This window comes from Phyllobates terribilis, unplaced genomic scaffold, assembly GCF_046119375.1.
Source record: "Phyllobates terribilis strain yellow unplaced genomic scaffold, ASM4611937v1 Scaffold_11__3_contigs__length_659146591, whole genome shotgun sequence".
In the NCBI taxonomy this organism is placed as follows: domain Eukaryota; kingdom Metazoa; phylum Chordata; class Amphibia; order Anura; family Dendrobatidae; genus Phyllobates; species Phyllobates terribilis.
This window is the reverse complement of record NW_027362771.1, coordinates 251,534,804-252,111,519: the sequence shown is the minus strand read 5'-3', so window position 1 is coordinate 252,111,519 and position 576,716 is coordinate 251,534,804. Positions and strand designations below refer to the sequence as shown.

The 576,716-nt window shown below is 43.2% G+C and overlaps 1 protein-coding gene across 2 annotated transcripts; it reads left to right on the top strand.

The window, feature by feature from the left end:
- The first annotated feature begins 200,188 nt into the window (after positions 1-200,188).
- On the top strand, positions 200,189-572,444 carry CPNE8 (copine 8). 2 transcript variants are annotated; one of them, XM_073652158.1, is made up of 20 exons: positions 200,189-200,444; positions 319,807-319,847; positions 355,197-355,243; positions 362,866-362,969; positions 417,739-417,778; positions 433,352-433,428; positions 446,964-447,027; positions 460,508-460,611; positions 463,914-464,018; positions 468,607-468,648; positions 471,434-471,509; positions 476,884-476,937; positions 485,013-485,074; positions 522,700-522,746; positions 525,086-525,267; positions 538,932-539,059; positions 554,219-554,321; positions 566,661-566,718; positions 569,543-569,616; positions 570,749-572,444. In XM_073652158.1, the coding sequence occupies exons 1-20, from the start codon at positions 200,317-200,319 to the stop codon at positions 570,935-570,937; spliced, it is 1,725 nt and encodes a 574-aa protein (XP_073508259.1). In that variant the 5' UTR covers positions 200,189-200,316; the 3' UTR covers positions 570,938-572,444. The 2 variants fall into 2 exon arrangements, with proteins under 2 accessions (XP_073508259.1, XP_073508260.1); XM_073652159.1 differs by lacking the exons at positions 200,189-200,444; positions 319,807-319,847; positions 355,197-355,243; positions 362,866-362,969; positions 417,739-417,778 and adding an exon at positions 245,986-245,990.
- Positions 572,445-576,716: the final 4,272 nt, after the last annotated feature.

Genomic DNA, 576,716 nt, shown 5'->3' with positions numbered 1-576,716 from the left:
TAAAAATGCTTTGGAACTCTTCCATTGTTCTGGGAATTCTGCTGAAGTTTAAAAATTGGCTGTAGAACTCTCCCATTGTTCTCGGAATTCTGCTGAAGTTTAAAAATGCAGTGGAACTCTTCTATTGTTCTCGGAATTCTGCTGAAGTTTAAAAATGCTTTGGAACTCTTCAATTGTTCTTGGAATTCTTCTGAAGTTTAAAAATGCTTTGGAACTCTTCCATTGCTCACGGAATTCTGCTTAAGATTAAAAATTAGCTGTAGAACTATCCCATTGTTCTCAGAATTCTGCTGAAGTTTGAAAATTCTTTGGAACTCTTCCATTGTTCTCAGAATTCTGCTGAAGTTTAAAAAACCTTTGGAACTCTCCCATTGTTCTCGGAATGTTATTTTTTTTTAAAATAAGTCTGTAGAACTCTCCCATTGTTCTCAGAATTCTGCTGAAGTTTAAAAATGCTTTGGAACTCTCCCATTCTTCTCGGAATACTGCTGAAGTTTAAAAATAGTATGTAGATCTCTCCCATTGTTCTCGGAATTTTGATGAAGTTTAAAAATGATTTGGAACTCTCCATTGTACTCGGAATGTTATTGTTTTTTTTAAATAAGTCTGTAGAACTCTCCCATTGTTCTCGGAATTCTGCTGAAGTTTAAAAATGCTTTGGAACTCTTCCATTGTTCTCGGAATTCTGCTGAAGTTTGAAAATGCTTTGGAACTCTTCCATTGTTCTCAGAATTCTGCTGAAGTTTAAAAATGCTTTGGAACTCTCCCATTGTTCTCGGAATGTTATTTTTTTTTAAAATAAATCTGTAGAACTCTCCCATTGTTCTCGGAATTCTGCTGAAGTTTAAAAATGCTTTGGAACTCTTCTATTGTTCTCGGAATACTGCTGAAGTTTAAAAATACTTTGGAACTCTCTCATTGTTCTCAGAATTCTGCTGAAGTTTAAAAATGCTTTGGAACTCTCCCAGTGTTCTCGGAATTTTATTGGTTTTTTACATCAGTCTGTAGAACTCTCCCATTGTTCTTGGAATTCTGCTGAAGTTTAAAAATGCTTTGGAACTCTTCCATTGTTCTCGGAATTCTGCTGAAGTTCAAAAATGCATTGGAACTCTTCCATTTTTCTCGGAATTCTGCTGAAGTTTGAAAATGCTTTGGAATTCTCCCATTGTTCTCGGAATTCTACTGAAGTTTAAAAATGCTTTGGAACTTTCCCATTCTTCTCAGAATGTTATTCTTTATTTAAATCAGTATGTAGAACTCTCCCATTGTTCTCGTAATTAAGCTGAAGTTTGAGAATGCTTTGGAACTCTTCCATTCTTCTCGGAATTCTGCTGAGGTTTAAAAATGCTTTGGAACTCTTCCATTTTTCACGGAATTCTGCTGAAGTTTAAAAATGCTTTGGAACTCTTCCATTGTTCACGGAATTCTACTGAAGTTTAAAAATGCTTTGGAACTCTTCCATTGTTCTCGGAATTCTGCTGAAGTTTAAAACTGCTATGGAACTCTTCCATTGTTCTCGGAACTCTTCTGAAGTTTAAAAATGCTTTGGAACTCTTCCATTGTTCTGGGAATTCTGCTGAAGTTTAAAAATTGGCTGTAGAACTCTCCCAGTGTTCTTGGAATTCTGCTGAAGTTTAAAAATGCTGTGGAACTCTTCTATTGTTCTCGGAATTCTGCTGAAGTTTAAAAATGCTTTGGAACTCTTCAATTGTTCTTGGAATTCTTCTGAAGTTTAAAAATGCTTTGGAACTCTTCCATTGCTCACGGAATTTTGCTTAAGATTAAAAATTAGCTGTAGAACTATCCCATTTTTCTCAGAATTCTGCTGAAGTTTGAAAATGCTTTGGAACTCTTCCATTGTTCTCAGAATTCTGCTGAAGTTTAAAAAAACCTTTGGAACTCTCCCATTGTTCTCGGAATGTTATTTTTTTTTAAAATAAGTCTGTAGAACTCTCCCATTGTTCTCAGAATTCTGCTGAAGTTTAAAAATGCTTTGGAACTCTCCCATTGTTCTCGGAATACTGCTGAAGTTTAAAAATAGTATGTAGATCTCTCCCATTGTTCTCGGAATTTTGATGAAGTTTAAAAATGATTTGGAACTCTCCCATTGTACTCGGAATGTTATTGTTTTTTTTAAATAAGTCTGTAGAACTCTCCCATTGTTCTCGGAATTCTGCTGAAGTTTAAAAATGCTTTGGAACTCTTCCATTGTTCTCAGAATTCTGCTGAAGTTTGAAAATGCTTTGGAACTCTTCCATTGTTCTCAGAATTCTGCTGAAGTTTAAAAATGCTTTGGAACTCTCCCATTGTTCTCGGAATGTTATTTTTTTTTAAAATAAGTCTGTAGAACTCTCCCATTGTTCTCGGAATTCTGCTGAAGTTTAAAAATGCTTTGGAACTCTTCTATTGTTCTCGGAATACTACTGAAGTTTAAAAATACTTTGGAACTCTCTCATTGTTCTCAGAATTCTGCTGAAGTTTAAAAATGCTTTGGAACTCTCCCAGTGTTCTCGGAATTTTATTGGTTTTTTACATCAGTCTGTAGAACTCTCCCATTGTTCTTGGAATTCTGCTGAAGTTTAAAAATGCTTTGGAACTCTTCCATTGTTCTCGGAATTCTGCTGAAGTTCAAAAATGCATTGGAACTCTTCCATTGTTCTCGGAATTCTGCTGAAGTTTGAAAATGCTTTGGAATTCTCCCATTGTTCTCGGAATTCTACTGAAGTTTAAAAATGCTTTGGAACTTTCCCATTCTTCTCAGAATGTTATTCTTTATTTAAATCAGTATGTAGAACTCTCCCATTGTTCTCGTAATTAAGCTGAAGTTTGAAAATGCTTTGGAACTCTTCCATTCTTCTCGGAATTCTGCTGAGGTTTAAAAATGCTTTGGAACTCTTCCATTTTTCACGGAATTCTGCTGAAGTTTAAAAATGCTTTGGAACTCTTCCATTGTTCTCGGAATTCTACTGAAGTTTAAAAATGCTTTGGAACTCTTCCATTGTTCTCGGAATTCTGCTGAAGTTTAAAACTGCTATGGAACTCTTCCATTGTTCTCGGAACTCTTCTGAAGTTTAAAAATGCTTTGGAACTCTTCCATTGTTCTGGGAATTCTGCTGAAGTTTAAAAATTGGCTGTAGAACTCTCCCATTGTTCTCGGAATTCTGCTGAAGTTTAAAAATGCTGTGGAACTCTTCTATTGTTCTCGGAATTCTGCTGAAGTTTAAAAATGCTTTGGAACTCTTCAATTGTTCTTGGAATTCTTCTGAAGTTTAAAAATGCTTTGGAACTCTTCCATTGCTCACGGAATTTTGCTTAAGATTAAAAATTAGCTGTAGAACTATCCCATTGTTCTCAGAATTCTGCTGAAGTTTGAAAATGCTTTGGAACTCTTCCATTGTTCTCAGAATTCTGCTGAAGTTTAAAAAACCTTTGGAACTCTCCCATTGTTCTCGGAATATTATTTTTTTTTAAAATAAGTCTGTAGAACTCTCCCATTGTTCTCAGAATTCTGCTGAAGTTTAAAAATGCTTTGGAACTCTCCCATTGTTCTCGGAATACTGCTGAAGTTTAAAAATAGTATGTAGATCTCTCCCATTGTTCTCGGAATTTTGATGAAGTTTAAAAATTATTTGGAACTCTCCCATTGTACTCGGAATGTTATTGTTTTTTTTAAATAAGTCTGTAGAACTCTCCCATTGTTCTCGGAATTCTGCTGAAGTTTAAAAATGCTTTGGAACTCTTCCATTGTTCTCGGAATTATGCTGAAGTTTGAAAATGCTTTGGAACTCTTCCATTGTTCTCAGAATTCTGCTGAAGTTTAAAAATGCTTTGGAACTCTCCCATTGTTCTCGGAATGTTATTTTTTTTTAAAATAAGTCTGTAGAACTCTCCCATTGTTCTAGGAATTCTGCTGAAGTTTAAAAATGCTTTGGAACTCTTCTATTGTTCTCGGAATACTGCTGAAGTTTAAAAATACTTTGGAACTCTCTCATTGTTCTCAGAATTCTGCTGAAGTTTAAAAATGCTTTGGAACTCTCCCAGTGTTCTCGGAATTTTATTGGTTTTTTACATCAGTCTGTAGAACTCTCCCATTGTTCTTGGAATTCTGCTGAAGTTTAAAAATGCTTTGGAACTCTTCCATTGTTCTTGGAATTCTGCTGAAGATCAAAAATGCATTGGAACTCTTCCATTGTTCTCGGAATTCTGCTGAAGTTTGAAAATGCTTTGGAATTCTCCCATTGTTCTCGGAATTCTACTGAAGTTTAAAAATGCTTTGGAACTTTCCCATTCTTCTCAGAATGTTATTCTTTATTTAAATCAGTATGTAGAACTCTCCCATTGTTCTCGTAATTAAGCTGAAGTTTGAAAATGCTTTGGAACTCTTCCATTCTTCTCGGAATTCTGCTGAGGTTTAAAAATGCTTTGGAACTCTTCCATTTTTCACGGAATTCTGCTGAAGTTTAAAAATGCTTTGGAACTCTTGAATTGTTCTCGGAATTCTACTGAAGTTTAAAAATGCTTTGGAACTCTTCCATTGTTCTCGGAATTCTGCTGAAGTTTAAAACTGCTATGGAACTCTTCCATTGTTCTCGGAACTCTTCTGAAGTTTAAAAATGCTTTGGAACTCTTCCATTGTTCTGGGAATTCTGCTGAAGTTTAAAAATTGGCTGTAGAACTCTCCCATTGTTCTCGGAATTCTGCTGAAGTTTAAAAATGCAGTGGAACTCTTCTATTGTTCTCGGAATTCTGCTGAAGTTTAAAAATGCTTTGGAACTCTTCAATTGTTCTTGGAATTCTTCTGAAGTTTAAAAATGCTTTGGAACTCTTCCATTGCTCACGGAATTCTGCTTAAGATTAAAAATTAGCTGTAGAACTATCCCATTGTTCTCAGAATTCTGCTGAAGTTTGAAAATTCTTTGGAACTCTTCCATTGTTCTCAGAATTCTGCTGAAGTTTAAAAAACCTTTGGAACTCTCCCATTGTTCTCGGAATGTTATTTTTTTTTAAAATAAGTCTGTAGAACTCTCCCATTGTTCTCAGAATTCTGCTGAAGTTTAAAAATGCTTTGGAACTCTCCCATTCTTCTCGGAATACTGCTGAAGTTTAAAAATAGTATGTAGATCTCTCCCATTGTTCTCGGAATTTTGATGAAGTTTAAAAATGATTTGGAACTCTCCATTGTACTCGGAATGTTATTGTTTTTTTTAAATAAGTCTGTAGAACTCTCCCATTGTTCTCGGAATTCTGCTGAAGTTTAAAAATGCTTTGGAACTCTTCCATTGTTCTCGGAATTCTGCTGAAGTTTGAAAATGCTTTGGAACTCTTCCATTGTTCTCAGAATTCTGCTGAAGTTTAAAAATGCTTTGGAACTCTCCCATTGTTCTCGGAATGTTATTTTTTTTTAAAATAAATCTGTAGAACTCTCCCATTGTTCTCGGAATTCTGCTGAAGTTTAAAAATGCTTTGGAACTCTTCTATTGTTCTCGGAATACTGCTGAAGTTTAAAAATACTTTGGAACTCTCTCATTGTTCTCAGAATTCTGCTGAAGTTTAAAAATGCTTTGGAACTCTCCCAGTGTTCTCGGAATTTTATTGGTTTTTTACATCAGTCTGTAGAACTCTCCCATTGTTCTTGGAATTCTGCTGAAGTTTAAAAATGCTTTGGAACTCTTCCATTGTTCTCGGAATTCTGCTGAAGTTCAAAAATGCATTGGAACTCTTCCATTTTTCTCGGAATTCTGCTGAAGTTTGAAAATGCTTTGGAATTCTCCCATTGTTCTCGGAATTCTACTGAAGTTTAAAAATGCTTTGGAACTTTCCCATTCTTCTCAGAATGTTATTCTTTATTTAAATCAGTATGTAGAACTCTCCCATTGTTCTCGTAATTAAGCTGAAGTTTGAGAATGCTTTGGAACTCTTCCATTCTTCTCGGAATTCTGCTGAGGTTTAAAAATGCTTTGGAACTCTTCCATTTTTCACGGAATTCTGCTGAAGTTTAAAAATGCTTTGGAACTCTTCCATTGTTCTCGGAATTCTACTGAAGTTTAAAAATGCTTTGGAACTCTTCCATTGTTCTCGGAATTCTGCTGAAGTTTAAAACTGCTATGGAACTCTTCCATTGTTCTCGGAACTCTTCTGAAGTTTAAAAATGCTTTGGAACTCTTCCATTGTTCTGGGAATTCTGCTGAAGTTTAAAAATTGGCTGTAGAACTCTCCCAGTGTTCTTGGAATTCTGCTGAAGTTTAAAAATGCTGTGGAACTCTTCTATTGTTCTCGGAATTCTGCTGAAGTTTAAAAATGCTTTGGAACTCTTCAATTGTTCTTGGAATTCTTCTGAAGTTTAAAAATGCTTTGGAACTCTTCCATTGCTCACGGAATTTTGCTTAAGATTAAAAATTAGCTGTAGAACTATCCCATTTTTCTCAGAATTCTGCTGAAGTTTGAAAATGCTTTGGAACTCTTCCATTGTTCTCAGAATTCTGCTGAAGTTTAAAAAAACCTTTGGAACTCTCCCATTGTTCTCGGAATGTTATTTTTTTTTAAAATAAGTCTGTAGAACTCTCCCATTGTTCTCAGAATTCTGCTGAAGTTTAAAAATGCTTTGGAACTCTCCCATTGTTCTCGGAATACTGCTGAAGTTTAAAAATAGTATGTAGATCTCTCCCATTGTTCTCGGAATTTTGATGAAGTTTAAAAATGATTTGGAACTCTCCCATTGTACTCGGAATGTTATTGTTTTTTTTAAATAAGTCTGTAGAACTCTCCCATTGTTCTCGGAATTCTGCTGAAGTTTAAAAATGCTTTGGAACTCTTCCATTGTTCTCAGAATTCTGCTGAAGTTTGAAAATGCTTTGGAACTCTTCCATTGTTCTCAGAATTCTGCTGAAGTTTAAAAATGCTTTGGAACTCTCCCATTGTTCTCGGAATGTTATTTTTTTTTAAAATAAGTCTGTAGAACTCTCCCATTGTTCTCGGAATTCTGCTGAAGTTTAAAAATGCTTTGGAACTCTTCTATTGTTCTCGGAATACTACTGAAGTTTAAAAATACTTTGGAACTCTCTCATTGTTCTCAGAATTCTGCTGAAGTTTAAAAATGCTTTGGAACTCTCCCAGTGTTCTCGGAATTTTATTGGTTTTTTACATCAGTCTGTAGAACTCTCCCATTGTTCTTGGAATTCTGCTGAAGTTTAAAAATGCTTTGGAACTCTTCCATTGTTCTCGGAATTCTGCTGAAGTTCAAAAATGCATTGGAACTCTTCCATTGTTCTCGGAATTCTGCTGAAGTTTGAAAATGCTTTGGAATTCTCCCATTGTTCTCGGAATTCTACTGAAGTTTAAAAATGCTTTGGAACTTTCCCATTCTTCTCAGAATGTTATTCTTTATTTAAATCAGTATGTAGAACTCTCCCATTGTTCTCGTAATTAAGCTGAAGTTTGAAAATGCTTTGGAACTCTTCCATTCTTCTCGGAATTCTGCTGAGGTTTAAAAATGCTTTGGAACTCTTCCATTTTTCACGGAATTCTGCTGAAGTTTAAAAATGCTTTGGAACTCTTCCATTGTTCTCGGAATTCTACTGAAGTTTAAAAATGCTTTGGAACTCTTCCATTGTTCTCGGAATTCTGCTGAAGTTTAAAACTGCTATGGAACTCTTCCATTGTTCTCGGAACTCTTCTGAAGTTTAAAAATGCTTTGGAACTCTTCCATTGTTCTGGGAATTCTGCTGAAGTTTAAAAATTGGCTGTAGAACTCTCCCATTGTTCTCGGAATTCTGCTGAAGTTTAAAAATGCTGTGGAACTCTTCTATTGTTCTCGGAATTCTGCTGAAGTTTAAAAATGCTTTGGAACTCTTCAATTGTTCTTGGAATTCTTCTGAAGTTTAAAAATGCTTTGGAACTCTTCCATTGCTCACGGAATTTTGCTTAAGATTAAAAATTAGCTGTAGAACTATCCCATTGTTCTCAGAATTCTGCTGAAGTTTGAAAATGCTTTGGAACTCTTCCATTGTTCTCAGAATTCTGCTGAAGTTTAAAAAACCTTTGGAACTCTCCCATTGTTCTCGGAATGTTATTTTTTTTTAAAATAAGTCTGTAGAACTCTCCCATTGTTCTCAGAATTCTGCTGAAGTTTAAAAATGCTTTGGAACTCTCCCATTGTTCTCGGAATACTGCTGAAGTTTAAAAATAGTATGTAGATCTCTCCCATTGTTCTCGGAATTTTGATGAAGTTTAAAAATTATTTGGAACTCTCCCATTGTACTCGGAATGTTATTGTTTTTTTTAAATAAGTCTGTAGAACTCTCCCATTGTTCTCGGAATTCTGCTGAAGTTTAAAAATGCTTTGGAACTCTTCCATTGTTCTCGGAATTATGCTGAAGTTTGAAAATGCTTTGGAACTCTTCCATTGTTCTCAGAATTCTGCTGAAGTTTAAAAATGCTTTGGAACTCTCCCATTGTTCTCGGAATGTTATTTTTTTTTAAAATAAGTCTGTAGAACTCTCCCATTGTTCTAGGAATTCTGCTGAAGTTTAAAAATGCTTTGGAACTCTTCTATTGTTCTCGGAATACTGCTGAAGTTTAAAAATACTTTGGAACTCTCTCATTGTTCTCAGAATTCTGCTGAAGTTTAAAAATGCTTTGGAACTCTCCCAGTGTTCTCGGAATTTTATTGGTTTTTTACATCAGTCTGTAGAACTCTCCCATTGTTCTTGGAATTCTGCTGAAGTTTAAAAATGCTTTGGAACTCTTCCATTGTTCTTGGAATTCTGCTGAAGATCAAAAATGCATTGGAACTCTTCCATTGTTCTCGGAATTCTGCTGAAGTTTGAAAATGCTTTGGAATTCTCCCATTGTTCTCGGAATTCTACTGAAGTTTAAAAATGCTTTGGAACTTTCCCATTCTTCTCAGAATGTTATTCTTTATTTAAATCAGTATGTAGAACTCTCCCATTGTTCTCGTAATTAAGCTGAAGTTTGAAAATGCTTTGGAACTCTTCCATTCTTCTCGGAATTCTGCTGAGGTTTAAAAATGCTTTGGAACTCTTCCATTTTTCACGGAATTCTGCTGAAGTTTAAAAATGCTTTGGAACTCTTCCATTGTTCTCGGAATTCTACTGAAGTTTAAAAATGCTTTGGAACTCTTCCATTGTTCTCGGAATTCTGCTGAAGTTTAAAACTGCTATGGAACTCTTCCATTGTTCTCGGAACTCTTCTGAAGTTTAAAAATGCTTTGGAACTCTTCCATTGTTCTGGGAATTCTGCTGAAGTTTAAAAATTGGCTGTAGAACTCTCCCATTGTTCTCGGAATTCTGCTGAAGTTTAAAAATGCTGTGGAACTCTTCTATTGTTCTCGGAATTCTGCTGAAGTTTAAAAATGCTTTGGAACTCTTCAATTGTTCTTGGAATACTTCTGAAGTTTAAAAATGCTTTGGAACTCTTCCATTGCTCACGGAATTTTGCTTAAGATTAAAAATTAGCTGTAGAACTATCCCATTGTTCTCAGAATTCTGCTGAAGTTTGAAAATGCTTTGGAACTCTTCCATTGTTCTCAGAATTCTGCTGAAGTTTAAAAAACCTTTGGAACTCTCCCATTGTTCTCGGAATGTTATTTTTTTTTAAAATAAGTCTGTAGAACTCTCCCATTGTTCTCAGAATTCTGCTGAAGTTTAAAAATGCTTTGGAACTCTCCCATTGTTCTCGGAATACTGCTGAAGTTTAAAAATAGTATGTAGATCTCTCCCATTGTTCTCGGAATTTTGATGAAGTTTAAAAATGATTTGGAACTCTCCCATTGTACTCGGAATGTTATTGTTTTTTTTAAATAAGTCTGTAGAACTCTCCCATTGTTCTCGGAATTCTGCTGAAGTTTAAAAATGCTTTGGAACTCTTCCATTGTTCTCGGAATTCTGCTGAAGTTTGAAAATGCTTTGGAACTCTTCCATTGTTCTCAGAATTCTGCTGAAGTTTAAAAATGCTTTGGAACTCTCCCATTGTTCTCGGAATGTTATTTTTTTTTAAAATAAGTCTGTAGAACTCTCCCATTGTTCTCGGAATTCTGCTGAAGTTTAAAAATGCTTTGGAACTCTTCTATTGTTCTCGGAATACTGCTGAAGTTTAAAAATACTTTGGAACTCTCTCATTGTTCTCAGAATTCTGCTGAAGTTTAAAAATGCTTTGGAACTCTCCCAGTGTTCTCGGAATTTTATTGGTTTTTTACATCAGTCTGTAGAACTCTCCCATTGTTCTTGGAATTCTGCTGAAGTTTAAAAATGCTTTGGAACTCTTCCATTGTTCTTGGAATTCTGCTGAAGATCAAAAATGCATTGGAACTCTTCCATTGTTCTCGGAATTCTGCTGAAGTTTGAAAATGCTTTGGAATTCTCCCATTGTTCTCGGAATTCTACTGAAGTTTAAAAATGCTTTGGAACTCTTCAATTGTTCTCGGAATTCTGCTGAAGTTTGAAAATAGTCTGTAGAACTCTCCCATTGTTCTCGCAATTCTGCTGAAGTTTAAAAATGCGTTGGAACTAATCCATTGTTCTCAGAATTCTTCTGAAGTTTAACAATGCTTTGGAACTCTCCCATTGTTCTCGGAATGTTATTTTTTTAAAAAATAAATCTGTAGAACTCTTCCATTGTTCTCGGAATTCTGCTGAAGTTTAAAAATGCTTTGGAACTCTTCCATTGTTCTTGGAATTCTGCTGAAGTTTAAAAATGCTTTGGAACTCTTCCATTGTTCTCGGAATTCTGCTGAAGTTTAAAAATGCTTTGGAACGCTTCCGTTGTTCTCGGATGTCTGCTGAAGTTTAAAAATGCTTTGGAACTCTCCCATTGTTCTCGGAATGTTATTGTTTTTTTAAATCAGTCTGTAGAACTCTCCCATTGTTCTCGGTATTTTACTAAAGTTTAAAAATGCTTTGGAACTCTCCCATTGTTCTCGGTATGTCATTGTTTTTTAAAATAAGTCTGTAGAACTCTTTCATTGTTCTCGGATTTCTGCTGAAGTTTAAAAATGCTTTCGAACTCTTCCATTGTTCTCGGAATACTGCTGAAGTTTAAAAATACTTTGGAACTCTCCCATTGTTCTCGGAATGTTATTGTCTTTTTAAGTCAGTCTTTAGAACTCTCCCATTGTTCTCGGGATTCTGCGAAAGTTTAAAAATGCTTTGGAACTCTTCCATTGTTTTCGGAATTCTGCTGAAGTTTAAAAATGCTTTGGAACTCTTCCATTTTTCTTGGAATTCTGCGAAAGTTTAAAAATGCTTTGGAACTCTCCCAGTGTTCTCGGAATTTTATTGGTTTTTTACATCAGTCTGTAGAACTCTCCCATTGTTCTTGGAATTCTGCTGAAGTTTAAAAATGCTTTGGAACTCTTCCATTGTTCTCGGAATTCTGCTGAAGTTCAAAAATGCATTGGAACTCTTCCATTGTTCTCGGAATTCTGCTGAAGTTTGAAAATGCTTTGGAATTCTCCCATTGTTCTCGGAATTCTACTGAAGTTTAAAAATGCTTTGGAACTTTCCCATTCTTCTCAGAATGTTATTCTTTATTTAAATCAGTATGTAGAACTCTCCCATTGTTCTCGTAATTAAGCTGAAGTTTGAAAATGCTTTGGAACTCTTCCATTCTTCTCGGAATTCTGCTGAGGTTTAAAAATGCTTTGGAACTCTTCCATTTTTCACGGAATTCTGCTGAAGTTTAAAAATGCTTTGGAACTCTTCCATTGTTCTCGGAATTCTACTGAAGTTTAAAAATGCTTTGGAACTCTTCCATTGTTCTCGGAATTCTGCTGAAGTTTAAAACTGCTATGGAACTCTTCCATTGTTCTCGGAACTCTTCTGAAGTTTAAAAATGCTTTGGAACTCTTCCATTGTTCTGGGAATTCTGCTGAAGTTTAAAAATTGGCTGTAGAACTCTCCCATTGTTCTCGGAATTCTGCTGAAGTTTAAAAATGCTGTGGAACTCTTCTATTGTTCTCGGAATTCTGCTGAAGTTTAAAAATGCTTTGGAACTCTTCAATTGTTCTTGGAATACTTCTGAAGTTTAAAAATGCTTTGGAACTCTTCCATTGCTCACGGAATTTTGCTTAAGATTAAAAATTAGCTGTAGAACTATCCCATTGTTCTCAGAATTCTGCTGAAGTTTGAAAATGCTTTGGAACTCTTCCATTGTTCTCAGAATTCTGCTGAAGTTTAAAAAACCTTTGGAACTCTCCCATTGTTCTCGGAATGTTATTTTTTTTTAAAATAAGTCTGTAGAACTCTCCCATTGTTCTCAGAATTCTGCTGAAGTTTAAAAATGCTTTGGAACTCTCCCATTGTTCTCGGAATACTGCTGAAGTTTAAAAATAGTATGTAGATCTCTCCCATTGTTCTCGGAATTTTGATGAAGTTTAAAAATGATTTGGAACTCTCCCATTGTACTCGGAATGTTATTGTTTTTTTTAAATAAGTCTGTAGAACTCTCCCATTGTTCTCGGAATTCTGCTGAAGTTTAAAAATGCTTTGGAACTCTTCCATTGTTCTCGGAATTCTGCTGAAGTTTGAAAATGCTTTGGAACTCTTCCATTGTTCTCAGAATTCTGCTGAAGTTTAAAAATGCTTTGGAACTCTCCCATTGTTCTCGGAATGTTATTTTTTTTTAAAATAAGTCTGTAGAACTCTACCATTGTTCTCGGAATTCTGCTGAAGTTTAAAAATGCTTTGGAACTCTTCTATTGTTCTCGGAATACTGCTGAAGTTTAAAAATACTTTGGAACTCTCTCATTGTTCTCAGAATTCTGCTGAAGTTTAAAAATGCTTTGGAACTCTCCCAGTGTTCTCGGAATTTTATTGGTTTTTTACATCAGTCTGTAGAACTCTCCCATTGTTCTTGGAATTCTGCTGAAGTTTAAAAATGCTTTGGAACTCTTCCATTGTTCTTGGAATTCTGCTGAAGATCAAAAATGCATTGGAACTCTTCCATTGTTCTCGGAATTCTGCTGAAGTTTGAAAATGCTTTGGAATTCTCCCATTGTTCTCGGAATTCTACTGAAGTTTAAAAATGCTTTGGAACTCTTCAATTGTTCTCGGAATTCTGCTGAAGTTTGAAAATAGTCTGTAGAACTCTCCCATTGTTCTCGCAATTCTGCTGAAGTTTAAAAATGCGTTGGAACTAATCCATTGTTCTCAGAATTCTTCTGAAGTTTAACAATGCTTTGGAACTCTCCCATTGTTCTCGGAATGTTATTTTTTTAAAAAATAAATCTGTAGAACTCTTCCATTGTTCTCGGAATTCTGCTGAAGTTTAAAAATGCTTTGGAACTCTTCCATTGTTCTTGGAATTCTGCTGAAGTTTAAAAATGCTTTGGAACTCTTCCATTGTTCTCGGAATTCTGCTGAAGTTTAAAAATGCTTTGGAACGCTTCCGTTGTTCTCGGATGTCTGCTGAAGTTTAAAAATGCTTTGGAACTCTCCCATTGTTCTCGGAATGTTATTGTTTTTTTAAATCAGTCTGTAGAACTCTCCCATTGTTCTCGGTATTTTACTAAAGTTTAAAAATGCTTTGGAACTCTCCCATTGTTCTCGGTATGTCATTGTTTTTTAAAATAAGTCTGTAGAACTCTTTCATTGTTCTCGGATTTCTGCTGAAGTTTAAAAATGCTTTCGAACTCTTCCATTGTTCTCGGAATACTGCTGAAGTTTAAAAATACTTTGGAACTCTCCCATTGTTCTCGGAATGTTATTGTCTTTTTAAGTCAGTCTTTAGAACTCTCCCATTGTTCTCGGGATTCTGCGAAAGTTTAAAAATGCTTTGGAACTCTTCCATTGTTTTCGGAATTCTGCTGAAGTTTAAAAATGCTTTGGAACTCTTCCATTTTTCTTGGAATTCTGCGAAAGTTTAAAAATGCTTTGGAACTCTCCCAGTGTTCTCGGAATTTTATTGGTTTTTTACATCAGTCTGTAGAACTCTCCCATTGTTCTTGGAATTCTGCTGAAGTTTAAAAATGCTTTGGAACTCTTCCATTGTTCTCGGAATTCTGCTGAAGTTCAAAAATGCATTGGAACTCTTCCATTGTTCTCGGAATTCTGCTGAAGTTTGAAAATGCTTTGGAATTCTCCCATTGTTCTCGGAATTGTACTGAAGTTTAAAAATGCTTTGGAACTCTTCAATTGTTCTCGGAATTCTGCTGAAGTTTGAAAATAGTCTGTAGAACTCTCCCATTGTTCTCGCAATTCTGCTGAAGTTTAAAAATGCGTTGGAACTCTTCCATTGTTCTCAGAATTCTTCTGAAGTTTAACAATGCTTTGGAACTCTCCCATTGTTCTCGGAATGTTATTTTTTTAAAAAATAAATCTGTAGAACTCTTCCATTGTTCTCGGAATTCTGCTGAAGTTTAAAAATGCTTTGGAACTCTTCCACTGTTCTTGGAATTCTGCTGAAGTTTAAAAATGCTTTGGAACTCTTCCATTGTTCTCGGAATTCTGCTGAAGTTTCAAAATGCTTTGGAACTCTGCCGTTGTTCTCGGATGTCTGCTGAAGTTTAAAAATGCTTTGGAACTCTCCCATTGTTCTCGGAATGTTATTGTTTTTTTAAATCAGTCTGTAGAACTCTCCCATTGTTCTCGGTATTTTAATAAAGTTTAAAAATGCTTTGGAACTCTCCCATTGTTCTCGGTATGTCATTGTTTTTTTAAATAAGTCTGTAGAACTCTTTCATTGTTCTCGGATTTCTGCTGAAGTTTAAAAATGCTTTCGAACTCTTCCATTGTTCTCGGAATACTGCTGAAGATTAAAAATACTTTGGAACTCTCCCATTGTTCTCGGAATGTTATTGTCTTTTTAAGTCAGTCTTTAGAACTCTCCCATTGTTCTCGGGATTCTGAGGAAGTTTAAAAATGCTTTGGAACTCTTCCATTGTTCTCGGAATTCTGCTGAAGTTTAAAAATGCTTTGGAACTCTTCCATTTTTCTTGGAATTCTGCGAAAGTTTGAAAATGGTTTGTAACTCTTTCATTGTTCGTGGAACTCTGCTGAAGTTTAAAAATGCTTTGGAACTCTTCCATTGTTCTGGGAATTCTGCTGAAGTTTAAAAATTATCTGTAGAACTCTCCCATTGTTCTCGGAATTCTGCTGAAGTTTAAAAATGCTTTGGAACTCTTCCTTTGTTCTCAGAATTCTGATGAAGTTTAAAAAAGGCTTTGGAACTCTCCCATTGTTCTCCAAATGTTATTGTTTTTTTTAAAAAAGTCGGTAGAACTCTCTCATTGTTCTCGGAATTCTGCTGAAGTTTAGAAATGCTTTGGAACTTTTCCATTGTTCTCGGAATTCTTCTGAAGTTTGAAAGCACTCTCTAGAACTCTCCCATTGTTCTCGGAATTCTGCTGAAGTTTAAAAATGCTTTGGAACTATTCCATTGCTCTCAGAATTCTGCTGAAGCTTGAAAATAGTCTGTAGAACTCTTCCATTGTTCTCGTAATTCTGCTGACGTTTGAAAATAGTCTGTAGAACTCTCAAATTGTTCTCGTAATTCTGCTGAAGTTTAAAAATGCTTTGGAACTATTCCATTGTTCTCAGATTTCTGCTGAAGTTTAAAAATGCTTTGGAACTCTCCCACTATTCTCGGAATGTTACTTTTTTTTTAAATAAGTGTGTAGAACTCGCCCATTGTTCTCGGAATTCTGATGAAGTTTAAAAATGCTTTGGAACTCTTCCATTGTTCTAGGAATTCTGCTGAAGTTTAAAAATGCTTTGGAACTCTTCCATTGTTCTTGGAATTCTGCTGAAGTTTAAAAATGCTTTGGAACTCTTCCATTGTTCTCGGAATTCTGCTGAAGTTTAAAACTGCTATGGAACTCTTCCATTGTTCTCGGAACTCTTCTGAAGTTTAAAAATGCTTTGGAACTCTTCCATTGTTCTGGGAATTCTGCTGAAGTTTAAAAATTGGCTGTAGAACTCTCCCATTGTTCTCGGAATTCTGCTGAAGTTTAGAAATGCTGTGGAACTCTTTTATTGTTCTCGGAATTCTGCTGAAGTTTAAAAATGCTTTGGAACTCTTCCATTGTTCTTGGAATTCTGCTGAAGTTTAAAAATGCTTTGAAACTCTTCCATTGCTCACGGAATTCTGCTGAAGATTAAAAATTAGCTGTAGTACTCTCCCATTGTTCTCAGAATTCTGCTAAAGTTTGAAAATGCTTTGGAACTCTTCCATTGTTCTCAGAAATCTGCTGAAGTTTAAAAATCCTTTGGAACTCTCCCATTGTTCTCGGAATGTTATTTTTTTTTTAAATAAGTCTGTAGAACTCTCCCATTGTTGTCACAATTCTGCTGAAGTTTAAAAATGCTTTGGAACTGTCCCATTGTTCTCGGAATACTGCTGAAGTTTAAAAATAGTATGTAGATCTCTCCCATTGTTCTCGGAATTTTGCTGAAGTTTAAAAATGATTTGGAACTCTCCCATTGTACTCGGAATGTTGTTTTTTTTAAATAAGTCTGTAGAACTCTCCCATTGTTCTCGGAATTCTGCTGAAGTTTAAAAATGCTTTGGAACTCTTCCATTGTTCTCGGAATTCTGCTGAAGTTTGAAAATGCTTTGGAACTCTTCCATTGTTCTCAGAATTCTGCTGAAGTTTAAAAATGCTTTGGAACTCTCCCATTGTTCTCGGAATGTTATTGTCTTTTTAAATCAGTCTGTAGAACTCTCCCATTGTTCTCGGGATTCTGAGGAAGTTTAAAAATGCTTTGGAACTCTTCCATTGTTCTCGGAATTCTGCTGAAGTTTAAAAATGCTTTGGAACTCTTCCATTGTTCTCGGAATTCTGCTGAAGTTTAAAAATGCTTTGGAACTCTCCCATTGTTCTCAGAATTCTGCTGAAGTTTAAAAATGCTTTGGAACTCTCCCATTGTTCTCGGAATGTTATTTTTTTTGATTGACTCTGTAAAACTCTCCCATTGTTCTCGGAATTCTGCTGAAGTTTAAAAATAGTATGTAGAACTCTCCCTTTGTTCTCGGAATTTTGCTGAAGTTTAAAAAAGCTTTGGAACTCTTCCATTGTTCTCAGTATTCTGCTGAAGTTTAAAAATGATTTGGAACTCTCCCATTGTTCTCGGAATTCTGCTGAAGTTTGAAAATGCTTTGGAACTCTTCCATTCTTCTCAGAATTCTGCTGAAGTTTAAAAATGCTTTGGAACTCTCCCATTGTTCTCGGAATGTTATTTTTTTTTAAAATAAGTCTGTAGTACTCTCCCATTGTTCTCGGAATTCTGCTGAAGTTTAAAAATGCTTTGGAACTCTTCCATTGTTCTCGGAATACTGCTGAAGTTTAAAAATACTTTGGAACTCTCCCATTGTTCTCAGAATTCTGCTGAAGTTTAAAAATGCTTTGGAACTCTCCCATTGTTCTCGGAATGTTATTTTTTTTTAAATAAGTCTGTAGAACTCTCCCATTGTTCTCAGAATTCTGCGGAAGTTTAAAAATGCTTTGGAACTCTTTCATTGTTCTCAGAATTCTGTTGAAGTTTAAAAATGCTTTGGAACTCTTCCATTGTTCTCGGAATACTGCTGAAGTTTAAAAATACTTTGGAACTCTCCCATTGTTCTCGGAATGTTATTGTTTTTTTAAATCAGTCTGTCGAACTCTCCCATTGTTCTCGGAATTCTATTAAAGTTTAAAAATGCTTTTATATAGGGAAAATACATATTTTTCTACCGCGTTAGCCAGTAGATAGAAAAATATTTAGATTTGAGAGTCCTCAGTGGTTCATACCTTTTAATGCCCAACTGAAAAGATGGTAACAAATTGCAAGCTTTCGAGACTACTCAGGTCTCTTCTTCCGGCATAGTATACCACAAAATCTGAAGAGTCACATATTTATACACAATAAGACACACAAGAAAATAAAATGCAATAGGTAAGACAGGTATTAAAAAGTAGAGTTGTTATGGAAGAGATAAACATTTCTGGCAATAAATATTTTAGCAGTTAATAGATAAGGAGTGTGAAGGTTTTATTGTCCTGTGTCCAGTGTTGTGATGGCCTCACAGGTCTGAGGAGCACATTCCTTAGTTGATGTAGAATGACATACATTCATCCAAATCTAAGAAGCATCGTTGTCAGAAGCTCCCTGTCATCTCCACCAGCTACAGGTACCTTTCCTTGCAACCAGAAAAAATGTAAAACCTGTCCATTTATAATGACCACAGGCAAGATAAAGATCCCCAATTCACATCAGGACTATAAGATCCCAGGTGCGTTCAGCTGTATCACATCTAATGTAGTGTACTTAATTATATGTACCAAATGTCCATCTGGGGGTCTTTATGTAGGGGAGACAGGGCAAAAACTTAGAACAAGGATGAATCATCATCGCCACACAATAAAAGAAAAAAGAATAGATCTGACTGTAGCCAAGCATTTTTCTTCCCCTGATCACAGCATAAAAGATATGAAATTACTAGTATTAAAAGGTAGCTTCAAATCTCAAAGAGAAAGAAGAGTCTCAAATATAAACTGATGATGACCTTTAACACTTTCAGAGCAGGAATGAATGTGTCGCATGGATTTATGTCATTCTACATCAACTAAGGAATGTGCTCCTCAGAATTGTGAGGCCATCACAAACCTTCACACTCCTTATCTATTAACTGCTAAAATATTTATAGCCAGAACTGTTTATCTCTTCCATAATAACTCTGCTTTTCATCACCTGTCTTACCTATTGCATTTTTTTTTCTTGTCTGTCTTATTGTGTATAAATATGTGACTCTTCAGATTTTGTGGTATACTATGCCTGATGAAGAGACCTGAATAGTCTCGAAAGCTTGCAATTTGTTACCATCTTTTCAGTTAGCCATTAAAAGGTATCAACCACTGAGGACTAGAGATGAGCGTTGTTCTACTCGAACTGTTCGCCAATCTCAAATTCGAGCTGTTTTGGGCAGTGTTCGAGCCGTTCGGCGAACACGAACGATTTGAGAAAAATTCGGCTGTTCGAGGTTATGTTCGATAACTGTTCGTGCACCAAAATCATAACTGGATTTTTTCTCAGTAATGATGAAAATTAATGTTAATATGCAGTTTGAATGTACAGCGGGGTGGGGGGGGGGGCAGGGGATGGATCTCTGCAGGAATAATGAAGATCTCCATTTTTTTTTCTCTTTCCCGCATTTGCAGTGGGGAGGTGCAGTCTGTCAGCCTATCAGCAGCGCACACACGGAGCGAACTGCTGTTTTTCACACAAGCAAGGGCATGTGTCATTGGCAGTGTATGTCACATGTCCTTGCCCTATAAGACCAAGCCATTTTCCCCGTCGCCACCATTTTCTCACTGCTGCAGCTGCGTGTTAGACGGCACCGCTGTTGCTGTGTGCGCTATACCTTGTTAATTTCAAGCCAATTTTCGCACAAATCTACAGATAGCTTGGGAGTAGGGAATAATTGTGATTGCAGTCCTTTTAAGGACTAGGTTACAGCATTTCCTACGACTTTTATCAGGCAGGTCTGTGCTCTTACATAGATAGATTGTGGGAGTAAAGACTAATTGTAATTGCAGTCCTTTTCAGGACTAGGTTACATCAGTTCCTATCAGTTTTTGCCAGGCAGGTCTGTGCCAGTGCTGTGCAAGTTTTTTTCACAGCATTTGGCTGAATCTAGCAAAGCTAATCCTTTTTGGCCTATTGCAGAGTGTGTTAGTCAGTGGAGTAGCCTATCTGTGTTGCAAGATATACCACCTGTGTATAGAATACCAATTTTTTTACTGCACCTAGTGAAGTAAAATCTTTTGGGCAAAGCATCATTCAATTAGTCCATCTATACTGACCTCCATCAGGTTGCATATTGAATATAATTTTTTTCTGCAACTAGCTCTGAAAAAATATTTGGGCTTCTAGCAGTGTGTGGGACTTGTTCTATTAGTCCATCTATACTGACCTCCATCAGGTTGCAAACTGAATATAATTAATTTCTACATCTAGCTCTGAAAAAATATTTGGCCTTCTAGCAGTGTGTGGGACTTTCTCTATTAGTCCATCTATACTGACCTCCATCAGGTTGCAAATTAAAAATAATTTTTATCTGCATCTAGCTCTGAAAAAATATTTGGCCTTCTAGCAGTGTGTGGGACTTTCTCTATTAGTCCATCTATACTGACCTCCATCAGGTTGCAAATTAAAAATATTTTTTATCTGCATCTACCTCTGAAAAAATATTTGGGCTTCTAGCTGTGTGTGGGACTTGTTCTATTAGTCCATCTATACTGACCTCCATCAGGTTGCAAACTGAATATAATTTTTTTCTGTATCTAGCTCTGAAAAAATATTTGGCCTTCTAGCAGTATGTGGGACTTTCTCTATTAGTCCATCTATACAGACCTCCATCAGGTTGCAAACTGAATATATTTTTTTTCTGCATCTACCTCTGAAAAAATATTGGGCTTCTAGCTGTGTGTGGGACTTGTTCTATTAATCCATCTATACAGACCTCCATCAGGTTGCAAACTGAATATAATTTTTTTCTGCATCTAGCTCTGAAAAAATATTTGGCCTTCTAGCAGTGTGTGGGACTTTCTCTATTAGTCCATCTATACTGACCTCCATCAGGTTGCAAATTAAAAATATTTTTTATCAGCATCTAGCTCTGAAAAAATATTTGGCCTTCTAGCAGTGTGTGGGACTTTCTCTATTAGTCCATCTATACTGACCGCCATCAGGTTGCAAATTAAAAATAATTTTTATCTGCATCTACCTCTGAAAAAATATTTGGGCTTCTAGCTGTGTGTGGGACTTGTTCTATTAGTCCATCTATACTGACCTCCATCAGGTTGCAAACTGAATATAATTTTTTTCTGCATCTAGCTCTGAAAAAATATTTGGCCTTCTAGCATTGTGTGGGACTTTCTCTATTAGTCCATCTATACTGACCTCCATCAGGTTGCAAATTAAAAATAATTTTTATCTGCATCTAGCTCTGAAAAAATATTTGGGCTTCTAGCAGTGTGTGGGACTTTCTCTATTAGTCCATCTATACTGACCTCCATCAGGTTGCAAATTAAAAATAATTTTTATCTGCATCTAGCTCTGAAAAAATATTTGGCCTTCTAGCAGTGTGTGGGACTTTCTCTATTAGTCCATCTATACTGACCTCCATCAAGTTGCAAATTAAAAATAATTTTTATCTGCATCTACCTCTGAAAAAATATTTTGGCTTCTAGCTGTGTGTGGGACTTGTTCTATTAGTCCATCTATACTGACCTCCATCAGGTTGCAAACTGAATATAATTTTTTTCTGCATCTAGCTCTGAAAAAATATTTGGCCTTCTAGCAGTGTGTGGGACTTTCTCTATTAGTCCATCTATACTGACCTCCATCAGGTTGCAAATTAAAAATAATTTTTATCTGCAACTAGCTCTGAAAAAATATTTGGCCTTCTAGCAGTGTGTGGGACTTTCTCTATTAGTCCATCTATACTGACCTCCATCAGGTTGCAAATTAAAAATAATTTTTATCTGCAACAAGCTCTAAAAAAATATTTGGCCTTCTAGCAGTGTGTGGGACTTTCTCTATTAGTCCATCTATACTGACCTCCATCAGGTTGCAAATTAAAAATAATTTTTATCTGTATCTACCTCTGAAAAAATATTTGGGCTTCTAGCTGTGTGTGGGACTTGTTCTATTAGTCCATCTATACTGACCTCCATCAGGTTGCAAACTGAATATAATTTTTTTCTGCATCTAGCTCTGAAAAAATATTTGGCCTTCTAGCAGTGTGTGGGACTTGTTCTATTATTCCACCTATACTGACCTCCATCAGGTTGCAAATTCAAAATATTTTTTTGTCTGCATCTAGCTCTGAAAAAATATTTGGCCTTCTAGCAGTGTGTGGGACTTTCTCTATTAGTCCATCTATACTGACCTCCATCAGGTTGCAAACTGAATATATTTTTTTTCTGCATCTTCCTCTGAAAAAATATTTGGGCTTCTAGCTGTGTGTGGGACTTGTTCTATTAGTCCATCTATACTGACCTCCATCAGGTTGCAAATCGAATATAATTTTTTCTGCATCTAACCCAGCCAATAGTTTTGGCCTAATACCACAGTTTGGCCACTCAGCTCTGCTCGGTTCCCATCCATTGTTTTTTTGTGCAAACAACTCCAGAGTTGTGAATTAGTTAACCACCAAAATGAGTGGAAAAAGGCCTGCTGCTGGTGGAAAGGGGAATAGGTTTGTTGGGAAGGGGAAAAAAGGTTGTGTCCGTGGGGTAGGTGTTAAAGCAACAGTAACATCTGCAGAAGAAAGACCATCTTCCAGCCAAACTAAAATGTCTACTTCTTTTAGCGGACAATGTGATAAGATCCCTTTCTTACGGCCACGCCAATCGCTACAAATTCCAGATGAGGCACAAAAACAGCAGGTGCTTCAACGGATATCAAGTGCTCCTTTAAGTGGGCTCTCCTCCACATCAACTTCAACATCACAAATACTCCAGTCCTCAAAGGTGTCACCCCAATCGCACTTGCTTCCTCACAGCTCCCAAATCTCCAGCTGCCCGTCTGAGTATGAGGTAGAACAGATGGTTGAGTCTGCAGAGCTGTTTACTCATACTATAGCCTGGGAATCAGAGGTAGACTCCAGCACTTCTGTGAATCCAGACGAGGAAATGATCTGCACTGATGCCCAGAATCTTTATGAGTCGGATCCAGGACCAGACGCAGAAGGTTCTGACCATAATGTAGACCCTCATTCCCAAACTGTAACTCCTGTTGGTGGAGACAATGAGGAAGACGATGATGAGACTCAAATACCTGATTGGAGCGACAACTTTAGTTTTTTGTCAGGACAGGAACAGGTTGGCTCTGAGGACGACGGGTGTGATAACGCACAGGGTGATGATGATGAGGTTGGAGATCCCACTTACTGTCAACCCACAGTCAGCCAAAAGATGAGGTCAGCAGAGGAGGTGGAGGAAGATGCTAGTGACGACGAGGTCAGGTTGCGCCTTCCTGGACAGAGACGTAGTACTGGAAGCACGTCAACAACTGCATCCTCAAACACAACTCTGCCTCTCACCACAAGTCGTGGTGGCTCTTCAGGTCGCATGGGTGCTAAGCCTTGCATAGCCTGGGCATTTTTTCAGATCGATAAAGATGACCCAACTCGTGTTATCTGTAACATTTGTCAGCAAAAGCTAAGTAGAGGCCAAAAAATACATAGTTTGAGTACTTCATGCATGAACCGGCACATGGACATGAAGCATAAGTTGCAGTGGGAAGCTCAGTGTGCTACAATGCGGCCTAGCCGGCCGGGCCAACCACCGTCTGCCATATCTTGTGCATCCGCGGCCTCTTCATCCTCTGTGACTGGGGGGACAGCAGTCACACCTGTTTTGGGGCGCAGACCTGCCACCTCTTTACCCGCAACAGCCAGCGTGATTGGCAGGTCATCATTTTATTTGGAGGTGGTAACACCAGCTGGTGTTGAGCGCTGTCCGACATCGATAGCACCACCTTTAGATCAAGGCAACCTAACATGTCCGCCTGCATCTTCCTCACAGACCGGCAGTTTGCCGGGGACACCCTTATCAACCCCGTCTAAGCACAATAGCCAGCTCTCGGTCCCTCAGATGTGGACAAGTAAAAGACCATTTCCTCCTAGCCATGAGAAAGCTAAGAAGTTGAATTTCACCATCTGCAAGCTCTTGGCTACAGAAATGCTGCCTTTCCGCCTGGTGGACACAGAGGATTTTCGAGACCTTATGTCCGTCACAGTGCCCCAGTACCAGATGCCCAGTCGGCACTACTTCTCAAAGAAAGGTGTGCCTGCGCTCCACCAGCATGTCGCACACAACATCACCGCTTCTTTGAGAAACTCTGTGTGTGACAGGGTGCATTTCACCACAGACACTTGGACGAGTAGGCATGGACAGGGGCGTTACATGTCGCTGACTGGGCACTGGGTAACTATGGTGACAGCAGGACAAGGGGCTGCTGTCCAAGTCTTGCCGTCCCCACGAGTTGTGCGTCAATCCTCTTTATGTCAAAGTTCCTCCACTGCTTCTGCCTCCTCAACCTCCTGTCGGTCTTCCACCTGCACCCAAAGCCTGTCTGGTCATGCCACAAGCTTTCTAACTGCGCAGAAGGGATCCTGCACACCTCCTTACTATGCTGGCAGTAGGGCTCAAAGTCATCAGGCGGTTTTTACTTTGAAATGTCTGGGAAATGTGAGTCACACAGCTGAGGAGTTGTGGTCAGCTCTGGAGAACCAATTTCATGAATGGTTGTCTCCACTGGACCTGAAACCAGGGAAGGCCGTGTGCGACAATGCTGCAAACCTGGGTGCGGCCCTTCGCCGGGGCAATGTCACACACATGCCTTGTATGGCTCACGTGTTGAACCTGGTTGTCCAGCAATTTTTAGCGCACTATCCCAGACTAGATGGCCTTCTGCAGAGGGCACGGTCGCTGTGTGCTCACTTCCGCCGTTCGCACCCCGCAGCTCAGCGACTTACATCTCTACAGAAGTCGTTGGGCCTGCCACTTCACCGGCTAAAATGCGATGTGCCTACCCGGTGGAATTCAACTCTGCACATGTTGCAGCGACTGTGGCAGCACCGACAAGCCCTGGTGCAATACGTTCTGACGTATAGCCTGGGCCAACGAGATCCAGAGGTGGGGCAAATCACGCTGGAGGAGTGGTCTCAGATCAGGGACCTATGCACCCTTCTGCACAGTTTTGAAATGGCGACGAAGATGTTTAGTGCTGACGATGCCATTATCAGCATGACTATTCCGGTGATTTACATGCTGGAGCACATGTTAAAAAGAATTCGGAGTCAGGTGGTGGCACAAGAGGAGGTGGAGGAAGTAGAGGAGGAGGAGTTGTATGCGGAAGGGCTAACATCTGCAAGGTCCAGACGGTCGGCAGCACCAAGGCGGCAGGCATGTGAGGGTGGGGGAGATGGTTTTACCAGGGCGCATGGTAGCAGCCAAACTAGTGAGGAAGGTGCAGGAGCCCAGGAAGAAGTAGAGGACGAACTGATGGAAGACTCATCAGATGAGGGAGACCTTGATCACATTTCTGTTGTGCGAGGTTGGGGGGAGAGGACAGAGGAAGGAAGCATGATTGTTACCTCGCCACCAACACAACAGGGACTTGGTGCTCCTGGATGCGCAACACACATGAGTGCCTTCTTGCTGCACTACCTGCAACATGACCCTCGAATTGTGAGAATTAGAAATAATCCTGACTACTGGGTTGCCACACTGTTAGATCCCCGGTACAAAAGTAAATTTGCCGAAATTATTCCTGCCATAGAAAGGGATGCACGCATGCAGGAGTATCAGCAGAGACTGTTGCAGAATCTTACATGTGCTTTTCCACAAAACACCAGTGGTGCACGTAGTGAATCTCACAGTTCCAACTTGCCAACCGTGGGACCGTCAAGTGTTCAGCACTCAAACCGTAACAGAACCACAGTATCTGCTGGTAACATCAATTTTGCGGAATCATTTCACCACTTTTTTAGCCCATCCTTTGCAAGGCCACAGGAGACAAGAAGTCTGACACATAGTCAACGCCTAGAGACAATGGTACAGGAGTATCTCCAAGTAAACATTGAAGCCATGACTGTGTCACTGGACCCTTGCTCTTTTTGGGCTTCCAATCTGGATAAATGGCCTTGGAGATCTTGTCATGCCCCGCAGCCAGCGTTCTGTCTGAACGTGTGTTCAGCGCTGCTGGTGGTGTGCTGACAGATAAGCGCACGCGGCTCTCCACTGATAATGTAGACAGACTCACGTTCATAAAGATGAACAAATCATGGATCCGAAACGACTTTTCTACCCCTGTGTCATCCTGGGGAGAGTAAAAGCTTGATGATTGGTTAAAATCACCCTACCAACCGTTTTAAGCTTTCAAATTACTAATCATGTTTTTCTGTATCTTGGCTGGAAAATAATTTGGGCTTTGTAGCAGTGTGCAGCACTGATTCTATTAGGCCATCCATAATAAGCTCCACCAGATTTAAAATTACTAATCATGTTTATCTGTATCTTGGCTGGAAAATAATTTGGGCTTTGTAGCAGTGTGCAGCACTGATCCTATTAGGCCATCTATACTAAGCTCCACCAGATTTAAAATTAATAATAATTTTTAGCTGCATCTAGCCCGGAAAATAATTTTGGGGCTCCAAGATGCGCAAGACACATAAGTGCCTTCTTGCTGCACTACCTGCAACATGACCCTCATATTGTCAGAATTCAAAGTAATCATGACTACTGGGTTGCCACACTCTTAGATCCCCCAAACTTTTCGATCAACCTTTTCATTTTAATAAAGACCAAAAAAATTGTCATTTTTGAAATTATAAGCATTAGCAGGTTATTAGTAGAGATGAGCGTTGTTCTACTCGAACTGTTCGCCAATCTCAAATTCGAGCTGTTTTGGGCGGTGTTCGAGCCGGTCGGCGAACACGAACAATTTGAGAAAAATTCGGCTGTTCGAGGTTATGTTCGATAACTGTTCGTGCACCAAAATCATAACTGGATTTTTTCTCAGTAATGATGAAAATTAATGTTAATACGCAGTTTGAGTGTACAGCGGGGCGGGAGGAGGGGCAGGGGATGGATCTCTGCAGGAACAATGAAGATCTCCATTTTTTTTTCTCTTTCCCGCATTTGCAGTGGGGAGGTGCAATCTGTCAGCCTATCAGCAGCGCACACACGGAGCGAAGTGCTTTTTTTCACACAAGCAAGGGCATGTGTGATTGGCAGTGTATGTCACATGTCCTTGCCCTATAAGACCAAGCCATTTTCCCCGTCGCCACCATTTTCTCACTGCTGCAGCTGCGTGTTAGACGGCACCGCTGTTGCTGTGTGCGCTATACCTTGTTAATTTCAAGCCAATTTTCGCACAAATATACAGATAGCTTGGGAGTAGGGAATAGTTGTGATTGCAGTCCTTTTAAGGACTAGGTTACAGCATTTCCTACGACTTTTATCAGGCAGGTCTGTGCTCTTAAATAGATAGATTGTGGGAGTAAAGACTAATTGTAATTGGAGTCCTTTTCAGGACTAGGTTACATCAGTTCCTATCAGTTTTTGCCAGGCAGGTCTGTGCCAGTGCTGTGCAAGTTTTTTTCACAGCATTTGGCTGAATCTAGCAAAGCTAATCCTTTTTGGCCTATTGCAGAGTGTGTTAGTCAGTGGAGTAGCCTATCTGTGTTGCAAGATATACCACCTGTGTATAGAATACCAATTTTTTTACTGCACCTAGTGAAGTAAAATCTTTTGGGCATAGCATCATTCTATTAGTCCATCTATACTGACCTCCATCAGGTTGCAAACTGAATATAATTTTTTTCTGCATCTAGCTCTGAAAAAATATTTGGGCTTCTAGCAGTGTGTGGGACTTGGTCTATTAGTCCATCTATACTGACCTCCATCAGGTTGCAAATTAAAAATAATTTTTTTCTTCATTTAGCTCTGAAAAAATATTTGGGCTTCTAGCAGTGTGTGGGACTTGTTCTATTAGTCCTTCTATACTGACCTCCAGCAGGTTGAAAATTGAATATAATTTTTTTCTGCATCTAGCTCTGAAAAAATATTTGGGCTTCTAGCGGTGTGTGGGACTTGGTCTATTAGTCCATCTATACTGACCTCCATCAGGTTGCAAATTAAAAATAATTTTTTTCTGCATCTAGCTCTGAAAAAATATTTGGGCTTCTAGCAGTGTGTGGGACTTGGTCTATTAGTCCATCTATACTGACCTCCATCAGGTTGCAAATTAAAAATAATTTTTTTCTTCATTTATCTCTGAAAAAATATTTGGGCTTCTAGCAGCGTGTGGGACTTGTTCTATTAGTCCATCTATACTGACCTCCATCAGGTTGCAAATTAAAAATAATTTTTTTCTGCATCTAGCTCTGAAAAAATATTTGGGCTTCTAGCAGTGTGTGGGACTTGGTCTATTAGTCCATCTATACTGACCTCCATCAGGTTGCAAATTAAAAATAATTTTTTTCTGCATCTAGCTCTGAAAAAATATTTGGGCTTCTAGCAGTGTGTGGGACTTGGTCTATTAGTCCATCTATACTGACCTCCATCAGGTTGCAAATTGAATAAAAAAAATTTCTGCATCTAGCTCTGAAAAAATATTTGGGCTTCTAGCGGTGTGTGGGACTTGGTCTATTAGTCCATCTATACTGACCTCCATCAGGTTGCAAATTAAAAATAATTTTTTTCTGCATCTAGCTCTGAAAAAATATTTGGGCTTCTAGCAGTGTGTGGGACTTGGTCTATTAGTCCATCTATACTGACCTCCATCAGGTTGCAAATTAAAAATAATTTTTTTCTTCATTTAGCTCTGAAAAAATATTTGGGCTTCTAGCAGTGTGTGGGACTTGTTCTATTAGTCCTTCTATACTGACGTCCAGCAGGTTGCAAATTGAATATAATTTTTTTCTGCATCTAGCTCTGAAAAAATATTTGGGCTTCTAGCGGTGTGTGGGACTTGGTCTATTAGTCCATCTATACTGACCTCCATCAGGTTGCAAATTAAAAATAATTTTTTTCTGCATCTAGCTCTGAAAAAATATTTGGGCTTCTAGCAGTGTGTGGGACTTGGTCTATTAGTCCATCTATACTGACCTCCATCAGGTTGCAAATTAAAAATAATTTTTTTCTGCATCTAGCTCTGAAAAAATATTTGGGCTTCTAGCAGTGTGTGGGACTTGGTCTATTTGTCCATCTATACTGACCTCCATCAGGTTGCAAATTGAATAAAAAAAATTTCTGCATCTAGCTCTGAAAAAATATTTGGGCTTCTAGCGGTGTGTGGGACTTGGTCTATTAGTCCATCTATACTGACCTCCATCAGGTTGCAAATTAAAAATAATTTTTTTCTGCATCTAACCCAGCCAATAGTTTTGGCCTAATACCACAGTTTGGCCACTCAGCTCTGCTCGGTTACCATCCATTGTTTTTTTGTGCAAACAACTCCAGAGTTGTGAATTAGTTAACCACCAAAATGAGTGGAAAAAGGCCTGCTGCTGGTGGAAAGGGGAATAGGCGTGTTGGGAAGGGGAAAAAAGGTTGTGTCCGTGGGGTAGGTGCAGAAGAAAGACCATCTTCCAGCCAAACTAAAATGTCTACTTCTTTTAGCGGACAATGTGATAAGATCCCTTTCTTACGGCCACGCCAATCGCTACAAATTCCAGATGAGGCACAAAAACAGCAGGTGCTTCAACGGATATCAAGTGCTCCTTTAAGTGGGCTCTCCTCCACATCAACTTCAACATCACAAATACTCCAGTCCTCAAAGGTGTCACCCAAATCGCACTTGCTTCCTCACAGCTCCCAAATCTCCAGCTGCCCGTCTGAGTATGAGGTAGAACAGATGGTTGAGTCTGCAGAGCTGTTTACTCATACTATAGCCTGGGAATCAGAGGTCGACTCCAGCGCTTCTGTGAATCCAGACGAGGAAATGATCTGCACTGATGCCCAGAATCTTTATGAGTCGGATCCAGGACCAGACGCAGAAGGTTCTAACCATAATGTAGACCCTCATTCCCAAACTGTAACTCCTGTTGGTGGAGACAATGAGGAAGACGATGATAAGACTCAAATACCTGATTGGAGCGACAACTTTAGTTTTTTGTCAGGGCAGGAACAGGTTGGCTCTGAGGACGACGGGTGTGATAACGCACAGGGTGATGATGATGAGGTCGGAGATCCCACTTACTGTCAACCCACAGTCAGCCAAGAGATGAGGTCAGCAGAGGAGGTGGAGGAAGATGCTAGTGACGACGAGGTCAGGTTGCGCCTTCCTGGACAGAGACGTAGTACTGGAAGCACGTCAACAACTGCATCCTCAAACACAACTCTGCCTCTCACCACAAGTCGTGGTGGCTCTTCAGGTCGCATGGGTGCTAAGCCTTGCATAGCCTGGGCATTTTTTCAGATCGATAAAGATGACCCAACTCGTGTTATCTGTAACATTTGTCAGCAAACGCTAAGTAGAGGCCAAAAAATACATAGTTTGAGTACTTCATGCATGAACCGGCACATGGACATGAAGCATAAGTTGCAGTGGGAAGCTCAGTGTGCTACAATGCGGTCTAGCCGGCCGGGCCAACCACCGTCTGCCATATCTTGTGCATCCGTGGCCTCTTCATCCTCTGTGACTGGGGGGACAGCAGTCACACCTGTTTTGGGGCGCAGACCTGCCACCTCTTTACCCGCAACAGCCAGCGTGATTGGCAGGTCATCATTTTCTTTGGAGGTGGTAACACCAGCTGGTCTTGAGCGCTGTCCGACATCGATAGCACCACCTTTGGATCAAGGCAACCTAACATGTCCGCCTGCATCTTCCTCACAGACCGGCAGTTTGCCGGGGACACCCTTATCAACCCCGTCTAAGCACAATAGCCAGCCCTCGGTCCCTCAGATGTGGACAAGTAAAAGACCATTTCCTCCTAGCCATGAGAAAGCTAAGAGGTTGAATTTCACCATCTGCAAGCTCTTGGCTACAGAAATGCTGCCTTTCCGCCTGGTGGACACAGAGGATTTTCGAGACCTTATGTCCGTCGCAGTGCCCCAGTACCAGATGCCCAGTCGGCACTACTTCTCAAAGAAAGGTGTGCCTGCGCTCCACCAGCATGTCGCACACAACATCACCGCTTCTTTGAGAAACTCTGTGTGTGACAGGGTGCATTTCACCACAGACACTTGGACGAGTAGGCATGGACAGGGGCGTTACATGTCGCTGACTGGGCACTGGGTAACTATGGTGACAGCAGGACAAGGGGCTGCTGTCCAAGTCTTGCCGTCCCCACGAGTTGTGCGTCAATCCTCTTTATGTCATTTTTCCTCCACTGCTTCTGCCTCCTCAACCTCCTCTCGGTCTTCCACCTGCACCCAAAGCCTGTCTGGTCATGCCACAAGCTTTCTAACTGCGCAGAAGGGATCCTGCACACCTCCTTACTATGCTGGCAGTAGGGCTCAACGTCATCAGGCGGTTTTTACATTGAAATGTCTGGGAAATGTGAGTCACACAGCTGAGGAGTTGTGGTCAGCTCTGGAGAACCAATTTCATGAATGGTTGTCTCCACTGGACCTGAAACCAGGGAAGGCCGTGTGCGACAATGCTGCAAACCTGGGTGCGGCCCTTCGCCGGGGCAATGTCACACACGTGCCTTGTATGGCTCACGTGTTGAACCTGGTTGTCCAGCAATTTTTAGCCCACTATCCCAGACTAGATGGCCTTCTGCAGAGGGCACGGTCGCTGTGTGCTCACTTCCGCCGTTCGCATCCCGCAGCTCAGCGACTTACATCTCTACAGAAGTCGTTGGGCCTGCCACTTCACCGGCTAAAATGCGATGTGCCTACCCGGTGGAATTCAACTCTGCACATGTTGCAGCGACTGTGGCAGCACCGACAAGCCCTGGTGCAATACGTTCTGACGTATAGCCTGGGCCAACGAGATTCAGAGGTGGGGCAAATCACGCTGGAGGAGTGGTCTCAGATCAGGGACCTATGCACCCTTCTGCACAGTTTTGAAATGGCGACGAAGATGTTTAGTGCTGACGATGCCATTATCAGCATGACTATTCCGGTGATTTACATGCTGGAGCACATGTTAAACAGAATTCGGAGTCAGGTGGTGGCACAAGAGGAGGTGGAGGAAGTAGAGGAGGAGGAGTTGTATGCGGAAGGGCTAACATCTGCAAGGTCCAGACGGTCGGCAGCACCAAGGCGGCAGGCATGTGAGGGTGGGGGAGATGATTTTACCAGGGCGCATGGTAGCAGCCAAACTAGTGAGGAAGGTGCAGGAGCCCAGGAAGAAGTGGAGGACGAACTGATGGAAGACTCATCAGATGAGGGAGACCTTGATCACATTTCTGTTGTGCGAGGTTGGGGGGAGAGGACAGAGGAAGGAAGCATGATTGCTACCTCGCCACCAACACAACAGGGACTTGGTGCTCCTGGATGCGCAACACACATGAGTGCCTTCTTGCTGCACTACCTGCAACATGACCCTCGAATTGTGAGAATTAGAAATAATCCTGACTACTGGGTTGCCACACTGTTAGATCCCCGGTACAAAAGTAAATTTGCAGAAATTATTCCTGCCATAGAAAGGGATGCACGCATGCAGGAGTATCAGCAGAGACTGTTGCAGAATCTTACATGTGCTTTTCCACAAAATACCAGTGGTGCACGTAGTGAATCTCACAGTTCCAACTTGCCAACCGTGGGACCGTCAAGTGTTCAGCACTCAAACCGTAACAGAACCACAGTATCTGCTGGTAACATCAATTTTGCGGAATCATTTCACCACTTTTTTAGCCCATCCTTTGCAAGGCCACAGGAGACAAGAAGTCTGACACATAGTCAACGCCTAGAGACGATGGTACAGGAGTATCTCCAAGTAAACATTGAAGCCACGACTGTGTCACTGGACCCTTGCTCTTTTTGGGCTTCCAATCTGGATAAATGGCCGGAGCTAGCCACTTACGCCTTGGAGATCTTGTCATGCCCCGCAGCCAGCGTTCTGTCTGAACATGTGTTCAGCGCTGCTGGTGGTGTGCTGACAGATAAGCGCACGCGGCTCTCCACTGATAATGTAGACAGACTCACGTTCATAAAGATGAACAAATCATGGATCCGAAACGACTTTTCTACCCCTGTGTCATCCTGGGGAGAGTAAAAGCTTGATGATTGGTTAAAATCACCCTACCAACCGTTTTAAGCTTTCAAATTACTAATCATGTTTATCTGTATCTTGACTGGAAAATAATTTGGGCTTTGTAGCAGTGTGCAGCACTGATCCTATTAGGCCATCTATAATAAGCTTCACCAGATTTAAAATTAAAAATAATTTTTAGCTGCATCTAGCCCGGAAAATAATTTTGGGGCTCCGAGATGCGCAAGACACATAAGTGCCTTCTTGCTGCACTACCTGCAGCATGACCCTCATATTGTCAGAATTCGAAGTAATCATGACTACTGGGTTGCCACACTCTTAGATCCCCCAAACTTTTCGATCAACCTTTTCATTTTAATAAAGACCAAAAAAATGGTCATTTTTGAAATTATAAGCATTAGCAGGTTGTTAGAAACTGAAATCAAACAGTTTTCAACTCAAAACTTTATTCTAGGTGATGTTACATTTTCACATAGGACCCCTTGTTCGAAAGGAGCTTCTGAACTCTCTCGTCCATTGAATTTGTCAGGTTTTGGATGGTTTCTGCTTCAATTGTTTTGCATGAGGACAGAATACCCTCCCAGAGCTGTTGCTTAGATGTGAACTGCCTCCCGCCATCATAGACACTCCTTTTAATGATGCTCCAAAGGTTCTGAATGGGGTAGAGGTCAGGGGAGCATGGGGGTCACACCATAAGTTTGTCCCCTTTTATGCCCATATCAGCCAGAGATGCAGATGTTTTATGTGCAGCATGAGATGGTGCATTATCATGCAGAAAAATGATCTTGCTGTGAAATACACGGTTCTTCTTCTTGAACCATGGCAGGAAGTGCTGTTTGAGAAAATCCACATACATTATGGAGTTCATCTTTAGCGCCTTCAGGGATCCTAAAGGGGCCGACAATCTCTCTCCCCATGATTCCAGCCCAAAACATTACTCCACCTCCTCCTTGTTGGCGCTGTAGCCGTGTTTGCGTGGGGTGTCCATCAACCAGCCATCCTCCACTCCATTCATCTGGACCATCGAGCGCTGCACGGCACTCATCCGTGAACAAAACAGTTTTGAAATCAGTCTTCATGTAATGTTTGGCCCACTGGAGCCGTTTCTGCTTGTGTGAAGTGGATAGAGGAGGTCGACAGGATGGCATATGCACAGCTGCAAACCTCTGAAGGACCCTGCATCTTGTTGTTCGGGGGACGTTGGAGGCACAAGCAGCTTCAAAAACTTGTCTGCTGCTATGACAAGGCTTTTTTGCCGCTGCTGTTTCAACCTGACGTAATTGCCTGTAGGAAAGAGTCCTCAATTTGCCCTTATCAGCACGCACACGTGTGTACTGTGAATCAGCTACATACTTCTTGATTGCCAAGACACTTCATCCTGATCATCGCACAATGTTGATTGTAGTCATGCCTTGACCTAAACACTCCACAATTTGTTGCTTCTCAGCAGCCGACACATCCTTTTTCTTTCCCATTTTGGCAGAAAATGTAGGCTGCTTAATAATGTGAGAGAGCCTTCTTAAGTAGTCTTGCCTTTCATTGGACACACCTGCCAAACTAATTAGCACAGGTGTCTGCAATTGCTTACAGTGATATAAAGAGCCCTGACACACATCACCATCAATGAGTTTAACTGACAAACAAACAAATTCTTCCCTTATCACTCCTAAACACTTTTTGCATAATAATTTGGAACGCGGTGTACATGTGCTTTTCCACAAAACACCAGTGGTTCACGTAGTGAATCTTACAGTTCTAACTTGCCAACCGTGGTCTGTATGGAATTGTTCAATAAAGGGCCCAAAATTAAGATAACATAGATGGGAGAGGTCTCTATGAATAGGAATTCCTAAGTATTTGATACCCTGTGAGGGCCAGGCAAAGGGAAAGTTGGACTGGATGGAATCCTATATGGATTTAGGGAGGTAGACATCGAGGGCCTCAGACTTCGCTGCATTGATTTTAAAATTTTACCATGTAACAAAGTGATCTATTTCAGCCATAACAGCAGGGATGGATATATGTGATTGAGTGATATATACTAGGACATCATCAGCAAATAGAGAGCACTTGTACTCGGTGCCTCCCACCTCAATCCACCTAATATTGGGGTTATGGCGAATTGATGAGAGCAGGTGCTCCGTCACTAGGATGTATAAGAGAGGGGACAGAGGACATCCCTGCCTTGTCCCATTGGTGATTGTGAAAGGTGATGAAAATGTTCTGACGCACCCCCTGGGCCTTGGGACACCCGGAGCCGGACCCTTTTTGGTGGATGCTGGTGGTTGTAGTCTTCGTGGCGGCGATCCGGTTCCGTGGCTCAGGGCGGTCAAACCAGTGGCGGAACTATTTATGTGGTTTTGATGTTTAAATGTCCGACTACGCCACCCGTGGATTGCGGTCAGAGTGAACCGCCGCTACAGGGCAGACCGCTAAGGCTGGTGTTGTGGGTGCAGCAGAGCGTAGCATAACTCCCCACGGGAGGAGTATAGCCTCAGGGCAGTGTATGCGGAGGATGGGGGTGATGGTGCAGGGCAGCAGCAGTAACGACACGGAGTCAGTGATGCAGTTCAGGGCCTTTACTCACAGTTCTTATTATCCAGACCACGTCTGCAGGTAACGGCTGCCCACGTCGTACTGTGCTCACCAGGTGAGGGGCTCAGACAACTCCCAGATAACTTTGGAGCACTTCACAGGACCCCCTTTGTGTGTCCTTTGTCTGGCCTTTCTTACCAACACTTCTGTCCGGCTGCCTCGGGCCTCCTCTTGGTAAACTTGGCGCCAGTTTCCCTGACCCTATGTGGTGCCTTCCTAGCGGGTGGAGCAAGGGGCTGCGCCACATAAAATGTCAGAGCCTCCGGTTTCTAGCTGAGGGTCGTTTCCTGCCTCCACTAGTTCGGGGACCGGTCTCCCCCTTTGGCCTGACCCCTCCACGCAGGTGGATTCGGGCGTGCGGTGGCGACTCGCCCGTCCGCACCCCTGGGATCCCTTCATTCCTCGTTCCTGGAGCCTTCTCCGCTCCCCTTCCTTCCTTCTCCCTCTTGCAGGCCTGGGCCTCTGTTACTAGGCCCGCCTCCGGAGCAGAGCTCATGCAGAGCCCCTGCTCCCTGCCACTTCTGCTCAGACTTCTCTGCACTGAACTAAGATGGTGCCCACCTTTTATACTCCCTTCTCAATGCACCCAGGAACTGCTTCCTCCCTGCTCCTGCACTGCAGGGTTCCCCTTCCTCAGTGTTCCCTCCCCCCACTCCAGCCAGGGACAGGGACTGTCGTGCCCATCTCAGGGGCATATTGGTCGCCCTGCCCCACGGCAATGTGGTGTAATCCATGCAGGTGTCGGGTCCTGATCCACACTCCATCCTTATCTGAGAGTGAGATATCACACCTCTGGGTGAGGTGCAATACGTCTGTAGCAACCGAGCCCTCGGTGCTACAGTTCCATTTATCTTCAGCCTAGGTGACGTATTGTGATACAGGGCCGTGATTTTGGCTATAAAAGGGTCCCCTAGACCCCTACCCCAAGCTTTTTAAGAGAATCATATATGGCGTGCCAGGAGACTCTATGGAATGCTTTCTCAGCATCCAACGAGAGTATCTACTTACAAATTTTTAACTGCATCTAGCCCAGGAAATACTTTGTGCCTAGTAGCAGTGTCTGCTAGTCAGCGGATTATCCCGGCTGTTAAGCAAGCTACACCACCTGTAGTTTGGACACTTAATTTTTTCAAAGGAAATGCTTCGGGACCACGGGATACTTAGTGAAGAGCATCAGGAGGCACCCCAAGGCATAGGGGCTGGGACTGGCACTAGGATGCCTTGCGGTGGACAGCCGAGCTCGATCCTTATAAAAGCTTTTTAACTGCAGCAGCTTTAGTGGACGCTACTGGAGCTGGAATTACGCGGCTGCTGGCATGAGACTTGCCCTCCAATAGATCCTTGTAAATGGATTTAAAGTGTATTCATTCAAATTAGAGGGACAATTTAAATTAAAAAGCTTAGAGCTGCCTCCACCACAGGGGGGCTCTCTCGACCCACCAGCGGACAGGCACCAGTATTGGGAGAGGGGGGCTGGCCGTCAGGGTTCACCGCGGCTCTGGCACAAACCCGGCGACACGGAGGTGGCACGGGCAGGAGCGGACTGGCCGTCTCGGCTTCTCACTTTTTGGATTTTAGAAGGGCATGACATGCCTATATCTGTGTCTCCCCCTCCTTTTACTCCTCCACCTCTTTTCTTTTCGCATGACTATATGTACTTGTCACTTTTCCATGTGTTAGTTGTGTCTTCTGAGCAGTTTGTCAGCTTTTGGACACCTTTGAAGGTGTTTTCTATGTGTTTCTATGTGTTTTTGTTTGCCTGCCTTTGGTTTTAACGGTGTTCGAAGGTGTTCGACGAACAGTTCGACGAACAGTTCGGCGAACACACGGGTGTTCGACGAACCGAACCGAACTCGAACACTACGGGGGTGGCTCAACACTAGTTATTAGAAACTGAAATCAATCAGTTTTCAACTCAAAACTTTATTCTAGGTGATGTTACATTTTCACATAGGACCCCTTGTTCGAAAGGAGCTTCTGAACTCTCTCGTCCATTGAATTTGTCAGGTTTTGGATGGTTTCTGCTTCAATTGTTTTGCATGAGGACAGAATACCCTCCCAGAGCTGTTGCTTAGATGTGAACTGCCTCCCGCCATCATAGACACTCCTTTTAATGATGCTCCAAAGGTTCTGAATGGGGTAGAGGTCAGGGGAGCATGGGGGTCACACCATAAGTTTGTCCCCTTTTATGCCCATATCAGCCAGAGATGCAGATGTTTTATGTGCAGCATGAGATGGTGCATTATCATGCAGAAAAATGATCTTGCTGTGAAATACACGGTTCTTCTTCTTGAACCATGGCAGGAAGTGCTGTTTGAGAAAATCCACATACATTATGGAGTTCATCTTTAGCGCCTTCAGGGATCCTAAAGGGGCCGACAATCTCTCTCCCCATGATTCCAGCCCAAAACATTACTCCACCTCCTCCTTGTTGGCGCTGTAGCCGTGTTTGCGTGGGGTGTCCATCAACCAGCCATCCTCCACTCCATTCATCTGGACCATCGAGCGCTGCACGGCACTCATCCGTGAACAAAACAGTTTTGAAATCAGTCTTCATGTAATGTTTGGCCCACTGGAGCCGTTTCTACTTGTGTGAAGTGGATAGAGGAGGTCGACAGGATGGCATATGCACAGCTGCAAACCTCTGAAGGACCCTGCATCTTGTTGTTCGGGGGACGTTGGAGGCACAAGCAGCTTCAAAAACTTGTCTGCTGCTATGACAAGGCTTTTTTGCCGCTGCTGTTTCAACCTGACGTAATTGCCTGTAGGAAAGAGTCCTCAATTTTCCCTTATCAGCACGCACACGTGTGTACTGTGAATCAGCTACATACTTCTTGATTGCCAAGACACTTCATCCTGATCATCGCACAATGTTGATTGTAGTCATGCCTTGACCTAAACACTCCACAATTTGTTGCTTCTCAGCAGCCGACACATCCTTTTTCTTTCCCATTTTGGCAGAAAATGTAGGCTGCTTAATAATGTGAGAGAGCCTTCTTAAGTAGTCTTGCCTTTCATTGGACACACCTGCCAAACTAATTAGCACAGGTGTCTGCAATTGCTTACAGTGATATAAAGAGCCCTGACACACATCACCATCAATGAGTTTAACTGACAAACAAACAAATTCTTCCCTTATCACTCCTAAACACTTTTTGCATAATAATTTGGAACGCGGTGTACATGTGCTTTTCCACAAAACACCAGTGGTTCACGTAGTGAATCTTACAGTTCTAACTTGCCAACCGTGGTCTGTATGGAATTGTTCAATAAAGGGCCCAAAATTAAGATAACATAGATGGGAGAGGTCTCTATGAATAGGAATTCCTAAGTATTTGATACCCTGTGAGGGCCAGGCAAAGGGAAAGTTGGACTGGATGGAATCCTATATGGATTTAGGGAGGTAGACATCGAGGGCCTCAGACTTCGCTGCATTGATTTTAAAATTTTACCATGTAACAAAGTGATCTATTTCAGCCATAACAGCAGGGATGGATATATGTGATTGAGTGATATATACTAGGACATCATCAGCAAATAGAGAGCACTTGTACTCGGTGCCTCCCACCTCAATCCACCTAATATTGGGGTTATGGCGAATTGATGAGAGCAGGTGCTCCGTCACTAGGATGTATAAGAGAGGGGACAGAGGACATCCCTGCCTTGTCCCATTGGTGATTGTGAAAGGTGATGAAAATGTTCTGACGCACCCCCTGGGCCTTGGGACACCCGGAGCCGGACCCTTTTTGGTGGATGCTGGTGGTTGTAGTCTTCGTGGCGGCGATCCGGTTCCGTGGCTCAGGGCGGTCAAACCAGTGGCGGAACTATTTATGTGGTTTTGATGTTTAAATGTCCGACTACGCCACCCGTGGATTGCGGTCAGAGTGAACCGCCGCTACAGGGCAGACCGCTAAGGCTGGTGTTGTGGGTGCAGCAGAGCGTAGCATAACTCCCCACGGGAGGAGTATAGCCTCAGGGCAGTGTATGCGGAGGATGGGGGTGATGGTGCAGGGCAGCAGCAGTAACGACACGGAGTCAGTGATGCAGTTCAGGGCCTTTACTCACAGTTCTTATTATCCAGACCACGTCTGCAGGTAACGGCTGCCCACGTCGTACTGTGCTCACCAGGTGAGGGGCTCAGACAACTCCCAGATAACTTTGGAGCACTTCACAGGACCCCCTTTGTGTGTCCTTTGTCTGGCCTTTCTTACCAACACTTCTGTCCGGCTGCCTCGGGCCTCCTCTTGGTAAACTTGGCGCCAGTTTCCCTGACCCTATGTGGTGCCTTCCTAGCGGGTGGAGCAAGGGGCTGCGCCACATAAAATGTCAGAGCCTCCGGTTTCTAGCTGAGGGTCGTTTCCTGCCTCCACTAGTTCGGGGACCGGTCTCCCCCTTTGGCCTGACCCCTCCACGCAGGTGGATTCGGGCGTGCGGTGGCGACTCGCCCGTCCGCACCCCTGGGATCCCTTCATTCCTCGTTCCTGGAGCCTTCTCCGCTCCTCTTCCTTCCTTCTCCCTCTTGCAGGCCTGGGCCTCTGTTACTAGGCCCGCCTCCGGAGCAGAGCTCATGCAGAGCCCCTGCTCCCTGCCACTTCTGCTCAGACTTCTCTGCACTGAACTAAGATGGTGCCCACCTTTTATACTCCCTTCTCAATGCACCCAGGAACTGCTTCCTCCCTGCTCCTGCACTGCAGGGTTCCCCTTCCTCAGTGTTCCCTCCCCCCACTCCAGCCAGGGACAGGGACTGTCGTGCCCATCTCAGGGGCATATTGGTCGCCCTGCCCCACGGCAATGTGGTGTAATGCATGCAGGTGTCGGGTCCTGATCCACACTCCATCCTTATCTGAGAGTGAGATATCACACCTCTGGGTGAGGTGCAATACGTCTGTAGCAACCGAGCCCTCGGTGCTACAGTTCCATTTATCTTCAGCCTAGGTGACGTATTGTGATACAGGGCCGTGATTTTGGCTATAAAAGGGTCCCCTAGACCCCTACCCCAAGCTTTTTAAGAGAATCATATATGGCGTGCCAGGAGACTCTATGGAATGCTTTCTCAGCATCCAACGAGAGTATCTACTTACAAATTTTTAACTGCATCTAGCCCAGGAAATACTTTGTGCCTAGTAGCAGTGTCTGCTAGTCAGCGGATTATCCCGGCTGTTAAGCAAGCTACACCACCTGTAGTTTGGACACTTAATTTTTTCAAAGGAAATGCTTCGGGACCACGGGATACTTAGTGAAGAGCATCAGGAGGCACCCCAAGGCATAGGGGCTGGGACTGGCACTAGGATGCCTTGCGGTGGACAGCCGAGCTCGATCCTTATAAAAGCTTTTTAACTGCAGCAGCTTTAGTGGACGCTACTGGAGCTGGAATTACGCGGCTGCTGGCATGAGACTTGCCCTCCAATAGATCCTTGTAAATGGATTTAAAGTGTATTCATTCAAATTAGAGGGACAATTTAAATTAAAAAGCTTAGAGCTGCCTCCACCACAGGGGGGCTCTCTCGACCCACCAGCGGACAGGCACCAGTATTGGGAGAGGGGGGCTGGCCGTCAGGGTTCACCGCGGCTCTGGCACAAACCCAGCGACACGGAGGTGGCACGGGCAGGAGCGGACTGGCCGTCTCGGCTTCTCACTTTTTGGATTTTAGAAGGGCATGACATGCCTATATCTGTGTCTCCCCCTCCTTTTACTCCTCCACCTCTTTTCTTTTCGCATGACTATATGTACTTGTCACTTTTCCATGTGTTAGTTGTGTCTTCTGAGCAGTTTGTCAGCTTTTGGACACCTTTGAAGGTGTTTTCTATGTGTTTCTATGTGTTTTTGTTTGCCTGCCTTTGGTTTTAACGGTGTTCGAAGGTGTTCGACGAACAGTTCGACGAACAGTTCGGCGAACACACGGGTGTTCGACGAACCGAACCGAACTCGAACACTACGGGGGTGGCTCAACACTAGTTATTAGAAACTGAAATCAATCAGTTTTCAACTCAAAACTTTATTCTAGGTGATGTTACATTTTCACATAGGACCCCTTGTTCGAAAGGAGCTTCTGAACTCTCTCGTCCATTGAATTTGTCAGGTTTTGGATGGTTTCTGCTTCAATTGTTTTGCATGAGGACAGAATACCCTCCCAGAGCTGTTGCTTAGATGTGAACTGCCTCCCGCCATCATAGACACTCCTTTTGATGATGCTCCAGAGGTTTTGAATGGGGTAGAGGTCAGGGGAGCATGGGGGTCACACCATAAGTTTGTCCCCTTTTATGCCCATATCAGCCAGAGATGCAGATGTTTTATGTGCAGCATGAGATGGTGCATTATCATGCAAAAAAATGATCTTGCTGTGAAATACACGGTTCTTCTTCTTGAACCATGGCAGGAAGTGCTGTTTGAGAAAATCCACATACATTATGGAGTTCATCTTTAGCGCCTTCAGGGATCCTAAAGGGGCCGACAATCTCTCTCCCCATGATTCCAGCCCAAAACATTACTCCACCTCCTCCTTGTTGGCGCTGTTGCCGTGTTTGCGTGGGCTGTCCATCAACCAGCCATCCTCCACTCCATCCATCTGGACCATCGAGCGCTGCTTGGCACTCATCCGTGAACAAAACAGTTTTGAAATCAGTCTTCATGTAATGTTTAGCCCACTGGAGCCGTTTCTGCTTGTGTGAAGTGGATAGAGGAGGTCGACAGGATGGCGTATGCACAGCTGCAAACCTCTGAAGGACCCTGCATCTTGTTGTTCGGGGGATGTTGGAGGCACCAGCAGCTTCAAAAACTTGTCTGCTGCTATGACAAGGCTTTTTTGCCGCTGCTCTTTTAACCTGACGTAATTGCCTGTAGGAAAGAGTCCTCAATTTGCCCTTATCAGCACGCACACGTGTGTACTGTGAATCAGCTACATACTTCTTGATTGCCAAGACACTTCATCCTGATCATCGCACAATGTTGATTGTAGTCATGCCTTGACCTAAACACTCCACAATTTGTTGCTTCTCAGCAGCCGACACATCCTTTTTCTTTCCCATTTTGGCAGAAAATGTAGGCTGCTTAATAATGTGAGAGAGCCTTCTTAAGTAGTCTTGCCTTTCATTGGACACACCTGCCAAACTAATTAGCACAGGTGTCTGCAATTGCTTACAGTGATATAAAGAGCCCTGACACACATCACCATCAATGAATTTAACTGACAAACACACAAATTCTTCCCTTATCACTCCTAAACACTTTTTGCATAATAATTTGGAACACAGTGTACATGTGCTTTTCCACAAAACACCAGTGGTTCACGTAGTGAATCTTACAGTTCTAACTTGCCAACCGTGGTCTGTATGGAGTTGTTCAATAAAGGGCCCAATATTAAGATAACATAGATGGGAGAGGTCTCTATGAATAGGAATTCCTAAGTATTTGATACCCTGTGAGGGCCAGGCAAAGGGAAAGTTGGACTGGATGGAATCCTATATGGATTTGGGGAGGGAGACATCGAGGGCCTCAGACTTCGCTGCACTGATTTTAAAATTTGACCATGTAACAAAGTGATCTATTTCAGCCATAACAGGATGGATGGATATATGTGATTGAGTGATATATACTAGGACATCATCAGCAAATAGAGAGCACTTGTACTCAGTGCCTCCCACCTCAATCCACCTAATATTGGGGTTATGGCGAATTGATGAGAGCAGGTGCTCTGTCACTAGGATGTATAAGAGAGGGGACAGAGGACATCCCTGCCTTGTCCCATTGGTGATTGTGAAAGGTGATGAAAATGTTCTGATGCACCCCCTGGGCCTTGGGACACCAGGAGCCGGACCCTTTTTGGTGGATGCTGGTGGTTGTAGTCTTTGAGGCGGCGACCTGGTTCCATGGCTCAGGGTGGTCAAACCAGTGGCGGAACTATTTATGTGGTTTTGATGTTTAAATGTCCGACTACGCCACCCGTGGATTGTGGTCAGAGTGAACCGCCGCTGCAGGGCAGACCGCTGAGGCTGGTGTTGTGGGTGCAGCAGAGCGTAGCATAACTCCCCACGGGAGGAGTATAGCCTCAGGGCAGTGTATGCGGAGGATGGGGGTGATGGTGCAGGGCAGCAGCAGTAACGACACGGAGTCAGTGATGCAGTCCAGGGCCTTTACTCACAGTTCTTATTATCCAGACCACGTCTGCAGGTAACGGCTGCCCACGTCGTACTGTGCTCACCAGGTGAGGAGCTCAGACAACTCCCAGATAACTTTGGAGCGCTTCACAGGACCCCCTTTGTGTGTCCTTTGTCTGGCCTTTCTTACCAACCCTTCTGTCCGGCTGCCTCGGGCCTCCTCTTGGTAAACTTGGCGCCAGTTTCCCTGACCCTATGTGGTGCCTTCCTAGTGGGTGTAGCGAGGGGCTGCGCCACATAAAATGTCACAGCCTCCGGTTTCTAGCTGAGGGTCGTTTCCTGCCTCCACTAGTTTCGGGGACCGGTCTCCCCCTTTGGCCTGACCCCTCCACGCAGGTGGATTCGGGCGTGCGGTGGCGACTCGCCCGTCCGCACCCCTGGGATCCCTTCATTCCTCATTCCTTGAGCCTTCTCCACTCCTCTTCCTTCCTTCTCCCTCTTCCAGGCCTGGGCCTCTGTTACTAGGCCCGCCTCCGGAGCTGAGCTCATGCAGAGCCCCTGCTCCCTGCCACTTCTGCTCAGACTTCTCTGCACTGAACTAAGATGGTGCTCACCTTTTATACTCCCTTCTCAATGCACCCAGGAACTGCTTCCTCCCTGCTCCTGCACTACAGGGTTCCCCTTCCTCAGTGTTCCCTCCCCTCACTCCAGCCAGGGACAGGGACTGTCGTGCCCATCTCAGAGGCATATTGGTCGCCCTGCCCCACGGCAATGTGGTGTAATGCATGCAGGTGTCGGGTCCTGATCCACACTCCATCCTTACCTGAGAGTGAGATATCACACCTCTGGGTGAGGTGCAATACCTCTGTAGCAACCGAGCCCTCAGGGTGCTACAGTTCCATTTATCTTCAGCCTAGGTGATGTATTGTGATACAGGGCCGTGATTTTGGCTATAAAAGGGTCCCCTAGACCCCTACCCCAAGCTTTTTAAGAGAATCATATATGGCGTGCCAGGAGACTCTATGGAATGCTTTCTCAGCATCCAACGAGAGTATCTAATTACAAATTTTTAACTGCATCTAGCCCAGGAAATACTTTGCTCCTAGTAGCAGTGTCTGCTAGTCAGCGGATTATCCCGGCTGTTAAGCAAGCTACACCACCTGTAGTTTGGACACTTAATTTTTTCAAAGGAAATGCTTCGGGACCACGGGATACTCAGTGAAGAGCATCAGGAGGCACCCCAAGGCATAGGGGCTGGGACTGGCAGTAGGATGCCTTGCGGTGGACAGCCGAGCTCGATCCTTATAAAAGCTTTTTAACTGCAGCAGCTTTAGTGGACGCTACTGGAGCTGGAATTACGCGGCTGCTGGCATGAGACTTGCCCTCCAATAGATTCTTGTAAATGGATTTAAAGTGTATTCATTCAAATTAGAGAGACAATTTAAATTGAAAAGCTTAGAGCTGCCTCCACCACAGGGGGGCTCGCTCGACCCACCAGCGGACAGGCACCAGTATTGGGAGAGGGGGGCTGGCCGTCAGGGTTCACCGCGGCTCTGGCACAAACCCGGCAACACGGAGGTGGCACGGGCAGGAGCGGACTGAACGTGTCGGCTTCTCACTTTTTGGATTTTAGAAGGGCATGACATGCCTATATCTGTGTCTCCCCCTCCTTTTACTCCTCCACCTCTTTTCTTTTCGCATGACTATATGTACTTGTCACTTTTCCATGTGTTAGTTGTGTCTTCTGAGCAGTTTGTCAGCTTTTGGACACCTTTGAAGGTGTTTTCTATGTGTTTCTATGTGTTTTTGTTTGCCTGCCATTGGTTTTAAAGGTGTTCGAAGGTGTTCGACGAACAGTTCGACGAACAGTTCGGCGAACACACGGGTGTTCGACGAACCGAACCCGAACACTACGGGGGTGGCTCAACACTACTGAGGACTCTCAAATCTAAATATTTTTCTTTACGGCAAAAAATGCCAAAAGCAGGATAATACAGAGATTTTACCCGTGGAACTGCAAGACCACAGTTCTATTACTCGGGCCTACACCAGACTATTTTCAACAGATATATTTGTGTCTGAACAATCAGGAGACACTATTACTGTTTTTTCTTTACGGAAAAAATGCCAAAAGCTGGATAATAGAGATTTTTTACAGTGGAATGTCAAAACCACAGTTATAATTTACTGGTGTATACCATACTTTTTTAAATAGATATATTTGCGTCTGAACAGTGAGCGACACACTCAAACTGTTTTTTTTTTTAGGTAAAAAGGGCCCAAAAGTGGATAATACAGAGGTTTGAACCATGGAACTGCAAAACCACGCTTCTATTTCTCTGGCCTACACCAGACTATTTTCAATAAAAATATTTGTGTCTGAACAATCAGGAGACACTATAACTGTTTTTCTTTACGGAAAAAATACCAAAAGCTGGATAATAGAGATTTTTTACCGTGGGACGGCAAAACCACAGTTATAATTTACTGGTTTGACTGTTTTAAACAGATATATTTGTGTCTGAACATTCAGGAGACACTATTACTGTTTTTCTTTACGGCAAAAAATGCCAAAAGCAGGATAATACAGAGATTTGACCCGTGGAACTGAAAAACCACAGTTCTATTTCTCGGGCCTACACCAGACTATTTTCAATGGATATATTTGTTCCTGAACAATCAAGAGACACTATTACTGTTTTTCTTTACGGAAAAAATACCAAAAGCTGGATAATAGAGATTTTTTACAGTGGAATGGCAAAACCACAGTTATAATTTACTGGTGTATACCAGACTTTTTTAAATAGATATATTTGCGTCTGAACAGTGAGCGACACACTCAAACTGTTTTTTTTTTAGGTAAAAATGGCCCAAAAGTGGATAATACAGAGGTTTGAACCGTGGAACTGCAAAACCACACTTCTATTTCTCTGGCCTACACCAGACTATTTTCAACAAATATATTTGTGTCTGAACAATCAGGAGACACTATTACTGTTTTTCTTTACGGAAAAAATACCACAAGCTGGATAATAGAGATTTTTTACCGTGGGACGGCAAAACCACAGTTATAATTTACTGGTTTGACTGTTTTAAACAGATATATTTGTGTCTGAACAATCAGGAGACACTATTACTGTTTTTCTTTACGGCAAAAAATGCCAAAAGCAGGATAATACAGAGATTTGACCCGTGGAACTGAAAAACCACAGTTCTATTTCTCGGGCCTACACCAGACTATTTTCAACGGATATATTTGTGTCTGAACAATCAGGAGACACTATTACTGTTTTTCTTTACGGCAAAAAATGCCAAAAGCAGGATAATAGATTTTTCACCGCGGAATGTCAAAACCAAAGTTATAATTTACTGGTGTATACCAGACTCTGTTAAACAGATATATTGGTGTCTGAACATTCAGGAGACACTATTACTGTTTTTATTTATGGAAAAAATACCAAAAGCTGGACAATAGAGAGATTTTTACCGTGGAACGGCAAAACCTCAGTTATAATTTACTGGTGTATACCAGACTTTTTTAAATAGATATATTTGCGACTGAACAGTGAGCAACACACTCAAACTGTTTTTTTTTTAGATAAAAATGGCCCAAAAGTGGATAATACAGAGGTTTGAACCATGGAACTGCAAAACAACACTTCTATTTCTCTGGCCTACACCAGACTCTTTTAAAAAAATATATTTGTGTCTGAACTGTCACAGACACACTTTTTTTTTTTGTGGGGGGGGGGGACACCAAAAGGTTAATAAGATGGGTATTTGTACAGTGTGAAGGAGAAAAATAAAAAGAGGATTTAGATGAAAAAAAAAGGATTTTTCCTGGCCCCCGAGACCTGGAGCTAAGTCCAGCAATTTCAGCAACAGGAGCACACAGGACTGTAAAGCAGCGTTTGCTGGTATAACCACTGCTTCTCCTATACAGCCTGCCTGCCTGATATCTGGGATGGAGATTAGTCCTGAGAAGGACTGTTTGTTTGATCTGGCAGCCTTTACAGACCCTACACTAACTATTTTGCAGTATATATCTCTCCCTAAATCATATATATCTGTCTCTACACTGTCTGATCCCAGCCGTCTGAGTCAAAGATGGCGGCGCCCGGTTTTAAATACTCAAGGTGACACTGTGCGGCCAGCCAATCAATGTAATGCCCACAACCAACATGGCTGTGGCATTACAGTGACTGGCTGGCAATTCCTGCATGTTCATTGGCTCTGTAAAGAGCGCCAAACGTACAGGGCGTTGAATCGAGCTCCCGCCCAAGTAACCCGGAAATGCTCGGTGCTCGCCGAACATTCCGAGTAGCGTGATGCTCGGGCGAGTACCGAGCAGTGTCAAGCATGTTCTCTCAACACTAATAAGCAAGTTGAAGATGAAATGATCTCTAAAAGGCCTAAAGTTAAAGATAATACATTTCCTTTGTATTTTAAGCAAATAAATATATATTTATTTCCATGTTTTACATAACAAAAATGAAAATGGGCCAATGCAAAAGTTTGCACACTCTGCATGGTTATTACCTAGTAGCACCCCTTTTTGAAAGTATCACAGCTTGTAAACGCTTTTTATAGCCAGACAAGAATCTTTCAATTCTTGTTTGAGGGATTTTCATCCATTCTTCATTGGAAAATTCTTCCAGTTCTGTGAGATTCCTGGGTCATCTTGCATGCACTGCTATTTTGAAGTCTAGCCACAGATTTACAATGATGTTCCCTCTACCCATGAAATGTTCCCCGTGCCATTGACTGTAACACAACCCCAAAGCATGATTGATTCACCTACATGCTTAATGGTTGGCGAGATGATCTTTACCTGAAATTCTGTGCCATTTTTTCTCCACACATACCTTTGATCATTGTGGCCAAAAAGTTCTATTTTAACCTTGTTGGTCCACAGGACTTGTTTCCAAAATGCATCAGGCTTGTTTAGATGTTCTTTTTCATACTTCTGACATTGAATTTTATGGTGAGGACACAGGAGATTCTTTTGATGACTCTTCCATGTAGGCCATATTTGTGCACGTGTCTCCGAACAGTAGAACAATGTATCACAACTCCAGACTCTGCTAAATCTTTTTGAAGGTCTTTTGCAGTCAAGCGGCGGTATTGATTTGCCTCTCTAGCAATCCTATGAGCAGCTCTCACTGAAATTTTGCTTGGTCTTGCAGACCTTATCTTGACCTTCACTATTCCTGTTAAGTGCCATTTCTTAATTACATTTCAAACTGAGGAAAGGGCAACTTGAAAACGTTTTGATATCTTCTTATAGCCTTCTCCTGCTTTGTGGGCCTCCACCATTTTCATTTTCAGAATGCTAGGCAGCTGGTTAGAAGAACCCATGGTTGCTGTTTTTTTGGCAGAAGGTTAGAAGAGGTTGGGTTTTTATAAAGCTGGGAAATTTGCATCACCTGGTCTTTCCTAACGATGATAGTGAACAAGCCATAACTCTAACAGGTTAATTATGGTCTGAAACCTTGGTCAAAGTTATCTGAGCACACAAACCTCCAAGAGTAAAAAGTTTAAAAATATTTTTTTTGCCTAAAATACAAAGGAAATGTGTCATCTTTAACTTTAGTCCTTTTAGAGATCATTTCATCTTCAATTCGCTTAATTGTTCACAATAACAGTAATTTTGACCAGGGATGCCCAAACTTTTACATGCCACTCTGTCTTGCTAAGACCAAGAGACCAAGACAAATAAAGAAAAATATAAAATACACTACATTACTATAACTCTGCAGCAGTGTAAGAGTGGTGCTTGTTTGTGGAAAAGTAAAAAAAAAGTTATATTTGACAGTCTACTGTCTTTTTCTGGGTCATTCCATTAACTATCACTTTTAGATGATAGAGGGCTCATGCCTCCCTATTATTTTTTGTATATATTAGCCAAGGTTGCCAGTGATTTAAGTATTTAGCTCTAAGTCCTTTGAATGAAGTGGCAAAAAAGAGCTCAAATTGAAATTGAGTTTCCATTGATTTAACCCCTTCGTGACCTTGTAATTTTATATTTTTGCACTTTTGTTTTCCTCCCCTTCTTCCAAGAGCCATAACTTTTTAGTTTTTTTCCTTCTATATAGCCATATGAGGGCTTGTTTGTTACGGGACAAGTTGTACTTTTGAATGACATGATTGATTTTACCAGAGAATGTACTGGAAAACGGGAATAAAATCTAAATGCGGTGAAATTGCAAACAAAGTGCAAATTCAGAATTGTTTTTTGGGTTGTTTATTTACCATGTTCACTATATGGTAAAATTGACCTTGCAGTATGATTCTCCAGATCAGTATGAGTATGCAGATAACAAACATGTATAGTTTTTTCTTTATTTAAGTGATGAAAAAAAAAATAGAAATTTTTAAGAAAAAAAAATTGCTTATATCGCCATTTTTCCAGGACTCATAATATTTTCATTTTTCGGGATATGGGGCTGGGAGAGGGCTTATTTTTTGCCACCTACGCTGATATTTTTATCAATCCCATTTTTGGGGTAGATACAATCTTTTGATCGCCTCTCATTGCAATTTATTGCAATGCTGAGACAGCCAAAAAAAGTAATTCTAGTGTTTTGATTTTTTTCTCGTTACGTCATTTCCTGCTCAGATGAATTTATTTTATATCTTGATAGATCAGACTTTTCTGAAAGCAGCAATACCAAATATGTGTATTTTTATATTATTTAATTTTTAGTGAGGCAAAATGGGGGGATTTGAATGTGTTTTTTTTTCATATTTTTAAAAACATTTTTTTCTCTTTTTACTGACTGCAATAATCTCATTAGGAGACTTCCGCCCTGTTGTGTAGAGCAGAAATCACTTTCTCCTATGAACACCGGCCAGCGTTCAAAGGAAAATCGTAACGACAGGCACGGGGGGTCATCAGCAGACCCCAGGCTGTCATGACAACCCATCACGTCACAGGGTGCCGATGGGCAGGATGAATGGATCAGTGATTGACAATGGGATTTAAATGGTTAACAGCCACAGGCAGAGCATCGCTCCATCCACGGCTGTTAAAAGCAAATGATGGCTGATTAAATCAGTCATCATGTGCAGGAAAAGGCAGGGACACGACCTTTGACGTAACTATTCGTCAAATTTCATGAAGTGGTTAATAGCCTCTGAAATTTTACAAGTGTCACATATTCATTGAGTTTCTCATAATGAACTCAATGATGGGCATTATTCATGGGGAATACAGTGGAGGCACAATCACTATAAACTTTGTCAATTATGACCTACTTCTTGAACACAATTCACGATGTAGCCAATGATGCTAATTTTCTTTAATAAAATACAGTGGAAAGAAAACTCTCGTTATGTATTTGGCCAAGATTCATCTGGTCTGGTAGATGCAGCATAAAAGATGCAATACAATTTATTATGATTTATTGATTGAATAATGCTGCAGTCATGGCCGAAAGTGTTAGCACCCTTGAAATTGTTCCAGAAAATTAAGTATTTCTCCCAGAAAATTATTGCAATTGCACATGTTTTGTTATGCACATGTTTATTTCCTTTGTGTGGATTGGAACAAAACAAAAAAAAACTACTAAGAAAAAAAAGGCAAATTAGACATAATTTTACACAAAACCCCCAAAATGGGCAGGACAAAATTGTTGGCATCTTTCCACAAATGTGGGTAAACAACTTTGTTTCAAGCTTGTGACACTTGTTCGAACTCGCTGTTGCCAAGCAATAGGTGTGGGCAATATGAAAATCACACCTGAACCAAATAAAAAGAGAAGAATTTTTTACATTGTCTATCTGTGTGTGCCACACTATTCATGGAGAACAGAAAGAGGAGAAGAGAACTGTTTGAGGACTTGAAGACCAAAATTGTACAAAAATATCAACAATCTCAAGGTTACTAGTCCATCTCCAGAGATCTTGATGTTACTTTGTCCATGGTGCACAACATAATCAAGAAGTTTACAACCCATGGCACTTTAGCTAATCTCTCTGGACATGGATGGCAGAGAAAAATTGATGAAAGATTAAAACGTAGGATAGTCTGGATGGTGGATAAGCAGCCCCAATCAAGTTCCTAAGTAATTCAAGCTGTCCTGCATGCTCAGGCTGTATCAGTGTCAGCATGAACTATCTGTCGACATTTGAATGAAATTAATCGCTATGGCAGGAGACCCAGGAGGACCCCACTGCTGACACAGAAACATAAAAAAGCTAGAGTGCAGTTTGCTAAAATCCTTCTGGGAAAGTTTCTCCTGGTCATAAAAATACTGAATATAAACTTATAATATATATATACACTGCTCAAAAAAATAATGGGAACACTGAAATAACACATCCTAGATCTGAATGAATGAAATATTCTCATTGAAAACTTTGTTCTGTACAAAGTTGAATGTGCTGACAACAAAATCACGCAAAAATCATCAATGGAAATCAAATTTATTAACCAATGAAGGCCTGGATTTGGAGTCACCCCCAAAATTAAAAACACTCTGCAGGCTGATCCAAGTTTGATGTAATGTCCTTAAAACATGTCAAAATGACTCTCATTATTGTGTGTGGCATCCACGTGGCTGTATGACCGCCCTCCAATGCCTGGGCATGCTCCTGATGAGGTTGCAGATGGTCTCCTGTGGGATCTCCTCCAAGACCTGGACTAAAGCATCCGCCAACTCCTGGACAGTCTATGGTGCAACGTGACGTTGGTGGATGCAGTGAGACATGATGTCCCAGATGTGCTCAATCGGATTCAGGTCTGGGGAACAGGCGGGTCAGTCCATAGTTTCAATGTCTTCATCTTGCAGGAACTGCTGACACACTCCAGCCATATGAGGTCTGGAATTGTCCTGCATTATGAGGAACCCATGGCCAACCGCACCAGCATATGGTCTCACAAGGGGTCTAAGGATCTCATCTCGGTACCTAATGGCAGTCAGGCTACCTCTGGCGATCACATGGAGTGCTGTGCGGCCCTCCAAAGAAATGCCACCCCACACCATTACTGACCCACTGCCAAACCGGTCATGCTAAAGGATGTTGCAGGCAGCAGATTGCTCTCCACGGCGTCTCCAGACTCTGTCCCATGTCACATGTGCTCAGTGTGAACCTGCTTTCATCTGTGAACAGCACAGGGAGCCAGTGGCGACTTTGCCAATAATGGTGTTCTGTGGCAAATGCCAAGCGTCATGCACGGTGTTGGGCTGTGAGCGCAACCCCCATCTGTGGACATCGGGTCCTCATACCACCCTCATGCTGCACATAACACATCTGCATCTCTGGCTGTTATGGGCATAAAAGGGGACAAACTTATGGTGTGGCACCCATGCTCCCCTGACCTCAACCCCATTGAGAACCTCTGGAGCATCATCAAAAGGAGTGTCTATGATGGCGGGAGGCAGTTCACATCTAAGCAACAGCTCTCGGAGGGTATTCTGTCCTCATGCAAAACAATTGAAGCAGAAACCATCCAAAACCTGACAAATTCAATGGACGAGAGAGTTCAGAAGCTCCTTTCGAACAAGGGGTCCTATGTGCAAATGTAACATCACCTAGAATAAAGTTTTGAGTTGAAAACTGTTTGATTTCAGTTTGTAATAACCTGCTAATGCTTATAATTTCAAAAATGACCATTTTTTGTTCTTTATTAAAATGAAAAGGTTGAAAACTCTGCTGTGCATAATAATTTGGAACATGCATTTTGAGTGCAGTTTGAGTTTTTTATTTTTTTAAAAATATACTGTTATCATAGGCAGTTTGTACAAAAACCTTTCAATTGTACTCTAATAGTTATTTGACTGGAAAATAACAATGACTGCAATTCATATAGGTAATTTGGGAAAATCTGAGAAAATATTATTGCATAATAATTTGGAACACAGTGTATATATACAGGGTGGTCCAAAAGTAGGTGGCCAGAAAATAATAACATTTATTTTGATTTATATATAAAATTACAATTTGCACAGCTTTGAATTCTGCCGCTTACGCGTCGACAAACTTTTTTGCACAAGTCTCTTTGGGTATTAATTTCTTGAAATGCATCTCTTATGTAATTTTTCAAATCACTGAGACTTTTTTTTTTTCGACTATAAACTTTGTCCTTGAGTACTCCCCCATTGGGGTCAAGTCTGGTGAACGTGCCGGCCAATCAAGTGGGCCTCTTCGGCCAATCCATTTATTAGGAAATGTTTCATCAAGATACTCGTAGACTACTCTTGAATAATGTGGAGGGGCCCCATCTTGTTGGAAATAAAGGTCATTTGAATTAGGCTGTTGCTGTAACTGGGGAACAACTTGATTCATTAGAATTTTTAGATACTTATCTCCTGTAACTGTTCCATCAAAAAAAAAAGGTCCTAAAACACCAAAACTTGAAATACCACCCCAAACATTGACACCAGGCTCCTTTAGTTGTTGCTCTAATGTTAAATGCATGTTCTCTTTATACCAGTAAATACAATTATGTCTGTTAATATGGCCAGATAATTTGAAAGAAGCTTCATCACTTTACATGATGTTATCTAAAATTACTGGATTTTCTTCAATTTCATTAAGCATAATCTCACTAAATTACAGCCACCTGTCTGGATCATCTTCCAATAAACCATGAATTAGACGTGGACGATAAGATTTCCACCCAATAGATTTCAGGATTCGCATGATAGAAGCTCGTGAAATTCCCAATTCCAAAGAGGCTCTTCTGGTGGACTTTTTTGGACTCTGAACAAATGTTTCAGCAACAAGTTATTTCACTTTACACCATGTTTGATAAATCTCCCCCTCATAACCTAATTACACTTTCTGTCCACCTACTTTTGGAGCACCCTGTATATACACACACACACACACACGGTCATTCTTGAATGCCATATAAAAATGTCATTACAGTTACAGTCCTGCTCATCGTTATTGGCACCCATGAAGTTTAAGTACTGTGAGGACATGGGATCTTCCGTGGGCGTAATACTGCTCAGACAACACAGGGTAAAGCGGTGTCATCAAAAGTACATAATGCGGAATATTGCACGACTCTTTAAAGGGTTGATTGTGACTTGTAGGATTGCTACTTCCAATAGGTGGCGCTATAGAGTACAAGTCCTCTTTTTCTCTGAAGAGGCAATTTGCATATTAAATTTCCCAGAGGAGCATTGCATGGCGTATAAGCCTCCTTACCTTGACGTGCCAGAGCTGGTGTGTCACTCTCCATAAGGAGAAACGCTACCCCTCAGACCTCAGTCCAGAGCCTCTCACGTTGCCAAATCAGATCTCATACTTTGCACTGACGAGGGCCAACAGCCCGAAACACCATGTCTGCAAATTGAGATTCTGATTTGGCTTTTATTCTAAGTCATATTGCACGACTCGATAAAGGGTTGATTGTGACTTGTAGGATTGCTACTTCCAATAGGTGGCGCTATAGAGTACAAGTCCTCTTTTTCTCTGAAGAGGCAATTTGCATACTAAATTTCCCAGAGGAGCATTGCATGGCGAATAAGCCTCCTTACCTTGACGTGCCAGAGCTGGTGTGTCACTCTCCATAAGGAGAAACGCTACCCCTTAGACCTCAGTCCAGAGCCTCTCACCTTGCCAAATCAGATCTCATACTTTGCACTGACGAGGGCCAACAGCCCGAAGCACCGTGTCTGCAAATTGACATTCTGATTTGGCTTTTATCCTAAGTCATATTGCACGACTCGTTAAAGGGTTGATTCTGACTTGTAGGATTGCTACTTCCAATAGGTGGCGCTATAGAGTACAAGTCCTCTTTTTCTCTGAAGAGGCAATTTGCATCCTGAAAAAAATAAATCAAATGAAACAGTTTTTTGAATAGAGCACTCGTGTTAAATTCAAAAGAGCAAATGATAAACAATAATTTAAAACAAAAAACAATAGGCAGGAAAAATAGAAAAACCTAAAGCTTGCTGTGTCACTGGTATTGGCGCCCTTTACATTAATTTAGTATGCAAAGACATTTTAACTCACCTGTGGAAAATCACAAAAGAGATTCTCCTGTGGCTAAATGTCTGTGCCCATGTGACATGAATTAGCCAATGAATGATGACTTCAGTATTTTAAAAAGCCACATGGTAGGCCCTGTTCCTTTGTCACAATGGTGAAGACAAAAGAGCTGTCTGAGGACATCAGAACTGCTATTATTAGCAAACACAGGACTTCCAAAGAGTATAAGCCCATCTCCAAAGACCTTGGTATACCAGTTTCAAAAGTGCACAATCTTATTAAGAAGTTTGCCAAGCATGGAACCGTCAAGAACCTACCTGGATGTGGGGGAAGGAAGAAAATTGACAAGAGATGTCTTCTAAGTTTGGTGCGAATGGTGGAAAAAACACCACGTCAAACTTCCAAAGACCTGAAGGCCAACCCGGAACAGTCTTGGGTCATGGTTTCAATAAGTACCATACGCTGCACATTAAACTGAGTAGCGCTTTATGGGCGAAGGCCAAGGAAGAAGCTATTGCTGAAGAAAAGACATAAAAAGGAACAACTGATCTTTGCCAAAGAGTACCTTGACAAACCACAATCCTTCTGGGAAAATGTTCTGTGAACAAATGAAACAAAAATAGAGCTTTTTGGCAATGCAAAGCAAGAGTTTGTTTACAGACGGTGCAATGAAGCTTATAAGGAAAAGAACTCCTTACCAACAGATAAGCATGGTGGAGGATCCATAATGCTGTGGGTTTTCTTTGCTGCGTTTGGTACTGGAAGCCTTGACTGTATCACAAGAATCATGAAATCAAAGAATTATCAAGAGATTTTAGAGCGAAATGTCGTACCCAGTGTAAGAAAACTTGGTTTGAGTTGAAGATCATGGGTCCTTCAGCCAGACAATGACCCAAAGCACACATCCAAAAGTACATGGGAATGGTTGAAAAATAAAAATGGTCTAGTTTAAAATGGCCAACAATGAGTCCTGACCTCAATCCCATTGAAAATCTTTGGGGTGAGTAGAAATATGCCATTGGGAAAAAGAACCCTGCAAACATTCAAGAGCTTGAACAAACTGCAAAGGAAGAGTGAGAGAAAATTCCAGCTGAGAAGTGCCAGAAGCTTATGGACGGCTACAAGAAACATTTGGAGCCTGTCATCAATGCCAAAGGGTGTGCAACCAAGTATTAATTGGGGGTGATTTTATTGCTACACATGCTGTTTATTTTTTTTCTTCTTTGAAATTGCAACATTGAAGTTGAAAAACAATGTTTTATTGTTGTATTACTTTGGACCTCTAATTAAAAAAATCCTGAGCATATAACTTTGGTACATTTCCATTTATTTCTGAATATATTGTACAGTGTATGAAAAAATGAAGAGATGCCAATAATAGTGAGCAACACTGTATATAAATGTTATAAGGATTTGCATCACATGATCGTAGTAACACTAAACATTAATCATGAGTTGACATTCAGTGGGGAAAAAAGTATTTAGTCAGCCACTAATAGTGCAAGTTCTCCCACTTAAAAAGATGAGAGAGGCCTGTAATTGACATCATAGGTAGACCTCAACTATGAGATACAAAATGAGAAAACAAATCCTGAAAATCACATTGTCTGATTTGGAAAGAATTTTTTTTCAAATTTTGGTGGAAAATAAGTATTTGGTCAATTACAAAAGTTCATCTCAATACTCTATTATATATCCTTCGTTGGCAATAACAGAGGTCAAACGTTTTCTGTAAGTCTTCACAAGGTTGGCACACACTTTTGCTGGTATGTTGGCCCATTCCTCCATGCAGAGCTCCTCTAGAGCAGTGATGTTTTGGGGCTGTTGCTGGGCAACACAGACTTTCAACTCCCTCCAAAGGTTTTTTATAGGGTTTAGATCTGGAGACTGGCTAGGCCACTCCAGGACCTTGAAATGCTTCTTACGAAGCCACTCCTTTGTTGCACTGGTGGTGTGCTTGGAATCATTATCATGCTGAAAGACCCAGCCACGCTTCATCTTCAATGCCCTTGCTGATGGAAGGAGGTTTGCACTCAAAATCTCATGATACATGGCCCCATTCATTCATTCATGTACACTGATCAGTTGTCCTGGTCCCTTGGCAGAGAAACAGCCCCAAAGCATGATGTTGCCACCTCCATGCTTCACAGTAGGTATGGTGTTCTTTGGATGCAACTCAGCATTCTTTCTCCTCCAAACATGTCAAGTTGTGTTTCTACCAAACAGCTCTTCTTTGGTTTCATTTGACCATATGACATTCTCCCAATACTCATCTGGATCATCAAAATGCTCTTTAGCAAACTTCAGATGGGCCCGGACATGTAATGGGGGACACGTCTGGCACTACAGGATCTGAGTCCCTGGCGGTGTAGTGTGTTACTGATGGCAGCCTGTGTAACGTTGGTCCCAGCTCTTTGCAGGTCATTCACTAGGTCCCCCCGTGTGGTTCTGGGAATTTACTCACTGTTCTTGAGATCATTTTGACCCCACGGGGTGAGATCCTGTGTGGAGACCCAGATCGAGGGAGATTATCAGTGGTCTTGTATGTCTTCCATTTTCTAATTATTGCTCCCACAGTTGATTTCTTCACACCAAGCTGCTTGCCTATTGCAGATTCAGTCTTCCCAGCCTGGTGCAGGGCTACAATTTCGTTTCTAGTGTCCTTCGACAGCTCTTTGGTCTTCACCATAGTGGACTTTGGAGTGACTGTTTGAGGTTGCGGACAAATGTCTTTTATACTGATAACAAGTTCAAACAGGTGCCAGTACTACAGGTAATGAGTGGAGGACAGAGGAGCCTCTTCAATAAGAAGTTACAGGTCTGTGAGAGCCAGAAATCTTGCTTGTTTGTAATTGACCAAATACTTAATTTTAGTAATGAGCGAGCATGCTCGCCACTGCTTGGTACTCGCCCGAGCATCTCACTGCTCGGGGTTGCTCGAAGAGAGCTCGGGTCTCCTCCCTGCATGTTTGGCACTCTTTACAGAGCCAATGAACATGCAGGGATTGCCTGCCACTCACTGTAATGCCGAAGCCATGTTGGTTGTGGCATTACAGTGATTGGCTGGCTGCATAGCGTCATTGGGTCTATATCAGACCTGGCGCTGCCATGCTTGTCACAGTCACTCCGGAATCAGACAGTGTAGGGAGAGGTGCTGCTGCGTCAGGGAGAGATTTGCTTGTGTATTAGGTAGTGTAGGGAGAAAAACCGTACATTACACATATCCATCTTAACAAACAGTCCTTTTGATAACTAACTAATCCATCTGCAGAGATATCAGGCAGGCAGTGTATATAGCCAGGCAAGCAGGGTATATAGCAGACTGCAGTGCATATAGCACAAGAGGCTCCATTCCAATTCTGACTTCTGCTGCTGTTAGATATTTCTATACAAAGGCCCAGGTCTCATGGGCCAGGAATACTTTTATTTGGATCTTAATCCTCATTATTTGCTTAAAAAGCAATCCAGAGAACACCATTTTTCTGCACCATTTGCTTGTTGGCACTGCAGAATACAGCCAGGTCCTTTCAATATTACAGCGCTAGAAATCCAGCTATTTAAAACCGTGTTTTCTCCATCAAACTGAACACATATATGTTGTCAGAAAATAGTGCCATTTCTGGCCTCCATTAAAAATTTCCTTTAGTGCATTAGTGAAGCAATTCACAGCAGTTTGCTGTTCAAACTACTTACCTACAGGCCAGGTATTTAAAACCCTGTTATCTCCATCACACGAATCACATATACGTTGTCAGAAAACACTGCCATTTCTGGCCTCCATTAAAAATTTCCTTTAGTGTGTCAGTGAAGCAATTCACACCAGTTTGCTGTTCAAACTATTTACCTACAGGCCAGGTATTTAAAACTCTGTTTTCTCCGTCACACAGATCACATATAAGTTCGCTCCAAACTCAGTCATTTGTAGTGAGCGTGGAAAATACACAGTGTGCAGAATTATTAGGCAAGTTGTATTTTAGAGGATTATTTTTATTATTGATCAACAACTATGTTCTCAATCAACCCAAAAGACTCAAATATCCAAGCTTAATATTCCAATCTTTGGAAGTTGGAGTGGGCTTTTTTTTCATTTTGCTATCTTAGGAGGATATCTGTTTGTGCAGGTAACTATTACTGTTCCGAATTATTAGGCAACTTAATAAAAACCAAATATAATCCCATCTCACTTGTTTATTTTCACCAGGTAAACCAATATCAGTGCACAAAATTTAGAAATAAACATTTCTGACATGCAAAAACAAAAACCAAAAAAATTAGTGATCAATATAGCCACCTTTCTTTATGATGACACTCAACAGCCTTCCATCCATAGATTCTGTCAGTAGCTTGATCTGCTTTCGATCAACATTGCGTGCAGCAGCCACCACAGCCTCCCAGACACTGTTCCGAGAAGTGTACTGTTTTCCCTCCCTGTAGATCTCACATTTTATGATGGACCACAGGTTCTCTATGGGGTTCAGATCAGGTGAACAAGGGGGCTATGTCATTATTTTTTCTTCTTTTAGACCTTTACTGGCCAGCCACGCTGTGGAGTAGTTGGATGCATGTGATGGAGCATTGTCCTGCATGAAAATCATGTTTTTCTTGAGCGATACCGACTTCTTCCTGTACCACTGCTTGAAGAAGTTGTCTTCCAGAAACTGGCAGTAGGTCTGGCAGTTGAGCTTCACTCCATCCTCAACCCGAAAAGGTCCCACAAGTTCATCTTTGATGATACCAGCCCATGCCAGAACCCCACCTCCACCTTGCTGGCGTCTGAGTCGGAGTGGAGCTCTCTTCCCTTTACTGATCCAGCCTCTGGCCCATCCATCTGGCCCATCAAGAGTCACTCTCATTTCATCAGTCCATAAAACCTTTGAAAAATCAGTCTTAAGATATTTCTTGGCCCATTCTTGACGTTTTATCTTATGTTTCTTGTTCAAAGGTGGTCATTTTTCAGCCTTCCTTACCTTGGCCATGTCCCTGAGTATCGCACACCTTGTGCTTTTTGATACTCCAGTAACGCTGCAGCTCTGAAATATGGCAAAACTGGTGGCGAATGGCATCTTAGCAGCTTCACGCTTGATTTTCCTCAAGGGCAGTTATTTTGCACCTTTTTTGGCCAACATGCTTCTTGGGACCATGTTGGCTATTTGCCATGAAACGCTTGATTGTTCGGTGATCACGCTTCAAAAGTTTGGAAATTTCAAGACTGCTGCATCCCTCTGCAAGACATCTCACAATTTTGGACTTTTCAGAGCAAGTCAAATCTCTCATCTGACCCATTTTGCCAAAGGAAAGGAAGTTGCCTAATAATTAAGCACACCTTATATAGGGTGTTGATGTCATTAGTCAACACTCCTCCTCATTACAGAGATGCACATCACCAAATTTGCTTAATTGGTAGTTGGCTCTCAAGCCTATGCAGCTTGGAGAAGGACAATATGTATAAAAAGTATCAAAGTGATCAAAATATGCATTTGCCTAAAAATTCTGCATGCGGTGAACTGTCCTCCATTTAAAATGGGCAAGGCACGTGGCAAGGGATGGGGAACTGGACGTGACGGTAATGGTGCATGCAGAGGCCAAGGACAAGGCTGTGGGCAAGCTGAAATTGTGCCACAACAAACACCCACATCTTCTCGCCTGACCTTCCTGTCCCAATTTCTAGGGGACCGCAGCACACCACTATTGAACCCAGAGCAGTGTCAAAAGGTTGTTGGTTGGATAGCAGATAATGCTTCCAGTCACTTAGCCACCACCACCACCACCACCCTGTCTTCAACATGGTCAAGTCTCAGTAGCCGTGAGTCTGGACTGCATATTCCTCACCCTGATCCTCCTTCCTCCCACCATGCCGAGTACCCAGAGACAACTGATCCCACACTTGGACTCTCCGAAGAACTGTTCACTTCATTTATAGATTCGGGCCTCTCGCCCGGTCCACTTGAAGCGGGGCAAGAGGATATTTTAGCAGCCACAGTCACACAAAGGCGACGGTGGGAAAGTGTCACATGATGAGACACAATTGCCAGAAAGTCAGGAGGAGGACCAGGGTGCGGAAGTGGAAGACGAGGTGGTGGATGATATAGTAACTGACCCAACCTGGCAGGAGGACATGCAGAGCGAGGACAGCAGCACACAGGAGAAGGGAGGCAGAACACCCCAACAGGCAGGAAGAAGCAGTGTGGTGGTCGCAGACAGAAGGCAGGCAACCGTTCCCCGTAACACCAACACGAAGGAAGTTGCCAGAACAACTGTTAGGTCTTCCCGAGTCTGGTTGTTTTTTAAAGACTCTGCCGATAACCCCAAAAAGGCCATTTGCACCACCTGCCAGGCCAGCATCAGCAGGGGTGGCAAAATGACCAGCCTGACCACCACCAGCATGATCAGGCACATGGTAGCAAAGTACCCGACTTTGTGGGCCGAAGGCCAGGGTCCAGGAACAGAGTCTGCAGGTGGCGCCATTGCTTCTTCCGCTGTTGTGCATGCAAGCCAACCCCCTGCCCATGGTGCATGTGAAGATGCCTCCTGCCCTGCACCTGTCGTTGCACAATCTCAAGTAGCAGCATCAGGAAGCACGTCTATGTCCTTGTCCCAGCGCAGCGTTCAGTTGTCCATACCACAGTCCTTGGAACGCAAGCGCAAATATGCAGCCAACGCCCCACAGGCCACACTACTAAATTCTCACATTTCACGACTGCTTGTGCTCGAAATGTTGCCTTTTCGGCTCGTGGAGACGGAAGCATTCCACAACCTGATGGCGGCGGCCATGCCTCGGTACTCGGTCCCCAGCCGCCAATATTTCTCCCGGTGTGCTGCCCCTGCATTACATGTCCCAAAACATTAGCCATGTCCTCAACAACGCAGTTACCGAAAAAGTCCACCTAACCACGGACACGTGGACAAGTGCTTGTGGGCAGGGACAGTACATCTCGTAGATGGCACAATGGGTTAACATAGTGGAAGCCGGGACCCAGTTGGACCTTGGGATGGAACACGTCCTCCCGACGCCAAGGATTGCAGGCCCTAGGTCAATCAGGGTTGCCCCCACGGTCTACAGCTCCTGCACCTCATCCTCCTCAGCCTCCTCCTCCTTTTCAGCCTCCATCTCCGAAATGACAATATCAGTCACAAGCTGGAAGCACTGCAGCACTGTATCGGCCAAGCAGCAACAGGCTGTTCTGAAGCTAATATGCTTAGGTGACAAACCGCACAATGCTGAAGAGTTGTGGATAGTTCTGAAAGAGCAGGCAGATCTGTGGCTCACACTGCTGAACCTACAGCCAGGCATGGTCGTGTGTGACAATGGCCGGAACCTGGTGGCGGTTCTGAGGCGCGGCGAGCTCACACAAGTAACATGCCTGGCCCATGTGCTTAACTTCGTGGTTCAGTGGTTTCTCAAATCCTACCCAGATCTGCCGGATCTCCTTGTTAAAGTACACCGTCTGTATGCCCATTTTAGAAACTTAGCTACAGCTTCTGCTGCCCTTGCCGTGTTTCAGCAGCGTTTGCAGCTTCCGGATCACAGACTAGTGTGTGATGTTCCCACGCATTGGAACTCTACACTGCAGATGTTGGGAAGGATTTGTGAGCAGAAGAGGGCAGTTGTTGAGTACCAGCATCAACAAGGCCATCAGTATTCAGTTCAGACTCCACACAAAAGACCTCAGGATGGGACATGGATGTCAGACATATGTACCATCCTGCAAAACTTTGAGGACTCCACCAAGATGGTGAGCGGTGATGACGCCTTAATTAGCATCACCATCTCGTTTCTCTGTCTTCTGAAACGCTCTCTGCTCACAATCAAAGAGGATGCATTGCAGGCGGAGCACGATGAGATGGAGCAAGGAACCATACAGGGTGATTACACACAGCCAAGCCTCATCTCATCCCAACAAGGATTGGGTGACAATGAGGAAGAGGAGGAGGAGGAAGGACAGGACCTAGTTTCATGCACTATAGACGGTACTACCTGCACAACTGTCATACCGTCTGTTCAGCGTGGATGGCCAGAGGACAGAGAGGAGGAGGAGGAGGTGAGCATGGTCAGTCATCCTCTTGGTGAGTACACGGAAGTCTTGCCTGTTAGTAGTCTGGCACGCATGGCTGAGTTTATTTCATATGCAACTTTGCTTTACATTTATATATAATGATGGTAGGGTATGAGATATTTTTTGTCTTTTGTAGGTTTTGCATCTTTTTGCTAGTGTGAACATGCTCCTATTTCTTGCATGTGTACCATCTTAGACCTCAGTTCACATTGCTTGGTTTTTTGTCTTGTTTGCATTCTGTGCAAATTAGGGGTGTGGCATCCCCCTTGTTGAGCTGGTTAGTATATTTGTAGCTTACCACGGGCTTAGGTGGTCTGATATTGGGACCCGGTTCTATTTGTCTACCCTTTTATATGCATTACTTCAACTTTGATATACAGTAAGGTTTTTAATATAGACAGTGCAGGACCGTCCCAATTTAGGGTCACCTTGTCGCTGGTGGGACGGCTTGTATACTTTTTTTGATCAAAAATAGTTCACTAAGTACCCTATATTTCATATGCAACTTTGCTTTACATTTATATATAATGATGGTAGGGTATGAGATATTTTTTGTCTTTTGTAGGTTTTGCATCTTTTTGCTAGTGTGAACATGCTCCTATTTCTTGAATGTGTACCATCTTAGACCTCAGTTCACATTGCTTGGTTTTTTGTCTTGTTTGCATTCTGTGCAAATTAGGGGTGTGGCATCCCCCTTGTTGAGCTGGTTAGTATATTTGTAGCTTACCACGGGCTTAGGTGGTCTGATATTGGGACCCGGTTCTATTTGTCTACCCTTTTATATGCATTACTTCAACTTTGATATACAGTAAGGTTTTTAATATAGACAGTGTAGGACCGTCCCAATTTAGGGTCACCTTGTCGCTGGTGGCACGGCTTGTATACTTTTTTTGATTAAAAATAGTTCACTAAGTACCCTATATTTCATATGCAACTATGCTTTACATTTATATATAATGATGGTAGGGTATGAGATATTTTTTGTCTTTTGTAGGTTTTGCATCTTTTTGCTAGTGTGAACATGCTCCTATTTCTTGAATGTGTACCATCTTAGACCTCAGTTCACATTGCTTGGTTTTTTGTCTTGTTTGCATTCTGTGCAAATTAGGGGTGTGGCATCCCCCTTGTTGAGCTGGTTAGTATATTTGTAGCTTACCACGGGCTTAGGTGGTCTGATATTGGGACCCGGTTCTATTTGTCTACCCTTTTATATGCATTACTTCAACTTTGATATACAGTAAGGTTTTTAATATAGACAGTGTAGGACCGCCCAATTTAGGGTCACCTTGTCGCTGGTGGGACGGCTTGTATACTTTTTTTGATCAAAAATAGTTCACTAAGTACCCTATATTTCATATGCAACTTTGCTTTACATTTATATATAATGATGGTAGGGTATGAGATATTTTTTGTCTTTTGTAGGTTTTGCATCTTTTTGCTAGTGTGAACATGCTCCTATTTCTTTCATGTGTACCATCTTAGACCTCAGTTCACATTGCTTGGTTTTTGTCTTGTTGGAATTCTGTGCAAATTAGGGGTGTGGCATCCCCCTTGTTGAGCTGGTTAGTATATTTGCAGCTTACCACGGGCTTAGGTGGTCTGATATTGGGACCCGGTTCTATTTGTCTACCCTTTTATATGCATTATTTCAACTTTGATATACAGTAAGGTTTTTAATATAGACAGTGTAGGACCGTCCCAATTTAGGGTCACCTTGTCGCTGGTGGCACGGCTTGTATACTTTTTTTGATCAAAAATAGTTCACTAAGTACCCTATATTTCATATGCAACTTTGCTTTACATTTATATATAATGATGGTAGGGTATGAGATATTTTTTGTCTTTTGTAGGTTTTGCATCTTTTTGCTAGTGTGAACATGCTCCTATTTCTTGAATGTGTACCATCTTAGACCTCAGTTCACATTGCTTGGCTTTTTGTCTTGTTTTCATTCTGTGCAAATTAGGGGTGTGGCATCCCCCTTGTTGAGCTGGTTAGTATATTTGTAGCTTACCACGGGCTTAGGTGGTCTGATATTGGGACCCGGTTCTATTTGTCTACCCTTTTATATGCATTACTTCAACTTTGATATACAGTAAGGTTTTTAATATAGACAGTGTAGGACCGTCCCAATTTAGGGTCACCTTGTCGCTGGTGGGACGGCTTGTATACTTTTTTTGATCAAAAATAGTTCACTAAGTACCCTATATTTCATATGCAACTTTGCTTTACATTTATATATAATGATGGTAGGGTATGAGATATTTTTTGTCTTTTGTAGGTTTTGCATCTTTTTGCTAGTGTGAATATGCTCCTATTTCTTGCATGTGTACCATCTTAGACCTCAGTTCACATTGCTTGGTTTTTTTGTCTTGTTTGCATTCTGTGCAAATTAGGGGTGTGGCATCCCCCTTGTTGAGCTGGTTAGTATATTTGTAGCTTACCACGGGCTTAGGTGGTCTGATATTGGGACCCGGTTCTATTTGTCTCCCCTTTTATATGCATTACTTCAACTTTGATATACAGTAAGGTTTTTAATATAGACAGTGTAGGACCGTCCCAATTTAGGGTCACCTTGTCACTGGTGGGACGGCTTGTATACTTTTTTTGATAAAAAATGAGTTTATGTTACGCTGCCTTTCCCATGACCCTCGCGTTCTCAAAATTTTAGGTGACAGTCATTACTGGTTGGTGACACTTCTAGACCCAAGCTACAAGGAGAACTTTATATCTCTTATTCCTGACGCGGACTGGTCTACAAGAATAGGGCTGTACCAGAAGGCCTTTGTTGCGGAACCATTAAAAAAATTCCCATCTGAAAACGCTGGCGGCAGAGGGCACACTTCGTTGGACAACCAAGGAGTACAGGCGAGAAAGACACAACTTCAATCCAGCAGAGGCAGGGGAACACTGTCAAAGTTCTGGGAGAGTTTTCTCAGACCCTCCCATCGCACAGGCCCTGAGGCACGGGGTACTCTCACAAGGAGTGCAAAGTTTTGGAAGATGCTGTGGGAGTACCTTGACAACCGTACCAATGTCCTCCGTGATTCCTCTGTGCCTTATAATTATTGGTTATCCAAGCTGGATACGTGGAATGAACTGGCTCTCTATGCCTTGGAGGTCCTGGCCAGTCCTGCTGCCAGCGTTTTATCAGAGAGGGTTTTAAGTGCCGCTGGTGGAATTATAACTGATAAGCGCATCCGCCTGTCAACTGAAAATGCTGACAGGCTGACTTACAAAAATGAACAAGGGCTGGATTGGGCCAGACTTCTCAACACCACCGAATGATAGCAGCGTAACATAAACTCAAATCCAGTGTCTTTTTCTTGGGGAGGTATATTCCCATGCACCTTTTCACACCCACACATGGGTATACGCTTCCTGATATTGGCTATTTGCTCTTGTCCTCCTCCTTCTCCTCATCCTCCACCACCATATCACCAGGGTGACCGTGGTCCGTGATGCAACACACACATCATTTTTTTAAAGGGTGTTTATGATGCCAGTAAAACATTTTTTTTATACAGTATGTTCATGTATACCCCCAAGGGGTAAATGTTTGTCAGCCTATACACTTGTGCATGGGCATTACAAGTATAGGAGGCCCACTCCTTTCTAATGGCAACATTTTTTTATGAGGCCCTCCTCCACGTCTCTTCCAAGGGGCATTGAAGTGCCTCCAAATTTTTGGCAGCCCTTGCATTCACTGCATAGGCCAACACTATGGGAGACGCTCTCCTTTCTAAGGGGAATTTGTCGTTACTGTGGCCGCGCTCTATGTGTCTTTAAATTCTTAGTGGAGTTTTTCCTAAAATTGGTCAGCCGTTGGACTCACTGCATACCCTATAACTGTATAGCAGACCCTCTCCTTTCTAATGGGAACCTGTCGTACTTGTTACTGTGGCCCTGCTCTATGTGTCTTTAAATTCTTAGTAGGGCTTTTCCTAAAATTGTTCAGCCGTTGGACTCTCTGCATACCCTATAACTGTATAGCAGACCCTCTCTTTTCTAATGGGAATTTGTCATTACTGTTGCCCTGGTCTATGTGTCTTTAAATTCTTAGTGGGGTTTTTCCTAAAATTGGTCAGCTGTTGGACTCACTGCATACCTTATAACTGTATAGCAGACCCTCTCGTTTCTAATGGGAACATGTCGTACTTGTTAATGTGGCCCTGCTCTATGAGTCTTTAAATTCTTAGTGGGGTTTTTCCTAAAATTGGTCAGTTGTTGGACTCACTGCATACCCTATAACTGTATAGCAGACCCTCTCCTTTCTAATGGGATCATGTTGTACTGGTTACTGTGACCCTGCTCTATGTGTCTTTAATTTCTAAGTGGGGCTTTTCCTAAAATTGTTCAGCCGTTGGACTCACTGCATACCCTATAACTTTATAGCAGACTCTCTCCTTTCTAATGGGAATTTGTCGTTACTGTGGCCCTGCTCTATGTGTCTTCAAATTCTTAGTGGGGTTTTTCCTAAAATTGGTCAGCCGTTGGACTCACTGCATACATGTAACATACCTGGCGGCATCCTTGCATAGTGGTCCATCTCCCACTGTGCAAGAGCGCGCACTTGCTTTCCAGTCCAGACTCTCTGGCTTCTTTCCATACTGTCTGCTTTGCTCTGCTCTGGCTGCTTAGGGCGACGCCCGCTGAACTTCCTATTTCTTGTAGCTGCTGCAGACACACCCCTAATGCGTCCTCAGCCTATTGCTGTCTGTCACCTGGTATTTAAACCAGCTCCTCCTTGGAATCCATGCCTGAGCATCTTGTTCTGTCAGTTGGCTTCTTGTCACTGATGTGACAGGTCCTGTCTATGTTTTCTGCCTTGCGGTATCAGTTCCCGTGTCTGAACTGTGTCCTGTCTGTGTACTCTAGCCAGCTGTCTGTCTGCCTTCCTGGAGGCTGTATTTCCAGGCCTGTCTGAACACGCTCCTAGCCTGTTCGTCTCGCCCTCTGGGAGCCGCATACCCAGACTCGCTCCTGTAATTGTTGCAGTACAGTTCCCATCTGAACTGTCTCCTAGCTTCCTACCTGTTTTGTCTTTATGTCCGTTTGTTCCCTTTCTCTGCAGTATCTGAGCCAGGACTTGGCTTTACCTAGGCTCGTTCCTGCATTTTGTTGCAGTTACTGTTCTTGTCTGAACTGTCTCCTAGCTTCTTACCTATTTTGTCTTTATGTCCATTTGCTCCCTTTTTCTGTAGAGTCTGAACCTGCACCTAACTTCTACTCGTTGTCATTGTACTTCCGTTTGTGAGTTGGAGTCCTTTCGCTACTTCTTTGCAAGTACCTTGTGTGTTTCTGGTTCTGCCCTTCTTTTCCAGTCTGTTCCGTGTGAACAGTGCCCTGTCCCCTTTGCTTTATCTTTGTTTACCGCTTCGGCGATTTATCTCTGTCCTGTCTTACTTACCGCTTCGGTGGTTTCTGCCCGCTCAGTCTTGTCCACCGCACTTGTGGTTTTGCTTTGCTCAGCCCTGTCCACCGTGTCTGCGGTTTTGCTCTCCTTGGCCTTGTCCACCGCGTCTGCGGTTTGCTCTGCTCAGCCTTGTCCACCGAGTCTGCGGTTTCACTTTGCTCAGCTTTGTCTTCCGCGTCTGCGGTTTCGTTCTGCTCAGCCTTGTCTACCGCGCCTGCGGTTTTGCTCTGCTCAGCCTTGGCTACCGCATCTGCGGTTTCGCTCTGCTCAGCCTTGTCTACCGTGTCTGTGGTTTCGCTCTGCTTAGCCTTGTCTACCGCGTCTGTGGTTTTGCTCTGCTCAGCCCTGTCCACCGCGTCTGCGGTTTTGCTCTGCTCAGCCTTGTCCACCACGTCTGTGGTTTTGCTCTGCTCGGCCTTGTCCACCGCGTCTGCGGTTTTGCTCTGCTCGGCCTTGTCTACCGCACCTGCTGTTTCGCTTTGCTCTGCTTGATTACCGCATCTGCGGCTCTGAACCAGTCTCCCAGTCTGTACTGGACCCTACCCAGCCTGCACTCTAGCCTGCCTGTTCCTGTATTCCCCGGTGTGGGTCAACAGCCGTGTCCGGGGTCTGACCTGGAGTGGCACCTGGTCCCTCTGCTCGGTTCCTCCCTGGTGCACTGGCGTCGTATGCCGTCATGCGACCTTGGTCGGATCGGGCAGATACTTAGTTACGCCCCTCCAGGCACTCTCCAGTTCATGGCACAGTGGAATCACTAATCACGCACACGCCAGTCAGTGTGGGTGTGTGCATTACAGCATGCTCAGGCCATGGTTCCCGTTGAGCCCCACGGCCTTCGCTCTCTGAGACGTTTTCCAGCGAATACGTGCATCTAGATGAAATGTATTTATTTTTCTTTTTTTGTTTCTAGCTGAGTTCCAGTCGAATTACGCACCCGTCCAGATGGAGCTTTCTGCACCCGTTCATGCAGATCCACCACGGTACTATGGTGATCCAAGACAGAGTCGTGCATTTGTGGAGTAATGCATGCTACACTTCAAGTTCTACCCTCTTTATTTTCCCACCGATCGGGTTAAGGTGGGATCCTATCGTCCTGGACCTGCAGGCCTTCCTGGTGGCCTTTCTAATGGTCTTCGATGACCCTAACCCGGAAGCCCCTGCTGAAGCTTCACTTTCCAATATCCTGGAGCAGCCCCAATGGGTAATGTGTGTGGGTAGCGCACTAGTCCTCCTGCCCGAAGAGACTACTGCCCACCCAGAATCCATACAGGATGACTACACTCTCCGGAATACTTCTCCCAACCTCAAGAGGCAGTCCAGACGTGCTAGGCGTAGAGGTAAGCCATCACGCCAGGGTCTGTCCTCCCAAAGACCTCCTGACCCCAACCTTGAAGTCCCTGTTAAAGCTTCACTTCCCAGTATCAAGGAGCAGCCCCGATGGGTAATGTGCGTGGGTAGCGCACCAGTTCTCCTGCCCGAAGAGACTGCTGCCCACCCAGAATCCACACAGGAGGACTTCCTGCACCCAGTATCTGATACTTCACCCACTTTACTTGGTGAGCCTGACCAAGGGTACTCCGAAGCAGTGATTACCTCCAAGTCCTTGCACCTCTACAACCTGGCAGAGGACCCCCTGTTGCCTCCTGAATCCTCCGGGATACCACTTGATGACAAATGGAGAGAGACTTCCCTACACCTGGCACCTGATACCTCGCCCGCTTCGTCCAGTGAGTCCGACCTAGTGTACTCCGAAGCAGAGGTTACCCCCGAGTCTCTACACCCCTCCGACCAGGCGGAGGACCTCCAGTTGTCTCCTGAACACTTCGGGGTGCTACCTGGTAGCGAATGGACAGAGACTATCCTATACTCTGCACCTGATACCTCGCCCGCTTCGTCCAGTGAGTCCGACCTAGTGTACTCCGAAGCAGAGGTTACCCCCAAGTCTCTACACCCCTCCGACCAGGCGGAGGACCTCCAGTTGCCTCCTGAACCCTTCGGGGTGATACCTGGTAGCGAATGGACAGAGACTTTCCTATACTCTGTACCTGATACCTCGCCCGCTTCATCCAGTGAGTCCGACCTGGTGTACTCCGAAGCAGAGGTTACCCCCGAGTCTCTGCACTCCTCCGACCCGGCGGAGGACCTCCAGTTGTCTCCTGAACCCGTCAGGGTGCTACCTGGTAGCGAATGGACAGAGACTTTCCTATACTCTGTACCTGATACCTCGCCCGCTTCGTCCAGTGAGTCCGACCTAGTGTACTCTGAAGCAGAGGTTAACCCCGAGTCTCTGCACTCTCCCGACCCGGCGGAGGACCTCCAGTTGTTTCCTGAATCCTCCGGGGTACCACCAGATAACAAAGGGACAGTGACTTTTCTACACCTTGCACCTGATACCTCGCCATTTCATCCTGTGAGCTTGACAAGATGTATCCCAAAGCAGAGGTTACCCCCCCAGCGGAGGACTTCCAGTTGTCTCCTGAACCCTCTGGGATGCTACCTGATAATAAGTGGAGAGAGACTTCCTTGTGTGCTGTTCCTGGTACTCCACCGGTTTCGTCTGTTGCTGAGGATGGCTGGATAGGAGGTACCATCCTGGATACCCAGATGAGACCAGTTTTGTCTCTTCCTGTGGACAGTAGAAGTAATCTCCTTGAAGAGAAGGATTGGCCCTCAAATTCACTGCGGAAGATTCTGGCAGGACTGAAGAAGAGGGGGCGTAAGGGGGGGGGGTACTGTAACATACCTGGCGGCATCCTTGCATAGTGGTCCATCTCCCACTGTGCAAGAGCGCGCACTTGATTTCCAGTCCAGACTGCCACTCTGGCTTCTTTCCATACTAATCAAAGTTTCTCAGCAGGTGCATATTAACTAATAATTAGAGCTCCATGGCTAGCACCTAATGACATTTACTGTAGGCAAATCGCTAATCATAAATATACAGCGAAGGGAAAGATGCGATCAAAGCTACACAGCAGGTAATTAATCATAAAATATAGCTTTTATTAAATATATAATTAAGAGAGAATACACCACATAATATGGCAGAAACAGTGCACGACATACATATCAAAAATATCTTAAAATACCATCATGCTCAATGGACACAGAGGTCCACATATAGGGCACCCACCAGGACTATAATATAGACACTAATGCACCTGATCAACAGATCTCTAATATATGTATCCAAATAGTGTATCATTAGTGGTCAGCTAATACTGCCTAACTGTATAGCGACATAACCATGTAAGTGACCATATAATGTAGTAGTAGAATCTACCTGGACAGAGGGCTAACAGCGGGGATGCTCACATGTGGACCATGCGTCCACCCCGACGCGCGTTTCGGCGTTACCTTCTTCAGGGGTCGTGGTTGCAAACCGGGGGTGTGTCCTTATAAACCTATCGCTAGCCAATAGGAAGGTGTGGGCAGACATCTAATGACGCGCCCAGCGTCTCCGCTGCCTCGGCAACCCGCGATGCCGGCGTCATGCGAAGGACCTCCCAACAGTCACGCGGGCCCACGTGACCCGCAGGTCCTAGCATGGAGACGCCGGGTAGCGCGAGCCGGCCTCAGCAACCGAGAACGCCTGCACGTACCTGTCCAAGTGCCGCACCTATAGAATTAGAATTAAGTAAGGTATTCTTTGACCCAACTAGAGGTCCATCTTAAGACTGCCCTCAACTACCTCGGGGATTGCAAATAAGGATGTATGTGGTGAAATGTCCAATTATAAGTTTATAGCTACCCACATCCATCCAGTGGTAGGGCATAATACAAAAATCTCCCATAGAAAAAGAATGCAAATATGCATAACAATATATATCAATATAGGGACAATTTCACGCATACCACGGACCTCACCATATGTGTCAAATTATACCTGACATTAGCACATCATCACTGCACAAAATACTTATCGAATATACATGATCATAATGGTCATAATAACATTATATAATAATACAAGACATATGATCACAGTAATGTTGTGTAGATAAATTACAATAATACTGTTGTCCAATAGGCAGGACCAATAACCACATATATGGAAGACCCAACCACATACATCGCAATATACAATCACCTAAAAGATGGAAATAATACAAAATGCAATACTTCATTTAAACAAAGTTCACAATGTGAGCAAAGAGGTTTATAGGCTTTGGCGATTGCTGTGCGACAATATCACGAATCCTTCTTCTCCTCCACAAACACTCATCCATAATGGAACGGATATAGTACGGACACAACCCTCCAGAGAGAAAGTTCACAGACCAATAATGATGGATAGAACTGTAAATAATATATAATAAAAAAAAATAAATAAAAACTTAAAAACACAGATGATATGTACTAGGTAGAGTGGATATCAAAGAAACGGAGCAAAACTGAGACTCTCATTCAGTCCATGTGGGTGTACAGTGCCCAATTTCCAGATCCATCTGGATTCTAGCTGAGCTAGACGTTGGCTAAATTTGCCTCCACGAATACCAATCTTCAAGGCGTCAATCCCCCTCACCCTCAGTAGTGAACTGTCACAATTATGGCAGAGTTTGAAATGTCGTGGTATCGTCCTGAGTGTGGAGGGATCCATACAGTCGACTGCCGCCAAAATCCCCAACACATGCTCCCTAACTCTCACTTTAAGTTGCCGTGTGGTTAGACCAACATAGATTAATCCACATGGACATGTGGCGTAGTAGATAATGAACCGTGAGGTACATGTAATACGACTTCTAATGACATAAGTCACTGTACCCGCAGCATTAGAAAAGGTATCAGTACACTCTATATTCGGACAGGCGACACAACGGCCGCATGGAAAACTTCCACACTCAGGACTAGAAGCACCAAAGATTGTAGCAGTCCCAGATTGAAATTGATAATGGCTATGTACCAGACAGTCACGAAGATTTTTAGAGCGGCGCACAGCAATAGATGGGCGATCTAGAAGAATTTTAGACAAAACAGGATCGACCAGAAGAATGGGCCAAGCTTTAGCCAAACATTCCCTCATCCGACCAAATTGACCATGATAGTCAGTTATAAATCTTGGTTTATCTTCTGATTTTGGAATCTTTTTCTTATAGAGCAAATCATGTCTATTGGAATATTTAGCACGATTGTATGCCCTTTTTACCATGCGTTTACTGTAACCCCTCTCATAGAATCTCTTTTTCAAATCTTCGGACTGTCTGGCAAAATCCATATCGTCCGAGCAGAGTCTACGTAAGCGCAGAAACTGTCCGATGGGAACAGACTGAATCACCCAAGGAGGGTGGGAGGATGACGCATGAAGCAACATATTCGTGGAGGTATTTTTACGGTAGATATTTGTTTTTATAAAATTGTCTTGATCTCTAGTAAGAGCCACGTCCAGGAAATTCACCACATCCCTGTCCCATGTATAGGTAATGCGAATATTCCTGTCATTATCATTAAGGGATTGCATGAATATCTTCAAGCCTTCAGTGGAACCCTGCCAGATCAGCAGAATGTCATCTATGTAGCGCGTCCAGAAAGGGACGTGGTCCATAGATGTCCGCTGATCCGGCAGGGAGAGGTCCCTCTCCCACAGCCCCAGGAACATGTCCAACTGGGAAGGCCTCTGTAATACATGCTCCATTGGATTTATGCAGTTATTGATTGAACACAATACTAACGCTATTTTAGCACTGGATAAATCTATCGATGAAGCACAAAGTATATTGAGAAATACTTGCCCTACTGATAAAATCCAGGACTTTGATGCATCAATTGATAGGAATCTAGATCTCTGTGTAAAAAAATTACATGACACTCAAGCGACAAAAATGGCAAGAGATCAACGTGATTTTGCAACTAATACAGTATATCATTGGAGGAAGTCTGTCATCCAACCTCATATGGCACAACGCTCTTCGTCTATTACATCCATCTCATCTCTCAGTGACTCATCTAGTATGACGTCCTCATCCATCATTACGAGGTCAGGACTGAATCTAAAGAGGACACGAGATGCAAATTTCCATCCGTACAGACGCCGACCGTATAAACAGCCGCTTGTGGACAGTGGGGATAATAAGGTAATTAACCTTAGTAAATATGTACTTACTGATACTGACTTGGCTCTACTAAGCAGGGGTCTCTCCTTCTCACCTAAGAGTAGTTTTGATGTCTTTTCAACTGTGAAGGACCTCCATTTGTTTGCGAGAACTCTGTTGTTTAAGAAGTATTATTTTAATGAGGCACAATTTAATCTTTTTCCAACAGAGGAGGAACAAATAGCTTTACGAACTTTGGAGGAACTTTCTAGTGAACATAATATGGAGGAAGGAGGTAAGATCCCTGCATCTATTAGGGTCAAGTCTAAGAAATTTCCCCCACTGTCCACAAGCGCCAACATAGATCTGTTTGTTCAGGTGGTCACGAAGGAGTTTGAGCAGATCCCGCGTTATGTACGGAGGGATAATCTTACTAGACATGAGCGTGAGCGCCTCCGGGTCCTTCGGGACCTTCCAGATGTAGTGCTGAAGCCAGCAGATAAGGGGGGCAACATTGTGTTGTGGCCTAAGGACATGTATGAAAGGGAGGCATTTAGTCAACTTAATAATAAGACCTGTTATAAACGTTTGACGTTTAATCCCTTGGCCTCCTTCTCCCTTCAACTGTCTAAGATCATTAATCAAGCCACGACCAATGGGGTCATCACTGAGGAACTGGCTTCAGCACTACTTGTTAGCGAACCTGTAGTTTCTACATTCTATCTGTTGCCTAAAGTGCACAAAGATCTGTCTATACCACCTGGGCGTCCTATTATTTCCGGGACTGGGAACTTCCTAGAGAATGTCAATCGGTGGATTGACAGTAAGCTTCAACCCCTGGTAGAATGTCTCCCATCATTCCTCCTGGATACAGGTGAGCTTCTCAAGAGAGTTGATGGGCTATATTTGGAGTCAGATATGATGCTGGTGACAGGTGATGTAGAATCACTGTACACCAGTATCAAACATTCTGATGGCCTGAGAGCTTGCGCCTTCTTCTTGGAAACATCTAATTTACAAAATGCCATGATTCAATTGGTGATGGATTTGCTGGAATTTTCTCTAACTCATAATTTTTTTACATTTAAGGGGTCCTTCTACCTGCAGCTCCAGGGTACAGCAATGGGTGCGGCGTTCGCGCCGGTCTATGCTAATCTGTTCCTGGGGCTGTGGGAGAGGGACCTCTCCCTGCCGGATCAGCGGACATCTATGGACCACGTCCCTTTCTGGACGCGCTACATAGATGACATTCTGCTGATCTGGCAGGGTTCCACTGAAGGCTTGAAGATATTCATGCAATCCCTTAATGATAATGACAGGAATATTCGCATTACCTATACATGGGACAGGGATGTGGTGAATTTCCTGGACGTGGCTCTTAATAGAGATCAGGACAATTTTATAAAAACAAATATCTACCGTAAAAATACCTCCACGAATATGTTGCTTCATGCGTCATCCTCCCACCCTCCTTGGGTGATTCAGTCTGTTCCCATCGGACAGTTTCTGCGCTTACGTAGACTCTGCTCGGACGATATGGATTTTGCCAGACAGTCCGAAGATTTGAAAAAGAGATTCTATGAGAGGGGTTACAGTAAACGCATGGTAAAAAGGGCATACCATCGTGCCAAATATTCCAATAGACATGATTTGCTCTATAAGAAAAAGATTCCAAAATCAGAAGATAAACCAAGATTTATAACTGACTATCATGGTCAATTTGGTCGGATGAGGGAATGTTTGGCTAAAGCTTGGCCCATTCTTCTGGTCGATCCTGTTTTGTCTAAAATTCTTCCAGATCGCCCATCTATTGCTGTGCGCCGCTCTAAAAATCTTCGTGACTGTCTGGTACATAGCCATTATCAATTTCAATCTGGGACTGCTACAATCTTTGGTGCTTCTAGTCCTGAGTGTGGAAGTTTTCCATGCGGCCGTTGTGTCGCCTGTCCGAATATAGAGTGTACTGATACCTTTTCTAATGCTGCGGGTACAGTGACTTATGTCATTAGAAGTCGTATTACATGTACCTCACGGTTCATTATCTACTACGCCACATGTCCATGTGGATTAATCTATGTTGGTCTAACCACACGGCAACTTAAAGTGAGAGTTAGGGAGCATGTGTTGGGGATTTTGGCGGCAGTCGACTGTATGGATCCCTCCACACTCAGGACGATACCACGACATTTCAAACTCTGCCATAATTGTGACAGTTCACTACTGAGGGTGAGGGGGATTGACGCCTTGAAGATTGGTATTCGTGGAGGCAAATTTAGCCAACGTCTAGCTCAGCTAGAATCCAGATGGATCTGGAAATTGGGCACTGTACACCCGCATGGACTGAATGAGAGTCTCAGTTTTGCTCCGTTTCTTTGATATCCACTCTACCTAGTACATATCATCTGTGTTTTTAAGTTTTTATTTATTTTATTTTATTATATATTATTTACAGTTCTATCCATCATTATTGGTCTGTGAACTTTCTCTCTGGAGGGTTGTGTCCGTACTATATCCGTTCCATTATGGATGAGTGTTTGTGGAGGAGAAGAAGGATTCGTGATATTGTCGCACAGCAATCGCCAAAGCCTATAAACCTCTTTGCTCACATTGTGAACTTTGTTTAAATGAAGTATTGCATTTTGTATCATTTCCATCTTTTAGGTGATTGTATATTGCGATGTATGTGGTTGGGTCTTCCATATATGTGGTTATTGGTCCTGCCTATTGGACAACAGTATTATTGTAATTTATCTACACAACATTACTGTGATCATATGTCTTGTATTATTATATAATGTTATTATGACCATTATGATCATGTACAGTGCCTACAAGTAGTATTCAACCCCCTGCAGATTTAGCTGGTTTGATAACATGCAAATAAGTTAGAGCCTTCAAACTGCAAACGAGAGTAGGTTTTATGAACAGAAGCATAAATCTTACAAACCAAAAAGTTATGTTGCTCAGTTGAATTTTATTAAATTTTAAACATAAAAGTGTGGGTCAATTATTATACAACCCCTATGTTTAATATTTTGTGGAATAACCCTTGTTTGCAATTACAGCTAATAATCGTCTTTTATAAGACCTGATCAGGCCGGCACAGGTCTGTGGAGTTATCTTGGCCCACTCCTCCATGCAGATCTTCTCCAAGTTATCTAGGTTCTTTGGGTGTCTCATGTGGACTTTATTCTTGAGCTCCTTCCACAAGTTTTCAATTGGGTTAAGGTCAGGAGACCGACTAGGCCACTCCAACACCTTGACTTTTTCCCTCTTGAACCAGGCCTTGGTTTTCTTGGCTGTGTGCTTTGGGTCGTTGTCTTGTTGGAAGATGAAATTACGACCCATCTTAAGATCCTTGATGGAGGAGCGGAGGTTCTTGGCCAAAATCTCCAGGTAGGCCGTGCTATCCATCTTCCCATGGATGCGGACCAGATGGCCAGGCCCCTTAGCAGAGAAACAGACCCACAGCATGATGCTGCCACCACCATGCTTGACTGTAGGGATGGTATTCTTGGGGTCGTATGCAGTGCCATCCAGTCTCCAAACGTCACGTGTGTGGTTGGCACCAAAGATCTCGATCTTGGTCTCATCAGACCATAGAACCTTGAACCAGTCTGTCTCAGAGTCCTCCAAGTGATCATGAGCAAACTGTAGACGAGCCTTGCCATGACGCTTTGAAAGTAAAGGTACCTTACGGGCTCGTCTGGAACGGAGACCATTGCGGTGGAGTACGTTACTTATGGTATTGACTGAAACCAATGACCCCACTGCCATGAGATCTTCCCAGATCTCCTTCCTTGTTGTCCTTGGGTTAGCCTTGACTCTTCAGACAAGCCTGGCCTCGGCACGGGAGGACACTTTCAAAGGCTGTCCTGGCCGTGGAAGGCTAACAGTAGTTCCATAAGCCTTCTACTTACGGATGATGCTCCCAACAGTGGAGACTGGTAGGCCCAACTCCTTGGAAAGGGTTTTGTACCCCTTGCCAGCCTTGTGACCCTCCACGATCTTGTCTCTGATGGCCTTGGAATGCTCCTTTGTCTTTCCCATGTTGACCATGTCTGAGTGCTGTTCACAAGTTTGGGGAGGGTCTTAAATAGTCAGAAAAGGCTGGCAAAAGAGATCTTTAATCCACACATGTGAAGCTCATTATTCTTGGTGCCTGAACTACGTCTTAATACTTTAGGGGGACCAAACAGAATTCTTGTGGTTTGAGGGGTTGAATAATAAATGACACTCTGAATTAACTTTTAACGTTTTAAAAAAAAACAAAAAACAAAAAACAAAAACAAAATTTGCTGCAGTGCATTTCCCACTTCCAGGCTGATCTACAGTACAAATGTCACAATGCCAAGTTAATTCCGCATGTGTCAACCACCTAAATCTGCAGGGGGTTGAATACTACTTGCAGGCACTGTATATTCGATAAGTATTTTGTGCAGTGATGATGTGCTAAGGTCAGGTATAATTTGACACATATGGTGAGGTCCGTGGTATGCGTGAAATTGTCCCTATATTGATATATATTGTTATGCATATTTGCATTCTTTTTCTATGGGAGATTTTTGTATTATGCCCTACCACTGGATGGATGTGGGTAGCTATAAACTTATAATTGGACATTTCACCACATACATCCTTATTTGCAATCCCCGAGGTAGTTGAGGGCAGTCTTAAGATGGACCTCTAGTTGGGTCAAAGAATACCTTACTTAATTCTAATTCTATAGGTGCGGCACTTGGACAGGTATGTGCAGGCGTTCTCGGTTGCTGAGGCCGGCTCGCGCTACCCGGCATCTCCATGCTAGGACCTGCGGGTCACGTGGGCCCGCGTGACTGTTGGGAGGTCCTTCGCATGACGCCGGCATCGCGGGTTGCCGAGGCAGCGGAGACGCTGGGCGCGTCATTAGATGTCCGCCCACACCTTCCTATTGGCTAGCGATAGGTTTATAAGGACACACCCCCGGTTTGCAACCACGCCCCCTGAAGAAGGTAACGCCGAAACACGCGTCGGGGTGGACGCGTGGTCCACATGTGAGCATCCCCGCTGTTAGCCCTCTGTCCAGGTAGATTCTACTACTACATTATATGGTCACTTACATGGTTATGTCGCTATACAGTTAGGCAGTATTAGCTGACCACTAATGATACACTATTTGGATACATATATTAGAGATCTGTTGATCAGGTGCATTAGTGTCTATATTATAGTCCTGGTGGGTGCCCTATATGTGGACCTCTGTGTCCATTGAGCATGATGGTATTTTAAGATATTTTTGATATGTATGTCGTGCACTGTTTCTGCCATATTATGTGGTGTATTCTCTCTTAATTATATATTTAATAAAAGCTATATTTTATGATTAATTACCTGCTGTGTAGCTTTGATCGCATCTTTCCCTTCGCTGTATATCTTCTTTCCATACTGTCTGCTTTGCTCTTCTCTGGCTGCTTAGGGCGACGCCCGCTGAACTTCCTGTTTCTTGTAGCTGCTGCAGACACACCCCTAATGCGTCCTCAGCCTATTGCTGTCTGTCACCTGGTATTTAAACCAGCTCCTCCTTGGAATCCATGCCTGAGTATCTTGTTGTGTCAGTTGGCTTCTTGTCACTGATGTGACAGGTCCTGTCTATGTTTTCTGCCTTGCGGTATCAGTTCCCATGTCTGTGTCCTGTCTGTGTACTCTAGCCAGCTGTCTATCTGCCTTCCTGGAGGCTGTATTTCCAGGCCTGTCTGAACACGCTCCTAGCCTGTTCGTCTCGCCCTCTGGGAGCCGAATACCCAGACTCGCTCCTGTATTTGTTGCAGTACAGTTCCTGTCTGAACTGTCTCCTAGCTTCCTACCTGTTTTGTCTTTATGTCCGTTTATTCACTTTTTCTGCAGTGTCTGAACCAGCACTTGGCTTTACCTAGGCTCGTTCCTGCATTTTGTTGCAGTTACTGTTCTTGTCTGAACTGTCTCCTTAGCTTCTTACCTGTTTTGTCTTTATGTCCGTTTGCTCCCTTTTTCTGTAGGGCCTGAACCTGCACCTAACTTCTACTCGTTGTCATTGTACTTCCATTTGTGAGTTGGAGTCCTTTCGCTACTTCTTTGCAAGTACCTTGTGTGTTTCTGGTTCTGCCCTTCTTTTCCAGTCTGTTCCGTGTGAACAGAGCCCTGTCCCCTTTGCTTTATCTTTGTTTACCGCTTCGGCGATTTATCTCTGTCCTGTCTTACTTACCGCTTCGGCGGTTCCTGCCCGCTCAGTTTTGTCCACCGCACTTGCGGTTTTGCTTTGCTCAACCCTGTCCACCGCGTCTGCGGTTTTGCTCTGCTCGGCCTTGTCCACCGCGTCTGCGGTTTTGCTCTGCTCAGCCTTGTCCACCGCGTCTGCGGTTTTGCTCTGCTCAGCCTTGTCTACCGCGTCTGCGGTTTCGCTCTGCTCAGCCTTGTCTACCGTGTCTGCGGTTTTGCTCTGCTCAGCCCTGTCCACCGCGTCTGCGGTTTTGCTCCGCTCAGCCTTGTCCACCGCGTCTGCGGTTTTGCTCTGCTCAGCCCTGTCCACCGCATTTGCGGTTTTGCTCTGCTCAGACTTGTCCACCGCATCTTCGGTTTTGCTCTGCTCAGCCTTGTCCACCGCGTCTGCTGTTTTGCTCTGCTCAGCCTTGTCCACTGCGTCTGCGGTTTCGCTCTGCTCAGACTTGTCTACCGCGTCTGCGGTTTCACTCTGCTCAGCCTTGTTTACCGCGTCTGCGGTTTCTCTCTGCTCAGCCTTGTCTACCGCGTCTGCGGTTTAGCTCTGCTCAGCCTTGTCTACCGCGTCTGCGGTTTTGCTCTGCTCAGCCCTGTCCACCGCGTCTGCAGTTTTGGTCTGCTCAGCCATGTCCACCGCGTCTGCGGTTTTGCTCTGCTCAGCCTTGTCCACCGCGTCTGCGGTTTCGCTCTGCTCAGCCTTGTCTACCGTGTCTGCGGTTTTGCTCTGCTCAGCCCTGTCCACCGCATCTGCGGTTTTGCTCTGCTCAGCCTTGTCCACCGCGTCTGCGGTTTTGCTTTGCTCAGCCTTGTCCACCGCGTCTGCGGTTTCGCTCTGCTCAGCCTTGTCCACCGCATCTGCGGTTTCGCTCTGCTCAGCCCTGTCCATCGCGTCTGCAGTTTTGCTCTGCTCAGCCTTGTCCACCGCGTCTGCGGTTTTGCTCTGCTCAGCCTTGTCCACCGCGTCTGCGGTTTCGCTCTGCTCAGCCTTGTCTACCGTGTCTGTGGTTTTGCTCTGCTCAGCCCTGTCCACCGCGTCTGCGGTTTTGCTCTGCTCAGCCTTGTCCACCGCGTCTGCGGTTTTGCTCTGCTCAGCCTTGTCCACCGCGTCTGCAGTTTCGGTCTGCTCAGCCTTGTCTACCGTGTCTGCGGTTTCGCTCTGCTCAGCCTTGGCTACCGCGTCTGCGGTTTCGCTCTGCTCAGCCTTGTCTACCGCGTCTGCGGTTTCGCTCTGCTCAGCCTTATCTACCGCGTCTGCGGTTTTGCTCTGCTCAGCCCTGTCCTCCGCGTCTGCGGTTTTGCTCTGCTCAGCCTTGTCCACCGCGTCTGCGGTTTTGCTCTGCTCGGCCTTGTCCACCGCATCTGCGGTTTTGCTCTGCTCGGCCTTTTCTACCGCACCTGCTGTTTCGCTTTGCTCTGCTTGTTTACCGCATCTGCGGCTCTGAACCCATCTCCCAGTCAGTACTGGACCCTACCCAGCCTGCACTCTAGCCTGCCTGTTCCTGTATTCCCCGGTGTGGGTCAACAGCCGTGTCCAGGGTCTGACCTGGAGTGGCACCTGGTCCCTCTGCTCGGTTCCTCCCTGGTGCACTGGCGTCATATGCCATCGTGCGACCTTGGTTGGATTGGGCAGATACTTAGTTACGCCCCTCCAGTCACTCTCCGGTTCATGGCACAGTGGAATCACTAATCACGCACACGCCAGTCAGTCCGGGCGTGTGCATTACAATACCCTATAACTGTATAGCAGACTCTCTCCTTTCTAATGGGAATTTGTTGTTACTGTGGCTCTCCTCTATGTGTCTTTAAATTCTTAGTTGGGTTTTTCCCAAATTTTGGCAGCCCTTGCAGTCACAGCATGGGCATTACCACTATAGGAGACCCGCTCCTTTAAAATGGGAACATTTTTTTTACTTGGACCCTCCTCTATGTCTCTTCAAAGGGGTATTGGGTTGTGTCCAAATTTTTGGCAGCCCTTGCAGTCACTGGATACGCAATAACAGTATAGGAGACCCACTTGTTAATAATGGGAACAACAAAGTATAGCCGGCTGATGGCTTTTTAACAATAGCGAGGGCCGACTGCTGGCCTTTTAAGAATAGTAAGGGCAGTCTGATGGCCCTATAAAAATAGGCTTTATGACTTTCAGAGTCCCTCCATCATAAATTAAACAGGATGTGTCTGATGATGTGTCACACACCACATTGCCAGATAAGGTTGTAAAATGTTAAAAAGACATTTCCCGGTGAATGCATTTGTCTTAAAAAATAACGTAAAAAAAACAAAACAATAGGATCTTTCTTTAGTATAAAAAACAGCGTCACCAATTTAACCTCAATGTAATCACATTGTTCAGCTCCTGCACCTCCTCCTCCATCTCCGAAATGACCACATCAGTCTCAAACTGACAGTACTGCAGCACTCCCTTGGCCAAGCGGCAACAGGCTGTGCTGAAGATAACATGCTTAATGCTTAATTGACAAACCGCCCAGCGCTGCAGAGTTGTTGAAAGCTGTAACACAGCAGCCTGATCTGTGGCTCACACCGCTGAACCTACAGCCAGGCATGGTCGTGTGTGACAATGGCCGGAACCTGGTGGCGACTCTGAGGCGCGGCGAGCTCATGCACGTACCATGTCTGGCCCATGTGCTAACCTCGTGGTTCAGTGGTTTCTCAAATCCTACCCAGAGCTGCCAGATCTCCTTGTTAAAGTACGCCGTCTGTGTCCCCATTTTAGAAAGTCAGCTACAGCTTCTGCCACCCTTGCCGTGTTTCAGCAGAGTTTGCAGCTTCCTTCTCACAGACTGGTGTGTGATGTCCCCACGCGTTGGAACTCTACACTGCAGATTTTGGGAAGGATTTGTGAGCAGAAGAGGGCAGTTGTTGAGTACCAGCATCAACAAGGCCATCGGTATTCAGTTCAGACTCCACACAAAAGACCTCAGGAGGGGACATGGATGTCAGACATATGTACCATCCTCCAAAACTTTGAGGACTCCACCAAGATGGTGAGCGGCGATGACGCCTTAATTAGCATCACCATCCCGCTTCTCTGTCTTCTGAAATGCTCTCTGCTCACAATCAAAGAGGATGCATTGCAGGCGGAGCACGATGAGATTCAGCAAGGAACCATACAGTGTGATTACACACAGCCAAGCCTCATCTCATCCCAACAAGGATTGGGTGACAATGAGGAAGAGGAGGAGGAGGAGGAAGGACAGGAGCTAGTTTCATGCACTATAGACGGTACTACCTGCACAGCTGTCATACCATCTGTTCAGCGTGGATGGCAAGAGGACAGAGAGGAGGAGGAGGAGGCAAGCATGGTCAGTCATCCTCTTGGTGAGTACACGGAAGTCTTGCCTGTTAGTATGGCACGCATGGCTGAGTTTATGTTACGCTGCCTTTCCCATGACCCTCGCGTTCTCAAAATTTTAGGTGACAGTCATTACTGGTTGGTGACACTTCTAGACCCAAGCTACAAGGAGAACTTTATATCTCTTATTCCAGAGGCGGACTGGTCTACAAAAATGGGGCTGTACCAGAAGGCCTTTGTTGCGGAACTATTAAAAAAATTCCCATCTGAAAATGCTGGCGGCAGAGGGCACACTTCGTTGGACAACCAAGGAGTACAGGCGAGAGAGACACAACTTCAATCCAGCAGAGGCAGGGGAACACTGTCAAAGTTCTGGGAGAGTTTTCTCAGACCCTCCCATTGCACAGGCCCTGAGGCGCGGGGTACTCTCACAACGAGTGCAAAGTTTTGGAAGATACTGAGGGAGTACCTTGCCAACCATACCAACGTCTTCCGTGATTCCTCTATGCCTTATAATTATTGGTTATCCAAGCTGGATACGTGGAATGAACTGGCTCTCTATGCCTTGGAGGTCTTGGCCTGCCCTTCCGCCAGCGTTTTAGCAGAGCGGGTTTTTAGTACCGCAGATGGAATTATAACTGAAAAGCGCATCCACCTGTCAACTGAAAATGCTGACAGGCTGACTCTTACAAAAATGAACAAGGGCTGGATTGGGCCAGACTTCTCAACACCACCGAATGATAGCAGCGTAACATAAACTCAAATCCAGTGTCTTTTTTTGGGGGAGGTATATTCCCCTGCACCTTTTCACACCCACACATGGGTATACGCTTCCTGATATTGGCTATTTACTCTTGTCCTCCTCCTTCTCCTCATCCTCCACCACCATATCACCAGGGTGACCGTAGTCCGTGATGCAACACACACATCATTTTTTTAAAGGGAGTTTACAATGCCCGTAAAACATTTTTTTTATACAGTATGTTCATGTATGCCCCCAAGGGGTAAATGTTTGTCAGCCTATACACTTGTGCATGGGCATTACAAGTAGAGGAGGCCTGCTCCTTTCTAATGGCAACATTTTTTATGAGGCCCTCCTCCAAGTCTCTTCCAAGGGGCATTGAAATGCCTCCAAATTTTTGGCAGCCCTTGCATTCACTGCATAGGCCAACACTATGGGAGACGCTCTCCTTTCTAATGGGAATTTGTCGTTACTGTGGCCCTGCTCTAAGTGTCTTTAAATTCTTAGTGGGGTCTTTCCTAAAATTGTACAGCCATTGGACTCACTGCATACACTATAACTGTTTAGCAGCACCTCTCCTTTCTAATGGGAACATGTCGTACTTGTTACAGTGGCCCTGCTCTATGTGTCTTTAAATTCTTAGTGGGGTTTTTCCTAAAATTGTTCAGTCGTTGGACTCACTGCATACCCTATAACAGTATAGCAGACTCTCTCCTTCTAATGGGAATTTGTCGTTACTGTGGCCCTGCTCTATGTGTCTTTAAATTCTTAGTGGGGCTTTTCCTAAAATTGTTCAGCTGTTGGACTCACTGCACACCCTATAACTATATAGCAGACCCTCTCCTTTCTAATGGGAACGTGTCGTCCTTATTACTGTGGCCCTCCTCTTTGTGTCTTTAAATTCTTAGTTGGGTTTTTCCCAAATTTTGGCAGCCCTTGCAGTCACAGCATGGGCATTACCACTATAGGAGACCCGCTCCTTTAAAATGGGAACATTTTTTTTTACTTAGAACCTCCTCTATGTCTCTTCAAAGGGGTATTGGGTTGTGTCCAAATTTTTGGCAGCCCTTGCAGTCACTGGATACACAATAACAGTATAGGAGACCTACTTGTTAATAATGGTAACAACAAAGCATAGCCAGCTGATGGCTCTTTAACAATAGCGAGGGCCGACTGCTGGCCTTTTAAGAATAGTAAGGGCCATCTGATGGCCCTATAAAAATATGCTTTATGACTTTCAGAGTCCCTCCATCTTAAATAAAACAGGATGTGTCTGATGATGTGTCACACACCACATTGCCAGATAAGGTTGTAAAATGTTAAAATGACATATCCAGGTGAATGCATTTGTTTTAAAAAATAACGTAAAAAAACCAAAACAATAGGATCTTTCTTTAGTATAAAAAACAGCGTCACCAATTTAACCTCAATGTAATCACATTGTTCAGCTCCTGTACCTCCTCCTCCATCTCCGAAATGACCACATCAGTCTCAAGCTGACAGCACTGCAGCACTGCCTTGGCCAAGCGGCAACAGGCTGTGCTGAAGAAAACATGCTTAATGCTTAATTGACAAACCGCCTAGCGCTGAAGAGTTGTTGAAAGCTGTAACACAGGAGCCTGATCTGTGGCTCTCACTGCTGAACATACAGCCAGGCATGGTCATGTGTGACAATGGGCGGAAGATGGTGACGGAGAAATGACAGCCGGAGTAGATACGGTTTCCCTCTATGCCAGTCCTTTCACCGAGCTAAATACAACTCTCAGCAAAAAAAGCTGTGGACTGGTTCCGTACCGTCCCTGGCCACATTCACCTGTCAACGTGTTTGTGGTTAGGCGGTCCTTCCCAGTAACTGCACTGGGGAGGGCACGGGTAATGTTGTGGGACCCGTGCTTGCGGAAGGCGGAGACAATGGCGGCTGGGGACCGAGTATGGACACCCAGCCGCCACCGGCATGAGGTTGTGAAAAGCTTCCGCCTCCACGAGCCTAAAAGGCCAAATTTCAAGTGCAAGCAGTTGCCCAGAAATCTGGCAGTTTACTGTTGTGGCCTTTTGGCTGCATACTTGTGCTTGCATTCCAAGTAACAGAAAACTAAGCAGATGGTGGGCTCTATCATCATCATGGCCTCACCTCGGCACTATGAACTCTCCTGAAGGAGAAGCCAGGACCCACCAGAGGAGTCTCCGGTTCTCTGGTGGGCCCGTCAAACCCTGCCAAGAAGCAGCCCTGGCTAAGAAAAGTGTGGGGGAAGGTTCCTGGACACTCTATGTCTGCTTTTTTAATGTGGATAGGACATGCTTATGCATGTTATTTCTTAAACCGCATTGCAGATCAGGCCATTGTCCAACTCTGTATTCATGAAATTAAATGCGCAAAGAAAAATGTTTGTGTGTCAAAGCACCACCGACAAGTGCAAGTTGATGTTGGACAGGCTGCCATTGCTTCTGCAAAAAGCTGCATTAGAGGACTTCCTGGGAGAAATGACTCCCAGGGTAGATACGGTTTCCCTCTATGCCAGTCCTTTCACCGAGCTAAATACTACTCTCATTAAAAAAAAGCTGTGGACTGGCTCTGTACCGTCCCTGGCCACATTCACCTGTCCACGTGTTTGTGGTTAGGCGGTTCTTCCCAGTAAGTGCACTGGGGAGGGCACAGGTAATGTTGTGGGACCCGTGCTTGTGGAAGGCGGAAACTATACCGCAAGAAATAGTGGCGGCTGGGGACTGAGCATGGACACACGGCCGCCGCTGGCATGAGATTATGAAAAGCTTCCGCCTCCACGAGCCTAAAAGGCCACATTTCAAGTGAAAGCAGCTTTAGAGGACTTCCTGGGAGAAATGACAGCTGGGTAGATATGGTTTCCCAAGTCCTTTCACCAAGCTAAAGAATATGGCTGTGGTGAAATACAACTAAGCAAAAATAGCTGTGGACTGGCTCCGTACCGTCCCTGGCCACATTCACCCGTCCACGTGTTTGTGGTTAGGCGGCCCTTCCCAGTGAGCACACTGGGGAGGGCACGGGTAATGTTGTTGGACCTGTGCTTGTGGAAGGCGGAGACGACACCGGGAGAAACAGTGGCGGCTGGGGACCGAGTATGGACACCCGGCCGCCGCCGGCATGAGGTTATGAAAAGCTTACGCCTCCACGAGCCTAAAAGGCCACATTTCAAGTGCAAGCAGCTGTCAAAAAATTGGCAGTATAGTATTGCAGCCTGTGGGTGGGTGGGTGGCTGGCTGCATACTTGCACTTGCATTCCAAGGAATGGGGTAGGGACAACTGAATGCTGCCCTGGGAGAAGGACGTGGACGGTGATTCTTGCAAGTCTGCAATGACAAGTGCATGGCGGGAGGCATCTTCGCATGTGCCAAGGATCACTTATGATGGGCACCACTTTTAGGCAGCGACCTGGGAGTCAGAAATGCTTCCAGAGGTCTTCCCCATGCTGTTCCCATGTCTTTTCAGCACTGTATGCATGTGTCTGATGATGTGTCACACACCACATGGCCAGATAAGGTTGTAAAATGTTAAAATGACATTTCCTGGTGAATGCATTTGTCTTTGTTGAAAGCAATGCAAAAGTGCAAAAAACGCATCAAAAACGCTATGTGTGAATATAGCCCAAGGTGTGGAGGAGTATTTTTGGTTTTGGTTATTTATTTTGCATTATATACAAGTCATTACCCTGGAAAGGATGTTCCTTAATATATTTCCCAGGAAAATCCATTTTGGTTTTGTTTTTGTATGTTTTATTGTGAGTCCATAAAAGTGGCGTCATACTCTGACAACATTGTTGTTGACAGCAGTGACCTGGGAGTCTTCCCCATGCTGTTCCCATGTCATTTGAGCACTGTTCCCATCAATTAGGGCAATTATTAGGCACTCTGCAGACCGCCGGGGGGAGCCGCCTGATAAATGCTTGAGTTTCCCATAGACTTACATTGGGCTCGCTGCTCGGGTCAAGCACCTGAGTATTCCAATTTGCTCGACCCGAGCAATGAGTACTCGAGAAATTTAGTGCTTGCTCATCACTACCTATTTTCCAACAAAATTTGAAAAAAATTTCTTCCCAAATCAGACAATGTAATTTTCAGGATTCGTTTTCTCATATTGTCTCTCATAGTTGAAGTCTACCTATGATGTCAATTACAGGCCTCTCTCATCTTTTTAAGTGGGAGAACTTGCACAATTGGTGGCTGACTAAATACTTTTTTTTCCCCACTGTATATACAAGAAATCATTACTGAAATTCATTCCATTCTGAAAGGCAGAGTTTTCAGGCATGATCTCTTGTATATACTGTATATTAATTCATGGTTTATGCTCAGTGTTTCTAAGATCATATATTGTAAATCCTTGTAATTTTTACATATCTGTGTCAAGGTTTTCATATGTGACTGGCTGTCATGCTTTTAATTACTTTTACTTGTTACTCCTACAACGGCTGTGATTAAGAACACCAAGATCATTGGAAACACAGAAGTCTATGGATTTGTATTTTTAATGTGAATTTGAAATAAAGAAGGATTTTTTTTTATCATACGGATGTGACAAACTAGTTTTGTCATTTGGTGTCAATTTCAATTGTGCCAACACTTTCGGCCATTACTATATATAAAACAGGTTTACATGCGTACTCTTAGAAATGTGGCACTATTACTATTAATTGTTGAAGAACAGTTGTAGTAAAATATTTTATTTCTAAATACTGTTTTTCTTTTTTATGTATAACTATAATGGTGTGCTACTGAATAATTCCTGTTTGTGCTATCAATCAAAAGATGCAGTTTGATGCAATGACTTTAGGCATGTGATAAATCTTGTGATATCATATCTCATGGCAACTAATTCCTTTTTCCCTATGGGAAAATCTGATGGCTCTTGAATACAAAAGTTCCTGAATGTGTTAGATTTGCTTATATTTTGTGCTGCTCCATAAATGATGGTACAGTGAAAATCTCTAATATATTGAAAGGTAACAAGAATTGCCAAGCTCGTTAGATTTTCCATATGATTGGATTCCCCTTACTGTGAAAACGCAGTGCAAGTTACAGCTATCTGCAAGTCATAGATGTGTGCCACTTTGCGCTTTATGGTTGATGGACCAGACAGTCAATTACAGACTTTATTACCTAAACTAGACTGTGGCATCAGTATAGTATCAGTATGGTGTACTTTTTTTTAGCTTCCTAGCTCCTGAACCTTTCTCTAGTTAGAAATAGGAATGTAGCGATGAATGAGAATAAATACTGAATGTATACATACCCATTCTTTTATACTGTTTTCAATATTCAAATGGCACTAAATAATGGCAGCCAGATCAAGCGCAAAGAATTTTCTCATTTTTCCTCTATGTGTACATTCTTTTATTAGAAGATGTGCAGAATAAAAGCAATCTTATTACTTTATATTCAAATAGTACAGGAGGAGGAAGATTTGCAGGACCGCTATGTTTTCTCTTTTTCTACTATACCAAGCTAGAATTGTCTGCGCACCATATTAATGGACTTCACTTTCATTTCTACTGCTTGAGGTGATTCCATTCTCTCGTTATCACTAGTGTGTTTATTACTTTATATTTAGGGTTTCTAGGCACAAGCTGGATGCCTATATTCATGTTTGGAGGGCAAGGGTGCAAGGTTGTCAGTCCAAAAGACAAATTGTTTGATCATGCTTTGAAGACTACACAATATAACATATAATATTGATTCCTATCCTCAGGATAGGTCATCAATATCAGATCGGTGGAGATCTGACACCCCGCACTCCCACTATAAGCTGTTATTAGCTCTTACCATTCCCTAGAACTCCAGGCCAGCTCCTATTTTCATAAAGGGAATCTGATAGCAAGATAAACCCCCACGGCCTCTCTCAAACTGCATATATAGGCATGCAGGTATTTGAAATGTACATCCATTGACACATTTATATCTACTATCTGCTCCTGCATTCCCAATGAATTAGCATTTTAATTCATAAGCAGAAAAGGTGGTAAATGATATAGGTGTGACAGAACATTTAATAAACCACTGCCTCCAGTTGTTGTACCTTGCTCACTTGGGTTTTATACCTTGAGAAAGGTGCTGGTCCTGCACAGAAATGCATTGGTATTAATAAAAACGGTTTGGGAATCCCAAGGTTCTTCATTACTGCAGCGCAGCCCGCCCAAACATGCCTGCATCCATTTTTTGCCAAGTGCTGTAGATGTGACAAAGCATTTAATAAGCCACTGCCTCCCGAGGCTGCTTCATCACCCAGCACCAGCCTCTTTAGCTTGCTTGTTAGGTCAGTGTATATGTGACATCAGGTTCTAGGCAAATTAGCCGTCCATTCTGGGTCAGATAGTTCAATACTCTCACTATTATAAATGTGAAAAGCATTATTTTAACAATAGATTTATCAAAGGTCGTTGATCATCTTACATTTTTTTTATCAAATTATCAAAATATTATTATGCCTTCAATATAGCACATCAATGGTATTATAAGTAGAGTTCATTTATTTGTACCGTCATCTGAAAAAGTATTAAAGCTCATAAAGACTAGATGCAATAGTCTTTTCACAAAGACAATTTACATTTATCATTCTGATGGAACTCTGAAGGAGGATAATTTGATTTCTCCCAATATTTCAGTCTGCTTGCAATTAGTGAAAGCAATATACTTTTCCATGTTCAAATGGAAGAATATTCATGTGTGAGGATTATTATAACTACATGATTGTGAAAGAAAATTGTCTATTGCTTTTCATGGATATGATATTGTTGCATAGTCCCACAAAATAAGAATCATATTTTCACAATAATCATTACAACGCCAATATTTGGCTAAAGCTTTTTAATAGACTATGGCTAATTTATTATGAGAAGTGATGAGCGAGCATGCTCGTTACTCGAGATTTACGAGCATGCTCGGGTGTTTTCCTAGTATCTTCAGCATGCTCGGGTGTTATTGAATCACGCATGCGCATGATTTGCGACTGTTTGACAGCTTTAATACATGTGAGGAATGCCTGTTTCTTAGGCATTCCTCACATGTATTAAAGCTGTCAAACAGTCGCAAATCATGCACACAGTGCGAGTAAAACATAACACCTTAGCATGCTGAAGATACTCGGCGAGCTCCCAAGCATGCTCGCGGAAAAAGTTAACAGAACATACTTGCTCATCACAAATTAGGAGTGATGTACCATCTATTGAATTATTTGTAGTGCAGCCTTTGTCCTTTTACTTTTGCCATTGTTTGGTTTAATGTATTGGACTTAGTTATACTTTATATTGTACAATTAAATGAATATCTTATTGTTTATAATTTCTTACTTAGTTTAAAAAAAATAAGACTGTTACAAAAAAAGTCTTCTAGCCTTTGTTGTAAAATGGTAGTTTTTCATCTAGATATAGTAAATGACTGCTATATTTACAGGTCTTGGTATGGTACAATTGCCGAGTTTTACCAGGCAGTTGTTTTCCTGAAGTGGCTTTGCCGGTGTCTTTCGCGCTATACTCTCAGCATCGAGCACTGGCAGCTTTCAAGCAGAAGCCCCCAAAGAATGAACATTGTGTCTTTTAACCACTTCAGGGTTTGGAAACCCTGAAGTAACATAAGATGGAATAAGCACACAGAAATGTTGTTTTGACATTGCTGTGCATTGTTTACCTATGGGGTGCTTTTGCAGCGAACTCTTATGGGTATTACCCAAAAGAATTGTTACCACTGTGATGCGGCTTTTGCTGTCTACAATAGAACTTATGCCTCTTAGCAGTTAGCTATTTATATGCACTTTGATGATGACTAAATATTTTGTCACTGAACATTTATATTATTATTATGGTATAATTATATTTATTGGGATTATCTTATTTGTCATTTTGCTATTGAGGATATATAATTATAACAGTGGTTTTTCTCAGTATACTATTGTATACTATTTCTCTACACCTTTTGGACATTCCCCTCCCCCTCCTGAGCTATGTAGTTTATGTACCTAATTAAGTGATTATTTAACATTTATTTGTTTCCCCTTTCCACATAAGAATTGATTACAGCATTTAAAAGGGTTAAATGGACAGTATGGAAAAAAGGATCTCTGATTATTGCTTTCTACTACTGATCAGTCACTTGATCAGTAGGTTTCAAATATGTGTCGAAGGCCCCCTTCCTATGCACATGTCTCCGGTACATGTGGCATCCGTTTTCACTCGTATTGGAGACACGCACAACCATTTTAATAAATTGGGCTGCCCACATGTGACCCACACATAGATCTGTCCATTTTTTTACAGCAGCACAGATGACAATACGTACCGCACACCGATGACATACAGTACAGACCAAAAGTTTGGACACACCTTCTCATTTAAAGATTTTTCTGTATTTTCATGACTATGAAAATTGTACATTCACACTGAAGGCATCAAAACTATGAATTAACACATGTGGAATTATATACTTAACAAAAAAGTGTGAAACAACTGAAAATATGTCTTATATTCTAGGTTCTTCAAAGTAGCCACCTTTTGCTTTGATGACTGCTTTGCACACTCTTGGCATTCTCTTGATGAGCTTCAAGAGGTAGTCACTGGAAATGGTTTTCACTTCACATGTGTGCCCTGTCAGGTTTAATAAGTGGGATTTCTTGCCTTATAAATGGGGTTGGGACCATCAGTTGTGTTGTGCAGAAGTCTGGTGGATACACAGCTGATAGTCCTACTGAATAGACTGTTAGAATTTGTATTATGGCAAAAAAAAGCAATTAAGTAAAGAAAAACGAGTGGCCATCATAACTTTAAGAAATGAAGGTCAGTCAGTCCGAAAAATTGGGCAAACTTTGAAAGTGTCCCCAAGTGCAGTTGCAAAAACCATCAAGCGCTACAAAGAAACTGGCTCACATGAGGACCGCCCCAGGAAAGGAAGATCAAGAGTCACCTCTGCTTCTGAGGATAAGTTTATCCGAGTCACCAGCCTCAGAAATCCCAGGTTAACAGCAGCTCAGATTAGAGACCAGGTCAATGCCACACAGAGTTCTAGCAGCAGACACATCTCTTCAACAACTGTTAAGAGGAGACTTTGTGCAGCAGGCCTTTATGGTAAAATAGCTGCTAGGAAACCACTACTAAGGACAAGCAACAAGCAGAAGAGACTTGTTTGGGCTAAAGAACACAAGGAATGGACAATAGACCAGTGGAAATCTGTGCTTTGGTCTGATGAGTCCGAATTTGAGATCTTTGGTTCCAACCACCGTGTCTTTGTGTGACGCAGAAAAGGTGGACGGATGGACTCTACATGCCTGGTTCCCATCGTGAAGCATGGAGGAGGAGGTGTGATGGTGTGGGGGTGCTTTGCTGGTGACACTGTTGGGGATTTATTCAAAATTGAAGACATACTGAACCAGCATGGCTACCACAGCATCTTGCAGCGGCATGCTATTCCATCCGGTTTGCGTTTAGTTGGACCATCATTTATTTTTCAACAGGACAATGACCCCAAGCACACCTCCAGGCAGTGTTAGGGCTATTTGACCAAGCAGGAGAGTGATGGGGTTCTACGCCAGATGACCTGGCCTCCACAGTCACCAGACCTGAACCCAATCGAGATGGTTTGGGGTGAGCTGGACGGCAGAGTGAAGGCAAAAGGGCCAACAAGTGCTAAGCATCTCTGGGAACTCCATCAAGATTGCTGGAAGACCATTTCCGGTGACTACCTCTTGAAGCTCATCAAGAGAATGCCAAGAGTGTGCAAAGCAGTCATCAAAGCAAAAGGTGGCTACTTTAAAGAACCTAGAATATAAGACATATTTTCAGTTGTTTCACACTTTTTTGTTAAGTATATAATTCCACATGTGTTAATTCATAGTTTTGATGCCTTCAGTGTGAATGTACAATTTTCATAGTCATGAAAATACAGAAAAATCTTTAAATGAGAAGGTGTGTCCAAACTTTTGGTCTGTACTGTAGGTGTGACATCCGTGTGCTAACCATGTGACATGTACCGGAATAGAAATGAAATATTTATTTTTGCGTGTTAAAGATGTGCAAAGATAGAGATAGATAGTTAGATATGAGGTAAATAGATGATAGATAGACGGATAGATAAATAGATATCAGTGAGATATCTAATTAGTGGTTGGCGTGTGTAGCTTATTCTACATGTATTAACCTAAATAAATAAATGATGTTGGGTCCCCCTATATTTCTTTAACTGTACAAGTAAAGTAAACAGCTACGGGCTGATATTATCCGGCTGTGAAGGTCCATGGCTATGGGGCCCTTCCCAGCCTAAAAATACCACTCTGCAGTTGCCCCAGAAGTGGAGCATCACATGAGATGCTCCAATTCAGGCTCTTTGTCTTCGCGTTTTCCGATAGCCCTGTGTTTTTTTAAATAAAGTATTTTTATGTGTGTGTTTTTTTCTTTTTAGTACTGGGTTAGTAATAGGGGTATCTCATAGACACCTCTCCATTACTAACACCAGAGTTTGATGTCAGCTGTGTTTTTGGACAATTCACCGCTGACATCAACCCCAACTACCATTACCCCAACTTCCAACGCACCAGGGCAATCGGGAAGAGCAAAGGCGAAGCGCCAGAATAGGAGTATCTCATTCTCATGTGATGCGCCACTTCTGGGGCAACTGTGTATTTTTAGGCTGGGAAGGGCCCAATAATCATGGATCTTCCCAGCCTGACAATATCAGCTCTCAGCTGTCTGCTTTATCTTTGCTGGTTATAAAAAATGGAGGGGACCCCACGTTGTTTTTTTAATTTATTTATTTATTTATTAGGTTAATAGCTGTAACATTCAGTTAATATACAAGGCACTAAAGGGTGTCATTTTTTATCATGTGTCCTCGTGTTGTGAAATTAGATATCTATCTATTATCTATCTGTAACGGGTCTGGGAGGCGGAACCTCTGAGCAACTTATACAAGGGGGCGGTCCTTGTAAGGAAGCGGGTGGCGACCAGGGAAGACAGGCAGGCAGTCACAGCAGGTGACCGGGACAGTCTCTGGATAAACGGGCAGGAGGTCACGGCAAGTGACCGGGACAGTCTCTGGGTAAACGGGCAGGAGGTCACAGCAAGTGACCGGGACAGTCTCTGGGTAAACGGGCAGGAGGTCACGGCAAGTGACCGGGACAGTCTCTGGGTAAACGGGCAGGAGGTCACAGCAAGTGACCGGGACAGTCTCTGGGTAAACGGGCAGGTACGACCTGTGACGGCTGAGCCTCCAGGTAGGCTAACAGGCAGGTAGCAGATGAGCGCTCCCAGGTGAGCAGGCAAGAGTCTCTGGATAAGCAGGTGGTCACAGCATGTGAAGGCGGAGCCTCCAGGTAGGCTAACAGGCAGGTAGAAGATGAGCGCTCCCAGGTGAGCGGGCAAGAGTCTCTGGACTGGCAGGTGGTCACAGCACGTGACGGCGGAGCCTCCAGGTAGGCTAACAGGCAGGTAGCAGATGAGCGCTCCCAGGTGAGCAGGCAAGAGTCTCTGGACTGGCAGGTGGTCACAGCACGTGACGGCGGAGCCTCCAGGTAGGCTAGCAGACAGGTAGCAGGTGAGCGCTCCCAGGTGAGCGGGCAAGCTGGTCCATAGACAGACTGACAGGTGTCGGAAGGCAGACCGTCGGACCTCAGGCTAGCAAGCAGGAAAGCGGATGACAGGCAGGAATCAGGCAGCAAACTGGCAGGAAACTGGCAGGCAACTGGCAGGCAACTGGCAGGTAACTGGCAGGTAACAGGCAGGTAACAGGCAACGGGACCTGAGGGCTGAAGCAGAGTAGTGAACAGTGCAACAACATTGCTCGGGCACCTCCATTTTGGAGGAGGTGCCATATATATGGAGGGATCCTCCGGCCATTGGCCGGGGACTCCTTAGGACGACGCGCGCGGCCCCTTTAAGAGAGGGGGAGCGCGCGCGCGCCCTAAGCACAGTGACCGGGGGAGAGCGGGCGCTGCAAGCAGAGCGGGAGGAAGCCGCCGGGCACGGAGCAGAGAGGTGAGGGGAACAGCGTCCCTGCCTAGCAGGAGGCAGGGACGCCGACGCTACAGTACCCCCCCTTTAGGCCCCCCCTTTTTTAGGCCAGACAGAAATTTAGCAAGGATGAGAGGGGCATGGATGTTCTCCCGGGGCTCCCATGTTCTCTCCTCAGGACCAAACCCCTTCCAATCCACTAGAAAAAAGGTCTTTCCTCTTACCCTTTTGGTGGCCAGAATGTTCTCTACCTCAAACTAGTCTTCAGCAGAAACCGGAGCAGGAGGCGCACCTGTAGACTTGGAAAAGGAGTTAAGTACCACGGGTTTGAGAAGAGATACATGGAAGGAGTTAGGGATCCGTAAGTTGGCCGGGAGTTTCAATTTATAGGCCACCGGGTTGATCTGTTTGATAACCTCCAGTGGGCCGATGAACCGAGGCCCTAACTTATAGGAAGGAATCTTGAGCCGGACATATTTGGATGAGAGCCAGACTTTATCTCCGGGACGAAATTGTGGGGAATCCAGGCGTTTTTTGTCGGCGTGTCTCTTCATCCGCTCGGACGACTGAAGGAGTGCGGATCGGGTACTCTCCCAAATGGAGGAAAATTTGCTAACGAGAGATTCCGCGGCCGGGTTGTCCACAGAGGTGGAGACAGGAAAAGGGATCCGAGGATGCTGACCGAAGACTAAAAAAACGGGGATTTAGAAGAAGATTCGCTCTCGTGATTGTTGTAAGAGAACTCGGCCCATGGTAGGAGATCCACCCAGTCTGAATGGTGGGTATTAACGAAGTGCCGGAGGTAACTGGTCAAATTCTGATTGATCCGCTCCACTTGACCATTGGACTGTGGGTGGTAAGCGGAGGAGAAGTCCAGGGTGACGTCGAGCAGTTTACATGTGGCTCTCCAGAAGCGTGAGGTGAACTGAACCCCACGATCCGACACGATGTGGAGAGGCAGACCATGGAGACGGAAGATGTGGCGGATAAAGTCTTTAGCTAGCTCGGGAGCAGACGGGAGGCCTGGCAGGGGAATAAAATGAGCCATTTTGGAAAAGCGGTCAGCGACCACCCAAATGACTGTACAACCGGTAGAGACGGGGAGATCTGTTATGAAGTCCATAGCTATATATTGCCACGGGGCAGCAGGCAAAGGCAGAGGAAGAAGGCGGCCGGCAGGCAGGTGTCTCGGAACTTTGTTGCGGGCGCAGGACACACAGGCAGAAACAAATTCAATTACATCCTTGTGCAGGGTAGGCCAATGTAACATACCTGGCGGCGTCCTTGCATGGTGGTCCATCTCCCACTGTGCAAGAGGGCGCACTTGATCTCCTGTCCAGAATGTCTCTCTGGCTTCCCTCCATGCTGTCTGTTTGTGTCTGTTTCTGCTGCTTAAGGGCGGCGCCCGATCACTTCCTGCCTTTTGTACCTGCTGTGGGTCACACCCCTTGTGCGTCCTCAGCCTATTGCTGTCTGTCACTTGGTATATAGCTCAGCAGCTCCCTTCTATCCCTGCCTGAGCATAGTGTTTCATTCAGTGTGTGCTTGCACTCTGAAGGTGCCAGGTCCCGTTCTGTGTTCTCTTGTCTGCCTATCCTGGAGGCTGTATTTCCAGGCCTGTCTGAACACGCTCCTAGCCTGTTCCTCCTGCCTTCTAGGGGCCGATTACCTAGACCTGTTCCTGTATCTTGTCTGACCTGTCTGAACACGCTCCTAGCCTGTTCCTCTCGCCTTCTAGGGGCTGATTACCTAGACCCGCTCCTGTATCTTGTCTGTCCTGTCTGAACACGCTCCTTGCCTGTTCGTCCTGCCTCTCTGGGGGCCGTATTCCCAGACCCGCTCCTGTATCCCGCTGCAGTGTCGGTCTCCTCCGTACACTCAGTTCCAGTCTGAACTCTCTCCTATCCTTTACCTGTTTTGCCTCTATGTCCGTTCCCTTCCTTTTTCTGCAGAGTCTGAACTCGTACCTAACTCCTGCTTGTTGTCTCTGTACTCCCGTTTGTGAGTTTGTGGTCCACTCGCTACTTCACTGCAAGTACCCTGTGGGTGTTTGGCTCTGCCTTTCCCTTCCTGTCTGTTCCGTGTGAACAGAGCCCTGTCCCCCCTACTCAGCCTAGCCTGCTCTGACTCCTTTGCTCACCGCTCCGGCGGTTCTAGCCTGCTCTGACTCCTTTGCTCACCGCTCCGGCGGTTCTAGTCTGCTCTGACTCCTGTGCTTACCGCTCCGGCGGTTCTAGCCTGCTCTGACTCCTTGCTCACTGCTCCGGCAGTCCTGTCCTGCCCTGCTTCTGCCCGCTGCTCCGGCAGTCCTGTCCTGCCCTGCTTCTGCCCGCTGCTCCGGCAGTCCTGTCCTGCCCTGCTTCTGCCCGCTGCTCCGGCAGTCCTGTCCTGCTCTGCTTCTGCCCGCTGCTCCGGCAGTCCTGTCCTGCCCTGCTTCTGCCCGCTGCTCCGGCAGTCCTGTCCTGCCCTGCTTCTGCCCGCTGCTCCGGCAGTCCTGTCCTGCCCTGCTTCTGCCCGCTGCTCCGGCAGTCCTGTCCTGCCCTGCTTGTGCTCGCTGCTCCTGCAGCCCTGTCCTGCTCTGTTCTTGCCCACCGCTTCGGGCGTTCCCTCTCTGCTGTGGTTGTCTACCGCATCTGCGGTTCTGTGACCCAGTCTGTACTGGGTCTTAACCTTTCTGTGCTCCAGCCCGTCCTTTCGGCCAGTACCTCCCTTCCTGCATACTCGCCTGTATCCACCCATCTGCATACCTGCCGTGTTTGCTTATATCCACCAGTCTGTACCCCTCTACCTGTATTGTTCCTGAGTCCCAGTGTGTACTGGGTCCTATCCCGCCTGTGTTCCTACCTGCTAGTGCCTCCCTGTCTGCACTCTAGCTGTGCTTGCCTTTACCCCCCTGCCTGCATACCCGTCTGCCTGCATACCAGTCGTGCCTGCCTATACCCACCAGTCTGTGTGCCAGCCTACCAGCCTGTTCCTGTATTCCCCTGTGTGGGTCAACAGCCGTGTCCGGGGTCTGTCCTGGAGTAGCACCTGGTCCCTCTGCTCGGTTCCTCCTTGGTGCACTGGCGTCGTATGCCGTCGTGCGACCCTGGTCGGATCGGGTGAATACTTAGTCACGCCCCTCCAGGCATTCACTCTCCGGCACGGTCCAGTGGAATCACTACCAATCACACGCACACGCCGCTTAGCCCGGGCGTGTGCATAACAGCATGCTCAGGCCATGGTTCCCGTTGAGCCCCACGGCCTTCGCTCTTTGAGAAGTTTTTCCAGCGAATACATGCATTAAAATAAAATAAATAAATTTTTTTTCCCCCTTTAGCTGAGTTCCAGGCGAATTACGCACCCGTCCAGATGGATCTATCAGCCCTCGTTCCTGCGGATCCGCCACGTTACTATGGGGATCCAAGACAGTGTCGTGCATTTGTGGAGCAATGCATGCTACACTTTAAGGCCTACCCTCTCTATTTTCCTTCCGATTGGGCTAAAGTGGCCTTTATGATTGACTACCTAGCGGGTGATGCCTTGAAATGGGTCACCCCCCTATGGGAAGCATGGGATCCTGTCGTCCTTGACCTGCAGGCCTTCCTGGTGGCCTTTCGTATGGTCTTCGAGGACCCTAACTCTGAAGCCCCTGCTGAAGCTTCACTTCCCAATATCCCGGAGCAGCCCCGACGGGTAATGTGTGTGGGTAGCGCAATAGTCCTCCAGCCCAATGAGACTACTGCCCACCCAGAATCCTCACAGGGTGACTACGCTTTCCGGAATACTTCTCTCAACCTCAAGAGGCAGTCCAGACGTGCTAGACTTAGAGGCAAGCCGTCACGCCAGGGTCTGTCCTCCCTGAGACCTCCTGACCCCAGCCTTGGAGTCCCTACTGAAGCTTCATCTCCCTGTATCCCGGAGAAACCCCAATGGGTAATGTGCGTGGGTAGTGCACCAGTTCTCCTGGCCGAAGAGACTTCTGCCCATCCAGACTCCACACAGGAGAACTTCCTGCACCCGGCATCAGATGCTTCTTTCTCTTTAACCGGTGTGCATGTCCAAGGATGCTCCAAAGCTGTGGTTACCTCAGAGTCTGTGCACCTCTACTACCTGGCGGAGGATCCCCTGTTGCCTCCTGAACCCTCCGGGATACCACTCGATGACAAATGGAGAGAGACTTCTCTACACCCGGTACTCAATACTTTGTCCGCTTCGTCCTGTGAGCCTGACAATGGGTACCCCAAAGTGGTAGTTACCTCCGAGTCTCTACACCCCTCCGACCAGGCGGAGGATCTCCAGTTGTCTCCTGAACCCTTCGGGGTGCTACCTGGTAGCGAAAGGACAGAGACTCTCCTATACTCTGTACCTGATACCTCGCTTGCTTCGTCCAGTGAGTCCGACCTAGTGTACTCTGAAGCAGAGGTTACCCGTGAGTCTCTACACCCCTCTGACCAGGCGGAGGACCGCCAGCTGTCTCCAGAACCCTTCGGGGTGCCACCTGGTGGTGAATGGACAGAGACTTTCCTATACTCGGTACCCGATACCTCGCCTGCTTCCTCCAGTGAGTCCGACCTAGTGTACTCTGAAGCAGAGGTTACCCGTGAGTCTCTACACCCCTCTGACCAGGCGGAGGACCGCCAGCTGTCTCCAGAACCCTTCGGGGTGCCACCTGGTGGTGAATGGACAGAGACTTTCCTATACTCGGTACCCGATACCTCGCCTGCTTCCTCCAGTGAGTCCGACCTAGTGTACTCTGAAGCAGTTGTTTTCTCTGAGCCTCTGCACTCTTCTGACCCGGCGGAGGACCTCCAGTTGTTTCCTGAATCCTCCGGGATACCACCAGATAACAAAGAGACAGTGACTTTTCCTCATTATGTACCTGATAACCCGTCTATTTCTTCCTGTGAGCTTGACAAGATGTACCTCGAAGCAGAGATTACCCTTAAGTCTCTGTCCCCCTCCAACCCAGTGAACGACTGGCCCTCGAATTCCCTGCGGAAGATTCTGGCAGGCCTGAAGAAGAGGGGGCGTAAGGGGGGAGGTACTGTAACATACCTGGCGGCGTCCTTGCATGGTGGTCCATCTCCCACTGTGCAAGAGGGCGCACTTGATCTCCTGTCCAGAATGTCTCTCTGGCTTCCCTCCATGCTGTCTGTTTGTGTCTGTTTCTGCTGCTTAAGGGCGGCGCCCGATCACTTCCTGCCTTTTGTACCTGCTGTGGGTCACACCCCTTGTGCGTCCTCAGCCTATTGCTGTCTGTCACTTGGTATATAGCTCAGCAGCTCCCTTCTATCCCTGCCTGAGCATAGTGTTTCATTCAGTGTGTGCTTGCACTCTGAAGGTGCCAGGTCCCGTTCTGTGTTCTCTTGTCTGCCTATCCTGGAGGCTGTATTTCCAGGCCTGTCTGAACACGCTCCTAGCCTGTTCCTCCTGCCTTCTAGGGGCCGATTACCTAGACCTGTTCCTGTATCTTGTCTGACCTGTCTGAACACGCTCCTAGCCTGTTCCTCTCGCCTTCTAGGGGCTGATTACCTAGACCCGCTCCTGTATCTTGTCTGTCCTGTCTGAACACGCTCCTTGCCTGTTCGTCCTGCCTCTCTGGGGGCCGTATTCCCAGACCCGCTCCTGTATCCCGCTGCAGTGTCGGTCTCCTCCGTACACTCAGTTCCAGTCTGAACTCTCTCCTATCCTTTACCTGTTTTGCCTCTATGTCCGTTCCCTTCCTTTTTCTGCAGAGTCTGAACTCGTACCTAACTCCTGCTTGTTGTCTCTGTACTCCCGTTTGTGAGTTTGTGGTCCACTCGCTACTTCACTGCAAGTACCCTGTGGGTGTTTGGCTCTGCCTTTCCCTTCCTGTCTGTTCCGTGTGAACAGAGCCCTGTCCCCCCTACTCAGCCTAGCCTGCTCTGACTCCTTTGCTCACCGCTCCGGCGGTTCTAGCCTGCTCTGACTCCTTTGCTCACCGCTCCGGCGGTTCTAGTCTGCTCTGACTCCTGTGCTTACCGCTCCGGCGGTTCTAGCCTGCTCTGACTCCTTGCTCACTGCTCCGGCAGTCCTGTCCTGCCCTGCTTCTGCCCGCTGCTCCGGCAGTCCTGTCCTGCCCTGCTTCTGCCCGCTGCTCCGGCAGTCCTGTCCTGCCCTGCTTCTGCCCGCTGCTCCGGCAGTCCTGTCCTGCTCTGCTTCTGCCCGCTGCTCCGGCAGTCCTGTCCTGCCCTGCTTCTGCCCGCTGCTCCGGCAGTCCTGTCCTGCCCTGCTTCTGCCCGCTGCTCCGGCAGTCCTGTCCTGCCCTGCTTCTGCCCGCTGCTCCGGCAGTCCTGTCCTGCCCTGCTTGTGCTCGCTGCTCCTGCAGCCCTGTCCTGCTCTGTTCTTGCCCACCGCTTCGGGCGTTCCCTCTCTGCTGTGGTTGTCTACCGCATCTGCGGTTCTGTGACCCAGTCTGTACTGGGTCTTAACCTTTCTGTGCTCCAGCCCGTCCTTTCGGCCAGTACCTCCCTGCCTGCATACTCGCCTGTATCCACCCATCTGCATACCTGCCGTGTTTGCTTATATCCACCAGTCTGTACCCCTCTACCTGTATTGTTCCTGAGTCCCAGTGTGTACTGGGTCCTATCCCGCCTGTGTTCCTACCTGCTAGTGCCTCCCTGTCTGCACTCTAGCTGTGCTTGCCTTTACCCCCCTGCCTGCATACCCGTCTGCCTGCATACCAGTCGTGCCTGCCTATACCCACCAGTCTGTGTGCCAGCCTACCAGCCGGTTCCTGTATTCCCCTGTGTGGGTCAACAGCCGTGTCCGGGGTCTGTCCTGGAGTAGCACCTGGTCCCTCTGCTCGGTTCCTCCTTGGTGCACTGGCGTCGTATGCCGTCGTGCGACCCTGGTCGGATCGGGTGAATACTTAGTCACGCCCCTCCAGGCATTCACTCTCCGGCACGGTCCAGTGGAATCACTACCAATCACACGCACACGCCGCTTAGCCCGGGCGTGTGCATAACAGCCAACAGTAGTGCCGGGTAATAAGCTGGAGGGTCTTTTTCTGACCGGCGTGCCCAGCTAGCTTAGACGAGTGACCCCAGTGTAGAATCTTCTCCCGATCGGACTCCGTTACGAACGTCTTACCGGGAGGGAGACGATTTAGGCCCACGGGGGCTACCTGCATTACTCTGGCGGGATCGATGATGTGTTTAGGCTCCTCCTCAAGATCAGACACCAGAAAGGATCGGGACAGGGCGTCAGCTTTGATGTTTTTGTCAGCCGGACGAAAATGAAGAATGAAATCAAAGCGGGCAAAAAACAAAGACCACCGGGCTTGGCGCGGGTTAAGTCTCTGGGCGCTCTGGAGATATGCCAAGTTCTTGTGGTCAGTGTAAATTATTACCGGGTGGAGAGCCCCCTCGAGCAGGTAACGCCACTCCTCCAGTGCCATCTTAATGGCCAACAATTCTCGGTCTCCTATAGAATAATTGCGCTCAGAAGAGGAGAAAAGTTTGGAGAAAAAGCCGCAGGTTACCTTTCTTCCGGAAGAAGATTTTTGGGTAAGTACCGCCCCAGCTCCGGAGGAGGAGGCGTCAACTTCTAGGAAGAATTGTTTGTTGCCGTCCGGACGATGCAGCACCGAGGCGGAGAGGAAGGCCTGTTTTAAGGAAAGAAATGCCTCCTCTGCTTCGGGCGGCCATTCTCTGGGGTTCGTACCTTTACGGGTGAGAGCAGAGATAGGGGTTGTCCGGGAAGAGAAGTGCGGTATGAACAGGCGGTAATAGTTGGCGAAGCTCAGGAACCGCTGAATAGCCTTCAACCCCTCTGGTCGGGGCCACTTCTGGATGGCAGACAGTTTCTCAGGATCCATTTGTAGACCTGTCTGAGAGATTATGTAGCCCAGAAATGGAAGAGAGGTCTGCTCAAAGATGCACTTCTCATATTTAGCGTAGAGGTGGTTCTGCCTGAGCCTGAGCAGGACCTGACGAACGTCCCTCCGGTGAGTAGGAAGATCCGGAGAGAAGACCAAGATATCGTCCAGGTACACCACCACGCAGGAGTAGAGAAGATCACGGAAGATGTCATTGACCAACTCTTGAAAGACGGCAGAGACCGAAGGGCATCACAAGGTACTCATAGTGGCCGTCCCGGGTATTGAATGCCGTCTTCCACTCATCCCCCTGGCGGATACGGACCAGGTTATACGCCCCACGGAGTACCAGTTTGGTCAAGATTCTAGCCCCCCTCAGACGGTCAAATAATTCAGGAATAAGCGGAAGGGGGTATTTATTCTTCACAGTAATCTGGTTTAGGCCTCTATAGTCTATACATGGACGGAGTGAGCCGTCCTTCTTTTTGACAAAGAAGAAGCCTGCTCCCGCCGGGGAGGTAGATTTCCGGATAAATCCCCGGGCCAGGTTCTCCTCAATATATTCAGACATGGACCGGGTTTCAGCAGCGGACAAAGGGTAGATTCGCCCACGGGGAGGAGTAGAGCCGGGCATCAGGTCGATTGGGCAGTCGTATGGTCTATGAGGAGGTAAAGTCTCTGCCTCTTTTTTATTGAAGACATCCGCATAAGACCAATAGGGAACCGGAAGACCGGGCAGATTGGCTGGGGTAGGAGAAGGACGGGCAGGACGAACGGGAACTAGACAAGTCTTATGGCAGTCCTGTCCCCAGCGAAGGACCTCTCCGGTCTGCCAGTCAAGCACGGGTGCATGTTTCTGGAGCCAAGGCAAGCCAAGCAATAGTGCGTGAGAGAGTCCAGGCAGAACATGAAAGGAGATGCTCTCAGAATGCAGCATTCCCACCTGTAGAGTCAGAGATTCGGTGATGAGTTGGATGGGATGTGGTAAGAGACCCCCATCCACGGCGGCGACAGATAAAGGTACGGCCAGAGGTTTGGTGGGAATGTGGTATTTTTCTACCAGGGATTGAGAGATGAGATTTCCAGCAGCTCCAGAGTCAAGTTGAGCCAGTTCAAAATAGCGGTTCTCTCCGCAGAAGATAGAAACAGACAGCATCAGGGATGGAGAGGGTTTACTTTTGTCTAGGGCGACCTCTCTGAACGATCCTAGACACAGGCGTCTCCCGACCTCTCAGGGCAGGAACGGATCCGGTGCTCCTTACTGCCACAGTAGAAACATCTCCCCTCGGCACGACGTAAGTCTTGACGGGTCTTGACCATCTTGGTCTGGTCGACCTGCATAGGCTCAGGTGAGTGTGCCTGGGGAGTAACAGAGGGAGTGACGGGTCTCTGGAAGGTAGGGACTAGACGTGGAATCCTCCTCTCACGGGTGACCTCCCTAGCGCGCTCCTGGAACCGGATGTCAATCCGGGTGGCAAGTGTAATCAAGTCGTCGAGAGTGGTAGGAATGTCCCGACCGGCGAGTTCATCTTTAATACGGCCGGACAGACCCTCCCAGAAGACGGACACCAGGGCGTCGTTATCCCAGGCCAGCTCCGAAGCAAGGGTACGGAACCGTATGGCATATTGGCCCACGGTGAGACTCCCTTGACGGAGGCGTAGCAGAGATGAGGCGGATGAGGTCTTCCGTCCGGGTTCGTCGAAGACCTTCCGGAAAGCCGTGAGAAAGGCTGGCAGGTCGGACACCAGAGGGTCTCCTCTCTCCCATAGAGGATTTAGCCAAGCCAGTGCCTCTCCCGTGAGATGGGACATGATGAAGGCTACTTTGGCCCGGCCGGAATTAAACTGGTGGGACTGGTGTTCAAAGTGCAGGGTGCACTGGTTAATGAAGCCCCGAGCTTGAGCGGAGTCGCCTTCGAAGCGAGGAGGTGCAGAAAGCCGGATTCCAGAGCAGGATACTATGGTATTGGTGTGCAGCGGAGCAGCCGGGCTGCGAGTCATGACACTAGCGGTGGTTGCTGGTGGGGCAGTCAAAGTGTCCAAGCGAGTATTGACATTCCGCAGGTGACCCAGGATGGACTCCTGTTGGGACCTCTGTCGGGACAGTTCATGACAAAGGTCCGAGAGCGAGGGAGCTTGGGTGCCACCGGGTTCCATGGCCCGAGCAAACTGTAACGGGTCTGGGAGGCGGAACCTCTGAGCAACTTATACAAGGGGGCGGTCCTTGTAAGGAAGCGGGTGGCGAACAGGGAAGACAGGCAGGCAGTCACAGCAGGTGACCGGGACAGTCTCTGGGTAAACGGGCAGGAGGTCACGGCAAGTGACCGGGACAGTCTCTGGGTAAACGGGCAGGAGGTCACAGCAAGTGACCGGGACAGTCTCTGGGTAAACGGGCAGGAGGTCACGGCAAGTGACCGGGACAGTCTCTGGGTAAACGGGCAGGAGGTCACAGCAAGTGACCGGGACAGTCTCTGGGTAAACGGGCAGGAGGTCACAGCAAGTGACCGGGACAGTCTCTGGGTAAACGGGCAGGTACGACCTGTGACGGCTGAGCCTCCAGGTAGGCTAGCAGGCAGATGGCAGATGAGTGCTCCCAGGTGAGCAGGCGAGAGTCTCAGGATAAGCAGGTGGTCACAGCATGTGACGGCGGAGCCTCCAGGTAGGCTAACAGGCAGGTAGCAGATGAGCGCTCCCAGGTGAGCGGGCAAGAGTCTCTGGACTGGCAGGTGGTCACGGCACGTGACGGCGGAGCCTCCAGGTAGGCTAACAGGCAGGTAGCAGATGAGCGCTGCCAGGTGAGCGGGCAAGAGTCTCTGGACTGGCAGGTGGTCACAGCACGTGACGGCGGAGCCTCCAGGTAGGCTAACAGGCAGGTAGCAGATGAGCGCTCCCAGGTGAGCAGGCAAGAGTCTCTGGACTGGCAGGTGGTCACAGCACGTGACGGCGGAGCCTCCAGGTAGGCTAGCAGACAGGTAGCAGGTGAGCGCTCCCAGGTGAGCGGGCAAGCTGGTCCATAGACAGACTGACAGGTGTCGGAAGGCAGACCGTCGGACCTCAGGCTAGCAAGCAGGAAAGCGGATGACAGGCAGGAATCAGGCAGCAAACTGGCAGGAAACTGGCAGGCAACTGGCAGGCAACTGGCAGGTAACTGGCAGGTAACAGGCAGGTAACAGGCAACGGGACCTGAGGGCTGAAGCAGAGTAGTGAACAGTGCAACAACATTGCTCGGGCACCTCCATTTTGAAGGAGGTGCCATATATATGGAGGGATCCTCCGGCCATTGGCCGGGGACTCCTTAGGGTGACGCGCGCGGCCCCTTTAAGAGAGGGGGAGCGCGCGCGCGCCCTAAGCACAGTGACCGGGGGAGAGCGGGCGCTGCAAGCAGAGCGGGAGGAAGCCGCCGGGCACGGAGCAGAGAGGTGAGGGGAACAGCGTCCCTGCCTAACGGGAGGCAGGGACGCCGACGCTACACTATCTATGAAGGGTCTTTGTAAAGTTTGCAAACCTTTAACACATAAAAATAATTATTTTCAGCAAGGCATTTAAATCTGGCACATGTCACACGGGCGGCACACGGAAGACATATGGATGCCGCACATGTACACACGGATGCCACGTGGGTACCGCACATGTACACAAGTATGTCACACGGACACGCAACACTGATAACACTAGTACTGTTTTTTCCGGTACCGGTATCATCAGGATGTGTGTAGGGGGCCTAATGCTGGGTTTATGTCTAATGCTGATTGGCAGTAAATTATGGTGTGTTTAGACAGGCCATCCAAAGTTGTATGTACAAAGAACATTCATTAATACAATTGTACTGTCCGCAAATACGTTATTGGCAGCACATATTGTATTTGTTGCCAATAATCATGATTTTTAAACCAACTTAAAAATCATTGCAAGAGAAGAAGCATTTTGCTAATTTGTTGGTGTTTACTGGCCTGTTTAACAAGACAATAATTAGGAAACAAGCATTCTATGAATGCTTATTTCCTAATAGCCCCATCTAAATGGTCCCTAAATATGGGAAATGCTCTTAGCCTCTACATCCTGGCATGTTCACTTGTATGCAATTGACAAGAATGTTTTCATGACTACACACGGACAGCACACATATCGATTGTAGACATTGTGCTAATGCACATTTTTCCATATGGACTGATTGTCTGGGTGAAAAAAGCGCTGCACGCACTATTCTGGTCTCTTTATGGAGCAGAATAATGAATGCAATAAAAGGTAGCAATATGAACAAGTATTTCAGAACTGCACATGGATCCAATACATCTTTGTGTTTGTAACAAATCTGGCACTACTCTGCATTGAGCCACTCCATAAATCCACATCCACCACATGCCAAAACAGTATGTCATGTAGGGTTAAGGGGTAAAATCGGTGTCAAAAGCATAACACATACCTTTATGAAATTCTATATTCACATCTTCTGCTATAAATTGTACTTTCTGAAATGTTAAGAACAGCCTCAAAATAAATATTCTGTTGTGCCATTTCCTTTTTTTCCGCAGTTCCAGAGGTAAATTCTCTTGTTACACTAAAATTAGAATAAAATTTCTGTGAAACAGTATGTTGTGGGTCAAACACAGTATGATAGCCTCCATAGAAAATGTGTAAATCTAGCAGAAAAAAATTTACCAGCAGAAGATTGTTCGTTTGAAACTTCTATTAAGTGCATTATGCATGCAGGACTCCATTTTCATGGTGTCATTTGTGCATTACTAATACATTTATTCATTCACTCTGTAATGTTTCGTGTTCATGCAAGAAAAAAAAAACTCTTGCATGTGAAAGGTGTGAAGCTGTCCCCCAAGTCCACTTACCGGAAAAGAGAAGTGTGCTGTAGCTAGAAGGATACACAGCTAGGAATCCTTGAACAATGAAGCTCAAAAATGTTAAATTCATGATGTGATTGAATAATGAGTCTGGGTAAAATATTTTTCAATTTCTAACAAACACAATGAACACACCAAATAAATATCCTAGTTTGTGGGCTCAACAAGTTCTATTCTTAGCATTAGCCATCAATATTAGATTGGCAGACCCTTCAAAGAGTTGATGTTGATGACCTATCATAATGATAGGTCATCACTTATAAAGAACTGGATGACCCCTTCAATGATCAGAAGTTGAAGAACCATATCATCTAATCCAGGGGAGGAGTCCTGAGGAGATAATTTGCATATTCCCACTGCATTTTGGGGTAAGTGAAGAGTCTCCGCGAGCTCAAAGAACACTGGATTTTGGCTATTGGAGCTGAAAAGAGGACATCGGTAAAGAATTTTGAAGCTTTTTTTTTTAAGCTTCTTTCACTGTTTTCAGAACATTAACAGTAAGAACATGGAAGAGTCCAGGAGCCATTTGGTGAGCTGCATATCCTGCTACATGTTCACAGACTTGCCAGTGGAAAAGCCAAACTTCACATGCCAGAAATGCAAGCTTGTGTCCCTGTTGGAGGAAAAGTTGCGAAATCTAGAAGAGAGGTTAACTACCTTGAAAATCATTAAGGAAGGTGAAGAGTTCTTAGACAGAGCAGAATTATCTCTTCATGATTCAGAAAGAGAAGAAATTCGAACTGCACCTGAGGAAACAGAGGAATGGAAGCATGTGACCCAGAGAAGCTGGAGGATCGAGAGGCAGTCAGCACCCATACTGCTCAGGAACCAGTACCAGGCTCTCTCGCAGGAGAACCATGAAGAAATACAGCAAGATAAGACTTTGCCAGCAATGAATAACCTTGTAAGCACTCAGAATCCTCCTGGATGGAGAAAGAAGAATGTTGTGAAGAAAAAACGGAGAGTGGTGGTCATGGGGGATTCCCTGTTAAGAGGAACAGAGGCCGCTATCTGCAGACCAGACATAACCTCAAGAGAAATGTGCTGTCTTCCAGGAGCAAAAATTAAAGATGTGTCTGACAGGATATCAAGACTCTTCAGACCTACAGATCACTACCCATTCCTGCTAATACATGTGGGGACAAATGACACCACAAGAAAGGACCTGGAAACCATCTGCAGTGACTTTGAAGACTTAGGCAAGAAAGTGAAAGAATTGGGAGCGCAGGTGGTCTTCTCATCCATCCTCCCAGTGGATGGCCATGGAACAATGAGGTGGAATAAGATTCTACAGGTGAACAACTGGCTACGTCGATGGTGCCGTCAACAAGGATTTGGATTTCTGGATCACGGAATGAATTACCTATACGATGGACTACTTGCTAGAGATGGGGTGCACCTTACGAAGACTGGAAAACATGTATTTGGAAGTCGCCTTGCTACACTCATCAGGAGAGCTTTAAACTAGAACAATGTGGGAAGGGAAGCAAAAGGCCAGAAAAAGCTATACAGCTGACAAATACTATTGAGATCTCTGCTACTGGAAGTGGAAAGGAAGAACAAAGACAAAACAATTTAAATAATAAAAATATGGGAGGAAGAGAAACCAATCACAAACTAAAATGTTTTTATACAAATGCACAAAGCATGGGCAACAAACAAGGAGAATTGGAACTACTAATGCAGGAAAAGAAATATGATGTCATTGGAATCACTGAAACTTGGTGGGACGATACACATGATTGGAATAAAAGGCTAAAAGGATACAACTTATTTGCAAGAAACAGACTTGATAAACGAGGAGGAGGTGTCGCATTGTATGTTAGAAAAGCGTATATCTGCACAGAGATTGAAGCTTCAGAGACTGGGAGTTCTGTGGAAACTGTTTGGGTAAGAATAGAAGGAGAGAATAACAGAAAGGACACCATTGTAGGCATTTACTACAGGCCACCTGGGCAAGCTGAAGATATGGATGAACTCTTTATGTATCAAATGACCAAGTTCTCAAAAAAATATGACGTAGTGGTCATGGGAGGTTTCAACTATCCAGACATTTGTTGGGAATCTCTCTCAAGTAAAACTAACAGGTCAAGCAAATTCTTATCCTCTCTTGCTGACAACTTTATCTTCCAAAAGGTAGGGGAGAAAACAAGGGGATCTGCTACTTTGGATCTAATCCTTATAAACAGGGAGGAAATGGTTGAGGAGGTAAAGGTGGCTGGGACCCTAGGAGGCAGCGATCGTGCTATTATAGAATTTTGGATAACTAGAGGAGGAAGACATGTGAAGACTCAAACTTCAAGGTTAGATTTTAGAAAGGCATATTTTAAGAGACTCAGAAAGAGAATAGGAGGGATCCAATGGCTGGATGTCCTTAAGGACAAAAATGTCCACGAAGGATGGGAAATTTTTAAAAATGAGATTCTCAAAGCACAATCGTTAACAATCCCGAAAAGTAGGAAGAATGGGAAGCATTTAAGGAAACCAGGATGGATGAACACAGAACTTAAACACATGCTAAAAAGAAAGAAAGAAATGTTTATTAAATGGAAAGAGGGAGGCATATCTAAAGAAGATTATAATGCAGTCTGCAGATCCTGCAGGGCACGTATCAGGTTAGCTAAAGCTGACAATGAATTAAGGCTTGCAAGAGATGTCAAAAGCAACAAAAAAGGATTTTGGGGATATGTCAAAAGTAAAAGAAAAGTCAAAGATGCTATAGGATTTTTACTGGATGAAAATGGAGAAATGGTAAGAGAGGATGTTGAGAAGGCCGAACTTTTTAATTCCTATTTTGCATCTGTTTTCTCTCAGAAAGAAAATGTATCATCAACTGATCTTCACTGTCCTTTTAAAGGAATAGAAGAATCCAAGTTATCTGTAAACAGAAAGATTGTGAGGGAATATTTAGCTAACATAAATGAGTTCAAGTCTCCAGGTCCAGATGAATTACACCCCAGAGTACTGAAGGAGATCGTAGAAGAAATTTTAGAACCACTCTCCATAATCTTTGAAAATTCTTGGAGAACAGGAGAAGTCCCAGAAGACTGGAGAAGAGCAAATGTTGTTCCTATCTTCAAAAAGGGGAAGAAGGTGGACCCAGGGAACTATAGGCCGGTGAGTCTGACTTCTACACCAGGAAAGATCTTTGAACAAATTATTAAACAACATGTATGTAAGTACATGGATAAGAATGAAGTGATTAACCAGAGTCAGCATGGGTTTGTAACTAACAAGTCATGTCAGACTAACTTAATTTCCTTCTATGACAGAATCACTGACTGGGTGGATCAGGGAAATGCTGTAGATATAGTATATCTTGACTTCAGCAAAGCATTTGACAAAGTATCTCACACCATCCTTATTGAAAAAATGACCAAGTATGCAATGGACCAGGCAACTGTTAGGTGGATTCATAACTGGCTTAGTGATCGGACTCAAAGGGTGGTTGTAAATGGCTTCACATCCAGCTGGATGAATGTCTCAAGTGGGGTACCACAGGGCTCCGCCCTGGGACCTGTATTGTTCAACATCTTTATCAATGATTTAGATGAAGGAATTGAGGGTAAACTGATTAAATTAGCTGATGACACAAAGCTAGGAGGGATAGCTAACACTAGAGAAGAGAGAGAGAGGATTCAAAAAGACCTAAATAAAGTGGAGCAGTGGGCAGCAACCAACAGAATGGTTTTTAACAGGGAAAAATGCAAAGTACTACATCTGGGCAATAAAAATGAAAAAAGCATATACAGAATGGGAGGAATAGAGCTAAGCAACAGTACATGTGAAAAAGACTTAGGTATACTAATAGATCATAGACTGAACATGAGTCAACAGTGTGATGCAGCAGCAAAAAAGGCAAATACAATTCTGGGATGTATTAACAGAAGCATACAGTCTAGATCACGTGAAGTCATTATCGGACTTTACTCCTCTTTGGTCAGACCTCATCTGGAATACTGTGTACAGTTTTGGGCACCACATTTTAAAAAAGACGTAGACAAACTGGAGCAAGTTCAGAGAAGAGCGACCAGAATGGTGACTGGTCTGCAAACCATGTCCTATGAGGAACGGTTGCAGGATTTGGGAATGTTTAGCTTGCAAAAAAGAAGACTGAGAGGAGACTTACTAGCTGTCTACAAATATGTCAAGGGCTGTCACATTGTAGAAGGATCATCTTTATTCTCATTTGCACAAGGAAAGACTAGAAGCAATGGGATGAAACTAAATGGGAGGAGACACAGATTAGATATTAGAAAAAACTTTTTGACAGTGAGGGTGATCAATGAGTGGAACAGGCTGCCACGAGAGGTGGTGAGTTCCCCTTCAATGGACGTCTTCAAACAGTGGCTGGACAGACATCTGTCTGAGATGATTTAGTGAATCCTGCTTTGAGCAGGGGGTTGGACCAGATGACCCAGGAGGTCCCTTCCAACTCTACCATTCTATGATTCTATGATTCTATGATTCTATGTATATACTACAATCAGCCATAACATCAAAACATTTTCCTTGTATGTTGCAACAAGAGACCTCCATGCATCAGACTTGCTTTTGCATGTAGCACATTACACAAATGCTCAATTGGATTGAGAGAGTCACTCAACACTTTGATATCTTTATGATCCTGCTGAAAGAGGCTATTTTCATTAAGGGGTATACTTGTTCTGCAACAAAAATTAGGTGAATGGTACATGTCAAAGGAACATACACATCATGCCTCAACCCAGAACAGAACATCATATTGAAAATGTAGGCTTTCTATCTTAACAAAGTGTATTGTGATTGTGGTGCTATGTCTTTCTCAAGTTTTTGATACAAACTCACCGGCTGTGCACATGATGTAAAATAAAACTAGATTCATCAGATCAGTCCACATTCTTCCTTTGCTCCATGGTCCAGTTCTGATGCTCAGGTCCAGATTGTAGGCACTTTTTTGTGGTTATAATTAGTGTTGAGCGAGTATGTTCTATTAACCGTTTCACCGAGTATGCTCGGTGAGAGGAAGAGGACTAGAACTCTAGTGCCACCTACAGGAAGTAGCAATCCTAAAAGTCAATAGTGACCCTTTAACGAGCCTTATCACATGACTTAGGATATAAGCCAGAACCAAAAACTCAATTTGCAGACACTGTGTTTCGGGGTACTAGCAGAAATCTAGCCCTGTGTTTTTCCGCAAGGGCAAATGTTACCCCTTGGATACCGGTCTGACACCTCTCACCCAGCCAAACCAGAACTCACACTTTGCACTGACGAAGGGCAGTACCCTGAAACTCAATGTCTGCAAATTGAGTTTCTGGTGCTGGCTTATATCCTAAATCATGTGATAAGGTTCATTAAAGGGTCAATATTGAATTTTAGGATTGCTACTTCCTGTAGGTGGCACTAGAGTTCTAGTCCTCTTCCTCTGTGAAGAGACAATTTGCATATTTCCCAGAGGAGCATTGCGGCTTTAAAAGCCTCCTTACCGTGACATGCTTTACATGTCACTTTCCGCAAGGAGAAATGTTACCCATTGTATACTGGTCTGACGCCTCTCACCCAGCCAAACCAGAACTCACACTTTGCACTGACAAGAGGCAGTATCCTTAAACACAGTGTCTGCAAATTGAGTTTCTGGTGCTGGCTTATATCCTAAGCCATGTGATAAGGTTCATTAAAGGGTCACTATTTGTCACGGGTGTGTTGCCACGAAGATCGTCACGAGTACACAGCCTGACTTCTCGCAGCTGACTTGTTGGTGCTTTGTGTTTTCTCGGCAGTGTAGGAGTTAATTCTCTCTCTCTCTGGGCTAGCTGAGGTCCAGCCTCGCCCAGCTGCAATCAATGCTTCTTTAGTGAGACTCCTTTATATTCCTGCAGGTCTGTTTGGGAGGTGTCGGTGAAAGCTTTTCATTCAGACTTACAGAGCGGATCGTGGTGTTTGGAGTTGCTGAGATAAGTGTATTTGGAAGTGTTTTTTCCCTTTCCTCGCTTTATCATTTATCTCCTTTCCCGTTGGTGTTCCCTCTGTTGTAGTTGTTTAGAAGTTGTATGCAAGGTGGTTTTGGTTTTTCCCTTGTACTGTCTCGTTCGTCTAAATACTGTGTGTGGGCATATTATTTCTGGTTCCCAATTGTTGTGATCGGGGTCCTTCTCAGGACTAGATTACTTAGGTGCAGGGATCCTCAGAAGGTAGGGGTTACGCTGGCGGCCTGGACCTCTGTACCTTTAACAGTACCTCCAGGATGAGGGATTAGTCAGGGCCCCAGCTTAGGGTCAGCTTAGGCCCCCTACCTCCAGTATTCTGTGACAGTGTGACATTTTCACCGACCCACTTAGTTTTTCTCCAGCTACCATGGATCCAGTCTAGCTCGGCAGTTGCAGAGTTTGTCCATGGGGCTGGCGGACGTTAGGTCCAAGGTTTTGCATCCTCTGGAGCAAGCCGGACCAGAACCTAAAGTAGCTCTCCCTGACAGGTTCACTGGGGGGCGGGACAAGTTTTTTGTTTTCCGGGAGGCATGCAAATTGTACTTTCGGCTGCGGCCTCGGTCATCGGGCAGTGAAGAACAAAGGGTGGGAATTGTCATCTCGCTCCTACAAGGGGACCCACAATCTTGGGCGTTCTCTCTTCCCCCAAGCTCCCCGGTTCTCCAGTCAGTGGATAGGTTTTTCGCTGCTCTGGGACTCGTATATGATGACCCAGATCGGATCTCCCTTGCTGAGTCTAAGTTACGTAGGATTCAGCAGGGAGATCGTCCGGCGGAGGAATTTTGTTCGAAGTTCCGTAGGTGGGCCACGGACACCCAGTGGAATGACCCGGCTCTTAGGAGCCAGTTTTGTCATGGTTTATCCGACAAATTACAGGATGTGTTGGCACAGTATGACTCTCCCGCGTCACTGGAAGCCGCTATGGCCCTTGCTATTCGCGTTGACAGACGGCTTCGGGAGAGGTGCGGGATAACTCTACCCCCTGTAATGTCTCCACCTCCTACAAGGTCCCCTCATATGGTGGTTCCCCTGGTCAGTCCGGAGGAGCCTATGCAATTAGGAGGGACATCATTTCGGGGAAGGGGACCGGTGGTGCGCCATAAGACAGGAAGGTGTTTTCTCTGCGGGAAAAAGGGACATTTTATTGGGGGGTGTCCATCCCGTCCCTTGCAGAGTAAAGAGTCGTCGAAAAAACTGTTGATCCCAGGTTGTGTGGTGGACGGCAATCTGGGAGTAGGTATTTCGTCCCTAGGTTCGTCTCAGTTTCTCGTACCGGCGGAGGTGGTGGCGGGTACGAGAACTGAGAGGATATCTGTTCTTCTGGATAGTGGGGCCGGGGCTAATCTGGTTGATGCTCGGTTTGCCCGGGTTCAAGGTATGCGATTGAGTGAGTTGGCTAAACCCATCCCCATATTCTCGATCGATGCCAGACCTCTCGGTCAGGGAAGTTTTTTGCAAGCTGTGCATGGCGTAAAACTTCAAGTGGGGGCAATACATAAAGAACTGTTGTCTTGCTACGTGTTGGAGGGTCTTCCCACTCCTATAGTGTTGGGCCTTCCTTGGTTAGCTAAGCATAACCCGGTTATTAATTGGCAAACCAGAGAGATAAGCCAATGGAGTAAATTCTGTAATAAAAACTGCATGAACACGGTCATCGGTGCGGTTACTCCTTGGGTCTTACCTCCATTTCTGGCGGACTTTGAGGATGTATTCTCGGAGAATGGGTGTCAGGAACTACCTCCTCATCGCGTGTATGACTGTTCTGTAAAACTGCTCCCTGAGGCCAAGTTACCTAAAGCAAGGTTGTATAACCTTTCTGGTCCTGAGAGGCAGGCCATGAAGGATTATATTTCTGAAAGTCTGGCTAAGGGGCATATTAGACCTTCATCTTCTCCGGTGGCCGCGGGGTTCTTCTTTGTTAAGAAGAAAGATGGAGGCCTACGCCCTTGCCTGGATTTCCGTGAACTTAATCGGATTACGGTCCGAGATCCGTATCCGCTCCCACTTATTCCCGATCTCTTTAATCAGATCGTGGGCGCCAAATGGTTCTCTAAGTTGGATCTCAGGGGGGCGTACAATCTGATTAGGATGAAGGAGGGGGATGAGTGGAAGACGGCTTTTAACACTCCGGAGGGGCATTATGAGAACCTTGTCATGCCATTCGGTCTGACTAATGCCCCGGCGGTGTTTCAACACTTTGTTAATGATATTTTTCGCCACCTGGTGGGACAGTTTGTTGTCATATATCTGGATGATATCTTAATTTACTCACCGAATCTGGTGTCTCATCAGGAGCACGTTAGACAGGTGTTACAGATCTTGCGGGATAATAAACTGTATGCCAAGTGGGAAAAGTGTGTGTTCGCCGTACAGGAACTCCAGTTTTTAGGCTTCCTGGTTTCAGCGTCCGGTTTTCGTATGGACCCTGGGAAAGTGCGGGCAGTTCTTGAGTGGGATCGGCCGGAGAATCTTAAGGCACTACAACGTTTCCTGGGGTTTGCTAACTATTACCGGAAGTTCATTCGTAATTTCTCGTCCATGGTTAAGCCTCTCACAGACATGACTAAAAAGGGGACGGATTTTTCTAGGTGGTCTGACAAGGCTTGTCAAGCATTCTCCTCCTTGAAAAAATGTTTTGCCTCGGCACCCATACTCATTCAACCTGATGCGTCTCAGCCATTCTTTGTAGAGGTAGACGCTTCCGAGGTAGGGGTGGGAGCAGTATTGTCACAGGGTTCGTCCCCTGGTAAGTGGCATCCGTGCGCCTTTTTCTCTAAAAAATTGTCGTCCGCTGAGAGGAATTACGATGTCGGCAATAGGGAACTCTTGGCCATTAAGTTAGCTTTTGAGGAGTGGCGCCATTTTTTGGAGGGGGCAGTTCATCCGGTCACCGTCATCACCGATCACAAGAACCTGCTATATCTGGAGTCCGCTAAACGTCTGAATCCCAGACAAGCTAGGTGGTCATTGTTTTTTACCAGGTTTAATTTCGTCGTTACATATCGTCCTGGGTCTAAAAATGTAAAGGCGGATGCCTTATCTCGTAGTTTCCCTGGGGCCGGGAATACGGACGACCCGATTCCTATTCTTCAGGAGGGGGTGGTGGTTTCGGCAGTATGCTCTGAGCTGGAGGAGGAGATATTGGAGGCTCAGGGGGACGCCCCTGTTGGACCTCCGGGGAGACTGTTCGTTCCAGATCAGTTGCGACAAAAGGTGATCGAGGCACACCATAACTCAGTTTTTGCAGGACACCCGGGGAGTAAAGCAACTGTGGATCTCCTCTCGCGTCGGTTTTGGTGGCCTAACTTACATAAAGAGGTGGTAACTTTTGTCGCGTCCTGTGGGGTTTGTGCGCGCTCTAAGACCTCACATACCCGTCCGTCTGGGGCCCTCTTACCTTTGAAGATCCCGGAGCGTCCTTGGACTCATCTGTCTATGGACTTTATTACTGACCTCCCTCCGTCTTCGGGTAAAACGGTCATACTCGTTGTAGTGGACAGGTTCAGCAAGATGGCACATTTTATCGCTCTTCCGGCTCTCCCTAATGCTAAAACTCTTGCGCAGGTGTTCATTGGGGAGATTGTGAGGCTTCACGGGGTACCCTCCGAGGTGGTGTCTGATCGGGGGTCTCAGTTTGTGTCCAAGTTCTGGAAGGCGTTTTGTGCACGGCGGGGGATGCATTTGTCATTCTCGTCGGCTTTTCATCCTCAGACCAATGGTCAGACGGAACGTATGAACCAGAGCTTGGAGACATATCTTCGGTGTTTTGTGTCAGAGAACCAGGAGGACTGGGCTTCTTTCCTACCTCTGGCAGAGTTTGCTCTCAATAATAGGCGGAGCGAGTCCACTGGTAAGTCCCCGTTTTTTGGGGCATATGGTTTTCACCCCCAGTTTTGTACTTTCAGTAGGGGGGGCTCTTCGGGGGTTCCGGAGGAGGAACGATTTTCCTCATCTCTCGCTTCAGTATGGAGAGGGGTGCTGAAGAATCTGAATACTATGGGGAACCGATACAAACGTATGGCTGATAGGAGGAGAGTGTCTGGTCCGGACCTAAGTGTGAACGATCAGGTATGGTTGTCTACCAGGAATATTAAACTTAAGGTTCCCTCCTGGAAACTGGGTCCCAGGTTCATCGGGCCGTACAGAATCAGTTCTGTTATTAATCCGGTGGCATTCCGTCTTGACCTCCCCCCTACGTTTAAAATTCACAACGTGTTTCACAGATCATTGCTTAAGAGGTATGTGGCGCCGGTGGTACCGTCACCTTTACCTCCCCCTCCTGTGGTTGTCAATGGTAACTTGGAGTTCCAGGTATCGAGGGTCATTGATTCACGCTTTAATCGCCGGTCCCTTCAGTACTTGGTTCATTGGAAGGGGTATGGTCCTGAGGAGAGGATGTGGGTTCCTGCGTCGGATATTAACGCAGACCGATTAGTTCGGGCCTTCCACACGACTCACCCAGATAAACCTGGCCCTGAGGGTCCAGAGGCCCCTCGTAGAAGGGGGGGTACTGTCACGGGTGTGTTGCCACGAAGATCGTCACGAGTACACAGCCTGACTTCTCGCAGCTGACTTGTTGGTGCTTTGTGTTTTCTCGGCAGTGTAGGAGTTAATTCTCTCTCTCTCTGGGCTAGCTGAGGTCCAGCCTCGCCCAGCTGCAATCAATGCTTCTTTAGTGAGACTCCTTTATATTCCTGCAGGTCTGTTTGGGAGGTGTCGGTGAAAGCTTTTCATTCAGACTTACAGAGCGGATCGTGGTGTTTGGAGTTGCTGAGATAAGTGTATTTGGAAGTGTTTTTTCCCTTTCCTCGCTTTATCATTTATCTCCTTTCCCGTTGGTGTTCCCTCTGTTGTAGTTGTTTAGAAGTTGTATGCAAGGTGGTTTTGGTTTTTCCCTTGTACTGTCTCGTTCGTCTAAATACTGTGTGTGGGCATATTATTTCTGGTTCCCAATTGTTGTGATCGGGGTCCTTCTCAGGACTAGATTACTTAGGTGCAGGGATCCTCAGAAGGTAGGGGTTACGCTGGCGGCCTGGACCTCTGTACCTTTAACAGTACCTCCAGGATGAGGGATTAGTCAGGGCCCCAGCTTAGGGTCAGCTTAGGCCCCCTACCTCCAGTATTCTGTGACAGTGTGACACTATTGACTTTTAGGATTGCTACTTCCTGTAGGTGGCACTAGAGTTCTGGTCCTCTTCCTCTCTGAAGAGACAATTTGCATATTTCCTAGAGGAGAATTGCGGCTTTAAAAATCTCACCGTGACATGCTTAACATGTCTCTCTCCGCAAGGAGAAATGTTACCCCTTGGATACTGAAAAAAATATCACTGTCAGATGGTGTGCTTGCTAGTCATAAGTGACTATACCAAGTTTTTCCATCTTTTGAGCAATCCATTTTGCGAAAGGGGATAATTGTTTTTTAACAATACAAAAGAAAATTCCCAGACATTTAACTGTAACTGCCCACCTCACAAAGTTTGCATGTTGGAAATATGTTTTTTGCATGTCTGTTTTATTAGTCAAAATTTATTTTGCTAGTGCTGTTTTTTTTTTGTCGTGTACCTAACTAGCATTTCCTAGTTTGTAATTTTTGGGAAAGTGGTTGAATTTTCTTGAAAAATCCAAAAATATGTCAACATTTAACTGTACATTTCTGTTTTTACACACTTGTTTTACTAGTTCAATTTCACAACCGTACATGCCACACCTATACTGTGGCCTGCTGCCACATTTTGCTTTCTGTCAATGTGCCTACTTAACTAGCATTTCTTATTATGTCCTTTTTGGCAAAGGTTGAATTATTGTGGATGAAAAGATTCTCAAAAGTTAATTATATGTTGCACAAAATGTAAGGTACAAGAAAGAGTGTCAAGGGCAAAGGACGGGTTAGTGTAAAGGAAAAAAAAAATCATACCACAGCTAAGAATGTGGGAACCACTAGCAGAGTCACCCTATCATTACAGGTAGCAGTATTACTACCAAACACAGGCCTCAAATAGTCTCCTTTGCCTTAATCAAGTAAATTAGTAGGGAGAAAGCGGGAAGGCATTATTACTTGTTTCAGTCACAGCAGGATAGTGTTACCTTTAGCAGCGACTCCATCTTTGTTTTTTTTTCAATTTTAACAAACAAGAAATTTGTGGTGCATGCACAGTGTTATTAAATGAGCTCTTGATTAGTGTTGAGCCACCCCCGTAGTGTTCGAGTTCGGTTCGGTTCGTCGAACACCCGTGTGTTCGTCGAACTGTTCGTCGAACACCTTCGAACACCGTTAAAACCAATGGCAGGCAAACAAAAACACATAGAAACACATAGAAAACACCTTCAAAGGTGTCCAAAAGCTGACAAACTGCTCTGAAGACACAACTAACACATGGAAAAGTGACAAGTACATATAGTCATGCAAAAAGAAAAGAGGTGGAGGAGTAAAAGGAAGGGGAGACACAGATATAGGCATGTCATGCCCTTCTAAAATCCAAAAAGTGAGAAGCCGTCACGTTCAGTCCGCTCCTGCCCGTGCCACCTCCGTGTCGCCGGGTTTGTGCCAGAGCCGCGGTGAACCCTGACGGCCAGCCCCCCTCTCCCAATACTGGTGCCTGTCCGCTGGTGGGTCGAGCGAGCCCCCCTGTGGTGGAGGCAGCTCTAAGCTTTTTAATTTAAATTGTCTCTCTAATTTGAATGAATACACTTTAAATCCATTTACAAGGATCTATTGGAGGGCAAGTCTCATGCCAGCAGCCGTGTAATTCCAGCTCCAGTAGCGTCCACTAAAGCTGCTGCAGTTAAAAAGCTTTTATAAGGATCGAGCTCGGCTGTCCACCGCAAGGCATCCTACTGCCAGTCCCAGCCCCTATGCCTTGGGGTGCCTCCTGATGCTCTTCACTGAGTATCCCGTGGTACCGAAGCATTTCCTTTGAAAAAATTAAGTGTCAAAACTACAGGTGGTGTAGCTTGCTTAACAGCCGGGATAATCCGCTGACTAGCAGACACTGCTACTAGGCACAAAGTATTTCCTGGGCTAGATGCAGTTAAAAATTTGTAATTAGATACTCTCGTTGGATGCTGAGAAAGCATTCCATAGAGTCTCCTGGCACGCCATATATGATTCTCCTAAAAAGCTTGGGGTAGGGGTCTAGGGGACCCTTTTATAGCCCAAATCTTGGCCCTGTATCGCAATACGTCACCTAGGCTGAAGATAAATGGAACTGTATTACCCTGAGGGCACGGTTGCTACAGAGGTATTGCACCTCACCCAGAGGTGTGATATCTCACTCTCAGGTAAGGATGGAGTGTGGATCAGGACCCGACACCTGCATGCATTACACCACATTGCCGTGGGGCAGGGCGACCAATATGCCCCTGAGATGGGCACGACAGTCCCTGTCCCTGGCTGGAGTGGGGGGAGGGAACACTGAGGAAGGGGAACCCTGTAGTGCAGGAGCAGGGAGGAAGCAGTTCCTGGGTGCATTGAGAAGGGAGTATAAAAGGTGAGCACCATCTTAGTTCAGTGCAGAGAAGTCTGAGCAGAAGTGGCAGGGAGCAGGGGCTCTGCATGAGCTCTGCTCCGGAGGCGGGCCTAGTAACAGAGGCCCAGGCCTGGAAGAGGGAGAAGGAAGGAAGAGGAGCGGAGAAGGCTCCAGGAACGAGGAATGAAGGGATCCCAGGGGTGCGGACGGGCGAGTCGCCACCGCACGCCCGAATCCACCTGCGTGGAGGGGTCAGGCCAAAGGGGGAGACCGGTCCCCGAAACTAGTGGAGGCAGGAAACGACCCTCAGCTAGAAACCGGAGGCTGTGACATTTTATGTGGAGCAGCCCCTCGCTACACCGGCTAGGAAGGCACCACATAGGGTTAGGGAAACTGGCGCCAAGTTTACCAAGAGGAGGCCCGAGGCAGCCGGACAGAAGGGTTGGTAAGAAAGGCCAGACAAAGGACACACAAAGGGGGTCCTGTGAAGCGCTCCAAAGTTATCTGGGAGTTGTCTGAGCCCCTCACCTGGTGAGCACAGTACGACGTGGGCAGCCGTTACCTGCAGACGTGGTCTGGATAATAAGAACTGTGAGTAAAGGCCCTGGACTGCATCACTGACTCCGTGTCGTTACTGCTGCTGCCCTGCACCATCACCCCCATCCTCCGCATACACTGCCCTGAGGCTATACTCCTCCCGTGGGGAGTTATGCTACGCTCTGCTGCACCCACAACACCAGCCTCAGCGGTCTGCCCTGGAGCGGCGGTTCACTCTGACCGCAATCCACGGGTGGCGTAGTCGGACATTTAAACATCAAAACCACATAAATAGTTCCGCCACTGGTTTGACCGCCCTGAGCCACGGAACCGAGTCGCCGCCACGGAGACTACAACCACCAGCATCCACCAAAAAGGGTCCGGCTCCGGGTATCCCAAGGCCCAGGGGACGCGTCAGAACATTTTCATCACCTTTCACAATCACCAATGGGACAAGGCAGGGATGTTCTCTGTCCCCTCTCTTATACATCCTAGTGACGGAGCACCTGCTCTCATCAATTCGCCATAACCCCAATATTAGGTGGATTGAGGTGGGAGGCACCGAGTACAAGTGCTCTCTATTTGCTGATGATGTCCTAGTATATATCACTCAATCACATATATCCATCCATGCTGTTATGGCTGAAATAGATCACTTTGTTACATGGTCAAATTTTAAAATCAATGCAGCGAAGTCTGAGGCCCTCGATGTCTCCCTCCCCAAATCCATATAGGATTCCATCCAGTCCAACTTTCCCTTTGCCTGGCCCTCACAGGGTATCAAATACTTAGGAATTCCTATTCATAGAGACCTCTCCCATCTATGTTATCTTAATTTTGGGCCCTTTATTGAACAACTCCATACAGACCACGGTTGGCAAGTTAGAACTGTAAGATTCACTACGTGAACCACTGGTGTTTTGTGGAAAAGAACATGTACACTGTGTTCCAAATTATTATGCAAAAAGTGTTTAGGAGTGATAAGGGAAGAATTTGTTTGTTTGTCAGTTAAACTCATTGATGGTGATGTGTGTCAGGGCTCTTTATATCACTGTAAGCAATTGCAGACACCTGTGCTAATTAGTTTGGCAGGTGTGTCCAATGAAAGGCAAGACTACTTAAGAAGGCTGTCTCACATTATTAAGCAGCCTACATTTTCTGCCAAAATGGGAAAGAAAAAGGATGTGTCGGCTGCTGAGAAGCAACAAATTGTGGAGTGTTTAGGTCAAGGCATGACTACAATCAACATTGTGCGATGATCAGGATGAAGTGTCTTGGCAATCAAGAAGTATGTAGCTGATTCACAGTACACACGTGTGCGTGCTGATAAGGGCAAATTGAGGACTCTTTCCTACAAGCAATTACGTCAGGTTAAAAGAGCAGCGGCAAAAAAGCCTTGTCATAGCAGCAGACAAGTTTTTGAAGCCGCTGGTGCCTCCAACGTCCCCCGAACAACAAGATGCAGGGTCCTTCAGAGGTTTGCAGCTGTGCATACGCCATCCTGTCGACCTCCTCTATCCACTTCATACAAGCAGAAACGGCTCCAGTGGGCCAAACATTACATGAAGACTGATTTCAAAACTGTTTTGTTCACGGATGAGTGCCATGCAGCGCTCGATGGTCCAGATGGATGGAGTGGAGGATGGCTGGTTGATGGACACCCCACGCAAACACGGCTACAGCGCCAACAAGGAGGAGGTGGAGTAATGTTTTGGGCTGGAATCATGGGGAGAGAGATTGTCGGCCCCTTTAGGATCCCTGAAGGCGCTAAAGATGAACTCCATAATGTATGTGGATTTTCTCAAACAGCACTTCCTGCCATGGTTCAAGAAGAAGAACCCTGTATTTCACAGCAAGATCATTTTTTTGCATGATAATGCACCATCTCATGCTACACATAAAACATCTGCATCTCTGGCTGATATGGGCATAAAAGGGGACAAACTTATGGTGTGACCCCCATGCTCCCCTGACCTCTACCCCATTCAGAACCTCTGGAGCATCATCAAAAGGAGTGTCTATGATGGCGGGAGGCAGTTCACATCTAAGCAACAGCTCTGGGAAGGTATTCTGTCCTCATGCAAAACAATTGAAGCAGAAACCATCCAAAACCTGACAAATTCAATGGACGAGAGAGTTCAGAAGCTCCTTTCGAACAAGGGGTCCTATGTGAAAATGTAACATCACCTAGAATAAAGTTTTGAGTTGAAAACTGTTTGATTTCAGTTTCTAATAACCTGCTAATGCTTATAATTTCAAAAATGACCATTTTTTTGGTCTTTATTAAAATGAAAAGGTTGATCGAAAAGTTTGGCGGATCTAAGAGTGTGGCAACCCAGTAGTCATGATTACTTCGAATTCTGACAATATGAGGGTCATGTTGCAGGTAGTGCAGCAAGAAGGCACTTATGTGTCTTGCGCATCTCGGAGCCCCAAAATTATTTTCCGGGCTAGATGCAGCTAAAAATTATTATTAATTTTAAATCTGGTGGAGCTTAGTATAGTTGGCCTAATAGGATCAGTGCTGCACACTGCTACAAAGCCCAAATTATTTTCCAGCCAAGATACAGATAAACATGATTAGTAATTTTAAATCTGGTGGAGCTTATTATAGATGGCCTAATAGAATCAGTGCTGCACACTGCTACAAAGCCCAAATTATTTTCCAGCCAAGATACAGATAAACATGATTAGTAATTTGAAAGCTTAAAACGGTTGGTAGGGTGATTTTAACCAATCATCCCATCTTTTACTCTCCCCAGGATGACACAGGGGTAGAAAAGTCGTTTCGGATCCATGATTTGTTCATCTTTATGAACGTGAGTCTGTCTACATTATCAGTGGAGAGCCGCGTGCGCTTATCTGTCAGCACACCACCAGCAGCGCTGAACACACGTTCAGACAGAACGCTGGCTGCGGGGCATGACAAGATCTCCAAGGTGTAAGTGGCTAGCTCCGGCCATTTATCCAGATTGGAAGCCCAAAAAGAGCAAGGGTCCAGTGACACAGTCATGGCTTCAATGTTTACTTGGAGATACTCCTGTACCATCGTCTCTAGGCGTTGACTATGTGTCAGACTTCTTGTCTCCTGTGGCCTTGCAAAGGATGGGCTAAAAAAGTGGTGAAATGATTGCGCAAAATTGATGTTATCAGCAGATACTGTGGTTCTGTTATGGTTTGAGTGCTGAACACTTGACGGTCTATTGGTTGGCAAGTTGGAACTGTGAGATTCACTACGTGCACCACTGGTGTTTTGTGGAAAAGCACATGTAAGATTCTGCAACAGTCTCTGCTGATACTCCTGCATGCGTGCATCCCTTTCTATGGCAGGAATAATTTATGCAAATTTACTTTTGTACCGGGGATCTAACAGTGTGGCAACCCAGTAGTCAGGGTTATTTCTAATTCTCCAAATTCGAGGGTCATGTTGCAGGTAGTGCAGCAAGAAGGCACTCATGTGTGTTGCGCATCCAGGAGCACCAAGTCCCTGTTGAGTTGGTGGCGAGGTAACAATCATGCTTCCTTCCTCTGTCCTCTCCCCCCAACCTCGCACAACAGAAATGTGATCAAGGTCTCCCTCATCTGATGAGTCTTCCATCAGTTCGTCCTCCACTTCTTCCTGGGCTCCTGCACCTTCCTCACTAGTTTGGCTGCTACCATGCGCCCTGGTAAAACCATCTCCCCCACCCTCACATGCCTGCCGCCTTGGTGCTGCCGACCGTCTGGACCTTGCAGATGTTAGCCCTTCCGCATACAACTCCTCCTCCTCTACTTCCTCCACCTCCTCTTGTGCCACCACCTGACTCCGAATTCTGTTTAACATGTGCTCCAGCATGTAAATCACCGGAATAGTCATGCTGATAATGGCATCGTCAGCACTAAACATCTTCGTCGCCATTTCAAAACTGTGCAGAAGGGTGCATAGGTCCCTGATCTGAGACCACTCCTCCAGCGTGATTTGCCCCACGTCTGGATCTCGTTGGCCCAGGCTATACGTCAGAACGTATTGCACCAGGGCTTGTCGGTGCTGCCACAGTCGCTGCAACATGTGCAGAGTTGAATTCCACCGGGTAGGCACATCGCATTTTAGCCGGTGAAGTGGCAGGCCCAACGACTTCTGTAGAGATGTAAGTCGCTGAGCTGCGGGATGCGAACGGCGGAAGTGAGCACACAGCGACCGTGCCCTCTGCAGGCCATCTAGTCTGGGATAGTGGGCTAAAAATTGCTGGACAACCAGGTTCAACACGTGAGCCATACAAGGCACGTGTGTGACATTGCCCCGGCGAAGGGCCGCACCCAGGTTTGCAGCATTGTCGCACACGGCCTTCCCTGGTTTCAGGTCCAGTGGAGACAACCATTCATGAAATTGGTTCTCCAGAGCTGACCACAACTCCTCAGCTGTGTGACTCACATTTCCCAGACATTTCAAAGTAAAAACCACCTGATGACGTTGAGCCCTACTGCCAGCATAGTAAGGAGGTGTGCAGGATCCCTTCTGCGCAGTTAGAAAGCTTGTGGCATGACCAGACAGGCTTTGGGTGCAGGTGGAAGACCGAGAGGAGGTTGAGGAGGCAGAAGCAGTGGAGGAACTTTGAGATAAAGAGGATTGACGCACAACTCGTGGGGACGGCAAGACTTGGACAGCAGCCCCTTGTCCTGCTGTCACCATAGTTACCCAGTGCCCAGTCAGCGACATGTAACGCCCCTGTCCATGCCTACTCGTCCAAGTGTCTGTGGTGAAATGCACCCTGTCACACACAGAGTTTCTCAAAGAAGCGGTGATGTTGTGTGCGACATGCTGGTGGAGCGCAGGCACACCTTTCTTTGAGAAGTAGTGCCGACTGGGCATCTGGTACTGGGGCACTGCGACGGACATAAGGTCTCGAAAATCCTCTGTGTCCACCAGGCGGAAAGGCAGCATTTCTGTAGCCAAGAGCTTGCAGATGGTGAAATTCAACCTCTTAGCTTTCTCATGGCTAGGAGGAAATGGTCTTTTACTTGTCCACATCTGAGGGACCGAGGGCTGGCTATTGTGCTTAGACGGGGTTGATAAGGGTGTCCCCGGCAAACTGCCGGTCTGTGAGGAAGATGCAGGCGGACATGTAAGGTTGCCTTGATCCAAAGGTGGTGCTATCGATGTCGTACAGCGCTCAACACCAGCTGGTGTTACCACCTCCAAAGAAAATGATGACCTGCCAATCACGCTGGCTGTTGCGGGTAAAGAGGTGGCAGGTCTGCGCCCCAAAACAGATGTGACTGCTGTCCCCCCAGTCACAGAGGATGAAGAGGCCGCGGATGCACAAGATATGCCAGACGGTGGTTGGCCCGGCCGGCTAGGCCGCATTGTAGCACACTGAGCTTCCCACTGCAACTTATGATTCATGTTCATGTGCCGGTTCATGCATGAAGTACTCAAACTATGTATTTTTTGGCCTCTACTTAGCTTTTGCTGACAAATGTTACAGATAACACGAGTTGGGTCATCTTTATCGATCTGAAAAAATGCCCAGGCTATGCAAGGCTTAGCACCCATGCGACCTGAAGAGCCACCACGACTTGTGGTGAGAGGCAGAGTTGTGTTTGAGGATGCAGTTGTTGACGTCCTTCCAGTACTACGTCTCTGTCCAGGAAGGCGCAACCTGACCTCGTCGTCACTAGCATCTTCCTCCACCTCCTCTGCTGACCTCATCTCTTGGCTGACTGTGGGTTGACAGTAAGTGGGATCTCCAACCTCATCATCATCACCCTGTGCGTTATCACACCCGTCGTCCTCAGAGCCAACCTGTTCCTGCCCTGACAAAAAACTAAAGTTGTCGCTCCAATCAGGTATTTGAGTCTCATCATCGTCTTCCTCATTGTCTCCACCAACAGGAGTTACAGGTTGGGAATGAGGGTCTACATTATGGTCAGAACCTTCTGCGTCTGGTCCTGGATCCGACTCATAAAGATTCTGGGCATCAGTGCAGATCATTTCCTCGTCTGGATTCACAGAAGCGCTGGAGTCGACCTCTGATTCCCAGGCTATAGTATGAGTAAACAGCTCTGCAGACTCAACCATCTGTTCTACCTCATACTCAGACGGGCAGCTGGAGATTTGGGAGCTGTGAGGAAGCAAGTGCGATTGGGGTGACACCTTTGAGGACTGGAGTATTTGTAATGTTGAAGTTGATGAGGAGGAGAGCCCACTTAAAGGAGCACTTGATATCCGTTGAAGCACCTGCTGTTTTTGTGCCTCATCTGGAATTTGTAGCGATTGGCGTGGCCGTAAGAAAGGGATCTTATCACATTGTCCGCTAAAAGAAGTAGACATTTTAGTTTGGCTGGAAGATGGTCTTTCTTCTGCAGATGTTACTGTTGCTTTAACACCTACCCCACGGACACAACCTTTTTTCCCCTTCCCAACACGCCTATTCCCCTTTCCACCAGCAGCAGGCCTTTTTCCACTCATTTTGGTGGTTAACTAATTCACAACTCTGGAGTTGCTTGCACAAAAAAACAATGGATGGGAACCGAGCAGAGCTGAGTGGCCAAACTGTGGTGTTAGGCCAAAACTATTGGCTGGGTTAGATGCAGAAAAAAATTATATTCAATTTGCAACCTGATGGAGGTCAGTATAGATGACTAATAGAACAAGTCCCACACACAGCTAGAAGCCCAAATATTTTTTCAGAGGTAGATGCAGAAAAAAAAATATTCAGTTTGCAACCTGATGGAGGTCAGTATAGATGGACTAATAGAGAAAGTCCCACACACTGCTAGAAGGCCAAATATTTTTTCAGAGCTAGATGCAGACAAAAAATTATTTTGAATTTGCAACCTGATGGAGGTCAGTATAGGTGCACTAATAGAACAAGTCCCACACACTGCTAGAAGGCCAAATATTTTTTCAGAGCTAGATGCAGAAAAAAATTATATTCAGTTTGCAACCTGATGGAGGTCAGTATAGATGGACTAATAGAGAAAGTCCCACACACTGCTAAAAGGCCAAATATTTTTTCAGAGCTAGATGCAGAAAAAAATTATATTCAGTTTGCAACCTGATGGAGGTCAGTATAGATGGACTAATAGAGAAGGTCCCACACACTGCTAGAAGGCCAAATATTTTTTCAGAGCTAGATGCAGAAAAAAATTATATTCAGTTTGTAACCTGATGGAGGTCTGTATAGATGGATTAATAGAACAAGTCCCACACACAGCTAGAAGCCCAATATTTTTTCAGAGGTAGATGCAGAAAAAAATATATTCAGTTTGCAACCTGATGGAGGTCAGTATAAATGGACTAATACAACAAGTCCCACACACAGCTAGAAGCCCATTATTTTTTCAGAGCTAGATGCTGAAAAAAATTATATTCAATTTGCAACCTGATGGAGGTCAGTATAGATGGAGTAATAGAACAAGTCCCACACACAGCTAGAAGCCCAAATATTTTTTCAGAGCTAGATGCAGATAAAAATTATTTTTAATTTGCAACCTGATGGAGGTCAGTATAGATGGACTAATAGAACAAGTCCCACACACAGCTAGAAGCCCAAATATTTTTTCAGAGCTAGATGCAGATAAAAATTATTTTTAATTTGCAACCTGATGGAGGTCAGTATAGATGGACTAATAGAGAAAGTCCCACACACTGCTAGAAGGTGTTATGCACACGCCCGGACTGACTGGCGTGTGCGGGTGTTGTGGTTCCACTGGACCATGGACCGGAGAGTGCCTGGAGGGGCGTGACTAAGTATCTGGCCGATCCGACCAAGGTGGCACGACGGCATACGACGTCAGTGCACCAGGGAGAAACCGGGCAGAGGGACCAGGTGCTACTCCAGGTCAAACTCCGGACACGGGGGTTGACCCACACTGGGATTACTGGAACAGGCAGGTTAGGCTGGCACAGACTGGTGGATGTAAGCAAACACGGCAGGTATGCAGATGGGTGGATACAGGCGAGTATGCAGGCAGGGAGGTACTGGCCGAAAGGAGGGGCTGGAGCACAGAAAGGTTAAGACCCAGTACAGACTGGGTCACAGAACCGCAGATGCGGTAGACAACCACAGCAGAGAGGGAACGCCCGAAGCGGTGGGCAAGAACAGAGCAGGACGGGGCTGCAGGAGCAGCGAGCACAAGCAGGGCAGGACAGGACTGCCGGAGCAGCGGGCAGAAGCAGGGCAGGACAGGACTGCCGGAGCAGCGGGCAGAAGCAGGGCAGGACAGGACTGCCAGAGCAGCGGGCAGAAGCAGGGCAGGACAGGACTGCCGGAGCGGCGGGCAGAAGCAGGGCAGGACAGGACTGCCGGAGCAGTGAGCAAAAGGGTCAGAGCGGAGCAAGGCTGCCGGAGCAGTGAGCAAATGGGTCAGAGCGGAGCAAGGCTGCGGAGCAGTGAGCAAGGAGTCAGAGCAGGCTAGAACCGCCGGAGCGGTAAGCAAAGGAGTCAGAGCAGACTAGAACCGCCGGAGCGGTGAGCAAAGGAGTCAGAGCAGGCTAGAACCGACGGAGCGGTGAGCAAAGGAGTCAGAGCAGGCTAGAACCGCCGGAGCGGTAAGCAAAGGAGTCAGAGCAGACTAGAACCGCCGGAGCGGTGAGCAAAGGAGTCAGAGCAGGCTAGAACCGCCGGAGCGGTGAGCAAAGGAGTCAGAGCAGGCTAGAACCGCCGGAGCGGTGAGCAAAGGAGTCAGAGCAGGCTAGAACCGCCGGAGCGGTGAGCAAAGGAGTCAGAGCAGGCAAGGCTGAGTAGGGGGAACAGGGCTCTGTTCACACGGAACAGACAGGAAGGGAAAGGCAGAGCCAGACACCCACAGGGTACTTGCAGAGAAGTAGCGAGTGGACCACAAACTCACAAACGGGAGTACAGAGACAACAAGCAGGAGTTAGGTACGAGTTCAGACTCTGCAGAAAAAGGAAGGGAACGGACATAGAGGCAAAACAGGTAAAGGATAGGAGAGAGTTCAGACTGGAACTGAGTGTACGGAGGAGACCGACACTGCAGCGGAATACAGGAGCGGGTCTGGGAATACGGCCCCCAGAGAGGCAGGACGAACAGGCAAGGAGCGTGTTCAGACAGGACAGACAAGATACAGGAGCGGGTCTAGGTAATCGGCCCCTAGAAGGCGGGAGGAACAGGCTAGGAGCGTGTTCAGACAGGTTAGACAAGATACAGGAACGGGTCTAGGTAATCGGCCCCTAGAAGGCAGGAGGAACAGGCTAGGAGCGTGTTCAGACAGGCCTGGAAATACAGCCTCCAGGATAGGCAGACAAGAGAACACAGAACTGGACCTGGCACCTTCAGAGTGCAAGCACACACTGAATGAAACACTATGCTCAGGCAGGGATAGATGGGAGCAGCTGAGCTATATACCAGGTGACAGACAGCAATAGGCTGAGGACGCACAAGGGGTGTTACCCACAGCAGGTACAAAAAGCAGGAAGTGATCGGGCGCCGCCCTTAAGCTGCAGAAACAGACACAAACAGACAGCATGGAGGGAAGCCAGAGAGACATTCTGGACTGGAGATCAAGTGCGCGCTCTTGCACAGTGGGAGATGGACCACCATGCAAGGACGCCGCCAGGTATGTTACAGTACCCCCCCTTACGCCCCCTCTTCTTCAGGCCTGCCAGAATCTTCCGCAGGGAATTCGAGGACCAGTCATTCACTTCAAGGAGATCACTTCCACTGTCCACAGGAAAAACTGATCTCATCTGGTTAGCTAGGATGCTACCTCCTATCCAGCCATCCTCAGCAACAGACGAAACGGGTGGAGTACCAGGAACAGCACACAAGGAAGTCTCTCTCCACATATTTTCAGGTGGCACCCCAGAGGGTACAGGAGACAACTGGAAGTCCTTCACCGGGTTGGAGGGGGACAGAGACTTGGGGGTAATCTCTGCTTCGAGGTACATCTTGTCAAGCTCACAGGAAGAAATAGACGGGTTATCAGGTACATAATGAGGAAAAGTCACTGTCTCTTTGTTATCTGGTGGTACCCCGGAGGATTCAGGAAACAACTGGAGGTCCTCCGCCGGGTCAGAAGAGTGCAGAGGCTCAGAGAAAACATCTGCTTCAGAGTACACTAGGTCGGACTCACTGGACGAAGCAGGCGAGGTATCGGGTACCGAGTATAGGAAAGTTTCTGTCCATTCACCACCAGGTGGCACCCCGAAGGGTTCTGGAGACAACTGGCGGTCCTCCGCCTGGTCAGAAGGGTGTAGAGACTCACGGGTAACCTCTGCTTCAGAGTACACTAGGTTGGACTCACTGGACGAAGCGAGCGAGGTATCAGGTACAGAGTAAAGGAGAGTCTCTGTCCTTTCGCTACCAGGTAGCACCCCGAAGGGTTCTGGAGACAACTGGAGGTCCTCCGCCTGGTTGGAGGGGTGTAGAGACTCGGGAGTAAGCTCTGCTTCGGAGTACACTAGGTTGGACTCACTGGATGAAGCGAGCGAGGTATCAGGTACAGAGTATAGGAGAGTCTCTGTCCTTTCGCTACCAGGTAGCACCCCGAAGGGTTCTGGAGACAACTGGAGGTCCTCCGCCTGGTCGGAGGGGTGTAGAGACTCGGGGGTAACTACCACTTTGGGGTACCGATTGTCAGGCTCACAGGACGAAGCGGACAAAGTATCGAGTACCGAGTGTAGAGAAGTCTCTCTCCATTTGTCATCGAGTGGTATCACGGAGGATTCAGGGGGCAACAGGGGGTCCTCCGCCAGGTAGTAGAGGTGCACAGACTCAGAGGTAACCACAGCTTTGGAGCATCCTTGGACATGCACACCGGTTAAAGTGGGTGAAGCATCTGATGCCGGGTGCAGGAAGTTCTCCTGTGTGGAGTCTGGATGGGCAGAAGTCTCTTCGGGCAGGAGAACCGGAGCACTACCCACGCACATTACCCGTTGGGGCTTCTCCGGGATACAGGGAGATGAAGCTTCAGTAGGGACTTCAAGGTTGGGGTCAGGAGGTCTCAGGGAGGACAGACCCTGGTGTGACGGCTTGCCTCTACGTCTAGCACGTCTGGACTGCCTCTTGAGGTTGGGAGATGTATTCCGGAAAGCGTAGTCACCCTGTGAAGATTCTGGGTGGACAGTAGCCTCATTGGGCTGGAGGACTATTGCGCTACGCACACACATTACCCATCGGGGCTGCTCCGGGATATTGGGAGGTGAAGCTTCAGCAGGAGCCTCCGGGTTAGGATCATCGAAGACCATTAGAAAGGCCACCAGGAAGGCCATTTGGTCCAGGAGGATCGGATCCTGTGTTTCATATAGGGGGTTGATCCATTCCAAGGCATCACCCGCCAGGTAAGACATAATGAATGCCACCTTAACCCGATCGGTGGGAAAACATAGAGGGTAGAACTTGAAGTGTAGCATGCATTGCTCCACAAATGCACGACTTTGTCTTGGATCCCCATAGTAACGTGGCGGATCCGCAGGAACGAGAGCAGATAGATCCATCTGGACGGGTGCGTAATTCGCCTGAAACTCAGCTGAGAAAAAAAATAAATTTTATTTATTTATTTTTAATGCATGTATTCGCTGGAAAACTTCTCAGAGAGCGAAGGCCGTGGGGCTCAACGGGAACCAGGGCCTGAGCATGCTGTTATGCACACGCCCGGACTGACTGGCGTGTGCGGGTGTTGTGGTTCCACTGGACCATGGACCGGAGAGTGCCTGGAGGGGCGTGACTAAGTATCTGGCCGATCCGACCAAGGTGGCACGACGGCATACGACGCCAGTGCACCAGGGAGAAACCGGGCAGAGGGACCAGGTGCTACTCCAGGTCAAACTCCGGACACGGGGGTTGACCCACACTGGGATTACTGGAACAGGCAGGTTAGGCTGGCACAGACTGGTGGATGTAAGCAAACACGGCAGGTATGCAGATGGGTGGATACAGGCGAGTATGCAGGCAGGGAGGTACTGGCTGAAAGGAGGGGCTGGAGCACAGAAAGTTTAAGACCCAGTACAGACTGGGTCACAGAACCGCAGATGCGGTAGACAACCACAGCAGAGAGGGAACGCCCGAAGCGGTGGGCAAGAACAGAGCAGGACGGGGCTGCAGGAGCAGCGAGCACAAGCAGGGCAGGACAGGACTGCCGGAGCAGCGGGCAGAAGCAGGGCAGGACAGGACTGCCGGAGCAGCGGGCAGAAGCAGGGCAGGACAGGACTGCCAGAGCAGCGGGCAGAAGCAGGGCAGGACAGGACTGCCGGAGCAGCGGGCAGAAGCAGGGCAGGACAGGACTGCCGGAGCAGCGGGCAGAAGCAGGGCAGGACAGGACTGCCGGAGCAGTGAGCAAAAGGGTCAGAGCGGAGCAAGGATGCGGAGCAGTGAGCAAGGAGTCAGAGCAGGCTAGAACCGCTGGAGCGGTAAGCAAAGGAGTCAGAGCAGACTAGAACCGCCGGAGCGGTGAGCAAAGCAGTCAGAGCAGGCTAGAACCGACGGAGCGGTGAGCAAAGGAGTCAGAGCAGGCTAGAACCGCCGGAGCGGTAAGCAAAGGAGTCAGAGCAGACTAGAACCGCCGGAGCGGTGAGCAAAGGAGTCAGAGCAGGCTAGAACCGCCGGAGCGGTGAGCAAAGGAGTCAGAGCAGGCTAGAACCGCCGGAGCGGTGAGCAAAGGAGTCAGAGCAGGCTAGAACTGCCGGAGCGGTGAGCAAAGGAGTCAGAGCAGGCAAGGCTGAGTAGGGGGAACAGGGCTCTGTTCACACGGAACAGACAGGAAGGGAAAGGCAGAGCCAGACACCCACAGGGTACTTGCAAAGACGTAGCGAGTGCACCACAAACTCACAAACGGGAGTACAGAGACAACAAGCAGGAGTTAGGTACAAGTTCAGACTCTGCAGAAAAAGGAAGGGAACGGACATAGAGGCAAAACAGGTAAAGGATAGGAGAGAGTTCAGACTGGAACTGAGTGTACGGAGGAGACCGACACTGCAGCGGAATACAGGAGCGGGTCTGGGAATACGGCCCCCAGAGAGGCAGGACGAACAGGCAAGGAGCGTGTTCAGACAGGACAGACAAGATACAGGAGCGGGTCTAGGTAATCGGCCCCTAGAAGGCGGGAGGAACAGGCTAGGAGCGTGTTCAGACAGGTCAGACAAGATACAGGAACGGGTCTAGGTAATCGGCCCCTAGAAGGCAGGAGGAACAGGCTAGGAGCGTGTTCAGACAGGCCTGGAAATACAGCCTCCAGGATAGGCAGACAAGAGAACAAAGAACTGGACCTGGCACATTCAGAGTGCAAGCACACACTGAATGAAACACTATGCTCAGGCAGGGATAGATGGGAGCAGCTTAGCTATATACCAGGTGACAGACAGCAATAGGCTGAGGACGCACAAGGGGTGTTACCCACAGCAGGTACAAAAAGCAGGAAGTGATCGGGCGCCGCCCTTAAGCAGCAGAAACAGACACAAACAGACAGCATGGAGGGAAGCCAGAGAGACATTCTGGACTGGAGATCAAGTGCGCGCTCTTGCACAGTGGGAGATGGACCACCATGCAAGGACGCCGCCAGGTATGTTACAGAAGGCCAAATATTTTTTCAGAGTTAGATGCAGAAAAAAATTATATTCAGTTTGCAACCTGATGGAGGTCTGTATAGATGAATTAATAGAACAAGTCCCACACACAGCTAGAAGCCAAATATTTTTTCAGAGGTAGATGCAGAAAAAAATATATTCAGTTTGCAACCTGATGGAGGTCAGTATAGATGGACTAATGCAACAAGTCCCACACACAGCTAGAAGCCCAATATTTTTTCAGAGCTAGATGCAGAAAAAAATTATATTCAATTTGCAACCTGATGGAGGTCAGTATAGATGGAGTAATAGAACAAGTCCCACACACAGCTAGAAGCCCAAATATTTTTTCAGAGGTAGATGCAGATAAAAATTATTTTTAATTTGCAACCTGATGGAGGTCAGTATAGATGGACTAATAGAGAAAGTCCCACACACTGCTAGAAGGCCAAATATTTTTTCAGAGCTAGATGCAGAAAAAAATTATATTCAGTTTGCAACCTGATGGAGGTCTGTATAGATGGATTAATAGAACAAGTCCCACACACAGCTAGAAGCCCAATATTTTTTCAGAGGTAGATGCAGAAAAAAATATATTCAGTTTGCAACCTGATGGAGGTCAGTATAGATGGACTAATACAACAAGTCCCACACACAGCTAGAAGCCCAATATTTTTTCAGAGCTAGATGCAGAAAAAAATTATATTCAATTTGCAACCTGATGGAGGTCAGTATAGATGGACTAATAGAATGATGCTATGCCCAAAAGATTTTACTTCACTAGGTGCAGTAAAAAAATTGGTATTCTATACACAGGTGGTATATCTTGCAACACAGATAGGCTACTCCACTGACTAACACACTCTGCAATAGGCCAAAAAGGATTAGCTTTGCTAGATTCAGCCAAATGCTGTGAAAAAAACTTGCACAGCACTGGCACAGACCTGCCTGGCAAAAACTGATAGGAACTGATGTAACCTAGTCCTGAAAAGGACTCCAATTACAATTAGTCTTTACTCCCACAACCTATCTATTTAAGAGCACAGACCTGCCTGATAAAAGTCGTAGGAAATGCTGTAACCTAGTCCTTAAAAGGACTGCAATCACAACTATTCCCTACTCCCAAGCTATCTGTAGATTTGTGCGAAAATTGGCTTGAAATTAACAAGGTATAGCGCACACAGCAACAGCGGTGCCGTCTAACACGCAGCTGCAGCAGTGAGAAAATGGTGGCGACGGGGAAAATGGCTTGGTCTTATAGGGCAAGGACATGTGACATACACTGCCAATGACACATGCCCTTGCTTGTGTGAAAAAAAGCACTTCGCTCCGTGTGTGCGCTGCTGATAGGCTGACAGATTGCACCTCCCCACTGTAAATGCGGGAAAGAGAAAAAAAAATGGAGATCTTCATTATTCCTGCAGAGATTCATCCCCTGCCCCTCCCCCCACCCCGCTGTACACTCAAACTGCGTATTAACATTAATTTTCATCATTACTGAGAAAAAATCCAGTTATGATTTTGGTGCACGAACAGTTATCGAACATAACCTCGAACAGCCGAATTTTTCTCAAATCGTTCGTGTTCGCCGAACGGCTCGAACACCGCCCAAAACAGCTCGAATTTGAGATTGGCGACCAGTTCGAATAGAACAACGCTCATCTCTAGTCCTCAACCTGGTCAAAGAGTCCGGAAAGAAACCAATAGCGACTGGCCTGGTCATTCCACTGTGAGTCGGTGGCCCAACACGGAAATTCAGTAAATTAATCCTCAGCAGGACGTCGCCACTGACGGAGGGCAGCTAATTTGCTTTCAGCAAAAACTTCTCAGTCAGAGTTATCACATAGGAGTCCTGAGTAATGATGACCAAGCGTGCTCGCCACTGCTCGGTACTCACCAGAGCATCTCACTGTTCGACATGCTCAGCGCTCGCCGATTATTTCCGGGTTGCTCAAGCTTAAAATACACATTAATTAGTACAACACAGACAGGACAGACAATAAATTCATCAAATTGTGTGCAGTCATAAGCATCACCATTTAGCAAATGTAATGGAGTCCTACCATGACCGTGGTAGACAATTTAAAGTACAGAATATAATGCCAGAGTAGGAGGCAGAGCCATAGGCAACGATTTCCAACACTAGGAATAGTGAGTCACAATGCCTCAGCCTTTATCTCTGACGCAATGAACCAGACAAAATCACTGAGTGAACACATTTGCATAATGTCAATCAAGTGTAATGTTCATAGCTTACACAGGTGGCAGGATAGCCTACAATGAAGGAGGCTGACACACAAAAAGCCTCCCTAAAAGACCCCTACGCCCGTTTCGCTTCCAGTATTTACCGCTTCATCATGGGGGATATAACCAATAGCAAAATAGGACCTTTAAATCCACATGGTACCGTATCACATGGTATGAGGGTGGCCAATAGTAAGACACTCACAGCGCATGTGCGCTATAATAAATAGCTATCAAGGACCTGCAGTGTAGGTCACGTGATAACAATCACGCCACCCCCATTTAGGTGATGCATATCGGCGCATGTGCGCTCAGACACACGCAGTCCTGCGATTGGCCGGCGGTGTCACCGCCATTTCGCGTGCGCGGGAGCCAGGACGCATCACCAAGGCATCCGTGCACGTGCACAGCAGCATTGACGCCCCGGGAATCCCGGACCACGGGAACAGAACAGCGCATGCGCACCACATCACCAATGATCAGGTACACACCCTGGAAAGCCATAAACAAGTACAAATATAAAGAAATAAGAATGTAATTCTGGCATAAATGACATACAGCACATAATGTCCTCTTACTAAACAGCTTATATAAATACATACATATATAAAGTGACAATAGCACGAATAATACACGACATGCAGACACAGTGTACAATATCATCTTGGATAAATAGCTTTCAAAAAGAGGAATCCATATGTGATGACAAAAGTAGAGCAGTCCGTTTGCCAGAAAGAAATTGAATATATGGTTAATCCGGTTCAGATAGCCATGGGAGTAGATCACTAATGGGTGTAGAGAAATATAAAAAAAGTAAAAATCAAAACAACATCAAAATATACAAGGGAAAAAGATAAAGGGATATAAAAGAAAAGCATTGGGTTAAAGTGTGGTCTACAGGAATGATGCAAAATTCACGGTCTCATTAAGACCATGCGGAGTGATAGATCCTAATACAGTGATCCACCTCGCTTCTTTTTGTGCCAGCATTTTCTTTAAATTTCCACCTCTAATACCTCCATGGACCACGACAATACCTCTTACAGACAACGATTTTGCGTTGCAATTATGAAATTGCTTAAAGTGGCGTGGCAATGTTTTTAAGGTAGACACATTAGATACAATTCCAGCGGCCCCAATATCGCGGACATGCTCCCTAGTCCTAACCCGCAGCTCTCTTGACGTCAATCCAACATACACTTTAGGGCACTCACATGTGGCATAATATACCACATGTGTCGTGCTGCATGTGATATATGGTTTGATGTTAAAACTTTGTGCACCGTCAACGGAAGAGAAAGTTGTAGATCGAATAATATTCGCACATGCGACACAATGGCCACAGGGAAAACAGCCCAAAAGGGGCCATTGAGAGCCAAAGAGTCCGCGAACCGGGGGAGCACAATGGTTACGCGTCAACAGATCTTTTAAGTTCTTACTGCGTCTCGAGGTCATTGATGGCCCAGTACCCAGGCATTCTGCCAAACAGGGCTCGGTCCTGAGGATGGGCCAGTGTTTCATCATGGCCAGCCTCATGGTCTCCCATTCATGATTATATGTTGAAATGAATCTGACCATTTGGTCAGACTCACTTCTCCTATTCCCGGACTGAAGTAACTGTCCACGGGAAACCTTTTTAGCCCTGTTGTAACCTGCCCTAATACTTCTCCTACAGTATCCTCTCTGGGAAAATCGGTCTCTGAGATCATTCGCCTGTATTTGAAATCGCTCCTCCATGGAGCATATCCGCTTCATCCGGAGGAATTGACCGATCGGGATGGCTCTAATGGTGGAGCCATGATGGGCTGAAGAGGCATGGAGGAGAGAATTAACAGAAGTCGTCTTTCTGAAGACGTCAGTCTGGAGGGAGGCATCATCATCCACCTCCAGGCTGACATCCAGAAAGTCAATACGACGGGTGTCGTATTTGTATGGAAGCTTGATATTCATTGAGTTTTGATTCAACTCCCCCATAAATGTGTCGAGCTTCACAGCCATGCCCCGCCAAAAAGAATAAAACATCATCAGTATACCTCAGCCAGCACTGCACATGGTCCACGGCACATGCGCCCTCACTGCCAAATATACTCCTCTCCCAAAACCCCAAGAAGAGGTTAGTGTATGAGGGCATACAGGCCGCGCCCATGGCAGTGCCACGTTGTTGGAGGTAAAAACAATCCTTAAAAACAAAAAAATTGTGCGTGAGCACGAACTGAAGGAGCTCAACCACTAGATCACACAACAAGCCGTCCTGATCGGTCCTCCTCAGAAAGAAATGGATTGCCTCGAGTCCATCCCTGTGGTTAATACAGGTATAAAGCGATTCAATGTCTGCCGTAATGATAATCCAATCAGGATCCACAAAGACCCCGTTCACCCTGTTCAGGACGTCCGTCGTATCTTTGACATATGATGGGAGCATTTCTACCAATGGTTTCAAATAAAAATTAATAAATTTACAGATAGGATCTCGTAAACCATCAATCCCAGACACGATCGGACGTCCCGGAGGGGTGACGGGGTCCTTGTGGATCTTAGGCAATAGATAGAAGGTTGGTATCTTTGGAAAGGGAATCACAAGTCCCTCAAAGACTTTTTTTGTAATGATACCATTATTCAGTGCTTTGGACAAAATGTCCAAGAGAGCACCGGAGAAGGATGGGAGAGGATTATAAGGCAATTTGGCATAGGTATTTTTATCTTTTAGCTGGCGAAAAACCTCCCTCTCATATAGAGTATTTGGCCAGACCACCACGTTCTCCCCCTTGTCCGCCGCCTTAATCACCACATCATTCAGCGACTGGAGTTCTGTCAAGGCCAACCTCTGACGATGTGTAAGATTATCGTACCGTCTCCTAGTTGATATCTGTCTGAACTCCTCAGACACCAATCTAGTGAAAATCTCTACAGGTGCACAAAGGGACAAGGGGGGGAACCTAATGGATAATACAAGTGTTTCCATTGTTTCCTATTGATTGTCCAGGGTTTAAGGAGAAATGGGAGGAACTATCAAATACTTGCTCCATCAGCTTTATGAGACTTTTGTCTGAACTAAACTCTTCATCCCTCACTGAGATGGAGGTAGAGATGGAAGATTTACAAACCTCCATCAAAAATGAACTTTCGGTTGAGGCCTTAAAGAAATTTAATGAGGGCTTAGATCAGGATTACCAGAAATGGGAAAAGGAGGTGAGGGAACTGAAACTTAAAAAGTTTCAGAGGGATACAAATGACCTACAAATGGAGAGAGTATACAAATGGCGAACTTCAAGCAATCGCTCAAGGGCTCCACCTAGGTCTGGCTCAAGCATTCGGTCATGCTCTGCATCAATTAGATCAAGTTCCTCGGTAGAAGAGCCCAATATGGGGGCCATACCAAAGATCAGAAATGTGGAGGCTGAGTATTCCACGGCAGTTACAAGAAATCAAGGGAAGCAGAATGCACGTAACACATCTAATACTAAAAATAATAAAAATGCGTTACAGGTGATTAACCTTTTGTAACGGGTCTGGGAGGCGGAACCTCTGGGCTACTATACAAGGGAGCGGTCCTTGTAAGGGAGCGGGTGGCGACCAGGCAGGCAGTCACAGCAGGTGACCAGGACAGTCTCTGGGTGTACGGGCAGGAGGTCACGGCAAGTGATCAGGGCAGTCTCTGGAAGAACGGGCTGGAGGTCACGGCAAGTGACCGGGGCAGTCTCTGGAAGAACGGGCTGGAGGTCACGGCAAGTGACCGGGGCAGTCTCTAGGTAAAGGGTAGGTACGACCTGTGATGGCTGAACCTCCAGGTAGGCTAGCAAGGCAGATGGAGGATGTGTGCTCCCAGGTGAGCAAGCGAGAGTCTCTGGAATAGCAGGTGGTCACAGCACGTGACGGCGGAGCCTCCAGGTAGGCAAGCAGGCAGGTAGCGGAGAAGCGCTCCCAGGTGAGCGGGCAAGAGTCTCTGGAATAGCTGGTGGTCACAGCACGTGACAGCGGAGCCTCCGGGCAGGCAAGCAGGCAGGTAGCGGAGAAGCGCTCCCAGGTGAGCGGGCAAGAGTCTGGAATAGCTGGTGGTCACAGCACGTGACAGCGGAGCCTCCGGGCAGGCAAGCAGGCAGGTAGCGGAGAAGCGCTCCCAGGTGAGCGGGCAAGCTGGTCCATAGACAGACTGACCGGAGTTGTAAGGCAGACCGTCGGACCTCAGGCAAGCAGGCAGGTAGCTGATGTGCGCTCCCAGGTGAGCGGGCAAGTTGGTCCTTAGACAGACTGACCGGAGTTGTAAGGCAGACCGTCGGACCTCAGGCAGGCAGGCAGGTAACAGGAAATCAGGCAGGATTAGGACAGCAAGCTGGCAGGAATCTGGCAGGTAACTGGCAGGTAACTGGCAACGGGACCTGAGGGCTGAAGCAGAGTAGAACGGTGCAACAACATTGCTCGGGCACCTCCATTTTGGAGGAGGTGCCTTATATATGGTAAAGTCCTCCGGCCATTGGCCGGGGACTCCTTAGGACAGCGCGCGCGGCCCCTTTAAGAGGGAGGGAGGGCGCGCGCGCGCGCCCTAAGCACAGTGGCCGGGAAGGAGCGCGCGCTGCCAGCAGAGCGGGAGAGGGACGCCGGGCACGGAGCAGAGCGGTGAGGGGAACAGCGTCCCTGCCTAGGAGAGGGCAGGGACGCCGGCACTACACCTTTCTAATCATATATTGACTGATGCGCAGATTGAAGTTCTTTCCAAAGGATTGACATTTGCACCTACTAATTCTTTTAATTTTTTTCCAGCATTAAAAGATTTACATATTTTTTCCCGTAAATTGATTTTGAGGAGGTTACATTACAACAGACAAATGAACACTCATGGTCTTGATACTCCAGCGGAAGTTGAGGTTCTCAGGGTTCTTGAGGATCTTCTCAAGGAACAGATGCCTGCGTAGAAAGGTACGTTCCCCACTAATATTTTGCCTCGATCCACTAGGTTCCCCCCCTTGTCCCTTTGTGCACCTGTAGAGATTTTCACTAGATGGGTGACTGAGGAGTTCAGACAGATATCAACTAGGAGACGGTACGATAATCTTACACATCGTCAGAGGTTGGCCTTGACAGAACTCCAGTCGCTGAATGATGTGGTGATTAAAGCGGCGGACAAGGGGGAGAATGTGGTGGTCTGGCCAAATACTCTATATGAGAGGGAGGTTTTTCGCCAGCTAAAAGATAAAAAGACCTATGCCAAATTGCCCTATAATCCTCTCCCATCCTTCTCCAGTGCTCTCTTGGACATTTTGTCCAAAGCACTGGATAATGGTATCATTACAAAAAAAGTCTTTGAGGGACTTGTGATTCCCTTTCCAAAGATACCAACCTTGTATCTATTGCCTAAGATCCACAAGGACCCCGTCACCCCTCCGGGACGTCCGATCGTGTCTGGGATTGATGATTTAAGTGATCCTATCTGTAAATTTATTGATTTTTATTTGAAACCATTGGTAGAAATGCCCCCATCATATGTCAAAGACACGACGGACGTCCTGAACAGAGTGAACGGGGTCTTTGTGGATCCTGATTGGATTATCGTTACGGCAGACATTGAGTCGCTTTATACCTGTATTAACCACAGGGATGGACTCGAGGCAGTCCGTTTCTTTCTGAGGGAGACCGATAGGGACGGCTTGTTGTATGATCTAGTGATCGAGCTCCTTCAGTTCGTGCTCACGCACAATTTTTTTCTTTTTAAGGATTGTTTTTACCTCCAACAACGTGGCACTGCCATGGACGTGGCCTGTGCGCCCTTATACGTTAACCTCTTCTTGGGGTTTTGGGAGAGGAGTATATTTGGCGGTGCCGTGGACCATGTGCAGTGCTGGCTGAGGTATGTTGATGATGCTTTATTCTTTTGGCGTGGCACGGCTGGGGAGCTCGACACATTTTCGGTCAATTCCTCTGGATGAAGCGGATATGCTCCACGGAGGAGCGATTTCAAATACAGCTGAATGATCTCAGAGACCAATTTTCCCAGAGAGGATACAGTAGGAGAAGTATTAGGGCAGGTTACAACAGGGCTAAAAAAGTTTCCCGTGGACAGTTACTTCAGTCCGAGAATAGGAGAAGTGGGTCTGACCAAACGGTCAGATTCATCTCAACATATAATCATGAATGGGAGACCATGAGGCTGGCCATGATGAAACACTGGCCCATCCTCAGGATCGAACCCTGTTTGGCAGAATGCCTGGGTACTGGGTCATCAACGACCTCGAGACGCAGTAAGAACTTAAAAGATCTGTTGACTCGTAGCCATTATGCTCCCCCGGTTCCTGGACTCTTTGGCTCTCGACGGCCCCTTTTGGGCTGTTTTCCCTGTGGCCATTGTGTCGCATGTGCGAATATTATTCGATCCACAACTTTCTCTTCCGTGTGTACGAAGTTTTAACATCAAACTATATATCACGTGCAGCACGACACATGTGGTATAAAATGCTACATGTGAGTGCCCTAAAGTATATGCTGGATTGTCGTCAAGAGAGCTGCGGGTTAGGACTAGGGAGCATGTCCGCGATATTGGGGCCACTGGAATTGTATCTGATGTGTCCACCTTAAAAACATTGCCATGCCACTTTAAGCAATTTCATAATTGCAACGTAAAATCGTTGTCTATAAGAGGTATTGACGTGGTCCATGGAGGTATTAGAGGTGGAAATTTAAAGAAAATGCTGGCACAAAAAGAAGCGAGGTGGATCACTGTATTAGGATCTATCACTCCACATGGTCTTAATGAGACCGTGAATTTTGCATCATTCCTGTAGACCACACTTTAACCCAATGCTCTTCTTTTATATCCCTTTATCTTTCTTTCTTATATATTTTGATGTTGTTTTGATTTTTACTTTTTTTATTTTTCTCTACACCCATTAGTGATCTACTCCCATGGCTATCTGAACCGGATTAACCATATATTCAATTTCTTTCTGGCAAACGGACTGCTCTACTTTTGTCATCACATATGGATTCCTCTTTTTGAAAGCCATTTATCCAAGATGATATTGTACACTGTGGCTGCATGTCGTGTATTATTCATGCTACTGTCACTTTATATAAGGATGTATTTATATAAGTTGTTTACTTAAGAGGACATTATGTGCTGTATCTATGTCATTTATGCCAGAATTATATTCTTACTTCATTATATTTGTACTTGCTTATGGCTTTCCGGGGTGTGTACCTGATCATTGGTGATGCGGTGCGCATGCGCTGTTCTGTTCCTGTGGTCCGGGATTCCCGGGGCGTCAGTGCTGCTGTGCGAGTGCGCGGGTGCCTTGGTGACGCATCTTGGCTCCCGCGCACGCGAAATGGCGGTGACGCAACTGGCGGATCGCTGGACTGCGTGTATCCGAGCGCACATGCACCGATACGCATCACCTAAATGGGGGTGGCTTGATTGTCATCACGTGACCTACACTGCAGGTCCTTGATAGATGTTTATTATAGCGCACATGCGCTGTGAGTGTCTTACTATTGGCCACCCTCATACCATGTGATACAGTACCATGTGGATTTAAAGGTCCTATTTGTTGGTTATATCCCCCTTGATGAAGCGGTAAATACTGGAAGCGAAAAGCACGTAACGATCTCTTAGGGGGACTTTTTGTGTGTCAGCCTCCTTCATTCTAGGCTATCTTGCCACCTGGGTAAGCTATGAATATTACACTTGATTGACATTATACAAATGTGTTCACTCAGTGATTTTGTCTTGTTCATTGCGTCAGAGATAAAGGCTGATGCATTGTGACTCACTATTCCTAGTGTTGGAAATCGTTACCTATGGCTCTGCCTCCTACTCTGGCATTATATTCTGTACTTTAAATTGTCTGCCACTGTCTTGGTAGGACTCCATTAGATTTGCTAAATGATGATACTTATGGCTGCACACAATTTGATGAATTTATTGTCTGTCCTGTCTCTGTTGTACTAATTAATGTGTATTTTAATATATTTCTAATAAAATTCTATTTTACCTGAGTCTATAACACTCCATATTTTCCTCCTAATTTATTAATGATGTACATGGAGTCTGACTGGGGTGCACAGTCGACATATTCTGGCTGAGCACCCAAGTGTGTATATAGATAATGCCTTAACCATGTTGGTTGTGGCATTACAGTGATTGGCTGGCCGCATAGCGTCATCGGGTCTATATAAGACTTGGTACCCCTATGCTCGTCACAGTCTAACCCAGCAACAGGCAGAGTAGGGAGAGATGCTGCTGAGCTAGGGACAGAATTGGCGGTTTAATAGTTAGATATAGGTATTCCACACCAGGATACATATCCATCTGAACTAACAGGCCTTCTGAGGACTAATCCAGCTGCATATATTCAGTGGTGATAGCAGGAGTTAGGCAGGCAGCCAGGAAGGCAGGGTTTGTGGCAGTGTATACAGCACAATAGTGTGCATTGCACGTTCTGTCTGCTCCTGCTGTTACAGATATCCGTAGACATAGCCCATATCAGGGGCCAGGGCTAATTTATTTTTTATCTTAATCCTGATTATTTGCTTAAAAAGCAATCCAGAGTACACAATTTTACTGCTCCATTTGCTTGTTAGCAGAATACAGCCAGTTTTTTTTTTATTTTATTCGCATTACTGTATTGTGGAAGCAGAGAAACTTTTTTCAATGATCAGACATGATCCCATATGACTGCCATAATAATACAGAAATTTTGTGGAGCGTGCCAAATATTACACTCCATTTAAAGTCAGACAGCTGTGTTTTGTTGAACCAATTGACACTTGGTCGCTGACAAATACCATTCTATTAGGCGACTGCCTGAAACCGTGGCCATCAGACGTGATCCCATATGACTGCCATAATAATACAGAAATTTTGTGGAGCATGCCAAATATTCTACTGAATTTAAAGTCAGCAAGCTGTGTTTTGTTGAACCAATTGACACTTGGTCGCTGACAAATACCATACTATTAGGCGACTGTCTAAAACCGTGGCCATCAGAAGTGATCCCATATGACTGCTGTAATAATACAGAAATTTTGTGGAGCTTGCCAAATATTACACTCTAAATCCAAACAGAAACAGAGGTATACTATAGAAGCCGTGATCACCAATAAATAATTAGATGTAGAAAAATATATATACATGAATACATACGTCAAAAGACACAAAAATATATTAAAACACAAGTAAAAACTCAGTGCTGACAATCACTGAGTGAAGGTCCATCCACAAAATGTACTAACCCCTTAAATACACATGCAGAGAGTAACCACTACCCCATATTATCTCTGATGGTTAATACCACATAATGGCCAAATTAAGGTCACATGAAAAAATATATGTTTCAGAATAAGTGAGCCAATATTACACTGTCATAAACATTACTAATATACTAGTCCCTTATCAGGTAAGAGATACACGTGCAGAGGGTAACCATTATCCAATATTCACTCTGTGGGTTGATACCCCATAATGGTCCAGATGTGGTCACATGAAAAAATATGTTTCAGATTAGATGTGGCAAGATTTCACATGAACCCTACCAAGGACAATGTATATTTATATTTAACCCTCAAAAGGAGATATGGTGAGAGCACAATCAGATATGAAACATCAAATAGACTAGCATATCAGCATAGATGAGCAAGTCAATAAGTATAGCTCCCATATGTTCACAAAGGTAATATAGACTGTTCCGGCATATAATAGAGACAGGTAACACTTATATATAAGCATAGAACAAACTATAAATCAATAAGTATAGCTCCCATGTGTTCAAAGAGGGAATATAGGCTGTTCGGGACAAAAATAGAGACAGGCAACACTTATATCAGAGCATAAGGCAAACTGCCTATAAAGCCATGAGATCTATAAAGCTTGCAGAAAATTCCTACAAGGAAGAGTGAATATACACATAACCTGCATGGATGAAACCCTTAACCAGGTGCCGCAGGACAAGGAGTAATGTGGATGGTCCGTCAGTGCCCAACGCGTATCGCCACCAGCGGTGGCTTCATCAGGGGCCTATAGGTAAGTGTCCAGATGTACTTTTTATAGGGCTGAAAATCATAATTGCCAATGAATCAGCTGTTAAAGTGGCGCATTGTTACTGCATGCCCCCGAACAAAAGCACATGCTGATAAATGGCAAAGGAGCTTTAATGGGGATAAATGTAAGGTAATGCACTTGGGCAGAGGAAATAAAATGTATAATTATATGCTTAATTGTAAAACACTGGGCAAAACTGTAGCTGAAAAAGACCTGGGTGTATTGGTTGACGACAATCTCACGTTTAGTGGCCAGTGTCAGGCAGCTGCTGCAAAGGCAAATAAAATAATGGGTGTAACGGGTCTGGGAGGTAGAACCTCTGAGCTACTATACAAAGGGGCAGTCCTTGTAAGGAAGCGGGTGGCTCCCAGGGAAGGCGGGCAGGTAGACACGGCAAGTGACAGGAACAGTCTCTGGGCAGAAGGGCAGGTGGTCACGGCAAGTGATGGGGAAAGTCTCTAGACAGACAGGTGGTCACGGCAAGTGACGGCAGAGCCTCAAGGTAGGCTAGCAGGCGGATAGCAGGTGAGAGCTCCCAGGTGAGCGGGTAAGAGTCTCTCGGCTGGCTGGCAGGTGGTCACGGCAAGTGACGGCAGAGCCTCCAGGTAGGCTAGCAGGCGGATAGCAGGTGAGCGCTCCCAGGTGAGAGGGTAAGAGTCTCTCGGCTTGCTGGCAGGTGGTCACGGCAAGTGACGGCAGAGACTCCAGGTAGGCTAGCAGGCGGATAGCAGGTGAGCGCTCCCAGGTGAGCGGGTAAGAGTCTCTCGGCTGGCTGGCAGGTGGTCACGGCAAGTATCAGGCAGGTATCAGGCAGGTATCAGGTAGGTATCAGGCAGGTATCAGGCAGGTGCCTCCTGATCCACAGGCGGACTGGTCCATAGACAGACTGGCGGATGCTGGTAGACAGACTGTCGGACCGCAGGGAATGCAAGCAGGTAGGCAGAGCTGGAAAACAGACTGGCAATGGGACCTGAGGGCTGAAGCAGAGGTGAAAGACTTGCAACAACTTTGCTCAGGCACCTCCATTTTGGAGGAGGTGCCTTATATATGGGAGCTCCATCGGCAATTGGCCGGGGAGGGACTCCTTAGGACGGCGCGCGCAGCCCCTTTAAGAGAGAGGGAGCGCGCGCGCGCCCTAAGCACAGTGCTCGGGAAGTAGCGAGCGCTGCCAGCAGCGCGTGAGGAGGACGCCGAGGATGGAGCAGGGAGGTGAGGGGAACGGCGTCTCTGCCTAGCAGGAGGCAGGGACGCCGATGCTACAGTACCCCCCCCTTTAGGCCCCCCTTTTTTAGGCCAGAGAGAAATTTATCAAGGATGAACGGGGCATGGATGTTCTCCCGGGGCTCCCACGTTCTCTCCTCAGGACCAAACCCCTTCCAATCCACTAGAAAAAAGGTCTTTCCTCTTACCCTTTTGGTGGCCAGAATGCTCTCTACCTCAAACTCGTCTTCAGCGGAAACCGGAGCAGGAGGCGTACCTGTAGACTTGGAAAAAGAGTTAGGTACCACAGGTTTGAGGAGAGATACATGGAAGGAGTTAGAGATCCGCAAGTTGGCCGGGAGTTTCAATTTATAGGCCACCGGGTTGATTTGTTTGATAACTTCCAGTGGGCCGATGAACCGAGGCCCTAACTTGTAGGAAGGAATCTTGAGCCGGACATACTTGGACGAGAGCCAGACTTTATCTCCAGGACGGAATTGGGGCGGATCCAGACGTCTTTTGTCAGCCTGTTTCTTCATCCGCTCAGAGGACTGAAGAAGTGCGGACCTGGTACTCTCCCAAATGGAGGAGAATTCACTAACAAGAAACGGGACTAACGGGACCTGAGGGCTGAAGCAGAGGTGAAAGGCTTGCAACAACTTTGCTCGGGCACCTCCATTTTGGAGGAGGTGCCTTATATATGGGAGCTCCACCTGCAATTGGCCGGGGACTCCTTAGGACGGCGCGCGCAGCCCCTTCAAGAGAGAGGGAGCACGCGCGCGCGCACAATAAGCACAGTCCCCGGGAAGTAGCGAGCGCTGCCAGCAGCGCGGGAGGAGGGTGCCTTATATATGGGAGCTCCACCTGCAATTGGCCGGGGACTCCTTAGGACGGCGCGCGCAGCCCCTTTAAGAGAGAGGGAGCGTGCGCGCGCGCACCCTAAGCACAGTCCCCGGGAAGTAGCGAGCGCTGCCAGCAGCGTGGGAGGAGGACGCCGAGGACGGAGCAGGGAGGTGAGGGGAACGGCGTCTCTGCCTAACAGGAGGCAGGGACGCCGATGTTACAATGGGATGCATTAAAAGAGGCATAGATGCTCATGAGGAGAACATAATTTTACCTCTATACCAGTCATTAGTGCGACCACACTTAGAATACTGTGTACAGTTCTGGTCTCCGGTGTATAAGAAAGACATAGCTGATCTAGAGCGGATCTTATTACTATGTACAAGTATATGAGGGGACAGTACAAAGACCTTTCTACTGATCTTTTTACTCTGAGGCCAGAGACGGGGACAAGGGGGCATCTTCTACGTCTGGAGGAAAGAAGGTTTAATCATAATCACAGACGGGGATTCTTTACTGTAAGAGCAGTGAGACTATGGAACTCTCTGCCGCATGATGCTGTAATGAGTGATTCACTATTAAAATTTAAGAAGGGCATGGATGCCTTTCTTGAAAAGTATAATATTACAGGTTATATATACTAGATTCCTTGATAGGGCATTGATCCAAGGAACTAGTCTGATTGTCGTATGGAGTCGGGAAGGAATTTTTTTCCCCAATGTGGAGCTTAGTGTTTGCCACATGGTTTTTTTTTGCCTTCCTCTGGATCAACATGTTAGGCTATGGGTTGAACTAGATGGACTTTGTCTTCCTTCAACCTTAAAAACTATGTTATAACCTCCAACCCGGAAGTAAAGATTGGCGGCAGATGTGCAGAGGCAGGCTTCCATAATTATGGAGCCAACAGACGCAATCTGCTAGCATTGGAACAGTGCTCACCAGCCTAGTGCTGGTGGTGGTGAGAAGAGTAAATGTGGCACCCCAGGGGTCTGGTTTCCACAGTAATAGCAGTATTACGTCTGTGAGCAGGTGGGAGGTCTCCTGGGCAGGAATCCTAAGCATGCCAGACCTCCTGCCCAGTCCTGGGAGGGGAAGAACTTCCCCTATATAAACTGGGGCTGAGGCAGGGTTAGAGAGAGGAGTTCCAGACAGAGACGGAGTCTGGTCTGGACACGCAGAAACAGGGACAGATAGACATCAGGAGCTCTGTAGGAGCCAAGGAGAAGCGCCAGGGGCTGGAGCTGTGCAGAGCTCGCCCTGGGAGAAGGAACTAAAACCGGACACAGGAGTCCGAGGCTGTGGGGACTAAGATATACCCAGCAGCAGAATCCATCCGGCAGGGGATTCCAGGTCCTCTGGCCATAAAAGCCCGGAGGCTCAGTCACAACGAAGGGACCAGCACCGCCATTCCGGAGCGGAGGCTAACAGGAGGCCCCAGGTCACCAGCCATACGGGTGAGCACCACACGGTATACCCAGGGACGTGGGCTACTTGTAACCGCCGAAAGCAGGGTAGCCAGGAAGGGTACAGACTAACGGGAAGGCCTACAACTCCACCTGGCCAGGGGAACTCCGGCTTACTCGCAGACTAACCAGGCCCCAACTACTAGCCAGTACTCCCGGGGGAATTTGCCTTGTACCATCAGTAAAGACCCTGAACTGTACCCTCGCGTCTCCGTGCTTCCTTGTCGCACCATTAGTGCTGGGACATCCACACCATCACTCCCAACATCAACCTCATCCTCTGCCCTGAGGCCATACCCCTCCCGTTGGGGGTTATACCATCCACGCTGCACATCCGTACCACCGGCCTCAGCGGACTGCCCTACAGCGGCGGCTTCATAGCCGCATTCAACGGGTGGCGTAGTCGGACATTAATACCATCATACCAATAACTGCCACTTAGTTTGACCACCCTGGGCACGGACCGGGTCACCGCCACACGAAGACTACTACCCCCATCGGATCCGGCTCCGGGTATTCCCCGCGCGCACGCGCGCCGCACTACAGCACTGGCACGGGGGGTGAGTCAACTTTGGCGTAGTCGGCAGGATTACGTGCCCGCAACCACCGGGTACTGCGTGCCTGAAAAAAGAGACTTTTATACTTACCTGTGGTGAAGTTTCCCGCCGTCCGGAGTCGTTTCCCGCCATCTGGAGCCGATTCCCGCCATCCGACGCCATCTTCTGCCTTCTTCCCGCCATCCGTGGAGTTTTCCCGCCATTGGACGCCATCTTGAGGGCGCCGCGCGGGAAGAAGAGGGGCGTGGACTCCGAAAGCCCGCGAGAACTGAAGCCCCGCCTCACGTCCGGACGTTGCGTAAGGTCCTGGAAGGAGCCCAGCAGACGCCGACGTCACAGGAGCGCGACGGAAGGTCCTCAACCCTGACGATCCACTGCGGAGCCGCGGCCTACGGAAGAGGATCATCGCAAGGTAGGCCACGGTCCACTAGGGGGGAGGAGAATGTCGGATACGGAGGAGAGCTTCACCGCCACAGCCGCCGCCAGCGCCACCGCTGCTGCGGTCATGCCTTTCACCATGCCCTATATCCCGGGGGCAGCCTGGCTACCCCAGTACTCAGGGGAGTCACATACCCTAAATGACTTCAGAGAAAGGCTGGATAGCCTCTTCCAGGTGTATCCCCTCACGGAGGCGCAAAAAGTGAGCATCCTGGTGGCCCAATTAATCGGGGCAGCCCAAAGGGAGGTAAAGTCCTGGCCACCTGGGAGGAAGAGGACTGTCAGAGACATACTAACCCGGCTGAAAGACACATTTGACACCCGCACCTCAGCCGAAATAAAACTAAGATTTTATGGGTGCAAACAACGGGCACATGAGAGTATAAGAGACTATGCTCTAAACCTACAAGAGGCCCTGAGAGCCATTAAGCAGGCAGACCCTGACAGCGTGGGAAATGAAGATAAGCTGTTGACTAGAGATGAGCGGTGTTCGACTAGAACTGTTCGCCAATCTCAAATTCGAGCTGTTTTGGGCGGTGTTCGAGTTGTTCGACGAACCCCAACGATTTGCAAAAAATTCGGCTGTTCGAGGTTATGTTTGATAACTGTTCGTGCACCAAAAGCGTGTCCTGCATGTCTGGCGCTATTTAGAGCACCAATCATGCAGGGATTGTCTGCCACTCACTGTAATGCCACAGCCATGGTGGTTGTGGCATTACAGTGATTGCCCAAATCGATGGGAACAGTGCCAACAGTGAAACATGAAAAGCCGGCAATTCAGCAGCGGCATACACCTGTACCCGACAAATTAGAACCAAAAGAATAGAGCTTCACACATAGATTAGATAGATATAAACATGTCAGCCACATATATACGAAGTACAGTGAAAGTGCTGCTTACTGTACTTGTCATTTAGCGTAAAGGATTTATCAAAAAAAATAATAGTGTTTTCATGCACCGTCTCTTTAAAAAAGCCAGCCGGCAATTCAGCAGCGGTACCCGACAATTTATAACAGACAGAATAGAGCTTCACACATAGATTAGATAGATAGAAACATGTCAGCCACATATATACGAAGTACAGTGACAGTGTTGCTTACTGTACTTGTCATTTAGCGTAAAGGATTTATCAAAAAAAATAATAGTGTTTTCATGCACCGTCTCTTTAAAAAAGCCGGCCGGCAATTCAGCAGCGGTACCCGACAATTTATAACAGACAGAATAGAGCTTCACACATAGATTAGATAGATAGAAACATGTCAGTCACATATATATGAAGTACAGTGATAGTGTTGGTTACTGTACTTGTCATTTAGTATTAAAATAAAGGATTTATTATTAAAAAAATTGGCGTGGGGTTCCCCTTAATTTTAGGCTCTAGCGGAGGTTAAGCAGACGGCTGGGGCAGATGTTTGAAGCCTGGGAAGGGGGTAATACCCACGGAGCTTCCCAGGCTACTAATATCAGCCCCCAGCTGAATACATAGCCTTTACTAGCTATTAAAATGGGGGACCCCCCAAAAAAAATGACGTGGGGTCCCCCCTAATTTAATAGCTAGCAAAGGCTAGGCAGACAGCTGGGGGCTGATATTAATAGCCCAGGAAGGGAGCCATGAATATTGGCCCCCTCCCAGGCTAGAAACACCAGCCGTCAGCCGCCCCAGAAATGGCGCATTCATAGGATGCGCCAATTCTGGCACTTAGCCTCGCTCTTCCACGCTGCCCTGGTGCGGTGGCAGGGGGTAATAGGGTTGGGGTTGATGTCAGCTTATAATGCCAGCTGACATCAAGCCCAGGTTAGTAATGGAGAGGCGTCTATAAGACACCCCCATTACTAACCCCATAGTCAAAGTTAAAAAAAACACAAACACCCAGAATAAAGTCCTTTAATTGAAATAAAGACACAATCCTTTATTGTTCTAAATTAAACCATACTTACCGTCACGCCCATTCCAGCTGAAGCCAACGATCTCCTGCAATAAAAGAAAAATAATAAAGCAACCTCATCCTTACCTTTCCATGGTTCCCACGACAGCTTCAGCTCTGCTACATCGAGATGACAGGCTGGACCGCAGCAGAACGCTGCCATCCAGCCTCTCATCCCGCAGACACTGAGAAGCGCAGGCTTGCTTGCGCTGCTCAACGTCTCTCTGTGACGACATCCAGATGAGCCGAGTTCATGTCCAATGAACTCGGCTCACCTCATGCACGTCACTGACAGCGTGGGAAAATTCTCACGCTGAAGAGGTGAGTGCAGGAGAATTCTCCCACGCTGTCAGTGACGTGCATAAGGTGAGCTCATGTCCAATGAACTCAGCTCACCTCCTGCACGTCACTGACAGCGTGGGAGAATTCTCCTGCACTCAGCGCTTCAGCGTGAGAATTCTCCCACGCTGAAGCGCTGAGTGCAGGAGAATTTTCCCACGCTGTCAGTGACGTGCATAAGGTGAGCTCATGTCCAATGAACTCAGCTCACCTCCTGCACGTCACTGACAGCGTGGGAGAATTCTCCTGCACTCAGCGCTTCAGTGTGAGAATTCTCCCACGCTGAAGCGCTGAGTGCAGGAGAATTTTCCCACGCTGTCAGTGACGTGCATGAGGTGAGCCGAGTTCATTGGACATTAACTCGGCTCATCTGGATGCCCTCACAGAGAGACACTGTGGAGCGCAAGCAAGCCTGCGCTTCTCAGTGTCTGCGGGATGACAGGCTGGATGGCAGCGTTCTGCTGCGGTCCAGCCTGTCATCTCGATGTAGCAGAGCTGAAGCTGTCATGGGAACCATGGAAAGGTAAGGATGATGTTGCTTTATTATTTTTCTTTTATTTCAGGAGATCGTTGGCTTCAGCTGGAATGGGCGTGATGGTAAGTATGGTTTAATTTAGAACAATAAAGAATTGTGTGTTTATTTCAATTAAAGGACTTTTTTCTGGGTGCTGTGTTTTTTTTAAATACTTTACTAGAAATTCATGGTGGTCATGTCTAATATTGGCGTGACCCCATGAATTTCGGGCTTAGGGCCAGCTGATAATGCCAAGCTGGCCCTAACCCCTTTATTACCCAGTGAGCCACCGCATCAGGGCCCTGGATGAGTTGGGTACAGCGCCAGAAGATGGCGCTTCTATGAACGCGCCATTTTCCGGGGTGGCTGCGGACTGCAATTTGCAGCGGGGGTGGCCCAGAAAGCTTGGGCCTCCCTGCGCTGCGGATTCCAGCCCCCAGCTGCCTAGTTGTACCTGGCTGGACACAAAAACAGGGCGAAGCCCCACGTCAATTTTCTTTAAATTATTTCATGAAATAATTAAGAAAAAAAGGGCTTCCCTATATTGTTGTGTCCGGCCAGGTACAAATAGGCAGCTGGTGGTTGGGGGCAGCCCGTTCCTGCCTGCTGTACCTGGCTGGACACAAATATAGTGCGAAGCCCCACGTCAATTTTTTTTTAATTATTTCATGAATTTCCTGAAATAATTTAAAAAAATTGAAGTGGGGCTTCGCACTATATTTGTGTCCAGCCAGGTACAGCAGGCAGGAACGGGCTGCCCCCATCCACCAGCTGCCTATTTGTACCTGGCCGGACACAACAATATAGGGAAGCCCTTTTTTTCTTAATTATTTCATGAATTTCATGAAATAATTAAAAAAAATTGAAGTGGGGCTTCGCACTATATTTGTGTCCAGCCAGGTACAGCAGGCAGGAACGGGCTGCCCCCATCCACCAGCTGCCTATTTGTACCTGGCCGAACACAACAATATAGGGAAGGCCTTTTTTTCTTAATTATTTCATGAATTTCATGAAATAATTAAAAAAAAAGTACGTGGGGCTTCGCCCTATTTTTGTGTCCAGCCAGGTACAACTAGGCAGCTGGGGGCTGGAATCTGCAGCGCAGGGAGGCCCAAGCTTTCTGGGCCCCTCCCCGCTACAAATTGCAGTCCGCAGCCACCCCAGAAAATGGCGCGTTCATAGAAGCGCCATCTTCTGGCGCTGTACCCAACTCATCCAGGGCCCTGGTGCGGTGGCTCACTGGGTAATAAAGGGGTTAGGGCCAGCTTGGTATTATCAGCTGGCCCCAAGCCCAAAATTCATGGGGTCACGCCAGTATTAGACATGACCGCCATGAATTTCTAGTAAAGTATTTAAAAAAAACACAACACCCAGAATAAAGTCCTTTAATTGAAATAAAGACACAATTCTTTATTGTTCTAAATTAAACCATACTTACCATCACACCCATTCCAGCTGAAGCCAACGATCTCCTGCAATAAAAGAAAAATAATAAACCAACCTCATCCTTACCTTTCCATGGTTCCCAAGACAGCTTCAGCTCTGCTACATCGAGATGACTGGCTGGACCGCAGCAGAACGCTGCCATCCAGTCTGTCATCCCGCAGACACTGAGAAGCGCAGGCATGCTTGCGCTCCTCACTGTCTCGCTGTGACGGCATCCAGATGAGCCGAGGTCATGTCCAATGAACTCGGCTCACCTCATGCACGTCACTGACAGCGTGGGAAAATTCTCACGCTGAAGTACTGAGTGCAGGAGAATTCTCCCACGCTGTCAGTGATGTGCATGAGGTGAGCTCATGTCCAATGAACTCAGCTCACCTCCTGCACGTCACTGACAGCGTGGGAAAATTCTCCTGCAATCAGCGCTTCAGCGTGAGAATTTTCCCACTCTGTCAGTGACGTGCATGAGGTGAGCCGAGTTCATTGGACATGAACTCGGCTCATCTGGATGTCGTCACAGAGAGACGCTGAGCAGCGCAAGCAAGCCTGCGCTTCTCAGTGTCTGCGGGATGACAGGCTGGATGGCAGCGTTCTGCTGCGGTCCAGCCTGTCATCTCGATGTAGCAGAGCTGAAGCTGTCGTGGGAACCATGGAAAGGTAAGGATGAGGTTGCTTTATTATTTTTCTTTTATTGCAGGAGATCGTTGGCTTCAGCTGGAATGGGCGTGATGGTAAGTATGGTTTAATTTAGAACAATAAAGGATTGTGTCTTTATTTCAATTAAAGGACTTTATTCTGGGTGTTTGTGTTTTTTTTAACTTTGACTATGGGGTTAGTAATGGGGGTGTCTTATAGACGCCTCTCCATTACTAACCTGGGCTTGATGTCAGCTGGCATTATAAGCTGACATCAACCCCAACCCTATTACCCCCTGCCACCGCACCAGGGCAGCGTGGAAGAGCGAGGCTAAGTGCCAGAATTGGCGCATCCTATGAATGCGCCATTTCTGGGGCGGCTGACGGCTGGTGTTTCTAGCCTGGGAGGGGGCCAATATTCATGGCTCCCTTCCTGGGCTATTAATATCAGCCCCCAGCTGTCTGCCTAGCCTTTGCTAGCTATTAAATTAGGGGGGACCCCACGTCATTTTTTTTGGGGGGTCCCCCATTTTAATAGCTAGTAAAGGCTATGTATTCAGCTGGGGGCTGATATTAGTAGCCTGGGAAGCTCCGTGGGTATTACCCCCTTCCCAGGCTTCAAACATCTGCCCCAGCCGTCTGCTTAACCTCCGCTAGAGCCTAAAATTAAGGGGAACCCCACGCCAATTTTTTTAATAATAAATCCTTTATTTTAATACTAAATGACAAGTACAGTAACCAACACTATCACTGTACTTCATATATATGTGACTGACATGTTTCTATCTATCTAATCTATGTGTGATGCTCTATCTTTCTGTTCTAAATTGTCGGGTACCGCTGCTGAATTGCCGGCCGGCTTTTTTAAAGAGACAGTGCATGAAAACACTATTATTTTTTTAAATAAATCCTTTACACTAAATGACAAGTACAGTAAGCAACACTATCACTGTACTTATTATATATGTGACTGACATGTTTCTATCTATCTAATCTATGTGTGAAGCTCTATTCTTTCTGTTCTAAATTGTCGGGTACAGATGCTGAATTGCCGGCCGGCTTTTTTAAAGAGACGGTGCATGAAAACACTAATATTTTTTTTAATAAATCCTTTACACTAAATGACAAGTGCAGTAACCAACACTGTCACTGTGCTTCTTATATGTGTGACTGACATGTTTCTATCTATCTAATCTATGTGTGATGCTCTATTCCTTCTTGTCTAAATTGTCGGGTACCGGTGTATGCCGCTGCTGAATTTGCCGGCCGGCTTTTTTAAAGAAAGCGTCTTCTGAGCAGTTTGTCAGCTTTTGGACACCTTTGCAGGTGTTTTCTATGTGTTTCTATGTGTTTTTGTTTGCCTGCCATTGGTTTTAACGGTGTTCGACGGTGTTCTAAGGTGTTCGACGAACAGTTCGACGAACAGTTCCTCGAACATCCCGGTGTTCGACGAACTGAACCGAACCCGAACACTACGGGGGTGGCTCAACACTACTGTTGACTGAACAATTCATTGAGGGTCTACTGTGCAATGCCCACCGAACCCAGTTGCGGGCAATGGCCTTACAGGACCCTGACCTGGACTTTGCACAGTTCAAGGACAGAGCCATCCGGGTGCTCCGAGAACCGGCACCAGGTGGCGCTGTGACCCACAGGCGCCCTGCTATCACTTATCACCAGGAGACGGCGCCCTTGTCGGCAGGGCCTGTGGGAGCTGATGCGCAGGCTTTAAACAGTGACCCAGCTACAGACCTGCACCATCAGGTCCAAGAGCTAACTAAAAGCGTTGCCGCGCTAACCCGAACTGTGCAGTCTTTACAGGTTTCTACTGCAGGGAAGATCGAGCTGACATCCGGACCGGAGGACATCCCGTGGCGCCGACCAAGGAGGACCCCACCGGCCAGAGGAAGACCCAGCGATCGATACAACGAGGACGGACGACCTATTTGCCGCCGCTGCATTCAACCCGGACATGTGGCAAGGTACTGTCATTTAAACGGGCACAACCTGGGGTAGAGGGCCAACCCCCAGGCATAAGACCATCAGGCCCATCAAACTGGCATGATAAATACGTAGGGGGACGTCCAATCTTGCCTGTGGCACTGGATGGCATTCCTATGAGTGCCCTACTAGACACTGGGTCACAGGTCACCACCATCCCGTACGTGCTCTTCAAGCAGTACTGGAATGATTCGGACATAACCCGCTACCCAGACGACGACCTGAGTATCATCGCCAGCAATGGTCAGCCCGTGCCGCAGGTGGGATTCAAGGAGGTGACCATTAAAATCGGTAAAGTCGAACTGGCGGCACAAGGACTGATTATAGTGGACATAGACCGTCATGAGAGTCACCCTAGAATCACCCTGGGAACCAATGTAATTGAAAATTGTCTTGCAGAGGTGATTCTCATTTTACAGCAGGTTGCCAAGAGCGCCAGTTCCGGCCATCAGCGTGTGCTCCAAAAAGAGATCCGGGCACTGATGAAGCGGCAACAGGTGGAACTATCTGGTGGTGAGATAGGTAGCGTGAGAATGTGTGACCCGTTCCCTATTGCCATGCCCCCAAAAAGTGAGATGATGATTTGGTGCCGGGCAGCTATTGGTCTAAGAGGTAGAGACTACCAAGCAATGGTAGAACCCGTCTACTCAGACAGTAGGCCCACCATTTTGACAGCACGGGGGGTGGTCGATGTACGCCATGGGAGGGTGCCCATTCGCATCATAAATATCGGTGAGAGAGAAGTACACCTGCCCCGGTATGCCACGCTAGCTAAATTGTTCACCATAAACCAGAATTCTGTACAGGCCGTGGAACCCTTGCCTCCATCTCAACCAGAGGAAGGTAACGGCTCAAAGAAACCGGTGGAGGACTGGTGTCAGCAACTACATCTGGGTACTGACTCCACTCCCTCACACCAGAAACAAGGAGTCTATCGGGTGGTTCAAGAGTACGAGAGAGTGTTTAGTAAACACCCGTTAGACTTCGGGCGAGTAAAGGGGGTAGAACACCACATCCCCACGGGAGACCATCCTCCCATAAAGGAGAGATACCGACCCGTACCCCCTGCACACTACCAAAACGCCAAGGGGATGCTTAGAGACATGAAGGAGGCCGGGGTAATCAGGGACAGCTGTAGCCCCTGGGCAGCTCCACTAGTCTTAGTGAAAAAGAAGGACAACACTATGAGAATGTGTGTAGACTACAGGAAGGTCAACCGTATCACACACAAAGATGCGTACCCGTTACCAAGGATAGAAGAGTCCTTAGCTGCATTAAAATCTGCTAACTTCTTCTCTACTTTGGATCTCACTAGCGGGTACTGGCAGGTTCCTGTAGCAGAGGCAGACCTGGAGAAGACCGCATTCACCACCCCGATGGGTCTCAGCGAATTTAACTGCATGCCGTTCGGGCTCTGCAACGCACCAGGAACCTTCCAACGGTTGATGGAATGCTGTCTGGGAGACCGGAACTTCGAGACGGTCCTGTTATACCTGGACGATGTCATCGTCTATTCCAAGACCTACGAGGACCACCTGAAACACCTGGCAGAAGTGTTCGAAGCTCTGGCAAACTACGGCCTAAAGGTGAAACCCTCCAAGTGTCACCTCCTGAAACCAAAGGTGCAATACCTGGGACACGTGGTGAGCGCTGACGGAGTGGCTCCTGACCCTGATAAGATCACCGTAATTAAGGACTGGCCAAGACCCTCCAGCATAAAGGAAGTGCGGCAGTTCCTCGGGTTGGTAGGCTACTACCGAAGATTCATTCCCGGTTTCACCAAAATGGCAGCCCCTATGCAGGACCTCCTGATAGGTCAATCTCGGAAAGCCAAAAACCAGAAGCCGCCCTTCAGGTGGGAAAGGCTGGAAGAGGAGTCCTTCTGCCAGCTGAAGATGGCTCTCACGGGGGATGAAATCCTGGCATATCCAGACTACAGCCAGCCCTTTATTCTCCACACGGACGCAAGCAACATCGGGCTAGGAGCCGTACTGTCCCAGATCCAGCAGGGGAAAGAACGGGTAATCGCTTACGCCAGCCGAAAGCTACAGCCCACGGAGAGGAACCCTGAGAATTATAGCTCATTTAAGCTGGAGTTCCTGGCAGTAGTGTGGGCAGTGACCGAACGTTTTAAGCATTACCTTGCCTCCTCCAAATTCATCGTGTACACGGATAACAACCCGTTGACACACCTGGACACTGCAAGGCTCGGTGCCCTGGAACAGAGATGGATGGCCCGCCTGTCCAACTTTGAATTCACCATCAAATACCGGGCAGGACGCTCAAATGCCAACGCGGATGCCCTGTCTAGAATGCCGAACTTACCGGATGTAGGGGAAGATCCAGAAGATCTGGAAGAAGTTGAGCTCCCTGCGTTCCACCGTCATGGGATTACCCTGTATTCCCACCGTGTGAAGGACAGGCGCTCTGTGACGTTCAATCCCTTGCCCCACTACAACTGGGCGGAGACGCAAGACAGTGATCCCGCAGTCCGTCTGGTGAAGGAAATGCTGACCCAAGCCGATGCCAGTCTGGACCCAGACGCCCCAGAGGAGACTAAGCAACTGTGGAAGGAGAAAAGTAGGCTGTTCCTCTACAGGGAGAAGTTGTGCCGGAGAATGGTTAACTCTCGAACACATGAGTTGACCTGGCAGGTAGTGGTCCCCAGACGAGACGCGGCTATGATTCTGGAGGCGTACCACAACGGAACAGGACATTTCGGGTGGAAGAAGCTGGAGTTCTTGTTGCGTGAACGGTTCTACTGGGTAGGCATGAGAGTAGCCATTGAGAGGTGGTGCAGAGACTGTGGACCGTGCCACCTAAGAAGGAAGGACCGTGCCAGCCAGAAGACTCCCTTGCAGCCCATCATCACCCGACAGCCACTGGAACTGTTAGCCCTGGACCATGTGAAACTGGCTCCAAGCAGATCTGGGTATGTCTACGCCCTCACAATCGTAGATCATTACTCCCGGTTCCTGGTGGTGGTCCCAGTCAAGGACTTAACGGCTCAAACAGCAGCTAGAGCCTTCCAGCAGCACTTCTGCCATCCACACGGGTACCCGGACCAAGTGCTGACAGACCAAGGGCCAGCCTTCGAAGCGGAAGTCTTCCAGGAGTTCTGCAACCTGTATGGCTGCACGAAGATAAGAACAACGCCCTATCACCCACAAACTAATGGACTCTGCGAGAAGATGAACCAGGTGGTGATAGACCTCCTGAAAACATTGCCCCTGGAAGAACGCAGTATGTGGCCTGAGAAGCTGCCTGATCTGGTGGACCTATACAACCACATCCCTGTAGGTTCTACCCCGGCTTACCTAATGAGAGCGAGACCTGGTAAGCTGCCTATCGACCTGGATATGGGAGTCCTGACGCCCGAGGACACCTCGCCAGAGGCAGACTGGGATACAGGGCGGCAGCAGCAGTATCGGAAAGTGCAGGAGAGCGTCGAGCGAAGTCTGTCTCAAGCTAGAGAAAGGCAAGAGAGGGCTTATAATCAGTATGCTCCCGCTGTTCCCCTGGTACCTGGAGAGCAGGTCTTGAAGAGGAAAAGACGGCTCCACAAGTTGGACGACCAGTGGGAGAAGGACCCGTACACCGTACTGCCATCAAGCCATGAGAACCCAAAGATTTGCGTGATCAGTAAGGATGGGGGAGAAACCACAGCCGTTGTCTCCAGAGACCACCTGAAGAAGTGTCCCGAGCAGCTGCAAAACCCTGAAGAAGAAGATCAAGAAAACCCTCAACCCGCAGAGGAAAGGGAAGAAATGATCAGTACCGTACTCGGAGACTTCCCCCGGTCTTGGACACAAGTAAACGGTGCTGTCGTGGTACCCGTCCTCACCTTTCTCCAACCAGCCCCGCAAGTGCCTACAGAGGAACCGGAAGAGCTGGAAGAGCAGCCGGCCCAAGAGGCAGAAGAGTCCACACCAGCAGTACAGGAGGATCAACCCTCTGCTAGTAGTGAGCCTGCCGTGCCCCTAGTGAGCCAAAGAGTGCGCAGAAAGCTGCCCAGCTTGCCCATAACACCTCCTACACCCTGTAGTGCAGGACCAGTTAGTGAGCTTCGTAGGTCCACTAGGGTTACCAGAGGCCAGATGCCCGTACGTTGGAGAATCTAAGTTGGCTAGTTGCTTTAACTATTTTATGTTTACCTGTTTTGTTGTAGCCGTTGCTAATTATGTTTTTCAGTTACAGGTTTCTTTATATGGACTGACAGGTTATGGACAGTGAGTAACCGGAACTCTGTTGTAAATATGTTTGGAGCGTAACCCAGGAATGGACTACAGACTGTTAAAGACTCGGGGCAGGACAGACCCCTACCTGGTTACGGCTCCCTGTTCTTTGGTGAAATGGACACCCTTATTGCTTCCCGGTTACGGACACGCCGTGACCATCTCATGTATTTAATTGTTATTGTTTATACCCTGTTATGTTTTCAAAAATATGTTTAGTCCGGGAGTACTAAATTTCACTAGGGGGGAATGTGGGACCCCAGGGGTCTGGTTTCCACAGTAATAGCAGTATTACGTCTGTGAGCAGGTGGGAGGTCTCCTGGGCAGGAATCCTAAGCATGCCACACCTCCTGCCCAGTCCTGGGAGGGGAAGAACTTCCCCTATATAAACTGGGGCTGAGGCAGGGTTAGTGTCACGGGTGTGTCGCCACGAAGATCGTCACGATTACACAGCCTGACTTCTCGCAGCTGACTTTTTGGTGCTTTGTGTTTTTCGGCAGTGAGGGAGTTAATTCCCTCTCTCTCTGTGCTAGACGAGGTCCAGCCTCGCCCAGCTGCAATCAATGCTGCTGTAGTGAGACTCCTTCAAATGCCTGCTGGTCTGTTAGGGAAGCTCTCCCTGACAGGTTCACTGGGGGGCGGGACAAGTTTTTTGTTTTCCGGGAGGCATGCAAGTTGTACTTTCGGCTGCGGCCTCGGTCATCGGGGAGTGAAGAACAAAGGGTGGGAATTGTCATCTCGCTCCTACAAGGGGACCCACAATCTTGGGCGTTCTCTCTTCCCCCGGCTCTCCAGTCAGTGGATAGGTTTTTCGCTGCTCTGGGACTCGTATATGATGACCCAGATCGGATCTCCCTTGCTGAGTTACGTAGGATTCAGCAGGGAGATCGTCCGGCGGAGGAATTCTGTTCGGAGTTCCGTAGGTGGGCCACGGACACCCAGTGGAATGACCCGGCTCTTAGGAGCCAGTTTTGTCAAGGTTTATCCGACAAATTACAGGATGTGTTGGCACAGTATGACTCTCCCGCGTCACTGGAAGCCGCTATGGCCCTTGCTATTCGCGTTGACAGACGGCTTCGGGAGAGGTGCGGGATAACTCTACCCCCTGTGATGACTCCACCTCCTACAAGGTCCCCTCATATGGTGGTTCCCCTGGTCAGTCCAGAGGAGCCTATGCAATTAGGAGGGACATCATTTCGGGGGAGGGGACCGGTGGTGCGCCATAAGACAGGAAGGTGTTTCTTCTGCGGGAGAAAGGGACATTTTATTGGGGGGTGTCCATCCCGTCCCTTGCAGAGTGAAGAGTCGTCAGAAAACTGTTGATCCCAGGTTGTGTGGTGGACGGCAATCTGGGAGTAGGTATTTCGTCCCTAGGTTCGTCTCAGTTTCTCGTACCGGCGGAGGTGGTGGTGGGTACGAGAACTGAGAGGATATCTGTTCTTCTGGATAGTGGGGCCGGGGCTAATCTGGTTGATGCTCGGTTTGCCCGGGTTCAAGGTATGCGATTGAGTGAGTTGGCTAAACCCATCCCCATATTCTCGATCGATGCCAGGCCTCTCGGTCAGGGAAGTTTTTTGCAAGCTGTGCATGACGTAAAACTTCAAGTGGGGGCGATACATAAAGAACTGTTGTCTTGCTACGTGTTGGAGGGTCTTCCCACTCCTATAGTGTTGGGCCTTCCTTGGTTAACTAAGCATAACCCGGTTATTAATTGGCAAACCAGAGAGATAAGCCAATGGAGTAAATTCTGTAATAAAAACTGCATGAACACGGTCATCGGTGCGGTTACTCCTTGGGTCTTACCTCCATTTCTGGCGGACTTTGAGGATGTATTCTCGGAGAAAGGGTGTCAGGAACTACCTCCTCATCGCGAGTATGACTGTTCTGTAAAACTGCTCCCTGAGGCCAAGTTACCTAAAGCTAGGCTGTATAACCTTTCTGGTCCTGAGAGGCAGGCCATGAAGGATTATATTTCAGAAAGTCTGGCTAAGGGGCATATTAGACCTTCATCTTCACCGGTGGCTGCGGGGTTCTTCTTTGTTAAGAAGAAAGATGGAGGCCTACGCCCTTGCCTGGATTTCCGTGAACTTAATCGGATTACGGTCCGAGATCCGTATCCGCTCCCACTTATTCCCGATCTCTTTAATCAGATCGTGGGCGCCAAATGGTTCTCTAAGTTGGATCTCAGGGGGGCGTACAATCTGATTAGGATGAAGGAGGGGGATGAGTGGAAGACGGCGTTTAACACTCCGGAGGGGCATTATGAGAACCTTGTCATGCCATTCGGTCTGACTAATGCCCCGGCGGTGTTCCAACACTTTGTTAATGACATTTTTCGCCGCCTGGTGGGACAGTTTGTTGTCATATATCTGGATGATATCTTAATTTACTCGCCGGATCTGGTGTCTCATCAGGAGCACGTTAGGCAGGTGTTACAGATCTTGCGGGATAATAAACTGTATGCCAAATGGGAAAAGTGTGTGTTCGCCGTACAGGAACTCCAGTTTTTAGGCTTCCTGGTTTCAGCGTCCGGTTTTCGTATGGACCCTGGGAAAGTGCGGGCAGTTCTTGAGTGGGATCGGCCAGAGAATCTTAAGGCACTACAACGTTTCCTGGGGTTTGCTAATTATTACCGGAAGTTCATTCGTAATTTCTCGTCCAAGGTTAAGCCTCTCACAGACATGACTAAAAAGGGGACGGATTTTTCTAGGTGGTCTGACAAGGCTTGTCAAGCATTCTCCTCCTTGAAAAAATGTTTTGCCTCGGCACCCATACTCATTCAACCTGATACGTCACAGCCATTCATTGTAGAGGTAGACGCTTCCGAGGTAGGGGTGGGAGCAGTATTGTCACAAGGTTCGTCCCCTGGTAAGTGGCATCCGTGCGCCTTTTTCTCTAAAAAATTGTCGTCCGCTGAGAGGAATTACGATGTCGGCAATAGGGAACTCTTGGCCATTAAGTTAGCTTTTGAGGAGTGGCGCCATTTTTTGGAGGGGGCAGTCCATCCGGTCACCGTTATCACCGATCACAAGAACCTGCTATATCTGGAGTCCACGAAACGTCTGAATCCCAGACAAGCTAGGTGGTCATTGTTTTTTACCAGGTTTAATTTTGTCGTTACATATCGTCCTGGGTCAAAAAATGTAAAGGCGGATGCCTTATCTCGTAGTTTCCCTGGGGCCGGGAATACGGACGACCCGATTCCTATCCTTCAGGAGGGGGTGGTGGTTTCGGCAGTATGCTCTGAGCTGGAGGAGGAGGTATTGGAGGCTCAGGGGGACGCCCCTGTTGGACCTCCGGGGAGACTGTTTGTTCCAGATCAGTTGCGACAAAAGGTGATCGAGGCACACCATAACTCAGTTTTTGCAGGACACCCGGGGAGTAAAGCAACTGTGGATCTCCTCTCGCGTCGGTTTTGGTGGCCTAACTTACATAAGGAGGTGGTAACTTTTGTCGCGTCCTGTGGGGTTTGTGCGCGCTCTAAGACCTCACATACCCGTCCGTCTGGGGCCCTCTTACCTTTGAAGATCCCGGAGCGTCCTTGGACTCATCTGTCTATGGACTTTATTACGGACCTCCCTCCGTCTTCGGGTAAAACGGTCATACTCGTTGTAGTGGACAGGTTCAGCAAGATGGCACATTTTATCGCTCTTCCTGCTCTCCCTAATGATAAAACTCTTGCGCAGGTGTTCATTGGGGAGATTGTGAGGCTTCACGGGGTACCCTCCGAGGTGGTGTCTGATCGGGGGTCTCAGTTTGTGTCCAAGTTCTGGAAGGCGTTTTGTGCACGGCGGGGGATGCATTTGTCGTTCTCATCGGCTTTTCATCCTCAGACCAATGGTCAGACGGAACGAATGAACCAGAGCTTGGAGACATATCTTCCGGTGTTTTGTGTCAGAGAACCAGGAGGACTGGGCTTCTTTCTTACCTCTGGCAGAGTTTGCTCTTAATAATAGGCGGAGCGAGTCCACTGGTAAGTCCCCGTTTTTTGGGGCATATGGTTTTCACCCCCAGTTTTGTACTTTCAGTAGGGGGGGCTCTTCGGGGGTTCCTGAGGAGGAACGATTTTCCTCATCACTCGCTTCAGTATATAGAGGGGTGCTGAAGAATCTGAATACTATGGGGAACCGATACAAACGTATGGCTGATAGGAGGAGAGTGTCTGGTCCGGACCTAAGTGTGAACGATCGGGTATGGTTGTCTACCAGGAATATAAAACTTAAGGTTCCCTCCTGGAAACTGGGTCCCAGGTTCATCGGGCCGTACAGAATCAGTTCTATAATTAATCCGGTGGCATTCCGTCTTGACCTCCCCCCTACGTTTAAAATTCACAACGTGTTCCACAGATCGTTGCTTAAGAGGTATGTGGCGCCGGTGGTACCGTCACCTTTACCTCCCCCTCCAGTGGTGGTCAATGGTAACTTGGAGTTCCAGGTATCGAGGGTCATCGATTCACGCTTTAATCGCCGGTCCCTTCAGTACCTGGTTCATTGGAAAGGGTATGGTCCTGAGGAGAGGATGTGGGTTCCTGCGTCGGATATTAACGCAGACCGATTAGTTCGGGCCTTCCACACGACTCACCCGGATAAACCTGGCCCTGAGGGTCCGGAGGCCCCTCGTAGAAGGGGGGGTACTGTCACGGGTGTGTCGCCACGAAGATCATCACGATTACACAGCCTGACTTCTCGCAGCTGACTTTTTGGTGCTTTGTGTTTTTCGGCAGTGAGGGAGTTAATTCTCTCTCTCTCTGTGCTAGACAAGGTCCAGCCTCGCCCAGTTGCAATCAATGCTGCTGTAGTGAGACTCCTTCAAATGCCTGCTGGTCTGTTAGGGAAGTGTCGGTGAAAGCATTTCATGCAGACTAACAGAGCGGATCGTGGTATTTGGAGTTTCAGAGATAAGTGTATTCGGAGAGTTTTTTCCCTTCCTCGCTTTATCATTTATCTCCTTTCCCGTTGGTGTTCCCTCTGTTGTAGTTGTGTAGTTTTTGTATGCAAGGTGGTTTTGGTTTTTCCCTTGTACTGTCTCGTTCGTCTAAGTACTGTGTGTGGGCATATTATTACTTGTCCCCTTTTGTTGTGATCGGGGTCCTTCTCAGGACTAGATTACTTAGGTGCAGGGATCCTCAGGAGGTAGGGGTTACGCTGGCGGCCTGGACCTCTGTACCTTTAACAGTACCTTCAGGTTGAGGGATTAGTCAGGGCCCCAGCTTAGGGTCAGCTTAGGCCCCCTACCTCCAGTATACAGAGACAGCGTGACAGTTAGAGAGAGGAGTTCCAGACAGAGACGGAGTCTGGTCTGGACACGCAGAAACAGGGACAGATAGACATCAGGAGCTCTGTGGGAGCCAAGGAGAAGCGCCAGGGGCTGGAGCTGTGCAGAGCTCGCCCATGGAGAAGGAACTAAAACCGGACACAGGAGTCCGAGGCTGTGGGGACTAAGATATACCCAGGAGCAGAATCCATCCGGCAGGGGATTCCAGGTCCTCTGGCCATAAAAGCCCGGAGGCTCAGTCACAACGAAGGGACCAGCACCGCCATTCCGGAGCGGAGGCTAACAGGAGGCCCCAGGTCACCAGCCATACGGGTGAGCACCACACGGTATACCCAGGGACGTGGGCTACTTGTAACCGCCGAAAGCAGGGTAGCCAGGAAGGGTACAGACTAACGGGAAGGCCTACAACTCCACCTGGCCAGGGGAACTCCGGCTTACTCACAGACTAACCAGGCCCCAACTACTAGCCAGTACTCCCGGGGGAATTTGCCTTGTACCATCAGTAAAGACCCTGAACTGTACCCTCGCGTCTCCGTGCTTCCTTGTCGCACCATTAGTGCTGGGACATCCACACCATCACTCCCAACATCAACCTCATCCTCTGCCCTGAGGCCATACCCCTCCCGTTGGGGGTTATACCATCCACGCTGCACATCCGTACCACCGGCCTCAGCGGACTGCCCTGCAGCGGCGGCTTCATAGCCGCATTCAACGGGTGGCGTAGTCGGACATTAATACCATCATACCAATAACTGCCACTTAGTTTGACCACCCTGGGCACGGACCGGGTCACCGCCACACGAAGACTACTACCCCCATCGGATCCGGCTCCGGGTATTCCCCGCGCGCACGCGCGCCGCACTACAGCACTGGCCCAGGGGGTGAGTCATATACACATAGTTCATACACTTTGAGACACAGTATGATTCAAGTTCAAACCCTGATTCAATCTGATAGTTTGTAATATTAAAAAAGGTAAGTGTTTTTTCTCCCATTTAGCGGCACAACTCGTTTGAGCTATACACAAAAGAAAAACAGATCACCAACGAGTTGTGTGTACAAGGACCAGAGAAGGAAAAAAACAGCGATTGCATAGTTTTCTCATACATACTGTACCAACTGTTATCAGTTGTTGCCTTGATGGATAAATGAACCAACCTGGTGTCTGCTAGCATTAGAGCAGTTTTCGCCAGCCTAGTGCTAGTTTTGGTGAGAAGACTATACACATACTTCATACAGTGTGAAACCCAGTATGATTCGAGTTCTAACCCCCATTTGACCTGATAGTTTGTAATATTAAAAAGATAAGTATTTTTTCTCCCAGTTAACAGCACAGCTTGTTAGAGCTATACTCAAAAAGAAAGACAGGTCACCGACGAGTTATGTGTACAGGGACCAAAGTAAAAAAAAACAAAAAAAAAACCTGCATAATTATCTCATAGCTAGCAACAGTAATCAGTTGTCGCCTTGATGGATAAATGAACCAACCTGGTAAATAAAACAATTGAAAAAATGACAACAACCCCAATATCCTATACTGTCTTATACTCCAGCGCAAAGTCTCTCATGAAGACATACACCACACCATTATCTTGACAGTATACAATTCTTATATACAGTGCTGGCCAAAAGTATTGGCACCCCTGCAATTCTGTCAGATAATACTCAGTTTCTTCCTGAAAATGATTGCAATCACAAATTCTTTGGTATTATTCTCTTCATTTAATTTGCTTGCAAGGAAAAAACACAAAAGAGAATGAAGCAAAAATCAAATCATTGATCATTTCAGACAAAACTCCAAAAAAGGGCTGGACAAAAGTATTGGCACCCTCAGCCTAATACTTGGTTGCACAACCTTTAGCCAAAATAACTGCGAACAACCGCTTCCGGTAACCATCAATGAGTTTCTTACAATGCTCTGCTGGAATTGTAGACCATTCTTCTTTGGCAAACTGCTCCAGGTCCCTGATATTTGAAGGGTGCCTTCTCCAAACTGCCATTTTGAGATCTCTCCACAGGTGTACTATGGGATTCAGGTCTGGACTCATTGCTGGCCACCTTAGAAGTCTCCAGTGCTTTCTCTAAAACCATTTTCTAGTGCTTTTGGAAGTGTGTTTTGGGTCATTGTCATGCTGGAAGACCCATGACCTCTGTAGGAGACCCAGCTTTCTCACACTGGGACCTACATTGTGCTGCAAAATTTGTTGGTAGTCTTCAGACTTCATAATGCCATGCACACGGTCAAGCAGTCCAGTGCCAGAGGCAGCAAAGCAACCCCAAAACATCAGGGAACCTCCGCCATGTTTGAATGTAGGGACCGTGTTCTTTTCTTTGAATGCCTCTATTTTTTTCCTGTACACTCTATGTTGATGCTTTTTCCCAAAAAGCTCTACTTTTGTCTCATCTGACCAGAGAACATTCTTCCAAAATGTTTTAGGCTTTCTCAGGTAAGTTTTGGCAAACTACAGCCTGGCTTTTTTATGCCTCGGGGTAAGAAGTGGGGTCTTCCTGGGTATCCTACCATACAGTCCCTTATCATTCAGAAGCCAACAGATAGTACGGGTTGACACTGTTGTACCCTCGGACTGCAGGGCAGCTTGAACTTGTTTGGATGTTAGTCGAGGTTCTTTATCCACCATCCGCACAATCTTGCGTTGAAATCTCTCGGCAATTTTTCTTTTCCGTCCACATCTAGGGAGGTTAGCCACAGTGCCATGGGCTTTAAACTTCTTGATGACACTGTAAACGGAAGACACAGGAACATTCAGGTCTTTGGAGATGGACTTGTAGCCTTGAGATTGCTCATGCTTCCTCACAATTTGGTTTCTCAAGTCCTCAGACAGTTCTTTGGTCTTCTTTCTTTTCTCCATGCTCAATGTGGTACACACAAGGACACAGGACAGAGGTTGAGTCAACTTTAATCCATGTTAACTGGCTGCAAGTGTGATTTAGTTATTGCTAAACCTGTTATATGCCACAGGTAAGTTACAGGTGCTGTTAATTACACGAATTAGAGAAGCATCACATGATTTTTAAAAGGGTGCCAATACTTTTGTCCACCCCCTTTTTTAGGTTTGGTGTGGAATTATATCCAATTTGGCTTTAGGACAATACTTTTTGTGTTTTTTTCATTGAAGACAAATTAAATGAAGAGAATAATACCAAAGAATTTTTTATTGCAATCATTTTCAGGAAGAAACTGAGTATTATCTGACAGAATTGCAGGGGTGCCAATACTTTTGGCCAGCACTGTATCATTAGTGAAAAACACTTACAGGTGCTTCTCACAAAATTAGAATATCATCAAAAAGTTAATTTATTTCAGTTCTTCAATTCAAAAAGTGAAACTCATATATTATATAGAGTCATTACAAACAGAGAGAGTGGAGAGGCACACAATCCAAGTTGCTTGAGGTCTAGTGTGAAGTTTCCACAATCAGTAATGGTTTGGGGAGCCATGTCATCTGCTGGTGTAGGTCCACTGTGATTTATCAAGATCAAAGTCAGCGCATCCGTCTACCAGGAAATTTTAGAGCACTTCATGCTTCCCTCAGCCAACAAGCTTTCTTCATTATCCAGCAGGACTTAGCACCTGTCCACACTGCCAAAAGTACCAATACCTGGTTTAAAAACAACAGTATCATTGTGCTTGATTGGCCAGCAAACTCGCCTGACCTTAACAACATAGAGAATCTATGGGGAATTGTGAAGAGGAAGATGAGAGACACCAGACCAAACAATGCAGATGAGCTGAAGATTGCTATCAAAGGAACCTGGGCTTCCATAACACCTCAGTAGTGCCACAGGCTGATCGCCTCCATACCACGCCGCATTGATGCAGTAATTGATGCAAAAGGAGCCCCGACCAAGTATTGAGTGCTTTTACTGAACGTACATTTCAGTAGGCCAACATTTTGGATTTAAGGCTGTGTGCACACGATGCGTTTTTTAAGAGTTTCCGCAGCGGCAAAAACGCTGCAGAAACGCTTAAAAAACGCATGGTAGAAGGCCTGCCATGTCCCCCAAAGATAATCCGCATGTGCTGTGCACATGCTGCGGAAATTTCCGCTGTGGAATATCATTGCGGGAAAAAACGCAGCACTACCAATTATTTTGCAGAAGTGCTGCGTTTTCGCCGCCATTGACTTGCATTAGAACGCGTCAATTCGCAAGACTGCATCTGTACTTGCGTAATTGGCGCGTTCTAATGTGCGGATGGTACCCGGGTGTAGAGGAGAGGAGAGTCTCATCCACACCCAGGTACCATTAAAAAAGCTGTAAAAAAAGAATAAAATAAAAAATAAATATATATTTACCTTCTGGCAGCCCGCGCTGCGCTCCTCCTTGCTTCCCGGCACTTCGCGATGGAATGAAGGACCTGCGCTGAAGTCAGAGTCATGTGACGGGTCACGCGACGCTGACGTCGGCAGGTCCTTCAGTTACCACTGCCGGCAAGGGAGAACGGAGTGAAGCAAGACACCGGGGGCCATCGGAGGGTAAGTATACATTTATTTTTTTATTTTTTGACATTCTCTCGGGTCACACTATATAAATCCATGCTGTTTGCATGGATTTATATAGTGTGACCAAGTTGTCAAGCACTTTCCAAGTGATGCTAAAATCCGCATGCGGAAATGCAAGTGAAGAACGCTTCATTTCCGCATGTCCCTGGCAGGAAAACGCATGTACAATCCGCATGCGTTTTTTTCTGCCAGGGAGATGCAGAAACGCCCAGGAAAAAATCCTGAGCATTTCTGCATTGTGGGCACATAGCCTTAAAAACATTTTTCAAGCTGCTGTTATAAAGTATTCTAATTTATTGAGATAATGACTTTTGTGTTTTCATTGGCTGCAAGCCATAATCATCAACCTTAACAGAAATAAACACTTGAAATAGATCGCTCTGTTTGTAATGACTCTATATAATATATGACTTTCACTTTTTCTATTGAAGAACTGAAATAAATTAACTTTTTGATGATATTCTAATTTTGTGATAAGCACCAGTATGTATAGTATCATCATATAGTACCATCCAATTCATAACAGTGTATAACATGCAGCTGTCGCATCCCCATAACAGCAGGACATGACAGCTAGACTTTTCACATAGTATCTTACTGGTCTCAAAAGTCAATGACTCTTGTTCATGAAGTATTCAACCATAACCATTCTCCAATATTGGCCCTATATATAGTGATTCTAAAATATGATCACCCTAAGCAGGAATATTTATATGAACCAATAGCCAAGATATTAGGCTGACATACTTGTAGAGCAACCTGGAGCCAGTTTTTGTATCTGCTTTTGTATGCCTGCTTTTTGCCAGGTTTTGTATCTCTGGCGGTCATCTCCGTTAAGATCTCTCTTTAGGATTTTTTTCAGGATCCTTTCAGGATTTTAGGATTTCAGTTGGTATCAATCTTACTTGTGGTCATGCATGGCAGCGGTTACCCCTGCCCTATTTGTCTTGTATCCTCATTCCCTTGTCCCTCACTGTTATGGTGCCTGACATATGGAATTAGTGCTGAACTTTTGTCTTTCATATATGTACTTATCTACATTTAGTTCTTCACCCTTCTATTTTTATACATGTTTTACACTCTTATAAACAGAGTATATGTGACGCGCCCCCGAGGTCGTGGGGTACTCGGCAGCCGGGCCTCTGGTTGCCGGGGGATATCACAGTGGCTGGCCCGGTCCGTAACCCAGGGCGGTCAGTGAAATGGGGGAACTTCTATTATTTGGTGTTTTTGGAATTATTCGTGACGCCATCTGTGGTGTCTGGTGAGGATCACCAGCGCTGCAACAGTCCTCTGAGGCAGCTGGTAGGGCAGCTTGTGATGGAACGGCTCCCCACAGGTGGAGCAGGCCTCAGGGCAGTGTAGAGAGGAATGGAGGTGCGCTGGGCGTTGTAGTGCAGGGAGGGAAATGGCACCGGCGAAATAAAGGAGCGGAGGCAGCTCAGTGCAGTCATCCAAGATTTACTCACAGTTCTTAGACAGTCCACAGGTGCACAGTACTGGTGCAAGCCTCTCGCATCGCACTGCGTTCACCGGGCAGGGGTTCAGTCGTTCCTCAGGTAGCTCGGGTGTACCTGGCAGAACCCCACTTTCCTATGTACCTTTCTAGACAGCCTTCACACTGGGTCTTTACTCCCTCCTGCCCTGCGCTTTCCACTGTGAATCCTGTTCGGGTGCTGCAAGGTCCCCCTGTCCGTCGGAGTTGCACAGACCTGCTTGACCTTACTTTTGGATTGAAGTGAGGGTTTGGCTGGTGGCTATAGAAGCCAGAAGCCTCCCGTTTTTCCAGCCGAGGCCTGAAGCTGCAAGACTGGGCCAGGGGCCGGTCCCCTTCTTGCGGCCTAGATCCTCCTGACACTTGGCAGGTTCGGGGTGTACGGGTGCCGCCTGCACTCGCCGTACTCCCCTAGGATCCCTTCTGCAGAACGGAGCCTACTCCCTGCTCCCCTCCTGGGCCTCAGTCCTGGGCCCTTGTAGTGGAGCAGAGCTCCTACAGAGACTCTGCTCCAAGACTGTTCCTCTGAACTGTCCCTACTCAATTCACCAACTACTTTAAGATGTCTACCTTTTTATATATCTACTGTATGAGTGCTCCCATGAACTACTTCCTCCACCCACACCCACTACTGGTTCCCCCTACCTTTGGGTTCCCCCCACCCCAGCCAGGGTCAGGGCTCAGCAGAAAACTACATTGCGTCTTGCCCCTCCTGCTGGCCTGGGGTAGTGTAGTGTTGGATGTAGGTGTTGGGGTTCCATGCAGCACTCCCTCCTTACCTGAGAGAAAGGGAGACACCACACCTCTGGGTGAGGTGCAGTACCTCTGTGGCGACCGAACCCTCAGGGGCGCCACATGTGCATCTATACAATAGTATGATATGCTATCAGGTCTAAAATAAATATATTCAGAAAATTGGATTATTGCTCTATAAGTATTTCAGCCTAATATGTTGGCTATTGATCCATACAAATATTCCGGCTTAGGGTGATCCTTTTTAGAATCACTATATATAGGGTCAGTTTTGGAGAATGGTTATGTTTGAATACCTCATGAACAAGAGTCATTGATTTTTGAGACCAGTAAGACACTATGTGGAAAGTATAGTTGTCATGTCCTGCTCTTATGGGGATGCAAAAGCTGCATGTTGTACAGTGGTATGAGTTGGCTGGCCCTATATGATGTTATTATACACAAGTGTTCCGCATTTATGATATACTAGATGGTGGCCCGATTCTAACGCATCGGGTATTCTAGAATATGCATGCGGCCGACGGGGCGCAATTAGCAGAGAGTTGTTTAAATTTGGGGCCAAAATCGCTGATTGGTCGTGGCCGGCGACCGCAGCCAATCAGCAAAGCGGTGTTTAAAATTGGCGGCAATATCGCAGATTGGTCGCGGCCGGTGGCCGTGACCAATCAGCGAACCGTGTTAGTGAGGACCGGAGAGCGTGTTTAAATTTGGCGCCAAAATCGCTGATTGATCGCGGCCGGCGACCGCGACCAATCAGCAAAGCAGTGTTTAAATTTGGCGCCAATATCGCTGATTGGTCGCGGTGGGAAGCCTGCTCCAAATATTACACTGAATTTAAAGTCAGCCAGCTGTGTTTTGTTGAACCAATTGACACTTAGTCGCTGACAAATACCATACTATTAGGCGACTGCCTGAAACCGTGGCCATCAGATGTGATCCCATATGACTGCCTTAATAATCCAGCAATTTTTGTGAGCATGTGAAATATTACACTACATTTAAAGTATCGCAGTTGTGTGTTCAAACCTATTCACAGTTGGTTGCTGACAAATAGCATATCTGTGAACAATGTTGTGAGTATCACGCCACTGTTACGAACTGACAATAAAAAAAATACAAAAAACAAGCTAAAATGGAAACATTCTTTCCAGGGTAATAACTTGTATATAAACCAAAGAAATAACAAAAAAAAAGTTATGGACTGTGGAAGACATTTATGTGACCAGAATGAACACTAATCTGGAGCTGATAATACCACCTAGCACCTGTCCCTATTGTAAATGCATCTAACAGCGTTATCGATAGGGAATACAATAGATTTAACATTTTTTGGGCAACACGCAGTATAAGGCAATAAAACCTGGTTGGATCAGTGCAATACTCCGATACCTCACCTGTAAATGAATTTCAGATAATACAGTTAATATTCTAGAATATAGAATCTATTTGAATTGTTCTTCCCATTATTAAGGAGTGGGTCTCCTATACTGTTATTGCATATGTAGCAATTTCAAGGGCTTCCAAAAATTAGGACGCAGTCCAATACACATTTGAAGAGACGTAAAAAACTAAAAAAATATATTAAAACACAGCAGGATCTTTAGTATAAAAACCAGACTTGCCAATGTAACCTCAATGTAATCACATTGTACAGATCCTGCACCTCCTCCTCCTTCTCCTCTTCAGACTCCATCTCTGAAATGATCACATCAGTCACAAGCTGGAAGCACTGTCTCGGCCAAGGGGCAACAGGTTGTGCTGAAGATAATATGCTTATGCTTAGGTGACAAACCACACACCGCTGCAGAGTTGTTGAAAGCTGTAACACAGCAGGCAGATCTGTGGCTCTCACCGCTGAACATACAGCCAGGCATGGTCGTGTGTGACAATGTCCAGAACCTGGTGGTGGAGAAATGACAGCCGGAGTAGATATGGTTTCCCTCTATGCCAGTCCTTTCACTAAGCTAAAGAATATGGTTGTGGTGAAATACAACTGTCACCGAGAATCAGTGGCATACTGAAGAACATTGGGCCCACCAGAAGATTTGATTCTGAGGGACCACTTTTCTCTCCCACTCATGAGCTCCATAGCAGCTGCAAGGTTTGCGCTATGAACACTCCTGAAGGAGAAGCCAGGGTCCACCAGAGGATTCTCCGGTTCTCAGGTGGGCCCGTCCAACCCTGCCGAAAAGAAGCACTGGCTAAGAAAAGTCTGTGGGAAGGTTCCCAGACACTCTATGGCTGCTTTTTGGACTGGCTCCAGCAATCTATAAGATCCCTTCACTGGCTCCCAATTGCCCAGCGTATCCAGTTCAAACTACTAACTCTGACCTACAAAGCCATCCATAACCTTTCTCCTCCATACATCTCTGAACTAATCTCTCCCGATATATTCCCATTTTGTAATCTCTGGTCTAACATGCTGAAGAAAGTTGCACCTACTGCCACTCAGTATCTTGCCATAATTCACTGGAAATATTCCAGGCTGGTTGGAGCCAAGCTGATTCCCACAGAAAAGTACCAGCAGCAAGCTAAGGAGATGGTGGCCTCTATCATCATGAATAATTTGCTCGTTGACTAGGAGACCGACTACTGGTGCTGTCTACCTTGTGAACATTGTTGCCTTGAAGCTTGATTGACCCAGGGCCCGCAATCCTATGCATCGGGAAGACATATTCCGTCCCAGGGTCCCACTGGGTCCGTCCCGGCTTCCACAATATTAACCCAGTGATGCGTCAGTGAGATGTACCGTCCCTGGCCACATTCACTTGTCCACGTGTCTGTGGTTAGGCGGTCCTTCCCACTAACTGCGCTGGTGAGGGTACGGGTAATGTTCTGGGACCAGTGCTTGTATAAGGCGGGGACGACACGGGGAGAAATAGTGGTGGCTGGGAACCGAGGGCCAGCCGCCATGAGGCTGAGGAAAGCTTCCGCCTCCACGAGCCTAAAAGGCAAAATTTCTAGTGCAAGCAGTCGAGAAATGTGGCAGTTTAGTACTGTGGTCTGTGGGTGGTTGGCTGCGTATTTGTGCTTGCATTCAAAGGACTGGGGTAGGGACAACTGAATGCTGCGCTGGGACAAGGACGTGGTTGCTGATGGTGATGGTTGCAAGAGTGCATCAACAGGTGCAGGGTGGGAGGCATTTTCGCCTACATCATGGACAGATTCTTGGCATGCATGTACATCAGGAGAAGAGGCAGTGGTGTCACCCGCAGACACTGGTTCTGGACCCTGGCGTTCGGCCCATCGACTTCATCGTCCACCAACTTGTATTACACTTCCGCACCCTGGTCCTCCTCCTGAATTTCTGTCCATTTTGTCTCATCATCATCCACCTCTTGCGACAGTAATTGCACTGTCCCGCCGTCACCTTCAAGTGACCATGGCTGCTGAAATATTTAAGCATCGCTACATGCAAACTTCTGTTGCCCTGCTTGAAGCAGGCCAGGCGAGAAGCCCAAATCTATAAATGGAATAGTGAACAGCTCTTGGGGTAACCCTGGACTCTAATCTTGCCTTCAAACCACATATCCAAGCGCTTTACACTTCCGAGCGGACCAAGTAAGAGGCCAGAATCTATGAATGGAAAGATGAACAAAACAGCTCTTCGTAGTGTCCAAATGTGGGATCAGTTGTCTCAAGGCACTAGGAATGGTGGGAGGAAGGAGGATCAGGGTAAGGAATATGCCAACTCCAAGTAAAAAAATCTCCCAGATCAGCACATTCCTCAACCACAAACCTACAAAAACACTAGTGCACGCCCTCATCATATCCCGCCTCGACTACTGTAATCTCTTGCTCTGTGGCCTCCCTTCTAACACTCTCGCACCCCTCCAATCTATCCCAAACTGTTGCCTGAGTAATCCACCTGTCCCCTCACTATTCCCTGGCCTCTCCTCTCTGTCAATCCCTTCACTGGCTCCCCATTGCCCAGAGACTTCAGTTCAAAACCCTAACCTTGGCATGCAAAGCTATCCACAACCTGTCTCCTCCATACATCTGTGACTTAGTCTCCCGGTACCTACCTGCACGCAACCTCCGATCCTCACAAGATCTCTTATCTCCTCTTCCCACAATCGCATACATGATTTCTCCCATGCATCCCCCCTACTCTGGAACTCTGTACCCCAACATATCAGACCCTCGCCTACTATTGAAACCTTCAAAAGGCAGCTGAAGGCCCACCTCTTCTGACAAGCGTACAACCTGCAGTAACCCTCGCTACACCATACCGCTGCACAACCAACTCTATCCTCACCTACTGTATCCTCACTCAGCCCTTGTACACTGTGAGCCCTCGCAGGCAGGGTCCTCTCCTCTCCTGTACTAGTCGCTGTCACATTTTTGTTCAAGATTATTGTAATTGTTTTTGTGATCACTCATTTTTAAAATGTAATGCAACATGGAATAAATGGCACTAAACTTATAATAATAATGTGGTCCAGACACACTGCTACTGAAACTGGACCATGTGGAAGACAGGGTGATGGTGGTGGCAAACTGACTGGAAGCATTATCTGCTATCCAACCAACAACCTTTTTACACTGCTTTGGCTTCAATAGTGCTATTCCGCGGCCCCCTAGAAATTGGGACAGGAAGGTAGTTCGACGTGATGTGAGTGTTTGTTCTGCTCCCTCAGCAGGCACAGTTTCATCTTGCCCACGGCCTCAGCCTCAGCAAGCACTATCACCATGACCATTACGTCCACTTCTCCGTCCCTTGCCACACATCTTGCCCATTTTAAATGAACTTTAATATTTATCACGTTGCACAAAATGTCGGTATTATTACTGCAGTAATATAGGATCATGTCTGATGACCACAGTTTTAGGCAGTGACCTGGGAGTCAGTGATGCTTCCAAGGGTCTTCCCCATGCTGTTCTCATGTCTTTTCAGCACTGTATGGATGTGTCTGATCATGTCTCACACACGACATGGGCAGATAAGGTAGTAAAATGTTAAAATGACATTTACCGGTGAATGTATTTTTCACCGTTGAAAGCAATGCAAAAGCCAAATAATGCAGAACTGCTATTATTATGCCAGCCCTGGTAACATCTATTATAATATCTGAACGTATAGAGTTAATGCTTTATTATCTGTGATGTTTCATTTTTTGTGAGCGGGGCAGCATCAAAACATGTCTTTGTTCTTATGCCCCAGATCTTTTCTAACCCGGCTTTACAGTAATAAAAGAATAAGAATTTTAGAAGGCAGTGACATGCACACATAGGGGAGAAAGTTAAAATGGTAATTATTTCCTAAAAATTATATTTAAGATATTAGAATCATTGCTAATACAAAGAATGAAGTAACATTTAGAATTTATGGCATGTGAATGATTGTGTCACAACACAATCCCTTTAAATTTGCAATCAGCAATGTGTCAAAGAGCAGAATGTGTTACCATACACTAAAAATGTGAATCAAAATGAATTTTATTAAATCAAAGTGTATCTCTTTGGAATTATTGAATAAAGCTGTAGTCTTTCTGAATGTTATAGTTAACAGTAAGTTATCAAATTTTAGGTGTTGTTTATTTGTGACAGCTCAACGAGAGTTGTGTAATATGGGAAAATAAGATAGCAGTGCCAATTTTCTGCTGCATCCTCATTTTAATGCCAAGTTGTAAAGACTCCATTGTGTGTTATAAACCAACGCCCTTTCCTTTGGCAACTATACTGAACAGTGAACTATTTTCTAATGATTGTGAACATAATAACAGTTTTAGCTTAGGTAATACCTCTCATGAACAGCAAGGATTTTTTGGTTTACTTTGATTAGTATGTAAAAATAATGTTGTACAAGTGCTTCTCACTAAATTAGAATACCATCAAAAAGTTAATTTATTTCAGTTCTTCAATATAAAAAGTGAAACTCATATATTATATAGAGTCATTACAAACAGAGTGATTTATTTCAAGTGTTTATTTCTGTTAATGTTGATGATTATGGCTTACAGCCAATGAAAACACAAAAGTCATTATCTCAGTAAATTAGAATAATTAACAAAAATCACCTGCAAAGGCTTCCTAAGCATTTTAAAAAGTCGCTTAGTCTGTTTCAGTAGGCTCCACAATCATGAGGAAGACTGCTGACTTGACAGATGTCCAGAAGGCAGTCATTGACACACTCCACAAGGAGGGTAAGCCACAAAAGGGAAAAGGGAAATGGAGCCCAGACACTAGGGAAAGGGGAGAAGTGGAGACCTCCTAGTCTGGTCTGGCATCACCCTGTCTCAACTATCGTCCATATATTGACTTAGTGCAGTTGCACTAGGTCTTCCCCACACCTGGCGTGGCAGGAACAATCAGAGAAAAGGTATAATAGAAACAAGTGCGCCAATTCTGCATTTATCACCCACTCCTGGTTTTAGCTCCCACGCCTGAGAAAAAATACTGATCGAATACTGACCATATACTGATAGTGGGGCCGTGGCCTTAATGGGATAAACAAGCACTGTTTGCATTTTAAAACACGTTAAAGAGATATTCCTAAAAAGCAAGTTATTCCCAATCAATAGGGATTCTAGAAGTCAGACTCCCAGTGATCCCGAGATAGGGGATCTACAGTCCCTCCTGTTCATGCGCTGCCTCCATTTATTGTCTATGGGACTAGCAAAGAGCTGTACTTGGCAGTCCCAAAGACAATAAATTGAGTGGAGGCCTTGCATGAACACCTCTGCTCCATTCAGGATGGGGCTGCAGACCCCTGATCATGGGATCGCCGAGGTTCCCAGTGGTCGGACTCTCAGTTATAGCAAATTATCCTCTATTCCCATGAATAGAGAACTTATTTTTTGGAGTTGCAATTTTCTAACAATGGTTTTAAATTGCAGAAAATGCTTGTTTAGTCTGAACAGTGAGATCTCATAATAAAAGATCTTACTGTGGAGTGTTGTAAGATCCTGTTCAGCATGCCGAAATTTCACAATGAAGAAGTCCGGATCTGACTTTTGCAAGAAAAGCAGTTTGGGAGCAAATTATGCTATTATTTTTAAGTAGGATTACAATGTTAATATGTGGCTGCCAAAATTTTTTAAAAAATAATAAAGGCATATACAGTACTAGTGGCAAATAATTTAAGATTGATGCCTATTTTGGGCCTTCAGTTGTTTTGTTTTTTTACAAGGATTTTTATTTTTTCTGTACTACATATACCTTTGTTAGGCCCTCATCTGCCATGGCAACACATCTAGCCTTCTCTCAAGCTACTTTGGTGCTGCTTTAGCAGTGCCAGTTAACCATAGCTTCGAAAGAGAGTTGGTTTGTTTTATACCCCGTAGCACACACAGTCTATTTACTCTGCTTGATAGGGGTGAGTGGTCCTCTAATGGAAGCATACTTGCCAACAGTTTCTATATTTATGGGACCAGAGTTGCGAACTTAATTTTGTATTTTTTTTTTCTAGACAATTTATCAAAAAATCCTGGGCAGCTTAAAAAAATGTTGTGGACACATTGTGAAGCCATAATTAACCATTAGAATTTTAGGTTAAATATTTCTACAGCCCATGTTTTTATATGAACACATCATTATTAACTGTGAACTGCAAAAAAAAAAGGTGATAGTCACAGTCACACTTATCTGTGCAAGTTCCTCCAGCTTAAAAAAATTCATGGACACCTCAATTTTTTACTGGCAGTGTAAAAAAGCACCTTATTTTAATGGACTGTCCATGAATTTCGGGACCGTTGGTAACCCTGCCTGGGGCAATCCTGTGTTCTAGTTTTAATTCAGGCCAGAAGTGGGAATCCATGGCAACATTCAAAGATTCAACAGTCAACCTGCAACTGTCTTTACTTCTGCATTCTGCTTCTTTCTGCTCTGTGCTCTGCTGCCAAAGAAGCTGAGTAAACACAGACAATAATAAAACTACAGAGGACATACTCATAGAGTAACATTGAAGAAAGAATGGTGGCTTCAGAGTAGCTAACAGTCCTGAATTTAAAGGAACTGTCACAAATTTTTAGAAAATTTGGCCATGCCCTAGTGTGAAAAGAGGAATGGTTTACAAGCCTCTACCCAAAAATGAGCATCCGTGACCAGTTTTGGTCATTCCCAAAAAGGTCCTATGGACAGAGCTTAAAGAGTCCTATTATAGCAATCCAAATAAAAGAAGGACTGGAAAGACACAAAGCGCAAAATAGGATCTTATCTGAGTAACAATGTTAATGGAATTGTATATATGGTGCTCACCTTGGTCTGGTTGTGTGCACACAACCACTGATCACACTTGAGGCTGCTGCAAACCCACCAGAGGATGAAAGTGCAGGTAATAGAGAGACAGATGGGTTAATTATGGCTGCCAAGTGGAAATGATGAAGGATTCCAATCCGAGTATAAGTGGTTTATTTGTAAACGTGTTGTGAGGTATATAAACTTCTTCATGACACATAGAGATACATTCAGCAGAAGCTGGTATGAATAAACACATTTAAAAAAAGGAGAGTGGAAGAAGGGGTCAGGAATATCATATGATGAGGTCAGCAGTTACAAATCACATGTTGAATACAAACACATGGGCCATGCACACGGTGAACAAGTCTGTAGGACAGTGTTCACACCACCAGAAGACTGAAAAACACAAGGACACAGTAAAACGTATAAAAATACTCTGTTGTAAAAAAGTAACAGTAAACAGCAAGTGCTAGGAAAAAGGTGATAAAAAACAGGGTATTTGGTTGACACGTTTTTTGCAAAAAATGTATACTAAGCCGCTCTACCAATGTCAAGGTAACCCAGATCAGAGCAGTCCCTATCTGATGTATTTAAAAATTGATCATGTGTATGGTATCTATATGAGCAGATCTGACAAGTAATGTCCATGTGGACACGCTGCAGAGAACGGCATTTATGTGCATTTTATGTGCATGGCCCACAAGGGAGGGGTGGAGACCTCCCTAATCTTGCAAACAAAAACAAACTTAGTATACATTTTTTGCAAAAAACGTGTCAACCAAATACCTGTTTTTTATTACCTTTTTACTAGCACTTGCTGTTTACTGTTACTTTTTTACAACAGAGTATTTCTATATGTTAGTTTTACTGTGTCCTTGTGTTTCACAAATCACATGTTGCAGCTAAAACAAACATTAATTGTACAGACACAATTCTGATTTCATAATGGTATAACATGTTATCTGGACCGTTTTTATCAAAAGTCACATAATGTTAAATGTAACAAAATGTGGGAATTGAAGAATCCATGACTGCATTTGAACTTTAATTAAAATAGATAAATGCACTTTTCTGCATTTATCCTACTAATCAAAGTCTTAACTTTCAGTGTGGTGTGCATGAATTAACACACACGCTGTAGCACTAATAGAGCTTCAAAAGAACATGCAGAACCAAGTTTGAATCTATGCATTTTATTTTGTTTATTTCCATACATTCTTCAATTCCCACATTTTATTAGATTTAACATTATGTGACTTTTAATAAAAAACAGTCCAGATAACATGTGTAATACCATTATGACTTCAGAATTGTGTCTGTACAATTAATGTTTGTTTTAGCTGCAACATGTGATTTGTAACTGGTGACCTCGGGTGAAATGTCACTCCATGGTCATATGATCTTCCTGATCCCTTGCTCCTTTTTTTAAATGTGTCTATTTATACCGGCTTCTGCTGAATGTATGTCTATTGTGATTGTCATGAAGAAGAAGATTATATACTTCGAAAAGCGTTGACAAATAAACCACTTTTATACTTGGATTGGCATCCCTCATCCTTTCCACGTGGCAGCGTAGAATTAACCCATTTGTTTCGCCATTACCTGCTATTTTAGCAATCGAGATGTTGCAGAATGTGGTTCATATTATAATTTGCAATGGTCAGTGATACAATGATTCTTTGATGTCCAAAAAACAATCTTTGAATGGAAAGTAATGTTAAAATAATGGGTTGGAATAACAGATTAAACATTGCGGCGTGATTAAGACTGTTTGCACCCACCCTAATAACTGATTTGTCTTCTAAGTCTGCAGTAGTTCATACAGTGGAACCCTATCACATACTACTTGTATAAGAGACAATGCAGCCACTAGCATTCTATACAAGTTCAAAACCACAAGTTCTCTTTTCTACTTCAAAGAGGTATTATCATGTTATTAAACAGATATTGCTAGCTAGCAGATAAAAATAGCAAGTCAATTGCAAACTTGCTTAAAGGGGTTGTCTTCTACTTGGACAACTCCTTCTTAAACTAAATCTTTGGGCCCAATAAAATAAACCTATACTCACCTCCCGTGCCGGCTCCGTTCACCACTAGTGTTGAGCGAATTTGTTCGGCATTTCAAATTCGGGTTAGTGTTCGGGGTTCCGGCTTGTTCGCCGCCCATGAACATCCCTGATTTGCCAAGATGTCACGCAGATAACATCTTGATAGACCAGAACTCTCACTCAAGGATGAGTGCCTGCCCCCAATGTGAGAAGGACATAAGTAGACAGCATAATTCTGAGCTGCTCAGGAGAAAACTTGAGAATACCCTTTAAAGGGAATCTGTCAGTAGGAATAACCCCCCCCTAAACCGCCCATATGGGCATGTAGGTCAAAGGAGGTTGAATAAAATGATACCTTGATATCGGCAATCCAGATGTCTTATTCCAGAGAATTCCATATGTTTCTTATAATTTCAAGAGCTGTTAAGATCGATGGGCCAAACACAGATCTCTTTGAGAATCTTCCACCAGAGTTTTAAATGAAAGGAGTTGTTACCAGTGTGAGACACGTAATGACTAACAGTCTGCTCTTCTGATCCACATGTCTCACGCTGGTAATACCCACTTTAATTTAAAAAAGCTCTGGAGGCATATTCTAAGAGAGATCTATGTCCCGCCCTTAGATCTTCATTTACATACTAAGAAAAACATAAATTTCTCTGGAATAAGACATTGGATTCCAGATATCAAAGGTATCACTTTATTCATTTTCCTATGATCTATATACCCATATAGATGGATGGGAGGGTTGCTCCTACTGACAGATTCCCTTTAAAGGGGTTTTCCCATGAGCAAAGTACACTTTAAGCAAGATTATTGAATAAAAATAAGTTAAAAATTGCTTGTGTTAAAAAAAGTTTCTGTCCTGAGACAGTCTTATAAATGTGCCCCTGCTTTGTACTGTGTAATGTCTGGCTGTGTGTAATGGCTGTGTCTGACTTTGCAGGAACAAGGTCTGATCATACTACAGCTCCTGACCAGGGGAGGAAGAAAAAATGTATATAGACATTACAGCAGGGGATCACAGTTGCTGTTTTCTGTGAGGTAAAATGTTTCCCGACCTGTTTAAAAACATGATTTACCTCACCTTACACAGACATATAAAGGAGGCCTAGTATGATGGATGACTGTCATGGATGCCTAATTGAAAACATGAACCTGCTTAAAGGGGGTTTTCAGTCATTTTATTAAAGTTGCCTAACAGCAATGTAATAACCAGAGCAGGGGCGTACATAGGAATCATGGGGCCCCATAGCAGAAGCTGTAATTGGGCCACCCCCCCCCCCAAAAATTTTTTTTTAAAATAATTGTCGGGGTCACCAAAGATCAGATCTCACAACTTTCCATCCTTTACATAGTAATTTTCCTCCTGCTGACGTCCTAGATCTCTCTTTCGTTGCCCCATAAAGTGTGATGCCAATAAAAGGGCCCCCCAAACACAGTATGAAACCCCCATGGTGAATTCCTCCACATGCACAGTATAATGACCCTAAGGTACCCCACCTCAACTCCCAGGGTAAAGTATGCTGACCCCAACACAGCATGATCCCCCAACTGTGAGCCGCTAGAGAGGATGGTACATAATAAGGGACGGCGCTATACATAATAAAAGAGGAAACTATATAACTAAGGATGGCGCTATACATAATAAGTGAGTACACTATATACTAAGGGACTCTGCTATACATAATAAGGCTACATTCCTGCATCTGTGTGCAGTGTCGGTGTGCTGCCCTGTTTTACTGACGCATTGAGCATGTCCTATTCTAATCCTCAAAATCTGATCAGAACAGGACATTCTCTGACCCTCTTAGATCTCATTCTCAGATCCGTGATTTTCATGGATGTGTGAATGGATCTATAAAACTGTACGAGTCCGTGGACCATCCGATAAAAAGATCTGGCAGCACACAGACATTTCACACAAATGTGAGAATGTGGCTTAAGGGATTTTACAGATAACATTATCACTCCAAGTCACACAGTGCAGATAAAGAATAATATTTACATCCAGGCACTTACCGCTGACGTCTCATCTGATCAGAGTCGGTTTCTGCTGCTTCTTCTCCATCTGGTCAGACCTTCAAGTCGACATCTCCCAGCCACGACTCGTCTTGTCAAGTTGTCACGATGATCTCCAGCCTAGAAAATAACAAGGTCACATATTGTATGCATACATGTGTCTACCCCGCTCTGTGTCCTCGAATACAGATATGTAACCCCCCCCATTAATATACTATTAGCCACTTAGTAATCAAAATATAAAGTGATAAGCAGCACTGTGCCCCCCATTAACTATAATCTGCACCGGCCAATAATATAAATTATTCAGTCTCTGTGACTCACCCCAATTGTAAGGCTATGTGCACACGGAAAACATACAAAGCTTCACAGTACAAGCAAAGTGAAACCCCCATAATTGCTCTCTCCCAGCACCCCCATCATTGCTCTCTCCCAGCACCCTCGTCATTGCTCTCTCCCAGCAACACCGTCATTGCTCTCTCCCACCACCTCCATCATTGCTCTCTCTCAGCACCCCCATCATTAGTCTCTCCCAGCACCCCTGTCATTGCTCTGTCCCAGCACCCCCGTCATTGCTCTCTCCCAGCACCCCCGTCATTGCTCTCTCCCACCACCTCCATCATTGCTCTCTCTCAGCACCCCAATCATTACTCTCTCCCAGCACCCCGTCATTGCTCTGTCCCAGCACCCCCGTCATTGCTCTGTCCCAGCACCCTCATCGTTGCTCTCTTCCAGCACCCCCATCATTGCTCTCTCTCAGCACCCGCATCATTGCTCTGTCCCACCACCCCCATCATTGCTCTTTCCCAGCCCCTATCATTGCTCTGTCCCAGCACCTCCATCATTGCTCTGTCCCAGCACCTCCATCATTGCTCTCTCCCAGCCCCCCATCATTGCTCTGTCCCAGCACCTCCATCATTGCTTCTCCCAGCATTCCCATCATTGCTCTCTACCAGCACCCCCATCATTTCCTCTCAGCACCCCCATCATTACTCTGTCCCAGCACCTCCATCATTGCTCTCTCCCAGCCCCACATAATTGCTCTCTCCCAGCCCCCCACCATTGCATTGTCCCAGCACCCCCATCATTGCTCGCTCCCAGCACCCCCATCATTGCTCTCTCCCAGCAACACGTCATTGCTCTCCCCTTCCCCACCATCCCCATCATTGCTCTCCCCAGCCCTATAAGCCCCATTATTGCTCTTCCCAGCCCCATCATTCCTCTCCCCAGCCCCATCAGCCCCATTATTGCTCTTCCCAGCCCCATCATTCCTCTCCCCAGCCCCATTATTGCTCTCCACAGCCCCATCATCCCATCATTCCTCTCCCCCGCCCCATCAACTCCATTATTCCTCTCCCCAGCCCCATCAGCCCCATTATTGCTCACCCCAGCCCCACCATCCCATCATTGCTCTCCCCAGCCCCACCATCCCCGTCATTCCTCTCCCCAGCCCCATCATTCCTCTCCCCAGCCCCATCATTGCTCTCCCTAGGCCCACCATCCCATTATTCCTCTCCCCAGCCCCATCAACCCCATCATTCCTCTCCCCAGCCCCATTATTGCTCTTCCCAGCCCCATTAGTCCCATTATTCCTATCCCAAGCCCCATCACTCCTCTCCCCAGCCCCATCAACCCCATTATTCCTCTCCCCAGCCCCATCAGCCCTCTCCCCAGCCCCAATATTTCTCTCCCCAGCCCCACCATTGCTCTCCCCCCACCTCCCCTCCCCAGCATTTCAGTAAAAAAAAACAAAAAAAAAACAACAACTTACCTAAGCTCGCTCCCCTGCAGCTGCATCCTCCTGGTTGCCAGCAGCTTTCTTCCTAACCCAGGCGCGCACTGCATGATGACATCATCAAGCTGCACGCGCCTGGGTCAGGGAGGAAGCAGAGGACGATCCCTCCAGCTCCGCTGCTATTCTCCTCCTGACAGCAGCGGAGCTGCAGGGATCGCTCCCTGACCGCTGCGTGCAGGGAGCAGCTGCACCTTGCTGGCCCCTTGGTGCAGCTATATGGTGCCCCCCCGGTGCACGGGCCCCATAGCAGCCGCGTGGTCTGCCGCCATTGGCGGTACGCCACTGAACCAGAGGTGTATCTAGGTTTTTTGCCACCCGGGACAAGAATTCAGTTTGGTGAATTAAAATATCTGCCCTACACTGTGTCCCTGAATAAATCATTGCTCCTCACTGTGTTCCCTGCACAAAATATGGCACCACACTATCCCTCTTATGGTTCATGCCCTCCACACTGCCCCTTACTTTCCATACTGAGCCCCCTCTTCATACTGTCCTCTCACACTGTGTCCCCCCCCTAAAGTGCCCAGTCGCTATACTGTGCCCCCTCCTTGGCATACTGTCCCCTCCTTGCTGAGCCCTCACACTGCCCCCTCTCTTCTCCCACACTACCAAGTCTCTATTCTGTACCCCCTCACACTTTTCTCCCTCCCATACTGCCTCCCCTTCACTCGACTTTCCCCTCTCCAGTCCATCCTTAATGCTGCAGCCAAGGTCATCTATCTGGTTAATTGTTACTCGGACACTTCCGCTCTATGCCAGTCATTGGACTGGCTGCCCATGAATTCCATGATCCAATTTAAATTGCTTGCTCTCACCCACAAAGCTCTCCAGAGTGCGGCACCCCCCTACAATTCTGTTTATCGGCCTACCCGTTCTCTACGCTCCGCAAGCGACTTTTGACTAACATCCGCACTATTCCGTACCTCCCACTCCCGGCTCCAAGACTTCTCCCAAGCTGCACCTATTCTTTGGAATGCTCTACCCCAAGAAATTAGAACGAACCACAATTTACACAGTTTTAGGTGCTCACTAAAAACACACCTGTTCAGGATGGCCTATCACGTTCCCTAATCGAAGTCATTTTTATATTTTTATAGCCCATTCATTATTTCTCCAAACATAAGTCTCCACCAAACTCCACCGCACCCAAAAGCACTACAGATACTGGCTGGTGACGAGCTCATGCAACCTTTCTCTATCCCTCATCCCCTCAAGATGGCTGGACTATTATTGTAAATAAGCCCCAGTACTTTGTGTCACCCCCACCTCATTGTAGATTGTAAGCTCTTAAGAGCAGGGTAGTCATTATTTTTGCTTCAATTATTATATTATCTTTAGCTATGTTACTTATGACTGTTGTATATGAACCTCCGAATTGTAAAGTGCTGCGGAATATGTTGGCACTATATAAATAAAAATTATTATTATTATATTATTATTATTCCCCTCAATAGTCTCTTTACACAATTCCCCCATCCCTCTTCATACTGTCTCCTCATATATTTTCCCCCTCACTCTCCCTACTGACTCCTCATACTGTACATCCCCCCACTCCCCATACTGTTTGCGCACCCATTCCCCCCCGTGCTCCTCATACTGTTTCCTCACACATTCCACACTTCCCATAATGTCTCCTCACAGATCCCCCTTGCTCCCCATACTGTGTCCATACCAATCCACCCACTCCCTTCCCATACTGTGTCTGAGCCTCAATCCCCCCAATTCTCATACTGTGTTCACACCAATCCCTTCCTCTCTCCATACTGTGTCCGCACCAATGACCCCCATTCCTTATACTGTGTCTGCACAATCCTCTCCGCTCCTCATACTGTGTCAGTACTAATTCCCCCATTCCTCATAGTGTATCCGCACAACCCACCCACTCTTCATACTGTGTCTGCACTAATCCCCCCACTCCCCATAGTGTGTCTACACCAATCCCCCACTCCTCAAACTGCATCCACACAAACCTCATACTTCTCATACTGTGTCCACACTAATCCCCCCAACTCCTCATAATGTGTCTGCACTAATAAGCCTCACCTCCTTATACTGTGTCTGTACAAATCCCCCCTTACTCCTCATACTGTCTGCACCAATCTGCTCCAATTCATTCTCAGTGTTTGCATGAATCCACACCCTGCTCATTATACTGTGTCCGCACAAATCCCCCCTAACTCCTCATACTGTGTCTGCACCAATCCCCACAACCCAACTCCTCATAATGTGTCCACACCAATTCCCATCCAGCTTCATATACTGTGCCTGCACCAATACTGTGTCCGTCTTGCTCCTCATGTCTCCGTAACTTTCTCCCTTCCCTCCCAATTACAATAAATCTTTGGTCTCTTCAGCTCCAATAGGGTGCTCACCAGACTGACGTTCACAGCGAATCTGTGGCGCTGTAGAATGAAGTCAGCAGCGTGATCAGATTACCTTGTTGCGTTGGTGACGTCACCCTGATCGAGAATTGCTGGAGTTAAGGGTTGCAATTGTATTCGCATCTGAAATACAAGAGTACAATTGATTGCTTCTCTAAGCAGGCTGTCAGCATGGCAGCCGGCATAAAAAGCTGCCGACTCCCACTCTGGGAGGCGGCAAAATGTAGCCCCTGGGGAGTCACATCAGACTGCCACAAGTGACTGCTAAGTCATTAATTGGCTGCAGTATACAGAGCTTAAAAAGTGCAATCAAAGTAGCAAGTCGATCAAATTATAAAAAAAATTAAAACATATAAAAATGTACCCCTCACTTCCTAATTAAAATAAAGAAATACAAAAAATATATATTTGGTATCACCATGACAATAAAAGTCTGATCTGTCAAAATATAAAATTAATTAAGCCAAGTGATAAAATGCTGTAAAGTGGAAATGAATATAAACTACAGAATTGGGCTTTTTCGCTCGACACAGCAATGCAAAAAAATGCAATAAGAAACTAGCAAAACACAATATTTTCCCCCAAATTTTGTAAATAAAAACAGCAGCTTGGCCTGCACAAAAACAAGCCCTCGCCCTGCTCCATTGATGGTAAAGTAAAAAAGTTAAAGGTCTTGAAAAATGCAAAAAACATTTTTCATTTTTTTACAAATTTCTGAATTTTTTTAAAATAATAAAATAGTAAAAAACTATACATGTTTGATATCTCTGTAATCCTACTGACCTGGAAAATCATATTGTCAGGTCATTTTTACTGCATAATTAAGGCCCTAAAAATAAAACTTAAAGAAAAAAATGGCGGAATAGCATTTTTCACCATTTCACCACACTTTTTTTGCCACTTACCCTTAGGGCTCTTTCACACGTCCGTGTTTCCAGTATGTGTGGTGACAGTTTCCACATGTACTGGAGACACTGACACACGCAGACCCATTCCAATGAATGGGTTTGTGCACAAGTCAGTGTGTTTCACTGCGCTCAGTGAGTGACAGGACACTGCTCCTGAGTTCAGCTCCGGACACCGTTCGCTGGAGCAGCTCATTCTCCCCGACTCCCCGGCACCAGCGCTCAGGGGATTATAGCGGGGGGATATCTCCGGACAGGTGAGTATATGGATTTTACTACTACTACCCTCATCATCGTCCCTACTGGTGCTAATCGATGATTCCCAGGTGCCGATCCGTGTGATCCTGATGCGGCACACAGGCGGCACATGGTTGCCACACGTGTGACACACACGGACACACGGGACACGGATATCTCCGGCACCTGTTTTTCCGGTGCCGGAAATATACGGACATGTAAAACCTTACTTTAGACCAGGGATGTCAAACTCAAATACAAAGAAGGCCAAAATTAAAAACTTGGACAAAGTTGTAGGCCCACCTTGATATTTATTAAAAAAAATGTCTACAATTGAGGAAGTTTTTCCTTATCATCAAATATAACGATGAACCTTTTAGTATGGAAAAATTAAAGGGATTATCCTATGAATAAAGTACATTAATTAATAGATCTTAGAATAAAATAAACACATCCACAAATGGGGCATGCTGGAATAATATATGTTATCTAAAAGCAGTAAAAAGCATACGGCCCAATGGCCCAATTTAAATATGTAATAACAAAGGATATAAAACTTTGAATTAATAAATAATACAGGTAATAAAGTATGATGCCAACAAAAGTGACCCCAAACACAGTATGATATCCCCAAAGTGAAATATTTCACAGTACCCTCCACCTGCACGGTATGACCACCCTACTGTACCCCCCCCACCCTCCTGACAAAGTATGGTGACCCCAACACAGTATGATGCCCCAACTGTGATCCCTACATAGTCCTCCACACAATATAATGGGCCCCACATAGTCCTCTATGCAATATAATGGACCCCACATAATTCTCCATGCAATATAATGGGCCCCACATAGTCCTCCACACAATATAATACGCTCCATACAGTCCTCCATACAGTATAATGGGCCCCGCAATGCCTTACAGTAAAATGGCCCTACATAGTCCTCTGTACAGGATAATGGGCCCCATATTAAAAAAAATAATTATCCGCTTATCCTCATTCCCCCGCTGCTCCGGTCTCGGCAACAAGTGATCTGAAGCTCTGCACGGCTCGGCACAGAGGGCATGAAATAGTGACTGAGCCCACTGCACTGAGACGTCATACACAGAGGAAGAATGATGGGGGAAGGAGTGGATGGTTCCCTCTTTCATCATTGCTTGCAACTATATCAGCCTCCAGAAAGCCGATACATTTGAAAGTGCGATTTTAGGAGGTGCCGGCGTCGTGGGCCACATTTGGCATACGGGCCAGAGTCTGACATGTGTGCTCTAGACAGTAAAATGAACGATGTCTTTCAAAATTACAACTCAACCTGCAAAAAAACAAGCCATGATAGACTCAGTGGAAAAATAAAAAGTTATAGCTATTTGAAAAAGGAGAAGAAAAAATGAAAATTAGTTGAGTCCTTAAGGGGTTAATATAATTACATTTATGGTAAAGATTATTATTGTGCATGAAGTAATCGCTGCTGCATGACCCTCAAGCACAAATGGAATGATTACTGATTTGGATTTCGAACTGGTGTTTTTAATGTCTTACATGACTTTGGGCCACTGATCTCACACAGCCAATACACAGAAAGGGATGCCCCAAATCAGTGGCCCAAAGTTATTTCACTCTTTAAGTGGTCACTTGCCAGATTTTATTCCCAGAACCAATTTGGCCCATCCTTGAGTAAAATGATTTTAGTGTGAGACATCATTATTTCTGTGTTGGCAGTGTGAGATCAGTGACCCAAAGTCATTTACCCCTTTAATCACTAAAACACAGTTGCTTGCCCAATTATTGCGTGTTGTTTGACAGTAGGAAAAATAAGAGTTAATGGTTGGGACTAGCCCAGAGTGGGAGTGGCCAAGTTGAAGAGACAAGAGACAGTTCCTATCACAACTTCAGAAAGGGCCCAGAGTGTATAGAAAGAAGACCTAAGGTCTGATGTGAGAAGTGCTGCATGACGTGGGTGTCCCTATTGAGAGAGGAGACGGAAACTGAGGAGATCCTAGCGGAAAGAAAGAGAGAGAAGTGACTGAAAGAATGGAGTGATCGATCGCAGACAGATCCTGGGTCAGAATGCCTAGCAGTATGGCCCAGAGTTTATAACTCACAGAGTCTAGACGGGACAGAGACCGTAAGACACCGAGAGTGCCCTGGGCAGGAGTTCCTGAGTGTCAGACACAGAGAAGATAAGTACTGTCCATACTGGCATTATACTTCCCTTAAAGGAAGAGAAGACGTGGAACTGCTGGTTGAGAATAGGACTTCTACTAACTGGACTGTAGCATTGAGCTGAGCTGTGGTGAAGTGTAAAGGAACATTGAAAATAGAGGATAAGACAGAAAAGCGGAAAGAATTGATACTGAAGTGGAAAATGGTACGTATTGTAAAGGAAATGTTCATCAAGATATGTGCACGCTATCTCCTGTATATAATCCCAAGTTATCGTTGATTAAAAGACTGTTTATTTTTGACTGGTGGTCTCCCTCATTGAACTGTAAAATACATGGTCCTGGCCAACCCAAATCATTGGTTACATGCAGCCTGCAAGGGAGTAGCGTGCCCACAGCACAAGTCCACACACCCAGCCAGGACCTTCACCTTCATGTAATGTGCTGGTGGACAAGAGACGAGTACCTCGCCCACACCTATCGCCCCGTGCTGCGTTACACCTGGACTGACCTGAATTTGATGTAGAGCATCTCTGCGTGTTCATGGTATGAGATCAGGATGTTTGCCATGTGCAGCACGGTGACTCAGTGGTTAGCAGCGCTGGGGTCTTGGGTTCAAATCCCACCAAGGACAACATGTGCACGGAGTTTGTATATTCTCCCTGTGTTTGTGTGGGCTTCCTCCCACATTCCAAATACATATGGATAAGGAAGCTAGACTGTGAGCCTCAATGGGGACAGTGCCAATAATGTCTGTGAATTGTAAAGGTCTGCGGAATATGTTGGCACTATATAAATAAAAACATTATTATAGTTGCCCAGAGTTATTTAACCCTTTAGAAGGATCAATTTCTTAGTACATTATACTTTAGTACGTCAGAAAAAATTGGCTGGACCCGTTTAGGCCGGATTACAGTGAACTTATTTTGATGCGGGTAATCCCCTTATGTGTCTGAATGTGATAATTATGAAAAACAGTGTTTACTAAGTGCCCTATGTTATTTATATGTGCTTTTGCTTATTACTTACTTACAGCAGGGTATAGATTACTTTTGTTTCTATCTTAGGTTTTGTCAGTTTAATGGCCAGTGTGAACATGTTCCTACTAGTGTTGAGCGAGTATGTTCTGTCCGAGTATGCTCGGCCGAGCTCCGAGTATTTACAGCTGCTCGGTGATATGTTTGAATCGCTCCCGTCTGCATGATTTGCAACAGTTTGACAGCTTTATTACATGTGAGGAATGTGTAAGAAATAGACATTCCTCACATGTATTAAAACTGTTAAACACTCGCAAATCATGCACACGGGAGCGGTTCAACCATATCACCAAGCAGCTGTAAATACTCGGAGCTCGGCCCGAGCATGCTCGCCGAAAGGGTTAATAGAACATACTCGCTCAACACTAGTTCCTACTACACATTGAATTTATATCAATTTATATTCCAGTTTATTTCCTCCGCTTTAGGTTCTTCCACTCAATGCTCCCAAGGGCTTGGCCTCCCTTTCTTTGAGCTGGACATTACGTTTATATAGCTTCCCATGGCTGGGTGTCCACAGTTGGGCCCTGGTCGGCCCTTATTCACATTTAGGTCATTTTTGACTCATGGTGAGGTTTTAATACCGGAGGTTAGGACCGTCCTGATTGGGTACACCTTGTCACTGGTGGGATGGCTTTTACGTTTTTTTTTTTTTAAACTCAAAAACTGTGTTTATTTACTAAGTACCCTATGTTATTTATATGCACTATTGATTTTTACTTACAGCAGGGAATATGTTCATTTTGTTTCTAGCATAGATTTTGTCTGTTTCATGGCCACTGTGAACACGCTCCCATACATTGCATAGAGAAAACAGAACAAAAGCGGAGTTTTAAGGTTTATAAATAAATTTGTATAACTTTATCAGAAACATGCAGAGTCATCAATAAATACAATTGTAAAAAGCAAACGTGTGTTGGAGGGAGGGATGCAATAAAAGTAGCATCAAGGGCGCAAAACAGGCAGGGAGCCAAACAAGCCTAGTAGGAGGTAATGGGGATTGGTTTAAGAACTAAGGGAGACCCCAAACCCAGGCATCATAGACGGCTAAATACCTCACAAACCATGTGGTATAGCAAGTATCATAAAAAATATGCTGAGGAATGAGTAGCCCAGAGTGTGAGAAAAAATAAGGAGCTGGGAAAATGTCACTCCAAAACGTAAGAACCCAGACCTACTAATTACGGCTAAATGGCTTACCCTGAAAGAGCACAGCGCCCAAAAGGTGACAGATCTGTACCGCTTCCCGACGCATGTGGAGCGTATCCAGCTTTATCAAGGGAAGGTACATTGCGTTTTGAGGACCTTAAAATACCCAGGTGACCAATCATGTGGTCCGGTCACAAAAAAAAGGTACTATGTGGCGCGAATCGCGCCCTGCACCACAAGCCAGGCAGACATATCCAGGAGCGCGCAGAATTACGTGTGCACGGACTGCAGAATGGGGCCCACGTGCACCACAGGACCAAGACAGGTAAATATAAGCATCATAGATATGTGAAACACCACCAGTATGCATGAAAGAAGTGCCAAAAGACATACATTGCATGTATACCAACTTATACTCCAGTTCATTTCTTTCCGGTTTTGTGTGACATTTGTGGTCAAAAGGCATTTAACCCTTTAAAACCACCAGTTCCTGATTCAAGTCAGTAAAAAAGTATTCCCTTGCCCATTTTGATTCCAGCTTTTATGCCCAGAATCCGTTTGGGCTAAATGCGGGATACCCCTTTCTGTGTTACTGCAGTGTGGTAGTTGTGACCAAAAATCATTAACCCTTCACATACCATTGCTTGTTTAAATCAGTGAAAGGTTGCCACTTGCTCACTTTGATGCCAATTTTCATGCCTGGAACCCATTTGTGCCCGCCTATAGTGCAGGACATAGTTATCTGTGTTTACAGCGTGAGCTCTCTATATATAGCTAAATAACACCAGTAAGTGCCCACTTTCATGCCCATTTTTGTGCCAGTTGTATTTTTATAGCTGCTTATCTGTGTATTCCCCAGGACGCCTCAATCATTGTGTGATATTATCACGGTTGTTCATGCTCATTATTAAACTTGAGAGCAATGTAAGTGTTTGCCATGAAGAAACTGCTGAGTAAGAAGCACCGTCTCAGCTTCGCCCCTGGTTCTACAGAAGATTCCTTCAGCCCTGAGGAACTGGAGTGAAGTCCAGCGGGGTGAGCTCACACACTCCATGGCTGTGTCCAGGGTGGTGAACGGGGGAATTCCTCCACACTAGGAGGGCAGAGCCGAGCGGCTGTTGCTGTGGCTGTGTGCTGTGCCTGTGTCTGCGCCCGCCTCCGCCTCCGCCTCCTCAGTGTGGAGTCTGCACTGCACGCCGCATCCCCTATAGCTGACAGGGGCGAGTGCAGCCGGCGCTCTTCCGTCTCCGCTCTCCTCAGGTTCTTCCACAAACTCTCCGCTGCTCCCCATGTTCGGACCGGATAAACTGGGGGTCGAAATGGATTTCGGCTTTAGGAATACGGCTTCTCTGGGGGACTTTAACCCCTTCAGCGCCAGCATCCCAGCTACCAAAGTGGAGTTAACCATTTCGTGCAGGTGAGGAAAATCTTTCATAAGTTCGGCATATGGGGGGGCTGTTAGGTCCGGAAAGTTTATCTGCTGACAGATGGGAGTGTTCCCGGGGCTGTGGCGGAGTGTTCCCGGGGCTGTGGCAGAGTGTTCCCGGGGCTGTGGCGGAGTGTTCCCGGGGCTGTGGCAGAGTGTTCCCCGGTGTCTTATACTACCCGCTAATATGTTTGGGGACAGGGAACATGTGCAGTAAACAGATAACGTAAAAGTAGTATCAGCAGCTGTGTGTCTATGTGTTTGTCAGGGTGAATTACCGTATATACTATGTGTTTATATATATGTGTTATTCTATAGAAACAGTGGTGATAAAGTCTACCCACCTATTTAATCATCCTCCTAATGTCACATGCCAGAGTATGGTGATGGCACATAATGGCACATGCCAGAGTATGGTGATGGCACATAATGGCACATGCCAGAGTATGGTGATGGCACATAATGGCTCATGCCAGAGTATGATGATGGCACATAATGGCTCATGCCAGAGTATGATGACGGCACATAATGGCTCATGCCAGAGTATGGTGATGGCACATAATGGCACATGCCAGAGTATGGTGATGGCCCATAATGGCACATGCCAGAGTATGGAGATGGCACATAATGGCACATCTCCTTTAGAGTAAATTATGAGGAACGGAGTCAGTAAAACAACATACATATGATCACAGTCCACACATGTTATATACATATAAATGAGTGCGTGCAATGTATATATGTGTGTGTACTTATATCTATAGCAAATGTACAAACATAAATAATGCACAGACCGAATACCTATCTACATAAATCCCCAGTGACATTTATTTCATATGTGACTGTTCATTATGGAGTTTCCCACTCGCCCATCACCCTGTGTAAGGTGCTGTCATATGGTATCAGTACATTCCTTATCATATTAGGACGCCTATCTGTCCTTGTTGCATTCTGGAACCGTCCTCTCCAAACTACTGTAGAATCAGAAATGTTTTGCTTTCTTTGCATATTTCAGGATGGCTGATGTGACGGTTGGTGAAAGCAGAGTCAGTGCCTGATGTTTCCGTTCCAGGCAGACGGCCCTCCCCGCACACTCCTTCATTCCAGAAATATTTTCATCAGACTGCTATAAAGATTTTTTAGTATTTGCTGCTAAGTTTTATACTTATTGAAGAAGAGTTTCTATAATCTGTTCTATGTGGTGATCCGATTTCCTGACTCCATGTGTATGGAGGAAGGCTATGTATTATAGAGTGCTGTAACCCACAGCAACTGCTCAGCAGCGTGAGCCGATGGGATTATTATGGTAATGAAAAGTGTCATGTAAGTTTATAGCTTGTATTTTAGCATAGCCAGCTAGCTGTCGAACGGATGTTTTTCAATGCCAATTTCATGTCTTGGGATTTTCCAGAACCTTCACCAATGTGTGATGTCAGGGAAACAATGACTTGGATACAGAATGTTATATATCAGATATTGTCTGATTAGGTGTCAGAGGCTGAGTCATAAGAACTTGCTATTTGGGCAATTCCCAGCCTGATTGCTGGCATTTCTTGAAGCATATGGTTAGTTTAGGGTAATCCTATTTATTTTCCTTGGTAAGACCAGCATTTCTGTCATTCATTTGGACATTGAATAAGCTATAAATTAGTTACTGTGCTCACAGACTGAGGGCCCTTTCACACGTCAGTATTTCTGGTGACAGTTTCCACACATACCGGAGACACTGACACACGTAGACCAATTCAAATGAATTGGTCTGTGCACATGTCAGTGTGTTTCCACGGACCGTGTGTCCATGTGCTCCACACGCTGACATGTCTGTTTTTGCCCGGCAGGAAAGATCACACGGACCCCCATTCAAGTCAATGGGTCAGTGTAAACACGTACCACTCACGGATGCCATCTGTGTGACACGTACCGGCGCTTGGGAATCAGCGGTACAGTTAGCGCTGTTCCCAAGCGCCTTGTGCTGAACGCTGCCCTCATCATAGTCCCATGCCTGTGCTGCGATCAGCACCTGCAGGGAATAATGATGAGAGTAGTAGTCTGCCTCCTGTGTCTCCACCTGTAAAAATAAGAATAAAATAAAAAAATCCATATACTTACCTGTCCTAAGTGTCCCCCGCTGTAATCCATGCGACTGCTCAGCAGAGGAGCCGGGGAGAATGACTCCTGCAGCGAGCGGCCCCGATGCTGCGCTCAGCGAGCGGTGTCCTGTCACTCACTGAGTTCAGCCCAGCTCAGTGGCCGATCGCTGCAGGAGTCATTCTCCCCAGCTCCTCTGCTGAGCGGTTGCATGGATTACTGCGGGGAACAATTAGGACAGGTGAGTATATAGATTTTTTTTTTAAATTTTATTCTTACTTTTACAGGTGGACACTACGGGAGCGGACACTACTACCCTCATCATTGTCCCTGCTGGTGCTGATCACAGCGCCGGCAGGGGACTATGATGCGGGCAGCGTTCAGCACCCAGCGCTTGGGAACAGCGCTAATTGTATCTCTGATTCCCAAATGCCGGTACGAATGATCCTGATGCGCCACACGTGCGGCACATGTGTGCCACACAGGTGCACACGGATATCTCCGGTACGTATTTATCCGGACGTGTGAAACCGGCCTTAGGACGTAGGCTACTAAATTTTATCGGCCAAATTGTACTTTCATTCAACAATACATTGTATCTTGTATCAGTGTAGCCATAGCTACAGGGTAATTACATGACCTAATAAGGAATACAGATATAATCACAAAGGCCCCAAGTGGGCAGGAGGGAGTAACATGCCTCTTATTGAATCAGGAGCATCTGACTAGTGGCGTGTGCCTCGCCACAAATTTTACTCCAAGCCCTTTAAGGGGTTGTCCACTAATCGGACAGCCCTTCTCAATCTGTATGTTCGACCCCAGTAAAATAATAACACTTATACTCGCCTCCGGTGCTCCGGTAACTAAGAGCTGCTGCTCTCTTACTTCCTCCTGATACGTAACAATGTCACGTGAGCCCTGGGATAGACAGTTATTTTACTGGGGGCAACTATATGGATTGAGAAGGGCTTGTCTGATTAGTGGACAACCCTTTTAATGAATTTGATGAGCAGCAGTCTCCACGCTCTTGCTCCCTCTGAGTTCTGTCCACTGTTGGAGCTGGGTGAAAATGGCATGAGAATGCCCAAAGTAACAAAGTTTTAGTGCCTTCTTGAGTTGCGCCAAGATTTTTTAACTTTTCAAAGCTTTTTATGCCAGAATACTAGCGTAAAAACTTTGATGAATCTGGTCCATAGTCTTGTTTTTATAACAACATTTCTACTGAGGAGAGGTATATCCTTTGCTTACAGGAAGCAACCTTGATAACGAAATATGGAAATAGGATTATTGCTTAATATGTCAACATTAACGTTCAGATGGAATGTGACCAAGCACACATCTGACAATAGGTCATTTAATGAATTGAATATTATTAGAATGCTATGCAAATGATGGAATATAGTGCTGAATGTGGGGTTGCCCTTCCTGTTCTCTTTATGGTATCCTTATTCAGAGGAATGGAGATAATTGTAACCAGAAATGATATGCATTGTACAATGTAGATGCCAAGGCCAAATTGCTTTAATTATTGATGTGGTGTTATTTATTCCTTCTCTGTAACTGAAAGAAATAGGTGAAGAAAGAAAATAGGGCAAATTTATCCATGAGGTGTAAATTTTCTGCACCATTTCTGCATCTCTTGGCAGGAAAAATGCTGCCGCAAAAACGTCCGTTTTTGTGTCATTTTTTGGCTGTGTGCCCACGATGCGTTTTTGGTGCGTATTTGCAGCGCGTAAACGCTCCAGAAACGCATTGCATACCTTATCCCATGACTTCCTATGACATTCTGCAAGTTCTGTGCACATGGTCAGGATTTTTTCTGCGCAGATTTTACTCGCAGAAAAAATACGGACATGACCAATTCTTGTGCGTTTCTGCATGCGTATTTGCCTATACAATGCATTGGAAAAACGCATGGCAAATACGCATGTAAAAACCGCATGCGTTTTTCTGCCAAGGAGATGCAGAAATGCTCCGGAAAATTTCTGCTTCATTTCTGCATCGTGGGCATTAAGCCTAAATGTGCGTTTTTGGTGCAGATGTTTCCCCACTCATTAGTATGAGTGAAATCTGCAGCAAAAACCCTGAAAGAATTGACATACAGCAGACTTACATCTGCACCAAATCTGCAAGTCACAAATAAGCAGCGTGTGCATGAGACGTCAGGATTCTCATTCACTTTGCTGACATCAGGAAACCATCCAGCATCCAAAATTCAGCAAAAATACAGCATGTGCACACAGCCTAAAACTGGAGTAAGTATCCTGACAACTGTAGACTTGTGCCATAGCCATCTAGAGGCGGCCAAATACATTAGGGTATTACAGTTTTGGTCCACTCAAAAAAAAAAACAAAAAAAAAAACAAACCCTGAAGAATCTGTCAAAAACACTGGAAAGCTTCATCCTATTCAATTTTATAGTAAAATCACATTTCTGCTTATATGTTCAGTGTTTTGAGTATTTGTTTCCGCGTCAGGTTTTGAAAAATGCCTTTTGGAACAAAAGAAAGTGTGTCACTTCTTAGAAACGGTTCCTGATGGAATTCACTCCAAACTAGGCACTGTCCAATCAAAAGGCTGCAAAAAAAGCCTCAGAAAAAAACTCTTCCAAAACTGTATATAACATGTCATTTTTGACTGCCTCAAAAACAGAAAAAAAAACTGAGCACATACCCTCAGACAAAGGCTGGCTGAGCGTGTTGATTTAGATGGGACAGATCAACCTTGTAATGCGTATTAGGTGTTCAGCCAATGTTCGCTCAGCAAATGTTGGGGAAACAATATTTCAACATGCCTGATCCTTTGGTCTGAAGAGCCCTCTGACAGTATACTAAAAGGCTGCAGCTCTTAGCTGCTTTATTATGGCTAATTTAGCTGTTAAGAAGGGGTTGTCCAGTAGTGAACAAACTTTAATAAGTTCTTTATACTATGGACACATCTAACAGGTAATGGAGGTGGACAACCCCTTTAAAGCTGTTTTAACAATTTTCTGTAGTATACTGGCCTGTTTATAGCGTACTTACAATAGAATACCTTCCTTCTGGCCACTCACAAGTTAAACTTATTTCCCATTTCTACTGGAAACAAGACATAAAAAAATTGTGCTATGCTTTCCTCAGTGTGCGGAGTTGAAATCCTCATGACAAGCTCCTCTTGGTCCTCTAAAGCCTCTTCCTTCTCCACAGGAGCCTTGGGCTGACATTCTATAGACTTTGTTACAATGGCCAACCCCTTTAACCTGGGCCCAATCTTCTCTGCTTTCTGGCCACTCAGGAGTCAAACTCTCTTCCTGTTTCTACTGGATGTATAAATGGAAACAAGACATGAAATAATTTGTGGTAGCTTGTCCCCAGTGTGTCTGTTTACAAGCGTCTTTTGGTCCTCCTAGGACTCTTCCAATGGAATGCCTTAGACATATGGAGCTATATGTTTTTACAGTTTCTTTCCCTCCTCCAACTTACTCGTAACAATTGATAGCTTATGTTGTGTGTATGAAAATACTTAATAAAAACCCTGATGTGAACAAAACCTAGTGCTCTGTTAACATTTTTTTTTCTTAATTATTTTGTTCCATGAATTTTACCGAGATGTTACCATATACGTCAGCATTTATTTTAATTAGATCTTTGCTGTTGCAGTTAACTTCAGTAGGGTTCAAATAGGCTACAAGTTGACAATTTGTTTAGTTTGATATTGCTAGACTTCTAAAATGCTTCTGAATTTAGCCTTGTTCGTGGCTTGTGCCTAATATTGTTGCTTAGTCACAATCAGTTAAATGGAGCTGAGCTTTAAGATCCGGTATAGCCCGTGGGCAAGAGAGGCACTACGGTAATTCTGGAAAATAAGCAGGCTGTTTTTCCAATTTCAAACAACCGTTTTAAAGTAGTCTATCAAAGGGGTTATCCAGTTCTTAAAAATGTTTGGCTAAACTTTAGATCACAGAGGCTCTTGCTCCCTGCACCTCTGCTGTGAAGGAGATGCTCTGTGCCCCCCGGATGGTTTTCACTGTTCTTTACTGTACAACAGCATTAAGAAGAATGAGAAATAGCTGCTGTACCGATAACGGGTGCTACTAAAAGTATTGTGTTGTGCAGTACAAGGCAATTGAAGGGGACTTGGTTCTCACAAGAGCTCTGTGGCTCCTTCATACAGCTGATCTGCAGGGTGATGCTGCTCCTCTGCTTGAGATCCCATGGAAGTACCTTCATTCTCGGAGGAGGCGCATGTGCAGATCGATAGTTCTTGTGGCTTATTTGCATAAGAATTTGCCATTGAATCAACGTTACAAGGACTTTACATAGATTATATTCGTTTATGGGTCTTAAAAATAGTGACAGGTTCCCTATAAGCTTTTTATTTCTGGAAAGGACTTTATAGTGTACATTCGATTTTAATTTATATTTTGCGGAATTTTACAAAAGTCAATTCACACAGTGTAGGAAATAAATCACAATGGTTTTGAGGGAATCGTGTAGATTTCAGAATGTACAAATATCACTTTCCATATGTGAACATGAATTATTACAAGAAAATGGTTATGCCAAAGTCATGACAAATATCCTTTGACCAGACAGAACTTTGTTTGCTAAACCTGTTAAACATTATCCAGAATTACAAAATATACCACACTTCTAGTAACATAAAAGTCTAAAAGCAAAATAAGAAAACTTTATTTAATTTCTTCTGTGACATTGTAACTGAGCATTGTATAGTGTGTAAAAACACTGATCAAAGTGATTTTAGTTTAAGTAGTTGTCTCGACCAAATCGAGAAGTCTACAGTCACTCTGTGTGACTGCGGATTTATGAATCCCCCCAGTGCACGCACTCTTTGCTGCGGGGATTCACTTGTTTCTTAGCGGGGACAGGAGGGTATGTATGAGTTATACATAATCCCGGCCAGAGTCCACCCAGAGGGTGCGGCCTCACTCCATACAAGTGTATGGAAATCTACTTCCATAACGCTGCTATTTCCCGATCTTGGGCACAGGAGACGAAAAAGACAGTCTGAAAATGTTTGGCTTCTTTTGTAACATTTTAAGATACGCCGGAAAATACTTTTGAGCTTCTTCAAGCAGTGTTTGCTTAAAAAAACACAGGACCAATATTCTTCAGTGTGCTGGGTTTGATTTTCATTTGTTTTAGGTCCATATCTGTTTATCTCGTTTGAGTAAAAATCGTGATTTGAGTGTTCCCAAGCTTCATAAACTACATCTAGCAATAGTAAGTGAAAAATATATAGTGCTGTGATGCAACATGACCGTGTCTGGGTTTTTTTTTTGTAGACTTATTCACTTGAATGGGAGAATTGGTTCTCAAACTGGATCACAATCATACTAGTCTCTGTTTTTTTAATTGCAAATTTGTTACATTACATCATTTGACATGTGGCAGTTTTTGAGGCGTTTTTGGATCAGAAACTGAGCAGAAACTCTCCAGATGTTTCACAAAAACTCAAAATTCCTCAAAAACTTGAGTTTTTTTGCTCAGTTTTCAACCCAAAAACTCAGCAAAAAGACCGAGGCCCAGATTCATCTAGATCGATGGTTTACACGCTAGTCTTCATTTGTGAGTGTGTAGGAGTCAGATGCTTCTCATTCATTAAAAGGCGCACATTAAAATGCTTAATGAAACAGGAGCATTTGAAATGTGGCATGCGCCTCACCACAAATCTTACTCCAGTCAACGAATGAACTGAGATTTGTGGCATAAGCCAACGCCGCTGCTTGTCATGAATTTGATGAGCAGAGGTTGACACGCTCCATCGTGCCCCAGCTTTGCCCACTTTGTCAAAGTTAGGCGTAAATGACATAAGGATGGCAAAAGTCACAAAATTATAGTGCAGCCGTATGTTGTGCTAAAATGTTGCAAGTTTTCAAAGCTTTTTTCACCAGAATTCTGGAGTAAAAGCTTAAAGCACACCTGTCAGCAGGATTGTGCTTAGTAAACCACATATACTGTCAGGTGGGCACCATTACACTGATTAATATGATACCTTGGTTGATGAAATCCATCCTGTGGTTCTTTTTTAATTTTTATTTTCATTTCTGAGATAATGATATGCTCGTGCTTCGGGGCAGCCTTTGGGTAGGTGCTTCATCTGGTGCTCTGCTTATGGATTCCACTGTATGGCTTCTGACAGGTCACTGTGCCTTCAGTGACCTGCCTCCTATTTTAAAGACTGCCTGTGTAATCGTGGTAGAAATCAAGAAATTTACATGTAGCAAATTGGCCCCGCCGCCCACGCATGTGCAGTAGTATTTCTTGTTTGCCAAGAGATGCTACTGCGCAAGCGCGGCCGGCGATGTTATATTGCTGCAGGCAAACTATTTTTTTCCTCCAGCAAAATGGCGCCCGTGCGTGCGCAGTATCATCCATCACTTGCCGACCGATGCCACTGCGCAAGCGCCACTAGCGGCGCCATTTTGTTGAACGAAAAATAAATTTGCCTGCAGCAATATGGCACTCTGGCAGATCTGGGTAGGTTTTGAGAAACCGCTGAACCACTAAGTTGAGCACATGGGACAGGCATGGTACGTATGCGAGGTTGCCAAGTTTCATAGCTGCCACCAGGTTCTGGCCATTGTCACACACGACCATGCCTGGCTGTAGATTCAGCGGTGAGAGACACAGATCTGCCTGCTCTCTTACAGCTTTCAACAACTCTGCCGCAGTGTGCGGTTTGTCACTTAAGCATATTTGCTTCAGTACAGCCTGTTGCCGCTTGGCCGAGGCAGTGCTGCAGTGCTTTCCTCTTGCGACTGATATGGTAATTTTGGAGATGGAGGCTGAAGAGGAGGAGGACGAGGTGCAGGAGCTGTAGAATGTGTGGGCAACCCTGATTAACGCAGGGCCCACAAGCCTTGGCGTCGGGAGGACATGTTCCGTCTAAGGGTCCGACTGTGCCGTCAGTGAAATGTATCGTCCCTAGCCACATGCACATTTCCACATGTCCATGGTTAGGTGGACCTTCCCAGTAACTGCGTTGTTGAGGGCACGGGTAATGTTCTGGGACACATGCTTGTGTAAGGCAGGGACGGCACAACGGGAGAAATAGTGGCGGCTGGGAACCGACTGCCGATGGACAGCCGCTGCCAGGAGGTTTGGGAAATCTTCTGTCTCCACAAGCCTAAAAGGCAACATTTCCAGTGCAAGCAGTCGAGAAATGTGGCAGTTTAGTATTGTGGCCTGTGGGTGGGTGGCTGCGTATTTGCGCTTGCGTTCCAAGGACTGGGGTAAGGACCTGGACGTGGTTGCTGACTATAATGGTTGCAAGTGTGCAATGACAGGTGCAGGGTAGTAGGCATCTTCGCCTACATCATGGACATGTACAACAGCGGAAGAGGCAGTGGTGTCACCTGCAGACACTGTTTCTTAACCCTGGCGTTCGGCCCAACTAGTGGGGTGCTTTGCTGTCATGTGCCTGAGCATGCTGGTGGTGGTCAGGATGGTAGTTTTACTGCCCCTGCTGATGCTGGCATGGCAGATGTTGCAAATTGCAGTTTTTGGGTTAACTGGACAGTCTTTAAAAAAGAGCCGGACTCGGGAAGACCTAACAGTTGGACTGGCAACTTCCGTCGTATTAGTGTTTTGGGGAGCAGTTGCCCGCCTCGTGTCTGTGATGACCCCACTGCTTCTTCCTGACTGTTGTGATGCTACCCCTTCCTCCCCCTCTGCACTGCTTTCCTCACTATGCATGTCACCTTGCCAGGTTGGGTCAGTGACTTCATATTCCACCACCTCGTCTTCCACGTACGCACCCTGGGCCTCCTCCTGACTTGCTGGAAATTGTGTCTCTTCATCATCATCCACTTCTTGCGACAGTAATTGCACTTTCCCACCGTCGCCTTTGTGTGACCGTGGCTGCTCAGATATTTGGGCATCGCTACATGCGATCTCCTCTTCCCCCACTTGAAGCGGACTGAGCGAGAGGCCTGAATCTATAAATGGAAATGTGAACAGCTCTTCAGAGTGTCCAAGTGTGGGATCACTTGTGTCCAAGCGCTCGACATGGTGGGAAGAAGGAGGATCAGGGTGAGGAATATGTGGTCCAGACTCACGGCTACTGAGACTGGACCGTGTGGAAGAAAGGGTGATGGTGGTGGCAAACTGACTGGAAGCATTATCTGCTATCCAACCAACAATCTTTTCACACTGCTCTGGCTTCAAGAGTGGTGTTCCGGGCCCCCTAGAAAGTGGGACAGGAGGCTAGGTCGATATGATGTGCGTGCTTGTTGTGCAAATGGAGCAGTAAAAATGGTGTATTAGATTGCTTTTCACCAAAATTTGCAGGATTAAGAGCAAAAAGAATATTATTAGCCCTGATATCTAGGCCTACTGAAAGGAGTTCCAGCAGCAGAAAGAACATGCACTGGACCCTATTCTGTACTATACTAGGTCTCCGCAAACTCTGCCAAACTAGTGCTATCAGCAGGATTAATATTCTTCAGAATGAGCCCCTACAGGGACTGTTAGAGTAGATTAAGAAGTGGTGTAGAATCTCTATTTAAAATAACTGCCAATTCTCTCCCTCGCTCAGCTGCAGCTCTCCCTACTCTGCCTCTTTGATCGGTAGACTGTGCCGAGCATAGGGTCCCGGGTCTTATATAGACCCGATGACGCTATGCAGCCAGTCAATCACTGTAATGCAACAACCAACATGGCTACGGCATTACAGTGACGGTCACACAATCACTGCATAGTAATTGGCTGCCTAATATGCGCCAAACATGCGGGGCGGGGACTTGAGCTTCCGCCCCAACATTAAAAAAATACTCGCCGAGTAACAAGCATCTCGAACACTGTGATGCTCGAGCGAGCAACGAATCGTGGCGAGCATGTTCGCTCATCACCACTTACTACAAAAAGCTTTTACAAGCTGTGATACTTTCAAAAGGGGATGCTACTAGGTACTAACCATGCAGGATGCCCAAACTTTTGCATCGGCCCATTTTCATTTTTCTAATTTTTAAAATGTAAAAGATAAAACAAAAAAAGCTGTGTTTGTATAATCAGTACAGACCAAAAGTTTGGACACGCCTCATTTAACCCCTTAAGCCCCGAGGGTGGTTTGCACGTTAATGACCAGGCCAATTTTTACAATTCTGACCACTGTCACTTTGAGGTAATTACTCTGGAACGCTTCAACGGATCCCCCTGATTCTGAGACTGTTTTTTCGTGACATATTGTACTTCATGATTGTGCAAAAATTTCTTCGATATCACTTGCGTTTATTTGTGAAAAAAACGGAAATTTGGCGAAAATTTTGAAAATTTTGCAATTTTCAAAATTTGAATTTTTAAGCCCTGAAATCAGAGAGATATGTCACACAAAAGAGTTAATAAATAACATTTCCCACATGTCTACTTTACATCAGCACAATTTTGGAACCAAAATTTTTTTTTGTTAGGGAGCTATAAAGGTTAAAATTTGACCAGCGATTTCTCATTTTTCCAACAAAATTTACAAAACCATTTTTTTAGGGACCACATCACATTTGAAGTCACTTTGAGAGGTCTTTATGACAGAAAATACCCAAAAGTGAAACCATTCTAAAAACTGCACCCCTCAAAGTGCTCAAAACCACATTCAAGAACTTTATTAACCCTTCAGGTGCTTCACAGGAATTTTTTGAATGTGGAAGAAAAAAATGAACATTTAACTTTTTTCACAAAAATGTTACTTTAGACCCAATTTTTTTTATTTTCACAGGGGTAACAAGAAAAAATGGACCCCAAAATTTGTTGTGCAATTTCCCCTGGGCACACAGATACCCAATATTTGGGGAAAAAACACTGTTTGGGCGCACGGCAGGGCTCGGAAGGGAAGGAGCGCCATTTGACTTTTTGATTGTAAAATTTGCTTGAATAATTAGCAGACGCCATGTTGTGTTTGGAGAGCCCCTGTGTGCCCAAACTTTGGAGCTCCCCCACAAGTGACCCCATTTTGGAAACTAGACCCCCCAAGGCACCTTTCTAGATGCATAGTGATCACTTGGAACCCCCAGGTGCTTCACAAATTGATTCGTAAAAATGAAAAAGTGAAAAAAAAAACACTTTTTCATTTTTACGAATCAATTTGTGAAGCACCCGGGGATTCCAAGTGCTCACTATGCATCTAGATAGGTGCCTTGGGGGGTCTAGTTTCCAAAATGGGGTCACTTGTGGGGGAGCTCCAATGTTTGGGCACACCTTCTCATTTAAAGATTTTTCTGTATTTTCATGACTATGAAAATTGTACATTCACACTGAAGGCATGAAAACTATGAATTAACACACGTGGAATTATATACTTAACAAAAAAGTGTGAAACAACTGAAAATATGTCATATATTCTATATTCTTCAAAGTAGCCACCTTTTGCTTTGATGACTGCTTTGCTCACTCTTGGCATTCTCTTGATGAGCTTTAAGATGTAGTCACCGGAAATGGTTTTCACTTCACAGGTGTGCCCTGTCAGGTTTAATAAGTGGGATTTCTTGCCTTATAAATGGGGATGGGACCATCAGTTGTGTTGTGCAGAAGTCTGGTGGATACACAGCTGATAGTCCTACTGAATAGACTGTTAGAATTTGTATTATGGCAAAAAAAAGCAGCTAAGTAAAGAAAAACGAGTGGCCATCATTACTTTAAGAAATGAAGGTCTGTCAGTCCGAAAAATTGGGAAAACTTTGAAAGTGTCCCCAAGTGCAGTTGCAAAAACCATCAAGCGCTACAAAGAAAGTGGCTCACATGAGGACTGCCGCAGGAAAGGAAGACCAAGAGTCACCTCTGCTTCTGAGGATAAGTTTATCCGAGTCACCAGCCTCAGAAATCGCAGGTTAACAGCAGCTCAGATTAGAGACCAGGTCAATGCCACACAGAGTTCTAGCAGCAGACACATCTCTTCAACCACTGTTAAGAGGAGACTTTGTGCAGCAGGCCTTCATGGTAAAATAGCTGCTAGGAAACCACTGCTAAGGACAGGCAACAAGCAGAAGAGAATTGTTTGGGCTAAAGAACACAAGGAATGGACATTAGACCAGTGGAAATCTGTGCTTTGGTCTGATGAGTCCAAATTTGAGATGTTTGGTTCCAACCACCGTGTTTTTGTGCGACGCAGAAAAGGTGAACGGTTGGACTCTACATGCCTGGTTCCCACCGTGAAGCATGGAGGAGGAGGTGTGATGGTGTGGGGGTGCTTTGCTGGGGACACTGTTGGGGATTTATTCAAAATTGAAGGTATACTGAACCAGCATGGCTACCACAGCATTTTGCAGCGGCATGCTATTCCATCCGGTTTGCGTTTAGTTGGACCATCATTTACTTTTCAACAAGACAATGACCCCAAACACACCTCCAGGCTGTGTAAGGGCTATTTGACCAAGAAGGAGAGTGATGGGGTGCTACGTCAGATGACCTGACCTCCACAGTCACCAGACCTGAACCCAATCGAGATGGTTTGGGGTGAGCTGGACCGCGGAGTGAAGGCAAAAGGGCCAACAAGTGCTAAGCATCTCTGGGAACTCCTTCAAGATTGTCGAAAGACCATTTCCGGTGACTACCTCTTGAAGCTCATCAAGAGAATGGCAAGAGTGTGCAAAGCAGTCATCAAAGCAAAAGGTGGCTACTTTGAAGAACCTAGAATGTAAGACATATTTTCAGTTGTTTGATACTTTTTTGTTAAGTATATAATTCCACATGTGTTAATTCATAGTTTTGATGCCTTCAGTGTGAATGTACAATTTTCATAGTCATGAAAATACAGAAAAATCTTTAAATGAGAAGGTGTGTCCAAACTTTTGGTCTGTACTGTGTATATATATAATGTGTGGATTTTTTTTTCTTGCCTAAAATACAAAGGAAATGTGTCATCTTTAACTTTAGGCCTTTTAGAGATTTCAACTTTAACTTGCTTAACTGTTCACAATAACAGTAATTTTGACCAGGGGTGCCCAAACTTTTACATGCCACTGTATGCACACTACACAAACAACAATGTAGACACATACAAACACACATATACAGTATATATTACACACACACTGTATATACACACATTCATATATTGTACATATACACACATACAGTATATACACACACATTATATATAAAAACTACAGAATATACACACAAACACAATACATTGTGCATATATATATCTATAGATAGATAGATAGATAGATAGATACATACATACAGCGGGTGAAATAAGTATTGAACATGTCACCAATTTTCTAACTAAATCTCTTTCAAAAGGTGCTATTGACATGAAATTCTCACCAGATGTCGGCAACAACTCATCCAATTCACACAGGCAAAGAATCAAACCATAGATGATTAAGTTATGTGTAATAATGAGTCTAGTCACATGCATTGCTCAGCTGTGATTTTTGTCCATTCTTCTACCTAAGCACTCTTCAAATCCAGAAGCTTCTGTGGGCTCCTTCTATGAACTCTGAGCTTTAGTTCCTTCCATAAATTTTCTATTGGAGTCAGGTCAGGTAATTGGCTGGGCCATTCCAGCAGCTTTATTTTCTTGAGTTTGAAATTGAGTTTCCTTAGCTGTGTGTTTGGGATCATTGTCTTGCTGAACTGTCCACCCTCGTTTCATCTTCATCATCCTGGTAGATGGCAGCAGATTTTTATCAAGAATGTCTTGGTACATTTGTCCATTCATCCTGCCTTCAATTACAGTTAGGTCCATATATATTTGGACAGAGACAACATTTTTCTAATTTTGGTTCTAGACATTACCACAATGAATTTTAAATAAAACAATTCAGATGCAGTTGAAGTTCAGACTTTCAGCTTTCATTTAAGTGTATCCACATTAAAATTGGATGAAGGGTTTAGGAGTTTCAGCTCCTTAACATGTGCCACCCTGTTTTTAAAGGGACCAAAAGTAATTGAACAGATTAAAAGATTGTAAATAAAATGTTCATTTCTAGTACTTGGTTGAAAACCCTTTGTTGGCAATGACTGCCTGAAGTCTTGAACTCATGGACATCACCAGACGCTGTGTGTCCTCCTTTTTGATGCTCTGCCAGGCCTTCACTGCGGTTGTTTTCAGTTGCTGTTTGTTTGTGGGCCTTTCTGTCTGAAGTTTAGTCTTTAACAAGTGAAATGCATGCTCAATTGGGTTGAGATCAGATGACTGACTTGGCCATTCGAGAATATTCCACTTCTTTGCTTTAATAAACTCCTGGGTTGCTTTGGCTTTATGTTTTGGGTCATTGTCCATCTGTAGTATGAAACGACGACCAATCAGTTTGGTTGCATTTGGCTGGATCTGAGCACACAGTGTGGCTCTGAATACATCAGAATTCATTCGTCTGCTTCTGTCCTGTGTCACATCATTATTAAACACTAGTGACCCAGTGCCGCTGGCAGCCATGCATGCCCAAGCCATCACACTGCCTCCGCCGTGTTTTACAGATGATGTGGTATGCTTTGGATCATGAGCTGTACCACGCCTTCGCCATACTTTTCTCTTTCCATCATTATGGTAGAGGTTGATCTTGGTTTCATCTGTCCAAAGAATGTTCTTCCAGAACTGTGCTGGCTTTTTTAGATGTTTTTTAGCAAAGTCCAGTCTAGCCTTTTTATCCTTGATGCTTATGAGTGGCTTGCACCATGCAGTGAACCCTCTGTATTTACTTTCATGCAGTCTTCTCTTTATTGTAGATTTGGATATTGATACGCCTACCTCCTGGAGAGTGTTGTTCACTTGGTTGGCTGTTGTGAAGGGGTTTCTCTTCACCATAGAGATGATCCTGCGATCATCCACCACTGTTGTCTTCCGTGGACGCCCAGGTCTTTTTGCATTGATGAGTTTACCAGTGCTTTCTTTCTTTCTCAGTATGTACCAAACTGTAGATTTTTCCACTCCTAATATTGTAGCAATTTCTCGGATGGGTTTTTTCTGTTTTTGCAGCTTAAGGATGGCTTGTTTCACCTGCATGGAGAGCTCCTTTGACCGAATGTTTACTTCACAGCAAAACCTTCCAAATGCAAGCACCACACCTCAAATCAACTCCAGGCCTTTTATCTGCTTAATTGAGAATGACATAACGAAGGGATTGCCCACACCTGTCCATGAAATAGCCTTGGAGTCAATTGTCCAATTACTTTTGGTCCCTTTAAAAACAGGGTGGCACATGTTAAGGAGCTGAAACTCCTAAACCCTTCATCCAATTTTAATATGGAAACCCTCAAATGAAAGCTGAAAGTCTGAGCTTCAACTGCATCTGAATTGTTTTGTTTAAAATTCATTGTGGTAACGTCTAGAACCAAAATTAGAAAAATGTTGTCTCTGTCCAAATATATATGGACCTAACTGTATATAAAGTTCGCTAGCGCCATAAGCCGGAAAACAGCCCCTCACCATGATGTTCCTACCTCCAAACTTCTCTACTTGTATGGTGTCTTTGGGGTGATATGCATTTTAGCCTCCAAACATGGTGTGTTTTATGGCATCCAAAGAGATCAGTATTGATCTCTTCAGACCAGACTATATTCTCCCAGTATTTCACAGGCTTGTGTAAATGTTGTGGAGCAAACTTTAAACATACTTGAACATGCTTTTTGTTCTGCAATTGAGTCTTGCGTGGTCAGCATACATACAGGCCATGGAGGCTAAGTGCATTACTTATTGTTTTCTTTGAAACAGTTGTACCTGCTGATTCCAGATCTTTTTGTAGCTCTGCACATGTAGTCCTTGGCTCTTGGACAACTCTTCTGATGATTCTTTTCACTCCTCTAAATACATAAACTTGGCACTCATATGACTCAAAAGTTATTTTCATAAATTTTTTTAATACATTTTTTTTTAATAATAAGGAAAGAGTACAACAAATCAGACTTTTCGGTCACTGCAGACCTTCATCGGTGTACTACAAAAAATGGATCGCACACACAAGTTACAATGCATAATTGCACAAGTCAAATTATACAGTTTGGTCCCCAGTGACCGAAACGTCTGTTTTTATTTGTACTCTTTCCTTCCTATTAAAAAAAAAAAAAATATTTAAAAAATGTATGAAAATAACTTTTGAGTCATATGAGTGCCAAATTTATGATTCCGGGTTTGACCCCTACTTGAGCACCAACAACCCCGAGGAGTGTGGTAGTTTTTTCGCATCTTTTCATTCCTCTGTGTGAAATCTTTTGGGGGGAAATCCTGATTGTGGCTGGTTTATGGTGAAATGATGTTCTTTTCACTTTCGGATTATGACCCCATCAGTGCTACCTGGAACCTTCAGTATTTTAGAAATTCTTCTGTAATCAATGCCATCAGTATGTTTTGCAACAATAGGGTTGCGAAGGTCTTGAGACAGCTCACTGTGTTTACCCATCATGAGATGTTTCTTGTGTGGCACCTTGGTAATGAGACACCTGTTTTAAAGACCATCAATTGAACCAGCTGATATTATTTTTCTCTAAGTAGCAGGATTGCTTTCTAATTACTGATAGATTGCAACTGGTCTCATGACTTTCCATGGCTTTTTGCACCTCTCTTTCTTCATGTGTTCAATACTTTTTCCTTATGTCATTTCTCACTATTACACATAACTTAATTTATGGACCGCTATGGTTTGATTTCTTTTCCTGTGTGGATTTGATGGACAGATACAGACATCTCCTGAGGATTTCTTGTCAAGAGCACCTTTAGAAATATATTTACTTAGAAAATTGGTGACATGTTCAATACTTATTTCTCTTGCTGTACATGTGTATATGTATTTACACCCTCACTTTATACACATATACATACACCCCATATACACTATATTCACACATATAAAGCCTCCCTTACCTCAGTACTTCCAACATCAGGCACTGGGCCCCTGTTTTCTTTCTCAGTGTTTAGGCTATGCCCCTTCATGGAGCCAGAGTTTTCTCAGCTGCTGCACTGCACAGTGCAGGATGCAGAGCAGTTCATAAAGGGAAAACCCAATCTACAACTCCACCAGCCCCCACCTCAGTCTAGCTGCCCCTACTAGCACTGAAGAGGAGGTCTGGGGAGGCAGGAAGAGGAGGAGCCATGTGAGTATGCAGCACACATGACTGTGTATGATGTCCCTACCGCCCCCCACAGAAAATAATGACACTGCTGTTGCTTAATTTGATGACCGCCATAGCTCTACTACGTACTGTGCAAACAGGCGCTGTTAGAGGATGAGTGATGTCTCTCATGGAACATAGTGCACTGCTCTCATAGCATTGTAGTATACATGTGACTTTTCTAAAAGTGTAAATCAGCCTGCCGAGTTCGTAACGATTGTACAAGCGTTATTGCGACCTCTGGTTCCAGGAGCCATTTTTCAACACAACAATGTCAGGCCATATGCTGCTCATTCTACTGTTGTCAGTCTGCAGGCATAAACGTGCTACCACGGCCTGCAGTGGCTCCGCACTTGTCTCCTATCAAGCACATCTGGGACATCATTGGTCGGTAATTGCAAAGGAAACTGCCAGTAGCAGATCTTGATTATTTATGTGCCCATTCCTCAGACAACCATTAATAACCTCATTGATATCATGCCAAGGTCTGTAAGTGTGTGTATTTATCCACGTCACTCATACTCAATACTGAATAAATCAAGATGTTTTGAAAATTTTGTTTCCATCTTTTCATTATTTGCATATCATTAACATGTCTATTGATCCTGTGATTTCCATAATTGCACGACTTTTCCTTCTTCATATTGCAACTTCAGTGTTGGAGTGTATATACTAAGATCTTATTCCTGTTGTACAAATTAAATGAAATGCACAAATGCATTGTGCACTTGGCCTAACCTAAAAAAATGAATGAGTCACTTAAAAATTAAAACTGACCTAATTTTTAGACCCAATTATGGTTCAAAAGCTTCCTCATAAAGCTTCCGCATAATTGGGAATAAACCTACTCTATGTGTAATATACCAGTAAATTTATGCAAGTATTTATCAAAAACAAGTATGTGTAGCAGGCCCTTTTCACAATGTTTCCATGGAATTGCTTCAGTTTATAAAGTAGCAAAACAGCTACATCAGATCAGTTTTCTTATTGATGCTGGCAAACCCTACTTCCTGTAATGTTATTTGGGTGGTTTCTAATATTTTATACATCAAAAACAGTGCCATGGCAAAATACTTAGTGGGTGAAACTCACCCACTGAAGTCTACGGGTGTGCAAAAAAAATCGGATGCCACAGTATACATTTACAGTATAGCATCTATTTTTTTTTACAGATGCATTTCAATTCCATAACATAGGAAACTGTAAATGGTCTTGTAAATCATTAAAGCGCACCTGTCAGCAGGATTGTGCTCAGCAAACTACATACACTGTCAGGTGGGCGACATTACACTGATTAATATGATACCTTGGTTGATGAAATCCATCCTGTGGTTCTTGTGTAATCTTTACTTTCAATTTGGAGATAATGATAAGCTTGTGCTCCGGGACGGCCTGTGGGGGGGTGCTCTATCTGGTGCTCTGCTTACTTATTTATCTGTATGCTCTTATGACAGCTCACTGTGCCCTCACTGACCTGCCTCCTATTTTATTACATAATGCATCTAGTAGTGCGGGGATAGGTAAAATAGGAGGCAGGTCAGTGAAGGATCAGTGAGCTGTCATATGAGCATACAGATGAATATGTAAGCAGAGCATCAGATAGAGCCTACCCCACAGGCCGCCCCAGAGCACGAGCATATCATTATCTCCAAACTGAAAATAAAAATTATAAAAGAACCACAGGGCGGATTTCATCAACCCAGGTATCATTGTAATGTCGCTCACCTGACAGTGTATGTAGTTTACTGAGCACAATCCTGCTGACAGGTGCGCTTTAATAGCTGTTGCATATGGACTGCAGACGGATGACAAGTGAGTAAAAAATTGTCTATGTTTTCAGGATGAAATTTTGAACCATAAGAAATTAGACAGGATAAAAAAACATGGCTGCTTTCTTCCAAAAGCAGAATCACACCTGTCCACCTATTGTGTGTGGTACTGAAGCATAGCCCCATCACTTAAATCAGGGGTCCTCAAACTACGGCCCGCGGGCCACATGCGGCCCGCGGAGGACTTTTATCCGGCCCGCCGGGCTATGGGCGGAGGAGAGGAGAGCGGTGTCAGGTCCCGCCCTTCTCCCCCGCTTGCTCAGGGCCCCGGCAGGCGGATACTTACCTCTCCCCGTGCCTCTGCTGATCCGCTGTCTTCCTGCTCTGCGCTTCCTGTGACGTCTCAGGTCAGAGGGTGCGGTGACGTCTTTATACCGTGCCCTACCGAGTGCCGTCACAGGCAGCGCAGAGCGGGAGAGACGCCGCCGCGGGGATGGAGTCCAGACCAGAGTAGAGCAGCGGCAGCAAGTGAGAAGTGAGGTGAGTATTGGATTTTTTTTTTTTTTTAATGTATGGAGGCATAGGTCATTATATGGGGGGGGTGACATCCTGCAAGGGGTATAGTATGGGGGGGTGACATCCCGCAGGTGGCATGATATGGGGGGTGACATCCTGCATGGGGCATTATATGGGGGGGTGACATCCTGCATGGGGCATTATATGGGGGGGTGACATGCTGCATGGGGCATTATATGGGGGGGTGACATGCTGCATGGGGCATTATATGGGGGGGTGACATGCTGCATAGGGCATTATATGGGGGGGTGACATGCTGCATGGGGCATTATATGGGGTGGTGACATGCTGCATGGGGCATTATAAAGACAGGGGAGTGATGTCCTGCATGGGGCATTATATGGGGGGGGGTGATATCCTGCATGGGGCATTATATGGGGGGTGACATCCTGCATGGGGCATTATATGGGGGGGGAAAGGGACATCCTGCATGGGGCATTATATGGGGGGAAAGGGACATCCTGCATGGGGCATAATATGGGGGGGTGACATGCTGCATGGGGCATAATATGGGGGGGGGTGACATGCTGCATGGGGCATAATATGGGGAGGTGACATGCTGCATGGGGCATTATATGGGGGGTGGCATCCAGCATGGGGCATTATAAGGGGGAACAGCCTGCATGGGGCATTATAATGGGTGGAACAGCCTGCATATGGCATTATAAGGGGGAAACAGCCTGCCTATTGGGAACATTTACCTGCCCATTGAGGACCTATGCTGCCTATTGGGGATATTTACCTGCCTATTGGGGACATTTACCTGCCTATTGGGTACAGTTTAGAGATGAGCGTTGTTCGACTCGAACTGTTCGCCAATCTCAAATTCGAGCTGTTTTGGGCGATGTTCGAGCCGTTCGGCGAACACAAACGATTTGAACAAAAATTCGGCTGTTCGAGGTTATGTTCGATAACTGTTCGTGCACCAAAATCATAACTGGATTTTTTCTCAGTAATGATGAAAATTAATGTTAATACGCAGTTTGAGTGTACAGCGGGGTGGGGGGAGGGGCAGGGGATGGATATCTGAAGGAATAATGAAGATCTCCATTTTTTTTTTTCTCTTTCCCGCATTTACAGTGGGGAGGTGCAATCTGTCAGCCTATCAGCAGCGCACACACGGAGCGAAGTGCTTTTCTTCACACAAGCAAGGGCATGTGTCATTGGCAGTGTATGTCACATGTCCTTGCCCTATAAGACCAAGCCATTTTCCCCGTCGCCACCATTTTCTCACTGCTGCAGCTGCGTGTTAGACGGCACCGCTGTTGCTGTGTGCGCTATACCTTGTTAATTTCAAGCCAATTTTCGCACAAATCTTCAGATAGCTTGGGAGTAGGGAAGAGTTGTGATTGCAGTCCTTTTAAGGACTAGGTTACAGCATTTCCTACGACTTTTATCAGGCAGGTCTGTGCTCTTAAATAGATAGATTGTGGGAGTAAAGACTAATTGTAATTGCAGTCCTTTTCAGGACTAGGTTACATCAGTTCCTATCAGTTTTTGCCAGGCAGGTCTGTGCCAGTGCTGTGCAAGTTTTTTTCACAGCATTTGGCTGAATCTAGCAAAGCTAATCCTTTTTGGCTTATTGCAGAGTGTGTTAGTCAGTGGAGTAGCCTATCTGTGTTGCAAGATATACCACCTGTGTATAGAATACCAATTTTTTTACTGCACCTAGTGAAGTAAAATCTTTTGGGCATAGCATCATTCTATTAGTCCATCTATACTGACCTCCATCAGGTTGCAAACTGAATATAATTTTTTTCTGCATCTAGCTCTGAAAAAATATTTGGCCTTCTAGCAGTGTGTGGGACTTGGTCTATTAGTCCATCTATACTGACCTCCATCACTTTGCAAATTCAAAATAATTTTGTTTCTGCATCTAGCTCTGAAAAAATATTTGGCCTTCTAGCAGTGTGTGGGACTTTCTCTATTAGTCCATCTATACTGACCTCCATCAGGTTGCAAATTAAAAATAATTTTTTGTCTGCATCTAGCTCTGAAAAAATATTTGGCCTTTTAGCAGTGTGTGGGACTTTCTCTATTAGTCCATCTATACTGACCTCCATCAGGTTGCAAACTGAATATATTTTTTTTCTACATCTACCTCTGAAAAAATATTTGGGCTTCTAGCTGTGTGTGGGACTTGTTCTATTAGTCCATCTATACTGACCTCCATCAGGTTGCAAATTAAAAATAATTTTTATCTGCATCTAGCTCTGAAAAAATATTTGGCCTTCTAGCAGTGTGTGGGATTTGTTCTATTAGTCCATCTATACTGACCTCCATCACGTTGCAAATTCAAAATAATTTTTTGTCTGCATCTAGCTCTGAAAAAATATTTGGCCTTCTAGCAGTGTGTGGGACTTTCTCTATTAGTCCATCTATGCTGACCTCCATCAGGTTGCAAACTGAATATATTTTTTTCTGCATCTACCTCTGAAAAAATATTTGGGCTTCTAGCTGTGTGTGGTACTTGTTCTATTAGTCCATCTATACTGACCTCCATCAGGTTGCAAACTGAATATAATTTTTTTCTGCATCTAGCTCTGAAAAAATATTTGGCCTTCTAGCAGTGTGTGGGACTTTCTCTATTAGTCCATCTATACTGACCTCCATCAGGTTGCAAATTAAAAATAATTTTTAACTGCATCTAGCTCTGAAAAAAATATTTGGCCTTCTAGCAGTGTGTGGGACTTTCTCTATTAGTCCATCTATACTGACCTCCATCAGGTTGCAAACTGAATACAATTTTTTGTCTGCATCTACCTCTGAAAAAATATTTGGGCTTCTAGCTGTGTGTGGGACTTGTTCTATTAGTCCATCTATACTGACCTCTATCAGGTTGCAAATTGAATATAATTTTTTTCTGCATCTAACCCAGCCAATAGTTTTGGCCTAATACCACAGTTTGGCCACTCAGCTCTGCTCGGTTCCCATCCATTGTTTTTTTGTGCAAACAACTCCAGAGTTGTGAATTAGTTAACCACCAAAATGAGTGGAAAAAGGCCTGCTGCTGGTGGAAAGGGGAATAGGCGTGTTGGGAAGGGGAAAAAAGGTCGTGTCCGTGGGGTAGGTATTAAAGCAACAGTAACATCTGCAGAAGAAAGACCATCTTCCAGCCAAACTAAAATGTCTACTTCTTTTAGCGGACAATGTGATAAGATCCCTTTCTTACGGCCACGCCAATCGCTACAAATTCCAGATGAGGCACAAAAACAGCAGGTGCTTCAACGGATATCAAGTGTTCCTTTAAGTGGGCTCTCCTCCACATCAACTTCAACATCACAAATACTCCAGTCCTCAAAGGTGTCACCCTAATCGCACTTGCTTCCTCACAGCTCCCAAATCTCCAGCTGCCCGTCTGAGTATGAGGTAGAACAGATGGTTGAGTCTGCAGAGCTGTTTACGCATACTATAGCCTGGGAATCAGAGGTCGACTCCAGCGCTTCTGTGAATCCAGACGAGGAAATGATCTGCACTGATGCCCAGAATCTTTATGAGTCGGATCCAGGACCAGACGCAGAAGGTTCTGACCATAATGTAGACCCTCATTCCCAAACTGTAACTCCTGTTGGTGGAGACAATGAGGAAGACGATGATGAGACTCAAATACCTGATTGGAGCAACAACTTTAGTTTTTTGTCAGGGCAGGAACAGGTTGGCTCTGAGGACGACGGGTGTGATAACGCACAGGGTGATGATGATGAGGTTGGAGATCCCACTTACTGTCAACCCACAGTCAGCCAAGAGATGAGGTCAGCAGAGGAGGTGGAGGAGGATGCTAGTGACGACGAGGTCAGGTTGCGCCTTCCTGGACAGAGACGTAGTACTGGAAGCACGTCAACAACTGCATCCTCAAACACAACTCTGCCTCTGACCACAAGTCGTGGTGGCTCTTCAGGTCGCATGGGTGCTAAGCCTTGCATAGCCTGGGCATTTTTTCAGATCGATAAAGATGACCCAACTCGTGTTATCTGTAACATTTGTCAGCAAAAGCTAAGTAGAGGCCAAAAAATACATAGTTTGAGTACTTCATGCATGAACCGGCACATGGACATGAAGCATAAGTTGCAGTGGGAAGCTCACTGTGCTACAATGCGGCCTAGCCGGCCGGGCCAACCACCGTCTGCCATATCTTGTGCATCCGCGGCCTCTTCATCCTCTGTGACTGGGGGGACAGCAGTCACACCTGTTTTGGGGCGCAGACCTGCCACCTCTTTACCCGCAACAGCCAGCGTGATTGGCAGGTCCTCATTTTCTTTGGAGGTGGTAACACCAGCTGGTGTTGAGCGCTGTCCGACATCGATAGGACCACCTTTGGATCAAGGCAACCTAACATGTCCGCCTGCATCTTCCTCACAGACCGGCAGTTTGCCGGGGACACCCTTATCAACCCCGTCTAAGCACAATAGCCAGCCCTCGGTCCCTCAGATGTGGACAAGTAAAAGACCATTTCCTCCTAGCCATGAGAAAGCTAAGAGGTTGAATTTCACCATCTGCAAGCTCTTGGCTACAGAAATGCTGCCTTTCCGCCTGGTGGACACAGAGGATTTTCGAGACCTTATGTCCGTCGCAGTGCCCCAGTACCAGATGCCCAGTCGGCACTACTTCTCAAAGAAAGGTGTGCCTGCGCTCCACCAGCATGTCGCACACAACATCACCGCTTCTTTGAGAAACTCTGTGTGTGACAGGGTGCATTTCACCACAGACACTTGGACGAGTAGGCATGGACAGGGGCGTTACATGTCGCTGACTGGGCACTGGGTAACTATGGTGACAGCAGGACAAGGGGCTGCTGTCCAAGTCTTGCCGTCCCCACGAGTTGTGCGTCAATCCTCTTTATCTCAAAGTTCCTCCACTGCTTCTGCCTCCTCAACCTCCTCTCGGTCCTCCACCTGCACCCAAAGTCTGTCTGGTCATGCCACAAGCTTTCTAACTGCGCAGAAGGGATCCTGCACACCTCCTTACTATGCTGGCAGTAGGGCTCAACATCATCAGGTGGTTTTTACTTTGAAATGTCTGGGAAATGTGAGTCACACAGCTAAGAAGTTGTGGTCAGCTTTGGAGAACCAATTTCATGAATGGTTGTCTCCACTGGACCTGAAATCAGGGAAGGCCGTGTGCGACAATGCTGCAAACCTGGGTGCGGCCCTTCGCCGGGGCAATGTCACACACGTGCCTTGTATGGCTCACGTGTTGAACCTGGTTGTCCAGCAATTTTTAGCCCACTATCCCGGACTAGATGGCCTTCTGCAGAGGGCACTGTCGCTGTGTGCTCACTTCCGCCGTTCGCATCCCGCAGCTCAGCGACTTACATCTCTACAGAAGTCGTTGGGCCTGCCACTTCACCGGCTAAAATGCGATGTGCCTACCCGGTGGAATTCAACTCTGCACATGTTGCAGCTACTGTGGCAGCACCGACAAGCCCTGGTGCAATACGTTCTGACGTATAGCCTGGGCCAACGAGATCCAGACGTGGGGCAAATCACGCTGGAGGAGTGGTCTCAGATCAGGGACCTATGCACCCTTCTGCACAGTTTTGAAATGGCGACGAAGATGTTTAGTGCTGACGATGCCATTATCAGCATGACTATTCCGGTGATTTTCATGCTGGAGCACATGTTAAACAGAATTCGGAGTCAGGTGGTGGCACAAGAGGAGGTGGAGGAAGTAGAGGAGGTGGAGTTGTATGCGGAAGGGCTAACATCTGCAAGGTCCAGACGGTCGGCAGCACCAAGGCGGCAGGCATGTGAGGGTGGGGGAGATGGTTTTACCAGGGCGCATGGTAGCAGCCAAACTAGTGAGGAAGGTGCAGGAGCCCAGGAAGAAGTGGAGGACGAACTGATGGAAGACTCATCAGATGAGGGAGACCTTGATCACATTTCTGTTGTGCGAGGTTGGGGGGAGAGGACAGAGGAAGGAAGCATGATTGTTACGTCGCCACCAACACAACAGGGACTTGGTGCTCCTGGATGCGCAACACACGAGTGCCTTCTTGCTGCACTACCTGCAACATGACCCTCGAATTGTGAGAATTAGAAATAATCCTGACTACTGGGTTGCCACACTGTTAGATCCCCGGTACAAAAGTAAATTTGCAGAAATTATTCCTGCCATAGAAAGGGATGCATGCATGCAGGAGTATCAGCAGAGACTGTTGCAGAATCTTACATGTGCTTTTCCACAAAATACCAGTGGTGCACGTAGTGAATCTCACAGTTCCAACTTGCCAACCGTGGGACCGTCAAGTGTTCAGCACTCAAACTGTAACAGAACCACAGTATCTGCTGGTAACATCAATTTTGTGGAATCATTTCACCACTTTTTTAGCCCATCCTTTGCAAGGCCACAGGAGACAAGAAGTCTGACACATAGTCAACGCCTAGAGACGATGGTACAGGAGTATCTCCAAGTAAACATTGAAGCCATGACTGTGTCACTGGACCCTTGTTCTTTTTGGGCTTCCAATCTGGATAAATGGCCGGAGCTAGCCACTTACGCCTTGGAGATCTTGTCATGCCCCGCAGCCAGCGTTCTGTCTGAACGTGTGTTCAGCGCTGCTGCTGGTGTGCTGACAGATAAGCACGCGGCTCTCCACTAATAATGTAGACAGACTCACGTTCATAAAGATGAACAAATCATGGATCCGAAACGACTTTTCTACCCCTGTGTCATCCTAGGGAGAGTAAAAGCTTGATGATTGGTTAAAATAACCCCACCAACCGTTTTAAGCTTTCAAGTTACTAATCGTGTTTATCTGTATCTTGGCTGGAAAATAATTTGGGCTTTGTAGCAGTGTGCAGTACTGATTCTATTAGGCCATCTATACTAAGCTCCACCAGATTTAAAATTACTAATCATTTTTATCTGTACCTTGGCTGGAAAATAATTTGGGCTTTGTAGCAGTGTGCAGCACTGATTCTATTAGGCCATCTATACTAAGCTCCACCAGATTTAAAATTAATAATAATTTTTAGCTGCATCTAGCCCGGAAAATAATTTTGGGGCTCCGAGATGCGCAAGACACATAAGTGCCTTCTTGCTGCACTACCTGCAACATGACCCTCATATTGTCAGAATTCGAAGTAATCCTGACTACTGTGTTGCCACACTCTTAGATCCCCCAAACTTTTCGATCAACCTTTTCATTTTAATAAAGACCAAAAAAATGGTCATTTTTGAAATGATAAGCATTAGCAGGTTATTAGAAACTGAAATCAAACAGTTTTCAACTCAAAACTTTATTCTAGGTGATGTTACATTTTCACATAGGACCCCTTGTTCGAAAGTAGCTTCTGAACTCTCTCGTCCATTGAATTTGTTAGGTTTTGGATGGTTTCTGCTTCAATTGTTTTGCATGAGGACAGAATACCCTCCCAGAGCTGTTGCTTAGATGTGAACTGCCTCCCGCCATCATAGACACTCCTTTTGATGATGCTCCAGAGGGTCTGAATGGGGTAGAGGTCAGGGGAGCATGGGGGTCACACCATAAGTTTGTCCCCTTTTATGCCCATATCAGCCAGAGATGCAGATGTTTTATGTGCAGCATGAGATGGTGCATTATCATGCATAAAAATGATCTTGCTGTGGAATACACAGTTCTTCTTCTTGAACCATGGCAGGAAGTGCTGTTTGAGAAACTCCACATACATTATGGAGTTCATCTTTACCCCTTCAGGGATCCTAAAGGGGCCGACAATCTCTCTCCCCATGATTCCAGCCCAAAACATTACTCCACCTCCTCCTTGTTGGCGCTGTAGCCGTGTTTGCGTGGGGTGTCCATCAACCAGCCATCCTCCACTCCATCCATCTGGACCATCGAGCGTTGCACGGCACTCATCCTTGAACAAAACAGTTTTGAAATCAGTCTTCATATAATGTTTGGCCCACTGGAGCCGTTTCTGCTTGTGTGAAGTGGATAGAGGAGGTCGACAGGATGGCGTATGCACAGCTGCAAACCTCTGAAGGACCCTGCATCTTGTTGTTGGAGGCACCAGCAGCTTCAAAAACTTGTCTGCTGCTATGACAAGGCTTTTTTGCCGCTGCTCTTTTAACCTGACGTAATTGCCTGTAGGAAAGAGTCCTCAATTTGCCCTTATCAGCACGCACACGTGTGTACTGTGAATCAGCTACATACTTCTTGATTGCCAAGACACTTCATCCTGATCATCGCACAATGTTGATTGTAGTCATGCCTTGACCTAAACACTCCACAATTTGTTGCTTCTCAGCAGCCGACACATCCTTTTTCTTTCCCATTTTGGCAGAAAATGTAGGCTGCTTAATAATGTGGGACAGCCTTCTTAAGTAGTCTTGCCTTTCATTGGACACACCTGCCAAACTAATTAGCACAGGTGTCTGCAATTGCTTACAGTGATATAAATAGCCCTGACACACATCACCATCAATGAGTTTAACTGACAAACAAACAAATTCTTCCCTTATCACTCCTAAACACTTTTTGCATAATAATTTGGAACACAGTGTACATGTGCTTTTCCACAAAACACCAGTGGTTCACGTAGTGAATCTTACAGTTCTAACTTGCCAACCGTGGTCTGTATGGAGTTGTTCAATAAAGGGCCCAAAATTAAGGTAACATAGATGGGAGAGGTCTCTATGAATAGGAATTCCTAAGTATTTGATACCCTGTGAGGGCCAGGCAAATGGAAAGTTGGACTGGATGGAATCCTGTATGGATTTGGGGAGGGAGACATCGAGGGCCTCAGACTTCGCTGCATTGATTTTAAAATTTGACCATGTAACAAAGTGATCTATTTCAGCCATAACAGCATGGATGGATATATGTGATTGAGTGATATATACTAGGACATCATCAGCAAATAGAGAGCACTTGTACTCGGTGCCTCCCACCTCAATCCACCTAATATTGGGGTTATGGCGAATTGATGAGAGCAGGTGCTCCGTCACTAGGATGTATAAGAGAGGGGACAGAGGACATCCCTGCCTTGTCCCATTGGTGATTGTGAAAGGTGATGAAAATGTTCTGACGCACCCCCTGGGCCTTGGGACACCCGGAGCCGGACCCTTTTTGGTGGATGCTGGTGGTTGTAGTCTCTGTGGCGGCGACCCGGTTCCGTGGCTCAGGGCGGTCAAACCAGTGGCGGAACTATTTATGTGGTTTTGATGTTTAAATGTCCGACTACGCCACCCGTGGATTGCGGTCAGAGTGAACCGCCGCTGCAGGGCAGACCGCTGAGGCTGGTGTTGTGGGTGCAGCAGAGCGTAGCATAACTCCCCACGGGAGGAGTATAGCCTCAAGGCAGTGTATGCGGAGGATGGGGTGATGGTGCAGGGCAGCAGCAGTAACGACACGGAGTCAGTGATGCAGTCCAGGGCCTTTACTCACAGTTCTTATTATCCAGACCACGTCTGCAGGTAACGGCTGCCCACGTCGTACTGTGCTCACCAGGTGAGGGGCTCAGACAACTCCCAGATAACTTTGGAGTGCTTCACAGGACCCCCTTTGTGTGTCCTTTGTCTGGCCTTTCTTACCAACCCTTCTGTCCGGCTGCCTCGGGCCTCCTCTTGGTAAACTTGGCACCAGTTTCCCTGACCCTATGTGGTGCCTTCCTAGCGGGTGTAGCGAGGGGCTGCGCCACATAAAATGTCACAGCCTCCGGTTTCTAGCTGAGGGTCGTTTCCTGCCTCCACTAGTTTCGGGGACCGGTCTCCCCCTTTGGCCTGACCCCTCCACGCAGGTGGATTCGGGCGTGCGGTGGCGACTCGCCCGTCCGCACCCCTGGGATCCCTTCGTTCCTCGTTCCTGGAGCCTTCTCCGCTCCTCTTCCTTCCTTCTCCCTCTTCCAGGCCTGGGCCTCTGTTACTAGGCCCGCCTCCGGAGCAGAGCTCATGCAGAGCCCCTGCTCCCTGTCACTTCTGCTCAGACTTCTCTGCACTGAACTAAGATGGTGCCCACCTTTTATACTCCCTTCTCAATGCACCCAGGAACTGCTTCCTCCCTGCTCCTGCACTACAGGGTTCCCCTTCCTCAGTGTTCCCTCCCCCCACTCCAGGGACAGGGACTGTCGTGCCCATCTCAGAGGCATATTGGTCGCCCTGCCCCACGGCAATGTGGTGTAATGCATGCAGGTGTCGGGTCCTGATCCACACTCCATCCTTACCTGAGAGTGAGATATCACACCTCTGGGTGAGGTGCAATACCTCTGTAGCAACCGAGCCCTCAGGGTGCTACAGTTCCATTTATCTTCAGCCTAGGTGACGTATTGCGATACAGGGCCGTGATTTTGGCTATAAAAGGGTCCCCTAGACCCCTACCCCAAGCTTTTTAAGAGAATCATATATGGCGTGCCAGGAGACTCTATGGAATGCTTTCTCAGCATCCAGCGAGAGTATCTAATTAAAATTTTTTAACTGCATCTAGCCCAGGAAATACTTTGTGCCTGGTAGCAGTGTCTGCTAGTCAGCAGATTATCCCGGCTGTTAAGCAAGCTACACCACCTGTATTTTGGACACTTAATTTTTTCAAAGGAAATGCTTCGGGACCACGGGATACTCAGTGAAGAGCATCAGGAGGCACCCCAAGGCATAGGGGCTGGGACTGGCAGTAGGATGCCTTGCGGTGGACAGCCGAGCTCGATCCTTATAAAAGCTTTTTAACTGCAGCAGCTTTAGTGGACGCTACTGGAGCTGGAATTACGCGGCTGCTGGCATGAGACTTGCCCTCCAATAGATCCTTGTAAATGGATTTAAAGTGTATTCATTCAAATTAGAGAGACAATTTAAATTAAAAAGCTTAGCGCTGCCTCCACCACAGGGGGGCTCGCTCGACCCACCAGCGGACAGGCACCAGTATTGGGAGAGGGGGGCTGGCCGTCAGGGTTCACCGCGGCTCTGGCACAAACCCGGCGACACGGAGGTGGCACGGGCAGGAGCGGACTGGCCGTGTTGGCTTCTCACTTTTTGGATTTTAGAAGGGCATGACATGCCTATATCTGTCTCCCCCTCCATTTACTCCTCCACCTCTTTTCTTTTCGCATGACTATATGTATTTGTCACTTTTCCATGTGTTAGTTGTGTCTTCTGAGCAGTTTGTCAGCTTTTGGACACCTTTGAAGGTGTTTTCTATGTGTTTCTATGTGTTTTTGTTTGCCTGCCATTGGTTTTAACGGTGTTCGAAGGTGTTCGACGAACCAAACCGAACTCGAACACTACGGGGGTGGCTCAACACTAGTACAGTTACCTACCTATTGAAATACCGGTTGATTTAACTTTACTTGTTCTTCATTTTAAATATTGTATTTGTTCCTGTATTGTTTTTTTTACTACAAAATAAGATATGTGCAGTGTGCATAGGAATTTGTTCATAGTTATTTTTAAAAACTATATTCCGTCCCTCCAATGGTTTGAGGGACTGTGAACTGGCCCCCTGTTTAAAAAGTTTGAAGACCCCTGACTCAAATGGAGCTGAGCTGCAATACTACAAGCAACCTGTGGACATGTATGGCGTTTTTGTAAGAAAGCAGCCACATTTTTCTATTCTATCAAAAAAATTGTTTGAATTCATTGGTAAAATATACATGTTAAAAACAGTCCTAGTTTTCTATAGAAGCAGGTTTGGTAACAAGTCCTAAGGGTATGTTCATAGTTAGGGCCCAAGTCATTATGGCACTGCTTGTGAAAGTACGCCACCTGTGTGCCCATTTCTGAAAGTCAGCTACAGATCCGCAGCCCTGACAGTGCTTCAGCAGCTTTTGCAGCTTCCAGCTCACCGACTGATTTGCGATGTCACCACGCGTTGGAACTCTACATTGCAGATGTTGGGAAGGATTTGTGAGCAGCAGAGGGCAGTTGAGTACCAGTTTCAACACGCCTGTCCTTATTCAGGTCAGCCTCCGCACATAAGAGCTGATGAGTGGGCATGGATGTCTGACATCTGTGCCGTCCTACAAAATTTTGAGGACTTGATCAAAAATGTGAGCTGCGATGACGCTATAATTAGTATCACCATCACACTTCTCTGTCTACTGAAATGCTTGCTTCTCACAATTAAAGAGGCGGCATTGCAGGCGGAGCACAGTGAGATGGAGCAAGGAACTATACAGGGTGATGCTACACACCCCAGCCTCATCTCTTCTCAACACGGATAGAACTGATAGGCTCATCCGCCTGTCTACTGAAAATGCTGACAGGCTGACTCTTATCAAAATGAACAAGGGCTGGATTGGGCCAGACCTCTTGACAGCACCGGATGATAGCAGCGGAACACAAACATTTCTTGGAGGGTTTATTCTCATGCACCCCTTCATACCCAGACATGGGTATACACTTCAGGATTTCGTCTATTTTATGTCGTCCTCCTTATCCTTCTCCTCATCCTCCACCACCATATCACCAGGGTTGACCATCATGTAACGCCCACATAATTTTTTTAAGGGTGTTTATGTCCATAGGAACTATTTTTTAAAGGACTACCTTTAAAATTCTATATAATATATATGTATATTCCCCCCAGGGGTAAATGTTTTTCAGCCCATGCACTTAGTTCATGGACATTAACAGTCCAGGAGACCCACTCCTTAATGATGGAAAATACATTTTTTACTGAGGCCCTGCGTCCTAATTTTTGGCAGCCCTTGAACTTGCTGCATACGCAATAACCGTAATAACAGAAACACTGCCATACAATAACAAGAAAAAATTGGATGGATAGCTAGTCACTTGACAAGCATCCATCCAATAGCATGCTGAAAAACATATTGAAAAGAAGGAGAACTACTCAGCATATCATTGCAAAAATATATTTATTTAAACTTATAAGAGTAAGAGGTAAGTATTCAAGAAAACAAAGAGGTGACTAGATGGAAAAAATGTGTATGAGAGTCAGGCACATAAAAAAGTAATGAGAGGGGGTGTTTTGGGTCCTAGGTAAGACAAAATTGCACAATTGCCCGCAATTAAATAATAACAGATCATCAGTATCAATATATATAAATATAAAAAGTTTTTTATAAAGATTTTTAGTGAGCAAAGAGCAGTAATCCAAAAGGGATTCCTCATGTATATAAAAGACCTACTACCTATTGAAAGATAAGAGGATTACAGTAGTATAACATGAGGGAAGCATTATCACTAGCTAGGTACCAAAGCACAATGTAAGCCCATAGATAGTTACCTGACACACAGACACAGTCAGAGTGGAGGGGGGAAGGAGGGTGATAACGAAAGCCCAACGCGCGTTTCGCGGTGTAAGGACCGCTTTCTCAAGGGCAAATTTTCCGTCAGCCGAACAAAAATTGGTGCACCGTAAAATGTTAGGACAGGCCACACAATGCCCACATTTGAAGCTACCAGTTACAGGGCCCCTCGAACCAAAGGGGCGCGACACAGGTGCTACATAGTGGCTCTTAGTTAATATGTCACCGAGATTGCAGCACCTCCTCGGTGTCATTGACGGGTTGGGCCCCAGATGTCCCCTCAGGGAGGGCTCAACCATCAGAATGTCCCAATGTTTTTGGAGGATGACTCTCATGTTATCCCATTCGTGGTTATAGGTGGAGATGAATCGTATAGTCTCATCCCTCCCAGATGGTTGAATCCTAGAATGGAGAAGGGAGGCACGAGGAGTCTTAAATGCCCTATCGTATCCCCTCTTGATGCATCTCCGACTATAACCACACAGCAAAAAACGCTGTTTAAGGTCTTGTGCCTGACGCTGAAAGAACAGATGCGTCTCATCCTCAGGAACTGTCCGACCGGGACAGCCCCAATTGTGGCTGGACTATGGGCAGACCCAGCGTGAATCAAGGAATTGACTGAGGTCGGCTTCCTGAATACATCAGTCTGGACGCCACCATGGGCATCAACACATAGGGATATATCCAGGAAGTTAACTCTTTTGTTGTCAAAGGTATAAGTCAGTTTGATGTTATATTGGTTCACGTTGAGACAGTCCATAAACTCTCCGAGCTGCTGTACAGAGCCCCGCCACAGAAATAATATGTCATCAATATATCTCAGCCAGCACAGCACATGGTGGGCCGCCGGTATAGCCTCCCCATCGAAAATCTCCCTTTCCCACTGCCCAAGGAAGAGATTAGCATACGAGGGGGCCCAGCCACGCTTTTGGAGATAAAATTGATCTTTGAAGACAAAAAAGTTATGGGTCAGGGCAAATTCCAGCAGCTCAAGGATGAGTTCGCACAGGGGGCTGTCCAGATCGGAGGCCCCAAGAAAGAGACGCACTGCATTTAAACCATCTATGTGGTTAATACTGGTATAGAGGCTTTCAACGTCGGCAGTAACCAGGAGAGTCCCCTCATCCACAGTGATACCGTTGACCCTAGTGAGAACGTCCGTTGTGTCCTTAATGTATGATGGTAAATTAGTCATCAGAGATTTTAAGTAGTGATCAACAAATCTACATATGGGTTCACAAAGTCCCCCAATACCGGACACAATCGGGCACCCCGGAGGGTCGACGTGATCCTTGTGGATCTTGGGTAGTAAGTAGAAGGTCGGAGTCCTAGGGAGGGCCACATCAATCCCTCATAGACTTTTTTAGATATAATTGCACAATCAAGGGCCCGGGTCAAAATGTCCTGCAGCAGGGCCGAGAAGTGAGTTAGGGGGCACGAGGGCAGACTGACATATGTGTTGGGATCCCTTAATTGTCGGAATGCCTCACGCTCATACTTTTGAGTAGGCCAAATAACAATGTTGCCCCCCTTATCCGCACCCTTAATAACTACATCCCTGAGTTCCTGAAGCTGTTGTAATGCCCGTTGATGTTCAAGCGTAAGATTATCAAATCTTCGCTTAGTGGGTAATTTCAGGAAATCCTCAGTGACGAGTTTGGTAAAGATTTCTACTGCAGGGCACAAAGAGAAGGGGGGGAACCTTGTAGATTTAGGCATGATAGATTGAGGGAACTCACCTCGTGAAGGATTGCAATGCTCCTCTGCCAGTTCCTCCAAACACCTCAATGCCTCCTCCTCAGCCCCTGCCGCATCCATAGTCCCAGAACCCTTGTAGTGCAATTTCTTCAGTATCAATTTGCGAGAAAATAGATGTAAGTCTTTTATCGCTGTAAAAGAATTAAAAGCGTTAGTGGGAGAGAAAGAGAGCTCCCTCCCCAGGACATCGACCTGTGCCCTAGATAATATATGTGAGGACAGATTGATTACCTGGAGCCTGCCCCGAGAGGAGACCGCAGGCACCGCATGACTCGAACCTTTTTTGGAAGATTGTCTGGTCTGCATTTTGATAGGAGCATTAGAGGAAGATATATGTGAGCTCACTGAGGACACAGAGTGTGTGTCCTCTTGAGATCTATTTGATTGTGTAGATCTTGATCTTGATCTGAAGTTAGATATGTTAAGATATCGTGACCGGGAGCGGTCAAATTGGCCCCTCCATCTGTACACAGAGTGGTTCTGTTTATCCCAGATGTCCCTTTGGAATTTCTTCGCTTTACCAGCTTGGATCTCATGGGCCCACTTTTGCACCTCAATGTCAATCTCCTCATTCATTTTTTTCAATGATTCCCCAGACAGCCCCCTTCTAAGGATGGTTTGGAGGCCTTCAATCTCGGCTTCAATCCCCTGTAATGTAGTGGCATTCATATCTCTAAGCAGTGAAAGAAAACCCTTGGAGCAAGTGTCCGATAATTCTTCCCATCGATTTTTAAATGTTTCGTCAGATATGGGAAACGAGGGAAAAACCTGGACTCTAAAGCCCCTGTCTCGCATAGCGAGATCGCTAGCGAGATCGCTGCTGTGTCACGGTTTTGGTGACGCAACAGCGACCTCACCAGCGATGTCGCTATGTGTGACACTTTGCAGCGATCAGGCCCCTGCTGTGAGGTCGCTGATCGCTGCAAAGTGTCCTGGACCATTTTTTGGTCGTTGCACTCCCGCTGGTCAGCACACATTATTATTGCCTTATACTCTTGCTCTTACTCAAACAACAAAAAAAATCTATTACCTATTGATACCGCTGTTAGCTGCTTTTAGAATAGGGATAGGTGCTAGATGGTACCATCAGCTGGAAAAGAGTGTTCATTCTGGTCGCATACATCCCTAGAACAGTCCATAACTTGATTGATTTTGTCCATGTACTTGTTCACCAATTCATATTTTTTTTAACGGTGATCTGTAATTAGAAATTTATGAAAGCAGGCAGGGTTGCTTGTGTTCCTTCACAGTTTGGTGGTGCAATGTACCAAAAAAAAACTCTTTGGAGCCGGTTAAATTCTGTTTTTTATTGTACTATATTACCTCTCTTATCTGAAGATTCGTATACGGGTGACCTACGGGTGGGATAGCGTCTTACAGGCATCAAGTCAGGGATTATTGTATTATACTCCGTGCTGAAAAAAAATTCTATGCCAGATTGATACCACTGTTAGCTGCTTTACAATAGGGACAGGTTCTAGATGGTATCATCAGCTGGAAATGAGTATTCATATTCTGGTCATATACATATCTTCCACAGTGCATATCCTGATTAATGATTTCCATGCACTCATTGACCGATTCATAATTTTTACCGTGATCTGTACTCAGAAATTAATCAAGGTTGACTGAAACTTACCATAGTTGACTAATTCATTGAAATTGGCATAATTCTTTCAAATTTGACAGAAATTAAACTTTAAAAAATTTCCTGATTTAATGTGTCCATTTGCAGTTTCTTTGTAGCTTCTGTATGTAAGAGGTAGTAGTGTGAGACTTGACGCTACTGGAGCTGAAATTACCACTTCAGATCTTTCCAGTGCTTTGTTTCCATCCATTTCTGGGTACTTCTTGAATTATGTTTGGGGTCATTGTCCTGCTGGCAGACCCATGACCTAGGATGCAAGGTTTATGACACTGGGCACTACATTGCAAACCAAAATCCTTTGGGAATCTTCACATTTCATAATGCCTTGTACACAGTCAAGGCACCCTGTTCCATAGTCAGCAAAACAACCCCTAAATATCTTTGAACCTCTACCATATTTGACTAGAAGTACTGTGTTCTTTTATTTGTAAGCCACATTCCATTTACAGTAAACAGTTGAATTATGTGCGTTATCAATAAACTCTATCTTGGTCTCATCTGTCCCCAAGACTCCTGCTGGCCCTCTAAAAACAGTGGAGGCTACCTGCTGGCAGGGCTGTAGAGTCGGTAATCCAATCCTCCGACTCCTCAATTTCCATGTCACCGACTCCACGACTCTTACTCCCTCATACATGGCTCAGGTTTAAGTGATAAATTTACTGTAGCACAGATTAATCTCAGATAAAAGTCTAGGCCCTTTCATCAGGAATAGGACAGACATTTATAGGACATTTCTTTCCCAAATGCTTATGAAAAAAAATTCCCCACAAGCTGCATTGAACTACTGTACCCAATTTATTACATATTTTAGGAGTCGTAGTCGGTCCATTTTATACCGACTCCGACTCCACCAAAATAGACTCCGACTCCACGACTCCGACTCCGCAGCCCTGCCTTCTGGCACTCTAAAAATTGTGGGAGCTGCCTGCTGGACATCCATAAATTTTGAGGGCTGCCAGCTGAACATCCATATTTCAAACTTTACAGAATATATACGAAAAAGAAAATTTGACCACCTCAGATGGATACATTATATTGCAGTAGCAATGTTCGGCTATTCAAAGCATAGCCTGCTGATGACCTTCTAACAATAGTGAGGGCCGACTCCTGGCCCTGTAAAAATAGGCTTTGTGACTTTCGGAGTCCCTGATTCATAAATGAAACAGGATGTGTCTGATCATGTCCCACACACCACATGGCCAGATAAGGTAGTAAAATGTTAAAATTACATCTACTGTTGAATGTATTTTTCACCGTCGAAAGCAATGCAAAAGTGCAAAAACGCATCAAAAACACTACGTGTGAACATAGCCCAAGGTATGGAGGACCATTTTTGTTTTTGGTTATTTATTTTTCCTTATATACAAGTCATTACATTGGAAAGAATGTTTCTTAACATTTTTTCCAGGAAAATCCATTTTACTTTCATTTTTGTATGTTTTATTGTGAGTCCATAAAAGTGGCGTAATACTCTGGCAACATTGTTCACAGCAGTGACCTGGGATTCAGAGATGCTTCCAGGGGTCTTCCTCATGCTGTTCGCATGTAATTTCAGCACTGTTTCCATCGATTTCACCAATTTTTAGGCCCCCTCCAGACCTCCGGGGGAGGGTGGCCGCTGGAAAAATGCTTGGGTTTCCCATTCACTTACATTGGAGCTCATTACTCGGGTCAAGCACCCGAGCATTACGATTTACTCGACCCAAGTAATGAGTACCCGAGCATTTTAGTGCTCGCTCATCACTAATAGCCAGGCACGATTCTTTCAATTTTGTTTGAGGGATTTTCATCCATTCCTTGGAAAATTCTTCCAGTTCCTTGAGATTCCTGGGTCATTTTGCATGCACTGCTATTTTGACGTCTAGCCATAGATTTTCAATGATTTTCAGATTAGGGGACTGTGAGGGCCATTGTAAAACCATCAGTTTGCGGCTTTTGAGGTAGCCTGTTGTGGATTTTGACATTTGTTTATATCATTATCCATTTGTAGACGCCATCCTCTTTTCAACTTCAGGTTTTTTACAGATGGTGTTATGTTTGCATCAAGAATTTATTGAAATTTCATTGAATCCATTCTTCACTCTATCCTTGAAATGTTCCCTGTGCCATTGGCTGCAACAGAACCCAAAGCATGATTGATCCACCCCCATGCTTAATGGTTGGCGAGATATTTTTTTCCTGAAATTCTGTGCCCTTTTTTCTCTACACATACCTTTGATAATTGTGGCCAAAGAATTCTATTTTAACCTCATCGGTCCACAGGACTTGTTTCCAAAATGCATTAGGCTTGCTTAGGTGTTCTTTTGTATACGTCTGATGCTGAATTTTATGGTGAGGACACAGGAGAGGTTTGACGCGCCCCCTGAGCCGTGTGTGCACGTGTGTGGGTTACCCGGAGCCGGGTCTCTGGGGGTTGTAGTCTCCGTGGCGGTGACCCGGTCCGTGGCTCAGGGTGGTCAGACCAGTGGCCGTCTTTTATAGGGTTTTTATGATTTAATGTCCGACTACGCCACCCGTGGATTGCGGCCAGGGTTTATCGCCGCTGCGAGGCAGACCGCTGAGGCTGGTGTGGTGTGCGCAGCAGAGGATGGGACAACTCCCCACGGGAGGAGTATAGCCTCAGGTCAGTGAGTGTGGATGATGGGAGTGATGGTGCACGGGTGAAGCAGGAACGACTCAAGAGTCTTTGCAGTGCAGTTCAGGGTCTTTACTGATGATAAGGCAGACCCTCCCGGGAGTACTGGCTAGCATAAGGGGCCTGGTCAGTCTGTGAGCAAATAGGAGTTCCCCTGGCCAGGTGGAGTTGTAGGCCTCCCCGTCTATCTGCACTCTTCCTGGCTACCTTGCTGTAAGCGAGTGGAAGTAGCCCACGTCCCTGAGTATACCGTGTGGTGCTCACCCTTATGGCTGGTGACTTGGACCCTCTGGCAGCTTCCGCTCCTTGATGGCGGTACCGGTCCCTTGTGTGTGTGACTGAGCCTCCGGGCTTCCTATAGCCAGAGGACCTGAAATCCCCTGCCGGCTGGTTTCTGCTGCTGGATATATAAGTCCCCACAGCCTCGGACTCCTTTGTCCGGCTCTTAGCGTCTTCTGCCAGGACGAACTCTGCTTAGCTCAAGTCCCTGGTCTTCAGCTCCTGGCTCCTACAGAGCTCCTAGCTGTTACTTTCCCTGTGTCTGGAACTAACTCCAGGCTCTGACTAACTAACCCCGCCCCAGATCCAGTTTATATAGGGCAGATTCCTCCCCTATCTGGTCTGGGACAGGAGGTGTTGCATGTTCAAGGGCTCCTGACCAGGGAACCTCCCACTTGCTCTCAGACGTGATATTTCTATCACTGTGGCAAGCAGACCCATGGGGTGACACATTCCCCCCTAGTGAAACTTAGTACTCCGGGACTAAACACATTTTTTTTAAGAAAAACACAAATACAAGGGTATAAACAATAACATGAAAAAGTACATTTTGTCTTGATGGTCACGGCATTTCCGTAACCGGGTGTCCATATCACCCAAGGTGAAGTTTTAGAACAGAGTAGGGGACCTGTCCAAAGCAAACCCCAAACGTTGGCCCTGGGCGTGGCTGCAAGGCGAAGCGAACTACTTTGGACCACACGGGACCACGCCAGACAGGTTTTTCTTCCGTGGCCGTCTTCGCAAGAGGCACAAAGTGCAACTATTTACAATGTAGTTCCGGTTACTCAACGTCCATAACCTGTCAGTCCAAATAAACCTGCAGGGTAACTAGAGAAACATAATCAATAAACAGGCAACAAAAACATAAACCATTTTCAGCATTGGCAATTTACAAGCAAATTCACATTACATTCTAGATTCTCCAGCGAGTGGGCATCTGTCCTCTAGTGCTCCTGGTGGACCTACGTAACCCACTATCTGGTTCTGCACTACAGGGTGTAGGAGGTGTTGCGGGTAGGCCTGGCAGCTTTCTGCGTACTCTTTGGCTTACTAGGGGCACGGCAGGCTCACTACTAGCTGAGGGTTGACTCTCCTGGGCTGCTGGTATGGATTCTTCTGCCTCCTGGGCCGGCTGTTCTTCCGAAACTACCTGTTCTTCTGTAGGCCCTTGAGGGGCTGGCTGGAGAAAGGTGAGGACGGGTACCATGACCGCGTTGTTAATTTGAGTCCAGGACCGGGGAAAGTCTCCGAGTACGGTACTGATCATTTCTTCCCTTTTTCCTCTGCGGGTTGAGGGTTCTCTTGATCTTCGTCAGTGCTTTGCAGCTGCTCGGGACACTTTTTCAGGTGGTCTCTGGAAACAATAGCTGTGGTTTCTCCTCCATCCTTACTGATGACACATACCTTTGGGTTCTCATGGCTTGAGGGCAGTACGGTGTATGGGTCCTTCTCCCACTGGTCATCCAACTTGTGGAGCCGTCTCTTCCTCTTCAAGAACTGCTCTCCAGGTGCCAGGGGAACAGCGGGAGCATGTTGGTTATAAGTCCTCTCTTGCCTTCCTCTTGCTTGAGACTGACTTCACGGCCTCCTGTACTTTCCGGTACTGCTGCTGCCGTTCCGTGTCCCAGTCTGCTTCTGGTGTGGTGTCCTCGGGTGTCAGGACTCCCATCTCCAGGTCAAGTGGCAGCTTACCAGGACTTGCGCGCATCAGGTAAGCTGGGGTGCTATTGGTAGCATTCACCGGGATATGGTTGTACAAGTCAATCAGGTCAGGCAGCTTCTCCGGCCACAGGCTGCGTTCTTCCAGGGGCAATGTCTTGAGGAGATCAATGACGATATTGTTCATTTTCTCACACATCCCGTTGGTTTGGGGGTGGTACGGCGTTGTCCTTATCTCCCTGCAGCCATACAAGTTGCAGAACTCCTGGAAGACCTCCGCTTCGAAGGCTGGACCTTGGTCAGTCAACACTTGCTCCGGATACCCGTGTGGACGGCAGAAGTGCTGCTGGAAGGCTCTAGCTGCTGTTTGAGCCGTTAAGTCCTTGACAGGGACCACCACCAGGAACCGGGAGTAGTGGTCTATGATGGTGAGGGCGTAGACGTACCTACTCTGAGCCAGCTTCACATGGTTCAGGGCTACCAGTTCTAGTGGTTGCTTCGTGATGATGGGCTGCAGGGGGGTCTTCTGGCTGGCATGGTCCTTCCTCCTCAGGTTGCACGGGCCGCAGTCTCTGCACCATCTCTCGATGGCCCCTCTCATGTTTACCCAGAAGAACCGGTCACGCAACAGGAACTCCAGCTTCTTCCATCCGAAGTGCCCTGCCTTGTCGTGGTATGCCTCCAGGACAATAGCCGCGTCCCGTCTTGGGACCACTACCTGCCAGGTCAGCTCATATGTCCGGGAGTTGACAGTTCTCCGGCACAGCTTCCCCTTGTAGAGAAACAGTTTACTCTTCTCCTTCCACAGCTGTTTGGTCTCCTCCGGGGCGTCTGCGTCAAGGCGGGCATCAGTTTGTGTCAGCATTTCCTTCACCAGATGGACTGCGGGGTCACTGTCTTGAGTGTCTGCCCAGCTGTAGTGGGGTAAGGGATTGAACGTAGCAGAGTGCCTGTCCCTTACATGGTGGGAATACTGGGTAATCCCATGACGGTGGAACACAGGGAGTTCGATCTCTTCCAGTTCCTCTGGATCTTCCCCCCCCCCCGTCCGGTAAGTTCTGCATCCTGGACAGGGCGTCTGCGTTGGCATTTGAGCGTCCCGCCCGGTATTTGATGGTGAATTCATAGTTGGACAGGCGGGCCATCCATCTCTGCTCCAGGGCACCAAGTTTCGCAGTGTCCAGATGTGTCAACGGGTTGTTGTCCGTGTACACGGTGAACTTGGAGGAGACAAGGTAATGTTTGAAACGTTCCATCACTGCCCACACCACTGCCAGGAACTCTAGCTTGAATGAGCTATAATTTTCAGGGTTTCTCTCTGTGGGTCGTAGTTTTCGACTGGCGTAAGCGATTACCCGTTCCCTCCCCTGCTGGATCTGGGAAAATACGGCTCCTAGCCCGATGTTGCTTGCGTTTGTGTGGAGGATAAAGGGCTGGCCGTAGTCAGGGTACACCAGGATTTCATCCCCCGTGAGGGCCATCTTCAGCTGGCGGAAGGACTCCTCTTCCAGCTTTTCCCACCTGAAGGGTGGCTTCTGGTTTTTGGCCTTCCTGGACTGGCCTATCAGGAGGTCCTGCACAGGAGCTGCCATTCTGGTGAAACCGGGAATGAATCTTCGGTAGTAGCCTACCAACCCGAGGAACTGCCGCACTTCCTTTATGCTGGAGGGTCTTGGCCAGTCCTTAATCACAGTGATCTTATCGGGGTCGGGAGCCACTCCGTCAGCACTCACCACGTGTCCCAGGTACTGTACTTTTGGTTTCAGTAGATGACACTTGGAGGGTTTCACCTTTAGGCCGTACAAATCAAAAAAGGTCACATATATATATACTTCCCAAATTCATAATATATTACAAAAAAGAGCTCCAGCTATAGAGGCCCAGCTCAAAAAGGAAGATGCATAGAAATGGTTTAAAAAAAGAATTTTATTTCCAATACTAAAACCAACAATAAAAAGTTTTTTTTTTTAAAAAACAGAAACCTTCAGGTTCCATCAATCAACATGATATATAGAATATAGTACGATCACACACAAGAATAAAATATTCAGGTTAATGCAAAAGTATTACATAGCCCCATAAAGCATCAAGTCACCCATAGACAACCTATACCAGTCAAAAATCACTGGACACATATGTCCAAAAATGTGGGCTAAAATAGCAATGCTAGACTTGACTGCTTGTCACATACATAAAGAAGTGCAAGTGCATATACCGGGAAATCCCTTATTATGTGTAAGGACAAATAAATATAGTTAAATGAGTAATAAGTGTAAAGTTACTAGGGGATATGCATGTGTACTTGCATGAAGAGGGATGGAACCTGCCCCGACGACGCCGTTTCGCAAGTGCTTCTTCCAAGGGGGCGTGTATGCATGTGCGCAGTGTCTCATTTAAATATAGTGGTGATCAGCTGTTAGAACTAAAGGATCAGCTGTTAGAACTAAAGGATCATTGATGGAGTGGTGCGGCGCGTGCGCTCCCTACTAGGATTTCCACCTAAGATAAAGAGTGACTTCCGGGGTGTAGCGCTTGACACGCATGCGGTGGAACGCATTGGTGTTTATTGCGCATAGCCGGAAGTCAAATGGGTCCGTTCGTGCGCACACGCACCTCCATCATAGAATCCCCATATAGAAGTAGCGTGGCTAGAGGGGGGCGGGTCACACAGAACATAAGTGCAATAACTATTATGAGTCAACAATGAATGAAAAAAAGGGGAAAGTGAATGCATCAGTGTAAAGTAAGTGAAATATAAGGGGGGGGGAAATGTGAGAAATACAATAAAGTGTGAAGAATAATAGGGCACTATGCTTGGAGGTCATCCAACAATTATGATGCAAAGATGAACAAATGGCATGACATAGTCAGACCAAATTCAGTGATCGAAGTATTAATAAATTAAAACCAAATAGTGAAATAATGCATGATACTAATAAAGAGAAATATACATATAGTTATATAAATTATATTCCTTGATTTCTTGTGCTTTGTCTTCATATCCATATTGGAAAGGGCCAGGTACAAAAAAGAAAGGACATCAGCCACCACACCACATCTCCAAACGCCAACGCCAAAGAACCACTCCAGGACCGAACCCACAGCATACATCACCAATGAGTACTAAATGTAAATGTTAAACGTTAAAACCTCATAAGGAAAAAACAAAACAAAAAAGACACACACAATAAAATGATACCTCGCTGAATGGAAGCAGAGATAGAGGGGAACAGTGTATGGTGTTAAACCAAGATGATAAGTAGAGTAATGTGAAAAGATGGTAGGGAGGGCGATTATGGCCATATGTCAATATGTTACAAAAAAGCAGAGAAACTAAATTGCTCGTTCAAACCTTGTGGTGAGACCGTACCCAATCTGAAAATCCACTTGCTTTCCAGTCTAGCAAGAGCCTGGCCCAGGTCACCACCCCTACTCCCCGTATCGATCTGATCAGTGCCTTTTATTCTCAAACCCTTGGGATCACTGTTGTGAAACATTTTAAAATATTTGGGGAGAGTTCTCAGACCAGATACCTCCTCCATATGGATTGATTTCTCGATATCCAATATGTGTTCCCGGGTCCTTACCTTTAATTCACGGGTGGTGAGACCAATATAAATTTTTTTGCACGGACACTCGGCATAATAGATGACACCCTGGGATTCACAAGAGAGGGTTTTTCTGATTTCATAAGTCCTACTGTTGTCATAGTTGGAAAATTCCGTGCTATTGATCATATTCCTACAGGCCTTGCACCTATTGCATTTGGTAAAGCCCAATCTCTTTCTACTAGATGTAGTGGCAAATTGATCTCTCTCATCTCTTGGGGGTCTGCTATAAGCCACCCAATATAACAGAGGAGAATGAGAATCTGCTATTAGGACAAATAGACAAAGTAGCAAAACATAATGAAGTGATTGTAATGGGGGATTTCAACTACCCGGATATTGACTGGGAAACAGAAACCTATAGATCTCAGAAAGGAAAAAGGTTTTTGACAAATATTAAGGATAATTATCTCTCCCAACTAGTGCAGGAACCAACGAGAGGGAAGGCCGTGTTGGACTTAATATTGACTAATAGGCCTGATAGAATAACTGAGGTATAGATAGGGGGGCACCTAGGTAATAGCGACCATAATATTATCGACTTCAAAATGCCCTTCAGTAGGGTTATCAATAAGGGAACAACAAAAACATTAAACTTTAGGAGGGCGAAGTTTGATCAGCTGAAAGAAAGCCTTCAACTTATTGACTGGGACAAAGTTCTTAATCAAAGGAATACGAATAGTAAATGGGAAACCTTCAAAAGAATTCTGAATACTCAGTGCGAGAGATATATACCGTATGGGAATAAAAGGGCCAGAAATAAGAGGAAACCAATATGGTTGAACAAGAACGTAAAAGGGGCGTTAAATAGCAAAAAAGAGGCATTCAAGAGATTAAAACAGGAAAACAGTAAGGAGGCACTAATGTGTTACAAGGAAAAAACGAGAACCTGTAAAAAACAAATAAAAATAGCGAAGGAGGAAACAGAGAGACGTATTGCTAGGGAAAGTAGATCAAATCCCAAACTGTTCTTTACGTATATAAATAGTAAAAGGATTAAATCGGATAATATTGGACCGATAAAAAGTGAGGAAGGCAAAATCATAGAGAAAGATGAGGATAAAGCTAATCTATTAAATAATTTTTTTTCGACAACTTTCACAAAGGAAATCGAACTAACAGGAGAAATGAGAAGTGACAAACTTAATCTTCCACTAAGTATGACAAATCTAACCCAAGCTGGGGTACAGAAACGCCTCAGTAACATTAAAATAAACAAATCACCAGGACCTGATGGCATACACCCACGGGTACTAAGGGAACTAAGTAATGTGATAGACAGACCGTTATATCTTATATTTAAGGACTCTGTTGAGACTGGGTCTGTGCCACTTGATTGGCGACAGGCGAATGTAGTGCCAATATTCAAAAAGGGAGCGAAAAGTGACGCCGGAAACTATCGGCCGGTGAGTCTGACGTCCGTTGTGGGCAAAATCTTTGAAAGCTTCATTAAAGAGGCAATTACGGAGCATCTTGATGCTAATAATCTTTTAATCCCGAACCAACATGGATTCATGAGGAATCGCTCCTGCCAAACAAACCTGATTGACTTCTACGAGGAGGTTAGCTCTCGAGTAGATCAGGGGGAACCAGTGGATGTCGTGTATCTCGACTTCTCAAAAGCGTTCGATAGCGTGCCACATAATAGGTTGGTATACAAAATGAGAATGATGGGGCTGGGGGAAAATGTCTGCAAGTGGGTAGCTAACTGGCTAAAGGATAGAAGGCAGAGGGTGGTTATAAATGGAATATACTCAGATTGGGTAAGCGTCACTAGTGGGGTACCACAGGGGTCTGTACTAGGCCCAATGTTATTTAATATCTTTATTAACGACATAGTCAACGGGATAAATAGTAAAATATCAATATTTGCAGATGACACAAAGTTATGTAAAACAATTAATACAAAAGAGGACAGTGCAGTCCTACAGAGGGATTTGGATAAGCTGGGTAGGTGGAGCATTAAATGGCAAATGAGGTTTAGCGAGGAGAAATGTAAGGTCATACATATGGGAAGGAAAAATGGAAGTCACCAGTACTCACTGAATGGGAAACCATTGGGGAATTCAGAGATGGAGAAGGACTTGGGCATCTTGATTGATAGCAAACTAAATTGGAGTGCCCAAAATCAGGCCGCTGCTGAAAGGGCAAACAGGATAATGGGATGTATCCGAAGAGGTATAGCTGCAAAGGATGAGAACATTGTTCTTCCACTGTACAAAGCACTGGTCAGACCACACTTGGAATACTGTGCTCAGTTATGGGCCCCAATATATAGAAAGGATATAAATGAGCTTGAAAAGGTACAAAGGAGGGCAACAAAATTAATAAAGGGAATGGAGGGACTGCAATACCCAGAGAGGTTGGCAAAACTAGGACTATTCAGCCTGGAAAAGAGAAGGTTGAGGGGGGACATAATAAATGTGTACAAATATGTTAGGGGACAGTATAGAGATCTTGCCCGGGATTTGTTCAAAAGGAGGGATATTACGGTAACAAGAGGGCACTCACTAAGACTGGAAGAGAAAAGGTTTCAGCACCAGCATAGGAAGGGGTTCTTTACGGTAAGAGCAGTGAGAATATGGAATTCACTGAGTGAGGAGACGGTAATGTCGGATTCACTACACCAGTTCAAGCGGGGACTGGATGCATTTCTAGATACCAGGCAGATTTCAGCATATACTTAAAAATAAAATAAAATAGTAGGTTGATACAGGGATTTATTCTGACTGCTGGTTTCAGAGTCGGGAGGGAATTTTTCCTCAGGTGAAGATTGGCCAAATCATTTGGGGTTTTTGCCCTCCTCTGGATCAACTTTAGCAATTACAGAACTAACAGGTCGAACTTGATGGACGCAAGTCTTTATTCGGCTTTACAAACTATGTTACTATGTTACTATAGTAGCTGTGTACCAAGGAATCTTTAAGATTCCTTGATCGTCTGGCTACTACTGTAGGCTTGGATGGTAGAATTTGCCGCAAAATTGGGTCAGTCAAGAGTACACCCCAATGTTTCTTCAGGATGTCCATGAGCTCGGGCCACTGGACATTGTAGTCAGATATAAATCTGACTACTTGCTGGTCACTATCCCTTTTGCTTTTGGTCCCAAATAATAATTGCTCCCTATTAGAATAGGCTGCTTTCTTATAACCAGCCTTAATACTCCTATGACTATATCCACGGTCCCTAAAACGCCTAGTAAGATCCTGAGAGTGTTGAAGAAAAGACTCATTGTCAGAGCATATCCTCCTTAATCTAAGAAATTGTCCTGTAGGGATGCCCTTAATGGTAGATGGAAGATGGGAAGAAGAGCTATGCAACAAGGAATTAGTGGCGGTCTCTTTTCTGTAGACATCAGTCATAATGTGACCGTCACTTGTAGTCCACATATGTAGGTCCAAAAAATTGACCTCCCTACCTTGCTGAAATGTAAGTTTGATGTTCAATTCATTGTGATTTAGCCTTTGTATAAATCTCTCCAGCTGCACAGTAGTACCCTCCCAGATGAACCAGACGTCATCCACCCCTGTACGAGGTGGATGTCCTCGATGACATCTACCTGGAAGAGGCACCTTTCCCATGCTCCCAAAAACAAATTGGCATAGGAGGGAGCACAGGAAGCCCCCATAGCAGTCCCCTGTTTCTGTAGGAAGATTTGCTTATTAAAAATAAAGACATTATGCTCAATGACAAATCTCAAAAGTGTTATGATCAGCTTGGTAGTGGGTTCATCTATGCTACTCTCCTCCAAGAAGAGAGCTACAGTCCTAAGACCATCCTCATGCCTGATGGAGGAGTACAGAGCCTCCACATCAGCTGTAACCATCACTGACCCAGGTTCAATCTGTATTGAGTTTATTCTCCTCAAAGCTTCAGTAGTGTCTTTGATGAAAGAGGGAAGATTGCGAACAAGGGGCTGCAAATAAAAGTCTATGATGGTACAAATACTCTCACAGAGATTTCCGTTACCAGAGATTATCGGTCTCCCAGGAGGATCAAGTTGATCCTTAGGCAATTTAGGTAATAAGTACAGGGCTGCCAATCTTGGTCGAGTTTTTTTCACTAGGTCAGCTAGTCTTTTAGGGATGATATTAGCTTCAAATGCTCTTTCAAGAATTGCGACCAACTGGGACTGAAATTGGGTTAGTGGATTAAATGTCAATTTTTGGTAGAACCCCGGATAATTAAGTATTTTATGTGCCTGTTTCTCATAAAGGTGGATTGGCCAAATGACCAAGTTGCCACCTTTATCAGCCGACTTAATAACAACATTCTCATGGTGTTGTCTTTCTTTTTCATTAGAACTAGTGGAGCTGCCCAGGGGCTACAGCTGTCCCTGATTACCCCAGCCTCCTTCATGTCTCGCAACATCCCCTTTGCATGCTGATAGTGTGCAGGGGGTACAGGTCGGTATCTTTCCTTTATGGGTGGATGGTCTCCTGTGGGGATGTGATGTTCTACCCCTTTTACTCGCCCGAAGTCTAGCGGGTGTTTACTAAAGACTCTTTCGTACTCCTGAACCACCCGGTAGACTCCCTGTTTTTGGTGTGAGGGAGTGGAGTCAGTACCCAAATGCAGCTGCTGACACCAGTCCTCCATTTGTTTCTTAGAGCCGTTACCTTCCTCTGGTTGAGATGGAGGCAAGGATTCTACGGCCTTCACAGAATTTTGGTTTATGGTGAACAATTTGGCTAGCGTGGCATACCGGGGCAGGTATACTTCTCTCTCCCCGATATTTATGATGCGGACGGGCACCCTCCCATGGCGTACATCGACCACCCCCTGTGCTGTCAAAATGGTGGGCCTAGTGTCCGAGTAGATTGGTTCGACCATTGCTTGGTAGTCTCTACCTCTTAGACTAATAGCTGCCCGGCACCATATCATCATCTCACTTTTCGGGGGCATGGCAATAGGGAACGGGTCACACATTCTCACGCTACCAATCTCACCACCAGATAGTTCCACCTGTTGCCGTTTCATCAGTGCCCGGATCTCCTTTTGTAGGACACGCTGCTGGCTGGAACTGGCGTTCATGGCAACCTGCTGTAAAATGAGAATTATCTCTGCAAGACAATTTTCAATCACGTTAGTACCCAAGGTTATTTTAGGGTGACTCTCACGACGGTCAATGTCCACAATAATCAGTCCCTGTGCTGCCAGTTCAACTTTACCGATTTTAATGGTCACCTCTTTGAATCCTACCTGCGGCACGGGCTGACCATTGCTGGCGATGATACTCAGGTCGTCATCTGGGTAGCGGGTTATGTCCGAGTCATTCCAGTACCGCTTAAAGAGCACATAAGGGATGGTAGTTACCTGTGACCCGGTGTCTAGTAGGGCACTCATAGGAATGCCATCCAGTACCACAGGCAAGACTGGACGTCCCCCCTACGTATTTATCGCGCCAGTTCGATGGGTCTGATGATCTTATGCCTGGGGATTGGCCCTCTGCCCCAGGTTGTACCCGTTTAAATGACAGTACCTTGCCAAATGTCCGGGTTGATTGCAGCGGCGGCAGATGGGTTGTCTGTCCTTGTTGTATCTGTCGCTGGGTCTTCCTCTGGACGATGGGATCCTCCTCTGTCGGTGCCACGGGACGTCCTCCGGACTGGTGGCCAGCTTGATCCTTGTTGGAGAGGATACCTGTAATGACTGCACAGTCCTGGTTAATGCGGCAACGCTTTGGCTGCGTGCCCACGTTGTGTATTACAAGCGTATATGCTGCGGAATTTCCGCAGCGTAAACGCTTGTAAAGCGCATGTATATCCGCACCCCATGGTCCCCAATGGCATTCCGCAATGTCAATGCCCATGCTGCGGATTTTTCCGCAGCGTATATGCTGCGGTCAAAAATCCGCAGCATGTTCATTAATTTTGCGGAAGCGCAGCGGAATCAATGTGCGGATGGTACCCAAGTCTGGATGAGAGGAGACTCTCATCCAGACCTGGGTACCAAAGAACCTGTAAAAAAAAAGAATAAAATAAAGTTTATACTTATCTTCTGATGTTTTCCCTCCGTCGCGCTGTTGTGTGAAGGACCTGCCACGTCATTGAGTCATGTGACCCATCACATGACTCAATGACTTCACCGCAGGTCCTGCACACAACAGCGTGAGCCGCTCAAGACTCCGGACGGGGCAGAGAATGCATCGGAAGGCGAGTATAAACTTTATTTTTTTATTTTTTACCATTCTGATTCTTTTTTTTTTTAACTAACACTTGGTCACACTATATAAATCCATGCCGGTTGCCTGGATTTATATAGTGTGAACAAGTTGTCAAGCACTTTTCCAAGTGATGCTAAAATCACTTGGAGAAGTGCTTGATAACCCGCATGCGGAAATGCATGCAAAGACGCTGCAAAGACGCCTCACAAACGCTTCTACCTGGCGGGAAAACCGCATGTAAAATCCGCATGCGATTTTCCCGCCAGGGAGAAGCGTAAAAAATATGCTTCAGTTCCGCAACGTGGGCACTTAGCCTTATGGTCAGTTCTTGGACCTGATGGTGCAGGTCTGCAGCCGGGTCTTTATCCAAAGCCTGCACACCAGCTCCCACAGGCTCTGCAGACAAGGGCGCCGCCTCCTGCTGATAGGTAATAGCAGGGCACCGTGGGTTACAGCGCCACCCGGTGACGGTTCTCGGAGCACCCGGATGGCCCTGTCTTTGAACTTTGCAAAGTCTAACCCAGGGTTCTGCAAGGCCATTGCGCGTAACTGGGTTCGGTGGGCTTTGGACAGCAGACCCTCAATGAATTGTTCAGTTAACAGTTCATCTGCATTCCGTACACTGTCAGGGTCTGCCTGTTTAATGGCTCCCAGGGCCTCCTGCAAATTCAAGGCATAGTCTCTTATACTGTCTTGGGCCCGCTGCTTGCACCCATAAAATCTCATTTTGATCTCTGCTGAGGTACCGGTATCAAAAGTGTCCTTCAGACGGGCTAAGATCTCCTTCACAGTCTCCTTGTCTCTGACTGACCAGGACTTTACTTCACGTTGGGCTGCGCCGGTTAGCTGGCCTACCAATATGCTCACTTTTTGTCCCTCCATCAGGGGGTACACTTTAAATAGGCTGTACAGTTTCTCTTTAAAGTCGCTTGGGGTATGCGACTCCCCTGAGTATTGGGGCAGCCAGGCCGCTCCAGGGATGTAAGGCATTGTAAATGGCATCACCGCTGCTGCAGCGGCGCTGGTGGTATAAGGTCCCTCCGCGTCCGTCATCTTCCTCCCCCCTAGTTAAGCGTGGCCTACCTTCCGACGATCCTCTTCTGTAGGCCGCGGCTCTGCTGGTGCTGCTCCGGACGAGGACCTTGCGTCGCGTCCTGGTGACGTCAGCGTCGCTCTCTCTCCTTCCATGACCTTGCGCAGCGTCGGTGCATAGGGCGGGGCTTCAGGTCTCGCGCGGTTTGAACGTCCACGCCCCTCTTCTTCCCGCGCGGCGTCCCGAAGATGGCGTCCGATGGCGGGAAAACGGCTGAAGATGGCGGGAAACGGATCTGGATGACGGGAAACCTCTTTTTCAGGTAAGTGTACAGTCTTTTTCAGGCACGCAATACCCGTTTGTGGCGGGTTGGTCACAATCCTGCCGACTACGCCAAAAGGCTGACACGCCCCTTGAGCCGTGTGTGCACGTGTGTGGGTTACCAGGAGCCGGGTCTCTGGGGGTTGTAGTCTCTGTGGCGGTGACCCGGTCCGTGGCTCAGGGTGGTCAGACCAGTGGCCGTCTTTTATAGGGTTTTTATGATTTAATATCCGACTACGCCACCCGTGGATTGCGGTCAGGGTGTACCGCCGCTGCGAGGCAGACCGCTGAGGCTGGTGTGGTGTGCGCAGCAGAGGATGGGACAGCTCCCCACGGGAGGAGTATAGCCTCAGGGCAGTGAGTGTGGATGATGGGAGTGATGGTGCACGGGTGAAGCAGGAACGACTCAAGAGTCTTTGCAGTGCAGTTCAGGGTCTTTACTGATGATGATAAGGCAGACCCTCCCGGGAGTACTGGCTAGCATAAGGCGCCTGGTCAGTCTGTGAACAAACAGGAGTTCCCCTGGCCAGGTGGAGTTGTAGGCCTCCCCGTCTATCTGCACTCTTCCTGGCTACCTTGCTGTAAGCGAGTGGAAGTAGCCCACGTCCCTGAGTATACCGTGTGGTGCTCACCCGTATGGCTGGTGACTTGGACCCTCTGGCAGCTTCCGCTCCTCAATGGCGGTACCGGTCCCTTGTGTGTGTGACTGAGCCTCCGGGCTTCCTATAGCCAGAGGACCTGAAATCCCCTGCCGGCTGGTTTCTGCTGCTGGATATATAAGTCCCCACAGCCTCGGACTCCTTTGTCCGGCTCTTAGCGTCTTCTGCCAGGACGAACTCTGCTTAGCTCAAGTCCCTGGTCTTCAGCTCCTGGCTCCTACAGAGCTCCTAGCTGTTACTTTCCCTGTGTCTGGAACTAACTCCAGGCTCTGACTAACTAACCCCGCCCCAGATCCAGTTTATATAGGGCAGATTCCTCCCCTATCTGGTCTGGGACAGGAGGTGTTGCATGTTCAAGGGCTCCTGACCAGGGAACCTCCCACTTGCTCTCAGACGTGATATTTCTATCACTGTGGCAACCAGACCCCTGGGGTGCCACACTTTTGTTCTGAAGACTCTTCCATAAAGGCCATATTTGTGTTGGTGTCTCTGCACAGTAGAACAATGTACCACAACTCCAGAGTCTGCTGAATCTTTCTGAAGTTATTTTGCAGTCAAGCTGGGGTTTTGATTTGCCTCTCTATCAATCCCATGAGCTGCTCTCACTGAAATTTTCCTTAGTCTTCCAGACCTTATCTTGACCTCCACTGTTCCTGTTAACTGTCATTTCTTAGATCTGGTCTTCTGAGAGGTTGCCGGATTGGAACTAGTGTTATTGGTCTCCATTCATTTCCCAATGCTTAATTAGCAACAACCAGGATATCAGGGCAGTGTAGACACCATAGCTGAAAACTAGTTCTTAAGCACAACTGTTGAAAGGAAGGCTGCTCAGTCGAAGGGGTCACCTTAATAACCACTTAATACTTCCTGCTGTGGATCTACCCATCTCCCCCCCCACCCCATTTTTACAGTGGCCTTCAGATTTTCAGACAGACCTATGCACACTGTTTTGGTGGTCTAAGACAATATTCCTGCTCATGGATAGACCCATACTAATGTGTAATTAGATGTTCAGCTGATGTTCATTAAGTAGATGTAGGTGAAAAAAAGAGTAGGGCATGTTGAATTTAAACATATCCAATCCTTCTTGAGTTGTTTTATCCTCTTCACATTAAGAACTCATTTATATTTGCCCTAACCGAGCCTGAATGTGCCTGGGATGGTTGGGAGGCATAGCTGTTTGGCATAACGGCCATTAGATGAGTTTGGGAAGCTCAGTTATAGAACTGTGACAAGAACAATGAGAAGTGGCCGATCTGGGGCACATGGAGATTTCTGCATTATTTTTCAGTTCTAATTGCAGGAAGATTTTTTGATTTTTTTTTTGTTTATTTATTATGCTTAGTTTGTCTCATAAATGTACTTGATATTTATTTTTCAATTTGTTTCCTCCCCACTTTTCTGTATTTTTTTCTTTAAAACAATCTACCTTATTTATTTGGCAATTCTAAGTGATGATAAAAAGATTTTATTTATAGTGCTAATGGGTGGTTGTGACATTTCTTATTTTTAATCATGGCGAGTAAGCCAATATAGCAAATAAATGCTATGTATAATATCAGAGTATTTTTCCTACCTTGCAGCGTACTGTATTGGTCAGGGATATACACACAGCTCTTGTATATTGCTGTGTAGATGTTATTTTAATTGGACATATTCCCTTGGCTACAATTTAATGTGCTTGAAATGTTGCTGCCCACTTTATATTTATTCTACTTTAATTGCATGTGTTCAGTACCAAGTAAGTCACCTATTGATCTATTTACACAGTTCTGCTGTTTGTTTCTGCTGGAGCTCAATTTATGAAAAATGTTAACACGATATATTGTCAGAAGTACCAAATGGTGTACTTTGCATCAGCATCTGTTAGCCAAAAGCAGGTGGAGAAAGAGAGGAAAGGTAGAATAGAATTATTTGCACTTTCGTGTTGTGGACCTGCTCCTAGTTTTGGTTTCTAAATATTGAAGTAAACTATTGATCAAAATACTGCTGTGTGAAAGTGACCTTAGGCTAGATTCACACTTAAGAATTTTGCTGCGTTTCTTATGGCAGTTTTCACAGCAGTTAATTTTAGCTTAAAAACACTGCAGCTAGTTCTTACTTTAAATTCCTTAGCAAAATATTGTGTATGCAGTGGCATGTAAAAGTTTGGGCACCCCTGGTCAAAATTACTGTTATTGTGAACAGTTAAGCAAGTTGAAGATGAAACGATCTCTAAAAGGCCTAAAGTTAAAGATGACACATTTCCTTTGTATTTTAGGCAAAAGAAATATATTTTCATCTTTTACTTTTTTTTTTAAAAAAAAAAGTTAATTTCCTTCTGGCATCGAGGGTCTAAGTGCTGATGCTGGGCCGGTTCAGAATGCTATTAACCTGCAGATTAACCCCATATCTGCAGGTTAATAGTGTTTTTTCATGTGACAGGTTCCCACGATGAGCTTTTGGTAAGTTTTTGACTTCCTGCACCATTTCTGCACCTATGAAGTAAATTAGGTCACTTGCTTTTTCTACATGTATTTTTAACGCGTTTTTGATTCTGCGATTTTTGTCTCTTGCTAGTGTGTCCTCTTTTAAATAAAGCTACTTTGTTTTCGACACTTCCTGGTAATTAGCTTTGACAAAACTTTGTTGACACATTCATGTGTGGATTGGATATGTTTTTGATGCCTATTTGCTGTGGAAACACACTAAAAATGCCTGTGAGTTTTTCACTTGTGGATTTTCCACATCTAATGCAAGTCTTTGGGAAAATTCCGCACAGAAAACTCAGCGTACCCACAATAGAAATTGACATGTTGCGGATTTGAAACATGGACCACAGGTCAGTTTACAATGAGTAAAAAAAGGCACAATCCGGCATGAGATTTCTATAAATCCCATCCACTTTACTGGAACTGTAAGACACTACATTTTTGATGCAGTGAAAATACGCAGCATCAAAAACACACAGCCTTAGGGTATGTTACTTGTTTAGTGTTTGCGGCAGAAAAATCAGCTCCAAATACCGATATATGTTGGTAAAAAAAAGTGTGTTTTTACCGTGTTCTTTATTTGCATTTTTTTACTTGCAATTTTTCCCATGCATTGGAATGGGTGAAAAACCCTGAAAGAATTGACATGCTCCTTTTTTAAAATGGCTTATCTGCCAGAAAAAAATAAGCAATGTGGTTAATGAGACTACAGAAATCTCCTTCTGCATTGCTGGTACTAGGAATGCTTTAGTTTTTATGACAAAATTACAAGTAAAAAAGTGTCAAAAATTCAGCAAATACATACCTTTGAGCCATTCCATTGGTTGCTTCTACTTTCTTTAGGAAGCAGAAGACCAATCTTTGTTGTCTGGGGGTGTCACCACATTCCATAGGAGCAAGCGCCTTGTCAGTGGGGAGCGCTCATTCAGATGGTGAGACATGCTCTGCATTGGAGTTAGTGCATGCCCTTTAGTATTGGGGCCTCTGCAGCTGTAATGTACTGGCTTGTGAGAGCGGAATAAGTGAAGCAGGAGCCACAATCACTATAAGGCCACGGCCCCACTATCAGTATTTGGTCAGTATTCAGTCAGTATTTTTTCTCGGGAGTGGGAGCCAAAACCAGGTGAGGAACAATCAGAGAAAAGGTATAATAGAAACAAGTGCACTGATTCTGCATTTATCATCCACTCCTGGTTTTGGCTCCCACTCCTGAGAAAAAATACTGGCCAAATACTGATAGTGGGGCCGTGGCCCAACGGCGCAGTCAGACAGTCATATAAATTGGACCGAGAAAGGACCCCAATGTACGGATTGGCTGACAGCTGTCCTGACAGCTTCATATATTGCTATGCAACTGTCACGCTTGGGTCTGGAGAGCCACGGTCAGTCCATGCATCGCGGTTCTATCTCGGTCCGATTTATAAGGCCGCCTGACTGCTCCCTTACCATTGAACTGTAAGGATCATAATTTAAGCATGGTAGCAATCTATTGTTCTTTTGGGTGGTAGTGTTAAATGTTAAAGGGAACCTGTCATGTCATGTCATTTGTAGAATTTAAACTGTCCCCAGGTCACAATTATGTTTTTTCCATGAAAATCACTGCTATACTCATTTCCAAAAAACACTTTATATACTTATGTCTTACTTGCTCGTATAGTCTTAGTGGTGTTCTTTACTGTATTCAGTCATGGTGGCCTCCGCCCACTCAAATTTGCATTCTGTCCGAGTGTTTGCGGCAACATCCTCTGACTAGTGGGTTCAAATTCCGCACTTGCGCACTTTGCAGTATTAGCCAGCTTACGCAGTGTGTTTGTGACATCCGTGCTTGCGCAATGTGTAGGTTTTAGCTGCGCTTGCACATTCTCCATGGGGTTTATTGTGCTAGCATGTAGTTATGACCATCAAATGCATACAAGTATTTATGTGTGCCCTCTCCCTTTCTGGTCTATTGATGCCCATGCTGCGGGTTTTTTCCTTTTTTTATTCTTTTGATAAGTTCCCTGGAGTCCGATTGACCACCGGGGGGGGCTCTCTATGCTCTATGGCATGTGTGTGTGCGCTCGCACAGGCTTTAGGCAGACACAATCCTGTCCAGCTCTCGTGTATGCGCTGCCCACTATGGGAATGTCACATTATCCCTGCGGACTGCGCACGCGCAACAGCAGACTCGAGCCGTCTTCTGCCTTAGCCCTCCCAGGCTTCCGTCCTGCTTAGGGCTCCTAGCTCCGCCCCTACATCCATGTGACCACGGTCACAGGACCGCTTTGACTTCCGGTCCTTGATTACTTGCCATGCGCGATGCTCACCGGTGGGTACTTTATTCAATTGTTACATACAGTGCCTACAAGTAGTATTCAACCCCCTGCAGATTTAGCTGGTTGACACATGCGAAATTAACTTGGCATTGTGACATTTGTACTGTAGATCAGCCTGGAAGTGGGAAATGCACTGCAGCAAATTTTTTTTTTTTTTTTTTTTAAACGTTAAAAGTTAATTCAGAGTGTCATTTATTATTCAACCCCTCAAAGCACAAGAATTCTGTTTGGTCCCCCTAAAGTATTAAGAAGTAGTTCAGGCACCAAGAATAATGAGCTTCACATGTGTGGATTAAAGATCTCTTTTGCCAGCCTTTTCTGACTATTTAAGACCCTCCCCAAACTTGTGATCAGCACTCAGACATGGTCAACATGGGAAAGACAAAGGAGCATTCCAAGGCCATCAGAGACAAGATCGTGGAGGGTCACAAGGCTGGCAAGGGGTACAAAACCCTTTCCAAGGAGTTGGGCCTACCTGCCTCCACTGTTGGGAGCATCATCCATAAGTGGAAGGCTTATGGAACTACTGTTAGCCTTCCACGGCCTGGACAGCCTTTGAAAGTGTCCTCCCGTGCCGAGGCCAGGCTTGTCCGAAGAGTCAAGGCTAACCCAAGGACAACAAGGAAGGAGCTCCGGGAAGATCTCATGGCAGTGGGGACATTGGTTTCAGTCAATACCATAAGTAACGTACTCCACCGCAATGGTCTCCGTTCCAGACGAGCCCGTAAGGTACCTTTACTATCAAAGCGTCATGTCAAGACTCGTCTACAGTTTGCTCATGATCACTTGGAGGACTCTGAGACAGACTGGTTCAAGGTTCTATGGTCTGATGAGACCAAGATCGAGATCTTTGGTGCCAACCACACACGTGACGTTTGGAGACTGGATGGCACTGCATACGACCCCAAGAATACCATCCCTACAGTCAAGCACGGTGGTGGCAGCATCATGCTGTGGGGCTGTTTCTCAGCCAAGGGGCCTGGCCATCTGGTCCGCATCCATGGGAAGATGGATAGCACGGCCTACCTGGAGATTTTGGCCAAGAACCTCCGCTCCTCCATCAAGGACCTTAAGATGGGTCGTAATTTCATCTTCCAACAAGACAACGACCCAAAGCACACAGCCAAGAAAACCAAGGCCTGGTTCAAGAGGGAAAAAGTCAAGGTGTTGGAGTGGCCTAGTCAGTCTCCTGACCTTAACCCAATTGAAAACTTGTGGAAGGAGCTCAAGAATAAAGTCCACATGAGACACCCAAAGAACCTAGATAACTTGGAGAAGATCTGCATGGAGGAGTGGGCCAAGATAACTCCACAGACCTGTGCCGGCCTGATCAGGTCTTATAAAAGACGATTATTAGCTGTAATTGCAAACAAGGGTTATTCCACAAAATATTAAACATAGGGGTTGTATAATAATTGACCCACACTTTTATGTTTAAAATTTAATAAAATTCAACTGAGCAACATAACTTTTTGGTTTGTAAGATTTATGCTTCTGTTCATAAAACCTACTCTCGTTTGCAGTTTGAAGGCTCTAACTTATTTGCATCTTATCAAACCAGCTAAATCTGCAGGGGGTTGAATACTGCTTGTAGGCACTGTATATATATCTTGAGCACTACCCTGGGACTATCTTCCCCTGATGAAGCCGTCGGCTGACGGCGATACGCGTGGGTTTTCCCTTCATTTGTATGCTTTTTCAGCTTCCTTCCCGTGGTCCCCACATATACTACAACAGGTTGTATCCCCACACCTTTTTCACTGGTGCTTCTTAGCACAGCCTTTTGGGACCAAGCCTACAAGCTCTGTCCATTTATGAATATCTTGCCTGGCACCACTATTAGACCAAGGATATTCCTCCTACTACTATATACTGATAACACATTGTTCACTGATCAGTAGCTTTTGTTGGGGAACCGGGACCACTCGACACTTTGTATTTGACATGTACCTCCTTTTTGACTCATGACTGTGACCTCGTGATTGCTCTGACCATTTCTGGGACAACTATGTGTTATTCCATTAGGTGCCTGGTTTTCTCATGATTAGATATCTTATGTGTGATGACCATCACTGTCTACGATTACTATTACATTATCTTGCATGTATATTTATTCATCCTAAGTGTCCTGTTATGCATATAGGTTGCTGCTTATATTGATATATTTACATATTTGTACCCAGGGATGTATTATACCATTGGTTGGTTTTTTAAGTGTTTTTAAATTCCATTGTCCCTTTGTGTTCAATAAACTTTTTGTACTATTTACCATTATATTAAGTGTGCACATCTCTATGTGGTGCTTTTTTCTGTTTTATACATGTTTCTCTTTCTCCACATGATGTGGCACCCTACAATATTACTCATGTATTAGTGGTCCGCCCCTTTCTTTCCTTATGGGAAAAGCATGTTACTGATGCACATTGCATCACTAATTGTGACCTGGGGACAGTTTAAATTATACAAATTACATGACAGGTTCCTTTTAAGTATGGGTGTGACTTTTCTATGTTAACAAAAATGTAATAAACTATGAATAAACGTGATACCAGAAGTCACAGATTTTAAAATACGAGTAATAATGTCCTTTAACTAAGGGGGTTTGTCAATAAACCTATTAAAGGGAAACTGTCAATAGGATCAACCATCATAAGCCGTCTATATGGGCATGCAGATCATAGGAATCTGAATAAAATGATACCTTGATAGCTGTGATCTGGTGTCTTATTCTAGAGATAGTCATGTTTTTCTTATATGTAAATGACCTCTTCCAGGCTATGGGGAGGATGTTGCCTGGAACATAATTCTGTCTCCAGAGCTTCTTTTACATGAAGGAGAGTTACCATTGTGAGACAAGTAAATAATACAGAGCAGTAGAAATGAACCTTGTCTTCTTGCAAACACATGTTTTGCAGCTCTCTGAGCTCTGCTGTATTGAAGCAATATTACAACCCTGTCTGCCTATGAGCTGGAAGCTGGAGCTGAGATGAACCTGCAGATGTCAGGTATAATCACACACAGCTCTGCAGTGAGATCAGGAGAGCAGAGTATCAGAGAGCGGTCATCACACATCACACTGGTAACTCCCCTTCATGTAAAATAATCTGTGGAGGCAGAGTTATCTTCCAGGCAATATTCGCTCCAGAGACTGGAAGGGGTAATTTACATTAAGTGATAAAAGATGATTTATACACAAGAACGCATCTGATATGAGACATACCGGTAGGACTTTTTTCAGCTGTCTATAACCTGCATTCCCATATTAATAGTTTAGATAGGTCAAATGTGGTGACAGATTCCCTTTAACACCTTAAGGATGAGACCAATTTTGCTTGCATTTTTTTTCTACCTTTTTTCAAAAAAGCCATAATTTTTTATTTTTCTGTTGACATAGCTAAATGAGGCCTTGTTTTTTGTGACACTAGTTTTAGTTTTGATTGACACCATTCATTTGTGAGGTGCCAATGGTGAGACAGAAAATCTGTCTTTATTTTTAGGGTTTGTTTTATGTTGTTAGTTATGCAGTAAAAATGACCTGGCAGCATTGCTTCTCCATGTAAGTATGATTTGACAATATCAAACGTGCATTTCTATTTTTTCTGCTCTTTCAGTGGCTGAAAAACCTCTGAACTTTGTAAAAAAAAAAAAAAAAAAATTAGTTTGTGTCGCCATTTTCTGAGACTCATAACTTATTTATTTTTCCAGCAATGGAGCTGTCTGAGGGCTTGTTTTTTGCACACTGAGCTGTAGATTTCAATATACAAATTTTGGGGTGATGCAGTTTTGGCATGACAAATATATATTTTTTTTGCAAAATTTCCCATATGGTTTAATCTATAGATCAGACTAGGTAATACCATTTTTTTTTAAATTTATTTATTCTTTATTATTTAATACTGAGCAAAAATGGATTTCACATTTTTATGTTTTTTAATTTATTTTCAATATTATTAAACTTTTCACTCAGTTCTCAAGGTACTTGAACCTTCGATCATCCGATCCGCTATACTGTATACTACAATACTTCAGTATATAGCTTTAATGATTTTGTCCTGTGAAGACCAGTCTGTACCTTCACAGCGCTGGGGTCCTTGGTTCAAATCCCACCAAGGACAACATCTGCAAGGAGTTTGTATCTTCTCCCCGTGCTTTTGTGGGTTTCCTCCGGTTTCCTCCCACCATCCAAAAGTATACTGATAGGGAATCTAGATTGTGAGGCCCCAATAGGGACAGTGATGATGATGTATGTAAAGTACTCCTGAATCTGATGGCGCTATATAAATTAGTAAAAGAAATAAATAAACCTGCAATCACATTAAGAACTGGTAGATGCAATGCCAGAAAGTCAAGTAACATTTGCAATTGCATCTGTTTCACTTAAAGCTGTCATTTACAGTGGGTAGCCTGTGTTTAGGGCTGATGGCCCTTTTACAGCCTTCAATGTTTTGGCCTGTCTGAATTTGATTTTTGGATTAGTACTTTATCTTTCAGATATGGATCATTAGAAGAACATGCCAATGTTTCTTCATGATGTTTCTCATAGTATTAAGAGACAAGTATATTGTGATGAAATTGTGTATTACCTTGTAATTGTCACTCATCTTTTGGTAGGGATTTTACTTTAAAGGGATTTTCCCAGGAACAAAGTTCATTTTAATCAATAGATCTTGGAATAATCTGATCTGATCATACCACATCTCCTGGGCAAGGAGGAAGCAAAAGAGCACACAGACATCACATCAGGGGATCACAGCTGATTCTTTTTGAGGTAAAACATTTCAATGCCTGTTATTAAGCAATGTTTTACCTCAAAGAATCAGCTGTGATCCCCTACTGTAATGTCTGTATATTATTTTGTGCCTTCCCTGCTCAGGAGCTGTGGTATGATCAGACTATGTCCCTGCACAGTCAGACATGGCCATTACACGGGAACATTTATAAGATTATCTCAGCACAGGAACATTTTATTTAAACACATCCAATTATGGAAGTTATTATTATTCCAAGATCTATTGATCAAAATGAACTTTTATTCGTGGGTAAACCCCTTTGACCCCTTTACGACATAAGGCGTATTTGTACGTATCTGTGCCCTGGGACTTATGGACCAGATACGTATTAATACGCCCTGGCGATTTCGCCCACACATCGCCACCGGGTGTCAGCTGATAGCCCCGGGTGTCAGCTGTGACAATGTGCAGGGAGCGGTCCTGCACTGCTCCCGGCACATTAACCCTCGCAATGCTGCGATCAAAGTCGATCGCAGCATTGCGGTGGCTAAGGGGAGGTGATCGGTGTACTCACCTCCTCTTCCGACCTCCAGCGCTGTCTGCCGCAGCTTCCTGGATGTTGCCATGACGACTCGATGTCGTCATGACAACATCCGGGTCACCAGACGGCAGGAAGATTTTTTTGACATGCGCAGTGCATTTCCAAACTATCTTCTCCCTGTCCAGCACTGACAGCCTGCATGGCACAGAGATGGTGCTGCATTCCTGTGCCATGCAGGTGATCAGAGGAAAAAAGGTGAAAGTCCCATAGTGGGACAAAGTAATAAAGTAAAAAAACTGTCATAAAATAAAAAAAAAATTGTAAAAATATTTTAAAAAAATAATCCACCAAAAATAAAAATATAATGTACCCATCAATAAATATTACCCCATTTTGGAAACTAGACCCCCCAAGGCACCTATCTAGATGCATAGTGAGCACTTGGAACCCCTAGGTGCTTCACAAATTGATTCGTAAAAATGAAAAAGTATTTTTTTTCAACTTTTTCATTTTTATGAATCAATTTGTGAAGCACCTGGGGGTTCCAAGTGCTCACTATGCATCTAGATAGGTGCCTTGGGGGGTCGAGTTTCCAAAATGGGGTCACTTGTTGGGGAGCTCCAATGTTTAGGCACACAGGGGCTCTCCAAACGCGACATGGTGTCTGCTAACAAATTGGAACCATGTCACGTTTGGAGAGCCCCTGAGTGTCTAAACATTGGAGCTCCCCCACAAGTGACCCCATTTTGGAAACTAGACCCCCCAAGGCACCTATCTAGATGCATAGTTAGCACTTGGAACCCCCAGGTGCTTTAAAAATTGATTCGTAAAAATGAAAAAGTGGAAAAAAAAAAACGTTCTCATTTTTACGAATCAATTTGTGAAGCACATAGGGGTTCCAAGTGCTCACTATGCATCTAGATAGGTACCTTGGGGGTCTAGTTTCCAAAATGGGGTCACTTGGGGGGGGGTTTCCACTGTTTAGGCACATCAGGGGCTCTCCAAAGGCAACATGGCATCTGCTAATTATTCAAGCAAGTTTTACAATCAAAAAGTCAAATAGCGCTCCTTCCCTTCTGAGCCCTGCCGTGCGCCCAAACAGTGTTTTTTTCCCCACATATAGGGTATCTGCGTGCCCAGGGGAAATTGCACAACAAATTTTGGGGTCCAGTTTTTCTTGTTACCCCTGCGAAAATAAAAAAAAATTGGGTCTGAAGTAACATTTTTGTGAAAAAAGTTAAATGTTCATTTTTTTCTTCCACATTCCAAAAATTCCTGTGAAGCACCTGAAGGGTTAATAAAGTTCTTGAATGTGGTTTTGAGCACTTTGAGGGGTGCAGTTTTTAGAATGGTGTCACTTTTTGGTATTTTCTGTCATAAAGACCCCTCAAAGTGACCTCAAATGTGATGTGGTCCCTAAAAAAATGGTTTTGTAAATGTTGTTGGAAAAATGAGAAATCGCTGGTCAACTTTTAACCTCTATAGCTCCCTAACAAAAAAAAATTTTGGTACCAAAATTGTGCTGATGTAAAGTAAACATGTGGGAAATGTTATTTATTAACTATTTTGTGTGACATATCTCTCTGATTTAAGGGCATAAAAATTAAAATTTTGAAAATTGCTAAATTTTCAAAATTTTTGCCAAATTTCCATTTTTTTCACAAATAAACGCAAGTGATATCAAAGAAATTTTACCACAATCATGAAGTACAATATGTCACGAAAAAACATTCTCAGAATCAGGGGGATCCGTTGAAGCGTTCCAGAGTAATTACCTCATAAAGTGACAGTGGTCAGAATTGTAAAAATTGGCCTGGTCATTAACGTGCAAACCACCCTCGGGAGTAAAGGGGTTAATGAAGGCTGATTTAATTTGTTTAGACGGTTAGTCTTTTTCTCTTAAATGGTTGGCAACAATATGCCCCTGACTAATTTATTGTCTTTTGCGCAATTGTGCCATAAGTCTTCTGTATTATCTATATGGTATGTTGGCTTTCCATATCTTGTAGTGGGAGATTTTGTAACTGAAAGGATGGTTTCGGTCAATTTTCTTGAAGAAAGTCTTATTATTTTCTGCTGAGATGCAAAGATCCAGATATTTGATTTTGGTGGATGAAGAAGAACTGGTGTAGATGAAGTCCCGATCAATGTTGATTTGGTTAATAGCTTTGTCAAGGCTTAATACATGGCCATCGCAGAACAATAGTTGAAAGTCTATGTAAGTTTTGCATAGCACAATTTCTTTAAACCGCTGGTATAGAGAATGGACAAATATTTTTTCAAAGTTACCCATATACAAGTTAGCAAATCTGCAAAAGGCACCGCCATCACGGTGCCCCTAATTTGCTAATAAAAATGGGAGTTGAATTGAAAGATATTATGCTTTAAAATGAATTCTAGTCCCTTCGGAATTAATTCTTTTTGTCTGAGTGGCAGTAATTCGTCACCCTCAATACTGATGCGATCCATTTGGAAAAGGGTATATTGCTGTACAGATAAGTGACATTGAATATTGGGGAGGCTGATGTCTTCTTAATGGACAATATAGGTTTTGAAAGAGTAACTTAAGAGTATGTCTGAAAATTTCCTTTCTCTTCTAGCTAGATTTTTTCCCTTTACACTTGTATGGAATGATGGCTCATTGTGCTTTTTAATGCAGCCACTTGCTCTCTTTGTTCTTTTCAATGCAATAGAATAATGTCTGCTATCTGATCTGCTAATGTTCACAATGACAATAGTAAAGTAATTAAGCAATCAACATCTGTCAGTCTTTAATTCTGTTCTGACATTTTGTGAAGCTGCCTCTTTACATCTCATCATCTCTGCTTACTGTTATCATAACATGTCATCATCATAAAAATAATCTGACACATCTATACAACCAGCTCTTATTATCTTTACAATCCCCTGTTTATTGAATATACAGATTACACAGAAGGCAGATTTTCTGCCGAGAAAGAATGATGATAATATTGATAAAATATTCATGCCTGATCGCTTGTGTAACTTTTTTTTCTGGATAGATATCTGTTATGATAATGTGTTTATTTTTAGAAATTGCTTCAGCTTTACATTTGTGGTGCTTTTTCAGTGTATCATAAGCTAAAACTGGCTTGATATTTACTATAAGAGTGTTTTTTAGGCAAATGTAATTAAAACAAAAATCAACAACTATATACAGACATTGCCGAAAGTATTGGCTCCCTTGAAATTGTTCCAGAAAATTAAGTCTTTTTCCCAGAAAATTATTTCAATTACACAAGTTTTGTTATACACATGATTATTTCCTTTGTGTGTATTGGAACAACACAAAAAAGCAGCGGAAAAAAAGGCAAATTGTGCATAATTTCACACAAAACCCCCAAAATGGACCAGACAAAATTGTTGAACCCTCAACTTTAATATTTTGTTGCACACCCTTTGGAATAAAAAACTGCCATCAATCACTTCCTATAACCATCAACAAGCTTCTTACACCCTCTACTGGAATTTTGGACCTCTCTTCTTTTGTAAACTATTCCAGGTCACTCATATTTAAAGGGTGCCTTCTCCCAACAGCTATTTTAAGATCTCTTCACAAGTGTTCAATGGGATTTAGATCCGGACTAATTTCTGGCAACTTCAGAACTCTCCAGCTCTTTGTTTCCATCCATTTCTGTGTGCTTCTTGAAGTATATTTGGGGTCATTGTCTTGATGGAAGATCCATTACATTGGACGCAAACCCAGCTTTCTGACACTTGGCACTACATTGCGACTCAAAATCCTTTGGTAATCTTCAGATTTTATGATGCCTTGTTCTCTGTGGATTGCAAATAAATCATCTTTGTTCTACATCACCTGAGTGCCAAGTTTTTCATAGATACTGCACACAGTCAAGTCATCCAGTGCCAGAGGCAGCAAAACAACCCAAAAACATCTTGGAACCTCCACTATATTTGACTGTAGGGTAGGTACTGTGTTCTTTTTATTGTAGGCCTCATTCCATTTTCAGTATGGCTCCATGTCATCCAGACGTTCCTCCTATCGGAAGACGCTGATCTCTCTGCTTGACCCTGTCCATCACTTCTGCTGTTTTGCACTCTCTGATTGGAGCGGGTTACACATGGATCTTCCAACATTAGTTCACATGCGGTGACGTAACCTGCCATATGGTCATCTCATATAGGGCTTCCTGCGTTATGTGCTTTATATACTTTCTGCTGCTACCATTTAACACATGCTGACTCCTATGTGCACCATATCTCTAGTGGTATTCCCACTCTCTAGTCACGCTGTATCCTGTATATAGTTTCAGCATTGAGTCCTATATACTTCTATGGCAATCCAGTATGTAGTTCTGGGGTTCACTTATTTTACATATTTTTGTTGCTTATTTCTGCCTCCTGTATGTATATGTACACTAAACTAAACCATTGGTTCTGTCCTCTATACCACATCTTGTACCCACTAGTGGCTAACGTTCGTAATGTTCTCTTGGGTTTGGACTTTATTTGATTATACTCCTGACCTGTTCTATCTTTACTGTGCCCTTGTTTTCCACTGGGGTCTGTCAGCCTCTTTTTTGGTTGATTTTTGTATTGGCTTTGCTGACTATTACTATATTTGTTCCAATGCATTACTATGCATTACTATACGGATCTCGTCAGCAAAGACCATGATAATATTGTATTAGATTGATATGCAGAATATATTATCTCTTATGCTTATTTTTTACTATTCATTTGTACATCAGTTCATTCATTTTTTTTTCTTTATTTCACTTGTCTTCTACACAGTATATGTGAAGAAGATCTAAACTGAGACCGAAACGTCATATATGTTCACTTTGGATTGCAAATAAATCATTTTTGGTCCCCATCACCTGAGTGCCAAGTTCTTCATAGATATTGCACACAGTCAAGGCACCCAGTGCCAGAGGCAGCAAAACAACCCCAAAACTTCTTTGAACTTCCACCATATTTGACTGTAAGTACCGTGTTCTTTTCTTTGTAGGCCTCATTCCATTTTCGGTAAACAGTAGAATGATGTGCTTTACCAAAAAAAGCTCTATCTTGGTCTCATCTGTCCACAAGAAGCTTTCCCAGAAGAATTTTGACTTACTCACTTACATTTTATCAAACTTCAGTCTTTCTTTTTTATGTCTCTGTGTCAACAGTGGGGTCCTCTTGGGCTTCTGCCATAGCGTTTCATTTGATTCTAATGTCGACGGATAGTTCGCGCTGACACTGATTCACTCTGAGCCTGCAGGACAGTTTGAAATTCTTTGGAAATTGAGTGGGGCTACTTATCCACCATCTGGACTATCCTGTGTTGTAACCTTTCATCAATTTTTCTCTGCTGTCCACTTCCAGGGAGATTAGCTACAATGTCATGGGTTGTAAACTCCTTGATTATGGTGTGCACTGTGGACAAAGGAACATCAAGATCTCTGGAGATGGACTTGTAACCTTGAGATTGTTGATATTTTACAACCATTTTGGTTCTCAAGTCCTCAGACAGTTCTCTTCTTTCTGTTCTCCATGCTTAGTGTGTCACACACAGATACACAGTGCAAAGATTGAATCAACATCTGCCTTTTTATCTGATTTCAGGTGTGATTTTCATATTGCGCACATCTGTTACTTGCCACAGGTGAGTTTGAGCAAGCATCACATACTTGCAAAGAAAAGTTGTTTACCCACAATTTTGGAAAGGTGCCAACAATTCTGTACAGTCCATTTTTAGGGTTTTGTGTAAAATTATGTCCAATTTGCCTATTTTCTCTTTTTTGTGTTGTTCTATTGCACACAAAGGAAATAAACATGTATATAAAAAAACATGTGTAATTGCAATAATTTTCTAGGAGAAATACTTCATTTCTTGAACAATTTCAAGAGTGCCAACACTTTCGGCCATTACCGTGTAATTTATCTGGCACTATCGCAATAATTGGAGACTAAAGCTGGCCATACACATTAGATGGTTGGGCGATGCTTCGGTTGTCACTACCATACACAGGAGTGCTTGCTCAGCTGAGTACTCTTGTGTTCTCTCTGAGATTGCTGCTGACTGATGTCCGGTGGCATATGTCAGGAAGAACCATGCAATTGTCAGTCTGAAATCGAATCAACATTTTTCTGACCATCATTCGGCTGGTGCCCCGATACACATTACACTGTTGTCTGAACCCATCGATATCGGTAGATTCAGCCAGCTTTAGTCTAATGTGTATGAGTTTTCTTAAGGGTGCACTTATACGAACACCGATCGGCTACATGAAAAACGATCATCATTCGTTTAATAGCCCGTTTAGAGGGACTAGCTACACTTCCATGCACACAGAGCAATTATTGATAATATGATTGTTCTGTGCTCATAGAATATCATTGTTCTCCACAATGCATGTACTGTTTACACAGGACAATGTTAGGCTGAGAACAGTGATTTTTAATAATCATCTCAACCCCACAATCGAGTGTTTTTCTCATTCATCAGGTGATTTGTAGGCTATTCTGACAGACTCATGATCAGGAAACAAGCATTCCTAGAAAAGCTCATGCTTAATTATCAGCCCTATGTAAATGCAACCTGAGCCAGTGCCTTTCCCTCAATTTCAGCAGTGATTCCAGCTGGTCTTCAGCCAAACATTAAAGATTCTGAGAGGTAGTAGCTTCCTTTGCGTTTGATAGATTTAAGTAAAACTTCTCATTTATGCCGCTTTCTAAAAGTTATGCAGGTTCCTGTGTATCTGTGTGTCAGGGGCAGACATGCCACTGGTGCAACCTGTGCAAATACTGCTCTTACTCGGAGTCCTCTTCTATGTGTATTTTCCCCTGCTGGGTGTGTGCGCCTGTGTTTGTATACGTATCTACTTGTCAGCTTGTATGAGGTTAAAAGGATTGTCCAGGATTTACAAAGTGATGACTAAGGGTTCATTCAGACGTCAATTTTTCACATACAAGTTATTTCCTTATTTTGCATGGATAGAACTCGTACCGGTGAAAAATCTATGGGGGAGTTCATGTCTGTTTTTTCCTCCCACAACATCACGGAGACTTGTCCGATATTGATCTGAGTGTCGGAATAAACTTGTGAATGCAAGTCTGTAAGCCAGTGAGGAAAACAACGCTCTAATGCCATCCGTGTGGTGTCCATTTTCACGGACTGTTTGATAGGAGAAGCTGGAGAAACTTTTTTTCCCCATTGGAGGAAAACTGATGTAACTTGGACCAAACTCTGTTGACACTATGATGAAAATCTAATGAAACTCTGATCAAAACACTGATGATACTCGGACCGTTTTTCTTGTACAAGAAAATAACTGTCGTCTAAACGAGCCCTTATCTGTTTTGTGGCCGCTGCTGAGCACTGCAGTTCTTCTCCCACCTAACTGAGCAGGTATTAGCTGATCAGTGATTTATGACCCACATATGACATAACCAAAAGACGTGCTGATGACCTATAGACAGGTCATCAATATGTAAATCCTGGGCAGCTAATTATCCATATGTCCAGAACTATATATCATTGGCATTATGCACTGGAAATCACATATTCTATTAGTTTCTGTAAGTCACCCCCGGACAGTTTAGACTGTTGGCATCTTGTAATTATTCACTGTCATTTTTTAGGTTCTGGTTTTGTCATGCTTACATCTTAATAAATAATTTATTCAGTCTCCTTAGGCTTTAGATATGGCATTTTAAAAATGTCACTGGATCAGTTAGTATTGAAAGCTAATCTTTTATGTTAGTGAAGAAATAAAATAGATAAAATGCAATCATTATTTTTTGAATCAGCGTAATGATGTGTTTTGGTATTTTTTTTTTCATTTTGCATTGCTGCTGTTATCAATTGGTTTTTCACTTATCTTTAGCTGGTTACAGTATGTGCATGCTAATATGAAAGGCTACACAGGTTTAACCCCTTAACGCAAAACAACGTAAGGGTATAGCATTGCCGTGGTGAAAGTGTGGGGAGAAAGCGTAGGAGCTGTGCATCTTATGCTGACTATATTACACAGCCAGGATCTGTGTCTAACTTCAGTGGCTGGAACTGAGCTCGTAATTGCTACTATTAACTGTTTAAGTACTGCTGTCAATCTCTGGAAACAGCTTAAATAGTATGAGCACTGATGATCGGGTGCATCGGCTCCCATTAGCTCCCCGCGAAGGGATCACGGGGCTCTCATGGGTTAAAATGGCAGCTAAGCGCCAGCTGGAGGTATAGGTCGCTGCCATCTTGATACTCTTGTGTGTTCAGCCATAAACTGAGCTTCATTGGAGACCAAGATTTTCACTATATATTTGCAATATATTGTACAGTATAATTGTCAGATGGTCACAGGTTCAAGTTCCCTAAGGGAACTAAAAAAAAAAGTAAAACAGTTTAAAAACGGCGTCCATAAAAGTCTGGTTTCAAAATCTAAAATTAATTAACCCTTATGATAAAAGCCTTTAATGAGAAAAGGAATTGTGTTTTTTTCTATCTCCACTCCTCCATAAAAAATACAAAGAAAAGCGATGAAAACATCTGTATTTATTTTACAATTTATAACGTTTTTATGAATTGTTGAGAGTGCTGTTTAGGGCTCTTCAAACACAACATGGTGCCCACAGACCATTCTATCAAAGTCTGTGCCCAAACAATAGTTTTCCACCACACATGGGGTATCGGCATACTCGGGGGAAATTGCACAACAAATTTTAGGGTCCATTTTCTCCTCCTACCCTTGTGAAAATGAAAAATTTGGGGCTAAAGCAACTTATTTGTGGAAAAATTTATATTTTCATTTTTTTCCTTCCACATTGCTTTAATTCCTGTGAAGCACCTTAAGCAGGAATGTCAAGCTTAAACACACAGAGGGCCAAAATGAAAAACTTGGACAAAGTCACGGACTAACCAGTATACATTATAATGGGCCCCACATAGTCCTCCATACAGAATAATTGGCTCCACATAGTCCTCCAAACAGAATAATGGGCCCCACTTAGTTCTCCATACAGAATAATGGCCCCTCTGGTGTCGCTGGCCAAATATAACCATCCTGTGGGCCAGATTTGGCCCACAGGCCAGAGTTTGACATGCATGACCTAAAGAGTTAATAAAGTTCTTGAATGTGGTTTTGAACACTTTGAGGGGTGCAGTGTGTCACTTTTGGGTATTTTCTGTTACATAGGCCCTCAAAGTCACTTCAACTGGGATTTGGTTCTTAAAAAAAATGGTTTTGTAAATTTTGTTGGAAAATGAGAAGTTGCTGATAAATTTTAACCCCTCTAACTTCTTAACAAAAAAAAATGTTTCAAAAATAGTGCTGATGTAAAGTAGACATGTGAGAAATGTTATATATTAACAATTTTGTGTGAACAACTTTGGTTTAAGGGCCTAAAAATTCAAAGTTTTAAAATTGCTATATTTTCAAACTTTTTGTCAAATTTTCGATATTTTCATACATAAATGCAAAGTTTACCACTTACATGAAGTACAATGTTTCTCAGAATCACTCATAAAGTGGCATTGGCCAGAATTGGAAAATTTGACCTGGTCAGGAAGCTGAATACAGGCTTTGGGGTGAAGGGGTTAAAGTGTAACTGTGTTATCAGCAACTGTCATCTCCTATTTTAGCAATGTGAATTATGTCTATACTGAAGACAGATTATACCAGTAAATTGATGAATACCAGAGAATGATTAATCCAGAACAATAAAAAAGCATATTTCTTAGGATATATTACAAATGGAGATTAGTGAATCTGCAGAAAATCGAATTTAGCAGCTTTTTTAGAATTCATCTGGGAAATTCGATTAACGTAGAATTTATTCTACGCATATTAAATGTGCCCGATAACCCGTAAAAGATGGTTAAAATTAAAAAAAATATTATACACACAGCTGCAGCTTACCTCTTCACTGGCTCCTTTCCTGCAGCTTGAGTTTTCTTCTCTTCGGTCTTCATACTTGGGCACCTCTTGTGCTGATTAGTGTTTGTGCGACGTCATGACTTCGCTGGGTGACACACTACATGACGTCACATGAGGCCTAGCCATGAGCATAATATATATTTTCTTATTTTCTAACCCCTTCCTTGCAAAGAAACCAACAAAATGGTGATTAACTAGCTGTATCGAATCACAAAAATTCTGTTGACTCCAGATTTTTGGGGTGATTCGTAATGAACATGATACACATTGGATCGATTCACTCATTTGTAATAATTAAGTTTATTATCTTCATATGTACTATTGATTTATAAAAAAATTACCCTGACTACCCTTTAAAAAAAACATCTGAGAATCTTCAGTAATAGCATTTGCGAGGCTAATGGATATAGATCAATACTTTGTACCTGCTGGACTTTCGGAGATGGAAATCCTGCAGTCAATGCAGTTGATGGTGTTAGAGTGATAAACTTAGACTTTGGTATTATAAATGTCCTAATTGTCTCCTTGGGACTATTACACAATAGAAGTTAGTTTATTAACCTTTGCATTTCTCACATTTTTGTTATATATTTTTATGCTTTTTTCTATGATCTGAGTTTTCACCTCACTTAATATTCCTAGCTGAAATTTGACTCAATTATGCATTAAATTCTGGATTGTTAATGTTCATGCACAGCTATTATCAGTAAATATGCACTGCTCAAAAAAATAAAGGGAACGGTTAAACAACAGAATATAACTCCAAGTAAATCAAACTTCTGTGAAATCAAACTGTCCACTTAGGAAGCAACACTGATTGACAATCAATTTCACATGCTGTTGTGCAAATGGAATAGACAATAGATGGAAATTATTGGCAATTATCAAGACACCCTCAATAAAGGAGTGGTTCTGCAGGTGGGGACCACAGACCACATCTCGGTACCAATGCTGTCTGGCTAATGTTTTGGTCACTTTTGAATGTTGGTTGTGCTTTCACACTTGTGGTAGCATAAGACGGACTCTACAACCCACAGAAGTTGCTCAGGTAGTGCAGCTCACCCAGGATGGCACATCAATGCGAGCTGTGGCAAGAAGGTTTGCTGTGTCTGTCAGCGTAGTGTCCAGAGGCTGGAGGCGCTACCAGGAGACAGGCCAGTACACCAGGAGACGTAGAGGGGGCCATAGGAGGGCAACAACCCAGCAGCAGGACCGCTACCTCCGCCTTTGTGCAAGGAGGAACAGGAGGAGCACTGCCAGAGCCCTGCAAAATGACCTCCAGCAGGCCACAAATGTGCATGTGTCTGCACAAACGGTTAGAAACCGACTCCATGAGGGTGGTATGAGGGCCCGACGTCCACAGATGGGGGTTGTGCTCACAGCCCAACACCGTGCAGGACGTTTGGCATTTGCCACAGAACACCAGGGTTGGCAAAGTCGCCACTGGCGCCCTGTGCTCTTCACAGATGAAAGCAGGTTCACACTGAGCACATGTGACAGACGTGACAGAGTCTGGAGACGCCATGGAGAGTGATCTGCTGCCTGCAACATCCTTCAGCATGACCGGTTTGGCAGTGGGTCAGTAACGGTGTGGGGTGGCATTTCTTTGGAGGTCCGCACAGCCCTCCATGTGCTCGCCAGAGGTAGCCTGACTGCCATTAGGTACCGAGATGAGATCCTCAGACCCCTTGTGAGACCATATGCTGGTGTGCTTGGCCCTGGGTTCCTCCTAATGCAGGACAATGCCAGACCTCATGTGGCTGGAGTGTGTCAGCAGTTCCTGCAAGATGAAGGCATTGAAGCTATGGACTGGCCCGCCCGTTCCCCAGACCTGAATCCGATTGAGCACATCTGGGACATCCCCCAACGTCATGTTGCACCACAGACTGTCCAGGAGTTCGCGGATGCTTTAGTCCAGGTCTGGGAGGAGATCCCACAGGAGACCATCCACAACCTTATCAGGAGCATGCCCAGGCGTTGTAGGGAGGTCATACAGGCACGTGGAAGCCACACACAATGCTGAGCTTCATTTTGACTTGTTTTAAGGACATTACATCAAAGTTGGATCAGCCTGTAGTGTGTTTTTCCACTTTTAATTTTGGGGGTGACCGCTAAATCCAGGCCTCCATTGGTTAATAAATTTGATTTCCATTGATGATTTTTGTGTGATTTTGTTGCCAGCACATTCAACTTTGTACAGAACAAAGTATTCAATGAGAATATTTCATGCATTCAGATCTAGGATGTGTTATTTGAGTGTTCCCTTTATTTTTTTGAGCAGTATGTATTGGTCTAATGGCCTTGTATATGGAAATGCTACTGAAATCAAAGCTCATCTGCCAGCTTTATATGCTGACCTAAGTAAAGGCGGAATATTATAGCTACAAGACTGAACTCCCACTACTAGAAAAGGTGGAAAAATGTATGTGCCATTTGCCCACTAAAATAACTGAAAGAATCCAATGGTTACATAGATGTAAAATGTTAAAATGTTATGGCTTTCAGAATCCAACCACACAAAAGCAAGTATCTGTATTTTTTGTGCAAAAGTAATAAACATAAAAAAAGAAAAATAATATATATTTGGTACTGCACTAATCATACTGATCTGCAGAATTACACACATTTACACTAATCAATGAGCAGCATGAAAAAAATCAGTTACCAAATTGCTGTTTTTTTTTTTACTTCTATGCATAAATGTTATACAATACAGTACCCCAAAATGGTGCTATTAAAAATACAACTTGTCTGGAAAAAAACAAACAAACCCTCGTGTGACAACGTAAATGGAAGAAAAAAGTTATGTAATGATAAAAAACAAATAATTTCACCAGGGCCGGCTCCAGGTTTTTCTGGGCCCCGGGCGAAAGAGTCTCAGTGGGCCCCTTTAACACATACCACGATTCATGATGCAGAGATACGGCGGAGAAATATATATATATATATATATATATATATATATATATATATATATATATATATATATATAGTACAATGCAAAGATTTCACTTCTTACATTACATGACTGATATCTATTGTAAATTCCACAATAGCTCAGAAACCAGTGAATCGCTCCACACAGAATACTGGCCCCCATACAAGGCTCCATACGGAATACTGGCCCCCATATAAGGCCCCATACGGAATACTGACCCCCATATAAGGCTCCATGCGGAATACTGACCCCCATATAAGGCTCCATACAGAATACTGACCCCCATATAAGGCTCCATACGGAATACTGGCCCCCATACAAGGCTCCATATGGAATACTGGCCCCCATACAAGGCTCCATACGGAATACTGGCCCCCATACAAGGCTCCATACGGAATACTGGCCCCCATACAAGGCTCCATACGGAATACTGGCCCCCATATAAGGCTCCATACGGAATACTGGCCCCCATATAAGGCTCCATACGGAATACTGGCCCCCATATAAGGCTCCATACGGAATACTGGCCCCCATATAAGGCTCCATACGGAATATTGGCCCCCATATAAGGCTCCATACGGAATACTGGCCCCCATATAAGGCTCCATACGGAATACTGGCCCCCATATAAGGCTCCATACGGAATACTGGCCCCCATATAAGGCTCCATACGGAATACTGGCCCCCATATAAGGCTCCATACGGAATACTGGCCCCCATATAAGGCTCCATACGGAATACTGGCCCCCATATAACGCTCCATACAGGATACTGGTCCCCTTATAAAGCTCCATACAGGATACTGGCCCCCATATAACGCTCCATACAGGATACTGGCCCCCTTATAAAACTCCATACTGGATACTGGCCCCCATATAACGCTCCATACAGGATACTGGCCCCCATATAACGCTCCATACGGGATACTGGCCCCCATATAAGGCCCCATACGGAATACTGGCCCCCATATAACGCTCCATACAGGATACCGGTCCCCTTATAACGTTCCATACAGGATACCGGTCCCCTTATAACGCTCCATGCAGGATACTGGCCCCCATATAATGCTGCATGCAGGCTGTTACCCCCCACATAATGCCCCATACAGGCTGTCCCCCCCCTTATAATGCTCCATGCAGGCTGTTACCCCCCACATAATGCCCCATACAGGCCCCCCCCCTTTTAATGCTCCATGCAGGCTGTTACCCCCCACATAATGCCCCATACAGGCTGCCCCTCCCCCCTTTATAATGCCCCATGCAGACTGTTCCCCACCTTATAATGCCCCATGCAGGATGTCACACCCCCCCCTCTTTATAATGCCCCATGCAGGCTGTCCCCCCCTCTCTTTATAATGCTCCATGGAGGATGCCACCCCCCCCCTTCTCTTTATACTGCCCCATGCCTCCATACATTAAAAAAAAAAAAAAATCAAATACTCACCTCCCTTCTCCTCACCTGCTACCTGCTGCCCGCTGCCCGTTGCTCGGGTCCGAACTCCAGCGTTGTCGGCGTCTTCCCGCTCAGCGCTCCCTGTGACGGCTCAGGGGAGGGCGCGGTGTAAAGACGTCACCGCGCCCTCTGACCTGAGACGTCACAGGGAGCGCAGAGCAGGAAGACAGCTGATCTGCGGAGGCACGGGGAGAGGTAAGTATCCGCCTGCCGGGGCCCTGAGCAAGTGGCGGAGAAGGGCGGGCGCTGACACCGCTCTCCTCCACCCATAGCCCAGCGGGGTGCGCGACCGCCAGTGGGCCCCTCTGCCTGCTCAGGGCCCCGGCATTTGCCCGGGTGCGCTGGATGCTGACGCCGGCCCTGAATTTCACAGCCAGCCTCATTTGCTTGAATTGAGCCGAAGTGCAAGGAAAACAATAGTGCTCTATTTCCTTTATTTTCTGCATTGGTGGGGATTCTAGATCACTAGTGATGGCGTATCCTAATGATACCCATCACTTTATAAGATTGGAAAACCTCTTTTATTACTGGTAGTTATGAATATAATACAGAATGGTTTCTACAATAAAAAACAAGTACAATAACCATGAGCTTACAAATATATTGGAGGAAAGAAGGCTCTGTCCGTAAGGGACACAGTAGGTGAGGATAGAAGCCTCTATTAGAGTGGAACCCTGTTTAAAAAAGAAACAAAGCACAAAACAAGCCAGGCATGAGCAAAAAATAAGCTGTAATTAAAATATTAAATGACATTGCTTTAGGGTGCAGTAATGTCCTGACAACGTGCCAGCTGGTTTACCGATCTGCGCCAGCGCCACTCCAGGCAATGATGGCACTGGCAAGAGATCTTATTAGGGAAAGCAGGTCACTGAGAGAAGAATGACCTGTCAATCACTGACAGGAGGTAGGCGGCAGGAGGGGAATAAGGAGAGAGGACAGAAGAGCCCCAGGTACAGTGTCCAGCTCCACTGCACTTGCGACTCATTTACATAAGATTTCAACAATGGATTTCTCTAAAATGGGAATACGGATTTGTAAAAGAAAGGTCTGGATTTAATCAGCATTAAAGCAACATTAAATACATGACATTGGTTTGGGGCATAACATCCTGATGACAGGTTCCCTTTAGCATAATCATTTTACATACTGAGATGTGCAGTTTTCAATGCGAGAGAGTTAGTGCCAGTCACCCTTCCCAGGTCTAAAAGCCAATACAGGAATTAGAAAGTTAATAAGCTATTGTAGAACATGTTGTTGACATTTAAAAAGTGAAGAATACATTAGTTACCTTTTGTTGTGCTCTTTTCTATGGACTTGGATCAGATCATGCATTGAATTGCTTTCCTTTTCATAATAAAAAAAGAAAGACTTGAATTACATGTGTTCATTATGTAGGAGAAAATGTTGCTGGCTCAAAAAAGGTTAAGCAATTAAGAAATGTCAGTGATAGCCTCCTCTTTCAGAATCTTCTGCATGAATTGAATGTTTATTATTATAATGATATACGGAACTTCAGCACACTGAAAGCTATTACACAGATTAGCTAGTCTGGCTGCTATTATGTAAAAAGGATTTCTTTTTAAAAATAGAGATGGAAATGGTACAGGTCACAATAAGGCTACAAATACTAGCAGAGAATATATACTGTCTACATAGATGCAGTGGGGCATATTTATCAAAACTATCTTTTTCTTAGCACAAACTTGAACTAGACAGCCTTAACATGTCATTTTTATCACAGGGGATCATGGTGTTTGTTAAAGCTTGTCATCTGATTCATGCTGCCCAAACTGCGGGCTGTTTGAACCAGATCTGGGCTGCTCAACAGCAAGCTTGGTATATATTTACCTATAGAAATATTTAATATTTTTAGGTAAATATACTTTGAAGATCCTGGAACCAAACAAGTCTGGTGCCGCCCCGGTCATCTTCTCCCACCGCCGCTCTAGGTGATTGACAGGTCTCTCACTCTATGCCTAGAGTGACTCTGGGAAGAGCCGGCCGGAGTGGCACCAACCTAGTTTGGTCTCTGGCTATAATCCCTGGATCTTGAAAGTGTGTATATGTATATGTGTACAGTACAGACCAAAAGTTTGGACACACCTTCTCATTTAAAGATTTTTCTGTATTTTCATGACTCTGAAAATTGTACATTCACACTGAAGGCATCAAAACTATGAATTAACACATGTGGAATTATATACTTAACAAAAAAGTGTGAAACAACTGAAAATATGTCTTATATTCTAGGTTCTTCAAAGTAGCCACCTTTTGCTTTGATGACAGCTTTGCACACTCTTGTCATTCTCTTGATGAGCTTCAAGAGGTAGTCACCGGAAATGGTCTTCGAACAATCTTGAAGGAATTCCCAGAGATGCTTAGCACTTGTTGGCCCTTTTGCCTTCACTCTGCGGTCCAGCTCACCCCAAGCCATCTCGATTGGGTTCAGGTCTGGTGACTGTGGAGGCCAGGTCATCTGGCGTAGCACCCCATCACTCTCCCTCTTGGTCAAATAGCCCTTACACAGCCTGGAGGTGTGTTTTGGGTCATTGTCCTGTTGAAAAATAAATGATGGTCCAACTAAACGCAAACCGGATGGAATAGCATGCCGCTGCAAGATGCTGTGGTAGCCATGCTGGTTCAGTATGCCTTCAATTTTGAATAAATCCCCAACAGTGTCACCAGCAAAGCACCCCCACACCATCACACCTCCTCCTCCATGCTTCACGGTGGGAACCAGGCATGTAGAGTCCATCCGTTCACCTTTTCTGCGTCCCACAAAGACACTGTGGTTGGAACCAAAGATCTCAAATTTGGACTCATCAGACCAAAGCACAGATTTCCACTGGTCTATTGTCCATTCCTTGTGTTCTTTAGCCCAAACAAGTCTCTTCTGCTTGTTGCCTGTCCTTAGCAGTGGTTTCCTAGCAGCTATTTTATCATGAAGGCCTGCTGCACAAAGTCTCCTCTTAACAGTTGTTGAAGAGATGTGTCTGCTGCTAGAACTCTGTGTGGCATTGACCTGGTCTCTAATCTGAGCCGCTGTTAACCTGCGATTTCTGAGGCTGGTGACTCGGATAAACTTATCCTCAGAAGCAGAGGTGACTCTTGGTCTTCCTTTCCTGGGGAGGTCCTCATGTGAGCCAGTTTCTTTGTAGCGCTTGATGGTTTTTGCAACTGCACTTGGGGACACTTTCAAAGTTTTCCCAATTTTTCGCACTGACTGACCTTCATTTCTTAAAGTTTTGATGGCTACTCGTTTTTCTTTACTTAGCTGCTTTTTTCTTGCCATAATACAAATTCTAACATTCTATTCAGTAGGACTATCAGCTGTGTATCCACCAGAGTTCTGCACAACACAACTGATGGTCCCAACCCCATTTATAAGGCAAGAAATCCCACTTATTAAACCTGACAGGGCACACCTGTGAAGTGAAAACCATTTCCGGTGACTACCTCTTGAAGCTCATCAAGAGAATGCCAAGAGTGAGCAAAGCAGTCATCAAAGCAAAAGGAGGCTACTTTGAAGAACCTAGAATATAAGACATATTTTCAGTTGTTTCACACTTTTTTGTTAAGTATATAATTCCACATGTGCTAATTCATAGTTTTGATGCCTTCAGTGTGAATGTACAATTTTCATAGACATGAAAATACAGAAAAGTCTTTAAATGAGAAGGTGTGTCCAAACTTTTGGTCTGTAATATATATATATAATGTGTGAAAGAAGGTATAGGAAAAGGCAGCACTCCAAATAATTTTTTAGGAAAAAATAGACTTTATTGAGCCCAAAAAGCAACGTTTCGGTTCACAGAACCTTTTTCTGGAATGTATGTGTGTATATATTTTCTCTCAAGCCCCAGAATGGAACAGGAATATGTAATACTTATATATTAGTTATTACAATGCTTTCTGTAAGACTTTTCCAATAGAAATAAGTACTTAAAGAAGCACTCCTCCCATCAAAGTTTTTATCTTAATATTTTGCAGTTGTGATATTATATAGCACTGTGTACTTACAATTGCTCATTTTGCCTTTCTACCCAGCTAATTTTTCTATTCTCCATTAGGTCTATGACATCACATGAGTAAAAACAGACTAGCTGAATCCTTCTAAGCTCTATGTAAAACATGAAGTCAATGAAGTAAATTTTTCCTGAATGAGTCATAAGTCACTGCAAAAGTCCCTGGCAGGGAGGAGGAGGCTGGGTCAGAAATTGAAGAGGGGGATGACTCATGCAGGGACAAGAGATGTCCTGTTTCTACATAGAGCAAAGAAAACAAAATACCTAATTAAGGAAAAATTAGCAATTGTAAGTACACAGTGCCATATAATGTGATGATTGCATTGTATTAAGAGGATAAAAACTTTGATGGGAGGAGTGCTTCTTTATTGGACCGTTTCTTCTTTACAGAATAATAGGGGGACGTTCTCATTCCCTCTATACCCGTTTTCTGGTATCAAAAAGTCGCAACATATGTAACAAAGTGGTATTTGTGAAAACATTTTGTGACTTTTTGCAATTTTGCTTCACCCCTGGCACATTAAATGGTACTTGTCATGTCCCCATATGCTATTAACTTTCAGAATTAGGGTTAATCTGCAGGTTATTCGTGTTCTAAAGCCGCTAGACTACCAGGGGGAAAATAATTTTATTGCTCTTGGCATCCTCCAGCTTTCAGTCATAGAGGCATGGCGACATGGCTTCAGTCATTGTTTAGAATTCAGTGAGTGACAGCTGCAAGCACATCCTGGCAGATTAACTGAAAGCTGTGGGGCTTAACAAAATAAGGAGTGGCCAACGGCAATATAACAAAGTTACTATAATGTATGTCAGAAAACTGGCGAAAAAGGCCCAAATACATGCTGACAGCGGGCAGTTGGCTTTGGATTGGTGTTTTTCATAAATTTCCTCCACTGCTTTTCTCTTTTCACACATACATTAGTAAATATCTTCACTACCAGCTTCCACCACCAGGGTGCTGATCTGTGTATATACACTGACCTAAGTACAACCTGCATGATTAGCCTCCTAGTAGATGTTTTACCTTAATCCATGTTGCGAATCAAATTTACCAATACAAGTCAGTGACCCTGTAAAAAAAAAAGTTTTCTGCAACATTACTGCACCTATTAGGTAAATTATATTAAAAACTGTGTTTTTTCATTGCATTTTTTAGTGCATTTTTTTTACATGCATTTTATGACATTTTTGACGCTGCGATTTTTGTCTCTGATGTCATGTTTTAAATAAAGCTGCTTTGTTTTTGATACTTACTAGAATTTGGCTTTGGCAAAACTTCATTTGATACAGTGGAAATGCACTAAAGACACATTTGCATTTTCTACCTGCGCATCTAATGCAATTTGTATGGGGAAGATCCATACATAAAACTTGGCGTACTCCGAAGAGAAAGTGACGTTGTGGATTTCAAACATGCACCGCAGGTCAGTTTACCCTGAGTAAAAAAAAAACTAAGTGGGCATGAGATTTCTTTAAAGGGATCCTGTCACCATGCTTTTTCCATATAAAGTAGGGCTAGCACTCTTACACCCTTGCATACAGCATTCTGGAATACTGTATATAAGTCCCCAATGCTTTCTGCATGACATAAAAAAGAGCTGTTATTATACTCACCTACATTACGTTCCGGTTCGATTGGCACGGCTGGCCTTGATCCTTCACCTCCTCTCTTCTTTCGATCTCCGTGCTCCTTCTTGCTTCATGTGTATGATGTATCATCCACACAGTGTCCTCCATTGCGATCCTGTGCAGGCACACTTCTCTTTGCTTTGCCGAGGGAAGAACAAAGTACTATAATGCACACGCGCGGGGAAAGGGCAAAGAGTACCAACACATGTGCACTACAATACTTTTCTCCGCCCTCAACGAGGCAGAAGTATGCCTGTACAGGAGTGCATTGGAGGTCATTGTGAGCATATGACACAAGATGAAAGAAGGAGGACGGCGATCGCAAGAAGAAAGGAGACATCGGATGAAGACTAGTGTTGAGGGAATTTCGGCATTTCAAATTCGGGTTCGTGTTCGGGGTTCCGGCTTGTTCGCGCAAAAAATCGGCTCTGCCCATGAGCATCCCTAATTTGCCACGCTGATACGCAAATTTTTTTTTTGGCGCGAACAAGTTGGAAACACGAACCCGAATTTGAAATGCCGAACAAATTCGCTAATCAAGACCAGAGACTCCCATCGGACTTGATCGCAGCGTAGGTGAGTATAATAAAAAATATTTTTTGCGTCATGCAGAGCACATTAGGGACTTATATACAGCATTCCAGAATGCTGTATATAAGGGTGTACAGGTCCTACTTTATATGGGAAAAACCCGGTGACAGGTTCCCTGTAAATCCCATCCACTTTGCTGGAAGTATAAGGCTATGTTCCCATACGTTGTGTTTTCAGCGTATTTTGCTGCAGATTTTTATGCAAATTTTCAGCTGCGTTTTGCAGTACCAGCAAAGTCTATGAGAAATCAGAATTCTCTGTTCCCACATCTTGTGTTTTTTTTTGCTGTGTATTTTGAGCCTTGGTTGCGTTCTTGGAAAATAGAGCATGTCATTTCTTTCAGCATTTTTTCAGCGTTTTTGCAGCATTTTTCACCCATAGAAAGTAATGGGTGGTGAAAAAAGCGCACCAAAAAACGCAGGTAAATTTTTTTCACGTTTTTTCAGCGTATTTTGTGGCAAAATAGAATGAGGTTCTTTTTTTTCCACAGAACTTTATGTACATGCATAAATAGAGACGAAAGGACAGTGAAAAAAACGCAGCAAAACCTGCAGATTTGACACAGCTGATTTCCTGCCAGATATCAGTTTTGCTGCAGATTTCTGACTGAAAAAAACCACAACATGTGGGAACATAGCCTAAGATGCTGTGTTTTTGGTGCAGCAAAAATTCAAAGCTTCAAAAAATCACCAAAAACCTCTTTATGTGAATTTAAACTAATGGGTAGGAAAAACGAATAATTGTTTTTTTTTTCTTACGAGAAAAACTGATTCTAAAAGGATTGTAAAAACTGGTGCGGACCAGAAATGGGTCCAGCACGCTAAATAAAAAACACGTACCATTTTTCATGGGTGAGAAAAAAAGACATGTCAAGCCTGCCTTAGGAAAATGCTTCAAATCGTTTATACTGTATAGCTGTTATTTTATTGCGTTGCACTGTTTTTCCTCTTACAAGAAATCATCATATTGTGGGAGGACAGATGGCAATGAGACAGAAGCGGATAGGTCACATGTCTGACAAATTATAGCAGACTGTTAGGTTCTAAGTAGTAATATGCTAATTTTACTTTCATTAGCATAGAGAACACGAAATCCATACAAGCTAAGTAAAGTACAGCTGGGCAGAGTTACCCAAACTGTCCAACTGTAAAACCATTTTTGATGCCCAATAGTAACCAGTCAGAGAACAACTATTATTTCTTAATCTACTGTGGGAAAATGAAAGCTTTGTAGAGAGTGGTAACTTGGCAACAAATATAATTTTAATGTTAGCTTTAATAATTCTGTCCCAGTATGTATGAAATCATATGGCATTTTTTTTAAGATTATAAAGTATTTGAGGATGCCTGATTGAACACCTCACATCGCTGTGATCTCCTGCAGTAATGCCTGTATACTCTTTTTCTTTCTCCCCTGCCCAGGAGCTGTGGTATGATCAGACCATGTTCCTGCACGGTGAGACATAGCCATTATACAGGGAAACATTTATAAGATTACCTCAGCACAGGAACATTTTATTTGAACACTTCCAATTTTGGAAGTTATTATTATTTTAAGATCTATTGATTAAAATTAACATTTGTTCGCAGGAAAACCCCTTTAAGCATATATGGCTGAAATCATACAGCCAGTGTCTGATACATTAAAATGGATCTGTCACGGTAAGAAAATTGTTCAGACTGTCCAAATACTGTTGTAATTCTGAGGGAAAAGATTTATTATAGACATATTTTATTTGTTTAATACCTAGTTCTTCCTGTTCTAAGGAGTCCAGTGGGCAGTCTCTCTCCATGATTGACAGCTTTCTCCATATAACTGTGAATAGTTTGACATTAAACAAGTGCTGGAGGTACATTTTATTATCGATGTAAAGACCAGATTCATAGATTTGAAATTATGCCAAAATTTAAGTGTAAGTTTTACTTCCTTGTCCTTTTCCACTCCCAGAGACATGGGAAAAGCATTATTGTTTTTTGGAAGTTTCAGTCCAGTTTTAAGGACAGTATTTTTCTTCATGGGTTTATTCAAACGTAGCCATTGATTTGGTAACACTGCAGAAAACCTTGTGTTGTTACTGGAACACTCCATTGTTTTATAATGCTGTAATTTCTGGAACGTTCCATTGTTTTGCAATACTGTAATTGCTCATGTAGTTTTTAAAGGTAAAACATGCAAAATGAATGTGTTTCATCATAAAAACTTTGTGGCCAATTATCAAATCCACAGCACATCATATTTCATTTCCAATGCTATTTTGGTGCAGTTTTAACAGTAACTCAACCGCTGCATAAATCATATTCGTGGTAATAACAATTTAAATGACATCACTGGAAAGCATCCCAAATCAGGTATCTGCTGCACACTTATGGTAGCATTGGCTTCTTCACTGGTTCGGTGAAGAATAGGGATGAGCGGACCTGTGGAAGTTCGGTTTCTGGTACCCAATGATAAATAAAGTCCCATTTAGTTAGACAATATTCACATAGGTGGACACCACCAAATTGATCAATGAATTGGAAAAGAGAAAAAGGGGGGGAGGAAAGGGATGTGAATAGAAATTAACTGCTTCTTCTATAAAATTGTATAGCTGTGACTCACTAAATCCTGATAAGTATTGGACTGCACAAAATTAAATGGACCCCTAACTAATGTCCCTACAATTATATGGTTGGGTTATATATATCCATGATAAAGGATATCTGTTTTTTGCCCATCATATAATACATCATTGTGAACATTGAGAGAAGCAGGAAAAGTTTCTAGTCTGCACCTGGCTCTAACTAAGCAAATTGTTTGTATAGTCACTCGTGGTCATTCTCAAGAAAGATATAGAGGCGAATCCTGACTGTGGGCACACTGCAGAATATTGCACACTGGTAGGATTCTCTCTTCAATTAATGTAGAAATTTATGTTAAGCCCAGAAATCCTCTTTAAAGGGGTGTTCTGGAGGTCAAAGAAATTTGAATCTAGATCCCCATCTATTTAATGCTGTAATCTAAACTAATTTCTAATATACTTGCATTGAAAATTCCCTACTGTTCCCTATCTACACTATCTAACTGTTATTGCTTTTTTTTCCTCTACTTCCTGTGCGATTTAAGCTTCATTTGAAAATTCCAGTGCATGCTGGGATACTCAAATGAACTGTCATCAGAGGGCAGAGGCTGAAGTCACTGCCGCAGCCTCTGCCCCTTCCCTGATATGAAGCCTTATCAGTGACATTTGTTTTAGGGGTGGGGCTAGTCCCTGCACGCTGTCATTGTGCAGTGTGCACAGTGACAGCTCGTTCTCTGTGTTGGTGGCTCCGATTAGTAGTAACAAGCCAGCAACCCAGAGGAGAGCGCGGTGTCACGGTACCTGGTTTGCAGAGACCAGCGTTGCCCCAGCACTAACTTGTGGGGCGGCACTGGTCTCTGAATGCTGGGTACCCTGACATTGTGCTCTGACAGTGTTCTCTCTTCTGTGTGACCGGCTCGTTACTAGTGAATTGAGCCGACAACCCTGACCGTGCAATGTCACTGTGCACATCGCACAATGTCAGCACGCAGAAGCTAGCCCTATCTCCGAAACAAATATCACTGATGATGCTTTGTTTCAGGCAGGAGGCACAGGCTGTGAAAATGACTGTAGCCTCTGCCCCCTGCTCTGATGACTCTTCATTTGAGTATCCCAGTATGCACTGGGATTCTCAAACGAAGTGTCATCCCACAGGAAGTAGGGAAAAAAATGCAATAACAGATAGTGTAGTTAGGGAACAGAAGGAAATTTTTAATCCAAGTATATTAGAATTTAGTTTAGATTTAGGTCATCAAAAGATAGAGATTTAGATTAAAACTTCTTTGACAATGCCCATATTATGATAAGAAAGTATTGCCTTTTATTTTATTCGCTTATATAGCGCCATTAATTCCACAGCGCTTTACAGACATTATGGGCACTGTCCCCATTGGGGCTCACATTGCCTATCAGTATGTCTTTGAAATGTGGGAGGAAACCGGAGAACCCGGAGGAAACCCACGCAAACATGGGGAGAACATACAAACACCTTGCACATGTTGTCCTGGGTGAGCTTTGAACCCAGCGCTGTAAGGCCATATTTTTATTAGTGAATAATACATTCCAATGATTCTGTGTAGTCATTTTAATGTAATAATTTGAAGGCCTATTTAATCCGTGTATTCTTGTTTGCATGCATTTACCCTGAACATGAGACTGGCTGTCAGTAATTGTCAGCAGGAAATTGCCACAGCAACATGACAGATTTTATTGGTGTAAGGAAAAAGTCATTGAAATGACACTTTTTATTTAGTTTGGCTGCTATCTTTAAGCAACATGTGTCCTTTTTTATGAATTATGTTATCTGTGTCTAATTACTTAAATTTACAATTTTGTGTCCTTCTAGACAAAACAGTGAGTCAGGTCTCTGTATTTGGGTAGTAAAGAGATGTAGGCTCTGTTCCCACATGCAGTCATAGTACATCTGCTGTGTGCTTTGCTTGGCTGGCTACCATGAGCTGACTAAATGCTCCGAGAAGCAGAATGCACGAGACTGTATTTTTCAATACAGCAGCAAAAAAGTGTAAGTAATATGAATTGCACTTCTCTGTTTCTATAATGACAGGCACTCTTGCCTTCTTTTTTCGCGGTAGAAATGCTATGCTTAAATAGCTCCATGGCTTTCCTTTTTCAAGATTCATGACTGGTCCACTTTGGTCTGTTATGACTTATGGTGATCCATGTTGTTAATGAAATTTGACATGTCCCATTGACTTGTAACCGACCGTGCCATTTTGTGTTTTTATTTTAATGGATAAAATAGGATTGCATGCATTTCAAATGGCAACGGAAACCTGACAGCAAAGATTTCACAAAAATGTGAAGAGAGCCCTAGAGTTCCAATGGTCTGCAATGCTGTCATCACTCCCATCTGTGAAATTCCAATTATCTTACAGGAGGATAAACTCACCCTGAAATGCTAACATACGTATAGTAAACTTTCCTTCAATCTAGTAGTGAGCGGAGCAGACAGCTGTATGATTATCAAACCTTTTACATTATCAAACCGTGACCTAGAAATGCAAAGGCAGAGAGTGTTCACAAAGATAGAAAGAGAGCTGAAATTGAGTGCTGATTTTCATTTTAACTTAACCTCCATTGCATTGTTGGGCTGCTTCTTGGCAAAGGAATCATTTTTTAGTTAGATGAAAATACTTGATTTAAAATCGTTGCAATAATACCGGACTGAAATCTTTTATGCATTTTGTTAAACATACATGTCAGCCACATTGAAACTGGCAAGGGTTATTTGGTAGTCAGTTTCCATAGCTAATGAGCATTAGTGTCTATCGAGCACTGAAATGTTCGAGTGCTCGGTACTCTAATTGAGCACGTGAGACCCTCAGACGTGCTCGACTCGAGTAGTGAACATAATGGAAGTGGATGTGAAACTCGAGCATTTTTCTGGAGGACGGTCTCTCTGTCTCTCTCTCCAGAGTTCTACAGCTCACAGAGTCTGGCTGACAGAAGAGTCCTTGCACTCCCGCAGGGGAATACCCCGCTTCAGTGGTGCAACTCAGATGATTCAAATGAGCTTCGCAGTACTTGAGCACCTTGCGATACTCGGCCCTGCTCGATACTCGATTGAGTACCCCGATGCTCGATCGAGTAGCAAGCAGTGCCAAACATGCTCACCCATCACTAGTAAGCATCACTGTGCTCATGACATCAAGCTTTCAAAGTGGTTTTTAGGCAGCATATGGAGGTAATCACTCATTAGTCCATGTCATCATTCACATGTCATCACTCACTTCAAAGCCAAATGCACTAAAGAAACATGGCAGCACCATAAACAGTTTCAGTTGAAAAGAATATGTCTATAATCCATTGATGCAAAGTTTCCGCTACCAAAGCCTTTTTCAAGCGCATCGTGGTTGATCCATAAGGGCACATGCTGTGTTATATAAATCATCTTATTTTCTAGATTGATTATATAACAACACTGAACATTGGTCATTCTGTGTTACTGTATGATTACAGAACTTATTTGTCCAATTAGAGTGCATGCCATTCATGTGCTATTCCGATCTGCTGCATAGCCATTAAAAGCATTCTGTTTTAGGTCTGCAGTAGTTATAACTATCATGTAGTTTGAGAAACATAGCTAAGCTGGAGGTTGTGTATTAATAGCTTGCCTAGGGCGAAATGTGTAAAAAGTTTTCTTGCAATTTACTTTTCTGTCATTTTTTCTCTGACTCTTCTGAGGGCCGCCATATACATTAAATTTTGATGTCTAATGAGCGACTGATGCTTGGCAAAGCGGTAATTAGCTTTGTTGGATCTGTTGTAGCTAAACGGTACATCTATCTCCTCCCTGGTGCAGTGAAAAAGAGCCATCAAAGAAGTGAGTTCAGTGTTGAATGCAGCAGCTATGACATAACCATCTAATGATGTGACTGCTGACGCCAATCCCTGGCCTCAGAAGTGTATGGCACATATGCTGTTTCCTCCGTGTAGTCAGATTTCTTCAGATCACAGAAAACTTTGTTAGAACAGTGTTAGAAATCATCGATAAATGCACTATGCTATGTGTATTTCACATCATTGACCAATTAGAGTTGATGAATTGTCATTTTGTGCAAACATTTTTAAGTATGCTTTTTTTTTTTTAAATAATGGCCCTAATATCCAAGTTTAATGTGGCATAATTAGGGTCGGATAGTGCATACAAATGATCAACCTAATGATAAACCGGTTTCATTGTGGGTGATTTTAGACCACTGTGCTTGGTCTGTTTAAAACTCCAATCAAAGTTAATGAGTTCAGTTTATACAGTACATTAATTTCATAAAGGGAATCTGTCACCAAGTTTTTACTATGTAATCTGACAGCATGATGTAAAGGCACAGACCTGATTCCAATGATGTGTCACTTACTGAGCTGCTTGATGTAGTTTTGTCAAAATTACCCTTTTCTTTGCTGTAAATCTAGTAGTGCTCAGAATATGGAGTCCAGTATAACCCCGCCCACACCACTGATTGGCAGTTTTCTGTGTACACTGTACATTAGCAGGAAGCTAACAATCATTTTGTGGGCGGGGTTATACAGAGCAGGAGGACGACAGTAGTCCTCCTGCTCTGTATAAGTAGTCCTCTGTCGATAATCTCCTGTTGATAAAACGTTGATTTAATTGAAACTACAAAAAGCATTTCAGTAAGTGATACATCACTGGAATCAGGGTCTCTGTCACTACAACATGCTCTCAGATTAAATAGCAAAAACCTGATGACAGATTCCCTTTAGGCTATGTGCCCACAATGCAGAAATGCTCAGGATTTTTTCCTGAGCGTTTCTGCATCTCCCTGGCAGCAAAAACGCATGCGGATTGTACATGTTTTTTTCTTGCCAGAGACATGCGGATGTGAAGCGTTCAGAAAGAAGAATGGAGCAAATTGTAAAAAAAAATTACATGGATTGTGTATCTGATTAAGTTTGCATGCTTCAAATAGCGCTGTATGAGGCAGTTTTGTCTATGCAACATAGGAAGCACAGTGGCACTGAAGAAGGCCTGGATCGAGAGCTAACAGTGTACTCCAGTGGTCCCGGACAGCATTTGTATAGTGTTTACAAGCTCAATAGAAAAGAGCTTGTATCCACTTTGCGTGTTCAGCAACCACTGCTAGACTACAGCGAAGGTTAGTTCCTTAGGCAATGAGCTGTCTTTATCTGTCTTTTTTACTTAACAAATAATCCTTAACTTCATAATATTTATCGGTACTGAAATTCACCAGTGTTTCAACCAACCTCGGGCTTACCGAGTATAGGGCAGGAATAATGCTGGCCATACTAATTAGATGACGGTCGATCATGCTCATGGGACCATCCGACCATCTAATATGCATGGGAGCTTTGCGTCCCTAAGGCCCTCCTGTCAGTGTGTCCAGTAGGCTTGGTGACAGTTTTCACACGTGCTGGAGACACTTACATAAGTAAACCCATTCAAATCTATGGGTCTGCGTGCATGTCAGTGTGATTACACAGACCGTGTGCAAAACACATAGACATGTCCGATTTTTCCCGGCAGCATGGTCCGCAATACGTCCTGCACACGTGCACACTGATGACACACAAATGACATCCATGTGTCATCTGTGTGACACGTACCGTTAGCGCTGTTCCCAGGCGCCGGTTGCTGATCACAATTGTCATCATTCTCGTCTGGTCTCCCAGCGATCAACGAGAGCAGGCGACTAGGATGATAGTTATAGTAAGCACCTGCCACCTGGGAATAGGGCTAACTACAGCTGTCATCATCCTTGCCTGGTCTCACTGCGATCAGCTAGACCAGGCAACGCTTATGATAGTTGTAGTCAGCGCCTTAAATAAATAATTAAAAAAATGGCGTTGGGCCCCTCTATGTTTTATAACCAGCGCAGATAAAGCTGACAGCTGTGGGCTACTATTGTCAGGCTGGTACGGTCCATGGCTATTGGCCCGTCCTGAGCCAAAAAATAGAAGCCCGCTGCCTCCCGAGAATTGGCACATCACATTAGATGCGCCAATTCTGTCGCTTTATCTGGTTCATCCCGATTCCCTAGTGTGGTGGCAATCGACGTAATATATGGATTTGATGACAGCTGCGAGCGGTGACGTCAGTAAGGTTACCACAGTTTACAGGCTGGCTCACACAGAGGTCACCCCGTGAGAACCGCTACGTGTGACCTGGGGTATCCTTAATGACGTCATTGCTCGTCTCTGCAGCCGGGTTCTCGCACTACTCTCAGTGTGTTTGGCTGCCGTGGTGAGCGGTCACGATACAGAAAAAAGATTCCCCCTAGGGATTCAAGGGGTTCAGACAGTGATAGCATCAATATGCCTTTATTTATTTTAGACGGAAAACTCCTTTAATAATTCAACATACAAGACTAATATAAATATAAATATTGTAAGGTTGCTGCCAGACAGGTCGTGGACGGGAGGTATGTGTCCCCGAAATGCCAAGCTTTGGTGATTTAGGACCTGGAGAAGCAGGCTCCAGCACACATAGAGCTGAGAGGGAGTTAATGGGCCCGGATTAAAGGGCCGGGTTTTACGAGCAGCTGAAAGAGCTGCTCACTTACCTCCAGTCCAGGTCTTGGAAGGCTGATTTTAACACCTCTGCGCCTGTCTCAGTCTGTGTGTGTTGTGCAAGGTGAGCAGACCTTGCATGTGCTGCTCAGACTCTGCTGGAGGCAGAGAAAAGCAGCTTATTTAAACATCTGAGGCCGTGCTGTATGGACTGGTTATTTTGAGTTTTGTTCTGTTATACCTTTTGTGCCAGAAAGAGGCTGTTATGTTTTGTTTTCCTGGTTGGTTTATGGACATTTAATAAACCACCAGTTTGTTTTGGAACCTGCGGATTGCATTCCTGTGTGAACCTGCGCCTACCCTAGAGCTGATCCGTCACAACTTGGTGCTAGAATTGCGGGCACAAATCTCAAGGGGCAGCGTGACTGTTACAGGAAACCGTACATGTCCTGGGTGAAGGCTGCCAGCCAGCAAGGTTCGTCCGGCAGCATGGAGGAGCTAATTAAGCAACTGTTGCAGGCGAAGATGCATCAACAGCAAGCTCAACAGGAGACTAACAAACTGTTAATACAACAGTTCCATCTTCAGCAACAACAGATGCAGTAGCAGCAGCGACTTCTAGCAGGAACAGGTGATGCTCCTGGCAAAGGCCGTTTGTGTCAGAGAAACCGCACCACCTCCCAGCAGAAGCGACGAGACCAAGGTGAGGAAAACCATTGCAAAAGCGTTGCAAAAGATGACTCCAGGGGATGACGTTGAGGCGTTCCTGGCCGTGCTTGAGAGGGTGGCAGACCGTGAGAGACTACCACCGGAGCAGTGGGCAGAGGTTTTAGCGCCATATCTGACCGGGGAACCACAGAAGGCGTACTTTGATTTGGCCCTGCAAGACTCTAAAGAATATAGCAAGCTTAAGGCTGAGATATATATATATATATATATATATATATATATATATATCTCATCTCATATACATGCACATCTATGCTTGTGACTGTGCCTAGTTCTACTTTATTCCATCACAAAAATTATGGTGTAGTGTTCAATAACCATGATGTTGTTTTTTCTTCTCATTTTATTTTTTTTTTCTGTCAGTAATCTATCTTGTACTACATGATGATTTGCTTGCTCTAGTGTTAAGTGAAGCACTGTTTTGTACACTGTGATATTTTTCATTTTGGTCCTTAAGTTTCTATGTATTAAGTGTAACTGACTGAGCACCACTTGCTCTCTTAGATGTTTCACGTCCTGCCTAGATTTGGAACAGTTGAGCTTTCTGCTCATTAAACCCTTTGTCAGAAACATGAACCTGAAATTGTTAGCTGCATAAGTTCCTTCCATGTGGCCAGGCTTTTAGAAACAATGCATCTGTCAAGATCCATTGGAGGTACAAGTTCGTGCCGGAGGCCATCTATATAGCTGTCTCTTTGTTTTTGCTGTCATATAATATTTATATTCTTATTTGAAGGTTAAGATACTAAATTCCTTAACAAATGTGGTTTTATAGTGATATTTGCATGTACTTTTTCCGGTGCAGCATTTACTGTAATGTGGAGATATTTTAAGAAAAGTGAAAAATAAAACCAAACTGATGTGCAACTTTAAGTTCAATGATATGGATTGTCATATCAACTTCTGTCCTCTGCTCCTTCACCTATGCACATGAAAAGAAGAATAAAAGAATAGAAATAGATGCTTCTGATTATTCTTTATTTAAACTAATAACATTAGCATTTCTTATACATTGTAACTTTTTTAAAGGGTTATTCAAACCCATACCTTTTCTTCCCAAACTGTTTCCAGTGGTCCGAAATAACAAAAGGAATACTACTCATTCTTAGTCATCTCTTGCTTCCCGTCATCCCCTCCATTTGCTGTTTACTGGGCTCTGGCAACAATGTTGTGTTTACCACAAGTCACTGCTGCAGTCAATCACTGACTGAAACAGTCAACACCACAGAGGTGACTGCTGTAGCCAGTAATTAGCTCACATGTTGTGTCGATATGTCATAGCTGGAGTCAGGTGAGACGCATCGAAATGGGAGCACCTGGGGATTTAGTAAGGTGCCTGTTATTATAAACCACAGGCAACAGTGGGGAAATTAAGTATTTGATACACTCCAGTTTTGCAAGTTTTCCCACCTACAGAGAATGTAGGGGTCTGTCATTTTTATCGTTGGTACACTTCAACTGTGAGAGACAGAATGTAAAAATAAAAAACAGAAACAGAAAATCACATTGTATGATTTTGAAATAATTAAATTGCATTTTATTTCATGATATAAGTATTTGATCACCTACCAACCTGCAAGAATTCTGACTCTCACAGACCTGTTAGTTTTTCTTTAAGAAGCCTTCCTACCTTGCAGCCATTGTATTAATTACACCTATTTGAACTAGTTACCTGTATAAAAGACACCCATCCACACACTCAATCACACTCCTACCTCTCCACTATGGCCAAGACCAAAGAGCTGTCTAAGGACACCAGGGACAAAATTGTAGACCTGCACAAGGCTGGGATTGGCTACAGGACAATAGGCAAACAGCTTGTTGAGAAGGCAAGACCTGTTGGCGCAATTATTAGAAAATGGAAGAAACACAAGATGATTGTCAATCTTCCTTGGTCTGGGGCTCCATGCAATATCTCGCCTCATGGGGTAAGGATGATTCTGGGAAAGGTCAGAAATCAGCCCAGAACTACATGGAAGGACCTAGTCAATGACCTGAAGTGAGCTGGGACCACAGTCTCAAACATTACCGTTCGTAACACACTACGCCGTCATGAATTAAAATCCTGTAGAGCACGCAAGCTCACACCAGCCCATGTCCAGACCCGTTTGAAGTTCGCCAGTGACCATCTGGATGATATAGAGGAGGCATAGGAGAAGGTCGTGTGGTCAGATGAGACCAAAATAGAACTTTTTGGTATCAACACCACTCGTCGTGTTAGGAGGAAGAAAAAGGATGAGTACAACCCCAAGACTACTGTCCCAACCCTGAAGCATGGTGGGGGAAATATCATACTTTGCTTTTCTGCAAAGGGAACAGGACGACTGCACTGTATTGAAGGGAGGATGGATGGGGTCATGTGTCGTGAGATCTTGACCAACAACCCCGTCAGGATTCCTGTTGTTTTTCTACAGTTTGACCACTAGTGGCTGCTATTGTTCACCTCAATAATTGTGCTGCTATTTCACTCCTTACCACTGGAGGCTTCTGTTGTGTTCTGCAATTGTCCTTTACCAAAATGACAGATTCTGAACGTATGGAATTAATTTTGTTTCCTGTTTGAGCCTACTTAAAGCCACATGGATCTCTCACTCATTGCATAAGTATTGTGTCTAGCTGTTTAGTCTAGTTCCAATATCCAGCTCCTGGACTGTCTTACCCAGACTGTTCTCACCTATCTACGAATTGTTTCCTACAACTCCTTTCCAACTCCAAGAACTTCTACTACCGCTTGCTGTTCCTGCTTGTGCTCCTTCGGCCACTGAATTCCAGCAGTGCTACACCAGTATCATAACACCCCCTTCCCTTAGTAATAGTAATAATTGAAGATGGATCGTGGCTGGGTCTTCCAGCATGACAATGACCCGAAACACAACACACAGCAAGGGTGACTGGGTGGCTCTGTAATAAGCATTTCAAGGTCCTGGAGTGGCCTAGACAGTCTCCAGACCTGAACCCAATAGAAAATCTTTGGAGGGAGCTGAAACTCAAATGTTGCCCAGTGAAAGACCCGAAACCTGAAAGATGTTGAGAAGATCTGTATGGAAGAGTAGGGCCAAAATCCCTGCTGCAGTGTGTGCAAACATGGTCAAGAACTACAGGAAACATCTAACCTCTGCCATTGCAAACAAAGGTCTCTGTACCAAATATTAAGTTCTGTTTTTCTATTGTATCAAATACTTGTTTCATGCAATAAAATACAATTTAATTATGTAAAAATCATACAATGTGATTTTTCTACATGTTTTTTAGATTCTGTCTCTCACAGTTCAAGTGTACCTACGGTAAAAATTACAGACCTCTCCATTCTTTGTAGGTGGGAAAACTTACAAAATATATCAGGGGTTTGCTAGGTACACTGCTCAAAAAAATAAAGAGAACACTCAAATAACACATCCTAGATCTGAATGCATGAAATATTCTCATTGAATACTTTGTTCTGTAGAAAGTTGAATGTGCTGGCAACAAAATCACACAAAAATCATCAATGGAAATCAAATTTATTAACCAATGGTGGCCTGGGTTTGGAGCCACCCTCAAAACTAAAGTGGAAAAACACACTACGGGCTGATCCAACTTTGATGTAATGTCCTTTAAGACAAGTCAAAATGAGGCTCAGTATTGTGTGTGGCCTCCACGTGCCTGTATGGCCTCCCTACAACGCCTGGGCATGCTCCTGATGAGGTTGCGGATGGTCTCCTGTGGGATTTCCTCCCAGACCAGGACTAAAGCATCTGCCAACTCCTGGACAGACTGGTGCAACGTGACGTGACGTTGGTGGATGGAGCAAGACATGATGTCCCAGATGTGCTCAGTAGGATTCAGGTCTGGGGAATGGGCGGGCCAGTCCATAGCATCAATGCCTTCATCTTGCAGGAACTGCTGACACACTCCAGCCACATGAGGGCTGGCATTGTCCTGCATTAGGAGGAATCCAGGGCCAACCGCGGCAGCATATGGTCTCACAAGGTGTCTGAGGATCTCATCTCGGTACCTAATGGCAGTCAGGTTACCTCTGGCGAGCACAAGGAGGGCTGTGCAGCCCTCCAAAGAAATGCCACCCCACACCGTTACTGACCCACTGCCAAACCTGTCATGCTGAAGGATGTTGCAGGCAGCAGATAGCTCTCCACGGCATCTCCAGACTCTTTCACGTCTGTCACATGTGCTCAGTGTGAACCTGCTTTCATCTGTGAAGAGCACAGGGCGCCAGTGGCGACTTTGCCAATCCTGGTGTTCTGTAGCAAATGCCAAGTGTCCTGTACGATGTTGGGCTGTGAGCACAACCCCCATCTGTGGACGTCGGGCCCTCATACCACCCTCATGGAATCGGTTTCTAACCGTTTGTGCAGACACATGCACATTTTTGGCCTGCTGGAGGTCATTTTGCAGGGCTCTGGCAGTGCTCCTCCTGTTCCTCCTTGCACAAAGGCGGAGGTAGCGGTCCTGCTGCTGGGCTGTTGCCCTACTATGGCCCCCTCCACGTCTCCTGGTGTACTGGCCTGTCTCCCGGTAGCGCCTCCAGCCTCTGGACACTACACTGACAGACACCGCAAACCTTCTTGCCACAGCTAGCATTGATGTGCCATCCTGGATGAGCTGCACTATCTGAGCAACTTCTGTGGGTTGTAGAGTCCGTCTCATGCTACCACGAGTGTGAAAGCACAACCAACATTCAAAAGTGACCAAAACATCAGCCAGAAAGCATTGGTACTGACATGTGGTCTGTGGTCCCCACCTGCAGAACCACTCCTTTATTGAGTGTGTCTTGATTATTGTCAATAATTTTCATCTATTGTCTATTCCATTTGCACAACAGCATGTGAAATTGATTGTCAATCAGTGTTGCTTCCTAAGTGGACAGTTTGATTTCACAGAAGTTTGATTTACTTGGAGTTATATTCTGTTGTTAAGTGTTCCCTTTATTTTTTTTTGAGCAGTGTATATACAACTGTATACACAATCTTATTCAGGTCAGTTTAAGTTGTATCAATGTGCACATGAACCAGGTATTAGCAGGCTGCTCAAGGCAAGTAGCTAGCTGCCTGGAGGAAATCATTTGTTTTAAATTATTGGCTTAAAGTGAAACACACAGCAACATACAACAGGCACTGGTGTACGATCTCAGGTGTGTATGACTCTGAAATGTCTTTCAGAAAAACATGTACGTTAGAAGTAGGCAGAGACCTGTCAATCCAGGGCAGCGGCGAGGAGAAGTCGCTGGTGACCCACCTGTTTGGCTAGTCTCAAACGTGGCTCAGTCCCCAGCGGCTTTTAAAGTATGTTTTTATCTGAAAAAGAGGAAAACATGCCTGACTGACATCATACAGCCAGTGCCTGATAAATGCTGCCCATAGATTCTGCAGCATATATCAACTGTCAGGGTCACTTTAATTTCCTATATAAAACAGAATGTTTTGAAATGTTACTGCTACACCTCTAAATAACAAATTTTACAATTACGAGAAATAACAAAGATGTACTTATAGAAAAGTGTGAAAGTGTGAAGTATAGTTCTTAAAATTTGAATCTGTTATTAATACTTTGAGTGTAGCATCTGATTACACACTAGATTCTATTAACATGGTACAATAACTGCTTTAATCTGGTGTTTATATATTGTGAGTCAGTGACCGGGATCGTATGCGAGGGACGTTATATATCCCCCAGAATGTGCACAGAGACCTATTAATCCCATTGGAGTGCATTGCAGTCACAAACTTACCTGCGGCTGCAATGCAGGAATGAAGGTGAGCATTGACCTGGTCAAGCTATCTGGCTAAGGCAGATTAGTAAAACCCAGCAGTGCCTTCATTTCTTGGAGGAGGCTACAGGAAGGCAGTGGGGCGGCCTCCTCCCTCCAACCTGGGTTTTCCAGTCGCTCTTGCCACAGGTCCTTTAAAAAAAACCTCTGCATTAAGGATTAGTGTTGTTCAGTATTGGGACCTGCTAGGAGCATAGCAGGAAAGCTCGGCGGGCCTGGGTGTAACTGAACCCATGCCTGGGAAGGCTCTGCACCCGTCAGGCTCTGAGCGGCCTGGCGCGGCCGTTGCCCACGGCACCCTTTGTTATGGACTTGTGTTAACCCGGCTGCGAACCGGAGGACTTTCTGTTTACCTGTAAGTTTTGCTGAATAAAAGCTGCTTATGTTCGACTTGCTTGGGTCACTGCCTCAGTTACTGCACGGTGTGAACTGCCGCCTTACAATATACATATAATTGTAGTATATTTTTAATCAAGACTTTTCCCCTCCCCCATGACAGCACACCTTGAGAGGATCCGCCCCACCAAGGACAGGAAACCGTCTGAAATAAAAGGGCGGTACCTCTCCCTCGCTTCAGTTGGTTTCCTGTCCTTGATGGGGAACCTGTCTGGAAGAAAGAAGACTTACCTGGGGCTGTCCCGGTATGGAAGAGCGGGCACTGGCCTGTGCACCGGGTTCAGTATCCCAGAAGCGCCGTCCGCAGCTTCCCCTGGGGTCTCTGCGCCGAGCGGGGCGCACGCGGTGAGGCAGGCTCTGTCCTCCCGGAGACCGCGGCGCCGTCCTCCCCCTGCAGTGTGGAACGCTTCCGGGTGTGACGCGCCTGACGTCACGGCGCAGGGCACGCTGGGAGCGGCGCGCTGGGTGACGTCAGGAGGCGGCGCCGATCCAAGATGGCGGCGCCCATCGGAGCGTCCCAGGCCGTTTTTTTTTTTTTTTTTTCAACGGAGCTCCGGCCTGAGGAAGGGGGAGGGCCCACAGACCGGAGGAGGCTGGATGGCCCTATATTTAAGGGGGGGAGCTATCCTGGAAGCGTGGTGCGCTTCTGAGACATGACTGATCCAGATAGCCAGGAGCAGCAGCAGCTTACCCCCCCACCTCAGCAACAGAAAAAGCAGAGGGATGCATCGTATACAGACAGCCGCTCGAGTAATCGTAGTGGCAGCCGCAGGAGTAAGGCTTCGAGTACTTCGGGACCATCCAGAATGGAATCATCGGTTCCGCGACAGCCTCCGAATCCGGTACCCGTTTGTGACCTCCGAGGGTGAGTGAGCTTCGTGAATGTCACTGGTTAATAATGGGAAGTCTCTTATGTGCTTCCTTTTTTTAGGAGCCTAAGAAGAGTAGTGCCAAGCAAAAGCATAGAATGTGTGCCCTTTGCCAAGCTTCTCTCTCAGTAGAGTGGCAGAAACCACTTTGCCAGGGCTGTGTGACCAAAACGATAGCTGAGAATTCCCGGGATTTTGCTGCAGATTTAAAGTCCATAGTACATGCAGAAGTTCAGGGGTCCCTGAAAGGGTTCCTTAGAGGGAAGAAAAGGCCCCGTAGAGAGGTTTCCCCCATCTCTGATTCCTCCCAGTCCGAGGAGCAGTGGGATTCATCGTCCTCTTCCTCATCGGGGGGCGGTAGACCCTGCTTCCCCATTGAGAATACAGACAGACTGGTTAGGGCAGTAAGATCAACCATGGGTCTGGAGGAAGAGAGAGCATCTAAATCCTGGGAGGACATCATGTTTGCGGGCTTGGGAGAGAAGAAGAGACGCTCATTTCCGGTTAACAGTAAGATTCAGGGCCTCATTGACCGGGAGTGGAGGAGACCTGAGAGATCAGGGGCTTTACCCTCCTTCTCCAAAAGAAGGTACCCCTTCGAAGAGAAGGATGCGGAACCTTGGGATAAGATCCCCAAGGTGGACGGGACTGTGGCAAGGTCATCGAAAAGATCTTCCCTGCCCTTGGAGGACTCTGGCGTCCTAAAAGATGTGGGAGGCGGCGGCAGGTGGCCTAAAACCAGCAGTGGCTAGCACCTGTGTGGCGAGGTCCTTGATGGTGTGGCTCCAACAGCTGGAAGACCAGCTTAAAGATAAAAAGGTCTCCAGACAGGCAATACTTGCAGAGCTACCTCTAATACAAACAGCATCGGCCTTCCTGGCCGACTCTTCAGCTGACTCGGTCAGACTGTCAGCTAGGGCAGCGGGACTATCCAACACAGCCAGGCGGGCCTTGTGGCTCAAAGGTTGCCCAGGCGACCTACCTTCGAAACAGAAACTGTGCTCCCTCCCATGTGATGGTAGACTTCTGTTTGGCCAAAAGTTAGAAGACCTGTTGGAAAAAGCAGGCGATAAAACCAAAGGGTTCCCGGGATTTTCGGGGGAACCAAGAAGATTTAGTTTTGGGAGGAGAAAATTTAACCGGGGTCATCCTCCGGGAGACAAAAAGAAATGGGAAGCCAAGTCCAAAAAAGAATCGGGCTACATGTTTGGAGGACCATCCTCGAGTTCGAAGAGATCCTCCCAATGACGCCAGGCTGGAAGTGGGTGGAAGGCTTTCCCACTTTCTTCCAGCTTGGGATGTGATAACAGCAAACCCCTGGATTCTGAAAATTATCAGTGGGGGCCTGAAGATCCGGTTCAGCCAGACCCCCTGGCGAACCTTTGTGGTTACCCCCCTACGAAAGGTCCAGGAAGAACAATTAGCCCTGGAAACAGAAGTGTTAGAGTTAGTAGGAAAGCAGGTCCTTCTCGAAGTACCAGCAACACAGAGAGGGAGGGGGTTCTATTCCCCACTATTCATGATAAAAAAACCAAACGGGTCCTTAAGGACCATCATCAACCTCAGGAGTCTGAACCAAGTAGTAGAAAACCAGACTTTCAAGATGGAGTCAGTAAGCTCGGCAGTGAAGCTCTTACATCGCAATTGCTTTATGGCTGTAATAGACTTGAAGGACGCATATTATCACGTCCCAATCCATCCGGAGTATCAGAAGTATCTGAGAGTAGCCCTGTTTATTCAGGGGAAGCTGAGGCATTTTCAGTTTGCTGCCCTACCCTTTGGCCTCTCCATTGCCCCGAGAATATTTACGAAACTAATAGCAGAAGTGACAGCCTTCCTACGGATCAAGAATGTAGTGATCGTGCCATATTTAGACGACTTCTTGATAATAGGGAAAACAGAAGCCCACTGCTCCAGTCAGCTCCTAGTGGTCACGGAAGTGTTGCATCAGCTGGGGTGGTTAGTAAATTTCCAAAAATCAAGACTAACCCCCTCCAGGACTCAGACCTTTCTGGGTCTAATCCTAGACTCTCGTCGCCAAACCTGCTTCCTCCCAGAGGACAAAATCTGCAGGTTGATTGCATTAGTCTCGAAGGCCATTCAAGCTCCAGAGATGTCTCTGAGAGAGGCAATGTCCCTCCTGGGTTCTATGACGGCCTGTCTCCCAGCAGTAATGTGGGCCCAGGGGCATATGAGGCGGCTTCAGTGGGAGGTCCTGTCAGCACAGAGGTCCTGCAACGGGCATTTAGAAGGCAGGCTCTCTCTCTCCCCACAAGTAGTAGATTCCCTTTTGTGGTGGACAGTCAGGGGAAATCTAACCGCAGGCGTTCAATGGTCCAGACCAGTAGATCGGGTAATTACGACCGACGCAAGCAGTTCCGGATGGGGGGGTCATCTGGCAGAACTCGCAATACACTGTCACTGGGCTTACCACGAGGGGGGAGCATCCTCAAACTTAAAGGAGCTTTGGGCCGTAGAAAGATCCCTCAGGGGCTTCCTCCCTCACATCCAAAATCACCATGTCCAGGTCAGGTCCGACAACCGGACAGCAGTAGCCTATGTGAATCACCTAGGAGGGACAAGGTCACGCCCTCTGATGGTGGTGGCAGACAGGATCCTTGGTCTAGCAGAGCGAAACCTCCTATCCCTCAGCGCCCTTCACATAAAGGGGATAGAAAACGTGAAAGCAGATTTTCTAAGTCGCCATATCCTAAGACAGGGGGAGTGGGGGTTGAACTCGGAGGTCTTCCATCAGATTGTCCAGTTATGGGGGCAGCCAGACATAGACCTGTTCGCCACAAGGGCAAACAGAAAGGTGCAGAGATTTTGCTCCCTAAATCCGGCAGAAAATCCCAATGCCGTAAATGCCCTCCAGATTCCTTGGGGGTTCAGGAAGGCCTATGCCTTTCCTCCTTTAGTGATGATTCCAGTAGTGGTGAGGAAGATCCGGGAGGAAGGCGCCAGGGTGATTTTGATAGCCCCTTTTTGGTCCAAGAGGCCTTGGTTCTCTCTGCTTCGGCTAATGTCGGTGTCAGATCCCTGGATTCTACCAGAGAGGCCGGACCTTCTCATGCAGGGACCAGTATTCCATGCCCAGGCCAGGGGGTTCCATCTTTCGGCATGGAATTTGAGAGGTCGCTATTGAGTAGCAAGGGGTTTTCACCAGGCTTAGTTTCTACTTTATTGGGGAGCAGAAAACCAATTACAACTAAGATTTATAGCAGGGTTTGGGGTAAATTCCTAGAGTTTATAGATATCCCGCTATCGAGCAAACCTCCGATCAGAGGGGTCCTGGAATTTCTGCAAAAGGGGCGGGACCTGGGTCTAGCTACAGGGACCCTTAAGGTTCAAGTTTCAGCTTTGGGAGCACTCTACAATTGTAATCTGGCTGGGAATAGGTTGATCTCTAGGTTTATCAAGTCCTGTGCCAGAGCAGGACCGGTTAGATCCTTGGGTGTTCCTCCTTGGGACCTGAACTTAGTCTTGAACGCTCTTACTAGTGAACCATTTGAACCTCTACACAAGGTTTCTCCAAAAATTCTGACCCTTAAGACCATCCTCCTAGTGGCCTTAACGTCAGCCCGTAGGGTGGGTGATCTGCAGGCCCTTTCGGTTAATCCTCCTTACACACAAATCTTTGAGGATAGGGTCACCTTGCTGCCAGATCCAGCATGCCTTCCCAAGGTGGTATCTAGATTTCACCGTAGTCAGGAGATTGTGCTACCCTCGTTCTGCAGCAATCCCAAGAACCCAGGGGAAGTCAGGTTCCATAGCCTAGATGTTAGGAGGTCCCTGCTACAGTACATTCACATGACTAGTCTGTGGAGGAAAGACGGTTCTCTGTTCCTGGCCTTTCAAGGGTGTAGGAAAGGTCACGGGGTGTCCAAGGGTACCATCTCTAGGTGGCTCAGGGAGGCCATTTGCTTAGCCTATACGTCCACAGGGGTTCCAGCCCCGGACAATGTGAGGGCTCATTCCACCAGAGCCGTTGCAACCTCCTGGGCAGAGAGGGCAGACGTCTCGATCGAGCAGATATGTAGGGCTGCTACTTGGTCTACATCATCCACCTTCTTTAAGCACTATCGGTTGGATCTATCCTCTTCTGATCTCACCTTTGGGAGAAGGGTACTTCAGGCGGTGGTCCCTCCCTAGGGTGCTCATAAATTCTCCAAAATTCTCTCAAGGTGTGCTGTCATGGGGGGGGGGGGGAAACACCAAGGTTACTTACCAGTAGCCGGTTTTTCCTGAGCCCATGACAGCACCCGTAGTTTCCCCCCCTTATTTTTTCTATGTTTCTCACACCCTGGTGTGCACTGTTTGGGGTGGTGTGTATATGTATATTGTGGTGTTGGTTATGTGCCTAACCTGTTTAGGGAGGTCCTCTCAATGCTCTGTAAACAACTGAAGCGAGGGAGAGGTACCGCCCTTTTATTTCAGACTGTTTCCTGTCCTTGGTGGGGCGGATCCTCTCAAGGTGTGCTGTCATGGGCTCAGGAAAAACCGGCTACCGGTAAGTAACCTTGGTGTATTTAAAGTGTTGCTTGATTTTTTGTTTCCTTTATATCATATAGAGTTAAGAAAAAAATCTACGTATTGAAACTTCATGCTGAGCTGACATTTATAATGCATCTCTACTGTCAAGTCTTCTATGTTACAGGCTGTGTTTCATATATCTGTGTATGCAATACATGTACCGTATTTTGTCAACTATGAGACACACTAGACCATAAGACACACCCCAAATTTTGGGAAGGAAAGTAGGATTTTTTTTTTTTAAAGAAAATGGTGATGCATCTTATAGTCCACTTTTCTGGTAGCTTACCGGGAGATCTCAATCTGCGCATGCACCGCCTCCGGTGGCCATTTTCCCGAAGTCCACTGCAGTGAAAAGAATTGGAAGTGCGGGAACTCTGCCGACATTTTGTGAAAGCCCAGAGCCCGCTGCAGCATCGCATCGCCTAGCCTAACACTCCCTCCTCCCAGCCGGGGGCCTGCAGCATCGCCCCACTCCTTCCGCTGCCAGCTTCCTGCAGCAGCGACCCTGCCTCCTAGGACCCTGCTCTACCGCAGCTGCTCCTCTCCCCCCGATAAGCTACAATCGGGTTATAAGACTCACCCCCATTTTCCCCCCAAAATTTGGGTTAAAAATGAGTCTTATAATCCGAAAAATACGGTATCTTATAAGCATAATCTTGGTTACAGTCTTACTTTTGAAAGGTCTCTTAATAGCTGAGAATAACTGAAAGCTTGACCACACTGACTTCTGGGAAACAGGTTTTGGCAGCATCAAAATTACTATAACACAGAGCACTTATTGGAGTGAAAAAAAGCATTCTCAAGTTATTAGAAGCACTTTTGTGACCACGAAAACATAACTTAAAATTGCTAGATCATAAACAGTCATGCATAATGCATCATAAACAAGATAATTCTCAGAAGCAACCTATTCTCAAGCATATCTGGTTTCTTTGAGCTCTTTCATATTAAAACCTCAATTGTATTATTTCATATATTATCATAATATACCGATATTTTTAAAGTAAATATTTAGCTGAAATTGGGAAACAAAATCAATAAAAGTAAACTAAATGGTTTGTCTGTATAGATGATGAAATGATTTAAAATTCAAATTCACCAGATTTGTTGAATTTTTTGTAAAAATTTGATTCACAGTGAATCAATTCACCTCAAATCACAATACTGCAAACCGTCCTTTTGCCCTTTTAAAGTCATGTGTAACACTCTGAGGTCTCCCAAGACTGTATGCAACGCTTTGCAAGCTAGTAACCAATAGCCTATTTAATAACAACACTGACAGACTTTTCAGGGTTTTTTTAATTTAAGAAATAGTCTAAAAATTATTCCTCTTAGTAATTTGTGATGAGACAGTCTTTTTTTTTTATATGATACTGAATCAAACTGATAGTGTCACTGTCAGAGGTATAGCATCATCCTGCTGTGACTGAAATAGGTGATGTGCCATATATCCCATAACGCTCTCCAATTCTTCCCTAATATTGCTGTAAGCATAGAAGGCCAATTGTGGCCTGAATTTGGCAGTGCTACTAGCTATGGCATGGGTTTCTTTTTATACTACCTCGTCCATCGTCACTGCCACTTTTTTCTTTTTCCTTACATTTTGTACTGTGTACTGGGCCCGTACGCAGCTATAACTTTGTTACTCTGCCATGCTGATGAAATGCCCAGTGACTAAAGGTAACTGATTAGCATAAAGTTTAAAGATTTACTGGTGAAAAATGACAAGAGGGACAGTGTTTATGAAAAACAAGAATCAAGATTGTGTTTAGCATTTAATAATCTGCAGCTGCATGGCACCAGCTTCAAAGGAAAAAGCTGATGAAAGGTTCCCTTTAACCATTCCTTTATTTAAAGGAACAATAAACACAATAAGGTAGACTAAATTATAGATGATATATTTTGAGCATTACGTGCTACAAAAAACTGTATAACCTTCTATGCTATGAGTAAATTAATTTTAAAAATATAAACCTTGACGAACCCTTTTATTTTACCGTTTTACCACATTACACAAGTCCTCTTTTTTAAATAATTCTGGTAGCTTTGTGTTGGTGCAAGTGAAAATGAGATTTGACAGATGAGACGATATGTATTCAGTGTTGACCTTGTCAACCTGTTAGCTGGTGTTTGCTACCATATCTTAGAGCTGCCTGACGTAGATAAAGAGAAGCTGAATCCAACCATGTATCACTTAGATTACTGGGTACAGCCGTTCTGACACAATCAGGGGTTTTTAGATTTAGCAATAAAGCAGAGCTGAGGAAGCTAACCCTGCCCACACCAGGCTCTGTATGTACAGTTATGCTCAAAAGTTCACATACCCCAGTTCTTAATACCGTGTATTGCCCCCTTTAACATCAATGACAGCTTGAAGTCTTTTGTGGTAGTTGTGGATGAGGTTCTTTATTTTCTCAGATGGTAAAGAGAAAACACAGTAGCTTGACAATAAATGGCTTCACCCAACCAATAATCATGAGTGGAGAAAAAGTTTTTTGGTTATCATTCATTTTCTCTGAAACAAGGCCAAGAAAGGAAAAATTCTGCCGGGGTATGTAAACTTTTGAGCACAACTGTACATAGTCCATAGACAGTGAGGTGCTAATTATCACCGGAGGGGGCGTGTCAGACTAGCTGCTGTGTCCCAGGAATTATAAGCTCTTGGTGCTAAACCAATCATTACAAGCAATCAAAACCGGAGCTTGATGAGAGAGTCATCGCTGAAATCTGTGTTTTAACCCTTACAGAATGCTGTCTTCAGATTACATAGCAAAAACATACTGACAGATTTCCTTTAACCCCTTTCCAACCCATGACGTCTTAGTACGCACATTTGCGTACCCCTGGTTTAGTGAGGGCTGCTGCGCTGAGCCCTCACTGAACCGAGCACATGTCAGCTGATTCTTACAGCTGACATGTGCCCGCAACAGCCGCGGGTGGAATCGCGATCCACCCGCGGCTGTTAACATGTTAAATACTGCTGTCAATCGCCGACATCGACATTTAACGCGCGCTTCCGGGTTGCGCGTCATAAGCCCCGCCCATCGGCGACCCCGTCACATGATCGCGGGTCGCCGATGGGCGTGCATGACAACCCAGGGTCTGCAGCAGACGCCTGTGGTTGTCATGATCTGGTCGCTATGAGCGCCACCTAGTGGTCGGCGCTCATAGCACAGGACCATTTCTGCTGCATGCAGGGGACCTGCTCGTCCCCTGTATGTAGCAGAGACGATCAGACAACTGCTGCTTCTAGTCTCCTATGGAGACTATTGAAGCATGCAGTAAGTGAAAAAAAAATGTTTTTAAAAATATAAAAAAAATATAAAAGTTTAAATCACCCCCCTTTCGCCCCATTCAAAATAAAATATATAAAAAAAAAAACCACATACACATATTTGGTATCGCCGCGTTCAGAATCGCCCGATCTATCAATATAAAAACAGAATTAATCCGATCGGTAAACGGTGTAACGAGAAAAAAATTCTAAACGCCAGAATTACGTTTTTTGGTCGCCGCAAAATTGCAATAAAATGCAATAACGGGCGATCAAAACATCGTATCTACCCCAAAATGTTATCAATAAAAACGTCAGCCCGGCGCGCAAAAAATAAGCCCTCACCCAGCCCCAGATCACGAAAAATGGAGACGCTACAGGTCTCGGAAAATGGCGCTATTTTTTTTTAGTTTTTTTTACCAAATTTTGGAATTTTTTTTCACCACTTAAATATAAAATAACCTATACATGTTTGGTGTCTACGAACTCATAATGACCTGGAGAATAAGAATGGCAGGTCAGTTTTAGCATTCAGTGAACGTGGTAAAAAAAATAAATAAAAAACAACTGTGGTATTGCACTTTTTTTGCAATTTTACCGCACTTGGAATTTTTTTCCCGTTTTCCCGTACACGATATGGTAAAACTAGTAATGGCGTTGAAAAGTACAACTTGTCCCGCAAAAAATAAGCCCTCACATGGCCATATTGTCCAAAAAATAAAAACGCTATGGCTCTGGGAACAAGGGGAGCAAAAAACGAAAATGCAAAAACGACAAAACCCAAGGTTGCGAAGGGGTTAATGTTGTTACCTGCGAGGAATGGAACCCAAAAACACCATTCAATATTGTGTACTATACGATTTAAAGCAGTTATGCCACGAACAAAAGTATATTTTAATCAACAGATCTTGGAATAAAAATAAACTCCACAATTGGATGTGTTTAAAAAAATATTCCTGTGCTGAGCTAATCTTACAAATATGCCCCTGCTGTGTCTGACTGTACAGGAACATGGTCTGATCATACCACATCTCCTGGGCAGGGGAGGAAGCAAAAGAGTATGCAGACATTACAGCACAGGATCGCAAATGATTCTTTCTGTGAAGTAAAATATTGTTTAAAACCAGGCAGGGAAATGTTTTACCTCACAAAAAGAATCAGCTGTGATTCCCTGCTGTAAAATCAGTTTGCTGCCTCCCCTGCCCAGGAGATGTGGTATGATCAGACCATGTTCCTGCACGGTCAGACACAGCCATTACACAGTACACAGCAGGGGCACATTTATAACATTATCTCAGCACAGGAACATTTTATTTAAATACATCCAGCTTATTATTATTCAAAGATCTATTTTTATAAATCTATTAAAGATCTATTTTAAATATCCTTTTGTTCGTGGCACAACCCCTTTAAGTGTCCGCATACTGTGTGTTAAGAAATGCTGCTATTCTAACACTACTGTAACATATTGTCATTTGAGTTACTGTCTGCTTGATAGCTTAAACCGACCTTTGTGTTTTACTCTGACCTCCCTGAATAATAGGGTGTTTTTGTCCATGGAACTAAGGTCTATCTAATGTCTGTGTACCTTTTTTTTGTCATCTCGATGTGATGTGCATGATTGTCAGCTGTGTCTTAAATATTCAGGTGACCTTGTCTGACACAAATTATCTTTTCACATTTCCTGTCACTTTTAGTATTAGGCAGGTTTCATATTGACCCAGGCTGCCAACTTATTGCATTCATTTTTCTGCCACGAGATTGGCAATACTGTATGAAGATATAGTTAGATATCATATTTTCATTTTTGTCATTATGGAAAAAACCTGCAAAGAAGGAATGTTTTCAAATATAGAAGTATTGAGTATATTTTTTTCATTAAAAAATGCAAAATGAATGAAGTAAAGAAGAATCTAAAACAAGTCAATATTTGGTGTGGCCACCCCTTGCCTTCAAAAACAGCATCAATTCTTCTAGGTACAGTTGCAAAAAGTCAGGAATTTTGTTGGATTATAGTAGGGGTTTAAGTAACCAATTATGCCAAACAGTTGAAGATAATCATTTTCATATATAGATTGATACACGGTGATTAAACTGAAAAGATCTGTGTAGGAGACTTAAGACTAGGGGAAGACTTAAGCGAACTTGTCATCAGGATTGTGCAAAGTAAACTACAGGCAGTGTCATTTAAGCCCATAAGGATGAATATGAGAACAAAACACCAAATAAAGACCCGCCCCAAAGCACGAGCATTTCATTAACTGAAAACTACAAATACAGATTAAACAACAACCACAACACGGATTTCATCAACCCAGGTATCATTATAATTAGTGTAACGGCGCCAACCTGACACTGCTTGTAGTTTACTTAGCAAAATCCTGATGACAGGTTCGCTTTAAGACTAGGTGAAGACTAGACAAACTCTACTACAATAGTGAGGTTGTGGAAGCAAGCTTTCATGTCACGACTTATACATCATGGCAAGACTGAGCATAGCAACAAGACACAAGTTAGTTATATTGCATCAGCAAACTCTCTTCCAAGCAAATATTTCAAAGCAGATTGGGGTTTCAAAATATGCTGTTCAAGATCTTTTTAAAAAACACCAAGAAATGGGCAATGCTGAGAACTGTAGATGCAGTCGTCGTCCAAGGAAACTTGCTGAAGTAGATGGAAGACACATCATGCTTCCCTTCAAAATTGGAAGATGTACAGCAGTTCCATCAGCTCAGTACTGGCAGCAACCAGTGGAACTCAGCTACACTCGTCTACTGTTCGGAGAAGTCAAGCCAGAATTAGTCTTTATGGAATAGTTCCGGCCTATAAACTGTACCTTTGACATGGAATCAAGGTCCAGCCACTCATCTGCATGAAACATCATTCTGTCTTTTCATGTAATCCCAGACAGACTTGATTTGTGCAAGCCTACATCCACAGAAGATCTCTGGTTCTCCAAGATGTTTGGAACAACCTCCCTGCTGAATTTCTTCAAAAACTATGTGCAAATATGCTAAGAATTTATGCTGTTTTGAAGGCACAGGGTGGGTATACCAAATAGTGATTTGATTTAGATTTCTCTTGTTCATTCACTTTGCATTTTGTTAATTGATAAAATTAAATTATTAATACTTCTATTTTTGAAAGCATTCTTACCTTTCAGCATTTTTTCCACACCTGCCTAAAACTTTTGTACAATACTGTATATATGTAGCATTTAAACTCTTGTGGCTAAACTTTGCCATTAGAGCAATTACTATTATTCTCGGTATTTTTTGTTTATGACTTTATAAATTAAAACAATTTCTTATCTGAGCTCGTGTTTATTCCTCGCATCTGTTCTTTGATTTTTAGAAACAATGGGACTAATTTTGGACATAAATAGATGTTCTGGATAAAACAGCAAGCTTTATGAAAGCACAAAGGAAAGTTCTAAGAGTCTCCATGTTTCTTTCACACACTAGTAATTTCTAGTAATTTTCCAGTGCCACATCATTAGCGATCAGCAAACGCTGACAGAAGTAACTGAAATAAGCAGCATCTTCACAATTCATACAAACTATTATCTGACAAAAGGACAAAACAAGTGAGCATGCTGAATGCTTTCTAAGCCGAGAAGGCAGTCTTAGAAACATTTACAAAATTACATGATACCAGAAAAGTCTCAAGTTCACTGTATAATACTTTTTGCAACGGAAATTGTAGATGGAAGGTCCAATGAAGGAATGTGGAACAATAACCTATTAGATAATTTACGTTTATTTTCTAAAAAAAATTGTTAAAATAAAAGCTAGAACTAAATTGGTTGTTTTGACCCAGGCTTGTAGAGTGACAAGACAATAAGAATCTGTATTCTGCTGAACATCGACAAGAAGCCAAAAGAATACAGTTTGCTTTGGATTGGTGTCCGCTTTTTGTTTTCACATGAATCATTCCTGCTCAGAGTGATTTTGGTAATATCATAAGGTCCGTTGTCCAAAATTATAAATGCACATACTGTGTACTAATAAATTGGTGGCGTTTTAGATCCAAATGACTGGATACTTTTGTTTGCTTTGTGTACTGTGGCTCACAGAATACCTACAGAATTCATATAATATACCTCCATATCTCACAGTATTGTACCTCAGTTAATGTAGAGCATTCTTCTGAACAGGCACTGTCTTGAGACCTTCATAATTCTATGGGCGATGGATATCTTATAATATCTCAGTACAACATTAACTCCTTTTATTAAAGCATTGCTCCGGCAATTTTTCCAATAAAGTTCAACAATAGTATACCTCTTTTGACTGAAGTGCCAATTCTGGGTTGACAGTCATCTTGATTCCTTTTCCACGTCAAAAAAGGGGAAAGCATATAAAAAAAATGCAGCAAAATCCCAATAATCGGAGCAGATGACTTTTGCATATTTTGGTGCAAGTACCTGGAGAAAAAACACAGTGGGAATAAAAGCAGCTTTTTTGGTAACATGGCTGTTACTCATCTGTCTTGACTCAGAAGCCAGGCCTTGTTTCTTTTGCCTATGGCAAGTTCACGTTGTGAACCTCTTAACAATGGCCTTAAAGGGGCCTGTCATATTGAAAATGGCACCTGAACTGCAGACCGGAAGCTATAGAGCAGAAGGAGCTGATTGATATGCATTTTTCTGGGAAAAGTTTCAGTAAAACTTGCCTTTTATCCATTGACATCCTTGGTGTTTGTATGCATAGGAGTCCAGTGGGTGGTCCTATTCAGTGATTGATAGTCTTTCTTGTGTGACTGTGCTTGCAGAGATACCTGTCAATCACTGAGTAGGACCACTCCCTGGACTCATACACATACAGACAAATGGATTTCTATTAATAAAATTACTGAATCTTTGCCAACAAAACTTTTTATCTTTCTGCTCAGATTCTCCTCCTCTATACTGTGCTGTCCACACAGACTGCATGTATGTGAAAGGTTCCCATAAACCTTACATGTATTGGGAATTTTATTTTCTGGTAAGGCTAAGTGGGACAAGGCTTTTTTTCACAGCTTATTTAAAGAATTATTATTTTAAGCCTATGTTCCAAAAAAAATGTTTATGGCTGCAAAATAAAATCATGAAGTACTCTAGTTTTCACACTGGTCACTGGAGAACATACTATAGGCTGACAATTCCTGTTTCCAGCAATTTTTAAGATCAACCTGTGAAAGGGCTGCATTGATGCTTCTTTGTTTACAAAAAAAAAATCAAATTGACAAAATCAATATTCTAATCAACATTTTATCAATAATATACAAACATCAAAGTAATTTTTCTCCATCCCATATTGTTAGAATGTATTTATTGTATTTGGGTATGTCATAACATTATGATTGAATTGAATACCGTCTCTGGGTCCCCTGTCATTCACAAGAATGAAGTACCTTTAGAAGTTACTGTGACTTAAAATGAATGGGGATGTTTTATATTTTCCTGCACAGCAAGTAGCCAGGAATGTTGCTGTGCAGGAAAATACTGAAAAGAGCAGCAGCGCTATTGATGTCTCATTTAATTCATGGATCAGTCGCATTGTCTGGGCCCACACCGAAGAGTAAGTAATGGTGGGTTTTTGTCTAGTAAGTCACTCAGTTTACCTTAGCTCTTAGTAAAATTGATGGTACAGAAATAGATGGACATTCCTCATGGTAGTGGAATTTACCTTCCCATAGTACTAAAAGCCAGTTACAATTTCCTTAGAATGCAGGCTACAGCCATTAATGGTTGCGTCACGCTACATAATTTTACTATTGTATCCAGTCCCATTGGTCATGTTTTCATTGTCACAACTGAAACATTATTATGGCAGCAGCATAAGTTTGGGGGGAAAAAATAAATAATATCATAGTTATTCCAAAATGAAAAGATTTTATATTGTAACCCCTGCCCATATGAATCATCTTGTTGTATATTTAGCCTTTGTTTTCATTTAGAAATTGGAAAAATAATAGTGGCTTGATCAAAATATACACAAAACCATTTAGCACTGGTCTTTAATGGGTTTTCTAGGTTTATAAATGTTAACATGCTCCTGAAGATTGCAATAACTAGGCCTTTACATACTTCTATTTATGCCCACATTTGCGTAAAGTCGCTGAGACTGCAGACGCTAGCAGATGCGATAATAAACTCGGCACTTCTGGAAACAACAGTGCATAAGTAGGGTCCAAAACCTTTCAGTTACACTGTAAAAACACTTGGCTCTCGTTTGGTGTACCGTAATTAACAGAAATATATTTGTTGTACAGTGTTTTTACAGTGTGAACTCTAGTAGAGCTGCATATTTTATTGATTCTTTGTAAATAAAAGAATTTTAATGTGTAACTCACTAATTTTATGTAATCAGTGTTTTATTGTGCTGTATCAGTTACATGATATTATTTTATTATTTGTGTCTAATATATTAATGATTTGTAAATATGAAGTGTAATGTGTATCTGTCACCGATTTCTTTGTAATCAGTTTAAAATTCCCTTGTAAACATTGAATTACATATATTTTACTTTTTTTAGTTTTTTTCTACTTTGACATAAATAAGTCTAAAATGTAGGGCCCTCATAGAAGTGAATGGAAGCTGTGCTGCAGTATCAAAGAAAGGTCACTACACAGTGTAGATAACTGTGGTATACTTTTACGGGTGTGGGACAAGGTAACAGCTGATCGGGGGGTGGCCCAGGTGTCACACCCATGCCTATCTAATACTGATGACCTGTCATAAAGATAGGTGAAAAATATCTTAATTCTAAAATACCGCATTAAGGCCCCAAGCATGTGACTGCATTATGGATGTATAGGATAGCATGCCTTGCTGGAGGTACCATATGGCTTTGTAGGGCCGTCCTATAAGTCTGTGACATCTATATTGTAATTAATTGGATTATGTATTAGCTCTACAGCTTTAAAGTAGAGCTCAATGGCTATTTGTGAAATTAAAATTAATTCTTTGCTCTGACAACCACATATTTTTTCTTCGTAATTTTCTTATTTACTCTCGAAGAAACAAAGCATATTGCTATTAGCACACAACCATGTTATTTTACCTGGACTTGGTCAGTGTAGCAGTATTTGCAGTTAAGGAGGCGCTCCCATCAAAGTTTTTATCCTCTTAATATATTGCAGTCATCATATTATATAGTACTGTGTACTTACAATTGCTCATTTTGCCTTTCTACGCGGATAATTCTTTTCTCTGATCTATGTAGAAATAGGAAGTCTCTTGTCCCTGCTTTTATCATTCCCTTCTTCCATTCCTGACCCAGCTGTTCCCTTTCTCCCCTGCCAGGGACTTTTGCAGTGACTTATGACTCATACAGGGAAAATTTACTTCTTGTTTCTAAATAGAGCTTAGAAGAATTAAGCTAGTCCATTTTTAATCGTGTGATGTCATAGACCTAATGGAGACTAGAAGAATTAACTGGGTAGAAAGGTAAAATGAGCAATTGTAAGTACACAGTGCCATATAATATGATGATTGCAATATATTAAGAGGATAAACATTTTGATGAGAGTGCTTCTTTAAATGGGAACTATACTTTTAAAAAAACAAATCAATAGTATAAGTGAATATACAAAACTTTGTTTTATATCTTTTCTGAGAAATGTGCTTCTTTCTCCACCTATTATCCGCTTCTCGCTCTGCTTCCTGAACTTGCCATCCACCCTGAAAGCAAAACTTCAACTCCCTTTTGTTCAATGATAGATATATGTAAATGGGGGTGCACCAGTGCCAATCATAGAGCAAAAAATGACCGGGTGCAAAATACCTACATTGACAAGATAATCTGAAGCAAAAAAAGAAGAAAGAGACAATGTAATATGGAAATGCACACCTATGAGTCAATAGTGTTAAATCAAAAAATTCCAAAATGTATTAATGTGCACTGACACAAACATGCTAAAACCAATTAAAAACAGAAACCATACAAAAAGACCATGTCCACAAGTAATCAATAACCTGAAGGTACAGATAATGACATAGATGAAGCCGTATTGACTGCGATACGTGTGGGCTTTGCCCACTCCTATGGTCCCTCTCCCATTTTCCCCGCTACGTCCACATGCATTCCTCTTCATTCCACCACATGGGGGTCTATATGAGTAACACTGCCTTTGACAGGTTGGAGTGGCTACACTAGTCTGCATTTCAGGTTCTTTGCTCGCTCACTGGATTTGTATACTTATATATGTGTTATATGAGCCATTATATAGGTGCTATACTGAGGTTAAATATTTTCTCCAGGGACGCCTGGTTCTGAGTTCTATATCTTTATTATACTATATACCTACATGTTTCTGCCTATGTGATCCTCTATACCTGCCATTTTGTTCAACCAAACTGCAGTATTTGATGTATGGTGGTTATTTGTAACATGTTCTTATGGGAGAGTGTACCTAGCAATTGATCTATGTCATTAACTGTACCTTCAGGTTATTGATTACTCGTGGACATGGTCTTTCTGTATGGTTTCTGTTTTTAATTGGTTTTAGCATGTTTGTGTCAGTGCACATTAATAAATTTTGGAATTTTTTGATTTAACACTATTGACTCATAGGTGTGTATTTCCATATTACATTGTCTCTTTCTTCTTTTTTTGGTCCCTTTTGTTCAAGACACAACAGACTGCCAGCACATTAAGGGTGGAGGATGTTTGAGGAGCAGAGTGAGAAAGCAGGCAGACTCAAACACAGAAAGATTGTGCTGAGCTTTGTAAGAAGTGTTTTACCTCACCCTAGAGCTGGGTTTACATTTACATTGCTGAGTACCACTGTGTAATTTCCTCAATTCTGCTGATGCTTCTTTCTATGCACTTTGAAGAACAGGCTGTACTGTGTATGGGAGACATCATAGCAGCTAATCTTCCAGCTCAAAGTCATTTGCAAATTAAGAAATAGAGCCTGCATTGGAGAAAACTTGTGAAAATGTAGAATACAAGACATACGATGGGCAGAAATATAGTTGTAATGTTTTGCTTGCATTGTCAGTAAACTAAATATTATCCAGCAATAGTGTGCCTAATGTTCTGATCGGACACTTTCATGCTGACTATGCCTTCATATATAGCCGACAATTAAAAATGATTCAATGTCACATTGAACTTGACAATTCTGACGGGGACTTCATTGGAGCCATTCACGTAAATGGATCTGATGGAGTCACTGTGGACTCTGCCTGCCCTCCTTCCTAGCAGTATTTGTCCTACTAATATTATAAATGCGAAAGTTTGTGAGTATGTATGTTTGTTACTCTTTCACGAAAAAACTACTGGACGGATTTGCATGAAACTTTACAGTAATATAGATTATACATCGGAATAACATATAGGCTACAATTTGTAATGATTTTATGTAATTTTGGTTGTAATATAACGATACATGTCAATTAAGTCGGAAAAAAATCTGGCCTCTGAGAGCATAACTTACCCTTTAATTTCAAACGTTTGCAGTTCCCACTTAAAGTGGCATTTTCAATGACCATCAATAAATCGCAAGGGCAAACTTTGAAGGTAGCGGGGATACATTTAGGCACGCCCTGTTTTTCCCACGGTCAGCTATATGTAGCTTGCTCACGTGTTTCTAAATTGCAAAATCTACATATTTTCGCTGAACGAAAGAAATCAAATAACATAGTTTACAGGAGTTTATTGCAGTAAAAACACATAGATAAATTACCTGCAGATGTCCATTATTCCAATTACATACTAATTCTTTACTAACACGAACAATATTAAACGCAAGTAACTTCAGTCCGTCCTGTTTATTAATCAGTGTTTAGTAATCCGTTTGTGATGAAATTTGATATTGATAATTTCAAGCCTGGGGAAAGGCATAGGGCTACTTTTTATAAACACACCATACAGGCGAAGATTATATAAAACTGTAAACCTGATTGACTGACACACCTAGCGGTCAACGCACAGCCGAAACCACTGAACTTAGCATCTTGAAATTTGCAGATAGGTTCTATTATAGCTTAAATGAGCACTAAGAAAGGAATTTTGATAATTCCACCCTCAAGAGTTTCCCTCTTAATATTATAGGGGTTCAAAGATTGTATGGAATCCGTCAGTTTTGAAGTTAGACATCTGAAATTTTGGATGTACTAGTAACTAAATAAGATTTTTTTTTTTTTACTATTAAAATGATCTGTCACGAAACTTAATGTGGCAGACCAAATTCCACGCAAGCGAAGCCGCGGGTAAAAGCTAGTCTATTATAAACATGCATAAAACATGGCAAACCACATTTTTGTTTATATCTGATATAAATGAATTCTGCCAGGATGGAGGCCATACAATGTCCACAATAACTTGTCTGCCTCATTCAAGTGAATGGAATACAGTTTTTTTGGGGGACATAGTGCTTGGCAGAGAGCACTGTATAATTGTGAACTTAGCATAACTATAACCGATAGAGCTGTTCTGGTTCAGGCATATGACATGTAGATACCAAAGCTACTTCCTGCAGAAAGTGATTTCTAATATCAGGATATTTTATTTTCAAAAAAGCAAGATAGAGGTGGAATGGTTAGATTATGGTCTAGGTTGGGTGGTCGTGCCAATAACTTCATGTTCCCTTTTAAGATGGCAAATATGTTGAATTTTGAACCCTAGAAGCCTGGTTGTATTTAAATGTTTTGTAATTTAAGAATATTCTGTTATCGATTGTTGCAAATAATTAATGGAAAATATGATCTTTTTCTCCAACAGGAATCTTTTGGACAGAGATACATTTTCCAAATCAGATCCATGTAAGTAGAAAGTTATTTTCTTTCTGCATTTATCATGTCAGAAATATAGTATTTTGGTGAGGCTTGATAGCTGGTGTATTCCATGTCCGATACTTGACACATGAGAGTACTTTATAGGAGAGGTAAAAGATTTACACTTTTCTGTTAAGAAATTTAGGACTAATTCACACGTGTACCTGAAGATTTGTTTGCCGATCTGGAGAGAACAAAGCTTGGGGCCTTAAAGAGGATCTGTCATAGAATCTCATAATACAAACTGCATACATAATTAAATAGACCTTAGACCACCTGATGAGGCTGGTGTACTTTCATGTCGGAATTGTTGTATAACCTTTTTGAAAGTTTTCCTGCCTGACTTTAGCTGGGCATTTTATGACTCCTTCTGTATTAATGAACTAAATGAATTCTCTGCCCACCTAGTCTAAAGCCCCCGTCTCACATAGCGATATCGCTGCTGAGTCACGGTTTTGGTGACTCACCAGCGACCTCACCAGCGATGTCGCTATGTGTGACACTTTGCAGCGATCAGGCCCCTGCTGTGAGGTCGCTGATCGCTGCAAAGTGTCCTGGACCATTTTTTGGTCGTTGGCCTCCCGCTGGCCAGCACACATCGCTGTGTGTGACCAGCGGGACCAACGATCTGGCTGGTAGCTATGGTAAACAGCGGGTTACTAGGGGCACGCGCGCACTTAGTAACCCGCTGTTTACCATGGATACCACTCTGCTACGGTGCTCGGAGGCTCCCGCGCACCGTAGCAGAGTGGTATCCATGGTAAACAGCGGGTTACTAGGGGCACACGCGCACTTAGTAACCCGATGTTTACCATAGTTACCAGCCTGCTCCTGCTTGCAGCAGGCTGGTAACTGGAGCAGGACATCGTGGAACGATTCTTTCCACGATATCGCTGCTCCCCTGATCGCTGGTGAGCCTGCCTGTTTGACAGCTCACCAGCGATGTATTAGTGATGCAGCAACGATCCCTGACAGGTCGTATCGTTGTCGGGATCGCTGCTGCATCGCTTAGTGTGACGGGGCCTTAACTGACAAGTTCTTTTCAGCGTTCCCTTCTCTGCTGTTGTTGATGAAATCTTACACTGCTTAGTACAAGCTGTCCATTGTCAATTAGACTAGGTGGGCAGAGATTAAGTTTAGCTCATGAATACATTAGGATATATAAGCTCTCTCACTCCTTTGTTATAATCAAACTTTAAAAAAAGAACATGTAGCCATTATGGCAAGTAACTACACCAGCTTCATTGGATCTAAGAAATCTATTTCAAGGGAACCATGTAAAAAGCGCTATTAACCTACAGATATGGGGTTAATCTGCAGGTTAATAGAGCTCTGACACTGCTGGGAGGAAATGAACTTTATTTCCCCCGGCAGCGTTCGGCTTCCAGTCACAGGGGCGGCACTGGCATGGTTTCAGTCATTATTTCATCCAGATAGTTGCACTTTGTTTGCAATACAGATTTAATCTTTGAATAAACCTGGAGAGAGTAAAAAAGAATTTATTATCCGTTTGTCATAACTTTTGCCAGATGAGAATCATTACTGCAGAAATATTTTACTAATGTCACTCTTTGTACAGTGTGTAGTGTTTCTGATGAATTCTTGGTTAATATTTCACCAGTTTTAATGTGATGGTTGCACTGTATTGATATGAGGCAGCATTCCTGGACCGAGGCCTACATTTTGAAGTCATGACTACACATCTATTATTTTTTTTCACTGTAAACCTATATTCTCATGATTATTTGTAAAAGTTCTTATGGGATTTACTTCACAAAATTAATAAATGATTATGTGCTGTAGCTAACAGCCACCAATGTGTAATACAGAAATACACAGTTCTTTAAATTATTTTTCCAACACTGCCAAAATTGATGTCCAATTTCTACCAGACATGTAACTTCATTGCATTGTGCTCTCTATTAAATTAGTTTAATTAACTCAGTGTTTATGTTCTTTGTTTGCCAAAGCTATCCTTAAAGGGAATCGGTCAGTAGGATCAATTTTCCCAAGCTTTCTATATGGGCATGTAGGTCATGGGAAACTGAATAAAATGATACCTTGATATCTGCGATCCGATGTCTTATTCCAGAGAAATCCACGTTTTTCTTATATGTAAATGAGATGTTCAGGGCTATGGAGCAGAAATAGATCTTCATGAGAATCTGCCTCTATAGGTTTTTTTAAATAAAAGGGGCCATTACCAGTGTGATGTGTAATGGCCGCTCTCTGCTTTCCTGATCTCACTGCAGAGCTGAATGTGATTATAACTAACACATCTGCAAGTTCCTCTCAGCTCCCATCTCACAGGCAGACAGGGTCGCAATACAGCAGAGCTGTGAGAACTGCAGCAAATGTGTTTGTAAGGAGACAAAGTTCAGTTCTACTGTTCTGTGTTAGTTACATGTCTCACACTGGTAACTCCCTCTTTTATTTAAACTAAGATTCTCCAGGAGATCTATCTCTGGCCCATAGCCTGGAACAGCTCATTTAGGTATAAGAAAAACATGGATATCTCTGGAATAAGACATGGGATCGCAGATATCAAGGTATCATTTATCCTGCTTCCTATGACCTACATGCCCATGTAGACAGTTTAGGAGGGTTGATTCCCTTTAAATACAATGCAAACAATTTTCAGAATTTTGTATTTTAATTCTTAATAAATTTGTGGATAACATACATACATTTTGGCCCCTGATTGCTCAGCGTTTTTTATGTCATGAATAACATCAAAGTTCACTGTTCAAGGATATCATCTGTTTTTACATTCTTGACCCACTGAAACATGGCTGATGGCATTGCCAACGAGCCAATGAATTTGAGCAACGTTGTTTTGATTCGCAATGTTCCCCTTATTCATTAGCTTGTTAGCAATGGTGTTTACCGCCGTTTTTTGCCCTTGCCAATAATCAGAGGACCAACCCAAATAATTGCTTGCCAGCTTTTGTGGTGATGTGAAGGTCACAATGTTTTGGGAACATTACAAGTTAACATCATTACCAAAAATGGTACGTATTAATACTTTACTATTTCATTTGTGGTGCGTATGTACTGTGTTAACTTTGAATTTGAAAACTTTTGATCACTGTACTAAAGTATTCTTTTTTTCAATAATGATAGAGACTATTTTGTGTAATGAAACAATGTGAGCATGTACATTAATTATAAGCTAAGTAAATGACAAAGTACGTCATCCCTGGAATTGTTATGGTTAACTTGTCTGTTCTATGGAACTTTTGCTTTTCTCTGGTAAAAGATTATTTTTGTAAATGGATGTCTTTTCTCCATACATTCATGCTTTAATATTAGGTGTAGACAACACACCTCAAAAAATAAAATATATATTTGATGCAGTACTCTGTCTTCAAGATTAAAATCCATGAAAAAAATACCAAAGATGCATACTAGAAAACATTCCTATGCCCTTTTTTGCTCTATACAACACATACAACGGGTGACATAAGAATTGAACACGTCCCCAATTTTCCAAGTAAATGTATTTCTAAAAGTGCTATTGACATGACATTAGCACCAGATGTGGGTAACAATCCATCCCATCCACACTGGCAAAGAAATCAAACCATAGATGTCCATAAATTAAGTTACATTTACTGAAATGTAATTATTACTTCGTACAAAAGCCTTTGTTGGTAATGAAAGCTTCAATACGCCTCCTGTATGGAGAAACTAGTCTCATGCATTGCTCAGGCGCGATTTTGGCCCATTCTTCCACACAAACACTCTTCACATCCTGAACGTTCTGTGGGCTCCTTCTATGAACTGAGTTTTATTGTCTTCCATAAATATTTTGTTGGATTCAGGTCAGGTGATTGGCTGGGCCATTCTAGAAGCTTTATTTTCTTTCTCTGAAACCAGTTGTGAGTTTCCTTGGCTGTGTGTATTGGATCATTATCTTGCTGAAATGTCAACCCTCGTTTCATCTTCATCATTCTGCTGGATGGCAGCAGATTTTTCAAGAATGTCTCAGTACATTTGTCCATTCATCCTTCCATCAATGGTATGAAGTTTGCCATTGCCGTATAATGAAAAACAGCCCCACACTGTGGTGTTCGCACCTCCAAACTTCACGATTGGTATGGTGTTTTGGGGTGATATGCAGAGCCTTTTGGCCTCCAAATATGGTGTGTAATATGGCGTCTTGTGACCACTTTATAATCTCCCAGTATTTCACAGGCTTGTCTAATTGTTGTTGAGTAAACTTTAAAGGCACTAGAACATGCTTTTTGTTCCGCATTGGAGTCTTGTGTGGTGAGCGTGCATACAGGCCATGGAGATTAAGTGTGTTACTTATTGTTTTCTTTGAAATACTTGTACCAGCTGATGCCAGGTCTTTCTGTAGCTCTCCACGGGTGGTCCTTGGCTCTTTGACAACTCTTCTTATAATTCTTTTCACTCCTCTGTCCGAAATCTTGTGGGCAGCACATGGTTGTGGCCGGTTTATGGTGAAATTGTGTTCTTTCCACTTCCAGACTATGGCCTCAACAGTGCTCATTGGAACCTTAAGTAGTTTTGAAATTCTTCTGTAACCAAGGCCATCAGTATGTTTTTCAACAATAAGGTTACAAAGGTCTTGAGACATCTCACAGGTTTTACCCTTCATGAGATGTTTATTATGTGGCACCTTGATAATTATCCATTATTATAATGAGACACCTTTTTATAGGCCATCAGTTAAACCACCTGATATAATTTTTCACTAAGTGACAGGATTGCTTTCTAATTACTGATAGATCTAATATGTTATCATGACTTTCCAAGGCTTATTGCAATTCTCTTTCTTTCAATACTTTTCCCTGTGCCATTTCTCATTAATACACATAACTTAATTTATGGCCATCTATGGTTTGATTTCTTTGCCTGTGTAGATTGGATGGGTTGTTACCGACATCTGGTGAGAATTTCACGTCAATAGCACCTTTAGAAAATTATTTACTTAGAAAATTGGTGACATGTTCAACATTTATTTCACCCGCTGTAGCTGGATGACCTCCGCAAAATGGGTTTCAAGAGGATCTATGCTGCTGTCAACCCCTCTGTCATATTAATTTCTTTAAAGCAGAATGTATAGTGCCTACATTTTTTATGTTATGACGCTAAAGTTAGGCACTGGTTACATATGTAATGTCACGTACAATTTATTTTAGTTCTCATTGTTAAGTAGGTTTATTTAGCTTGCTTTAGTCCTTTGATTGTCAGGCGATACATACAACTCTAGCTGCTTTTCTTATTTGTGAGCCATTACTTTGTCACTCTCCTTTGTGCAAACAACAACATGTCACAGTTTTGTTCTGCTTGAAGATTAGAGTAACATTTTTTTCATCCCTGCTGTGTTTGGATTGACTTTTGGATTCTTTTACATCTTTTCATATATTGTGCCTGTGCATAGTTGTTGGGCAACTAGATTAAAAATAATTTTCTCCACTTATAACTTAACAGTAAACAAGTGTATTATAAATATTTAGTTACCAGTCATTAGTTTAGTTGCTCATAAACATCTGTATCATTTTTTTTTATTTCTTCCAAACTAGCGTTACCTAGAACGGTTATTTTCAGAATCCCAAGTGCTGTCCCTTTCCCTCCACTGTAATGCTTGAAAAGCTCTGAAGTCATTATTTAGTCGTCTTTGAATGTTTTCTGGATTTCTAAATTGACTGTCAGTCTACTTATTGTTACTGAGAATACCCAGTACCATAACCAGTTGTGGCAATTAGTAATTTAGTGAGTCTATTATCTGTCCTTAGGGTATGTGCACACAGGTTGGATACACAGCAGACTAATATGCGTTATAGTAGCAGCATCATAAATTCTTTACTTACATTTATTTATATTATTTGCTTATATAGCGCCATTAATTACAACAGCACTTTATAGACATAAGCATCTGTACCCATTGGGACTCACAAGCTAACTTCCCTATCAGAATGTCTTTGGATGGTGGGAGGAAACTGAAGTACAAGGAAGAATTATGGGGAGAATATACAAACTATTTGCAAATATTGTGGGATTTTGAGCCTAAAACCCCAGCATTTCAAAGCAATAGTGCTAACCTCTTAGCCATCATACTGCCCTCTCTTCCTCCTGTATATTATATATATATATATATATATATATATATATATATATATATATATATACCAACAGAAAATGCTGCAGAGAAACACACACAGCTGTTATTATCTGATAGCTGCCACACTCCTCAACATTGAAGATACAATGCCAAGAAAGAAAAGTCATGGAATTATGGAATTCACAGGATAGATAAATAATTTATATGCAAATATTGAAAAAATGGATACAAAATTTTCAAAACAGACTGTTTACACAGTCTACACAGTCTTCCATTGCACAGCGTTGCCAGGCTAAAAAGGATCTCTTGGGATATTGTAGAAATTGCCATACCACTAGTTCCACCATCAAATCAATGTAATGCCAAGCTGTTAATGTATGGTAGCCATATCTCTCTGGTCTTCATTCCAGGTACACTATGCCACCGCATACCATAATGTCAGGAGTAGGACCAGAGCGATGTTCCTTCATGGCTTTGTCCACATGGTCTTCAGACCAATTTCTGGCTATCAGTGAACTCAAGACAAAAGCACACTAAACGCTCCAGACTTTCATTCCAACCCCAATTACTCCATTCCAGTCTCTGGACTAAATCTGGAGACCACGTGGGCAATGCCATAAAGAGACCTTGACGAGGGAACATTACACCGTTCCTACTCCCAGGTTAATGGTATATGCTTATTGCTTGTGCTACTGAGATCATCCCGCGTGGCCTAAATATGCTACCATTATCCCGCATCACCTCGGGACTTGTCTCACATCGAGCACATCTGGGACATCTTTGGTCGGCATTCGCAAAAGGAGCTGCCATCAAGAGTTCAAGACATCTTGATGATTTGCGTGCACAAGTGGCATTCAGTGTGATAGAACATTCCTCAGACAACCATTAATAACCTCATTGATATAATGCATACGTATATTTCTGCATTCATAATCAATGCTGGATAAATCAGTATGTTTTGAACATTTAGTTTCCATTTTTTCATCATTTGCATATCATTAACATGTCCATTGATCCTGTTATGTCCATAATTCCACTTTACTTTGTAGTGTTGCAATTTTTTAATGTTCAGGAGTGTATTTTTAAAAAATGAAAAACTTTAGGAAAAATAAAATTTGCTTTGTCTCACTAAATACCCATAACACATGAATTTTTCTTGGTTCGAGCTGCGTGATTACTTGTTTTATGCAGAATGAGCTGTAGTTCTTATTGACACCTTTTTAGTGTACATGCCTTTTATTCTTTTTTTTGGGGGGGGGGAGACAGGTGATGAAAAAACAGCAGTTCTCCCCTGTTTATTTGACCATAGTCACCAAGCAATAAATAATATGATCTTTTTCATGCGGTGAATGGAAAAATGTGGGTAATTTATTTTTATATTTTCAATAATTTTAATATCACATTGAGGAAACAGTGCAGCTCATGGTTAAAAATATTATTGAAAGACTAATTATAGTTAATACCTGTCAGTGTGCCTTATGCTTCCATCATTCCATCCCATTTTCAGTGCTTCTGGCTAATTAGAAGCATTCATGCTTGCTTATTCATTTGATTTTATTCACTATTAAATTAGAGACAATGAACATTTACTTTTGACTTTTAACTTTTATTTGTAACGCTCTTTTTCTATCTTTCATTCGTCTCAGAGGTAGTGGATGGAGACCCCCAGTATGATGTGTGCCATACTCGACACACAGAGGTAGAGAACAGTACTGAACAGCGTAGTTGTGAATCCAGCACTCACCTGAGATAACACACTTACTAGAACTAGGAACACTATATCTCATCCCCTCTCTGCTACTTTCACCTATATCCCCATCCCTTCTCCCTAGAATTAATTTGATAGCTGTAATCTGATCCCTCAGTGAGCAGGCAGTCTGTCTTGTTAAGAGCAAGATGAATTCTAGCTATTTTTCTAAATGAATTATGAGCTCAGAGGGAAGGCAGGAAGAAAAAAATGACTCATAAATGTAGTAAGAAGCATATTTTTCTGGTATGATATATTAAAAGCTCTTTATATTTGCTTTAAGGGTTAAATTATGCACAGTTTGTTGAAACTGAGCGAAATATGCTCTCTTCTATGCCTTCCGAACTCCAAATTAATAAGATTTGTTTTACGAGCGCTCGGGAAATAAGTACAGCACAACCAGGAATGGTGTACTAGAAAAAGACTTCTGCTTTATTAACACATGTGACACTTTAAATAGGGTCAGAGACAAAGGAATAGTTCCCTCTGACCTATGAACCTATAGTAACATTAGGGGAGTGAACAGTAATGTGAAACCTCACTGCCCCTCAGTGTTACCTGATGACCATTACATAAGAGTGAAGACAAAATGGATACCACAGACAAACAAGATGGATTCTTTCCTCTCACATTTCCCCCCCTTTTGTGACCAATTATGGCATCTCAGTAGGTATATAGGAGCGTGCTAGTCGCGTCCTCGGGACTTTCCTACCTGCTTCACCTCAGTTCCCTACCTAAACATTTATAATTGTATCACAACAATGGATCTTTTCTTGTTTGGGGTCCATAGTATACAATCAGGAGTTCTGTGACACGGTTTTCCTTACATATAAACCTGAGTAACTTCGATGTAACATAAATCAGCGCTTTTACGGCTACATATATCAACAAGCAGAATAATAATAATTGCATACGTGTATAATCCCTGAGAGCCACCCACCTAGACCCTTGAACCAATTAGTGGGATTCAGGAAAGAGAATGTTTCTCCCACCAGGAGTCCATGCTCCTGTAACCACTTATCCCTTATCTTGGTTATCTTCTGTATATCAGTCCTAACCTGGAGATTTCCCATAACGTCCATGTAATGACAACATGCGGGACCGATGATCTGACACATCCCACCATAGCGGTCAGGTAGTCCAGCACTATGGTGTGTTGGTTAGTGACTACAATTAGCTGCTTCTGTATTATATTAGATGCATTAAGGGCATCAAGCACCTGGAAGATCTGGTCATCTAGATAATCAGTCGCCTCCACCAGCTTATCCCATCTGCGTTATGGACTTGTAAATCAATATGCTGCTCACAATCTTATTTGCCACCCCCATTTCTACAAGATGAGGTTTACCATTGGGTCTGGGATTGTCTGCAGCTTGTCTGTATCATGTTTGTAGAGGGATTGCTTTAACATTTACTCTGGTGTGAGGCACTATAAAGGTTGATGGGGTCAGGAAGGCCGGTGTGCAGACCCCTGTGAAGTTATTAGGTAACCACTTGTAGGCCTGATGTCCACATAAAATGTACAAACTCTCCTGTGCTCCCATAACAGTGTTATTGAATAGACTAGTACAACAAGGTGGAGCTTAATATGTCCATAATCTCTTCCTGATACTGAGTGTCATTTGACATAATACCTGATATCAGTCTTTCCAAGGTGACGTTTACACAGTGAAGCTCAGGATTGAGCGTGGCATCGACCGCTATACACTGTGTGATGTCGGTACGGACCCGTTACACTCAGAATACTGTAGAGAAAGCGACGTCTCTGGATCTTATCTGGATGCAGCTGCAAGTGGTGAAGTTCGGATAACAGGAGAGGTCGACACGACTAGAAGCCCAAGGCATTCCTGTCTGTCTTAGAGGCGGACCACTCCTGTTGAACGACAACCACGGCTCTGTCACCCATGCAGCTACTGGCAAACCTACAGCTCTCTCTTTCCTGTTGTTATCTAGCTTAGTGGAAAAAGTGCGGTTACTCAAATAGAACATTTCTTTCAGTCACTGGAATGGCTTAATAAGGCATAGTATTGGAGCTCACAGGACTGTGAGTGCAAATCCAACAGTCTTTTGCTAATGTACTCGTGTCTTTTAAAAGTACTTGATGATGTCTAATGAATTTATTATCTCAGTCATCATTCAGAACTTCATTTAATGTCTTTGCAAGAGGCAATGCCACCACTATCCCCATTAGAACTGGTAAAAATGTCATCATTCTGCTGGTGGAGTGACTCGTTTACAGTGGCTGGCGTGTATCCAAGTGGATTTTCCCTCAAGCTTCACCGAAGTTGCTGTGGTCAGAAGAACTTGGAATGGCCCATCAAATCTTGGATCAAGGCTTTTTCTGACGTGTCTTTTTAGGACCACCCAGTCTCCAGGCTTGAGATCATGTGTTCCAGACACTGATTCAGGGTCTGGAATGGAAGAATACACCTGTTTATGCACTGTTTAGGCGATTATGCAAGGCTGGCACATTGCTAGTCAGGCTATCATTCTGCATCTGAAGTTACTGTGGGAAATATAACCCTGTTCTAGGTACTGAACCAAAAAGTATCTCATATGGATTGAGACCTGTTCTTATACTTGGAGTGTGCCTAATTGAGAAAAGAGCTAGAGGCAAGCATTCGGTACATGGTTTGCTGCTTTCCTCTTTTGCCTTCTTAATCTTTAACTTTAATGTCCCATTCAGTCTTTCTACTTTCCCACTACTATGTGGATGATAAGGTGTGTGTAAACCCTGCTCAATTCCCAAAGACTTTAAGATCTCTCTCATGATCTCTCCAGTGAAATGCGTACCTCTATCACTTTCAATCACTTCAGGAACCCCATATCTACATACCACCTCATTCATGAGTTTTTGAGCGGTAATCTTTACTGTCGCTTTCTGCACCGGATATGCCTCAGGCCAGCCTGAAAAGAGATCAACACACACAAGCACAAACTCATATACCCCTACTCGTGGTAGTTGTATATAGTCAATCTGCAATCTCTGGAACGGTAGAGCGGACGAGGGGTGTGTTTCTGCGGGGTCTTCACAGCTTTCCCTACATTGTTGTGCACACGTCATACAAGACTGTGTGTGCCTGGCTGCCTGGGTACTGGACCCTGGCGCCACCCATAACTTGTCTACCAAAGCACTCATAGCTGTTTTTGACAAATGTGTTAGTCCATGGGTTACCTGGGCCGTCACTGAGTAAAGAGCTGGCGGCAGGCAGAGCTTACTGCCCTTTTTCCACAAACCTTCCTCAGTCAGCTGGGCTCCCTGCGTCTCCACTCCTTTTCCTCTTGAACTGCCTGTTTCTGCAGGGATTTAAGAATATCAGGAGTGACAGGTGCCACTGAGGTCACGGTCTGTACCGCTGCTAGACTCTCAACTCTCGGCCTCTTTACTGCTTCCTTGACGGCAGCATCAGCACGAGCATTTCCTCTGGCTTCATTGGTGTCAGCTCGAGTGTGAGCTTTTATCTTCACCACGCCAAGCTTAGTTGGTAACAGGAGATTCTTCATCAGGGCCCTTACGCTCTCTGTGGTTTATAGGTTTTTCAAGTGACTTTAGGCAAGATCTACTATCTACACACACATTTGGCTGTCTTACCCTTTGCCGCTCTACACGCCTCAGTGAATGCCCTCAGCTCTGCCTCCTGTGCCGATAGGTGAGGAGGGAGTGGTTCAGCTTTTATTATCTCATGTTGTGTGACCACAGCGTATCCAGTATAGAACCAACCAACATCTTGGCATTTGGATCCATCTACAAAAAAACTCAAAATCTGCATTAGCAATGGGTTCGCCTGAGACATGTTCAAACCCTGCCGTCTCTTGCTACATCAGAGCTACACAATCATGGGGTTTATGTATTTCGCCTATTTCCTCCTCTGTCAGCGAATGTAAAAATAGTTCATTTTCCCCATCGTTCCCCCCTTTTTGAATCCAATGGCAGAAGCTTAACTGGATTCAAAACTGTACGTGGTTTGAGGTCTACATTTGGGGAAATGAGGAGGGCACATTAAAGTCAAAGTTGCTGGGTCATTGAAATGTGCCTAGGATGTACCTGACTGAGGACACCATGAATGTCATGTTGAGTGTATAGTGTGACCGTGAAATCAAGAACTATTTCTGTGGCCTTTTCAATCATGGCTTGAACCCCAGAAATGGCTGTAACACAAGAGGGTGCCCCCCTGGCAACAAGATCCAGCCTAGCTGAGTAGTAAGCTGCTGGTCTTTGTAGTTTTCCTGTGTTTTTGGGTAATGCAACCTACTGTATTGTGACCTTTCCTCTTTGAAATGTCCGGTGCATTGTGACATGCCATTTTCTAAGAAGACTATCTTCTGGTGATAAACCTGTGGTTTCTTTTTATAGGCCTTACATGTACGTTCTGCTAGGGAACACAAAAGTGAGATAGATGACTCCTGACCTGAGACTTGGTCAGAACAAAGTAATAAATCGTCCACATACTCTAAACTGAAACATCACAACCTCCAAACATGGAGGAGTCAACAAATTTTCAAAATGAGAAAACATTGCAAAACTAGACATTATCGGTGAATTCTGAGCACCTTGTGATAGCACCATCCTTGTAAATTGTTTATGACTAAGGGAAAATAAATAAATAAAAACAAATAAATCCCGGCAGTCTGGATGCAGAGGCGCGGAAATAATGCATTTCCTAAGTAAATCACCATGAAGTGCTTTTATGATTTCTCAAAGAAAAACACTAATTGCATATAGACCCGGCTGTCCAGTATCTATTAAGGAAAAAATAAAAATTTAAAAATGTGCCTGGAGTTAATTTTAATCATTGAAATAGAACCTCTAAAATTTGAATTTCTGTCATTATAGTTTTTATCTAGTGGTTTTCAATAATTAGGATGAAGGGAAAAAGTAATTCCCAGCTATCTGCTATGTGAGTGGGGGCTGCTGCATTCCTGTCCCCCCCCCTCCCCCCCTTTTTCTATGGTAAGGAAAAAAAACGTACTTTCTTTGTTCTGCAAGTTTGGATCAACTCTTGCTCCACCCCTTTGGCTACTTGTAGCTAATCCTTTGGATCCTTCCCCCTCCGCTCTGGGCGCGCTTTTACAAGTCCCTCTCTAATTGGTTTCTTTAACCCATCCACAAAAGCATTTCCCAATATACGTATATTAAGAGTGTCCCCTGGAAAATATCCCATATCTGTCCAAGTCATCTGTAAACGGGCAAAATATTTTTCTACAGCTTCATCTTTTTCTTGAGTTATGTCATGTAAAGATATAGATTGTCCTCTCTGTTTCGTCAATGCCCAACGCTGCAACATCTTACAATAGTCTTCCCCTGACTCTAATGTCTGTAAATATTCTGTTCCAGGTCTGTCAATCAGATAGTCTTTTGACCGTCCTGTCTCTTGCTTTATAATATGTGCAGTCACATCTCCTCCTTTTGCGTCTACTAACGATTCTAAATCCTGCCATGTACAGTTCTATATAACCTGTATCTGCTGAATTTGTCTAGCAAAAGGAACAGGCTTCCCGTCAGGGAAGTTGTTTCATCACCTTGTGAGGGGGGCCATGCCTCGTGTGAGGAGTACTGGTCTTTGGTATGTGAGAGTATCCTCTATCAGTCCCCCCCTTCTCACTGCTCTCTTCCCCCTCCCCATCCCATGTAATTAGCTCTGGGGGAGGAGGTGTACTATCAGCTACCACATGCGTCTTTGTTATAACTCAATAGGAGCATTTGGGGAATTTAATTTAGATTTAGTTATCTTGCAATTTGAGCAGTTATTTTTCCATCCCATATTCTGTACCCTACATACTGTACATGTCCACCCTCCTGGTCCTTTATAAGGAGGAGGTACTGTTAATTCTGTCTCATTAAGTCCTTTCAGTCCATTGTCAAAAGCACTCACACAATACTTTTACTTATAGTGGTTTTCTCACACTTTCTGCACTAATTACTTCCAGAGCCAACATTCTTTACCTGCTCAGCCTTCTCCCTGATCACATACGGACCAGACCCCCCCCTGTGGGGAATTTCAGTCATTTCAACATTCTTTTACTATCCGTTATGGCATCCTTGCCTTCACGTTATCTGCACATTCTACTTTTTCCTGTCTTTCCACTGGGTTTCTGTCTCAATTTACACGACAAGTTTCCCATACTTGCCTCAAAATCAGTGCTAGCACAATATCAACAATAGGCACAAAGCCAAGGGTCCAATAGGCAGGCACACAGCCACAGATCCTATTATTCTGTAGAGTAGTCCGTCACAAAGCCACAAATACTACAATACAGCCCGTAAATGGTCCATAAGATACCCCTCTGGTGAGATGATCAGTCCCATCAGCCAAACAAGATTCAGCAACACAACAATCCTCTAAGTATAAGTACCACTATATCACACTTATGCACTGATCAGATCACATGCACACAGTTCAAAAAGGCATAGGTAACTCTTCCCAGTTCTTGGACTAGACTATTAATTGCAAAAATAACTCACCCGGATTGGAGGTGACCAGCTCACAGTAAAAGTGAAATACAATTTTAAGAATAAGCTTCTTACCTTTTGCTGCAGCGTTTGAATTCACTTTTACTGGAGAGTCCTCCTCACTCTAGATCCGGATGGTATAATGCACGTCTAGTCCCGGGACTTTTCGGCACCAAATTCTGTGAGCGAAATATGCTCTCTTCTATGCCTTCCGAACTCCAAATTCATAAGATTTGTTTTACGAGCGCTCGGGAAATCAGTACAGCACAGCCAGGAATGGTGTACTAGAAAAAGACTTCTGCTTTATTAACACATGTGACACTTTAAATAGGGTCAGAGATAAAGGAATAGTTCCCTCTGATCTATGAACCAATAGTAACCTTAGGGGAGTGAACAGTAATGTGAAACCTCACTGCCCCTCAGTGTTACCTGATGACCATTACATAAGAGTGAAGACAAAATGGATACCACAGACAAACAAGATGGATTCTTTTCTCTCACAAAACCAAATTGAAAATCTAAATCTTGAAGGTTTAGGCCTGTCTTTATTTATAAGGAGGACCAGCAGTAAACAGTAGATGTTAAGTTTCATCACAGCTGATCTCTGATCCACATTTGGACATTCAGTGACAACTCTGATCAAAAGGATTTTTCAAATTTTACAACCTTTTGAAAGTTGAACACTTTATACTAAATCGCTTATAGCCCCAGTATAGATATTCACATAGGGTAATTGGGTGCATTGTTTTATTTTGGGGGTATTCAGTAAACTTTATTATCACTGTTAGGCCTGGATCGCATTGTTTAACACAAAAGGTCCATATACAGTTATATGAAAAAGTTTGGGCACCCCTATTAATCTTAAGCTTAATGTTTTATAAAAATTGGTGTTTTTGCAACAGCTATTTCAGTTTGATATATGTAATAACTGTTGGACACAGTAATGTTTCTGCCTTGAAATGAGGTTTATTGTACTAACAGAAAATGTGCAATCTGCATTCAAACAAAATTTGACAGGTGCATAAGTATGGGCACCCTTATCATTTTCTTGTTTTAAATACTCCTACCTACTTTTTACTGACTTACTAAAGCACTTTTTTTGGTTTTGTAACCTCATTGAGCTTTGAACTTCATAGCCAGGTGTATGCAATCATGAGAAAAGCTACTTAAAGTGGCCACTTGCAAGTTGTTCTCCTGTTTGAATCTCCTCTGAAGAGTGGCATCATGGGCTCCTCAAAACAACTGTCAAATGATTTGAAAACAAAGATTATTCAACATAGTTGTTCAGGGGAAGGATACAAAAAGCTGTCTCAGAGATTTAACCTGTCAGTTTCCACTGTGAGGAACATAGTAAGGAAATGGAAGAACACAGGGACAGTTCTTGTTAAGGCCAGAAGTGGCAGGCCAAGAAAAACATCAGAAAGGCAGAGAAGAAGAATGGTGAGATCAGTCAAGGACAATCTTCAGACCACCTCCAGAGAGCTGCAGCATCAACTTGCTGCAGATGGTGTCACTGTGCATCGGTCAACTATACAACGCACATTGCACAAGGAGAAGCTGTATGGGAGAGTGATGCGAAAGAAGCCGTTTCTGCAAGCACGCCACAAACAGAGTCGGCTGAGGTATGCAAAAGCACATTTGGAGAAGCCAATTTCTTTTTGGAAGAAGGTCCTGTGGACTGATGAAACCAAGATTGAGTTGTTTGGTCATACAAAAAGGCGTTTTGCATGGCGGCAAAAAAGCACAGCATTCCAAGAAAAACACTTGCTACCCACTGTAAAATTTGGTGGAGGCTCCATCATGCTTTGGGGCTGTGTGGCCAATGCCGGCACCGGGAATCTTGTTAAAGTTGAGCGACGCATGGATTCCACTCAGTATCAGCAGATTCTTGACAATAATGTTCAAGAATCAGTGACAAAGTTGAAGTTACGCAGGGGATGGATCTTTCAGCAAGACAAAGATCCAAAACACCGCTCCAAATCTACTCAGGCATTCATGCAGAGGAACAATTACAATGTTCTGGAATGGCCATCCCAGTCCCCAGACCTGAATATCATTGAACATCTGTGGGATCATTTGAAGAGGGCTGTCCATGCTCGGCGACCATCAAACTTAACTGAACTGGAATTGTTTTGTAAAGAGGAATGGTCAAAAATACCTTCATCCAGGATCCAGGAACTCATTAAAAGCTACAGGAAGCGACTAGAGGCTGTTATTTTTGCAAAAGGAGGATCTACTAAATATTAATGTCACTTTTCTGGTGAGGTGCCCATACTTATGCACCTGTCAAATTTAGTTTGAATGCAGATTGCACATTTTCTGTTAGTACAATAAACCTCATTTCAAGGCAGAAACATTACTGTGTCCAACAGTTATTACATATATCAAACTGAAATAGCTGTTGCAAAAACACCAATTTTTATAAAACATTAAGCTTAAGATTAATAGGGGTGCCCAAACTTTTTCATATAACTGTATATATCAGAGCTAATTTGTACTTCCAAATTCAATTTTACACAAGACTTTACACGGTGAGTGGTTAGTCACCAAGTAACAATATAAGTAACTACAATATAGTATATTAAAATTAATCTTTTATTTTAGACATGATAAAATACAGTAAAAGGATAAAAGGAAGAAGGAACCAAAAAATAAGGGAAGATCAACGAAGCCTTTTTTATATAACAAGCGTGATTGGTGAATATAAAAGACACTACATATAGTATAGGTATCAGTAAAGTGCTTTAGTGCATGCAGACCACAGCATAAATCATAAATATGGCATACAACCTTATCAAATCTGAGGTAATGCTTTCTAGGTCACTGGCACATTATATGGTAGTAGAAAAAAGGAGACCCCGATGGTGTCAAATAGTCACCTGTTTTGTGTAGCACGCACCAATATGAAGGCTCCTGCTTCCTGCCCCGACGTGCACGTTTCGCCTAGCTTCTTCGGGAGGCGTGTCAAGATGGAGTGCGTGTAGGTTTAAATAGCACAAAGGACCAATCAGGAGTGGGAAGGGGGAGGATCTAGGTGACGCTGACTAGATGGATCGGTGGCGCGTGCGCAGGTCAAAGCCGATACATAATATCGAGTACTCAGACCTGCGGTCACGTGCTGGATGCCTCGTTTGCTCCGCCCACCAAGCGGAGACTAGGTGTGAGCCGCACTCACAGACCACGGTATGTAGGACTTAATGTTACGGCGACCCACGCATGCGCACATCCATCACATTGAAAGAATAGGTATTGTCATGCCATAAGAATCCTAAAGTATATTAAATGTGCTGAAAGCACAATATCCGATGTATATATACACAGTATGCAGATATAACAATTTAATTTAATATAAAGGTGCCAATGTCTAAATGAATGAATTGAAAAAGTGTCTATAAAAAAGTGAAACGGAAACCCTGAACCATAATAAATATGTCAGAGAAAATAATTTATATCCAATAGAAATAATTGTGTATATATACAGTACAGACCAAAAGTTTGGACAAACCTTCTCATTTAAAGATTTTTCTGTATTTTCTTGACTGAAAATTGTACATTCACACTGAAGGCATCAAAACTATGAATTAACACATGTGTAATTATATACTTAACAAAAAAGTGTGAAGCAATTGAAAATATGTCTTATATTCTAGGTTCTTCAAAGTAGCCACCTTTGCTTTGATGACTGCTTTGCACACTCTTGTCATTCTCTTGATGAGCTTCAAGAGGTAGTTACCGGAAATGGTCTTCCAACAATCTTGAAGGAGTTCCCAGAGATGCTTAGCACTTGTTGGCCCTTTTGCCTTCACTCTGCGGTCCAGCTCACCCCAAACCATTTCGATTGCTTTCAGGTCTGGTGACTGTGGAGGCCAGGTCATCTGGCGTAGCACCCCATCACTCCCCCTCTTGGTCAAATAGCCCTTACACAGCCTGGAGGTGTGTTTGGGGTCATTGTCCTGTTGAAAAATAAATGATGGTCCAACTAAACGCAAACCGGATGGAATAGTATGCCGCTGCAAGATGCTGTGGTAGCCATGCTGGTTCAGTATGCCTTCAATTTTGAATAAATCCCCAACAGTGTCACCAGCAAAGCACCATCACACCTCCTCCTCCTCCATGCTTCACGGTGGGAACCAGGCATGTAGAGTCCATCCGTTCACCTTTTCTGCGTCGCACAAAGACACGGTGGTTGGATCCAAAGATCTCAAATTTGGACTCATCAGACCAAAGCACAGATTTCCACTGGTCTAATGTCCATTCCTTGTGTTCTTTAGCCCAAACAAGTCTCTTCTGCTTGTTGCCTGTCCTTAGCAGTGGTTTCCTAGCAGCTATTTTACCATGAAGGCCTGCTGCACAAAGTCTCCTCTTAACAGTTGTTGAAGAGATGTGTCTGCTGCTAGAACTCTGTGTGGCATTGACCTGGTCTCTAATCTGAGCTGCTGTTAACCTGCGATTTCTGAGGCTGGTGACTCGGATACTCTTATCCTCACAAGGAGAGGTGACTCTTGGTCTTCCTTTCCTGGGGCGGTCCTCATGTGAGCCAGTTTCTTTGTAGCGCTTGATGGTTTTTGCAACTGCACTTGGGGACACTTTCAAAGTTTGCCCAATTTTTCGGACTGACTGACCTTCATTTCTTAAAGTAATGATGGCCACTCGTTTTTCTTTACTTGGCTGCTTTTTTCTTGCCATAATATAAATTCTAACAGTCTGTTCAGTAGGACTATCAGCTGTTTATCCACCAGACTTCTGCACAACACAACTGATGGTCCCAACCCCATTTATAAGGCAAGAAATCCCACTTATTAAACCTGACAGGGCACACCTGTGAAGTGAAAACCATTTCCGGTGACTACCTCTTGAAGCTCATCAAGAGAATGCCAAGAGTGTGCAAAGCTGTCATCAAAGCAAAAGGTGGCTACTTTGAAGAACCTAGAATATAAGACATATTTTCAGTTGTTTCACACTTTTTTGTTAAGTATATAATTCCACATGTGTTAATTCATAGCTTTGATGCCTTCAGTGTGAATGCACAATTTTCATAGTCATGAAAATACAGAAAAATCTTTAAATGAGAATGTGCCCAAACTTTTGGTCTGTACTGTGTGTGTGTGTATGTGTGTATATATATAAAAATGTAAGTGATATATTAAAGTGCCAGTGCATAATTAGTGAATTGATGATAAGTGTAAAACAATGATCAATATATAGTGCTAATATAATATACTAACATATTATAGCCATCAGAATAATTTAAAGTGCCGGAGCCTAAAATAATAAATAAAACAGTGCCCAACTGAAAAGCGAATTATCCTTTAAGAAAACAGGGTCCATCATAATTGTCACTGCTGTCATACACTCCCTGACAGAAGTTATGTCGCTTTTCCATGTTATGTAAATAAAAGCTTATAACCTGACGTTAAATTCATCCATTGGTTTTATAAATTACTCTTTTGAAAGCTGAAACACTCCCAAATTTGGTTTAGGTTAAGGAAATAAATTGGCATCAATGCTGAAATATTGATAATTTAATGAACACAGAATGGTCAGATTTTGGCAAGACAAAAGTTTTGTCGCCCACAGAAAGTAATATGATATTCAAAAAAATAATTATCTTAAAATACAAATATATGTTGCATAACATTGGTGAATGAAGTTGTGGTGCTATCAGGGTCATATTTAATATTTTGTGTGACTTCCATGAGCTTAACCCTTTAGCAACCCTGGGATTTTCCGTTTTTGCATTTTTGTTTTTTGCTCCCCTTGTTCCCAGAGCCATAGCGTTTTTATTTTTTGGTCAATATGGCCGTGTGAGGGCTTATTTTTTTGCGCGACAAGTTTTACTTTTCAACGCCTTTACTAGTTTTACCATATCGTGTACGGGAAAACGGAAAAAAAATTCCAAGTGCGGTGAAATTGCAAAAAAAGTGCAATACCACAGATGTTTTTTTTTATTTTTTTTTACCACGTTCACTGAATGCTAAAACTGACCTGCCATTCTTATTCTCCAGGTCATTACTAGTTTGTATACACCAAAAATGTATAGGTTCTTTTTTATTTAAGTGGTGAAAAAAAAATCCAAAGTTTGCTAAAAAAAAAAAAAAGATGCCATTTTCCAAGACCTGTAGCGTTTCCATTTTTCGGGATCTGGGGCTGGGTGAGGGCTTATTTTTTGCGCACCGAGCTGAAGTTTTTATTCATACCGTTTTGGGGTAGATCCGATGTTTTGATCGCCCGTTATTGCATTTTATTGCAATGTTGCGGAGACCAAAAAACATAATTCTGACGTTTAGAATTTTTTTTTTGTTACGCCGTTTACCGATCGGATTAATTATTTTTTTATATTGATAGATCGGGAGATTCTGAACGCGGCGATACCAAATATCTGTATGTGTTTTTTTTTAAATTTTATTTTGAATGGGGTGAAAGGGGGGTGATTTAAATGTTTTAAATATTTTTAAAAATATTATTTTTTTCACTTTTTGCTTGCTTCTATAGTCTCCATAGGAGACTAGAAGCAGCACTTGTCTGATCGCCTCTGCTACATAGAGATGATCAGCAGATCACCTCTATGCAGCAGAAATGGTCCTGTGCTATGAGTGCCGACCACTATGTGGCGCTCATATCGACCAGCTCATGACAACCACTGGAGTCTGCTGCAGACCCAGGGTTGTCATGCCAACCCATCGGTGACCCGCGATCATGTGACGGGGTCGCCGATGGGCGAGGTAAGTGACGTGCATCCGGTTTGCGCAAGTTAAATGCTGCTGTCAGAGATTGACAGCGGCATTTAACATGCTAACAGCCGCAGGTGGCCGCAATTCCACCCGCGGCTGTTGCGGGCACATGTCAGCTGTAATAATCAGCGCCGGAGCCCTCACTGAACCGGGGGTTACAGCCTTGTGCGCACAAATACGGCACAGGCTATAAAGCGGTTCAACAATGACTCATACAATTTATTAATGAAGTCATCAGGAATAGCAAAGAATGCAGTCTTGCATGCCTCCCAGAGTTCATCTAGATTCTTTGGTTTTGTCTTCCAAGCTTCCTCTTTCATTCTACCCCAAACATGCTCAACGATGTTCATGTCTGGTGACTGGGCTGGCCAGTCCTTGAGCACCTTGATCTTTTTTGCCTGGAGGAACTTTGTTGTAGAGATGGATGTATGAGATGGAGCACCATCCTGCTACAGAATTTGACCCCTTTTATGATTTGGGATGTAAGAGGTAGCTAATACTTCTTGATATTTTAGGCTATTGATATTGCCTTCCACCTTGCAAATGTTTCGCACACCCCCATACTGAATGTAACCCCAGACCATGATCTTTCCACCACCAAATTTATCTGTTTTCTGGGTGTATTTTGGATCCATACGGGCTCCAGTAGGTCTCCTGCAGTATTTGCGGCGGCTGTGGTGTAATTCTACTGAAGATTCATCAGAGAAATCCACCTTCTACCACTTTTCCAGCATCCATCTGTTTAGCAGGCTGTGGGACTTTGCAAATGCCACACGGTTTTTTATTTTCCTTTTGTTTAGTGCTGGCTTCTGGGCACTGATTCAACCATGGAGGCCATTTTGAGACAGAATCCTACCAACTGTTCTAGTTGACACAGGGACTTGAGGTGACCAGGTCTGTTGGAGCTCTGCTGCAGTGTAAGAGGGGCTTGCTTTGGATTTTCTAACCAACAAACATTCCTCCTGAGCAGTTGTCTTGCGGCGTCTGCCGGATCTGGGCTTTTCAAACACATCTCCAGTCTCTTCAAATCTTTTTTTAATTCTTTGTACTTGACGCTGAGACACATTAAAGGTGCCAGCCACCTCTGCTGTGGATCTGGTCTGCAGCCTCTTGATAATCAAGGCTTTGGTCGCAGGGTGGATTTTTGGCATGTTGTCAGAGCTCAAGTTGCAGTTCAAGTGAAGGACTGGGGTGCTGGGTTTCTTTTTATACACACCCACTAATTAACAGATCATTTACTGAGCACTAGTGAGGATGTAAACTAGGATTGGGTGCATTATATGACCAGGCGACAAAACTTTTGTCTTGCCAAAATTTGACCATTCTGTGTTCATTAAATGATCAATATTTCAGCATTGATACCAATTTATTTTCTTAACCTAAACCAAATTTGGGAGGGTTTCAGCTTTCAAAAGAGTAATTTATAAAACCAATGGATGAATTTAACGTCAGGTTATAAGCTTTGATTTGCATAACATGGATAAGTGACATAACTTTTGTCAGGGAGTGTAGGTCTTCATAAAATGACGATCCAACGGAAACTTCTTCATTATAATAAGATTTCTTTAATAGGCTTTGACTGTCAAACAAGGCGTCACCACTTTAATCTTCACCAACATTTACAGGTCCACGGTACCAATAAACTAGAAAATAACTATAAATAAATAAAATGTTAAAATCTCAAGCTTAAAAACACCTAAATACCCACCAAAATCATGTTTCAAAATCTCAGCCCTATATCACAACTATAGAAAAACTCCAAAACCGAAGCCTTCATTCAAGCCTTGGGGAGCTAAAGAACCCAAACGGTAGATCCACCTACTTTCGCATTTAGTCAATTTTTTATTGAGATCTCCACCCCGAAGACCCATTGTGACTACATCAATGCGTCTGATTTTTAATAAGTGAGGGTTGCATTTATGGTATCTCTTAAAATGTTTCGGTATTGTTTTAAAAGTGGAGTCATCGATGTTAGTTTTGGCCTTCTCAATATCTAAACAATGCTCCCTCGTCCTTACCTTAAGTTCTCTGCTTGTAAGTAGTGTTGAGCGATACCTTCCGATATCAGGAAATATCGTATCGGATTGGATCGGGCCGATACCCAAAAAGTATCGGATATCGCCGATTCCGATACCGGAAACCAATGCAAGTCAATGGGACACAAATATCGGAATGAAAATAAACCCTTTCTTTCCTTGTAGGTTAATTCTACATGAAGTAAAACAACTAAGAATAATGTAGAATGACATGAAAAGCCGGCAATTCATCAGCGGCATACACCGGTACCCGACAATTTACAACAGAAAGAATAGAGCTTCACACATAGATTAGATAGATAGAAACATGTCAGTCACATATATATGAAGTACAGTGACAGTGTTGCTTACTGTACTTGTCATTTAGTGTAAAGGATTTATTAAAAAAAATATTAGTGTTTTCGTGCACCGTCTCTTTAAAAAAGCCGGCCGGCAATTCAGCAGCGGTACCCGACAATTTATAACAGAAAGAATAGAGCTTCACACATAGATTAGATAGATAGAAACATGTCAGTCACATATATATGAAGTACAGTGACAGTGTTGATTACTGTACTTGTCATTTAGTGTTAAAATAAAGGATTTATTTTAAAAAAAATTGGCGTGGGGTTCCCCTTAATTTTAGGCTCTAGCGGAGGTTAAGCAGACAGCTGGGGCAAATGTTTGAAGCCTGGGAAGGGGGTAATACCCACGGAGCTTCCCAGGCTACTAATATCAGCCCCCAGCTGAATACCTAGCCTTTACTAGCTATTAAAATGGGGGAACCCCCCCAAAAAATAACGTGGGGTCCCCCCTAATTTAATAGCTAGCACAGGCTAGGCAGACAGCTGGGGGCTGATATTAATAGCCCAGGAAGGGTGCCATGAATATTGGCCCCCTCCCAGGCTAGAAACACCAGCCGTCAGCCGCCCCAGAAATGGCGCATCCATAGGATGCGCCAATTCTGGCACTTAGCCTCGCTCTTCCACGCTGCCCTGGTGCGGTGGCAGGGGGTAATAGGGTTGGGGTTGATGTCAGCTTATAATGCCAGCTGACATCAAGCCCAGGTTAGTAATGGAGAGGCGTCTATAAGACACCCCCATTACTAACCCCATAGTCAAAGTTAAAAGAAAACACAAACACCCAGAGTAAAGTCCTTTAATTGAAATAAAGACACAATTCTTTATTGTTCTAAATTAAACCATACTTACCATCACGCCCATTCCAGCTGAAGCCAACGATCTCCTGCAATAAAAGAAAAATAATAAAGCAACCTCATCCTTACCTTTCCATGGCTCCCACGACGGCTCCAGCTCTGCTACATCGAGATGACAGGCTGGACCACAGCAGAAAGCTGCCATCCAGCCTGTCATCCCGCAGACACTGAGAAGCGCAGGCATGCTTGCGCTCCTCAGTGTCTCTCTGTGACGTCATCCAGATGAGCCGAGTTCATGTCCAATGAACTCAGCTCACCTCATGCACGTCACTGACAGCGTGGGAAAATTCTCACGCTGAAGTGCTGAGTGCAGGAGAATTTTCCCACGCTGTCAGTGACGTACATGAGGTGAGCTGAGTTCATTGGACATGACCTCGGCTCATCTGGATGCCGTCACAGCCAGACACTGAGGAGTGGAAGTATGCCTGCGCTTCTCAGTGTCTGCGGGATGACAGGATGGATGGCAGCGTTCTGCTGCGGTCCAGCCTGTCATCTCGATGTAGCAGAGCTGATGTGTCGTGGGAGCCATGGAAAGGTAAGGATGATGTTGCTTTATTATTTTACTTTTATTGCAGGAGATCGTTGGCTTCAGCTGGAAATGGCGTGGTGGTAAGTATGGTTTAATTTAGAACAATAAAGAATTGTGTGTTTATTTCAATTAAAGGACTTTTTTCTGGGTGTTGTGTTTTTTTAAATACTTTACTAGAAATTCATTGTGGTCATGTCTAATATTGGCGTGACCCCATGAATTTTGGGCTTAGGGCCAGCTGATAATGCCAAGCTGGCCTTAACCCCTTTATACCCAGTGAGCCACCGCACCAGGGCCCTGGATGAGTTGGGTACAGCGCCAGAAGATGGCGCTTCTATGAACGCGCCATTTTCTGGGGCGGCTGCGGACTGCAATTTGCAGCGGGGGTGGCCCAGAAAGCTTGGGTCTCCCTGCGCTGCGGATTCCAGCCCCCAGCTGCCTAGTTGTATCTGGCTGGGCACAAAAAATAGGGCGAAGCCCCACGCATTTTTTTTTTAAATTATTTCATGAAATTCATGGAATAATTAAGAAAAAAAGGGCTTCCCTATATTGTTGTGTCCAACCAGGTACAAATAGGCAGCTGGTGGTTGGGGGCAGCCCATTCCTGCCTGCTGTACCTGGCTGGACACAAATATAGTGCGAAGCCCCACGTCAATTTTTTTTTAATTATTTCATGAAATAATTTTTTTAAAAAAGGGCTTCCCTATATTGTTGTGTCCGGCCAGGTACAAATAGGCAGCTGGTGGTTGGGGGCAGCCTGTTCCTGCCTGCTGTACCTGGCTGGACACAAATATAGGACGAAGCCCCACGTCAATTTTTTTTTAATTATTTCATGAAATAATTTTTTTAAAAAAGGGCTTCCCTATATTGTTGTGTCCGGCCAGGTACAAATAGGCAGCTGGTGGTTGGGGGCAGCCTGTTCCTGCCTGCTGTACCTGGCTGGACACAAATATAGGGCGAAGCCCCACGTCAATTTTTTTTAAAATAAATCCTTTATTTTAACACTAAATGACATTTGAGGAGTTAATAAAGGTGCAGTCCCTAAATTATTTATTTTTTAATTAATTTTTCCCAAAACTTTTGACGTGGGCTTCGCCATATTTTTGTATGCCAGCCAGGTACAGCATCCAGCTTCTATGAACGCGCCATTTTCCGGGGTGGCTGCGGACTGCAATTTTCAGCGGGGGGGGCAGAAAGCTTGGGCCTCCCTGCGCTGCAGATTCCATCCCCCAGCTGCCTAGTTGTACCTGGCTGGACACAAAAATAGGGAGAAGCTTCACGTATTTTTTTTTTTTAATTATTTCATGAAATTCATGAAATAATTAAGAAAAAAAGGGCTTCCCTATATTGTTGTGTCCAACCAGGTACAAATAGGCAGCTGGTGGTTGGGGGCAGCCCGTTCCTGCCTGCTGTACCTGGCTGGACACAAATATAGTGCGAAGCCCCACGTCAATTTTTTTTAAATCATTTCAGGAAATTCATGAAATAATTAAAAAAAATTGACGTGGGGCTTCGCCCTATATTTGTGTCCAGTCAGGTACAGCAGGCAGGAACGGGCTGCCCCCAACCACCAGCTGCCTATTTGTACCTAGCCGGACACAACAATATAGGGAAGCCCTTTTTTTCTTAATTATTCCATGAATTTCATGAATTTAAAAAAAAAAAACGTGGAGCTTCGCCCTATTTTTGTGTCCAGCCAGGTACAACTAGGCAGCTGGGGGCTGGAATCTGCAGCGCAGGGAGGCCCAAGCTTTCTGGGCCCCACCCGCTGCAAATTGCAGTCCGCAGCCGCCCCGGAAAATGGCGCGTTCATAGAAGCGCCATCTTCTGGCGCTGTACCCAACTCATCCAGGGCCCTGGTGCGGTGGCTCACTGGGTAATAAAGGGGTTAAGGCCAGCTTGGCATTATCAGCTGGCCCTAAGCCCGAAATTCATGGGGTCACGCCAATATTAGACATGACCACCATGAATTTCTAGTAAAGTATTTAAAAAAAACACAAACACCCAGAAAAAAGTCCTTTAATTGAAATAAACACACAATTCTTTATTGTTCTAAATTAAACCATACTTACCATCACGCCCATTCCAGCTGAAGCCAACGATCTCCTGCAATAAAAGAAAAATAATAAAGCAACCTCATCCTTACCTTTCCATGGCTCCCACGACGGCTCCAGCTCTGCTACATCGAGATGACAGGCTGGACCGCAGCAGAACGCTGCCATCCAGCCTGTCATCCCGCAGACACTGAGAAGCGCAGGCATACTTCCACTCCTCAGTGTCTGGCTGTGACGGCATCCAGATGAGCCGACAATGAACTCGGCTCACCTCATGTACGTCACTGACAGCGTGGGAGAATTCTCCTGCACTCAGCGCTTCAGCGTGAGAATTTTCCCACGCTGTCAGTGACGTGCATGAGGTGAGGTCATGTCCAATGAACTCGGCGCACCTCATGCACGTCACTGACAGCGTGGGAGAATTCTCACGCTGAAGCGCTGAGTGCAGGAGAATTTTCCCACGCTGTCAGTGACGTGCATGAGGTGAGCTGAGTTCATTGGACATGACCTCGGCTCATCTTTATGCCGTCACAGCGAGACACTGAGGAGCGCAAGCATGCCTGCGCTTCTCAGTGTCTGCGGGATGACAAGCTGGATGGCAGCGTTCTGCTGCGGTCCAGCCTGTCATCTCGATGTAGCAGAGCTGAAGCTGTCCTGGGAACCATGGAAAGGTAAGGATGAGGTTGCTTTATTATTTTACTTTTATTGCAGGAGATCGTTGGCTTCAGCTGGAATGGGCGTGACTGTAAGTATGGTTTAATTTAGAACAATAAAGAATTGTGTCTTTATTTCAATTAAAGGACTTTTTTCTGGGTGTTTGTGTTTTTTTAAATACTTTACTAGAAATTCATGGTGGTCATGTCTAATATTGGCGTGACCCCATGAATTTCGGGCTTAGGGCCAGCTGATAATGCCAAGCTGGCCTTAACCCCTTTATTACCCAGTGAGCCACCGCACCAGGGCCCTGGATGAGTTGGGTACAGCGCCAGAAGATGGCGCTTCTATGAACGCGCCATTTTCCGGGGCGGCTGCGGACTGCAATTTGCAGCGGGTGGGGCCCAGAAAGCTTGGGCCTCCCTGCGCTGCGGATTCCAGCCCCCAGCTGCCTTGTTGTACCTGGCTGGACACAAAAATAGGGCGAAGCCCCACATAATTTTTTTTTAATTATTTCATGAATTTCCTGAAATAATTAAAAAAAAATTGACGTGGGGCTTTGCACTATATTTGGGTCCAGCCAGGTACAGCAGGCAGGAACGGGCTGCCCCCAACCACCAGCTGCCTATTTGTACCTGTTTGGACACAACAATATAGGGAAACCCTTTTTTTCTTAATTATTCCATGAATTTCATGAAATAATTAAAAAAAAAAAAAAACGTGGAGCTTCTCCCTATTTTTCTGTCCAGCCAGGTACAACTAGGCAGCTGGGGGATGGAATCTGCAGCGCAGGGAGGCCCAAGCTTTCTGCCCCCCCCCCCGCTGAAAATTGCAGTCCGCAGCCGCCCCGGAAAATGGCGCGTTCATAGAAGCTGGATGCTGTACCTGGCTGGCATACAAAAATATGGCGAAGCCCACGTCAAAAGTTTTGGGAAAAATTAATTAAAAAATAAATAATAATTTAGGGACTGCATCTTTATTAACTCCTCAAATGTCATTTAGTGTTAAAATAAAGGATTTATTTTTAAAAAAAAATGGCGTGGGATCCCCCATAATTTTAGTCTCTAGCGGAGGTTAAGCAGACGGCTGGGGCAGATGTTTGAAGCCTGGGAAGGGGGTAAAACCCACGGAGCTTTCCAGGCTACTAATATCAGCCTCCAGCTGAATACCTAGCCTTTACTAGCTATTAAAATGGGGGACCCCCCCAAAAAAAATGACGTGGGGTCCCCCCTATTTTAATAGCTAGCAAAGGCTAGGCAGACAGCTGGGGGCTGATATTAATAGCCCAGAAAGGGTGCCATGAATATTGGCCCCCTCCCAGGCTAGAAACACCAGTCGTCAGCCGCCCCAGAAATGGCGCATCCATAGGATGCGCCAACTCTGGCACTTAGCCTCGCTCTTCCACGCTGCCCTAGTGCGGTGGCAGGGGGTAATAGTGGTGGGGTTCATGTCAGCGCCAGCTGCCATGAAGCCCAGGTTAGTAATGATGGGCGTCTATAAGACACCCCCATTACTAACCTACAAAGTGTTAAAAAGAAAAAACACACTACACCCAGAAAAAAATAATTTATTTGAAATAAAACACACAATTTTATTTAATTCTTAGTTTACTAAAAATAATAGTTACCTGTCCACGTTCCTGCGCTGATCTCCCATGCACAGCTGTCACATCTGGAGATGGTGACAGCTGTGCATGGCTGCTGTAAGCTCACGCTGCCGGGAACACGTCCGCTCCCGGCAGCGGGAGCTACTGACTGAGGTCACCGGAGTGCATTCAGGCAGCGCAGCTCCGGAGACCTCCTTTACGGCACTGCTGTACCGTGGGAATTTCTCACGATACAGCAGGGCCGTAAAGGAGCTAACCGGAGCAGCGCTGCCTGAACTCCGGTGAACCCTTACGGCCCCGTCATTCTAGCGGCGGCAGCGGTTCAGAGCGGTCACATTCTATGTGGCTGCTCTGAACTGGAGATCTTCGTGGGACACTCGTGGACTGCTACGGAGGGGTAAGGATAAGGTTGTGGTTTATTATTTTATATTTTATTACAGGAGATCGATGGCTTCGGGGAATTAGGTGTCTAGGTGAGTATAGGTGTAGTTTTTTATTTTTTACTTTATTTTAGGTGGCGATCGGCGGGGACAGGTAATGTATGAACTAATTTATTGTAGGTAACCACTGGCCACCAATGACGTGTATTTAACATTTATTGGGGACACAGTAGGGCAATTTAAATAGCAGGATCAGGCTGATGGGAACTACTGCTCCCATCGAGCTGATCCTGCTGGCAGGAGTGGACGGGGGACAGACATAGGCCGATGGGAGTAGTAGTGTCACATCGGCCTATGTCTGCCTGCATGCACACACCCGCACAGACACCGCACACACCCGCACACATCGCACAGACACCCCGCACACACACCCCGCACACACACCCCGCACACATCGCACAGACACCGCGCACACACTCGCAGACATCGCACACCCGCACACACACCCCGCACACACACTAATCATGACGGGTCTGGGAGGTGAGGCTGACCTGTGCGGCCGTGGGAAAGTTCATGTGAGTTCATGCAGTCAAGCATGAACTCACATGAACCCTCTGAGGGCACCGCGGCGACTTCAAATGAACAGCTGATCGGCATCACCTGATACCTCAGCTGTTCATTTGAAATAACCGGCGGGAAAGCGCAGCACAGAACGGGAAAGCCGGCGGTGAAGTCTTTTCACTGCCGGCTTCCCCGCCCGGGTCCTTCACTCCCCGCTCCTTGGTGCTGCGCTCCCCGCCCGGTCCTAACTTACGATCGGGATGGGAGGTGGCGAGGGGAGCGGAGGATCGGGGTCGGAGGCTGCGGGGAAGCAGTATGGAGCTGTGTGATTGTTTAAAAGCCGGCGGCTTTATACCGCCCGCCGGCTTTTAAACAATCAGGAGAATTCTCCCCCGCTGGGATGGCATTCTGATGACAGGCTGGATCGCGCTGCCATCCAACTTGTCATCCTTCACAGACACTGCAGAGCGCAGGCATTATGGGAACTTCCGATTCCGGTATCCGATATTGTAAAAGTATCGGAATTAAGTATCGGAATTCCGATACCGCGAATATCGGCCGATACCCGATATTACAGTATCGGAATGCTCAACACTACTTGTAAGTCCCACATAGATCTTATTGCAGGGACACTCCGCTAGGTAGATAACACCTTTAGTCGTACAGGTAATATGATGACTGATTTCAAAAGATTTGGAGCCATAATGATTTTTAAAATTCTTGATTCTTATTAAGTTTCCACAGGCTTTACAAAGCCCACAAGGAAAAACACGTATCGGTCCTTGGATTCTGTATACATTTTAGGTTCGTAGTGACTATGGACTAGTATATCGCCCAAATTGCGAGAGCGTTTAGCCACAATTGATGGAGTGCTGGGTAGAATCTGTTTAAGAATGGGGTCAGTGGAAAGAACATTCCAATGCATTTTGATGATATCTTTAAATTTTGCCCATTGGCTATGGTAGTTGGTAATCAGACGTACCTGATTGTCAACTATTGTTTGATTTTTGCTGAGTTGTTTTTTATATAAAAGAGAATTTCTAGAGGTCATTTTGACAGCCCTTCGTTGATAGCCCTTCTTGATAACACGATGGCTGTATCCCCTTTCTTTAAAACGTTCAGAGAGGTCACGAGATTGTTGCTCAAATTGGTCTTCATTAGAGCAGATTCTTTTGATGCGTAGGAATTGTCCCACTGGAATTCCGTTTATGGTGGAATGTAGATGTGAGGATGATGCGTGGAGCAAGGAGTTTGTAGCCGTTGATTTACGGAACAATGTTGTAGATAATTGTCCATCGGGGTTCGTTGTAATGGAGATGTCCCAAAATTCCGTAGTCCTGCCAAATTTGTAAGTACAGTAAGTTTGATGTTATAATCATTACAATTCAAACCATCCATAAACATTTTTAGTTCTTGGCTAGAGCCTTCCCAAATAAAGATTAGATTGTCAATGTAACGAAGCCAATTGTGTACTTTATCAATACCGGTTCTTGATCCGTCTTGTAGTATCTCACGTTCCCAGTAGCCCATAAATAAATTGGCGTAAGAAGGGGCACAGGATGCCCCATGGCAGTCCCCTGTAACTGTAAAAAGTTTTTTTTGTTAAAAGTGAACACATTATGTGTTAAAATAAATTCCAACAAAGTAAGAATCAAATTTGACAAAGATTTATCAATATTGCTGGACCGGAGAAACCAGGAGACTGCCATGAGGCCATCACCATGTCTTATAGAGGTGTATAACACCTCTACATCTGCTATTACAATCAACATATTTTCGTTGAGATGTATGTTGTTAAGACGACGTAGAACCATAGTGGTATCTTTGACTTAAGATGGCAATTCAGAAACCATAGGTTTAAGATAATGATCCACTATTTTGCATTTAGTTTTGCATAAACTTTCATTCCCAGAGACTATTGGTCTTCCAGGACTGTCCAATATGTCTTTGTGAATTTTGGGAATAAGATATAATGTGGCCAATTTAAGATGCAAATTCTTGTATAAGTGAATCAATTTTTTAGGAATGACGTGGTCCTCAAAAGCGGCCGACAAGATGTCTAAAAGTTCAGAGTGTAATTTGATTGTAGGATTAAAGGTCAACTGTTTGTAGCATTTGCGGTCACTCAATAATTTGTTAGCTTGTTTTTCATACATTAAGTTAGGCCACACTACAATGTTTCCTCCCTTGTCGGCCATTTTGAAGACCACGTCATGCCATTGTGTTAATTCCTCCACTGCCCTCCTCTCTCTGAAACTGAGATTAGAAAGGGGTCTAGATTCAAGAGCCAAATTTTCAATGTCACGTGAGACCATTTTTGTGAAAATTTCCACTGCTGGTACAAGGGAAAGTGCAGGAGATTTTTTAGGTTGACCCACCAAATGTGTGGGGAAAGTACTTACTTCAGTGGAGCTTTTATCCACCAAGGATTGTAAAACGGCCAATGCCTCACGTTCTTCCAATGAAGGAAACATATCATAAATATCTGATTTGTGATGGATTTTCTTCAGAACTAGTTTACGGGCAAATAAATGTATATCTTTTATTGCCGTAAATGTGTCTAGATGAAATGAAGATCCTCCCCCTTCCCACTCCTGATTGGTCCTTTGTGCTATTTAAACCTACACATATTGGTGCGTGCTACACAAAACAGGTGACTATTTGACACCATCGGGGTCTCCTTTTGTCTACCACCATATAATGTGCCAGTGACCTAGAAAGCATTAGCTCACATTTGATAAGGTTGTATGCCATATTTATGATTTATGCTGCGGTCATCCAGCACTTGACCGCAGGTCTGAGGACTCTTTATTATGTATCGGCTTTGACCTGTGCACACGCCACTGATCCTTCTAGTCATCGTCACCTAGATCCTCCCCCTTCCCAATCGGTCCTTTGTGCTATTTAAACCTACACGCCCTCCATCTTGACACGCCTCCCGAAGAAACTAGGCGAAACGTGCGCTTCGGGGCAGGAAGCAGGAGCCTTTATATTGGAGCGTGCTACACAAAGCAGGTGACTATTTGACACCATCTGGGTCTCCTTTTGTCTACCACCATATAATGTGCCAGTGACCTAGAAAGCAGTAGCTCACATTTGATAAGGTTGTATGCCATATTTATGATTTATGCTGCGGTTTGCATGCACTAAAGCACTTTACTGATACCTATACTATATGCTGCTACTTATATACCTCATTAAGCTCACCTGATTTAGAAGTGCCACATGCATTTGATATGGATTTGAGTAGGATGGCATGTTAGATTGGATTATTTGTAAGATCTATATGCACTTAAGCACTTTATTAATATTACATGCTGCTACTGCTATATTACATGCTGCTAGTATCAATCTCATGTGACTTTGAGGTGTTGAATAAAAATGTTTTTAGTATAAGGATCTTCATGGTTAATAATTGAAGGATGTCTATGACCCATTTGTAGTGTCTTTTATATTCACCAATCAAGCTTGTTATATAAAAAAGGCTTCATTTGTCTTCCCTATTTTTTGGTACCTTTTTCCTTTTTATTTGTTTTTTATCATGTCTAAAATAAAAGATTAATTTTAATATACTATATTGTAGTTACTTCTATTGTTACTTGGTGACTAACCACTCACCGTGTAAAGTGTTGTGTAAAACTGGATCGCATTGTGTAGGTTTTATGTGCTTAGTTTTGTGAAACGTGAATGTAAAACAAGAGAATTAGAAGCCCTTCCTTTTTACTTTGTCTTATGGCTTTTGAGCATCCTATAAAGTGTGTTCTTGGTGACTGATCCTCTTCATTAATATTGATATTTCTCTCTTAAATGCATAAAAAAATTGGTTAGAGTTGGTGTGAATTGATTTGTAGGACCCCGTCCATCGGCCATGTCAGTAACATGTGGCCGCTAGACCACAGATTACCGCCTCCTGAAAACTGCCTCCTACCTGATGGCATCCGCAGCTCTTCTTTTGATCAGCCCGTCCGGTGCGTTGTCACATATACGTCATAACACAACCATGATGACGCATGAGATCGGCTAATCAAAAGGAGAGCTTTGGTTGCCATCAGGTAAGAGGTGAATTGATGCAGACCGACTCTAATATTGGAGTTTTTTATTGCCCTGGTTTCTGGTACAATAGCAGCATTAGTTATTTAAAAGCTATATACACCTTCACAGACATTTTTTTAATTTCTAAAATCCATCCTAAATGGAAGCTAAATCAATTTCTTACTGTATTGAGCCTATAGCTGAAGTGCCAATTTATACATTTATGCTGTCAAGCTCCCTGCTATATGTATCCAACTTTGTATCCAAGAAGTAGTGGATAGATAGAAATATGACGGGAGTATGACTATGGCCAGACTACATGGGGTTTATTTGTTTATTGTCTGTTACCATGATTATACACCGGTATGTACAGCCGCTATAGATATACAGGTCAATGGTAGAAAATTCTGATAGCGGATCAACCAGCTTAATCATAAAGCAATAGCATATCATAGCAATATGCCATCATTTTTTAAGATAAGAATACCGCTTTGTCATATGATTACTTATTACTAGAAGTAGAACAAGCCTTTTTATTTATAGTATTTTTTCACTAAACGTACTGTAATCCTGCAGCCTTGTAACGTGAAGTCAATTTTAGTTGTCAGAAAATTGCATTTTAACCAGATACTTAGTGAGTTCTGACTTGTGCCCCTGTCCCATAGTATTTTAAAGCTCCGTTAATATAAGAGTGTAAATACAGATCTGATATTTCAAGGAAAATGTTAAATGTTGGGCATACTTTGCTAGGGGTTCTACCAGTACAATTAAACATTTTCGTCGCTGTGACCTTTAAGCAAAGCTTGACATTTCCAATGTTCAAAAAAGGAAACATTTGTCGCAGTGCTCAACTATTGTAGCTCACACAGCAGGCCAAATTACAGCTGACAGGATAGTCTAGATTTCTAGGGCAAAGCTGAGGTAGGTAGTGACTCACTAGATTTCCTCCTAGTTCTATGTGAATGGAGTAAGGAAAACAAATTACCTTACAGCAAGAACATGTAAAAGTAATGTCCGTGTATACCAGCGGAGTAACAGACAGACATAACTGGAAGCAAGATCAGCGATGGCCATTTGTAAAATCAGGGCTGCCACTCAGTATTAACTAGAAATATTTAATGTTACCGGGAGAAATAAATCATATTATGGGGTTTGCATGGCATATTTACTATTATCTTTAATATAAACAGGAGATTTGGACTTATTACTATTTACATGTCACATAATATACTGACGTTAATAAACTATTTTCTTTTTTATCCTGTTGCAGTATGTGTATTGTATACACAAGGTATTGGAAACAAGGAATGGAGAGAGGTAAGGTTTTTGTTAAACTCTTTACAATGGAACAATAATGTTGTCATCCTTTTCTAGTTTAGAAATATGAGAAGGCCGTGACTCAAAATGCATTTGTGAAAGAATGATCATAAAGTTATTTAAATGACGATCATGCAACAATAACCGAAAGATTCAGGCATTCTGCAAAAAGATCAAGCGGTATGCTGTTTTGTGACAATGTGTTTAAGGAGAACCTTTCATCAGTTTTAACATGTTAAACTGGCCTCATTATGGTATAATAGTTGAACAGATGAATAAAACTTTATGCCTTTAAATTTTTCATTTCTATTGCAGAGACATTAGTTTGTAAAGATTAGAGTTCTCCTTGAATGGAAGTCTTCCAACAGAGGCTGGATAGACATCTGTCAGAGATGCTTTAGTGAATCCTGCATTGAGCCCCAGGGGGTTAGACATGATGACCCTGGAAGTCCCCTCCAACTCTAGCATTCTATCATTCTATGATTCTAGGGGTATGTGTACATTTTCCCCTGCATGAAAAAGACAACAGAGAAGTACTGACTCATTCTAATTTTCACTTACACTAAGTGGACATTAGCAGAGATTCATCGGTTACTTTTTCGTCTGCATTACGTTGACCAATCATAAAAAGCAGGCGTCATACAGGAGAACAACAAACACGCTCTTAGAGAAGCTTAGTGTATTCTTTCTCCTTTAAGACATGTAACAACACACCTCCCTGTTCTCTCTGTGATTTTTGCACCTAATGTAGAGTAGAGCTGAGCTATGTGTCATTGTAAACACCTCTTTCAGTTGTCATCTCATGGCAGCTAATGTGGGGGAATTGGAGTAGAGCAGAGCTGAAAGAGCCCTGAGATGAAAGCTGCAAGAGGTGTTGGTAATGACACATAGCTCTTACTGCACTCACCTTTACATAAACTGACTGCTGTGAGATGATCATTGTTAAAGGTGTTGGGAATTACACATAGCTCTGCTCTGCAGTACTTCACATACAGTTGTGCTCTAAAGTTTACATACCCCGGCAGAATTTTTCCTTTCTTGGCCTGGTTTCAGAGAATATGAATGATAACAAAAAAACTTTTTCTCCACTCATGGTTATTGGTTGGGTAAAGCCATTTATTGTCAAACTACTGTGTTTTCTCTTTTTAAATCTTAATGACAACCAAAAACATCCAAATGACCCTGATCAAAAGTTCACATACCCCAGTTCTTAATACCGTGTATTGTCCCCTCTAACATCAATGACAGCTTGAAGTCTTTTGTGGTAGTTGTGGATGAGGTTCTTTATTTTTTCACATGGTAAAGATGCCCACTCTTCTTGGCAAAAAGCCTCCAGTTCCTGTAAATTCCTGGGCTGTCTAGCATGAAATGCGCGCTTGAGATCTCCCTAGAGTGCCTCAGTGATATTGATGTCAGGAGACTGAGATGGACACTCCTGAACCTTCACTTTGTTCTGCTGTAGCCAATGACAGGTCAACTTGGCCTTGTGTTTTGGATCGTTGTCATGTTGGAACGTCCAAGTACGTCCCATGCGTAGCTTCCGGGCTGATGATTGCAAATTTGCCCCAGTATTTGCTGATAACGTGCTGCATTCATCTTTCCTTCAACTTTTACCAAGTTTCCTGTGCCTTTGTAGCTCACACATCCCCAAAACATCAGCGATCCACCTCCGTGCTTTACTGTAGGAATGGTGTTCCTTTCATCATAGGCCTTGTTTACCTTTCTCCAAATGTCATGTTTATGGTTGTGGCCAAAAAGTTCAATTTTGGTCTCATCACTCCAAGTTACCTTGTTCCAGAAGTTTTGAGGCTTGTCTCTGTGCTGCTTGGCGTATTGTAGGCGAGATAATTTGTGGACTTTGCGCAGTAATGGCTTTTTTCTGGCGACTCGACCATGCTGCCCATTTTTCTTCAAGTGCCTCCTTATTGTGCATCTTGAAACAGCCACACTGCTACTTTTCAGAGTCCTGAATTTCAGCTGATGTTATTTGTGGGTTTTTCTTTGCATCCTGACCAATTTTCTTGGCAGTTGTGGCCGAAATGTTTGTTGGTCTACCTGATCGTGGTTTGGTTTTTACAGAGCCCCTGATTTTCCATTTGTTAATCACAGTTTGAATGCTGCTGACTGGCATTATAAATTCCTTGCATGTTTTTTTGTATCCCTTTCCTGTGTTATACAGTTCACAATCCATTGACAATTCTTTTGCTTTCCTCATCACTCACAATCCAGAAACGTCAGTGGCTGGATGAAAGATGCAAGAGTCTGTCTGGATCTCAGAAACTCACTCAGCTTTTATTCACACACACAGAGTACAAGCAAACAGGTCACAGGTGAGGATGTTTCCTTTAGTAGTCATTTAAACCCATTTGTGTCAAAGTCTGTGCATGTTATCAGGTCAAAATCACCAGGGTATGTGAACTTTTGATCAGGGTCTTCTTGGATGTTTTTGGTTGTCATTAAGATTTAAAAAGAGAAAACACAGTAGTTTGACAATAAATGGCTTCACCCAACCAATAACCATGAGTGGAGAAAAAGTTTTTTTGTTATCATTCATATTCTCTGAAACAAGGCCAAGAAAGGAAAAATACTGGGTATGTAAACTTTTGAGCACAACTGTAATAAGGCCTCATTCAAACATCTGCGTTGCAAGTGTGTGTCCTTTCCATTTTTTTCACGGACAGAACACATACCTATTATTATCTATGGTGACAGTCACATGTCCGCGTTTTTTCACGGACCATGTGTCTGAGCAAAACTCACTGTCAATGGTCGCGTGACCTGTCACATGACTAAATGACGTCACCGCAGGTCCTTTTAGATCATCGCGAGAAGTACAACAGACCGGACGCACCGGAGAAAACACCGGGGGCCATCGGAAGGTAAGTATATGTTCATTTTTTATTTTAAATTATGGTACCTGGGTCTGGATGAGAGTCTCCTCTTCTCCAGACCCGGGTACCATCCGCACATTGAATCGCTTAATATCCGCATGTGCACATGTAGTCATGCTAATATTATGCAAGTCAATGGCGGCAATTACGCTGCGTGTCCGCAAAATTTATGGACATGCTGCGTAGTTTTCCACAGCGGAAATTTCCGCAGCATGTGCACAGCACATGCGGATTATCATTGGGGACCATGGGGCACGTATCACCAAGCGTTTTTTAAGCATTTTCGCTGCAGAAATTCCGCGGCAAAAACTCTTGAAAAACGCATAGTGGGCACGCAGCCTCAGCGAAAATTAGAATTTAAACTTTATAAGCTAATGTCTACGCAACAGAGATGAAAAATAAAAAATATTGTATTCATTTTACACACTCCATGATGTGACCAGTTAAACATGCTAAAACTGCGGAAAGGTCATTTTCAAACAGATTGTTTCACCGTTTATTATTGATGGAAATTATTTACTCTCTCAGTAAAAGTAAAGTTAGGCCTCATTCAGATATATATATATTTTTTTTATTCAAGAAAAATCAGAACTTTTTTCATCAGTGTGCTACATCCAATTTTCTTAAATTTTTGGTCCGTGGGTCAGTTTTTACCATCTGTCTTTTTTTTTCTCTTGTATGGAAAAGAAAAAAAAAATTCCACGCTTCTACCCATTAAACAGTAAAAATCAGCCAGCACTTGAATGACACACAGGCATTCATATGCTTCTGACTTTTTTGCTAAAAAAAATAAATTATTTATGAACATGCCCATAAACTAAATGGGTATGTATATCTATCAGTGTAAAGCAACAATAGAACACATACATGAAACTTGGGCGTATGAATGTGGCCTTATTGCGCATAAACAAACGAACTGGCACACATGATAATTGGATGGACCTGTGGGGTACACCCAATGGGTAAATTCTCAACCCACTGAAACCACAAATTTGCCACACTTACTAGGTTTATTTATGCAAAATTGAGAGCTGCAATTAGTAATTATGGTTTAGTTATTTCAACCTCTCCACGACTGATGACCTATAGATACGTCATCAGTCATGTCCCTGCCAGAGCCCGCATCTTTCTCTGCACATGACAGATGATCTGATCAGCTGTCATGTGCATCTAACAGCCACGGATGGATTTTCGATTCACCTGAGGCTGTCAACAAGTTAAAGGACTTTTCCCATCTCAAAGAGCTACTGCAATCGGGGAGCTACTGGGCAGGCTCTAATTTATGCGTGCTCCCGAGAACCTGGCCATTGATAAAGAAAAACTCCTTACTAGCTGCGCAAGTGCGGCCAGGAATGCTGTAGTGGCCGTAACCTTGGATACCTGAGTGACTGTGTTACAGTGGATATGGGGTAAGCAATAGAAAAAAAAACTATAAAAATTATCTAATTGGAGGTAATTACTAATATTCCAACTAGTACATATTGAGATGGGAAAATCCCATTAAATGTTCCTGTCAATCTCTGACAGCAGCATTTAACACGTTCTAACAGGAAGCAAGTCACAAGACACACCCATCAGCACCCCTGTCACGTGATCATGGGGCGCCAATGGGTTGTCATGGCAGTCAGGGGTCTACAGAAGTCGTCCCTACCCCTTCCCCCTTGCCTATCATTTAAATCTATGCCGTGGCCGCCATAGATAGATCGTGATTTTTGCTACACATAGCAGGGCTCAAGTCCTGCTATGTGTAGCACAGGTGATATGATGATCGTAGCTTCAAGTCTCCTAAGTAAAAAAAAAAAAAAATAGTTTTTAAAAATATTAAAAAAATAAAAAAATCACAGGTCAAATCAACCCCCTTTGGCCCCATTCAAAATAAAACAATTAAAAAAAATACTACAATTATTTAGTATTGCTGCATACAGAAATGTCCGATCTATCAAAATATAAAGTAAATTAATCCTATTGGTAATCGGCGTAATGAGAAAAAAAAAAATCGAAGCGCCACCGCAACATTGCAATAAAATGCAATAGCGGGCGATCAAATCATTGTTTCTACATCAGCTTGGCACACAAAAATGAAGTCCTCACCAAGCCCCAGATCACGAGAAAATGGCAACTTTTTTTTTCCCCTTACAAACTTTGAATTTTTTTTTCACCACTGCAATAAAAAAATAACCTATACATGTTTGGTATCTGCATGAAGAATCACATTGCCAGGTCTGTTTTCGCATTTAGTGAACATGGTAAATAAAAAATCCAAAAAACAATTGTGGAATTGCACTCTTTTTTTTTGCAGTTTCACCACACTTTGAATTTTTTTCCCGTTTTCCAGTACACTATATGGTAAAATCAGTGGTGTCAAAAGTACAACTTGGTCCACAAAAAACAGGCAAGTTAGTAGCGCTATTAACCTGCAGATTAACCCCATATTTGCAGGTTAATAGCATTTTTCTGGTGACAGGTTCCCTTTAAGGAAAAAATAATCATTGAATCTCTTTTTAGACTTGAACAAGAATAGGAAAAAATTGCTTTATGTCCATCTCTTTGAACCTCTCGCACCATGACTTTCATTCTTACAGAATCTTTTACAGGTAGGATAGAATCATTATGACCTGTCGTGATCCTTTTCCACATTTTTTCTGGATTATAGCAATCTAGGAGTGCATTGATGAGTTTGTATGAGATGATAGAAAAATGTCCGTCTTCTATCAGAAAAAGCACTACTCTGAATACCATACACAGGTCATAGACAAGAGTGGTGCTTTTTCTCAAAGAAAGCAGTCATATATTTTTAATCTCATACAAACCATTAAAATACCAAAATATATGTCTTAGAAGAAAAGCTGTTCCTTTTTAAAGTGCACTTACCCAATAGCTACATGTCTGCCAGAATCTACCAGTTTCCCATAAACATCACCCTGAGGTATAATAAGGATAGCAGCATTTTCTGAAAATAAAATAAATTGTAAATCAACTAAACTGCCTCCTTTTACTAAAGGAGCGTGGCTAATAGGGTTCTCCGGGGTGTGTTTTTAGGCTCTAAATAAAAAGGCCCATATCTCTGGAACAGTATGTTAGATTTTATAAGACAAAAAAAGCAGCATACTCAGGGACGCAGCGGGAATAAAATAAGACCAGTCTTTTTCATAGTAAAATATGCTCTGAGATGAGCTTATGTTTCATTGGTTGCTGTGGGCTGCACTCAGGTAGGAAACCTCATATCTCTCATTTAAAATTATTACATTTTACTCTAATTCTGTAATATGATGTAATATGAATTCTAAATGATTGATGCTATGTATATTGCATATCTTAATATTTTTATATATTCAGCCTCATGCACACGGTTATTAATATATAGGCAGATTTTACAGTACTTGTTTAGAGAGCAGATAGATTTTCTTAAAGGGAACCTGTCACCATGAAAATGCCGTCCAATTTGCAGGCATCATCTGAGCAGATTGATATATAGTTTTGTGAGAAAAGATTCTGTATAACTTGTGTTTTGATCATTTAGTCCTCTGTTCTTTCTGGGATTTTCGGTCCAGTAGGTGGTCCTATCAGTGATTGACAGCTGTCTCTGTATGTATACTTATACAATGTAAGCTGTCAGTCACTGATAGAACTGCTCACTGGACCAAAAATCTCAGAAAGAGCTCAGGTTTAAATAGTTAAAACACAGGTTTTAATGAAGATTTTGCACAAATCTATATATCAATCTGCTCAGCTGCCCCTGCTCTACAACATGCTATGTGCAGGTTGGTCTGCATTTTTATAGTGACAGGCTCCCTTTAAACTGCGTAAAATGTTTATTCTAAGTTTTAGAGATTATGATGAAGGTGCATAGCAAATAAATGTTTGTCTGAAAGCTAGAACTACCGAAAGTATCATGTAAAATGCTTTACTAAAATCTAATATGCAATTATTTTACATTTCTTATTTTCGGCCCCAGGTACTATATTTACTTTATTATTTACTAGCCTGTAACATTGATTTTTGCTGTTTAAATAAATCCAATAGTGACTTTAAGGCCATGGCCCCACTATCAGTATTTAGTCAGTATTTTTTCTCAGGAGTGGGAGCCAAAACCAGGAGTGGGTGATAAATGTAGAATTGGTGACTTGTTTCTATTATACATTTTTCTCTGATTGTTCCTCACCTGGTTTTAGCTCCCATTCCTGAGAAAAAATACTGACCGAATACTGATAGTGGGGCCGTGGCCTAAAAGTAATATTATATTATTTGTTTCTACGTTGTGTTTCTCTTTTTTTCTTAGTTTGAACATTTGCTGTTTTACTGGGGTTTCCATCAGTTTAAAATGTTTAAATGTTTTGCATCTGTATAAAAAAATGGATGCACTTGCTTTTCAAATACCATGTTAATCAAGTACTGATAGGTTTGTGGTCCCAGTTGCCCTTCATTCACAACCACATGTGACAGTGGCAGCTAGGTAATGGCTGTGCTGGTGACATTAATGAGGCTAGAACAGGACTGCTGAAGCCAGTGAAAGGCTGCATCCCTGGAGTGACATTAACAGATCAGTGGGGAGTAGTAAACTATTGCAGTGCAATGAGGGATTTGAAAGGTGTAGGTATAACCTTTTTTGTTATCTTAACACAGGTACAGTTGATTTAAGCATATTTATGGTGCTGGAAAACTCAATTTTTTCTTACTTCGTAACACTGGAATGCTCATGATTAATTTTTGATATGTGTTTTTACTTTATAGTATGGCAGGACAGAAGTGATCGACAACACGTTAAACCCGGACTTTGTAAAAAAATTTATAATGGATTATTTCTTTGAGGAAAGACAAAATCTACGATTTGATTTGTAAGTGTTTTTAAATAGCTTTTAGTGTTTATTCATCAGTTATTGTGTACTATATTCTTGGGCTGCACCGACTATTGTATGTAAAGATTGCCAAAGGTAACATTTACTATAGCACAATTTGCAGGAAACGTTAACAGAACGTGAGATTTTCATGCGTCCATCAAGTTAGTGTTTTCCTACATAATGTAACTGTAAGACAAGATAAGTAAGCTGCTGTACTACAAAAAACTCTATCGCCCCCAACCTCCTATGTGCATTCCTAGTAAGAAGGGTATTCTTATGTTATGAAAGTGCTTTAGTTAGTTAAGCAGCATGAAAATAACAAGTTTGCAATTGTCTTACATAGTTTACAGTGTATTTCCATGGAACTTTGCCACTAGTACCTGGTTAATGTGCGCAGTAGTTTCATTCCAGGAGAGGAGTTTACTCCTAACATACCAGTCAGTTCTCTCCAGCCTATTGATTTTTATCCAGGACTTATCTGTTCACCTCCTCCCCTCCTCCCTCTCATCTTCTGACAGACTAACATTCATGCTCCTCTTGTCTATTCACTTAATTGAAACAAAGTTACAATATCAAACAGCCACAAATGAAAATACAGCATTGTGCAGTATATGCTAATTGAAAGGGAACCTGTCATATAAAAAACTCTATTAACTCGCAAATATAAAATTCATTTGCAGGTTAATAGTGTTCAGAAGCTGCCCGGTGCCTGCACTGAGAGCCCAGCTGCTGGAAGGAAATTAACTTTATTCCTCCCGGGAGCCTTGGACTTTCAGTCATGGAGGCATGGCTACAGTCACCACTCAGTGCATAGTGAGTGGCTGCTATAACCATGGCCTCTGCACTGACTGACAGCTGGCTCAGCATTAGGGGATTTTGTAAGGTGTATAAATTATAACACAAGATTGCTCAGTCTGGGCTTGGTGACTTAAGTTATTCATAAACAAAGTGGGGAGTTAAAAAGTGAGAGATAAAAGAAGGAGTTCAACTTTTCCTTACCTTTTATTTACTCTTTATGTTTTTTGTTTGATTTACTATTTTTTTGGTTAATTGAATAATGGAAATCAGGATTAAAGGGGTCCTTCATTGCAATTTGCCGTATGTGTGTGCAACTGGGATAGAGCTCATAGTCAATACAACTGTTTCAGATATAAGAATGTTGCACACCTGGAAGCTCTTATTAAAGATCTGGGGGAACAAAATTCAACACTGAGGGTGATTTATGAGCTTGAGAGCTTGCATGCTTCTCACTCACCATTTAGTGGGATAGACAAGGAGGTTGGAGGAGTGAGTCAGGAGAAGCAGAGAAGCAGCTGGGTTAATGTAAGAAGGAGTTCAAGCAGATACAAGATAAGGAAGGCCTCTCTTAGTTCTGTACTTCCAACCCAAATATCCAAATTGAGTGATTGTGCAATGATGTTAGTTTCAGAAATGGCAACCCTAGTAGATAATTATTTAATTAAAATGAATTTATCAGATGGCTCAACCTTCCTGAGCTGTCTATATTGGCATGTACTGAGGAATTTGATTAAAATCATTCTTTGATATCTACAATCAGATGTCTTGTGCCAGAGAAATTCTCAGCTTTCTTAATATGTAAATGAGGCTTAGAAGGGTTGATCCTACTGACAGATTCGCTTTAACCCCTTCAGCCCCAAGCCTTTTTTCACCTTCCTGATTAGGCCAAATGTTACAATTCTGACCAGTGTCACTTTATGAGGTAATAATTCTGGAATGATTCAACATATTCCAGTGATTCTGAGATTCTTTTTTTCGTGACACGTTGTACTTCATGTTAGTAATACATTTTGGTCGATATGATTTGCATTTATTTATGAAAATTTTTAAAAAAATGTGAAAATGTTGAAATTTTTAATTTTTATGCCCTTAAACCAGATAATTATGCCACAGAAAACAGATAACAAATGCCATTTACCACATGTCTACTTTACATCAGCATTATTTTTTAACCATATTTTTTTTGTTAGGAAGTTAGAAGTTAATCTGCAATTTTTCATTTTTCCAACAAATTTTTTTTAGGGACCACATCACATTTAAATGGACTTTGAGGGGCCTATCTGACAGTAAATACTCAAAAAGGACACTATTTTAAAAACTTCACCCCTCAGAGTGCTCAAAACCACATCCAAGAAGTTTATTAACCCTTCAGGTGCTTCACAGGAATTAAAGCAAAATGGAAAAAATAACATTTTATTTTTCCGCAAAGGTGCTGCATTTGACCAAATTTTTTAATTTTTACAAGGGTAACAGGAGAAAATGGACCATACAATTTGTTGTGCAATTTCTCCTGAGTACACCCATGCCCCGTATGTGGTGGAAAACTACTGTTTGGGCGCAAGACAGGGCTCGGAAGGGAAGGAGCACCATTTGACTTTTAGAGTACAAAATTGGCTGGAATAGATAGCGAATGACATGTCGTGTTTGCTGAGCCCCTGATGTGCATAAACAGTGGTAATTCCCCACAAGTGACACCATTTTGGAAACTGCAGCCTGTAAGGAATTTATTTAGACGTGTGGTGAGCACCTTGGACCCATATGTGCTTAACAGAATTTTATAACGTTGAGCCGAGAAAATTAAAAAAATAAATAAATTTTTCCCACAAAAATGTTTATTTTGCCCCAATTTTCTCATATTCACAAGGGTAGCAGGAGAAAATGGACCTTACAAATTGTTGTGCAATTTCTCCTGAGGACACTGATACCCCATATGTGATGGAAAACTACTGTTTGGGTGCACGGCAGAGCTTGGAAAGAAATTATCACGAATTTGAATTTTGTAGCACCATTTTAGCCGGAATAGATTGCGGATGCCATGTCACATTTGTAGCGTCCCTGTTATGCCAAAACTGCAGAAACCCCCATAAGTAACCCCATTTGACAACCACACCTCTCGAGAAATTCATCTAGGAGTGTAGTGAGCATTTTTAACCCTCATGCGATTCTCTAACATTGGGCTGAGTAAATGGAAATTTATAATTGTTTCCAATAAAATGTTGATTTGACCACAAGTTTTTAATTTTCAGAAGGGGTAGAAAAGAATAGTATGATTTGTTATGCAATTTGTCCTGTGTATACCAATATGTGGTCGAGGCACAATGCAAAGCTCAGAAGGGAAGAAGTGCCATATTTGAGTGCTGATTTTCCTGGAATTGTTTGAAGGTGCCATGTCCCATTGGCAGAGCACCTGAGGTGCCAGAGCCCCTGAGGTGCCAGAACAGCAGAAGCCTTCCATAAGTGGCCCCATTTTACAAACTACACCATGGTATTGCAAATGTGGCTGCTTTTTCTGTCATTGGGAGATGAAGAAAGGATAATTACCTTTTTACCGCTAAAATGTTATTTTAGCCCCAAGTTTTTAATTTTTATAAGAGCTAATAGGAAAAAATGGACTTCACAGTTTGTTGTGCAATTTCTCCTGAGTGTGCTAATACCCTACATGTAACCCTACATGTAATTGAGAAATACTTTCCAGGCTCAGTGGAAAGCTCAGAAGAGAAGGAGCGCTATATTATAGTGCAGATTTTGCTAGAATGGTTTGCGGGGACAATGTCACATTGACAGAGCCCCTGAGGTGCCAGAACAGCAGAACACCCATAAGTTACACCATTTTACAAACTACACCTCTCAAAATCATCTAAGGGTCCATTGATCATATTGACACCACAGGTGTGTCAGATAATTTTATACCATTGGGCAGTGAAGAAAAAATAATTATATTGTTACCGCAAAAATTTTGTTTTAACCCCAAATTTTTCTTTTCACCCAGTGATATGTGTAAAAACGGCACCAAAATTTGTCATACAATTTCTGCTGAACGTGGCAATACCCCATGTGTGGTTGTATAGTACTGCTTAGCCACATGATGAGACTCTGGAGGGAAGGAGCGCTATTTGACTCTTAGAGACAAAATTATCGTAGAATAGTTTGCAGACTCCATATACAGATTCCCTAAGTGCCATAAGAGCAGAATCTCCCCTCAGGTGACCACACTTACGAAGTTACACTCCTCTAGGAATTTATCTATAGGTGTAATGACAATTGTGACTCCATGAGTTTTCTCCAGAAACAAGCAGCAATGGATGTTGCTGAGTGAAAATCGCAAATCTGCCATTGCAGTACCCAGTACATTGTAGTGCTCATATATTATGCCCAGTTCGTGCTTCTGGAGACATGCATCCCATAAATTAAGCGGGCTCTCATCGCTACAGAAATGCCAAGCATGTGAATGCTAAATGTGGTTTAGACACACTGTGGGGCTCAGAAGGGAGGGTGGAATATAGATTTGTGAGCACAGATTTTGCTGGATTTCTTTTTTGTAAGGGAGCCATAACGGTTTTCCAGAGTCTTTGTGCTATCAGTAATGTGAAATCCCCCTACATTTTCATTGACAGATGACTAGTGTTGAGCGAGCACTAAAATGCTCGGGTGCTCGAAGCTCGGGACGAGCTCACTGTGATACTCGGGTGCTCGACCCGAGCAACGAGCCCAATGTTAGTCTATGGGAGACCCGAACATTTTTGCGGCGGCTCCCCCGGCAGTCTGTAGAAAGCCTAGAAAGTGCCCAAAACTATATTAACAGTGCTCAAATGACATGGGGACAGCATGGGGATCGCCCCTGGAAGCATTTCTGACCACAAGGTCACTGCTGTCAACAACGTGGTCAGAGGTATTAAGCCACTTTTACAGGCTCACAATAAAACGTTCAAAAACGAAAGTGAAAGTGCTTTCCTGTGAAATATGTTAACCCCTTAACGACCATGGGTCTTTCTCTTTTTGTGTTTTCCTTTTTTGCTCCCCTTCTTCCCAGAGCCAGAACTTTTTTAATTTTCGTTCAATATGGCCATGTGAGGGCTTATTTTTTGCGGGACGAGTTGTACTTTTAAACACTATCACTGGTTTTACCATATCGTGTGCTGGAAAATGGGAAAAAAATTCCAAGTGCAGTGAAACTGCAAAAAAAAATGCAATTCCACAGTTGTTTTTTGGGTCCTTTTTTTACCACGTTCACAGATTGCTAAAACTGACCTGCCATCATTATTTTCCAGGTCGTTACGAGTTCATAGACACCAAACATGTATAGGTTCTTTTTTATTTAAGTGGTGAAAAAAAAATCCAAAGCTTGCTAAAAAAACAAAAAAAAATGACGCCATTTTCCGAGACCCTTAGCTTCTCCATTTTTCGGAATCTGGGGCCAGGTGAGGGCTTATTTTTTGCGCGCCGGGCTGACGATTTTATTGATACCATTTTGGGGTAGATCCGATGTTTTGATTGCCCGTTATTGCATTTTATTGCAAAGTTGTAGCGACCAAAAAAACTTAATTCTGACGTTTAAATTTTTTTTCTCGTTACGCCGTTTACTGATTGTATTAATTCTTCTTTTATATTGATAGATCGGGCGATTCTGAACGCGGCGATACCAAATATGTGTATGTGTTGTTTTTTTTTATATATTTTATTTTGAATGGGGCGAAAGGGGGGTGACTTAAACTTTTATATATTTTTTATTTTTTTAAAAACTTTTTTTTACACTTTCTGCTTGCTTCTATAGTCTCCAGAGGAGACTAGAAGCAGCAGTTGTCTGATTGCTTCTACTGCATACAAGCGATGAGCAGATCGCTTGTATGCAGGAGAAATGCTCACTTGCTATGAGCGCTGACCACTAGGTGGCGCTCATAGCAATTGAGACATGACAACCACAGGCATCTGCTGCAGACCCTGAGTTGTCATGCCCACCCATTGGTGACCCGCGATCACTTGACGGGGTCACTGATGGGCGGGGCTTAGGACTCCCGGAAGCGCGAGTTAAATGCCACTGTCAGAGATTTAACATATTAACAGCCGCGGGTGGATTGCGATTCCAATAATCAGCTGACATGTGCTCGCTTCAGTGCGGGCTCACCGCCGGAGCCCCCGCTGAACCGGCCTTCCCGACCTGGTGCGTACTATTACTAACCAGGTCGGAAAGGGGTTAAGGAACATCCTTTCCAGGGTAAAGACTTGTGTATAAGGTAAAATAAATAACCAAAACCAAAAATACTCCTCCACACCTTGGGCTATGTTCACAAGTAGCATTTTTTATACGTTTTTGCACGTTTGTATTGCTTTCAACCGTGACAAATGCATTCACCGGGAAATGTCATTTTAACATTTTACAACCTTATCTGGCCATGTGCTGTGTGACAGATGCATACAGTGCTAAAAAGACATGGGAACAGCATGGGGAAGACCCCTGGAAGCATCTCTGACACCCAGGTCACTGCCTAAAAGTGTGCCCATCAGAAGTGATCCTTGCCGCATCAGAAGATGCAGACTTGCTACTATCCCCGTGCAAGTCCTTGTCCCAGGGCAGTGTTCAATTGTACCTCCCCCATAACTTGCAATACAAGCACAAGTATGCAGCCTGCCACCCACCCACCCGCAGGCTGCAATACCATACTGCTAGCTTGCTTGCACTTGAAATTGGGCCTTTTAGGCATGTGGAGGTGGAATCTGGCCACCACGTCATGGCTGCGTCGGTAGCCTGGTATTCATACTCAGTCCCCAGCCGCCCGGCAGCCGGGTGTCCACGCTTGGTCCCCAGCCGCCAGGGGGCGGCCGGGTGTCCATACTCAGTCCCCAGCCGTCCCGCGGCCGGGTGCCCACACACAGTCCCCAGCCGCGTGGGGGTGGCCGGGTGTCCATAAACGGTCCCCAGCCGCCCCTATTTGTCCCGGTGCGCCTTATACACAAGCGCGCATACCAAAACATTACCTGTGCCCTCCCCAGTGCATTTAGTGGGAAGGACAGCCTAACCACAAACACGTGGACAAGTGAATGTGGCCAGGAATGGTCCATCTCACTGACGCCTTCACGCTGGGTTAATATTGTGGAAGCCGGGACACAGTTGGACACTGGGATGCAACACGTCCTCCAGACAGAGGATTGCGGGTCCTGGGTCAATCAGGCTTCAACACAAAGTTCAGAAGGTAGACAGCAGCAGTGGTCGGCCTCCTACAAAACGAGTAAATTATTCATGATCATGAGGCCATCCACCTCCTTAGCTTTCTGTTCCTTGGACTGCAAGCGCATGTATGTAGTAGCAGCTAGGCCTGAGGTGGTCAGCGTTTTGGCGCATATTCTGCCTCCTTCGAGGATTGCTGGATGTTTTCCTGTTACTATCCCAGTTCTATGACTCCCGTTAAAACAAAGCTTCAGGTGATGAATGATGGATGAGGTGGTGGCAAAGGAGAAAGAGCAGGAGGAACAGGGACCATTCACATCAATATCAGGCCAGCCAACCACACATGTCTTGTAGGATATGTTTCCGTACCAAAAGGAGCGGTTCAGCTACACAGTTATAAGGCATACAGTGAATGCAATGCCTACCAAAAATTTCGAGGCACTCCAATGCCCCTTGGAAGTGACATGGAGGTCAGAGGGCCTTAACTAAACCGTTTTTTCCATTTATAGCAACTGGGTCTCCTGTACACTGTTGGCCTAAGCAGGGAATGGAAGGCTTTCCAAAAATTATTAGGCACTGCAATGCCCCTTAAAACAGACATGGATTACAGCGTATTAAAAACCTTCTACCCATTATTGGGGAGTGGGTCTCCCTTAGTGTTCGCCTATGCATTGAAAAGCAAAAGCTGACAAAAATTAGGAGGAAATGCAATGCCCGTTGCAAGAGTCGTGGAGGTTAGAGGTAATTAAAGACAACATGTCAATGCCCCTTGGAAGAGCTGTGGAGTTCAGAGTGGTTTAACAAGACTGTTTTAATGCCCCTTAGAAGAGACGTGGAGTTCAGAGTGGTTTAACAAGATGGTTTTAATGCCCCTTGGAAGAGATGTGGAGGTCACAGTAGCTTAACAAGATGGTTTTAATGCCCCTTGGAAGAGACGTGGAGTTCAGAGTGGTTTAACAAGACAGTTTTAATGCCCCTTGGAAGAGTGGTGGAGGTTACAGTGGAATAAAAAGACAATATCAATGCCCCGTGAAAGAGACGTGGAGGTCACAGTAGCTTAACAAGATGGTTTCAATGCCCCTTACAAGAGCCATGCAGTACAGCATATTAAAAACATTATTCCCATTATTGGAGAGTGGGTCTCCCATAGTCTTTGCCTATGCCTTCCAAGCAAAAGCTGCCAAAAATTAGGACAGAGGAACTTGCAATGCTGGCAACATGGACCACGGTCACCCTGGTGGTATAGTGGTCGTGGAGGCTGAGGATAAGGGGAAGAGCAAAAAACAGCCGAAACGAGGAAGCGTATACCCATGTGTGGGTGTGAAGCGGTGCATGTGAATACACCTCCCGAAATAACACAGTGGATTTGACTTTGTTACTCTGCTGTCATTTGGTGGTGATGAGAAGTCTGGCCCAATCCAGCCCTTGTTCATTTTGATAAGGGTCAGCTTGTCAGCATTGTAAGTTGACAGGCGAGTGCGCTTATCAGTTATAATTCCCCCAGCGGCACTAAAAACACGCTCCGATAGCACGCTAGCGGCAGGGCTGGCCAGGACGTCCAAGGCGTACAGAGCGAGTTCATGCCAAGTGTCCAGCTTGGATACCCAATAATTAAAAGGCACAGAGGAATCACGGAGGACGCTGGTACGATCGGCAAGGTACTCCCTCACCATCTTTTGAAACTTTCCACTCCTTGTGAGAGTACCCCGCGCCTCAGGGCCTGTAAGCTGGGCGGGTGTCAGAAAACTGTCCCAGAACGTTGACAGTGTTCCCCTGCCTCTGCTGGTTTGGAGTTGCATCTCTCTCTCTCCTGTACGCCTTGGTTGGGCAACGAACTGTGACCTCTGCCGCTAGCGTGTTCAGATGGGAATTTTTTTAAGAGTTCTGCAGCAAGGGCCTTCTGGTATTGCCCCATTTTTGTAGATCTCTCCACCTCAGGAATAAGAGAGTGAAACTTCTCCTTGTAGCGGGGGTCTTCAAGTGTCACCAACCAGTAATGACTGTCACCCAACATTTTGACAACGCGAGGGTCACTGTTAAGGCAGCGTAACATAAAGTCAGCCATGCGTGCCAGACTGGTAACGGGCAAGATTTCTGTGTCCTCACCAAGATGACGACTGACCATGCTCTCCTCCTCCTCTTCCTCCTCCCCCCTGTCCTCAGGCCACCCACGCTGAACCGACGGTATGACACTTGTACAGGTACTACCATCTACAACGCATGATAGAAGCTCCTGTTCTTCCTCCTCCTCCTCCTCTTCTCCCTCATTGTCCCCCAATGCACGTTGGGATGAGATGAGGCTGGGCTCTGTGTAATCGCCCGCTACGGCTTCTTGATCCATCTCATCATACTCTGGCTGCAATGCCTCCTCTTTAATTCTCTGCAGAGAGCGTTGCAAAAGACAGACAAGTGGGATGCTGACACTATTGATGGCGTCATCGCCACTCACCATCTTGGTGGCCTCCTCAGAGTTTGTCAGGATGGTACATATGTCAGACATCCAGGTCCACTCCTGAGGTCTTATGTGTGGAGTCTGACCTGAATATCGACGGCCTTGTTGCAGCTGGTACTCCACAACTGCTCTCTTCTGCTCACAAATCCTTTGCAACATGTGGAGGGTAGAGTTACAACGTGTGGGGACATCACACACGAGTCGGTGTGCCGGAAGCTACAAACGCTGCTGCAACACAGCAAGGGCGGCGGAAGCTGTAGCCGACTTGCGAAAATGAGCTGACAGGTGGCGTACTTTCACGAGCAGATCTGGCAACTCGGGGTACGATTTAAGAAACCGCTGAACCACGAGGTTAAGCACATGAGCCAGGCATGGTATGTGTGTGATCTCACCTCGCCTCAGAGCCGCCACCAGGTTACGGCCATTGTCACACACGACCATGCCGGGATGTAGGTTCAGCGGTCTCAGCCACAGATCTGCCTGCTCTTTCACAGTTGTCCACAACTCACAAGCAGTTTGAGGTTTATCACCTAAGCTTATGAGTTTCAGCACAGCCTGTTGCCGCTTGGCGGAGGCAGTACTGCAATGCTTCCAGCTTGTAACTGATGTGGTGATATCTGAGATGGAGGCTGAACATGAGGTGGAGGAGGAGGATGCGCAGGAGCTGTACACTGTGGGGGCAACTCTGACTGACATAGGGCCCGCAATCCTTGGTGTGGGGAGGATGTGTTCCGTCCCAAGGTCCGACTGGGTCCCGGCTTCCACTATGTTTACCCAGTGTGCCGTCAGAGAGATGTACCGTCCCTGGCCACAAGCACTTGTCCACGTGTCCGTTGTCAGGTGGACTCTCCCAGTAACTGCGTTGTTGAGGGCACGGCAGATGCTTTGGGACACGTGCTTGTGTAGTGCGGGGATGGCACACCGGGCAAAATAGTGTCGGCTGGGGACCGAGTACCGAGGGACGGCCACCGCCATAAGATTGCGGAAGGATTCCGTCTCCACCAGCCTAAAAGGCAGCATTTCCAATGGAAGCAGTCGTGAAATGTGCGAATTTAGGACTGTGGCCTGTGGGACGTTAGCTGCAAATTTCCGCTTTCGTTCAAAGGTCTGGGATATGGACAATTGAACGCTGCGGTGGGACGTGGACTTGGACGTTGATGCTGTTTCTTGAGAAACTGTCATAACAAGTGAAGACTGAGAGGAGGGGGCATCTTTACATGCAGTATGGACAGGGGATTGCCTTGCACACACAACAGGGAGTTCTATTGCACGCACAACAGTGGAAGAAGCAGTGGTGACACCCGCTGACACTGGTCGTGGACCCTGGGTTTCGCCCCACAAAGTCGGGTGCTTTGCTGCCATGTGCCTGATCATGCTGGTGGTGGTCTGGCTGGTAGTTTTGTCACCCCTGCTGATGCTGGCATGACAGGTGGAACATATGGCCTTTTTGGGGTTATCAGCAGAGTCTTTAAAAAAATTCCAGACTCTGGAAGACCTACCGCTTGTACTGGCAACGTCCCTCGTGTTGGTGTTACGGGGAACGGTTGCCTGCCTTCTGTCTGCGGCCACCACACTGCTTCTTCCTGCCTGTTGGGGTACTCTGCCTCCCTCCCCCTGTGTGCTGCTGGCCTCACTCTGCATGTCCTCCTTCCACGTTGGGTCAGTTACTAGATCATCCACCACCTCTTCCACTTGCGCACCACGATCCTCCTCCTCACTTCCTGGCAATTGTGTCTCGTCATCGTCCACCTCTTGTGACAGATTGCCAGCTTTGACTTCCTGTGGCCGTGGCTGTTCAAATATTTGGGCATCGCAACATGGGATCTCCTCTTCCACCACTTCAAGCATATCAGGCGAGGGGCCCAAATATGGAAATGGACCAGTGAACAGCTCTTCAGAGTGTCCAAGTGTGGGATCACTTGCTGTCTGACGACACTCGGCATGGTGGGAGGAAGGAGCATCAGGGTGAGGAGGAGTATGCGGTCGAGACTCACGGCTACTAAGAGTTGACCGTGTGGAAGACAGACCGGAGGTGGTGGTGCCCAGGTAACTGGAAGTATTGTCTGCTATCCAGTTAATAACCTCTTCACACTGATCAGTTCTCAATACTGGTGTTGTTCTGTGCTTCCCTAGTAATTCGATCAAGAAGTGGGAGCGAGAAGATGTGGCTGTTGGTTGTGGCACATTTTCACCTTGGCCACGGCCCCGTCCTCTGCACGAACCATCACCAGAACGTCCACTTCCACGTCCCTTGCCACGCGCCTTGCCCATTGTAAATGAAGTAAAATAGCTTACACTTGCACTATCAATGCAAAAAGGGTAATAAAGAGTAGATTAGAACCGTGGAAGAGGAAAACCACAGTTATAATTTACTGGTGTATACCAGGCTTTTTAAAATATATATATATTTGCGGCTGAATAGTGAGCGACACACTCAAACTGTTTGTTTTTTTTAGATACAAATGGCCCAAAAGTGGATAATACAGAGGTTTGTACTGTGGAACTGCAAAACCACACTTGTATTTCTCGGGCCTACACCAGACTATTTTCAACAAATATATTTGTGTCTGAAAAATCAGGGAGACACTATTTTTTTTTTTCTTTTTTTTTTTTTACAGCAAAAAATGCAAAAAGCAGGATAATAGAGATTTTTTTACCGTGGAACGACAAAAGCACACTTCTGTCTCTCTGGCCTACACCAGACTATTTTCAACAGATATATTTGTGTCTGAAAAATCAGGGAGACACTATTATTATTTTTATACAGCAAAAAATGGCAAAAACAGGATAATAGAGATGTTTTACCGTGGAACATCAAAACCACAGTAATAATTTACTGGTGTATACCAGGCTTTTTAAAATATATATATATTTGCGGCTGAACAGTGAGCGACACACTGAAATTGTTTTTTTTAGATACAAATGGCCCATAGAACTGCAAAACCACGCTTCTATTTCTCTGGCCTACACCAGACTATTTTCAACAGATATATTTGTGTCTGAAAAATCAGAGGCACACTTTTTTTTTGGGGGGGGGGGCACCAAAAGGTTAATAAGATGGGTATTTGTACATTGTGAAGGAGGAAAAAAAAAAAAGGATTTAGATAAAAAAAAAATAAAAAGGATTTTTCCTGGCCCCCGGGACCTGCAGCTAAGTCCAGCAATTTCAGCAACAGGAGCAGCACACAGGACTGTAATGCAGCGTTTGCTGGTATAACCACTGCGTCTCCTATACAGCCTGCCTGCCTGCCTGCCTGATATACCTGGGATGGATATTAGTCCTGAGAAGGACTGTTTGTTTGATCTGGCAGCCTTTACAGACCCTACACTAACTATTTTGCAGGATATATCTCTCCCTAAATCAGCAGCGCTGTCCCTACACTGTCTGATCCGGAGCGACTGTGTCCAAGATGGCGGCGCCCGGTTTTAAATACTCGAGGTGACGCTGTGCGGCCAGCCAATCACTGTAATGCCCACAAACAACATGGCTGCGGCATTACAGTGACTGGCTGGCAATCCCTGCATGTTCATTGGCTCTGTAAAGAGCGCCAAACATGCAGGGCGGAGACGCGAGCTCCCGCCCGAGTAACCCGGAAATGCTCGGTGCTCGCCGAACATCCCGAGTAGCGTGATGCTCGGGCGAGTACCGAGCAGTGTCGAGCATGTTCGCTCAACACTACAGATGATGGATCTTAGTGGAAACTTGTTTTTTCCCCTTCTCCCATGACAGCACCACCTGAGAGGGTATCCGCTCACCAAGGACAGGAACCTACTGAATAAAAAGGCGGTACCTCTCTTCCGCATCAGTTTTTGGTTCCTGTTCTTGATGGGAGCCTCTCTAGCTTGTGCCTCGCCTACCTGTTCGTGGGATCTGAAAGTGGATCCCGTGATCGATGCGGCCTGGAGGCCGTGAAGAAGCAGCAGATGGGTCCTCTGTTTCCAGCCCCATCTTGCTGGTACCTGGGTCTGCGTACGGGGGGCGCCTTCCGGGGTCCTCTCCCGCGTGCGCTGGGTCCTGCGGCCGGTTCTGCGCACACACAGTGGCCGCGGCTGGGCGCGCCGGCAGGCAGGCCTTCCGGGCTGCGCAAGTGCAGGGTTGCATCACGCCCAGTGACGTAGCGCGCTGGAAGTCCGGGCTGCGCACGCGCGGGGTCGTGTCGCGCCCTAGCACGAGTGCATCGGAAGCCCGGGTCTGCGCTTTTGCGGGGTGCGATTTTCAGGGACATCCCCGTTTGCAAGTGCGCCGGGAGCCGTTGGGTCTGCGCACGCGCAGGATGGATCCTGCGGCGTAGCGCCCCAGCTGGCATGTGAAAAAATTAAATAAATATATATATATATATATATTTATCAGTACAGACCAAAAGTTTGGACACACCTTTATTTAAAGATTTTTCTGTATTTTCATGACTATGAAAATTGTACATTCACACTGAAGGCATCAAAACTATGAATTAACACATGTGGAATTATATACTTAACAAAAAAGTGTGAAACAACTGAAAATATGTCTTATATTCTAGGTTCTTCAAAGTAGCCACCTTTTGCTTTTATGACTGCTTTGCACACTCTTGGCATTCTCTTGATGAGCTTCAAGAGGTAGTCATGAAAATACAGAAAAATCTTTAAATGTGAAGGTGTGTCCAAACTTTTGGAATGTACTGTGTATACAAGAAGTCATTCCTGAAATTCATTCCATATATATAATAAAATTAAATGACCAAAAGAGAGAGCACACTGCTGCCGGAAGGGGAGGGGCCCAAAGGAGGTGGAGCCCCCTTATGCTTTAAAAGGATGGGAAGCAGTCAAGATGGGGGTGTCTGCATCCCCGTCATCATGAGTGAGGAGCCGCAGTCACCTGGGCAGCAGCTGTCACCGCCGCAGGAGGAACAGCTGCAGCCACAAGCGCAACGGGAGTCTTCCCATCATCAGAGCCACACCAGTGGGGGTCGTACGAGTAACGGCGGAACCGGTCAGAAGAAATCTCGTGAATCCACCTCCGCCAGATGGGAGTGTTCATGTGAACAGCAACCACCGCCTCCGGTACCCTAGTCTGAACGGCAGTGTGGTGAGTGATCTTTGTGAAAGTTCACCTTAGTAATGTGCTCTTCTGTTTTTTCTCTTTTCTCTCCTTTCATTTCTTTCTGGTTGTTAGGAACCAAAAAAGAGTAGTTCCAAGAATAAGAATAAAGAGTGTGCATTATGTAAATTTAGCCTTCCCAGCTCCTACGCTAAGAACCTTTGCTCTGGTTGCATCCAGAGAACTATCCAGCAGAGGAGTCCCCTAGTTTTTCTTTGGATTTAAAAACCTTAATCCAGACGGAGGTAAGGGATTCCTTAAAGAACTTGACATCTCGTAAGAGGAGGAAACAGAAACAGGTTTCCTCGGACTCAGAGGAATCAGTAGAGTCCCGTTTCACGAGAGAATATCCTTCCCCCTCTGACCTCTCTTCATCAGAGTGTTCGGATGATGATGGAGGGGGGTAGGCCTTGTTTTTCGGTGGACAATACTGAAAGATTGGTCAAGGCTATTAGAGTGACTATGGGTATTGCCAATGCCAAAGCTCCCAGAACCGTTCAGGACTAGTGTTGAGCCACCCCCGTAGTGTTCGAGTTCGGTTCGGTTCGTCGAACACCCGTGTGTTCGTCGAACACCTTCGAACACCGTTAAAACCAATGGCAGGCAAACAAAAACACATAGAAACACATAGAAAACACCTTCAAAGGTGTCCAAAAGCTGACAAACTGCTCAGAAGACACAACTAACACATGGAAAAGTGACAAGTACATATAGTCATGCGAAAAGAAAAGAGGTGGAGGAGTAAAAGGAGGGGGAGACACAGATATAGGCATGTCATGCCCTTCTGAAATCCAAAAAGTGAGAAGCCGACACGTTCAGTCCGCTCCTGCCCGTGCCACCTCCGTGTCGCCGGGTTTGTGCCAGAGCCGCGGTGAACCCTGACGGCCAGTCCCCCTCTCCCAATACTGGTGCCTGTCCGCTGGTGGGTCGAGCGAGCCCCCCTGTGGTGGAGGCAGCTCTAAGCTTTTTAATTTAAATTGTCTCTCTAATTTGAATGAATACACTTTAAATCCATTTACAAGGATCTATTGGAGGGCAAGTCTCATGCCAGCAGCCGCGTAATTCCAGCTCCAGTAGCGTCCACTAAAGCTGCTGCAGTTAAAAAGCTTTTATAAGGATCGAGCTCGGCTGTCCACTGCAAGGCATCCTACTGCCAGTCCCAGCCCCTATGCCTTGGGGTGCCTCCTGATGCTCTTCACTGAGTATCCCGTGGTCCCAAAGCATTTCCTTTGAAAAAATTAAGTGTCCAAACTACAGGTGGTGTAGCTTGCTTAACAGCCGGGATAATCCGCTGACTAGCAGACACTGCTACTAGGCACAAAGTATTTCCTGGGCTAGATGCAGTTAAAAATTTGTAATTAGATACTCTCATTGGATGCTGAGAAAGCATTCCATAGAGTCTCCTGGCACGCCATATATGATTCTCTTAAAAAGCTTGGGGTAGGGGTCTAGGGGACCCTTTTATAGCCAAAATCACGGCCCTGTATCGCAATACGTCACCTAGGCTGAAGATGAATGGAACTGTAGCACCCTGAGGGCTCGGTTGCTACAGAGGTATTGCACCTCACCCAGAGGTGTGATATCTCACTCTCAGGTAAGGATGGAGTGTGGATCAGGACCCGACACCTGCATGCATTACACCACATTGCCGTGGGGCAGGGCGACCAATATGCCCCTGAGATGGGCACGACAGTCCCTGTCCCTGGCTGGAGTGGGGGGAGGGAACACTGAGGAAGGGGAACCCTGTAGTGCAGGAGCAGGGAGGAAGCAGTTCCTGGGTGCATTGAGAAGGGAGTATAAAAGGTGGGCACCATCTTAGTTCAGTGCAGAGAAGTCTGAGCAGAAGTGGCAGGGAGCAGGGGCTCTGCATGAGCTCTGCTCCGGAGGCGGGCCTAGTAACAGAGGCCCAGGCCTGGAAGAGGGAGAAGGAAGGAAGAGGAGCGGAGAAGGCTCCAGGAACGAGGAACGAAGGGATCCCAGGGGTGCGGACGGGCGAGTCGCCACCGCACGCCCGAATCCACCTGCGTGGAGGGGTCAGGCCAAAGGGGGAGACCGGTCCCCGAAACTAGCGGAGGCAGGAAACGACCCTCAGCTAGAAACCGGAGGCTGTGACATTTTATGTGGCGCAGCCCCTCGCTACACCCGCTAGGAAGGCACCACATAGGGTCAGGGAAACTGGCGCCAAGTTTACCAAGAGGAGGCCCGAGGCAGCCGGACAGAAGGGTTGGTAAGAAAGGCCAGACAAAGGACACACAAAGGGGGTCCTGTGAAGTGCTCCAAAGTTATCTGGGAGTTGTCTGAGCCCCTCACCTGGTGAGCACAGTACGACGTGGGCAGCCGTTACCTGCAGACGTGGTCTGGATAATAAGAACTGTGAGTAAAGGCCCTGGACTGCATCACTGACTCCGTGTCGTTACTGCTGCTGCCCTGCACCATCACCCCCATCCTCCGCATACACTGCCCTGAGGCTATACTCCTCCCGTGGGGAGTTATGCTACGCTCTGCTGCACCCACAACACCAGCCTCAGCGGTCTGCCCTGGAGCGGCGGGTCACTCTGACCGCAATCCACGGGTGGCGTAGTCGGACATTTAAACATCAAAACCACATAAATAGTTCCGCCACTGGTTTGACCACCCTGAGCCACGGAACCGGGTCGCCGCCACGAAGACTACAACCACCAGCATCCACCAAAAAGGTCCGGCTCCGGGTGTCCCAAGGCCCAGGGGGTGCATCAGAACATTTTCATCACCTTTCACAATCACCAATGGGACAAGGCAGGGATGTCCTCTGTCCCCTCTCTTATACATCCTAGTGACGGAGCACCTGCTCTCATCAATTCGCCATAACCCCAATATTAGGTGGATTGAGGTGGGAGGCACCGAGTACAAGTGCTCTCTATTTGCTGATGATGTCCTAGTATATATCACTCAATCACATATATCCATCCATGCTGTTATGGCTGAAATAGATCACTTTGTTACATGGTCAAATTTTAAAATCAATGCAGCGAAGTCTGAGGCCCTCGATGTCTCCCTCCCCAAATCCATATAGGATTCCATCCAGTCCAACTTTCCCTTTGCCTGGCCCTCACAGGGTATCAAATACTTAGGAATTCCTATTCATAGAGACCTCTCCCATCTATGTTATCTTAATATTGGGCCCTTTATTGAACAACTCCATACAGACCACGGTTGGCAAGTTAGAACTGTAAGATTCACTACGTGAACCACTGGTGTTTTGTGGAAAAGCACATGTACACTGTGTTCCAAATTATTATGCAAAAAGTGTTTAGGAGTGATAAGGGAAGAATTTGTTTGTCAGTTAAACTCATTGATGGTGATGTGTGTCAGGGCTCTTTATATCACTGTAAGCAATTGCAGACACCTGTGCTAATTAGTTTGGCAGGTGTGTCCAATGAAAGGCAAGACTACTTAAGAAGGCTGTCTCACATTATTAAGCAGCCTACATTTTCTGCCAAAATGGGAAAGAAAAAGGATGTGTCGGCTGCTGAGAAGCAACAAATTGTGGAGTGTTTAGATCAAGGCATGACTACAATCAACATTGTGCGATGATCAGGATGAAGTGTCTTGGCAATCAAGAAGTATGTAGCTGATTCACAGTACACACGTGTGCGTGCTAATAAGGGCAAATTGAGGACTCTTTCCTACAGGCAATTACGTCAGGTAAAAGAGCAGCGGCAAAAAAGCCTTGTCATAGCAGCAGACAAGTTTTTGAAGCTGCTGGTGCCTCCAACGTCCCCCGAACAACAAGATGCGGGGTCCTTCAGAGGTTTGCAGCTGTGCATACGCCATCCTGTCGACCTCCTCTATCCACTTCACACAAGCAGAAACGGCTCCAGTGGGCTAAACATTACATGACTGATTTCAAAACTGTTTTGTTCACGGATGAGTGCCGTGCAGCGCTCGATGGTCCAGATGGATGGAGTGGAGGATGGCTGGTTGATGGACACCCCACGCAAACACGGCTACAGCGCCAACAAGGAGGAGGTGGAGTAATGTTTTGGGCTGGAATCATGGGGAGAGAGATTGTTGGCCCCTTTAGGATCCCTGAAGGCGCTAAAGATGAACTCCATAATGTATGTGGATTTTCTCAAACAGCACTTCCTGCCATGGTTCAAGAAGAAGAACCGTGTATTTCACAGCAAGATCATTTTTCTGCATGATAATGCACCATCTCATGCTGCACATAAAACATCTGCATCTCTGGCTGATATGGGCATAAAAGGGGACAAACTTATGGTGTGACCCCCATGCTCCCCTGACCTCTACCCCATTCAGAACCTTTGGAGCATCATTAAAAGGAGTGTCTATGATGGCGGGAGGCAGTTCACATCTAAGCAACAGCTCTGGGAGGGTATTCTGTCCTCATGCAAAACAATTGAAGCAGAAACCATCCAAAACCTGACAAATTCAATGGACGAGAGAGTTCAGAAGCTCCTTTCGAACAAGGGGTCCTATGTGAAAATGTAACATCACCTAGAATAAAGTTTTGAGTTGAAAACTGTTTGATTTCAGTTTCTAATAACCTGCTAATGCTTATAATTTCAAAAATGACAATTTTTTTGGTCTTTATTAAAATGAAAAGGTTGATCGAAAAGTTTGGGGGATCTAAGAGTGTGGCAACCCAGTAGTCATGATTACTTCGAATTCTGACAATATGAGGGGCATGTTGCAGGTAGTGCAGCAAGAAGGCACTTATGTGTCTTGCGCATCTCGGAGCCCCAAAATTATTTTCCGGGCTAGATGCAGCTAAAAATTATTATTAATTTTAAATCTGGTGGAGCTTAGTATAGATGGCCTAATAGAATCAGTGCTGCACACTGCTACAAAGCCCAAATTATTTTCCAGCCAAGATACAGATAAACATGATTAGTAATTTGAAAGCTTAAAACGGTTGGTAGGGTCATTTTAGCCAATCATCAAGCTTTTACTCTCCCCAGGATGACACAGTGGTAGAAAAGTCGTTTCGGATCCATGATTTGTTCATGTTTATGAACGTGAGTCTGTCTACATTATCAGTGGAGAGCCGCGTGCGCTTATCTGTCAGCACACCACCAGCAGCGCTGAACACACATTCAGACAGAACGCTGGCTGCGGGGCATGACAAGATCTCCAAGGCGTAAGTGGCTAGCTCCGGCCATTTATCCAGATTGGAAGCCCAAAAAGAGTAAGGGTCCAGTGACACAGTCATGGCTTCAATGTTTACTTGGAGATACTCCTGTACCATCATCTCTAGGCGTTGACTATGTGTCAGACTTCTTGTCTCCTGTGGCCTTGCAAAGGATGGGCTAAAAAAGTGGTGAAATGATTCCGCAAAATTGATGTTACCAGCAGATACTGTGGTTCTGTTACGGTTTGAGTGCTGAACACTTGACGGTCCCACGGTTGGCAAGTTGGAACTGTGAGATTCACTACGTGCACCACTGGTGTTTTGTGGAAAAGCACATGTAAGATTCTGCAACAGTCTCTGCTGATACTCCTGCATGCGTGCATCCCTTTCTATGGCAGGAATAATTTCGGCAAATTTACTTTTGTACCGGGGATCTAACAGTGTGGCAACCCAGTAGTCAGGATTATTTCTAATTCTCACAATTCGAGGGTCATGTTGCAGGTAGTGCAGCAAGAAGGCACTCATGTGTGTTGCGCATCCAGGAGCACCAAGTCCCTGTTGTGTTGGTGGCGAGGTAACAATCATGCTTCCTTCCTCTGTCCTCTCCCCCCAACCTCGCACAACAGAAATGTGATCAAGGTCTCCCTCATCTGATGAGTCTTCCATCCGTTCGTCCTCCACTTCTTCCTGGGCTCCTGCACCTTCCTCACTAGTTTGGCTGCTACCATGCGCCCCGGTAAAACCATCTCCCCCACCCTCACATGCCTGCCGCCTTGGTGCTGCCGACCGTCTGGACCTTGCAGATGTTAGCCCTTCCGCATACAACTCCTCCTCCTCTACTTCCTCCACCTCCTCTTGTGCCACCACCTGACTCCGAATTCTGTTTAACATGTGCTCCAGCATGTAAATCACCGGAATAGTCATGCTGATAATGGCATCGTCAGCACTAAACATCTTCGTCGCCATTTCAAAACTGTGCAGAAGGGTGCATAGGTCCCTGATCTGAGACCACTCCTCCAGCGTGATTTGCCCCAGCTCTGGATCTCGTTGGCCCAGGCTATACGTCAGAACGTATTGCACCAGGGCTTGTCGGTGCTGCCACAGTCGCTGCAACATGTGCAGAGTTGAATTCCACCGGGTAGGCACATCGCATTTTAGCCGGTGAAGTGGCAGGCCCAACGACTTCTGTAGAGATGTAAGTCGCTGAGCTGCGGGATGCGAACGGCGGAAGTGAGCACACAGCGACCGTGCCCTCTGCAGAAGGCCATCTAGTCCGGGATAGTGGGCTAAAAATTGCTGGACAACCAGGTTCAACACGTGAGCCATACAAGGCACGTGTGTGACATTGCCCCGGCGAAGGGCCGCACCCAGGTTTGCAGCATTGTCGCACACGGCCTTCCCTGGTTTCAGGTCCAGTGGAGACAACCATTCATGAAATTGGTTCTCCAGAGCTGACCACAACTCCTCAGCTGTGTGACTCACATTTCCCAGACATTTCAAAGTAAAAACCGCCTGATGACGTTGAGCCCTACTGCCAGCATAGTAAGGAGGTGTGCAGGATCCCTTCTGCGCAGTTAGAAAGCTTGTGGCATGACCAGACAGGCTTTGGGTGCAGGTAGAAGACCGAGAGGAGGTTGAGGAGGCAGAAGCAGTGGAGGAACTTTGACATAAAGAGGATTGACGCACAACTCGTGGGGACGGCAAGACTTGGACAGCAGCCCCTTGTCCTGCTGTCACCATAGTTACCCAGTGCCCAGTCAGCGACATGTAACGCCCCTGTCCATGCCTACTCGTCCAAGTGTCTGTGGTGAAATGCACCCTGTCACACACAGAGTTTCTCAAAGAAGCGGTGATGTTGTGTGCGACATGCTGCTGGAGCGCAGGCACACCTTTCTTTGAGAAGTAGTGCCGACTGGGCATCTGGTACTGGGGCACTGCGACGGACATAAGGTCTCGAAAATCCTCTGTGTCCACCAGGCGGAAAGGCAGCATTTCTGTAGCCAAGAGCTTGCAGATGGTGAAATTCAACCTCTTAGCTTTCTCATGGCTAGGAGGAAATGGTCTTTTACTTGTCCACATCTGAGGGACCGAGGGCTGGCTATTGTGCTTAGACGGGGTTGATAAGGGTGTCCCCGGCAAACTGCCGGTCTGTGAGGAAGATGCAGGCGGACATGTTAGGTTGCCTTGATCCAAAGGTGGTGCTATCGATGTCGGACAGCGCTCAACACCAGCTGGTGTTACCACCTCCAAAGAAAATGATGACCTGCCAATCACGCTGGCTGTTGCGGGTAAAGAGGTGGCAGGTCTGCGCCCCAAAACAGGTGTGACTGCTGTCCCACCAGTCACAGAGGATGAAGAGGCCGCGGATGCACAAGATATGGCAGACGGTGGTTGGCCCGGCCGGCTAGGCCGCATTGTAGCACACTGAGCTTCCCACTGCAACTTATGCTTCATGTCCATGTGCCGGTTCATGCATGAAGTACTCAAACTATGTATTTTTTGGCCTCTACTTAGCTTTTGCTGACAAATGTTACAGATAACACGAGTTGGGTCATCTTTATCGATCTGAAAAAATGCCCAGGCTATGCAAGGCTTAGCACCCATGCGACCTGAAGAGCCACCACGACTTGTGGTGAGAGGCAGAGTTGTGTTTGAGGATGCAGTTGTTGACGTGCTTCCAGTACTACGTCTCTGTCCAGGAAGGCGCAACCTGACCTCGTCGTCACTAGCATCTTCCTCCACCTCCTCTGCTGACCTCATCTCTTGGCTGACTGTGGGTTGACAGTAAGTGGGATCTCCAACCTCATCATCATCACCCTGTGCGTTATCACACCCGTCGTCCTCAGAGCCAACCTGTTCCTGCCCTGACAAAAAACTAAAGTTGTCGCTCCAATCAGGTATTTGAGTCTCATCATCGTCTTCCTCATTGTCTCCACCAACAGGAGTTACAGTTTGGGAATGAGGGTCTACATTATGGTCAGAACCTTCTGCGTCTGGTCCTGGATCCGACTCATAAAGATTCTGGACATCAGTGCAGATCATTTCCTCGTCTGGATTCACAGAAGCGCTGGAGTCGACCTCTGATTCCCAGGCTTTAGTATGAGTAAACAGCTCTGCAGACTCAACCATCTGTTCTACCTCATACTCAGACGGTCAGCTGGAGATTTGGGAGCTGTGAGGAAGCAAGTGCGATTGGGGTGACACCTTTGAGGACTGGAGTATTTGTGATGTTGAAGTTGATGTGGAGGAGAGCCCACTTAAAGGAGCACTTGATATCGGTTGAAGCACCTGCTGTTTTTGTGCCTCATCTGGAATTTGTAGCGATTGGCGTGGCCGTAAGAAAGGGATCTTATCACATTGTCCGCTAAAAGAAGTAGACATTTTAGTTTAGCTGGAAGATGGTCTTTCTTCTGCAGATGTTACTGTTGCTTTAACACCTACCCCACGGACACAACCTTTTTTCCCCTTCCCAACACGCCTATTCCCCTTTCCACCAGCAGCAGGCCTTTTTCCACTCATTTTGGTGGTTAACTAATTCACAACTCTGGAGTTGTTTGCACAAAAAAACAATGGATGGGAACCGAGCAGAGCTGAGTGGCCAAACTGTGGTATTAGGCCAAAACTATTGGCTGGGTTAGATGCAGAAAAAAATTATATTCGATTTGCAACCTGATGGAGGTCAGTATAGATGGACTAATAGAACAAGTCCCACACACAGCTAGAAGCCCAAATATTTTTTCAGAGGTAGATGCAGAAAAAAAATATATTCAGTTTGCAACCTGATGGAGGTCAGTATAGATGGACTAATAGAGAAAGTCCCACACACTGCTAGAAGGCCAAATATTTTTTCAGAGCTAGATGCAGACAAAAAATTATTTTGAATTTGCAACCTGATGGAGATCAGTATAGGTGGACTAATAGAACAAGTCCCACACACTGCTAGAAGGCCAAATATTTTTTCAGAGCTAGATGCAGAAAAAAATTATATTCAGTTTGCAACCTGATGGAGGTCTGTATAGATGGATTAATAGAACAAGTCCCACACACAGCTAGAAGCCCAATATTTTTTCAGAGGTAAATGCAGAAAAAAATTATTTTTAATTTGCAACCTGATGGAGGTCAGTATAGATGGACTAATAGAGAAAGTCCCACACACTGCTAGAAGGCCAAATATTTTTTCAGAGCTAGATGCAGAAAAAAATTATATTCAGTTTGCAACCTGATGGAGGTCAGTATAGATGGACTAATTGAACAAGTCCCACACACAGCTAGAAGCCCAAATATTTTTTCAGAGGTAGATGCAGATAAAAATTATTTTTAATTTGCAACCTGATGGAGGTCAGTATAGATGGACTAATAGAGAAAGTCCCACACACTGCTAGAAGTCCAAATATTTTTTCAGAGCTAGATGCAGATAAAAATTATTTTTAATTTGCAACCTGATGGAGGTCAGTATAGATGGACTAATAGAGAAAGTCCCACACACTACTAGAAGGCCAAATATTTTTTCAGAGCTAGATGCAGAAAAAAATTATATTCAGTTTGCAACCTGATGGAGGTCAGTATAGATGGACTAATAGAACAAGTCCCACACACAGCTAGAAGCCCAAATATTTTTTCAGAGGTAGATGCAGATAAAAATTATTTTTAATTTGCAACCTGATGGAGGTCAGTATAGATGGACTAATAGAGAAAGTCCCACACACTGCTAGAAGGCCAAATATTTTTTCAGAGCTAGATGCAGAAAAAAATTATATTCAGTTTGCAACCTGATGGAGGTCAGTATAGATGGACTAATAGAACAAGTCCCACACACAGCTAGAAGCCCAAATATTTTTTCAGAGGTAGATGCAGATAAAAATTATTTTTAATTTGCAACCTGATGGAGGTCAGTATAGATGGACTAATAGAGAAAGTCCCACACACTGCTAGAAGGCCAAATATTTTTTCAGAGCTAGATGCAGAAACAAATTATATTCAGTTTGCAACCTGATGGAGGTCAGTATAGATGGACTAATAGAACAAGTCCCACACACTGCTAGAAGCCCAAATATTTTTTCAGAGCTAGATGCAGAAAAAAATTATATTCAATTTGCAACCTGATGGAGGTCAGTATAGATGGACTAATAGAATGATGCTATGCCCAAAAGATTTTACTTCACTAGGTGCAGTAAAAAAATTGGTATTCTATACACAGGTGGTATATCTTGCAACACAGATAGGCCACTCCACTGACTAACACACTCTGCAATAGGCCAAAAAGGATTAGCTTTGCTAGATTCAGCCAAATGCTGTGAAAAAAACTTGCACAGCACTGGCACAGACCTGCCTGGCAAAAACTGATAGGACCTGATGTAACCTAGTCCTGAAAAGGACTGCAATTACAATTAGTCTTTACTCCCACAATCTATCTATTTAAGAGCACAGACCTGCCTGATAAAAGTCGTAGGAAATGTTGTAACCTAGTCCTTAAAAGGACTGCAATCACAACTATTCCCTACTCCCAAGCTATCTGTAGATTTGTGCGAAAATTGGCTTGAAATTAACAAGGTATAGCGCACACAGCAACAGCGGTGCCGTCTAACACGCAGCTGCAGCAGTGAGAAAATGGTGGCGACGGGGAAAATGGCTTGGTCTTATAGGGCAAGGACATGTGACATACACTGCCAATGACACATGCCCTTGCTTGTGTGAAAAACAGCAGTTCGCTCCGTGTGTGCGCTGCTGATAGGCTGACAGACTGCACCTCCCCACTGCAAATGCGGGAAAGAGAAAAAAAAATGGAGATCTTCATTATTCCTGCAGAGATCCATCCCCTGCCCCTCCCCCCACCCCGCTGTACACTCAAACTGCGTATTAACATTAATTTTCATCATTACTGAGAAAAAATCCAGTTATGATTTTGGTGCACGAACAGTTATCGAACATAACCTCGAACAGCCGAATTTTTCTCAAATCGTTCGTGTTCGCCGAACGGCTCGAACACCGCCCAAAACAGCTCGAATTTGAGATTGGCGAACAGTTCGAGTAGAACAACGCTCATCTCTATTCAGGACGTCATGTTCAGGGGCTTAGATCAGAAGAGGAGACGCACATTCCCAGTTAATGAGAGGATCAAGACTCTTATAGATATGGAATGGAAAAAAACAGAGAGGAAAGGCCAGCTGCCGTCTTCTTCTAAGCAGAGATACCCTTTGAAGAGGAGGATGCAGATAAGTGGGGCAAAACCCCTAAAATTGATGTGGCCATCGCAAAGTCCTCGAAAAGATCCACACTGTCCTTTGAGGATTTTGGGACCCTAAAAGATCCGCTTGATAAAAAGGCGGAGTCTTTTCTAAAACAGGCCTGGGAGTCCTCAGCAGAGGCTCTGAAACCAGCAGCGGCAGCCACCTGCATCGCCAGGTCTATGATCATCTGGCTTCAACAGTTAGAGGACCAGATCAAAGGGAATGTCTCTAGAGAGAAAATTCTGTCGGGTCTTCCTCTTTTGCAGGGGGCGGCTGCTTTCCTTGCAGATGCATTGGCAGATTCAGTTAGGCTGTCTGCCAGGTCAGCAAATCTTTCTAATGGAGCCCGTAGGGCATTATGGTTCAAGAGCTGGCCAGGGGATGTGCAGTCGAAATCTAAACTCTGCTCAATCCCTTGCGAAGGGGACTTTCTTTTCGGGAAGGCCTTAGATGACATCCTGGATAAGGCCGCGAACAAGAAACATGGGTTTCCTACTGTGTCTGTTCCCCGATATAAGAGCTCCTTTCGGAAGAGAAAATACAATCGGAGCAAGTTTCCCAGATACCAGAGTGGTCGAATAACAGAGGCTTTATGTTCGGGGGTCCATCCTCCGAGAATAAGAAAGCCCCTAAGTGACGGACCTCCCTAGGTGGGAGGAAGGTTGTCCCACTTCCTTCCCACCTGGGAAAAAATCTCGTCCAGTGCTTGGATTTTAGGGATAATCAGGAGGGGACTGAAGTTGGAGTTCAAAAACATTCCCAGAAACACAGTCAGGATTTCAGCCCCCAGAGGCCTAAGGGAGCAGTTGGCCCTGCAACAGGAAGTACTCACTCTGGTTGTGAAGGGGGTTCTAGTAGAAACACCTGTACCCGAGCAAGGGAGAGGGTTTTATTCAACACTCTTCCTAATAAAGAAGCCGGATGGCTCCTTCAGAACCATTGTCAACTTGAAGAAGCTGAACGACCATTTGATTTACAGGCCATTCAAGATGGAATCAATAAAATCGGCCATAAAAATGTTGTTTCCAGAATGTTATATGTGCGTCCACGATTTGAAGGACGCTTAGTACCACGTCCCAATCTTTCCTGCACACCAACAGTTTCTGAGGGTAGCTGTGCGGTTCGTCAAGCACATAAGGCATTTTCAGTTTGCAGCTCTTTCCTTTGGCATCTCCATGGCTCCAAGGGTTTTCACAAAGATTATCCTGGAAGTTACAGCGCATCTAAGGGAGAAAGATATCCTAGTCATCCCTTACCTGGACGATTTTTTAGTGGTGGGCAGATCAAAACAACTCTGCGCACTGGCTCTGGCGGAAGTCATGGCCAGTCTAAATAGCCTGGGTTGGATGTTAAATTTAGAAAAATCGAGACTAGAACCAAAAAGGGTTCAATCATTCCTGGGTCTCATTTTGGACTCGGAAAACCAGACTTGTCTTCTGCCAGAGGACAAGAAACTGAAGATCAGTTCCCTCATATCACGCGTAATCAGCAATCCATCCATGACCTTGAGAAATGCAATGTCTATGTCTCTATTGCGTATGATGACATCTTGTAGCTCAGCAGTTCAGTGGGCCCAGTTCCATTCCAGACATCTTCAGCAGGAGATCCTGACAGCCGACAAATGGCTCCGAGGTCGCCTGGATTGAAGAATATCCCTTTCAAGTTTAATAATCAACTCGCTGAACTGGTGGATGAATCCGGTAAATCTATCTCTGGGGGTTCCTTGGTCTTTCCATGTGTCAGATACGATTACGACAGACGCAAGCGCAGAAGGCTGGGGAGCTCACCTGAGAGATCATTCAATACAAGGCCTCTGGTCGGACAGCGAGACGGGTCTCTCCTCCAACATGAGGGAGCTGTTGGCAGTCAGAAATGCGCTAGTAGAGTTCAGTTCTCTTCTTCAGGGTCATCACATCCGGATAATGTCAGACAACCAAACAACAGTCGCCTACATCAATCGTCAGGGGGGTACCAGATCCCTTCCTCTGATGTTAGTAGCGGATCAGATCCTTCGTTTTGCGGAGAGTTATCTATTCACACTCTCGGTGCTGCATATAAGAGAGGAGGAGAACGTAAAAGCCGATTTTCTAAGTCGACACATCTTGAAACAAGGAGAATGGGAATTGAATCCAGCGATATTCCAGCAGATTGTCGGCCAATGGGGACAACCTCAGATAGATCTGTTTGTGAACAAACACAATCGGAAAACCAAAATCTTTTGCTCCCTGAATCCAAAGGAGAAGCCGTTTGCAGTGGACGCGCTGCAAATTCCTTGGGACTTTTCCCTGACCTATGCCTTTCCCCCTCTAATGCTGATCCCTACTATCCTGCGGAAGATCCGAGAAGAACAGGCGAGGGTTATATTGATCGCCCCGTTTTGGCCCAAGAGACCATGGTTCACTTGGATGAAGAGAATGTCCCAAGCGGATCCATGGGTTCTTCCGGACACCCCAGATCTCCTCAGGCAGGGCCCAGTCTTCCATCCCCAAAGATCGGGCCTGCATTTGACTGCTTGGATTTTGAAAGGTCACTACTAACGCAGGAGGGGTTTTCTCCCGTTCTAGTTACTACTCTACTGGTGAGTAGGAAGCCGGTGATGACTAGGATCTATGGCAGAACCTGGGCTAAATTTCTGTCTACCTCAGGTCAGTCCGCCAAAGGGAGGGTTCCTATTGGGGCCATCCTGGAATTCCTTCAGAAAGGCTTAAGCATGGGGTTAGCCACCAGTACCCTTAAGGTACAAGTATCCGCTCTGGGGCACTATATAATTGCGACTTGGCAGCGAATAGGTGGATCATCAGATTCATTAAAGCTTGCAGTAGATCTAGACCTATTCCTACTCCAAGGATGCCTCCTTGGGACCTTAATCTGGTTCTAGAAGCTCGAACCAAGCCTCCCTTTGAGCCCTTAGAGGAAGTTTCGGAGAAAATTCTCAACTTAAAAACAGCCATGCTGGTAGCTCTAACGTCAGCTCGCAGGGTTAGTGATCTGCACGCGCTGTCAATTAACCATCCGTTCACTCAGGTGTGTATGGATAGAGTAATCTTAAGACCAGACCTGGCCTATCTTCCAAAAGTAGCCTCCAAATTCCATAGGACACAAGTAATTACTCTCCCTTCCTTCTATCCTGACCCTAGAGATTCAGAGGAACAAAAACTTCACACTTTAGATATTAAGAGAGTTTTATTCCAGTATTTGAAGGTGACGAAGGCCTGGAGAAAAAGTTACGCCTTATTCATCTCATTTCAGGGGGCTAGGAAAGGGCTTTTTTAAAAATTCTGTGGAAGCAGGGTTGAAAAGCAATGACTGACTTTCATTTGTTCATTTTCATAGATTTTTAAGTTATTATTGCTTTTGTCAGATTCAAGTTATTTCTGTGACCATTGTGGGTTTTTCTTTCATTAAAGAAGGGGTACCAACAATTTTGACCACGTGTGTATCTATTGTAAATGTTTAGTGCCTTGTTTAATTGTTAGAACTGTTACTTCTGCTTCTATCCAAAGAAGTGACTTATGTTTAATTTGCAAAACATTTTATTGCTCTATAATAATCTGCTAACCTTGTTCAATTTCATATCCGAATCATTCAAATTGCTGTTTAATAAATAGTCTTTGGTTAAAGGAGTTGCCCACTACTTTTTATTATCCCCCCAATGTATTCAGCTGGTGCCCGTAAGGGTTTATGTAGTTACCTTCTGCTGTCCTTATTGCCTGTGAGCGGCGCTATCACTGGCCGCTCACAGGCATCACGTGAACCCCGGCTGCAGCCGGCTCTGACATCCGCTGATGTCACGTCAAGTTCCGGCTGCAGTCGGGGGTGACTTACTTCTGCGTTCCATGGTGGATTCTGGGCTGTGGGCGGGGTTACCCCGCTCGTCACACCCAGCATCCACTGCATTCCCTCTCCTCATTCACGGGGAAGTGTGTGGTGGATGCTGGGTGTGACGTGCGGGTTAATCCCGCCCACAGCCCAGCATCCACCCCGGGGACCGCGTCACTAATGTCACGCCTCACTTGACGCGACATCAGCGGGGGGGTCATGTGATGCATGTGAGCGGCCCCCGGTATCGCCGCTCACAGTCAAAAAGGACAACTAAAGTTAATTACAAAAACCCTTATGGGCACCGGCTGAATACTTTGGGCCATAATAAAAAGTTGTGGACAACTTCTTTAAGTTACCGCTGTGTCCTCATCTTCTGCGCTGTTGCATCCCAAGCACCTGTTTACATGGGATTCTATAATCTGGATGTTTTATAGAATAAGTTGTTGCCAAGACCGCTTCAACAGAATGGTTTCCTGTCTTCTAGGTTCAGCATGTGGTGGAATGAGTTGATAAATTATTGTTGTGGGTTGGTTATGATCCAGCTGTCGTGGTATACGTGGGAACCAATGACAAAATAAGCAGTAGGTGGAGCATCATAAGAATAATTTTAAATAGTTAGGCTGAAAGTTGAAGGGAAGGTACTCCAAGGTAGTATTCTCCGGAATACTGTTTGTGCCATACTCAACATAGGAGAGACAGCAAGAACTTATAGACTTAAATGTATGCCTTAAGTCTTGGTGCAAAGCAGAAAGATTTGGGTTCCTTGAGCACCGTATTGTTCAGATAAATGAATGAAAGGTATCTGCTATTCTACGGGAGAGAACTCTAGCAGAATTCTACAGATTTAAACAAGGGACAAAGGGGAGGACAAGGCAGAATAGAAAGAGGTATATAGGTCAGCAGGGCTGTGGAGTCTTAGTCGTGGAGTCGGAGCCAGTGTCCATTTTGGTGGAATCGGAGTTGGTATAAAATGGACCGACTCCAAATCCTAAAATATTTAATTGGGTACAGTAGTTCAATGCAGTTTGTGGGGAATATTTTTTTGAAGTTATGAAATGTCCTATAAATGTCTGTCCTATTCCTGATCTAAGGGTCTAGACTTTTAGCTGAGATGAATCTGTGCTACAATAAATATATCACTTAATCATGAGCCATGTATGAGGAAGTCGGAGTCGTGGAGTCAGAGGTTTAGCTTACCGACTCCACAGCCCTGTAGGTCAGAGAGGTGCCTGACTTTATTGGACGGTGGAGAAATGGAGTGTGGGGTAATAATTAGAGCTGAAGATAGGGAGATAAATGTGTTAGAAACAAACATTGAACACAAATGCTAATTCACTTTCAGAAATTATCATTTCTGAAAGTGCATGTGGAAAATTTGACGGAAGCTTAAAGCATAACTGTCATTATCCATTTTTTTCATGTTTCATTAGCAAACGTTAAAATGAGAATCTTTAGTTTATATCTTATTAGAGAAATGCACTCCTTTCTCCGCCTAGATCACATGTGTCCAATTCTGGCCCGGGGACCAAATCTGACCCGCAGCCCCTCCCCCCTTCCATTATTCTGTATGGAGAACTATGTGGGGCTCATTATTCTGTATGGAGAACTATGTGGGGCTCATTATTCTGTATGGAGGACAATGTGTGGCTCATTATTCTGTATGGAGAACTATGTGGGGCCCATTATTCTGTATGGAGGACTGTGTGGGGATCACAGTTGGGGCATCATACTGTGTTGGGGTCACCATACTTTGCTGGGGAAGGGGGTATAGTAGGGTCATTATACTGTGCATGTGGAGAGTACTGTGGAGGAATTCACTTTAGGGGTATCATACAGTGTTTGGGGGAACTTTTGTTGGTTGGCATCATACATTATTATCTATATTATTTATTAATTTAAGGTTTTTGTCCTTTTGTTACTACATATTTAAATTAGGCCATTGGGCCATATCTTTGTACTGCTCTTACATAATATTGTTCCAGTATACCTCATTTGTGAACATGCGTTTAATTTATTGTAATATCTATTAAATAAAATATACTTTGTTCGTGGGGCAACCCCTTTTAAATTTGTTTCCATATGAAAAGGTTTATCATTATATTTGATAATAAGGAAAAACTTCCTTAATTGTAGACAATTTTTTAAATAGATATCAAGGTTGGCCTGCGATTTTGTCCAAGTTTTTTATTTTGGCCCTCTGTGTATTTGAGTTTGACATCCCTGGCCTAGATTGAGCTTTCATTCTCAAAATTCTCAATTCACAGGTAAAATCTGTCTTCATTGAATAGATTTATGAAATAAAAATTTAAACTTTTGGTTATTCCTAAAGTCTTGTTAGGAGTCTAGCAAGCAAAATGGGAAAACTTGAGGTTTTGATGCTAGAGGAATAGATTGATGTAGTTGGTGTTTTAAGTTCAATCGGAAAGACAGGGCAAATAGGAAGAGAGGGGGCATATGTTTACAGTTTGGGGGAGATATGAAAGCAAGTGTGACAGAGGCAATAGCAGGGATGCGGGTGGAGTGGAAAATGAAAACTTGTGGATGGAGTTACAAAGAAACAAAAAATAATTTTTGGTGTAATCTATAGACCTCCCCACAACATAATAGAGGACTTGAAAGTTCAGCTGCACAGGCTGATAATTTATCTTGGAAGAGATAAGTAGAAATCTGGACAGTGGTGAGGCTGTGGGCATAGTGTTTTTGGACTTTGCAAAGGCATTTGACACTGTCCCGTTTAATTAGCAAATTTAGGTCTATAGACTTAGAAAGTAAGGTTTCTAATTGGTCTCAAAGATCCCACAAAGAAAGTTGTGAATGGCTGCTACCCTGAGTGGTCTCCAGTTATAATTTGCCTACCTCAAGTTTCACTGCTGGCTCTCTTTTTATTCAGCATATTTATTAATAATATAAAATGTTAATCATGTTTTAATTGAGATTAATAGTAGTGTTCCTGATTTTGCAGATGATACCCAGTTATTTAGTATAGTGCAGTCTATGGATGATGTCATTAATTGCAAACTGACTTGGACAAACTGATGGTTTGGGCATCCACTAGGTAGATGAGATTCTTTGTGGGGAAATGTAAAGTTATCCATCTGCGTGCTAAAAATCTAAGAGCACCATATGTTCTAAGGGAAGGAAATCTAGGAGAGTCACTTGTAGAGAAGGATCTGTGTGTTCTTGTTGATCACATACCAAATAACAACATGCAATGTTAATCAGCAGCTTCTAGGGCCAGCAGAATATTGTTATTCATTAAAAGGCTATGGACTCGTGGGTCTCAGATGTAATACTACCATATTACAAAGCCTTAGTATGACCTCATCTGGATTATGCAGTTCAATTCTGGACAACCAGTTCGTATAAAGGATGGCCTGGAGTTAGGGAAAAAAAAAAGTTCAAAGAAAAGCCACAAAACTGATAATGGGTATTGGGGGGGAGGTTTAGTTATGAAAAAAGATTACAAGAATTACATTTATTTAGGCTTGAAATGAGATGACTAAAGGGAGGGGGAAATGATTAACTTATAAATGTACAAGCTGCTTCTTGTAAAACACCTGAAAAAGAAACAAGAAAGCACTCTCTCCACGTGGAGAAAACAAAGTTCAGTCTTCAAGGGAGGCAGGACTTCTTTAGCATGCGGAGCAGCCTACCTCAGGAGCTGTCACAGCGGGAGCAGTCAGTGGTTTAAAAAAGGGCTTAGATGGGGGGTGTTTTATGCATGAAAAACAGTCCGTGTTTTTTTCAGTGTGTTGGACCCATTTTTGTTCACGTGTCTGCGAAAACAAAGGACCTGATGTGTTATAGAGCCTTTAGGCTAAATTCACATGAGAGTATGAAAAATCATCCATTTTTCATCCATTATTTCCCCCATATTCCATTAATATGTCCATTTTACATCTGTTTTTATATATCAATAATTAAATTATACAAGGCCAAATACAGTTTTATTTTAAAAATTGCAATAGAAAATGCATGCCATAAGGATGGTGTATGTATTGGATTTTTTGTGCACCCATTGAAATGCACAGGTGAGCCTCATATGAAAAATAGATGCAATTAGCGCATGCTGCTAATTTTTTCACATAGTCTATGTATAACAATGTTCATGTGAAGTAGCACATTAATAAACCTGATCTGCATACTGTTCGTGTGCGGTCTGTTTTGAACATGGATAATACTAGCGTTGAATATTTGATCGCATGATCCTATCCTCAGGAAACATTCACACATCCATTTCTATTTTTCATCCATCAAAAACAGAGAACAGAATTTTTTTTCTTTTAGGTCTTATCCATTTTGCATCTCTGTTGCATCAACTTTTTTCTCTTCTTATTTTTTATCTACTTAGGAATGGATTAGGTAAAAACGGATGAAACACTAATGGAGAAGGATGTCTTCAATTTTTCATCCCTTTTTAATGCATCCCTATGGACTTTAATGTCTGAGTCTGATCTGCAAAACGGATCAGAATAGTTCATTCTCTGAGTCTCCCGAATTGGACACATAGATCATTTTGTTAAAACTGATTGTGAATGGATCAATGAAACTATGGATCATTGTTCTCTCAGAGAAAAACGTCTTTGACGGATGCCTTACTTGTAAAAATGTTTTTCTGCTTTCATTCCAAAAAATCTATTAAATTCTCTTGTGACATGCTGTTTTTCCACTAGACAATTGCTCCTTTTCATTTTTAGCACAGAGTGAGAAGGTGTATTTGAAAGAAGTGTCAATGGAGTGTATGATGGGAGATGGTAATATCACCATCCCTCTTGGATTGTTGCCATTGTCTACACTTTCCAGGCTGTACAATATACTTGTCTTTCTGTCATCTGTCGTTCTTCATATACTTGTTATTAGGATATAGCAGTTGCACTGAAGAAACATGTTAAAACAAAAATTATCTATTTTACTGTGTGGCCTTATTAGATAGCAACAAATTTGGCAACTTCCAAATTAAAAAAAATCCAGTTTACTAATAAAAACAACCAAAAATGTCACTTTTGCTTGATAGTGTCTCTTTAAATAAGCACCATGATGAATTCTTAAAAGGCATTATTCCGGAATAATACACCATTCCTTGCTATTTTCTTTCAGCGTCCTGTACACTTTGTGACTTTCATATCTAAAAGTATTCTGTCAGGCTTTGGCATGAATATGTGGGAATCATGCTTTTATGTCCTTTTTCTTTGTCTTTGAAGTTTTCTTTCTGATCTCTAATTAATTTTAAATTATAGTCACTCTTTGTAATGGTGTATAATGAGTTTAACATTGTTATATCTCACAATTCAGCCAGTAATGGTGATAAGTTTCTTATATATAAAACTATATATATTTTACATATATATTATCTATACTATGCAGTAGTTGTTTTATCATTTTAAATGATATTAAAACAGGAACATTAGGGGATTCATGGGTGAGTGTTAATTATTTTTTGTTTTATGACATGTTTTTATAAACCAAAAAAGGGGTGGACAACCTTGTTTAACCCATGTTTAGTGTTTTTTTTTTGTAATGTGATGTAATATTTTTTATTTATTTATTGGTACTTGAAGGTCAATGTCACAAGATGAGTTTTTGGTGCACTTGTGACGCTGCGTATTTTCCCTGTGCAAAAAAACCCCCACAGCGTCTTACAGTTCCAGCAAAGTGAATAGGATTTGGAGAAATCTCATGCCAACTCTCCGTCTTCTTTTTTCTAACATTGTGGTTACTGATCTACAGTGTGTGTTTGAAATTCACATATCAATTTCTGTTGCGGATACACTTGAATTTTATGTGCAGATTTTCCCCATTGCATTAAATGTGGCAAATTGCAGGTAAAAAACACACATGCATTTTTAGTGCGTTTCTGCTGCGGAAATGCACTAAAAATGCATGTAATCCACACATGACTGTATTAATAAAGTTTTGCCATAACCAAATACCAGGAAGAATCAAAAGCAAAGCAGCTTAATTGAAATCATTACATACCAAGAAGAGACAAAAAAAATGCAATGAAAACGCGATAAAAAATGCTTGTAAAAAAAAGCACACTCACAAATGCAATGAAAAAAACGGAAGTAACCTAACTTAGCTAATAAGTGTAGAAGTGCTGCAGACAATCTGTAAAATCAAAAACTCACCAAATAATCATAGTGGGAACGTAGCCTAAAGTTGCAATAATATGCTGTACCTCACCAAAACTATGTATTGCAAGTTCTGGATAATTGTAGAGATGCCTATATATGTTACAAAAAATAAAATCGTATTCTTTTCACAAATTTAGGCAAAGAGACCCTAATTTCAACGATGTATCACTTAGATTACTGGGTGCAGCGGTTCTGACACAAACAGAGATTTTAGATTTAGAATGAAGCAGAGCTGAGGAAGCTAACCCCGCCCACACCAGGCTCTGTATATACAATGTCTGTAGACAGTGAGGTGCTTATCACAGAAGGGGGCATATAAAACTAGCGTGCACACGCTTCTGTGTCCCAGCAATGATGAGCTACTAGTGCTAAAACAATCATTACAAGTTAACAAACCCACAGAGCTTAATAAGAAAGGCATGACAGAAATCTGTGTTTTAACCCCTACCTCATGCTGTCTTCAGATTACATAGCTAAAACGTGCTGACAGATTCTGTGTTAAAAAATAGGTTAAAATAAACCTCCTCTTCATATTCACTTACCATCAGCAATCCAGCAGCACAGGAAAGAAATGCATCCTCTCCGACACACTTCCCTCTGACATGCTGTGCTCCAGTCTGATATCATTAAGGGGTGCCGGCATGCTCTTCCCTCAGCCTGCTCTCTGCTGTCCTAATGATGTCTCAGGAGCTATGGTGTGCAGACACCAAATGACAGCCTAAAGGGTCGCATGTGGCCCTCTGGCCATGTGTTTGAGACCACTGGCTGTATCAATAGAAAATTTATAGCTATCTTAAGTATTATATAAAGAAATCTCAAGATCAAGTCCTGGAAATGTCGGTAATTTGCTGTAAATAATTTGATTGTGAACTCTAAGTTATAGTACTGTATATTGTAAATTGTACATTTTCACACCTATGTAAATATTTGAACATGTTTTACAAAAATGAAGTCCCTATTATCAAAAAATAACTGTTCAAACCAAGCCGGAACACATTGTAGGGGATTTGGACACTAAAGGTATGCTTTTTATTAAGGCCATGTCAATTAGTGCTGTGCTTGGTCATGAACAGTCATTTTGTGATAACAAATTCCCTTTTAAGGCTATGTGCCCACGATGCAGAAATGCTCTGGATTTTTCCTGAGCGTTTCTGCATCTCCTTGGCAGAAAAAACGCATGCGGATTGTACATGCGGATTTTACATGCATTTTTCCTGCCAGGGACAAGCGGATGTGAAGCGTTCTTCACATGCATTTCCGAATGCGGGTTGACAAGCGTTTTACAAGCGATTTTGGCATCACTTGGAAAGTGCTTGACAACTTGGTCACACAATATAAATCCATGCAGCCGGCATGGATTTATATAGTGTGACCGAAAGAATGTTAAAAAATAAAAAATAAATATATGCTTACCTTCTGATGGCCCCCGGAGTCTTTATTCGATGCGTCTCGGCTTGCCGACAGCTCGTGGTACACTGAAAGGACCTGCCGACATCAGCGGTCGCGTGACCCGTCACATGACTAAATTACATCATGGCTGGTGTAGCGTCGGCGTCCCTGCCCTCTGGTAGGCAGGGACGCTGTTCCCCTCACCTCTCTGCTCCGAGCCCGGCGTCCTCCTCCCGCTCTGCTGGCAGCGCGCGCTCCTTCCTGGCCACTGTGCTTAGGGCGCGCGCTCCCTCCCTCTTAAAGGGGCCGCGCGCGCCGTCCTAAGGAGTCCCCGGCCAATGGCCGGAGGACTTCACCATATATAAGGCACCTCCTCCAAAATGGAGGTGCCCGAGCAATGTTGTTGCACTGTTCACTACTCTGCTTCAGCCCTCAGGTACCGTTGACAGTTACCTGCCTGATTCCTGCCAGAGTCCTGCCAGTTTACTGTCTGTTCCCTGCCTGATATTCCTGCTACCTGCTTGCTAGCCTGAGGTCCGACGGTCTGCCTTCCTACTCCTGTCAGTCTGTCTATGGACCAGCTTGCCCGCTCACCTGGAAGCGCACATCTGCTACCTGCCTGCTAGCCTTCCTGGAGGCTCCGCCGTCACGTGCTGTGACCACCTGCCTGTCCAGTGACTCTTGCCCGCTCACCTGGGAGCGCTCATCTGCTACCTGCCTGCTTGCCTACCTGGAGGCTCCGCCGTCACGTGCTGTGACCACCTGCTATTCCAGAGACTCCTGCCCGCTCACCTGGGAGCGCTCCTCCGCTACCTGCCTGCTTGCCTACCTGGAGGCTCCGCCGTCACATGCTGTGACCACCTGCTATTCCAGAGACTCTTGCCCGCTCACCTGGGAGCGCTCATCTGCTACCTGTCTGTTGATCTTCCTGGAGGCTCCGCCGTCACATGCTGTGACCACCCGATTATCCAGAGACTCTCGTCTGCTCACCTGGGAGCTCACGTCTATCATCTGCCGCCACAGGTCGTACCAATCCTTTACCCAGAGACTGCCCCGGTCACTTGCCGTGACCTCCTGCCCGTTCATCCAGAGACTGCCCCGGTCACTTGCCGTGACCTCCTGCCCGTTCATCCAGAGACTGCCCCGGTCACTTGCCGTGACCTCCTGTCCGTTCATTCAGAGACTGTCCCAGTCACCTGTTGTGACTGCCTGCCCGTCTACCCTGGTCGCCACCCGCTCCCTTACAAGGACCGCCCCCTTGTATAGTAGCTCAGAGGTTCCGCCTCCCAGACCCGTTACAGCTGGTCCTTGAGTCCACCGCGATCTGCCGGCAAGCCAGGACAAAGACACCGGGGGCCATCAGATGGTAAGTATAATCTTTATTTTTTATTTTATTCTTTTTTTTACACGTTCTATGGTACCCGGGTCTGGAGGAGAGTCTCCTCTTCTCCAGACCCGGGTACCATCCGCACATTCAAACGCATGTAATCCGCATGTACAGATCCAGTGATGCGGATTCCATGCGTTCCAATGCAAGTCAATAGCGGCGAAAACGCTGCGCTTCCACAAAATAATTGGTAGTGCTGCGTTTTTTTCTGCATTGATAATCCGCAGCGGAAATTTCCGCAGCATGTGCACAGCACATGCGGATTATCATTGGGGAACATGGCAGACCTTCTACCAAGCGTTTTTTAAGCGTTTCTGCAGCAGAATTGCCACTGCGGAAACTCTTAAAAAACGCATCGTGGGCACGCAGCCTAAGGCTGCGTGCCCACGATGCGTTTTTCATGCGTTTCCGCTGCGGAATTTCCGCAGCGGAAACGCATCAAAGACGCTTGGTAATCCACACCCCATGGTCCCCAATGGCATTCCGCAATGTCAATGCACATGCTGCGGATTTTTCCGCAGCGTTTCTGCAGCGCTCATAAATCCGCAGCATGTTCATTAATTTTGCGGAAGCTCAGCGGAATTGCCGCAACTGACTTGCATTCAGACGCATATAATCCGTGTCTGTACATTTGTACACGCGGATTATATGCGGTTCAATGTGCGTATGGTACCCAGTTCTGGAGGAGAGAAGACTCTCATCCAGACCTGGGTACCATTGTACCTATAAAAAAAAGAATAAAATAATAAGTAAAGTTTATATTCACCTGTCCGGCGGCCCCTGCAGCGCTTATCTTCCAGGACCTGAGATGACGTCGCGGTCATGTGACCGCAGACTGTCTTGCGAGAGCCCGGCAACCAGGAAGAAGCCAGGACGAGCGCGACAGCACACGCGGCGGGGCATCGGAGGTAAGTATAGCTTTATTTTTTTATTTTTACGGTCACACTATATAAATCCATGCCGTTTGCATGGATTTATATAGTGTGACCTAGTTGTCAAGCACTTTCCAAGTGATGCTATCGCCTGGAAAGTGCTTGTCAGTCCACATGCGGAAACGCATGTGAATCCACATGTATTCTGCAGGAAAAACGCATGCACAATCTGCATGCGTTTTTTTCTGGCAAGGGAGATGCAGAAACGCTGCAGAAATTTTCTGCTTCATTTCTGCATAGACAATTTTTTAATATTGCTAATGATATGTGAGTAAAAGTGATGTTAATATCTAATCTATTTTAGTTTCTGTAACTTTTCATCCTTAACTTGTGAGAATTTAGCTCATTAATATTTACTTTATTATCTTAATCAAAGTGTATAAGTTCTAAGTATAATTGTTTAAGCTGAAACTGTTTTGTTTCGTAATGTAAGACTTGAAATAATGGTAGTGGTTACTGAAATATAAGCAGTAAGAGTACTGTATATGTTATCATTATTATTTTAATGTAATAGAATTCAGAGTGTAAGTTTACTTTTAAACAGAATTTTACAGTACATGATTAAGATATTTAATTCACTTTTGAAATGCAAGGAAAATCATGATAATAATAATCAGAAAAAAATATATATATTTGTTTTCAATTCTGACCAGTGTCACTTTATGTAGTAATAACTCTGGAATGCATCAACATATCCCAGTAATTTGAGAAACCTATTTTATTAAGGTCCACTTCACATTTGAAGTGACTTTTGGGGGACCTGTATGTCAAAACACACCCAATTCTAAAAACTGAACCATTCGAGGTATTGAAAACCACATTTAAGAAGTTTGTTAACCCTTTAAGTTATTCACAGGAATTAAAACAAAGTGGAAGCAAAAAATGAAAAATGACTTATTTACCACAAAAATGTTACTTTAGCCGAACAATTTTCATTTTCACAAGAGTAGCTGGAGAAATTTGACCTCACAATTTGTTGTGCAATTTCTCCTGAGTACGATGACACCCCATCTATTATACTGTTTGGGCACACAGAAAGGCTCGGAAGTGAAGGGACACTACTTGAAGTTTGAAACACCATTTTGACTTGAATAGATTGCGGATGCCATATCACGTTTGAAGAGCCCCAGGCATGCCAAAACAGTAGAAATTCTCAACAAGGGACCCCATTTTGAAAACTACATCTATTGAGGTATTCTTCTAGGGGTCTAGTAAGCATTTTTAATACTGAGGTGATTCACAGAATTGTATAACATTGGGCTGTGAAAATGAAAAAATACCCTTTTTTACACTAAACTGTTGCTTTGGCCCCCATGTTTTTAATTTTCAAAAGGAGTAACAGAAAATATATTGTACAATTTGTTGCACAATTTCTCCTGAGTACGCCAATACCTCATATGTGGCCGGAAACTACTTTTCAGGCACAGTTCAAAGCTCAAAAGGGAAGGAGCACCAGATTTTGCTGGAATGGTTTGTGGGTGCCATGTCACATTGGCAGAGCACCTAAGGTGCCAGAACAGCTGAAATACCCCACAAATTACCTCACCTAGGGGTGCAGTGATCATGTTGACACCACAGGCGTGTCACAAAACTTTACCACTATTGGGTGGCAAAGAAAAAATAATTAAATTTTTACTACTAAAATGTTTTTAGCTCCAGATTTCCAATTTTCACAAGGGGAAATAGGTAAAAATTAGTTTCACAATTTCTGCTGAAAGTGGCAATACCCCACATATGGCAGTACAGTACGGTTTGGTCATACAACAGGGCTCGGGAAGGAAGGAGCGCTATTTGACTTTTGGAGAGCAGATTTTCCTTGAATAGTTTGCCCACTCCATTTGCAGAGCCCCTAAATGCCAGAACAACAGAAACACCCTCAAGTGAGCCCATTTTGGAAATTACGCCCCTCTGGGAATTAATCTACTGGTGTCGCGGTGATTTTATTTCTGAAAAGCACCTATGGAGTATGACAAAATCACTGCCAGAATACTGGAGGGGAGATATGTTTCACTGAGGCTGTTAGCTTCAGTGATGTGAAACATGGAAGTCTTCTTCTGCACAGTTGGTGCAGAGAAGGTTAATCAGACAGATTTAAAAGGGCATGTTTTAGGTGAATGGACATCATGCGGGCGGGAGGCCATTCACCATATCTCCACCCCAGGCTGTGGTCTCGACTTTAAATAGCCAGCCTTGTTACTCAGGTGTGGTTCAGTATCAGGAGGCAAGCTCCAGAGAGAGGAGCTTGTGTTTTTTTGTTCTAATCTGAACCGTGTGGTTTTTGGTAATCCTGAGTGGCCGGACCCTGACCAGTGCAAGGACTTTGCTGGACATTTCTTATTTTGTTTTGCCATTATGCCAGATGGGCTGTGTTTATTTTTATGAACTCTACATTGATTTATGCCATTTAATAAACCGACTGAAATTTTTAAAGAGACAGTGTTCTGTGTCTACCTCCATGTGCAGCCGAGTGAGCGGATCTACCACAGGAGTCAAACGCAGTGACATGATATGTAATAGTAACAATACAGTGACATGACAAGAATCTGCATAACTAATCATATGCTAAGTAGTTGCAAGTCAAGTTTATGTATGAGATAGCCAAGATGATTATCTATAAATATATATATATATATATATATATATGTGTGTACATATATACAGTTATATGAAAAAGTTTGGGCACCCCTATTAATCTTAAGCTTAATGTTTTATAAAAATTGGTGTTTTTGCAACAGCTACTTCAGTTTGATATATGTAATAACTGTTGGACACAGTAATGTTTCTGCCTTGAAATGAGGTTTATTGTACTAACCGAAAATGTGCAATCTGCATTCAAACAAAATTTGATAGGTGCATAAGTATGGGCACCCTTATCATTTTCTTGTTTTAAATACTCCTACCTACTTTTTACTGACTTACTAAAGCACTTTTTTTGGTTTTGTTACCTCATTGAGCTTTGAACTTCATAGCCAGGTGTATGCAATCATGAGAAAAGCTACTTAAAGTGGCCACTTGCAAGTTGTTCTCCTGTTTGAATCTCCTCTGAAGAGTGGCATCATGGGCTCCTCAAAACAACTGTCAAATGATCTGAAAACAAAGATTATTCAACATAGTTGTTCAGTGGAAGGATACAAAAAGCTGTCTCAGAGATTTAACCTGTCAGTTTCCACTGTGAGGAACATAGTAAGGAAATGGAAGAACACAGGGACAGTTCTTGTTAAGGCCAGAAGTGGCAGGCCAAGAAAAACATCAGAAAGGCAGAGAAGAAGAATGGTGAGATCAGTCAAGGGCAATCCTCAGACCACCTCCAGAGAGCTGCAGCATCAAATTGATGCAGATGGTGTCACTGTGCATCGGTCAACTATACAACGCACTTTGCACAAGGAGAAGCTGTATGGGAGAGTGATGCGAAAGACGCCGTTTCTGCAAGCACGCCACAAACAGAGTCGGCTGAGGTATGCAAAAGCACATTCGGAGAAGCCAATTTCTTTTTGGAAGAAGGTCCTGTGGACTGATGAAACCAAGATTGAGTTGTTTGGTCGTACAAAAAGACATTATGCATGGCAGCAAAAAAACACAGCATTCCAAGAAAAACATTTGCTACCCACAGTAAAATTTGGTGGAGGTTCCATCATGCTTTGGGGCTGTGTGGCCAATGCCGGCACCGGGAATCTTGTTAAAGTTGAGGGACGCTTGGATTCCACTCAGTATCAGCAGATTCTTGACAATAATGTTCAAGAATCAGTGACAAAGTTGAAGTTACGCAGGGGATGGATCTTTCAGCAAGACAATGATCCAAAACACCGCTCCAAATCTACTCAGGCATTCATGCAGAGGAACAATTACAATGTTCTGGAATGGCCATCCCAGTCCCCAGACCTGAATATCATTGAACATCTGTGGGATCATTTGAAGAGGGCTGTCCATGCTCGGCGACCATCAAACTTAACTGAACTGGAATTGTTTTGTAAAGAGGAATGGTCAAAAATACCTTCATCCAGGATCCAGGAACTCATTAAAAGCTACAGGAAGCGACTAGAGGCTGTTATTTTTGCAAAAGGAGGATCTACTAAATATTAATGTCACTTTTCTGGTGAGGTGCACATACTTATGCACCTATCAAATTTTGTTTGAATGCAGAATGCACATTTTCTGTTAGTGCAATAAACCTCATTTCAAGGCAGAAACATTACTGTGTCCAACAGTTATTACATATATCAAACTGAAATAGCTGTTGCAAAAACACCAATTTTTATAAAACATTAAGCTTAAGATTAATAGGGGTGCCCAAACTTTTTCATATAACTGTAAGTATATATATTTGCACAGTTAGTTCCACAAATATTTGGACAGTGACATAAGCTTTGGCATTTTAGTTGCCAAAACATATTCAAGATAGTTATATAATCAATATGGGCTTAAAGTGTAGACTCTTGGCTTTAGTTTGAGGGTATTCACATCCTAATTGTTATAAGTGTTTAGGAATTACAGCTCTTTAATATGTAGCTGCCTCTTTTTTAAAGAGAACAAAAGTCATTGAACAATTATCTCAAAAGCTCTTTAATGGACTGCTTGGACTATTCTCTCGTTAATCCAGCATCAATTAAGCAGGTAAAATATCTGGAGCTGATTCCAGGTGTGGCATTTGCATTTGAAAGCTGTAGCTGTAGCTGTGAAGCCACCACATGCAGTCAAAGGAGCTCTCAATGGAAGAGAAACAGACCGTCATTAGGCTGAAAAAAAAGAAGAAATCCATCAGAGAGATGGAATGTTGGGAGTGGCGAAATCAGCAGTTTGGTACATTCTGCCAAAAAAGAGCGTACTGATGAGCATGAAAACTCAAAAAGGCCTGGATGTCCACGTAAGACAACAGTGGTGGATGATCGCACAATCCTTTCCATGGTAAAGAAAACCCCTTTCAAAACATCCAACCATTTGAAGAACACTCTTCAGGAAGTTGGTGTTTCAGTATCAAATTCTACCATAAGGTGAAGACTTCATGAGAACAAATACAGAGGGTTCACCACAAGGTGCAAACCATTAATCAGCCTTAAAAATAGAAAGGCTAGACTAGACTTGGCAAAAAAAAAAGTCTAAAGAAGTTGTTCCAAGCCTTCTCCGTACTTTCTTCTTCCCATCATTCTGGTACAAGTTGATCTTAAGTGGATGAAACTTGAGATGAGATCAACCTGTACCAGAATGATGGGAAGAAGAAGAAAGTACGGAGAAGGCTTGGAACGGCTCATGATCCAAGGCACAACACATCCTTTGTAAAACATGGTGGAGGCAGCGTGATGGCATGGGCATGTAAGGCTTCAAATGGCACTGGGTCACTAGTGTTTATTGATGATGTGACTAAAGACAACAGCAACCTGATGAATTCTGAAGTGTACAGGGCTATACTTTCTGCTGAGATTCAACCAAATGCAGCAAGGTTGTTTGGACAGCGCTTCACAGTACAGATGGAGAATGACCCAAAACATAATGGAAATGCAAAGAAGTGGAATATTCTGCAATAAGCGAGTCAATTAGCAGGTCTCAACTCCATCGAGTTGTATTTCACTTGCTTAAGACAAAACTTAAGGCAGAAAGACAAACAAACAAGCAACAATTGAAGCCAGCTATAGTAAAGACCTAGCAAAGCATCAAAAATGAGGAAACCCAGTGTTTGGTAACATCAATGGCTTCCAGACTTCAGGCACTCGTTGTCTGCAAAGAATTCTCTAAAAAGTATTAAAAATGAGACAAAAGTTGAACTTTTTGGAAGGTGTATGTTCCATTACATCTGTTGTAGAAGTAACACAGAATTTCAGAAAAGGAACATCATACCAACAGTAAAATATGGTGGTGGTAGTGTGATGGTCTAGGGTTGGTTTGCTGCTTCAGAACCTGGAAGACTTCCTGTGGTAAATGGAAACATGAATTCTGCTGTCTACCCAAAAATCCTGAAGGAGAACGCCAGCCATCTGTTCGTGACCTCAAGCTGAAGTGTACTTGGGTTATGCAGCAGGACAATGATCCAAAACACACCAGTAAGTCCACCTCTGAATGGCTTAAGAAAAACAAAATAAAAATTTTGGAGTGGCCTAGTCAAAGTCTTGACCTTAATCCGATTGAGATGCTGTGGCATGACCTTAAAAAGGCGATTCTTTCTCGGAAATTACAATGTGGCTGAATTACATCAATTTTGCAAGGATGAGTGGGACAAAATTACTCCAGAATGTTGTAAAAGACTCATTGCCCGTTACTGCAAACGCTTGTTTGCAGTTGTTGCTGCTAAGGGTGGTCCAACCAGTTATTAGATTTAGGGCGCAATCACTTTTTCTCACAGGGCCCTGTAGGTTTGGATTTCTTTTTCCCTTAATAATAAAGACCTTCATTTAAAAACTGCATTTTGTGGTTACTTGTGATATCTTTGTCTAATATTTAAATTTGTTTTGTGAACTGAAATATTTAAGTGCAACAAACATGCACAAGAATAAGTAATCAGGAAGGGGGCAAATAATTTTTCATACCACTGTATATATACAGTCTGGGCCGAAAGTGTTGGCACCCTTGAAATTGTTCCAGAAAATGAAATATTTCTCCCAGAAAATTATTGCAATTACACGTTTTGTTATACGCATGTTTATTTCCTTTGTGTGCATCAGAAAAGCAGAGACAAAAAAGCAATTTGTACATAATTTCACACAAAACCCCCAAAATGGGCCGGACAAAATTGTGGGTAAACAAGTTTGTTTCAATCATGTGTTGCTCATTCTAACTCACCTGTTGCAAATAAAAAGTGTGGGCAATATGAAATTCATACCTGCAACCAGATAAAAAGGGGAGACTTTGACTCAATCTTTGCATTGTGTGTCTGTGTGTGCCACACATGGAGAACAAGAAGAGAAGAGAAGTGTCTCTGGCACTGGATGGATTTACTGTGTGCAAGGCATCATGAAATCTGAAGATTACCAAAGTATTTTGAGTTTTCAGTTTAGTGCCCAGTGTCAGAGAGCTGGGTTTGCATCCTAGGTCATGGGACAATGACCCCAAACATTACTTCAAGAAGCATCCAGAAGTGGATGGAAACAAAGCACTCAAGAGTTCTGTAGCGACCAGCAATGAGTCCAGACCTAACTCCAATTGAACACCTGTGGAGAGATCTTAAAATTGCTTTTGGGAGAAGGTGCCCTTCAAATATGAGACCTGGAGCAGTTTGCAAGAGAAGAGTGGTCCACAATTCCAGTTGAGAGGTGTAAAAACCTTGTTAATGGTTATTGGAAGCGATTAATTGCAGTTACTTATTCCAAAGGGCGTGCAACAAATTATTAAGTTGAGAGTGCCAACAATTTTGCCTGGCCCAGTTTGTGGATTTTGTGTGAAATTATGTACAATTTTTATTTTTTCTCAATTTTTTGGTTTTGTTCCAATACACACAAAGGAAATAAACATGTGTATAACAAAACATGTGTAATTGCAATAATTTTCTGGGGGAAATACTTCATTTTCTGAAACAATTTCAAGGGTGCCAACATTTTCGGCCATGACTCTACATATATACATATTTTTTTTTGCTTTTTTTTCATCTTACAGTTTTTGTGCTCTGGGGTCAAAACTGACCCCAGAGCATAATAAGGAGCATTAAATTCATGGCAAATTTATTCACTGCAAATTGAATATTTTGGGAAAATCGGCTAGCTCGGCCTATTTGAATCCCAAATGAGCTGCTCATAACTACGTTTTGGAACAGGAGATTTGTTAGAAGAAGAATTCAATTTGAACCATCCACTAGAAAGTAAAAATAAGTGGCCAAAGGCAGAGGAGACTTATGATTTGAGCTTTCACTAAAAAAAACACTTTTTATTTAATCTTTAAGAGTAGGTGTTTTTAGTGGAATGAGTAGGAAGTGGTTGGCCAATAGAATAAATAGTAAATATGGAATTTCTTTCATTCCCATTGTTAGTGATGATGAAGGGAGAGAGTTAGCTAATAATCTGGATATTATGAGATATGTTAAAGTTTTTTTTTAAATATATATTTTTTATCTACTGTGCTTAATCTGAAGAGATTTAGGATAGTCTTAAAGATCTTGATCTACCAAAGTTTTCAGCTCAGTCTAATGGAGTCTTGGATGCTCTAATCTCATTGAAAGAAATTAATAGTGTAATTCAGGGGTGCACAACCTGCAACCCCGGGTTCACATGCAGCCCGCAATACCATTTTGTGTGGCCCTCTACCATATGGACAGAAAAATGCTTGTCTGACATGTTAGCTATATGTTAGCAGCCACACACAGAAGAGTAGTGGCAAATAGCTGAGGAGCAAGGACTGGCGAGTTCAAATGGTGCCCTTTACACATCTCTGGATGCCACAAACATCAGGAGAATGGGTTCTCTTAACTATTTGGTACGGGTAGTATGTGAATTAGATAGGTGGCCTTCCATGTCTGTGGCTCGCTCCACTGTAGTTTATGGTAGTTTAGCAAAAAAACAATGATCTATTGTAGGGAGCCAAGTGCATGCATGACCTCTTCCTCTTTAGGGCCTATTCACACAGTTTTTTGTGAGGATTTAAAAGCGGATTTTACTGCAGATTCACATAAAAATGCTTCAAATACTCTTTGAATAAGCTTCCTATTAGTATTACTGTAAAATGTTCAAAATAATGTGAAAAAAACGGTACTGTGTGCATACATGGGAGAAGTGATCAGATGATGCAGGACTGATGGGAAATGGTTTGATATAATTAGAATGCTGTGCAACCTCTCACCCTCAGTCTTATAGAATTTCTCAATGCTTTATATTACATAGAGATTATACACCACACTCCATAGATTTGGCACTAAGCAATCTTCTGATTGTGTTAGATGTCAAGCTAACAAGGGTTTCCTTAGACATTTATTGTAGAAGTGTCCTAAATTGCTCTTATATTGAATTAAAATAATGGAGTAAATTATTTAGATTTATGGAAATAAATTTGATGTAAAACCATTTATATTAGAATAATATTTATATTCAGAGGAGACCAGGTGTGATTAGGTCCATTGATGTCAGGGGTGCACAACATTTTTTGTCCAAGGGCCACATTGTCATATTGAACAAATCCGAAGGGCCGCAAATTTTTTTTTGAAAGGGTAGTTACATAAATACATCAACAGGACCAAGTATATGAGAAGGATTTGGAGAGTTTCTGCTCAAAAAAGAAAAAAAAAAGTGATCACACCCAAACTTACACTGAGTTTTTGAGCAGAAACTCAACCAAATCGTCCTCATAATCTCAGAACCAAGTTTTGAAGATTTTTCATTTTTAATATGAAGCACCTTATGGATTGCTACATGATCAGAACCACCGTCAGTTCATGAAATCTGCGCCAGAACCACCATCAGAACAGGAATACATCACCAAGCTTAGTACAGTGATCAATTGCAGTTTCAGGTCAGCCCCATATACACTTATATCACGTAAACCTGCAACTCCCAGTATGTACTTATCAATGCTAAGGAGATACTAAGAGTTGTTGTTACCAGCCATTATCAGACTGTGGACCATATAGGAACCACAGCACTAATGAGATGCAGGAAGTAATACAAATAAACATATACATCCAGGTACCTTATAGGTGACATCTCTGATCATTCCCATCACTTTTGTCTTCACGAAGCACACACGCCATGATGACATTTAATGCCCAGTGCTCGTCTCTGCAGACTTCCCTCTTCTCCATCTTCAGCATCACTTCCCATCATGGTGACCTTAACAATAAAAACATCATTATACTGCCCCATAAATATAAATATCTCCCATACTGCGCCCCTGAACAAATAATTGCCCCTCAGTGTGCTACCTGCACAAAATATTCCCCCCCACACACAGGTCCTTTATGTCATATTCCCCCCTCCACATACAGAGCTCATCTGTCATATTTCCCCCCATACACAGCTCCTCTCCATCATATTCCCCACACGCACACAGCTCCTCTCCATCATATCCCCCCACACAACTTCTCTGTCACCCCCCCCACACAAACAGCTCCTCTCCGTCATATTCCTCCTCACACACCGCTCCTCTCCATTATATCCCCCCAACACAGCTCCTCTCCATCATATTACCCCCCCACACACTACTCTTCTCCGTCATATTCGCCCCCACACACACAGCTCCTCTCCATCATATTCCCCCCCACACACAGCTCCTCTCCGTCATATTCCCTCCCACACCTTACCCCTCTGCTTACTGTGCCTCCTTCACAATCCTCTTCCCCGTTGAACCATAATGTGGCCTCATAGTAACAGCAACTCCCATCCTTCCTCCTATTATAGTAGATTTAATCTTCGGCTCCTCTTTGAGCGCTTAAATTTCTGGTGCGTCCTTGCTTCCTTTACGCTGCAGCGCCAGTCACAGCAGCAGCGTGATGAGGTCACAGCTTGACGACCACTATTTCCACTGCTGCACGTCGGGGGGGGCTGATGAGTGCTCCTCTGCTCTGCCCCTGTCCCGACGCTGAAGTTTTTAACTGTATTCGCATCTGGAAGACACGAATACAGCTGAACATAAGAAGATGAAAACCGGAGTCTCCCGGTACTCTGAGGGCTGCTCAACATCCTTTGGCGGGCCGCATATTGTGCAGGCCTGATTCATGTAGTACCTAAGTGTATTCTGCAACCTTGAATCTTTGGTTGAAGCAATTAAAATCACCTCTCACTGGGGAAGATTAAAATATTTTTGAAGATCACGGAGCCCGTCCTTTGTGGTTCTTTTTGAACTTGGAGGAACTTTTCATTTTTTTTTAAATAAAGGGGGAATGGGTTAATATACAATGCTCAAAAAAATAAAAGGAACACTAAAATGCCACATCCTAGATATCACTGAATGAAATATTCCAGTTTCAAATCTTTATTCATTACATAGTGGAATGCGTTGAGAAAAATGAAACATAAAAATGATCAATGTAAATCAAAATTAATATCCCATAGATGTCTGGATTTGGAATGATACTCAAAATCAAAGTGGAAAATCAAATTACAGGCTGATCCATCTTCAGTGGAAATGCCTCAAGACAAGGAAATGATGCTGAGTAGTGTGTGTGGCCGCCACGTGCCTGTATGACCTCCCTACAACGCCTGGGCATTCTCTTGATGAGGCGGCGTCTGTTCTCCTGAGGGATCTCCTCCCAGACCTGGATTAAAGCATCAGTCAACTCCTGGACAGTCTGTGGTGCAACGTGGCATTGGTTGATGGAACAAGACATGATCTCCGAAATGTTCTTGATTGGATTCAGATCTGGGGAACGGGCAGGCCAGTCCAAAGTACCAATGCCTTCAGCATGCAGGAACTGCTGACACACTTCAGCCACATGAGGCCTAGAATTATCATGCATCAGAAGGAACCCAGGGCCCGCTGCACCTGCATATGGTCTCACAATGGGTCTGAGGATCTCATCACGGTACCTAATGGCAGTCAGGGTAACTCTGGCTAGCACATGGAGGTCTGTGCGGCCCTCCAAAGATATGCCTCCCCATGCCATTACTGACCCACTGCCAAACCAGTCATACTGGAGGATGTTGCAGGCAGCAGAACGTTCTCCACTGCCTCTCTAGACACTCACGTTTGTCACATGTGCTCAGTGTGAACCTGCTCTCATCTGTGAAGAGCACAGGGTGCCAATATCGAATCTGTCAATTTTGGTGTTCTCTGGCAAATGCTAATCGCTCTGCATGTTGTTGGCCTGTAAGCACAACACCCACTTGTGGATGTTGGGCCCTCATACCACCCTCATGGAGTCTGTTTCTGACAGTTTAAGCAGACACATGGATGTTAGTGGCCAGCTGGAGGTCATTTTTCAGGGCTCTGGCACTTCTTCTCCTGTTCCTCCTAACACAAAGGAGGAGGTAGCAGTCCTGCTGCTGGGTTGTTGCCCTGCTACGCCCCCCCCCCATGTCTCCTGGTGCACTGGCCTGTCTTCTGGTATCTGCTCCATGCTCTGGAAGCTGTGCTGACAGACACAGCTACCCTTCTTGCTACAGCTTGCATTGATGTACCATCCTGGATGAGCTACACTACCTGAGCAACTTCTGTGGGTTGTACTGTAGACACCGCCTCATACTATTGTACCTTTAGGAGTGAGAGCAATGACAAAATGCAAAAGTGACAAAAACAACAGCCAAAAAGTATGAAAACAGAGAAATGGTCTGTGGTCACCACCTGCAGAATCACTCCTTTAGGGGTTGTCTTGCTAATGGCCTATCATTTCTGCCGGTTGTCTGTTCCATTTGCACAACAGCAGTAGAAATGGATTCAAATTCAGAGTTGCTTCATAACTAAACAGGTTGAGTTCACAGAAGTGTGATTGACTTGGAGTTACATTGTGTTGTTTAAGTGTTCCCTTTATTTTTTTGAGCAGTGTATATATCTACATATATATTTTTCTCATCCTTCCTCTCGCTTTTCACAATGGGATTGTTTTTTGTGGGGGAGGGTGGAAGTTACTTTGCGATGATGGAAATATGTATATTTTTTGTGTATGCCTTCAAATTGTGTATCTATATTTTATTATCAATAGAAAAACTATTTTGACTGGAAGCTGAAAAAGATGGCTATTTGCTTTGTCATGCACAAGCTGAATACCCTTAGGAAACAATTCAAGCGTCATACAGCATTTTTCTATTTCTTAAGTATATCCCAATAAGCATCATCATTGACAGTTTTATTAAAAGAGCTGAATTTCACCAAAAGCTTACCATCCAGGTTCCAAAACACATGTGGACTTCTAGTCTTGACATTTAGAGCAACAGAGGGCTTAAAGAAACCATACTATAGAAGCAGTTTAATTTGGTTATGTAATAGACCACCAAATTTTTATCAACATCGTCTAATGAATCATTTATATTACAAAATCTTAATCTTTTTTTATGGAGACCTGCACAAATTAATACCCAGGCTTCACCATTGGCCATAGTCCATGGCAACATAAATAATAAAAATGTAAAAGTTTGCAATAAAAAAGTGTTCATCTCTCAGTAGAAAATAAAATGGTAACTACAATTTAAAAAAACAAAAATAAAAAGCTCATGCAAATGAAAATAAATATTTCTTATTAACTAATTTTTTTTCCTGCTCTGATCATTCTCTTTCAAAAACTTTTCAAATCTGTCTACAAATCTGTCTGCAGTGAGGGATCTAATTATTTGCTGTTATAAAAGTCTATGGAGAGGGAAGGGGAGAAAAGTGGGAGGGAAACAAAAGCAGAAAGGCACAATTAGAAACTAATGTGGCTTCTAGTCCAAAGGGAAAAAGTACTAAAATTGCAGGTTCCAAGTCATTTAATAGACCTAGTGTTATTCCTCATACACAGTCATGATAACTTATTCTGAAAAGTCACCTAAAAGTGTAGTTGTTTTTAAAATAAGCACAAGAAGCCGTTATGTTACCAATTCAGATATTGGTTCAATCATAGAAAAAACTGTGCAGCATATGCTTCTGTCAAAACTACCTGTTTAGCTGCCCTTTACCAATGAGGCCAGCTAATATCTTGAGGAGTACTGATCTGCAAGTTCACAATAAATTTTAATGGCACAGTTTGTTTTGAAAGCAGTTCTAAGTTAGACCTCTTCTTTCATCTATTCACATAATATGATCACATGGCTAAACTGTAAACATTTAGGAAAAATGCAGCCTATTTTGCATTTAGTTATGAATACAACAATAGAAAGACAGGCAGCACTCTCCCTCTGTTTAGCGCTTAGAATAGGCCCTAGGATTTGGATTTAAGAATACTGTACATAGTCATCCAGTTCCACCAACTTCAGTTGTACTGGATGGCTATCTTATGTGTGCTGCCTCTCCAGCATTAGATTATGTTGGGGAGGGAAAGGAGGACCAGACATGTTGAGTTTCAACATGCCTGATTCTTTATTCTCAGGTATTATAAGACACAGCTGGAGGTATCTGTCATCCATTTACTCCACTTTCCTCAGTGAAAACATATGCACTCTCAGCTGACCTGAGCAAGCAAGTGTATGGGGAGGCTGTGAGCGCTGTCAAACAAGCAAGCATTCAGCTAATAGCTATTGAAGGTGAATGTGCACCATATAAAGCCCCCCGTCTCACATAGCGAGATTGCTAGCGAGATCGCTTCTGAGTCACGGTTTTGGTGACGCACCAGCGACCTCACCAGCGATGTCGCTATGTGTGACACTTTGCAGCGATCAGGGCCCTGCTGTGAGGTCGCTGATCGCTGCAGAATGTCCTGGACCATTTTTTGGTCTTTGCCCTCCCGCTGGTCAGCACACATCGCTGTGTGTGACCAGCGGGACCAGTGATCAGGCTGGTAACCATGATAAACAGCGGGTTACTAGGGGCGCACGCGCTCTTAGTAACCCGCTGTTTATCATGGTTACCACTCTTCTACGGTGAGCGGTAACCTCCCGCTCACCATAGCAGAGTGGTAACCATGATAAACAGCGGGTTACTAGGTGCGCGTGTGCCCCTAGTAACCCGATGTTTATCATGGTTACCAGCCTGCTCCTGCTTCAGCAGGCTGGTAACCAGGAGCAGGATATCGTGGAAAGATTCTTTCCACGATGTCGCTGCTCCCCTGATCGTTGGTGACCCTGCCTGTTTGACAGCTCACCAGCGATCACGTAGCGACGCAGCAACGATCCCCTGACAGGTCTTATCGTTGTCGGGATCGCTGTAGCGTCGCTAAGTGTGACGGGGCCTTAAGTGTGTCCATTGTCATGACTTCCACTGTTTTGATTAGTAAGATAGTCCTGATACTATGGGAGAAGTAATGCCGAGTTATTTAGTATTGAATGTCCATAAGTCCATACGTAACTTGTCAAATTATAATTAAAGGACAACCTATGGTATGAATAGGTAAAAAGCATTGTGTGGTCAAGAAGAAATCAGTATGCCAAGTATGCCATACAACAAGAAATTTGAGTACATGTAAGACACTAGAATTGAATGAGACTCTTTGCAAGAAAGGGTTTCAAGAAGTATAAACATTCCTTCTCTCTCCTATGGGACAAAGTCTTTAAATTACACTAAAGATATTAGTGTTAAATTACCTGTTCTAGCAATCATATACAAGTACTGACATTTTATGATAAAGTTATTTAGTCATGTTATAAATAGTACATTTCTTGTATTATTACTGTGGGATAGAATGAATTGAATAATATGGCTGTACTTATTAGTCATTGTGGATGCAATTGAAAATAATGTGATAATTCATCTTTTCAAATCCATTTTCTTTGCTTTATTTTTAGGTATGATGTTGACTCAAAGAGTCCCAATTTAGCAAAACATGTAAGTCAAAATTCCATTATCCGTATTAAAATTTTATATATATAAAAAAAAAAGTTCTGGTATGATTATTAGTTACCCCCTTGTGCAATGATTGTTGTGAAAATTAAATATAGCAGTCAAAGTGACCATTCTTACTATGCAAATATTAGTCACTTTCTTGTTGGGAAAACTCCTCCTTATGTTATGAGTTCCAAGAAGTTAAGCTAATTGTGGAATGGGCTCCACAATCAGTTTTGATCATTGAAGGTCTGGAAAGTGTTGATTTTATAGATAAAACTAAACTATCATATGGCACGAACTGAAATCCATGGGGAATCCATGTGTTCTATTACAAGGTAGGTCAGCTGAAGCAAAAGCTGCTGTTTGGATTTGCCCTAGACTCTGGTTAATTGATGTGGGTCTTGAGTGAGAGATCCCCATTAATGCTGTACATTCATATGCTTTTTTAGGGCTATTTGAGAAGGAATTGTCTAAAGAAGCACACATTAGTTATTTGCTTGATCTTAGTTGACAGGTTTTTCATGCACCGTAGAGTATATTAGGCGTACAAGTTTAACATATACTTATTCTAGTTAAGGAAGTTGTCCAGGAATGTAACATACTGTGTGAGAAAATTGTTGTTTTGCAGCATAGTATATTAAAAGAAGGAAACTTGTCTAAAGTAAGAAAATAGAATAATAGAATCATAGAATGTTAGAGTTAGTTTCTGTACCCTCTGAAATATTTCCATTCTGAGTACCTGAATGTGCATTTTTATTGAATTACTGCAGTGTGATTGACAGCTCAAGTTTACGGTCTTGCTGCATAATGTAGAGCTGAGAGAAAACTGTGTATAGTGTTGTCAATATACAGTATGCATTAAGCATGAGATACTATATGGGTCTTTGTAACAAAAGCTACACATAGTCATGGCCGAAAGTATTGGCACCTTTGAAATTGTTTCAGAAAATGAAATATTTCTCCCACAAACAGAAGAAAAAAAGGCAAATTGGACATAATTTCACACAAAACCCCAGAAATGGGGCAGACAAAATTGTTGGCACCCATAACTTAACATTTGGTTGCACACCCTTTGGATTAAATAACTAATCAATCGCTTCCTATAACCATCAACAAGCTTCTTACACCTCTCAATTGGAATTTTGGACCTCTCATCTTTTGCAGACTGCTCCAGGTCTCTCACATATGAAGGCAGTCTTCTCCCAACAGCAATTTTAAAATCTCTCCAAAGGTCTTCAATGGGAATTAGAACCGTACTCCTTGCTGGCCACTTCAGAACTCGAGCGCTTTGTTTCCATCAATTTCTGTGTGCTTCTTGGTGTATGTTCGGGGTAATTGTCCTGTTGGAAGACTTAGGACGGAAACCCAGCTTTCTGACACTGGACACTGCATTGTGACCCAAAATCTTTTGATAATCTTCAGATTTCATGATGCACACAGTCAAAGCACCCAGTGCCAAAGGCAACAAAACAACCCCAAAACATCTTGTAACCGCCAACATATTTGACTGTAGGTATTGTGTTATTTTCTTTATAGGCCTCATTCCATTTTCAGTAATCAGTAGAATGATGTACTTTACCAAAAAGCTCTATCTTGGTCTCATCTGTCCAAAAGACACTTTCCCAGAAAGAATTTTGGCTTACTCATGTACATTTTGGCAAATCACAGTCTAGCTTTTTGTGTCTCTGTGTCAGCATTTGGGTTTGCCATAGTATTTCATCCGAACTATCCTGCGTTGCAACAATTCAACAATTTTTCTCTGCCTTTCACGTCCAGGGAGATTAGCTACAGTGCCATCGGTTGAAAACATCTTGATTATGTTACGCACTGTGGACAAAGGAAGATCTCTGGAGATGGACTTGTTACCTTGAGATTGTTGATATTTTTCATCAATTTTGATTCTCAAGTCCTCAGACCATTCTCTCCTCCTCTTTCTGTTCTCCATGTTTAGTGTGACACATACAGATACACAATGCAACTTCTCCCCTATTTATCTGATTTCAGATGTGATTTTCATATTGGGCACACCTATTACTTGCTACAGGTGAGTTTGAAGGAGCATCACCTGCTTGAAACAAAGTTATTTACCCACAATTTTGGAAAGGTGTCAACAATTTTGTCCGGCTCATTTTAGATAGTAGATAGTAGAGATGACTGAATTGATTCAATGAGAATCAAATTCAAGTTGAGTTTTATGAAATTCTCAGTTTCTGGTGAATTCATACAAGTTGTGATTCAATTTGCGTGAATTTGCAAAAAATGCCCTCTTCAATTTTATACATTGCTGAGGATTGCATCAGTCACAGCTGGTTTATATGACTTCATCCTTGTAGCTATCACATGACAAGTATAGTCAGTCAGGAGGAACTATCATAGCCTGTATAAAAGTTAAGACCGGGAATGTAGCAACCATTTTAGGGTGATATAGGATAGTGAGGGCTTACAGGGCAACAATAGAGCTATGAAGAGAAAGCACTTGAACATTGGACAAATACTCCAGGCAGTAGTGTGCTGTGCAGCTGCAGCACTGATTAAGATGATTATACTTATCTTTGGATAATATACAGATTTAATTGATAGGGGGAGAGAGAGAGGAGAGAGATGCCAGCAGTAGTGCCTGACTGTGTGATAGATCCATGATATGGTGTAGCTGCCATTTGTCCTGCCATATTTAAATTACAATTACACGTTTCTTTTCATTCTTAATGTACTAGACAGCAGTAATCCAGCACAATATATATATTAAAGAAAGAAAAATCTGAAATACATGTCAGTCAGCGATGTTATGCTTGCTTATCACAAGCGACTGTACGGAGTTTCTATTGCAATCCTTGTTGTAAAAGGGGAATATTTGTTTATTAAAAATACGAAAGAAAATTCCCTGACATCCAGACATTTAACTGTGACTATCTACCTCAAAAAGTGTGCATGTGCAAAAAATTTTTTAATTGCAAATCTGTTTTACTAGACAAATTTTACACCTGCAAACACCACAACAGTAGAGTGCCTTGTTGCAGGTACTCATTTTTTGGATGTACACCTACCTAGCATTTCTTACTATGTTAATTTTGGAAACGGGTTTAATTTAGTTTGAATGATAGATCAAAAAAATGTAACTGTGCATGACTGTTTTTGCACACCTGTTTTATTAGTTCACTTTGATTACTGTACTGTACATATCACATCTGTAAGGTGGCTTGCTGCCACATTTTACTCTCTGTGCGGGAACCTACCTAGCATTTTTTGAATAATTAGAGTTTAAAAGATTCTCAAAAGTTAATTATGATGGTGTTCAAAATGTGTCGTAAAATAAATAATGGTGATGGATGGGGTAGTGTAAACAAAGTAAAAAACCTATACCACAGCTAGTATTGTGGGAGTCGCTGGCAGCAGCAGAAGCACCACCACCACTAGCACCAGTTGTTCAGGTAATAGTACTACCAAACGCAAGCCACAGTTGGCCTTCAAGTGTATTAGCGGAGAGAAAGCGGAGGGCTTTGTGGAATATATGGCACATCATTCGTCTCAAGCAAGGAGTGAAAGAAGTATGCAACTACTATGGGATCACCCATAGCTCTGTCAAATGTATAGTAGTCGTGGGAGAGTACTGCACATCTGCCCCTACTGATTCGAATAGGGGTGAATGTGCAGTATTCAGCCACAGCCACTATAAAGTTGACAGAGCTGTGCTGTATAGCTCCACAACTGAGCACTTCTGCCCATCACCAGCACCAGGAATAGCTGATCGGTGTGAGTGTCAGGTGTCACAACCACACTGATCAGGTATTGATGACCATCAATTTAACCCCTTAAAAAATTATATATAGTTGTGCTCAAAAGTTTACATACCCCGGCAGAATTTTTCCTTTCTTGGCCTTGTTTCAGAGAATATGAATAATAACAAAAAACTTTTTCTCCACTCATGGTTATTGGTTAGGTGAAGCCATTTATTGTGAAACTACTGTGCTTTCTCTTTTTAAATCTTAATGACAACCAAAAACATCCAAATGACCCTGATCAAAAGTTCACATACCCCAGTTCTTAATACCGTGTATTGCCCCCTCTGACATCAATGACAGTTTGAAGTATTTTGTGGTAGTTGTGGATGAGGTTCTTTAATTTCTCACATTGTAAAGCTGCCCATTCTTCTTGGCAAACAGTCTCCAGTTCCTGTAAATTCTTGGACTGTCTAGCATGAACTGCGCACTTGAGATCTCCCCAGAGTGGCTCAATGATACTGACGTCAGGAGACTGAGATGGCCACTCCAGAATCTTCACTTTGTTCTGCTGTAGCCAATGACAGGTCGACTTGCCATTGTGTTTTGGATCATTGTCATGTTGGAACGTCCAAGTACGTCCCATGCGCAGCTTCCGGGCTGATGAGTGCAAATTTGCCTCCAGTATTTGCTGATAACGTGCTGCATTCATCTTTCCTTCAACATTTACCAAGTTTCCTGTGTCTTTGTAGCTCACACATCCCCAAAACATCAGCGATCCACCTCCATGCTTTACTATTGGAATGGTGTTCCTTTCATCATAGGCCTTGTTGACCTCTCTCCAAATGTAACGTTTATGGTTGTGGCCAAATGACCTTGTGCCAGAAGTTTTGAGGCTTGTCTCTGTGCTGTTTGGCATATTGTAGGCGAGATACTTTGTGGCATTTGCGCAGTAATGGCTTTCTTCTGGCGACTCGACCATGCAGTCCATTTTTCTTCGAGTGCCTGCTTATTGTGCATCTTGAAACAGCCATACCGCTAGTTTTCAGACAGTTCTGAATTTCACCTGATGTTATTTGTGGGGTTTCTTTGCATCCCGAACAATTTTCCTGGCAGTTGTGGCCGAAATTTTTGTTGGTCTACCTGACCGGGGTTTGGTTTTTACAGAGCCCCTGATTTTCCATTTGTTAATCACAGTTTGAACGTTGCTGACTAGCATTATCAATTCCTTGGATATTTTTTTGTATCCCTTTTCTGTGTTATACAGTTCAACTACCTTTTCCCGTAGGTCTGTTGACAATTCTTTTGCTTTCCCCATGACTCACAATCCAGAAACGTCAGTGGCTGGAAGAAAGATGCAAGAGACTGAATCCCAGAAACTCACTCAGCTTTTATGCACACACACTGATTACAAGCAAACAGGTCACAGGTGAGGATGTTACCTTTAGTAGAAATTCAAACCCATTTGTGTCAAATTCTGTGCATGTTATCAGGCCAAAATCACCAGGGTATGTTCATTTTTGATCAGGGTCATTTGGATGTTTTTGGTTGTCATTAAGATTTAAAAAGAGAAAACACCGTAGTTGGACAATAAATGGCTTCACCGAACCAATAACCATGAGTGGAGAAAACGTTTTTATTGTTATCATTCATATTCTCTGAAACAGGGCCAAGAAAGGAAAAATTCTGCCGGGGTATGTAAACTTTTGAGCACAACTGTATATGAGTGTGCCACGATGATGCAATGTTCTATAGGTGATCTCATTTTTATGCCATTAGATCAGTACTAGTTTAAGAGACATTGATATTTTATTTAGGGCATTGTACAAGTTGTCTAGTAAAATGTTTGTGTATTTGGCATTTTTGTTAAAAGGTTTTATATAGTAAAAAATAATGTTCTTTAAACTTGCTACATAGGTACAGTACCTCACTTGAGGATCTGATTGTAATTTATCATTTTATTCTTCCCAGTCCGATATACATTAATTGTTTCCCTCATTACTTGCTAGCATCATGTACAATGATAAGTGTGGGTTTTTGCATTTGTATGTTTATGACCTTTAGATTTACATTATATATGGAACATTGCTAATTAGTTTACACTGTATACTTTGTTTACCACTTTAACTGACATTTAATAATTTCTTCCATTTTCTCCCCACAAATGTCAATTTAGAGAGATCTTCTGTAATGCTGGCCTAGCTGTCATTAGATATCTCTGTTTTCTGGCCAGCCAGAAATAGCTAGTTGTTACATTGAATTAGAGCTGAATCCAGTATAAAAACCCCCTTTGGTTAGATGGAGTTAACCTTTCTTTATCATGTGACACCATAGAAGCCCAATCTTGGCGTTGTCTCTTCCGATTTCTTCAAATTTAGTATATTGCTGCTAGATTGTCTCTGCAGTATATTTCAGCTGTTGGTTTACACTGGATATTACATGGTACCTACACTCATCATTGTAACTGGTTGTGATTTAAAATATTCTATAAAAGCTTGTCGAATACCTGCTCAAGTAGGAATGCTGATGGGTTGTGATACAGATAGTTATAATTGTCACAACAGCTATCTTTCTAACCCACATTACATAATCTTGCTTAGATTTATCTGGCTAACACCTTTTTGCTATCACCATTCATGTTTTACACTTGGGTATTATGAAATGTGTTTGAATCACAGTCCTTGAAAGAATATATTTAGTTGTCAGCTAATGCTGTTATTCACATCTATTGCTTTATAATGTAGGCCCATAGACACTGGCAAGAGGCTGCAAAAAGTTAATATCCACTTAAACAGCTAGTATTTAAAGGGAATGTAGACAAACATTTTTTTGTTATACAGCATTTTGCGGTCTAGTGTGCCTCAGTGATTTTATACCTTTTTCAGTTGTTAATTTGTCTTCCACATATATCTAAAGTCGGATGAACATGTGAATTTCAACAGAACCGGCCACCTATTTAATGTTTATGGGGCTTAAGAGCTTATGAGGCTTCTTCTGCTCTTATGGTGACAACTATATCAATTGTATGAGCAGTTGGAAACGTTAACAAGATTGTTTCTACCTATACTTACTCTGGTCATTATATCTTTTTTTTCAATTCATCTTCATAATCTCTATGAGCTCAAATTGTTTAGTGATGATGGTTTTCTAAATATCTCTTGGATTTTTTTGTTATTTCCTAGCCCCTTAATATTTATCTGAACAGACCTTTTTTCTTAAATGATTTATAACATAGATGGCTTTACCAACACTTTGTGATTTCTACACTGTTATTTATATTTTTCATACATTAGTCTATCAAAAATAACAATTAAAAAAATATTATACATTATATTCATTAAATTGATGAAAAAATTGCATAAATATACTTAATCTAAACCTGGTCTAAAATGAAAAGTAAAAATTACTTTATGTATCCTATTATTTTGTATCACTTCTGCAATAATATCATGTTTCACAAATGGGAATCGTACAACCCCAATTTCAAAAATGTTGGGACGCTGTATAGTATGTAAAGAAAACAAGAAACTAGAATGCAATGATTTGGAAATTTCTTACAGCCATATTTTATTCACAACAGAACAGAGAACACAGATCATAAGTTGAAAGTTAGAAATTTTTCCATTTATTTGAAAAAAATTAACTCATGTAAAAATTGATAGCAACACATCTCAAAAAAATTGAGACTGTTAACAAAAGCCTGAAAAATTAAATGGTACTTATGAAAAACAGCTGAAGGGGTCAATTTTCAATTAAAGGGGTTGTCCACTACTATTGATAATGTGCCAATGTATTGTTATGGTGGAAATAAGTTTTTTTTGTAAATACCTTGTGCTGCTGTTCTTGCATGTGAGCGGCGCTATTGCTGGCCGCTCACAGGTATCATGTGACCCCGGCTGCAGCCGGCTCTGGCTTCCGTCGATGTCACGTCAAGTGAGGCGTGACATCAGTGACATGCTCCCCGCGGTGGATGCTGGGTTGTCGTCACACCCAGCATCCACCGCATGGTTTCCCAATGAATGAGGAGAGGGAAAGCGTGCGGTGGATGCTGGGTGTGACGCGCGGGGTAACTCCACCCACAGCCCATCACTCACCATGGAGTGCAGCACTGAGTCACGCCCGGCTGCAGCCGGAACTTGACATGACATCAGCGGATGCCAGAGCCGGCTACAGCCGGGGGTCACGTGATGCCTGTTAGCGGCCAGCTATAGCGCCGCTCACAAGGAAGAACAGCAACACAAGGTATTTACAAATAAACTTATTTGTACCATAAAAATACATTGGCATATTATCAATAGTAGTGGACAACCCCTTTAAACACATGACTGTGCATAATTAGAACATGATAGAGAGGCAGAGCCTCTCAGAAGCAAAGATGGTCAAAGGATCACTAATATATGAACAACTGATTCTAAAAATTGTGGTACAATTTCAGAAAAATATTCCCCAGCGTAAAATTTCAAAGACTTTGAATATTCCACTTTCTACAGAAAGTAACCTCGTTAAAAGATTGAGAGTCTGTAGAAATCCATGTGCACAAGGGACAAGGAATATGGTCAATAATAGATGCTTGTAATCTACGGACCATCAAGTGAAACTGCAAATAGTCTTTTGCAGACATTGCAGTGAGTTGCAGGTTGTATTGCAGCTAAGAGAAAAGCAACTGTATTTAAATCCTCTAAAATAGTGAGTGAAAGAGCTTGCGAGTGATTTGTTTCTAAGTGTGATTTGAATTAAATGTGTGACCTGTGATTCAGTGACTTTGGAATCAGGGAGTTTAGAAGGGAGTAATTTGTACTAAATCACTGTTTGTATTTACCTATTTATTTAATTATTAATATTCCTGTGTTGTGTAATCTCCATTAGTGAAATGTGCTCCATTATTGACAATGACATCCAGTTTATGTTGAATGTATGAAATCATTGAACAGCCTTTTGAGGGTGCATACTGTTGTGCAAAATGTGTGTACATTGTACATTTGGAAACCCAGCTATTAGATCTAAATGAACAGCTGTCAACCCTGAGGATCCATCGGGAATAAAGAAAGGAGTTTGCTGCTCACTGAGCAGGTGCTCGCTGGGGTAGATGTGGGGGAGGATCGTAAAATAGAGCTTCAGGACAGTGAGGCAGCTAGTTGGGTGACAATTAGAAGGCGAGAAGAGTGTCAGGGAGGCTAGTTCTGATTTGGCACACCCCAACAAGTATGCTAAGTTGGCAGATGACGGGGTGTCAGTACAGGACTGGTGCTAATAGTGGTGCTCCATTTTTAGGGGAACAGATAGTGCAATCTCAAACAAAAACAGGGCTCGCCGAACAGTGTGTTGCCTTCTTAATGCTCGATTTCAGCGCATCGGGTTGACAGATTACTGGGAGGGACTGGTGAGGACCCAGCAGTCATGGTGCACATTGGCACCAATGACAAAGTTAGAGGTAGGTGGAAAGTCCTTAAAGATGATTTCAGGAAATTAGGCTGTATGCTTAAAGCAAGGATTTCGAAGATTGTATTTTTTGAAATACTGCCTGTACCATGTGCCATGCCAGAGAAGCAGAAGAGATAAGTGGCTCACGAATTGGTGAAGAAAGGAGGGTTTGGGGTTCCTGGAGAACTGGGCCAACTTCTCTGTTCGCTACAGGCTCTACCCTAGAGATGGGCTGCATCTCTAATGGTGAGGGTGCAGCTGTGCTGAGGAAAAATGGCTAGAGGGTTGGAGGAGTGTTTAAACTAGGGATTTAACTCTAAAAGGTGCACTTGAAAATGTAACAGTATTGAATCGTGTTGCTCAGGTGTCGGAGGCCGATAGTTGGTTTCCATATTTTGCTATGAATAATGATCATTTGTATAGCGTGACCAAAGTGAGGGGCAAGGTAATAGAGCAGCTACTGGTGCCTGGGCTTTACAGATGCATGGTGTTAAATGAGGCTCATTCCCATATCTTGGGTGGTCATCTGGGAGTAGATAAAATATTACTCGGGAGTTGTTCCATGTATTTTCCCAAACTGGCTTCCCTAAAAAAAAAATATTAACCGATCAAGGGACACCTTTCATGTCGAAAGTCATGAGGTAGTTGTGTAAGGCCCTGAAAATTTTGCAGCTCCAAACTTCGGTGTACCATTCACAAACAGGCTGGTGAAAAGGTTTGGCAAAACCGTAAAAGCCATGTTAAAGAAAATAGAAAAGGACAGTCGAGATTTGGACTGTCTTCTGCTTTATCTCTTGTTCTCCATTATGGAAGTTCCCCAAACTTACAAAAGGTTCTCCCCTTTTGAGCTACGTTATGGTCGACACCCCCCTGAACTATTGGATGTAGCTAAAGAGACATGGGAAACTGAAACCACACCATGTAAAAGTGTAATAGAACATGTGGCCCAAATGTAGGAAAGGATTGCCCAAGTGATGCCAGTTGTGAAAGATTATCTCCTCAGGGCACAAGAGACCCAGACCAGGGTCTACAATAAGTTGGCACGACTGAGACAGTTCAAGCCTGGAGATTGAGTACTTGTGCTAGTGCCCACAGTGGAGAGCAAGTTCCTGGCCAAGTGGCAGGGCCCCTATGAAGTTGTGAAAAAGCTGGGAGAGATCAACTACAAAATACACCAGCCACCGAAAAGAATGCCCTTCCAAGTATATCATGTCAACCTAATCAAACCCTTGCAGGATAGGGAACCTCTCAAAACTCCCTGCTTGGTGGCCAAATCAGAAGCCAACATTGAACACGTCAAGGTGGTGGAGACTTTGTCACCCGCCCAGAAACAGCAGTGAAGTGAGTTGTTACACCAAAACCACTTGATGTTACACCACTTGACGTTACCCTGTCTCACTCGGGTCATTGAGCATGAGCTTCTCACTGAGTTTCATGTTCGGGTTAACTTGAAGCCCTACGGTATTTCAGAAGCCTGCCAGGAGGTCATCTCAAAGGAAGTTGAAAGGATGCTGAACGTGGGGGTAATCGAGGAGTCTAAGAGTAGATGGTGCAGCCTCATCGTGTTAGTGCCAAAGCCAGATGGAGAATGACGATTTTGTTATGATTACAGGAAACTCAATGAAGTCTCTAAGTTTGATGCCTACCCAATGCCCCTTGAAGATGAGCTCATTGACAGAATAGGGCCAGCTTGGTACATCAGGTTACTTACAGAATGATAACCCTGTGTGAATCAATAAAACATAAATTTTATTAAGTATCTATTAAAAACCTTCAACGAGGTGAGGACAACCCTAAGACAAACATACACCAAAAGGGTCAAATATTAATCCATACTCTAAGATGATCTATAAACTACACTCCTCATCCAAGGAGGACGGTAGAAATAAGAACAAAACAATCAAAGAAATGTAAAAACATGAGGAGTATACACAAAAGGCATCAAAATAGAGGCCAGTTAATCAATTATAATGTCAGTCTTTTAACCGCTTAACCTATTGCAACCCTAATAAAGACCCTATACTGCTGGTCAAAACCTGATCTGAGAGGTTGGCACCCTAGAATTTGATATGATGCCCCCACTCAACGATGGCTGTCCCTCCTAGGACTCCCTAATGAAAGTGCTAGTCACAGCTTGGTACTTCCACACCTTTGATCTCACAAAAGGCTAATGACAGATTCCTGTCACGGGTGTGTCAGATGTAACAGACAGTTGCTCTGCATCTGGCTGCAGAAGGTCACTGCTTTTGGCTTTGCAGATGCCTTCTTAATCCTTCTGACTTTTGAACCCAGCGGCAACCTCCCTCCTGCTCTGATTGACACACCCTGGTCGGGGTGTTTATAAACCCTCAGTCTGCTTCAGGGAGTCGCTGGTGATATTCACATTTTCCATTGTGAAGGCTTGGAGCTATAGCAGTCGGCTAGCTTCCTCTTTGGTTTCCTTGTAGGACGTTTGGTGTTGTCTCTCTGGTGTCTCCTCAAGCTAAGTTTTCCCCCTTTGTTTGTCTCCCTTGTTGTCTTTAGTTTATAGTGGGGACTGACCAGTGCTCACCCCTTCCCCCTATCAAGGGCCTAGCTCTAGAGATATACAGTCATGGCCAAAAGTATTGAGAATGAGACAAATAGTAATTTTTCCAAAGTTTACTGCTTCATTTTTTGCAATGGCAATTTGCATATACTCCTGAATGTCAAAGAGTGATCAGCTTAACAGCAATTACTGTACTTGCAAAGTCAATATTTGCCCAGAAAATGAATTTTAACCCCCAAAACACATTTCAACATCATTGCAGTCCTGCCTTAAAAGGAGCAGCTAACATCGTTTTAGTGATTGATCCATTAACACAGGTGTGGGTGTTGATGAGGACAGGGCTGGCGATCAATCAGTCATGATTAAGTAAGAATGACATCACTGGACACTTTAAAAGGAGGCTGGTTCTTGGTATCATTGTTTCTCTTCAGTTAACCATGGTTATCGCTAAAGAAACACGTGCAGCCATCATTGCACTGCACAAAAATGGCCTAACAGGGAAGAGTATCGCAGCTACAAAGATTGCACCTCAGTCAACAATCTATCGCATCATCAAGAACTTCAAGGAGAGAGCTTCCATTGTTGTCAAAAAGGCTCCAGGGCGCCCAAGAAAGACCAGCAAGCGCCAGGACCGTATCTTAAAACTGTTTCAGCTGCGGGATCGGACTCCCAGCAGTGCCGAGCTTGCTCTGGAATGGCAGCAGGCTGGTGTGAGTGCTTCTGCACGCACTGTGAGGCTGAGACTCTTTGAGCAAGGGCTGGTTTCAAGGAGGGCAGCAAAGAAGCCACTTCACTCCAGAAAAAACATCAGGGACCGACTGATATTCTGCAAAAGGAACAGGGAGTGGACTGCTGAGGACTGGGGCAAAGTCATTTTCTCTGATGAATCCCCTTTTCGATTGTTTGGGACATCTGGAAAACAGCTTATTCGGAGAAGAAGAGGTGAGTGCTACCACCAGTCTTGTCTCATGCCAACTGTAAGGCATCGTGAAACCATTCATGTGTGGGGTTGCTTCTCAGCCAAGGGAATCGGCTCACTCACAGTCTTGCCTAAAAACACAGCCATGAATAAAGAATGGTACCAGAATGTCCTCCAAGAGCAACTTCTCCCAACCGTCCAAGAGCAGTTTGGCGCCCAACAATGCCTTTTCCAGCATGATGGAGCACCTTGCCATAAAGCAAAGGTGATAACTAAATGGCTCATGGAACAAAACATAGAGATTTTGGGTCCATGGCCTGGAAACTCCCCAGATCTTAATCCCATTGAGAACTTGTGGTCAATCATCAAGAGACGGGTGGACAAACAAAAACCAACAAATTCTGGCAAAATGCAAGCATTGATTATGCAAGAATGGACTGCTATCAGTCAGGATTTGGTCCAAAAGTTGATTGAGAGCATGCCAGGGAGAATTGCAGAGGTCTTGAAGAAGAAGGGGCAACACTGCAAATATTGACTTGTTGCATTAACTCATTCTAACTGTCAATATAACCTATTGGTACTCATAATATGATTGCAATTATATTTCTGTATGTGATATAAACATCAGACAAACACTAATAAAAACCAGAGGCCAGCAGATCATGTGAAAATATAATTTTGGTGTCATTCTCAAAACTTTTGGCCATGACTGTACAGGGCTTAGGTTTCCTTCTCGCGATTGGTGTGGAACCAATATAGGGATGATAGTGTAGGCAGGGTGTTACTAGATCCGCCTATGGGTCTCCACTCCCCCTTTCCCTAGTGTCTCGGCTTCCTTCCCCTCATCCCTTCGTGTTGCACTTAGTCTTCCCACACTGTGCGTGACAATTCCCCTTTCCAAGGAGGCCAAGAAGAAGACAGCCTTCTTGACTCCAGACGGGTGCTAGCAGTATGTCAGGATGCTTTTTGGGTCGCAGGGGGTGCCGGCCATTTTTCAGAGAGCCATGGTGCGGGTTCTATCCACTAACATATAGTACACCGCAGCCTACTTCGATGATGATGTCATCTTCAGTCGTGATTGGGGTAGTCATTTGAGTAAAGTCCAAGCAATTCTTGACTCCCTAAGAAAGTCTGGCTTTACTATTAACCCAAGGAAATATGCAATGGAAATGGAGGAAACCAAGTACTTGTGCTATGTGGTAGGTAGGGGAGAGATTAAACGCCAAATAAACAAGGTGGAGGCAATACAGAGTTGGCCAAAACTCCTCACAAAAAAGCAGGTCAGAGAGTTGCTGGGCATCGTGGGGTATTACAGGAGGTATGTGCCTAATTTAGCCATGATAGCAGCCCCTTTAACCGATCTGCTGAAAGGCACAAAATCTGCTAAGGCTAGGCGGTCTCAAGAAGCAAAGGGCTAAGATTAGCCCTCTGTAGACAGCCAATGTTGATAGCGTCGGACTTCTCCAAGGAATTCTTTGTTCAAACAGATGCGTCAGATGTGGGCCCAAGGGCTGTCATGTCACAGAATATTATTGGGGAAGAACACCCAATAATTTTTTTTGAGTAGGAAACTGTCCCCCTGTGAGAAAAACTACACCTTAGTGGAAAAGGAGTGTTAAGCCATCAAGTAGGCATTGGACGCTCTAAAGTACTAGTTGTTGGGCTGGAAATTTAGGACAGTGTCCAACCATGCCCCGCTAAGATGGATACGGGAGAGAATGGGGAACAATGCTTGGGTAACTCGCTGGTTCTTGGCTTTGCAAGATTTGAATTCTCATGTTGAGCATAATAGAGGAAACCATGACACTACTGTAAAAAGGTGCTCAAGTAGGGTCCAATTCCGTTAGTAATACTTGCAAAAATCTTGGCATTCAGTTTGTGAGCACTGTCGTGGTAGCGCTTCCAAGAAGAGCTAATTTGGATAGAGATAACAAATGATCTCCAAATCTGCCATTTTTGCTTCAAATTAGATAAATAAAATAAATAAATACCTTCCATCAGAGAAAGAAAATAGCACACAGCCAGTGTCTGAGTGTACAATTCTTGTCTGCCCTCAGAACTCAAGCAACAAGTATTTTATTACACCCCCAGAAGAAAGGGGTGGCTAACATTACCTAACAAAGAAAGTATTTTAATTGGAAATAACAGTCGTTCTTGAAAGCTAGCTCTGTCCAGTTCACTATATTTTAAAAAAACAGAGGAAAGTGTAACAGAAACACAGCTCTCTACCCTGTGTTATTGTTTTTATGAATAACACTTATAAAGCTAAAAAACTCAACAGGAACAAGAGGAACAGCTGGCACAATGACATGAGTGAAGAAAGCTGCGTGCATGCGCGGATTTGTAGAAAGCTGGCGATGGTGCCGGTTTTGCAACTCATGTTATGATGTCAACAGGGATGTGATAACATGCTGAGAGGGTGGATTAGCCTGGGGAAGCAAAACGCCTCATCGTCTAGTCAAAGAGTTCAGTTACATGATAAATGGACTTTAGAAATACTTTTTCTAATGAGTTATGTGTCCAACGTAGTAAAGGGACTGTTAGGCAGGTAATTTAAACAGGAACATACAACTGTTGGGGTTTGGGGGGCATGGAGGACCTGTCAGGTTCCCTTTAAGGCCGTAAAGAGTGTCTTGCGAAATGTGTGTCAAGTGTGTAGTGAGTTGCTTGATGATTTCTCTGCACTAATTGTACATGGCACACCTGGAGCTTTTGTATTGGTCATGTTTGTTTCATTAGTACCATATTAATTGTGAATTGGTATGACTTCTAATTAGAGATGCGTACTTAGTGAAATCACTTTATCTTTCTGAATATACCTTCTAACATTAGTGTAATAAAGTTACCCAACATTAAATGTTTAATAACATTTCTTATTCTTATCTAGTGTGAATTTTTCAAATGAATTAAGAAAATTACTGGGATTTTAATGACATACATTTAAATGAATTCTGCTTCAAATGATATGAGCTTTTTCTTATTTTCTACAGGATTTTCTTGGTCAGATGTTTTGTACTTTGGGTGAGATAGTGGGATCACAAGGTAGTCGACTTGAGAAGTCTGTAACGTAAGTACTTTAAAGTCAGATACATTGATTCCAATTGTTACATACTGATTTATTGTGAAGTCAGAACTGTAGCCATGTTATACAAACAAGGGCACAGTGATGGATTGCAAATAACCGGAATTAGTGCACAAGAGAGGCATTGATTGGCATGTCCTTTTTCTATTGTTCAAAATCAATGGTTGATCTATGCAGTTTTTTAAATGTGTGGTAGTAAATGTTTGGCTGCAACCAAGATCAGTAAGTTTCTTTTTGCAGGTTGCTTATTAAAATGTTCTGTGTTTTAAAGGGATTATTCAACTTTTAAAAAGGTTTTTGAAAAACAGCTATAAATTGTATATAAATTCAAAATAATTTTTACTTTCTTTTCCACTTGGTGAGTCACGTGCCATATGCCATACTGCTCCCATCAAGGTTCCAGTCTCTGAGCATTGATACCAGTAGTAGTAGAATTTTAGCTATATCATAAAAAATAAAAAATATTGCACAATAATGGACATTTCGAGTTCCTGCCATGCCAGGACAAGATAATCTGTAATATTAGACATTTTTCTTTCAAGAATCCTAAAAAGCCACCCTTCTCTAGAGAAGGAGGTTTGTTATGGAGGAACATACGGCAGGTCAAATACGTTACTAAAGTGCTATGTTAATTGCTAGTGTGCAAATTCTAAACTTTTCTACTTGAAGATGGAACAAAAAGTATTACTGTGTTCTAAATATATCTAAAATATTTTTTTCCTTTGCTCTGTATTACAACAGATATTAATGTTCAGGGATGTACAGTCCAATTTAGTTAAAATTGGAAGGTACAGTGCTGCTCACCTTTATTGGCACCCCTTCATTTTTTCATAGACTGTACAATATCAATATCTTCAGAAATAAATGGAAATGTACATAAGTTATATCCTCAGGATTTTTTAATTAGTGGTCCAAAGTAATTCAACAATAAAACATTGTTTTTCAACTTCCACATTGCAATTTCAAAGAAAAAGCAGCATAAACATCATGTGCAGCAATAAAGGCACCGCTAATTAATACTTGGTTGCACACCCTTTGGCATTGCTGACAGCCTCCAAACGTTTCTTGTAGCCATCTATAAGCTTCTTGCACTTATCATCTGGAATTTTCTCCCATTTTTCCTATGCAGTTTGTTCAAGCTTTTGAATGTTTGCAAGGTTATTTTTCCCAGTGGCACATTTCAGCTCGCCCCAAAGATTTTCGATGGAATTGAAGTCAGAACTAGTGTTGAGCGAATTTGTTCGGTATTTCAAATTCTGAACAAATTCGCTCAACACTAGTCAGGACTCATTGCAGGCCACAGGCGGGTCAAAATGTGTTTCCATACTAAATTAATGTAAAGGGTGCCAAATACCAGTGACACAGCAAGCTTTAGGTTTTTCTATTTTTACCTCCCACAGTTTTTTGTTTTAAATTACACTGTGTTCCAAATTATTATGCAAATAATATTTTCTCAGATTTTCCCAAATTACCTATATGAATTGCAGTCATTGTAATTTTCCAGTCAAATAACTATTAGAGTACAATTGAAAGGTTTTTGTACAAACTGCCTATCATAACAGTATATTTTTAAAAAAATAAAACACTCAAACTGCACTCAAAATGCATGTTCCAAATTATTATGCACAGCAGAGTTTTCAACCTTTTCATTTTAATAAAGAACAAAAAAATGGTCATTTTTGAAATTATAAGCATTAGCAGGTTATTAGAAACTGAAATCAAACAGTTTTCAACTCAAAACTTTATTCTAGGTGATGTAACATTTGCACATAGGACCCCTTGTTCGAAAGGAGCTTCTGAACTCTCTCATTCATTGAATTTGTCAGGTTTTGGATGGTTTCTGCTTCAATTGTTTTGCATGAGGACAGAATACCCTCCCAGAGCTGTTGCTTAGATGTGAACTGCTTCCCGCCATCATAGACACTCCTTTTGATGATGCTCCAGATGTTCTCAATGGGGTTGAGGTCAGGGGAGCATGGGGGCCACACCATAAGTTTGTCCCCTTTTATGCCCACAGCAGCCAGAGATGCAGATGTGTTATGTGCAGCATGAGACGGGGCATTATCATGCATGAAATGATCTCAATGGTCCAGATGGATGGAGTGGAGGATGGCTGGTTGATGGACACCCCATGCAAACCCGGCTACGGCGCCAACAAGGAGGGGGTGGAGTAATGTTTTGGGCTGGAATCATGGGGAGAGAGATTGTCGGCCCTTTTAGGATCCCTGAAGGGGTAAAGATGAACTTCATAATGTATGTTGAGTTTCTCAAACTGCACTTCCTGCCATGGTTCAAGAAGATGAACCGTGCATTCCGCAGCAAGATCATTTTCATGCATGATAATGCCCCATCTCATGCTGCACATAACACATCTGCATCTCTGGCTGCTGTGAGCATAAAAGGGGACAAACTTATGGTGTGGCCCCCTTGCTCCCCTGACCTCAACCCCATTGAGAACATCTGGAGCATCATCAAAAGGAGTGTCTATGATGGCGGGAGGCATTTCACATCTAAGCTACAGCTCTGGGAGGGTATTCTGTCCTCATGCAAAACAATTGAAGCAGAAACCATCCAAAACCTGACAAATTCAATGAATGAGAGAGTTCAGAAGCTCCTTTCGAACAAGGGGTCCTATGTGCAAATGTTACATCACCAAAAATAAGTTTTGAGTTGAAAACTGTTTGATTTCAGTTTGTAATAACCTGCTAATGCTTATAATTTCAAAAATGACCATTTTTTTGTTCTTTATTGAAATGAAAAGGTTGAAAACTCTGCTGTGCATAATAATTTGGAACATGCATTTTGAGTGCAGTTTGAATGTTTTATTTTTTAAAAAATATACTGTTATGATAGGCAGTTTGTACAAAAACCTTTCAATTGTACTCTAATAGTTATTTGACTGGAAAATTACAATGACTGCAATTCATATAGGTAATTTGGGAAAATCTGAGAAAATATTATTTGCATAATAATTTTAACACAGTGTATTGTTTATCATTTGCTCTTTTGTATTTAAAACGAGTGCGCTATGCAAAAAAAACTGTTTCGCTTGATTCATTTTTTTCAAGAGATATTCCACATTATGTACTTAAACTTCATGGGTGCCAATAACGATGAGCAGGACTGTAACCATCCACTAATAGTGTGCTGCCAATAAAATGGATTGATATTTCTCTAGTATATAATATAAGCAAATGTGTCTGCTTTTAACTTAGTATTCCTGGCAACATCCCAAAACACCATTTGGCAGACATTTAATTAAGGCTTAAACAAATCTGCTTCTTCTGTGGCTATATTCATGTTAAAATGTGAGAGTTATTACCTATTACATTGGAATACACTTATAAATTTATGGTTTCCTATTGCTCTATGGAGCAAAACAATTGTGATTTTCTGTAAGACTTAGGCGTTGTGCCCATGATCAGGAACCAGCAGCATTTTGGAAGCAGTGTATTTTCGCTGCTTCCAAAATTCTGTCTACTAATCACGCAGGTAAATCCGCATGTATTCATTGAACAATGTGGTTTTACCACATCCAATACATTGTATTGGGGAAATTTCGCTAATCTCCACAACAGAAATTGACAGACAGCGGCTCGTAAACCCACACCGCGGGTGAGTTTACATGGCGTTAAATAGAAGCACAGTGGGCATGGGATTTCTATAAATCACATCCACTGTGCTTGTAGTGTAGAACGCAGCGCAGGTGAGCTGAGTACAAAAACACTGCTTTTCCTGATTGTGGGCATGTAACCTTAGGCTATGTGCATACAGCGTAAAAGTGCCCCATAAAATGAACAAAATGCACAGCAGTCTCAAAACAAAACTTCTGTGTACAAATTCTGTCTTTTGTCATGTCTTTTAACTGCTTCATCTGACCTATCTAAACTATTAATATGGGCATACAGGTTATAGACTGTTAATGGGAGTGATGCCTTTATGCCTCATATCAGATGTCTTGTTGCTGATAAATCCTCTTTTAGCACTTCATATAAATTAGTTCTTTGAGGCTCTGGGGAGGACACTGCCTAGAAGATAAAGCTGCCTCCAGAGCTTATTTTACATGAAGGAGGAGATACCAGTGTGAGACAAGTAACTAACACAGAACAGGAAAACTGAACTTTGTCTTTTTACAAACACTTTTTTTGCTTCTCTCTGAGCTCTGCTGTATTGTAACAATATTACATTCCGTCTGCCTGTGAGATGGAAGCTGAAGCTGAGAGGAACCTGCAGATGTGTCAGTTCAACCACCAGTCTCAGAGACTTTGAGATAAAGAGTCCTCACATATCTGAAGTTGAATCCATGCGGATCGACAACCTGTTAAAAATGTGAAAGTGCTGAGAAAAAAAAACTGAGACTTTGGGAAAATCTGTGTTTTTATTGTGGCAAGACTGACCACTTTCTCGACAATTATCCTTCTCGACTACGTAAAACAGTGGCAGTGGTAGCGGATGCCAACTTATCCGACGAAGAATCAGTCTTGTCTGAACCAATGTCTCCAGTGAATGCTGTCATCCTTTCAATTTCTTCTATTGCACCCAACGTTAAAAAAGAGAACAAGGACTCTCATTGCTTCATTTCTTTCAAGTTGATTCTCAATGGATTTCCACATCTGCCATGGTTGATTCAGGAGCAAACGGAAATTTTATGGACATCTCTTTCGTAAAAAGGAACATGGGGTAAAAATTCAAAATAGACTTTCATCTATTATCATGGAAACTGTTGACAGATCTCCACTAAATTCGGGACCACTGAATCAAGAGACTGAACCCCTATGAATAGTTATGGAACATAATCACAATGAGGTTTTATCCTTCCTACTAATCTCATCTCCACATTTTCCAATAATCTTGGGGTTGCCATGACTGCAGACTCAAAATCCCACAATCAATTGGGAAACCAAAGAAGTGTCTTTTCCATCTGCTGTTCACTTCCCACAGGCTTCACCAAATGAAGATGTTGCAGAGGATCCTGAACAATCTTCTAAACTACCATCTATGTATAAGGAATTTGATGATGTATGTGACAAGAAAAACTGCAACAAACTCCGTACTCGTTGGCCACATGATTGTCCAATTGATCTATTGCCTGGAGCAGCAATACCCTTTGGAAGCATTTACCCACTGGCAGAGCAGGAATGAAAAACACTCAAGGAATACATCGATGAAAATGTAGCTAAAGGGTTTATTCGTCCATCTTCATCACCAGCAGGTGCGCCTATATTTTTTGTTAAAAATAAAGACTTTTCCTTAAGACCCTGCGTTGATTACAGAGAACTGAATAAAATTACTGTAAAGAATCATTACCTTCTGCCTTTATTCCCTGAATAGCTGGACAGAGTTCGTCATGCAAAGTTGTTCACAAAACTGGATCTTCGAGGTGCATACAACTTGGTTTGTGTTAGACCAGGTGATGAATGGAAAATGGCATTCAGATCACATTATGGACACTATGAGTACTTAGTCATGTTGCTTGAACTGTGCAATGCTCCTGCAACATTTCAGCATTTCGTTAATGACATTTTCAGAAACTTGCTTGATCAATTTGTAGTCATTTATCTAGATTATATACTAATCTTTTCTAATTCTGCAGAAGAGCATCAGAATCATATGAAAACTGTGCTAGAGCTTTTAAGAACCCATCATCTTTATATTAAGCTGGAAAAATGTGAGTTCCATCAAGCAGAGATCCAGTTCTTGGGCTATGTAATCTCTACTCAAGGATTTCAAGTTGACTCCAGCAAAATTCAAGCTATCACTGAGTGGCCTACGCCAAAAAACGTGAAGGAAGTCCAATGATTTGTGGGCTTTGCCAATTTTTACAGATGTTTCATTAAGAATTTTTCGGGTATAATTGCACCAATCACCAAATTAACAAAGAAAGGCATTTTGTTTTTTTGGTCTTCTCAAGGACAAATGCTTTTCCTTTCCTTGAAGACAAAGTTCACCACAGCTCCTATACTAATTCATCCCAATCCTGAACATGCCTTTATTGCAGAAGTGGATGCTTCAGACGGTGTAGTAGGGGCCATTCTATCACAAAGAACAGGAACAAAAGATTTGCTACATCCTTGTGCTTATTTCTCCAGAAGTTTTACTATGTCAAAGAAGAATTATGATGTGGGGAACAAAGAGCACTTAGCTATCATTGCTGCTTTCAAGGAATGGAAACATCAGCTACTTGTAGAACGAGAAGCTCAAAAAATTATTATTCTAACTGACCATCATAACCTTGAATTTCAGGTTTGCCAAATGTTTGTCCCCCCGCCAAGCTCGATGGAGTCTCTTCGTAACCGATTCAACTTTGTTATCTCTTACAGACCTGGCTCCCGTAACAGTAAGGCTGATGCTTTATATAAGATCTTCTCCAAAGATCCTTCTACAGCAGCAGCACCACCAACAACTATTCTGCCTGAGTCCAACTTCCTGGGGGTGATCCATAACAAAGAGTTACTGAAAAATATACGGGAAGCATGCAAGACAGACCAAATTCTTCTGCATCACCAGATGATATATTTCTTACCTTTCAAAATAAAATATACACTCATAATCATTACATCTACAGTGGTGGCCAAAAGTATTGGCACCCCTGCAATTCTGTCAGATAATACTCAGTTTCTTCCTGAAAATGAGTGCAATCACAAATTCTTTGGTATTATTATTTTCATTTAATTTGCTTGCAAAGAAAAAACACAAAAGAGAATGAAGCAAAAATCAAATCATTGATCATTTCACACAAAACTCCAAAAATGGGCCAGACAAAAGTATTGGCACCCTCAGCCTAATACTTGGTTGCACAACCTTTAGCCAAAATAACTGCGAACAACCGCTTCCGGTAACCATCAATGAGTTTCTTACAATGCTCTGCTGGAATTGTAGACCATTCTTCTTTGGCAAACTGCTCCAGGTCCCTGATATTTGAAGGGTGCCTTCTCCAAACTGCCATTTTGAGATCTCTCCACAGGTGTTCTATGGGATTCAGGTCTGGACTCATTGCTGGCCACCTTAGAAGTCTCCAGTGCTTTCTCTCAAACCATTTTATAGTGCTTTTGGAAGTGTGTTTTGGGTCATTGTCCTGCTGGAAGACCCATGACCTCTGAGGGAGACCCAGCTTTCTCACACTGGGCCCTACATTATGCTGCAAAATTTGTTGGTAGTCTTCAGACTTCATAATGCCATGCACACGGTCAAGCAGTCCAGTGCCAGAGGCAGCAAAGCAACCCCAAAACATCAGGGAACCTCCGCCATGTTTTACTGTAGGGACCGTGTTCTTTTCTTTGAATGCCTCTTTTTTTATCCTGTACACTCTATGTTGATGCTTTTTCCCTAAAAGCTCTACTTTTGTCTCATCTGACCAGAGCACATTCTTCCAAAACGTTTTAGGCTTTCTCAGGTAAGTTTTGGCAAACTCCAGCCTGGCGCTTTTTATGTCACGGGGTAAGAAGTGGGGTCTTCCTGGGTATCCTACCATACAGTCCCTTTTCATTCAGACGCCGATGGATAGTACGGGTTGACACTGTTGTACCCTCGGACTGCAGGGCAGCTTGAACTTGTTTGGATGTTAGTCGAGGTTCTTTATCCACCATCCGCACAATCTTGCGTTGAAATCTCTCGTCAATTTTTCTTTTCCGTCCACATCTAGGGAGGTTAGCCACAGTGCCATGGGCTTTAAACTTCTTGATGACACTGCGCACTGAAGACACAGGAACATTCAGGTCTTTGGAGATGGACTTGTAGCCTTGAGATTGCTCATGCTTCCTCACAATTTGGTTTCTCAAGTCCTCAGACAGTTCTTTGGTCTTCTTTCTTTTCGCCATGCTCAATGTGGTACACACAAGGACACAGGACAAAGGTTGAGTCAACTTTAATCCATGTTAACTGGCTGCAAGTGTGATTTAGTTATTGCCAACACCTGTTAGGTGCCACAGGTAAGTTACAGGTGCTGTTAATTACACGAATTAGAGAAGCATCACATGATTTTTCAAACAGTGCCAATACTTTTGTCCACCCCCTTTTTTAGGTTTGATGTGGAATTATATCCAATTTGGCTTTAGGACAATTCTTTTTGTGTTTTTTCATTGAGGACAAATTAAATGAAGATAATAATACCAAAGAATTTGTGATTGCAATCATTTTCAGGAAGAAACTGAGTATTATCTGACAGAATTGCAGGGGTGCCAATACTTTTGGCCACCACTGTATGTTCCAGAAACTGTGAGATTTAAAATATTAAAACTAATAAATGACTCCAAGTTAGCAGGACACAAAGTAATTAAAAAAACACAAGAATTTCTGTCTTGTTTTTTTGGTGACCCAATTGCCATAAGATGTTAAACAATATGTATCTTCCTGTAGCACCTGTGCCATGTATAAAACTCCCTGCACATCACAATGGGATTATTGCAGCATTTGAAAATTCCATGTCGTCCTTGGGGTTCTGTATCTATGGACTTTATTGTGGAACTACCAGTTTCAAAGGGAAAGAGTTCAGACCTAGTAGTGGTGGACTGACTCACCAAAGCAGCACATTTTGTACCTTGCACTGATTTACCTTCTGCTAAAGAGACTGCTGATCTTGTAATTCAAAATGTCATGGAGTTCCAGATGAAGTCGTCTTTGATCGTGGAACACAATTTACATCTAGATTCTGGAAGAATTGTTGTGCAGCATTGCCATTGATGTCAGTTTATCGTCTGCATTCCATCCCCTAGCTAATGTTCAGACTGCACGCACAAGCCAAACCTTAGAGCAATATGTCAGATGCTACATTTGTCATTTCCAGGATGACTGGGTTGATTTGCTTCCTATGGCAGAATTTTCATAAAATAATTCTCATAATGTTTCGACCAAACAAACACTATGGGTTTTCGTCTGGGAACTCTGCCATGCTCTTACTTATGGTGGAGTCATGAATTCTGACCTTAACTGAGGCAAGTGAGGCCTGCAGTTCTTTGGATGTTGTTGTCGGGACTTTGGTGAACTCATGGATGAGTCGTCAATTGGGGTGATTTTGGTCGACCAGCCACTCCTGGGAAGGTTCACCACTGTTTCATGTTTTTGCCATTTGTGGATTATGGCTCTCACTGTGGTTCGCTGGAGTCCTAAAGCTTTATAACCTTTTCCAGACTGATAGATCTCAATTAATTTCTCATTTGTTCCTGAATTTCTTTGGAGCTCAGCATGATGTCTAGCTTTTGAGGATCTTTTGGTGTACTTCACTTTGTCAGTCAGGTCCTATTGAAGTGATTTGTTGATTGAGAACAGGTGTGGCAGTAGTCAGGTCTGTGTGTGGCTAGGGAAATTGAACTCAGCTTCCCAAAGATGTGATAAACCACAGTTAATTTATGTTTTAAGGTGGGGGGGATCATTTTTTCACACAGGACCCTCTAGGTTTAGATTTCTTTTTCCCTTAATAATAAAAACCTTCCTATAAGAACTGCATTTTGTGCTTACTTGTGTTATCTTTGTCTAATATTTAAATTTGTTTTGTGATCTGAAATATTTAAGTGTAACAAACATGCAAAAGAATAAGAAATCAGGAAGGCGTACACCACTGTACATTTGGAAACAGAGGGCCGGATTCATCAATGCTTTCACGCCAGAATTCTGGCATAAAACTTTTGAAAAGTTGCAAAATTTAGGCGCACAGTTGTGCCTACATTTTGTGACTTTTGTCATCTTCACGCCAGTTTCTCCTAACTCTATCAAAATGGGCTGAGCTGGGGCGGGGGCACGATGAGGGTGGGATCCAACAGCTCATCTAATTCATAATGAGCTATGGCATTCCCTTTGCCAGAAATTTCATGCACAAAGGCGCATGCCACTTGTCAGATGCTTCTGATTCATGAAGTGACATTCACCTCTTCATGAATCAGGAGCATCTGAATCCAGAATTCTTCCTGTTGTTCATGCTGGTCTTGATGAATTGGGCCCACAGTTCACAAGTTCAGCATTAAAATGGAGAGGGACAGTCACGGTCGCCTGACTTGAATCACATTTAAAATCTTTTAAGGACTTGAAAAAGAAGATTGCTGCATTCAAACCCAAGAATTTTAGATCACTGGAGGGAATTGCCCATGAGGAATTGGCTTAAGATTCCTCACTTATGATACCAACAGTTGCTGTTTGGCCATGCATTACGTTCGCAGCAGGTTAGAACAGCCAAAGGATGCTCTACTAATTATTGAAAATACTTTTTATGAAGGAGTTGAATAATTCTAAGACTGCAGTAGTCAGTAAAAGTGGCCTTTTGTGTTGAATTTGGAGAAGCCACTTATTATAATATTTGTATTGAGCTATTTCATTTGATTTTGTTTGATTTATAGCAAACAGCAGAAAGGTGGTACATTCTCCTAATAAACCTAATTTGCAAAGGGAGTTGAATAATTCTGATTGCTACTGTAAAGTAATACAAAATAATATAATGGAAATATTCTTCTCAGTAACCCTAGCAGTGTTTGACATTTAATATAGTGTAGGCCTTTAGATTGTCATTAATATCCGCATGAACATTGGTTAGAGTTATTTTTGTTGGCAGTACATACTTGTCATAAATAATGCCATCTTTTCTCTCTGGTAACATGGAGCGCATCGGCAGGAAGTACTTATCTAGCTGTATGGAACAGTCTTATAGAATTTATGACCTTTCTATATTGGTTTTCTTCTGCACATAATTGACCTATCCAGCTGTTTGTTGAGAAGCCCTTAGAAGACGACACTTGATTGATTATGATAAGTGAAGTGTTCTATTCATTTATTTATAATCATATTCTCTTTAAAAAATTCCCTTTTTGAGTAAATTTGCTTTTTGCAAAGCATGGTGAACAAAATAAGTTGGGGAACTTCATCCAACAACATCACAAATTGTAAAATTAGTATCATTGTCAGTTTCCATATAATACCATTGACATTTCTTAAAGGGACTCTGCCAGCACAGAATGACTGTTCAAACTATGTATTTAAATACAAAAAGAGAGAAAGTCAACGCACAGAGCCGCTCTGGTGCAGGTCAGAGTAAATTGCAGGAAGAAAAGGAAAATATCTCCAGCCTTGAAAACAAGATGAATGTAAGTAAAACGTCACCTTTATTTCTTCAATTATAAATTGTCATAGCTTGTTAGCCATAGAGAATTGGTCATACCGACGCGTTTCAGTGTTAAGCCTTAATTTATGGCTTAAATGCCAAAACGCGATGATTTGACCAGTTCTCTTTGGTGTACAAGCTATGATGCTTTTTAATTGAAGAAATAAAGGGGAAGTTTTACTTACATTCATCTTGTTTTCAACGCTGGAGATTTTCTCTTTTTCCTCCTGCAAACATTTACATACACCTTCCCATCTGCTTGTTTTCCTTCCATCTCCACCCTCCCTCTTCTTTGATTGACAGCTCTGGCTTCATAGAGCCAGAGAAGGGTGGAGATAGAGGGAAACCTAGCAGGTGGGAAGGTGTATGTAAATGTTTGGCCCCACTGTGATACACTGAGTGCCTGTACTTGGTTTGAACAGTTATTCTGTGCTGACAGAGTCCCTTTAAACAATTTTTTTTCCACCAAGCTGATCGAAAACACAGTTGACAATTTAGATTAGACAGTATAACAAATTTCTCCCAGTAGCTCATGTTTGATACATTTTGTGCATCCTTACATCACCTATTACATCACCTTACCTCTCCTATTAGTTAGATCGCTTTGTGACAAATTTTGGTGCATAGTGTCACATTTCCAGCCACAGCTATTTCTGGGCAGTTAACACCCCTTTTTAAACAGGTCACATCTCTTGCAGAGCGAATTATAAAAAGTATCTAAAACTGTTTTAGCCACGAAAACTCCTCTTTTAGTTCTCGTTCTTTTCTTCTGTATGCCACTGAAAACCAACACGAGTCAGTCATATTATAGCTGCAACGTTCTGCTGCAATCAGAGAGTGATAGTAGTTATGGCAATACTTTTGATACTAGTGCAGAAATGTTTGTGTCAAACAAAGTGAACAATCTACAGATATTCTGGCATTGAATTCCACTGCAGAAATTATTCAGATATGTAATGTGAAATTCCTTTGCATTGGTGAAAAGGAAAAAAAATCACAAGCTTACTTGAGAATATGTGGAGTTTAATTGGAAATTGCTGGAGTTTTTTTTCCAAGGAGCTTAGCATGAGAGATGAACAGGTTTTGACAAGATTGGTAAAAGAACAATTTTCTAAATTAGATATTGATTCTTTCATGCTCCTCAATTTTGTTGGTTGTGTGTTTGCAAAGAGATAACTCTTGGTATGAATGCCTAATAATGATAAAGAAGTCACATGATCTGGCTTCAACAAATCCTAGATTTTATTTTATCGATAATATTATTTATTGTGCAGACAGTGTAATAATAAAAATGGAGTGCTCAACCAAAAAAGGACATCTGCAATACTTGAAATTGTTATGCTTGTATCATTATCTGCCAGCTTTAGATTTTGGCACATCACCAGTCCTCCTTTCAAGAGCTGGAATGAATTTATAAGACACATGTAACTTTGTAAATCCCCTTAAATATATCATTGGCAACTTATATTTACAGAATATAGACTGGAAGCTACCATACTTTAATCAATATAACAGCATCTGGGACAATAGTTAGCATTCCTGCCCCCAAAGGCAATTTATACAGGATCATTTTGCCCAGGAAAAACATTAGTGACCACATTTGCATTATCAGTAAATGTATTCATACATTGCAAATTGGTGATTTGGCGTTTGGTTTTAGAATACATTTTCTTGGACCTCCATTCAAATAGGCTGAACCTACAATTGTCCGATACTACAGTTTTGCAGTATGTAGTGTAACTTTTGATCTCCTTTGAAGCCCAGCGGGGTTAAACAGAGCTCATACATATTGAAGACTATATGGCAGCAGGTTTACTTGTCCTCTAGTGATAATTTCCTGCTGATAAAATGATGATTTTATCAAAACTACAGTAAGTAACCCAGGAAGTGACACATTGCTGGAATCAGGGTCTTTGTCATTACTTTATGCCGCTATAACATAGGTGGCAAAAACATGGTGACAGATTCTCTTTTTGATACTCAGAAAAAAATGGCCTAAAATCTTCTTATCTCACAGGATGATAAAGTGCTTCCCTAGTTATATCAGTATTAGGGTTTAATCAAAGTAAAGCACCATGGTTTCAGGATCTCTATTAAAATCATGTTCTAGGTTATTGCTTCATACTGCAATCATTAGTTGATATTCAGCCATGCCCAAACATACCGTAATTCTTATCTACACAGTTCTTGCTAGTATGTATTGAATCTCAATGTAATAAAAAAATCTGATTGTAAAACTGTAGATGGTTAGAAATTAGCTATATATACAGTGTATGACTTGTAGACATGATGTACTTTATAACCCAATGTAAGTGGTAATTTTTATCCTCAGTGATACTGTAGACTTTATGTATAATACTTAGTATTTTAACCAAATGTGTACCATAAGTTTCCCTGTTCCTATCCCTTTCTTTACTCGATTCTTCTTCTTTAATAGAGGAATTCCAGGAAAGAACTGTGGAACCATCACTGTCACTGCAGAAGAGCTGAACAATTGCCGAGTAAGTAGCTTGTTCATTCACTTTCTCCCATTGTAGTTAATTACTGTCACTGTTTCACTAAATCACAAAGGTCGTTTGGCACATCCGTATATTTAAAAAAAAGTTCTTATTTATTTTAAATACTCATTAAAAAGACAAATCCATAGACTGACGCGTTTCCAATGCTCTCCATAACCTTAATCAGTCATTTACAAACTATGTTACTATATATTAGGAGTGTCAAGTAAAAGTATTTAAAAGCATGTCACAAATTTAATTACAGATATATAAATGTTATAAAGATTTGCATCACATGATCGTAAAAATACTGAATATAAACCATCAATTAATATGTATATATACAATTCATTGTGAAAGTATTTGGCTCCCTTTAACTTTTCTACCTTTTGCCACATTTCTGGCTTCAAACATAAAGATATAAAATTCTATTTTTTGGGGAATAATCAACAAGTGGGACACAGTCGTGAAGTGGAACGAAATTTATTGGATATTTTAATCTTTTTAAACAAATTAAGGCTTTGTGCCCACGATGCAGAAATGCTCCGGATTTTTCCTGAGCATTTCTGCATCTCCCTGGCAGAAAAAACGCATGCGGATTGTACATGCGGATTGTACATGCGTTTTTCCTGCCAGGGACAAGCGGAAGTGAAGCGTTCTTCACATGCATTTCCGCATGCGGGTTAACAAGCGCTTTCCAAGAGATTTTAGCATCACTTGGAAAGTGCTTGACAACTTGGTCACACTATATAAATCCATGCAGCCGGCATGAATTTATATAGTGTGACCGTAAAGAATGTTAAAAAATAAATCTATACTTACCTTCTGATGGCCCCCGGAGTCTTTATCCGATGCGTCCTGGCTTGCCGGCAGCTCGCGGTAGACTAAAGGGGTAAACAGAAATCTCCATGCTCCTAAATATTGTCAGGACATAAAAAAGTTGGTGTTTCAAGTGCATAAACTACCAATAAAAGCTACCGTATTTAATGCATTTACTATCATAAATAGAAATTTTTGACTAAAAGTGGTAATCTGTAATTATAACTCAAAGATAACACAATCATGGATAAAAATGATCCCACTTCTTTATTCCTTTATTGTCTTTGGCTGCAAATGGAACTATAGTCATAAAATACTGCACAATAAAAACATTTGAAAACAGAAGGTATCCTTTGATAAAATATTTGTTTATTAATGTGACTGATTAGAAGGATGAGAGAAGGGAAAAAACTGACAAATTTTACTTGCAATTTTTTTTAGCATTGTCAAATTTAATGTTATGTTACATAAGTATTATTTGTAGACGAACAGTCACTTTGGATTTTAATAGGATAAAAACATGACATAAATCAAAATCAGTACATGCTCAATAAAGCAAAGTTATTTTTATTGACTTACTAACGTTGAATTTCATGCAGGTATTTTCTCCTGTCATGTTTCTTTAAGCTCTCAAGGCTTTTGTATTATTTCCTGTAAGGCTATGTGCCCACGATGCAGAAATGCTCCGGATTTTATCCTGAGCGTTTCTGCATCTCCCTGGCAAAAAAAACACATGTGGATTGTACATGCGTTTTCCTGCCAGGGACATGCGGAAGTGAAGCGTTCTTCACATGCATTTCCGCATGCGTGTTGTCAAGCGCTTTCCAAGCGATTTTAGCATCACTTGGAAAGTGCTTGACAACTTGGTCATACTATATAAATCCATGCAAATGGCATGGATTTATATAGTGTGACCAAAAGAATGGTAAAAAATTAAAAATAAATATATACTTACCTTCTGATGGCCCCCGGTGTCTTTATCCGATGCGTCCTGGCTTGCCGGCAGCTCGTGGTAGACTAAAGGACCTGCCGACGTCAGCTGTTGCGTGACCCGTCACATGACTAAATGACTTCATGGCAGGTCCTTAAGACCATCGCGAGCTGCCGGCAAGCCAGGACGCATCAATAAAGATATCGGGGGCCATCAGAACGTAAGTATAATGTATATTTTTTATTTTATTCTTTTTTTTACAGGAATTATGGTACCCGGGTCCGGAGGAGTGTCTCCTCTTCACCAAACCCGGGTACCATCCGCACATTGAAACGCATGGAATCCGCATCTGCAGATGCAGTGATGCGGATTCCATGCGATCCAATGCAAGTCGATGGTGGCGAAAACGACGCTCTTCCGCAAAATAATTGGTAGTGCTGCGTATTTTTCCGCAATGATAACCCGCAGCGGAAATTTCCGCAGCATGTGCATAGCACATGCGGATTATCATTGTGGAACATGGCAGACCTTCTACCAAGCATTTCTGCAGCGGAATTGCCGCTGCGGAAACGCTTAAAAAATGCATCGTGGGCACACAGCCTAAAAACTGAAAAGTGGGGCGTGCAATATTATTCGGGCCCTTTACTTTCAGTGCAGCAAAACTCACTCCAGAAGTTCAGTGAGGATCTCTGAATGATCCAATGTTGTCCTAAATGACTGGTAATGATAAATGGAATCCACCTGTGTGTAATCAAGTCTCTGTATAAATGCACCTGCTCTGTGATAGTCTCAGGGTTCTGTTTCAAGTGCAGAGAGCATCATAAAGACCAAGGAACACACCAGGCAGGTCCGAGATACTGTTGTGGTGAAGTTTAAAGCCAGATTTGGATACAAAAAGATTTCCCAAGTTTTAAACATCTCAAGGAGCACTGTGCAAGCGATCATATTGAAATCGAAGGAGTATCAGACCACTGCAAATCTACCAAGACCCGGCTGTCCCTCTAAACTTTCATCTCAAACAAGGAGAAGACTGATGAAAGATGTAGCCAAAAGGCGCATGATCACTCTGGATGAACTGCAGAGATCTACAGCTGAGGTGGGAGAGTCTGTCCATAGGACAACAAGCAGTCATACACTGCTCAAATCTGGCCTTTATGGAAGAGTGGCAAGAAGAAAGACATTTCTCAAAAATATCCATAAAAAGTCTCGTTTGAAGTTTGCCACAATCCACCTGGGAGACACACCAAACTTGTGGAATAAAGTGCTCTGGTCAGATGAAACCAAAATCGAACTTTTTGGCCACAATGCAAAATGATATGTTTGGCGTAAAAGCAACACAGCTCATCACCTTCAAAACACCATCCCCACTGTCAAACATGGTGGTGGCAGCATCATGGTTTGGGCCTGCTTTTCTTCAGCAGGGACATTCAAGATGGTTAAAAATGATGGGAAGATGGACGGAGCCAAATGCAGGAACATTCTGGAAGAAAACCAACACTGTTGGAGTCTGCAAAAGACCTGAGACTGTGACAGAGATTTATGTTCCAACAAGACAATGAGCCCAAACATAAAGCAAAATCTACAATGGAATGGTTCTAAAATAAACGTATCCAGGTGTTAGAATGCCCAAGTCAAAGTCCAGACCTGAATCCAATTGAGAATCTGTGGAAAGAGCTGAAAACTGCTGTTCACAAACGCCCTCCATCCAACCTCAATGGGCTCGAGCTGTTTTGCAAGGAAGAATGGGCAAGAATTTCTGCCTCTCGATGTGCAAAACTGATAGAGACATACCCCAAGCGACTTGCAGTTGTAATCACAGCAGAAGGTGGCGCTACAAAGTATTAACTCAAGGGGGCCGAATAATATGGCACGCCCCACTTTTCAGTTTTTAATTTGTTAAAAAAGTTTAAAATATCCAATAAATTTCGTTCCACTTCACTATTGTATCCCACTTGTTCTTGATTCTTACCAAAAAAATTAGAATTTTATATCTTTGTTTGAAGCCAGAAATGTGGCAAAAGGTAGAAAAGTTCAAGGGGGCCAATTACTTTCGCAATGCACTGTATATACTGCATATATACACAAGGTCATTCTTTAAATGCAAGTCACGTAAAAACATCATTACAGATATATAAATGTTATAAGGATTTGCATCACACGATCGTAGAAACACTGAACATTAACCATGAGTTAATATACAGTACAGACCAAAAGTTTGGACACACCTTCTCATTTAAAGATTTTTCTGTATTTTCAAGACTATGAAAATTGTACATTCACACTGAAAGCATCAAAACTATGAATTAACACATGTGGAATTATATACTTAACAAAAAAGTGTGAAACAACTGAAAATATGTCTTATATTCTTGGTTCTTCAAAGTAGCCACCTTTTGCTTTGATGACTGCTTTGCACACTCTTGGCATTCTCTTGATGAGCTTCAAGAGGTAGTCACCGGAAATGGCCTTTCAACAATCTTGATGGAGTTCCCAGAGATGCTTAGACCTTGTTGGCCCTTTTGCCTTCACTCTGCTTTTCGAGCTCACCCCAAACCATCTCGATTGGATACAGGTCTGGTGACTGTGGAGGCCAGGTCATCTGGTGTAGCACCCCATCACTCTCCTTCTTGGTCAAATAGCCCTTACACAGCCTGGAGGTGTGTTTGGGGTCATTGTCCTGTTGAAAAATAAATGATGGTCCAACTAAACGCGAACTGGATGGAATAGCATGCCGCTGCAAGATGCTGTGGTAGCCATGCTGGTTCAGTATGCCTTCAATTTTGAATAAATCCCCAACTGTGTCACCAGCAAATCATTCCTGAAATTCATTCCATTTCAAATGGCAGGGTTTTCAGGACTGATCTCTTGTATATACAGTACAGACCAAAAGTTTGGACATACCTTCTCATTTAAAGATTTTTCTGTATTTTCATGACTTTGAAAATTGTACATTCACACTGAAGGCATCAAAACTATGAATGAACACATGTGGAATTATATACTTAACAAAAAAAGTGTGAAACAACTGAAAATATGTCTTATATTCTTGGTTCTTCAAAGTAGCCACCTTTTGCTTTGATTACTGCTTTGCACACTCTTGGCATTCTCTTAATGAGCTTCAAGAGGTAATCACTGGAAATGGTTTTCACTTCACATGTGTGCCCTGTCAGGTTTAATAAGTGGGATTTCTTGCCTTATAAATGGGGTTGGGACCATCAGTTGTGTTGTGCAGAAGTCAGGTGGATACACAGCTGATAGTCCTACTCAATAGACTGTTAGAATTTATATTATGGCAAGAAAAAAGCAGCTAAGTAAAAGAAAACGAGTGGCCATCATTACTTTAACCCTAGAACGCATGACCATAAAAATCTACAGTTTCACATACCTGGGGCCTTTTAGGCCCGTGTGCAAATAACATGGAATAACTCAAACAAAAATGACAAACTACTATATACCTGAGGAATACCTAGAGTTTCAAAATTCTAATTAAAGTAATCTTGCAGAAAATAGAAAACAATTAACAGGGCGGGCCTGCGAGGCCCCAGGTATGCGTTCTAGGGTTAAGAATTGAAGGTCAGTCAGTCTGAAAAATTGGGCAAACTTTGAAAGTGTCCCCAAGTGCAGTTGCAAAAACCATCAAGCGCTACAAAGAAACTGGCTCACATGTGGACCAGCCCAGAAAAGGAAGACTAAGTGTCACCTCTGCTTCTGAGGATATGTTTATCCGAGTCACCAGCCTCAGAAATCTCAGGTTAACAGCAGCTCAGATTAGAGACCGGGTCAATGCCACACAGAGTTCTAGCAGCAGACACATCTCTACAACAACTGTTAAGAGGCGACTTTGTGCAGCAGGCCTTCATGGTAAAATAGCTGCTAGGAAACCACTGCTAAGGACAGGCAACAAGCAGAAGAGACTAGTTTGGGCTAAAGAACACAAGGAATGGACATTAGACTAGTAGAAATCTGTGCTTTGGTGTGATGAGTCCAAATTTGAGATCTTTGGTTCCAACCACCGTGTCTTTGTGCGACGCAGAAAAGGTGAACGGATGGACTCTACATGCCTGGTTCCCACCGTGAAGCATGGAGGAGGAGGTGTGGGGGTGCTTTGCTGGTGACACTGTTGGGGATTTATTCAAAATTGAAGGCATACTGAACCAGCATGGCTACCACAGCATCTTGCAGCGGCATGCTATTCCATCCGGTTCACGTTTAGTTGGACCATCATTTATTTTTCAACAGGACAATGACCCCAAACACACCTCCAGGCTGTGTAAGGGCTATTTGACCAAGGAGGAGAGTGATGGGGTGCTACGCCAGATGACCTGGCCTCCACAGTCACCAGACCTGAACCCAATCGAGATGGTTTGGGGTGAGCTGGACCGCAGAGTGAAGGCAAAAGGGCCAACAATTGCTAAGCATCTCTGGGAACTCCTTCAAGATTGTTGGAAGACCATTTCCGGTGACTACCTCTTGAAGCTCATTAAGACAATGCCAAGAGTGTGCAAAGCAGTCATCAAAGCAAAAGGTGGCTACTTTGAAGAACCTAGAATATAATACATATTTTCAGTTGTTTCACACTTTTTTGTTAAGTTTATAATTCCACATGTGTTAGTTCATAGTTTTGATGCCTTCAGTGTGAATGTACAATTTTCATAGTCATGAAAATACAGAAAAATCTTTAAATGAGGTGTGTCCAAACTTTTGGTCTGTACTGTATGTTCATTAATCCTTGTGGCACAGGTTATAGGTTGTACACCCGATATACCATAAGTCGCATAATGTGCACTCTAAGCATTTTACTACATAGTAGGTACTACAGTTAATACATTGGTTAATGTCATATTCACTCCTATGAATTACCACTTCTATTTCTTTGGTTTGTTTTGGTATATTTGCATGATGTGCATTTGTGGGTACCACATTTGAAAACTTCCCTCTCCGATAACCATATACTCCAATTTTGTTCGATCCTTATTACCAGACTAGAAGACAACATTCCAGCTAGTTTGGGTGACATTTTAGATGAAAAATTTCAGCCCTCGCATATCAAATCACAAAATACAGGACCCCCTTGTAACAGTGGAAGATGTTTACGAACTATATCCCTTTCCTGGTCCATTGGAATTCTTCTTGGAGCCTAGATTATATTCCAGTTTGGGATCCACACTCTGCAATTTTTGTTCCTTTTGTTCCTTTTTGCTGCCTGATATATAGAAACTGAATTAGGGAGCTAAAATATACGTTTTCTAACAGCACGTTCTAACGTTTAACAGCATATTGCATTTTTCGTTCACTTTAAAAGACACTTTAAACAAACTCATATTTGTCATCACACTTTTGCAGACGGAAATGAATAGTGTATAAATCCTAGGGAAGAATTTAAGGTACAGTATGTATTTTAGAGTCTGGAAGTCATGATAAAAAGGAAAGTGATTTGTATTAAAATGAGTTTTGTCAATAATATCGAAAGGGTTTATATCAATAAAGCACAATAAAAGAATAAATTAATTTCTAAGTAAACGCCTCATAATTAAGTCTAGAATTTTAGTCTTTTTTTCAGCGTTTTTCCATAGCTGGCTTTGTGTTTAGCATATTTCTTTTCTAATATTAAATAAAAAATGAAGGAAGAAAACTATTTGATAAATGAGAGGATCTAAGCAAAATTTAGTTTTCAGTATTATACCTAAGGCCCAGAGGGATGTGTCAGATCAGCCATGCACAATAATGTATGACAGTAGGCTGCCTAAAGAAATTTGTGTGTTTTCCTAGCGTAAGGATTTTTCTCTTTTCTTTTGTCTTTCTCTCATTACTTTTTGAGATAACAATCCTGAAAATAAAACAGAATATCTACAGAGGGCATACTAATAAAAGTAAGGCCCAAAACTCACTTATAATCTTGTAAATATAAAGGTAACTGTAAACTGAGACTATATTAACCTGATGATTTTCGTAGAATCCAATATAAGGGAATCTTAACAGTATTCGCTATTATCAGCTAGCTATGGAAATAACAAAAGAAAAGGGTCTGGCCAAACGGCCTAGCTCTATTATTAGATGTGAGTAATATGCATAAAGATTGCATATTGTGGAAAGGTATCACTAGATATCAATCATAATAACAAAACACATTAATTAAAAAAGAAGGAAAACATCCTGATTACAGTTTAGAAAATGTTACTTTGCTGACAGCTTGAGGCTGAGAGGTCTGTTACATTATCTTTTCACCTCCTCCTTCTCCTCCTCTTCCTCCTCTATCCCTTCTGACAGGAGTCTCTACACACTGAGGAAGGAATGCTGCTGTATAGTGCAACTGCAGAACCCCAATAACAGATATCAACAGTGTGTGTAAAGATTACCTATTCTAGGAAGATATCAGTAATATTGTTAGAGAATCCTATTACCATGATATCCCTTCAATCCATTTATCTCAATGGATTTACTAAAAGCACATCATTACATTAAGTGTTGAACAGAATAGGAAACTAGAAAACAGGTAGTGCTTCAGCTTTTATCTTCTTTACATTTTATTGACTCTTAAAGTGGTTTTCTAGCATTTCAGTATTGAAAGTCTATCTTTTCAAAAAGCCAACAAAGTTCATATTGGTGAGGGGCCAATTCCTAACACCCGCGCCTATCAGCTGAATGAAGCAGCCATGCAAATGTCTTGTCATTGTTCACTAATCACAGCTCCATACATTTTGTTATGGCTGTGTCTCATATTAAAACTCTGTCTTATTCACGTAAATGGAACTGCTCTGCAGAGAACTTCTATACTAAGCACAGTGAATGCAAAATGTACAAAGCCATCTGTAAACAATGAAGGAGGTGTTCCCCTTTCTGGAATGTCTGTGCCCCTTTAAGATACAGGAAAAATATGTATCTTTGTGCCGTGTTAGCCAGTAGATAGAAAAATATTTAGATTTTAGAGTCCTCAGTGGTTGATACCTTTTAATGGCTAACTGAAAAGATGGTAACAAATTACAAGCTTTCGAATCTACTCAGCTTGCAATTTGTTACCATCTTTTCAGTTAGCCGTTAAAAGGTATCAACCACTGAGGACTCTCAAATCTAAATATTGTGCCCCTTTTAGTTAGCAGATCATGGGGATGCCAGGAATCTAAATAAACATTAAACATATTTCTATAAGATATACACTATATGAAACAAAGTATGGGGACAGCTACACAGTACACTCACGAGAGTTTTTGTGATATCCCATTCTAAATCCATAGGTATTAATATGGAATTGGTCCCTGCATTGCGGTTATAACAGCTGTGGGAATTATTTCCCATTCATCTAGAAGAGCATTTGTGAGGTCAGATACTGATGTCGACCCTCAATCTCTGTACTGTTTCATTCCAAAAGGTGTTTGGTGGGGTTGAAGACAGGAATCTGTGTGGACCAGTCACGTTCTTTAGCATCAAACCATGTCTTTATTGGCCCTGCTTCACAGGGACAGAGTTATGCTGGAACAGAGAAGGGTCTCCCCCAAGCTGTTCCCACAAAGTTGGGAGACTACAATAGTCCAAAATGTCTTGGTATGCTGAAACATTAAGAATTCCCATCACTTGATTTAAGAGGCATAGGCCAGTTCCTGAAAGGCAACACCATAGCATTAATCCTCCTCCACCAATCATTACAATTTTTACAATGCAGTAAAGCAGGTAACATTCTCCTGGCAATCGCTAAACCCAGACTAATTTTTCCAGCTAGAGAAACACGGTCATCCGACGCTTGGTATTGCGCTTGGTGATGTAAGGCTTTTATGGATCTACTCAGGCATGGAAACAATACCATGAAGCTCCCAATGCAGTTTTTGTGGTGATCTTTTTGCCAGAGGTGGTTTGGAATCCTGCAGCAATTGAGTCAGTAGAGCGTTGGTGACTTTTATGCACCTCTACACTTGGCGACCCTGCTTTGTAACTTTGCATGGTCGACCACTTAATAGCTGAGCTGCTATGGTTTCTAAATGCTTCAATTTTTCAATAATGCTATGGTTGATTGTGAAATATTTAGATAAAAAATTTAGTGAATTGACTTGACCTATTACAATACTACGCTAAGATTTAGCGAGCTCTTTAGAAGGCCTAAACTTTTACAAATGTTAGTAACGGCAGACTGCGTGGCTAGGTACTTGATTATAGACACTTTTGGCAATGAAAAACCTGAATTCTATGATTTAGAGGTGTGTGCCAATACCTTTGTCCATATAGTGTATATTTGGTGCTATAACATATAATCTCATTACACAGTGATATAATTATTTCATTACTCTTATTTCCTGAGCACATAGACCACATTTGGATTTGACTGGATTCCCAATTAAATATTGTCTGTCAGCCATGTTTTAATTACAAAAGTTCCTCATCACCAGTATATGATCAGAATAAAAAAGAGTCACTGATGTATTTTATTGTGTAGTCAAGTATTTCATTTTCAATTGACCAGTTATTTTATAAAGTCCACTTTATCAATATAAAGCTGCAAAATACTTTAAGATAAGAACATTCATTATCCGTTTATTAAAAGAAGAAAAAAAAACCCTAAGATTTATATGAAGGCTCCGTTCTTATAATAACATCTATTTCAAAATTTCATGTGGCAAGGCCCATTAAAGTGTTGATATTTTCTCTAGAGCCACCTATCGAAGGTAGCAATCTTAAGAGTTCCTGTCCACTTCCTCTATGGAGACAATATTTAAATTCCCAGGGTCTATAAGTCTTACTATGGCAACTTGGTGCTTTCCATATGGAGAACTTTACCACTTAGACCACCTGCCAAAGGCCTCTCACCCAGCAAAATCTTCTGTTCTCTTGCTTTGCGCTGATAAGAACTAAACCCCCCAAAACATGTGTCTGAAAATGGAGTATTGGTTTGACATACCAAGTCTAAGAACATGTTAGACGTTCGAAACACGTCTGGTAATATCATATTTTTTTCCCCTTGTTCCCCCACATTTTCTGTCATGGACTATAGTTCCATATATCTGTAAATATTTGCCAAGATTTTCGCTGGCCTTTTCATCCAATTTTGAAATAAAGAAATTAACTTTTTTATCATTACCTGGCGTCCTGGGAGCTGGATTATTTCTTCTTCTTCTTCTTCACTACTAACATATGCAAAAAAAATCATTCTAACAAAAGGTATGCAGCTGTTTTATTCCATTGATTACTTTTTCTCATTGCAAAATAATGGCTCAATGCTGTGGTTGCTTGTAGTCCACAAATAGTTTGCTTGAATGCAAACATTCGAGAAGCGCACTACCTGACATCAATAAGTGCAACGGCTTGAAACGTGATACTAGACAACAGTGTCAGCATGTTACTCTAGTGTTGGCCACATCTGTCTTAAACATATTAAAGCGTGCTTCACCTGTCTCGGATGTGGATTTTAGACTGTTAATAAATCTTCTTTATGGGAATTCAATTCTTATACTCACTGACTGCGTACTTTCAGGGACAGTCCATCTTTAGTAGACTAGTCAGGACTGGTGAGCTGTGCTGTTTCTCCATTACTGATATAACGTATTTTGAAGAATATATATTAACCATTTTCTTGTCACTGATTGATCCATTCTTTCTTGACTTGAAAAGCGACTGATAGGCAAATGACTTGTGTAATCAAGACCTTAGATTGTACCTAAATATGTAAAGAGCTGCCATGACTGTGACATGTCCATACAGTTAGGTCCATATATACAGTTATATGAAAAAGTTTGGGCACCCCTATTAATCTTAAGCTTAATGTTTTATAAAAATTGGTGTTTTTGCAACAGCTATTTCAGTTTGATATATGTAATAACTGTTGGACACAGTAATGTTTCTGCCTTGAAATGAGGTTTAATGTACTAACAGAAAATGTGCAATCTGCATTCAAACAAAATTTGACAGGTGCATAAGTATGGGCACCCTTATCATTTTCTTGTTTTAAATACTCCTACCTACTTTTTACTGACTTACTAAAGCACTTTTTTTGGTTTTGTAACCTCATTGAACTTTGAACTTCATAGCCAGGTGTATGCAATCATGAGAAAAGCTACTTAAAGTGGCCACTTGCAAGTTGTTCTCCTGTTTGAATCTCCTCTGAAGAGTGGCATCATGGGCTCCTCAAAACAACTGTCAAATGATCTGAAAACAAAGATTATTCAACATAGTTGTTCAGGGGAAGGATACAAAAAGCTGTCTCAGAGATTTAACCTGTCAGTTTCCACTGTGAGGAACATAGTAAGGAAATGGAAGAACACAGGGACAGTTCTTGTTAAGGCCAGAAGTGGCAGGCCAAGAAAAACATCAGAAAGGCAGAGAAGAAGAATGGTGAGATCAGTCAAGGACAATCCTCAGACCACCTCCAGAGAGCTGCAGCATCAACTTGCTGCAAATGGTGTCACTGTGCATCGGTCAACTATACAACGCACTTTGCACAAGGAGAAGCTGTATGGGAGAGTGATGCGAAAGAAGCCGTTTCTGCAAGCACGCCACAAACAGAGTCGGCCGAAGTATGCAAAAGCACATTTGAAGAAGCCAATTTCATTTTGGAAGAAGGTCCTGTGGACTGATGAAACCAAGATTGAGTTATTTGGTCATACAAAAAGGCGTTATGCATGGCATCAAAAAAACACAGCACTCCAAGAAAAACACTTGCTACCCACAGTAAAATTTGGTGGAGGTTCCATCATGCTTTGGGGCTGTGTGGCCAATGCCAGCACCGGGAATCTTGTTAAACTTGAGGGACGCATGGATTCCACTCAGTATCAGCAGATTCTTGACAATAATGTTCAAGAATCAGTGATAAAGTTGAAGTTACGCAGGGGATGGATCTTTCAGCAAGACAATGATCCAAAACACCGCTCCAAATCTACTCAGGCATTCATGCAGAGGAACAATTACAATGTTCTGGAATGGCCATCCCAGTCCCCAGACCTGAATATCATTGAACATCTGTGGGATCATTTGAAGAGGGCTGTCCATGCTCGGCGACCATCAAACTTAACTGAACTGGAATTGTTTTGTAAAGAGGAATGGTCAAAAATACCTTCATCCAGGATCCAGGAAATCATTAAAAGCTAAAGGAAGCGACTAGAGGCTGTTATTTTTGCAAAAGGAGGATCTACTAAATATTAATGTCACTTTTCTGGTGAGGTGCCCATACTTATGCACCTGTCAAATTTTGTTTGAATGCAGATTGCACATTTTCTGTTAGTACAATAAACCTCATTTCAAGGCAGAAACATTACTGTGTCCAAAAGTTATTACATATATCAAACTGAAATAGCTGTTGCAAAAACACCAATTTTTATAAAACATTAAGCTTAAGATTAATAGGGGTGCCCAAACTTTTTCATATAACTGTATTTGGACAGAGACAACATTTTTCTAATTTTGGTTCTAGACATTACCACAATGAATTTTAAACAAAACAATTCAGATGCAGTTGAAGTTCAGACTTTCAGCTTTCATTTAAGTGTATCCATATTAAAATTGGATGAAGGGTTTAGGAGTTTCAGCTCCTTAACATGTGCCACCCTGTGTTTCACTTTTTGTATTGAAGAACTGAAATAAATTAACTTTTTGATGATATTCTAATTTAGTGAGATGCACCTGTATATATATTTTTAAAGAGTCGAATAAAGGGTTTTTGGCTAAAAAAAATTGGTATCTAAAATGTATACCCTAAATGGGGTATGTTATGTTGTTCACATTTAGGTTTAATGTAATGTCTTTCTTGTATTTTAGGATGCTGTGTTAATGCAGTTTTGTGCCAATAAACTTGATAAAAAAGACTTTTTTGGAAAGTCAGACCCATTTCTAGTGTTTTTCCGAAGCAATGAAGATGGAAGGTATGTTACTTACGATCTATTGTTCATGTGTCTGCACAATTCTAAGTACACAGTACATTGACAGACTTTTGTGTAATTAGCTTGAAGCATTCACAACCTGTTCCCACGTTAATAAGTTGCTTTAGGCATCTTATGATTCATTTATAGAATGCTTTTATGTTTACATTGTTTTAAATAGTTGACTTGTAGTGACTTCACTGCATAATAATCTATTTTTTCTTTTCTTAGAAGCATTAAAAATTCCCTCAGTTGCCACCTGCACAGACCTAAGACACCATTAATTTAACACCTTCATGGAACTAAACGCTCAAAAGCTGTCTCTGAGCATACATAATGTTATATATGTAGTTGAAGGGAAAGGCTTGTCCAAATTACCTCCAAGTTTAGCAATTAACTATTTTTTTCCTTATTTTTTACATTTGAGATAAAAATGGGACACTTTTTTAACAACCTGGTACGCAAGTAGAGTCTTTTACCCTGTACATCAATTTAATGAAAGTAACTCGTCACTCAATATTTGATGCTCAAAGAAATTGTGCCACTCTTGTCAGTGGACCTTTTGCCATACACAGATCCATATCCTTTATATACTCCAACAATCCAGTGTCTGATGAATCATGAAACATCACATGGTTTTTGAATTAGATTAATAAAGAGATGCATTTCATTGAATATCAAATATTAAGTGCGGAGTTGATTTCATAAAAATGTAGAGCTGAATGACATTTTATTGTGCTATGAAATTAGTAACTGGGGGAAAACTGTGGTCAGCGCAGGAAATGTGCCAAAAAAAAAAAAAAAAAGATATGGATTTACTTGTCCACTCGTATATAATTGCCTTCACTGGGAGTGTGAGCATTTGAAAATATTTCCATGTATTCTTTTTTTTCCTTTTTTTTTAGGAATTTTAAAACTACCATTAGTAATTGATCATGTTTGTTTCTCAAAATTTTATCCAAGGAATATGTTATGCCATATATAGTATGGGTCATTCCTACATGTACTCATGTTATGTTATGTTAAAAATGTCAATTTTTATTTTGTAAATGACCTTTAATAATTTTTAATCAAACGTAGTTTGTTACTGTGAACATACATGCTTATGTATATGTTAACAGGTATGCAGATGCAACAGCAAAGAAAATGAGGAGGCAGTGGTACTTAAACCAACAACTATTTATGCGATTAACACTATTAAATGGGTGCCTTCGGGGCAGTATCAGGGGATAATTCACACGGTGAAAATTAAACAAGTTATGTTGCAAGGAGGATACAGCAATTCAGATAAACAGGATATTGACACAATGCTATTTACACTATCGTTCTATTATTACAATTAAACTGTTATCAGTGAGTGATTAGTCTTAATACCCTAACCAAAAGAGCATAATTTTCACTACTCGGTCTGTCACCGTCGTCACTCTCTAGGCAACTCAAAATGTCACACAGGCCCTAACGGGGTCGATGATACTACCCGCTAGGCCGCATGTCCCAGATTGGTGAGTTACTCAACACACTCGTCATGCTGGCTGCCTTTGTTCCCTGAAGGCTCCAGTCCCCACTTTGAACCGTATGTCTACAATGGAAGCGACCGCTCACACGAACATCCCTTCTCTGCATCCTAGTCGTCTCTCTCTCGGCCCTGACTTTGCTTATTCTGCTCAGCTCTCCCGCCTCTGATCTTTCTCGGGTCTTTACTCTGGTCTGGTCTTTCCGTTCCTTTACTCGGGTCTGGTCTCTCGTAATGGTGGCTATAAGCCAACTTCGCTTCTCACATACCCATCCTGCTACAGGTCCAGGAGCTGACTCCTCCCTTTCTTGGCCTTCCCGTGCCTTTTATAATAACTGCGCCACAACTGTCACCTGACCTGGTATCTCCACAAATTCCTTCCCTTAAGGGACGTGTACTTTGCTCTTCCTTTTCCTACTAATGTAGTTCTCTCTGCCTTCTCCTTTCTTATCATCTTTGATCAGCAGATGGCGATGTTCACTTGCAGACACTTGGTTCTGGCATTAGTGTGTGTTCTCACTCATTCATCCGCTTACTACCTTACTTGCTACCTCACATCCTGGAATTTCACAGTTTTTTTTATTTGAGAGTTTGCATCAGTTCATGTAAAGAACATGCCTACAACTGTGAACATTTGGTTTTCTTTTTTTATGTGAAGCAAACAACAAATAGGTCAAAATAACTGGAAACTTCAGTGTGCAGAACTATTCACAACCCCTAAAGTCAGTACTTTGTAGAGCCTCCTTTTGCAGCAATTACAGCTGCAAGTCGCTTTGCATAAGTTTCTGTGAGCTTTTCCACATCTTGCCACTGGGATTTTTGCCAATTCTTCAAGGCAAAACTGCTCCAGTTCCTTTAAGTTAGATTGTTTCCTCTGGTGAATAGCAATCTTCAAATCTGACCACAGATTCTCATTTGGATTAAGGTCTGGGCTTTGACTAGGCCTCTCCAAAACATTTAAATGTTTCCCTTTAAACCACTCAAGTGCTGCTTTAGCAGTATGCTTTGGATCATTATCTTGTTGGAAGATGAACCCCCATCCCAGTCTCAAAGCACTGACAGACTGAAACAGGTTTTGCAAAAGAATATTCAAGAATATCCCTGTACCATCCATCTTCCCCTTGACTCTGACCATTTTCCTAATCCCTGCTACTAAAAAAACATCCCCACAGCATGATGCTGCCACCACCATGTTTCACTGTGGGATAGTGTTCTTGAGGTGAGCTGTGTTGGTTTGGCGCCAGACATAGCATTTACCTTGATGGCCAAAAAGTTCAATTTTGGTCTCATCTGACCACAGCACCTTCCTCCATACATTTGGAGAGTCTCCAAAGTGTCTTTTGGAAAGGGTTAACAATACACGCCCGCTCTTTACTAGTAGCAATTCAATAGTGTAGGAACTTCCAATCTAAAATTGTTTAGTTACAGAAAATATTGTACAGTAGAGGTTTTTATTATTATTATTATTATTATTATTATTTAAACCCAACAATCTAATGACTAAGAATATTTAATGTGCTTTAAATCCAATGTACATAAAATTAAAAATGAGGCATTAAAAATGACATCTTCATCTACTGGTAAGTGAATAGAAGTTATTGTCTTAGCTTTATATTCTAGTCTAGTAGTGTCTAATATATTTTAGATGCTTGAGTTTACAGTGAAAGAAAGTGGTTATTATTTTACAGCAAGGCAAAGAAAATATCATGGAATCAGTTTGTTTGTACTTGAGATGAGTACTGTTTATTGTGTGACATGTCTGTTATGATGCTCATATATCTTTTTTTCTCAGCTTCACAATTTGCCACAAGACAGAAGTAGTAAAGAATACATTAAACCCTGTTTGGCAGGCTTTCAAGATTCCAGTTAGAGCTTTGTGCAATGGGGATTTTGACAGGTAAGAAAAGGGAGATTTTGTGAAGTTTCTATAATTTGTAGATTTCGCAGTCTATGTGCTGAGAAGACAAGCCCCCTTGCCACTAGCCTTAGTGCCTTTAATAATTTATAGTAAAAGCTAAAGTGTGTCAGTCTGTAGTGACACACGGGGAGGGTCTATGGACAAATCAATAAAATATTTCAGTTGTTGTTTACATCAAGTTTGGACCAAATAATTCTAAAATTTTAAGTGCACTGCATATATATGCATTTTTAAGGCATATGTTTGTTTGTCTATCCTTAGCATGAACTTTAAAATGTAGAAGTATTTACCTTTTTCTGTATTGCCAAATCTACTATTCAATTTTGAAATTTTTAAGGGGCTTGATCATACTCTTATGCAACCCGGTCCAAAAAATTGTGACTCTGTGTATAGAATGTAAAGAAAAGAAGAATGTAATGATTTGGAAATCTCTTACAGCTATACTTTATTTACAACGGAACATAGAACACATGTCAGAAGTTGAAAGTTGAACATTTTTCCATTTCATTTGAAAATAATAACTTGTTTAGAAATTGATGGCAGCAACACATCTCAAAAAAGGTTGGAACAGGACATGTCTACCATTGTGTAGCATCACCTCTTCTTTTTACAACAGTCTGTAAATGTCTGGGAAGTGAGGAGACCAATTGCTTGTGTATTGGGAGATGGATGTTGTCCCATTCTTGTCTGATGTAGGGTTCTAGCTGCTCAACAGTCCTGGGTCTTTTTTGCTGGATTTTTTGTTTCATAATGTGCCAAATGTTTTCTGTTGGTGAAGGGTCTGGACTGCAGGTGGCCAGCTCATTACCCGAACTCCTCTTCTGCAAAGCCATGCTCTTTTGATAGATAAAGTATAGGATTTAGCATTGTCTTGCTGAAACATGCAAGGCTTTCCCTTGCATAAGAGCATGCAATAGTCTGTTGTCTGTGTGGAAGCAAATGTTCTAAAACCTGTATGTAATGCTCAGCATTAATAGTGCCTTTCCGGTGGCAGTTTATGCCATAGGCACTTATGTAACTCCATACCATCAGAGATGCAGGTTTTTGAACTGTCCGTTGATAAAAAGTTGAATGGCCCCTCTCTACTTGAGTCCATAGAATATGCTTTCCATAAAAAAAATCCAATTTTGATTCTTCTGACCACATACGTTTTCCATTTTGCCTCAATAAATTTTACATTAGCTTTGGACCAGAGAAAACAGTAGCATTTCTGGATTGTGTTGATATATGGCTTCTTCTTTGCATGATAGAACTTTTAACTTAAATTTTTGGATTGCACACCAAACTATTTTTACAGACAGTGATTTCTGGAAGTATTCCTAAGTCCATGCAGTGATTTGCTTGCCCGAATCATGCTTGTTTTTAATGCAGTGCCAACAGAGAGCCCATAGATCATGAGCATCCAATATTCACAGTCGGCTTTGGGCACATGGATTTCTCCAGAAACTCTGAATCCTTTGATATTATGTACTGTAGATGGTGAGATATTCAAAGTCTTTGCAATTTTATTCTGAGGAACATTTTTCTGAAATGGTTTCACAATTTTAGACGCAGTTGTTCACAGATTGGTGAACCCCTGACCATTTTTGCTTCTGAGAGACTCTGCCTCTCTAACTTGCTTTTTTTTATAGAGTCATGTGACTTAGTTTAAAATTGATCCTGTCTATTTTTCATTTACCACTTACTTTTTCAGCCTCTTGTTAACCCTGTATCAACTTTTTTGAGATGTGTTACTGCCATCAATTTCTGAATGAGTTAATTTTTTTCAAATGAGATGGAAACATTTCTAATTTTCAACTTCTTATATGTGTTCTATGTTCTGTGGTGAATAAAATATGACTAGAAGAGATTTCCACATCATTGCATTCTTGTTTTCTTTACATTTTACACAGCATCCTTACTTTTTGGGAAATTGGGGTTGTAATTGGTTTGATTGGTATTTGACACAAATCATAAGTGCCAGTTTTACTTACCTAACTGAAGCTAAAAAGCACCTGTAACCTGTAAAAATGCTCCTCTGTTAAGATAATCTTATAAATGTGCCCCTGCTGTGTATTGTGTATTGGCTGTATCTTACCATGCAGAAACATAGCAGGGGCACATATATAAGATTATCTCCGCACAGGATAATTTTTTTATACACATCCAATTGTGGAACTTATTATTATTCAAAGATCTGTTGATTAAAATGTTGATTAAAATTAACTTTGTTTGTGGGAAAACCCCTTTAAGTAACCTTTTCTTTGTTTCATTTAAATCTGTCCTACATTTGTTAATCTATGGGCCTTTTAATTTAGTGCTAAGTTTTATGGCATTTACCAACGTGCATGGGTCACAGAATTCTATGGGGACGTGTATTTAGGCTACGTGAGCAAAACCCCATTGTTTGCACCAGGCTAGAAAAGGTGGTGTGGTATTCTTGACCCACAAAATGCAAATTTATATTGACATGCACCACTTTATAGGTACAAATTGCTAACGTAAAGTGCACCAATGAAGAGCTGGTTAAAAAAAAAAAAAAAGAGTCCAAAGTTCATCAAAGGTGTGCCAAATCTATGAAAAAGCATGCACTATTGTGATAGGTTTGATTCATTTTCTTACTAGTTTGTCTAAATTAATGCTGTCTCAGTAGTAAACTGCTCCTCATTGTTCATTTACCATGTAGTTGGCCAGACTGGTGGAACCCAACCCTGTGACATTTGGTCTTCTAAAGTCTGGTCTATACCAGCTGTACTTTTTCTTACCATTTTTCCCCATTAACTGTATCATTAACAACCTTACTTTTTTCCCTCTCATTCCAACAAACCTAACTTAAACTCATGGTCTCATTAGTTTTGTTTTGTAACATAGTAACAATTCTAAAAGTAAAGTCAGGTTTAGACAACTATAATTATTCCACATTTTAGCTTCTGTATTTTAGCTGCAACAACCGGTCCACTCACTTTTCATGTGAACCGGACTGTAAGTATCACAAGTTTGGTTGATTGGTACAGCCTGCACTATACTTTATTAGCTGCAAAAAAATCAAATTTAGGCTGTGTGCCCACTATGCGTTTTTTAAGCGTTTCCGCAGCGGCAATTCCGCTGCAGAAACACTTAAAAAACACTTGGCAGAAGGCCTGCCATGTTCCCCAATGATAATCTGCATGTGCTGTGCACATGCTGCGGAAATTTCCGCTGTGGGTTATCATTGCAGAAAAAAACACCGCACTACCAATTATTTTGTGGAAGCGCTGCGTTTTCGCCGCCATTGACTTGCATTGGAACGCTTGGATTCCGCATCACTGAATCTGTACATGCGTATTTCATGCGTTTCAATGTGCGGATGGTACCTGGGTCTGGAGGACAGGAGACTCTCCTCCGGACCCGGGTACCATAGTACCTGTGAAAAAAAGAATAAAATAAAAAATAAATATTACATTTACCTTCTGATGGCCCGTGGTGCGCTTGTCTTCGCTTGCCGGCAGATCGCGGTGGACTGAAGGACCTGCCTGACATCATTTATGTGACGGGTCACGCAACCGCTGACGTTGGCAGGTCCTTTCAGTGTACCGCGAGCTGCCGGCAAGCCGAGACGCATCGAATAAAGACTCCGGGGGCCATCAGAAGGTAAGTATAGATTTATTTTTTGATTTTTTAACATTCTTTATGGTCACACTATATAAATCCATGCCGTTTACATGGATTTATATAGTGTGACCAAGTTGTCAAGCACTTTCCAAGTGATGCTAAAATCGCTTGGAAAGCGCTTTTCAACCCGCATGTGGAAATGCATGTGAAGAACGCTTCACTTACGCTTGTCCCTGGCAGGAAAAACGCATGTACAATCCGCATGTACAATCCACATGCATTTTTTCTGCCAGGGAGATGCAGAAACGCTCAGGAAAAAATCCTGAGCATTTCTGCATCGTGGGCACATAGCCTTATAGGAAATAATACAAAAGCCTTGAGAGCTTAAAGAAACATGACAGGAGAAAATACCTGCATGAAATTCAACGTTAGTAAGTCAATAAAAATAACTTTGCTTTATTGAGCATGTACTGATTTTGATTTATGTCATGTTTTTATCCCATTAAAATCCAAAGTGACTGTTCGTCTACAAATAATACTTATGTAACATAACATTAAATTTGACAATGCTAAAAAAAATTGCAAGTAAAATTTGTCAGTTTTTTCCCTTCTCTCATCCTTGTAATCAGTCACATTAATAAACAAATATTTTATCAAGGGATACCTTCTGTTTTCAAATGTTTTTATTGTGCAGTATTTTATGACTATAGTTCCATTTACAGCCAAAGACAATAAAGGAATAGAGAAGTGGGATAATTTTTATCCATGATTGTGTTATCTTTGAGTTATAATTACAGATTACCACTTTTAGTCAAAAATTTCTATTTATGATAGTAAATGCATTAAATACGGTAGCTTTTATTGGTAGTTTATGCACTTGAAACACCAACTTTTTTATGTCCTGACAATATTTAGGAGCATGGAGATTTCTGTTTACCCATGTACTTTCCTTGTAATGTACTTTATATAATACATTTTATTTGTTTTCTGTTGACAGAACAATTAAAGTGGAAGTCTATGACTGGGATAGAGATGGAAGGTATAGTACCTGCATATATTTTTATAACATTGTGTATTTTTTCATTCATTTTTTGTTTGAAAGCCCGAGATTGTGTTCTCTTCACCTAGGTGCTCTGAAAAATGTGAACCGTGCCACATAAAAAAACAGTGCACAAGAATACGGTCTATCTCAGCCCCCTCCAAAAAGAGAAATGGCCCCAACAAACTTTTCCCTATCCCTTCAAGCCAGAAGGCCACAGTAGGGAACGAAACTAGTGGCTCCCTTTTGCCGAAGCTCAGGGAAAGCCCAAATTGTGCTGCTGGCCTCCACCCGGTCTTCCACCCAGGTGAAACCAGGAGCCAATATAGACTTGCTCCTCTCCTGAAGGAGGGGAGCCTGGGCATTTGTAGGGGGGAGCAGAACCTGATGGATACACTATCTCCCCTAGACCACTCAGAAGGGAACCCATAAGGGAACCGCATCCCCATTTTCTGAACTTGTGTGATGTAAAAGGAATAGTCTAGAACTTAAGGGGATTGTCCCATCTGAAACATTCTCTTTTAAACTGCAGATATGATCACTCTTGGTCCCCGGCAAACAGCTGATTTTCCATCTATCCTGATTTGGACCCTGTAAAGAAAATTGATTTATTTAAATACGTGTGCCTCTCCATTCTGGCTTATAGAAGTAATGGGGTCTTGAGCTTGGGACCCAGCTCTATGATATCCATAAGTTCTAAAGAAACATATGAACAGGGGTCGTTTTTATGAGACAACCCCATTTAATGAAAATAAGTGTAATATATAGCTGGCTCCCCCTCTGCATTGTCATAAGTAGCTGTGAGTCTTACAGTATTTTTTTATTGCCCTTCATTCTGAACTTATACCATTCTGACAAGGTATCATGTTTTCCACAATAAAAGGGATGAATTCAGATATTGTATTGAATAAATACTAATAATTCCATTAACTAATATAATGGCTTTTTAATAATGCAGTATAGTATATGCATAGAATCATAAAAAGCTATTATACGCAAAGGTTGCATAATAAGTAAGAGTGAATAAAACTTTACTACTATACTGTAATCTTTAACATGACATGAAAAAAGATCTATACAGACTTTCTTTGGCCATTTAGTATCAATCTCTGAGAAGCTCTAATGAATGTGAATTTAAAACAGCACTTTTTATGTGCATTTGGGTCAGCAATTTTCTAAAGGCTGTAGATTTATCTTGGTGAAGCCTATCAACCTAATACAAGAACATAAATAAGTGTACATAAAAAGATGAACAGCTGTTGACTCTGCAGTGTTGGCATCTTTTACTTAAGTATCGAGATACTAAACCTGCTAAGAAAAATATTTTCTGTGCTGTGACTGGAACAGCTCTTCACTCTACACATGCTGCATTACACGTTTCACTTGATCATTATATTGAAAAATGAGGTTTCAGTGTTGGCTTTGCTTCGTCCATTTAGTGAGCACACTCTGCTTTTCCCATATCTTCCATATGGAGATGTGTCATGCATGCCTCAGTCTGTTCTAATGATTGTTGGTGGTTGTACCTGTCCAATCTCCAGTGATCCAATATTTATCATGTGGATGAGCAAAAAAATAGTACTGTAATTTAAACTATCATTGGCTGTATTAAAAGCAATATGGATAAATTTAAATTTGTATTATGTTTTTGTACTTTATTCTTATTTTCACACCTCTATTATACGTCTATAAACCTGAATTATGAAATGGAAAAATAAATATAGATTTTTGAAAGTTGATGCCTAGCAAATTGGTGAAAGCTACCTTGTAATCAACAGTCACAGTCTTGCATTAAAGCATAACTTCATTGAAATGATAGAAAATACAATAGAATCAGACTAAGCTGCTCTGCCTCATCTTCCCTAAGGAAACATAATAATATTCAAATGCTAATGGCATTACAGCCCATCATTTGTCAAAATGTGCAGCAATCTACTCCACTTATTATCGGCTTGGACACAGCCTTACATTACAGAGAGCACCAATTTGATTACATTTTTATAAAATACCTAGGCGTTAAAATTACAACATGCTCCTCCTTTTAATATTAGCATCTATATTATTTCCTGTTGTAAAATGTACAATCTCATTGACAGGTCAAAACAAATATACTTAAAGGGGTTGTCTGGTCCAAATCCATAAGTCTGCGGTCACTCTGTGTAACTATAGACTAATGAATCACCCTAGTGCACGCACTGCGGGGATTCACCGGTTTCTGAGCGGGACCAGAGGGTATGTATGAGTTATACATACTCCTGGCCGGTGGGCGCGGCCTCACTCCATACACTTGTGTGGAGCAAGGCCGCTCCCTCTAGTCTGCCACGCCCACTAGACAGCTGCATTATTAGACAGGACTTGGCCTCACTCAATAAAAGTGTATGGAGCAAGGCCACGCCCACTAGACGGGCCCTGGCCGGGAGTAGGTATAATGCATACCTACCCTCCGGACCCCACTCAGAAACCAGCAAATCACCGCAGCACACAGTTTTGTCAGTTTTTCAAAGTAGGTCATCTAACGCCACAAATCTTAGGGTACTTTGAACTAAAATGAAAGGTAAGGAAGGGGACCTGTGCATCATTAGGACACTTTCTGAGCTCTTATGTGTCATGATATCAATCCAGTTTAGCCTGTGTATAATATGTATGTTGTGTCCACACTTTGTATGTATTTTGTTTGTTGACTTTTGTGCCGAAATTCTAATTTTCATAAATAGTGGTAGTATTGGAAAAAGTTACCTATGCTCCAATAGTATGTATTTACGTATCATTGTCTTTATATTCCTAGTCATGATTACATTGGTGAATTCTCAACAAGCTACAGAGAGTTGTCTAGAGGCCAGTCACAGTTCAATGTGTATGAGGTAAGCTGAAAAAACATAATATTGTGAAAAGTAAAGACTAAAACACATAATGATATCTGGAAAAATGCTACATAATAGGGGTCAATTTATGTCTGCGACTGTAATTTTTCTTTTTTTTACCCTTTAAGTACAAATATCATTTTAATTTTTACTTTTGCATTTTTTTCCTTCTCTTCTTCCAAGAACCATAACTCTTTTATTGTTACATCAACATTGTTTGTTCATTTTGCAGGACTTGTAGATTTGATTGGTATCATTAATTTTACGTAAAATGTACTAAAAAAAGGGTAAGAAATTCTAAGCGGGATGGTTAAAAAAATCAATTCTGCCATGTGTTTTTTTCATTTTTTTGTGGCATTCATTCTCTGGTAAAAATGACACAGAAAGATGATTCCTCAGGTCAGCATGATTACCAAACTAGCAAAAAAAAATTTAAATTAAGTATTGAAAATATTTTAAAAGTTAGTAAAAAAAAAATACATTTTGGTTTGTGTAGCCATTTTCCAAAACTCGTAACATTTTTATTTTTCTGGTGATTGATGGACTTGTTTTTTGCAAGACAAGCTGACAGTTTTATTGATATCACTATGAGGTACATATAATGTTTTGATTGATTTTTATAGCATTTTCTATAGAGAAGTGGTGACAGAAAACATGCAATTCTGGCTTTTTTTACTTTTTTCTACTTGTATTTGCTTTTACCGCATGGGTTTATTAATTTTATATTTTGAGACTTTTATGACTGTGGTGATATCAAATGAGTATATTTTTTAATTTCTTTATTTTTAATGGAGGAAAAGGAGTAATTCTAAATGTTATATTTTTCATACTTTGTTATATTTTAAATGTCGTTTTTATTTTTTTTACTTTGCTTTTATCTCCTTAAAGGACTTTGAACATGCGATTGTCAAATTACTTATACTTTATACTGCAATAATACAGTATTACGGTATATTGTGAAAATTGCAGCCTCCTATGACGCTCAGGCTGTGAATATGTAATAATATATACACATATAATATATGCACTGCCTATATGTAACCTAGCCGGCATTTACCGAGTGTGGAGAGAGCTCAGCTCCTGACGTACCAATACGTCTTTATGCTTTATGGATTTAATTAAATCACTGTTGTCTACATAGAATGCTACATTGACCGCAATTATGCTCTGCACTCCTGCTGGAAAGAAAAAAAATGAAACAAATCAGTGCCCCATTTTGAATCTCTTTAAGGCAGGAATTACACACAGCGCTTTGAGGCATTTTTGGTGGTCTTTGAAGCATTTTGATGGTGTAACACTATACAGTTCAGTTTTAAGGCCCATACACAGATGTTTCAGTTGATGACTGTGTTTCATCCTACACCTGAATATAATCCTAAAAAATCCTTACTTTGTGCTAGTGTACCTAGAAGAAATGCTGCTTTCATGCTGTTTTGAGGGCAAAGAGTGGTCACACCAAATATTGATTTGATTTAGATTTCTCCTTTGTTTATTTACTTTCCATTTTATTTCATAAAATTAACTATTAACAATTCTATTTTAGAATGCACTTTTACTTTGCAGTATTTTTTCTACACCTGCCTGAAAATTTTCAACTGTACTTACTGTATGTCGGGAAAAGGTTGCACTTCTAAAATGCTGAGACTTCAGCAAAACAATGAGAGTCATTATATATAATTGGACAATCCTTGAGATTCTCCAAAGTTTCCCCAATATTGCAATGATCACTCATCTTGAAAGTGACATAAGAACTCAGAAGTGAAAGTGTTGCTTATCTATACAGTGGCTTGCAAAAGTATTCACCTCCCTTGGCATTTTTCGTGTTTTGCTACCTCTCACCCTGGAATTTCACGTTTTTTTTTGAGGGTTTGCATCAGTTCATGTAAAGAACATGCTTACAACTATGAACATTTGGTTTTCTATTTATTTTAACCCCTTCGCAACCCTGGGATTTTCCGTTTTTGCATTTTCGTTTTTTGCTCCCCTTGTTCCCAGAGCCATAGCGTTTTTATTTCTCGGTAAATATGACCGTGCCGTGTGAGGGCTTATTTTTTGCAGGACGAGTTGTACTTTTGAACGACATTACTGGTTTTACCATATCGTGTATGGGAAAAAAATTCCAGGTGCGGTGAAATTGCAAAAAAATTGCAATACCACAGATGTTTTTTTCTTATTTTTTTTATCACGTTCACTGAATGCTAAAACTGACCTGCCATTCTTATTCTCCAGGTCATTATGAGTTCGTAGATACCAAACATGTATAGGTTCTTTTTTATTTAAGTGGTGAAAAAATTTTTCAAAATTTGCTAAAGAAAAAAAAAATGGTGCCATTTTCCAAGACCCGTAGCATCTCCATTTTTCGGGATCTGGGGCCGAGATTATTTTATGCGCGCCGAGCTGAAGTTTTTATTGATATCATTTTGGGGTAGATCCGATGTTTTGATTGCCCATTATTGCATTTTACTGCAATGTTACGGCGACCAAAAAACGTAATTCTGGCTTTTAGAATTTTTTTCTCGTTACGCCATTTACCGATCGGATTAATTCTTTTCTTATATTGATAGATCGGGCGATTCTGAACGCGGTGATACCAAATATGTGTATGTGTTTTTTTTTTTTATAATTTTATTTTGAATGGGGCGAAAGGGGGGTGATTTAAACTTTTATATTTTTTTTTATATTTTTAAAAACATTTTTTTTCACTTTTTGCTTGCTTCTATAGTCTCCATAGGAGACTAGAAGCAGCACTTGTCTGATCGCCTCTGCTACATAGAGGTGATGAGCAGATCACCTCTATGTAGCAGAAATGGTCCTGTGCTATGAGCGCCACTAGGTGGCACTAGGTGGCGCTCATTGCGATCAGCACATGACAACCACTGGGGTCTGCTGCAGATCCAGGGTTGTCATGCCCACGCATCAGTGACCCGCAATCACATGACGGGGTCACCAATGGACGGGGTAAGTGACGCGCTTCCGGCGCGGCGATGTTAAATGCTGCTGTCAGAGATTGACAGCGGCATTTAACAAGTTAACAGCCGCGATTCCACCCGTGGCTGTTGCGGGCACATGTCAGCTGTAATAATCAGCTCACATGTGCCCGGTTTAGTGTGGGCTCACTGCCGGTGCTGAACAGGGGGTGACAGCCTGGTGCGTACTAATACATCCCAGGCTGTAAAGGGGTTAAGCAAACAACAAATAGGTCAAAATAACTGAAAACTTCAGTGTGCTTAACTATTCACCCCCCTAAAGTCAGGACTTTGTAGACCCTCCTTTTGTGGCAATTACAGCTGCAAGTCGCTTTGCTTAAGTCTCTATGAGCTTTCCACATCTTGCCACTGAGATTTTTGCCCATTCCTCTAGACAAAACTGCTCCAGCTCCTTCAAATTAGATGGTTTCCTCTGATGAAAAGCAATCTTCAAGTCTGACCACAGATTCTCAATTGGATTAAGGTCTGAGCTTTGACTATGCCATTCCAAAACATTTACACATTTCCCCTTAAACCACTCGAGTGTTGCTTTAGCAGTATGCTTTGGGTCATTGTCTTGTTGGAAGATGAACTTCCGTCCCAGTCTGAAATCACTGACAGACTGAAACAGGTTTTGCTCAAGAATATCCCTGTATTTTGCACCATCCATCTTCCCCTTGACTGGACCATTTTCCCTGTCCCTGCTGCCAAAAAACCTCCCCACAGCATGATGCTGCCACCACCATGTTTTACTGTGGAGATGGTGTTCTTGGAGTGATGAGCTGTGTTTGTTTTTTAGCCTGACATAGCATTTACTTTGGTGGCCAAAAAGTTAAATATTGGTCACATCTGACCACAGCACCTTCCTTTATACATTTGGGGAGTCTCCCACATGTCTTTTGGCAAACTCAAAACAAACTATACAGGTTTTGTGTGTAAGTAAAGGCTTTTTTCAGCTCACTATTTCATAAAGGCCACCTCTATGGAGTGTACCGCTTATTGTGGGCGTATGGATAGGTACTCCGGTCTGTGCTTGCGAACTCTGCTGCTCCTTCTGGGTTGCCTTTGGTCTCTGCACTGCTGCTCTTATTAATGTCCTCCTTGCTCGGGCTGAGAGCTTTAGTGGGTGTCTCTTTCTTGGCAGGTTTGTTGTGGTGCCACATTCTTTCCATTTGATAATAATTGATTTGATGGTGCTCCGGGGGATTATCAGAGATTGGGATATTTTTTTTATACCCCAACCCTGACTTGGACATCTCAGCAACTTTGTCCCTGACTTGTTTGGAGATCTCCTTGGTCTTCATGGTGTTGTTTGGTTAGTGGTGCCTCTTGATTTATGGTGTTGCAGCCTCTGTGGCCTTTCAGAAAAGCTGTGTATATACTGACAGACCATGTGACACTTAGATTGCACATAGGTGGATTTCCTCTCACTAAATGTGACTTCTGAAGGTAATTGCTTGCACCTGAAATTTTTAGAGGCTTCATACATATGCAGATGCCAATTTTTAGTTATTTGTTTCCATAAATGTAATTTATGGCTATATTTTCTCACTTCACCAACTTAGTCTATTTAGTGCTGATGTTTCACACATAAATCAGATTACAAAAATATTTAAACACATGTTGTAATGTAACAAAATAGGTAAATAACAAAGAGGGTGAATACTTTCGCAAGCCACTGTAAGTTCTGTTTTGTTGATTTAGGAAAAAAAATTAGAAAGAAATAGTATGTGTTGGAAAGTTGCAAGGCAAAATAATGAAATTCTAACCAAGGAGAAAATATAGACTTGTCTCAAACTGATGAGTCAGTTGTGGAACTTTTCAGAAGAAATAGGTCTGTTACATAAAATGTAAAACTAACTCAGCAATTCAAAATATGAAAACAAAACAAAAAAATGACAGAACCATGAATTCTGAAAATCTTGTATGATCTGAATAACCAGTGAGTTACACATCAAGGCAAAGATCCAAAGCACAAATGTAAGTCTACCTTTGCATCAAAAGGTTCACTCACTTCCATTTCTATCCCCTTATTCCAAGTTTTTGTGATTTGCATTTTTTTTTTTTTCCCGTTTCCCTTATTATTGTAAAAATTCCCTTAATAAAAATAATTTGACGAAAAGGTTCACTCACTTTCCATTTTGTTAATTGATAAAACAGTACTATTGACACTTCCATTTTTAAGCATTCTTATTACACATGTTTAAAACTTTTGTACAATATTGTATTTAAAGGAAATATATTTTGTCTGTGTAACAGTAGAAACTACAAGCATGTTTGTTATGAATTGAATGTGATAGAAAATAGTTACATCAATTTAATAAATTAAACATGATACTTTATATTCAAATGAAAATAAATTTTCACTTTTCATATAATTTCTAATCATTTTCTATTCACATTTTAAGGTAATAAATGCCAAGAAAAAAGGAAAAAAGAAAAAGTATTTGAATTCAGGGACTGTAAGTAACATATAAGGTCTCATTATAATATAGAATATTAGTCTGTGTCAGTGATACATATTATCAATTAGCAGAGAGATACTTTGTGGAATTTATTGTAAGGCTGCAATACTCAGACTTCCTGTGATTTTTCACCAAAACTCCTAGTGTGAAAGTAGTCTTAGGCAATACAAAATATAGAAACCTTTAGTGAGGATAAAAATCAAGCCAAAAACATTTTCCAAACTGCTGTATTAAAATAAAATGTGACAAATTTACAAATAATCATTTCACTTCATTATAGAATATTCTAATGCAAATGATCTTTGACAACTCATGCACAAACCTTTTCACTTTTTACTTTCATTTTAGGTAATGAAATGTAAATTAGAATAAGAACAATTTGCAGCTCCTTTTTTACATAAATCTCCTGTTAAATATCCTCTTGAAAGAATGTAATATTATTAACTTGCCTTTCTTATCTTTTTACTTTGCCAACACACCTTTTATACTATTCCTTCATACAGACAGAAGAGAGACTGAACAGTCAGTTAGATCGTTTAAAATTAGAGATGAGTGAATCTTTTGAAATTCAAATTTACTATTTTCACCAAATTTAAAAAAAATTCTCATCTAGTTGCAAGTACTCCAACTTCCCTGTAAACATGTGAATAGCTGAAATCAATGGTACACCATTGCAGGAGACCTCAATCTCTTTAAAGCAAGCGTAGCCTAAGGGTGCTGTCACATTGTGTTTAGACACCCTTTCAGTAGCCCCATTAGGGGCCCGCAAAACGGGATTCAGACTTATGCACCGACGGGGTCATAGACTATGATGGTCCTGACTGAGCGAACGTATGCTTTGCCGTGCATTATTTTGGGCGTATATGCCTACTGGAGGCGGAAACTCAGATGTGGTCTACTACTGTAACGGGTCTGGGAGGCGGAACCTCTGAGCAACTTATACAAGGGAGTGGTCCTTGTAAGGAAGCGGGTGGCGACCAGGAAAGACAGGCAGGCAGTCACAGCAGGTGACCGGGACAGTCTCTGGGTAAACGGGCAGGAGGTCACGGCAAGTGACCGGGACAGTCTCTGGGTAAACGGGCAGGAGGTCACAGCAAGTGACCGGGACAGTCTCTGGGTAAACGGGCAGGAGGTCACGGCAAGTGACCGGGGCAGTCTCTGGGTAAACGGGCAGGAGGTCACAGCAAGTGACCGGGACAGTCTGGGGGTAAACGGGCAGGAGGTCACAGCAAGTGACCGGGACAGTCTCTGGGTAAACGGGCAGGTACGACCTGTGACGGCTGAGCCTCCAGGTAGGCTAGCAGGCAGATGGCAGATGAGTGCTCCCAGGTGAGCAGGCGAGAGTCTCAGGATAAGCAGGTGGTCACAGCATGTGACGGCGGAGCCTCCAGGTAGGCTAACAGGCAGGTAGCAGATGAGCGCTCCCAGGTGAGCAGGCAAGAGTCTCTGGACTGGCAGGTGGTCACAGCATGTGACGGCGGAGCCTCCAGGTAGGCTAACAGGCAGGTAGCAGATGAGCGCTCCCAGGTGAGCAGGCAAGAGTTTCTGGACTGGCAGGTGGTCACAGCACGTGACGGCGGAGCCTCCAGGTAGGCTAGCAGACAGGTAGCAGGTGAGCGCTCCCAGGTGAGCGGGCAAGCTGGTCCATAGACAGACTGACAGGTGTCGGAAGGCAGACCGTCGGACCTCAGGCTAGCAAGCAGGAAAGCGGATGACAGGCAGGAATCAGGCAGCAAACTGGCAGGAAACTGGCAGGCAACTGGCAGGTAACAGGCAACGGGACCTGAGGGCTGAAGCAGAGTAGTGAACAGTGCAACAACATTGCTCGGGCACCTCCATTTTGGAGGAGGTGCCTTATATATGGAGGGATCCTCCGGCCATTGGCCGGGGACTCCTTAGGGCGACGCGCGCGGCCCCTTTAAGAGAGGGGGAGCGCGCGCGCGCCCTAAGCACAGTGACCGGGGGAGAGTGGGCGCTGCAGGCAGAGCGGGAGGAAGCCGCCGGGCACGGAGCAGAGAGGTGAGGGGAACAGCGTCCCTGCCTAGCAGGAGGCAGGGACGCCGACGCTACAGTACCCCCCCCTTTAGGCCCCCCCTTTTTTTAGGCCAGACAGAAATTTAGCAAGGATGAGAGGGGCATGGATGTTCTCCCGGGGCTCCCATGTTCTCTCCTCAGGACCAAACCCCTTCCAATCCACTAGAAAAAAGGTCTTTCCTCTTACCCTTTTGGTGGCCAGAACGTTCTCTACCTCAAACTCGTCTTCAGCAGAAACCGGAGCAGGAGGCGTACCTGTAGACTTGGAAAAGGAGTTAAGTACCACGGGTTTGAGAAGAGATACATGGAAGGAGTTAGGGATCCGTAAGTTGGCCGGGAGTTTCAATTTATAGGCCACCGGGTTGATCTGTTTGATAACCTCCAGTGGGTCGCTGAACCGAGGCCCTAACTTATAGGAAGGAATCTTGAGCCGGACATATTTGGATGAGAGCCAGACTTTATCTCCGGGACGAAATTGTGGGGAATCCAGGCATTTTTTGTCGGCGTGTCTCTTCATCCGCTCGGACGACTGAAGGAGTGCGGATCGGGTACTCTCCCAAATGGAGGAAAATTTGCTAACGAGAGATTCCGCGGCTGGGTTGTCCACAGAGGTGGAGACAGGAAAAGGGATCCGAGGATGCTGACCGAAGACTACAAAAAATGGGGATTTAGAAGAAGATTCGCTCTCGTGATTGTTGTAAGAGAACTCGGCCCATGGTAGGAGATCCACCCAGTCTGAATGGTGGGCATTAACGAAGTGCCGGAGGTAACCGGTCAAATTCTGATTGATCCGCTCCACTTGACCATTGGACTGTGGGTGGTAAGCGGAGGAGAAGTCCAGGGTGACGTCGAGCAGTTTACATGTGGCTCTCCAGAAGCGTGAGGTGAACTGAACCCCACGATCCGACACGATGTGGAGAGGCAGACCATGGAGACGGAAGATGTGGCGGATAAAGTCCTTAGCTAGCTCGGGAGCAGACGGGAGGCCTGGCAGGGGAATAAAATGAGCCATTTTGGAAAAGCAGTCAGCGACCACCCAAATGACCGTACAACCGGCAGAGATGGGGAGATCTGTTATGAAGTCCATAGCTATATGTTGCCACGGGGCAGCAGGCACAGGCAGAGGAAGAAGGCGGCCGGCAGGCAGGTGTCTCGGAACCTTGTTGCGGGCGCAGGACACACAGGCAGAAACAAAGTCAATTACATCCTTGTGCAGGGTAGGCCACCAGTAGTGCCGGGTAATAAGCTGGAGGGTCTTTTTCTGACCGACGTGCCCAGCTAGCTTAGACGAGTGACCCCAGTGTAGAATCTTCTCCCGATCGGACTCCGTTACGAACGTCTTACCGGGAGGGAGACGATTTAGGCCCACGGGGGCTACCTGCATTACTCTGCCGGGATCGATGATGTGTTTAGGCTCCTCCTCAAGATCAGACACCAGAAAGGATCAGGACAGGGCGTCAGCTTTGATGTTTTTGTCAGCCGGACGAAAATGAAGAATGAAATCAAAGCGGGCAAAAAACAAAGACCACCGGGCTTGGCGCGGGTTAAGTCTCTGGGCGCTCTGGAGATATGCCAAGTTCTTGTGGTCAGTGTAAATTATTACCGGGTGGAGAGCCCCCTCGAGCAGGTAACGCCACTCCTCCAGTGCCATCTTAATGGCCAACAATTCTCGGTCTCCTATAGAATAATTGCGCTCAGAAGAGGAGAAAAGTTTGGAGAAAAAGCCGCAGGTTACCTTTCTTCCGGAAGAAGATTTTTGGGTAAGTACCGCCCCAGCTCCGGAGGAGGAGGCGTCAACTTCTAGGAAGAATTGTTTGTTGCCGTCCGGACGATGCAGCACCGAGGCGGAGAGGAAGGCCTGTTTTAAGGAAAGAAATGCCTCCTCTGCTTCGGGCGGCCATTCTCTGGGGTTCGTACCTTTACGGGTGAGAGCAGAGATAGGGGCGGTCCGGGAAGAGAAGTGCGGTATGAACAGGCGGTAATAGTTGGCGAAGCCCAGGAACCGCTGAATAGCCTTCAACCCCTCTGGTCGGGGCCACTTCTGGATGGCAGACAGTTTCTCAGGATCCATTTGTAGACCTGTCTGAGAGATTATGTAGCCCAGAAATGGAAGAGAGGTCTACTCAAAGATGCACTTCTCATATTTAGCGTAAAGGTGGTTCTGCCTGAGCCTGAGCAGGACCTGACGAACGTCCCTCCGGTGAGTAGGAAGATCCGGAGAGAAGACCAAGATATCGTCCAGGTACACCACCACGCAGGAGTAGAGAAGATCACGGAAGATGTCATTGACCAACTCTTGAAAGACGGCAGGAGCGTTACAGAGACCGAAGGGCATCACAAGGTACTCATAGTGGCCGTCCCGGGTATTGAATGCCGTCTTCCACTCATCCCCCTGACGGATACGGACGAGGTTATACGCCCCACGGAGATCCAGTTTGGTGAAGATTCTAGCCCCCCTCAGACGGTCAAATAATTCAGGAATAAGCGGAAGGGGGTATTTATTCTTCACAGTAATCTGGTTTAGGCCTCTATAGTCTATACATGGACGGAGTGAGCCGTCCTTCTTTTTGACAAAGAAGAAGCCTGCTCCCGCCGGGGAGGTAGATTTCCGGATAAATCCCCGGGCCAGGTTCTCCTCAATATATTCAGACATGGACCGGGTTTCAGCAGCGGACAAAGGGTAGATTCGCCCACGGGGAGGAGTAGAGCCGGGCATCAGGTCGATTGGGCAGTCGTATGGTCTATGAGGAGGTAAAGTCTCTGCCTCTTTTTTATTGAAGACATCCGCATAAGACCAATAGGGAACCGGAAGACCGGGCAGATTGGCTGGGGTAGGAGAAGGACGGGCAGGACGAACGGGAACTAGACAAGTCTTATGGCAGTCCTGTCCCCAGCGAAGGACCTCTCCGGTCTGCCAGTCAAGCACGGGTGCATGTCTCTGGAGCCAAGGCAGGCCAAGCAATAGTGCGTGAGAGAGTCCAGGCAGAACATGAAAGGAGATGCTCTCAGAATGCAGCATTCCCACCTGTAGAGTCAGAGATTCGGTGATGAGTTGGATGGGATGTGGTAAGAGACCCCCATCCACGGCGGCGACAGATAAAGGTACGGCCAGAGGTTTGGTGGGAATGTGGTATTTTTCTACCAGGGATTGAGAGATGAGATTTCCAGCAGCTCCAGAGTCAAGTTGAGCCAGTTCAAAATAGCGGTTCTCTCCGCAGAGGATAGAAACAGACAGCATCAGGGATGGAGAGCGTTTACTTTTGTCTAGGGCGACCTCTCTGAGCGATCCTAGACACAGGCGTTTCCCGACGTCTCAGGGCAGGAACGGATCAGGTGCTCCTTACTGCTACAGTAGAAACAGCTCCCCTCGGCACGACGTAAGTCTTGACTGGTCTTGACCATCTTGGTCTGGTCGACCTGCATAGGCTCAAGTGAGTGTGCCTGGGGAGTAACAGAGGGAGTGACGGGTCTCTGGGAGGTAGGGACTAGACGTGGAATCCTCCTCTCACGGATGACCTCCCTAGCGCGCTCCTGGAACCGGATGTCAATCCGGGTGGCAAGTGTAATCAAGTCGTCGAGAGTGGTAGGAATGTCCCGACCAGCGAGTTCATCTTTAATACGGCCGGACAGACCCTCCCAGAAGACGGACACCGTTATCCCAGGCCAGCTCCGAAGCAAGGGTACGGAACCGTATGGCATATTGGCCCACGGTGAGACTCCCTTGACGGAGGCGTAGCAGAGATGAGGCGGATGAGGTCTTCCGTCCGGGTTCGTCGAAGACCTTCCGGAAAGCCGTGAGAAAGGCTGGCAGGTCGGACACCAGAGGGTCTCCTCTCTCCCATAGAGGATTTAGCCAAGCCAGTGCCTCTCCCGTGAGATGGGACATGATGAAGGCTACTTTGGCCCGGTCGGAATTAAACTGGTGGGACTGGAGTTCAAAGTGCAGGGTGCACTGGTTAAGGAAGCCCCGAGCTTGAGCGGAGTCGCCTCCGAAGCGAGGAGGTGCAGAAAGCCGGATTCCAGAGCAGGATACTATGGTATTGGTGGGCAGCGGAGCAGCCGGGCTGCGAGTCATGACATTAGCGGTGGTTGCTGTCGTCCAATTTAAACGTTAGTGTGAGCGCGCCCTCACACATTTCATGTTTTATTTAAACTAAACATAATCAAATAGTGAGCTTTAGGCCGGGGTCACATGGCCATCGATTCTCTCCTGCGAGCAAATCGGGACAGTTATGCTAATGTCACTCTGTCAGAATTTGAGCCAAGTGTCACCTTAGTCTGATATGATTCTCTTGTATGAGAGAATCGCAGCACAGGTGCGCAGAAGACGGAGAACTTAATTTCTCCTTCTTCTCCATTGTCTGTGTCTGCGGTAATTGGACTGCATTTGGATGACATCCAAGTGCAGTTCAATGTTTCATATGCCCCCATAGACATTTATGAGTGTTCTGGATCCGATTATCAGATGCACTTGCAGTTGCAATTGTTTTTCTCATGCTAAATCGGCATGAGAAAAAAATAGCAGATCTGCTTTGCCCCATAGTATAACATTGGGCCGAGTGCTATCTGATAAAACATTGGACAGCACTCGGCCGTGTTATATGTTCGTGTGAGCGAGCTTTAAAATTGATAATGTACAGCAGTGTAGATTGCATGAGAGGAATAAATGGTAATCCTGAAAGACACAACATTATTCCTTGACATTAACCCTAGATGTGTAAGAATTTTCCTTTAGCAATAACAGTTTAATAAGCTTTAGTGGACTAATTTTTATTAATAATTTAGGATTTTTACTTTACACTAGTTTTAGAAACAGATGATTACAAATAAAGTACTACAGGTGCATCTCACTAAATTAGAATATCATCAAAAAGTTAATTTATTTCAGCTCTTCAATATTAAAAGTAAAACTCATAGATTATATGGAGTCATTGCAAACAGAGTGATCTATTTCAAGTGTTTATTTCTGTTAATGTTGATGATTATGGCTTGCAGCCAATGAAAACACAAGTCATTATCTCAGTAAATTTGAATACTTAACAAAAAACACCCGCAAAGGCTTCCTAAGTGTTTAAAAAGGTCACTTAGTCTGTGTCAGTAGGCTCCACAATCATGGGGAAGAATGCTGACTTGACAGATGTCCAGAAGGCAGTCATTGACACACTCCACAGGGTCCCAGAGTTCCAATTTTCATTTGGAAATCAAGGTCCCAGAGTCTGGAGGAAGAGTCGAGAGGCCACAATCCAAGCTGCTTGAGGTCTAGTGTGAAGTTTCCACAATCAGTGATGGTTTGGGGAGCCATGTCATCTGCTGGTGTAGGTCCACTGTGTTTTATCAAGGCCAAAGTCAGCGCAGCCGTCTGCCAGGAAATTCTGCCGACAAGCTTTTTGGAGATGGAAATTTCATTCTCCAGCAGGACTTGGCACCTGTCCACACTGCCAAAAGTTCCAATACCTGGTTTAAAAACAACAGTATCACTGTGCTTGATTGACCAGCAAACTCGCCTGGCCTTAACCCCATAGAGAATCTATGGGATATTGTCAAGAGGAAGATGAGAGACACCAGACCCAACAATGCAGGTGAGCTGCTAACAAAGCAACCTGGGCTTCCATAACACCTCAGCAGTGCCACAGGCTGATCGCCTCCATGCCACACTGCATTGATGCAGTAATTGATGCAAAAGGAGCCCCGACCAAGTATTGAGTGCATTTACTGAACATACATCTCAGTAGGCCAACATTTCGGATTTTAAAAACATTTTTCAAACTGTTGTTATAAAGTATTCTAATTTACTGAGATAATGACTTGTGTTTTCATTAGCTGTAAGCCATAATCATCAACATTAACAGAAATAAACACTTGAAATAGATCACTCTGTTTGTAATGACTCTATATAATATATGAGTTTCACTTTTTGTATTGAAAAACTGAAAGAAATTAAATTTTTGATGATATTCTAATTTAGTGAGATGCACCTGTACTTATGTGACGTAGCGTTGGTAATATCAGTTTCTGATCATTTTTTGCTTCTCTTTTAGGTTACTTTGCTCTCTTTTCTAGTGGAAACAGAAGTTTCGTTCCTTGACTACATTAAAGGAGGGTAAGTTTTGTATTAAAAATGTAGGAACAATGGTTTCTAATAAAACCGGGTTAAAATAATATGTTGTTATCTAATTGGACATAACACATGCGTGATCCTCATCATTATGTGGGGTCATCTTTTTCGGAATTACTTTGCCTTTTTTTGAAGGTCTAATAATCTATAATAACAGCATCTTAAATCTTCATTATGCAGTTCATTTGCGGCATTCATCCCATAGATCTGGTGAATATATGTGATCCCATTGCTGCTGTTTGAATAAGGCCTATCTCTGTGCAGTTTTTAACTGTGCCAATGTATGATTGTATGATATACAATGTGTTTATGTATGACACTGGCATCCCTTGCCCTTGATAAAAGAAGAGTAAACTTCCTGAAAAGAATGGCTCCCACCCGCGCTATGTTACTACACATTTTAACTGATCACTGGGGTACGTTCAAAATTGAAAGGAGTTGTCATGTTGAGACCGCTCCTTTTAGACCTGTGCCCACACTATACAGACGTATTAGCAGGAGCTGCATTGACTAGAAGCTTTATCTGCAGATTGAGCTTGATATGGACCTTTTACTTGGCTATTAATATCTAATAGTTCCATATTTATACTTATGTTTCTGCATTGTGAAATAATGGTATGGGTTAACATGCATCAAATCTGGATGTTCAGTATAAATGTCAAACTGTTGATGTGAAATAGGAGTACAACTAACATCTGCATGTAAAGGATTTCTAGAATTATATTTTTGCTTGATTGGTTATTCAGGACCGGCTAATAAGTAATTATGAAAGCAGATTTAAAAGAAGAAAGCAATAGCGGGAACAGATTTTCCTGTAAGACTCACAATTTGTAGTGGATGTATTCTTCCCATTTATCATACATCTTTGATAATGCTGTTCAGTAGCTCTTTACTGATTAAAACGTATGTTACATTCAGCACAAACACTTGCAACTGTCAGCTAAACATAGAACAGTCAGATCATAAACCTCAGCACTGTGAAACAGAACGCCTACTCGCAGTCATTTTATTGTAGATATTTTCTCAAAGTCTTGCTTTCTGCTTCCCTGTGGCTGTTGCTTTGCAATATGATTGAAAATATACTGATATCATTCATTGCTATACTTGATGAATAAAAAGGTATAGTATTGTAAAAGCTCCAACATCTAAATAAATCCATCAGAACAATAAAATACATGTAGTACGTACAGTACTGTGAAACCGTTTTAGGCAGGTGTGTAAAAAAATGCTGCAAAGTAAGAATGCTTTCAAAAATAGAAGTGTTAATAGTTTATTTTTATCAGCTAACAAAATGGAAAATTAATGAACAAAAGAGAAATATAAATCATAGCAATATTTGGTGTGACCACCCCTTCAAAATAGCATCAATTCTCCTAGATACACTTGCCCAGTTTTCTTCTGCACCCCAATTCCTATGTTTTCGTAGATAGATGAGTCACCTGCCCTTGTTTCCATGTTGAAGGTATGGTTTTTGGCTGCTATTCTTCCATGAAGGTTACTTCTGACCAAACTTCTTCAAGCAGTATACTGATAGCAGTTCTTGACATCTTCTGATTTTGAAGGGAAGTAAACACAATGTGTCATATAAATGCGGCTCTAAGTATCCTTTGCCGACCACTGCATCTGTGGTCCTCTACAATGCCCATTTCTTGATGTTCTCAATTCTGAGAAATACAAGCAGATACTTATCCATCATGCAACACCATCAGGGAGATATCTGATTGACTCAAAAATTATTTGCAGCAGGACAACGTCTGTAAACACACAGACATAATTGCAAGCTATCTTCTGCATAAAGAAGCACATATAGTCCTGGAAGTGATGACTTGGTCCCTATAGAGCCCTGATCTCAACATGTCTGTCTCTGATTACATGAAGAGACAGAAGAATTTGTGCAAGCCTACATCCATAGACGATCTGTGGTTAGTTCTCCCATCGCTTTTGGAACAACTTCCATTCCAAGTTCCTTCAAAAATTGTGTCCAAGTATACCTAGAAGAATTGATGTTTTGATGCTATTTTGAAGGCAACATGTGTTTACATCAAATATTAATTAGATTTAGATTCATCTTTCGTTCATTCACTTTGCATTTTGTTAGATAAAATAAACTATTAACACTTCTATTTGTAAAGCATTCTTACTTTGCAGCATTTTTTTCACACCTGCTTAAAACTTTTGCACAGTACTGTATGCATTCTGATTGGATGCATTTAACTCTATGACTTTGATTCTGTGAAAGGATACAGCTGTGTGTCCTCCCTTAACTACCGTATTTTTCAGACCATAAGACGCACCTAGATTTTAGAGGAAGAAAATAGGGGAAAAAAAATTAAGCAAAAATGTGGTCATGATGCCCTGTTATGGGGGGGGGGGGGTCTGCTGCTGACACTGGTATTGGGGTAATGTCCCCCAATTCTGTTAATATCCTCCATCCTGGTATATATGGCCCCTCCTTCCTGGTATACGTGGCCCCCATCCTCATCCTGGTATGCATGATACCCTTTTGTCCCCCATACTGGTATGCATGACACCCCTTGGTCCCCCATCCTGGTAGGCATGGCACTCCTTGATCCTCCTTTCTGGTATGCATGGCACCCCTTGATCCCCCTTCCTGGTATGCATAGCACCCCTTGATCCCCCATTCTAGTATTCATGGCACCCCTTGTTCCCCCATCCTGGTATGCATGGCACCCCTTGATCCCCCATCCTGGTATTCATGGCACCCCTTGATCCCTTATCCTTGTATTCATGGCATTCCCTGATCCCCATCGTAGTATTCATGGCACCCCTTGATCCCCCATCCTAGTATGCATGGCACCACTTGATCCCCCATCCTGGTATGCATGGCACCCCTTTATCCCCCATCCTGGTATTCATGGCACCCCTTGAGCCCCCATCCTGGTATGCATGGCACCCCTTGAGCCTCCATCCTGGTATGCATGGCACCCCTTGAGCCCCCATCCAGGTATGCATGGCACCCCTTGAGCCCCCATCCAGGTATGCATGGCACCCCTTGAGCTCCCATCCTGGAATGCATGGCACCCCTTGAGCCCCCATCCTGGTTTGCATGGCACCCCTTGAGCACCCATCCTGGTATGCATGGCACCCCTTGAGCACCCATCCTGGTATGCATGGCACCCCTTGAGCCACCATCCTGGTATGCATGGCACCCCTTGAGCCACCAAACAACCATCCTGGTATGCATGGCACCCCTTGAGCCACCAAACAACCATCCTGGTATGCATGGCACCCCTTGAGCCACCAAACAACCATCCTGGTATGCATGGCACCCCATGAGCCCCCATCCTGGTATGTATGGCACCCTCTGACCCCCATCCTGGTATGCATGGCACCCTCTGAGCCCCCATCCTGGTATGCATGGCACCCTCTGAGCCCCCATTACGCTGCCCACAAAAAAAAAAATCATACTCGCCTCCTCTCTCCTCCAGCGTTGTCCCGCTCTGCTGCCGACACTCTCACTGTGTGGGGCGCGCATGGCGTCCCTGCCATGCGCCCTCACACAGTGTGAGACTCTGTGCTGGAATAGTCCCTGCTCCCCACGCCGGGACAATGTGCGTGGGGAGCCGTGACCATTCAGTCTGTTCAATAGCGTGTACACTGTACCGCAGCATGGCTCCTGCTGCTGCTCTGTGTTCAGTGTACCTGCTATTAAAGACCATGGATATTCACTACAACCCATGGGAGTGGGCTGTACGGAATATTCATGAGCTTTAATAGCGGGCACACAGACCGCAGAGCGTCAGCAGGAGCCGCGCTGTGGCTCCAGTGTGCCGGCTATTAAGTGAAATAAATATTTATTGCTCTCCACGCCCAAGGGCATGGGGAGCGGGAAATATTCATTTTCTTTAGTAGCTCCTGCCAAATTCCTTCTTCATTTGTTAACAATGTACATATACAGCTTGGAGGAGCGTGTTTTCATTGTGAAAACTTATTGGAAAACTGAGTCCTTAAAGAGGTGCCAAAGTGAGATTCTAAAGAAGTATGAAGGTCGAAATCCGCAATCCAAACAGTGTATTGAAGCCTTCTTTGATGACACAGTAATTTCCAAGTGACTGTGGCCACCAAGATCGCCTGATTTAACACCTCTGGATTTTTTCCTTTGGGGCTATTTAACCCCTTAATGACTGAAGCGGTTTCAGTTTTTGCGTTTTCTTTTTTAGCTGCCCTTGTTCCCAGAGCCATAACTTTTTTTAATTTTTCTGTCAATATGGCCATGTGAGTGCTTTTATTTTTTGCGGGATGAGTTGTACTTTTGAACAACATCACTGGTTTTACCATATCGTGTACTGGAAAACGGGGAAAAAATTCCAAATGCGGTGAAATTGCGAAAAATGTGCAATACCACAGTTGTTTTGTTTTTTTTTATTTAACACGTTCACTAAATCATAAAACTGACCTGCCATTATTATTCTCCAGGTCATTACGAGTTCGTAGACACCAAACGTATAGGTTCTTTTTTATTTAAGTGGTGAAAAAAAATCAAAAGTTTGCTAAAAAAAAAAAGTCACAATTTTCCGAGACCTGTACCGTCTCCATTTTTCGTGATCTGTGGCTGGGTGAGGGCTTATTTTTTGTGCGCTGAGCTGACGTATTTATTGATACCATTTTGGGGTAGATCCGATGTTTTGATCGCCCGTTATTGCATTTTATCGCAATGTTGCGGCGACCAAAAAATGTTTTTCTGGCGTTTAGATTTTTTTTCTCGTTACGCCGTTTACCGATTGGATTAATTATTTTTTTATATTGATAGATCTTGAGATTCTGAACACGACGATACCAAATATGTGTATGTGGGGGTTTTTTTGTTTTATTTTGAATAGGGCGAAAGAGGGGTGATTTCAACTTTTATATTTTTTTTTATATTTTGTAAACATTTTTTTACACTTTCTGCTTGCTTCAATAGTCTCCATAGGAGACTAGAAGCAGCAGTTATCTGATCCCCTCTGGTACATACAGGCAATGAGCAGATCGCCTGTATGTAGCTGAAATGCTCACTTGCTATGAGCTCCGACCACTGGGCAGGGGTCTGCTGCAGACCCCTGGTTGTCATGCCAACCCATTGGTGACCCGCGATCACGTGACGGGGTCACTGATGGGCGGAGTCAGTGACACACTTCCCGGAAGCGCGAGTTAAGTGCCGCTGTCAGAGATTGACAGCGGCATTTAACTGGTTCAAAGCCGCGGGTGGATCGCAATTCTACCCGCGGCTGTTGCGGGCACATGTCAGCTGTATAAATCGTCCGGAGCCCGTGCTGAACCGAGTGTACTGACGTGATGCATACTAATACGCACCACATCGGAAAGGGGTTAAAGGGTCGGGTGTACAGTACGTCCTATGGAATTCATTCTATAATATGGAATGGCGCGTGCAGGCGAGCTTGGATGCAAACGGTGGACATTTTCAACATCTGCTTTAAAACATCAGTTTCTCATGAATCAAGATATGTACAGTCCAAATTTCAGTACGATAGAGCTTCTTTTTTAGAAGTTACAGCAATTTTTCCGGGTAAAGTAGCTAGTGACTCACCCTGTAGCACATGTGTCTTGTGACAGTATCACAATATATAATACACTGCTCAAAAAAATAAAGGGAACACTCAAATAACACATCCTAGATCTGAATGAATGAAATATTCTCATTAAATACTTTGTTCTGTACAAAGTTGAATGTGCTGACAACAAAATCACACAAAAATCATCAATGGAAATCAAATTTATTAACCAATAAAGGCCTGGATTTGGAGTCACCCCCAAAATTAAAGTGGAGAAACACACTACAGGCTGATCGAACTTTGATGTAATGTCCTTAAAACAAGTCAAAATGAGGTTGAGTATTGTGTGTGGCCTCCACGTGCCTGTATGACGAACCTACAACGCCTGGGCATGCTCCTGATGAAGTTGCGGATGGTCTTCTGTAGGATCTCCTCCCAGACCTGGACTAAAGCATCCGCCAACTCCTGGACAGTCTGTGGTGCAACGTGACGTTGGTGGATGGAGCGAGACATGATGTCTCAGATGTGCTCAATCGGATTCAGGTCTGGGGAAGGGGTGGGCCAGTCCATAGCTTCAATGCCTTCATCTTGCAGGAACTGCTGACACACTCCAGCCACATGAGGTCTGGGATTGTCCTGCATTAGGAGGAACCCAGGGCCAACCGCACCAGCATATGGTCTCATAAGGCGTCTGAGGATCTCATCTCGGTACCTAATGGCAGTCAGGCTACCTCTGGCGAGCACATGGAGGGCTGTGCGGCCCTCCAAAGAAATGCCACCCCACACCATTACTGACCCACTGCCAAACCAGTCATGCTGAAGGATGTTGCAGGCAGCAGATTGCTCTCACCGGCTTCTCCAGACTCTGTCATATCTGTCACATGTGCTCCGTGTGAACCTGCTTTCATCTGTGAAGAACACAGGGCGCCAGTGGTGACTTTGCCAATCCTGGTGTTCTGTGGCAAATGCCAAGCTTTCTGCACGGTGTTGGTCTGTGAGCACAACCCCCATCTGTGAACGTCGGGCCCTCATACCACTCTCATGGAGTCTGTTTCTAACCGTTTGTGCGCACACATGCACATTTGTGGCCTGCTGGAGGTCATTTTGCAGGGCTCTGGCAGTGCTCCTCCTGTTCCTCCTTGCACAAAGGCGGAGGTAGCGGTCCTGCTGCTGGGTTATTGCCCTCCTACGGCCCCCTCCACGTCTCCTGGTGTACTGGCCTGTCTCCTGGTAGCGTCTCCAGTCTCTGGACACTACGCTGACAGACACAGCAAACCTTCTTGCCACAGCTCGCATTGATGTGCCATCCTGGATGAGCTGCACTACTGAGCAACTTCTGTGGGTTGTAGAGTCCGTCTCATGCTACCACAAGTGTGAAAGCACAACCAACATTCAAAAGTGACCAAAACATCAGCCAGAAAGCATTGGTACTGAGATGTGGTCTGTGGTCCCCACCTGCAGAACCACTCCTTTATTGAGGGTGTCTTAATAATTGCCAATAATTTCCATCTATTGTCTATTCCATTTGCACAACAGCATGTGAAATTGATGGTCAATCAGTGTTGCTTCCTGAGTGGACAGTTTGATTTCACAGAAGTTTGATGTACTTGGAGTTATATTCTGTTGCTTAAGTGTTCCCTTTATTTTTTTGAGCAGTGTATATATATTTAATTAAAGCTAGCATTTTAATTACACACATTTCAGGCCATGTTGAACCTAGAGAAAGGTAAGCAGGTATACAGTTATAGGTATGTAAAATTGCTTGAGTAAAACTCAGTGTTTTTGTAATCAAAACATTGCACAACATATGGGTCAATAAAGTTCCCCCACTTTTTTGTGGGAGTGTTTCCTTATTTTGACTTCTCTATTATACAGTGATTTTCATTTTTGTAATTTTTAAAATGTAAAAATGACCGTATATACTTTTTGCCTAAAATGCAAAGGAAATGTGTCATCTTTAACTTTAGCCCTTTTAGAGATCATTTCATCTTCAACTTGCTTAACTGTGTGTGTGTGTTTGTGTGTAACAATGTCTTATACCATATAACCTTCCAAAACTGAATAGATTTTTGTTTTTATGGGTATAATGAAACTGAACATACAGTATCACCTCAGTACAATAGGTCACACAATATGATGGTGTGAGCTACAAATCCTAACACATGAGTGAACTGTGAGAAAGACACAGTAGAGGGAATTCTGCAGCATGTTTGAATAAAGGAAATCCATGAAAGGTGATAATATTTTGTCACAGAAGATACTATTATTGTGCTGTTTAACTTTATCAGGACTTTGCCTCCGAGTTTTTTCTCTGTTTTCTATTTTTCGTGACAAAATGAACACTGTGCACATAAAACTGTCTGAAATGTCAGTAGATATCCCTTATGGCTGTTTGCAGCATCTGGCTTCTAAAAATATAGTTCTCTGTTGTTACTGTAACAGACAAACCATTTCTCGCTGTTTTATACAGTTCCTTGCTGTTTACTACCATTGTACTGTACTATGCCATAGAATCAAATCATTGGAAAACTTTATATTTATTGTATTTCACTGTCTGGGATGATAAGAGATTGCATAATGTCATCATTTACTGATCCTCAGTGTTAACGCAATGCAGCATATTTAAAGGGAACGTGTCATCAGAAAATGACCAATTGTTTAAATCAAATCTTTGTAAAGCATGTTTATTAAAAAAAAGTTGCTATTTTTTTATCATATTATTAAAGGGGTATTCCCATCTCCAAAATCCTATCCCAATATATAGTAGGTGTAATAATTATAATATTAGCAAATACCTCCAATTATAAATGTTGTATAGTTCTTCTGATTCGTTATGTTTCTTTCCTCATGTGCAGGCATTGCAGTAGCTTAGGTATCCATGGTTACGACCACTGATAGTTGACAGCTAGTTGCTAGTGGTCATAACCATGGATACCTAAGGTCCTGTAATGCCCTGCACATGAGGAAAGAGACATAGCGAACCAGAAAACTTATACTACATTTCTAATTGGAGGTATTTGCTAATATTATAATTATTACACCTACTACATATTGGGATAGGATTTTGGAGATGAGAATACCCCTTTAATGATGTGATAAAAAAATAGCTAACTTTTTTTTAATAAACTTGCTAATATTTTCTAATATTATTATTATTACACCTACTACATATTGGGATAGAATCTTGGAGATGGGAATACCCTTTTAAGGGAACTTTGGCTACTGTAATTTGTGACAGTTTTACAACTGATCTGCCTAGTATATGTCCCGACTAGTGACATATACTTGTGCATACTGTGTGCATGATTTGCGACTGTTTGACAGCTTTAATACATGTGAGGAATGCTTGTTTCTTAGGCATTTTTGACATGTATTAAAGCTGTCAAACAGTCGCAAATCATGAGCACTGAGTGACGAAAACATAACATCGAGCACCGCTGAAGGGTTAACGGAACATACTCGCTCATCACTAGTTGTAACCATTATGAACGGAAGGGAGAATATATATTTTATGTGTGTTATGCCCAAATATGCTTTGCTTATCTTTTATTTGAATAATAAACACAATACAGTTCCGGTGTGCATTGTAGGGAGAGCAATTAAACCGTGGGCATGTAGGATGCACGCTGTCTGTCACTATTCACTTCTAACACTGGGGCTGTTTTCAGCATTCTACATGAGAGTTATTATGTGATCTGCATCTATTACAGGTGAGGCTATTAAAGTGCTGTCAATCACACCATTAGTAACTGTTGACTTCTGACATCAGCACTATATTCAGCATACCACATAAGGATTATTATGTGAGCTGCGTGTATTACAAGACAGATTATTAGCGTGCTGTCAGTTAAGTGCTCTGACATCGGCACCTGGTTAAGTTCACCATGCAATTGTGATATTGTCCATGGAACTCTCTATCCCTCAATAGACTGTTCCTACTCGAAGTTGGAGCAGTATTATTCCCCAAAGTAATGTACTTTATTACATGTACAGTAAGTCAATGGTCAGGTTATCATGTATATGTTAGGATACAGTGTTGAACCATGGCTCATTGATTATTATAACCTAAGCCTAATAACGAGGACAAAGTTCAATTTTTTAAATTAGGACAAGTGAACTCGCACAATTATTTTTATATTATAATTTAGTAATAATGGTTATATTTGATTTACACTCTATATCTCCTTTTTTCCCCTTCCGAATATATATGTATATAGATAGATATATATATATATATATATATATATATATATATATATATATATATACAGTACAGACCAAAAGTTTGGACACACCTCCTCATTTAAAGATTTTTTTCTGCATTTTCATGACTATGAAAAGTATACATTCACACTGAAGGCATCAAAACTATGAATTAACACATGTGGAATTATATACTTAACAAAAAAGTGTGAAACAGCTGAAAATATGTCTTATATTCTAGGTTCTTCAACGTAGCCACCTTTTACTTTGATGACTGCTTTACACACTCTTGGCATTCTCTTGATGAGCTTCAAGAGGTAGTCACCGGAAATGGTTTTCACTTCACAGGTGTGCCCTATCAGGTTTAATAAGTGGGATGTCTTGCTTTATAAATGGGGTTGGGACCATCAGTTGAGTTGTGCAGAAGTCAGGTGGATACACAGCTGATAGTCCTACTGAATAGACTGTTAGAATTTGTATTATGGCAAGAAAAAAGCAGCTAAGTAAAGAAAAACGAGTGGCCATCATTACTTTAAGAAATGAAGGTCAGTCAGTGCGAAAAATTGGGCAAACTTTGAAAGTGTCCCCAAGTGCAGTTGCAAAAACCATCAAACGCTTCAAATAAACTGGCTCACATGAGGACCGCCCCAGGAAAGGAAGACCAAGAGTCACCTCTGCTTCTGAGGATAAGTTTATCCGAGTCACCAGCCTCAGAAGTCGCAGGTTAACAGCAGCTCAGATTAGAGACCAGGTCAATGCCACACAGAGTTCTAGCAGCAGACACATCTCTTCAACAACTGTTAAGAGGAGACTTTGTGCAGCAGGCATTCATGGTAAAATAGCTGCTAGGAAACCACTTCTAAGGACAGGCAACAAGCAGAAGAGACTTGTTTGGGCTAAAGAACACAAGGAATGGACATTAGACCAGTGGAAATCTGTGCTTTGGTCTGATGAGTCCAAATTTGAGATCTTTGGTTCTAACCACCGTGTCTATGTGCGACGCAGTAAAGGTGAACGGATGGACTCTACATGCCTGGTTCCCATCGTGAAGCATGGAGGAGGAGGTGTGATGGTGTGGGGGTGCTTTGCTGGTGACACTGTTGGGGATTTATTCAAAATTGAAGGCATACTGAACCAGCATGGCTACCACAGCATCTTGCAGCAGCATGCTATTCCATCTGGTTTGCGTTTAGTTGGACCATCATTTATTTTTCAACAGGACAATGACCCCAAACACACCTCCAGGCTGTGTAAGGGCTATTTGACCAAGAAGGAGAGTGATGGGGTGCTACGACAGATGACCTGGCGTCCACAGTCACCAGACCTGAACCCAATCGATATGGTTTGGGGTGAGCTGGACCGCAGAGTGAAGGCAAAAGGGCCAACAAGTGCTAAGCATCTCTGGGAACTCCTTCAAGATTGTTGGAAGACGATTTCCGGTGACTTCCTCTTGAAGCTCATCAAGAGAATGCGAAGAGTGTGCTAAGCAGTCATCAAAGCAAAAGGTGGCTACTTTGAAGAACCTAGAATATAAGACATATTTTCAGTTGTTTCACACTTTTTTGTTAAGTATATAATTCCACATGTGTTAATTCATAGTTTTGATGCCTTCGGTGTGAATGTACAATTTTCATACTCATGAAAATATAGAAAAATCTTTAAATGAGGTGTGTCCAAACTTTTGGTCTGTACTGTATATACACTGCTCAAAAAAATAAAGGGAATACTTAAACAACACAATGTAACTCCAGTTCAATAACACTTCTGTGATATCTACCTGTCTAGTTATGAAGCAACACTGATTGTGAATCAATTTCTCCTGCTGTTGTGCAAATGGAACAGACAACTGGTAGAAATGATAGGCCATTAGCAAGATACCCCCTATAAAGGAGTGGTTCTGCAGGTGGTGACCACAGACCATTTCTCTCTTCTCATCCGTTTTGGCTGTTGTTTTGGTCACTTTTTCATTTTGCCATTGCTCTCACCCCTAGAGGTACAGTAGCATGAGGCGGTGTCTACAGTACAACCCACAGAAGTTGCTCAGGTAGTGCAGTTCATCCAGGATGGCACATCAGTGTGAGCTGTGGCAAGAAGGGTAGCTGTGTCTGTCAGCACAGTGTCCAGAGCATGGAGCAGATACCAGGAGATGTGGAGGGAGCCATAGGAGGGCAACAACCCAGCAGCAGGACCGTTACCTCCTCCTTTATCCAAGGAGGAGCACTGCCAGAGCCCTGCAAAATGACCTCCAGCAGGCCACAAATGTGCATGTGTCTGCACAAACGGTTAGAAACCGACTCCATGAGGGTTGTATGAGGGCCCGACGTCCACAGATGAGGGTTGTGCTCACAGCCCAACACCGTGCAAGACGCTTTGCATTTGCCACAGAACACCAGGATTGGCTAAGACTCCATTGGTGCCCTGTGCTCTTCACAGAGGAAAGCAGGTTCACACTGAGCACATGTGACAGACGTGACAGAGTCTGGAGACGCCATGGAGAGCGATCTGCTGCCTGCAACATCCTTCAGCATGACCAGTTTGGCAGTGGGTCAGTAATGGTGTGGGGTGGCATTTCTTTGGAGGGCTGCACAGCCCTCCATGTGCTCAAAAGAGGTAGCCTGACTGCCATTAGGTACCGAGATGAGATCCTCAGACCCCTTGTGAGACCATTTGCTGGTGCTGTTGGCCCTAGGTTCCTTCTAATGCAGGACAATGCCAGACCTCAAGTGGCTGGAGTGTGTCAGCAGTTCCTGCAAGATGAAGGCATTAAAGCTATGGACTGGCCCTCCCGTTCCCCAGACCTGAATCCGATTGAGCACATCTGAGACATCATGTCTCGCTCCATCCACCAACTGCACCACAGACTGTCCAGGAGTTGGCGGATGCTTTAGTCCACGTCTGGGAGGAGATCCCACAGGAGACCATTCGCAACCTCATCAGGAGCATGCCCTGGTGTTTTAGGGAGGTCATACAGGCACGTGGAGGCCACACACAATACTCAACCTCATTTTGACTTGTTTTAAGGACATTGCATCAAAGTTGGATCAGCCTGTAGTGTGTTTTTCCACTTTAATTTTGAGGGTGACTCCAAATCCAGGCCTCCATTGGTTAATAAATTTGATTTCCATTGATGATTTATGTGTGATTTTGTTGTCAGCACATTCAACTTTGTACAGAGCAAAGTATTCAATGAGAATATTTCATTTATTCAGATCTAGGATGTGTTATTTGAGTGTTCCCTTTATTTTTTTGAGCAGTGTATAATAGTAAAGATATAACAGCGGGCAGCACGCCAAGAAAAAGAAATTTCTTTGAAAAAAATGGACTTTTATTGAACCCAAATGGCGACGTTTCAGTTCATAGAACCTTTTTCAAGCCTTTTTGAAAAAAGTTATATGAACCAAACCGTCGCCATTATGGTTCAATAAAAGTCCATTTTTTTTCAAAGAAATTTATTTTTCTTGGAGTGCTGCCCACTGATATATCTTTATCTGTATATGTATATATGTATACAGATAGATAGATAGATAGATGCATCTACATAAATGTGCATCTCACTAAATTAGAATATTATCCAAAAGTTTATTTATTTCAGTTCTTCAATACAAAAAGTAAAACTCATATATTATATAGAGTCATTACAAACAGAGTGATCTATTTCAAGTGTTCATTTCTGTTAATGTTGATGATTATGGCTTACAGCCAATGAAAACACAAAAGTCATTATCTCAGTAAATTAGAATACTTTATAACAACAGCTTGAAAAATGTTTTTAAAATCCGAAATGTTGGCCTACTGAAATGTATGTTCAGTAAAAGCACTCAATACTTGGTCGAGGCTCCTTTTGCATCAATTACTGCATCAATTACTGCATCAATGCGACGTGGCATGGAGGCGATCAGCCTGTGGCACTGCTTAGGTGTTATGGAAGCCCAGGTTGCTTTGATAGCAGCCTTCAGCTCATCTGCATTGTTTGGTCTGGCGTGTCTCATCTTCCTCTTGACAATACCCCATAGATTCTCTATGGGGTTAAGGTCAGGCGAGTTTGCTGGCCAATCAAGCACAGTGATACTGTTGTTTTTAAACCAGGTATTGGTACTTTTGGCAGTGTGGACAGGTGCCAAGTCCTGCCGGAGAATGAAATTTCCATCTCCAAAAAGCTTTTCGGCAGAGGGAAGCATTATTATTATTATTATTATTTATTATTATAGCGCCATTTATTCCATGGCGCTTTACATGTGATCGGGATATACATAACAAAAGCATTTACATAATCTTAACAAAACGAGTCAGCGACTGGTACAGGAGGAGCGAGGACCCTGCCCGCGAGGGCTCACAGTCTACAAGGGATGGGTGAGGATACAGTAGGTGAGGGTAGAGCTGGTCGTGCAGTGGTGTTTACTGCAGGTTGTAGGCTTGTCGGAAGAGGTGGGTCTTCAGGTTCCATTTGAAGGTTTCCACGGTCGGCGAGAGTCTGATATGTTGGGGTAGAGAGTTCCAGAGTAGGGGGGAAGCACGGGAGAAATCTTGTATACGAGTGTGGGAGGAGGAGATAAGAGGGGAGTAGAGCAGGAGATCTTGTGAGGATCGGAGGTTGCGTGCAGGTAAGTACCGGGAGACTAGGTCACAGATGTATGGGGGAGACAGGTTGTGGATGGCTTTGTATGCCATGGTTAGAGTTTTGAACTGAATTCTCTGGGCAATAGGGAGCCAGTGAAGGGATTGACAGAGAGGAGAGGCCGGGGAATAGCGGGGGGACAGGTGGATTAGTCGAGCAGCAGAGTTTAGGATAGATTGGAGAGGTGCAAGAGTGTTGGAAGGGATGCCACGGAGCAGGAGGTTGCAGTAGTCGAGGCGGGATATGATGAGGGCATGCACTAGTGTTTTTGCAGAGTCTTTGCTGAGGAATGCACGGATCCGGGAGATGTTTTTGAGTTGGAGTCGGCAGGAGGTGGAAAGGGCTTGAATATGTGGCTTGAAGGAGAGATCAGAGTCCAGGGTTACCCCAAGGCAGCGAGCTTGTGGGACTGGGGAGAGTGAACAGCCATTGACGTTGATGGATAGGTCGGATGGGGGATGTGAATGAGAGGGTGGAAAGATGATGAACTCTGTTTTATCCATGTTGAGTTTTAGAAACCTGTCGGAGAAGAAGGATGAGATGGCGGACAGACATTGTGGGATTCTGGTTAGTAGGGAGGAGATATCGGGTCCAGAGAGGTAGATCTGTGTGTCGTCAGCATAGAGGTGATACTGAAAGCCGTGAGACTCTATGAGCTGTCCCAGGCCGAAGGTGTAGATGGAGAAGAGCAGGGGTCCTAGAACTGAACCTTGGGGGACACCGACAGATAGGGGGCGAGATGAGGAGGTGGTGCGTGAGTGGGAGACGCTGAATGTCCTGTCTGTTAAGTATGAGGAGATCCAAGATAGAGCCAAGTCCGTGATGCCAAGAGATGAGAGAATCTGGAGTAAGAGGGAATGGTCCACTGTGTCAAAGGCAGATGACAGGTCCAGAAGGAGGAGGATGGAGTAGTGTCACTTGGATTTGGCATTTAGTAGGTCGTTGGTGACTTTGGTCAGGGCAGTTTCAGTCGAGTGATGCGGTCGGAAGCCAGATTGTAGACGTTCGAAGAGGGAGCAGGAGGAGAGGTGGGAGGACAGTTCAAGGTGGACATGTTGTTCTAGAAGTTTTGAGGCAAAGGGGAGAAGTGATATGGGGCGGTAGCTGGTCAGAGAGGAAGGGTCAAGGGAGGGCTTTTTGAGGATGGGTGTGATTGCGGCATGTTTGAAACATGAGGGGAAGACTCCGGTTGTTAGTGATAGATTGAAGAGGTGGGTTAGGGTTGGGATGAAGACTGAGGTGAGGTTAGTGATGAGGTGGGATGGGATTGGGTCAAGTTCGCAGGTGGTGAGGTGTGATTTGGAGAGTAAAGAGGAGACTTGACCTTCTGTAATGGTGGAGAAGTGGGGTTTGGAGGAGGATGGTTGAGTAGATATGAGGAGGGGTTGTGTGGATTTTAGGCCAAAGTTTTGTCTGATGGTGTCAATCTTCTGTTTGAAGAATGAGGCAAAGTCGTCGGCTGAGATGAGAGAAGAGGGAGGAGGTGCTGGGGGACGAAGGAGAGAGTTGAAAGTGTTAAATAGCTGTTTAGGGTTGTGAGATAGGGAGGATATGAGAGATGAGAAGTAGGTTTGTTTTGCTGTAGTGAGTGCGGACTTGAAATTAGTGAGGGATTGCTTGAATGCGATGAAGTGCTCGATGGAGTGAGACCTTTTCCATCTCCGCTCCGCAACCCTGGAGGCCCGGCGCAGTTCTTTGGTAAGTTTAGTGTGCCAGGGTTGCCTGTTGAATGTGCGAGGTGTGGTGTGTGTGAGAGGGGCGATTGAGTCTAGAGCTGCAGCTATTGTGGTGTTATATGAAGCAGCAGCAACGTCTGCATCGTGCAAGGAATTTATGTCTGTGAGAGGAAGGAGGGATTCAGAGAGAGAGTGTAGGTCAAGGTGTTTGAGATTTCTGCGAGGGTGTGTGAGTTTGTGGAGTGGGGATTGTGCACCCGGAGAGGAGAGGGTAGAGAATGTGAGGAGGTTATGGTCAGAGAGAGGGAGTGGTGAGTTAGAGAGGTTAGATAGGGAGCAGAGGCGGGTGAAGATGAGGTCCAGTGTGTGGCCATCTTTGTGGGTGGGTGTGGAAGACCATTGAGTGAGTCCAAAGGAGGAGGTGAGGGATAGGAGCTTAGAGACAGACGAGTGGGGAGTGTCAATGGGGATGTTGAAGTCACCCATTATGATAGTGGGGATGTCAGTGGAAAGGAAGTGAAGCAGCCAGGTAGTGAAATGGTCTAAGAAGGTGGTGGCTTGCCCTGGGGGTCGGTAAACGACGGCCAGTTGGAGGTTGGAGGGGGAATAGATGCGCACACAGTGCACCTCAAAAGAGGGGAGTGTAACGGAGGGTGGCAGTGGGATTTTGGTGAAAGCGCAGAGTTCCGATAGGAGGAAACCTACGCCTCCACCATGTTTGCCATTGGGGCGGGGGGTGTGGGAAAGGTGGAATCCGCCATATGAAAGGGCAGCTGGGGAGGCTGTGTCAGAGGGGGTGAGCCAGGTTTCAGTGATGGCGAGGAAGGAGAGTTTGTTTGTAATGAAAAGATCGTGGATGAAGGAAAGTTTGTTGCAGACAGAGCGAGCGTTCCATAGAGCTCCTGTTAGTATAGCTGAGGAGGTGGGTATTAGTTGGATGGGTATGAGGTTAGAAGGGTTGCGACAGTTTGAGGAAGGTGGTGGATAGGAGGTAGAAGTGACTGTGGGGATATGGCGAGGAGGACCAGGATTTGGAGAGATATCTCCAGCAGTGAGGAGGAGCAGAGAAAGTGTTAGCAGGTGGGAGCAAGAGAGAGCATGAGGTGGCTGTCTGTGTTTGGAGATCCAGGATTGAATGTTGAGGAATAATTTGGAGGAGGAGGTGAGATGAATGGGGAGAATAGAGGGAGAGATGAAGAGTTTCTTACTAGGTGTAGGGATTTGAGGGGTTATTAGAAAGTGGAGGACTATAGAGGAAAAAGTGAGAGCTAACAGAAACATAGTTAAAAGAGACTAAGTGGTCAAAGTGTTTGTTACCTGACTCCTGTCCTGACTAACTGCCTCTGAAATAACTGCCACTTCTCTCCGAAGCCACTTTGCACAAGAAGACGCGTGCACACCCCAGCACGCGTGCACCCCTTACAGAGAGTCTAAATATATAGGCCACATTAAACTATATCAGGTGTAGGGCATTGTGGGAACGGCTTGTGGATAAATTAACAGCTGGTCATTTCAACAGGAGATGGCTGGGTGATCAAAGACAGAGCCAGGACGCAAGTCTCTGCAGTTTAACACCTCTAAAAATCAGATAAGGTAGATAGTGGGGAAGGAAGAAACATATGTGAATATTGATTGGAGTGGGACAGATGAAGCAGGGGAATTATGCGGAGCATGTACCAGAGAGACGGGTCAGCAGAGCATTAGCAGACAGCATACATAGGAGCAGGGGAATTATGCGGAGCATGTACCAGAGAGACGGGTCAGCAGAGCATTAGCAGACAGCATACATAGGAGCAGGGGAATTATGCGGAGCATGTACCAGAGAGACGGGTCAGCAGAGCATTAGCAGACAGCATACATAGGAGCAGGGGAATTATGCATGAAGTACTCTAAAATTTCCTGGCAGACGGCTGCGCTGGCTTTGGTCTTGATAAAACACAGTGGACCTACACCAGCAGAGGACATGGCTCCCCAGACCATCACTGATTGTGGAAACTTTACACTAGACCTCAAGCAGCTTGGATTGTGTGCCTCTCCACTCTTCCTCCAGACTCTGGGACCTTCATTCCCAAATGAAAATTGGAACTCTGGGACTCTGTGGAGTGTGTCAATGACTGCATTCGGGACATCTGTCAAATTACCAGTCTTCCCCATGATTGTGGAGCCTACTGAAACAGACTAAGAGACCTTTTTAAATGCTTAAGAAGCCTTTGCAGGTGTTTTTTAAGTATTTTATTTACTGAGATAATGACTTTTGTGTTTTCTTTGGCTGTAAGCCATAATCATCAACATTAACAGGAATAAACACTTGAAATAGATCATTCTGTTTGTAATGTCTCTATATAACATGAGTTTCACTTTTTGTGTTGAAGAACTGAAATAAATTAACTTTTTGATGATATTCTAATTTAGTGAGATGCACCTGTATATGTTTCTAAATATAGATTCATATATTACAAGCCATTTAGCCATAATATGTCAGCAAAGATGTGTTTAAATACAAGTTCTTAAAGATTTAATTCTCTATTTTTCCACAGTAGACTGAAGTCTATTTATTGCTTCATTTAACATGAAATTCTGCAGCTTAAAATATTTCAATTTACTGGCTGTAATTACTAAAAAGATAAGAATTAAGAATCAATCAGTATTCACTCTGAAGTACAGTACATTCTTGTATATGGAAACTAGGATTTATAAGCAAGATTGGTTAAGATAAACATTTATTTTTTCCCCCAAAAAATAGCAAAAATAAACTACTATGGTAGATTTGTATTCTTCCTGTAACCTGTTTAGTGTGCAGTACCAGTAATTCATTTTGAATCATCAACTTTGTGATTAGCCTATTAATATACTAATCATTTTGACATGCTCACTGAAGTATATCAGATTATTTTTAGAACAGATTATCATCTGAAAAACAATGCCAAATGGCAGTCACATGTATTTTTCTGCTTATATACACATTATTGTACAACACACTCTTAATGCATCTTTTTTAACTAGATTGAGCAGATCTGATGAGATTCAAATTCGCCAAATTGAGCATATTCAATTTTTACAGCAAATTTATTCTCCATGAGTTGAATGTCTCATATTATCCCTTGTGGTCTGAAGGGATCATAACGCATAATAAAAGTTAGATGTAGAAGAAAAGTTATAAAACACAACTAATACCTCACTCACTGTCCCCCATACGATCCTTGGTGCCCCTTTTTACCACCCCAGTGCACTGAAAGCCTCGTTATCTTAACCCTAGGCTGGGACTTCCAGCTACAACTAGACCTAGGACGTCCCTGCACGTGTGTGGTGTAAGGTTGCCGCATGGTGCGCTGTGACCTTACAACGTGCACTCTAGTGGCATCCTGGGTCTAATCTTGGCTGAAAATTCCGGTCTAGAGTGTGCGTCTCAAGGTTGCGGTTCATGTCGTGATGTCACCCCGACTTTACAATGCTCATGCACAGAGATGTTCCATGCGTAGTCGTTGCCTGAAGCCGCAGCATGAAGATGCCCATGATTTCAGTACACAGTAGCAGTTAGAATAGCCGCCCAAGTCTAATAGTAGTAACAAATTCATTTTATGTCAAAACTTTTGACATTGTTTTTTAAGATGTAGTTATTTTTATTTTAATTTATCTTCTACAAATCATTTTAGTATTTTGATATCCACTATTATAAAATTAATGCCCATTTTATATACCAAATTCCTATATCTGTACATTGCAATAAGCATTGCTTTGCACTTAAAGTGAACCTCTCAGCATGATTTCACACACCAAACTATTTGTCCATTTAGCTCTATCAAAGACTCTTTCATTTTGATTTCTTTCGTGTCTGTCATATGTGCTCAGTGTGAATCTGCTCTCATTTGTGAAGCAAATGATGGTGTCTATAGTGGACATGCTAATTTTGCTGTTCTGTGTGACTGCCAGTTGAGTAGAACAGAGCTGAGCTGTTTGCACAGGTCCATCTACAAGACATCATCCCCTCATGACGCTGTCATGGAATCTGTTTCTGACAGTTTGGTCAGAAACATGCACACCAGTAGTCCATTGACGGTTATTTTTGGGGGCTCTGGCAGTGCTGCGGCTGTTCCTCCTTGTACAGAGATGCAGGCTTTATGCCGTTCTCCAGCCATATCTGGCTCTCCTTGTGTGACTTCTAGTGATATCCTGGTATCTGCTTCATGCTGTTGAGACTGTTTTTGGAGACAACACTCCTTCTTGCAAAGGTACATATAGATATGCCATTCTGGAAGAGCTGAACTATCTGTACAACCTGGTTGGGATACAGACACTGACTCATACTATTAGGAATAAGGACACTAGCAAAACTAGAGATGAACCAGTCAGAAAAGCTAAGGAAGGAGCAGTTGTCTATGTTCACCACTTGCAAAACCATTCCCTTTATCGGGGTTGTCTTGTTATTGTCTCTCCAGTGCATTTGTCTTTTTCATTTGAAACAAATCAGGTGTTCCCTGTCCTATGATTCCTAACTGGATGGATTGATATTCATGAAGTTTGATTTGAGGCCATACTGTTATGCTTAATTGTGCCCTTTGTTTTCTTGAGCACTATACTTTAAATTGCTGCGGGTCCTACAGAACTCTGTGGTTTCAGACAACTTTGGCCTAATGTGTATGACCATCTTAACATTCAGTAAATACATTAGGTCTCTCTACCATTTTATTAATTCATAGCTACCTTTTTGCGAGTAGTTTCTGATTCAATGTGAAGGAAAGTCCACGGAGGATAATGAATTCTTAGAGTATCAAAAATCTGTTTTATGAATTTGAGTTGTGGATCCAGTAAAATCCTTATTTCCCCTTCAGTGTTCTTTACTTAATAACAAATCTTGTATAAAAAAAACTAAATTTATTAGCCAAATCACTCTTAATTAGTTAGTGTGTGTGTTTATGTTCTATCTTAAAAAAAAATGGTTAACACATTGGCTATGGCTCACGTTATTGAAGCCTGTCCAGTACATGCACTTTATGTGGATTGTTTGCCAATAGAAATGGTTATGTTCTGACTTCTGGTCATAAAAATAGCTCAGTAGATTATAGTTTCCAAGCAACATCTTGGCCTCCGCACTTGCTGAAAACACTTTACGCTTTTAGCAAGGTTTGTACATGATCAGGCTTTGCAAATGCTTTATGACCTTCACAGATACCGCATCAGGCTATAATGACAATAGGCAAATGGGTAATATATTGTGTCCGTTGTACAAAGTACAATGTAAGCTTAGCTCACATTTCATCCAGGGAAAACTCTTGCAAAGAATATATAAATATTCTTTTGCATTTGCACAATTCTTTTGTATTTGCACTTGCACAATTGTTTTGTAAAAATTCATAGTTTACCTGAAAGGAGTCCTTAATGTGGATCTGTCACAGGATTTCACAATATTGACTGCATACATTTTTGAATAGATATTTTATTCCTTGTAAGGTGTGAATATTTACTTTGAAAATTCACGTCAGAGAGCTGTATAATCCTGCTTTTAAAGTGAGCATTTTAACTCAAGTTGTACTCTTAAAAGGCTCATTTTAAAATTAAACAATGAAAGTTTTGAAATTCTGACATGTATTATCAAAGTAAATTCATTAGCCTCATCACTTCGAAAAGATCTGTTTAACAATGAATGCAGTGTATTTTGTGAAAACTGGTGAAAGATACTCTTTATAGAGAAACTGCAACAGTCACATGATACTACCGTCTGTAGACTGGCTCATGGTATATCAAAGTTCTTTCCAAAACAACCTTTAATTTTCTGTTTAAGACAAGAACAATCTAGCTTCTTTTATCTATCACGTAATTTCTTTATATGTAATAGCTTTAACTCTTCAGAATGTAATAAAAGACCTCCTATAGCCAAAACCTAAATATAAAAAACAGTTTTCCAATTTTTATTTTTTCATATATCATTTTTTGGTCCTGTGTGAAAACTAATTGCCCCTTAGTTCAGGCTGGGTTTAAGCTTAGTGGCTACAATGCAGATTTTACCACTTTTTTTGTGGAATTCCAAAAAAAAGTGTCTCATTCAATCATCCAATTATCCAAACTTTATTGAAAATTGGGTTAACTTAGACTAGATTCATGGAGGCTTGATTACTGGCAGTTTTTTAAAACTGACTACCATTTAATAATATGGCCTTTTCTGCCATAAGCAGTATACATTGCCACAATCAATAGAAGATGAAAACGTTCTAAAGCTATTTTAAAGACTCACTACAGTAGCCTCAATTCTTTCACAGTGTAGAAAAGTTATAACTGTAGTGAATTTTCTGAAAAATGGTTAGCTTTCCAAACCAGAAACTAATCTAATGATGTGTTAAAATTACCCAAACATCTTAACAACTGTACTTGTCAGTCATCTCAGATAACATACCGTAATTACACTTTAAACATGTGCAAAAACATGGGAAAGTTACAAGGCAAGAACACATTTTTCAAAAACAGCTTGATGAGACCCAAGTTTGTATTATGGACTGATAGGTTGAATTTTTATAATTTTGGATCTAAGTTGTAAAGTTTCTCCCTGTGGACTATGCCTAGTTGACATAGGGATACATTTAGGCCATGCAATACTCCCTTGGGAAATTAAATATGTAAATAGACTCTCCACAGAAGGAGAGCGCAGGGTCTTCTGTGTCACCTGTTGGAATTATATTAAAATTTGACAGTCCTCAGTGGCTGATGAAAAAAGAGGAAAGTAGATTCAGCTCAACTGATTGCTGTAGGCTTTGGAAGGAAGCACGGGTACGTGTGGCCTCACGTGTTTGCATGAAAAAAAAAGTTGAAGAAACCAGCTTCCAAAAGTGCAAATATTTATTGAAGCAAATCCGCGTAGTTTAAAAATTTCCAAATTACATCTGGGAATCTCACATGGAAAAAACGCAACGCGTTTCGAACACAGAGCTGTGTTCTTTGTCAAAGCTGACATGCATATGACACACTATAGTATTATATCCAATAACTACCAATCAGATCGATATACTTGGTCACACGAGAGTGTGAATAGGATGCATAATTAGTGTGAGCCAATCACATAAAATGGAAAAAACAATAAAACCATTATAGAGAGAAAGAACAAGAAAAGAGTTAAAATTCATTTTGACATGAAATGTTACATGAAATAGATAAAATATACTGACAGAAACATGAAGTAGAATCAATAATGAAACATGATTTCACAAACGTGCATTGAGTCCATCTGGGAAGCGGGATCCAAGGTTCTAAATCCAGAATGCTTCTATGGTGAGTAAACGATGTCTAGAATATCCTCCTCGGCATGCAGGTTTAACCCTCTCTATACCAATGACCTGTAGAGAACTGCACGATCTCTGGTGAAATTGAATAAAATGCCTAGAGGCATGTGAAATATTACGGTTGGTACTAGAAAGAGAAGATATATCAGTTAAATGTTCTGAAATGCGAACTTTAAGATTTCTTGTTGTGCAACCAACATATATAAGATCACAAATTTTGCATAGAATTATATAAACCACATTCGTGCTGTTACAATTTTTTTTTTTTTTCTCAGTGGCTGATACCTTTTAATGGCTAATTGAAAAGATGGTAACAAATTGCAAGCTTTCAAGACTACTCAGGTCTCTTCAATAGGCTCAATATAACACAAAATCTAAACAGTCATATATTTATACAAAACAGGGCACATGATAGATAAGACAAGTGACGTGAAGCAGAACTATCAGTATGGGAGAGGGAGAAGCAGTTGTGGCCGTAAATATTGGAACAGTTCGTAATAAGTAGTGTGAAAGTTTTATTGTCCTGTGATTGAGGTCTTGTCCATGATTGTGATGCCCCCAAATAGTCTGAGGAGCACATTCCTTAGTTGATGTAAAAAGACATAAATCCATGTAACACATTCATTCCTGCCCTGAGTGTGTCAAAGATTGTCATAAGTTTGTACTCCCAAATTTTTATGTCTCTCTGAGATTTGAAGTTACCTTTTAATACCAGTAATGCCAGTAACCAATGCGATGTATACCCCTTTTCACATGTATAGCGCCATGGAATAAATGGCGCTATAATAATAAATAATAAATAATTATTTCATGTCCACGATGCTGTGATTAGGAATACAAAAATGTTTGGCCACAGGTAGATTTATTCTTTTTTCTTTTATTGTGTGCAATTCATCCTTGTTCTAAGTGTTAGTCCTGTCTCCCCTACATACAGATCCCTCAGTTGGATATTTGGTACATATAATTAAGTACATTACATTAGATGTGATGCAGCTGAAAGTACCTGGGATCTTGTGGTCCTGATGCGAGTTGGGGATCTTTATCTTGTCCTTGGCCATTATAAATGGATAGGTTTTACATTTTTCTGGTTGTAGAAAAAGGTTCCTGTAGCTGTTGGAGAGGACAGGGAGCTTCTGACAATGATGCTTCTTAGATACAGTACTGACCAAAAGTTTGGACACACCTTCTCATTTAAAGATTTTTCTGTATTTTCATGTCTATGAAAATTGTACATTCACACTGAAGGCATCAAAACTATGAATTAACACATGTGGAATTATATAGTTAACAAAAAAGTGTGAAACAACTGAAAATATGTCTTATATTCTAGGTTCTTCAAAGTAGCCACCTTTTGCTTTGATGACTGCTTTGCACACTCTTGGCATTCTCTTGATGAGCTCCAAGAGGTAGTCACCGGAAATGGTTTTCACTTCACAGGTGTGCCCTATCAGGTTTAATAAGTGGGATTTCTTGCCTTATAAATGGGGTTGGAACCATCAGTTGTGTTGTGCAGAAGTCTGGTGGATACACAGCTGATAGTCCTACTGAATAGACTGTCAGAATTTGTATTATGGCAAGAAAAAAAGCAGCTAAGTAAAGAAAAACGAGTGGCCATCATTACTTTAAGAATTGAAGGTCAGTCAGTCCGAAAAATTGGGCAAACTTTGAAAGTGTCCCCAAGTGCAGTTGCAAAAACCATCAAGCTCTACAAAGAAACTGGCTCACATGAGGACTGCCCCAGGAAAGGAAGACCAATAGTCACCTCTGCTTCTGAGGATAAGTTTATCCGAATCACCAGCCTCAGAAATCGCAGGTTAACAGCAGCTCAGATTAGAGACCATGTCAATGCCACACAGAGTTCTAGCAGCAGACACATCTCTTCAACAACTGTTAAGAGGAGACTTTGTGCAGCAGGCCTTCATGGTAAAATAGCTACTAGGAAACCATTGCTAAGGACAGGAACAAGCAGAAGAGACTTGTTTGGGCTAAAGAACACAAGGAATGGACATTAGATCAGTGGAAATCTGTGCTTTGGTCTGAGGAGTCCAAATTTGAGATCTTTGGTTCCAACCACCGTGTCTTTGTGCGACGCAGTAAAGGTGAACGGATGGACTCTACTTGCCTGGTTCCCACCGTGAAGCATGGAGGAGGAGGTGTGATGGTGTGGGGGTGCTTTGCTGGTGACACTGTTGGGGATTTATTCAAAATTGAAGGCATACTGAGCCAGCATGGCTACCACAGCATCTTGCAATGGTATGCTATTCCATCCGGTTTGCGTTTAGTTGAACCATCATTTTTTTCAACAGTACAATGACCCCAAACACACCTCCAGGCTGTGTAAGGGCTATTTGACCAAGAAGGAGAGTGATGGGGTGCTACGCCAGATGACCTGGCCTCCACAGTCACCAGACCTGAACCCAATCAAGATGGTTTGGGGTGAGCTGGACGGCAGAGTGAAGGCAAAAGGGCCAACAAGTGCTAAGCATCTCTGGGAACTCCTTCAAGATTGTTGGAAGACCATTTCCGGTGACTACCTCTTGAAGCTCATCAAGAGAATGCCATGAGTGTGCAAAGCAGTCATCAAAGCAAAAGGTGGCTACTTTTAAGAACCTAGAATATAAGACATATTTTCAGTTGTTTCACACTTTTTTGTTAAGTATATAATTCCACATGTGTTAATTCATAGTTTTGATGCCTTCAGTGTGAATGTACAATTTTCATAGTCATGAAAATACAGAAAAATCTTTAAATGAGAAGGTGTGTCCAAACTTTTGGTCTGTACTGTACATCACCCACATGTTTATGGTAGCGTATCATGGCATGAACAAAGGGGATTTATGAGGACGTCAGAAGGGTTGTTAATGTTTGTGAGGCTAAAAACAATTACAAAACCATCTCTAAAGAGTTTGGACTCTACCAATTCGTACACTGATAGAATGTGTACAAATGGAGAAAATGTAAGACCATCATAACCCTTGGGGGAGTGGTCGACTAACCAAGATCACTTCAGGAACAAGACGATTAATAGTCTACAAAATCACAAAGGAACCCAAGGTAACCTCGAAGCAGCTAAAGGCCTTGCTCTCATTTGTTAATGTTGCTGTTCAAGAGTCCACCTTCAGAAAAGCACCGAATAACAGTGTAATGCCTGGCTGGATTGCAAGGAGAAAACCACTGTTCTCTAAAATAAACATTACTGTTTGGCTGTGTGCGCACGATGCGTTTTTGGTGCGTATTTTGCAGCGCATAAACGCTCCAGAAACGCATTGCATACCTTATCCCATGACTTCCTATGACATTCTGCAAGTTCTGTGCACATGATCTGTATTTTTTCTGCGCAGATTTTACTCGCAGAAAAAATACGGACATGACCAATTCTTGTGCGTTTCTGCATGCGTATTTGCCTATACAATGCATTGGAAAAACGCATGTAAAAAACACATGCGTTTTTCTGCCAAGGAGATGCAGAAATGTTCAGTAAAATTTCTGCTTCATTCCTGCATCGTGGGCTCTAAGCCTTAGTCTGCAGTTTTCTAGAGATCACCTGGACAAGCCAAAAGGTAATTGAAACAATCTTATGGATGCATGAAACCAAAATGGAGCTTGGTTTAAATAAAAATAATTATTTTTGAAGAAACAAAATCTGCATTATAGCATAAAAAACTAATGTTGTCTGTGAAACACATTGGTTTGGTATCATGGTTTGCATGTGTTTGGCTGCATCTGTGCTAGGACAGCTTGCCTTCATTGATGGAACAATGAATTCTGAATTATACCAGCAAATTCTAAAACAAAATGTCAGGACATATCCATGAGCTGAATTTCAAGAAAATGTGGGTCATGCAGCAAGACAATAACCCAAAGAACACAAGTCAATCTGCAAAAGAATGGTAAAGAAGAATAAAGTTTAGATTTTGGAATGGCCAATTCAGACTACTGGCTTTAATCCTATAGAAATGTTATGGAAGGACCTAAACCAAGTAATTCAAGGGAAAAACCCTCCAATATAACAATGTTGAAGCTGTAACAAAGTTGAAGCGAAAAGTGAGCATTGCTCTAAAATTCCTCCAAGGAGATGTACAGGACTGATCAACATTTATCAAAAATTGTTCTTGCTGCATACCAGGGTAACACAAGATACTAAATGCAAAGGTTTACATACAGTGGCTTGCTAAAGTTTTTACCCCCTTCCCCTGGGCATTTTTCGTGTTTTGCTACCTCACAACCTGGAATTTCACTGTTTTTTTAGGGTGTGCATCAGTTCATGTAAAGAACATGCATACAACTGTGAACATTTGGTTTTCTTTTTATTGTGAAGCAAACAACAAATAGGACAAAATAACTGAAAACTTCAGTGTGCATAACTATTCACCCCCCTAAAGTCAGTACTTTGTAGAGCCTCCTCTTGCGACAATTACAGCTGCAAATTGCTTTGGATAAGTGTCTATGACCTTTCCACATCTTGGCACTTGGATTTTTGCCCATTCCTCAAGGCAAAACTGCTCCAGCTCCTTCAAGTTAGACGGTTTCCTCTGCTGAACAGCAATCTTCAAGTCTGACCACAGATTCTCAATTGGATTAAGGTCTGGGCTTTGACTAGCCCACTCCAAAACATTAAGGTTAAGTGCACACTGAGCGTTTTTGATGCGCTCGCAGCTTTTTTTCTGAAATGCATCAAAAACGCTAGGTAATCTGTCTGCCAGCTAATGCAATGACAATCCATGATGTGGTACTTTCCGCTCAGGATTGTCATTGCATTAAAATACGCAGCATGTCCATTCTATGTAGCGTTTCTGCAGCGCAAAAACGCTCAAAGAATGGTATCCGGGCCGGGGAAGAAGACTACTCCCATCATCCGACTTCCGCTCCCGCTGATAACTTATCATCCCTGCGGCCGGTGGTACACTGACAGGAGCATGCTCTCTCACTCCCTGCAGTGTACAATGCTGCGGTGCCAGTTAAGGTCACGCAAGTTCATCAGCTGAAGATCAGCTGAGAGCTCCGGGACCTCAGTTTATGGCACCTGTGCTGTGTGGGAACTTTCTCAATAATGTTCCCACGCAGTACTGATGCAGTATGAGGTCACCTGAGGTGATCAGCTGATCTTCAGCTGATGAACTCACCTGACCTCAGCCTGCAGCACAGCCATGTACACTGACAGGAGTGACACTGACAGGAGTGATTACACTCCTGTCAGTGTACAGTGCTGTCTTCTACAGCAGTCACATCAGTGATTGATGTGACTGCTGTAGAAGTGAACCGGATCGCCGTGGGACAATCTGGACTACGTCGTGACTGCGAACAGGTGAGGGTTATGGTTGTATTTTATTTTTGTTTTTTTTCAGGAGGCAAGGACGTCGGGGATTGAGAGCACAATAAAAAAATTATTAAACCGTATGTCATTTAATTTCAATAAAAAACTTTATTTTGGCCATGTCTTTATTGAAAAAGCGTCGAAAACTTTACTACGGGGTTAGTAATGGGGGCGTCTTATAGACGCCTCTCCATTACTAACCTGGGCTTCATGTCAGCTGCCAATACAAGGCTGACGTGAACCCCAACCTCATTAGCCCACTCACCAAAACTACACGGCAGTGGGAAGAGCGGAGGCTAAGCGCCAGATTTAGCGCATCTTATGGAGGCGCCATTTCTGGGACTTCTGAGGGGTGATATTATTAGCCGCGGAGGGGGCTAGTATCCATGGCCCCTTCCCTGGCTATTAATATCAGCCCTCAGCTGTCTGTTTATTCTTTTCTGGTTAGGTTTTATAGGGGGACCCTACGTCAATTTTTTTCTGCGGTGCCCCTGTAATCTAGCCAGTAAAGGCTAAGTAAACAGCAGTGGGCTGTTATTTATAGCCAGGAAACATTTTTGGCTAATGGCCCCTTCCCCGTCTAATAATATCAGCTCCCAGTGGTCGGCTTTCCCTCTGCTGGTTATAAAAATGGCGCAGGAGCCCACGCCATTTTTTTTTTAATTTTTTAGGATATGTGCCCATGATCCAGATGTACCAGCGCTTTGGATGCAGCACATTTTTGCTGCGTTCAAAATGCACATGTGTTCACTGAACCATGCGGATATACCTCATTCAGTAAAGTCTAGTGGTTAAATTTCTGTTGTGGAGATTAGCGACTCCGCAAGATAATTTGATGTCCTGTGGTCCTGAATGATGCGCCACATGTCAGTGTCTGCGTGTGATCCGCAGCCTCAGATGCACGCGTAGTGGACATGGCATTTCTAGAAATCCCATCCGATATGCTGTAACATCTGGACGCTGCAGGTTTGAAGCTGCATAAATACGCAGCTTCAAACCTGAATCGGTTCCTGATCTTGACCACGTACCCAAACTTACCCGCAGCATGTCAATTTCTGTAGCGGACACGCTAGTCTTCGCTGCAGATTTTGACCGATTGAAGTGTCATTATATGCGGTGGATCCACATGAATTGACAAGTGCAGCATTAGAACACAGCGTTTTGGATGCAGCAAAAATATGCTGCGTTCAAAGCACAGCTTGTTGCTGTTCGTGAGGACGTAGCAGCTAATGAAACAGCTGTGAGCTGATATTAATAGCCAGGGAACATGTTTGCCTAATGGCACCTTCCTAGGCTAAAAATAGCAGCTGTCAGCTGCCCCAGAAATGACTTGAATAGAAATGCTAATGAAGATTTGGTATATGGGATTAGCTGACACCTAGCCCCTTTGTTTGGCGATGACAAGCTGTCAATTAGACCCTTTCATTATTAAAAGCTAATTAGAGTAAAGTAAAGAGTGAAATAAACACACCGACACAGAGTAAACACTTTATTTTAAATACAACAGACACATTCTTCAATCATTTAAATTAACCAATATACTCACCCCAGGTCTGACGGTAACCCCAGGTCTGACGGTAATCCCAGGGTTGAAGCGATGTCCCATGTTTGTATTTTCAAATATATTTAGCTCCAAAAAACATTCATTGATGTCCATAAATGCATCCAAAAAATGCATAGAAAACGCAGCAAACCATGCGTTTTTCCTGCCAAGAAATGCAGAAACGCTGCAGAAATTTCTGCAATCAAATCCTGAACGTGCGCACATAGCCTTACATGTTTCCCCTTAAACCACTCAACCTCCATCCCAGTCTGAATTTATTGACAGACTGAAACAGGTTTTGCTCAAAAATATCCCTGTATTTCCCACCATCTTTCCCTTGACACGGACCATTTTCCCTGTGTCTGCTGCTGATTAACATCCCCATCAGCATGATGCTGCCACCACCATGTTTCACAATGGGGATGGTGTTCTTAAGGTGATGAGTTATGTTGGTTTGGTGCCAGATATAGCATTTACTTTGGTGGCCAAAAAGGTAAATTCTGACCATAACACCTTCCTCCATACATTTAGGGAGTCTTCCACATGTCTTTTGGCAAACTCAAAATGTGCCTTTTAATTTTTATGTGCAAAGGTTTTTTTTCTGCCCACTCTTCCATAAAGGCCAGCACTATGGAGTGTACAGCTTATTGTGGTCTTATGGACAGATACTCCAGTCTCTGCTTGGAAAGGTTTTCTCTGCTTTGGAACTCTGCAGCTTCTTCAGATTTACCTTTGGTCTCTGTGCTGCCTCTCTGATTAATGCCCTCCTTGCCCGGGCTGAGAGTTTTGGCGGGCGGCCCTCTCTTGGCAGGTTTGTTGTGGTACCATGTTCTTTGCATTTGATGATAATGGATTTGATGATGCTTCGGGGAATCATCAGAGATTGGGATATTTCTTTATAACCCAACCCTTACTTGTACTTCTAAACAACTTTCTCCCTGACATGTTTGGAGATCTCCTTGGTCTTCATGGTGTTGTTTGGTTAGTGATGCCTCTTGCTTAATGGTGTTGCAAACTCTGGCCTTTCAGAAAAGGTGTGTATGTACTGACAGACCATGTGACACTTAGATTGCAAACAGGTGGACTTCCTTTCACTAAACATGTGACTTATGAAGGTAATAGCTTGCACCTGAAATTTTTAGGGGCTTCATTGCAGTAGGGGTGACTACATATGCAGATGCCAATTTTTAGTTATTTGATCCCATAAATTAATTTATTTCTATATTTTCCTCACTTGACTTCACCAACTTATACTATTTAGTGCTGATGCATCACACAGAAATCGGATTACAAAAATATTTAATCACAGGTTGTAATATAACAAAGTAGGTAAAAAGCTAGAGGGTTAATACTTTCGTAAGCCACTGTACTTTTGCCACTCACAGACATGATATTGGATCATTTTCTTCATTTGGAAAATACAAGGTCTAATATTTTTGACTCAATCATTTGTTTTATTTGGTTCTCTTTATCATCTTTTAGGACCTGTGATGTGATATAGTTTTAGGTCAAATTTATGCAGGAATATTGAAAATCTTGAAGAGTTCACAAACTTTCAAGCACAACTATAACTAAATATCACACTACCATTTTATGAAGGGCATCCAAGCAAGATTATCCCACTATGTGAAGCTCTGATACAACTGCAAAATGGCTGCACAAAAGTAATTACTGTAAGATAGCAACAGAGGTTGAAAATTACCGGTGTTTATGAATCAATACTGGCAGCTTTTAACAGCTACTAAAACTGAATTGCAGTAGTTAACAGAAATAATTTAGAATGATCTTACTATTTCCAAATGGGTTTGTAGTGTGACAGGAGGAGCAAATGCTGACTACCATAATTTAAAAAGCCTAATAAGATAAATGGGAACCTTATTCTGTGTACATTTTAGCTTCTTCTCCTTTTACCTCAATAAGGAATCACCAGGGGAAAAAATAAATGAAAAATTATAATATGTAATTTAGAAATCTGAATCTTTTCATGCAAATTTAATTATAAAGGTAGCAACATTAGAGCAGAACAATTTTTGTTTCCATGTGTAGTGAAATAGAGATGATTGATGCTGTTGTGTCTTGATTGTTGTGGACTATGTTAACGTTATGCATTGCTGTGGACGATGTTCATGTTATGGAGCACTTTTTGCAGGTGAATTCTGGGTGGAATCTGCGTGAAAGAGACATAGCGTGTGCACATACCCAGTTCCTGCTTCAAAACCTCATAAAAAAAACCTCTATGTGCCCATACTGAAAAGAGTTTTTGAAAAACCTAGGGAGAAAAAGAAAATGACGGTCACATCTTTGAAGCAAATCTTGAAGGAAACCTTCGAAACTAGGCACTGTCCAATAAATGGCTATGTGCACATGGAGTCGTTTTGCTGATTTTTCAGGGGAAAACTGATCAAAAACTCCCAAGTTTTCAAGGTGTTTTGAGATTTGGAGACGGATTTGGAGATTTTTCATTCAGTTTCTGTTCCAAAAAATTCAATGTGCAGATAGCCAATAGTGGCCTATATACACATGGAGTCTCTTTGCAGAGTGTTTTTTTTTTAAGAAAACTGTGTAAAACCTTCAAGTTTTTGAGGATTTTGCATATTTGAGGAGGATTTGAAGAGTTTTGTTATCCTTGCGCTTGGACTGTTTACCGTGAGCTTGGATCGTAATCCCACTGTGCCGTGGACCAAAGAGACCCCGGAGGGGCATGACTAAGTGCCACACCAAGACTGCCCTCAGATGCACAGCAGCTGACGGTGCCGTGATCCGAGGAGAGCCCAGGGGGGTGAGACCAAGTGCTGCTCCAGGGTAGACCTCGAACACATGGCAGCTGACCCTCAAGGAGGTATACAGACTGGCATGGCTGATTCACAGACAAACGGGTACAGGCCGCCACGGCTGATATACAGGCAGGCAGGTGTAGGACACCATTCATACTGGACAGGCAGGAAGAGCTTCAAGAAAAACTGGGTAACTGGCAGGTACGACTGGAATACAGGAACGGGTAGCACCCAGTTCAGACTGGACGGACAGGAACGGCTTCAAGAGGGTTCAGACCTGGGTATTCAGCGAACAGCTTTAGGAAGAACTTGGTCTCTGGCAAGAGGTACTGGACCGCAGGTGCAGACAAGCAGGAAACCGCAGGTGCGGACAGGTAGGAAACCGCAGGTGCGGACAGGCAGGAAACCGCAGGTGCGGACAGGCAGGAAACTGCAGGTTCATATAGAACAGGCAGGAAACTGCAGGTTCATATAGAACAGACAGGGTCAGGTTCACACAGACAGACAGAGCCAGATTCACACAAGGTACTTACAGTGAAGTAGCAAGTGTACAGTACATGCAAACTACTAACCTTGCACAGAGGTAACAGTTTAGAGATAGGTACAGGTTCAGACACTGGAGGTTTTAGAGATAGTTACAGGTTCAGACACTGCAGGTTTTACAGATAGGTACATGTTCAGACACAGGGAATTTAAAGAAAAGATCCTAAGAAACAAACAGGTTCAGGGATTAGTCCTAATTCAGACAAGAACATGTACAGGTTCAGGGTACAGACCTTTGTATTCAGACCCCAGGGTGGCAGGAACAGGCAAGGATCAGATACAGGTACAAGTTCAAGGTTCAGGCTAGGGTATTCAGCCCCCAGGGTGGCAGGAAACAGATTCAGAGATAGAAACAGGACAGGACTTGGCAACTCAGTAGTTGCACAAACACAATGAAAGAGAATGTTGCTCAGGCACCTCCCAACAGGTGGAGGTGCCTTAAATACCAAGTGCCTCCAAGCAATAGGCTGGGCATACATTAGCAATGCGCACACTGTTTCTTTAAGAATCAGGAAGTGCACGTAAGGGCACCTTAATCATGTAGCCAGGAAACAGGCACAGCAAGCAGAGGACAAGGAACTCACTGCACAGCCCGGAGTGGTGAGTAAGTCTGTGTCCCTGCATGGTGGGTGATGGGAAGCCATGTAGGGACGTGGGCAGGGGTGTTACAAGTTTCCTCAGTTTCGTCTTCAAAAACTCCTCGAAAAACTCTGTGTGCACATAGCCAGTGGCTGCAAAAAACTATTCAGGGAAAAAATATTTATTTAAAAACTATTCAAAAAAGTTTCAGGAAAAAAATTACTCTTCAAAACCTCCGAAAAAAGGAGAATTTCCTGAAGCAATTTCTTCTTGAAAACTTGTGGATGTTGAACTCCTGAAAATAAATCAGTGCGTACATAGCTTCGGGGTATAAGCATACTGAGGTTTTTTAGGTGTTTTTTGAGGCAATGGAGTGACAGAGGATGCAATCTCCCTCTCCCTGAGGTCATTGTTAATGGGGTTGTGCCACGATACAACATGATGCTGCAGACATCTTGCAAATAAATATTTTTGTAATTTAAGTGTATTAAAATGATGTCCCATTTAAAAGATATGTACTTCTGATGTTCAATATGGCACCCCTTAGTGTTTGTACTACTGACCGCTCTGTCCGTCCATCTAACCCTCTTCTTCTGTCAGAGCATGCGCTGTTCCCCCTTCTTTGAAATGGCCGCCTCTGCTATGCCGTAGGATTTCTCCACGCACTTCAGCCAGCCGGATCTAATACAGCTGACTGAAAATTGGTATCTGCTGGTAACGTATGAAGTGCCTTTAGATAGTGACGTTCCCAGCACATCACCAGCACAGGAGCTTCTCCTCTTCTCACCTGCCATATCAGTTATGCTGACCAGTATTACATTATACCCCTCCCGCCCGACTTATTTTTTGTGGTGGAAAAATAAGTAAAGAAGGCAGCGACTTCCTTGTCTTCTGCTGCTGGCTGTGCAGAGCACAATAATTGTGAAGAGTTTGTTCTCTGACTGCTGTACTATGCACAGGCAGTGATAGAGATCTCGGCCACACTATGTAGAACACAGCAGTCAGAGGACAAACTTCTCACAACTACAGGACTGTGCTCTGTCATCAACGAGTGAGAAGACAAGGAAGCCGCTGCCTGCGGCACTGAATCAGCTTCCACCTGTCCCTGCCTCTCCTTCCGCAGCTGTCCCACTGGCCGTCGCTATCTGTCGTCCTGATGCTCCTGGCTCTCCTCCCACATGTCCTCTGTTCCCCACAGCTCCACATGTCCTGGTCTCTCCTTCACCACTCTTCTTAGAGCCACGAGCGGAGGCAGTGAATAGGCACCAGCTTTTTTCTCTTCTCTCTACAGTGCAGGAGTTGTGATGAGTTGTCATCTTACTGCTGTACTATACCAAGGCAGAGATCGAGACCACAGAATTTACTCACTGCCTGTGCATAGTGCAGCAGTCAGAGGACAAACTCATCACAACTGCTGTAGCTAGGGTTTCAGCTCAAGTTGGCTGAAACATCTGAGTAGGCCCCTAACCAGGTAACTGTGTGTACAACTACGGTGGCGCACCCTAATCATAGATATGGGGGAACCTCAGCAGATCACTAATGCTGTTACTGAAATCTCTATACAAAGATTAACACTGATATTACAGCCATATAGTGACAATATAGTGGTAGATACCAGTGCTGCAGAACACATAAGAGATTACAGTACAGTTATTGATAGTGACTTGCAGCTGATGTTCTTTCTCGTGGAGCTGTTCACTTTTCCTGTCTTATCCATCTGGCCCAGATCAACAACAACTTCTTCTAGCCAGGACTCGTCTACGGATATTACAACAAAAACACATTTGATTTCTCACATTTCCAGCATCGTCCCCATCTATTCCCAAGCTGCACAAACTCCTCATCCTGCTGAAACCAAAATTCTGAGCGGCTGCTGTATGTGCTCTTATTATGGATCCTCTTAGTAGCCCATATAGTAATCCGCATCACTGTGTCTCTTACAAAGTAAAATGCCTCCTTTGTGCCCTTTAAATAGTAAAATAGCAACCTAGAAAATATTAATGCCCTGTACAAACACCCTAGAAAACAGTGCCCAGATTTTGCCCCTAGAAAGTAATAATGTCTCCAGTATGCCCAGTTGACAGTCACAATACCCTGAGTGCCCTATAACAATTAGGCTATGTTCACACATTGCATTTTTTCAGCGTTTTTTTTTTCTGCAGCAAAACCTGATCTCTTGGCAGGAGGTTTGTTCAGGATTTTCTTGCTTTTTTTGGTGCTTTTTTTCACTGTCTTTTTGTCTCTGGAACAATTTCAAGGGTGCCAAAACTTTCGGCCATGACTATATATATCATGTACCAGAAATCTTCGGTCTCAAACTGATAAATAAGTTTATACTTGTATAAGTACGATATATATTTTTCTGGTACATGCAGTCCTCAAGTTACGAACGTTTGACTTACATAACAACTCAGTTATGAAAGGAAAAATAATACTCACCTAATTGCTCGCCATCCCTAGGTCACCCTACTGCCGTCCAGTCCTCTTTCCACTGTATAGCAGTGCATCTCCGGCCTCCTTACTAAATGTCAGGACTTTCGTCCAACTCCATGCTTCAGGGATCACTACACAACCTAAGGTCACGGCGCACATCTTGCATTCTCGACCCTACAACATGCAGTGACCTCTGAGGTCTGGAGGCATCCGCAAGTCCTGGGCTATAGTGAAGAGGCCAAAGATGGCTGGAGAAGTTAGCGATGAGGTGATTATTAGGTTTTTTCGCCAGCCATATCCTAAGTTATAAACAAATTCAGGTTATGAACAAACATACATACACACATCTATCGACGCTAAGCAGACATCACACTTTTTTTTTTACTATTACTCTTTTTTACTCATGCTACATGCTGTATCTCATATCACTCCTTTCCTATCACTTTCTCACAAACACACATTACATGGAGTTTATTTTATTGACGAACTACCAAAACGGTCACTAGCCCAGAATCCTGTCAACCTTTTTGCTCATATATAGAGAGTTTTAGGAGGGGAAATAATGAGCGCACACACCAAAGGATTGCTGTCAAGCTGGAAGTAAAAATGGTCTATTTTAACACAGCAGTGGGGAAGGAGACTGAAAAGGCAGTGATGCGGTGGCTCAGCCAATGAAGGAGAGGCAGCTGCTGTCACATGGACCTTTTTCTAATCCCTTCCACAAACTCTCCTATTCAGTACAATATAAAATGAGCACAAGCAAATATGTAAAATGGTATTATTTATTCAAGTTCTCTACTCTATACACTTTCTGTGAACATTTATAACTATTTAGGAGCTTTTAATAGCAAAGTGTGTCGTGGCACAACCCCTTTATAGTTATCTATTGAAGACCATCTCAATGGTAACACTGAAGGGGGAGCAGATTACCTGGCTAAGAATATCTTCTTTTAGCCCCATAGCGTGTTGCTATAATTTTTAAAACAATACAGAAAACCTCTGAATTCTAAATGTTCATTATTTTAACTTGCTTATAAAATGTGTTTAGTTTAATTTAGAGATATCAGTACTTTCTTATACTGTTTACTGTACTGTCTATAACCACAGTGAATTAAAAAAAAGTAATCCGTATGTTACTTTGTATTATAGGACCCAAATCAATTTCACTGTTGCCATAGACTTCACAGCATCAAATGGTAAGTCTGCAAATGTTTTATTTTTTATATTTGTCAAGAATCATTTATGACAAAAAATACAGTATCCAATATGAACACAAAGGTATGAATGCTTTAGGCTATGTGCGCACGGTGAGTATTTGATTGCAGAAATTTCTGCAAGGTTTCTGCGTCTCTTGGCAGCAAAAACGCTGCAGAAAAAAAAATGTGCGTTTTTGCATGCGTTTTTTTGCAAGCTTTTTTTGTATGACAATGAATGCTTTTTGGAGCTAAATAAAGATATTTGAAAAAAGAAATGTGGGACATTGCTTTTGTTTGACCTGGAGTGAGTATATTGGGTTAGTTTAAATGATTAAAGAATGTGACTGTTTTATTTCAAATAAAGTGTTTTATTCTCAGTGTATGTGTTTATTTAATGCTTTACTTTCAGGTTTAGTAATGAGGGTGTCTGGCAGACATCTCTTTATTACTAAAGCTAGGGCTTGGTGTCAGTGACACCTAATCCCATTATCTAATCCCATTACTCCTAATGTGGCACTTGTTTTGTCCGTACATGTGGATCCACCACATGTAGTGACATTTCAATCGGTTAAAATCTTCAGCATCTCCGCTACAGAAATTGACATGCTGCGGGTCAGTTTATGAAATAAAATGAAGAGTTAAATTAAAAAAAATGTTGTGGGCTCCTAGGTCAATTTCATAACCAGCAGAGGGAAAGCCAACCACTGGGGGCTAATATTACTAGTCAGGGAAGGGGCCATTAGTCAAAGATGTTCCCTGGCTATTAATAACATCTCACAGCTGTTTGTAAGAGAGAGGGGGGATAATGAGCTCACCACACCATGTCTTCTAATGCGGAAGTTGAAATCTGTTTGTCGGGTGCCAGTCCTGCTGGTGAAGTTCTGCCAAAGATTTAAGGAAAGGAAAATAAGTGGCACGTCCGTCCAACAATGAATACAAATTATTTCATGCTTTATTCATTTTTATTCATTGTTGGATGGACGTACCGCTTATTTTCCTCTCCTCAAATCTTTGGCTCACTGCTGTTTGCTTAGCCTTCACTGGCTAGATTACAGGAAGACCCCAGAAAAAAATTGTGTGAGCTGATATTAATAGCCAGGGAGGGGGCCATTGATACTGACCCCCCCCCCTCTGAGGCTAATAATATCAGCCTTCAGTGGCCCCATACGTGAGAAAATTCTCGTGCAGTAAGTGAGGTCACCTGAGCTCATCAGCTGATCATCAGCTGATGAACTCATGTGACCCCCTCTCCCGGCAGCTCCTGTCAGTGTATAGAGTTCTTCTGGGTGATTCGATCGCTGTGGGACACTTGGGATTATGGCGAATAGGTGAGTATAATGTGTTTTTTATTTTAATATCAATTTATTGTAACTTTTTTTTTTTTACACTGTGAGCACAGGCGCCGGCTGATGAGACTGCTTCACCCATCAGTAATGCCTGCTCTCGCTGTCATCAGCGGCAGCAGCCGTAGGCTGATGGGAGGAGTTGTCTCTCATCAGCTAAAGCCTTTGACCCACGGTCAATTCTTTGTGCGTTTTTGCCGCATTTTTGACCCATTGACTTCAATTGAGTCAATTGAGGTATAAAATATTTTTATACCTGCGTTTTTGCTGCGGATTTGACTGATGCAGTTGAAGTCAATGTGTGAAAAATGCGGCAAAAACGCACAAAGAATTAATATGCTGCAGATTTAAATGCAATGCAAATCCTGACAGGAAAACTGGGCCGCACAAGGATTCCCTAGCGGCCCATTTCCGCATGGAAAAAACACCGCGAAAACACACCAAAACGCACAGTGTGCTCACAGCCTTATAGTCTAAGGTTAGCAGACTAGACTATTGAGTGAGATGAAATATGAAGCCATACTTTACCTTTTCATTTTAAAATGCAGTTGTTTAATGCCATGATGTAAATTTCAGTTGGCTTCAGATGCTTTTATATTACTGGGTATATTTGAAGTTACTTGTAGAAACCATACTAACAGCGCCAGTCAGTGTAAAAAAGTCTCAGTCCCTTCGCTTGCACTGTCAGTCCAAAATATCAAGCTTTAGTTTTTGCCCTGTATATTGTTAACCTGTTGGAATTATTTTAAACTATTAAAAAATCAAAACATAAATAAAATGATAAAGTGAGGATCCTTTGACCCTAATGTAAAACATGAATTTGTTAGCTTATAAGGCTTAGATGAAATATATATAGTACACTTCTGTGCATTTGTGAAAGTTAAAACTCCATGAATGCTGTTTTGTTTGTTAGAAAATTGTTTGCAATAAGTTACTGTTATTAAAAGGAAAAAAAAAAAGCAATAACCAATATATAAACTTTTTTTTCTGAAACAGGAAACCCTGCACAGCCCACCTCTCTGCACTATATGAATCCTTATCAGCTGAATGCATATGGCATGGCACTAAAAGCAGTTGGAGAAATTATTCAGGATTATGACAGTGATAAAATGTTTCCCGCATTAGGCTTCGGAGCAAAGTTGCCACCTGATGGAAGAGTATGTCATGAATTTGCTTTGGTAAGTTTTTTCCTGTTCTTTTTTTTTTCATAATAGAACAATCAAAATTCAGGCCATCTAAATTCGATGTGTATTTTATAAAATTAACATAAACCTCCAAACCAAGCTCTTATTGGAAGAATGTTTAAGATATGTAAATTACACCTTCCTAATGTTATGTTTATAATAGCAGATGTGCATTTCATATAAGAGATTAACATGTTGATCCCTCCAATCTGCCTACCCATTATTTGGGAATATCAGCATGACTATTATTTTCGTCTGCCAACAGAAAACCTCTTGTTTTATGTGAAATCAGATCACACAATGGCAAACAAATTGAAACTTAATGAAAAATACAACACATTTAAGATCACATCACTTTGCAACAATCTTGGGTGCATTTCACTGCCGGAAGTCAATGAATGTCTTGTGCACCTCAAAACAGACTTGCTGTTTGCACATCTTTCACAGTTGAGCTTACACTACTAGATAGTTGTGTTTGGCACTTTTGTGTGAACATTGTCTTCTGTGGTCACTATTAGCAAAATTCTTTTTTGGTCATCGGTGTGGTTGGCACAATATAATATACAGTGGTGTGAAAAAGTGTTTCCCCCCTTCCTGATCTCTTATTCTTCTGCATGTTTGTCACACTTAAATGTATCAGATCACAAAACAAATTGAAACATTAGACAAAGATAACACAAGTAAATGTAACGGGTCTGGGAGGCGGAACCTCTGAGCAACTTATACAAGGGGGTGGTCCTTGTAAGGAAGCGGGTGGCGACCAGGAAAGACAGGCAGGCAGTCACAGCAGGTGACCGGGACAGTCTCTGGGTAAACGGGCAGAAGGTCACAGCAAGTGACCGGGACAGTCTCTGGGTAAACGGGCAGGTACGACCTGTGACGGCTGAGCCTCCAGGTAGGCTAGCAGGCAGATGGCAGATGAGTGCTCCCAGGTGAGCAAGCGAGAGTCTCAGGATAAGCAGGTGGTCACAGCATGTGACGGCGGAGCCTCCAGGTAGGCTAACAGGCAGGTAGCAGATGAGCGCTCCCAGGTGAGCGGGCAAGAGTCTCTGGACTGGCAGGTGGTCACGGCACGTGACGGCGGAGCCTCCAGGTAGGCTAACAGGCAGGTAGCAGATGAGCGCTCCCAGGTGAGCGGGCAAGAGTCTCTGGACTGGCAGGTGGTCACAGCACGTGACGGCGGAGCCTCCAGGTAGGCTAACAGGCAGGTAGCAGATGAGCGCTCCCAGGTGAGCAGGCAAGAGTTTCTGGACTGGCAGGTGGTCACAGCACGTGACGGTGGAGCCTCCAGGTAGGCTAGCAGACAAGTAGCAGGTGAGCGCTCCCAGGTGAGCGGGCAAGCTGGTCCATACACAGACTGACAGGTGTCGGAAGGCAGACCATCGGACCTCAGGCTACGAAGCAGGAAAGCGGATGACAGGCAGGAATCAGGCAGCAAACTGGCAGGAAACTGGCAGGCAACTGGCAGGTAACAGGCAACGGGACCTGAGGGCTGAAGCAGAGTAGTGAACAGTGCAACAACATTGCTCGGGCACCTCCATTTTGGAGGAGGTGCCTTATATATGGAGGGATCCTCCGGCCATTGGCCGGGGACTCCTTAGGGCGACGCGCGCGGCCCCTTTAAGAGAGGGGGAGCTCGCGCGCCCTAAGCGCAGTGACCGGGGGAGAGCGGGCGCTGCAGGCAGAGCGGGAGGAAGCCGCCGGGCACGGAGCAGAGAGGTGAGGGGAACAGCGTCCCTGCCTAGCAGGAGGCAGGGACGCCGACGCTACAGTACCCCTCCCTTTAGGCCCCCCCTTTTTTAGGCCAGACAGAAATTTAGCAAGGATGAGAGGGGCATGGATGTTCTCCCAGGGCTCCCATGTTCTCTCCTCAGGACCAAACCCCTTCCAATCCACTAGAAAAAAGGTCTTTCCTCTTACCCTTTTGGTGGCCAGAACGTTCTCTACCTCAAACTCGTCTTCAGCAGAAACCAGAGCAGGAGGCGTACCTGTAGACTTGGAAAAGGAGTTAAGTACCACGGGTTTGATAAGAGATACATGGAAGGAGTTAAGGATCCGTAAGTTGGCCGGGAGTTTCAATTTATAGGCCACCGGGTTGATCTGTTTGATAACCTCCAGTGGACCGATGAACCGAGGCCCTAACTTATAGGAAGGAATCTTGAGCCGGACATATTTGGATGAGAGCCAGACTTTATCTCCGGGACGAAATTGTGGGGAATCCAGGTGTTTTTTGTTGGCGTGTCTCTTCATCTGCTCGGACGACTGAAGGAGTGCGGATCGGGTACTCTCCCAAATGGAGGAAAATTTGCTAACGAGAGATTCCGCGGCTGGGTTGTCCACAGAGGTGGAGACAGGAAAAGGGATCCGAGGATGCTGACCGAAGACTACAAAAAACGGGGATTTAGAAGAAGATTCGCTCTCGTGATTGTTGTAAGAGAACTCTGCCCATGGTAGGAGATCCACCCAGTCTGAATGGTGGGCATTAACGAAGTGCCGGAAGTAACTGGTCAAATTCTGATTGATCCGCTCCACTTGACCATTGGACTGTGGGTGGTAAGCGGAGGAGAAGTCCAGGGTGACGTCGAGCAGTTTACATGTGGCTCTCCAGAAGCGTGAGGTGAACTGAACCCCACGATCCGACACGATGTGGAGAGGCAGACCATGGAGACGGAAGATGTGGCGGATAAAGTCCTTAGCTAGCTCGGGAGCAGACGGGAGGCCTGGCAGGGGAATAAAATGAGCCATTTTGGAAAAGCGGTCAGCGACCACCCAAATGACCGTACAACCGGCAGAGACGGGGAGATCTGTTATGAAGTCCATAGCTATATGTTGCCACGGGGCAGCAGGCACAGGCAGAGGAAGAAGGCGGCCGGCAGGCAGGTGTCTCGGAACCTTGTTGCGGGCGCAGGACACACAGGCAGAAACAAAGTCAATTACATCCTTGTGCAGGGTAGGCCACCAGTAGTGCCGGGTAATAAGCTGGAGGGTCTTTTTCTGACCGGCGTGCCCAGCTAGCTTAGACGAGTGACCCCAGTGTAGAATCTTCTCCCGATCGGACTCCGTTACGAACGTCTTACCGGGAGGGAGACGATTTAGGCCCACGGGGGCTACCTGCATTACTCTGGCTGGATCGATGATGTGTTTAGGCTCCTCCTCAAGATCAGACACCAGAAAGGATCGGGACAGGGCGTCAGCTTTGATGTTTTTGTCAGCCGGACGAAAATGAAGAATGAAATCAAAGCGGGCAGAAAACAAAGACCACCGGGCTTGGCGCGGGTTAAGTCTCTGGGCGCTCTGGAGATATGCCAAGTTCTTGTGGTCAGTGTAAATTATTACCGGGTGGAGAGCCCCCTCGAGCAGGTAACGCCAATCCTCCAGTGCCATCTTAATGGCCAACAATTCTCGGTCTCCTATAGAATAATTGCGCTCAGAAGAGGAGAAAAGTTTGGAGAAAAAGCCGCAGGTTACCTTTCTTCCGGAAGAAGATTTTTGGGTAAGTACCGCCCCAGCTCCGGAGGAGGAGGCGTCAACTTCTAGGAAGAATTGTTTGTTGCCGTCCGGACGATGCAGCACCGAGGCGGAGAGGAAGGCCTGTTTTAAGGAAAGAAATGCCTCCTCTGCTTCGGGCGGCCATTCTCTGGGGTTCGTACCTTTACGGGTGAGAGCAGAGATAGGTGCGGTCCGGGAAGAGAAGTGCGGTATGAACAGGCGGTAATAGTTGGCGAAGCCCAGGAACCGCTGAATAGCCTTCAACCCCTCTGGTCAGGGCCACTTCTGGATGGCAGACAGTTTCTCAGGATCCATTTGTAGACCTGTCTGAGAGATTATGTAGCCCAGAAATGGAAGAGAGGTCTGCTCAAAGATGCACTTCTCATATTTAGCGTAAAGGTGGTTCTGCCTGAGCCTGAGCAGGACCTGACGAACGTCCCTCCGGTGAGTAGGAAGATCCGGAGAGAAGACCAAGATATCGTCCAGGTACACCACCACGCAGGAGTAGAGAAGATCACGGAAGATGTCATTGACCAACTCTTGAAAGACGGCAGGAGCGTTACAGAGACCGAAGGGCATCACAAGGTACTCATAGTGGCCGTCCCGGGTATTGAATGCCGTCTTCCACTCATCCCCCTGACGGATACGGACCAGGTTATACGCCCCACGGAGATCCAGTTTGGTGAAGATTCTAGCCCCCCTCAGACGGTCAAATAATTCAGGAATAAGCGGAAGGGGGTATTTATTCTTCACAGTAATCTGGTTTAGGCCTCTATAGTCTATACATGGACGGAGTGAGCCGTCCTTCTTTTTGACAAAGAAGAAGCCTGCTCCCGCCGGGGAGGTAGATTTCCAGATAAATCCCCGGGCCAGGTTCTCCTCAATATATTCAGACATGGACCGGGTTTCAGCAGCGGACAAAGGGTAGATTCGCCCACGGGGAGGAGTAGAGCCGGGCATCAGGTCGATTGGGCAGTCGTATGGTCTATGAGGAGGTAAAGTCTCTGCCTCTTTTTTATTGAAGACATCCGCATAAGACCAATAGGGAACCGGAAGACCGGGCAGATTGGCTGGGGTAGGAGAAGGACGGGCAGGACGAACGGGAACTAGACAAGTCTTATGGCAGTCCTGTCCCCAGCGAAGGACCTCTCCGGTCTGCCAGTCAAGCACGGGTGCATGTCTCTGGAGCCAAGGCAGGCCAAGCAATAGTGCGTGAGAGAGTCCAGGCAGAACATGAAAGGAGATGCTCTCAGAATGCAGCATTCCCACCTGTAGAGTCAGAGATTCGGTGATGAGTTGGATGGGATGTGGTAAGAGACCCCCATACACGGCGGCGACAGATAAAGGTACGGCCAGAGGTTTGGTGGGAACGTGGTATTTTTCTACCAGGGATTGAGAGATGAGATTTCCAGCAGCTCCAGAGTCAAGTTGAGCCAGTTCAAAATAGCGGTTCTCTCCGCAGAGGATAGAAACAGACAGCATCAGGGATGGAGAGGGTTTACTTTTGTCTAGGGCGACCTCTCTGAGCGATCCTAGACACAGGCGTTTCCCGACCTCTCAGGGCAGGAATGGATCCGGTGCTCCTTACTGCCACAGTAGAAACAGCTCCCCTCGGCACGACGTAAGTCTTGACGGGTCTTGACCATCTTGGTCTGGTCGACCTGCATAGGCTCAAGTGAGTGTGCCTGGGGAGTAACAGAGGGAGTGACGGGTCTCTGGGAGGTAGGGACTAGACGTGGAATCCTCTTCTCACGGGTGACCTCCCTAGCGCGCTCCTGGAACCGGATGTCAATCCGGGTGGCAAGTGTAATCAAGTCGTCGAGAGTGGTAGGAATGTCCCGACCGGCGAGTTCATCTTTAATACGGCCGGACAGACCCTCCCAGAAGACTTACACCAGGGCGTCGTTATCCCAGGCCAGCTCCGAAGCAAGGGTACGGAACCGTATGGCATATTGGCCCACGGTGAGACTCCCTTGACGGAGGCGTAGCAGAGATGAGGCGGATGAGTTCTTCCGTCCGGGTTCGTCGAAGACCTTCCGGAAAGCCGTGAGAAAGGCTGGCAGGTCGGACACCAGAGGGTCTCCTCTCTCCCATAGAGGATTTAGCCAAGCCAGTGCCTCTCCCGTGAGATGGGACATGATGAAGGCTACTTTGGCCCGGTCGGAATTAAACTGGTGGGACTGGTGTTCAAAGTGCAGGGTGCACTGGTTAATGAAGCCCCGAGCTTGAGCGGAGTCGCCTCCGAAGCGAGGAGGTGCAGAAAGCTGGATTCCAGAGCAGAATACTATGGTATTGGTGGACAGCGGAGCAGCCGGGCTGCGAGTCATGACACTAGCGGTGGTTGCTGGTGGGGCAGTGAAAGTGTCCAGGCGAGTATTGACATTCCGCAGGTGACCCAGGATGGACTCCTGTTGGGACCTCTTTCGGGACAGTTCATGACAAAGGTCCGAGAGCGAGGGAGCTTGGGTGCCACCGGGTTCCATGGCCCGAGCAAACTGTAACGGGTCTGGGAGGCGGAACCTCTGAGCAATTTATACAAGGGGGTGGTCCTTATAAGGAAGCGGGTGGCGACCAGGAAAGACAGGCAGGCAGTCACAGCAGGTGACCGGGACAGTCTCTGGGTAAACGGGCAGGAGGTCACGGCAAGTGACCGGGACAGTCTCTGGGTAAACGGGCAGGAGGTCACAGCAAGTGACCGGGACAGTCTCTGGGTAAACGGGCAGAAGGTTACGGCAAGTGACCGGGGCAGTCTCTGGGTAAACGGGCAGGAGGTCACAGCACGTGACCGGGACAGTCTCTGGGTAAACGGGCAGGTATGACCTGTGACGGCTGAGCCCCCAGGTAGGCTAGCAGGCAGATGGCAGATGAGTGCTCCCAGGTGAGCAGGCGAGAGTCTCAGGATAAGCAGGTGGTCACAGCATGTGACGGCGGAGCCTCCAGGTAGGCTAACAGGCAGGTAGCAGATGAGCGCTCCCAGGTGAGCAGGCAAGAGTTTCTGGACTGGCAGGTGGTCACAGCACGTGACGGCGGAGCCTCCACGTAGGCTAGCAGACAGGTAGCAGGTGAGCGCTCCCAGGTGAGCGGGCAAGCTGGTCCATAGACAGACTGACAGGTGTCGGAAGGCAGACCGTCGGACCTCAGGCAAGCAAGCAGGAAAGCGGATGACAGGCAGGAATCAGGCAGCAAACTGGCAGGCAACTGGCAGGTAACAGGCAACGGGACCTGAGGGCTGAAGCAGAGTAGTGAACAGTGCAACAACATTGCTCGGGCACCTCCATTTTGGAGGAGGTTCCTTATATATGGAGGGATCCTCCGGCCATTTGCCGGGGACTCCTTAGGGCGACGCGCGCGGCCCCTTTAAGAGAGGGGGATCGCGCGCGCGCCCTAAGCGCAGTGACCGGGGGAGAGCGGGCGCTGCAGGCAGAGCGGGAGGAAGCCGCCGGGCACGGAGCAGAGAGGTGAGGGGAACAGCGTCCCTGCCTAGCAGGAGGCAGGGACGCCGACGCTACAGTAAACACAAAATTCAGTGCTTAAATGAAGGACTTTATTATTAATCGAAAAAGAAATCCAAACCTACAGGGTCCTGTGGGAAAAAGTGATTGCCCCCTAAGGCTAATAACTGGTTGGGCCACCCTTAGCAGCAACAACTGCAATCAAGCGTTTGTGATAACTGGCAATGAGTCTTTTACAATGCTTTGGAGGAAATTTGGCCAACTCATCTTTGAAAAATTGTTGAAATTCAGCCACATTGGAGGTCCCCGAGCCTTTTTAAGGTCATGCCACAGCATCTCAATCAGATTAAGTTCAGGACTTTGACTAGGCCACTCCAAAATCTTAATTTTATTTTTCTTAAGCCATTCAGAAGTGGACTTGCTGGTGTGTTTTGGATCATTGTCCTGCTGCATAACCCAAGTGCGCTTCAGCTTGAGGTCACAAACAGATGGCCAAACATTCTCCTTCAGGATTTTTTGGTAGACAGCAGAATTCATGGTTCTATTTACCATAGCAAGTCTTCAAGGTCCTGGAGCAGAAAAACAGCTCCAGACCATCACACTACCACCCTCATATTTTACTGTTGGTATGATGTTCCTTTTCTGAAATGCTGTGTTACTTCTATGCCAGATGTAATGGGACATACACCTTCCAAATAGTTGAACTTTTGTCTTGTCAGTCCACAGAGTATTCTCCCAAAAGTCTTGGTGATCATCAAGATGTTTACTGGCAAAACTGAGAAAAGCCTTTATGATCTTTTTGCTCTGCAGTGGTTTTTGTCTTGGAACTTTGCCATGCATGACATTTTTGCCCTGTCTCTTTCTTATGGTGGAGTCATGAACACTGACCTTAACTGAGGCAAGTGAGGCCTGCAGTTCTTTGGATGTTGTTTTGGGGTGTTTTGTGACCTCTTGGATGAGTTGTCGCGGTGCTCTTGGATTAATTTTGGTTGTCTGGCCACTCCTGGGAAAGTTCACCACTGTTCCATATTTTTGCCATTTGTGGATAATAGCTCTCACTGTGGTTCGCAGGAGTCCCAAAGCTTTTGAAATTGTTTTAGAACCTTTTCCAGACTGAAAGATCTCAGTTACTTTGTTTCTCATTTGTTCCTGAATTTCTTTGGATCGCAGCATGATGTCTAGCTTTTCAGGTCCTTTTGGTCTACTTCACTTTGTCAGGCCGGTCCTATTTAAGTGATTTCTTTATTGACAACAGGTGGGGCAGTAATCAGGCCTGTGTGTGGCTAGGGAAATTTAATTCCTCTTCCCAAAGATGTGATAAACGACAGTAAATTTATGGTTTTGGGGGGGAGGGGGGAGTAGTATCAAATCACTTTTTCACACAGGGCCCTGTAGGTTTTGATTTCTTTTTCCCTAAATAATAAAGATCTTCATTTAAAAACTGCCTTTTGTGTTTACTTGTGTTATTTTTGTCTAATATTTAAATTTGTTTTGTGATATGAAACATTTAAGTGTGACAAAGATGCAAAAGAATAAGAAATCAGGAAGGGGGCAAACATTTTTTCACACCACTGTAATTGTATGGGCACAATGATATGGACAGTTTTGTTCTGATACTACTACTAAGTCTATAATTTTACGCAAAAGGCAAATAGTGCGTAATACCTTCAAGCTAACACCACTGTGTACTGAACACTGTTATTTTAGGCAATCAGGGCCATTATTTGTATCTCCAGCCCTGGACACTTAGAACACAAGTTTATCTTGAGGTTTGCTTTTGGATGTGTGGCAAGAAAAGTAAAATGTAAGGGAATAGTGAGGCAAATATATTTTTAACAATTTATTGCGCCATTTGTGTTTTCATTATTAAGGGTCCTAAATAACAGGTTGCCTTTATTGTGGCTTCCAAAATCTAGATGATTGCTTGTAATCTAAAACATAACAGGTTGTTAATACAGCGCACAATCTAGTCCTAAGAACCAGTCAAGTCATTTTGTGTAAATTGGAATAGATGTGGTGAAAGTTTCCAAATATTTGAAATAGTGGAAACAAAATGAATTCTTACTACAACCTTTAAAACATATTATAGTATCCACGAGCAATAGAATACAATAGAAATGTACAAATTCCTTTGTGACAGTATTTTGGCAAGGATTAAAACGTGGTTAACAAGGAGGTGGGTATGACTGGCATCTTTCAGACAGATCTGTAACTACGTATAGGTGTTTTCTGGAATTTTTCTAAAGTTACCAAAGAGTAGAGAATGATTTAAATTCAAGAAATAATCATTCGTTATCAATGGCGTTTCATGTCACTCTACTTGACCCAGCAGTAAAGAGATCCATTATTCATTGACTGCTGCAGCCAATCACTGGCCTTAGTGGTCACTTGCCATACATTGAAACCTCTGAGGCCAGTGATTGGCTACAGGAGTCACTGTAATAATGGATGAGATGTTATCTCGAAGGGCTCAGCAGAGACCATTAAAGCCGCAATTCTAGAGTCATGTGAAATTTCAGAGCTAAGTAATGTTTTTTTCTTATAACATTCTCTATTTTTTGGCAACTTTTTAAAAAATAACAGATAACCCTTTTATGACATAAAATGATAGGAATTATAAAGCAAAAATATGTTTAAATTTCATCTTCTGTCTTTAGGACAGACGATGATGTCTAATTTGGTGCATTTTATTCGAATTAACTTTTATTTAACACTGTTGTATGACATGCCAGTTCTAATAAATCTCTCCCTATGCCTTTGTTAGCATTATAATGTTATCTCAAATTAGCCTTCCGTCTTTTGGTTTTAAACATGCTGGAAATTTCATGTGAACCTAAGGCATCAGTCACACTTTTCATGGGAAGACCTTCTCTAAGGGCACAAGTCTGGAAAATAATCTGTGTTATGTAATGTAATAGCTAATGTTAGACCATATTATAACCTCATTTGCCTTCTACATTACTGTGCTGACGTTGCCAGTAAAATGCATTTCTATTTTGTATAAAATGCTTGAGCAATCCTTTCAACAAAACAATATTATCTTTGACTCCAAAAATAAATATTTTCTTATTCATACACTGTACATAAGCAGGCAAAACCCCAAAAATGGCATTTTATGCATATCAAGACACTCATATGGAAGGTGCCAAATGAGTTCCCACTGTCAAACTCCATTTAAGAATTGAAGAATTCAGAGAGAACCATGGATCAATACTGACTCAGATAAAAACAGATTTTATTTAACAAAAGTTAAAAATACAAATGAAACAATATGCAGAAAAAGACAAGGAGACAGACAATAAAAGTGTGCGTAGCTTAACGTTTCCATAATTTTACTTCACAAAAAGGTCCCACATAAGCATATGGACACATACTGAGCAATGTATATTCAAAAATACATAGAAAAGTAAAACTGTATATGATCATTCATGTTACTCAATACATGCTCATGCCTACATTCAAAGTGAAGCTGTGCCTGCTCACCACTGTGCACTAATATCTAATAACAGGACTCAAAACATACCAGGATAGATGGAAAACATTGAATAGAAACAACTAGCACAAAGAGGATCCCCCTGATAGACCCCTATGCGCATTTCGCTCTGAATATTTACCAAAAAAAAAGAGAAGGGTGGGCACTGCTACAAGTATATATGATGGGGTGCTACAGTAGCCTGATGGGACTACAACAAAATAATACGAAGAAAAAGCACAGGCTATAGAAACTATGCACACCCACAATATTATATACTGTGGTAGATGGTTTTGCTATTGTGATATATTTAATGACCATGCCTTATACTATGGGATTTGATAAGTAGTATACAATTTACCTGCGGGTTCAAGGGTATTTATTGTTTTTAATGAACACATTGATATCTTTTTCCCCTTTTTTTGATATTGTATAGAGCAATATTTTGCCTATTTTTAAATGTTTTTACTCTATGTACTGTGGTAGATGGTTTTGTATAAAACTTCAATAAAGATATTGTGATTTTTTTATATAATATTGTGGGTGTGCATAGTTTCTATAGCCTGTGCTTTTTCTTCGTATTATTTCGCTCTGAATATTTGCCGCTTCATCATGGGGGATATCATGGAAACCTTAAGCTATGCACAATTTTATTGTCTGTCTCTTTGTCTTTTTCTGCATATTGTGTCATTTGTATTTTTAACTTTTGTTAAATAAAATACACTGTACATAGTCTGCTGTAAGAAAAATCTAAATTGAATTTGGCATATATACGCCACTACATGCTATTAGAGTAAGCAATTGTTAAAGTATTTTTTTGGATAATTCTGAGTTAATAGTTAAAAATTATGCCATACTCTGGGCAATGAAGTGAAGACTCTTAGTGTCCTACCATTAGTAATAACAGGCATGCTCAGTTGCATGTGCTATATAGATACATGTGCTAAGGTATTATTACCTAAAATACAATTGTATTGAGACACAGAATAAAGGGAAGCACAATGAAAACAAATATGCCAGAAACAATGACATAATTGCTTTTTTTATATATACAGTGAGGTCCATATATATTTGGACAGAGACAACATTTTTCTAATTTTGGTTCTAGACATTACCACAATGAATTTTAAACAAAACAATTCAGATGCAGTTGAAGTTCAGACTTTCAGCTTTCATTTGAGGGTATCCACATTAAAATTGGATGAAGGGTTTAGGAGTTTCAGCTCCTTAACATGTGCCATCCTGTTTTTAAAGGGACCAAAAGTAATTGGACAGATTAAATAATTGTAAATAAAATGTTCATTTCTAGTACTTGGTTGAAAACCCTTTGTTGGCAATGACTGCCTGAAGTTTTGAACCCATGGACATCACCAGATGCTGGGTTTCCTCTTTTCTGATGCTCTGCCAGGCCTTCACTGTGGTGGTTTTCAGTTGCTGTTTGTTCGTGGGCCTTTCTGTCTGAAGTTTAGTCTTTAACAAGTGAAATGCATGCTCAATTGGGTTGAGATCAGGTGACCGACTTGGCCATTCAAGAATATTTCACTTCTTTGCTTTAATAAACTCCTGGGTTGCTTTGGCTTTATGTTTTGGGTCATTGTCCATCTGTAGTATGAAACGACGACCAATCAGTTTGGCTGCATTTGACTGGATCTGAGCACACAGTATGGCTCTGAATACATCAGAATTCATTCGGCTGCTTCTGTCCTGTGTCACATCATCAATAAACACTAGTGACCCAGTGCCACTGGCAGCCATGCATGCCCAAGCCATCACACTGCCTCCGCCGTGTTTTACAGATGATGTGGTATGCTTTGGATCATAAGCTGTACCACGCCTTCGCCATACTTTTCTCTTTCCATCATTCTGGTAGAGGTTGATCTTGGTTTCATCTGTCCAAAGAATGTTCTTCCAGAACTGTGCTGGCTTTTTTAGATGATTTTTAGCAAAGTCCAGTCTAGCCTTTTTATTCTTGACGCTTATGAGTGGCTTGCACCGTGCAGTGAACCCTCTGTATTTACCTTCATGCAGTCTTCTCTTTATGGTAGATTTGGACATTGATACGCCTACCTCCTGGAGAGTGTTGTTCACTTGGTTGGCTGTTGTGAAGGGATTTCTCTTCACCATGGAGATTATTCTGCGATCATCCACCACTGTTGTCTTCCGTGGGCGCCCAGGTCTTTTTGCATTGATGAGTTCACCAGTGCTTTCTTTCTTTCTCAGGATGTACCATACTGTAGATTTTGCCACTCCTAATATTGTAGCAATTTCTCGGATGGGTTTTTTCTGTTTTTGCAGCTTAAGGATGGCTTGTTTCACCTGCATGGAGAGCTCCTTTGACCGCATGTTTACTTCCCTGCAAAACCTTCCAAATGCAAGCACCACACCTCAAATCAACTCCAGGCCTTTTATCTGCTTAATTGAGAATGACATAACGAAGGGATTGCCCACACCTGTCCATGAAATAGCCTTGGAGTCAATTGTCCAATTACTTTTGGTCCCTTTAAAAACAGGGTGGCACATGTTAAGGAGCTGAAACTCCTAAACCCTTCATCCAATTTTAATGTGGATACCCTCAAATAAAAGCTGAAAGTCTGAACTTCAACTGCATCTGAATTGTTTTGTTTAAAATTCACTGTCGTAATGTCTAGAACCAAAATTAGAAAAATGTTGTTTCTGTCCAAATATATATGGACCTAACTGTATGCTCATTCCTCACCCCAAAAATTTGAATAGTTATGCATTGATATTAATAGTTATTCATTATATTCACCACAAAATGCTTCAATTAAAAAAATAAAATCTAGTCCGATAAATAAAAATGGAAAGATAAAAATTGTATGGCTCTTGGAATGTACCGGTAATTATTAAAAAAATGAAAAAATTCTACATCTTTTAAAGCCACAATTGTCTGAATCATTAAAGGGTTAAGAATCGTAGACTTCTTAGGAGATGTATCTTATTTATCAGGATGTTCTTCCACTTCATGTCTTGCACTAGGGTCTGTGTGGAAAGATCACCACTTTAAAATACAGTAAATCTTTTATGGTCGCTATTCATATTACTTAAATGAAAAATAATTTGTGTAAGACTTAAAATTATTATATCAAGATTCATAGACCTATTGAAAATGCACTATAGAAGGTTGGATTTCTTACTTTCTTTCACCCCTTACTTATTATTTGCCCCTTTTTGTAAAAGCTTTTTGTGTAGAAAAAAATATATGCATGTTTTTTTTTGTATCACAGAATGGCAATCCACAAAATCCATATTGTAATGGAATAGACGGAGTGATGGAAGCATATTACAGAAGTTTGAAAAGTGTACAGCTGTATGGACCGACAAACTTTGCTCCCGTAATTAATCATGTAGCAAGGTAATAGATTTTTGCTTTCAGTTACAAGTATTTTTCTTTGTCTTTAACTGCAAGTTACACTTTTATGTTTTTAGGTTAAACTAATGCTTGAGCTCCCACACAAGTTTACCATTAATTTGTTTCAGGATGATAAATCTAAGTAAAAGTATTGTGCCTTGAGACTATGGCTCTGTGGAAATTGTTGATATTGATACTATTTTAGGGTAGAAATTATGTTTGGATTACTTCTTATTGCATGTTTTTGAGGTTTTGTGGCACCTGAAAAAACACATCCGGAGTTTCAAGTTTGTTTCTTCTCTTTACAGCATTTACAGATCAGGTTAATTAGTTTTATACCCTGATAGATCAGACCTACAGACACAGCAATAACATGTATGTGTGTTTTTACATTTTTAAAATATTTTTAATGCATTTTTTAGTCTCTTTAGGGGACTTAAAAGTTGAACCTGCATTCGTCTGATCGTTTGCAATATAAACTGCAATATCAAGGTATTGCAGTAAATAGCAAATATCACTCCTATGAATGCTAGTCAGAAGCTGGTCTTCATAGGAGCTCCGTTTTGACAGACACTGGAGTCTTAAGCAGACCCTGCGCTTTCATGACAACCCATCGACATGCTGCATTTGCTTTACAGGTGGGTGAAGGGGCAATGGGCACACTCAGTATAAATGCCGCTGTCTGAGATTGACAATGGCATTTAATAGGTTAACACCATCAAGTTGGGCTTGGTTACACCAGTGGCTGTTAGGGTCAGATGATTTCTGAATAACACAGCCATCATCTGTCAGGAAAGTTGCGGGCTTATCAAAGCCAGGGATCTGACATATGACATACCAGTACATCATACAGTTAGGTCCATATATATTTGGACAGAGACAACATTTTTCTAATTTTGGTTCTAGACATTACCACAATGAATTTTAAACAAAACAATTCAGATGCAGTTGAAGTTCAGACTTTCAGCTTTCATTTGAGGGTATCCACATTAAAATTGGATGAAGGGTTTAGGAGTTTCAGCTCCTTAACATGTGCCACCCTGTTTTTAATGGGACCAAAAGTAATTGGACAGATTAAATAATTGTAAATAAAATGTTCATTTCTAGTACTTGGTTGAAAACCCTTTGTTGGCAATGACTGCCTGAAGTCTTGAACTCATGGACATCACCAGACGCTGTGTTTCCTCCTTTTTAATGCTCTGCCAGGCCTTCACGGTGGTGGTTTTCAGTTGCTGTTTGTTTGTGGGCCTTTCTGTCTGAAGTTTAGTCTTTAACAAGTGAAATGCATGCTCAATTGGGTTGAGATCTGGTGACTGACTTGGCCATTCAAGAATATTCCACTTCTTTGCTTTAATAAACTCCTGGGTTGCTTTGGCTTTATGTTTTGGGTCATTGTCCATCTGTAGTATGAAACGACGACCAATCAGTTTGGCTGCATTTGGCTGGATCTGAGCACACAGTGTGGCTCTGAATACATCAGAATTCATTCGGCTGCTTCTGTCCTGTGTCACATCATCAATAAACACTAGTGACCCAGTGCCACTGGCAGCCATGCATGCCCAAGCCATCACACTGCCTCCGCCGTGTTTTACAGATGATGTGGTATGCTTTGGATCATGAGCTGTACCACGCCTTCGCCATACTTTTACTTTTACCTTTTCTCTTTCCATCATTCTGGTAGAGGTTGATCTTGGTTTCATCTGTCCAAATAATGTTCTTCCAGAACTGTGCTGGCTTTTTTAGATGTTTTTTTTAGCAAAGTCCAGTCTAGCCTTTTTATTCTTGATTCTTATGAGTGGCTTGCACCGTGCAGTGAACCCTCTGTATTTACTTTCATGCAGTCTTCTCTTTATGGTAGATTTGGATATTGATATGCCTACCTCCTGGAGAGTGTTGTTCACTTGGTTGGCTGTTGTGAAGTTTCTCTTCACCATGGAGATTATTCTGCGATCATCCACCACTGTTGTCTTCCGTGGGCTCCCAGGTCTTTTTGCATTGATGAGTTCACCAGTGCTTGCTTTCTTTCTCAGGATGTACCAAACTGTAGATTTTACCACTCCTAATATTGTAGCAATTTCTCGGATGGGTTTTTTCTGTTTTTGCAGCTTAAGGATGGCTTGTTTCACCTGCATGGAGAGCTCCTTTGACCGCATGTTTACTTCACAGCAAAACCTTCCAAATGGAAGCACCACACCTCAAATCAACTCCAGGACTTTTAGCTGCTTAATTGAGAATGACATAAGAAAATGAAATGAAATAGCCTTGGAGTCAATTGTCCAATTACTTTTGGTCCCTTTAAAAACAGGGTGGCACATGTTAAGGAGCTGAAACTCCTAAACCCTTCATCCAATTTTAATGTGGATACCCTCAAATGAAAGCTGAAAGTCTGAACTTCAACTGCATCTGAATTGTTTTGTTTAAAATTCATTGTGGTAATGTCTAGAACCAAAATTAGAAAAATGTTGTCTCTGTCCAAATATATATGGACCTAACTGTATGTCGGAGCAGGGCTAAACATAAGTAGGTGAAAAACAAATCCATATACCGCAAGCCAGCGCATATAAAAGACAAGAAAGATATTTATACCTTTACTTAGATTACAGGACACACAGTATACCTGAAACATAAAAAGAATCCACCTTCACCAGATGGCCAAAGTAGCAGCTTATCTGAGGCCAGCAATGTTCCCCAACTCTAGTCCTCAAGAGATACCAACAGATCATGTTTTCAGGATATCCTTAGTATTGCACAGGTGATGGAATATCACCTGTGCAATACTAAGGAAATCCTGAAAACATGATCTGTTGGTGTCTCTTGAGGACTAAAGTTGGGGAACAATGCTGTACTGTATTGTAGAGAGGCGCTACTAGACCGTCAACCAATGAATGTTCTTTACTAATACTTGGGTTTTACCAATGTAATGATTGGCTATATTTTTCAGCCAATCGCAGCAGTGATTATTAACAGTGAGCGGGGTATTAGATGTGTTCCCAAAATAAATAGTCATCATTTGTTCATGCCTTTATAGCTACACAACATCAGCACACTCTATTTAGGTTATTGATTTGATCCTAGTGTGCTTTAGAAAGAACTGTAGAGTCCAGGACTTCCTTCTGAATCTCTGATGAACCGTGGCGCCGTAGACTGCAATGTCATAAGTCCAAGTAGACTCTAGTTTTGTTTTTTTTCGGGCCATATCCATATTTTCAGATGGATGTGACAATGTAGTAGACTATTTTCTTGGGTCCATTTGAAAAAAAAAAGCAAAAACGGAGTCCATTTGAACTCCATTTGTGTCATTACAGAATCCCTTGAAAACTGGATTCAGATGGATTTCTTGGACGCGTTGCACAAAATTAAGTGTTAACAGGTGATTAGCTGGTGCACAGTGATGTAATAAGACCACGGCCACACTATCAGTATTTGGTCAGTATTCGGGCAGTATTTTTTCTCAGGAGTGGGAGCCAAAACCAGGTGAGGAACAATCAGAGAAAAGGTATAATAGAAACAAGTCACCAATTCTGTATTTATCACCCACTCCTGATTTTGGCTCCCACTCCTGTGAAAAAATACTGACCGAATACTAATAGTGGGGCTGTGGCCTTATACTGATATTCATCCACAATTATAGATCTATTGTAGGACAACCCATCTACTTACATGATAAGATGTCACAGTTTCTAAGATATACTTAAATTGTCTCTTCAGAGAGGAAGAGGACTAGAACTCTAGTGCCACCTACAGGAAGTAGCAATCATAAAAGTCAATAGTGACCTTTTAGGATTGCTACTTCCTGTAGGTGGCACTAGAGTTCTAGTCCTCTTCCTCTCTGAAGAGACAATTTTCATATTTCCCAGAGGAGCATTGCGGCTTTAAAAGCCTCCTTACTGTGACATGCTTTACATGTCAGTCTCCTAAGGAAAAATGTTACCCCTTAGATAAGATATACTTAAAAATTTCAACCTGTGGAAAAAAAGTGATGGGAAGGCACCCAGACCTTTAGTAAAATCCCACTGATTCTGCTGTATGTTTTAAGGTTTCTTTGTTAGCTATAAAATTGTCAGTGAAGTACTTGTGACTGGTAATCCCAAGTTTTAATAGGCAGAACAAAGCATTCACGTATCATTAGGTAGTAGGGTTGTCTGGCGCCACTTATTTTCACATCAGGAGGAAACCAATACAGATAAGGTTGCGTGTGCACATTTGCTTGGTATTGTGCACATGTCCTTTTCTACTGATAAGTGGCTTTCACCTTTAAATACTTTATTATGGCATATATAGCCAGCTCTGTGTAAGCATGGTATGGTCTGCAAGTGCCAGTAGTACACACGAGTGAATCAATTCACAGGATCCTGGTTCAGCGGCCATGGTGAGACTCTGCAGCCACTGGATGGGAGTCAAGCGAACCTCCTTGCTGCCATCTCACAATATCATGATATGGCTGCTAGAGTAGGGTCTTGCAAATCAGTTCACTTATCTTTCTACTACAATGCAAATCCTAAAGTTAATTCAGCTTAGTTGTCTTTGTTTTTCCTGCATTCAGTAGATTTGGAAGCTCCAGCTCCAGAATATGTATGAATGAATAATTTTAATTATAGCACTGTATAACGATGCAGTCTGCTCAGAAAATTACAGCTTTCCACATGATCTTACAAAAGAATGTCAGAAATTGTGACATATGCACTCACAGCAGAAATTTGCCATGCTGCTGTCTCAACCTAACACTGAATGTAAATGTAATATATGTAGTTTATTTATTTATGGAGACACTTCCATGCAAATCTAAAAATACTGTCTGTAAGGGAAATATTACATTCAGTGACCATGTAAAATATTCCTTATGTGATTATGAGCACAAAATTACTGAATGCATAAGTATTAACCCCTATAAGGCCCATGTTGACATCACTTATTATCCATGCGTTTAGTGTGTTATGCTTGGAAGGCTCTGAATGTACATGATAATCATGTTCATAGGCCTCTGTTTAACAGGTGGAGAACAAAAGAGTGTCTTTTTTACCTCTGTATAGTTGTTGGATCCCCACTGATTTGATATTGACAAGGATAGGTCATCAATATTGTACGCCTCGAAATTAAGATTTGTCAAATGTTGCTGCAATTATAGCTATAGTTTTAAGGGGCCGTCTACTACTCTTATATTGATGATCGATCCTTAGAATAGGTCATCACTATAAGATTGGAGGTGGTCTAACACCCACTGATCAGCTCTGTACACTGTGTAATGGTCACTGTTGGGTACTGCAAATCAGCCCCTATTGAAGAGAATATAATAGGGGATTGTAATGTGAAGATTGCAGGACATTTAAAATACAGAGTTGAATAAAAAAGGATGGCTGAATTAATTACTTTGTATAAGGTCCTTGAGTAGTAGTCAGGTGTCTTTAGTAGGTATATTATTATTACAATAGCTTCAAAACCCTTGACTTACACAACCCATTTCTGATGTCAACTGTTAAGTTAGTTCACTGTTTTAGTGATTTAGTTATATCATATTAACACAGAATAAATAATAAAGTGTCGCATTTTTTCAGTAATAATTGTAGAATGTAGACTCAATATCTTAAACTATGTCTCTAATTAACTATCTTTCAAAACGAAGCACTTTTCAAAACTGACATGTATAAAATTTGATACCGTTCTCTTGCTAGCCATTTTTTTTCTTCTAATGCCATTTCATTTGAAACTTTGCGCATACATGGGATAGTCCCTAATGGAATGTTATCACTGACACTCACTCAGTGGGCTGTTCCTGCATTATGTTGTTCTTCCCTCTTGCTTATTTCAATGCCCCTTCTTCCTTGAAACAGAGTATCCTAAGTGACAGGGCTGGTCTGTCCTACTGTTCAGTGTGTGCTCTGATCTGTAGTGTCTCTGAATGCCGACATCGAAAGAGAACACACTGATTGTGCGATGGTGTCTATTCCAACATATACTAAGGGTGTGCTCTCTGAAAGAGGCTTCGGAGGAGAGCGTACTGACAGCGCACTGGAAAGTAGGAAGAACACACTGAGTATACAGTGGCATGAAAAAGTTTGAGCACCCCTGGTCAAAATTACTGTTATTGTGAACAGTTAAGCAAGTTGAAGATGAAATGATCGCTAAAAGGGATAAAGATGACACATATCCTTTGTATTTTAGGCAAAAAAAAAGATATTGTCATCTTTAACATTCTAAAAATTACAAAAAGAAAAATTGGCCAATGCAAATGTTTGGGCATCCTGCATGGTTAGGACCTAGTAGCACCCCCTTTTGCAAGTATCGCAGCTTTTAAACTCTTTTTGTAGCTAGCCAAGAGTCTTTCAATTCCTGTTTGAGGAATTTTATTAATTCTTCCTTGGAAAATTCTTCCAGTTCTGTGAGATTCCTGGGTCGACTTCCATGCACTGCTATTTTGAGGTCTAGCCACAGATTTTCAATGATGTTCAGATCAGAGGACTGTGAGGTCCATTGTTAAACATTCAGCTTGCACCTTTTGAGGTGGTCTATTGTGGATTTTGACGTGTGTTTAGGATCATTATCCATTTGTAGAAGCCATCCTTTGTTCAAGTTCAGATTTTTTACAGGTGGTGTTATGTTTGTATCAAGAATTTGTTGAAATTTCGTTGAATCCATTCTTCCCTCTACCTGTGAAATGCTCCCTGTGCCATTGGCAGCAACACAACCCCAAAGCATGATTGATCCACTCGCATGCTTAATGGTTGGCGAGTTTTTTTCCTGAAATTCTGTGCCCTTATTTCTCCACACATACCTTTGATCATTGTGGCCAAAGAGTTCTATTTTAACCTCATCGGTCCACAGGACTTGTTTCCAAAATGCAGCAGACTTGTTTAGATGTTGTTTTGCATACGTCTCATGCTGAATTTTATGGTGAGGACGCAAGAGAGGTTTCCTTCTGAAGACTCTTCCACGAAGGCCATATTTGTGTTGGTGTCTCTGAACAATACAATAATGTACTACAACTCCAGAGTCTGCTAAATCTTTCTGAAGGTATTTTGCTGTCAAGTGGGGGTTTAGTGGGGGCTAAATCAGGTCCTTGTTGGATAGCCACTGCAATTTCAGACTTGGTTGCAGTAACATTGTCTCCAACGGACGGCCACCTGAAATGTTATTTTGCTCCATTTGCCTCTCTAGCAATCCTACGAGCAGCTCTCACTGAAATTTTGCTTGGTCTTCCAGACCTTATCTTGACCTCCACTGTTCCTATTAACTGCCCTTTCTTAATTACATTTCGAACTGAAGAAAGGGCAACTTGAAACTTGTTATATCCTTCTCCTGCTTTGTGAGCCTCCGCCATTTTAATTTTCAGAGTGCTAGTTAGCTGCTTAGAAGAACCCATGGCTGTTGTTTTTTGGCACTAGGTTAGAGGAGGCTGAGTTTTTATGAAACTGGAAAATTTGCATCATCTGGCCTTTCCTAAAAATGATAGTGAACAAGCCATAACCCTAGCAGGCTAATTAAGGTCTGAAACCTTGGTTAAAGTTATCTGAGCACACAAATCTCCAAGGGTGCCCAACCTTTTGCATCGGCCCATTTTCCTTTTTGTAATTTTTAAAATAAAAAAAAATTACACTATATATATTTTTCTGCCTAAAATTCAAAATAAATGTGTCATCTTTAACTTTAGGCCTTTTAGAGATCATTTCATTTTCAACATGCTTAACTGTTCAAAATAACAGTAATTTTGACCAAGGGTGCCCAAACTTTTACATGCCACTGTATGCTGTACTAAATGTGTTCTCTTACCTTTCCGGCATGCAGAGACTTCGGCGAAGAGCACACTAACAGAATGCAGGCAAGAAGAGACAACACACTGAGCAGTAGAGCAGTCAAGACAGCAAAACAGACCAGCCCCATCACTAATGACATTCTGTTTCAAGGAAAAAGGGGCATTAAAACAAACAGAATGCAGTGACAGCATAATGGAGGAACGGCCCACTGAGCGAACGTCAGTGATGGCAATTCATGACTCTCTTATGCATGCTCGAAGTTTCGAACAAAATGTCATCGGAAAATAAAATTAAAAATAATACTAAGTGAGACTAGCAAAGGAATGGTAGGGATCTTTAAATATGTGTCAAATAAAAAATGCTTAGTTTTAAATACAGTTAATTAAAGACACAGTTTAAAGTGTCCGACAGCTTGTTTAACATTGAAAAGTCATTTACTATTTATCATCATTAAAAATTCTTGAGCCTTTCCTTCTAACTAAATAATGCTCACTTGTAATCACTTTAGTTGTATGTATAATGCCAACTTTTTTACTACTAGAAATTGAAGTGCTGTAGTTTCATCTATGTATCAATAGCTACATCTGACTGCAGTATATGCTATACTAGCTGAACATGACTGTATAGATAGCCAATAACAAAAAGGAGTTAAGGACATATATTGTAGAGTCAAATCTAACACTTCAGCATGGTTTAGTAAGAGCAAAAAACTTCAAGCTTTGAGGCTCCAGCATGCTAATATTTTATTAGAGAAACCCAAGTTATTGTAAGGCTGCGTGCCCACTATGCGTTTTTCAAGCATTTTTGCCGCAGAATTTCTGCAGCGAAAACGCTTGGTAATACATGTCCCATGGTCCCCAATGATAATCCGCATGTGCTGTGCACATGCTGCGGAAATTTCCGCTGCGGGTTATCATTGCGGAAAAATCCGCAGCATGTCCATTAATTTTGCGGAAACGCTGCGTAATCGCCACCATTGACATGCATTGAATCCCATAATATCCGCATGAGTACATGTACACATGCGGATATTAAGCGATTCAATGCGCGGATGGTACCCGGGTGTGGAGAAGAGGAGACACTCCTCCAGACCCGGGTACCATAGTACCTGTAGTTAAAAAAGAATTAAAATTAAAAAAAACATTATACTCACCTTCTGATGGCCCCCGGTCTCCTGTATGGTGCGTCCGGTCTCTTGGGCGGCTCGCGGTGGTGTAAAAGGACCTTCCATGATGTCATTTAGTCATGTGACAGGTCACCACCTTTTACACCACCTCAAGCTGCCCAAGACACCAGCCGCACCGGAGAAAGAGATCGGGGGCCATCAGAAGGTAAGTATAATGTTTTTTTTTTGTTTTTTTTTGCCATTTTTATTCTTTTTTTAACTATTAACTTGGTCACACTATATAAATCCATGCCTGTTGCATGGATTTATGTAGTGTGACCAAGTTGTCAAGCACTTTTCCAAGTGATGCTAAAATTACTTGAAAAAGCGCTTGATAACCCGCATGCGGAAATGCATGCAAAAACTCTTGACAAACGCTTCTACCTGGCAGGAAAAATGCATGTAAAATCCACATGCATTTTTCCTGCCAGGGAGATGCAGAAAAAAACATTTCTGCTTTGTGGGCACTTAGCCTAAGTCTAAAATGAGTCACACATAGCCTTAGTAATTACATGAAGAGAAGTATCTTTTTGGAATCTATGTTTTTCTATCCCTCATGACAGCACCACAGAGAGAGGAAATCCACCCATCAAAGACAGGAAACCCACAGGATAAAAATAGCGGACCCTCTCCCACATATCAGTTGGTTTCCTGTCCTTGACAGGGGAACTTTTTGTCTGGTGCGGCGATACCTAAAGGAAGAAAAATAGACTTAGCCAGGCCTGGCCGTTCGATTGGGGCAGCAGCTTCATCCCTGCTCGAGTAGGTAACCTTTTTGATTGGTCAGCCGACTGGTCAGGGGTGCGCTCTGATGATAAGTGCACTGGTGACATTTGATCTGGGGATGATTCTTCACTTCTGAATGGGGCCGGGAGAGGCGTCAGTGAGGGCTTGCTGTAGCTGAATGGCCCCGCATTTAAAATGTGGTATGACCGCCAGCAGAGCTGGTCCTTTACTCCAGCAGTCCCTCTAGCTTAAGAATGGAGCAACAGCAGCAGCGGCGACGTGGCAGTGGCAGTGCAATTGTACTAGTGGGAAGTGTGCAACCAGGAGCACTATCCAGCAGATCCACAGCTCCGGTACTCTTGCCAGCCTCTCAGTGGTAAGCGATCTACGAGAAAGTTCATTTTATAATGGGGGTTTTCTTGTCATTTTTTTGTCAGGGAAAAATCTAGGAAGTGTATATTGAAAGCTAAACACATGGAATGTGCGCTCTGTAAGGAAGATTTCCCGGGCTCTTGGCGGAAGAGGCTTTATCGTTTTTGTATTGAACAGACTGTTTGTAAAGAATCCCCTAACTTCACCACGGAGTTAACATCCATAATTAGGGCAGAAGAATTTCCTAAAATCCCTAGGCCGTGGGGAGGAGGATACGTATAGAAGGGCCACGAAAGTTAGGAGATTATCCTCAGATTCAGATAATTCCGTCAGATTGGAAGGGGAACACATATCCTCAGACTCCTCTTCTTCTTTGTCATCAGATGGTGATTCAGGGGGGCATCAGTGCTTTTCAATGGAAGAGATGGATAAACTTGTTAAAACAGTGAGATCCACTATATGCATTGTTGATCCTAAGGCTCAGAAATCTGCCCAAGATATTATGTTTAGGGTCTGGAACAGCGGAAACGTCGCACTTTCCCTGTGAATGTTAAAATCTGAACCCTCATCAGGAGAGAATGGAAAAAGAGAGATTATTTACCTTCATCTTTCAAAAGGAAATATCCTTTTGATGAGGATTCTGCTTTGTCTTGGGATAAAGCCACAAAATTAGAATGGCTGTCTCAAAGGTGTCAAAGAGATTTGCATTTCCCTTTGAAGATAAGGGGTTGCTTAAGGATCCCTTAGAAAGGCAGATAGCTTTCTTAAAAGTACCTGGGAATCCTCTGCTAGGGCCCTAAAGCTAGCCATTTAAGCATCGTTTACAGCTAGGTCTTTAATGGTAGGGTTAGATCATCTAGAAAGCCAGCTAAAGGATAAGGTGGCAAGGGAGAACATTTTAGTTACAATTCCGTTGATGCAGGGGGCAATGGCTTTCCTGTCTGATGCATCAGTGGATTCAGCAAGATTTGGTTCTAGATCAGCAGCACTTTCTAATGCAGCCCATAGGGCTCTCTGGTTAAAGTGCTGGCCAGGAGACATCAAGCCAAGTCAAGTTATGTTTTATCCTTTTTGAAGGAGAATACCAGTTTGGCCCAGTCTTAGATAACATTCTGGAGAATGGAGGAGACAGCAAGAAAGGATTCCCTGATTTGTATGTTCCAGCTTACAAGAGATCCTTTCGGAGAAGATATAACTGGAGAAGACCACTGAGAGATTAAGACAAATGGGAAAACCAAGAAAGAAAATTAGAGGGTTTATGTTTAGGGGTCCCTCCCTCGACAGCAAAAAATTCTCTCAGTAACTTCTTCCCCGGATAGTTGTTTGTTGAACAACTGTATTCTCAACCTAGTGAGATCATACTGTTCTTCCCCTGAAGTCTATAGACATCTCCTCCAACTTCCCTGGACGAACAGCTAGCCTTGGAATCAGAGGTCATGGAGCTGGTAAAAAATTAGGCCCTTTTAGAGGTTCCTGTACAAGAAAAAGAGGAAATATTTCATTTCCCTCTGTTTTTGATTGAAAAACAAACTGGATTTTCAAAATGATAATCAGTGTGAAGAGTATGAACAAATTCCTGAAAATCCTGGCGTTCAAGATGGAATCTATATAATCGACCTGAAGGACGCATATGATTGCTTTCCAGCACTACCTTGAAAAACTTATGTTGGCTCTTAAGTCTAAAAAAGTCCAGATTAAAACTCCTAAGAGTACAAGACTTTTTAGGCCTTATTGTAATGAGTGTGTCAGGTTTGACTGACAGTCATACGGGGTCCGGCTGTAGAAGGTCGCTGCATTTGGCCTTGCAAACATCTTTATGATCCCTCTCCCTTTAGGACCCAGCGGTGATCATCATGTTGCTTGGGGATTCTACCTTTAAGACCAGCGGTGATTCTCACCTTCTGCTGCTAATTAGCATGCCCTTGCTGTATCCTTAAATATACTCAGTTTCTTCAGAGAGTTGCTGGTGATAGTGATTCTTATCTATTCAGGCCTGGAATTCTAGTAGTCGGCTAGAATTTTCTTGGAGTTCTCGTGGATTGTTGCTGTGTGCTCTCAGGTGTCATCTTGAAGCTAAGTGTATTCCCTTGTTCATTTCCCTTGTGTGTACTTTAGTTTGCAGAGGGGCTGAATAGTGCTCACCCCTCCCTCTCCCTACCTAAGGCCTAGCTTTAGGGTTAGCTAGGGTTAGGTTTTCTTCTCGGTGATAGGTGCAGAACCTATATAGGGTCCATAGGGGAGACAGGGTTTGTCGTTTGAGCTGTTTAGGGGTCTCCACTCCCCCTTTCCCTACTTGTAGGGCAAAACAATCAACAGGAGATTAGACCCCTAAATATAACTTTTATTTAAATATACTAAAAATGACTCATTAATCACCACAACAATAAACACAAAACAAAATGCCAGGTATTTTGTCCCTAAATTCTCTCCCTTCCTGACAGTCGAGGTTGGCACCCTAATTTTTGCTCCGTGGCGCACCCCGTCGGTGTCCCTAATATCCCTGGTAAATATCTATCTTTATAATTAAAAAAACACAATCATGAATAAAAGATAAGAAAAAGTGAACGTAAAGATTAAGAGGCCCACAATTCATCATAAATATAGAATTAAAGAAACCCAAGTCTGTATGTTTCAACAGTAATAATAGCCCTGGGAATTTTTAGAAGGCAAGATTTGTCTCAAGATAGCTGGCTTATTACATTCATACATATACCAGCATATACTAAATAACCACAGCTAATAACACTGGTTCTGTTATATATCAGAATAATCCCCAGAGGTAATACCCACAGACTGGTATCACATGTGCATCACTACTCTATGTCGTCCTGAGTCATCAGAGCCAGAATGTGATAGAGACTGTAACACATACAAGCAGAACAAATGACCAACTCTAAATGGATTAAACACCCTTCCCTTTTCCTGCCGTTATACGTTGGGTTCTCCCCATACCTAGCATGACACTTATACTGGACTCGGAAAATCCGAAATGTTCTCTCCCAGAAGAAGAGAAGGAGAAAACATACAGCCAAGTGTCGGAGACTGTAGATGTTCCCACCATGACTCTCAGGAAAGCTATGTCTTTGCTGGGTTCTCTGACCTCCTGTATCCCGGCAGTATTATTGGCCCAGTTTCACACCAGGATGTTACAGCGGGATGTTCTGCTGAATGAATACATATTGAAAGGTCACCTGGAATGAAAGATTAACACTGTGACAACACAGCATCAATCTGGCCACTTGTGCGGGGGTGAATAATTCTTAATTATGACATATATGTACTGTTTCTTTGTTCAGTAGGTCAATTGACATGAGTCATTGTTTCATGTGACACTGTCCATTGACCCTTGTTGTATATTAATTTGTGGAATGCCTGCTGATTACGTATTGCATCAGCCCCCTGCGGTGTACTAGTCTGCACAACTTGGAGGACAAATATGCAGTCTAATTGAACAAACAAACAATGAGGAATTACCTCCACCCACCTTCCCCAAATCCTGTGGGACAATGCCCTGAAATGAGAGTTGTGCAATATAAAAGGGCCCTGCTCCTGTCACCAATGTGACTCTAAAGGACATCAGCCCAGGACACGGTTCCATTTGATGGAATACAGATTTGCTCCACTGCCCATCACTGAGACCACAAAGTTGTTAGGAGAACCCAGGTTGGGACAATCTGGCCACCTACCTAGCTATGCTCGGTCATCTTCCTAAGCTTGCCGCTACCTCTTCTGTGTGAGTGCCCACCAAAAGCAGGGGGCTACTGGTTGGAGTAGTTGGATGCTACGTAGTCACAGATGTTCTAATCCATGGTGAGCCAACAAAGGGAGAGACTCTGTAATTTGCATCTTGTGTACTTGCTGGGAGTGTACTATATGTTGTTGACTGTTGGTGATCTAATAAAGTCTTACTGGAGTGTGGTACCCTTACTCTGTGTTGTCTAAGTAGTGTTCTGCCCACGGGGAAGGAGTACGGGCGTTCAGTAGGATGAGCCCTGGCCTGTGCCATCTTTATAAAGACAGCCAGGCCTGCGGACGAGAGCACCCACTGACCCTCATGTCTCCACAAACACTTTCTCCAATTACGACTTAGTCTCTTCGTTGGTGGCTAAACATAAAGAATCTTTCCAGGGGTGTACCTTGGGTAAATCAAATATAAAGGGTAATTACCACAGATGTAAGTTCGAAGGGATGGGGTGCCCATGTAGAAGATCACCTTGCTCATGAGAATGTACAATAGAGGAGAAATTAGGTTCTTCAAGCATAAAAGAATCGCTGACAGTAGAGTACGCCATGAAGAGACTCTTTCTCCTTACAGGGTCACCGTGTGAGAGTCCTTTCAGACAATTGTGTAACAGTGGCCTACGTCAATCATCAGGGAGGCACTCGGTCCAAGGCTCTAATGGAATTAACCAATCGGATATTTCAGATGGCAGAGAATCATCTGCTTTCTTTAACTGCTCTACACCTAAAGGGGATAGAAAATGAGAAAGTGGACTTCTTGAGCAAGGCAAGGAGAATGGACTCTGAACCAATTCATCTTCAATCAGATTGTAGATCTATGGGGCCTGCCAGATATAGACCTATTCGCGAACAGACAGAACAGGAAAGTGGACAATTTCTGTCCTCTGAATCCCAGAGAAAATGCTGGTGTTTAATAATTTTTGTAAATAACGATTTGGAAGTCCTCTCATGCTCTTTAATCCAACTGATGCGTGGGAGATGGTCAGCCCTTTTTATCCTTTAGGTTTCCTGTCCTTGATGGGTCGATCCCCTCTCTCTGTGGTGCTGTCATGTGTTCTGAAAAATAACATTACCGGTAAGTAATTTTGTCTTTTTAGGCCAAGTTCTAATGTGTTGGATTTTTGTTAAACATCTTGCTCTAGAAAAATCTGTAAATTACAGTGTATTATACGTGAATAAGGTTTTCAAAAACGACTTTCCTAAGTTTCAAAAACAAATATCACTGATTTCAGTGCATGCTGGAGGTATTCTCTCTATGAATTTCACCAATTGCAATTCAATTCCACTGTTTCTAAATACGTGTTACATTTACTCTTGACCTTATATTATTATTAACAAGTCTAAACGATTTTGTTTGAATTCTTGTCTGCTTCCGGTGGCTAATAGTTACAATTTTCATTCTTTGTTTAGATATGCTGCCTCAATAAAAGACGGCTCCCAGTATTTTATTTTGCTGATCATTACAGACGGTGTTATCTCTGATATGGCTCAGACAAAGGAGGCAATAGTCAATGTAAGAGAATTTTTTACACACTCTTAGTAAGAATGCATTTTATTTTGTTCCTATTAAAATGAATAATCCTAATATAGTACATAATATATACTGCATCATTTTGCAGACATTCAGACACTTAATGTAAAAAAAATTAATTATATCCAATGTCCAGTTTTAGCAACCAATTGGGTAATTAACATTTAATAATAATATTAAAGTATGTTTCATTGTGAATATATACGTTCATTGCTTATTAAAGGAGTTGTCCGACCTTAGTCACTCTATATGACTGCGGACATAAGAATACTTACATCGCGCGCACTGTACACTGTGAGGATTCTCCGGTGAAGGGAGCGTATTGTCATGTGACCACAAGTATGCGATTTGCATAATTCCGGCCACATTCTGACTAGATTGTGTCTGGCCTCGCTCAATAAACTTGCATTGAGTGAGACCACGCCCATCTAGTCGGCATGTGACCCACATGTATGCAAATCAGCGTAAGCAGCAGAGAATCCTCACAGCACGCAGTGAGCGCAATGTACGGATTCACAAGTCTGTAGTCTTGTAGCCTAAGGATAGACAATCCCTTTAACTTCACACTGGGTTACAGTATAAAAAATAATCTGACTAAAAGGTAGTTTACTTGTTATGCTTAACTGCTTAGGGACCTCCAGAGTTAAGCCTTTTATGTTACATAGCCCGCACCTGCCTGTAGTAGCGTGGCCGGAGCAAACTCCAATCGCTGTTAACCATTTAAATGCTGCTGCAAATCACTGACTGTCACCTAAATGACATCAGAGGCTATGGTTTGCCATGGCAACTGATGACCTGCTGAAAGCACCTGTGGCTGCCATCTTAGATCTTCTATGAAGATCAGGCGGAAGTTGGCTTCTTAGGAGAACCAAAATTATAATATATACTGCAATACAATAGTATATAGTATAAGATCAAATAAGGTAAAAAGAACAAAACTTAAAACATTTAAGAAAATATATAAAAGTTTAAATGACCTCCCTTTTCCCCATTCAAAAATAAGGAAATAGAAAACAAAAACTAAGCATATTTGATATTGTCGTGTCTGGGAATGTCCGCTGTATCAAAATCTGAAAATTTTTAAATCCTATGTTAAACTCTGAAAAGAAATGAAAACGTCAGAATTGCAGGTTTTTGGTCGCCGCATTTCCACAATAAAAAAAGAGATAAAAGTGGCATATTGATCTAAAATTATATCATTAAAATCTACAACTCAACACACAAAAAACAAGCTCTCAGCCATCTCCCTGCATGGAAAAATGAAAAGTTACAGGCAACACAAACAACATTTTTACAAGTTTCTGAATTATTTTTTTTTAACTACTAAAACATGTAACAGAAAAAAAACTTTACAAGTTTGTTGTTGCCGTAATCATACTGACCAGGAGAATCATATTACCAGATAATTTTTCACTTTACAATAAACACTGTAAAAACAGAAAACAAAAAGACATTGCAGGAATTGCAATTTTTTTCATAACTTCACCCTAATTGGGATTTTTTTCTAGTTTTTCAGTATATTAAAAGGTAAATTGAGTAGTTTCGTTAAAGACTAGAACTGTTCCCACAATAAAACAAATCCTCATATGACTACAGTGGGAAAAATAAGTATTTGATACACTGCCGATTTTGTAAGTTTTGCAATCTTCCTAGGTCTAGGGCTCCATCCAGTATCTCGCTTTGTGGGGTAAGGATGATTCTGAGAAAGGTCGGGAATCAGCCCACAACTACACGGGAGGACCTGGTCAATGACCAGAAAAGAGCTGGGAGCAGAGTCTCAAAAATTATCGTTAGTAACACACTATGCTGTCATGGATTAAAATCCTGCAGGGCATGCAAGGTCCCCTTGCTCACATCAGCACATGTCCAGGCCCGTTTGAAGTTCGACAATTACCATCTGGATAATCCCATAGGAATGGGAGAAGGTCACGTGGTCAGATGACACCAAAATAGAACTTTTTGCTATCTACTCCACTCGCCGTGTTTGAAAGAAGAAGAAGGATGAGTACAACTCCAAGAATACTATTCCAACCATGAAGCATAGTGGGGGAAACATCATACTTTGGGGGTGCTTTTCTGCAAAGGGGACAGGACGACTGCACCATATTGAAGGGTGGATGGATGGGGTCTTGGATCGCAAGATTTTGGCCAACAACCTCCTTCCCTCAGTAAGAGCATTAAAGATTGGCCATGTCTGGGTCTTCCAGCATGACAATGACCCAAAAAACACACAGCTAAGGCATCTAAGGAGTGGCTCTATAAGAAGCATTTCAAGGTCCTGGAGTGGCCTAGCTAGTCTCCAGACCATTAGAAAATCTTTGGAGGGAGCTGAAACTTAATGCTGAAAGATCTGGCAAAGATCTGTATGGACGAGTGGACCAAAATCCCTGCTGCAGTGTGTGAAAACTTGGTTAAGAACTAAAGGAAACTTTTGACCTCTGTAATTGCAAACAAAGGTTTCTGTACAAAATATTAAGTGCTGTTTTTCTATTGCATCAAATACTTGTTTCATGCAATAAAATGCAAATTAATTATGTAAAAATCATACAATGTGATTTTCTGGATTTTTTTTTAGATTCTGTTGAAGTGTACCTACAATAAAAATGACAGACCTCTCCATTCTTTGTAGGTGTAGGTAGAAAAACTTGCAAAATTGGCAGTGTATCAAATACTTATTTTCCCCACTGTATGTTGATGGAACAATATAAATAGTTATGGCTCTTGGAAAAAAGGGAGGAAAAAAATGAAACTGTAGAAATGAAAAATGTCCGGGTCCTTAAATGTTTATCCTATTGGTTCACTTCATTACATATGAACCTGTTGCTTTTAAGGCTGTTTGTGTAGGAAGAAGGCCTAGAAAACCAACTTTGTAACTAAAGTCATCAGTATAGTATACCTCAATGGTTTATTTTTACAAATTCATCCTATTTTAAATATTTAGATTTTATATACTTTTTTTTATTTTAAATCCAGAGGAACAAATCATCTTATGTTGTCAATATAATAAGCAATATGAAAAATATATGCTGCTTTTTAACAACACAACAAGCATTTATAAAATATCGGTACATAAAAATGTAAACAATTTAAAAAACATGTTACTTTGAATGATGCAAAATTGGAATAGTAGACAAAGCCGATTGTCTTGTGGTCTTAGGTAATAAACTAGGGTTGTGTGAATAAGGATCCATTCGAGAAGCGTATAACCTGTGGGACTGAGTTCTCTGTATACTTTGTTTTTTATTCTTGTAATGTCCTTGCATTTCCATTAGTTTGTGTTCCCTTGCTAATTGTCTGTATGGAGGATCTTATTGAGTCTTGAATTGAATTATTGCTTAGCAACTGTAGGCATGGTACATATTAATAAACACATATTAACAAACTGGACGGATATATCACACTTAATTCTGGTAACATCAAGCAGAAGGTCATCCATGTTCCTCAAATATAAAACCATCCACCTTGATATTTTCCCTTCACACACCTTTGAATTATCCACACAGAGTGCGGCCCAAACCGTTGAACATTATTTTTTTTATACATGTGTTTTTCGGTCAATGCTTTGCTTTAGGCAGACTGTCTAAATTATGTTCCAAAATTAGCAGATGTTACACACTAGCTGTAAGGATGAGCACGCTAAAGTATTTATGGTTACATGTTTAAAAATAGTTGTTCTGATGAAATGGGATTGTTTCCAGTATGAATATGTTGGGAATTAAGGAAGCTGATGCCTATAGCTGGTATAAGACTAAGAAGTGTACGGCATGTAGGTTTCATGTGGCCAACACCATATTCTTTCCAGCCTATAAATTATATTTAGTTGTGTTTGTAAGCTACATTTCATTTATTTGTAAACTGATTCAATGGCTGCAGGAAAATTACATAGTACTTGGCTAATAGTGTGTAATTTGTGTCACAAATAATATAAGTGGCCAACTTTTAGAGTTTCAGAAAGCTTGAGTATTTAAATATCCTTATTTCCCATGGGATTTCTGTTTGCCTTTTTTGACTAAAATGTTATTAATACTAGTCTCCTTCATCACATATCACACACATCACAGTCTCTGGATTTCAACAAGTTTGCATATTTATTTGGGATGGCTTCCGATATATAAATTATTAATTAGTGGTACTTGGGTAAGAAGAACTGTAGCAATAGATGCATTCTAATGCATCTTATGAAAGGACAATGTAACCTTGTCTGTAGAGGATTTGGTCAAATTTAGTAGTGGAATTTAATTTTACTCAAATTTTACAACAGCTTGTATTCTTCAGAATGCAGATTTTTTGGATTTCAGTCTACGCAAATAAAGCCAAATGGCAGCCAGTTGGCCACAATTTTGCTGAAACATAGAGGGCTAGCAAAAGGTTAAAAAAAAAAAAAAAAATCATGCTCACATTTCTGGCCACTTCTGCTACAACCCCTGGGAAAAATTATGGAATCGCCGTGCTCGGAGGATGTTCATTCAGTTGTTTATTGTTGTTGAAAAAAAGCAGATCACAGACATGGCACAAAACTAAAGTCATTTCACATGGCAACTTTAGGGCTTTAAGAAACACTAAAAGAAATCCAGATTAAAAATCTGGTACTAAGTAAGGGTAGTTTTTTTCAGACCAAGCAGAGGGAAAAAATTTTGAAATCACTAAATTCTGAGGAAAAAATTATGGAATCACCCTGTAAATTTTCATTTCCAAAACTAACACCTGCATCAAATTAGATCTGCTCATTAGTCTGCATCTAAAAAGGAGTGATCATACCTTAGAGAGCTGTTGCACCAAGTGGACTGACATGAATCATGGCTCCAACACGAGAGATGTCAATTGAAACAAAGGAGAGGATTATCAAACCCTTAAAAGAAGGTAAATCATCACGCAATGTTGCAAAAGATGTTGGTTGTTCACAGTCAGCTGTGTCTAAAATCTGGACCAAATACAAACAATATGGGAAGGTTGTTAAAGGCAAACATACTGGTAGACCAAGGAAGACATCAAAGCGTCATACCGGAAACTTAAAGCAATATGTCTCCAAAACAGGAAATGCACAACAAAACAAATGAGGAACGAATTGGAGGAAACTGTAGTCAATGTCTGTGACCGAACTGTATGAAACCGCCTAAAGGAAATGGGATTTACATAGAGAAAAGGTAAACAAAAGCCATCATTAACACCTAAACAGAAAAAAACAAGGTTACAATGGGCTAAGGAAAAGCAATCGTGGACTGTGGATGACTGGATGAAAGTCATATTCAGTGATGAATCGCGAATCTGCATTGGGCAAGGTGATGATGCTGGAACTTTTGTTTGGTGCCGTTCCAATGAGATTTATAAAGATGACTGCATGAAGAGAACATGCAAATTTCCACAGTCATTGATGATATGGGGCTGCATGTCAGGTAAAGGCACTGAGGAGATGGCTGTCATTACATCTTCAATAAATGCCCAAGTTTACATTGATATTTTGGACAGTTTTCTTATCCCATCAATTGAAAGGATGTTTGGGGATGATGACATCATTTTTCAAGATGATAATGCATCCTGCCATAGAGCAAAAACTGTGAAAACATTCCTTGAAAGAAGACACATAAGGTCAATGTCATGGCCTGCAAATAGTCCGGATCTCAATCCAATTGAAAATCTTTGGTGGAAGTTGAAGAAAATGGTCCATGACAAGGCTCCAACCTGCAAAGCTGATCTGGCAACAACAATCAGAGAAAGTTGGAGCCAGATTGATGAAGAGTACTGTTTGCCACTCATTAAATCCATGCCTCAGAGACTGCAAGCTGTTATTAAAGCCAGAGGTGGTGCAGCAAAATACTAGTGATGTATTGTAGTGTTCTTTTGTGTGTTTGTTTTTCATGATTCCATAATTTTTTCCTCAAAATTGAGTGATTCCATAATTTTTTCCCTCTGCTTGGTCTGAAAAAATTACCCTTACTGAGTACCACATTTTTAATCTTGATTTCTTTTAGTGTTTCTTAAAGCCCTAAAGTTGCCATTTGAAATGACTTTAGTTTTGTGCCATGTCTGTGATCTGCTTTTTTTCAACAACAATAAACAACTGAATGAACATACTCCGAGCCCGGTGATTCCATAATTTTTGCCAGGGGTTGTACTTGCTCATTCCCATACAGTTCTCGGCACCTCTTCTTGCCAGCTGTGCACTCAGAAACCTCTGGCAACTTCACACTATGATTAAGGCTGCAGCATGCAGTCAAAACATGTAAGCTGTGTTTGTCAGTTTATTTGGATATCTACACTTTTTTTCATTATTTATTCATTATTAGAAATAAAGTAAGAAAGTTTTAATCCCTATGCTGGACTATATACTCTGCTCAAAAAAATAAAGGGAACACTTAAACAACAGAATAGAACTCCAAGTAAATCAAACTTCTGTGAAATCAAACTGTCCACTTAGGAAGCAACACTGATTGACAATCAATTTCAAATGCTGTTGTGCCAATGGAATAGACAATAGATGGAAATTATAGGCCATAATCAAGACTCGCTCAATAAAGAGTGGTTCTGCAGGTGAGGACCACAGACCACATCTCAGTACCAATGCTTTCTGGCTGATATTTTGGTCACTTTTGAACGTTGGTTGTGCTTTCACGCTCATGGTAGCATGAGACGGACTCTGCAACCCACAGAAGTTGCTCAGGTAGTGTAGCTCATCCAGGATGCCACATCAATGCGAGCTGTGGCAAGAAGGTTTGCTGTGTCTGTCAGCATAGTGTGCAGAGGCTGGAGGCGCTACCAGGAGACGGGCCAGTACACCAGGAGACGTGGAGGGGCCCGTAGGAGGGCAACAACCCAGCAGCAGGACCACTACCTCCGCCTTTGTGCAAGGAGGAACAGGAGCAGCACTGCCAGAGCCCTGTAAAATGACCTCCAGCAGGCCACAAATGTCTGTGTCTGCACAAACGGTTAGAAACCGACTCCATGAGGGTGGTATGAGGGCCCTACGTCCCCAGATGGGGGTTGTGCTCACAGCCCAACACCATGCAGGACGCTTGGCATTTGCCACAGAACACCATCATTGGCAGTCGCCATTGGCGCCCTGTGCTCTTCACAGATGAAAGCAGGTTCGCACTGAGCATATGTGACAGACGTGACAGAGTCTGGAGACTCCGTGGAGAGTGATCTGCCTGCAACATCCTTCAGCATGACCGGTTTGGCAGTGGGTCAGTAGTGGTGGTGGGTGGCTTTTCTTTGGAGGGCCGCACAGCCCTCCATGTGCTCGCCAGAGGTAGCCTGACTGCCATTAGGTACCGAGATGAGATCCTCAGACCACTTGTGAGACAATATGCTGGTGCGGTTGGCCCTGGGTTCCTCCTAATGCAGGACAATGCCAGACCTCATGTGGCTGGAGTGTGTCAGCAGTTCCTGCACGATGAAGGCATTGAAGCTATGGACTGGCCCGCCTGTTTCCCAGACCTGAATCCGATTGAGCACATCTGGGACATCATGTCTCGCTCCATCCACCAACATCACGTTGCACCACAGACTGTCCAGGAGTTGGCGGATGCTTTAGTCCAGGTCTGGGAGGAGATCCCACAGGAGATCATCCGCAACCTCATCAGGAGCATGCGCAGGCATTGTAGGGAGGTCATACAGGCACGTGGAGGCCACACACAATACTGAGCCTCATTTTGACTTGTTTTAAGGACATTACATCAAAGTTCGATCAGCCTGTAGTGATATTTTTCCACTTTAATTTTGGGGGTGACTCCAAATCCAGGCCTGCATTGGTTAATAAATTTGATTTCCATTGATGATTTTTGTGTGATTTTGTTGTCAGCGCATTCAACTTTGTACAGAACAAAGTATTCAATGAGAATATTTCATTCATTCAGATCTAGGATGTGTTATTTGAGTGTTCCCTTTATTTTTTTGAGAAGTGTATTTTGGAATTTGTTTATACACGCCCAAGCCGGGGGCTAAGTCTGTGCAGGATTTCTCAAAGAAGCTATGTGGCGAGTCACTGCCTAACTTCTACTGGTAGGGAATAAGGTCTGGAAGTACAAGAAACATGCATTTTATGCAAGAGAATAGTTTACCTCATACACATTATATTTAGTAATATGTGGATCAACAAAGTCAATCATATTTGCAGGCTGGAAGAAGTCTCCGGTTGGGCAGACTGTAGATATTGTAGTGCAGCGGTGTTCACACAGTGCGATTTAATAAGCATTGACCAACTTATTGTCCAAATAACTCACACAGTGAAAGCAGCTTTATCCTCTGGATCGCAGCCGAGTTGGCCACAATAGTCCGTACAAACAAAACACCTTTGCCATGGGCGATTGCACCGCCGTATCACCCCGAGGTGTGTCAGAAACTTTACCTTCCTGGGACTGTGTGTTCCCTTCACACAGGCCTCTATAGCACAGAGCCTCCTGCTCTGCCACTAGCAAACAAAGCACTGACACACCCAAACCTTTGCTGCAGGTTTTTAAATGAAAATTGTGTACATAAGCCACTTGTAAGACCCGGCTGGAGTGAGTGGACCGCCCCACTGCCATCCTGTAGTCCACTCCAAGAATAAAAGCCCATGCTGGGTTTTACTTAATCTGCCTTGGTCAAATAGCTTGACCAAGTCCAAACTTACTTTTATTCTGCACTGCAACCACATCTATGTCTGTGACTGCAATGCACTCCAGCAGGATCAATAAGCCTCTATGCGCATCCTGTGGGATACATACAGTCCCTTGCATAGAATTCCCCTCACTGCCTCACAGTATTCTTTTTGAAACTTGGAAGCCTGGTTATTTTTCATGATGCAAAACGCCCCTTATCTGGACTGGACTCTATGTGCTGTTCGCTAACCTTTTAAAAATAAAACATTCTGATGTTTGTTTCACTAGTTTTTACATTTCATTGGTTTAGTAACAATATGCTATTAACAGGTGTGGAAAATTAACCAGTTCAGGTCCAGAGTATTTCGATCCTCCTTCCTATTTCCTAATTAACTGTCCTAATTACTTATGTAATTATGTGTAATTGTGTTATTATACTTACCGATCACGATGTTCTAAGGTTTCTGTCCTGTTTCCTTCCCACGTAAGCTGTCCTCTTCTTTGCCAGCTCGCACAGTGATTGTTGTGTGGGGCAGAGCTACTTCTTTTAATGTAAGCCTACTGAGCCTCAGAACGAGGCTCCATAGACTTACACAAAAACCTGTGTGTTAGCCACTCAGTCTGTTTGCAGATCAAGTGGGCTAGAAGAGCACCGGATGGATGCTAGAAATTGGGAAAGATGGCAGTTGGTAATTATATTAATACTTACACATAATTACAAAGTAAAAATTTTGTTGGAACTTCTTTTTTAAATCAAGGAAGAAACAAATAATCGAGCAAAGAGTTCTAAAAATTCACATTTATTTAAAAAATATTAGAAGCCAAAAAATCCATCCAACACCATGAGGAAAAAGCAGACGCATTTCAGACACAGAGCTTAGTCATTGCTTAAACAAACTTCTGAAATATGACATGTGTTTAAGCCATATCCTGTGTAATCATGTGATGCAAATAAACCAATGAAAAACAGCTACATGAATATACAGAAAGTAAGAGGATATTATTTATCATTATGAATATTTTTTTCTTGTTCATTGTATATTTTGCTATAGTTTTTTTCTGTCTTATGTTCATGCAAAAAGGAACTCTATATTGTAAGCTATAAATTCACTATGATTCTCTTTGTGGTCACCGCCCTTAATAACTTTATTAACCCTCTCTATGCCCGTAACTCTACAGATCTCAGTGCTGCCATCATGTTTATCAATGAAATGTTTGGCAGATGCTGAGCTTTTAAGTCTCAATTTATTCATGGTATCTGAAACATGTCTCCTGACATGATATTTTAAGAGTTCCTGTGGTGCAACCTACATATTGTATGTTTCAACTAGTACATGTTATCAGATAAACCACAGATGTCATTTTACAATACATGAAATTGCGAATTTTGTAGATTTTGTCTGTAATGGCGGATGTAAATGCCTTGGATTTTTCAATAATTTTGCATCGGTTGCATTTAAGGTGACCACATTTATAAAAACCTACACTGTGAAGCCATGTACAATTCTCAGATTTAGGCCACGTTCACACTTTCATTATTTGGTCAGTATTTTACATCAGTATGTTAAGCCAAAGCCAGGAGTGGAACAATCAGAGGAAAAGTATAATAGAAACACGTCACCACTTCTGTATTTTTCACCCACTCCTGGTTTTGGTTTACAAATACTGATGTAAAATACTGACCAAATACTGAACCCATGAATGTGGCCTTAATATCACAAATAAATAAAGTAGGAGAAAGAATATTTCCTAATGTAGCCACTTTTTCACAACAAATTTAACTGGTGTCTTAAGAACCATATTCAATTTTTTTTATCTTGAAATAGCATAGGGATATAAGTTTTAATTATTTTGGTAACATCAGAAAATTGTGGACTATAGGTAAAAACAAAAGAATCTCCCCAATTGATATTGCTGCATTTCTGTTTTTCTCTTTCAAAATAGAGGGACTATCAATATCATTAACCACGGCGTTAGCTCTGTCCAACATCTACTGAGGATATTGTTTTTCTCGTAATTATTACATATTTTGGTAGACTTGTCAGAGAAAGCTGTCTATTCGGTAGTATTTCTTTTTATTCTAATCAGTACTCCAATGGAGATATTTTTAATAGTGTGTTTAGGATGACATGAAGTAGACTGCTGAATCTTTAGTATAGGGTGTAGTAATTATTCCATTTAGAACATCCCCTTTTAATGTAATGTCCAAAAAATTAATTTGGTTCTTTTGAAAATCATGAGTAAATTTGAGATTCATATCATTATGGTTAATGTGAGAAACAAACTTTTCTATTATAATAACATCGCCCTCCAATATGAGAAGCTGGTCGTCAATATAATGGCAGTACCACCTAATATGAGAGGCAAAATTGTTATCAGCAGAAAAAATAAATAGCTCTTCCCATCTGGACATGTAATGGTTAGCCAAAGAAGGTGAAAATTTGGCACCCGTTGGAGCGCCCTGTGTTTGAAGAAAACCTCTTTTATTAAATCTAAAAAATATTATGTTTTAACAAAAACTCCACTGCCTGAACCACAAATAATTAATATAAAAAAGATAATTACTATACATGTCCAAATGGGAAGAGAGAACCTGGAGTGCTCGTGTATGAGAAACTGAAGGATAGAGAGCAACCACATCACAGTTTAACCAACAAAAAATAGGGGACCAACTCATACTATCTAGTGAAGCTATAATATATTTGGTATCTTTAACCAAACCTGATAGGACATGATTCAACGGCTATAAGTACATATCGACCCAGGAACTAAGCCTCTCCCTTCATGGTATTAATCCCAGTAACCATAGGTCTAAGAGGTGTGGGGGAAAAGATTTTTATGCAATTTATGAAGGGAATGAAATGCTGGTACAAGTGGGATTTAAATAAATAAATCCTCTTTTAGCTTTTCAGTAAGGGCTGTCGCCCAAAGGCCTAATGGCATGTATTAGTTGCAACATACAATATATTGGTTGCACCACAGAAGATCTTAAAATACGCATCTGGAGACATGTCTCAGATACCACAAATAAATTGAGATTTAAAAGCTCAGCAGCTTCCAGACATTTCATTGATAAACATGATGGTAGCACTGAGACCTGTAGAGTTACGGACATAGAGAGGGTTAATAAACCTATTAGGGACAATGACCACAAAAGAAAGTTGATGAATAGAGAATCACAATGGATTTATATCTTACAATCTAGAATTCCTTATGTTATGAATATGAGACAGAATATTATTTACTATTATGAATATTTTTTTCTTGTTGTTCATTGTATATTTTGTTATATATTTTTTTTACTTTTTGTATATTCATGTTGCTGTTTTTTATTGGTTTACTTGCATCATGTGAATACACAGGGTATGACTTAAATACATGTCATAGTCCAACAGTTTGTTTAAGCAATGACTAAGGATTGTGTCTGAAACTCATCTGCTTTTTCCTCATGGAGTTGAATGAATGTTTTGGCTTTTAATATTTTTAAAATAAATGTGAATTTTTAGGAGTCTTTTTGCTGGATTTTTTGTTTCTTCCTGGATCTTGCAGTACTTACAAGTATTTTGTGCAAATTGTGTTGTTATCTCTCAGGTGAGCAGACCTTCACTCTTATCTTCTTTTTTTAACTGTTCCATTTCCTACCAGCTGCTCCTGTCTATTTAAAACAGATCTATTTACAGTATGTTCTTCATAGTCCTATGTTATGTTTTTTTTTAACTACAGTAAATTATTATTTTCTTTAAAGGCTTCTAAGCTTCCAATGTCCATTATTATTGTAGGCGTGGGACCTGCAGAATTTGATGGTAAGTTTTATAGCTCAGTCTGTGCTGTGTAGTACAGTACATATTGAAGGACTTTTCATCTTCTAGTATCGAATCTCTCAACTTGATATTTTATTAGAATTACAAAATATTGATTGATACACATATAACCTATGGATTTTTTGTTTTCTCATGTGAAATGTCAGTTAAAATTAATATCTGATATTCTACTTGTATTTCAATCAGCAGTAAGTATTTTTTCTTGTATACTGTAAAATTTTGGTCTGGCTGTGACCAAAAAGAATTCTTATAATGCATCTGTAAGCCTTATTTTATGTGAATTGTTTGCTTTCTTTAAGTGTTACATAACACAATAGCTGCTAGTTTTACAAGTCAAGTAAATGAGCAATTTATTTTAAGAGCTTTGTGATATGAAACAGTTAAACCTCACAATTATGTCTTAAAAGCAGAGCTGAAAAATTTCAATCAGACTAGAGCATGCTTACAAACCAAAGTCCATATACAAATGTACAATTCACTGGAAAATAAATGTGCAACCAACAGATAACATAGTAAAATTCCTGCCCCAAGCTTACTGCCTGAAACAATCAATATGTAGTGAAAAGCCAATACTCAGACATGTGGTTTTTGTTTTTGTCTTTTTTCCTTTTCAGTCTGGCAAATGCTATATGTAGATTGAATACATAGAGTAGCTTTTATGCTATAGAAAGATGAATTCAGAAGGACATCACTGTATGCTATGTATTGTCAACCCTATGTTAATAGGTTTTTCTTTCTGCCAAAATTGATTGTTCATTATTTTTATCAATATGTATATGATGAAACTATTAACCCAAGAATTATGGCATTTACTTTTTTTCTTTTAATGTTTTCTTTGTATAAATATAGAGTGGAAACAAATAATGTTCTCTTAGCGTACCTGGAAATTTGGCAGCTCAGCAGAAATTGTGGCACCTATCCCTTATACTTTCCATCATAATGTCCAAATCTGAAACCAAATCTACCATGTTTATGCATACAGAAGTGATATCACCACGAAATGCCAGTGCACAATCTCCCTGCACTATTAGTCTCTAGCTAAACCATGTGTCAGATACACTTGCCACTTCATGAGATTTTAATTAGATCAATTAATGCACAGTACAGACCAAAAGTTTGGACACACCTTCTCATTTAAAGATTTTTCTGAATTTTCATAACTATGAAAATTGTACAGTCACACTGAAGGCATCAAAACTATGAATTAACACATGTGGAATTATATACTTAACAAAAAAGTGTGAAACAACTGAAAATATGTCTTATATTCTAGGTTCTTCAAAGTAGCCACCTTTTGCTTTGATGACTGCTTTGCACACTCTTGGCATTCTCTTGATGAGCTTCAAGAGGTAGTCACCGGAAATGGTCTTCCAACAATCTTGAAGGGGTTCCCAGAGATGCTTAGCACTTGTTGGCCCTTTTGCCTTCACTTTGCGGTCCAGCTCACCCCAAACCATCTCGATTGGGTTCAGGACTGGTGACTGTGGAGGCCAGGTCATCTGGCGTAGCACCCCATCACTCTCCTTCTTGGTCAAATACCCAGCCTGGAGGTGTGTTTGGGGTCATTGTCCTGTTGAAAAATAAATGCTGGTCCAATTAAACGCAAACCGGATGTAATAGCATGCCGCTGCAAGATGCTGTGGTAGCCATGCTGGTTCAGTATGCCTTCAATTTTGAATAAATCCCCAACAGTGTCACCAGCAAAGCACCATCACACCTCCTCCTCCTCCATGCTTCACGGTGGGAACCAGGCATGTAGAGTCCATCCGTTCACCTTTTCTGCATCGCACAAAGACACGGTGGTTGGAACCAAAGATCTCAAATTTGGACTCCTCAGACCAAAGCACAGATTTCCACTGGTCTAATGTCCATTCCTTGTGTTGTTTAGCCCAAACAAGTCTCTTCTGCTTGTTGCCTGTCCTTAGCAGTGGTTTCCTAGCAGCTATTTTACCATGAAGGCCTGCTGCACAAAGTCTCCTCTTAACAGTTGTTGAAGAGATGTGTCTGCTGCTAGAACTCTGTGTTGCATAGACCTGGTCTCTAATCTGAGCTGCTTTTAACCTGCGATTTCTGAGGCTGATGACTCGGATAAACTTATCCTCAGAAGCAGAGGTGACTCTTGGTCTTCCTTTCCTGGGGCGGTCCTCATGTGAGCCAGTTTCTTTGTAGCGCTTGATGGTTTTTGCAACTGCACTTGGGGACACTTTCAACGTTTTCCCAATTTTTCGCACTGACTGACCTTCATTTCTTAAAGTAATGATGGCCACTCGTTTTTCTTTACTTAGCTGCTTTTTTCTTTCCATAATACAAATTCTAACAGTCTATTCAGTAGGACTATCAGTTGTGTATCCACCAGACTTCTGCACAACACAACTGATGGTCCCAACCCCATTTATAAGGCAAAAAATCCCACTTATTAAACCTGACAGGGCACACCTGTGAAGTGAAAGCCATTTCCGGTGACTACCTCTTGAAGCTCATCAAGAGAATGCCAAGAGTGTGCAAAGCAGTCATCAAAGCAAAAGGTGGCTACTTTGAAGAACCTAGAATAGAAGACATATTTTCAGTTGTTTCACACTTTTTTGTTAAGTATATAATTCCACATGTGTTAATTCATAGTTTTGATGCCTTCACTGTGAATGTTCAGTTTTCATAGTCATGAAAATACAGAAAAAAATTTTAAAAGAGAAGTTGTGTCCAAACTTTTGGTCTGTAATGTACATAATAAAGTTTACAAAATAAGTAACTTATGAGTGAATTACAGTCTGATGCATGAAATAATATCCATTACTTTTTCATTTGAAAGCAATGGTAGAATTGGATGGTGATGAAGTCCGAGTTTCATCAAGAGGACGGTTTGCAGAAAGGGACATTGTACAGGTAAACAATATATAATATTTTAATATTTGTTAAATATACATAACATTTTGCTTTGTGTATTCCTACCATTTGTGCTTTGTGCTAAGGGAGGGATGTCAAACTCAAACCACACAGAGGGCCAAAATGAAAAACTTGGACAAAGCCGTGGGCCAAATAGTATACAGGATAATGGACCCCACACAGTCCCCCATACAAAATAATGGGCCCCAAATAGTCCTCCTAACAGTATAATGGCCCCACATAGCTTTCCTAACAGTATAATGGCCCCACATAGCTTTCCATACAGTATAATGGCCCCACATAGCTTTCCATATAGTATAATGGCCCCACATAGCTTTCCATACAGTATAATGGCCCCACATAGCTTTCCATACAGTATAATGGCCCCACATAGCTTTCCATACAGTATAATGGCCCCACATAGCTTTCCATACAGTATAATGGGCCCCACATAGTCCTCAATACAGTATAATGGGCCCCACTAAGTCCTCCATACAGCATAATGGGCCCCAGTAAGTCCCCCATATAGAATAATGGGCCCCACATAGGGGTGGTTGTTCGGGTGTCGGGTGCCAAATATAATCACCCTGAGGGCCAGAGTTTGACACGTGTGTGCTAAGGTGTTATCTGATATCAGCTTTGCTCACAGTCACTGCAGATGAGTCGGACTGCAATATGAAGTGCCCAAAGAGACAGAAAACTACTGGTTTTATTTGGGGGGAAGTGTACATATGGGAATAGACCACATGTGTATATTTTTACTCAGAAAATTTTGAGACTATTGTAGTTTTCTCTGCTATCCCTTAGAGAGTGTTTATGAAATATCCCAATGTCTGACTTAGTACATTAGGTTTTATATCTCCATTACTACAGAAAGTATTGTTTCCTCACAAATAGTACATTAGGGAAGGTAATGGACAGCTTTAAGTTTGGTTAGGTTACAATTTATCCAAAGCAAATATGAAGATATACTAAACTAGAAGACACTAAAAATTCAGTGAGAAGTTTTGTTACCTTGTGAGCCAAATTTACCATATGTAATGTTTAGTAGTAATGTAGCATTCATAACAAAGAATTTATCTAAAGAGCACTATTTGTTTTTGATGTTGGGCTTTTTGCTTTTCTTATCCAGTTTGTACCTTTCCGTGACTACATTGACAGAACTAGAAACCATGTACTAAGCATGGCACGACTTGCCAAGGATGTCTTGGCTGAGATCCCTGACCAGTTTCTCTTGTACATGAGATCTAGAGGATTCAAGCCATTTCCAGCTCCACCACCATACACACCAATTGGGCACCTATTACAGACTCAGATCTGACTAAAGTACAGTTCTTCCAACTTCTTGTGATATCTTTCAAGCTGCCTGGACAGCTTTCAAGTAAGGTGCACTAAAACTGAACTTTTCACTGACCTGCTTGTGTATTTGAAAAAGCATCGTCTTTTTGGATCTAGAAGATTCTGTTTACAGACCAAAACTGTAAATAGGACTGCAAGAGAAAACAGAAAGATTTTAATACTAGTCAGGAAAAAAAACTGTTTCCTATCTGATTCTTATTTTTGTGATCATTAATTTTTATTGGAACTGTTGGGGGAAGCACAAATCACACTTTTAATCCAAACCTTATTGTTCTCCCTGACTGAGATCTACTTATGTGGGAATGCAATTCCTTGGTGTCAATGTTTACATGTTACTAATTTTTAACTTTCAGTACTTTTGTATCTATTCTTAAACAAACAAAAAAAAGTTTGAAATTGTAGAAAATCCAATGTCTTCTACCGGGCAATAAATATAGCCACAAAAAGCAATATCCCTTTAAGGATCTTTTACACAAATCAAGAATCAAGGACAAGTTTATGCATATCACTTTTAAAGGAAGATTCCCAAACTCTGGTATTTCTTACCACTACTCATCAGATGAAATGTAGCTTAAGACATCCAACATAGAAAAAATAAACATGGGAATTCAGAAAAAAAAAAACTAAACAATTTGTCATCTAAAAGCATAATCTAATAAAAACCATATTGTTAGATTAACATAGTCAATGACAAGTGATAACAAATATCTACTTGTCTCAATGACTGTTTCCCTTTTTCCTTGGTAATTTTGTTTTTGTATCGTTTTATTAAGGTGCATGATGTCTTAATCTGTATGTCAAAACTGAGAACTCCACATATTGGGATTTATTGTTAGCACCTAATCACATTAATGCCATAGTGTATGGTCAGATGGAAATGCATGAAAATGTGATGATATGTTGAGGAACCTGTCTTCCATTGCTCCACATGAGTAATGCTAATGCAGGACTTTAGAGCGCAGAGGTGTCTGAGAAATGTATGAGAAATGCACGTGTGTGTACCTCTATACACAAACTATGTTTACTAAATTACCCAAATACGTATATATGCTTGTTCATATATAATAGTACAATGTTTTTGCATGTACAGTTTTTACAGCATATTACACAGTTTTGTGCTACTTTGTGTCAAATACAATACATTATTCTAGAACTAATGGCCTTAAACACACACCCAGTTCCTCAAATTGATTGTGAATTGCCTTTAAATGATGGAAACTATTCTATCTTTTTGTGTCAACCTTGTAACTGCTTTGTAATGTAATTTTATTTGCATAATATATGCATAAATATTTTGTCTATTTCTATGATGTACTGTTCAAAGAAAAATATTGTAATTAGCCCTTTATTTTGTAAGCATGGTAACAGGTATTTTGTTGATTTAAATTATATCTGCAATTTTAGAAGATATATACTTATGTAATGCGATATATAAATTTTTTATTATATTAAAATTATTAAAACACTTATGCATTGGATCCATTTTTGTCCATGATGAAAACTGGAAAGATCACAGAGCTTTAGAAAATTTATGCAGCATGAAGTTTCTAATAACTAAATGAAGTAACATGAAATGGCTTTACAGAAGTTGAGGAGGATAAAGGTGCAATGTCAGTGAACTTCTTAATAATTAAATCAAATCAAATAGTGACATAACTATAACTGCATAATAGGGATTTTAGCAGCCTACTTTGTGTGAATCCACTTGGAATAGCACAACTGGCTGCAATGCTGTTAGATTGAAAGAATCTGAATGGAAACATTAAGAGGTCTTAGATGTAGAATTCACATTACAGTCTTTACATGCAGTACTTGGAATATGTGTGTACATATACAAGAAGCAAATAAATGAACCATGGATTGTAGACAAGGATGGACTGGGACTAAAATTCAACCCTTGCATTTGAAAGCACACAGGGCCATGCCAGCTCATTCCTCTTCCCTAGATGGGATCTCTATTACTTATATTACCCTGCCTGCAGGAAATCAAGATTTACTACCAGAGCAATATTTCCAATAATACTGCTATATCAGATTTAATAATAATAATTCCGCAATAATAGTACTGCAATATGACAGACAAATATCACCGACCATAACAATAAATTACCAGCATATACAGTACTGATCATTAACCAAAACCACTGTGCAAGGACTAATATTTCCTCCATACAGTGACCATATAATAGTAATATTCGTTTTATACCAGTGCTCTGCAGACCATATATGTGTATACTGTATAGGTTTTCACCAGTGATGTTCTCGCATTCATTTTCCCTTTTCTTTTCCATTCAGCCCAGACCACCATGACCTCTTCTTCCATCTATAACTTGTCCCTGCAAATTGTAACACACAAACTTCTTCTTTGACTTACTGCTTTTCCAGGACCCTCCTCGCATTTCCCAACTCTACACAAAACATACAGTTTATATTGCTATTGTCAGTGCCACAGACAGTAACAACGCCTCTGTGCCCTATATCATAATAGTACCTGCCTTTTGCGCCGCCCACAATAATAGTACCCCCTCTGTCCCTACACACATGAATAATATTCACCGTATACTTTCTCATGATAATACCTTTGCCTCTATACAGTTATACAGTATTATATAGTAATAATCACCCATGTGCCTCCTTATAATAATAATAATTGCCCTGTGTCTCCTTTAATAATAATTCACCTTAACCCTTCATAATAATAATGACCCTGTTTCTCCTTGTGGTTTTTAAGAATAGTAATGCCTCCTGTGCTCTCCCTATAATATTAATGTGCCTCTTTATAATAATGTCCCCCGCATTGTGCCTCCTTAATACCCCTGAGCAAACAGGTCCTATAGCAAAAGTGCTATCACGGCATATGTTGCCACAGTCACAGAACGGCATATCGCCCAACTTTTTAACACGCAGAAAAGAATATGTATTGCGACATTTACACAGTTATTTTGCACCAATTGAATCCCCTTAGTGTTCTCACCCACTATGATACCCCATCCATGGTACCCTTAGAGTATGATGCTACAACAATGCCCCCAAACAGAATGATGTTCCCAAATTCCTCCACTTACACAACATGATGGCCCCACAAACCTCACAGTGTGATGGTCACTCCAGCCCCCCACACAGTATAAACGTAGGTCAAACCAGCCCCCCCATACAGTATTATCACTACTTACTCTACACAGTAAGATGGTCACAACTACCCCCTACACAGTATGATGTCCACTACAGAAGCACTACACAGTATGATGGTCCACCTAGAGCTTGATGGTCTCTAAAGACTCCCACCCAAAATATGGTCCTCCCCACAGCATGATGGTCACGATAGCACTCCACTCAGAATGATGGTCCCCCTCACAGCCCCAATACAGTATGATGGTCCTCCTCACAGTCCCAGTACAGTATGAAGGTCCCCACACACAACACTTTTGGTTACCATTGCAAACAAAAAAAATCCAAAAACCTTATTCTCACTTAATCCAGCCTTCGCAGCCACTGTGGCCTCTTCTATCCTGTCTTGCAGTGGATGCAGGCAGTGTGATGCAGTAACATCATCACACTGACCTACGTATCCTGCGTGGTGCTGTCCTCCAGCTGGCTGGAAGTTTACTACGAACAACAGAGTAAGCTCGCCACCTCTATTGATGGTGTCCTGAGAATGCCTATACTGTTAACAGTGCCTTAATCAATGCAGCCTATGGCTGGACCTGCCCATCTAGCATTTGCCAGATTTTCCCGATGGCCCTGTATGTTGAAGTGACCAGAGTTTAGGGGTTGTCACTTGGAAAATACATAGTATCACATTTAACACTTAATGGGGTTTTCCCATGAACAAATGTTCATTTTAATGAATAGATCTTGGGATAATAATAAGTTCCACAATTGGATGTGTTTAAATAAACTGTTCCTGTGCTAAGATAATCTTATAAATGTGCCCCTGCTGTGTATTGTGTAATGGCTGTGTCTGACCGTTGTAATGCAGCGACTTGCTGGCATTACGGTAATGGTCTAGGATGTGTTTTACCTGACCATATACCTTCCCCCTCAGGTGACTGGTCACATGACTGTGACATCACACAGGTCCTGTATGCACAGTAAAGGTCTGTACACATGACTGGGACAGCACACAGGACCTATACACACAGCTGACTGATCACGTGACTGTGACATCAGCAAGGTCCTGTCAGTATGTGTGTGTGTGTGCACAGGATATATAAACCCTGGTAATTTGAGACAGGTGTGTTCGGTGTGAGGCGTGAGGCCTGTGCTCCGTGTGTGTGGGACACCGTTTGTGAGAGGCCTAGGGAGGCCGAGAGTGAAGCCTGGCAGCCTGAATGGCCGAGCCTAGATCCGGTGCGTGGATGTCAGTGGCCTTTGAGGGAGGGCCGGCTTGGTGCAGAACCCTGAAAGGCGCAGGCTGGATGTCAAGTGTGGAAGACATACCAGTAGCCTACGTGGGGACGACGGCTAGAGACCCCCACCTGGGAAAGCCGCAGAGCCACAGTGGTGGCGGAATAAACGGACTGTAGCAGCCAAAACCCGCTAAAGGTAAAACGCTGCGTTATATGGACATTTATGTTGTTGCCTAGCCGAGGGCTATAACGGGAGCCAAGTGGACGTATCTGTCGCTGGAAAGGCTCCCGAATTGTGATGTGTGTAATATGCCGGTCTGCCACTTGAGAAGCTCCCGGAGGTGATAGGTGTAAACATGCCGGGCGTATACTAAGATGGACTGTGTGATTAGCGGTTTATGACGAAATAAACTGCATTGTGAATTATCGGAAGGACATTGCTTACGTGCCTTAATTGACCCGGTGCAGCGAGTATCCCCCATTATGATGACTAGCGCTGCCTTACACCGTACAGAAACATGGTCTGATCATACCACAGCTCCTGGGCAGGGGAGGAAGCAAAAGAGAATATACGGACATTACAGCAGGGGATCACAGCTGATACTTTTTCTGAGGTAAAATATTGTTTAAAAAAAGGCAGGGAAATTCTTTTTCTCACAAAAAGAATCATTTGTGATCCACTGCTGTAATGTCTGTATACTCTTTTGCTCCTTCCCCTGCCCAGGAGCTGTGGTATGATCAGACCATGTTCCTGCACGGTCAGACACAACCATTATACAGTATACAGTAGGGGCACATTTATAAGATTATCTCCGCACAGGAACATTTTATTTAAACACATCCAATTGTGGAACTTATTATTATTCCAAAATCTATTGATTAAAATCAACTTTTGTTTGTGGGAAAACCCCTTTAATGAGAACCTGTCATGTTGAAAATGGTATCTAATCTGTACACAGGATGTTATAAAGCAGAAAGAGCAGATTCGATTGATATACATTTTTGTGGGAAAAGTTTCAGTAAAAAGTCTAAACACTACAAAATAAGCAGGTTCTACAAAACTCAGATACAGTACCAAGGCATTCAACAAGAGAAAACAAAGTTAAACACCCTTGTACATCCCTCATACAAAGCAAGCATAGTCAGTATATTTGAACCCATTTTTTTGTTGGCAATGCATAGCTCCGAGAAGGGTAAACTAATAAATGTCTAAAAGTTAGGAATGGAATTCATTTTTCCCTTTGTGACACCAAAACATGGACACAAACAGGGCTACCAGTAGGGTGAAAGGCCATAGGCTGTGAGTGGACGCTTAAAGTCAAATACAATATTGATATCAGAGTTGAAAGATAGAAAACAAAACTGGTGGTCAATGGATTATCACCAAAAATA

Bases quoted from the DNA above. Each gene is read 5' to 3' on its own strand.
- CPNE8 (XM_073652158.1), top strand. From the start codon at position 200,317: ATGTTCGGACCGGATAAACTGGGGGTCGAAATGGATTTCGGCTTTAGG. The intron at 362,970-417,738 runs GTAAGTGTTTTT...CTTTATTTTTAG, and splicing joins CAAAATCTACGATTTGATTT to GTATGATGTTGACTCAAAGA. The intron at 417,779-433,351 runs GTAAGTCAAAAT...TATTTTCTACAG, and splicing joins GTCCCAATTTAGCAAAACAT to GATTTTCTTGGTCAGATGTT.